The sequence below is a fragment of the Camponotus vicinus genome, unplaced genomic scaffold (assembly GCF_025532165.1).
Source record: "Camponotus vicinus isolate PSW18456_S1 unplaced genomic scaffold, iyCamVici1.0 SCAF_6, whole genome shotgun sequence".
Classification (NCBI taxonomy): Eukaryota; Metazoa; Arthropoda; class Insecta; order Hymenoptera; family Formicidae; genus Camponotus; species Camponotus vicinus.
In genome coordinates, this window is record NW_028141978.1 from 1,309,841 (window position 1) to 1,737,164 (window position 427,324).

The 427,324-nt window shown below is 35.0% G+C and overlaps 30 protein-coding genes and 3 long non-coding RNA genes across 80 annotated transcripts; 16 read left to right on the forward strand and 17 right to left on the reverse strand.

Moving 5' to 3' along the window:
• Positions 1–5,666: 5,666 nt before the first annotated feature.
• On the reverse strand, positions 5,667–8,519 carry LOC145973551 (carboxylic ester hydrolase-like). Its single transcript, XM_083103035.1, has 8 exons — positions 8,262–8,519; positions 7,694–7,994; positions 7,265–7,462; positions 6,989–7,167; positions 6,730–6,898; positions 6,313–6,648; positions 6,083–6,209; positions 5,667–6,022 (listed from the first exon to the last, which is right to left on the reverse strand). Exons 1-8 carry the CDS (start codon positions 8,502–8,504, stop codon positions 5,851–5,853), a joined length of 1,725 nt encoding a protein of 574 aa, XP_082959161.1. The 5' UTR covers positions 8,505–8,519; the 3' UTR covers positions 5,667–5,850.
• A 2,912-nt stretch (positions 8,520–11,431) lies between these two features.
• LOC145973550 (venom carboxylesterase-6-like) lies at positions 11,432–14,520 on the reverse strand. The gene is made up of 8 exons (XM_083103034.1): positions 14,244–14,520; positions 13,675–13,975; positions 13,185–13,382; positions 12,909–13,087; positions 12,651–12,819; positions 12,234–12,569; positions 12,004–12,130; positions 11,432–11,943 (listed from the first exon to the last, which is right to left on the reverse strand). Exons 1-8 carry the CDS (start codon positions 14,481–14,483, stop codon positions 11,697–11,699), a joined length of 1,797 nt encoding a protein of 598 aa, XP_082959160.1. The 5' UTR covers positions 14,484–14,520; the 3' UTR covers positions 11,432–11,696.
• Positions 14,521–18,252: 3,732 nt separating this feature from the next.
• Positions 18,253–21,115, reverse strand: LOC145973548 (venom carboxylesterase-6-like). Of its 2 annotated transcripts, XM_083103031.1 has the most exons (9): positions 20,863–21,115; positions 20,293–20,596; positions 19,892–20,089; positions 19,618–19,796; positions 19,356–19,524; positions 18,937–19,272; positions 18,707–18,833; positions 18,407–18,644; positions 18,253–18,332 (listed from the first exon to the last, which is right to left on the reverse strand). In XM_083103031.1, the coding sequence occupies exons 1-8, from the start codon at positions 21,094–21,096 to the stop codon at positions 18,449–18,451; spliced, it is 1,743 nt and encodes a 580-aa protein (XP_082959157.1). In that variant the 5' UTR covers positions 21,097–21,115; the 3' UTR covers positions 18,253–18,332; positions 18,407–18,448. The 2 variants fall into 2 exon arrangements, with proteins under 2 accessions (XP_082959157.1, XP_082959158.1); XM_083103032.1 differs by having other exon boundaries at positions 18,253–18,644; positions 20,863–21,114.
• Positions 21,116–22,931: 1,816 nt separating this feature from the next.
• Mu2 (mutator 2) lies at positions 22,932–33,641 on the forward strand. 2 transcript variants are annotated; one of them, XM_083102850.1, is made up of 8 exons: positions 22,932–23,032; positions 23,221–23,369; positions 23,724–23,822; positions 25,107–25,208; positions 25,983–26,156; positions 26,221–30,445; positions 30,513–30,824; positions 30,980–33,641. In XM_083102850.1, exons 2-8 carry the CDS (start codon positions 23,280–23,282, stop codon positions 31,189–31,191), a joined length of 5,214 nt encoding a protein of 1,737 aa, XP_082958976.1. In that variant the 5' UTR covers positions 22,932–23,032; positions 23,221–23,279; the 3' UTR covers positions 31,192–33,641. The 2 variants fall into 2 exon arrangements, with proteins under 2 accessions (XP_082958976.1, XP_082958977.1); XM_083102851.1 differs by having other exon boundaries at positions 23,019–23,043.
• LOC145973460 (nuclear protein 1) lies at positions 31,618–33,699 on the reverse strand. Its single transcript, XM_083102867.1, has 2 exons — positions 33,353–33,699; positions 31,618–32,582 (listed from the first exon to the last, which is right to left on the reverse strand). Exon 1 carries the CDS (start codon positions 33,569–33,571, stop codon positions 33,362–33,364), a length of 210 nt encoding a protein of 69 aa, XP_082958993.1. The 5' UTR covers positions 33,572–33,699; the 3' UTR covers positions 31,618–32,582; positions 33,353–33,361.
• A 3,044-nt stretch (positions 33,700–36,743) lies between these two features.
• On the reverse strand, positions 36,744–46,146 carry LOC145973456 (scoloptoxin SSD14). 3 transcript variants are annotated; one of them, XM_083102858.1, is made up of 10 exons: positions 45,208–45,589; positions 44,920–45,104; positions 39,792–40,016; positions 39,444–39,667; positions 39,130–39,322; positions 38,813–39,013; positions 38,487–38,736; positions 38,194–38,387; positions 37,864–38,104; positions 36,744–37,751 (listed from the first exon to the last, which is right to left on the reverse strand). In XM_083102858.1, exons 1-10 carry the CDS (start codon positions 45,235–45,237, stop codon positions 37,488–37,490), a joined length of 2,007 nt encoding a protein of 668 aa, XP_082958984.1. In that variant the 5' UTR covers positions 45,238–45,589; the 3' UTR covers positions 36,744–37,487. The 3 variants fall into 3 exon arrangements, with proteins under 3 accessions (XP_082958984.1, XP_082958985.1, XP_082958986.1); XM_083102859.1 differs by lacking the exons at positions 44,920–45,104; positions 45,208–45,589 and adding an exon at positions 45,766–46,146; XM_083102860.1 differs by lacking the exon at positions 44,920–45,104 and having other exon boundaries at positions 45,208–45,588.
• Positions 42,439–82,047, forward strand: LOC145973459 (phytanoyl-CoA dioxygenase, peroxisomal-like). Of its 4 annotated transcripts, none has more exons than XM_083102862.1 (6): positions 42,439–42,755; positions 78,571–78,786; positions 80,109–80,345; positions 80,437–80,641; positions 80,731–80,892; positions 80,963–82,047. In XM_083102862.1, the coding sequence occupies exons 2-6, from the start codon at positions 78,644–78,646 to the stop codon at positions 81,098–81,100; spliced, it is 885 nt and encodes a 294-aa protein (XP_082958988.1). In that variant the 5' UTR covers positions 42,439–42,755; positions 78,571–78,643; the 3' UTR covers positions 81,101–82,047. The 4 variants fall into 4 exon arrangements, with proteins under 4 accessions (XP_082958988.1, XP_082958991.1, XP_082958990.1 ...); XM_083102865.1 differs by lacking the exon at positions 42,439–42,755 and adding an exon at positions 59,186–59,767; XM_083102864.1 differs by lacking the exon at positions 42,439–42,755 and adding an exon at positions 77,624–77,721.
• Positions 47,593–76,841, reverse strand: LOC145973455 (uncharacterized). 6 transcript variants are annotated; one of them, XM_083102853.1, is made up of 10 exons: positions 76,484–76,841; positions 59,697–59,921; positions 58,853–59,049; positions 55,510–55,647; positions 54,725–55,031; positions 53,966–54,214; positions 51,290–51,521; positions 50,818–51,057; positions 49,485–49,762; positions 47,593–49,401 (listed from the first exon to the last, which is right to left on the reverse strand). In XM_083102853.1, exons 2-10 carry the CDS (start codon positions 59,790–59,792, stop codon positions 49,096–49,098), a joined length of 2,043 nt encoding a protein of 680 aa, XP_082958979.1. In that variant the 5' UTR covers positions 59,793–59,921; positions 76,484–76,841; the 3' UTR covers positions 47,593–49,095. The 6 variants fall into 6 exon arrangements, with proteins under 6 accessions (XP_082958979.1, XP_082958980.1, XP_082958978.1 ...); XM_083102854.1 differs by lacking the exon at positions 76,484–76,841 and adding an exon at positions 60,686–60,920; XM_083102852.1 differs by lacking the exon at positions 76,484–76,841 and having other exon boundaries at positions 59,697–60,920.
• LOC145973458 (SREBP regulating gene protein) lies at positions 80,667–82,974 on the reverse strand. The gene is made up of 4 exons (XM_083102861.1): positions 82,415–82,974; positions 82,056–82,307; positions 81,751–81,966; positions 80,667–81,581 (listed from the first exon to the last, which is right to left on the reverse strand). Exons 1-4 carry the CDS (start codon positions 82,526–82,528, stop codon positions 81,186–81,188), a joined length of 978 nt encoding a protein of 325 aa, XP_082958987.1. The 5' UTR covers positions 82,529–82,974; the 3' UTR covers positions 80,667–81,185.
• A 1,338-nt stretch (positions 82,975–84,312) lies between these two features.
• Positions 84,313–85,572, forward strand: LOC145972936 (uncharacterized). The gene is made up of 3 exons (XM_083101984.1): positions 84,313–84,591; positions 84,685–85,097; positions 85,200–85,572. Exons 1-2 carry the CDS (start codon positions 84,428–84,430, stop codon positions 85,091–85,093), a joined length of 573 nt encoding a protein of 190 aa, XP_082958110.1. The 5' UTR covers positions 84,313–84,427; the 3' UTR covers positions 85,094–85,097; positions 85,200–85,572.
• Positions 85,573–88,005: 2,433 nt separating this feature from the next.
• LOC145972744 (uncharacterized) lies at positions 88,006–113,015 on the forward strand. Of its 9 annotated transcripts, XM_083101625.1 has the most exons (6): positions 88,006–88,525; positions 88,649–88,930; positions 90,659–91,426; positions 91,620–91,760; positions 94,034–94,152; positions 100,849–113,015. In XM_083101625.1, the coding sequence occupies exons 4-6, from the start codon at positions 91,695–91,697 to the stop codon at positions 109,343–109,345; spliced, it is 8,682 nt and encodes a 2,893-aa protein (XP_082957751.1). In that variant the 5' UTR covers positions 88,006–88,525; positions 88,649–88,930; positions 90,659–91,426; positions 91,620–91,694; the 3' UTR covers positions 109,346–113,015. The 9 variants fall into 9 exon arrangements, 7 of the variants coding, with proteins under 7 accessions (XP_082957751.1, XP_082957747.1, XP_082957746.1 ...); XM_083101621.1 differs by lacking the exons at positions 90,659–91,426; positions 91,620–91,760 and having other exon boundaries at positions 88,006–88,294; positions 88,427–88,525; positions 100,849–113,014; XM_083101620.1 differs by lacking the exons at positions 90,659–91,426; positions 91,620–91,760 and having other exon boundaries at positions 88,020–88,104; positions 88,198–88,525; positions 100,849–113,014.
• Positions 113,016–117,798: 4,783 nt separating this feature from the next.
• On the reverse strand, positions 117,799–118,753 carry LOC145972680 (cytochrome c oxidase subunit 6A2, mitochondrial). Its single transcript, XM_083101456.1, has 3 exons — positions 118,596–118,753; positions 118,151–118,305; positions 117,799–117,996 (listed from the first exon to the last, which is right to left on the reverse strand). The coding sequence occupies exons 1-3, from the start codon at positions 118,675–118,677 to the stop codon at positions 117,913–117,915; spliced, it is 321 nt and encodes a 106-aa protein (XP_082957582.1). The 5' UTR covers positions 118,678–118,753; the 3' UTR covers positions 117,799–117,912.
• A 122-nt stretch (positions 118,754–118,875) lies between these two features.
• Positions 118,876–122,370, reverse strand: LOC145972679 (mitochondrial pyruvate carrier 2). Of its 2 annotated transcripts, XR_014439245.1 has the most exons (5): positions 122,118–122,370; positions 121,915–122,056; positions 121,663–121,846; positions 119,045–119,133; positions 118,876–118,967 (listed from the first exon to the last, which is right to left on the reverse strand). XR_014439245.1 is itself a non-coding variant. In XM_083101455.1 (3 exons), the coding sequence occupies exons 1-3, from the start codon at positions 122,218–122,220 to the stop codon at positions 121,729–121,731; spliced, it is 363 nt and encodes a 120-aa protein (XP_082957581.1). In that variant the 5' UTR covers positions 122,221–122,369; the 3' UTR covers positions 119,832–121,728. The 2 variants fall into 2 exon arrangements, 1 of the variants encoding a protein (XP_082957581.1); XM_083101455.1 differs by lacking the exons at positions 118,876–118,967; positions 119,045–119,133 and having other exon boundaries at positions 119,832–121,846; positions 122,118–122,369.
• Positions 118,928–121,661, forward strand: LOC145972675 (peptidylprolyl isomerase domain and WD repeat-containing protein 1). The gene is made up of 8 exons (XM_083101452.1): positions 118,928–119,157; positions 119,347–119,449; positions 119,530–119,726; positions 119,811–120,004; positions 120,087–120,424; positions 120,515–120,704; positions 120,780–121,355; positions 121,484–121,661. Exons 1-8 carry the CDS (start codon positions 119,064–119,066, stop codon positions 121,625–121,627), a joined length of 1,836 nt encoding a protein of 611 aa, XP_082957578.1. The 5' UTR covers positions 118,928–119,063; the 3' UTR covers positions 121,628–121,661.
• On the forward strand, positions 122,371–124,401 carry LOC145972681 (uncharacterized). The gene is made up of 3 exons (XR_014439247.1): positions 122,371–122,608; positions 122,732–122,995; positions 123,096–124,401. It is a non-coding gene; the product is annotated as an uncharacterized LOC145972681 (long non-coding RNA).
• On the reverse strand, positions 123,106–145,531 carry LOC145972676 (uncharacterized). The gene is made up of 9 exons (XM_083101453.1): positions 145,466–145,531; positions 144,097–144,401; positions 142,854–143,066; positions 142,384–142,615; positions 134,677–134,891; positions 130,748–130,911; positions 128,235–128,326; positions 127,299–127,491; positions 123,106–126,315 (listed from the first exon to the last, which is right to left on the reverse strand). Exons 2-9 carry the CDS (start codon positions 144,309–144,311, stop codon positions 126,086–126,088), a joined length of 1,554 nt encoding a protein of 517 aa, XP_082957579.1. The 5' UTR covers positions 144,312–144,401; positions 145,466–145,531; the 3' UTR covers positions 123,106–126,085.
• On the forward strand, positions 135,585–141,400 carry LOC145972677 (non-selective voltage-gated ion channel VDAC2-like). Its single transcript, XM_083101454.1, has 5 exons — positions 135,585–135,833; positions 136,134–136,345; positions 137,025–137,247; positions 139,284–139,493; positions 140,907–141,400. The coding sequence occupies exons 2-5, from the start codon at positions 136,184–136,186 to the stop codon at positions 141,170–141,172; spliced, it is 861 nt and encodes a 286-aa protein (XP_082957580.1). The 5' UTR covers positions 135,585–135,833; positions 136,134–136,183; the 3' UTR covers positions 141,173–141,400.
• Positions 145,532–152,139: 6,608 nt separating the features above from the next.
• LOC145973174 (uncharacterized) lies at positions 152,140–156,860 on the forward strand. The gene is given in 11 exon segments (XM_083102412.1): positions 152,140–152,466; positions 153,350–153,416; positions 153,545–153,980; positions 153,983–154,034; positions 154,301–154,493; positions 154,645–154,752; positions 154,812–154,815; positions 155,104–155,223; positions 155,225–155,350; positions 156,169–156,317; positions 156,526–156,860. Coding segments are annotated over 9 exon segments (975 nt in total). The 5' UTR covers positions 152,140–152,466; positions 153,350–153,416; positions 153,545–153,878; the 3' UTR covers positions 156,647–156,860.
• LOC145973289 (sodium channel protein Nach) lies at positions 156,395–160,859 on the reverse strand. Its single transcript, XM_083102557.1, has 12 exons — positions 160,569–160,859; positions 160,336–160,478; positions 160,079–160,266; positions 159,790–159,940; positions 159,531–159,676; positions 159,365–159,458; positions 158,915–159,178; positions 158,744–158,849; positions 158,509–158,565; positions 158,284–158,407; positions 157,424–157,530; positions 156,395–157,318 (listed from the first exon to the last, which is right to left on the reverse strand). Exons 1-12 carry the CDS (start codon positions 160,615–160,617, stop codon positions 156,993–156,995), a joined length of 1,755 nt encoding a protein of 584 aa, XP_082958683.1. The 5' UTR covers positions 160,618–160,859; the 3' UTR covers positions 156,395–156,992.
• A 354-nt stretch (positions 160,860–161,213) lies between these two features.
• On the reverse strand, positions 161,214–247,335 carry Hnrnp-k (Heterogeneous nuclear ribonucleoprotein K). 9 transcript variants are annotated; one of them, XM_083102649.1, is made up of 13 exons: positions 247,078–247,335; positions 222,214–222,263; positions 216,304–216,353; positions 204,719–204,834; positions 200,539–200,595; positions 196,851–196,894; positions 192,183–192,255; positions 191,430–191,552; positions 167,343–167,471; positions 166,639–167,074; positions 166,215–166,369; positions 165,878–166,047; positions 161,214–164,334 (listed from the first exon to the last, which is right to left on the reverse strand). In XM_083102649.1, exons 4-13 carry the CDS (start codon positions 204,827–204,829, stop codon positions 164,307–164,309), a joined length of 1,326 nt encoding a protein of 441 aa, XP_082958775.1. In that variant the 5' UTR covers positions 204,830–204,834; positions 216,304–216,353; positions 222,214–222,263; positions 247,078–247,335; the 3' UTR covers positions 161,214–164,306. The 9 variants fall into 9 exon arrangements, with proteins under 9 accessions (XP_082958775.1, XP_082958774.1, XP_082958782.1 ...); XM_083102648.1 differs by lacking the exon at positions 247,078–247,335 and adding an exon at positions 246,602–246,754; XM_083102656.1 differs by lacking the exon at positions 247,078–247,335 and adding an exon at positions 246,602–246,753 and having other exon boundaries at positions 191,430–191,540.
• On the forward strand, positions 171,126–173,829 carry LOC145973362 (cytochrome b5). 3 transcript variants are annotated; one of them, XM_083102668.1, is made up of 4 exons: positions 171,127–171,294; positions 171,523–172,033; positions 172,196–172,505; positions 172,962–173,829. In XM_083102668.1, the coding sequence occupies exons 3-4, from the start codon at positions 172,208–172,210 to the stop codon at positions 173,093–173,095; spliced, it is 432 nt and encodes a 143-aa protein (XP_082958794.1). In that variant the 5' UTR covers positions 171,127–171,294; positions 171,523–172,033; positions 172,196–172,207; the 3' UTR covers positions 173,096–173,829. The 3 variants fall into 3 exon arrangements, with proteins under 3 accessions (XP_082958795.1, XP_082958794.1, XP_082958796.1); XM_083102670.1 differs by having other exon boundaries at positions 171,128–171,294; positions 172,196–172,493; XM_083102669.1 differs by lacking the exon at positions 171,523–172,033 and having other exon boundaries at positions 171,126–171,294.
• Positions 175,015–178,281, forward strand: LOC145973364 (cytochrome b5). Of its 2 annotated transcripts, none has more exons than XM_083102671.1 (2): positions 175,015–175,235; positions 176,510–178,281. In XM_083102671.1, the coding sequence occupies exon 2, from the start codon at positions 176,553–176,555 to the stop codon at positions 176,934–176,936; it is 384 nt and encodes a 127-aa protein (XP_082958797.1). In that variant the 5' UTR covers positions 175,015–175,235; positions 176,510–176,552; the 3' UTR covers positions 176,937–178,281. The 2 variants fall into 2 exon arrangements, with proteins under 2 accessions (XP_082958797.1, XP_082958798.1); XM_083102672.1 differs by lacking the exon at positions 175,015–175,235 and adding an exon at positions 175,297–175,656.
• On the forward strand, positions 246,476–248,890 carry LOC145973358 (uncharacterized). Its single transcript, XM_083102659.1, has 4 exons — positions 246,476–247,582; positions 247,829–247,993; positions 248,077–248,501; positions 248,579–248,890. Exons 1-4 carry the CDS (start codon positions 247,567–247,569, stop codon positions 248,717–248,719), a joined length of 747 nt encoding a protein of 248 aa, XP_082958785.1. The 5' UTR covers positions 246,476–247,566; the 3' UTR covers positions 248,720–248,890.
• Positions 248,708–251,838, reverse strand: LOC145973360 (uncharacterized). The gene is made up of 3 exons (XM_083102665.1): positions 251,629–251,838; positions 249,291–249,497; positions 248,708–249,211 (listed from the first exon to the last, which is right to left on the reverse strand). The coding sequence occupies exons 1-3, from the start codon at positions 251,721–251,723 to the stop codon at positions 248,938–248,940; spliced, it is 576 nt and encodes a 191-aa protein (XP_082958791.1). The 5' UTR covers positions 251,724–251,838; the 3' UTR covers positions 248,708–248,937.
• On the forward strand, positions 251,537–254,991 carry LOC145973365 (uncharacterized). The gene is made up of 4 exons (XR_014439419.1): positions 251,537–252,134; positions 252,243–252,527; positions 254,213–254,378; positions 254,814–254,991. It is a non-coding gene; the product is annotated as an uncharacterized LOC145973365 (long non-coding RNA).
• Positions 254,992–256,424: 1,433 nt separating this feature from the next.
• LOC145973357 (uncharacterized) lies at positions 256,425–258,903 on the forward strand. Of its 2 annotated transcripts, none has more exons than XM_083102657.1 (5): positions 256,425–256,950; positions 257,252–257,537; positions 257,776–257,919; positions 258,148–258,387; positions 258,487–258,903. In XM_083102657.1, the coding sequence occupies exons 1-5, from the start codon at positions 256,933–256,935 to the stop codon at positions 258,567–258,569; spliced, it is 771 nt and encodes a 256-aa protein (XP_082958783.1). In that variant the 5' UTR covers positions 256,425–256,932; the 3' UTR covers positions 258,570–258,903. The 2 variants fall into 2 exon arrangements, with proteins under 2 accessions (XP_082958783.1, XP_082958784.1); XM_083102658.1 differs by having other exon boundaries at positions 256,661–256,941.
• LOC145973353 (phospholipid-transporting ATPase ABCA3) lies at positions 258,450–268,102 on the reverse strand. 3 transcript variants are annotated; one of them, XM_083102646.1, is made up of 25 exons: positions 267,726–268,102; positions 266,977–267,163; positions 266,539–266,865; positions 266,097–266,395; positions 265,677–265,835; positions 265,339–265,579; positions 265,101–265,268; positions 264,792–264,979; positions 264,535–264,699; positions 264,352–264,460; positions 264,121–264,275; positions 263,848–264,009; positions 263,690–263,761; positions 263,443–263,581; positions 262,884–263,353; positions 262,544–262,754; positions 261,933–262,454; positions 261,699–261,824; positions 261,352–261,570; positions 260,988–261,260; positions 260,589–260,893; positions 260,367–260,514; positions 260,068–260,278; positions 259,746–259,959; positions 258,450–259,637 (listed from the first exon to the last, which is right to left on the reverse strand). In XM_083102646.1, the coding sequence occupies exons 3-25, from the start codon at positions 266,852–266,854 to the stop codon at positions 259,431–259,433; spliced, it is 5,079 nt and encodes a 1,692-aa protein (XP_082958772.1). In that variant the 5' UTR covers positions 266,855–266,865; positions 266,977–267,163; positions 267,726–268,102; the 3' UTR covers positions 258,450–259,430. The 3 variants fall into 3 exon arrangements, with proteins under 3 accessions (XP_082958772.1, XP_082958773.1, XP_082958771.1); XM_083102647.1 differs by having other exon boundaries at positions 262,884–263,043; positions 263,116–263,353; positions 266,539–267,163; positions 267,726–268,101; XM_083102645.1 differs by having other exon boundaries at positions 266,539–267,163.
• A 180-nt stretch (positions 268,103–268,282) lies between these two features.
• On the forward strand, positions 268,283–270,660 carry Mrps28 (mitochondrial ribosomal protein S28). 4 transcript variants are annotated; one of them, XM_083102661.1, is made up of 5 exons: positions 268,283–268,440; positions 268,507–268,554; positions 269,794–270,102; positions 270,202–270,323; positions 270,419–270,660. In XM_083102661.1, the coding sequence occupies exons 2-5, from the start codon at positions 268,507–268,509 to the stop codon at positions 270,606–270,608; spliced, it is 669 nt and encodes a 222-aa protein (XP_082958787.1). In that variant the 5' UTR covers positions 268,283–268,440; the 3' UTR covers positions 270,609–270,660. The 4 variants fall into 4 exon arrangements, with proteins under 4 accessions (XP_082958787.1, XP_082958789.1, XP_082958788.1 ...); XM_083102663.1 differs by having other exon boundaries at positions 268,285–268,440; positions 269,374–270,102; XM_083102662.1 differs by lacking the exon at positions 268,507–268,554 and having other exon boundaries at positions 268,287–268,440; positions 269,374–270,102.
• Mrpl14 (mitochondrial ribosomal protein L14) lies at positions 268,829–270,046 on the reverse strand. 2 transcript variants are annotated; one of them, XM_083102667.1, is made up of 4 exons: positions 269,909–270,046; positions 269,597–269,740; positions 269,242–269,467; positions 268,829–269,158 (listed from the first exon to the last, which is right to left on the reverse strand). In XM_083102667.1, exons 3-4 carry the CDS (start codon positions 269,426–269,428, stop codon positions 268,905–268,907), a joined length of 441 nt encoding a protein of 146 aa, XP_082958793.1. In that variant the 5' UTR covers positions 269,429–269,467; positions 269,597–269,740; positions 269,909–270,046; the 3' UTR covers positions 268,829–268,904. The 2 variants fall into 2 exon arrangements, with proteins under 2 accessions (XP_082958793.1, XP_082958792.1); XM_083102666.1 differs by having other exon boundaries at positions 269,603–269,740; positions 269,909–270,040.
• A 539-nt stretch (positions 270,661–271,199) lies between the features above and the next one.
• Positions 271,200–283,085, forward strand: LOC145973908 (lipopolysaccharide-induced tumor necrosis factor-alpha factor). The gene is made up of 4 exons (XM_083103573.1): positions 271,200–271,530; positions 275,729–275,905; positions 276,291–276,549; positions 277,588–283,085. The coding sequence occupies exons 2-4, from the start codon at positions 275,734–275,736 to the stop codon at positions 277,688–277,690; spliced, it is 534 nt and encodes a 177-aa protein (XP_082959699.1). The 5' UTR covers positions 271,200–271,530; positions 275,729–275,733; the 3' UTR covers positions 277,691–283,085.
• An 89-nt stretch (positions 283,086–283,174) lies between these two features.
• Positions 283,175–288,631, reverse strand: Nachralpha2 (nicotinic acetylcholine receptor alpha2). 3 transcript variants are annotated; one of them, XM_083103558.1, is made up of 8 exons: positions 288,418–288,631; positions 286,962–287,186; positions 286,762–286,806; positions 286,542–286,651; positions 286,003–286,183; positions 285,128–285,821; positions 284,473–284,681; positions 283,175–284,177 (listed from the first exon to the last, which is right to left on the reverse strand). In XM_083103558.1, exons 2-8 carry the CDS (start codon positions 287,139–287,141, stop codon positions 283,971–283,973), a joined length of 1,626 nt encoding a protein of 541 aa, XP_082959684.1. In that variant the 5' UTR covers positions 287,142–287,186; positions 288,418–288,631; the 3' UTR covers positions 283,175–283,970. The 3 variants fall into 3 exon arrangements, with proteins under 3 accessions (XP_082959684.1, XP_082959683.1, XP_082959682.1); XM_083103557.1 differs by having other exon boundaries at positions 288,366–288,631; XM_083103556.1 differs by having other exon boundaries at positions 288,362–288,631.
• Positions 288,632–293,970: 5,339 nt separating this feature from the next.
• Nachralpha1 (nicotinic acetylcholine receptor alpha1) lies at positions 293,971–421,020 on the forward strand. 5 transcript variants are annotated; one of them, XM_083103550.1, is made up of 9 exons: positions 293,971–294,101; positions 294,562–294,677; positions 294,849–295,032; positions 348,790–349,065; positions 389,627–389,671; positions 399,917–400,026; positions 408,026–408,206; positions 413,569–414,630; positions 420,811–421,020. In XM_083103550.1, the coding sequence occupies exons 4-9, from the start codon at positions 348,808–348,810 to the stop codon at positions 421,012–421,014; spliced, it is 1,860 nt and encodes a 619-aa protein (XP_082959676.1). In that variant the 5' UTR covers positions 293,971–294,101; positions 294,562–294,677; positions 294,849–295,032; positions 348,790–348,807; the 3' UTR covers positions 421,015–421,020. The 5 variants fall into 5 exon arrangements, with proteins under 5 accessions (XP_082959676.1, XP_082959679.1, XP_082959675.1 ...); XM_083103553.1 differs by lacking the exons at positions 294,849–295,032; positions 348,790–349,065; XM_083103549.1 differs by lacking the exons at positions 293,971–294,101; positions 294,562–294,677; positions 294,849–295,032 and adding an exon at positions 302,811–302,949.
• Positions 407,384–410,211, reverse strand: LOC145973909 (uncharacterized). Of its 3 annotated transcripts, XR_014439568.1 has the most exons (4): positions 409,971–410,211; positions 408,195–408,213; positions 408,080–408,109; positions 407,384–407,686 (listed from the first exon to the last, which is right to left on the reverse strand). It is a non-coding gene; the product is annotated as an uncharacterized LOC145973909 (long non-coding RNA). The 3 variants fall into 3 exon arrangements; XR_014439569.1 differs by having other exon boundaries at positions 408,050–408,213; XR_014439570.1 differs by lacking the exon at positions 407,384–407,686 and having other exon boundaries at positions 407,908–408,213; positions 410,079–410,211.
• Positions 421,021–427,324: the final 6,304 nt, after the last annotated feature.

Below are 427,324 nucleotides of genomic sequence, written 5' to 3' on the forward strand. Positions count from 1 at the left end.
TTTGCCAATCAAGATACAATAAATCTTAGTTAAACTAATATTGTGTTTGCGAGAGCGCGAGAATAGACCGGGAAGTGAGCGCGGCACGAAAGAAAGAGGACGACGCGGAACAGAGAAGGCGATAAATTCAGATTTATATATATATGTACAAAAAGTCTTGTCCTTTATTAAATATAATTACAAATGCACTATCTTAATAAATTCACACTAACGAGAGATCAAAAAAATTCGGGCTGAATTTTATAGAATCCGCAAGCAACGGAGAGATTCGATAGATTTCGCGAGCAACGGAATGAACTTTTAATCTAAGAGAGCGAAATGAGCGCGTCGGATACTTTTAGACAAAAGGCGCAGTGCTCATCGATCGCGTCAATTTATACCCAAGCCCTTCTCGAAAGATCCCGATTTATCCTAAACTCGACGGTGGTTGAGACAACGTTTAAATTTAACGATTTAATGTGCGGTTTGTTGTTATTAGATCTTTCGAGAAGGACGAGGTTTTGAATTTTCGCTAACAAAGCGATATCTTGCTACCGGCTGCCAGGGACGCCGAATGAACAGTCGGACCCGCGACTCTCTTTTTAATCGGGTACGATTACCCGAGTCTTAATTTTTTATTGCTCGACGAATTTTGAACATATTGCATTTGAATTTTTTTAAAATAATGTCGAAATACATACAGAGATCGAAGTTATGAGAAAGCAAAAAAAAAAATTTGGATCTGTGATTTAAATTCTTTTAACAATGCGAAATTTAATGTAATAAACATCTTTATTATTTACTACATCTATACATCTTTATTATTTACACTCCTTTTATATCTTCTCGTACCATTTCGCTTTTTATGTTATATTTGAGTACAGTTTGAGAACATATTGTTACTTAATTCTATTTACATGATCATCCATAATTACAAGTAAAAATGAAAGCAATAATAAAATGTTGTAAATTTTGTTACGATTCTTCGATTCTCAATCTCTTGATGGATAATAATTATTTATCTAACAATTTACATACAAAATCAAATATATTTTGTTGCGGTATTTTACATTTTTCTGAAATGCGAGCATAAATTAATTATTAATTAATTATAAATAAAATGATTACTATATCATGGCTTTAAATTAGATTAATTTTTCAATTTTATAATTTATGTTAATATATTATACGTGTATCAATAATGGAGATACCATTTTCTCTTTATTTCATATTCTCTATTTTTAAATTCAATCCGTTTCGATGCATTGTGCATCGAAAGCACTGTCAGACAAAATACACGTAAATTTTGTGCCTATAATATCATTTATAATATTGCGTAAGTGACGTTTGAATTTAATATCGAATTAATATGCCAACAGAAATGTAAAAATATACTTTCATTAAAGTTTAAAGTATATTATTATTAAAGAGGAAGAAAAATTTTAAATTCACTCCGAGATATTAAATTAAATGGATTTGTGCAGAAATGGTTACATGTATATACATATAAACGATAAAAATACGAAGTAAGATACCTAAAGTTTTCTATAAAACAAAAATAAATTAATTCTTACCGGTACGAAACAGTATTATAGTGTTCAGTAAATGTAATTAAATAGAAATAAACTCAAGTCATACACAAACTGATAATAAAACAAATAATTAAGATTTAGGAAAATTGTTGGATTGTTATCCATTTAAACTTAAACTTCCTTCCATTTTTTTAAACTTACACTTTCTCCCACTTTTTTTTGGTACAGAGAGAAACCTGAGAGCGAATCTGAAGGCGGTTTTATCGCCCAATCGCCAAAAATAAATTCTAGCCTTAGCAGGACTTAAACCCGCGACCCTTCATAGGGCAAGCAAGAGCCTTACTGGCTCAGCCACATGCTACAGGAGCTACAAGATTTAGGAAAATTATTGCATGTAATTAAATTCTTTTTAAATATATGCTTTTATGGAAACTACACGAAAATCTATTTTTCATTTTAATTATTAATTTTAAATAATATTAAAATATATATATGCATGTATATTTATTTATATTTATGTATATTAATATCATTTAATATTTTATATAATTTAAAGTACAGTTTATATATACAATACATATAGAATATTTTAATATTTCATATTAATCAAATAAATTATTAAGATAAAGGCAAATAATTAATGTCACAAATAATAAATATATAATAAAATAAAATATAACAGATTATAAATTACTCATTGTTTCGCCATCGCACGATGCGTTCGATGGATCGTTATTTTCATTTCTCTTGTTCATTTTTTCCTACTCCTTCATGGCACTCACTTAATATTCATTTACGAAAGAAGTAATCACGCACTAATCAGCATACGGTCATATAGCAATTTACGTGACGCTTTGTACAATATTCGCGACGTTACATCACGCCTTTTGTCGGAACGCTTCGTATTATCGAATTGAATTCTTTTTCTAAACGCGATTGTTTCTATATACAAATATAATTAATTGTTCGCGAGTGAATATGAGTATTATGAGGAAACAGCAAAGGATAAAGAAGAAAGGAGAAGGACATCTGGAAAAATATTGAACAGACAGAGAGCAGTGAGAGAGCCTGAAGCAGCCAGAGAGATATGCGGTGAGTAATATTAAATTTATAAAAATTATTCATTATTTATATATATATATATATATATATATTATTTTTAAAATAGATATATTGCTTATTATTTTATTATTTTCTCGATAGTATATATAATTCGCTCTAAAAATCATATAATATAATGCATATAAAAAATATCCCAGGTTTTATTTTAACATATTTAAAGTATCTAATAAAACATTTATAATATTTTTGTTATGAATTAATATTTTTATATTAATATAGAAATATTTTAATATTTTAAAAAATATTTTTAAAATAATATAATTACTTAAATATTTCATATATAAAAATTAACATACTCTCTTTATTAGTTATATTTTTCAAAAAGTTATAATAAAAAAAACAATTTTTGCTAGTTTTACTCTTAAAGTAATAATATCAGAGATAAAAGATAAAAAAATTGATTGCGCGTAATAATTAGTTTTACAAAATGAATTATTTTGAGTTTTATAGGGAATAGATTTATAAGAGTACTAATTGATTATATTTGCATTTAATTTTTGACGTTTTGATGTAGAAGTGTGTGACAAGAACTAAAAATATAAATTATCATTTTATTGCAATTTTTACGGGAAATAATTATATCTTTAACAATACTTAAAGATTAAATATATTTTATCCGATGTTTTATTTCATTCGATTTTTTAGCAATCTAAATACAATTCAAATTCAGAACGCGTGGTAAAAGCAAATGATTATATAGTTAACGAAAATTATATAGTTAAAGTTTTGTGAGATATTAATCGTTTAATAAATAATTAATCTATACTTTAAAATACTTTTATAATTTAATTTATTCTACGCATATATATATGTAAGTCGTAGTAAAATATTTCGGCAACGAACTATAAGTAACATAAGGTTCGACACTGTCTTAAGCGTCGTCTACAATGAGATTTTAAGGCGTAAGATTTAAGAAATCGATCAATCACAGTTGAGTATTCTCTTAATACTTGATTGTGATTGGTCAATTTCTTAAGTCTTACGCCTTAAAATCTCATTGTAGACGACGCTTTAAGCAATGATATTTTCATTAATTCAGTTTAACACAGCATATTTTATATTTCGACATATTTCTTATCTTTCAAGTTTTTCTTTATTCTTATCTCACGTGCATACATGAGTGGAAATAAATAATGAAAAAAAGAGTTAAGCAAGAGTTAATTAACAATCATATGTATTAACATTAACGTTGTTAGAAAACTGAGATTAGCAGTAATTTTATTAATCATGATTATATATCAGTAATTTTCTCATTATTATTTATTAACATTTCTGTGAATTAAATTCCAATTTTTCTTTAATTGAAGAAAATTACTGTCATCTATATATATATATATATATATATATATATATATATATATATATACAGGGTGAGTCATTTTAATTAACGCACGCAATTATTTCGGAAACAAAGCATTTTAGAGAAAAATGTTTCAGACAAAAGTTTTATGGTTTCGAGGGGGCCATAAGATGGTATCATTGGTTTGACCTTGAAGAGTTATTTGAAGGTCACATGAAGGTCACCTTCAATTTCTTAAATGGAACCTACTATTTGTCATTGCATATTCTTGTAGCTTATCTCGAGAGCTTTCCAAAACACTATAATTAAGTACCTTTTCGTTAAGTATTTTTTGAGTTATGAGGCTTGAAATAATTTCTTAATTTTACATAAACCGTAAAATATCTTGTAAAATATTCATTTTTCGATTATCTTATCTCAATACTTTTATGTACAAAATAATGAGAGGAATCAATTGGTGTAAAGAAAACACATAGTTGTTTTTAAGAAAAAATATGGAATTGTTAATTGCAAATTATATATTTTTTCTTCAAAACAACTATGTGTTTTCTTTACACCAGTTGATTCCTCTCATTATTTTGTACGTAAAAGTATTAAGGTAAGATAATCGAAAAATGAATATTTTACAAGATATTTTACGGTTTATGTAAAATTAAGAAATTATTTCAAGCCTCATAACTCAAAAAGCACTTAACGAAAAGGTACTTAATTATAGTGTTTTGGAAAGCTCTCGAGATAAGTTACAAGAATATGCAATGACAAATAGTAGGTTCCATTTAAGAAATTGAAGGTGACCTTCATGTGACCTTCAAATAACTCTTCAAGGTCAAACCAATGATACCATCTTATGGCCACCTCGAAACCATAAAACTTTTGTCTGAAACATTTTTCTCTAAAATGCTTTGTTTCCGAAATAATTGCGTGCGTTAATTAAAATGGCTCACCCTGTATATATATATATATATATATATATATATATATATATATATATATATACATATACATATATATATATATTATAGCAAAAATTAGTATAAATTATAAACTAGTTATAATTTATCCATCATTTTTTAGAAAATAAGGTAAATATATATTTAAAACTTTCTAATTAAATTAATTTTAATACATATTGTATATTCTCTTTATTATAGTATATTCTGCATATTGTATATTCTGCAGACGATTTCATAATGCTACCTAGGCATTTTTTGTAGCTATTCTTGCAACATAAAAATATTTTATGATATAATGATTTGAAAAAGAACAAAAAGAAATTGTGTTGAGCATTAATTAATTTTTAAATTATGATGTAATTAAATATAATAAGAAATTGTATTAATTTCAATCATAATATGTATTATAATAAATTTGTAATTTTAGTATATTATTAATTGTAAAACTTAATTGTATGTTGAGTTCTCTTGTTCATTATCTGTACATTCAATTATTAATATTTGACATGATATATTATTTACAATAATTTGTTTTGATGAAACATATTTTGTTAAACAACTATTTCAAATCGGATTTTGGAGTATCGATTCCAATGAATATCAGATTAAAAGAAGGATCACAAAAAATTGATAGGCTTAGCTGTGACATAGTTATAAATGATGTGGTAAGTCCTAAAGTTACATCGTTCATGATTTGTATGTTATAGTGGAACGTCATTCTTAAAATACAGTGTAATAAGGAATTCAAATAAGTGCAAGTGCCAGTTAAAATAATTTTAGTTTTCTAAAATCAATTTTTTTCATCTTGCTTTATTATTATTAGAAGAGATTCGTAAATATAAGTACATATAATATACAAAGTTAAGCATTATGTTAATTTGCAACAAAAAATAGTTGTGTAAAATATAGATAAAAAATTCGAATTTCCTTGCAAAATCATTCAAAGCACTTCTTCTCAATTTCTTTACGTGGTCAACATATTCTCGTTAAACTTGATTGAATTCCAGAATTTTTCATCCCCGAAATTAGCATTGCTACCCATCTTAATCTCAGTAGGGCTAGCAATATGCAGATAATGAAATTCCTTCTCTGAAGGATCTAATTTCGACCAATTTACACCATACACTTTTGCAATTCTGAAAAAATTCAAGAATGAGAATTGATATATGTACGATATGCGAATCTTTGACGCTTACCCATTTGTAGCAAAAGATACACAATTGTCGATTAAGACTTTCTGCATATCGCGATCTCGTTGCGTTGTTGTTGGATCCATCCTGGGAGTATCTAATATATATGCTATATCATCGCCATGGCAGACACCTAAATAACAAACAAGAAGTAATATTTATAATACTCTTCTTTTTGAAATGTAATCTTCTTTTTTATATGTGAATTTCCAAAACAATTTCCATGATAAATTTACCGTAATTTTTAGTTGTACCACTATAATATTCACTTAAACTATGATTTCCTCTGTACGAAAAATAAGAATACCAGACTGGATTCTGATTTACTTTGGCTTGCATTAGTGCAGCCTTTTTACTATCGACAAAGAAGAAACGGTCACTCGCCACTTGTATCAATTGTTTTGTAGTTGTCTGGTCTATTGGTTTCGTATGGAAATAATGCTGCTTGATGAGACGAGCAATCTCAACGTGATTCTTTTTTGGAATGGTGTAATAAAAATATAGTAAACGCGGACCGAGAACATCCCAGTTGTCGTTTAATTGTTTGAGAGCTTCATTGTCAGCGATGAATTCTACAATAATAAATTAATATCGATAAGATTCTGCAGATATTTAAAAAACATTTTTCTAATTATCCCGAATATTAATTTTACCAGCTACGGGAAAAAGGCCGTCTTGACTCACTACGCTCGTAACCCAAGGTAAATCTTGTACGTCACCGTTATTCACTATTTCAACTGGTGTCTTATCGATGAAAGGTGTATCACTGCCGACTTTTTCAACAACTGGTCCGAAAGGATTGGGGGAATTGTGGAAGAAATTCTAAAATCATAAGACGAATATAAAAATTTTCTACCTTTTGCGTTGAGAGGAAATAGCGTTGTTTCTTTTACAAAATTTCCTGAAACTCACCATAAATTTGCTTGTAGCCTGTACGATATCACGAGCCGGTCGATGTTTCAAGCAATCTATCATGTCTCTAGAGGTAGTTGTAGGGCACCTCAATAAAGCGCTCAGTTTTTTAGTTTTCTCTAAAGAATTCTCAGTTTGCGCCCAACAATCGAACGCTGTTCCGCTGTACGACATTCCTCCTATTCGATAAAATGCAAAGTACAAAAATTGTAGTATAGTTAGAAATAGTTTAATTACTGTTATCTCGGTTTCGCTGCGTATCATCCTATAAAATACCTCGGAAGAGTCCCACGCTCATTGGCGATAAGTAGTGATAATGCACACTTGCACCACCAGCACTCTGACCAATTAAAGTTATTCCGTTCGGATCGCCACCGAACGATTCGATATTCTGGGATACCCAGCGAAGTGCCATATTTTGATCCTTTAGACCCATGTTGCCAGGAACAACTTCATCTTCCGTGCTAAGAAAACCTAATATTTTTGATAATTTAGAACAAAAATTTTGAATCATGAAAAAACAAACGAAACAATGAATTTTCTGCCACAAAATAATTTTCTATCATCTGCATTATAACACATTTGGACAAATAAATTTTAATATTGGAAATATTGTATAATTTTTTCTAATGAAATTCTGAAATAATTTCATATATTATATTATTCATATTATTATATTATTACATCCATTATATTATTACATACCCATCGGTCCCAATCGATAGTTAATTGTGACGAGTATGACGTCTCTATCCATCAAATATGTGGCTTTATAAATTGTACCGCTACCAAATTGAAAAGCGCCACCATGGATCCAAAACAATACCGGCATAGAAATTTTTTCTGTCTTGTTTCGTACTGGTACATAAATATTTAAATACAAGCAATCTTCGGCACCCTCGACTTTATCCGTAGGATCGGAAGGAGAATGAGTGTATTGAATGCACGGAGAACCGAATTTCGTAGCCGGTAGTTCGCTGATCCATGGCGTTATTGGTCGAGGAGGCTGTGAGAAAAAAAAGCGAGAAAAGAAAATACATTTAATTAGGATATTTTTATGAATATATTAATATAAGAAAAATTTTATAAAAATTGGTCCTAAGTGAAAAGACATAATTGACGGAATATTCAACATCTTTGATGAAATGTAAAATTATTAGTATCTATTATTTCACGATTGAATTCTGTTTCACTTGATAAAGAATGCCATTCCGACAAATACAGCTGCTAAAATATTTAAGTCAAGAATTAATCTGATATTACATGCATATACCTTGAATCTTAATGTTCCAACAGGTGGCAATGCATAAGGAATCCCTTCGTATGCCTCGTATTTTCTGCCATACTGTGATATTTTATAATAGCCTTTCAGTGCTCCTGAGAGAGTTTTAACTCTTGGTGCAGTCTCGTCTGAATTTGCTAGTATGATTAACAATAAGTTTAAACAAAGCAGGACGAGTAGTCTTATGAGCATGGTATTTAGTAGCGTGCTGTGTGCGTCTTTTGCAGAAATCATTGCGATCTGGCACTTCTCCGGCGCTTGTCGCTGGTTATTTATATTATTCAATATATTGTTATCAGTATATTTGTATTACTTAGTGTCACCTGTTCTTATCTCCCATTCAAATACATTCATAACATACATATGGAAATTAGAAAGCGTCATTATAAAGCTAAAAGCAAAGAAATTAATATCAATATCAAGATGGCCTATAGTTGAATGTGAATTGCTCTATCACGTGCTCTGAATGTCATGTATGTTTCAGATACAATAATTGATATCTTCGTTTTATTGTTTTCGAAAAAAGACGAATCGGTTAAAAATAGTGATAAAAACTGGACAATTTATTTTCTGAAAGAACGTTTCCGTCATGAGATATATTTTTAAGCAATAGTGATAAAAATTTGACGATCTATTTTTTGAAAGAAGTTTCTGGTATATGTGTTTATTACATAATCACGTTTTGCCTTATTCCAAGAATTTAAATTATAGATTCAAATTCTATATTCTATATTTTTGATTTCTTATGAGTTTAATCTCTACATGTATTTTCGACTCTGTTTAAAAAAACGATTTGTTAAGCATAATTATATCAATTGGTCATCTTTGCATATTTAAATAGAATTATGTAACTATATAATTATATAGTATATATAACTTAATAAACACTTTTATATTAGTTTTGAATTATCATCTTATTAAGTATGAATTTTTTCCTTTTTATTTTTTGCTGCATATTTCTTAGCATATTTTGATAGAATAAAATTATTTCCAATGCAACGTGTATATGTTTGCTCTATGACATTTATGCAGTAGTTCAATTATGAATAAATCAAAATTCCTTAATAATTTAAAGTCAATTTAATTAAGATAATATTGACATAAATATTATGTCATGATTCTTGATTGAAAGTCAAATTCCATAAAATTTTATGTATTTTAATTATTAAGAGAATATATTTTTATCTTTTTGTATTTAAAAAAATTATACAGGGTGTCCCTGAATGGTCTGTACAAACTTTCTGAATAAGTTCCAGGGACCTAAACAAGCAGAAAATGTCCCATAAACATGGGGTTGGAAACGCTTGCTTCTGGAGTTACGACGGTTCGAAGTTTTCCTGCAATAGCTAGAGAAATTATCACGTCAAATCGCATAGGTGTTACAAAACTGTGTTTATTTATTTCCTCGGTTTTGCCACGGACATAACAGGACAGTACACTTGCTATAGCAAATGCTCGAAATGGCCTCCGTTAGATTCCAAGGAAGCCTGCGCACGTCGCCGCATTGTCTGGCGAACCGTCCATTTCCACCGGCACGGCCATACACCAGATGGATATCCGCCAGTTCATCAAATGAATAATTTGATTCATTCATGTTTTTAAACACAGTTTTGTAACACCTATGCGATTTGACGTGATAATTTCTCCAGCTATTGCAGGAAAACTTCGAACTGTCGTAACTCCAGAAGCAAGCGTTTCCGACCCCATGTTTGGGACATTTTCTGCTTGTTTAGGTCCCTGGAACTTATTCACAAAGTTTGTACAGACCATTCAGGGACACCCTGTATATCTTTCTATTATATAAATTATCAAATGGTATATATACTTTTCCTTGAACCAGAACTGAAGGACAAATTTATAAATTGTTTTATAAAAAGAGAAGCAAGACAATGTTTAAATTGCGATTAAAAATCGATTACAAATAAAAATATTTATTATTTTATTAATTTATTTAATCAGCTGCATTCTTTTTTTTAACAGAAAAAACATTGCTAACTATTCGTTTATATGAAATCAATGATAGAAGTCATTAAATTCGATAGAATTAACACATATCGCAGTAGCGACGTATCTAGAATCTGTTCAAACAAATTTGCGTAACACATGAACATATTCATATAAGATATTCATATAACATATAAAAATGGATTGGTCCATAAACATATGCAAATTTATCTCTATATCCTTAACGAGCGCGTATTCCCTTCAATGTCAGTGTATTTCCTCTACAACTCTACATGATACTACATCTGGAATCTGGCATCTCTGCTCATGGATAGGATTTTTGAATACATCTATTGAGAGTATGGCATTTTATAGCGGGAAAAATCACACTCGACTGTAGTCGATTGTTTAGAAAGTGTCAGTATAAAATGTACTGTCTTTGTATTAATATGAATTATTTTGCGTTTATTATTTATAAAGCATTTATGTTTATGTTTATACTTTTCCTCGTTTATAAGCATGTTTACCCCACAATTTTGCGAAATTGACAATTTTAAAATTAATTCACGTTTGAGATTATGTCATGTAAATGTTTCGAGTTTTGACGATAGATTCTTTTTTTTCTTATCGATGCTGAGTAAATTTTATTATTGAAATAAATAGTTTCTGTGATAACAGTGGAGTTCGCGATCACAAATCTATGAGAATGAATTTTCTACTCATAGATTTCCATATACTATTGGAGGAAAAAATGCTGATAAAAAGGGACAAGCATACATTATATATATGTATATATGATATATTATATTCTTAAATGCATTTTTTCTGGTTATATTTCATGTTATATTAATATGAAAAAGAATGCAAAGAAATTATGTTGATTAAACATCAATTAATTTGTAAATTATGACATAATTAAATATAATAAGAAATCACAATAATTTCATTATATGACAGCCTGTATGTATTATAATAAATTTGTAATTTTAGTTTATTAATTGTAAAATATTATATGTAATATATTATGAATTGTAAAACTTAATTGTATGTTGAGTTCTCTTGTTCATTATCTGTACATTCAATTATTAATATTTGACATGATATATTATTTACAATAATTTGTTTTGATGAAACATATTTCGTTAAACAGTTATTTCAAGTTGGATTTTGGAGTATCGATTTCAATCAATATCAGATTAAAAGGAGGATCACAAAAAACTGATAGGCTTAATAGCTGTGACATAGTTATAAATGATGTGGTATGTCCTAAAGTTACATCTTTCATGACTTGTATATTATAATGGAATGTCATTCTTAAAATACAGTGTAATAAGGAATTCAAATAAGTGCAAGTGCCAGTTAAAATAATTTTAGTTTTCCAAATTCAATTTTTTCGGACATCGTACTTTATACAGAAGAGATTCGTAAATGTAAGTAAATATAATATACAAAGTTAAGCATTATGTTAATTTGTAACAAAGATTAGTTGCGTAAAATATTGATAAAAGAGTCGAATTTCCTTGCAAAATCATTTAAAGCACTCCTTCTCAATTTCTTTACGTGGTCAAACACATTCTCGTTAAACTTGATTGAATTCCAGAATTTTTTCTCCCCGAAATTAGCATTGCTATCCATGTTAATCTCAGTAGGGCTAGCAATATGCAGATACTGAAATTCCTTCTTTGAAGGATCTAATTTCGACCATTCTATACCAGCCATGTTTGCAATTCTGAAAAAATTCAAGAATGAGAATTGATATATGTACGATATGCGAATCTTTGACGCTTACCTATTTGTAGCAAAAGATACACAATAGTCGATTAAGACTTTCTGCATATCGCGATCTCGTTGCGTTGTTGTTGTATTCACAACGGGAGAATCTAATACATAGAATATATCATCGCCATGGGAGACACCTAAATAACAAACAAAAAGTAATATTTATAAAACTCTTCTCTTTAAAATGTAATCATCCTTTTTATATGCAAATTTCCAAAACAATTTGCATGATAGATTTACCATAATCTTTAGTTGTACCGCTCATAGAATCACTTAAACTTTGCTTTCCTCTGTATGTGAAATAATAATACCAGACTGGATTCTGATTTACTTTGGCTTGCATTCGCGCAGCCTTCTCACTATCGACCACGAAAAAACGGTCACCCGCCATTTGTATCAGTTGTTTTGTAGTTGTCTGGTCTATTGGTTTCGTATCGAAATAATGCTTCTTGATAATACGAGCAATCTCGACCTGCTTCTCTTTTGGGATGGTGTAATAAAAGTCTAGCAAACGCGAACCGAGAAGATCCCAGTTGTCGTTTAATTGTTTCAGAGCTTCATTGTCAGCGATGAATTCTACAATAATAAATTAATATTGATAAGAGTCTACAGATATTTAAAAAACATTTTTCTAATTATCCCGAATATTATTTTTACCAGCTACGGGATAAAGGCCTTCTTCACTCACTACGCTTGTAACCCAAGGTAAATCTTGCACGTCACCGTTATTCACGATTTCAACTGGTGTCTTATCGATGAAAGGTGTATCATTGCCGACTTTTTCAATTACTGGTCCGAAAGGAGTGAAGGGATTGTAGAAGAAATACTAAAATCATAAGACGAATATAAAAATTTTCTACTTTTTCATTGAGAGGAAATCGCGTTGTTTCTTTCACAAAATTTCCCGAAACTCACCATAAATTCGCTTATAGCCTGTACGATAATTCGTGCCGGTCGATATCTTAAGCAATCTATCATGTCTCTAGAGGTAGTTGTAGGACATCCCATTAAAGCGCTCAGTTTTTTAGTTTTCTCTAAAGAACTCTCAGTTTGCGCCCAACAATCGAACGCTGTTCCGCTGAACGACATTCCTCCTATTCGATAAAATGCAAAGTACAAAAATTGTAGTATAGTTAGAAATAGTTTAATTACTGTTATCTCGGTTTCGCTGCGTATCATCCTATAAAATACCTCGGAAAAGTCCCACGCTCATTGGCGATAAGTAGTGATAATGCACACTTGCACCACCAGCACTTTGACCAAATAAAGTTATTCCGTTCGGATCGCCACCGAATGACTCGATATTCTGGGATACCCAGCGAAGTGCCATATTTTGATCTTTTAGACCCATGTTGCCAGGAACAACTTCATCTTCCGTGCTAAGAAAACCTAATATTTTTGATAATTTAGAACAAAAATTTTGAATCATGAAAAGACAAACGAAACAATGAATTTTCTGTCACACAATAATTTTCTATCATCTGCATTATAACACATTTGGACAAATAAATTTTAATATTGGAAGTATTGTATAATTTTTTCTAATGAAATGCTGAAATAATTTCATATATTATATTATTTATATTATTATATTATTATATCCATTATATTTTTACATGTATAATATTATTACATTATTACATATTATTACATTATATTATACATTTATATTATTACATACCCATCGGTCCCAATCGATAGTTAATTGTGACGAGTATGACGTCTCTATCCATCAAATATGTGGCTTTATAAAGCATGCCACTACCAAATTGAAAAGCGCCACCATGGATCCAAAACAATACCGGCATAGAAATTTTTTCTGTCTTGTTTCGTACTGGTACATAAATATTTAAATACAAGCAATCTTCGGCACCCTCGACTTTATCCGTAGGATCGGAAGGAGAATGAGTGTATTGAATGCACGGAGAACCGAATTTCGTAGCCGGTAACTCGCCGATCCATGCCGGTATTGGTTGAGGAGGCTGCGAGAAAAAAAAAAAGAGAAAAGAAAATACATTTAATTAGGATTTTTTTTATTAATATTTAATGTGAGAAAAATTTTATAAGAATTGTTTCTAAATGGAAAGACATAATTGACGGAATATTCAACATCTTTGATCAAATGTAAAATTATTAGTATCTATTATTTCACGATTGAATTCTGTTTCATTTGATAAGGAATGCCATTCCGACAAATACAGCTGCTAAAATATTTAAGTCAACAATTAATCTGATATTACATGCATATACCTTGAATCTTAATTCTCCAACAGGTGGCAATGCATAAGGAATCCCTTCGTATGCCTCGTATTTTCTGCCATACTGTGATATTTTATAATAGCCTTTTAGTGCTGCTGAGAGAGTTTTAACTCTTGGTGCAGTCTCGTCTGAATTTGCTAGTATGGCTAAGTTTAAACAAAGCAGGACGATCAGTAATCTTATGAGCATGGTATTTAGTAGCGTGCTGTGTGCGTCTTTTGCAGAAATCATTGCGAACTGGCACTTTTCTCCGGCGCTAGTCGCTGGTTATTTATATTATTCAATATATTATTCTCAGTATATTTATATTACTTAGGTCACCTGTTCTTATCTCCCATACAAATACATTCATAACATACATATGGAAATTAGAAAGCGTCTGTGAGCAACCTGCGATCGATACTTCGATCGAACCAATAAATCGACAAGAAGCTCGGGAATTATGATACGGCAGGCGGCGCTTTTGCGCGTATAGAGCGTGTGCGATTTTACTAAACTTGTAATTTTACTTCGTTCGCGATCTATCCGTCGCTTCGATCGGACAGTCAGTCAGTCAGTCGCATCAGCTTGAAACAGCCGCACGCAGTTTCTCTACTTTTTGTTTAAATATAGAATATTTATCAATATAGAATAAATCTATCTTTCACTGTTATAAGTAGCAGATTTTATTCGTCCTGATTCCTATCAGCGTCATTATAAGCCATTAAAGTCATTATAAAGCCAAAATCAAAGAAATCAATATTAATATCAATGGTCTATAGTTATATGTGAATTGCTCTATTACGTGCTCTGAATGTCGTGTATGTTTCAGATACAATAATTGATATCTTCGTTTTACTGTTTTCGAAAATGACGAATTGGATATAGGAAAAATAGTGATAAATATTTGACAATCTATTTTCTAAAAGAACGTTTCCGTCATAAGATATATTTTTAAACTATAGTGATAAAAATTTGACAATCTATTTTCTGGAGGAACGTTTCCGTCATAAGATATAGTTTTAAACTTCTATTGTTTTGTTAAATAAAACACGTACAAATAAATGTTGAATTTTTAAAAGAAAAATTAAAACAAATTTAAAACGTTTTTTATTTTTTATCGGACAAGATAAATTAAACTTAATATTGAATTTGAATTTTTTTTAAACGGTATCGAAAATACGTGCAGAGATTAAACTCATAAGAAATCAAAAATCAAGAATTTGAATCTATGATTTAAATTCTTCGAATAAGGCAAAATGTGATTATGTAATAAACACATTTATATATAGAGAGTGTCAGGGCAATCTCTTCCCAAAAAATCGCTCTTGTAGCTTACTTCGAAAGCTTTTCAAAACACTATAATAAAATATTTTTTCATCGAGTACTTTTCGAGCAATTAACAATTACATATTTTTTTTTCGAAACAATTATGTGTTTTCTTTACACCAATTGATTTCTCTCATTATTTTGTACATAAAAGTATTAAGGTAAGATAATCGAAAAATGAATATTTTACTAGATTTTTTATGGTTTATGTAAAAATTAAGAAATTATTTCAAGCCTAACTCGAAAAGTACTCGATGAAAAAATACTTTATTATAGTGTTTTGAAAAGCTCTCCAGGTAAGCTACAAGAGCTTTTGTTTGGATACGTCTGGCACCCTGTATATATATAAATATATATATATATATATATATATATATATATATATATACATATATATTTATTTTTATTATTTGCACTCATTTTATATGACCAATTGATATAATTATGCTTAACAAATCGTTTATGAAGTACATAATATATATCTAAATATTTGTGTATTACAGAGTGAAAATAAAAGAATTTTTACGATTATTCATTCAGTTGCAGGTTTTTAAGGTTTTTAGAAATTATAATAATTTACTTTTGCAGCGAACGATATATGTAGTTGAAATATATTAGATCAGTTATACTTTTCGAAGAAATAGCCTTCTTAAACAGTAAATAAGTATTATTTAATTAACAAATTATTATTATTAATAAATAAATATTATTAGCATATATAAATAATAAGAAGATAAGAAGGGCAATTAAGAGAAAGTTTTATATAATGGATTTATAATATATAGATTTATAATGTATAGTTTTCATCCCGCGATATATTTGATCACGAAAATAATATAAGAGATGCTTCGAAGATAATGATAGCTTGCATGATAGACGCAATATCATTTTCTTGCTTTTGCACTGCGTTTGTGCCCACACAATATGCATTCTATCATTTATAAATTTTTCCATCCTTATTATGTGTATAGTATATATTTATAATATATCTCTCCATGAGATAAACTGTTTATATAGTATATATAACTTAATAAATATTTTTATATTAGTTTTGAATTATCATCTTATTAAGTATTAATTTTTTCCTTTTTATTTTTTGCTGCATATTTCCTAGCATGTTTTGATATAATAAAATTATTTCCAATGCAACGTGTATATGTTTGCTCTATGTGACATTTGCGCAATAGCTCAATTATGAATAAATAAAAAATTTCTTAATAATTTAAAATCGGTTTAATTAATTAAGATAATATTGACACAAATATTGTCATGATTCTTGATTGAAAATCAAATTGCATAAAATTTTATGTATTTTATTAAGAGAATATATTTTTATCTTTTTGTATTCAAAAAAATTATATATCTTTCTATTATATAAATTATTAAATGGTATATATACTTTCTCTTAAACTAAAACTGAATAGCAAATTTTTTATACATCGTATTATGAAAAGAGAAGCAAGAACAATGTTCAAATCGCGATTAAAAATCGATTAAAATTAAGAATTTTGACTATTTTATTAATTTATTTAATCAGCTGCATTTTTTTTAACAGGAAACATTGCTAACTATTCGTTTATATGAAATCAATGAAGTATCATTAAATTCGATAGAATTAACACACATATCACAGTAGCAACATATCTCAGAATATGTTCAGACTCAATGGTTCAGACAAATTTGCATAACACATAAACATATTCATAAGAACGAATTGATCCATAAACATATGCAAATTTACCTCTATATCCTTAATGTGCGCGTATTCCCTTCAATGCCAGTGTATTTCCTCTACATGCTACTCCATCTGGAATCTGGCATCTCTGCTCAAGGATAGCATTTTTGAATACATCCATTGAGTGTATGGCATTTTATGGCGGGAAGAATCACACTCGACGGTAATCGATCATTCGATTGTTTAGAAAATGTCAGTATAAAATGTGCTGTCCTTGTGTTAATATGAATTATTTTGTGTTTATTATTTATAAAGCATTTATGTTTATGTTTATACTTTTCCGCGCTTATGAGCATGTTTACCTCATAATTTTGCGAATTTTAAAATCAGTTCGCATTAGACATTATGTCACGTAAATGTTTCGAGTTTTGACGATAGACTCTTTTTTTCTTATGCTGAGTAAATTTTATTATTGAAATAAATAATTTCTGATAACGATGGAGTTCGCGATCACAAATCTATGAGAATGAATTTTCTACTCATAAATTTCCATATACTATTAGAGGAAAAAAGCTGATAAAGAGGGATAAGCATATATTATATATGATATATTATATATTTAAATGCATTTTTCTAGCTATATTTTATGTTATATTAATATGAAAAGAATGCAAAGAAATTATGTTGATTAAGCATTAATTAATTTTTAAATTATGACATAATTAAATATAATAAGAAATCACAATAATTTCATTACATGACAGTCTGTATGTATTATAATAAATTTGTAATTTTAGTATATTATTAATTGTGAAACTTAATTGTATGTTGAGTTCTCTTGTTCATTCTCTGTACATTCAATTATTAATATTTGACATGATTTTAATGATACATTATTTATAATAATTTGTTTTGATGAAACATATTTTGTTAAACAACTATTTTAAGTTGGAATATCTTGATCGATTCCATGAATATTAGATTAGAAGAAAGACCATAAAAAATTGGTAGACATGATAAGTTCTAAAGTTATATCTTTCATGATTTGTATTTATATTTGTACATAGTTGAATGTCGTTCTTAAAGTGAATAAGCATCTGTTGTAAAAAAATTTCGGATTTATATAGGAAGTTCAGTAACATTATATTAATTTGCAACAAAAATTAATTACGTAAAATATAGATGAGAGGATCGAGTTTCCTTGCAAAATCATTCAAAGCTCTTCTTTCCTATTTTTTGACGTGGTCAACACATTTTCTTTGAACTTGATTGAATTCCAGAATTCTTTCTCCCCCAAATTAGCATTGCTGTCCATGTTAATCTTAGTAGGACTAGCAATATGCAGATAATGAAGTTCCTTCTTTGAAGGATCTAATTTCGGCCATTCTACACCAGCCATGTTTACAATTCTGAAAAAAGATTCAAGTATGAGAATTGATATGTGTACGATATGCGAATCTTTCGCGCTTACCCATTTGTAGCAAAAGATACACAAAAGTCGATTAAGAGTTTCTGCATATCGCGATCCTGTTGTGTTGTTACTGGATTCACCCAGGCAGTATCTAGTACATATAATATATCATCGCCATGGCAGACACCTAAATAACAAACAAGAAGTAATATTTATAAAACTCTTCTCTTTGAAATGTAATCATCCTTTTTATATGCAAATTTCCAAAACAATTTGCATGATAGATTTACCATAATCTTTAGTTGTACCGCTCATAGAATCACTTAAACTTTGCTTTCCTCTGTATGTGAAATAATAATACCAGACTGGATTCTGATTTACTTTGGCTTGCATTCGCGCAGCCTTCTCACTATCGACCACGAAGAAGCGGTCACTCGCCATTTGTATCAGTTGTTTTGTAGTTGTCTGGTCTATTGGTTTCGTATCGAAATAATGCTTCTTGATGAGGCGAGCAATCTCGACCTGCTTCTCTTTTGGGATGGTATAATTAAAGTCTAGAAAATGCGGGCCAAGAAGATCCCAGTTGTCGTTTAATTGTTTCAGATTTTCATTGCCAGCGATGAATTCTACAATAATAAATTAATATCGATAAGAGTCTATAGATATTTAAAAAAAACATTTTTCTAATTATCCCGAATGTTAGTTTTACCGGCTACGGGATAAAGGCCTTCTTCACTCGTTACTCCCGTAATCCAAGGTATATCCTGCACGTCACCGTTGTTCACGATTTCAACTGGTGTCTTATCGATGAAAGGAGTATCATCGCCGACTTTTTCAGGCACTGGCCCAAAGGGAGTGAAGGGATTGAAGAAGAATGGCTAAAATTGTAACACGGATATTCGAACTTTCTACTTTTTGCGTTGAGAGAAAATCGCGTTTTCTTTTATAAAATTTCCCGAAACGAGTCTCACCATAAATTCGCTTGTAGCCTGTACTATTGCTTGAGCCGGTCGATACCTCAAGCAACGTATCATGTCTCTAGAGGTAGTTGTAGAACATCCCATTAAAGCACTCAGTTTTTTAGTTTTCTCTAAAGCATTTTCAGTTTGTGTCCAACAATCGAACGCTGTTCCGCTGAACGATATTCCTCCTATGCATTAAAATGCAAAATACAATAAATGTAGCAGTTAAAAATAGTTTAATTACTGTTATCTCGGTTTTGCTGCATGACATCCTGTAAAATACCTCGGAAGAGTCCCACGCTCATTTGCGATAAGTAATGATAATGCACACTTGCACCACCAGCACTCAGACCAATCAAGGTTATTCTGTTCGGATCGCCACCGAACCACTCGATATTCTCGGATACCCAACGAAGTGCCATATTTTGATCCTTTAGACCCATATTGCCAGGAACTACCTCATCTTCCGTACTGAGGAAACCTAACATTTTTCATGATTTAAAACAAAAATTTCCAATCGTGAAAAGAAACGAGATAACGAATTTTCTGTCGAACAACAAATTTCTTTCATCTACATTATAATATTCGGACAAATAAATTTTGGATAATATTGGAAATATTGTATAATTTTTTTTAAATGAAATGCTGAGATAATTTCATATATTATGTGATAATGTTACATACCCATCGGTCCCAATCGATAGTTAATTGTGACGAGTATGACATCGCTATCCATCAAATATGTGGCTTTATAAAGCATACCGCTACCAAATTGGAAACCGCCACCATGGATCCAAAACAACACTGGCATAGAAGTCTTGTTTTCCGTCTTCTTTCGTACTGGCACATAAATATTTAAATACAAACAATCTTCGGCACCCTCAACTTTTTCCGTAGGATTGTAAGGAAATTGAGCGTATTGAATGCACGGAGAACCGAATTTCATAGCCGACAGTTCGCCGATCCATGCCGGTATTTGTCGAGGAGGCTGCGAGAAAAAAAATCAAGAAAAAAAAATACTTTTAATTAGGATATTTTTATGAATATTTAATATGAGAAAAATTTTATAAAAATTGTTTCTAAATGGAAAGACGTAATTGACGGAATATTCAACATCTTTGATCAAATGTAAAATTATTAGTATCTATTATTTCACGATTGAATTCTGTTCCACTTTATAAGGAATGTCATTTCGAGAAATACAGCTGCTAAAATATTTAAATCAAGAATTAATCTGAGATTACATGCATATACCTTGAATCTTAATTTTCCAACAGGCGGCAATGCATAAGGAATCCCTTCGTATGCCTCGTATTTTCTGCCATTTTGTGATATTTTATAATAGCCTTTCAGTGTTCCTGAGGGAGTTTTGATTCTTGGTGCAGTCTCGTCTGAATTTGCTAGTATGGCTAAGTTTAAACAAAGCAGGACGATCAGTAGTCTTATGAGCATGGTATTTAGTAGCGTGCTGTCTCTTGCAGAAATCATTGCGAACTGGCACTTCTCCGGCGCTGGGTTATTTATATTATTCAGTATATTGTGTCAACTGTGCTTATCTTCCATACAGATACATTCATAACATTTTTTTTTAAAAGAAATTAGATAGCGCCATTATAAAGCCTGAAGTTAATATCAAGGTAGATAGCGTATAGTTGTATTTGACTTGCTTTATCACTTGCTCTAAATGTCGTATACGTTTCAGATATAATAATTAATATCTTCGTTTTAATGTTTTCGAAAAAAGACGAATTGGATTAAAGATAAAAATTTGACTACCTATTTTCTGAAAGAATGTTTCCGTTATGAGATATAGTTTTAAACTTTATTGTTTTGATAAATAAAACACGGAGAGATAAATATTGAATTTTTAAAAGAAAATTTAAAATAAATTTAAAACGTGATATATATAATCTTTCAACATTTTATATGTGCATTTTTTTATTTTTTCCAGACAAGATAAAATAAACCTTAATGAAATTTAATATTGAATTTTAATTTTTTTTTAAACCATGTCAAAAATACATGCAAAGATTAAAGTTATAAGAGATCAAAAATCAAGAATTTGGAATCTGTGATTTAATCAGAATTCTTTCAACGAGATGAAATTTAATAACGTAATAAATAGATATGTTTATTATTTACACTTATCTCCTCGTATCATTTTGCTTCTTATGTTATAATTGCATAAAATCTGAGAACATGTTTACATAATTATATTTACGTCTGCAAAGATGACCAATTAATAGAATTATGCTTAACAAATCGCTTTTACAATTACATTCGTTCAGTCAGTTTTTTAAGGCTTTTAGAAATAATATAATTATAATAATATAATTTATTTTTGCAGTAAAAATCATATATTTGAAATGTATAAATCAGCCACTTGAAAAAAAATAGCCTTTTTAAACAATAAATTTGACTGTTAATTTCAAGAATCGTAAGAATATAATATTTGTATCAACAATATATCTATATATATAGATGATAATTTAAAAATAATATGTAAATGTTTTTCAAATATATATAATTTAATAAGCATTTACCTATTATTTTAAATTATCATCTTGTTGAGTATAAATTTTTTGCTTTTTATTTTTTATATATTAATTTTGATATAATAAAAGTACTTCCAATGTGAAATGTTTACTCTATATGACATTTATTTATTGCATTAAATAATAATAATAATTAATTATGAATAAATCAAAATTTCTTAAAAATTTAAAGTCGTTTTAATTAATTAAGACATAATATTGACACAAATATTATGTCATTACGATTCTTGAGATCGAAAGTCAATGTACAAAATTTTGTGTATTTTTATTACTAAGAAAATATATTTTTATCTTTTTATGTCAACTTTTTGTACTTAAAAAAATTACATATCTTTATTATATAAATTATCAAATGGTATATATATTTTTCTTTGAACTAAAACTGAAAGACAAATTTTAAATCTTATTATAAACGAAGAGGCAGGAACAATTTTCAAATTGCGATTAAAAATTTATTAAAACTAAAAATTTTTATGATTTTATTGATTTATTTAAGCATCCTTTTTTAACAGGAAACATTGCTAACTACTCGTTTGAAATCAATGATGGATTATTAAAATTTATTAATAATATTATCATTAAAATTTATTTAATAGAATTATCATTAAAATTTATTAATAAAATTATATCGCACGTATAGCGACGCATGCCTTAGGCTATATTCGAACAAATTTGCATAACGCATAAACATATGTTTAAAGATGATTTGGTCCATAAGCATACGCATTATATATTTTCTCTACGCGCTACTACGCAATTTGGCATTTAGCATCTCTTCTCATTGGATAGGATTTACAAACACATTCATAGGGTATATGGCGTGGGAAGAATCACACTCGACTGTACGATCAGTCGATTGTTTAGAAAATGTCAGTATGAAGTATGCTGTCTTTTGTGTTAATATTAATTATTTTGCGTTTATTACTTATAAAGCATTTATATGTTTATGTTTATACTTTTCTGCGCTTATGACCATGTTTACCTAACAATTCGCGAATTTTAAAGTCAGTCCGCGTTAGAGGTTATGTCACGTTCACCTTTCGAATTTTGACGATAGATTCTTCTTATCGATGCTGAATATATGTTTATTATTGATATAAACAATTTCTGATAACGATGGAGTTTGCGGCCACACAAATCTATGAGGATGACGAGCTTTTGCCTACTCAGAAAATTCCATGTACTGAGGAAGACGAATCGGTACAGGTAAACATACATTATATATTTAATAGATTTTTTCTAATTACACTTTAATGATATAATAAAAAAAGGAGGAAAAAGAACAAAAAAAATTATGTTAATTGTTCATTGCAACATGAACTAATTCTTAAATTATAGCGTAATTAGATATAAGAAGTTGCAATAATTTCATTAAATCATTGGATTTTAATAAATTCGTTTGGAGTAGATTATTAATTGTAAATTTCAATTGTTGAGTTTTTTACTCTTTATCAGTACGTTGAATGATTAATATTTGATATTCTCTAAAATGATAAATTATTTACAATAATTGGTTTTAATAAAACATTAATATAATATTTTGTTAAACAATTATTTCAGGTTGGAACATTAAATATCAATTCTAATGAATATCAGATTAAAGGAGGGATCACAAAAATTGGTAGGAGTGATACCTGCGATATAGTTATAAATGAAATGGTAAGTTTTAAAGTTACATCTTTCACGATATGAATTAATTGAATATTGTTCTTCAAGTAAAAAGTTATTTATTTTGCAAAAAATTTCAAACTGATATTCGAAGTTAAATAGCATTATATCTTATTAAAAATTTATTACATAAAATATAGATGAAAAGATTGAATTTTCCTGCAAAATTATTCAAAGCTCTTCTTTCCTATTTTTTAATGTGCTCGACACTCTCTAAACTTAATAATTGAATCCAAAATTTTTCCTATCAAATTAGCAATATTATCCAGGTTTAGGATTAACAATATGCAGATAAAGAAGAATTTTGATTGTTCTACATCAGCTATATTTGCAATTTAGAAAAAAGTTCAAGAATGAGTATTGATATGTGTACAATATGTGAATCTTTCGTGCTTATCCATTTGTGGCAACAGATACATAAAAATCAATTAATAATTTCTGCATATTGCTATTCTAGTGCATTTTTGTTGGATCTACCTAGGAAGTATCTAACGCTACATATGTCATTGCCACGGCAGATCCCTAAATTACAAATAGGAAATAATATTTATAAAACTTTTCTCTGAAATATAATTTTCCTTTTTATAAGCAAATTTCCAAATGTTAAGATAGATTTAGCGTAATGTTCAGTACTCAGGATGTTGCTTAAAATTTGTTTTTCTCTATATGAGATAATAATAATTATAATAATAGGGCGTCTTGAATCTTGGAGCAGCCTCGTTTTCTATTGGCTAAGTCTAAAAAGATGGAGCAATTGATAGCCTTATTATCTTCTGTAGCATATTATTTTTTGCAGAAACTATTGTGAATGGACATTTCTCTGGTATTAGTTGCTAATTATTTATATTATTTAGTATATTATTAACTGTTCTCATTTCTCATACATACACACTCATACATATTTAATATACAGGAATTAGATAAGTGCAATTACAAAGTCATTATGAAGAAATTAATGTTAAGACAGCGTGCTCTTAATGTGTATGTTTTAGTTATAATAATTAATACTTATTTTTGAAAAAAACAGACAATTGATAAATATTTAACAATCTACTTTCTGAAAGAATATTCTCATCATGAGATATATTTTCTTCTAAACTTTTTTCATTTTGAATAAAACATGTAGAAATAAGTAGTGAATTTATAAATGAAAAATTAATAAAGTAAATTTGAAACGTATGAGATAGAATTAACATTTTTGTGTATATTTTATTTTATTTTAACCAAACAAGGTAAAATAAATTTTAAGTAAACCTAATGTTGAATTTTTTTCAGTCAGTGTCAAAAATACATGCAGAGATCGAAGCTATGAGAAATCAAGAATCAAGTATTTGGATTTGCGATCTCAATTCCTCCAACAAGACGAAGCTGGGTGATGTAATAAACACTATACATTTTTATTATTTACATTCAATTTATATTATTATACCTCATATCATTTCGCTTTTTACGCTATATTTGAACAGAGTTTGTTATTATTTAATCCTGTTTACATGTGCAAAGATAATCAATTGAATTATGCTTAATAAATTGAAACATGTTTGCATATCTAAATAAATATTTGACCTTGTTGATTCATGAGTGTATCACAAAATGAAAACAAGAAGATTTGTTCAATTATATTCATTCATGCTTTATTAAGGCAGTAATTATAAAAATGCTATTTACTTTTGCAATGAATGATATACCTGAAATGTATAGATCACCTATTTTCCAAAGAAATAGTCTTTTTTTAATAATAAATAGATATTACATGCAAACACAACAAGAAAATGATAAAAACAATTAAGTGGAAATTTTATTATGTGTAGTTTTTATCACTATATATATGATTGTGAAAATAAAAGAGATATTTCGGAATTAATGTAGGATAGACACAGTATCATTAATGCATTTGTTTTCTTGCTTTTGTATTGCATGTATGCATTAAATTGAATAAATTAAATTTTTTAATTTTATTATGTTATGATGTATTTTTTTAAAAATATATTTTTATTATATAAATTATCCCATCAAGTGGCATATGTGCTTTTCTTTCAATTAAAACTGGAAAATAAATTATAAAAATTTTCAAATCGCGATTAACAATTGATAAAACTAAGAGTTTGGCAATTTAATTGCTCCTAATCAATTGTATTCTTTTTTTAACAGAAAATATTGCTACCCAATCGTTTATATGAAGTCAGGGATGGAAGTATCATTAAATTTGGTAGAGTGCATGCGACTTATCGCGCATATCGTCCGATGGTGATACCAGAAACACCTGCGCCATCGCGAAAAAGAGTTACAAATACAATAATTCCGAGCACTCCGGATTCATCTCTCGTAAATATTTTGATTAACATCTGATATGATATTCGTACATTAATGCATTTGTTTATTTTTGTAGAATAATTCATCCAGTGATGGATCCATTATCCTTGGAACACAGAAAGACAAACAGAACAGCGTTTTTCTACGGCCACAAGTTCCACAACAACGTCAGTCAAGCACTGATAAAAAGAATACTTCTCATGCATCTTCTAGTGAAAGCGATGATTTACAAACTGTTACTGAATTGCATGCCTCCAATATTGACATTAGCGAAAACCGAGAACCTAGTAATATATTTGATATAGAAACGCAAAAATTAGAAGAACATGAAATGGTGACATCAAAATCTATTCATGATATAGAGACGCAAATAATTCCTATGGATACGTCGACACATTTTCAAGCAAATACTAAAACTAACAAGCAAACCGAGCTAAATGTCCAAGATGAAGTAACTAGTACTTCTGCGATAGATATTCACGATATGGAAACTCAACGTTATGAGAGCTATATGAATGAATCGAAGACTCAAAAGAACAAAGATATTTGGAATGTAACACTGAACAGGTTTGTAACAGATAATCATAACGTGGAAACGCAAAATTATATTGATGATACTAACAGAGATACGAAAAAGTCCAAAATAGATAAAAATAAGAATCAAAAGAAAAACTTAGATCAAATCGAATGCGATATTAGCGATTTAGAAACGCAAAAATTCAATGATAAAAATATTGCAGAAGACATATCCAATATAGAAACTCAACTTGAACTAAATGCGACCAGAAAAATACTTCATGTAGAAAGACAACTTGAAATAGATGACATTGTAAATGATATCAATAATGATCGAACTACTAAAGATACTGATAAAGATAACACATCAAAAACTGTAAATAGAACTAATGATGATAATGAAAAAGATAAAGATAACATGATAGAAACTGTTAAGACCAAAATCAATTATGATAACGTTACACAATCACCCAATTCCAGGTCTGGTAGTCCTGGATCTTTGAATTTATCGTCACCAGGAGTAGATGAAGATTGCCTTTCCTTGACACAGCGTAGCGATCATTTGCTCGAATCATCAGATTTATTGGAATACTTTGTCGAGGGCATTGATAAACGGGAAGCAATAGTGCCTAACACATCTACGCCAAAATCATATGCGAAAACATCATCGGAAAGAGATAATAATGTCGAAAATGTATCGAACCATGATGAAGACAATATTTTTGATGCTCTCACGCAACGCGTTCACGAGTTTGAAGAGAGACCGAACGAAATCAATGAAAAAGATATAATATGTAAGAAAAAACATGGATCAAAAGAAAGCGTCGATGGTGATCTGGAAAAGGACACAGAGGAACATCCCGAAAAATTCGTTCAAAAGCAGTGCAAATCTTTAGAAATTTCGGATAAATCTTCCAACGACAATATAAGTAATAGAAATGATCCAGGCACGAGTGTTGAATCTGAAGATTTATTCGATGCACTAACACAACAATCCAATAGTCCTACAGTTAAGAATACATTGAATTCGTCAGTCAATCAGTTATCGAAAATTAACGCTGTTGTTGATGATATGGCGCCGACACAGATTATTAATAATAATAAAAACACTCATAATCAAGACAATCTGATAAACAAATCTTTGACAGATATTAATGGTAGTAATAACGCAATCGAAAATGGACGAAAGAAACATGCTGGCTGCAAAAAATCTGGAGAATCTTTTCGAGAGATTGATAGCGTGGAACAAAAACTTCATGAAATGTTTGATAATGTAAATAACAGCATTCATGAGCCAACACACATGTCGACTCAGGCCCTTGAAGATATTCTGGAATCATCACAGTATGACAACAACTTATCTGCTAACACTGTAAATGAAAGTTCACTTAGAGATAGCATATCGCAAACGCAATTAGAAAAGAAAACTCGTGCGGCTTGTGATCAATCTCAGCGTGAGCTAGCAGATACCGAAACGAATAATGTAAATAATGTGGATATCGATTCGCAAAATTCAAATATTTATTTTTCTACTCTTACTACAAAACGCAAAAGAAATATTCTGAAAGAAACACAAGAGCTTGTAGATACCGTGCTCCAGAGTGTAATTCCTTCTCATCAAGATTCTAATACTTCATTAATATCTAAAAGAAATAATGAAAAGATTAAAGATAATACATCTACAGAATCTAATAAAAGAAGAAAAAAGATTTCAAAATCAAGAAATAAATCCGATTCGATGACAGATGCTCTAAACGACGATAACGTAATCGAAACTATCTCGAACGGGAACAACGAGAAAAATCTTCGACGTTCGATGAAAAGAAAACATGCATCTGCGTCGAAAACGAACAAACGAGTTTTAAGGAATAATCCGAACAAAGTCAAAGTCGATGATGTAGAAAAGGACTCGGGGAGTGGGTCCGATGTTTGTGCACCTTGTCCATCGGAAGATGTAGGACGTACACAAACATCGGACATGTATGAGAGCGACGATGACATTCTAGCACGTTTACCACCTGCTAGAATATCGGGGACGCTTTCAAATCCAGCGAGTCCTTCTGCAACATCAACGTTGACTGAATGTAGCGCAAGATCTAAACAAGACATTGTAAAAGGTGGAAATAGAAAGATTGTACAGAATAAATTACTGTACAAGCAAGACGTTGAAGATTCTAAAAAGGACGAAAGCCTGAACGAAGTACACGATAAACCATCAGTTTCGCTATTTGATAATGATGTGCCCAGTTGCGATGTTCCTGAGACTAATAAAGTGACAACACAACTTGTCGACACCTCTGAGGATTCTGACAGTGAAGCAAATTATAAACGATTCAGACAAATGGCAGACAGAATAAGTAATATGGCAGAGAGATTAAATAATGAGCTCGATTGCCTGAAACAACATGATAAACAAAATAAATCCAACAAAAAGAAAAGTTTATCGCGTTTATCGCCTAATCTGTCGAAGGATCTGAAGCAAGATACTGACGATGAATTGAAAAGTTCTTTACAGACAAGCTCACGAGTGACGCGACAATCCAGTAAACAAAATGATGAGAGTTTGGATGTATCGTGCAAAGAAGCTCGCATGGAAAATATGACTTACGATAAATCTACGAAACCAGAAACGAGATCTATTGTCACTAGGAGAAAGAGAACTTTTAGCACGATTGAGAAAGATACTGAACAGACGAATTTGAGAAAACGTAAAGCACATCAAATCATCGAGGAACGTCCGATTCTTACACGGGCTCGAAGAAACATGGTGAAAACAGCTATTGACAGGCAATCTCCAAATATTCTTGATTATTTTACTAAAACTAGCTCACGCGAAAATTCCCCGGTGATTGGAAATACAAAGTCTTTCCAAGATAATAAAACAGTACCTGAAACTGCAGAAAGTTCAAAAGCCTTAAATTTAGAAACTAATAAAAGTGTGGATTCTGGGAGATCCAATATTAAACTGCGAAGAACTGCGAAGAAAAGTAGTAATAACAGCCAACAAGTCCAAGCGCAAGAGGAACAGACTAAATTAAATCTATCACAACACAAGAATCTAAAGATTGTACTTAGTCCCATAAGAAGTCCTACAATAAGTCCTATAGAAGACGAATCACAAGAAGTGGAAATGATTATGAGAAAAAGTTTAAATAATGTGCAGGACAAGAATTTGTCAATTAGAGAAACTAATACTGCAAAAATATTTCAAAGGAAATCAAGAATCAGAAACAAGAAACAACTCATTGCAGATACTGAGACAGATTCAGCTTTAACTGAGAGTAATACGTCATCTGTAGATGATTCTAATAATACACAATCTGATAATTCCATATCAAAAGTTGAAAGTCGCAAAAGATTTACCAAAAGTTCTACAGCAAAGACACAAACTCTGGAAAAGAAGGAAACATTTAAGAAGCCTACTCATATCAACCAAAATTCTGCAAATTCGGTCTTTGATTCCTCATCAGAAAATATAACCAGTGAAAGTAGCCAAAATAGTATAGAAAGTGACACTTTGTCAAGTTCTAGATCTTCAAGATCAAAAACAGCAGGTGCGAGGAGGAAGGAAAAGGTAGAAATGACTCGAAATATGCGTAGAATGGCCAATAACAGTGTCTCTTCAATGATGAATACAAGTATAGAAGTAACTTCTCTCCTATCAACGCCTTCCACTAGGATGCGTAGGAGTGCATCTGTTTTGAATTCCACATCATCCGTTGCGGGACACAGAATTTTGTTTACAGGTATAACGGAGGACTACAGCAAAATCGTTAAAACATTAGGTAAGTAATAAATTAAAAAATTCTAGAAAATTTATAATATTAACAATTGTCAACAATTATTTTACAGGTGGAAACAAAGTGGAAGATCCGGCAAAGTGCAATGTTTTGGTTACTGACAAAGTTCGCAGGACGTATAAATTCTTATGTGCATTGGCAAAGGGTATACCCATAGTGACGATAGATTGGTTAAGAGATAGTGAATCGGCAGAACAATTTTTGGATTGGGAAAGTTACATATTAAAAGACCCTGCCGCTGAAGCCAAGTTTGGTTTCAGATTGAGAAAAAGTCTTGATAAGGCTAAGGAAAAAAAATTATTAGATGGATATACCATTATATTGACACCAAATGTTGCTCCACCACCTATAGAAGAATTAAAAGGCAATTATTTAAGACATATATATTTTTACATTATATATTATACATTATATATTTACATTTATATATTTTATATATATATTTATATATTTGTTATATTTTTAAGCCATTATATAAAACAGATGTAGCAGATTTACATGAGACATATTATATTACAGATATGATAATGTCTTGTGGAGGAAAAGCTCTATTACGTCCACCAAGTAAATGGCCTGAAAAAGCGATGATAATATCTCGCGAAGAAGATTTGTCAAGTGCGAGAAAATTTCTTGCGAAAGCACCGAAGACTGTTACTATACAGTCTACAGAATTTATTCTGACTGGTATTTTAAGACAGGAAGTGGATTTCGATAAATATAAAATAATGTGATTACCAGTGAACCCCTCCTTTCCTTTAATAAGAACATCTATTATTAACGCTGTCAATATATACTCAGGTATCCAAATATTTTTATTACTAATTATATTAATTGTTTAAAAACTAGTCTCTATATACAAACAACTATATGTCACATTCCCAGTAAACAATTTATTTTTAATTATTAAAAAAAAACATCGTAAATAACAATTGGTGCAATTGGTTATTTTATTTTCTTTTGAACATGCAAATCTGTTTTATTTACTAATTACATGATAGAGATGATAAGAATCCAGGTTAATTATAGTAATATAATAATGATTGATATAATGATAATAAGAAAAATAAAGAAAGAAGAATTCGTTTATGTATAATAAGAGAAGAAAATACAGTATGAAATATTCTTTCTTCTGAACAATGAATAAAAATGCATTCTCATTAGCTACAAATGTTTATTTTTATAATTTTTTTTTAATACAATTATATTCTGATGTTTATATCAATACACGATAATAAATGATTTTCTCATCGCAAAAACTTGAGATATCTAGTGATTTTGATTGATGTATATCATCAATCACAATATGCGAGAATTGCGTCCTGATTAAACATTAAATATCGTATATTCTCGAATTGATTGAAGCTTATCAAAGTTCTCTTTGCGTGAGTGTTTTCTGCAACACGTCACGATACAATTGTTACTCGTTATAAGAAACGAATGATAACAAAGACATATATCTTCGATTAGCGATAATTGCTCGTATGCGACGCGCACGAAAACACGCACCAAAAAAAACTCTAGTTAACGATTTACCGATTATTTAAATCTAATGATATAGGAATAAAAAAAAAGCAAGTTTAATTATATAATCATAGCTTATATTAATAAAATCATTTAATATAATAGCACACGAAAATCAATACAAATGAGTACATTCAGAAGCATAACCGCTCATTGAGCGGCTAAGTAACAATCGAATGTGATTTTTATTTTTGAATTCATCAGTCACTGTTACTTAGCTGTTCAGTGAGCGTTATACTTCTGGATGCACACAATAATATCATCGTACTATGTTATATGTATGTATATATAAAAATGACAAAAAAGTCATGCAAATTTCAGATTCACACGAAATAAGCAGTAATCGAAGTACGATGTACGTTACTTTGTACTCTTATAAATAACGTGGGGATCCGTGCTTCTGACATATAAATGAAGATGAAATGAAGCACAAACTACCGTGCTCCGATCTTACGTTTGAGAATTATATAAGAATCTACTGCTAAATGCAATTTTTCGACGGTATAACGCATATTTCTTTCTTATTCCAGTCATCTTAGACGATAGGTAAGTCCTGTGAGATGAGATCCAACTTGACAACGAAGATAGGAACGTGCGTAATCTGGAATCACAAAGATTGAAACATGAAAAATAAAATTGAGGCAATATGTAAACAATATCGGAAAAATATGAGGATAATGATTAATTGTTTTCAAAATGTTTCCAACAAAAATAGAATATTTTGAAACGCGTATTACGCAAGGTGTAAATATACTAGCTAAGGAAAAAAAAATACACAAGTGTATGCGTGTGTCATATGAGTCATCGCCTGCGAGATAATGGATAACCGATAACGAAAAATAAGACGCAATATTGTGAATCGACACGTACGATAATCTGGAATGGAAAAACAAGCGACACAAAGTTTCACGTCAAGCGAAATTTAATTTTTAAAGTTTTGATAAACTGTTAAAAAATCAAACTATGACTACGACAAGCAACTACTCCGCACAAAACAAAAGAAGTAAATGTAATTGAATATAATCAAGAGATTATCTCCATTATTTGCATTATTATATTTTTCCTTCGAGAATACTTGAATTTATAAACCGAATACTATCAAATTGTCAAGAATAATAGAGTTTTATGTGTAAAAAAAATGAAAAATAAATTCTCATTCAGTTTTAGCAACACTGATCGGAGAAACGAATATGTTTCGGATTATTTAATTTTTTTTTCTTTGAGATAATACAAGAATATTGCGTCATTCTTGCTCGGGAACAAAGCAATAAAATTGATTCTTGTATTGAGAAAATGCGAGGAGAAGGTATCTGAACGAGGCCAACGACGCGATGAGACTTAAAAGGCAGAAGGTAGCGTCGAGTGCCTCACCTTCGCAGATTAGACCTTGTTCTTGCTGGTCTGCCGTTTGTTATGCTCGGTATTCATCAGCTTGGTGAGGATCTTTCTGGAATGGCCGCTCGGGTCGAAGTGATTGGTATGTGTGACGGCTTCGCGTTTGCTCCTCTGCTTTCCACCGTGTGCGGTGAAGATGTGCTTGTCGTAAGCGTAGTTGAAGTGCTCGTACTCGTCGAAGTACGCCTCAGACATAGTTCTCGCGATTGGATTCTCAAAAACGCTCGTAGAAAACAGGTCGCCGCGCGACAACGCAAAAGAAAAACGATGTCAAATAATCACCTTCCACCGAAGAGGATCAATTCGATACTGATTACGGCGCTTTCGCCGTCCCGAGTTTATATATGTCACCGGGTTTGCGCGTGCGTGGTGCGCGAAATGCGACTCGGAGAGCCGGTCTTGTCGACCTGAACGATTCAACTCTGACACATGTCTCCGAAGATATTTTCGTCTATAAATTAATTCCGAATTTATCTCTCCTCTTGTTACAATGTTAATTTTCTTATAATTCTTGCGTATCTTTCTGAGGTTTTATTCCAAGGTTCGAATAAAATATATCTTTGTAACTTTTTTGCGAGTTTGATAATATTTTTAGATAATTTAAAATATAAAAAGAAATCTGACTTCCACTTGACACAAAATATTTACATTGATCCGTAAGTCTCCCGATATAGCTTTGATAACCTATTGAGAAGTCTCATTTCTTGACTTAACTTTCTTGATTAAATTTATGCAACTTTCGTAGAGTGATTTGATTGATCTCAATTATAGATAAATAAATACAATTTGTTACGTAATGTTTTGGTGAATCAATTGTTTCGAATATGTATATTCGATAACTTTTTCGAGTGCATTAAGAATGAATGAGACGATAGTTAAATGTAAAGCGAATTCTAAATGCGTAAAAGCAAGAACACATATGCGTGTCGTGTTGTCAGTTAGATGCAGAACCGACAGTTGTGTATTCAGGTGTAATTTCATACGTTTTTATAAAAACTTTAGCATTTCTTTTTTGCGCATGCTTCATTTAAAGTAATTGTATCAATATAAATTGACTGAATTTTCCATATATAGATATATTGAAGTATCGAGATCTGCGAGAGAGAAAATTGTTAAGTAAAATTAAAATATTATTATAAAAATTTGTTAAATATTCTGAATGTTTGAAGAATGTTTAGAGAAAAGTTTACAATATTTGAGATTATCTCGTTTGATTGTCCAGAAAGTTATTGGGATTTCTTAAAACACAAACCAATATCAAAAACACAAATCAATATTAAAAACAATTATTATTATATCAATTAAACATATATATTATCATTAAAACAAATATTATTATATTATTACAAAATGTAAAGCGTTTTAAAATGTAACATGTATATAACATAGGCATAAAGGAAAGACAACTTTATGTGAAAAAAGCATTAAATCTTAAACAACAAAAACCGTTAATAACTTCCTGGACAACCTAGTATAACATATAAGCAATGCTATCTGAGGCGTATATAATCGCGAAATGTCTAGAAGTGTGTTTCTCGTGCGTTGTTGATAGTATTAATAATCGAAGTTGTCTTGTTTCTTCGACATGCGTGCGATTTGAACTGTGATGAACAAAACATTCCTTTTACATCCAACGGTCACTTACTCACGTGGCTAATTTATTGTCAAGGCATTTGCAATCTAAAAAATTCCAACGCATAAGTGCATCATAGTGCTTTACCTTCTATGTACCCTCTAATGCTGATATAGCTATAAAGCTATCTAAGCTAGCTAAGCTTATTAACGCTTGATTTTTGAACAAAACTTTTCTGTATGAAACGATATATTTCGCGCTATTTATTTATTTTACAATTCAAGAAAGAATATTTTCCAAAGGAGTATTGTACAGCGATTGTAATCGCTCAAGCATACATTGTATTTTATTTCGTTGTATTTCATTGTATTTCGTTAAGATAAAATAAATTTTCGAAAGAATCAAGGAAATGAAAACAAATCAGCTGTTTGTACAGTTAAAAAAAATTACATTTGTACTGTTGATAGCGAGAGTGTCAAGGTGATCGTTCGTAAACAAAGTGTGAAATTTATATTCTATCATGTAAAGGCGCAGCAAAACTCTCGTAAAGAAGACATAAATGTCTCGCAGAATATTTGTCGCTACGTTCACCGATTTTATACATTCTTGAGCAGGATGTATGAATATATATCGGATACGCAGAGGGGAAAGCCTGTATCAATCGAGCACGTTTCTACACTGTACGATATCTCGAGCGAAACTATCGGAGCATAAAGACACGTCACGCTACCGACAAAATTTCTAGATTGAATAATTTCTCAAAGCCTTGGAAATAACAATGTAGTCTTGAATTATCGCCATTCTCAGTCGATGCAACAACAAAGTCTGATTACTAGAGTTTAAGTCGGCAAAAAGAGTCGTAAAGTTTCATCCCGAATTAATAATAAAGAAGCGAATTGTTTCGTAAGATAACAATGAAAAGGCAGTAAAATTAATAAATATATTCTTTTTGATATCTCGTTTGAATATCGCCGTTTACAGAAAGATTGGAATCATTTTTACAGCCATTTTACAGCTGTGTGTGTTTTTGCAACGAATATAAATGCGCAAATACAGATACATAATCTCCGATAGTCATTATTTTGATAAGCGTTACAATAATAAGTGAAAATGTTAAATATTTATTCGATTTCTTATCTAAAATATTAACGATACGTCGTTATATCTCAGACTTTATAATTAAGCACCGTGCCTGAGTATGACGTTATAATTATCAAAACAGCAAATTTTTTTTTCGATGACGGCGCAATGTAACTTTCAAGGCCGGGCATTGACGACGGATTATATTTCGACTGGGCGCGAAATACGTGATCGTGTTCGTGTATTCCCTCACCATGGGACGTTTAGCTTGTGGAACATACTATATTTTTACAAAGTTAGCGAAAGACAAAATCCAGCTATGTTTCTCTCTATCTCTCACTTTAGTTTTCTTATTAACTTACATAAAAGCTGCTGCGCAAAAGAAGTCATGACCCAAAGAATGACGACAATGACATTGCGAAAGAATATCGAGCGCGAATGCGAAAAGTACCGTTGATCGCGATCTGATCCTGATAAGACACTTGTATCAAGCCGGTTGTGGTCTCGAATAGCGATTAGCCGAGAAAATCCTCCTAGACAACTTTAGGAAACAGGTTTCATTGTATAATAGTAGGAGAATAACTAATGCAATATTTTATATTTGCATGATGCTTTCAAAGCCCACGATGTAGAAAACTTTATGAATTCTGAAGAATGAAGGAGAGAAAGGAGAGATATGCAGAGAATTTTTTTGATCGGATCATTAAAATACACTTTTCGATAAAAATAATCGATAAGATTATAGAAAAATTTATTGAAACATTTCATACGGTATAAGAGATTAGCTTAAGATTGCGATCATGGAAGTGGACACCTCTTGTAGATGATACAGATGATGAGGAGTAATTTAAAATAGCAAGTAATGCTGAGAGAAATGTCAAGACTTTATATAAAAGGCGCAACAAGACTAGGAAGTGTTCAAGCGCGTGTTCACGCGTGTTCTCGCGAAGCGGATTGTATCAGTGTTATATGTTAAAAATCGAATCGTATAAAAAGGATATATATATTTCTATATCGTCGTGTACCATATGGTCAAAATTGAACTCGTCAATTTTCGTGCATTTACATTGTTATATCCACTTTGTACATCTAAATATCTCTCACAAAAGTTCAAAGGAGTATGATAAACTCGAGAAAAAAATACTGAAATTGGAAGGAAGAATGTAATCAATGCATGGATGATGAGCGAGGAACGTATAAAGATTGTATTGATTGAATAATACCAGCGTAGCGATCTTTCAAACACGCGAATATGATAACATGATCGATCGTATACATTACATTAATGTTATACACGTGTGTGTTATACACAATGTTATACATTACATTAATGTTATACACGTATACATTAATGTTATAATAATCGCGAGGAGATAATCGACATTGTTTAGGCAAAGCCGGTTCACGAAAAGTTTCGCACTTGCAAGAGGATGTAATGGAATATCTATAACACGTTCATCACTCGACTCCGTAAACATCGCCACCTTTGCGGTAATCAGCGTTCGCGAAGATCGTGGAATTTTCGTAAAGTATCACACAAACTACGCTGCCACGTTCTCTGTAGCGCTTCGTGACGTGTCCTAGACGCTTCAGGCCGTCGATCACCTGTTTAGGAACTCCGTACTCGTAAGCTATCATTGGTGGAAACAGCTGATGATGTATCCTCGCCGAGTCCACGGCCTCTTTGACTGTCTGTTTCATCCAAAGGATCTTCGCAATCACCTGAGAATAAGAAAACATGATAATCATCCGTTGCTTCATTAAATACGATGTTATGTAGAGATGCCAGAATAGATAGAAGTTCTTGATTAAGCTTTTAAATTAAAATATTAACTTGAGACACCGCGGTGGTAATTCTGGTGCCACCGGCTGCACCCACGACCATCTTGACGTCGCCGTTCCGATCGACGAGCACGGATGGCACCGTCGAGGACAATGGCTGCTTCTTAGGTGCAATGTAATTATTGGGACTGGGCGGTACACCAAAGTAATTGATCTTCAACGGAATGCCGAAGTCGTCCATGGCGTTATTCAACACAATGCCGGTTCTCCTGCTGACTACTCCGCTTCCAAAACTGCAAGATTATCGGATACAAAGGTGTACAGGGAAAATCTAGCGATCCCGCAAATAAATACACTAGTCGAAGAGTGGAAATTTACTCACTAATAATTAATAGTGCTGGTAACTGACACAGCATCACCATTTTCCGTCAGCACCGACACGTGTGCGGTGCCATGATCCTCGGCACCAGCGTGGATGGAAGAGCCATATTGTCGCGGATCCTGCCAGGTTTTTTCGTCGCTTATTTTTTTCCGTATCACGCGTGCAAAGCTGCTCGACGTCAGGTTTTTAATTATCTTGAATCAAATTACAGTACACAGATATTAAAATTTCGAGAGAAAGAAAGGATTGTATCTTCTATATTTATTATTAATTATATCTTTTATATTTATTACTTCGGTCATATCGGTAAAAGCTCCATCACCTAGATCCGCCCTTAACGCATATGCGTACTTGAAGGTCTCTATTATTCTGTGATACGTGAGGGTCGTCGCGTTAAAATCAATCATGCTAGCCGGTGTGAAGCCGTAGCCATCGAGGATGTTGAGGATAAAGGACAGAACAGCTCCGCTACCGGGTAGTCCTGTAGTAAAGAGTTTTATGTCGCCCGAGAGATTCGTTTGTATCGGTTGATCCCATGAAACTCTGCGAGAGAATAAAAAAGACGTTTTTTTTTTTTTTTAAGAAAATATTCGAAGCGTAGCAATAATTCCTTGGTTACCTGTATTCATTAAGGTCCTTCATCGTTATAACTCCTCCTTGTTCGCGCAGATCCTCGACGAGATTTTGCCCAATCGTGCCGTTATAAAATTCGGTCGCATTCTTCTCGGCGATGATTCGCAGCGTTTCGCAAAGCGCGCGGGGTTTAATGGCAGATCCTGCTTTACGGAATTCGTTAGTCGCAGGATCGACAAACAATTCTCTAAAAGATTCAAAAGATATTTCATATTCATACACACACGTATATAATAATACTTATTACATAAAATATTTTATAATTTTTATTCTATATAACTTATATTTGACAGATACGTATACCTTAGAGTTGGATCGTTATAAATGCTTCTCTTATTATACAGAAGGCTGTCATATTGCGCCACTGTCATAGTATAGCCTTTTTCGCAGAGCTCAATACTTTGTTTGAATAAATCCGCCCATGGCAATTTACCGAATCGTTGATGAGCTGCCCAGTAGCCAGCTAATTCACCAGGAACTGCAACTGCCAGTGCGCCTGTCAAAATAAAAAATTCATAAGTCTTAAATAGATAAATTAAGGTAAAATAAGATAGTCAATCAATAATACAATGAAGGCACTTTTATATGAGATAGAAAAATTATGTATTAAAGTTTACCGTAAAAAGACGCATCCGCGGGCTTGTTGTCATACATCGTAGAATTGGCTGCCAAAGGTGCGCGATCCCTGGCATTGAGGACGAAAGCTTGACGCGTGGACCTTTGATAGATGGTCATCATGAATCCACCGCCGAATCCTAGACTTTGCATGTTGACGAGTCCGTTGCATATCAGGGCGGCCAGGGCAGCGTCCACCGCCGATCCATTCTGTTCCAAGATGTTTCTGAAAGAGACCCCTGTCTTTTACCTTTCTTTTTCCCTCGTGAAAGAGACGGACCGACTAATTGCGACTTCTCGCGTCCGTGTTACCGAATTCAAAAATTCGCGCGCGCGCGCGCGCAACGTACTTGCCGATGACAGCGCACGGCGCTCCATCCGCGCAAACGGCGCCGCGTTTAAAGGTCCTTAACTTGCTCCACGACGGCGGCTGCACGCTTTCCGGGTCGGGTGGTACCAGGGATTCGTCGCTCTGCGAAGTGCCGGAAACACTCAGAGCGATTACAGCGATCACTAATGCAGCTATAATAGTGCCGATTATTACGATTACGCACGATCGTACGCGATGTCGCGATCTGAAAAATAAGATTGTGTTGTCAGCTGATTATATTATCGATGCGCGATGATCTTTCATTACAAAATGATAATAAGTATGATAATAAGTATGATAATGATTATCTCAAAGTAAATACTCTCTTTCTCTCTCTCTCTCTTTCTCTTGATTGTTCTTGTTTTGTTGCCTTGTTATTCGATGATATAGCGATTTTAATCAAAATAATTTATTCCCCAGTCGTGTATAAGTTAGTATTGTTTACATTCATATGTAAATTGAAGTCATTTTCGAGCAATGTCCGGCATTCGTTTGGAAAATATTAAATGTCTTTTCAATATTTTTTACATTTCTTTGTATGTCCCGACAGCACATATGTCTAGACAGCACATATATTTAGACATCCAAGAGACGTCTAAAAGACAACTTAAAGACGTCTTAAAGTCCTTTAGACGTCTTTAAAACGTCAATATATAATATATAATATATTTATATGATTTGATATATCATTATTATATAATTTTTATATAACTTTTATAAATTGTCTCATTATAAAATAATTCAAAATATTATATCTATTTATAGAGTTGATTCGAAAGACTTGTTCTTGCAAAAAAAAGAAAACACAATATCTTTTAAAATGCGTTCTTAATATTTTAAACAAATAAACAACATATATAACATTTCTTATTATTGTTTTAAAAATAACAGCAATACAAAATATTATTTTCCTATTTTTCTAAAGAAAAGTTTTATTTAAAAGTAATCTGATATGTATCCTAAAAATTGTTTTAAATATGTATATTGTCAGTTTTAATATTATATTATATATAGATCATATTTAATTTACATAGATACTATGTTCTAAATATAAAATAAAATTTTTGTATTTATCAATTACATGTTTATTTAAAGTATGCTAATCGTGTGTGTATGTGTGACAGAGATATATATATACCCAATAAACACATGATGGTATATTATACATTTCAATCAAGTATTTACGGGAGGTCTAAATGTGATAGATTTAACGTATATCAATTGCGTATAATTTTAGTTGTGATGTCCGACTGATATACGTTGTCATAAACTATATTTATTTGTTTTCTAATGCTATTCTCAAACCAATTAAAATCGTATTTGATAAACTAATAAACTACGTTTTATGAGTACATAATTTTTACAAATTACGAGTACCTATATAAACGTATTACAATGACTATTTAAAATACGTATTGTAATGACTATTTAAAATACGTATTGCAATGACTATTTAAAATATGTATTGCAATGACTATTTAAAAATTTAAAATACGTATTGCAATGACTATTTAAAATATGTATTGCAATGACTATTTAAAATACGTTATTTTTATTATACTTTTAAATAATTTTTGTTTTTAAATAAACGTATTATATACAACTATACAGGTCGTTCCATTTTAACTTATACAACAAAATATCTCAAAGAGATATTAAGCTTCATCGAAGAAAATGTTTCAAACAAAAGTTGTAGGATTTAAAAATATCTATTTATTGATCTTATCACTTTGACCTTGGATAGGGTAATCAGTTTACATTAAAAAAATATGATTCCATTTAAAAATTTAAGATAATTTTGCCCTGACTTTGACAACTCTACCCAAGATCAAAGTAATAAAATCAAGTAGCATTTACTGTATCTACAGCGATTTCAACACTTTCATTATTCCCAATTGTATAGCATGTAGGTGAACATAAATTTTGTGTATTTGTAAAAGTTAAATTAGAATTATTTAACTCAAAATATGGTCAAATATATATAATAATAAAATATATTTATTAGTCGTATAATATTTTAGTTGTAAAATCAGGTGTGTATATATTATTCGTGCAACAATTTATTAACGTTTTAAAGACTTAGATTATACCATTTATAGAATAGAATTTTGTAAACATTTATAAATGAGATTTTTCTCATAAAGTATATACATTTTTAATAAACGTTTCTTCGATTACATAAATATACGATTTTAAAAAATAAAATAGACGCAGATACATTCTAGAAATTAAACGTTTCTTTTCGTATTCTTATATAATATTTTTCAACGCATAAAATCCGTTTTGTTTTATGCAAACGTAATAAAAACGGATATCATTATCGTATATTATACGATTGTATAAAAACCATAAAAATTAAAACGTTTATCTGATATACTTATACCACATTTATACTAACTTTACGTTTAATAAATGTTTAATATTCCATCATATGTTTATTGGGTATATATATGAATATATAATTTCAAAATTTATGTGTATCGCAATTTCTGCTTAATAAAACGATCTCTATTATCAGAGAGATAGAGAGAGAGAGAGAGAGAGAGAGAGAGAGAGAGAGATAGAGAGAAAGAGAAGGAGAGAATAATATGTTTACGTGTACGTATATATAAAAGCCCTGTGCAGCTGAGCGATTGCCAACAGCTGATTCAGTAGTCAGCGGAAACACTTGCAGTGCGCAGATTGCAGTGAATAGTAATTATTTCTCGTCTATCTAATTGTGATTTCAACGCATCAAGCGAACTCGTGTTTGATATGCTCGACAGTTTTCTCTCGAAAGTGCAAAAAAAACAACTGATAAAATTCGTCGAGAGTGTAAAATACGTTTGAAGCTCTAGATCACGCAAGAATTAAGGTTGGGAACACGAGAGAAGCAGAATATTTATCTCACCGATAAATTAGCGTCCTGCATTTCATCAGCTCAAAAAAATTACATCACGCTCAAGTAAGCTCATATGATCTTATATACAGAATTGAGCATTATTTGAATAAACTTTTATCTAGTTATTATTCGAATAAAATTTTATTTATTTTTGATATTTTCTCTAATTTTTTTTATATTTGAATAATTATGTATTATTATTTATCCATTATTTTTTATGTTATTCATTTTGTGTTTTATTATTTTTTGCGTTATTCATTTTACTTTCGCGTTTTATTATTTTTTGCGAAAGAATGGTTAAGTATAATATTCTACAAGTATTTTCTATATGTTTGATGTTTGAATGAAGAATTGTTAAAAAAGATTGCAAAAAGAAATGTGAAATCTTTCATTACAAGTGTTTCGCATTAAAATTTAACGAGCTTATAAATTGTTTGAATTACAATATTGAATCATTCGATTGCATTGATTTTGCAAAAAGGCTACGTTTTTATGGAGAAATTAATTTTCCTTAAAAAAAAAGTTGAATCATTTCGCTTTGAAATTATTCCACGAGACATATGTAAATTAACTAAGTATTTATCAAGTATTTAAGGGGGGACATACACCTTAGACGTACCGAAAGTGACCCTATATTTATGAATTTTTTTTCGTTGAAAGTATTGGAATATTATCAAAACATGAATTTTACCAGTATACTACATATATATTTTTATTAATACAGCGTTAAATTTTTATTAAAAAATATTAAAAAATATGTGGCATTGCTGGACGTCAGACGTTCGATGCTGTTACGTTTTGCGGTAATCATTGTGCCATTTATATTCATCTGAAACAAAAAATCAATTGATTCTTAAAATATATGGATAAAACTCTCTCTAGTCTGTCGTAACCGATTTCAAAAATTCGCGATATTTTAAAAAATGGCATTCATCTGAATTTAAAGGTACAAATTTTCGCGTAAAAAATCGATCGTTTTTTGGCTATAAAAAAAATAAAAAGACGTAAAAAATGATCCATCCAATGGTTCTCGAGATATTTGGTTACCAATTTTAACAACACAGTTTCGAGAAAAACGCGTTTAAAGTTTTAAGTATACTTTTAAACAATATATCAGTGATTTTTTTTGACTTACATGGAATCATTTACTTCAGGACCATATAGTGAGTCAGCAGACCATATAGTGAGTCTACATGGCAGCCTCTATCAATTCAAGCTTGGCTTGTGACGTAATCTTGCCTCCTTTGTTATGTCTTGAGCGGTGTGCTCTGCTCTTATTATTCGGCGCCATAGACATTTTAACATAGGCATGTTAATATGTCTATGTTCGACGCGAATCTTTTGCAGAAGCATATTGCGTATTTGGTCCTGCAGCGATGTTCATTTGCAATAGTGATTTTAAATTTTAAAAATTCGAATCCACGTGTACTTTTGCCTCGAATGTTATGTCACCACTACAATGTTTACATTTCACACACTCAGATATTGCCATGAAATTCAATATTTTGTATCCAATATTTGTTTCTTCCGGCACCACCAAACACATTACTAGCAGCACACGTTACTAGCATGAATATTTTAGCAGAAAGGAAACGGGTGCAGATGCACTTGCCAAATAACGCTCGTTCGCCAACGTGGCACCGAGTGCCTATCTCTTTAAAACGTTATATTTTTTTTTTTAATTTCAACTTGAAATTTTAGGAAAATTCTTAAGATATCGTACTATAGAAAACGCAAAAATTGAAAAATAAATTTTTTTAACCAATCTAGGTGTATGTCCCCCCTGAGTTGAGATGACTTTACATATACTTTATAATACTTTATATGTAATATAGTAGAAGCTAACGTTTGCGACAAACAAGATAATTGTAATACGATTGCGCAAAGCACAATGTTGTGTAACAGGGACGATCCACTATCGTGGACATGTTGATATGTTAATTTAAGAATTGATAAGAGCTCTCTCTCAGGAATTTTTACCTTTTCTTTTTTAATAAAATCGAACTGCTTTTCCACAAAAATAAAGGTAAAATAAAATAATTTGTAAGGAAATTTCCTTCCTCAATATTCGAAATATTATGTAAATTACTTTATCTAAGCGAACGAAGATAATCACGCGGAATAGCGATTGAATTGATTTGAAAGTAATAAATCGCGAGGAATATATGACGCGCATGATTCGTGATGCCATTGATCCACGGATGGCAAAGCACACGCGATGACTCACTTGTTTATTTTGAATCTCTCGAGGATTCGAAGTCTCGAGACATGGGTCAAACCGAGGAGCCAGACGGTTCCGACGTTCTCTGAATCGAGGGACCGGTTCCTCCCCCATCGCGCATCGTCGGCGCTGGTGTACGCGGAACCGGAACTCGTGCTGGACGAGGACGAGGAAGGTCTCATGACTCTTCTCTGAGGAAAGCTCCATTTATTAGTACGCTAAATGGAGAGCCGCGCTCTCCTCTCCTTGCTCCTATACTCCTCGCTCGATTAATTCAACATTGATCACACTCACTTGGAAGACATGCCGTCCGTTTCTCACCATCTACGTACTCCTTCTGACGCTTCTCTCGACTGGCACGCGTGGGAGAGAAATTCCACGCCATATCGGCGTTAATTACATTCCGGAAAACGCCAGACGAAAACAGTTTTCATAAAGAGAGCATGTTGAATAGCCCTGACACAAAGAACGCACACACACTTACGAACTGCCGGATTGCCGCTGATTCTATCGATAAACTTGTTCGGAGGTGACGAGCAATAATTGAACTAGCTATATAGAACTGTCAGAAAAAAATTCGCGATGATGAGTCGTCGGAAGACACGTCTATTCAACCTAGTGTACGATATGCGATATTTCAACGGTGAAGACTGTATCAGCTGAGCAAGCGAAATCGATGCAAGCCTGCGCGTCGACGGCAGGGCTGTAGCTAGGAACGGAATCAATGAATGCTCGTGCGCGGCTCGAGTTTTGAAAGGCATGATTATAAGATAAAAGTTCGTTATTGACAAATATTGACGATCGATATCCGTGCGAGATACTTTGAAAATTCTTGACATACATAATTCATACCTCTGTTCATCCTGGGATTCGAATGTACACGTCAGACTGCTCTTCTCCGCCATCTCCACCGGCTAGAAACTCCAGGTAGAAAAATGCTTCAAAATGTTTTCGAATATTCCACGCTCGGTCGCACTCTTTCCGCGCTAATGGGCGCGAATGCGTTTTTCAGCGAATTTCCACCGACGCGATTAGATAATCGCGAGGCAACGGACTGTATCTTACACACTCGGGCGAATTTGCACCGCAATTTTTCGGCGATTCGGCGGAGCCCGGACAAATTTACGTACGTTAAAACGCGCGAGAAACCGGCAGACGCGACTCATCCACGAAGAGTGAACGAATGAAGGACGCGGTCGAGGACCGCCTGTTGCGAGGTCGTATTATACCTGTTCGACGGGGTCCGAACGTAATGTAACATAATCGAGCGATCTCGTAAGAAGGTGCTGTGGAAACACGTTTCGGGAACAGAATTTGGAAACGAAGATAACATCGCATTCTTTGAATTTCAACATGTCTCGGGCACAAGATTATCGAAGGTAGTCCACTTTCGGGGCTTAAATATCAAACGAGCAGTTGAATATCATACATTTAAACATAAAGCATCAAGATAAGCTTTATTTTTTCAATAGAGATAATGTATCTTTTTATATGTATCTTTTTATATGTATCTTACATAACTGCTATCGAGATAAATTCCACGATGTATGACGTAAAATTAGTGATTATTTCAGTTTGAAAGAACATATAAATATGTTATTAATTTTGCAATTTTTAAAACGTTACAGCTATATAAACATCGCGCATTGATTGAGAGGCAACACGAGACTAGTACGTATATTATTGCGCACGTTATTTAACTTATAAAAATGATACGTGTGCAAGAATCGCAGACGTTTTGCGATAAATTCCATAAAACTACGAATTCAATAGTTCCCAGGTATATTTTTTATTTTTTTTTATTTGCATTAACTTTATACACTCAGACATCGTTTATGTCGCAACTCTTTGTAATGTTAACATCAATACAACATACTCACACCCGACAAAGTTCCTCAAATTTGATCATTGTAGTGGATTTGATTGAGATCATGGTTTTTTTTTTTTTTTTTTTTAGACCGATACTATCCTCAACGGGTCCGAGCTGCACGCATACAATTCTAGCTGACGGGTTAGATTAACAAAGACAGCTCGTATATAAGCGATTCTAGCAAATTACATGGACGTCGTGACGTACGCTGGACACTATCAAGTCTCGTGCGTACGATAAGTGCTGGCTTGGCTATAACGATGTATATATACAACAATATCATATAAATTACGCCAACATATAGAGAGTGATCCGTATTTACATAGTATTAAGCAGTTAGTAATCAAACAAGTCGACAATATATAAGCCGACTTGCATTTTAGTTATTTATTACAAAGCTATCAACTGTAATAAATATAATATATTAATATTATATATAATAATATATTAATATTATTCATCTAAATATATTACCGTGGACGGTGGAATAATATTTGCATAAATATACAAGATTAAATCTCGAGAAATGTAGTATAATAAAAAAAATTCTTTTTAATCACATAAATGTAAAGTACAATTTTTTGTACGAATCAAAATTGATTTTTTTTTCGTACGAAATTTTGTTTTCGAGAAAATTAATTTTTAAGATAAATTTAAAAAACTGATACATGTATAATTATAACATAATTATAATATAATTGCAATATAACTATAAAATATAATATATTATAAAAAAACATACAACGTTTCATTTTGTAAAATTTCAAAATAAATTATTACTGAAAAGAATTGCATAAAGTATATAAAGCATCAAGATAAACTTTATTTTTTTCAATAGAAATAATGTATCTTTTTATACATATCTTATATAGCCGCTATCGAGATAAATTCCATGACGTATGACATAAAATTAGATTATTTCAGTTTGAATGAGCGTAAATATGTTATTAATTTTGCAATTTTCTCAAATAAAAAAACTCGTACGAAAAAAATTTATTCTTACTAACAAGTAGGAATAAAATTCGGTTGTAAGTTTCAACTTATTTTTGCACGATGTCTTATCTTCTTTCATCCTGTATGCAAGCAGAGAATGACTAGTCTGTAATCCGTATCAAAATATTATAAACAAGATATGCGAATACGGATCGACTCTCGCGCGTTCCTAACATATCGAAACGAAAAACATTCTTGTCGTATCATAAATAACACCGTTAAACGTCCAGAAAATGTCCAGAGATAATTATTTACATAGATTTTTGTACGCACATTTATGTCCTACGCAATTTTTGGAGTGTCAATTCCAACGGCTACTATTATCACTATAGACTAATTGACTTATCTATAATAAATTATTAATATCTCTCATTTATATATCTCACGTAGATGTCAGAGTCATAAAAGGGCTACGAAATTCACGCCGAATACGATCATAACTACATGCCGAGCAAAATTTGACATTTACAAAAGTAAGATTTACTTTTACATGGAATTTGACTTTGCGCCTGATACATGAATTTAATGCGAACATTGAATTTTATTCCTTTGGAGCTCGCACCTTGATTCGATTTTTATCTGTCAGGAGAACTTTCTCGGGTGTTCGATTCTCGTTCGATTTCCATGTCTTTCTTTTCGCTTCTGCACGAGTTTCTGTGACTCTTGCTTTGGCAAATTAAAGGTAAATTTCATGAATGAATTGATCGCTGATGCAAAACTTTCGTCGATAATGTTCGGAAACGATCGATAATTAATTCTTTTTTCCTTTTGCGCGTTAAACTTTCCGAAATCAGGTTTGCCAGTGAGTATATAAATCAGTTTCATTCTTCTTCTCTTTGTTGTAAAGGATGATTTCACGTCATCGTTGCGTTACGTAATGTTGCGGAGTGAAAGTACAAAAATATAATTTCAGGATATGTCGATATATATTAATGTCGAGTGTAAAGGCTGCGCCGAATCCTCTTGTTTACTTCAAAAACTTTTTACATTTCTCATCAGAACGTATAAGAAACAATCGATCACACCTTTTGCGATAGAAAATGTACGTTTGGACGAGTTATTTCTCAAATATCTCCTCTCTTCGCTCTTGTGTCGATAAATACAAGTTATTAAAACAGCTGTGTCGCAATTGACCGGTTAACTCTTCATATTTGCAGATTCGCGAAATAAGTGCGTCATGATTGGATGCTCTCTCTCCTATTACGAGACTTCGTTCTGTATAGCGGTGTCGCTTAAGTACACGCGGTAGAATCTCATTTTGTCTGGGACACGAACGGATTACCCGAAAGGAAAATACATTTATACTTAAGAGGATAAGCTTAGGAGGAGGGAGTCAAGAGAGGCCTCAGCTGCGCAGCCTCCTCGCCTCGGTCCTCGGAAACTTCGGCAACCTCTCGGTTGTCGCTCCTTGACTTTTGCCGTGGGAATCTCATCTGCAGCTTCTCCCTCGACCTTCGAAGACTGTCGTCTTCGTCATTTCTCTCGGTTATAGCCTTGGTCTCGATCTCCTCGACGCTGCTCCAACTGCTTTCACTTTCGCTGAATTCTCTCTTCTTAATATTACCGTTCATCTTGTCTTTTTCCTTGTCGTGGTGTTCGCCATTTTCCTGCATCATTAAATTCATCTAATTTCAGGCGACCACTAACGGTATCGATTAATGAGCAATTATTATTCCACGAAACGATCTACCTTAGCAATGATACTTACTACGGTGAGAGACTTAAGTAACGTGGTAGTGGTCGTCGTGGCTGTGGTCGTATCCGTGGTATCGCTGCTCTCGCTATTGTTGTTCGGCCTGATCGAGGTCGACAGCGGGCCCTCCTCCAAATTCTTGCCGCGTACATATCGCCGCGACGACCAGCCATCAATGGAATTCCTCGCGTTGCCCTTGACGGATTTCGGGGTCACGTTGGTGGTCCAGACGCTCGCATCGCTGCTTCCCGTACTGCTCTCGCTACCAGTGCTGCAGTCCCGCCATCGGTGTTCTATACACGCACGATACAAATGAGAATTCTCGTCTCGAATACGGATAAATACACTGATCTACTTCAGTCGTTTCAACGATCTATCCATTTACAAATTCCCGTAACGAAACTTACGTTGCTACGCTGTTTACCGATATTATTAAATTATTTATTATATTATTTCATTCGTGTTTGCCAGTGGAGGAGAATATTACGTGGCGATAGAATTTTATGAGAAAGAAAAAAAATAAATACATGTAGGACGAGTCATTAAAAATTATCGAATACAATATAAATCCTATGTGTTTTATAAAACAATACTTCAGACAATGATTACATTAATGTAGGGTGTTCTCTTTTCGAGAGAATTCAAATAATCTTTTATCTAACATTTCTTAAAAAATTCTCACATCGTCAAATTTTCAATTTTTTGAGGATAATAATTTTTAATGTGACCCATTTTGTATGCACGATACACAGAAAAAGAGGACATTCTTGTTTTGAAAATATATTTAGTTTTAACATGGAAATCTTGAAATGAGATTATATTAATTAAAGAAAAATAGAATTGCTTGAATAATTGCTTACTCTTGAATGAAGCCATTTTATATAGTTCAATCAAGAAAAATATATTCTTATGATTTAAGATTTAATTTTCTTGAATAGAAAAGAAACAATGTTAGATAGAAAATAACATTTTTAAATTAAAGATTATAATTTTCTTAAAGTAGAATTAAATAATTATATATTCTTGAGATGATAATTACAATATTAAAATAAGACTATAATATTGTTGAAATTTAAAATTATTAAATTCTTCTAAGAAGATTATAAATTGTTGCGTATATACGAAACAATGAACGCGTTAATTTAAGTATATAAGTTTTGATTTGACACTTATTTTTTTTCTGTGTATACTCTATATATTTATAATATGTAGAGTCGCGCAAAAGATAAATTAATAATGACTTTTGCAGTAATTTTTTTGAACTTTCGAGTCGCGATATTATTTGCAAATGCGATCGAGGTAAACGTACGAGGTAAACGTACATCACAAATATTAATGTATGACGTACTTTCGCACGGCCGTGGGTTAATATTGGAATTGAGGGATTTTATCAGAAGCGGACTGCTCCCGTCCTGGCTCTCCTCGCTGTACGCGCGCGTTATGAGGATCTTCGGACTCTTCCTCGGGGTCTCGCATTTAGCTATGGAACATCCCGCGGCCAAGTCCGTCCCGATGAAGTCGCTCCGATAGTGGGGACCCATCAGACTGACGGCACTCGCGCTCGCCCTCACCAATTTTCTCGGCTCTTCTTAGCGCGCCATGATGAAAGGATGACGCTCATATCAGTGTCGAAATGTTTACCCGTTAACGATCAAGAGAAATCTTTCAAAAGGGTGATTTATTTCACTACCAATCATCATAAAGACAGACACTTTGCGTTAAGGTACAAGATCTCTTAATCTAGGGGTTCTCGGGTTACGAACATTAACGAGAGAGTTCAGTAACAGTATCAGCAGTGTAAATCGCGTAAATTTGCGTACCTGATTCGGCGGTTGGCACTCTGAGAGTATTGCAGGAGAGGGCAGGCTGCAATCTGCCGCGTTGAAATCCGAGATTATTGCTTTCGAAGTTACTGCCGGTTCTGCATGAGCCGAGGGCCAATAACGCCTCGCTGAGCCTACGTTGTAAGGGTGGAAACGGGAAGAAGGAAGTGTTTCCGCTGCCGGAAGGCCGTCTAGAACCCGCGACGCTCGGCGTTCTCGCCTGTATCTCCTGCACAGAGAAAAATATCATTCTACTGCCAAGAAAAACGATTACTCAGTTTATTTTTCTTTTTTTAAGCAATAGTTTTCTTCAACAAAGAATATATTCTTGATAATAGTCTTAAAATGTACTCATCACAAGTGTTAGAAAATCTCATTATCATGTACTCAAAAGAAGAATTTATTTTCTCTTCAAGAATATTGTAAAGTTGTATCAAAGAAAAATCAAACTTACTTTATGTAGTAAGCAAACCAAATTTTTGTTTTAAGAGGATCCTAAACTGAACGGCGAACTCTTACACGATTACAGCGCCCTCATCTAATCCTCATCCCGTATCTCTCTCTATCACATTATTTATAAAGAAGATGCACTGCTTTTTCCACTCTATTTTACCGATATTTCAGATACATACGGATTGAAATTTTCGGAAGAATGCCATTTATTAATTAGGCAATTAAATTCAGTTTTTATAGTTCGACAATGTTCTACGGTGCAGTACACAATCGTGAAAACTACAGTTTTATGCATAAAAGCTATAAAACTTTTATAAGAAGCTAATATTTGTACAAGTTGACAGCTCTGACGCCATGTTGATTTAAGAAGTCGATAAATAAAAATGTAATTTTATACTTATTTTCTTTCTCAATATAAAATCTCATATTATATAGAGTTTTTACGTGTCCGTTTGCGTGTATACTTCAATTCTGGAGAAGGATTTTTAATTCTATACAGGCAATAAAAAATGGCACACTTCCGAAAATTACGGTGTTTTTGTCGGTAAAAAAGTCGACCACTTTAGGATCCCCTTAATTTAATATTCTTGACTAAAATACTGCAGTTACTAAAATTCAGAATATATTTAATTAAATTTAATGCTTGTGATGAACTTATGATATATTTGCGGATATACAAACTTATGACAGGGATGGGAAAGTTACTTTTTAAAAGTAACTCGTTACCGTTACTCGTTACCGAGTAAAAAAAGTAACTCGTTACCGTTATTAGTTACTTATTTTTAAAAGTAACTAGTTAGCGTTACCGTTACTTCAAAAATAACGATTCGTTACTTTTCCCGTTACTTTTAATGTTAAAACAAGATAGAATTAAATAAAAAATTTACTTTGGTAATATTTTTTATTAAAATATTAATATAAAAGCAAAATTCTTTATTTTAAATTTACAAAACCGTAAAAAATTTAAAGAGATATAGATTTTAAAGCGCTTAACATGTAACTTCACATGTAAATAAAAAAATTTTAATTTTCATTAAATTTATAAATACAGCTAAATTTGCATTCTTTTTGTGCTCTCGTCTGATATTACGTCAAACTTAAAAGCTGGCCAATCACATCCATTCCTCAGACGACTGAAATAACTGTGATTGACCAATGATGTCATTAATCGCTCCAGATGCTGTGAAGCTGGCACGACAATCTAATGTTTTAATGTTCTTGACCAGTATGACATTTAGACCAGCATGACATTTAGACCATTCCGACCGTTTATTATTTTATAAATAATTATTTAAAAAATCTCTGCTTGAAAAATGTTTCTAAAGAATAGAACTTTTATAGAACTGTCCAGAACTGCCGTTAAAACTACGGAAAATCATCAGCACGACACATTTTTACTAAGTGTCGTACTGGTCGAGGACATTAAAAATTCATAAAAAATTATTAATTATTGAAATATCGGTCTGAAATTGCATATATAGGCTGAACTATAGCAGAATTATTGGAAACTCTTGCTAAAAATAATAATATTCAATATTTTGGTTCTTTAGAGGGAAGAGTGTCGTGCTAGATTCGCAAAGTTAGCACGACATTTTTTCGATTTCGACTTTTCAATATAAGGAATGCGGAACTCTTTAATTTTTATCAGGAACTGTAGAACTATGAAAAGTGCTATCAGAACTCTTAGTATTTTTTTGAAATTCGTAGATTGTCGTGTCAGCTTCACAGACACCTCTCAGAGCAATAAATTTCATCCGAAATATTATCGAATTTTATATGAATGTCGGTCGATGACTAAAAATTGAATATGACAGAAATACGATGTCATAAGTATTTTCAAAATATGAAAAGTAACGGTAAAAGTAACTGTTAAATTCGTTATCGTTACTAAAAAAAATGTAACTACGTTATCGTTACAGTTACAGAAAAAAAAATGTAACGCCGTTACCAGTCCGTTACCAAAAAAAAGTAACTATAACGGTAACGGCGTTACAAGCAACGCGTTACTTCCCAACCCTGACTTATGATATACTTAAAATAAATAATATTTACTTGAATACAGTATACATTTTTCTCTGTGTGGAATGCGATTTTACGTGTCCAATGCGATGGAATAAATATGTAAGAGTGTGAGATTAATAAACTTCGGAAATTAGTTCTTTACATCGCTCGACGACTACATCGCTTCAGCTAATCTCGCTTTTCCTGCGTTCGGATTACCTGTTGCAATTCCGACTTGGTCGCCTTTTTCCGCCAATAGTTTTGCACGGAACGTCGCAGAGTCTGCGATTTTAAGCCGTAGAGAAGGCCGTTGACGGGCGGCGAGCATGTGAGAAGGAACGATGCCAAAGAAGCGAGTTTAGGGTAGGCGTGGAGAAGGTGCTGATTACCGGCATTGCAAACTTCCCAGAGGATAAATCCGCAGTAAGGAAAGTAGAGCAGGTACAAGGAGCCGACCAATTGCATCACCTGGAACGTTATCTTATTCGATAATATTGAATTTATTGCCAATCGCGAAGCTCATAATTGTTTATTCTTGATGAACGATGTTCGCCAATATCGAGATTTGTTATATCAGAAAGGTCCCGAGGGGATCACAATTTCTAAAATAGCAATTAAACTAGACGGTTTGCAATCGCGATGGGAGACGTTTCGCAGAACGAGGAAGTTTCAATGTATATTTCGCCAATGCCTCCCAGCGTGGTGTCTATCGATTCGACTTGTAAACTCCGGAGAAAATTAAATTACAGATTAGGCTTTAACTACAGGACGCTATTGATTAGCCCGATTAACTTAAATCGAATGACTTAACAAGAGTTAAATTGGTCGGATGAAGTCCGTTGGGGAAAAATCTTTCATCGATTGAAACCGTCTTTAACGAAGCGGCAATGAGGAAAATCAATCAAATCTTTTCAGATGCGTTACGCACCGTTTTTACAACAAAATTTCAAGAAAGAAAAACAAACTGTCTGTACGAACCGTGCTGGCAGCGCTGTGAAAACGCGGCGGTCCCCCGGCGGAGGGTGCGGTAACGGTTGGCACAAAAAATGGATTTCGCTGATGGGTAATGGTCACCTGGGCGCTCAGGGTGACCTCGTAGATCGCGCTGGCGATACGATGCCGATGGTACCTCGCTATACCCAGCACGCGTATATTACAGACCGTCACGAGGACGGCCGGCAGCCCCAGACCCACAATGGCGTAAACGGCGCCGTAGAGCGCCGCGGCGGATCCCCAAGTGTCGTTCCCGAAATCCGGGGCGCAGCAGCCCAACCCTGGGCTATACCTGATCGATACAGAGGATATTGAGAAACGGAACGTGTATTGCGCGAAATCGATGCAAAGATGCGGAATAGATTTTTCTTTCTTTTTTTTTTAAATTGTATTTATATGCGCTTCTTTTAAAAATAAAGTAAAACCAAAGAGCGTCGAGAATTTATTTGGCAGTTGCTTGCTGCGATACGTTAATTTTAATTAAATTAACTCTCTGGCACCGAAATCTTGTGAATGAGATTCAGCTCTTTTTTGCTCTCCGAGAGAGCTGGCACGGAAATTGTCTCGCAGCGTGCCTTTATGCAGTGCAAAACAACTTGCGCGAGTCGAGAAACGGATTGCACAAAGTAAATCGAATCTCGTTCATTATGCGAGAAAGTGCAGCAATCGCGCGGCAATATCGTAAAAGCAACGCCGCAACGAAATGCGATGGCGATGGTGATGGTGGTTAATGGTGACACGTATACATATATATATGTGTGTATACAAACCTATAAGGTGGCACCAGACCAGAGAACGGTGGCAAGCACAGGAGCAGAGCGCCCGTCCAAGAAGCAGCCAATCCAACGGCCACGCGACGCGGCGAGACCAAAGCGGCGTAATGCAGCGGTGCAGCGATCGCGTAATACCTGCATATATAGAGTAATTGCATGGCATGGCTAATGGGTGTCTTTTGCAATACAAGCTAATTGGATACCGCGCGAGCTTCCGTTTTTACATTCAGTTGAGCGTCAAATTCTAACGACATCCTTTTCATCTTCTTCTTCCCTCCTACCCTTAATCACTTAATAGGATTAAAACATGTCTCGGATGTAATGAGCGAGAGAGAACGATGTCATCTTTAGACGACCAACGCTCTTTCTTGGAGGATTGATGAAAATGCAAGGATATGCGCGATGAGGAAATTCGAAGATACAAACACGTGGTGGCTTAAATCTGTTAAGCTGCTGAATAAAATATTCCGTGGTCGATCGAGCCACGGTCGGGCCCGGCAGTGCCCTTTGCCGAGGAAGAGAGAAGGAAAGAATTTTCTATATCCTTACGGGAATTTTCCTTCAAGGAAATCGCGCGAGATGATACAGAAACGTTTGTCGCGGAAATTCACGGGGATCACGCGCGGAGGAAGAAATGCAAGATTTCAGCAAGATTTTCAAAGTACGCGTACGTTTGAATCGCTCGCAAAATAAATTATATAAAGCGCGGGTTCATATTGACGCGATACATAAATTTAAAATTGTGGAAAATATATTTGTTGCCTTTTTTGTTAAATAATTAATATATAATTAATATATTATAATAATAATTAATATATTTTGTATATAATATAATATTATATTATTAATATATTATATTATTATATTGTATATAATATATTATATTATATAATAATATAATATATTATATATTATATTAATATATTAATTATATTATTAATATAATATTGTATTATAATAATTAATATATTTTGTACAGTCTATGAGCATCGTGCAACGCGAGATTTTTTATGCAGAATTTCAATGTACAAGTTTAATATAGTGCGATATGTATGTAAAACGTGGGATGAGAATTATTTCATCCGGCGCGATCCAATTTGTCACGTATCACCGAAATGCATGCCTCAGTTATTAATGCGAGGACGCAGCGAAATGATAAGCAACAAGTGTAGAAATGGAATGACGGGTGTCGCGATTCTGGGTTATACGCAGACTATATCGAACAAATGTCTTGTATCATCTGACAGTCGCGGCGATATTGTTTGTGTCTGCGGAATCATTATTGACATCCTACATCGGAAATCTCGTTGCCTTTTGCGTCGAGGCCTCACGTGTCGCTCCTGTGTCGTATATCGAGATCGAACTCGATTTTTATCGAAAATTCCCGCGAGTATGTACCTCTTTCGTCCTCGATTTACTCGAGCAACAAAAGGTTTTTCTCTTTGTTCGGCGTAAAATTTCGTTGAAAGCGTACATAATGTAAAGGTAAAATTTTTCGAACAACAGACAGCACGAGAATAGCTTTATCGAATTATTGCGGAAATAATTCGATCGAAAATGATGCGCGAGATGTGGTGATTGATACATACAAGAGATATCGAATCTCGAATCTCCGCGTAAAGCACGTGCTTGAAACACACGTCGCGTAAAACGCGGTTTCACGCATGATCGACGCGAGAACAATGTAATTAACAGCCGCTACACGTATATCCCTTTAACAAACCTCGACGCATCGATTACCGTCAAGTTCGCTTCCGCGAACAACGAATTACGTGGGAGAGAACCGATACAGCAGTCTTCTCGGCCTCAAGTTTCCAATTTGCCTGATACATATCCCCGCGTGTTCGAATATCGAATACAGGGTGTCCCTGAATGGTCTGTACAAACTTTGTGAATAAGTTCCAGGGACCTAAACAAGCAGAAAAATGTCCCATAAACATGGGGTCGGAAACGCTTGCTTCTGGAGTTACGACGGTTCGAAGTTTTCCTGCAATAGCTGGAGAAATTATCACGTCAAATCGCATAGGTATTACAAAACTGTGTTTATTTATTTCCTCGGTTTTGCCACGAACATAACAGTACACTTGCTATAGCAAATGCTCGAAATGGCCTCCCGTTAGATTCCAAGGAAGCCTGCGCACGTTGCCGCATTGTCTGGCGAACCGTCCATTTCCACCGGCACGGCCATACTCCAGATGGATATCCGCCAGTTCATCAAATGAATAATTTGATTCATTCATGTTTTTAAACACAGTTTTGTAACACCTATGCGATTTGACGTGATAATTTCTCCAGCTATTGCAGGAAAACTTCGAACCGTCGCAACTCCAGAAGCAAGTGTTTCCGACCCCATGTTTATGGGACATTTTCTGCTTGTTTAGGTCCCTAGAACTTATTCACAAAGTTTGTACAGACCATTCAGGGACATCCTGTATAATACAGGGTGGCCGATTTATCTGAAGACATTGAAATATCTCAAAAACTAAGCCCAGCAAACAAAAATGTTTCAGACAAAAGTTGTATGGTTTCGAGGGGGACATAAGATGGTACCATTGGTTTGACCTTGAAGAGTTATTTGAAGGTCACCTTCAATTTCTTAAATGGAACCTACTATTTGTCATTGCATATTCTTGTAGCTTATCTCGAGAGCTTTCCAAACCACTATAATTAAGTACCTTTTCGTTAAGTACTTTTTGAGTTATGAGGCTTGAAATAATTTCTTAATTTTACATAAACCGTAAAATATCTTGTAAAATATTCATTTTTCGATTATCTTACCTTAATACTTTTACGTACAAAATAATGAGAGGAATCAATTGGTGTAAAGAAAACACATAGTTGTTTTTAAGAAAAAATATGGAATTTGCAATTAACAATTCCATATTTTTTCTTAAAAACAACTATGTGTTTTCTTTACACCAATTGATTCCTCTCATTATTTTGTACATAAAAGTATTAAGGTAAGATAATCGAAAAATGAATATTTTACAAGATATTTTATGGTTTATGTAAAATTAAAAAATTATTTCAAGCCTCATAACTCAAAAAGTACTTAACGAAAAGGTACTTAATTATAGTGTTTTGGAAAGCTCTCGAGATAAGCTACAAGAATATGCAATGACAAATAGTAGGTTCCATTTAAGAAATTGAAGGTGACCTTCAAATAACTCTTCAAGGTCAAACCAATGGTACCATCTTATGTCCCCCTCGAAACCATACAACTTTTGTCTGAAACATTTTTGTTTGCTGGGCTTAGTTTTTGAGATATTTCAATGTCTTCAGATAAATCGGCCACCCTGTATTGTAAAGAGAGAAGAAGGGAAGACTCCAAGAGACTCACCTGTCGCAGTTTAATCCGGTTACCGTCCAAAGAGCGACCGGGTGTAGCAAAGCCAACAGGAATCCGTGGAAAACGCACCACGTGCCGGCGACTGGCCAGGAACCAGTTGTGAAGATCAGCAATATCAAGCACACAGCCGTTTCCACGGCACCCAAGTGGATCAGTAATAAAGTGTTCGCCGTCTGCTGTTGCTGCGTCTGCGGACATTGCAGCGCGATTCGTCGATTTGCCGATCGTCTCGACTCTCTATCGCGTTACCGGGATCTTTCTCTTCCTTCATTGTAGTAAGGTTTTCGAATTTTTTTTTTTGTAAAGCAATTAAATTTTTCGATATACCGCGGTGGACTGGTCGTTGGCTTTAAAATCCGCAATTTTATTATTCGCGATAAAACTGTTCGGCGATCGAAGGGAGGGTTTTCGAGAAATTAATTCTTTTTCCGTTTTTTTCTCCCTTCTTCTCTCCTCCGTCACGGTCGCTACTCTCACGCACGCTTTAATTTCATACGCATCCTTTAATATCGTGAACTCTTTGACCGGAATACCGGGAAAACCGATGTTAATTTACGCTCGAGAGAGCGTTCCATCCGCAATATGTATCTCTGTCAAATTTATTTTTCGTTTTTAATACGAGGAATTGCAAAAATCATTAAAATCGCACGTTTGCGGTAACTTTAGCGGCATTTAGTTACGAGATCGCGCTTCGAAAACTATCCTGATTCGGAGAATAAACGCCGCAAAAGGCACGATCCGACAAAATTTGCGGTGTAAAATGAAAAAAAAAAGATAAAAGCGTTTCACGCGCGAAACACGAACACGTTATAGATATCTGCTCGTTACTGTTCACCTGTTTACCAAGACCAAGAACGACAAGGAGAACGTAGCCATTCAGGAGAAGACCCAGAGTTGACACGAGAGGTACGCCGAAGGCCCAAGGGCCCATTCCTTCTTTTCCCGCGTGTTTTATTTTTCGGATATTTCTTCCTGAAGAAGAGGGGAAAGTCTGCGCCTATTCAGGTGAATCTGTCAACTTTGCTGGCTCGCCGGATCCTTGCCTGCGTTGTCATAACGACTGAAAAATTTAAGAAAAGAGCATACATTTTTTTAATTAAAATAATACATATAATATAACACATATCTGCCTTATATAAGAGCCATTAGAGTGTTATCACATTGATCATTTTATTATACAATTTCTTTGAAAATATGACTTGTATCAACAGTTATAAAACAAATTTTTTAGTAACGATCGTATAGTGTAAACGATATTATCTTCAGTGGTACGCTTCAACTCTCACCTGTCATTAGCATTAGCATTATAATAACATATATAGATATCGACGTATGGCACAAGTTAGATTAGATGATCCAAGGACACCGAGCGGACACGCAAAAGGTCACGTTTACTAGTTGAATGTTGTCTGATGATGGGGTGACAGTGATTACAATCTCTCGAGGTAACAAATGGACACCGAAAATATCAGTGCGCGAGGATAATTTCGTGATTTTTATGTACGTTTCGAGAACGTATTCAAGCTTGTCTATTCGTGATAGTACGATGTAATATAATAAATAAATCAGATTCTTAAATAAGATTTCTTTAATTAAAGGGCACAAATATTTGAATCTTAAGTATTTTGGCGTAAGAAAATTACGAGAAAATGGCATGTAAAATGGAGAAAATGATTCCTTTGTATAAATAGTGTTAATAGGAATTATATAGAAGCTAGAATCCATCCATCACATAACTTTATTTCTGCTTTTGAGCAAACAACGGGGAGACCCTTTTTCTCTCTCATCGATCCGTGCATCACCGCGATGCCAGAAAACACATACTTTCCGCGACACATTGTTTTGCAGATCACGAGCAGCTACCGGGTGGCGTAATTCAATTTCGACCGTGCCACGGCAGTTCCATTATCGACCATTAGCGTATCTCCCAACGGCAGTCGACTATGTCGATGCGACTTGCGAGATGCGGCTGCTGCGATCGTTGGCTAGTTGTCTAGTCTTGACGAAGGGAAAAGGCGACCTCGTTCGCCGTCGTTGAATTTTACAGCGTCCAACTATTAATAGACGCACAATTGAAGGTGAATCCGAACTAAAAAACATCTCATGATATGTACGTGTTAAAAATATTCAAGCGTATACGTGAGTCGAATCGAATCTTTCCTTTAACAATTTTCAAATTAATTTACGATCTACGAGTTAACCGATTAGTTTTTTTGAGTATTACTCAATGATATTGAAGCTATTTAATATTTAAAACTTGACCTTCTCGACTCACTTCACGATTATATAATCTAATTCGTTTTGAAATCGATGCTGAATAATTCATTGATTACAATGTAATCAAATGCCAATCTCATTAAAATTCTAAATTCCGATAAAATCTCGTCTCTTCATAAACTGCAATCATATACAACATATATTAAGCCCGCAAGTATGGACGAGGAATTCTCATTCGGAATTCCTTCGTATATTCTCTCGTATACGTAATTGCACGTATTACATTAGGTATTTGCGAAAATTTATCCAAGATTATTTCCTCTTTCATTATCGGTGATTTATACGTTATTATATACATTATATTCTGCTAATATAAGTCCTCGAAACTAATATAGAAATAATAATGATGAGCCTTTAGTAAATCAGAGTATCAGGTGAATCACAGATATAGTATTGATAATTTCATTGAAAAAAGCGACGGTGAAGAAAAGTATTTTTCTCGTCAGACACGGCTTTTTAATAGATTAAACCGAATCAAGAGACGAGATTATACGACTTCTACCTTTTGAGAGTCCTGCATTGATTTTCTGATAAATTATTGAGTTGGAATTGCAAATTCTATAGAAAGCCTATGTCGATTCTTTATCTGCAAGTCCCTTTTTCTGCTACCAGTATTATTTGAGTTTGAAGATAACCATCTTGTCGTCAAAGCGTTTCTAGAAACAACTCGACGTGAAGCTCGATAAATTCATGCTATGCAACTTATTAAATCTGCAACATATTTCTAAATTTTCTATTAAATTTAATTTCTTCTTTTTCTTTAATTTCTTAATTTGTATCAATTGAGAATTCAGGAATGTCGCTGTTTCATTAATAGATTCATGTATTTGGTATATATTATTAAATTACACTTAGTCAAAGTATAATTTGACCGTTTTGATGCCGAGAGGGGAAGGAAATTTTTCCTCGTTTATGATTAATGGGTACACAAGGCAATCGAATGCGTGCCTTGTACGCAGAATAATGAATCTCCATCATGTGTTATTCAGCGAGCCTGCTACTCCTCCGCAATTTTATTATTAATGCGAGTATACGTGTCAATAATACCATTTTCTCCCATCTATGGCCGTTACGTAAAATAAATCCATCTATTTTTCTTTGTATAGTTTCGTATATATACGGACAAGATGCGATACTTAACGATAAATGGAATTTGTGATAGTATAACTGATTGAAGAGCAGTTATCGCGAGAGATGATTACGTGATTTCACGGGAAATTTGCAAAAGACGTATATGAATGTAAGATTAATAATTTTTTTATAAAGCTGTACCTGTACAATAGACGCAGAGACATGTCGAAGGACGTTCGCTATCGATTCCCTTCCCTTATTCCTCGACCCTTTTTATTCCTCTTCGCTCAATTTACCCCGTGAAAACACCTGTACCGCGCTATCACGCAAGCCGTGGGTACACGTGCATCGACATCACTCGCGGGCGACCTTCCTTCTATTCTTTTCTTTTTTTTTCCTGCTCCACTGACCGCGAATTTTGTACGAGAATCCCATAATTCATGCGCACGCGAGGCTCGCGCTGTCGTGAATTCGCCATTAATCCTGACCTGTCGTTTCGTGATAAATTAACCCGCGCCTCTTCGTCTCGTTGCATTTATGCGGCGATGATAATAGCATTTTTACCTTCATTTGCATGTTGATCGATTAGCCGGTGGAATTTTTCAAAAGCAGAGGATGATTTTTCGTTCGATGATGTAAGGACGTGAAATGCTTTTCCTAAACTATCCTGAAAATCTGACTAGTCTTGTGCCGAATAAGTTTGCCGAGTGGAAAAGTTAAACTGTATATATACATATATATAGCTATGGCTTTGAGTAACTTGTTGCGCGCAAACGAGACACTCGGAGATAGTCTCGGGGGGCCATTTATTGCGAGGATTCGAATCGTAGAGCCTTCTCTTCGAAGGAGAGCATCGCTTAACTCGCTTACTTGTTGCATGGAAAAACCATTCGGCACGTTGGTGTCGAAATCCTGCGAAAGGATCCGGCGAACGATCGATAACTCGAAGGCGCTCGTGCATCCAGAATCCCTCAAAGTCGACGATTCGTTGTCGTCCATGATCCTTCATTTTAATAAAGAAGACATAAGGCATCACATCCATTTATGATTCTTTCATCTTTTGTAAAATAACGGGAAAAGTAACATAAAAAGAAATTGTCTATACAAATCATCTACGATGATATGGTTTTTATTTACGTTTTATTTATTAGGAAAGCAAGTTGAATTTGTAGCATATGACAGTTCGGTACATTGTATAAATTGTGTTGTACTCTATTAAGGGGAAACTTCTGCCACGGGCGAGAATTTCGATGGGATGTTGAAAGCGGCGAGCAGCTGATTTGATATTTTGACACGAGTGGCGTCCTGGCGAAATCCTATTAATAAATAAGTTTACACTCAAGTTTACACTCGCCCCTAAGTAGCAACAAAGTTCTCGTTATTAGGGACTCTTGTTTTTCTCTTTCAGACAACTGTAATTAAGCCAATTTATTTTTCACATGATAACAATATCTCAATGACTATTCGCGTTGTATATAATTTATTTTTATCGCACATCATATAATAACGATATCTCAATGAATATTCGTACTGTATATAATTTATTCTTATCACTAATTATCATTTGCGATATTGAAAGTAACTCTTTGTTTAGATACTCTTTTTTTAAATAAAAAAGTTGATGTAAGGAATATATTTAGTATAAATTATTTAATAAATTATTTAAAAAGGAATATATTTATTATTATTATTTATTATTATTATTTAATAAATAAATTGTTATTATTTAATAAATTATTTAAAGGAATATATTTAATATAATTATTTAAAGAAATATGTTTTCCTTTGCAAAAATATCACGTATGATATTTCACGCGTTATCGCTAGATTAGCCAATCAAGGGATGTATACGTAATAGTCGGAAACGACAAAAATTACCTACACGCGAGACGTCCTTCTTTCTTCCTTCCTAATTCGCAAGCTCGTTACGTTGATCGACTATAATTCCGGCGAAATCAACTAACGCATCTCCCTCGAAAAATAGAAGCTACAAACCGTAGGTGGGGAAAAATTTCGCTGTTAAACGTGCAATGTGCGCGGAAATCTACGTATCTTTTCCCTCGTTTTCACTGCGCGAGCAAAATTTCGAGGCAGAGATAAAATTAACCTTTAGCTTTAGTGGTTAAAACTTTGTACACTGCTGATTTCACAGAAACTCGGGCGATAATGTACCACGATAAATAATTTGTCACGTATCACGATAAATTTTCTTCCAAATTTATCGTAGGTAGAAGGAGCACATTTCGCTAACTATACGGGCGGTTTATCGCAAAGCGCAGCAAATTGTTCCGTCTTCAATGCGAGATACGTCAATTATTTTTCACAATCGAAACGCGATCGAAAAGAAAGGGATCGCGGATACAAAGCTCTCTTTTGTGTGAAACGTATCGTTCATCAAGGTGGAGACTCTTATTCGAGTTGTGGAATCTAATTTATTGCACTTCATTTTTTATATATACGATACAGAAGCAGCATGTAATATTTTTCTTTCGAGTTAGGTTTTATTTTCGTCCGGAGAAGCAACTGCTGTTTCATATTTAATTTTGACCAGAGTGGTCATATCTTTTTACATTCGTCGGTGGTGAGGACAAGGAGTCATGCAATTTACTCTCGACGTTATATTGGCATGACTTGACAAGAAACATTGATCTTCCTTGAACTAGCATAAACAACTATGTCACGCATAACAACTTTTTTTATCATACGTCGGATGAAAAAGTAAAACTATCGCCGCTTCAAAGTGTACTAACGGAATTAATGATAGTCAAAGTCTAAGTGCACATAAAATTATTATTTATCGTGAACTTGCGTAAGAATCACTTAAAAATTATTATGGCAATACAAATAAATCTCGATAAGAATCAAAGATTACAAAGTAGACGTAGAGAACATCAAGGTAGCGGAAATAAAGGATAATAAAATATATTCCTCCGTGACTGTCGGTATTATCCTACTGCAAATGGACGTTCGTTTGTTGTTCATCGATCTACTATATATCTATGCATCCTTAAGTTCCTATTCTCCCTTAAAAATACTCTTCTTTCTGACCTTTGTGGCAAACTGTTACTTCACTCAAGTGGAGCGTTCATTGTGTGCGTACTTTGTTTCTCTTCGTGGCACTCGCGAAAGGAAAGAAATTAAGAAACCGAAAGATCCAATAAATTCAAGTAGTTGCCAATTGTGTTATTTTTCGTTACGTCAATCAACTAAAAAAAAAAAAAAATATGGCACCGTAAATGAAATTGAGGCGCGCCATATTTTTATTGATGTCGCGGCATGTGGAAATTATCGAGATGCTTGTATTTATATTTAAAGATCGGAATAAATACTGCATTATTCTCGAACATGAGAATAAATCGAGGGATGCTCGGGAGATCGAGAATTCGCTCTCGTTTTATCTGTATGATTATTTCAATGGAGCGGGCTCCTTATTTCCGCCTTTATCGTTCCCGAAGATAACGGACTTCCTCCAGGAAGAAACCGGACGGCAATGTGAAACTCGTAAAATAAATATCCTATAGGTTCGGCAGTCTCATTCGCGATCATTGATATGACCTATCACGTACTATGCCTTTGCCAATTTCAGATTATCGTGAAACAATGCGTTGAAAAACAGAGGGAAAGAGAGAAAGAGAGAGAGAGAGAGAGAGAGAGAGAGAGAGAGAGAGAGAGAGAGAGAGAGAGAGAGTAGACACGATGAGCTCACTACTCGAGACTAATCTCACGTCCCCTTCTTCTACGAGATAAATTAGAGAACAGGATCTTCTCCGGTTTCGCTATATATCTCGGCCAGAGCAACGTTGTGGTATATCGCACGTCAGTTAGCGTCAGCCGGCTTCGTTAATAGCTTTTAATTAATATCGTTTGCCGTGTAGTCGCTTGCGCACAACTATCTCTTTATCCTTTCCTGCATCTAATCATGAGAGGCTCCTGCCGGTCTTGCCTCATGGGTCTCGGAGTGTAAATAATGAAACGAGTTCTTGGATGCGCCCGATCGACGACCGACCTTCGAAAGACCCCTGGAATTATTCAGGGAAGCGTGCAATACAAATAAATCTTCATAAATGCAGTTACACAACGTTGATCATTGGCCGCTTATCATCATTTATTCAAAGACAGTATATTTGAAGGAATCGCGCGATAAAACGAGAGGAAAAGCCGAAGAAAAAAAGAGAAAAAATCTCCTCAAATCGAACATATTGAAGCGATCGAAAACAGATCGATGACAATTAAAACTTTCAATATTGCGGTGCGATTTTTTTGTTTTTCTCAAAGGAATTATAATTTCAATCTCGTACCTGGCGAACTTTCCTGATGGCAGTTGCTCGAAATTCATGTTCGAAATAATTGTGAAAGTTTCGTTTCGCGAAACTCGACTGGAGCATGCGCTCGTCCTTGAAAGAAGGTCACGCATTTATCATGACCTTGAAAAAACTTCTCTCAATCGACGAGGGAGAATTGTGGATGCCGCGATCGATCGGTCCTTCGGGATAACTCGGTGATAAGCGATTTTACGAGGGGAAGACGAAAGAAATACTGGAATCTTTGATGGACGGAGAGACAAATTTACCCAATTTGCGTAGCCAAAGCCGACTACAATTTACCGCGTCTTTTTATGGATTGTAGAAGCTTAGTTGAGAGATGGAAGAGATTTGATTCGAGGCAAAATTTCTTAAAAACGGAAATAATGACGCGGAAATGAAAAGCGTCCTTCGCTTTCGAAGAAAGAAGCGATTTCCGAGATCATCTTAGGATCTGATCAAATGTACGAGAGGATCATGGGGTAAGTCCTATGTAAAAATAGACACCCTTCCAGGAAAGACAGGCGAAGATTGTTGAAAATGTCCCCTCGACAAACTCGTCTTATCGGCGCACGTCAGCTTCGCGTACGCGTCTGCTTCTTTCAGTGCACGTGTCTAGATAAAAAGAAGCATATAACTGATTTGAGTGGGAAATTCTGATGCGGGACTATTATCTCTCCGGAATATTATATCCCTCCGGAACGGCTACTCGCTTCACCACAGCACAGGATTAATTTTAGAATTATGCAAATTCAAAGTTTGATAAGAGATAAAGGGATAAGATCTCGGATCGGAGTCGCCGCTCGCGGCTTGTCAGCATCAGCGCGCATTATGGAGTCTTACGTATCAAATTACGTGTAATACCTCGTTAAAACTTGTACCTAAGCCAGATTATAAATTTGAACGTGGGATCTCTTCAAGCTTAAGCTTCACCGGAGCTTTTAAGAATTGCATCACGATGAACGTTATCGTAACTATCTTTCCAGCATGATAAATGATGGTAAAGGATTATGAACGATCCTCAAATTTGTCGAAATTTCCAAGAGATCATTTACGTTTACGTACATTTCATAGCATATTTTTACACGATTTTTACACGGCTGCAACGCGTGCGAATTTGGAGAAATAATAAATTATAGTTTGAAAGATCATAAATGCTAATATTATCCTGGGAAGAAAATGTGCGTCTGTATGTGATTCTTAATTATATGAAAATGATATATATTTATACTTGGATTTATGACACACGATATTTTTCGCTTTATTACAGGAAGCTCGATTGACATGTCATTATTCGAAAATGACGACGATGACGTTCCAAGTCCTCGTTTCAGTAACGAGCCGGAAATATCGATATGCGACGTATGTCATAAATTCAAAGGTTGTGCAAATAGAGAAATACCACTCGGATAACTTTCATCCCATTAAAAATGATCTTATGACCTCGGAAAGTTCCGTTCGAGAGAAGTAACAGTTTTTAAATCGCGAAAAGACTAATAGTCTAGTTAGAGACCGCTCTCCTTGGATTCTTCTCTTTTATATCACTCGATGAGTATCGTGAAAACTTTTTGCTTTTCTTACTTTCGCTCTGCTTTTCATTTCATCAATGATTTAAATTCTTCAGGATATTAATGCCGATGCGCATACATTACGTTACTTTCAGTTTATCAGCTGAAATAGTCTATTCTAAATTCCAAAAATCTGTTATTAAAAGAATATTTCATGACTTTGGAACAGTTTATATATTTCTTTCCCTCCTCCTTTCTTCAAAAATACACACTATTCTAAAGACACGTCAATTAAATAGAAACACATGTAAGACACATTCTAAAACTATTCCATGTTCCAAGCCTGAAAACAGTTCGGCGGCAATTTTAATTTCAATGATACTTCGTGACAAACTACGGCATGTGATTTTGTTCTGACAGGAAGATTGATTCGTCAAGTTAAATCATAATAATCAGAAAATTGTCGCTGTTGCAAAATCGAAATAATATATCGAAGGAAAAACAACAGGATATAGAGATTTCCTTGTGCGCCAGATGAGATTGTCGCGACTCTCTTAATCAACACAGTGACATGTCTCAATCGACGATCGTATGTTTACCGAGCCTGCATTTTGCATACGATTGAGATTGTCTCTGACATAAATTAATTGTCTTTGAGTAAAGACGACTGAGAAAGGAGATTCTCATTTTTTCTCGAAAGAAGAAAAAAATGGCTCTTTATTGCATAATCGTTCCGAGCGTATAGTTGTCACATTTATCATGAGTAATAAGTCATCAATATTTATAAAACCGACATAACGTGCGTGATGTAATTTATCGTTGATTACGTTATACTTTAATTCGCCGATCAATTTTTGATGCGAATAACGCATGCGATTTTCTTCCTTGGCTACGATAATGAGAAAATCGAACAGAGATCCAACGGCAGCAAAAGTAATTTCAGCAAAATTACGTGGTCGTTCCACACCCGGTTTCCCTCTCTCATTCTCGTTTTCCGTTCTGTTTTGCTCTGTGCTCTTTTTATCAGCTGGATCGATCTGAGAATGACGGATCGATCGTTTCTTAGCGAGGCTGTGACAGAAATGGAAAGAAAGAGACGGAGAGAGAAAGAAGTGTCCGCTAGCGTTTTTCCTCTAGGAACAAGGAAGGAGAGGGGCCCCCCGTTCTCTCTCTGCTCGTGTGTCTATTTTAACAAGTTCGACGTGCGTCGATAGAACGTTTGCAGCCAGAGCGGGATATCGTGTAAACGATGCTTCATGGCATTCGCTAACATGGACCAGAAAAAGAAGAAGGTTACGCTGCGCAAAGTTACGATGTCTGATTCATATCGGTAGTTTCGGACTTGATCGAATCACTCGTTACTGCAAAATGTTATCTGCTCAAAGTGTTTTCAGGCTTGGAACATGGAATAGTTAGTTTAGAATGTGCCTTACATGTGTTTCTATTTAATTGACGTGTCTTTAGACTAGTGTGTATTTTTGAAGAAAGGAGGAGGGAAAGAAATATATAAGCTGTTCCAAAGTCATGAAATATTCTTTTAATAACAGATTTTTGGAATTTAGAAAAGATTTTTTTTCTTTACAGGAATGTCAAGAGAAATCATTATATTATTATTCACTGTAATTTTTAGCACATTATATAATTTGTTATTAAACTTCAAATCTAAATTTTATTAAAGTAAATTCCACTTAGAATTACCTGAAGAATGTAGTTTGGTTTTCCAAAGCTATATTTTCATTCATAACTCTAACTCTATTGATGTTTCGACATTTTCGCTAAAGAAAAATCGATTACAAATTACATTAAAGACTGTATAATAAAAAAGACATGTGGTGTAATTTAGGAATAATTTATGTAAAAACATATTTGATAGATCAATAAAAGAAATATCATTATTTGCCATATTGTAGTACATGGTGGTAGTTAAAGTCGAAAGAGATTTCTCAGAGGATTTTCTTGATGAATCTAAGCAAATGAAAAAGAAGGTGAAAGAGGGAGAAGATTGAAAAGAAAGAATTATCATCCCGAAATCCCGCGGTTTCACGAAACGGAAGAGACGCAGATTTTTATCGCATTGGCTTCAGGATGGCTTCATGCCAACTCGCTGTCTGGTCCCCATAACACTGTCTGGTTTATACAATATTATGCAATGACACGTGATATATTTTTAACTGACATCATACGCGAATCCCATATTGTTCGAATAAACAAGAAAAATAAAAACAAGACGGTTTTGTGAGATGAACGATATATGAAAGGATATTGGGAGAATAATGCACGACATCTCTTTTCGAAAGCTATCAAGTGTCATTGTGTCATCGGCAAGCTCAGATTTTAATAAGTTTAACAAGACTAACGAAAATTTTCCAACACACACATTTCACGTTATTTTTCCATATTTTTCTATATTTTTAATATCTTACGAAACGTTTTCTTGATTGCAATTGATCGCATGGCGAAAGTGGCTATTAAACAAAGTAAAGATTATATATTTGATCTGAGGATCGCGCGACTCTCGTGGAGAGTTATTTTCTACGATTGTTGCGTTCACGTGACTGCCTTTCCATCGTGCTTCACGATCGTAATCGTCAATGATCCCAGGATTATTTTTTAAATAATTACTGACATGTCGACCTCTTTCCAAGTGAGTTATGGAAAATAATCGTATATTAAATCGCGCCGGCAATCCTTCCAAGGAAATTAAATGTTTCGTTGAATAATAAAAGTTTGCTCGTCATATACTCGTGTCAATATATGAACATTCTAATGTATTCGTCTTGCCACCGGGTATTACACACCGATCGATAATGTATATTTCGTTTCACGGTAAATGTGGTATATTCGTGCTTGTAACGTAAGAGGTCGGGGGAATATCGCGGTTACACAAAGTAGGTACCGGGCGCATAATGTTCCGTATATATTCATTTTCCATCTCTTTGCCGAAGACGTCCTCTCGCGCGGTTTCACAGATGTTGGCGGATCGTAGCCGCGCTCGAAGGATTACCCTTTAGAGATCGTTATTCTCAGTTTCCACTTGTCCATCTTGCTCGATAATTACGCTTGTCCCGAGGCATTAAACTAACTAAGTTAAATTAGCATTGTTTCAATTCTCTGGCGTAACGCGTAAAAATGGCGCGCGCGGAAGGGAAAGCACTTAAGAGGATCTTGATGGCGCGGTCGCGTATCGCGGTTAATCAAACAAATTAAATAAAGTCGTCAAGATTCACATAAAGACATTAGTCCGTTTCCGAGAAATATTTTTAAGCGAAATAAAGAATGAAGGATGTGCTTCGACTTTTCCCGGTCTCTGGCAATTCTAGCGGTCTTCATATAGACTTAGCAGTGGCAATTTAACTTCGGCCAGCCAATCCACTGAGCATACAAAGCACATTGAAACAGACGAACGAAAATGACGGGTGAATTCTTAAGGAAAATTTAATAGACTCCTCGTTCATTTGTAATTTCAATTTATAACTTTGCAGAGTACATTGCCGAGACGAAATTAAAATCTTATCGAAATTGGTCCATCGAAACGTTCCTTGTTATCGATTTCTGCCGCACGAATGGAATCTGCCAATCTGTTTGTGCAGAATCAAGTATAGATTTCCCGACGGTGCAAGCCCAGAATCTCAGAGAACCCGCATTCCTTGTTCCTGCCTTATTCGTTCTGTCACTTAAATGACGATATAAGCTTCAGTTTGCACGACCTAACCGCCGGTATTGATCCGGAATACCGAATTGAAACTGGACGAGACGACTGACATATCGATTCTACGGCATGTCCTAGTTTCGTCAAGTCAGTCATAAAGAAGGATACACCGTGCTCCTTTTGACCTGCCTTTATCTCGCTTGGCCGTGCACTTTACTCCGGTTTCTGGTCCGGGTGGAGGAGAAAGAAATTCTGCGTTAGAAAACAATCCAATTGAGAGGATCGAAGATGGATCCGGTGATGCGACCAGACGACACGGCTCCGGAAAGTGTTCTCCGCCGACCACCGGTGACCTTGGCACGCTTCTCCCAAGGTACACATCGACGTATCGCCGATTTCTTTGCGTCGACTCGATAACAACAACGCGAGATTTTCTCGGGATTTATATTTCAATACAAATAATATTCCGTCAAATATACAATAATAATTATCGAAATATCATTCACGCGCGTATGCATTTATAATATCATTTCCTAGGTATATGGAGCACGCTATTCGAGCAATTAACGCATGAGAAGAAGCGAATGGTTGATTCTGAGTTAATTCGCGGTGAAGACTGTCAAGTATCTCGCGTTGAGATGGGAATATGTCATCCGTAAGAAATTCCGCCTTGAATCGCGTTTCGCAACGTATGGCAACTGGAAAGTTCCTCATAGCATGCGCATCTCGCGAATAGGATCTTTGCGGTTTGTAGCTCGCGAAATGAAATATCGCGTGGATAAATACGACGTAACGCGGTTTAAAGTACGGGGATTCGGCCGAGTGACGTGAATCGACGCGCGAGTTATTTGTCGGGCCGCTCGCGAGTGTTTGTGGAACAAACTCTCTCTCTCGCATATGCTGTCCGTGAAATACGCGGAGGAAACTGCTTCGAAAACGTCGGTCATCCGGGAAAAAATATATGGTAGACCTTGGCCCAGGGCAGCACAAGCCCGACACGACACCTTGACACGCAATCTCTTTCCATGCTATTAATATTTCAATCATTCCTAAGTGCGTTATATATCGCGGAGAATAAAATCTCATCCGTACGTTAATCTCGATAGTGATGCGATTATTATGTCATTATCTGTATTATATATTTCGTGTCTCGAGAAAATAAGAGATGAGAGAAATGCATTATGGACATTCATTTACTTAATATCGAATTTGCAATTCTCTCTGCAAAATCGTCGCCGTCCAGCATCTTGGAAATTACATTTGCACAATTTCTCTTTAATATACTTCCGATTTGATGGAGTTGCAAGAGATAAAAACAAAAACCTAGACAATTCCAAATTTAGAGTTGATTAACTTAGCTATGACCGTTGCATCAATCGTACAATGGAAGGAATATACGAGAGGCAAACGTGAATAAATAGTTACACAACGCATATTCTAAAATGATCTAATTTTGCGAGGTACAAGGTGGTCAATGGTATACCCCATAATTCCAGAACGTAAACGCTGTAAAGCTGTATTTAAATGCATTTGGCGAGAGAAATTTAATGTAAAGTTTCATTCGCGGTATTTCCATTTCGCTAGCGATTGCGAGACGATTCAAAGGGAAGAATTTATATCATCGGCTGAGATATTCCAAGCGGAAAGTCAATATGACAAGGACTCATGCTAACAACTTTTGCCAGCGTAATGCGAGAGTAGCGCAATTCAGGATACGATCGTGGGAGCAATGTGTTTTTATTCAAAAAAGGAGAGAGAAAAAGGGAGGGTAATTAAAACACGCTTGTACATACACGCATTTTCGCGAAAGAAAGAAATATTACAAAACTGTTCGCTTCCTTTGAAAAGCATGACAAAAAAATAATCCGCGATATTCCCTCGAAATGAAATTAAGATGCAATCTAAGAGCGAAAGAATGCACTTTAACGTGCATATTCCAACAATAGATAGATATTGCGCGAACATATCCTCGAGCGCGTTTACATAGACACGAGCTTGTTCAAAATATAAAATGTCACGGTGGAAAACAAAGGGAGGAATTACATTCTTGCATACAAATCGAAATTTATCTATCCGTCATGGATAGAAACGATCCCCGTAAATATAACTCGCATTTTTTTCTAAGCTAACAACTCCGTTTTGCGACGATTGGTGAAATATTGTACGAAAGAGGAACGTCCCTCCGGATAGATTTTTCTTACTGGTTTTGGCGGAGACGGAGCGTCGTTCCTTTATCAAGCGAAGGTGCCTGAGAGTCTAGCCAAGTGAACCTGCATGTCGGCCAAGTCGGAATTCTATGCTTTTCTCGTTCATAAAATCCTCTTTCTCTATCTTTCAACCGCATTGGATTTTATACACCGCAAGCTCTCGCGGTATCGCTCTTTTCAAACTAATTAAATCCTTTCTAGTCTAAAATCACGTGCAGCTGTAGGTGTGTCGCACATGGGTATGTATACTTCAGGATTGATATAAATGATATGGGAACATGGGAAATTTGTTCGTAACAAGTTTGTTATTCTCGAAATTTAATTATTCGACGTAATATCTTGCGTAATAATTGCAGAACGCGCGCATGCGGAATATTTAATATTCCATTAATGTAACGCTCAGGTTTTTATTCGAGCTTAATTGCAATTGCATTGTAATTGCAGAGTTTCGTGTAACAGTTTTTGAACGTTCTTAATTGTAAGCGTTTTAATCGAAGCGCGATTTCGAGATCATTTACACCTTCTAAAAAGAAAATATGACATTTGATATACCCGGATATTCCATGTTTCTTCCTTGTCAGACAAACATAAATGTTACGAAGGATTGCTTAACGAAGCATCGCTAATCAAGCACGGCGATTTAATGGGTCGAAATCTCAACGGACTTTGATGAATTCAGAATAAACGGCGGAATAAACACATTTCCCTCTTTTCCCCCTGTCCTCCTCGAAACGTGAGAAAGTTTCCTATATATTATATTTGACATTAACAATATATCAAAGGAAGACTAGTAAAGTACGTAAACATGAAAAATTTAAAATTCTAACGAAAAAGGGGAAAATTACAACTAAATGTTTATTAAAAAGAAATAATGTGGAATTTTCTGATATTAATATTTCTGACATTCATATTTTAGTTATATAAATTCACGTTTTATTCGAATATGTGGCGTATCTTCGTACGTAATAATTTCACACAACTGTAATGCAAATAATATCGCTCGATTAAAAACGCTTGAAAAAATGCATAATCGAGCCAACTGTTTTACAAATCTCGTTACAAATACCGTTGCTAATAAATTAATGACAAATATTCGATACTGAATCGGATTTATACGACGGAAAAGATTCATATTGACGGGCCCACGTGTATGCATGCTGTTCAAGCTAATGAAAAAACACAGATATAACACGGATCGCTTGTTGCCTCGATAAATTACATAATGTATAACAACATTTGGTATACAAAGTGTAACGCGTCGTCCGGACGCTATCAAGGGGGGACGGTATAATTATATCTCGCAATTAATCGTGCGTCGCATACACGATATTAATCCTTCCACGTGCGGGTATGTTGCAATAATAACAGTTAACCCCCTAAGATATGAGATTGCAATGTGTTACGATGCTGCTGCGCGAAATCACAGTCGTCCCGATGACATTTTTCACCAAAGTTGGACGAGAGAGCTGTCATCAATCGCGGACTCGGACGGGGATTAGAATATTCGCGGACCCGTCGGAATTTCGCGTGAAAGAGGGGATTAATCCGCGGAAATGCCACGCGTAAAGAGAGCGAGAAAAGGAAGAAGAACACGCGAGTGTCTTCGCATATCACCCCTCGAAAGGTCGATTCGCTCACGGAAGGTTATAGACCTTGCCGCTTCATTATTAACGCGATGTATATCGATTTTGTCTGCCTGCCTCCGTAAACTCGTTTCTATTCTCGCGGTTGCGGATACGGATGAGAGACGAGGCGACGGGGGAGGAGGGGGAAGGGGGAGGGAAAGGGAGATCGCGCGAGAACTTCCGTCGAACGGCGATTCGAAAATTAATCATCTCGTCATGCCGAACAAGCGAATATGTTCGAGGGAGAGCTTTTATTTCCGCGAAAAGAGAGTCGTTCTCTCTCGACGAATGCGGCAGACTTTTAGCGAGGTGAAATGGCAAATGTCGCGCGAGACGCGCTTCGTCGAGTCGAAAAGTCGAGTCTGTTAAGTTCGCACAATAGTTTTTATTGCGAACAGCTGCGGGATCAATTCGATCGGTCTCTCTGAAATTTCTCATACAATGCGATTTTGCGGGAAGATTATATTGTTCACGTTAACGTGTATAAATCTGTGCGGTGCCGTAGGCTTTCCGCTAAAAATACGTCCCCGAGACGTATGGAAGCGGTTCTCGCGCGCACAAAATGTATTAATATATATTTTCCGTTATACCACACACATTTGACTTTTACGAGGTAAACTACCGAGAGTTAAAACGGATGTTAGATTAGGCAAGAATTTTCTTTTTTCAAGGCCGCCGTTTAGATCGTTCATTTCATTTATTTCCCAAACTATGTGGCATGTTTGGTATCCCATCAATTTTCCGCGATTTCGATTTTCTCGAAACTGAATTATATAGAATATCAGAATAAATAACATGTTACGCAATTAAAGAAAAATAAAGCTTATGCATCGTACAATCTCGCACGATTTATATCCCCCCCCCCCCGTAAAATTGATATAAAAATTAATATAAATAAATTATAACAATAACCTGAAAGAGTTTAGGAGAATCAGAAAGAAGCATGATTCTTTTTAGCAAGATAGAGAGACACTTGAAGCTTACCCAACGACGTATCCATCTCAAAGTCGCTCTGGAGATAAACTCAAAAGCCACTGATCTTTATATTTACGCTGCCGAGGATCGAGAATCCGGAGGAGATCGATGAAGATCTCTTCACTTGGAATTTAGCAAGCGTAGATCTCGCACACTCGGGCCTCAAGGAGATTACTCGATCGCGCGGCAAAATACTCGGATGTCCTCGAATACCCTTGGATTACCTCGTGATGACGGTGTCATTCGCGGAGAGTGAACTGTTGAATCCGCGCGCGCGGATGAACGACAACGGAACGGAGGGTCGTCGTCGTTTGGCCGGGAAGACCGACCACCCTGATGTATATCCTTCTCTTTGATGCCACGTGCTGATCGAGCGAGCGAGAGAGAGAGAGAGGAAACGGGCGCGAGCGACCACGTCGGCGCGTCGCGACGCGTCCGTCGACGCGCGCAATCGGCGCTTCCGGGATGCCAAGCAAGAATCGTGGTCGTTCTTGAATCGCCGGCTCTCCTCGCAACCCCTTCGAAATGACAGCAATTAAAATAAACAATTAAAAGATTGCATTCCATGAATTTAAGTCTGAAGAAATACACATTTTTTCTCTTCACATACAAGGTGTTCCTGAATTTAGCGCCAAAATCGATATAGCGGCTTTAGGACGTGAAAACAAATCGAAAATGTTAGTAAACATATGTTCGAATTCGAACGGTTTTGGAATTATAAGGTAATAAAGTTGCTTTCCTAAGACAATATAAATTGAAATCAATGTTGTTTAATGTTCTTCATTTTGTTTAAAGCTTTACAAAAGATGCTCAAAAATTCCTCCGTCGACTTCGATACACTTTCTAACACGAATTAATAAATTGTTTCGAGCATTTTGGAAAATATTTGGAGTTCTACGAATGACATTCGCAGCATTAAAAGTCGAATTCGAACATATGTTTTCATGTCCTAAAGCCACTGTATCAATTTTGGCACTGAATTCAGGGACACCCTGTATATGGAATATATTCTCTGCCTTGACAATGATTATTATTTCGAGATATTATAATGTATCATGAATACTACGGATAATAGTTTTTTCTTAATTAATCAGCGCCTCTGATTTATTCCGATTCCCATCTCTGGCGCAATTCTCAAGAAATCCAATAATTATTCATACGTAACGTTCTACTCTCTGTAAAGGGTCAATCTACCGAGTTATTGGATTACTGCCCGGTATCAACACGCGTTTGGAAACGTGTCGAGGGTAAGTCGACAGCGTGTAATCTGTTTCGACAGGTATAAGTGCGTGGTGCGTGATAGAATCGAGTGCGAATTCGACACGCTGCAAAATCCGGTTGCATCAGAGATGGTTTCGCTCCCGAGATCTCGTAACGTTTCGCCCACACTCTACCATCATCCCTATAAATCCACCCCTAAGCATGATGGGCAATTTTACGAGCCTGGTATCAGTATCTCGTAGATACTGATCACATTTTCGAACAAAGTCGACGGCAGGATATCGATAATAAAATTTGCTATATTCCTTCAAAAGAGGTAAAATTGTGTATTGTATAAATAAATAAAAGAATATTTCTCCAGAATTTATCGCAATTTATCGCATGTCGACATTTTAGTTTTTATTTAAACTGACAAGCACAACAATTGATGTATATTTCATGACCTGCAGTCATGAAGTATATTTTTTCAATTTCAAAAGCAGAACATATGATAAAAGATTTCGTATATTGACAAAATTAAAATAAATTTTTATAATCGATAGACTTATAAATTTATAATAAATTTAGGGAGGTTAAATTTATATATTATTTATATTATTCTTTGGAAATGTGTCATACACAGAACAAATTTGAAATGATAGCTTTATAAACAGCCATGTAGTCCTTGTCTGAATCGATCAATTTTCGATGATGATACAACTGTGAACGATATCAAAGCAAACTTATTTTTTAATCAGACTCTCTTTCTCTCGTATTATTTAATGAAAAACATTAAATACTCTGTTTAATCATGAATAGTTTTTAACAATTGTGTATCTCTCATATAAAAAAAGTGATCTTCATTATGCAAAGCAAAAAAACTTTATATGTTTCAGGATAGCAGCAGTGAGGAAAAGAGAAGTCAGAGAAGTCATCAAGTCAATTATATTGAATAGAGAAAACTGAATAATGTACTCCCCATTACCTTTGCGCTACACAAAAGATATCTCCAATCGTCTTACGATGAAACAAAGACTGTTTTATGAAAAGAATGGATATTTAGTATTTCCTGGCCTTATATCACAAGATGTGATCGATGAATGCCACAAGAGGTATCACACGATATCTCTTTCTAAATTCCCTTCAAAAACTTATTGTTGGAAATTAAATTTATATAGAGAATTTATATATGGAAAAGATTTATCATATATATATGTATATATGTCTATGTGTGACGAATTGTAATCAAAGATAGTTCATATTTACAATTATTATATAATGGCATTTCAAAGATAACCCGTTTATAATAATATTGAGATATCAATCATCTGTGTATCTTATGAGTTGGTTTGCGGGAGAAAATTCTTTATTTACGTATAGTATATAATGAAAGATTTTCGTTATATACAAGGTAATCTCTTCCCCCAAAAAAGCTCTTGTAGCTTACCTCGAGAGCTTTTCAAAACACTATAATAAAGTATTTTTTCATCGAGTACTTTTCGAGTTATGAGGCTTGAAATAATCTCTTAATTTTACATAAACCATAAAATATCTAGTAAAATATTCATTTTTCGATTTATCTTATCTTAATACTTTTATGTACAAAATAATGAGAAGAATCAATTGGTATATATAAAGAAAACACATAATTGTTTCGAAGAAAAAAATATGCAATTTGCAATTAACAATTACATATTTTTTTCTAGATATTTTATGGTTTATGTAAAATTAAGAAATTATTTCAAGCCTCGTAACTCGAAAAGTACTCGATGAAAAAAATACTTTATTATAGTGTTTTGAAAAGCTCTCGAGGTAAGCTACAAGAGCTTTTTTGAGGGAAGAGATTGCTCTGACACCCTGTATATTGAAACATACATACATACACATATATATATGCTAGAAATTAAATCTATACATATATGTATATATGTGTGTGTGTTAATTTTTTTCTTTGATCGTTCTAGCTTTTAATAAATGCCTAAAACATTTATTCAATATGGGTAAATATGTAGATGTTAAAAAAGCTTTCAAAGCGAAAATATATTTATAATTGCTACGAAAACATTAATTGAAAATAATTCTTGTGGACGATTCAATGACTACGTTGAATATATAGCTTGATAATCCAATGTTACTGTAACATTCTCGATGTTTTGGTAAATTTGCTGACGATATATTAACGCTCACGCAAACAGACTATGATATCACAGATATCTGAATATTCAAACGGGTAATCTCGGAAATGCCGACATAGGGATTGCAAATATCAGCTTTCTTTGATATTAATCACGTCATCAACATAACATTAACTCGGAGCGCAATATGCGATATATTAGTTTATCGAAAAAGAATCGTGAGATTCACTTTAAAGACTACATATGTCAGAAATTGTGTCTCTTGCTGAATTTCTGTCTCTTCTACTTACTCTTTTCAGATATGACGATATTATCGAAGGCAAAGTTTCACGAGACGGAATTATAGTGATGTATGATGTGAAGGATAGGAAATCGGTGAATAAGATACAGAATATAAATCAGGACCTGATATTCCGTCATTATATCGAGCACAAGAACATCCTCGATGTAGCCGAATGCTTTACGGGACCGAATATTTTAGCGATACACAGTATGCTCATCGCGAAGCCGCCCGACATTGGATTCGGTAGTTCCAGGTGATCGTATGAAAATCCTTGAAGTTAATATTAACAGCAGCATACTTCTCATATATATATAGCTGATAAAATAAATAATGCGCTTCTGCAGACATCCGCCGCACCAAGATCTGTATTACATGCCGATACGTCCAGCTGATCGTATAGTGGCCGCATGGACAGCCATGGAACCGTGCGATAGCGAAAACGGATGTCTCTACGTAGCACCTGGATCACACTGGGCGGATTGCCTGTACAAGCATAGTTATCCTTTAAATTCGGATGGTACGATAAATAAATTTTACCACGGAATAGAAGTAAGATATCTTCTTTTATTCATTCTCTTATATATTAACTTTACCGTTTTGTTAAATGATGATTTCTCTCTCTCTTTTTTGTTACGAAGGAGTTGTCTTCAATCAAAGAATGGGTTAATCTCGAGATGAAAACCGGCGACACAGTGTTTTTCCATCCGTTGCTCGTTCACGGATCTGGCGTCAATAAATCCAAGAGGACGAGACGAGCCATTTCCTGTCACTATTCGTCAGCGGATTGTAATGTGCTCGATGTACGTAAATAAGCAACGCGATTCCGTTATTCCGAAAAATTTTAACAAATAATGTATTTTTGTCCAATAGAACGATCCAGTTCAAGATACCATCAGAAGTGAGATCTTGGAATACGCGATGAAAAAATATCCTGATATAGAACTAACGTATGCGGATATATGGCGCTTTAAATCTTCTCTTGTGCGCGGTCTCCGATCTTCCTTTTAAACGTTTAGCGATCAAATTATTATATTTTAAAATAGGGATAATAATAACGTTAATAATAACGTTAGTATATAATATAATAATAACGTTAATATGGTTTCGATATAAATAATGTTAATATGGAAGGAAAGGGATCAACATCGGATTCATTTAGTGAACAATATAAGGTATAATATTCGGGAAGAGAAAGATGGGTAAGTAACATCACTACAGAAGAAGAAGTAATGACAACGGCTGGGCTATCGCCGTTATTTTTTAATGAATTAATATTGCGGCGCTGTCGCTGAGAATTCAACGGCTGGGGAACGTAACAATGCTTCGCGAGGGGATCCTTATAAGTGTTTTCGTGTTCCACGCTCAAACTCGAAGTGCGACAGACGGCCAAGCAAATCTGAAAGCGATCCGGATTACGTATACGCAGCCTCCCTCCGTCTTTTTGCATTCTTGCAGATCCTGACTTTCGACCTTTCATTTGTAAGATTTGCTGAAATAAATTTATATCTATTTTAGTTATATAAATTTAAACTTTTTAATATCGTGGACTTTTTGTCTTGAGCATTAAACCTATAGCTAAAGTCTTTTATATTTTCATATACATGTAACTGCAAACTGCAGGTGAGAAGAATAAGATTATAAAATCGATAAGTATCTACCTTATCAGGATTCAGGCAACAAGAGACGCAATATTCATAAATAGTACAACATCCTCGAGAATTGCACGTTTCGCAGCTGTATCTCTCTCTTTTGGCTATAGACGAAGTCTCTTCATTCTTTGAAGCCTGTTTCTGCTCTATTGTACAACATCCATTTGATAGAACTTTGTGTCTTGAACATACTATGCCACGTTCATCTACTATCAAACCTTTTCCCTAATAAAACAACATATATTATAAAACAACATGTATATTGTTATACCAAGGTAAACAAAATAAACTAGATATTTGAGACAAGTGCTTACTTGAATTGAATTGCGACAGGGTTGAGTAGAAACATTGTTCTTGTTTAAATTATTATATCCATATTTAATCATATCCATATTTCCTGTATTGTCTGCTCGATCAGGTATTTCCATTTGCCATAACAAAGGTTTACTGGGCACTCTTAGCTCCTCTGGAAGCATGTTATCGTCAGGTATCAGATCTTCATTATTATCATTAAGCATCATAGGATTCATATCATCAAGATTACTGCTTAAACTTAATGAATCTCTCTGTAAGAAGAACATGACACATTTTTCTGTAATAAAATTTGTATGAAACAATATATTAACTGACTCATCAGCTGCTAATCCAGCCTCGGTCATATGAATATACTTACCTTTTCACCTCGAAATAACGAAAAGGCACAATACGTCAGTGATAGAGCAAAAATGAGTCCAAGAACGACACGTCGTCTGATTAATCTAATCAGACTCGCGCAACTCCCAGGCATCCTTCCCGGTATCCTTTTGCTAAAGAGCTCCTCAAAACAGCTTGGAATTCTCCACACATGTAATCGCCGCACATAGTACTTGCGTGATCATCGTATCGTAAAAAATGCGGCGGAAAAGAGTCGACGACCGGAAAGAAAACATCGAAATGCAATCTCAAATTTGCAGATCCGATGTTGAAGAGAAATACAGGTAGAAAGAGAGGTTATATTGTTATTATCTTGGCTATCACGAGCATTATTTCGTCGAGCCGTTGCTATCGACGTTTCATTATTTCAATAAGAAACGCATGAAAACGGCTTCAATTGCCGTAAAATTTAACGTGTTTTGTTAATCGTACGAAGATAAATCGAGCAAACAACAAGGTACAGATCTGTTTCCTCTTGTTTACACTTTCTGCACTCGTGTCAGATGTCAGATGTCAGATCAATGATACCAGAATGCCCACGCTAGCGACACGCAACCGTGAATGGAGGGGGTGGCGATCATATGAGCGATTCATATGTCCGTTACCCCCTCCATTCATGATTGCGTGTTGTTAGCGTGGGCATTCTGGAGTCACTGTGTCAGGTTCCTCGCTTTCTTCCCTTCTCTAATGTATACATATGTATATTTGTCTCGCTTCCAGCGCAGAAAGTTCCAAGGAGTGTAATTTTACGACAATTTGTTTCATTTATAGTTACATTTTATTATATTTAAAATTAAGTAAAATACTAATGATGTATAAATACAGTAAATAACAAATTTACCGACACCAAGATTGCTATAAGCAGTTCACATAATTGTGAAGCAGATGTCATTACAGATATTACAGGTATTTAAAAAAAACCTTTGCTCGAATAAATGCAATAATAAAATATTTTAATGCTTGTTGTATCGATTTATATCGATACAAGCATTAAAATATTTTATTATTACATTTACTCGATACAACGATATTGGATGAATCGTTATGCTTGCGATATATGTAATAGCGGATATGTAATTATTATTTACACAATGTCATTGATGTGATCACAGTAAGTCATAGAAACTGTTCTGCATTATATTAAAAATAATACACAAATTTAAATTCAATGATGCTCATGATAGATGAATATCAATCATTTTTAAAAAACTGATGTTTTCAATGATTTAAAATCATAGACGTAGAATACATAGACTTCGCGTTTGGCTAAAAAGTTGAACAAATTTTAGAAGGAGACAACATGCTTTTGTGATGTTAGTTTCTTTGTCTATCAATAATAAGAGTGGGGCAAAAATTTAATATGGCCACTGCATTTGACGTATGTCTTGATCGATTTCTTTCCCCCACCACGCGTCATTAGACAAAGAACAAACTATCATGAAAATAAGCTCTCTCTTTCTAAAATTTGACGTTTTTGAAACAAAGGAGAGAATGGGAACGCGCGGTCTATATATTATACGTCTATGTTTAAAATACATTTAAGCATGAATATCTTTTTTTAATAATTTTGTTTATAATAGGTTAATGAATAAAATATTATTTATATTTATTATTAATATTATTAATATTATTTATACTTATTATTTGCAGAGCATAAACCCTAATAGCACAAATGTTCAAACAATGTCCAGAGAACGATGTTCAGAGAATATTCTCTGAATGTTCTCTGGACATTGTTTGAACATTTGTGCTATTAGGGAAAGAGAAGTATTTCGATATAAATTGAATATGCACATACAAATTCTTCAATCTTCAAGTTTTGTCAAACTATTTATTGATTTAATAAAACAATCAAACACACATACATCGATTATTTTTTTAAGATTATTGTTTTGTTTCATGGCTGAATATCTCCTTTCTTCCTGCGTAAACATGTATAAGATTATAATGAAAACAGAAAAGAATTGACGAAACTTTAAAAGTCACTTTTAATATGGTTTTCGGGCTGACTCAGTGGTTAATATCGTTTGTAATATTTTTAATCGTGTTGACAATTATTACCTGGTCCGCAGTGCATCTGAGTAAGAAAGATCATAACTCGACAGATATTAGCCTCAGATTTTTCGATGCAGACGATCACTCGATTCAAAGAAGTACGTTTAAAAAAAGCTTTCCTTCCGTAAAGAATCTTTAGTATTAAAGTATCTGTTATTTTTTTAATAAATCGCTTTCCTCCTTGAATGTACGTAGCTCCACGTCGCGAGTGATAAAAAATACCGATGGCCCGACATTATTCGTGGATGATCAAGGCTCTGAAATACCAGAAAGCGCGGAATTTTATAATTTTATAGTGAAAACTTTTTTCTCTAAGAATAGCACTGCTAATAGTATAAGAGATGATGCAACAACGATATTTGCATCCTCTGCCATCGATAATGACACAACGTGGAGCGAAGATGATGCAATTACGATATTTATATCTCCTCTCGTCAGTAATGGCACAACGTGGAGCGAAGATGCTGCAATAACAATATTTACATCTCCCATCAATAATGATACAACGTGGAGAAAAGAAGATACTACGATTACAATATATAACGCGTCTGATAAGTCTCTCTCATTATTAAATAATCATCAGAATATTAGCGAAAAATTATAAAATTGTAAGTGAAAATTTTATTTTATTCACATACATATACATTATATATATCAGCAATAATACATGCAATAATTTTCAAAAATAAATTCTTTCACAAATAATATAGCTGATATTAACTGATGATAAGTATGGAGCAAAATTTTTCGATATGGATAGATGACAAGAATTCGATTTGATGATAAGTATGGAGCAAAATTTTTCGATATGGATAGATGACAAGAATTCGATTTGTATCAATCTGTTGGAGTCAAATTTCTCGATTTTCTTCTGAACAAAAAAAATGGAATATGTCTCTAACATTTTCTGCTTGTACGAATATTTTTCGATACAAAAGCAATCAAAAACGCAATAGACGAAATTTTGATTCAAAATGAGTATCCTTTTTTGAAATTTTTTTCATTCTCTTGCAATATTACTTGTTACAGGAATTTTTTAGAGAAAGGATTATTTTATTAGCTACTGTTACGCGTTGTTTAATTAAGTTTCATTATTTTTGATGTTTCCAAGAATGTGAATTTACTGAAATAAATATAATATAAATTGGAATTGTATGTTTTAAAATTTCCTGAATATTAATAAAACATTAATAATCTTATATACATATTCAGTGTCATAAAATTTACATACAATTTAATTTTTAATAGAATTCCCTAGTATACACATTTTTCAATCTTTTAAAAAGAAATAATAATAAAAATTTTTGCAAGTTAGTGCTCTGCAAATTAATAATTATTAATAGTTACAGTTCAATTAATAAATTAATAATCTACTAAAATTAATAATTTACTAAAAATCGCGATTTTTTTGAATAAATTGCTATTTTAATCAACCGTAAAAGATTGTACAAAAACATATGATTTATGAGATTCAATTTTATAATTTTTTTTTTATTAATACAATTTATGTATTCTGTTAAAGGTTACATAGATTAGTATCATATATTTAATGTATCATATATATTTAGCTTGATGTTATATAAAATAAACGTTATTTATTTCTCTTGATATTTTCGAATTTTACAACTGCAATATATGCACATATCCATTTGAGAATGTCATGGCAACTTTTACAATATATGCACATATCCAACAACTGCAATATATGCACATATCCATTTGAGAATGTCATGGCAACTTTTACAAAACTCAAAAAGAGAAAGGCATTGATTGCAAAGATTCAAAATATTGTAACGACATTGTTACAAACGTTGGGATGGTTTTACTTTTTTCCTGAAATTTTTGGGATTCAAACGCGCACTGAAAGAGAATAATAGAATACTAGAATAGTAGAATACTAAAATAGTAGAATAGTAGAATACTAGAATACTGTCTACGAGAATAATAGAATACTGTCTACAGGTCTACAGATAGTCAAAAGTCTACAGATTTTGTCTACAGATTTTGTCTACAGATAGACAAAATAGAATGCTGTCTACAGGTCAGCAGATAGACAAAAGTTTTAAATAGCCACAAAGATCAACTATGAATAGTTCATATCTATTGAAGTGTCAGCAAACGTTTTTATAATCAAGAATTATTATCATTCCAGAGAAAGATAGGGATGTATGTGGGAGGAAGTCGGATGTGTCTTTACGCCCATTTGATCAACGAGCGACAGAATCCATCCGTGGCAACGGCATTGACGCATATCCTGTGGAGAGAGCATTCACACATTTTTCAGCCTAACGAATAATTGCTAGAAAACAATATTCGCAGACTAGAAAAATATGCGAGGCGCAGAAAAATATGTGAATATTATAATCATTCTTGAGTCTTTAACTAAACAAAAGATAAAAAAGATTAATACAATTGATAAGATAAGAGAGATCTTTCGGAGATATTTTCAACTTTTGTTTTATATTTTTCGAGAAGGACAAGGTGTAATGTTTGGATATAATATTGATAATTTTTATCAATTATTCGAAATATTTGGGTATACTAGGAAAAGTAGGGGAAAAATTATTGCACTGAAATTTTATTTTTAATTATTTATTGAATTATTTATATAATAAGATCTATACAAAACAATTATAAATAATATATTTTCTTATATTTAAGATACACGTCTCAAATAATCCCACACATGTAAAAAGTTTTTTTACATCCTTAGCCACTTAAAACTTTTATTACGGGCGCCAGTCGGGTATGCTTTTTTTATGATCAAGAACCTTTTCTATGCGTGTCAAATTTACGAGTTTCTGCAAAAGCGACCTATCGTGTATTGTGGCCATTGGAATCTTTGAGGTTGAAATAATCTCATACGATTCTCTTTTCCTGGGGCTAAGATATTTGATATACGAATGCGAGAAGAAAAGAAAATACACAAGGCGGAATTCGATTACAAGAGTTCAGTTACAAGTTTTGGCGAAGTACCCGCGCGTTACGAGTGTGCTATAAATCTGTCAAGGATATGTATGCATAGAAACGTAGTCTAAACACGTCATGTAGATAAGAACGTCGTCGGCATCGTCTTACTCCATTTAACGTTTACACAATCGCGCGCCTTGCGCAAATGTCGATTTTTATTGGTCCATAAATTAATAAACAATTGTATCATTTGTCCGACAAATGCGGCTATTAAGGCTCTTGAGTATTCACCTTAATATTCCGCGAAACTCTGAGTTGATGGTGGCGACAAAAAAAATACGCAGTAATAAAATTTACCATATAAGTGAAATGTGTTATTAATTGATAAGAAGTCAATCGTTGTAACACACATTTACACACATACTCATCTGTCATCCGTTATTGACGTTATTGAAGAAATATTTGTAGAAATTACTGTATTATTATTATAAAATAAAATAAAGTCAGCTGTGCATAAAAAACATATCACCTGACATCAAAAAATCAATAACAAATGAACCATGTATCACAATTTTCCATGCAGCGCCTCACACTGTAAAACGACAAACTATAAGTCGGCAAAAGTGACATTTTGACAGCCTAAATGACACGTCTAAGAATTCTTGCGTGCTATTTCATTATTATTCACTTTATACTTATAGTGCTGTAACGTGTTTGTGAAACTCATAAAATGTTCCGAAAACTAAGTTTAGCAAGAAATATATAGTGTAAAAAAACATTTTCCACTCTTTTCAACAGTTGTCAAACCATGCGTTTTCTCGCTTACTTTGATACTCATTTTAAGGCAGTTTATTAACTGTCAAGGGAAAAACTTAGTTTTCGGAATATTTTACAAGTGTGCTAAAGCGATCTGTAGTGTTATTTTTTCAAAATATCTTTTTATTTAAAAATGGCACGCAAGAATTCTCAGCGTGTTATTTCTCGCTTCTGACGTTACGATTTCAATATGGCTACGGTGACTACTCAGGAGTATTAAGGACCACAGGTCTCGTGAATTATTTTCCCACGAACTATCGATAGCGCCCAACTTTATGCATAACAATGGAATCAGAAGGAATTATAAAGAGTACGTAATTCATTATTGTAGATGCGATCAATATCAGCGTTTTCAATCACATCATATGCAGTGCTAATATCGCGCATTTACAATGTAATTTAATTTCATGTATGACGTCATTCCTGCGCATAGGGAATGCGCTCAATGCGAGAAACGGAACGTGTCCACTTTCATCTTCATCGTCGTTTTGCGATGTCGGCAAACGTGAGAGTCATGAGACGAGACGCGCAGCGTGATAAAAACGAAACGGCGGCGAAGGACAAACACCGTTGTCTTTTCAATTTATTACAACGTGAAGCACATAAAGACGGCGAACATCTGAAACCGGCGTTGTCATGGATCGTGGCGAGGAAATTGCCGGCATTGCCGATCAACGGTTACATCTGTCGGGGATGCCGCTGCGAATTATATAAGGTATCGGATATTCTTACGTGAAGGTATGTAATCGCGTCTTTAATTCGACATGCTGATTCGCTTAATTCGACGCTCAGTAATGAAGCAATCGCGCGCTTTGACAAGGAAACTCCACCGTAAGGTTAAGAGAAGAGAAGAGAAGAAGAGAAAAGAAGTTGTAGTTTGCGTCCTATTTTTGTGGTCGCAATAATATTCTTTGCAATTATAGTAATTTTAGTAATTATAGTAATTATAGTAATTTCCATTTATATATATATATATATATATATATATATTTCTTTTCGATATCTTAATTGTTAAAATAGCATCATTGCAATAAAAACAGCGATATAAGACATTACGAAGGTCGCGAGAAAAAATCCAGCTAGAAAATCGAAACGAAAGGATTTCAAGATCAGGCACTCATTGCATTTTACAACAAGAGAGAAGAAATATTCGATATTGGATTAGTGAAATATTTACTAACGTCTTAATTAAAAATAACGTGTGCGATAAACCATTGAAAATTAATGGCCGGCATTCTTCATGATTTACAATGTTAATAATATTCGTACAGATATTAAAAGAGAGAAAAAGAAAAAAATGTAAATGGTTAAATTGAGGATTGTTTTTTTTATTATATGTATTTGTTGGTATTTTTTATTATATATATATATATATATGCCATACTTTACACAAATACATACATATGATAAAATAATATTTTATTTCTAGCGCATATATATTTAGCATAGAAATCTATTAAGCATTTTCTAACGAATTATCTTTCGTTCGACACACGTTCGACACTCATAGGCAAATTTTTCATCATTATTCTTTCTTACATTGACCTTTAATTTAATATCATCTCGAGTAGTTTTGTGAAGTTTTTGCTTACTCGTGTTTATATGAATACACGACTGTTATGAAAAAGTTTCGCAAATATAAAAAATATAAAGAATAAGTATATAAAGTATATAAAGAAAAGTATAAATATAAATATAAATATATATAAATATAAATATATAAAGAATTATTTAAGGGATTTTAAAAGATTTCTTTCAACGATCATGGTTTATCTTTAAAGAAAGAACCGCACAATTTAAACATTTATTTTTTGCATATAGATTCATATTTACTTATTCATATATACTACAAGAAGAAAAATGTATTGGAAGTGATGACAATATCTAGATGTTTTACATAAGCCTCAAGTTAGTTTCTTTTCTGTTCCTAATTATGCGCATTTTTTTGCGCTATTGATAAAGACATATTCTTTGCACATATTCTTAATATAATAATCTAAACTTTCACAATAAATGTTATTTATTAACATTAAAGTTAGTGATAGAAGATGAAATAAAAATATTATAATTATAGAAGAATATAGCTTTCGTTCAATATTAGATACTGGAGACTTTTGAAATTTGAAAAAAAAAATGTAAATCATAATAAAAATAAAACATTCTGGGGACGACAAAATAAATTCTTTGCTCACATCTTCATATTTTTCACGTAACAATACAACTGATAAAAAATTCAAACTAAATATTTTTGGTTTAACAAATTTTATTTACAATACATGTACCTGTATGATATGTATATGTACCTATATGATTAGTTACGCACATATTTATTGTTTAAATTTCAATGGTATCATTTTCTAACTCCATATGTTACTTCGAGCACAATAAGAAAATCTAAGAGTCGTTGTAGGCATCAAGTTTCATTAAGCGTTCCTTCACACAGGTCATTTCAAGGAACAACGACATACTGACCTGACAGGAAATGCAGAAAACTCATCTGCCTATCTTCCCTTTTGTTCTATGAATCGAAGACTATATAATAAGTACGAAAAATGCGGAAAGATGATGTGTCAGCATATAATAAAATACATAGAATCATATGGAATATAAATCATATGCATCAATATATGCATATATGCTAAATAATCAGTAAAAGCTGTCTTACGTAAGAATGTATAAAATCAACCTAGGAACATTTATTTAACCCGTTATGTTAATTATTACTGCTAGTCATCTTGCGAAATAAACGCAATACATAGTTGTCGTTTTAAAACTGGCGCATTCTCCTTTCAAATCACATATGCAACAAAGTGCGCTAAAAATATCGACAGCGTCATAAGAAATTTATTTTTTTTGTTATGAAAATTATACGCAGTAGTCGCTTCTACACGACTTCTGCGTGACTCATCTACTTCTCTTTCTTCACCGGAAGAAGCATGTTATCTTATCTAAGCGATACAGAAGTCTTTTTGTTTCCTCGTTGATCCAATGAGAAGCGAGATATAACGAGAAAATGAATAGAAATGCGTGGAAGGCGATCCTATTGGTCAAATGTTCCGTAAGACTTTATTATAGTTCATCTCGTTTTAGTAATATAAATAGCGCGACGAGTGTCCGATACTCAGTGTGAGAAAGAGTCTCCATACGAATGTATGAATCAATAAAGAGGAAGATCGCCCAAGTGTTTCTTTAAGAGCTCTTATTATTAAAAGTGATTAAAGTGATTCGTCTGAAATTCTTTTCGCATTGTATATATATATATATTTATATTTATATACATATATATTTTCATAATCAAAAAAGCTAATTAAAAATTAGGCAAGCAGAAGCCAGTAAAGCGTGGTAATTGGAGCGCAAGGAAGAATAAAATACCTTCCTTTTTTTTAATTACTAGTATATTTCAGATACTATCATTATTCGCTCATTATGCATTACCTTTCGGATCATTAAATCTCAAGGTTATTAAGTCTCAAGTCACCATGATTTGTGTACATACACAACGGCGTTCAATGCCATCGAATGTGCGAAAAGGAGCGCGGGATCTGGTAAGAGGTTCTCCTATTTTACTTATTATATAATATTATTTAAAATATTAAAATTTGATTTCCGTGCAATAATTCCATGCATCTTTATTTTTACTCCTAATTCAAAATTTGTGAATTTATTATTATTATACTATAATATGAGCGAAATTGTTCGGGAGAATGTGCTTGTTAGATTATTGTAAGATATAAAATAGTTGCGTAGCGATTGTGAAATGATTTATGTAATCTCAGATATTACTGTATAATACTTTTTAATGCGTGATTATATGTCACGCTGAAGATGGATCAAAAGGTGATCCGTTCGTGTTTAATACATGTATTGCAACGAGTAATGATAATATTTGAAATATATTAGTAATTAAAAAAAAAAAGAAGTTTTTATTCTTCCTTGCGTTCCACGCTTTACTGGCTCTTGTCAATTTTTAATTAGTTTGTTTGATTATTATTATTTGAGCCAATTTTATTTTAATTTTACATATATTTTCATCTTGTATTATATGTAGTATTTTATTATATATTTTAATAAAAGAATAATATTTAATTTTAAGAAGAAATTTATGTATTACCTTAACTATCATTTTTATGACACATCAACTGAATGAATGAATCATAAAAAGAAGAATGATAAAAGGGAACACATACAATAAACCGTTTATGTGTACTATAATAAAAAATATAATATTGTATAATGCATGAAATATGTATAAAGTGTAAAATGGAGGAATTCAAATCAATCGCTATCAGATTCAATGATAAAAAATAAGAAATACGAGATGCAGGCAAGACGAACGATGCAAAGAATTTCGTTATCGTTGAGAGTGAGCTTATGTTCGTTAAAACAGGCCAATCAATACGTTTCAAATTACATCGTCCCTGCAAAAATATTACACTATGCAAAGCACTCAGAGTGCTATAAAAGTAGCTATTAGCTATAAAGAAGTATTACATGTGTATATATATAGTATGTGTGCATGCGTGTGAGCATGTGTGCATCTATTTGGCATTTTTATTAACAAGGCAGAAAAAAATTTCGATATAAAAAAAAGAAAGCCTTTTCAAAAATATTTCATTGAAAAATGAAAAATGTGGATGATTTGAATATATCGAAAATCTTTCTGATATTTTCACGTATTAGAAGAAAAAAATTCGAAGAGACTTCTCTGACAAATATGACATTGAAAAAAAAAACAAAAAATACAAAAATTTCACGGAAAAGAAGAAATAAAAAAAGAAGATAAGAAAAAAAAATAGAAAGATAAAGAATTGAATTTTTTATGCTGTTTATTTTTATAACGCAATAAAATATAAAAATAAAGAAATAAAATTATATAAAAATAGAGAAAGAGAGAATGTTATATACACATTAAAGACTGTGTCCTTTTATGTATACATATGTGTGTGTGTGTGTGTGTGTATACATACATAATGTATGTATATATGTTTTATATATAGTCAAGTATTAAAATTTATCAAGAGATGGCGACTCTATCGATTGGAAGGGACTCAACAACTCGACGGCAACATAGCGAGGAACGTGTTTAAAAACAACACAGCCAAGAACGAAGGAAGAACGGACACTTAAGAAAATTGAGGACGAAGGAACGCGAGAAGAAATAATTTGCGGGACAAACGAGAAACGAATTTTCGCGCGATCCTATTGTGGCCGATTTTCGCACCAGTTATAAACACGTGCGAATCGACACGAGCCATGTGCATCGATTGTTATACAATGTGATCGAAAGTAAAAATCACTTCAATTTCTCGAACCGTGTGTGAGTGGAAGAGAAACTCGCTTATTCGAAAGAGAAATTGCCGCTGATAAAGAACGAGTTAGACGACAAAAATGATGAAGTGCAAGGAGCGTGCTTCGCGTATCTACGACAACTTTGAATTGAAGTGGTGGCTTCGTCGCGCTGGAAGCAAGAGTCGGCGCTGCATGCTGCTGACCAAAGTGCGAATATTTTTTCTGCTTATTCATCGAATGCCTTTCTATCGTATTACAGGATTAATCTCATAGTATTAAGTGTGTAATTTCAAGCTGTGCGTAATTCTTTCTAAACGTGTACTTTTTCGTAACGAAAATATTTGTTATTTTTAAGCTTCATCAATTAAACTAGTAATTAGCACATTGATATACGATAGAATGATTAATAAATAAGTGAAGACGATAGAATTAAATCGACGAAAATCCACTGTTTCGCGATGAAAAATTCGGCATTGACAGGTCAATTCGATAGATATTTAATTGTGAAATATAATGGTGATTGTTTCAGCTGAAAAATGACCTGAAGAAGCTCTCATTGTCGAAGCGGGCAGTACATCTCGGGTTGATGCAACTGGCGAGAAAGCCGCATGTCGTCCTTGATAGACGACTGGCCGACTGTTATCGTAGGTAAGTTTACTTTAGATTTGTGCGACTGAAATGTGATATCGTTCACGCCGGTAAATCTCTTTAGCAGATACGATTTCACGGTTGATTATCCTTTACAACACATAAGCAATATTTATTTATTAAAATTAAAAACAAAATGTCTTTCTGCTGCGCTAATTATAATATAATAATAATATAAGTATATATATATATATACTTATATTATTATATAAGTTAATTGGTTATATATATATTGGATTAATATATACGTATAAATTTTTCTATAAGTTTCGTGAGTTTCCACGATACATCCTTGTCTTTCGGAGAACAGTGTTTAACTAAAGAGAGAAATAAATTATATATTTTTAATTATAAATTATATATTTCCTTCGATATCCTTTCAATATACCGGTTTATGTCTTGTCGGTAAAACAAGGAATTAGAAGCGACAAAAAGTCTTCTCTCCCAAGTTATAAAATTTACCATAAAGATTAGCCTTTTTCAGGATAAAAAAGGTCTTTTCTTTGGTTTCATCTTTTTTTTTTCTGAGTTTTTTTATTGTACACATAAAATTCAAATGTAGAATTTTTACAAAAGATTACGCTGATGTGTGTATGTGTGTGCGCATATATATATATATATGAAACATCTTTTATTATTGTTTTGGTTTGAAACAATGTACTTTGGAAACGATGTATATTCAATATATAATATACACGAGTATTGTACCTTATTTTTTATATTTCATTTATTATAGAAAAAAAAAATTCAAATATATAACTGGAATCTTCAAAATTTTTAGAATTTTTGCTAAGAAATTTCAAAAATAAACAATCTCTTTCGAACAGAAAAGGACTATTTACCCTCGGCGCTCTTGTGATGTTTTTTTGCTTATGCTTTTTGCCCCTTCTCCTTTATTGAACCAACACCAGTACCTTAACGTAGCTGTACCATCTCGAGGGTTGTGGAAGAAACATCGACATCAGTTTCTGTGTTCCTCTTGCGCGGTCTAGACCTTTGCTGATCTTACACGCTTTGTCAGGGCATCAGTGAATCTGATAAAAATCTTGCTTGAATAACGCACACACATATGACAGTGATAATACCTGGTCGATGGTACGGTTAGTGTATCGCGCGAAAATATTTTTTAATAATTGACGAAATACTACGAAAGATCTTCGGTAAAATTTTTTTATCTATCTATCGCAACATTATTATTCGTTTTATAAATATAATGTTACATATATAGTTGTTTATATGAAATTACATTATCGTTAGGAATAACTGCGATTGATGATTAATGATTTGCGTGCGTATAATCAATTCAAATCGCCCGACATATATGAGGTCTCGAAAATATCTATAAATCAATCAGCATACGACTTTTATGGTGCGCATTTGTAATTTGCTACAGAAACGTAGAATCTGAACTATTTATCTGTTTTCCAAGTGCCTGTGTTACGAAAACGTGCCCTGTAAAGTAAACATCTTCAAGGCTTATGACAACACTCTTATCCGTATGTATATATTTCATTTCTGATTTGTGTAACCATATATTATGAGAAGTGATGTGCGGCGATGGGCCCTTTTTTTAATAAATCAACTTATATTTCTTAATAAAAAATCGCGTTTTCAATCAAAGCTGAAACAGGAAATACGTTTGTTTAATGAATTGATTAGAGTCGCAAGAACGTCGATTTTTTGCCGTAACATATCGTTTAGATAAAGCGCATAGTGTAAAAATATTTAATTTAATAATTTAATATAATTATTTAATATAATAAATATATTACATTGTTTATTTTTACTTAGTAATGTGTTTATAATGTAATGTGTGTGTGTGTGTTTATAATATTTCTCGATTTGATTCTTATATCAACAAAATACTAAAATACATCAAACATGCTAAACACTGTATTATTAAAGAATAATAGTTAATTTTATATATATATATATAATTTTATATATATATATATATATATTTTTTTTTTTTTTAATATTCGGATTATTAAATCATTATTCTAATCTTTATTATGCTCAATATTATATATACAATTAAGATGTTATGATGATTTAGGAAAATCAAATCAATAAACCAAAAAATTACCAACATAAATTATAAATTAATTCTTATAAATTAATAGTTTCGAAATAGTTACAATTATTATCCGAAATTACTAAGTATATTGCGTCCTCTAATATTCAAATCTGTCATTAAAAGAGTAGTACAGAGTAATACAGAATTTGTAATATAGTTGCGTTGCACGAAACTCAATTTGTAAGAAAATAATTTGCATTAATGAGCATTTTATAATGATAGATAGAAGGCGTAACGAAAAAAAGAGACTAGACATTTATCGTGCAGGATCATGTTATATAAGCGGAACGAAAGCGTGCAGACGTGATGATTCATTTTTTCTTTGATCACAAGAGATATGTATCTACCGCGTTAGCACGTGGCGCGCATTGAGCGAACGCAACAGGTGAGTGTCAATGGTCGATCGGACGCGTGTGTTGTCGCAAATTGCCAGTTTATAATCGCTATTTCGATGAATCATTGTGTCTGTGTACTTCGCATTTATTAAGCGCAATAAATGCGTGCTCTCCTTTCTCCGCCGTTTTTTTGGATCGTCGTAAAAAACTCATTGACGTAAATTGTGTTTTTGCGAATTAAATCTCACGCGAGATGTTTAGTGGTTTCAGATTGATTATAATTATTTCGAAATCTAATTTATAAGAAAGTAATTTATTAATAAATTTTTTGGTGATTATTTGTGTGGAGAAATTAATCTCTAAATTAATATAATATCCTAATCATATATATGAAAACTTACCCTTTTTAAAAAAAGATGCCAAGTACACACGCTATGTACAAAATAGTATTATTTTCAAACTAAAACCCCTTATTAAAACAAAATACAAGGTATTTCCTTGTCCACAAAATATTACTTTTTTTTTGTAGGAAATTAACTTTTGCATAACTTTGTTTAATATAAAAGTTTTTTTACAGTTTAACATAACACTATTTTGCATATATAATAAATTTTTACAGTAATTTTTACATAATGTTTTGCAATATTATTTTGTACATGATGCGTGTACTTGGCGCCTTTTTTATTTATTTATTTTTTTTTTTAAATAAGTTTTTAGCTTAATCATATCTTAAATATTATAATATTGTATTATCGTGATTGTTAGATTATATTCAGTTGATTTTCAATGATTAAATTCTCAAATCTTTATCAACAATAACATGAAAGATGAATATTTCACGATACAATTTCGTATAAATTTTTCTTATGAGATTTTACATAAAAATAAACATAATTAAGTCCATCAAGGGACAAACATTTATAATAATATCAACATCAAATCGATACAATGTAAAATAATTGCAGATACAAATCGCGCGATTGTAAATGTATAAATTGTACATGTGTAAATGTGACCTTTTTAATTCATCATTAGGGCATGTATTCAGACGATTCGATTCTACCCCGAGCATATACTGAGTACAATTTCATATAAATTTTCCTTATTTCGTATAATTTTTCTATTTGACACAAAAATAAAATAACATAATTAAGTACATCAAGGGACAAACATCTATAATCGTATCATCATTTAATCGAAACAATGTAATAAAAATAATTGCAGATACAAATCATGCAGTTGTAAATGTATAAACTGTACATGTATAAATGTGGTCTTTTTGATTCGTCATTAGGAGGTGTATTCAGATGATTCAGTTGTACGTATCCCGGGTATCGATTAACGCGCTTTCTTCCTTTTCCTTCTCTCTCGGATTTTCGGGTCTCAGTATACAAAATAAATCTATCTGTTCGCAATCTATCTGTTCAAATCTATCTGTTCTGATCTATTCACATCTCGTGTACGCTGATTGCGCGCTGTTCCAACACTGAAATCAGTCGGCGATGATAATCAGGTCGTATTACACGTGGATCAAACGCATTGTGCGTAAATGAACTCTGATATACAAGGTGAATTTTAATGGTTGTATCAATCTTTTTATCATGCGGAAGGTTATCGACCGCAATTGTAATAAATTGATCGGTACATAGATGTCAGATAATTGGATCGGCCGTATCGAAGGCCGGGATATAATGTGTACAATTAAAGCAAGTTAAAAGCTGAAATTATGTAGTATGGATTACTATTATTATTATTATTATTATTATTACTATTATTATTATTATTATTATTATTATTATTATTATTATTATTATTATTATTATTATTATTATTATACACATTATATTCTATACACATTAATCTCCCGCATGATAAAAAAATTGACACAAGCAATAAAACTCACCCTGTATATCTCGTTCGTTATTGATCAGATTATACCCTAATAGCTCGGCCGAGCTTCCCAGCATCCCGCGTATACGCTATATTGATCCGAAAATTTGTTTCTTGCTCGTTGTACATACACAGAAAAAAAAATAAGTATCAAATCAAAACTTATAGACTTAAACTAACGCGTTCATTGTTTCGTATATACGCAACAATTTATAATCTTCTTAGAAGAATTTAATAATTTTAAATTTCAACAATATTATAGTCTTATTTTAATATTGTAATTATCATCTCAAGAATATATAATTATTTAATTCTACTTTAAGAAAATTATAATCTTTGATTTAAAAATGTTATTTTCTATCTAACATTGTTTCTTTTTCATTCAAGAAAATTAAATCTTAAATCATAAGAATATATTTTTCTTGATTGAACTATATAAAATGGCTTCATTCAAGTAAGCAATTATTCAAGCAATTATATTTTTCTTTAATTAACGCAATATAATCTCATTTCAAGATTTCCAACTCTTAACTCTTAATTAACGCAACTCTTAATTAACGCAATATAATCTCATTTCAAGATTTCCAAGATTGTTAAAACTAAATATATTTTCAAAACAAGAATGTCCTTTTTTTCTGTGTAACACGGGGCAATATTACGGGGATGTATAATCACGGAATGCCACGAATGATTATTCCGCGGCGAAAGCCGCGATCTCATGTAATAGCGAAGAGAGAAAGAGAGAGAGAGAGAGAGAGATTTTTCCTTCATTGCAAAATATAACAATGACAATAGCTATAAATCTTTTCATTGTGTGCAAAATGAGAGAAATTCAAAGTTATAATTAATAAAATTTAAAATAATTGTGTTTAAGAAACTGAAAAAAATTAAATGAATAATAAAAGAAAGAGAGAACATTTTAAAAAATCCGAGTTTGCGCAAAAATTTTTTACTTTTTTTTTAAAGAATTTAAAGTCTCAGACTCACCACGATATGCAGATCTCTTTTCAGCGATATTCGATTCCACTGATGTACTACTGCGAGCAGCAAAATAATACAAGGTATATGTGCGACAATAATTTTGCTTTCTTGAAGTGTATTTGATCGATTGGTAACTATCATCGGCCTCACAATCACCGATCGCGCATTCGATTATTATTCGCTATTTATATCGAAAACACATATGAAACACAAAAAGCCAGCAATGGTACACCGATGTTGATCGGACGAGAGAGAAAACTGTTGACGGATAACTCTATTTTAAAATCTTGATCAATAAGCAGTGTCGTATCCACAGAACTCACGACGCCTTTGACGTCTCGGGAAGGAATAGTGACGCGAGTGTCCCCGCCATAAGAATCGAATCTCAAAAACGCGACAATCATGGATCGCCATTATTTCGAAGAGTTCGATTCGTGATCAGTAATTATCAGAAGACAATGTCGAAAAGAGGATGACAGAATTATTTACAGAATTCATTATGATACAGAATTTATGAATTTTGAATTACAAATCCGGGCATCATTGCCTCTAGATCTCTCGAATAAGATTGCGAACAGATGATCTGCAAAATGTTATTTCGTTCCATCAATTTAATAATTTATGATAGAGTACAGTGATAAACACAGATATAATAAAATATCGGTGTGTGAACATAATGATTATAAAAATTATAAATTATAAAACGGTTATAAAACCGAGAAATATCAATCAATTAAATCAATTAATATATTTTATATACTTGTAAAATTTTGAAAAAACGAAAATGTATATAATAAGTATAGAATACATAAAAATAATTTTGAATTCTTTTGGAATCGATAAATGTTAATCGTAGAAAGCTGAAAGAAATTTTTTTAATTTAAAATCGATTTTATAAACGATTCATATTATTTGTGACAGAATTTAGAATAAAATTTTATTTATCAGTTTATATATTTTGATGCAGATATATGTATTCTGGTGTAAATTTTAGTGTTGCGTGCACATATCTGGATTCTTCAAATATTTTATTAGGGATTTTTTATCCATCATAAATTATTATAAAACTCTAAGCTTACTATTATTACTTATTGTTAGCATAACTGAATATTACGTATACATACATATATTACTTAACAAAACTGAAAAAAAAAAACATTTCATTATAAATGATTTTTATTATAAATAATTTAGAACTATTTACATTTTTTACAAACGAATTATGAATAATCTAATAACATCAGTTAATACATATTACGCAGCAGATTTGACAATTAAACGATAACACGTCACTTAAAAATTATTATTTTAAAATTAATTTAAAATTATTTTAAAACATTTAGCATATATATATACACATTATCTTATTTTTATTTTACATTTTTGATATTAGCATATTCTTATATGTTTCAGAAAGATAGAATTATCACCTCAAGATAAGGTTCCATTGCAGTTGCCACAGAATAGTCCTCAAAATTTTGTATTAGTCCAGAAGGAAAGATGGCAAGATGATGATGAGAAAAAATCGCAAAGCGAGCCGAGAAGCTTGGAGTATATTTCTCAGAAAACCGACGAACAAATTGCAGACGACAGCGTAAAATTAAATGCAAGCTCTTCTGTTACAACTGCATCATCAGAAATAAGAACCGATGCTAATAAAAGGTATCAAATTAAAATCCAGGAGCGTAACTTGCCTGGGAAAAAATCGTCGGATAACATTGTACAAAATCCTGTCCAAGAAATGGAAGAAAAAAGTTCTCACGTTAATGGTAGTACTTTAACAAATGACAGAAATATTTCTGCCAAAACATTGATCACCAAAAAAAAGTTAGATTCTCCCGCGTCGAAAAATAAATCGCCAAGCAAACCTCAGATTTGCGAACAGAAATCTGAAAATAAAAATTTTCATTCTAAAAATGAAACTATCTCTGCGAAAAATAGATCCATCAATAAGAAACATTCATCGTCGGAAAATAAATTATTCAAGACAAATATATCGATTCGATTGAAGAAGCATTATTCTATAAGTGACATTAATGTTTCGAAAAATGATAAAATTTTAAAAAAAAAACGTAAACGACGTAAAGACGAGAAAAAACAAAAAGAAGAAACAGAAGTAAATCAAGAGTCCTCTTCACCAAAAATTAATTTATTAGATTCGGGAATACAAGACCGCGACCATGAATCTGAAAGTAATGATATTTTGTGTGAACGTAATATTAATGTATCGGGTGATACAATAATTTCAAATGTAAGAACTTGTTTAGGAACGGAAACTAACGATATCACAAGTGAGAATCAAGATGCATCTATTTCGAATACACAGACTTCTCGTGTCGATTCTGAATTGTTATCTGAGCAAACACATACATCTCCAACTAAAATATTTGTAAAACCAGACATACATCGAGACGAAAATATAAGAACGAAGCAAATGAATAGTCCACCTATTGAAATAGATTCTAAAATAGCAGTTAAAAGAAAAATATATTCTGAATCTTCGGATAAAAGTGTATTAATGAAAAACGTGCAAAAAAAGAAAGAAGCGTCTTCTGATAGCTCTCTCGATGAAAATTTGAGTAATCTCGAGATATTTGATGATAAAGACTTTCCCGAGGATAAATTAATCCATAATAATGAAAGTGAAGAACAAATGTATTGGAAGATTACAAAATATATGAAAAGAAAAAGTAAATATTCAAGAAAAAAAACAAAATTAAAAAGAAAGAGACAAAATAAAATTAAAAGGATACGAAAAAAATTTCGTGACTGGTTCGGAAATTGTTTTAGCCAAAGCGAGAGTAATGAGGAACTCAAGATTATATCGGAATGTCTAGAAAGAAAAAAACTGCAATTTGTCTCAGATGATTCTGAAATGGATAATACATTTAACGATATTACAACAGAAGAAGAAACGGAAGATACTTATGAAGGAGATAAAATATCGATACACTCATGTGATACGATTAATAATTCGCAAAAAGATACAGAGAGCGTAATCTCAAAATCAGAATCCATCAATTCAAGTGATTCCACTGTATATATTGAAAACGACACATTGCACGATTTTACGGCGGACGAAGAAATAAATGAAACAACAGATTCTAATAGCGATAAAATATCGATACGTAAACGTGATATATCAGTTGATATTCCGCAGAAGAATATAGAGAACACAATCCCAGCGAAAATACAGCGCCTAGAACATTCTGTATCAATTGCCGATGCAGAAACCATTAGCAAAAATGACACAAAATGTAGCGAGGATGCGGTTTATATGGAAACGGAAGAAATAAATATGCAAGACGTGCGAGAAAATCAAGAAAATATTGAAAATATTAATTTTGAAGATGCGGAAATGAAAGAAGTAAATATGCAGGACGCGCAAGAAATTAAAAATGTTGAAAATGTTGATTTAGCCAAAGAGGATATGAAAATATCGAAAGATATAGAATCAAATTTGGAATTATCATCTATGTCCACGCAAAAATTGATATCCAATATTGAAGATAAAAATGACTGTGATGTATCGCAAAATATCGAAGATGTATTATTCAAAAATAAGGAAGACACTTCGAAAAATACAACAACTGTGATAACTGATCATGTTTCGATAATGTCATCAAAATCAGAGGAAGATTCTTCAGATAAAAAAGATGTCGTTAACGAAACCTTTTCCGCGCCAATAGCGAATGTGTCTGTAAAAAAATCAGATAAAAATACCAGTGATCATTCATCAACAGATGATGATAATATTAGCGATATTGAAGTAGAAATAAAAATAAAACCCAAATCAAAATCTCGAGTATCACGAAAATTTTCGCTGAAAGCACCATTGTCTGCAGTGAACACATGCATCAAGAACTTGAATACACTTAAAAATAATCCAGACTTTCTTGGCGAACTCTTTCAGGTGAATTTTAACACATCTTCCGAAAATTCTAGGCACGGGAACACAACCAGTGAAGAAAACGAAGCGAAAAATACATCGAAACAATCGCGGGACGTCAATCAAAGTGTTACCGCTCAAACAGCATCAAATACTCGGGAAATTATGTATAATTCTAGTCATACTACCAAAGATAATGCAAATCATTGTTCAAAACAACAGCAAGAACGAAGTTCTCACGATGACACAATTTTTGATAGAAATAAAAGTGCGACACAGCATCATCAAGAAGGAACGAATAAACAAATACAATCTGAACAGGAAAAGACACGAGTGATAGGTGAAAATGGTTCTGAGTCAATCAAATCTGCATGCGATGCGTCTAATTTGGAAAAACAATTACCAAAGATTTCCTTGAGTGACAAAGGAAAGACAATAGACGAACAACAAAAAAATTCTCAAGATGATATAACTTTAAAGGGTAAAGATGCGACGGATCAAGCAGAAAAGAATGAATGCGTACAGTCTGTCGCACGGAAAGAAACACGAGTTGCAGCTGAAAATAGTGTTGAATCAGCTAAACCTGCGCGCGATGAAACACGAGTTGCAGCTGAAAATAGTGTTGAATCAGCTAAACCTGCGCGCGATGAAACACGAGTTGCAGCTGAAAATAGTGTTGAATCAGCTAAACCTGCGCGCGATGAAACACGAGTTGCAGCTGAAAATAGTGTTGAATCAGCTAAACTTGCACGCGACATGCCTGAGTTGATAGAACAATTACCAAAGACTTCCTCAGACGCTTCAGATGTGAGGCGCATTAGTGGAGTAAGGGTACGAACGAGCGCGGAACTTGGATCCTCATGGACTACTATTCCTATGAATTTATCTATGAATCCTAATACACCTATTGCACCAAACAGTACACATTCAGTGTTTCCTGTATCATCTGCATCTGGACCACCGCCATCGTATAATTCTTCTATCAAATCTATGTATCATTCACCTGTAGCGAATTCATTGAGTGTACCAACTGAGAATGTTCCTCCTAGCTTTAACTACAATATGAAGTTAATACAAACCGCAGTAAGAAGCATCTGCTTGAACTTCATGTCGTGTCGCAATATTATTCACGAACAAATATTCAATGAAAAAAAGATATGTGAAATGAAGATTAATATAACTCGAATATGCCAAGATATAAAAACCTTGAAAATGTTGTTGCGCGTGACAAATGAAGATTACGTTATAAATTACATCAATCGGCAAAAGTTACTAATTCCGCCGATATCAGTTGCAGAATTGAAACAGTATACGAAATTATTTGAACCCGTATCGAAATGTAACGTACCATTTTGCGATATGAGATGTTCCAATCAAATGCTGCAACCTTCGAATATTAGTAACAGTTCAGTTCCGAGTGCATCGATGATGAACGTTCACGCACAAACACCATTTTTGGGAAATGTTCCAAACGTGCCGTTGCCAGGTTCCATTCCCAGAATGCAGTATGTCAGAGCGCAGTCTTCAACAATGCCACGTCCGAGATCAAATATCAATCAATCACAATCTTCGAGGAGTACGGGCAATCCTTTGTATTCAAGGCAATCTCTACCAAATATTCGCCCTAAGAGTTCACCTGTAGGCGTACCAGTGTCAAATCCAGTTCCAAACCCAATTCCAAATCCAACGATTAAATCACAACAACCTACAGGAAACGCAAGTTATGTACAAAGCCAATATGTACCGACGAATATGGTGAATATTAATAATCAGCAGTTTGTCGTAAATCTTAATAACAATCCATATATATCTCCATCGCCTATATCAACATCGAATATTAATGTGCGTGTATATCCGTCCGCAAATCAAGGGAATACCAATATCTCTTCTACAACTGGCAAAATGTATTCGCATATCGGAACGAGAACCACCACCACTGCGACTATCAATGCGACCGCAATGTCTGCGATTAACACGCAACAACAGAACCAGATTCTATACTCTCAGATGCCGCCTTACGTAATCTCAACACCGCAATTACCGCTGTCCATGATGAACCAGAATACTAATGAAATGTATCAAATTATATATAATGTCGCTCAACCTATAACTTATACAAATATTAACGTTCCAAGCAATAGTGCTAACGTAACGGGAAATATAACCAGCGTTGGATTTGGGGATCGGTTTGTAAATCCACAGACGCAGACTACATCAGTATCTGCAGAAAAAAGTATTCCATCAAGCAAGAACGTATCGAATAGTTTTACGTCGCAATCTGCACACGTTCAGAATATTTCGCTGAATCCAAATCAGCAGCAACAAAATGTGCTGCATCAGGAACAATTCAAAAACACATCTATAATTTTAAATTTAATCGACTCGTTAAGTAATAATGTTTCGCAGAATGTGCAACCATCCGTGCAGAACAACAGAACGAAGATCCCCAAAACACAAACTATAGATCCCGTGCCGAATAAAACACCATTCACGAAACCGCAACAAGATGTATATCAAAGAATCCCACCCATATCGCAAGAGTCCAGGATTTCATCGAAGATTCCGATGTCACAGGAGCCAAGTATCTTGCAAAATACGATGTTTAACACTGCTTCGCAAAAAGGCCAAACGATATTAATATCACCAAAAACTACATCTGGGCCATCATCATCGAATGAAATTGGGAGACATTGTTTTGATCTGAGCTTTCTAACAGAGCTCGAAAAATATACATTGCTACTCTACTTGCAATTTTACTTCGAACGATGTTCATTTCCAGAGCAAAACTCTGAAGAATTTCAACGGGAAAGAAAAATGTTAGTTTCCCTTTATAAATATTTATCACACGTTATGAGTTACATAACCAAGATGGAAGACAAAATATCGCCAATGGATATAGCACAAAAACTAGCGATATTACGAAATTTCCAATTAGAAATCAAATTACTTCACAATGAAACTCAGTGTAATAAAAATAATCCAATCGATAAAGTACAAGAGAAACAATCTTCAGAAAAAAATACTGATTCGAACGCATCAATAAATTCCAAATCTACTGCAGCAAAAAATGATTTATCGGTGGAAGTGCAAAATAGAGAGTTGGATCCTAAATCTATGCCAAAATTTCCGGTAATGAAGGAATTACTTAGAAAATCCCCGGAAATAGATTTGCGAAAGCAGAATATAGATACGCAAAAGATGCGATTCAAAACAATCTTATCTTCCGCTATGAGAAAAGAATCTGAAAATATAACATTGTTAACAAGACATTCAAACATTCCGGAAAAAAATCCGATCGCGGAAACGTCGCGCAGAATTTCGGAAACAGAAGCGCAAAACGACGCAAAAATTAACAAAACTGCCAGATCTCTGACGGAAAACTCGCACGATAAGCATCTATCAGAATCATGTTTTTCTCTCGCACAAGATACACCAAGTCCGTTGCGAATTGCATTAAACGATGAAATAAAAGGTTATGCAAAAATTACAAAAGATGACGCCAAAAAAATAAATAACATAGAGGTAGAGAGAATATCTAAAATTTCGAATGTAACATTAAATAACAGAGGAAACGATGTGATATTACAATCCTCATTTAATTCAGAAACACAGAATAATATAACAGATAAGGAAGCTGTAAAATCTCCGGCAGAACATCTACATGACAAACGATCGGAATCGTGTTCCTCTTTTGCACAGAGTACATTGAACTTACAATATGATGAGACGAAAAATGATAATATAAATGTCAAAGGATCTGAAAACGCGGAAATGGCGAACATATGCAAAATTTCTAACGTTACAGTATTAAATAACAGTGAAGGCAACGAAAAAGCGGCCTCGCAAATTCCTTGTATTATAGAAGCTCGGGATAAAGAGCCGGATCATAATGAAGCGTGTAATCCCAACAACAAAATATGTGGCGAAAATTCACAGAATAAATTGCACGATAATGTCAAAGAAAATATCGAAAAATCCAAATCAGATTTTACAGAAGCACAATCTGATACGTCGTATATACCACGAACTTCGACACCACTTGTACCGAATAACACGTCAGAATTATTACTTCCAATGAACAAGAACGAATCCGCAAAAAAATCGCAAGGGTATACCGTGTGTAAAAAGTTTACTTTCGAAACATTCTCAGAATTCTTCTCAAACGCGCAAGAGGATCCTACGAACGAACTGATTAATGACTCTGGGAAAACGTACGACGAGAGCTTCGAAAGTTCAGGAAATTTGCATATCGACGAAAACGCGGAAAAATCGAATTCAGATTCTCAAGAAGAACAATGCGACGCGGTATTGTCTTCCGAAAAGAACAAGCTGAATACGTCGCAGGATTTATGCTTTAATGAAACGAAGGGCGAGCCGATAGAAACATCACTGTCATCATTCGCGAAAGGTTTCGAATTAAAATCATTAGAAAGGAAAGAAACAAACGTTCAGGAACTGAATGAGAAATTAAAACAAAAGGAACTGCAAACTGAGGGAATATCATCGTCTAAAGTTCTGGAGGATACATCCAGAGCGTCAAGCACGGTGCAATCGGTTGACATCGTGAAGCAATTTGAAGATATAAGAGAGAACCAAGTACAAGTAGATACTCATAGTGGCGTTAAAGCGATTAATGAACTGCTCAAACACGTATCTGATAAGTATTACGGGAAACCGAGAACCTCTTCGTGTAATCCTAAGAGCAACGTTACAAATATAAATATAAATGAAACCCAAAAAAATGTCATTTCGAACGCCAACGTTGCTAGTCCTGCGAAAAGCGAAAGTGATCAAGAAAATTCCGATATCGGACTAAATATCCTGAATATCAGGAGCATACCATCGTCATTATTTGAGGAGATGGAAAATTCCGATGCGCTCTTTCAAAATAGTCTTGCATTGTTGAATGAGATGGAAGAAAAAGAATTATCATATGTAAACATCTGGAATCATTCAGAAGTCGCTAATTTCGTTTCATCGAATGAGATGAAGCAAGAAGAGTCATCGAATGTAAATGAAAATCCGGAAGTCCCTAATTCCGTGTCATTGAATGAAACGAAGAAAGAAATGTCGTCGGACGTAAATGATAATCCAGAAGTTGCTGACTCCACATTATTGAATAAAATAAAGATAGAAGAGTCGTTGGATATGAATAATACGAAAGTTCCTAACTCCGCAATGAGTGAGATGGAGGAAGAAATGTCATTAGTCGTAGACGAAAATCTGGAAGCCCTTTGCTTTGCATCGTTGAATGAAATAAAGATAGAAGAGTTGGATATAATTGATAATCCGGAACTCCCTGATTCAGCGTCATTGAATAAAATGAAGGAAGAAAAATCATCGGTTGTAAATGATAATCCGGAAGTTTCTGACTCCACATTATTGAATAAAATAAAGATAGAAGAGTCGTTGGATATGAATAATACGAAAGTTCCTAATTCCACAATGAATGAGATGGAGAAAGGAATGTCATTGATCGTGGACGAAAATCTGGAAGCCCTTTGCTTTGCATCGTTGAATGAAATAAAGATAGAAGAGTTGGACATAATTGATAATTCGGAACTCCCTGATTCAGCGTCATTGAATGAAATGAAGGAAGAAAAATCATTAGTCGTAAATGACAATTTGGAAGTCCATAATTTTGTGTGGTTGCCTGAGATGATAGAAGAGAAGTCATTGAACGTGAACGATAATCCGGAAGTCTCTAACTCTACGTCGTTAAATGAGATAGAGGAAAGAAAATCGTTGGATGTCAACAACATTCCGGAAGTCTCCAACTGTACGTCGTTGAATGAGGTAAAGGAATGGAAATCATCAAACATGGACAACATTCCCGAAGATAGACTAGATGAGATGGAAAACAGGCCGTGTTTACGTTGTAAACGCAAGAGCACGGTATATTGTCAGGCCTGTTTGGAGGCTCATTACTGCTCCAAACGTTGTTCGGATTTGCATTGGAGAGCAATTCATTACAAGCAATGTAAGAACCTCTACAAGTCAATTATCTGTATTGATTTATAATTTTTGAAGATTCTTATTTATGTTCGTTTTGAATATGAAGTTCAGTTGGAATGTAGAGTGATTTTTCTTAATATATCAAATATACAGACTATATTTGATTGAGCTTGACTAATCAGTATCTTACTTGTTGTATTGTTGCTGTGTTTAAAAAATATAATGATTGTTTGACAAAATTATTTTTTTATAATTAAAATTTTCTAAAGCTTAAATTATACGCAATGATATAGGATGATTCGTACAGGAAGTTGTTTTCCTCTCTTACGAGATTGATAATAAAAAAAAGTATAATACATAAGAAAATGTCGAAAGACATAACTATGTTTAATTTTCTTCTATGTTATTTTTTCCAAGAATGCGATTTTTTTTTCTATGCGCGTACGTATGCGAGGAAGGAGAGAAAGAAAGGAAGAAAGATAGAAATGTGCAATTTTTCAAATTTTTTTTAAAGGAATTCTTACCTTCATTCAGTGTACAAAATTATTAAAGTAAGATTAGTAGTGATAGATTTTAGTACAACTTTTTAAGGCTGTCTAGAAGGTAGAATTCCTGCTATATTGAAATTTTTAAATCCAATTTGATTTAAGGGTTTGCTGCAATAATATGTAAAATGACGAGAAAAATCGATTTATGTAATAAGAAATAGACAATACACACAATTTTATTAAAAACTTTATATATAATCTGTAAAAGAAGTTTCACACATTACATTTCGCATTTCTCTTTCTATTTTTTTTCTTTTTATCGTCGACCGTAAAAAATATACTCTATGTGAGAAATATACTCTTCGTTTGAAATATACGCATACGCATACACATAAATGATTTTATATAAATAAAGAATAATATATATGACAGTGTGATGTAGTAGCGTTAATTTAGTTATGTTAACAGTACATAAATAACTTAAAACATATATTAATATTGTAAGATTTATTTTTAAAAATCCGGTATATTTGTTTCAATTTTTGATACATGAGACTTGAATATTTATTATATTGGACTTGACATATTTGAAAGTGAAATCTTACAATTAGTTGTTTTAAACATTACATTCATTATTTATAAACTGTACAACTTTATAAGATTATCGTTTTGTAAAGTGATTTTTATATTTTCATGCATATATATAAAAAAGAAAAATATATACACTTATATATTTAATGCTTATTATCGTTAATTCAACCTACATATTTAAGTTATAGATATATTCGTACATATATTAATAAAAATATAATCTCTTTCAGATTTATTTTCTCTTAGTTATAGATTCTCCTTGGCTAGCTTAAAATTAACAAAATATAGTGATAAATAATTTTTCTCCATGAATGTAAATAACTCAACGAGTGATAGAAAGTATCGATGGCCCGACATTATTCACAGACGATCAAGGCTCTGACGTACCAGATAGCGTAGAATTTTATAATTTTACAGTGGAAACTTTTTTATCTAAGAATAGCCCTGCTATAATAGTATAGGACATGATACTGTAATAATATTTACATCTCCTATCATCGATAGTGACACAATGTGGAGCGAAGATGATGCAATAACGATATTTATACCTTCTATCGTCAGTAATGACATAACGTGGAACGAAGATGAAAGATGCAATAACGATATTTATATTATCATCAATAATGATAAAACATGGATAAAGGCAGAGATAATTATGATTGCAATATAACGCGTCTGATAAGTCTCTCTTATTATTAAATAATAAATAATCATCAGAACATTAGTGAAAAATTATAAAATTGTAAATGAAATTTTATTTCATGGTACATATGCATTATATATGTCAGCATACATGCAATAATTTTCGAAAAGTAAGTTTCTTAAAAATAAATTCTTTTACAAATAATATAATTAAAGTTAATGTATAGAGCAAGGACATTGATAAGAAATTGATTTGTATCAATCGAAATGAAGTTTTCTGATTTTATTCCGAACAAAAAATGGAATGTTTCTGTATTTTCGAATGTTTCTGTATTTTTTGCTTGTACGAATACTTTTCGAAACAAGAGCAATCGAAAACATAACGAACGAAAATTTTAATTCAAAATGAGTATCCTTTTTCGAAAATTTTCTTCATTTTTTTCCAATATCACTTGTTACGAAAATTCATAAAATAAGCAATATTTTTATGAACTATTGTTTAATTATGTTTTATTATTTTTATTATTTCCGCCTTGTTTAATTATGTCTCATTGAACTTAGATTGAAATCATCTCTTACAGTTCTCTCTCCCTTTTTTTTTGCGTAAGAAGAGAAAAATGCGTTGTGAACCCCCGCTCGATGAGCTGTGTGCGATTCGCACCCCCTAAAAAAACTCTTCTCATGTCCCGCTCGGACTGTGTCACTTGAATCCCAAGGATCCGCTTCCATATGAATTCCCCGGATCCAAGTCCAATTATATACATCCTTTGTAATCCTATTATTCCCTCAAGTCCAATCAAGTATTCCCTCTAACTTCCCAGCGCGTCTGCCCTACCCTTCTCTCTTCAAATTTTGTCCATGTCTATAATGTGTATATTTGTGTATAGTTTGTGTACAAGTGTGGCTGTAGTGTGTAATATGTGTATACATGTATATAACCCCAGATTATAAAATTTAAGCGTAAATTAATTACCGGAGTAATTACCCAAAGTGTAAATGTGAGTAGGTCTCTTTTCCTGGAGCTAAGATATTTAGAATACGAATGCGGGATGAAAAAATACAAGGCGAATTCAGTTAAAGGATTTCATTTTACAAGTTCGACGAAGTTAATCGAGTGTGCTATAAATCTGCCAAGGATATGTATGCATAGAAACATAGTCACGTCACGTAGGTAAGAATATCGTCGGCATCACCTTATTCCATCTAATGTTTATGCGCACCTTGTGTAAATGTCGATTTTTATTAATAATTCTATACTATTATATTATTATATAATTATAGTCTATATTATATTATTGGTCTATACTATTAATAATTCTATCATCTATATTAATAAATAATTGTATCATTAATATATTATAAATATTAATTTGTATTAATAAATAATTGTATCGTTAATATGTTATAAATATTAATCTATATTAATAAATAATTGTGTCATTTGTTCGTCAAATGTGACCATTAAGGACCATTAAATGTTAAGGACATAGGTTTCGCGAATTACGAATGATCGATACCGTCCAATGTATTTATGTATATGTAATAATGAGCATATTAAAAGGAATTATAAGCAGTACGTAATTGTTTGTTGACACGATCAATATGATATTACTCATTATAATACTGTAATATTAATTACATTTCGCATGTGGTGTTGATATATCGTGCATTTTCAATGTAATCAAATTCAATATGTATAATGATGTCCTGTGCGTATAAAATGCGTTCAACGCGCACATTCGCTCGTGAGAAACAGAACACGCACATTTTTAATTTACGATGTGCGGCACACAAACATCTAAAGCTGGCGTTGTCATGAATCATGAAGAGGGAATTGCCAGAATTATCGATCGGCTACATTTGTCGGCCACTGCGATTTACATTAAGATATTGGATATTCACATGGAGATATATAATCGCGTCTTTAATTCGACACACATGAAGTAATGTAGCAATTCCGCGCATTAACAAGAAAACTTCACCGTAAGATGAGAGAAATTATAATTTGCGTATTATTTTTGTGATAAATAATATTCTTATATAATATTATTATAATATAATATTCTTTGTAATTATAATAAATTTAATATTCTTTGTAATTATAATAAAATTTTCATTTAGCAAAATATATATATTTCCTCTCGATATCTTTATTGTTAAAATGATATCATTGCCATAAACACAGCGGCATAAGGCACTTCTCACGATTGAAGGTTGGAAGAAAAAATCTAGTTAATATAAATCTAGAAAATGGAGACGAAAATATTTCGCGATCAGGCAATCATTGCATTTTATAGTGAGAAAAAAGAAATATTTGATATTTTGTTAGTGAAATATTTGCTAACATCTTAATTATTAAAAATAACGTTGTATGTGATAAGCGATTGAATGGCCGGCATTCTTCACGATTGAAGAATAAATAATATGATGTTATACAAATTGGATTTATAGTTTAAAGAGAAAAAAACATAAATCAGTAAACTGAGGGATTAATTTTTTTTTTATTGTATGCCGAAGCATATTTTATACAAATACACACATATCATAAAATAATATTCTATTTCTAGCATATACATATTTAACATATTTAAGAAATCTGTTAAGTATTCTCTAACAAATTTCCTTTCATTCGACACATATTCGACGCTCATAGGCAAATTTTTAACCACTGTTCTTTTTTACATTGGCCCTTTTAACATCATCTCGAGCAGTTTTGTAAAGTTTTCCGCACGTGCCATTTATTTCCTTCCATTGTGATACAATTCGAAAAAAATGTATCACAATGGAAGGAAATGTATCATGTATAATGTATCATGTATATATGATTATATTTATATATACTGTGACGTGACAAGGGCTCAAGTGTCTATCACAAGGGTCGGAAAATTCGACTGCAGACAGTTTTCTTAGGGGCTAATATCCTCCCGGTTTAGGGAGAGAGATATATCATTGATGTTTCCATTCGAGGCTGAGTGAAAGCTTGCCTCACTTTTTAGAGTATCATATTTATAAGGAACGGCGACCTATTGACAAGGGTGATGGAATCTCATTTGGACAGTCAAAGAGAAGCTGACAAGGGGATGAACGGAGGTACCGAATATTAAGTAAGCACGCTACAAATAACTTACTTCTTTTCTGCAAGATATCTCATTATAAATCCTTTAAAAGAACTTATTGCTTCGCATATAACATCTTGCTGCAAACAGATCCGAAGGAGAGCCAGGGGAAGGCTATTCCACATGCGACATGTGTGAAAGCTCCAAAACGAAGTCTAAAATTTAACATGATAGGTCAACTCGATAAAGATTTAATTATGAAATATAATGGCAAGAAAGTCACATGTAATCCTTGAAAGACGACTGGTCTGTTAAAAGTTCTCGAATATACAACTGGGATCTTTATAATTCTAGAATTGTCTTAGAAATTTCAGAAATAAATTATTTCGGATAGAAAGAGGCGACTTACCCTCACCACTCTTGTGGTTTTTTGCTTATGCTTTTTGCCCCTTCTTAATTATTCAACCAGTATCTTACCGTACCATCTCGAGGGTTGCCAAAGAACATCAATGATGTTTCTCTTGTAGGGACGTTTGCTAGACGCTTGCTAATCTTACGCTTTATCAGAGTATTAGAGTGGATAAAAATTGTTTGAGTGACACGCTTAGAAATGGATATAATACTTGCGCGATAAAGGTGATGCGATAAACGTGTCGCGCGAAAATATTTTTTAATAAAATTGACGAAATATCACTTCGGCAAAATTTCTTTATCTTCTACTTATTACGCGACATTATTCGTTTTATAAATATAATGTATATATGTAATTTTTTATATAAAATTACATTCTCCAAGAAATAACTGCAAGCCGATTGATGATTAATGATTTGTGTGCGTGTAATATAAATTAAAATCGTACGACATATATAAGATTTCGAAAATATCTATAAATTAATCAACATATGACTTTCATAGTGCGGATTTGCGTAACCATATATTGTGAAAAATGAAAGTGCGGTGATTGATCTTGTTTCCAATAAATCAATCTTGTATTCCTTCATAAAAAAATCCGCGTTTATATCAAAGTTGTAACAGGAAGTGCGTTTGTTCAGTGAGTTGATTTAAAATCGCAAGAATGCCGATCTTTTGCCGTGACGTATCGTTTAAATAAAGCACATAATAAAAATATTGTTATAGAGTTTTACTTCAGTACAATTTTTAAATCGATTCACTAAAGCGTTCACAAGTTATAAGGATTTTAATTTGCACCGAATTAACATGTGTTCTTATGGGAAACGTATAACCACGTCGATTCAAATGACAAAAACACATGGAAATAATATTCAGAATTTGTTTAAAATTTGCAAAAGTGTAGTTTAGATACAGAGGAAATATTTGGTCAAATAATATTATACAAGTACTAACTGGTTAAAAAGATATTAAATATAATTCAATTAAATTAGCCATGTATCTGACACAAGGCGAAATTCTCTACCAAAAGTTAATCATTTCGATTTACAAAATTCGGAATATTTCAGTAAAAACGCAATAAATATCAAAAAATATATCTCTGCACTGTAGCTAAGATCAAATTGTAATATTCCACGCAATTTCTCATACTCAAAATACACTAAAAGTGGATATATTCGTCAATATTGATTTTCAGCTACTTTTTGCTGGGATTGTACATACAAAACATCCTTAACAACTGCATGTAATATATTTATAATATTTTTCGGTTTAATTCTTATATCACTAAATGAAATGCATCAAACATAATAAACATTGTATTATTAAAGATAAAAAATAATACATTGGACAATAATTTTATATCCATTATTATATATAACCGTATGTTTTTTTTTTAAATATTCGGATTATTGAATTATTATTCTAGTCTTTAATAAACTTATAAGTATTATATGTATGATCAATTAAGATGTTAATTTAAAAAAAATAAATCAATATATATAATTACCACACACATACACACAAACACATACACACAAAATTATTTATTAACATAAATTATTTTCTTATAAATCAATAGTTTCAAAATAGTTATAATTATTATTATTCGAAATTATTAAGTATATTGCGTCCTCTAAACTAATATTCAAATCAGTCAGAAGAGCAATATAGTAATATAAATTAATTATATAGTCACGTCGCACGAGATTCAATTTGCAAAAAAATAATTTGCATTAATGAGCATTTTATAGCTATCGAAGGAAGGCGAAAAAAAGAGATTATATTTATCGCACAGAATGTCGCGTTGGAACGAAACCGTATAAACGCGATGATTCATTTTTTTCTTAATCGCGCAAGAGGTATCTGCGTCGCACAGTGCAGCACGTGCATTGCGCGCTGCGTTAGCACGTGGTGCGTATCGAGCGAACGCAACAAGTGATGGTCGATGGACGTGCGTGCGCCTCTCGCCTCTTCACGAATTGCCAGTTTATAATCGCTTCGATGAATCATCATGTCTGTGTTCCGCACAGACTAATTTATTACAGCGCGATAAATTAGTGCTCTTTTCCTTCGCCATTTCTTGAATGACCATAAAAAGCTCGCAAAATTGACGCAAATTGTCTATTTACAAATTAAATCTCACGCGATATATTTAGTAATTTCGAATTAATTTATAAGAAAGTAATTTATTAATAAATTTTTTGATGATTATTTAGAGAAATTAATCTTTAAATTAATATAATATTCTAGTCATATACATGATATATGTATATATGTATGTGTGTGTGTGTGTGTGTGTGTGTGTGTGTGTGTGTGTGTGTGTGTGTGTATGTGTGTATGTGTATGTAATAAGAAATAGACGCACAATTTTATTAAATTTATAATATCTGTAATATGATATATATCTGTAAAAAAAAGTTCACACATTACATTTCGTCTTTCTCTTTCTATATCTTTTTTATCGATCATATATATATATATATGTATGTATGCCCAGCAAACACAGAATATTGTAGCAACATAGCTGCAATGTTGTAATATTGCCGCAATGTTGCCGTAATATTCTGTGTTTGCTGGGTGTATATATGTATGTATGTATAAGCTATATACGTATACGCACACATATGAAATAATATACGCATGATTATATAATAATATACGAATATGCATACAAATATATAATTTTATATAAATAAAGAGTAATATACAAATAGTATATATAGTAGTAGTTTAATTTAGACATGTTAGCACATAAATAGCTTTTAAAACATATATTAATAGTATATATTTAAAAATCCGATATCTGTTTCAATTTTTGATATATGTGACTTGAATTTGTTATGTGAGATTTGACACACTTGAAAGTGAAATCTTACAATTAGGTGTTTCAAAAATTATATTCATTATCTATGAACTGTATGACTTTATGAGATGTAAAACGATTTTTATGTATATATGTATATATGAAAAATAAAAATATATACATTTATATATTTAATGCTTGTTATTGTCAATTCAATCTATATATTTAAAATATAGATATACTCGTACATATACTAATAAAAATATAATCTCTTTCAAATTTATTTTTGCTTGGTTACAAATTCTCTTTAAATAGCTAAAATTAACAAAATATATTGATAAGTAATTTTCCTGATATGTATTTTTTAAAGTTAAATATTTAATAATAATTTAATAATTATTTATGATCGATTTATAATTTTATTAATATTATTAATTTATAATTTTAAATGTACAGCAATAATGATTTGTTACAATGCCTATATCAAATTAATTGTACAGAAAAATGTTGTAACATGTGAAAAAAATATAAATTTGTATCTCTACCAATTTATTGACTCAATCATTCATAAGATAATACAATGTAGGATACATGTTACAGAATGCTAATAATATTAATGTAATCATTACAAACTAAACAGAATTATTCTTCTTCATAACCTTCAGGCAAAGGATTTACTTTGGGATTATGGAAAAGTGTATGATTACCATCGCCCCATGGGAATTTCTGAAAATTAAAAAAAAATGAAAAGTTAATCAGTACTTAGTTTTAAAATATGTTTATTTTCCACATATACATATATGAGGAAAATAAACACACACATATATATATGTTATATATAAATAATAATTATATCAATGCACGACATATCGATATATACCTTGGTTCTTATCCTCATATGTTCGTATGCAATGAATTCTGGGGGTTCATCATGATGATGAGCTTGGTGATTCAAATAGCAATTCAACATAGCCAGACATATCGCTGGCAGGCCTACAAAGAACGAAATCCTCTTCCACAACAATGTTGTCTGTTCTGTAAGGTATGTACACACAAGTATTACTGTTATGTAATGTTCATTGATAATTAATTTAAAGATATGATACATTCTTTTCTTGTCCCTGAGGAAAAACAATGCATTATCGTAATGTTGTTCAAGTGCAAAGCATCATATCTAGATCTTAATTAATAACATTTAATAAAAACAACATATTATAAAAGACAGTATCGTCGAGTATGCCATATTCTGTGCAAGCATAAGTCGCGTTTCTCGAATGCATGCAAAAAATATTGAATTATTAACACAACAATTCGCTCGTATTCACCTGAACTTGCATGTTCGTGAGGGATAGATTTAGTCGCATATTTTCTGGAGAAGGTACGAATAGTTCTCATCCAAGCAGCCATTTTTGCTCTTCTGCTAATCTCCAATACCACTTTCTGTGGATGTCAAATGGACAATAAACATGATAGGGCGCGTTCAGAAATCCTACCATCGTCTAAAGTAACATTTATTTGACCAATTAGCACAAAAGACTTCTCTTTGTCCTGATTGGTTAATTAAAAGCTATTCTGTCCCAGTAATATTTTCGAACATACCTTTAGCAGCACATTTAAAGCTGATTTTATATTGGTCGACTGTCATGTTTATTCAACCAATAGTGTCAACTGAAGAGCTGGTTTGCAGCTGAGGTTCGCTGCAACATAAACATTTGTGGATAGGTGATTATACGTTGTGTGTATTTATTTATTAATAATATTGGAAATATCATACGTTATATGCGGTCATTATAATGAGCGGCAAGCGGGAACACGAAGAGAGTGACACGGAAGATGGCTGGATTGGACCATTACCTACAGAAGCTGCACCGCAAAAGAAGCAACGAGGTTATAATGAAGACAATTTTTATAATTCACATTTAAATAAATATAATGAAAAATAATGTTTCCCTATTCTATGTAAATCTCTCTTGCAAGATTTTAATTTTATTTCTATTTTTATTTAACATTAATAAATAAGAAAATTTTTGTATTTTATTTGTATATTTTTTCTAAATATCTCTTATTTTTTTACAGTTTTGGAGTACGAACAGGTGTATATAGATAACTTGCCATGTTGTGAATGTTACGAGAAGTCTTACATGCACAGGGATGTCATTACTCACATTTTGGTAACAAAGTTGGTATATTGCATAAATAATAAAATGATGTATATAGTTTTTGCTTTCTGGAAAATCTTATTCGAATGTATCAATTCAGGTCAAACTTTGTGATAACTGCCAGTTGTGATGGACATGTAAAATTTTGGAAAAAGCAAGAGGAATTGATAGAATTTGTAAAGCATTTTCGGGCACATTTAATGGCAATACAGTCAATGTCTGTTAGTTGCAATGGTGTTTACATGTGCTCAGTCAGTATTGATAAAACTATGAAAATATTTGACGTCATCAATTTTGGTAAGTATATATTTATTATTCTTACTTACTCTAAAACATTTATAAAGAACATTTAATTTATCATATATATATCTTTGATTTAAGACATGATAAATATGATAAGGTTAGATTTTGTGCCACTCTGTGCTGAATGGGTATATTCAGCTGGCGATGCTATGTCTGCTGTAGCAGTATCTTCGCAAGAATCGAATAAAATATTTATCTACGATGGTCAAGGAACAAATACACCTTTACATGTATTGGAGAAATTACACACTAAACCTGTCGTTATTATGAAAGTAAATTACAATTCAAACTATATAAAGAGACTTATTAAATTAATTGAAAAAAAATTTGATTAATATATCTTTCTTTTTGCAGTATAATCCTGTATATGAAACATGCATCTCCATCGATAAAGCAGGAATATTGGAGTATTGGACAGGTCCGAAAATGAAGTACAGATTTCCCAAATGCATATCGTTTGAATCAAAGTTAGACACCGATTTGTTTGAATTTGCCAAGAATAAAACTTATCCATGTGGTTTAGCAATATCACCTGATGGCAAACGATTTGCATCCCTTAGTGGAGATAGAAAAGTTAGAGTTTTCAATTTCCGGACAGGCAAACTATATAGGATATTTGACGAGACACTTCAAAGATTTACGGAATTGCAACAAACTGTACAGCAACTTCCAAACATGGAGTTTGGACGCAGGTAAAATGCTTGCTACTTTCTATGGTTCTCAAAATTTTTTAAATGCTTCTTTCAACTGGTTACATAAATTTTTGTTATTACGCATTACAGAATGGCAGTCGAAAGAGAATTGGATAAAACTGACACGAATTTAGGAAATATCATTTTTGACGAATCTGGTTATATTATTTTGTACTCTACAATGCTAGGTGTTAAAATGGTGAATCTTTACACAAATCGTTGTATCAAAATTATGGGAAAGCCGGAAAATATACGACCAATGCAGCTAGCATTGTTCCAGGTATTTAATAAGTTTTGTGATTAAAACGCAGATCGATGTACGATTCATGATATATAACATACGAATGATGTGCAGGGAAAAGCGAGAAAGACAACCGCTGCGTTAACTGTCGAAATGGAAGCTTCCGAGAATCCTACGATAGAAATGAACCGTCCCGATCCAACGTTGTTTTGCACAGCTCATAAAAAAAATCGATTCTACATGTTCACGAGACGAGAACCGGAAGACACAAAGAGCCAAGAATGCGACCGAGATGTTTTCAATGAGAAGCCCTCCAAAGAAGACATTATATCTTCGACGGAAGCTACAAATATGCAGAAAATATACGACACAGCGATCATTCATACGGCGCTCGGCGACATCCACGTCAATCTCTTCGGCAAGGACGTCCCCAAGACTGTGGAGAATTTCTGCGTACACGCGAAAAATGGTTATTTCAACGGACACATTTTCCATAGAGTTATCAAAGGTTTCATGATACAGACGGGCGATCCCACCGGAACCGGTACTGGCGGTGAAAGCATATGGGGAGGTGAGTTCGAGGACGAGTTTAAGCCAAATTTGAAGCATGACAGACCATACACTTTAAGTATGGCTAATGCGGGACCGAATACGAATGGTAGCCAATTCTTCATCACGCTGACACCGACGGTGAGTATAAATTTATCTCGAATAAAATTTATCGAACATAGATTAAGATGATGTATAGTTTCTATAAAAGATACTTTACAGTACTTACTAAAGATACTTAATGCGAATATTTTATTCGCTTTCTATAGCCCTGGTTAGATAACAAACATACCGTATTTGGCCGAGTTCATAAAGGAATGGAAGTCGTGCAAAATATCAGTCAAGTGAAGACAAATCCTAAGACTGATAAACCTTACGACGATATACGAATAGTTAGCGTAACTGTAAAATAATTTTATAAAATAAAGATCGGAGGAGGTATACATACATTTTTCTACAAAAGATATATCGATATACGATAATTTCACGATTTCCATTTCACGATTCCCGTCTTTTACTTCTTCTCCATTTGATATAACAATCCTCTAACAAAATTATACGCCCCCGTGGCGCATGTGAACATGTTGACGCTGAATAGATTATAATTCTTGGGTATTATTACCAGCGAATATCTAAAATTGCGTAGATACGGACGAGTTGATAGTATTATGATTAAATCGATAATTGATAAAATTCATACCTAGACCATATAGCGCCTGTAACCATAAGACTCGCAGTTTGACTGAGCGAGATTGTGTCCGCGGGTCGATTAACGTCTCCTATACCCGCTATTACCAGGCCCCATTTAAACGTCGGTGCCCAGAAAAATACCGTAGTCGGACCTGAGATACGAAATAATTTTTTTTTTAGGAAATATTTTCTTTGAATTTTTAGATAGCATACCTGCAGGATGCAAAAATGCGCCGCGGACTCTTTCAGGCAGGATCGAAGCAATTCTCAACATTAATCTCTGATAAGCACTAATTTTTCCGGAGGACATTGCCATAATTCTGTGCGATAATCTTTCGAAAAAAATTACGTTTTATAACTTAAATGCATATAAAATATATTAAAAGGGCTTGGAGTTAAAATTGACACATTTTAATTGCGACTTTGTTCGCAGTATTATTAAAAACGCGATAGATTGGTTTTATATATTAAACTGCAATTTCACATCACGCGACGATTTTCTTCTCATCAGAAAAATTCTCTGTCAAAAGTCACAACGAGATTTAATATCCGATGCAATTAAAATTTTAAAATTAAATTTTACAATTGAAACAAAATAAAATGTCAGTACACGTAAGAGACACGTCTTGCTATAAAAAGAAATCAGAGCCGTGTTGGAACGATATGGAAGAACTGAAATATCTGATATGCATGATTGATCGCTGGTACGCGCGAAATATTTAATTAATCGAAACGATCAAAATTATTTGTGTCCTTTGCGCGTGAAAAAAAATGGAGAATTGCTCTCTGCATAACTATAGTTTCATCATTCGCAACATTTTTCGTAGCAAATGTCCGAGTGTTCCATCACCAGAATCGCTCAGCGTAATTTTGCCCCCGAGGATCGAAGAATTTTCTTGCGAAGCTCCGCTTCGGAGACCACCCTGTGTCCCGCCACCTCGATGTTGTCCGATAACACGTGGACCTTGTTGCCCCAGTCCTTTGCCACCTCCGATACTACCAGCAACGCATCTCCCGAATTCGTTCTCTCATCCTTTGTTACCGTGTTATTTTAACGAATAAAAAATTAAACAAGGGGAAAGGACTTAAAAGTAAGGCATCTATCTAATTTTCCACGTTGCAATTACTTGTCACTTTAGCATAAATAGCGACAATGTGTGAGATGAAGATAAAAAATTTCTTTCTGGATAGAAAATTGAGGAAAAGAACAAATTTATTAAAAATCCATATAAAACATTCACTGTTTGGTCGATTTTAACAGAAGCTGCGCGTACAAAGTCGATAAATTGTACTCAAAATATCGGATTTTCTCAAAAACGAACATTCATTCGTAAGGATAATTTAATTTCGAGATTTCGGAGCACCTGATATCGATAGATTACATCTCTCGTAGTTACATGATATGTTCCCCACATGTATGATAACGATATTAAACAGATACCAGTTTAATGCAGATAGCAGGTAGATTGTTTATATTTCGAACGCGAATCCCGTAGCTGAAATTTTACTATATAACGACGCTCTTTCGTGCATCTCGGCAAAGCTGTCTTTATGTAAACAAGACATTTGCTTGGTCAGTTATGTTTTTGTTGATCCCATCTATATATTTAAAAACATTAGTGTGCGAAACTGTATCCTTAAATTAAATATATCCTATAATTAAAAAGATAAATCTTCAGATAAGTTCTTTTAAGCTCGAGTAAGTTATTCACGATAAAAAAATACGTATATTATAAAATTGTCAATGAAAAGCAATGAATCTGAAGACAGAGTCTCTTCTTGAAAGAACGTCGTTATCTAGACGTCTCGATTCTTTTTTAATCGAATAAATTCGATATATTCCATCGCGAGATAGCCGTCAAAGTGTACGTATAAATTGATGTTTCTACAATTAATTCTCTCGCGCACTCCAAATGGTAATGCGGATCGATTTTCATGTTTACCACAGCTGTTAATTATTAGAATTATTATTATCATTATTATTATATCATACGATCGTATTATTACAAACATTAATCTAGATTATATCGGATATATGTAGCTTATCTATATACATTTGGAAGAGAAAATGAGCTTATGGTAATCTTCCAAGTAGACCGTTAGATAGCACAAATGCAAACTCGAAGTGTCAGGAGATCTTTGCAAAGTTTCTCAAAACGTTTCGTCATCTTACAACGAGACAATTACGCGCTGTTCTTCTTCGATGTCCATTAAATTTACAGAAACGCAGTGGTCGTTCTCTTTTAGTGGTCGTTCTATTTCCTCTTTATCCTCTTTTCATTGCTCTTGCTTTTTTCCCTCTTAAACCTAAAATCTTCCCCTATAATTTACTGCTAGAAACAATATTGGAGGAAAGTGGCTATTAATAATAAATCTATGACGAGTAAAACTTTTCAAGAATTAATTCTAAAAAAATTCGAAATAAAGAAAAAGAACAAAGTTGAGAAGTGAGAGAAAAAGTACAGAAAAAAAATCTGAAAGTACGGTAAACAGAAAATTCAAAACTATTGATACTGGTTAAAATACAATAAATATATTATTATTTAAAATGTGCCAATTATTATTTTAAAACATGCCACTGCTTTCCATATTCATTCTTATACCATTTAATAAGTTATGTTGAAAATATATAAATATTATGATTTTATATATACTAACTTGTTAATAAGTTATATCAAAATGTTTAAAGGTCTATAAATCTCACATAAATTTTATCAGAAGTTATATATATATTAAATATATATTGTGCTTATTTTTGAAAATACTATTATTTAAATAATACATCAGTTTTATTATTTTAAAATCTTTTGATATGATTATAAAATCAATTAAAATTCTTTTTTTTTTAAATTTCCATTTTTAGTCACGATTTTTCCCTTTTTTCCTATAATAAAAAAAACAGGTAATACAATCCCTGGAAATGATAAAAAATATACTATCAATATGTGTAATCTTTCAAATGGGCTTTAGAAGTCAAGTTATGAGAGAATAAAAATAGGTTCTTGCAGCGCATATACTTGTAGCTGCTCAGGATTAATATTGAACATATGAGTACAAATAGCTTAGCAGCAGAAGCACTATGCAGGTTCAAGTGGAGTTGGTTTATATAAATTTTTTTGCCTGTTTTCTTAATAATAAAAAACCAAGAAAAAGAAAGAAAAAGAGAGTTTATAACTATTTTTTAATGACAGTTTCATTGATATATTCTTTGGATAATAATTGTTATTATAAAATACTTAAAACATAACACTTTTAAAGCTGCTAAGTAATACTTGTGTTACTCACTTCCTGCAGCTACATAAGCGTTATATATAAGAAACTATTTTTAATCCTCTATCATTTTACCTCTGAAACTCGTGTGAAAGATGATTTTATATATTGGTAGTATAATATCATTTCTGCAAACTTCACAAAAATCGATGAACAGCAGCGCGTAGCTTCCTATTGTCAGCGCCACGTGTTACGATAAATCACATTTCCTCTTATGACTTTGCGATAGCTTGCTTGTCAGAATTCGTATCTCGTATATATAATTTTTATCGTACATCCCATTATTCATTCATGATTATTTCCGACTTGTTTCTCGCTGCTATTTAGCGTCGCGTTGTCCTCGTAATGAATTGCAGCGTTGCATAAGCCGCGCGAGATGACATAAACATCAAAATTGCTCTTGATGAAATATACAATAACAATTATTCTCGGTGAAAGAGAGAAAGAGGGAGAGAGAAATACGACGCAATACACACACATTGATACTCTTTCATAAAAGTATTACTTACGCATGTAAATGCGCGTTTCGCGACAGAATTTCGCATTAATCATCTTTACTTTAATAATCCACCGCGTCACGTTTCGACGTATAAAAAAATCACGCTTTGGAATCGTATGATGAAGCGATACCTATATTTTATTTTTCTGCAAAAGCTCGACGATTTTTGTCACGTATCGCGCGAACTCTTCCGTATTACAATTGGTGCCACGAGAGCCTGCTCGATATTCCTACTTCGCGCTGCCGATTGGGCTTTTATCAGATACGTTTCTCGTCTACGTGAGCGCGATCGACAAGACTCGCCGCAGATAGCGCACGTTTCTTTTCGAGCCGATTGAGACGACAATCGCTCGAAATATCCGATATCCGGCGAAATCATCATCTTCGCCGTACGCGAAGAAACGAAGGTACGTTAGAGAACGAAGAGGTTCTCGCAGCTCTTGGTTTTCCTCTTGAACCCGAGCAGATGCTTCAGGATTCGCCTGCGGTGCTTGCTCCGATGACGCCTGGTGGCTTGGTCCCGCTGCGGATTCAGCTTGATCTGCGCTAGAATGCCAACTAAGAGCTCGTCCACGTGATGGGCCAGACCCGAGGAGGTTTCGATGAATTTGCAGCCGCAATTGTTCGCCAGATGACGACCGACTGTCGGCAGGAATCAAGGATTCGAATGTCCATGCGATTTTGAAATCTTTGCAGATTCTTTTATCTTTTTACCGCGTTACACGTCGTATTTCATTTTTATATTATATTTTTATTGTAATTTTACCATCAAGATTCGTTAAATGCTTTTTTCTGGCTTATTTCGTCAACCTTAGCGTGATAGTAAATTTATATAAATCTAAAAACACATATAATAAGGATCTTGATCTAACAAGCTATTGTAAAAAAAAGTACAAAATATTTTAACATATAAAGTTTCTAATAAAAATATCTTATCGATATATTGATTCTTCACAATTTGTGAATGCTTGAAATAAAATTAAAAAAAAGTAATGTAAATAAAAATTATACGTCTTATATATTATTAGACTGTCTCGGGAATTATTCGGTAATTAGAAACAAAAAGGGGATGTATTTTTACATAGTTATCGTTATTTATTTTGTCGATTTTTTGTCTACTACTATTTGAGAAAATCTTTTTTAATCGAAAACTCGATTTTCCCTAATAACATTTTTATTTTGATCAGAAGTTTGACATTTTACCAATAGATTAATATTTTTAAGTCTTTGTACGTATACAACGATAACTATACATTCATATAGTTTATAAAGTATAGGTCATTTTGTTTCAATCGAAATAATTTTTAAAACAGTCTGACAACAAAGCATGACGTACAGCTACCGTATTGTCTTTTAATGCAATTTTACAAAATGTATTGTAAAAAAACCATCGATATGAGATTTTCATTAACAACAGTGTACAATCGATAAAACATTTTTATTAAAATCATCTTGTGTCAAAAAAAATGCTAAAAATATTTTTTTTCTTGCTACTCTTATAGTAATGAGGATTTTCCTTTAATTAAAAATTTGATTGACTCATATTCTCTCTCGGGACTTCATTGAAACGGTTCGCGAATTATAATTGCGTTGGGAAATTTGGACAAAAATTCGCCTATACTCACCCACCGATGGAACCTCCCGCTTTCTTTCGAGGTCGACTTTATTACCGACCAAAATGACACCGCGAGTAGCCATGTAATCGCTCTTCCACAAATAGAGCAACGTCTCCTCGGCGGCTTTAAAGCTCCTTCTGTCCACTACCGAGTACACCACTACGTACACGTCCGGATTGTAGGTCGAACAAAAACTCTCGACCTCAGAAAAATGAAAAGAAAAATGGAAAAACTCGGCGAAAAACATCGATCATCGGCGGTGGTGAAAATAGATTCGGCGAATAGCTTTTATTATTATTTCTTTTTTCGCACAAATAATGAATTCTACTGTGACATGACACATGCAATACTGCACAATAAATGAAATAGAAATATATATTGTAACGAATATAAATAAAAAAGAAATTATTTATTTTTCAATAATAATTCGCGCGTACGTTTCCGACCAATTCTTTACGGCAGTGTATTGCTGTTTGCACGCTTTTTGTTCTATACAGCTTATACATTTTCATACGATATCATATTATGTACCCACGCGGAAACCTTTCTCCAATCTATCTTGATAAATCCAGACAAATAATTCACTTGCTTCCTCTTCCGTGTTATTGACTCTCCGTCTATTCGTTCTCTTTAATGGATAAAGAATAACACCTACGTTTCTCCGATCTCTTTCTTTCTCATTTACGCCTATTATCTCGCGTGTAGTTTATATCGAAACGCGTATCCCGAGGTTTTTTTTACGTTGACATTTAATCAGCGACGATAAATAGAATTCTAGATGTGGATGATATCGTGTTATAACTACTCTACTTGCGAGCCGGTAAAGCGTCAGATAAATTTCATCCAATGCAATTTATTAAGTAACTTCGATCGCCCGATTGTCTTTATTTTTAACGGTAGAGTTTTTCTACATATGCAGGAAAACACTGCGTCTGTTATACTCACTGACATCTCCGCGGCGGGATGATCGATGATCTCCAGTTCCGTTTCTTGCCCGTCGAGCATCACGGAGACGGTTTTTTGCCCGTATTCCTCGTCTGGAAATTAAAATTGAAATTCGCGATGCATTCCGAATTATTCATCGCGAATGCGCCGGTGATACTTCAAGAAAGAATAATTTGGAAACAGATGAAACAACATGATTAATATACTGCTCCGATCTCCGACAATAACGTTTCCGGGTCTTCTCTCGACGATCATATTTCACTATCTGTCACATCGCTACGCAAATTAGGCTCGATCCCTCATTAATCTTATACGAGATCATCAAGAGGAGATGATGTACGCGTCATGCGCGAATATTTATCCGAAGGGACGGACCTAATTGCACCCAAAACGCCGATAAAATTCTGGAACTCACCGATTAATCGTTCTTTCCCTAGTGAATCATTTACAATTCAAGTCGGGTGCGAATCACCAAAGAGAATTCGAGAAAAGAAAGATGTGTTTTTTACATCCCACACGTAATATAGAAAATATCGATTTCGGTCCCTCGACGAAACGATAGCCTCGACGCAAAATCGATACGACGAGGGGTCAGCTTTGAAAGCTCTCGCGGATCGCCGCCGGCCCGTGTTCGAAACGCGGGTCCATAAGCTTGTACAGTTTCAATAAAATCAGCGTTGAAAGCCACTACGAGGGTGACCTCGCTGGCGATAAAATATTGTACACGTACGCGCTCCAAGGAATAAGGAATAAGGAAACGGAGAAGCCATTTCCTTCTCGGGTCAACAACAAGCCGCTTATTGTCTTCTATCTCGTCGTTTTCTCTCAAAGTGCAATGCGTTACAAATCGCTATCGAACGCACTAAGCTCAAACTGCATCTCGATACGGAGATCAATATCGGAAATTCTGATTGAACGAAACGATTGTTTTCTTCCACGCCACACGAAGCGTAAAAGGGTATTCCCTTCACAGAAAAAAAGGACACTCTTGTTTTGAAAATATATTTAGTTTTAACATGGAAATCTTGAAATGAAGTTACATTGCGTTAATTAAAGAAAAATATAATTGTTTGAATAATTGCTTACTTGAATGAAGCCATTTTATACAGTTCAATCAAGAAAAATATATTCTTACGATTTAAGATTTAATTTTCTTGAATGGAAAAGAAACAATGTTAGATAGAAAACATTTTTAAATCAAAGATTATAATTTTCTTAAAGTAGAATTAAATAATTATATATTCTTGAGATGACAATTACAATATTAAAATAAGACTGTAATATTGTTGAAATTTAAAATTATTAAATTCTTCTAAGAAGATTAGAAATTGTTGCGTATATAGGAAACAATGAACGCGTTAGTTAAGTATATAAGTTTTGATCTGACACTTATTTTTTTTCTGTGTTGATGGAGGATCTTATCGAAAGGCGAAAAAAGCGCGTTATACGAGTCGTTAACGAGCGAATTTTAATTAAGCATTGAAGCTTATTTAACGGGCGAGCAAATTTGCGTCGTGAATGGAATTCGCGAACGAGGGGAAACGTATAAACATGGCGTGAACGCGCCAATGAACGATTCATTATAGGCGCAATTGTATCTCGAAACGAATCATTTCGAACAAATTAATTAGCCCGGTCGGACTTCGCTAAACTCTCCGCGTCACGTTGCTTATTGTTATATGTTATATTGAAAGTTATCGCACTCTCGCACGAGATACGATCGAATTTCGTACTCTCGAATAAATATCGACTCGCACAATACATTTGCTACCGATTGTCGATCGACAAAAGGAATATAGTACGAGGCCGTTTATTGCACGCGCGATAACGTTTGGAACGCGAATGGAAACTGCGCGAATTGAAAAGATTAACGGGATGCAATTTGACGTACCAAAGTAATTTGAGCGCGGCAGTAAAGCCATTTACGAAGAATAATTTGTCGACAATATAATCGGGCAATTATTTTGATGCAATCAAAATATTTAAAGGGAAATATGTTACGCGTAAATGTATATGCTGGTCAACACATTTCCCATCGGATTAATTAATTCTCATCGAATCTCGGAAAAGCGCGCACAATTTTGCGAATAATCACTTTCTCGCGAAAGAGAAAGAGAGAAAAGAGAGGGAGAGAGAGAGAACTTACAATTATATTAAATGCAAAATAGCCATCACAATAATCTGCCGTACGCAAAGATTCCGGAAAGAGAAGAGCTCTATTCGAGCTCTTTCCGAAGCAGAAACGCGGAGACGACATCAATTTCCTCCACGGCGATGAAAACGATATGGCACGTAGTTTGCGATTGAAAAGAGATCTATTCGTCATCATCTATCCATTGACGAAGAAAATAATTGCTATTTCTTCTGGCAAAATCCATGAATTTTAATCGCGCGAATCACTTCGAGAGTATGTTTCATATCCAGAAGGACCGATCGTCGCGTCGCGAATCAATCATTTCGATACGAAAATTAGATCTGCGGATGAAGAAGGTTTCTAATTTGAATATTCTTACCGAGGGAAGCGTCGTAAGCGCAAATATACTCGCTCGTAGTGAATTGCGCGGTGAGGGCGGTTTTCCCGACTTCCGACGCACCCAGCATGCCTACTTTGTAAGTCGTCACCCGTTCGTTGCCGGCTTCCTCCCCCGTCTCCATGTCGGAGAACTGCGAGGCCGAACTGAAAAGAGCGAAGGAGAAAAAGAGAGGAATAAAATCCAAAGAAGGTAGATTACATGCACGGAATTAACACGGATACATTCAGAATCGCGCACTTGGAAGTCGCAATTTTATTTATATCACATCCTAATCAGATGTGCAATTACGCGATTCAATCGCGTTATTTCTCGTCCCGTCATTATCCCAGAAACACGCGCGGTCCACCCAGCCTCTTTGTTAAGGCAACAAATGACGATAATTTCATTCTCAGATTATATAGATACGTGCAGTTTAGCAGTTTACATTCAGGAAACGTATATAATTCCGACGATTTTTATCAAACTCGATATTATGCTATTATGGCTACTTTGGTTCGATATTAATACGGTTATTATGTCATAATGCGCGATATCGAGTAATTTTATTTTTTACGATCCCAACAAAAATGTGACTGCGCTGCAAAAATGTGTCATGGTAGTTTTACTTCTAGGAAAATGCGCTACGAAAGACATGTCATCCCCTTACATAGTTAAAGTAAACTTTTCCGCAACCATCAACTCCGCTTCATATTCAGAGGTCTAATAATAATCTTCCCTTCTCGTTATTATCATCGTTACTAGAATATTTTTCGAGCTTATTTCATATATACTTTGTACTTTATATTTAAAATTGAATAAAAGTGCATATCCGTGTGCGTCTATACGTGTGCTTTTGAAATGGAAAACGGCGAAGAGACAAGTGACAAAAACGCGTTCGTTAAAACTGATCTGTAAAATGAGGATTTTGCTTCTAGTGGCAAGAGAAAAAAGCTACGAAAAGCTACGCAAAGCCGTGCATTGCGGTAACGACGCTAGAAATTTTCTATCTCTTTAAATCGTTGACTTTTCTACAGAGAATTTACGAGACAGCTTGCGCCTCTCGTGATCGAAATTATTCGCCACAGCTGCACCGATACGTCCATCCTCGCGTCTATCTCGTTCTCTTCGAAACCTGGATTTTTCTCGTTAAAGAAGCACTCTCCAAGATTGCGCATCGCGTCCTCGGGACGGTCGTCGCTGCCATTTTTCACCGTATGTACAAAAAAAAACGGTCTTTTGGGATTCGACGATGTAGAAAATCACGTCGGTGAATTACACGCGTAAAGGAGGAGAGAAGACAAGTGGAGGCGCCCGACGTTAAGCGCGACCGGTCTTTAATTTTCTTTAAAAGCTCGATGACTGCTACGGTCGAGGGTGACTTTCTTTATGACAGTTAATCCTCCCGACATCCTTTACACCCGGGCGTGTAATTACCCGCGGCCAATTAGGACGCCCTTAAGTGTTGACGGAGTCGCATTTACTCGGAATTTGCGCATCGCACGGGAGAGTTGACGAGTAAATCGAGTAGCTGCTGATAAACCGAGAAGAGAGAGGATGCGCCCGAATATGATCTACTTCGCGACGCATGGAAGCGTAAATAGCCGTTCGAGAAGTTTAGAGCTCTCTCCGATGTAGTTTCCGAACGGAAACTACCGGTGGTAAATTTAGATTTGACGTGTGTCAACCTCCTGTGTCAAAGGCTAGTCGAACTTTTACTTACAGTTTCTGAGGTACACAATCAACATTCTCCGAGATTTATCAAATAAGTTTTAAATTTGTCCAGCGGATGACAAACATATAATCATTATATATATATAATATATAATATAATATACTATACATATAATAATATAATAATATAAACAATTTAATTTTTGCTAATATTATGTTAATATTTTTTGTGTAAATAAAAATACCCAGTCGACACAATTACGTGTTCACTATATAACAGCTATACATTTCAATATCACATTTTATATAACGTGAAAGTTGCTGCAATGTTGTAGTTATATTATAATTTCGCCCCTTTTCAAAAGTAACGGTGATGATACATTTATGTTACAAATACATAACCGAAAAACATAGTTGCTATATATATGTTACATACTTACTTGAAAATACTGCAGTAATGAAAATCTACAATATACGTAACGTAAACTATAGATTTACAATACTGGCAGTGAATTTCGGAACGCAGCCATAATATAACATCTATGTAGTTTCAACGTTTAAATTCGATATAAAAATAATATTATCATATAACTGATTAATGATATTGATTTTACGTTGCTGCAATATTATACTGCAATATTGGTTATATATTGAAGCACCACATGCTTGTTATGTAAATAATATGTTGCATTTGTACATTTATATTACATAACAGGAAGTGATAAATAGAAGTAACTGTGATATAAATATCACAAAACATTTGTTATATAAAGTATTACTCCCAAGTTCTATAGCAGTAACAAATTGTGTCGACTGGGTATCATATACACTATATGTTTGCTATTTTTATTTATTTAAGGATGTTTTGTACCTATTTTCAAAATATTGAGAATTTAATGAAAATTGTATAGAATGTCCTTACATACGTTTAGAATCTTCAGTACAATTTTTAAATCGATTCACTAAAGCGTTCACAAGTTATAAGGATTTTAATTTGCATCGAATTAACATGTGTTCTTATGGGAAACGTATAACCACGTCGATTCAAATGACAAAAACACATGGAAATAATATTCAGAATTTGTTTAAAATTTGCAAAAGTCTAGTTTAGATACAGAGGAAATATTTGGTCAAATAATATTATACAAGTACTAACTGGTTAAAAAGATATTAAATATAATTCAATGAAATTAGCCATCTGACACAAGGCGAAATTCTCTACCAAAAGTTAATCATTTCGATTTACAAAATTCGGAATATTTCAGTAAAAACGCAATAAATATTAAAAAATACATCTTTGCACTGTAGCTAAGATCAAATTGTAATATTCCACGAAATTTCTCATACTCAAAATACACCAAAAGTGGATATATTCGTCAATATTGATTTTCAGCTACTTTTTGCTGGGATTGTACATACAAAGCATCCTTAAAATTTATTTACTTTCTATGAAAATAATATCATCTTTATATTCTTTCGATGTATATGCGCGCGTGTATATTCTCGAGAAGATAATTAATTAAAATAAATTAAGAGTTTATATAACATATTAAAAACTTGTGTTTTACATAAAACCATGCGAGGGGAAACATCGGACGTATTTTTCTTTGTTTTCGAAATTGTCGTTGCAACGAAGCCCTTGAGAAGGAAAATAAACAGCCGAGTCGAATCCGGGGAGATGAAAACGCAGAGGAGGAAATGCACGTGTACCACATGGAAGATTATTTTCCAGCATGTCCCTTTCTCCGCACATTCCCATGCATTATACTTTTACATATTATATTATTTGCAGTAACCATAGAGACGAAAGTATCCAATTATAATTCAGTCATTGAAGTTTAGTCTTACAACTACAATACTGGTATAATTCTCGTTATTATTATTTGAATAATATTATAAAAGAGAATATAATTATTTTTGTTCGTACACAATCTCGCTCTTCTCTTCACAGTTGGAAATTGTAAACATCGAAAATGCAATCATCACGCAATAAAAGTAATTACAAAACACTTTTGTTGCAATTCCACTATAACTCTAAGAGAGAGAGAGAGAGAGAAAAGTATGCATTGTTTTTATTTGTGAAACTTTCCGGTTAAATAAACTATTATTTTTTATTGAAGCTTTACTATTTTCGAAATAATTCTAGCAATTTCGACAAAAGTTGGAATGTGACAGGAAACGATGTTAATTTTGAAGGAAAATTATTCCCCTCTCTTCCGCCATCATCCATAACAATGTTCAGTTTCAGTATTTCTCACCTGAGCAATCTGCTCTCCCGAGTACTGCTACAACTGGTGGACGAAGTGACGCTGTTAATGCTTCTGCTGCGTCGCGTCTTTAATGAATCGCCCAAGTTGTAGATCCCATTCGCCGTTATGGAGAAAGATCGTAGTCTGTAATATTCCACCCCATCTTCGATCTCGCTCTCTTCGCCTCCCGTTGCGCCGCTACGCTTCGTATCGGCCAGCATTGGCTACAACAAGGAACAATTATGTGCGATCAATTCGCTTAATTTTTTCCAACATGAATGGATATCTATTTCACATCGATTATACGGAGCCAACACGCACTCTTGAAAAATTAAAAATTGTTATAAATGGGAAGAAAATTCGCTTCCTTGGTGATATTTTTTAATTTCAGGCTTTTAATTTATTCTGTAATATATAACTGTTGATACTTATACCTAACTGTTTATACATTTGATGGAACGATATTGAAAGATTAGAGAAGAATTTAATATGTTGCATAAAAAATAAATAATCCTACTAAACATCATCGATAATTGGCAAATTGTATTATACATGATACGTGCGATTTTCTGATGCATTTAATTAAATTAAATTAAATCAACATGATGTACATCGAGATATAAAGCTATGTAAATTGCACTGAATGGCCTTGTTGTCATATATCATTTGTCGTCCTTGCGAAGCGAGGTGGAAAGGCGACAAAAATACGCACTAGACTCTTCGTATTAGGGTCAGAGCGAATCCTAACGCATTCGCTGATCGATGTACATACACGTTGTCCAGTGACATCATTCATCACATCATTCAGGGTTTAGCTCGTTCAAATGCATGCACTTACACGAACGCATTGTATTAAGTTCGGTCCGAATGTTCCTCGATCCGTATTCATCGATAGTTTGAAACGATAGTGCCTCACTTCCTTCCTCGATCAAGTTCACTTTATTATTCCGATATTCGCAGTAAAGCGTGAAAAAAGCATCGACCTCGTCTCTCTATAAAAGTCGCGAGATTAATCAGTCTATTCCCCAGTCCCATTCGAACCCGCAATGAGCAATTGACATTGACCATGTTTTCGTCATGTCGAGGAATTCTCGCGTATGTCGTCAGTTCAAATTACATCAGAGCTTCAATCTGCTGAGTCTCAGATTATTCAATAGGATAAAAACGTACGTTTTGATAAGAAAAATACCGAAATGATTAAAATGGTTATTCCGATTTATAGATGGAATATCAAATCAAAAAGATTGCAGAATAAAATATACAGTCCGCATTAATCTTCTGAATAATTAATAAATTAAAGATAAATGAAAAGTAGGGAGCAACAATTTTAGATAAAAATTGGAAACATTTGAAAACTTAAATTATTTTAATAATTACGCGTATAAATCGCGCTGTATTAAAAAAGCAAGAGAAGAGAAACTTTTATAATTAGACATTTTATAACATATTTTATATATTAATATTAGAGAGAAAAAATTCTACAGAAGAAGATAATTTATTCAACCCTGAATTCGTAATGGAGGTACCAAGTTTTGCCGACCTCGGGAAAAACGCAAGGGATGTCTTCCAGACGGCCTACCATCAAGGCAAGGGTCTTATCAAACTCAACGTCAAGACTAAATCCGCCAAGAGGTTCCAAATGACAAGTGACACAACTTTGAATTTCGAGGCGTCGAAGGTAGGATTGACATATTGCATAAAAAATGTTATCGAGGATCGCAAGACTTTCGTCTAAATTTTTAAATTAAATTTTACGGAATAATATAAATTTCTTGCCATAGAAATTGTTGAACCATAAAACGATTTGACCTATATATATCGTTGTACGCTAATATATTCTTTTTTCATATATTCATTTATTTCACCATTCATTCATTATTTATTGTTCATGGAAATGATATGCTACGCGCGTATTCTGTAAAAAATTTTACGAGAAAATGTAGCTGAGTCAACTATTTCATATATGCGGCAATATTTGCTTTTAATTATATATCGGATTATACGAGCAATATTATGCGCGTATGATTAAGTTCGAACACGTGGCGAACTGTTGCCTTAAAAGGAGAAAAAAATGATGTTTTTTTTATTATCTTTATAATTTATATGCATATAATAATACTTTAATATTCATAAAATAATTATTTTATCGCAACATTAATAGGTTCGATAAATGTTGTATATATTTTTTTGCCTTTTAAATCGCATATTAAAAGTCGAATTATAATAGTTTATTCGAATAATATTAATCAAACATTCTTAAGTAATCTTGAAATTAGACATCATACTTTTGAGTGAGATATATAAAAGCGCTAAAAGAAAATTAGAGATAATTTATTCACAATGAATTGGTGGCATAGTTGAGCGGTTTAATGGAAACGAAGTACAAGGCGGACGCCGGAGCTCTGCTGCTGAAATGGACGACTGAAGGCGTGCTTTTTCTGGGATATGAATTTAACGGGCTGCTAATGAAGGGTTTCGATTTGCTCTCCGAGTGCGCTTACAATCCGCAGACGTCCGCGAAAAGCGTGAAGGTCGGCTCGCAATTCGCCAACGAGAGGATCAACGCACGTTGCGAGATCTGTCAGTTTATGCTCTCTAATTAAATCTATATAATTAGTTTTACATTTATCGGAATTTCGCGATAGATTTTTTTTCTGACTTTTCCCGAAGGCAAATGTCAACGCTTTCTTCTAAAGATTTAAAAGTTAATTGGTTCACTGACAATATTCGTAGGTTTGTCACGCTTTTCTATAAAGCACGGACAACAAAAAATTCGCGGAATAAATTTATTCTCTATTTATAAGTTTTGCAAGGTAACAGCTTTGATTAGATCGCTGTTTGAACGATGGATAAAAGGCTTTACATACTATGTTTATATTTTTATCTATGAAGGATGAAAAAGATTGATTATATTGTTGTGTCTTTCCAAACTGACCTCTTGAAAAAATGTTATGTAAAGTACCATGTCATTTTTTAAAAAAGAATTTTATGCACGCACATATGTTTAATACACTGATACATATGTGTGTGTTATTTTATCTGTATTATATAGTATATATATTATGTAGCATAATATTATGAAATAATATTGTAATGTATATTAATACATACACAATTAGATATAAAATAACAAACATATATATCATTATATATATATGAGATTAATTTCTAATATTGCATGGCATGAAAAGCATTTCCATACATTTCAAATAGTAATTAACGTCCGGTTCATCAAATTAATATTGAGAGTATAAAAAAATTGCTGGAACATCGAAATACCTTTAGTACATACATTTTCCCCCCTTCCCCTGCATTTAATTAATTATCTCAACGGCACATGCACTCGCATTCGAAAATTTTCCTCTGACATGTTCTATAACGATAGATATATAGAAATATAATGTATAAAGAGATTGTACATGTCGATTGAAACACTGTTTCGTTTGCCTTTTGTCCTCGGATAATTAATTTCACTTTCTCTCTCTTTCTCTTCCCGCATAATTTCGCAATTGCATTTAAGAGAAATTTCAACAAACAATTTAATTGTGTATGCGTTGATAAACTCCTTTCTAACTAATATCACGGAAACGCAGCACTAAATATCTCAGTATTCTGAATATTTACTAACAAACCGCGGATTTTCTGCAAACACAAATTTTCACAATAGCCATCGAAGCAGTCATTTCTGGAAGTTTCGATAGCAACAGCGAGATTGCGATTTTATCGATATGGCACAAAATAAATCACATAATAAACTTTCGCGTCGAATTTTAAAGAGATAAAATAGAAATTACAGATCTGTCGGTGCATACAAAGACGGATGAATTAAATTTCGGCCTCAAATAGGTAGATTTACAAACAGCTTCAATAAAATAGGGAAATATTTCAATAAAATAGAGAAAAGTCAACTTTTTATATAAAATACCATTGTTTTTATATCATTGTTTTTATACAACTCGCGCGATGAAATTGAATAATTTTATATCTACATCAAAGGGAAATATCTCACGAGGAAATGTCACAATTCAAAAATTTTAAAAATTATGAAATTTTAAAAATACATAGAGAGCTTGATAAATGTATGTTATTTTTGTTTATCGAATTTACTTTGAGAGAGGATAAAATAAATTCTCAACGATTCTCAACATTAAATTATCTTAAATTTTTATTTTATTATTCAAAAAAAGGAGACATAAAAAGATTTTAAGAGAAAAACTAATTATTATATATTATTATTAATTAATTATTAATTATCCTAATTATAGACTTGTACGGTTTTAATTCAGTTATTGATTGTTTAAATTTATAAATAATTGTTTAAGCAATTGAAGCTATTAAAAACGCAAAGTCCTATTAACAAAAGTAACTTTAAAAGATACGTATTACGAATAATAAAATAAAACGAAAAATAGACTAGAGAATTTTATGTGATTTATTTTATCACATCAGAGTGAATTCAAGCATCAAGCAAAAATAGTAAAATTATTTATCAAGATACTTTCTATGTATTTCCATAACATTTTGGATTTTCGAGTTGGAAACGTTTGCTTGTCAATTATGCGAGTAATCGCGTTAATATATCAAATGTCAAATCGTGCGAATTACCGAATTTCCAGCCAACGATCTAAATTCGGGCACCAGTTTGCTCGGCACAATAGTGGTGAAATGCAGGGATCTCCTCTTGGGCTATCGAGCTGGCTACGACACAGCCGTGAACAAGGTGACGAAGAACGACATCGGTCTGGTTTATGGTTGCTCCGATGTGGATTTGCATTTTCGATGTACCTGTATACCACACGAATACGGGCTCTCTGTGTGGTGCAAAGGTAAACGCGGGATCCGTAATACAATATTTATGCTTACGCGTCCCTGCGAAATCAATGTGCTCTGTGTTTTACGTAAAACGTTGTCGTTGCCAATGAAAAATAATATTTTTTCGAGAAAAAAGTACGCAAAGCAATTTCGCTCTATTTTAATAATGCTCTCTTTTACTAACTACCTGTTATTTTACGTGCAGTCGAGCATCCTCGTTGAGCAAAACCGTTAGATTACCTCTCGCGTGCTAAGTAATGGGGGTTAAACGTGCCTCGTTGAAGCGACTGTAATGGGAACCCGTTGTTCCGCATCTAGATAGGCGGAATATGGACGTGTAATACAAATCGTTTAGCATATATTGGCATATGCCGGCGTTATCAATTTTCTCGGTTGAGCAAGGGCGATAATTAGTGACATTGGTGTAGAAAGGGAGGAGGGGTTTGACAATGTCATGCGATAGTGTAGCAAAACTCGGAACTGTAAGCCGATATTATTATGTTCGTGTAAAAATTACGTAGCGTTGCACATGAACAATTTTGTTTCAAAACACAGCCAAAAAATCAAATTAATTTCTCTTAAATGGAATTAGAATGTATTATCAAAAATAGTGAACAATTTTGTTTAAAAAAACGCGGATAAAAAATTAGTTTCTCTTAAATAAAATCAGAATATATTATCAAACATGAATGAACAGTCATTGATAATCACGATTTTATAAGTATAGTATTGCAAATCAATGAAATCTCACGGAAAGAATCAGTTATGATAGTGACTGTTTCAATCAGTAATATTTTAAAATGTGTCATATTATATATATGACGTAAATACATATCACATAAATTTATAATTATATATTTTGTTAAAGAAATATTTTTTGACTAAAAGCCTTGTTTAATTATTTGTGTTTATTACATTTTAAAAATAAAAATAAATATAACATATATATAAAACTGAATATATTTAAATATTAGTTATATACTTTCAATCCCCAGATTTGTATTAGCGTTCAAAAAAAGAACAGTAATCCAAAAAAATAGAAAAAAATTTTGAAAGCTAATCTTGCAAATGGATACACACACACACACACACACACAAATGTTACTGATTTTTCAGTAATAATCGTATCTATTTGCAGGAGCAATTAACAAAGTACAAAGGTAAATGTTATTAAAATGAATATTGAAGATGAAATCTTTATCTTCAATAAAGTTTGTGTTATTGCTTTAATCAGTAACATTTATATTAAATTTTTCTACTTCAGTTTATGAGAGATCGTTTGAGAATTCTAGCTGTTTAAATAGCGTCGTGAAAATTATGACGCATCATAAAATATGATATCTCTAATTTCGATCTATAATGTGTATATATATATATTCATGGATCCTCCCTTCGTTTCACTAATCGTAATTTGTTTTATCCTTCAGTAAATCCTGACTTGGATGTTGCGGCAAATGGGATATACGCGAGACGGGGCGATATGCAAAAATGGACCATGGGTGCCGCGGCGAAGTGTAAAATCGACGATAGATCGACTTTGCGGTTTAAAGCCAACACTGATTTACAATTGGCCACGAGTCTCTTGCAGAAGCTAAACGATGGGATCGTGTTAATCCTTTCATTCAACATCGATTGTGGGAACATTATAAGGGGCGGTCACAAAGTTGGATTGGCGCTCAACGTTGAAGCTTAAATTCGCAAGATCCTTGGATTTTACGCAGCAGGCTGCTTATACCATTTAGTATCGTCTCCACGTGACGCCTGTCGCCCGTCAAAATTTAACGAAGATTAGATATATATATATAAATAGAAGTATAACCGTATCTTTATTTTATATAAGGATTGTACATTATATATAAAATTTGGTAAAACAAGGTTTTCTCGCGAAAGGTATAACAAATAAATTCCTTTCTTTTTTGAATTTAATTTAAAATAAATCAAATTTTCGTTTCGCGAAGCTTGGGATAATTACAAATTCACGTGCTGACAATATTCAGTTTTAATTGTGACAGTTGAAATGGTACACCAACAGTTTCCAACAATGAAAAAGAATTAGAGACTGCGTTAAATGATCTATAATTTGTGATAAAATTCAAAAAGAATTAATTCATAGAATTCCATTTGTAATTTCATGTATCGCTGTATCCTAAAATATATATATATATATATATATATATATATATATATATATAAATGTATATGTATATGTATATGTATTTTATTTCTTTAGAAATATTTTTACACGATACAAAATTATAATTTGAATACTGCAAAAGTTGCAAATTTTGTGGTATAAATTATAGATGAACATCGTTTAATACGGGTTTAATCAGTAACACGAAATTGATGGTAATTTCTCGCGATAGCGCTCTGTACATCCGTTCGTCGTGTCGCTTCGCGATTTTCCATTTCACATTCTGCGAGGTTGAAATTCAAGAAGAATGACAGCCGCGACATTTCCATCGCTATTGTGTCATACCATTTTACAGTCCGATGCATTCGATTTGATTTTTGTCTGTACACGCGCGAAACTACGCCGTTATAAAGAAAGAAGCCTTTCGGAGCAACATTTTCAACTATCGTCAATAATGGCCGAGGAAATTAATTCAATTTCACACGCGTTATCGATCTGCCTATCGCTGAAGCTCATTGTGCACGTACCATTTATCTGCCAACTGAATATCTCCGCGGATCATAAATTATTCTCGCGGTGGAAGATAGAGCCATTATACAAAACACAGGGAAGTCTCTTTCCAGAGGAAATTTTTTTAAAATTCTCATTATCATAACATTTTTTTAAAATTCTCATTATCATGAAATTTTTTTTAAATTCTCATTATCATGAAATTTTTGCTTTGCTCTATTTGCCTTTATCTGTACTACTACTTCTCCTTTCGCACTTACCCTGTGACGTGGAACCGCCGGCATGCTGCTTGTTCTGTTGCGATACTGATTGGTCCCACGAGCTCCGGTCGCTGGACCGGAAGGACTCGTCGGACTGGGTCCGCATGGACTCGCACCCGTGCTCAGGTGTGACGAGGACGACACGGCGCCAGGACTCAACGCCGGTGTCCTGGTGGGGCTTCTGCTTGAGGGTGACAGGTGACCCCAGGGACCAGCCTCCGCTTGCAGAAATCTAGCGCAACGAAAATAGAATATTCCACGCGAGCGTCATCGTAAATTTCTCTAATCAATTTATGTTCGCTGTTCGAGATGCGAAACGAGATTCAGCGCGGTTCGCGGAAACGCGGCGATATCGGGATTTTAAGCGTCAGTTTCGACAGATTGATTACCGAGCGAATGATGTATCGGATTTACGGGTTAACGCAATGGTCGAAAATTAATCAATTACACTTTTATGAGGAAACAACGACCTGTGCAGATCCGGCGTGGGTCTGGCGACCGCGATGCTGGAGCTTCTGCGTCTGGAAGGGATCGGCGATTTCAGTCCATCCGCACAGCTGTGACCCTGAGATCCAGACAACGTGGTGCGATGGAGACGAACCTCCACCTCGCTGCTTCGCCTCTGAACAGTCCTCTTGCTACATCGCCGATTTTTTGCGTCGACGTTTGTGGCGTCTAATTTTCTATGAAAATAATAATGCGTTTGGACATTTCAAATTTGCAAATATAACGTCCGATCTAATTTTTCCGAACTATTTGAATCGTATTTTTATCGCACATTCTATCGATTTTCGGATACCAAGTCGAGTATTGACACTTTTTCGCTAAATACGGAGGTAACGTTGAAATCGCATTCGCGACAACATCTAATCCGATTGCGAGAATCCCAAATGGCTTCAACCAATACCAAAGACTTCCCACGCACGTTCGTTACATGCCGCGAACTCGAATACGACACGAGCGTAACAGCCCGGATAATCCTTCAATTTGAGAAATGTAATTTCGAGAGAAAGTTGCAGTCGAGTTCTACTCCGATTGTGCGTTAGCGAATAGTATTGCCTCTTTTGAGGATTATTGGAATTTTGCATATGTTCGTCCGTCAAAACATCTATTCGGACAAAACGATACGTTATTTTTTTTTCAAGCATTGTGTTATTTTACAACAATTTACAATAACAGCATACACTAGAGACACTAGAGTCTAAGTAAACTATGCTGAAATTATTCCTTGCTTCAATATCAATAGCATCGATTATGATTTAATCGCATTATTCGCCGATTCGATCAGTGTCCGCGTGCACCCCTATTTATAGTTATTTAATTATACTGAAATAATCGACGGAACATGAGATTCTATGTTTAGCAGTTAATCAAGTCGCATTTTCTTCCTCTCTCGCACGCAAATAAATTTCAGTAAAGATGTTTTAATATCGTTTTTAATATCGTTTCTGTTGTTAATTAAAAAATCAATTTATAGAAAGCTAGACTCCTTATTCAAAGTAATTTTTATTAATTTTCTTTTATTTTTCCATTAATATACATTTTAATATCGCTCTTTCTCGAGATATGGAACTTCACTTAAAGCGCTCGAATTTGTCGGCATTTTTTCGCGAGAAATTTCAAGAATTTTCGCCAAAGCTTGATAAATATTTATTACCTAAATAAGTGTTTCGCGCTATAATTATACGCTGCATATTATTCCACTTTAATTACCTCGGTATGAGTTTGTTCTCGAGCATGCTGGGTAAGTCGTCCCCGTCCTCGGTAAGTGTCGCGAAGAAATCTTGAAACTTGTCTGGGAAACTACTCGGCGGACAGTTCATGGAAATGCGCTCGGAAACGTCCTGGGAAGTTTTCTCGACGATCTCATGATGATCCGCCACCGTGGACGTTGCCATATAGTCACTAGGAACTTCGCAAGTCGTCATATATCGCCGGCGATTCTCTTAGATCCGTTATGTTTTTCCCTCCATTCGTACACCTCACGTGGTCTTTCGCCAAAACTTAGCGTCACTCGGCTAAGGGAGGATTAATAAATTCGATCATCGACTAGTTCCAAGGCGTACAGCTCGCGATGACACAGTTTCGGCGATTTTTTCGAAGCTCGGAAGAAGTTTGCACCGAAAAAGAAAGATTGCTGAAATATAATTTTCATTTATTTAAACAGCGGATTAAATAAGCGCGCGCACCATTTATGTAACGTAGGATTTAACGTGGGATAACGACGTAGGATTAACGCACGAATCGAATTCAGCACGTTCACGAGAGTAAAATGCAAAATAGCCGTTTTCAATAACGATGCAAACACCGCTTTTACGCTTTCACTCTCATTTAATTGCTCGACGATGCGATGTCGTCGCTCCGGATACTTTCGCGACGCGATCCTTACGATCGAGATGCATTATCGTCCTCGTAAAAACAAGCGATTGGCACCACGAGGCGGCATGTTAGAGCGCAACGGGAGAGCTTCTCGGTCTGAGCAGGTGCAACCCTTTTTTCGCGACGAGGCCCTGGCGAAAACTAAAGCTCGCATGGTTGTTGCACGTCGTTCTGGCTCCGGCACCTCTCTTGTCGGGCTTGCGCAAACGTGATTCACCCTAAAACTCGCCCGAGAACGGGTGGATTCGCGGTAATGTCGTAAAAGTGATCGGTCTCCCGCTCGTTCGCTACAGCTACCGCAATCCTCATGGGGTGTCGAAATGAAAGGAAGCTATATAGTAGTTTGGGAAGAAAGAAAAAGAGAGAAGGAGAGAGAGGGAAAGAGAAAAATGGAGACAGAAATAAACGAGCCTGGCACGAAAAAGTTTCAACATCGCGATTTGTAAAAGTGTCCCTTCTCGTATCAGAAAGGAAGCGTATTAGTAATTTATATTAATTTTAAAAGTATAAAATTTGATATTTAAACCGTAAATGAGAAACGTGATACACATACGCAGAACGATAATTTGCTGGACGTTATTACTGAAAAGAACGCGATAATGAGATTGCCGGAGATTATCTTTCTTCTGATTAGAATCACGCGAAATTACTTCGGATTTGTGTCACGTGAATGAGAAAGAACATGGGGAGTAATTTTATCTACCTGGAACTCGTTTGCGGAACGTGTGCTGATAGAAAAATCCAAGAATAAAAGCCTAGAGGGTAAATGCGTTGGAGAAATTCAAGAGAAAGGGAAAAGCAATTCTCTTTTTAACAGATGATCCGATGTGATGTAAGCGATGATGACAAAAAACGAAGGAGAAATGGAAAAAGAAATGAAGATTGAATATCTTAACCCGATTAGAAACGCGTTTCCTCAACTTTCCGATCGCGCCAACTTATTGGATATCTGTTCGCGGAGAGAGATTTTTTTGAACTGTCACATGAATTTACCGCTCAGTTTTATCCGAATAATCCATTTAATCCGCTAAGAATATTCTCGAATCTGGGATTGTAAGTAATAAAAAAGTATCCTTCGTATTTCTTCTCGCGAAACGTCTCGTAAAAGATCTACAACACGCTTTGCATTTATTAAAAAGCTCATTTAGTTCCGTCGTGAAAGGACTCGAGAGGGAAAAAGTAATTGAAGGTCCTTGGTAACAAGGAGCTCGTCCGGTCTCAGCCAAGATCTCGTTTCTTCTTAATTTGAGCGATGTGTATGAATACGTGCATCGCGTCTAAGGGACTGATAAATAATTCCAAAATAAATCCAAGAAATAGAGAAGAATGTTTCCGTGAAGCTCTGTTGACGCAAAGTTTCATCTTGCGGATTGAAATTTTTCTTTTCCTCGCGTTATTAACCGGTACATTTTTATAACGAAAAATTTATATGAAATATTGCAACAGAGTTTGTGAAGTCTTTCTTTCGCCAAATTACATATATTTCATATATATATATATATATATATATATACAAGATTATTTCATTCAATATTACTTCTTAATAAAAATGTCTCATTTTAATGTCTCTTTAGTTTTCTATCAAAGTAAAATTTATCGGTCTCTAACATTCGAATAGAATCAATTTGGATGTTTTGCAGGCATTTCAACGCCATATGGCCTTCGATAATCTCGGGAATTCATCAGATCGATTGTTTGCTTAATATGTGGATATGGCGATAAAAAGCTATTCTTCGTTCTATCGGGAAAGTTGGATGCTATGATGTGGAACAATTCACAGATATTTCGTACACTTGCAACAAACAAGTTAGATATTAATATGACTACGAGCGAACTATTATGCAGGCAATAACGGTGTCGATAGTTTCCTGAATTTTCTAAGAGAGGTCGAGTTACGGAATTAATTAGCTTACGAAACATGTTTAACACTGCACTGTTTAAACTGTGCACGTCCTCAACATTAGATAAGGTAATTGACATTTAAAACCGCGATCATCGAAGCGACGAGACACAAAATAAATCCGTAAAGCAATATGATCATTACGCATTAAAATAATTATTATGAGACAATCATTCTGTTACGTCTCCAAATAGAAATTATCATAATTATTTCGCCTTAAATAACGAAACTTGGCGCGAAAAATTTTTCGATAAAAAGAAGTTGAAAAATTTTCCACAGTCGGAAATTGTGATAAAAGAGCGAGAAGCATTTTATATCAAGAAAGTTTTTAATATTTTAAAATGCGGGGAGTTTTTTTGCACGTGTACGAATATTATCGTTAATTAACGAAAAATATTCGCTGAGGAGACAGTTTCCCGCAATTATTTTAATTCCCTGGTATTAAAAAGAATAAAGAGTCAATATCAAGGAGAAATATTTAAGCACTTAACTTGACCTTATGGTTTCGGCCTTCTTGTTCTATGGAGGATCGATTGACGCACATGGAGGGCTGCGAGCGAACGGTGGCAAAACAGCTTCGCGATAAGAGCAACAGCCTCCAGCGAACATCGATAACATCCAGTTGCAGTTAATCCATGGCATGCCGTTACCTTAAGCTACGGGGTTGGCGATGATAAGGACACATGGGCATTATGCTTCGATTAAACTGATTAAACTAGGCTCGCTCAGAACTGTCTCAAATTGTCGTAGAACATTTTATTCCCCCACGCATTCCGTAGGAGTTTTATTTATGTAATATTACCAATTGCGCAACACTTCTAGTATAAAAGTTATTAAGTCTTACGTTAGCGTTAAGTGAATGAAAGAGAGAGATAGAAAAAGGAGGAGAAAAAGAGATGACAGTTTCTTGTTTTCATAAATCGATATCCACGAATTTTCAAGGGTGTGCAGAAAATTATTTTTTATCCTTCGGTATTTTTTCCGAGGTGTCACGTTATAATATCGTGGATTATGATACGGATGTGTTTGTGAGCGACTTCTTAATACAACGCGGCCTTTGTTCATCAACTTCGTCGTCGAAACCTTTGAAGTTAGAAGTTTCCTCTGAACGCTCAACAAAGTCCGACCTTCCTTTCTTTTCATCCACTTTTCAATTAATTGCACCTGAAAGAGGGTTGGCGACATACAATGTCCAATAAAGTTTCAGTTATTTTCGAACCGATTATTCCGTGAATTCTTTCTTCCGTTTTTTTATCCGTTTTTTTAGGATCCAAGCTTTGAGAGTTATCTTTAGAAAAGAAATATAGAAGTTAATCCTTGATCCTTTCAATCAAATCACTTTTCGCGCTATCATCGTAGATTTTCTCTTTCTACTTGTTGCTCCTTCGTTAATTAATCTCAAACTTATTACGATGTATATATATATATATATATATATATATATATATCTGTACATGCATAATAATTATCTAAACTTACGATTACGCACAATTACGTCAGCGCATTCCGGAATAATACACCCACATTTGCACGATCGAGCAAGTGACAAGTGCGTCGCATACTCGACTCGATGATTGGCAGATCGATCGAACTCTTGATTGAGCCTGACTGATCACTTCTCCGTATCAGCAGCCTTAAGAGAGAGACAGACACAGGGAAAGAGAGAGCTGACACGATAAATAAAGGATTGATGATAAGTAACGCGAGGGACAGAAATAGGCGCGGGGGTGGCGAGGTCCTATTCACAGATCGGTGACCCTCTCGAGAGTTCGTCGAGGCGAGGAGAATTTCTGGGTCGTGAAGACAATACATCGACAATATCACCTTTCTTCATTATCGCTACGCTTACTCATTTTTTTTCCTTTTTTTGCTAAGTTGTGACGAGAGAGAAAAAGAGAGAGAGAGAGGCGAAATGCGATGCATCGCCGCGATGCAGATAAATCGCGTTCCAACATCTTTGTATGAAGAAGGCAAGGTTTCGAGGTAATTAAGAGCCACGTAAGCGAGACTTCGGCATGAACTGCGCAGGAATTTTATCCAGAGACGAGAGAACAGATAGATGACGTATCACAATACGCCGAGCGATTGTTGCTGTTGATTTGAAAATTCAATTAAATTGACGCTACTAGAAAGCCATATATATTGGCTACACGGACATATTGAATGAAAAAACGATTAAATGACTGACCTCGTATTTAATGACGATACAAAATTAAAGATGAATTGGGGTGAATTGGGGAAAACTATAAATGTTTACGCATTTGGGAGACATGAAAAAAAATAGATAAAAATAGATAAAAAAATAGATAAAAATAGATAAAAATTAATCTAGATTTCGTACATATGTACGCACAGGGCATTCCGATATTGCTGGATATGGGTTTTAATGATAGATTCTTGACTAATTTTTCTCAAAGTATTAATAATTTTCGAATTATAAAGCTTTTAGCAAAATAAATTTTGAAGAATGAAATCACGATTTTTAATTAATTTTAATTAATTAAAATTTACTTTAATTTCAATCTTAATTTTAGTTACAATATATACATATAATGCAAAAATTTAAAAAATTGTAATAAATAATTATTTCTCAATTTTATCGCATAAGATTGACTTCAAAGCGGCTAAGGGATCTATCATTAAAAGGATATTCGGGATGCTCTTTTATGATAATAGGATTTTGAAATATTTTATATATATCGAATTTATGATATTGAAATACATCGGGTACATCTTCTATAAATAGTAGAGTTACGAATAAAGGATTTTTTGACGACAAGCGTCATTAGGATAATTTTATAATTATAATCACGAAATGGCTTTGCGTGGTCACGAACTGTTGAGTTTTAACCGATTATCGGGGGGATAGAAAACTACAAAGAATGTTTCGACGAAAAAAAATAGACGTCTCTCGTTACACGAAAAGTATTTCACTTACAAATTTTTTTAGATTTCATCGTGGATGACGCGACGAAAGCCGAACAGACGCCCACACATAAAATAGGGGTAATATAGAAAAAAAAGATGAAAGAAGAGATATAGAGGAGATGAAACACAGTAAAGCTAAATGCTGTTACACCCACGTTATTTGTGACTCACAATAAAAATTTACTCGGCAGGCACGTTCTTTCCTGGGTCCCTGCTGGCGTCGCTCGATAAATTTCACTTTTAAAGTGGCAAAGGGATTTGAATAGGATTCTAAATTGTTATCTCCGCTGGCGCGCGCTTTCTTACGCAAAATCCGGGGATAAATCGTTGTCGCATACTGTCGGACGATGCAAAGATCTGCAAATAAATATAGCCGCGCACATACGAAATTAAAGTCTGCATTTGCGGAACTTGTTTCCATAATTCTATACGTTAAATCAAGGATAATTGCATTAACAAATCGATTCTGAAGTGCAACGTGTTCTCCAGTGGAAACACAAAATCACGTTCAATTCACCTTCGTTTTTTTTTTGTTTTGAAATATATCGTTCTATTCTGTTCATATAACTCATATGAATAGAATCGTACGAATTTCAAATGGACTTCATCTGCGTTGCTTTGCAATAAATTCCAAACGTCATTAAGTGTGATCGACGATGCGAACGCAGACTCGAGTAGTCATTGAAATTGCGAACCGTCACGAAAGTGGAATTCCTGTGTGCGTCCGCGCGTCCATGATGTGGAGGAGTTAAACATCGTACGATGGCACGTGGAGAAACAGGAGAAGCGACCCCCGTTGCCGTGTAAACGAACCGCGTAAAACTAAGCATGAACTTTTAATTAAATGCATTAATAAGTAAAGGCACGTGCTGTTTCGTCGAAGACGATTATTGCGATTCGTTATGTGTGTCGCACAACTTTACATGCTAAAATTACAGTTATCTTTTCCGGATCTTTTTTTTCTAGGTACTAGAAAAAACGCTACTATTTTCCAGTACGATATATCATAAATTCCAAAAAATCCCGGCGGATAAAAACTCCAAGGATGCAATCCGCTTATCGAGAATTAAAATTTCTCGTTGCTGGTATTCATAAATCATGTACGTTTATCAGATTTTTCAAATTCCTGTACGTCCATAAAATTCCCACTTTTGAAACATTTAGGCAATCATAACTATCTTTTTTTCAGAAATAATATTTTTTTCTCTCTGAGAGAAAAATTTATTTCCGCATTCAAGATCAAATATCGTTTCATGAAACAATATTGTTCCAAATATACTATTTCGATATAAAATCTAATGATATAAAAAACAATTTATATTTCAATTTAATTTATTTATATTATTCAATTATCACAAGGTGATTTTTTAATTAAAATGTACATATCATCATCATTCATAATAAAAAAGCCTGAAATGTTGTTTTAAGTCGCATTAATCGAATCTGTCGTTGCCATTTTTCCGTGTGTTCGATTGACGGTGGCGGTGGTGATGCTAGTGATGCTGGTGATGGTGACGGTGAATGATGGTAATTTATATGTAATATTAATAAGAGAGAGAGAAAGAAGAGAAAAAGCAGAAGAAGAAGAAGAAGAAAGAGACAGATTATAATATTATATATTTAATATTGAAAATATGATAAATTATTTTATTTATATATTATTTATTTATATATTATTTATATATACTTAAATATATATATATTTATATATTTAAATATATATAAATATTAAATAAAATTATGTTATTACATAATAAAAAAAACTAAATGACGCGCACGCTTTGTAATGTTTAGCATAAGAAAAAAATATATGAATTTGCGGATAAAAGGAAAATTTTCGAAAAAAATGGATTCGTGAAATGATATTATTTGTATAAAATGAAAAGATTCATGATTAGTCTCCATGAGACCGTAATTAAACTTATTTTTTGTAAAATAATGAGATTTTAAAATATATAATAATAGTTTGTAATAAAATTATAAGCTAATATGCATCACACATACTTTAATTAAAGATAATAAATTTCTCAATGAAATTTATACATTAGTTATAATATAACTGTGTGATTATGAAATAATTCTGTTGATTTCATTTGAAATATAGATAAGTTAAATAAATAATAAAGTTAAATTTAATAAATATAAATATAAATAAATTAAATAAATAATAATGTTACATATTTAATACGTATGTATATACATAAATTATTGGAATCTCGTCAAGATATTGAACGTTATAAACTTGTTATGTTCGGGAAGTTTCAATTTGTTTGACAATGTATTAGATTTCGCTGTTCAAAGGATACATACGTGGGAATTAATAATATTTCAATATCTAATTATCGCCGGGAAGGCGGAGGCACAAAATGAACGATAGATTTTCGACTCTGCGATCGAAAATCAGGTCCCGCGCTTTGCACGACGAGGCGTTGCAAAGAATATGTTATGCCCTAAATTTTCGATATCATTAATTTAATGTCGCGAGGGTGACTGAAAGTGGTCGTGGCCGATATACGATCGATAATGGTTATCGCGGTTGTTTCCATGGATACATCAAAGCTGACCGTTGTAGCCGCGTAAGGAGGCTTTTTGCGATGCGGCGCGTGTACGATAAACTATTAAATAATCCCAAAGGTTGTCACGTGTAACAACAAGACGTGATGATGCGTGCATCCGTCCCGAACAAAAATATCGCCGTCAATCCTCGATCGGCATTCGAGATGTCGTAAATTCCAAGAGACATATCCGAGATTTTTCGCTCGAGGCTTCGACAAGTCCTTATCAGCGAATGCTTAATCGATCGCGGCTAACGTTTGCGACGATGTGTATCATTCCACGTACGCACTATTTGCGTATCCATTATCGCAGGATTATCGGTGAGCAAACCCCTCTCCAAATATGGCAGTTTTTATCGACTTTCGTTTTTACAGAATTTCGTTGATATTCAGTATATCTATGACGTGTCGCTCGCAATATTCTTGAGTATCTTTCAATAGACTGCGAATCTTTCGATACGCGTCAAAATTCAATTTTGACTGAAACGAGCTAATCGATTTATTTTCCAAGCGCGGCGCAATATTTTAAATTTAATTTTGAAAAATTATCAATATTATCTATTTCAATCATTCGGTATAAATAGATTAATTTTATGCGCATCACGCGAATTAGAAAAAAACCAATGACTTTCAAAGATGATCGTCGTTGGTAACGCAAGAGTTACCGCTGTTTTCTCAGACATGTATTAAGCGAGGATATCAGAAAGAGATAGGTAGACAGATTCGAACAATCCAACGTTTGATTCTGATACCGAGCTAAAAATGCTGAATTATATTTGAAGTATGCGCGTTAATAGAACAAATATACTATAGTTTAATTTACAAATAAAGATAAAATAGGAAAAATTGAATGTGATAGTTTGTTGAAACATTTAAAAGCTTTTGCACGCATGCGAGAGCTTTTAGAAGTACGTGACCTTTTATTCACATTTTCCGCTTTACGAATATCAATAATATTTTGAGATGGAAATTGTATTTGCGATGCGAATATCTCGCTTATCGGAATCCGTTTGAAAGTCTGGTATTTAGAAAGGCTGCGATTTATTTATGTAAATCGATAAGTTAATAAATTGTAATTATTACTCATTCGTTTTAATAAGTATACATTATTCTAATCCAAAAATGGATTACATATAATGTATACTTATTAAAATTTAAAGTTGAAAATTATTAAGACATTTTCTATTTACTTACTGGAGAGCAGAAGCGACACACCCGAAGAGCATTTTGCGTGCGAATCGTCTCGCTGTTCGAATTGGCACGCCTAATCGGTAAGTTTCTGTAAGTTTCTGATTCAGTTACCGCCTTCGTAATCCTAACTTCGATGTTCATCAGGCTTCAATTCAGCTGATGACTCGCAGGAGCTAAAAATCGAGCCTAATACCATGCTTTCCGTCAGTTTAACAGAACACTCCGTCATCCGATATCCCACGAGAATGGAATAGAGTTCTTCCTTTGCGAAAGTTTCTCAAGCGAAGAAAATGGGTCGAGAAGACCTCTCGTCCTGAGTGCACCAATACGAGGCAAATGGTGCGATGAGACCCACATATTTCAACATCACCGAGATGTACAATATGAGCGTACTATGCAGACGTTAAGGAAAAAGGAAGGAGATGGAGACAATCCTATGCATGATGTAGAGCGCGATCAGCAATGCGTTCCATGCTAACGACATTGATTCCAGATCAAAATCTCTGAGATACCCTAACAAGTATATACAGTATCATGGACTGATGATGGTCGAATCAAGCATCTGGGCCATTATCGAATACATCGTAATTATTCCCATAGTCTCCGCACTCGGGATAATCGGAAACTCGCTGAATCTCGTGGTCGAAATTTGAAGACGAAAATGCACTTAAAAGCGTCGACGTACACGAATTTGGCAGGTCGGTGAATATCAAGTCGGTGAAAGCATATACTTGTATATTGAACCAGCACGAAATTTCACCTCGCGCCTCGCATCGTTATTATTACGCATTCCAAGAGAATAATCATAATTATTCTGTGGTGACAATTGCATAATTCAATAAAGAGGAGAAATTTAAGAAAAAGAATAATGTTTCTTGTATTTTTTTGCTGTTTATATGATTATATTTTAATATTCTATATAATTCTCTTTCTTTCTCTTATTTTTAATCTTTTCATTTTATATTATTGGCATCTTCGGATTTAGACACCTGTATCCTGCTCTTCTTTTCCGCACTAGCCCGAGGCATTTTTCGATTTTACAAAGGATGGCTGGATTTCAACGCGTTTGTTCACTTTCCGATCGATTCCGTTACCTCGAATATCACAATCTGGGCTGCATTAGGCGTGAGCGTGGATAGATTAATGATAGTTTATAGGTAAAAATATAAAAATTATTTTCTCATATGTAAATTTGCAGATAAATATTTATTTTTATCTATTTGAGTCTTATTGATGAAAGGAAGCGTAAAATGTATATCTAATTAAATATATGCATTAAAATCTTTAACAAGAATTTGATTCACGCAGCTTGTCGAGATGCAAACCACCAAAGTTCTGCAGCCAACAAGTTGTACGCAAGTTGGTGATGTTCGCCAGGTGCTTCGCTATTTTGATCAATATACCATATTGCTTCATGTATATGTAACAATTGCGGCGATCTGATAACGAGTTTTTTTCATTCGCAGTAAGTAAAGAACCGTGTCGTAAATCGTGAAAAAAGTTTCTTTCTCGAAACATTTTAATATCCAAAAATGTGAATTTGCTTGAAAACAATTTCCTCTGCAGTGAGCAAAAAAAATTGTAAATTTGATTAAATATTTTCTAATTATTATTAATTATTATTTTCTTAATTGAAATATTTAAGTATTTAAATTAAATATGATATATTAAATCTAACATGACATCTATTTAACTTAATATTAAATATTTCAATTAAAAAAATATTTAGTTGAAAATATTTATCAAGTTTACAATTTTTTTTCTCAGTGTGCACTTCTCAAAAGACGATATTTCTTTGCACGAATTCAATTTCAATCGGCAAAATTGTATCCAGATGGCCTTTGCAGATGGTTCAATCTTCAGAATTGGTTACGATTTATAATATTCCGGTGTGATACTGGCCATATTCTTGGTCGATTCGAATGGCATCATGTGCTACTCTGTGAAAAAAGTTCTCAAGTAGAAACAGCTGTTGAAACGTAAAAACACACGCGAAGGGATCGTCTGCGGGTACGTAAATAATTTTTGCACAGGCAAAAATCTGTAAAAATATTGATTATCCATACCTGAAACAACAAAACATCATCGAGGTAATTTCATAATTAGTTCCGATGCTGAGAAAGCGCTCTCGTCCAGACGTATTCCGGTTCTAAACTTTAGAAATTGGAATCACAATTCGCTCTACGAGACTACTTGAAAATCTATTCTACTTTCGAGCATCTAAGCGAGCGGTATTCCTCCGGTTTAAAGCGTCTCAGGATGCGATTTGCATGAAACTCATTGGAAGACCAAGCGGTATCCGGAAACAGAATCTCGCGCGAGTCATTATTGTCGCGCGTAATTGGAAAAGTTTGTACAAAAACCGTACATCGTAAAATCGTGTTTTCGCGAGAGCAATTATTAAAACTTTCTCGTCGTTTGGCGCAGATAATGTTTTTATTATAATTTATAGTATCGTACACGAGCTATTTTCCTAGATAATGAACAATTTGCATTTTTCCAAGAACGAATTCATGCGATTTTTATGTTAAAAAACACAGAAAAAATATTCGTCCTTAATTATCTAAAGATTCTTGATTATCTAAAAAAAATATATTATTTAGACTTTAAATTACTTAACCATAAATTTATATTAGAGCATTATTCGCACGAAAAATATTGATATCAATGAAAATCGCCTGAATTTTATTCTATTGCATTTTTAACGATGAGCACATTTTAAATGCAGATTGTTTTGCAAAATAATTTTATTGAAATAAAATAATATTAAAAATTTGTTTTATTGTGAAAAAAATAAGTTTCGTTATTACTTCCCTTATTGGGGTTTGTTAGGTTCAAGCGAAATTAATGATTACGTTGGTCGGCATTGCCTTCGTGTTCCTCGTGGGCGAGCTGCCAACTCATTTGGCATCGAGTCGAAATGCCACAACCCTCTTTTACGACGGCAATCCCACCAAAGTCCAAGAGATCTTCATGGAAAGGTAAGCGAGTTTTAATCATAACTTTCATCGCACAAAAATATTGTTTCTTTATTAAAACAATTAAATACATGCATCGTTTCTCACGCACCGGAGGTAATGTTTTTTTCGTATCGATCGCGAATATGACGTCCTGTTCATATTTTCACAGATTTCGTCTATGGGCGATTTTCTGGATCGCGAATATGACGTCCTGTTCATATTTTCACAGATTTCGTCTATGGGCGATTTTCTGGAATGCGCTAGCGAGCTCGATGAATTTCATACTTTATTGCTTGCTGAATCCCTGCTTCCTCTGTGTATTTAAATGCTACTTCCACAGCATAACATAAACAGAAACTACGCGAGACCGAGAGCTTATTTCAATCAACAACTGGGAGCTAAAGCTAAGTGAAATATTTATATTATAATATATATATGAAATATTTATATTATAATATATATTATAATATTGTAATATATGTCACACACAGTGATGTTCTAAACATCTACAAATCTTGATACATTTAAAACTTTAATAAATAATATAATGAATAATCACAAAACATTGCTTATTTTAATAATAATAAAAATTATAATTCTATTCACACAAACACGCATATTCCTTAATCTGAGAAAAATCGATCAGCTGTCTTAGCCGCAATAATTGACTTGATCAGAATATATTAGAAAAGATTCTTAAAACTTAACGCGATCATGATATTTGTTGTCATAGTTTGTCGTTTCACGTTGATAAAAGGCTGGTTGATACCACGTAACAAAGACACGCTTGTCGTTCGATTTCTTATGGCTTTGTGGTTTCTGTAATTGAATTTCTCTCCTCGCCACAGGAATCGACAGAAACATTTCCGATGCCGGCGGCAAACTTGTATGGGATCGTTCTTGTCTTTTACGAGGCTGTCGTAAAACTTTGTTAAAAAATTGTTTGATCGAGAAATAAACCAATTCTATCACGCTCATCACGGAACCGCCCAGACAGAGACCAAAAATCCCGCCGAAGGATGCTGAAATAAATCGTGCGTGTGGTTTTATTAAATTTGAATAAGTTAAATTATATGAAAATTAAATTCAAAGATCGCTTCTTTCATGTTACGGAGATTCACACTCACCGAGAAGCGAATCCCAACTGATTATATTCTCCTTACGATACTCGACGTACGTCAGATCACCGAAAAATACATTCAAGAAAGATAGATTGCTTGTATTCAAGCCACGTCTATAAAATATACAAATAAATTTATTTTTATTTATAAGAGTAATTTAATAGTAATTTATGAAAAGGGGAAGAGAAGAGGAATCGGAGAGCAGGGAAGAGAATCTGTATCTGGAGAAGAGCGAAGCAGATCTGGAGGTAATGAGGAAAGGAATAAGGAGATTGATAAGAGTAGAGGAAATGGAAAAGGAAGAGGCAGTAGGAAGAGAAAAAGTTGCGGAGGCCATAGTAAGGAGGGAAAAGAGAGAGGAGGAGGAAGTAGAGAGTGTGAGGAAGCAGAGGCAGAGGAAGGGAGCGGAATAGCCATAGGAGAAGTAACCGATGTGAGAGCAGATTTAAGGGGGGGGGGGGTTTGAAAAGAAAGGAGTTAAACAGAAGGGGTATAGAGGGGTGGTATAGAGTTTGGAGATAAAGGAAAGAAGGGGGAGGAATGGTTAGATAAGGGAAAAGGGAAGAGGGAAGAGATTGATAAGAGGAAGATAAGAAAGTGTGGAAAAAGTGGAGAGAAGCAGGCCAGAAGAAAGGAGGATATATATATATATATATATATATATATATATATATATATATATATTAAGATGATTGAATACGAACTGTAATTCTAAGGGGAATTACTAAAGATATCTATCTATCTATCTATCTATTTATCTATCTATCTAATAGTAATTTATAATAGTAAATTAATAATACGAATAATATTTATTACGAGACAGAAAAAAAAGAAATTTTCCTCATTAGAGAAACGAGTAGACTTACGATATATCGGAATCGTAAGTCACATCATCCATCTTAACATCTTCTAGATTGATATGATACATTATATCGGTACATTGGGGTAGACACTTTCTACAAGTTTTCATCTTCCAGTACTCTGGTTTCCCTTAAATTGAGAAACTAATTAGTACTTTCCTATAAATCTTATATAATGTTTAATTACGATATATAAAATACAATGTATATGATCAAAAATTGTTTTCATACTTCGAATGTTCAAAAGGCAATCAAGATCGGGTAGAAAACATGTCCTTACTCCTACGTCTGTCAACGCATTAAAGATAATATTCTAAATTATCACACAAAGAATCTGGACGCAAAGTACTTTTGCTCTTATTAAATGTAATATTAAAAATTAAATTTTAAAAAATATATTAGTATCATATAACTGATCTGTTAATGATATTTAAACATTTATAATCTCGCATGCATAGAAACTTACGCATCTCCGGATAATAAAACGGCAAACAGCCGCATAATCGCTGAATGTTTTTCGCTAGGCATTCCGATACACATGATTGATAGCTGTAACGAGTTTCACCCGGTATCTATGCATAAATATCGTGTGTCATAAATATTTTTGTGGCAGAGAACCAAAGTCGGATTTATTTACCTCTTCGTCGAAATAGCACAGACGTTTTTCTATAGGAAGATATCGCAAACTTTCCATGCTTTTGATGGAAGTACTGGAGACAGTTATCACCAAAACGTGATCAGGTAACACAGACACTGTGTGTGTACCAATATCGGGAAAATCAATCGGGTCGTGTATCATCACAGAGGCCCCTATGTAAGGGCGCGAATTAGCCTTGTACGTGTTACCCTCGACGTTTAAGGCAACCGAAAGTCCCACATCGCGACCGCTCCCCGGCGCTTTCTATAAACCAAAAGTGCCCCCTTTTTATATCTACCCTAACAAACACCAGTAACAGTTATATAACACGTGTGTTACATTATATCTAAATTGTCGAGTGAGAGAAATTATAACTAGCCGTTATATAATTGTTACTTGGCGTTTGCTGAGATGTCCCTAGACACCACCCTTAATTAATATGATAATTACCAGAATTTTGCGCACACCCGGTAGGTCTGTGGAGGTAATGTCGAAATTGACGGAATTAAAATGCAGCGAATTGTGCATCTTTTCACCGATTTTGCTGAAATTTCGAACGAACAATTATCTGACAGTTGATTATCTCGAGTAAGTGTGACGTATCCGCGAGAATTACTTGTGCTTGACGTTCAAATTGTAATGGGAATTGAAGGCGCAGCAAAAACCCTCCCTGGTTTTGACTCTTTTGAAGATCTTGTTGCAATCGTAAATCTGTCCCATCCAAACGCATCTCACCAATAATGCGCTGCAAGGCTGCATTAACTGTGTGCGCGAGCAATATATTATTATTATTATTGATTTATAAAGATTTCTATATCATTGTGCATTATAAATAAATGTGAATTAATTGAAGTAATCATTTTCGAGAAACTTACCCGCTCCATGAGCATTTCGACCGTCGTGTTAAGACTATTAAAAATCTCCCTCGCAGTTACATTGTTCATTAAATTCTTATCAGGCCGTATCAGCTTTACGAGGGAAAAGAAAAATTTGTTGCTGTCCTCTATGCTGAACCCATTCGTATATCTATCGAATCGCGCAATATATTGTATCAATTTAAGGATATACTTTTTAGGGATACCATGTTGCTCTTTAGCTCCGTTCATCTAAAGTTGATTGAACTGAGAAAGAGAGAGAAAGAAAAACAAGATTGCAATATCTTACAAGCTTTTGGTGATATTGTCGGCGTGCGGACCATAAACTTTATTATTATTGCATATCGTGATGCCCGGAAAAGGCACTGTCCATATCGGATTCGTCGTATCGATGGACGTTACTATGGGATTGTTGGCATAATGATCCCATAAACGTAGCATGAGTATAACGCAGAATATGATGGATAATATACAAACCTACCGAGAGGACAAGTTTTCTCAAGCTCCTCATTTTTAGAGATCACAAGGATAAATTCCATTTCTTACCACAGACCAAAACGCACTGTCGATCACCGTCGCTCTATCCATCGTTATATAACGAAAACCGTGCAGACCCGTGTTCTTGCAATAAGCGTTCAACCATCGGTTCATGTATCTTTTTATATTGTATGTTAAGCATTTACGACGTCCTGCAATATCGCCGGATATACGCCATTCATTTAATGATGTTTGAAAAAAAGAAATAAAACAAATAATTGTATTATTCATATTTTTCTCACCACGTTTTGAATTCTTTAATTTAGACTTTTTATTCCAGTACGTCTTCATGTTTGTAAGAATTGAATGCTTGTGAAGAAAGCGATACTATTGAAAGAGCTAGTATATGTCAGGAGATTCGCCAAATGACTGAATGTATTGTCCAGGAGAACATGAGCTTGTAATTTTTTTGTTCAGTGTTTATTATTCTTTATTTTCGTTTCGATCGCTACGTTCAATTTTCCTTATCCAATATCCCTAAGTAAATTCGATGGAATGGTATTAAGACTTCAATGGTGATGATTAATAATATATCGAATATTCACTCAAACAAATTGCAATTACTCACAAAGATAGGATATTTGTCATACTAAGGCAATACATTCACCAATCGCGTAAAGTTCTATAATTTAAGATTCATTACTTTCAGGTAATTTTCAGATAAGTAATTGGAAGAAGTTGTTCTTGTATTTTTGCAAAAATACGAGACGTATTTGATAAATTCACTTAGCTCTAAATATATGGCTGACGAAGCACTTTTCGTACGTACATAATTATTTATAACTACAATGAAAAAAAAATAGTTTCATCACATTCCTCATATTACGATATCAAATTGGGAAATAGCACTTAACTTGATTCGATCGGATTGAAAGGAAACAAAAGCGCATTTGTACTAACTTTTATTTGACAAATAAAAAGTATCCGTTACAAATAATTGTAAACTGTATATCATATACAGTACACACACATCGTGATACGAACGAGTGTATAGCGCTCACTTTCTCTCTCTCGCTCTCTCTCTCCCACTTATAATGGTGCTCGCACGTTATCTTTACTTTCCAAAAACCCGATTCTCTTTCTCTCTGTAATAATCGGTTTATATATATATATGTATCTGGCATCAATATATATTTCCTCCATGCATTCGGACAGGCATCTATACACGCACTCTTTTGCATTCGCACACACACACGCGTGCTTACGTGCTTCTCGTCGTATAGTGTGAAACGGATTACATTTAACAAGTGTGTTAAAAGAAAAATGCATACACGCGGACGAAGCTTCACGCGGGATAATTTTGATTCAGTTTCGTTTGCGGGGTCGCACGTTATTTCAATTTTTAAAAAATTCACTGAAAAAATTCCCATGTAGACTTTGGCGGATAGAGACAATTCCGTGAACTGTTCACAGATCGATAATTTTGATGGTTTTTCTTTTACGTTGAAATCATTAAAATAATATTAATCGATCTAATTCCCTGCACACAAAAATAATATATAATGTAACACAACGTATTAGAGAAAAAAATTTCAAATCTCTCTGTATAGATCCGAATTTGAACAATGATGCAGTGTGCGAATTCAAAAAATAACTATTATAAAAAAATAAAGAATCTCATTGCAAAAAGTCGCAGCAATTTCTTCTGTGAACAGTAGATCGAAATCTATCGCTGTGAAAAATATGGGACATTTTTAAATCTATGTAAAACTCATCGCATGCATAGATTTAAACCTGCATGTGACGAATCACGTGTCTAGCGGTCGAAACTCATCTCTCTCGAAAAGATGCTTAAAAATGCCCTTTTGTAGGTACCCCGTAAGAAGGAAAGGAAGAGGCGAAGGAAGGAAAGGGACAGTGACTGGACTATCTGATCAGACTAAATGTATTCAGGGATTCGAGGAGAGAGAGGAAAGGGTGATTACGAATTAACGCGAGGTCGACCATCGGTAGCGGGAAAATTGGAAACGGCGATCGTAATGTTACATTGACCACAGCTTCTTTTATCAAAGTCAAGGGTTGTATAGTCCGGTATGCGTCATGATAATCATAACTCTTCAACGTTACTTTGAGAATTAAATTCGTTATATTCTCCGGGGCGGTTCATCAATCACGATCGCTCGAACGGCTGCGCTAGATAATTTTCGGTACAATTATTTAATTGTACTTGGAAAAAATTACCTATACGGCCGCTATTTGTTGTTTAAAAAATACAATCGCTCGAGCAGTTACGTTTCACAAGATAGTGCTCTATCTCTACGGTACAAGTATATATTTACAGATCATGTTATGAATCCGGCGTATGTCATACTTTTGAGAGACTACAGTCGTATCTTTGTGTGAAGTTTCGAATCAAAAATTTTACACATATTGACGAGGATGATCGTGCTAAAGGATTTTAGTTGCAATATAATTAACGGCAACAGCGTCGTGGTCTCGTTTCGATAATCTACATCTCACGTTTCTCTCGTGTATAAGAGAGGTGTTCTCTGTACAATATATAATAGAAAAATAACTAGAGGCGAATGAGAAACAAAGTGAAAAACACGCTTCATTTGAGACCTAACTGTCAAAAAATAAATCAGACATGATAACATTATTTTTATATTATTAATACACAACAGACTTCGTTGCAGATTCAGTATCGGTTTCATCGTTCCCTAAACCGCTTGGTTTCCTTCTTCGCCGATGGTGCCCCCTTATATTTACTTACGTGCCTCTTCATTAAATCTAATTACTCTTACTTATTATAACACTAAGAACGCTTATGCGTTCTCTATAGATAAAGGTATGATTAGTACAGATTTAGGGTGGGATATAATAACGTAAAAGATATTCTTATCAATAAATTGTATGATGATAATAATAATCAATATATAGTAACTACAATAATATATAATAATGCAACAGCAGAGAAACGGTATGCGGCAATTAAGGAAGGGGAAAGGATGTTAGTAGGTTTTATGTACAGTTTCTTTTCGCGATATATTTTTTTGTTATTTCTTTTCTCTTGTAAATATATTTGCCTAGTATGAAATCTTTTTTTCTCTCTCTCTTTCTCTCTCATTCATTGTCATTACAACCTTCTCGCTCTTTCGACACTGTTGCCCTCGCATTCACTCTAAGCATTTACTCTTACACTTCAATAGGATTAAAATTTGTAAAGAATTTATCAAAAAGCTGGAAAGAAACGCAAGGAGAAAAAAATGTGCGTTGTCAAGTCTCGATGTTCAGGAATCGCTTACACGTGTAAACGGTTTCAAATTGGCTGTTTCGCGATAGTGTTTCGATTATTCGTTGACACATTATATATTTCGAAATTAAAATGTTAAGTCCGATGAAAGGGAATAAGATTTAATTTTAAAAAGAGAGAAAAAGAGAGAGAGGGAGATACACGATGTCTCGACGTAAAAGCTTACGCTATTACGGTAGAGAAGGGATCATTCTTTGGATTTCTCTTTCAAGCGATAAATACGTTTTCTCGGGAATGCTAACATCGGGGAACACGATGCGATTGCTCGCCAGTTTGAAACCCCTCCCCCGCTGTCACATTGACAGGGTATGTGTGTATGTGTTTCGGACACGATACCAATAAGAGAGTTCTATACTAAAAAAAAGGCCGACATCGAAAATGTTAGCGATACTCGATTCGTAGATCAATTTACTTTGCAGGCGACGATGGGCGATTACCATCCTTGAGAATAATATCTCGCTGCATCAAGGTCACGTTAGCATAGACCATTAAGCGTTTCTCTTTCTGGGAGAGGGTGATTCACGTGTGGTGTATTTATATATGTATAAATTCTACAGATCATCCTTCTGCGCACAGCGCTCTGCCGGAAGTTGTTTCCGTGGGTGCATGTGTGTACTTGTTCCAGTTTCCACTTCCTCAGCGTTTACATGTTTACCCAAGAAATATTTCTAAAAAAAAATTACAAAAACGCATCTTTGGCTCCCCCTCCCCCGAATGCACCTATGGCTTAGTAATGATCTGCATTCTCGTGCACGCTGAAACAGAAAAAGTAACAAAATTTTCGTTTAGTCAAAAGCCGATGAAAAAATCAGAATTTGATACAATAGGAAGAAAAATGAGAGGAATTGAAATGATATATAATACGTAGCATATATATTATATATTTCTCTTATTTTTAATATATTAATTAAAATTTTTGATATATTAACTCGAATTTTTTTCGCTAGGAAAGCCATTTTCTAGAGAAATTTTTCAAAGATTAAATAAAAATGCAAAAAGATAAGAATGCAAGCATCTCACGTTGCGCAAGTTGAGATTAAACAAACTGTGATATGAAAAGCTTTAATTTAATGATATCCGAGCTGTGTCAGCTCGATCTTATAAATATATAAAGAATAATGACGCAGTAATAATAACGCTCGAAGCTTCAATCATATATTAGTATACGTCAAGAGTAGAAATGAATTATGTTATCAGGAGACCAAAATGGTCCGAATATTAATAAAATGTTACATCACTTCTTCACAGCCACTACTCGATTATTATATAAGCACATTTGTTATAAAAGGCGCTACTTTTAGTCGAGCGAAATTACGGCGCGTCGATGAGCAAACGAGGCGTAGCGGGGATGATGTTAGTTCCGAAAGCAGGTCTCGGGGGAGGCGACGTTCGTAAGCGCCTTTGTAGGATGATTAGTGATTCCTTGTTACATCGAAAGTAGAACAACAAAATCACTAGTCTTCCATACAACGGTGCTCCATTTTCCCTCATGCTGGGCTAGAGACTCTCTGGCGTGTCGTTCTCCTTTCTTCGTTCGTCTCTTTCTTTCCGTCTCGATTCCTCCTCCACCATTGCGAGTTTGTTACATTCACCTCCGTGTGTTTGGTTAGTCGGATTGTTTTAATTCCTAGAGGTGAGATGAGATGACGCGATGGCGACGATGCCGGTTATAAGCGGGCGGACGAAATACGAAGAATCGTGCGAGAACGGTAGAGAAGAATATTCCGATGATAGGACAGGCCATATAAAATCGAAGAGTTTGAATGCCAAGATGCGTATCACTCACAAGTTAATTATGCATTACATATAAATTAACTTTATCTTACAACATGTGTTTCAATTATTAAAATTATTAAAATTATTCATACTTTTCGAAAAATTCAAATTTATGATATATATGTGGATTTTCTCCCTTTTTCTTCGATTTTATTTTAACAAAATATAAATATTCTATATCATTATCAAAGATTTTTTTCGAAGTTTCGCAAAATCATAATAATGAAATAGCGGCGCATACAATATATATATACAATATCATGTATTATAAACTTTTATAACGCACAATTTTTATCGCGTAATTAGAAGGACGATATACACGTTTAAATGTGTTGCGCTATAAATATCGATGCCTCGTGATGTACTCTCCTATTTTTATTTAGCGGCTATTTGACAGTAAATGTGTGTTTGATTCCAAGTTTTGCCAATGTGATATAAGGATAGTGTTTAATGTTAATATGAAATGAAAAGCGGACACCTATGCATTAAATATATAATAAGAGTGTATGTCGTAATAATTACCTCTGCTGTAGCAGGTACTGGGCCATTTGTATCTGACTGGGAATCCCGGTAATAGTGATGATACGATCGTTACTCCCGGGCAGTGGCTCGTCTATAGTTATTCCAGCACCACTGTCGGACCTGATTTTTCTGATCCGCGCACCGCCTTTGCCAATTATAGCTCCAGCCAACTGCAAACAAGAATAAAATTCCGTAAATCAGGCTTTTCTCGCACTTTAAGATATAATCTAAGAGCAAGTACAATTCAATCTAAGATACCGCGATCATTGTTAACCATTGTATTTCTTTTTCAAGAATACAGAAATAAATATGATAAATATCAACTTAATCAACTTACGTCTTTAGGAATGGTGACTTGTGTACTGGTCTTGTTTCCGCTCATGTTGCCCTGGTTGCCTTGATTGTTTCCACCCATAGGTGGGCCACCCATTCCCAAGTTACCGCCGCCACCTAGGCCATTAGGCGCGCCTCCTTGTATTCCCCATCCATCACCTGCGACAAAAGAAACATTAATGGACTCGTGTTTCACGAATGTTATGCGAATCCCCGAATATACATTTCGACGACATACGACAATTTAACGGAATGTTTGTTATCCGTATCTCATCAGAATCTTAATCTCCAACGGTATTTTAATATTTTCTATCGCGATTAAAAACATTTCTCTCCCCGAATCCTCGATTAAAACGTTAAGAATCAAGATGTTCCTTTGATCATCCCTACAGTTTTACGCATTATCAATACAAAAAATTCCCTCTCACCATTGTAATTTCCGCCGCCATAGGATGGCGGTCCGCCTCGGTTTCCGCTGCCACCTACGCGCGAGTTACCGCCGTATCCGCGATCCGGTGGCCCACCAGACATCCCTCCGCCTCCACCTACACGCGAGTTACCGCCGTATCCGCGATCCGGCGGACCTCCGGACATCCCTCCGCCGCGTGGACCACCTCTAGATGGCGGCGGGAAGCCGCGGTTCATGTCACCAGGACCGCTGCCGCGATTGTCGCGTCTCGGTGGCATCCCGCCACCTCCGGCACCTCCGGCACTGCCGTCACCAGCGCCGCGACCACCGGGTCCGCCGAATCCACCGACCTTGCCCTGGTTACCATCGGCGTTGCCATAGCCACCGTAATCGTCGGCGTAGAAATCGTCAAAGTTGTGCGGGTCATAAGGGTTGTTGACACCCTTCAACGGTGACTGGAAAATAAAAGCACGGTGTTATTCTTTTCCCTTGGTAATAGACTACAGATGTGCAAGTAGAGCGAACATTTTTCGTAAAAAACTTGAAGGAATCTTTTTTTTTATACATCTGAGACTAGAATATCGAGACACACTTTGTATGGGTGGTAGAAGGGTACGAAACAAATCATCCGCGCCAAACAAAGAGGATTGCATTCTCTCGTACGTGGTGGATGTAACCGTTCGATTTATAGGAAAGTCATGATCTCTCGAGCGAGATACTTACGGTCTTAATGGTGGCGATCAATTCGCGTATGCATTCGATGCACGTCGTGGGTTTCCCGCAGATGCTGATGAGGCGATCCGTGCTGCGGGGGCAGGTGTTGGAATAGATCTTGATCCTGGCTCCGGTTTTCTGGAACATAAAAGATATTCGAGCGCGTTAGACGACGTTGTACGACAGCCACTCAAGGATCGGGATAGATTCTGAAGAACTTTTTCGCGTATCGATTTGCATCGAAAAGAGGGGATTGATACCGGGAACTTGCATCACGTTCGAGAAGTTGAAAGAATTCGAGTAGATAACGATTCTACAAGAAAGTTTGTGCTTATTCTGGGGTCTGGATGCGGAGATATCAAAGAATTCTTTTACATATTCTCTAGATTATACTTGATTTTATATTTTCTTTCGTCGATTCTTTCGCTATTGATTGACGATTTTACTCAGCTGATATCGTAAAGTTAATAGTTTAATGAGTTGGTGCGCTCTTTTTAATTACACGTCAGTACAACGTGAACTGTACGAGTGCGATAACGCGAGTCTGTCTACTTTTTCGAGTCTATCCCACTCTGCAACCCTCACCCACCCTTGGTTAACGACCTGCTCAAATGTTTTCGTACTCGCTACGCTAATCTGCACCCCGTTCTTTTTGCCGCGGAGACTTCCAAGTAATACCTCGAGACGACAATGGTCAGATCGCGTGCTGATAGTCGCTTAACAGTCTACCCGAGACCGCTTTCTCAGATCGCGATCACGCTACGTCGAGACGACTAAGTGCAGCAAGTCGGGGTGGTTCCTCAAATCTTTCTCCGGCTAGTTTCGACTTGTCGTCCACGTCGTAAAGAGTAGAAAAAAAAATACTGATAATCGACGTCCGTAAAACTTTCAAAGATAACAGGCGCGTTATGAAATGTTGCGCTGCTGTTACGCGAAAGTATTACATTTATACGAGTACAGGACGATGAAAGCCGACAGACAATGACGTACGTATATACAGGATGGACATCCGGAGATGGCTTTGATGCGAATAACGCAAAAGCGAAAAATTGCCGATAATATCGACAGCTGTGCGCTCAAACGCGAAATATCCAAAACAGATAACGATCTAGTCCACGTGTATGTACACAAAGTGTGTGTCCGGCAACCATTGGTATTGTGCGGAGAAATCGCGCCGTTTAATTACGCAGATCAAAGCAATTCCCTCTCTCTCTCTCCTCCTACCTGAATCCTCTACCAATCTAGTACAGGTCCATTCAAACGTTTCCGATGCAGACGTCCGGCAACAGGGGTCTGGATGCGGCGTTAATCCCAAAATGATAGACTCGAGAGAAGGGTATATGTATGAAAGTAGAGGAAGAAAGGAAGAAAACAAATGCAATTTATACTCTGGCAGTTTAATCGTCTCAGTTTCACGAGGGAAGAAATTGCATGCATTTTTTTTTTTCGAGAAAGCGAAGGCAAGACATTCGCATCTCGCTTCGTTTAAATGAAAATTAAGGTCGGCGATATCTGATCGCTGACGAATGAATGGCAAACGAGAAGAAATATTCCTCGCATGTGCTTGTAATTGCTCAGTGGAATTCATCTGAATTAAGAGAAATAAAAAAAATATTGTGTAACGTACAGAGTTTTTTCTGCCTCTATCGAGATTCGAAAAAAAAATCGATGACACGACACTGCGCACCAGTGTTTACACGTTACACTTCCGGCAAGAGCTATAAATATGATTTTAATCAAATTAATTAATTCAAACGATACATGGGCGTTCGAATCAGATGGATTAATCTCGCTCGCGTGATAGAAATGCAAATAAACAGAGATTCTTATACGCGCGACAGGATCATTCAATTTGGATTGATAAAATTGATTGAATTGTATTTTCGCGACGTATATATATTACATTTGTTCTTTGACGATAGTGTCACGCTTGCGTTTCATTTCCTTCTTCATTTTCATTTGCGAGAATCATGTCCATTTCCGAGTATATATGTATCGTGATATTAAGTTTTCATTAACTAGCTGGAAATATATCTTTCGCGTTTACGAGCAGTAAGCGTCTTATTTATACACAGGGATGTCAAAGTAAGACTTATCAGAGGGAGGAGCTGGCAGCGCGACTTTGATAATTAATCGACGAAGCTCGGGAGGAAGAGAAAAATAAAAGGCGAAGATGAAAGCTTCTCGTTGTAGTGCTTCTTGACTCGCGTTTCTCGCGAACAAGGCATCCCGGAGAATTCTCGAAAGAAACTTCCGCTCGCCTGGCCCGGACTTCTATCCTCTGACATTCGATATCGGTAAACTTGAAAAGAACAACGTAGATCGATCGTCCTTTGAAAGAGGCAACGTGCCATAAATAGCAGCGTAGGCTGCATCATTGAAGAGAGTGTGCGCTTCGGGAGATTTTGCGATTGCTTTTGTCCGATGGAAAGAGAATACCTTTCGGATACGAACATTAAGTGACGATACGTTATACGAAAAGACCCGGTAATACGCGCACGAAATCTCGATCGTTTCGAAGCGCGTCTCCCCTGTATAGATTTTCAATTTTCCAAGAGTTTCAGGACTTTCGAAACTTTCCACGATCGCGAGACTTTCTCCGCGAGGTGACTTTTCTTGAATATTCAACAGCCGAAGATAATTAATAGTTTCCCAAAGTTTCAAGGTCGCGAACTTGAAATAATACATGCCATTCCCTGCGCACGTAAAGTTTGGACATTTATATTTATACACGATATAAAACGGAGAAAGCTAATTTTCAGGGAGATAACTTTTACATCACATTCACATTCAAATCGTAAAATCACAATTTAAATAAAAAAAAATAAATAAAAAATACATGAGAGAAAACTAATAAAACACACATTTGCACAAAATATGCGACTAGAGATAAGAAAAGTTTTTATATAGAAACGAAAATAAAGGATAATAATAGTGTTAATAGGTTTATGGCAAGTCGACGCGAGCGCATCCAAAGGACTTCGAAGTCCTCGAAGTGGCGGGATAACCATAGGGGAACACGGCTTTGTGAGAATAAGCTGCATTGCACCCAAATTCGCATTTGCTTAACAGTCCTCCGCAGCAGTGGCATCCGTGGCAGAAGTCTGGAGTTTGTGCAAACTTCCACGGTATTACGAGCGGCGTGATGAACTAATCTAAACATGAATCACTCTATTCAATTCAATGCGACAAACTTCCATCCCCACGGTAAGTTTCGAGCCGGCAGCTGCACTTACGTAAACGCTAAACCCGTCGACAATATCGCTCAATACTAATTTCGACATTTGTGTCAACTATGTACGAGTTAACGACTTTGGATATCATGCTCGACATTTATGTTTTTCTTAGCTTTCATTAGCTATAAATGAGTTCTTCCTGACGAATTATTTTCCGACTTTGACCTTTATTTATACGTTTCTCTTTGACAAACAATTTTCATCAGTTGCTAATTGCCACGGAAAGCATATTTAAATTCAAGGATAACTTAAGTATAAAATCGTGCGGGATATCGACAATTTTGCAATTAATCTAATTATGAAGAGAGGTTAAAATAAAGTAATATTCTAAAATAATTATTCAACAAATTGTAAGATGATTTTTAGAAATGATAGCAAAATAATAATATATTTATATGTATAATAGCTTGCAAAAATTACGTACTCGCAATAAACGATCATCCATATTCAATTTCCGTGACATTTTCACCTATTGTGTGTCTGAATTCTGCGGCATCATTATCGGTCGAATAAAAATGCTTGATGCATTTTCATGAGATCGTTGGTGTACGTGAATCTATCCACCAATACCGCAGAAATCGCCGGGAAAGAGATTGGATCAGTCGTTGGCTTGATTACTATCATAGTGACTGTAAAGTGATATACATTTCTTCCGACGTTCAAGTCGCGTACAAGGACGTGTCACTATTGTATCGTCTCTCTCGAGATATCTTTCTCAAAATCAGGTGAGCTCCGAACATAAATTCTTTACTGTGACCTATGTAAATATTAAAAACTTGAACGCACGGACTCCGTCTCGGGTAAGCGAGATCCCCGACTTTATAAATCGACGTAGCGATATATTGTAGTCCAAAATATTGTATAGTTTCAAGCTTTTTGACAAATATCCCGAAGTTCGTGCCCAACATCAAGATTAGTAGATTAAAATTTACATTCTTTGAAATCGTGAATAGATACGATCGATGGAGACCACAAAACTTTTGACGGATCCTCCTATTCACGTACACGGACTGAAATTGATAACATCGATGAAAAGAATATTAATAAAAGCGAAAGAGTTACTTAACGAGCTGTCCTATGTCAGCCAGAAAATATGAACAAAGATATATAAGGACCGTGAAATAAATAAGCTATAACCACTCGATATTGGCAACATATTTAGGCCAAAAAACATGCGCGAAAGTTCGTCAAATATTAATGACCGCTCGGAACAGAGTGAAATGCAAATACGCGATGGTATGAGAAACCTGTCTCTTGCCACCGATATTCGCGAGGCGAAAAGAAACGAAGCCGAGCAGTAACTTCGCGATCGCTCGAGGAGACGAAGCGAGACCTGGACCGTCGAGAAACTCATCTGTGTCCGACATACGCGATCTATTTTCCCTTTCAAAGTGCCATTCAAAGCACACGATCCAACCGAGATCTCGGACATCAAAATACATCGCGCACGTGCGTTGTTCCAAGGTGAAGCGAAGCGAGGGAACTTTTATATAAAAGTGATATCTTTTGTATAAAAGTGATTCTACGGCAAAAAAAAAACGATTCGGCTGAAAACTGTTCGAAAGAAAAGTTAGCAGTTATTTCAGTGTCGGCTTTTTTCATAAATAATTTCTTTTTCTTTCTTAGCATTGAATCACGATGAATAAATACACAACGGAGGAAGTTGCCCTGCACAATAATGCCGAGGATCTGTGGATAATAATACACGGAAATGTCTATAATCTCACGTCGTTCTTTACGGAACATCCTGGAGGTGAAGAGGTATTGCTGGACTTATCAGGGCGAGATGGAACAGAATGTTTCGATAGTATCGGTCATTCCGAAGAGGCGAAACTACTTCGAGAAAAGTTTAAAATCGGAGAAGTAACGAATGAGAGCGTTCAATCCCAGATAACGAGCAAGGTTCAATCGACAACTAGTGCAGGTGTGATAACAGGTTGTTTTCTACTTCAATTGTATTTTTAATCAAGTAAAAATTTATAATAAAATTTAGAGATTATTATGATATATATAGAGATTTTTTAGTAATCTATAGATTATTATTATTATATATAGATATTAATAAAAATTTATAGATTATTATTATTATATAGATATTAATAAAAATTTAGATTTAATATCAGTATTTCATATAAAATATATCAGATTCTTGTTCTTAACACGATTATTAAATTAGCAATTTTTAAAAATAAATACATACGTATATCTTTGCCGGTATCTTGCTTCAAAAGAACCTAATGTCGTGATTACGATAAACGATAAGATGACAAATAATGTGTATTAATAATCCAACAACTGTTACACAAAGATAATTATTACAATAATTTTAATTGCTGCCTTAAAATGAAAATCACTCGTCACTATACTTAGAAATATTTTTTTGTTTAAGCAGATGAAACAGAACCAAACAACTACGATCACCAGTTACCACAACAAACAAAAGAAAAGTCCTCGATTATGATGTTCTTGTATGTTACTATTGCAGTTTATGCCATTTTATTCTTCTATTACTATCAAAATATGTAACTTGAAACATTTCACATACATGTACACAATACAATTAGTTAACTTTAACAAAATCTTATATAAAATCTTATATATAAAATGTTATACGAAATTTGTTTTATCGAAAATAAGTTTGTTAAGTTTTTTTGTTTCTATTTCTGTTTATTGTTAAGTTTCTCAAGTAATTTAGTATCTTTAATTTATTATCTTTATAAAACTGTTTCTCTTAAACTCTACGCTGAAGGGGATGCGTTTATTGCAAAATTAAACAAGTATTTTTGTAATATTCCGGTAAAAGATAATTAAACAAAAATTATATAAATCAGATGAGTAAATCAAAGATACTTATGATATGAGATCTGCTTGAGATAATTTTAGATTGCTGCGTTTCTATAATTAATTTTATGCATTTGTAATGTAACTTGTAACGAAGTCAAATATATATATTCAAAGAAACGGTTCAAAAAATCCTGTACATTTTACATATGTAACTCTTCTCATTTTAGTCTCTAATTCTGACAATCGTGCACTTATGCAATATTTAAAATTTATATTTGAAATGTACGTGCTGAAAAAAAATATTAGCATTTAATATTATCTAAAATGCATCGTTATCAGTATAACAAGTATTTATTACATATTGAATTCTGTCGGAACAAACATTATGAAATACCGAATGCGCGTGTGTATGTGTATGTGTGAGAAAATAAAACTTTTGTTAATAAATTTAATAATAAACGCAAATAATCACGTTACTATTGGCTAAAAGTATTTGTCGCAGGAAATCTAATAAATAAATATATCGATATATCGATTTTATACACATATATTGTAAAGTTGTGTGTCTCTGGTGAGTGTAGATTTTCTGTCGAGCGACCAACTCGACTATCACGCTTATCTTTCTGCGACATGCACGTAGATAAATATACGGCGTCACCGTGACTAGACGCTTTTGCATATGAATCGAACGTCATGCTACATAATACGCGAATCCACAGGAATGGAAATGGTATAAGCTACTTGATAAAAAATTCCAAGGAAATATAATATTCTAATCTAATATTCATATTACATGTTTATAACTTTTAATGGAATTTTAATAGAAATTATAAGAGACACACTCTAATCATGACTGTATATTATCGCGATGATCGGTTGGAGATAATTACGTCATTGTAATGACGAATAATTCATTTTTCGATCTTTATACAGATCATCAGATTAAATATGACACGAATGTACTTATTAGTTTCATCTATTTGATTTCCATATTTTCTACGATAAGCAGAAAATATCCTAGTTTATGAGAGTTCTATGCATGATAAAGTATCATTTTTCTTTTCAAAATAACGTGATTAAAATGTATTGATATTTTGAAATATTTTACACAAGCGTTAATGTATCAAATCAGATAAATTTGCTTTGTCAACGAATAATCTAAGGGAACAAACCGAACAAACACAAAAGTGGATTCATACATTGTAAGAAGAATAGTCATTTTGTAATGGATACTTTATACACTTTATCAATTCCATTCCTATATAAATGCTCCAAACACATACGTACTATACAATCAGCAAGCATCCATGACTGGCGCCATCTGATATTGAAAACCTCTTGAAATAGGATTCTGATACAATTCAATTTCACTATCAGGTCTCGTTATCAAGAATGAAAGGAGATAGAAAGAGAAAGAGAGAGAGAGACATGACAAAATGTGACAAAATTTATAATTTTTATGCAATTTTTCTGATTCCATTTTCACTCGAGCCAATCACGCTTTTACGCAGTAAACTTGTGCTCAGCATGAACTTGGGACCAGCGTAAGGTCTTTTAAGATTACACGGTTGGCAACGCAGCAGCTGGATAAGCGGACGAAACAGTGGGGCTGAATAGAAGACACGACGTGGCGTACACAAAGAGGGGGATCATAAAGCTACACGGTCAATAAGCCGGATTTCCCAGTGTTTATGCGAGTGCGGTTCCGAAGCGAGTGGCTCCCGGCGCGACATCATCGTCAGCTGAGATCAACGATTGGTGCATTCACGTCTCTCACGCAGCAGCACTTCCGGATCTCTCTCGATAACGATCTCGATAACGCCTGATCGCGTCCTTCCTCCAGGAAGGTCGACCTCTATTCGTGAGAGCGAGGCAAGTGGAGGTATGTTCGAAGCGATCGACGAATTTCGATTGAGGACGAGCTCCTCTTAACCGAGAGAGAGAACGATTCGACACGACCGGTTCGAGAAGAAAACGCGTAGAGGGATCTTATCGATCCAATGCCACTTCTCGAATTCGTATCTTGTTTGTTCGCCAGATATCTCTCGTCGATGATGATCTCTCTACTCGCGAGCGAGTGTTTGCGTTCGAGACGTGTTTGAAGTTTCGAATCGGTATTTTGTCACGAAAACATCAAGTTTCGTAAACGAACTCGTCTAACTACTGGATCGCGCGCGCACAGATAAAGTTTGATTGTATTGTGGGAAGAGGAAGACATTATTTCTCCGACTCTCTAATGACTGTGATTACGATTGATTCGAAATTGTGACTATGCCAAATTAATGTTAATCTCTTTTTCGATGGTAAATACAGGTAAAATAAAAATATAACTTTTCTGCATCTCGGAAAATCTCTCGGGAATGAAGTTCTCACTTGAGAAAATCTTTGCTCAATATCTTCCTCTGTAATCTTCGCGTACTAGGAAATTATTCATAGCGCCCGAATGTGCAAGATTCGGAGAAAATCTATTAATAGTTCCAAATCTTTCGAGTCTAACATGGAATACTCGGAAATCTTCGATTTACAGATCGAGACGGCGATAAAATTAATATTTTTAATAAACATAAAGATTCATTTCATGAAGTGAAGCCTCGGGTTGTAGCGATTGCGTGAATTTGCTCGTTATTATCTGGTATTTAAAGTAATTTGCAATTCATCATTTATAAAGATATGTCATTTACGCTATATAATGGAATTTTTAATCCCACGAGACTGGTCAAAAAGCAATCTTATAACGTGGTCTACTGTACAACAGCGATAATCTTTCTACTGCTCGTTACGCAATCAGTCTCTACTGGCCTCGACTTGATTATATCAGACTCGTTGATGTTTTTCATAAACGTCAGCGCGTACATGACATTCTTGTATGTATATATCATGTACGAGATCTTCTTATAGTCTCCTCTGATCTCTAGAATCTATTAACGCAACAATTCTTCTTTTAAATTATGTGTTGCCAATCGTGATATGTGTATTTAACAATCGCGCTTTGATTTATTGTATTTGTTACACGTGTCAAGCGATGAAGTTCAAGTGTTATAGAGAATTCCAATAGACAATCACATGTTATTTTTATACACGAAAAAAAATAATAGACGTATTTCAAGTCTTGTTCCTCGGCATAATTAACAGTCCTAATATTCCTCTCTATTTTAGGTCGACTACACAAGGGAAAAATAAAGCAAAACGTCAACGAAACATGGCGAAACAATTCACGAGGAGCCAAGTCGAGAAGAACAACGACAAGGATACCATGCTGTTCATCTTGCACGATAAAGTATACAATGTTTACAGCTTTCTCAACGAGCATCCGGGCGGAGAAGAGATCCTGCTGGATCACAAAGGCACAGACGCCTCCGAGGACTTTGACGATGTCGGGCATTCGAACGACGCTATAGAGCTGATGAAGAAGTATCAGATTGGCGAGCTCGTCGAGTCGGAAAGAAAGAATCAATCGCCAAAGAAGGGCTGGGTGGCGGGATACATAAAAACGGGGGAGAAGCAGAGCGGACCCAGCGTACCTTTCTATCTGCTCGTAGGTGGAATCGCGCTCCTAGTGGCCATCATATATTATATTTATTAAACAATCGTTTTGGATGATTAGATGCAACGCGAGAATGCTGTGAACGTGATAGTGTGATAGAACGCTCCACAGAATGTAAGACTATTCTCACATTATTCTAACTCTGTCGTAATGTTTTCGAAAGCGCATCTCTAAGCAATTAATTTTGTTTTGAAGGGAGAGGTTTTATTTTGTACATTTCCATTTCTCAAGGCAGTTAATGTTCGAATGATAATTTGAAATGTCTAAGCCTCAAATCTATCATTGCATATTGAAATATATAGTATTTATACGTGAAGATATATTGTAAAGTTAATTACTAAGAATATGAAATAAATATCAATTTTTTTTATAAATCAATCAAAGATTTTCATTAAAATCGAAACATATTTGCCAATTTATTGGATTAATTTTGGTCATCATATCAAGCATTTTCTTATGTAAATTGCGAAGTCAAAACAAGTTTATCTGTTTTATCGTCTTATCGATAATTTCTACTGTAAAAGCAATTGCTTAAAAAAATCGTTGTATAAGTAAGTTGTTTAAGTTAACAGCTTATTTTATGCAAGTCGGATAAATTTTAAAAAGTAGTTATATAAAAACTTTGTAGCAACACTGCGATAAATACGGAATAATTAAGCCGATGAAAGAATAAGAAATAAGAAGAGTTCGATTGTTCGATTCCGAAAACTTGAGAAAAAACGTTGGGAAAAAGTAAATTATATATTATAATTAGATATCAGGAAATTCTAATATGCGCAAATTGTTTTGAAAAATTTCTAAAATGTATCAAATGTATGAAATTTCTAAGATGTATGTAAACTCTTTATGCAATTTTGAATTTTTCACAAAATTACAAATTTAATATTTTCAAGTATTGGAAAAATATTTACTTTAATAAAAGATGCATATAATAAATGCATATATGATTTATTAGATACATGTAAAATTTTGAAATTTATCAAATTAAGTGTTACAAGTCTTTTAAACCATAATTGCCCATTAAGAATTAAGAAAATATTTAATATTGAGAAAATATTTGATAACTGATGTCAATTCAATGAAATTCCTTCAAAGTTACCTATGCGGTCTTTTTTTTTTAAATAAACTTCTTATCTATGAATTCGAGATAAGATTGTCGCTTTCGCTATATTAAAATGTATTGAGTTTACTTAGTACATCGTATACAAAAAAAAAAAGAATTTATTCACTATTTATATGCACATTATTTTTTTTAAACATGCGCATAAGTATTTGCTTTAATGTGCATAATATGTTGTTTTACGCCATATGTATGTCGTTGTTATATACTTCTGAATTATTGTAAACAATCCTCAAAAATAGAATCTTGAATCTTTACCATCCAGTGCACGTTTTTTCTATTTAATTCTTTTAATTTTCTATTTTCTATTTAATTATCAAGGAAATATCTAATTAGCAAGGAAAAATATGAACAAATGAATTGTACGCAACGATGATAGATAACTAATTGGAAAAGTTAAAAATTTTAATGGAGATGGGGAAAACCACATGAGTCAGCTAGCGTGAACTGGAGCGCAAGAATTTAACAACACAACATTTGAAATTGAGGAAAATAGAAAATGTGAGACGATCAAATGGTAGACTTCATTTCTAAATGATACCCCTGCGAATTGACGAACAAACATCATTTTGCCGAATTACAACGTACGAAGTAATAATTTTGATATTTACGTACGTTATATCCGAGAAGAAGTCTTTTGATGATTTTACTTATAAAGACCGATTAGAGGTACTATTCAAACAAGAATCTTTAACATCGCCGATAATTGTTATCCTAACATTGCCAACTGGACTATTTGTTTCTAGACATATCGAGTGCTTGTGTGCCGACTTATCCGAGTTTATATAACAGTCCATTCGCGTTTCGAGCAAATGATGGAAAACGATCGACGAATTTGTCCCGTCAGCGTCGCGTGCAGCTCGCATGGAAGTGGAAGGCGTGAATAAGAAGGCGGAAGTTACCGCGATGACATGTGTGGAAAACCGCATCCTTCCTGTCAACCGTTGACCATCTGCTTTCTATACCAACTTCCGGCGCCGGTGAAAACTTTGAAATGTACTCAATCCCCCCGGCTTCTCTGGGTCGCGTGGAGTTCTTCAACTCTCATAACTCTGTCGCGCGCTGACTCTCTCCCTCTCTTTTCTCCTCCCTTTCATTTCTCTCCACGAACCCTTTGATGCTGCTGACACTCTTCTCGCATGATGAAAGCTTCGTGCGCGTAGGAAACACTGCATCATCACATGAAAACCGCGACGTTGGCATTGTCTTGTTATCTTGCGGCGCTTTGGATACGAGAGCTCGGATAAGCAACGCAAGCACTATCACGAGAACAACCTTGCGCTAATTAAGCGTCTCGAGGCGGCCGAGAATAAGATCGTGTCCGATTTAAATAATCAAATTATCCCGTCCACCTTCGCGTGTCAAACGATAACAAATTGCGCAGGGTTTTCGTCAGTGTATCCTTAATTCAGCCAATTCGAAGCGCTCGTGTGTCTCCTCCTTCTCGACGGCGGTAAAGGATCGTTTACATTTAGAAGCCGGTGCGGAAATGCGATTTTTTTTTATTTGCCGACCTCTCGACGCGGCTCCGCTCTCTTTGCGAGGAAACTCGATACGATGCCTTTGAAAAAGGGATTCATGATTCCGTCGCTCTACGTACCGTTTCCTTTTCCAAACGTAACTTTGAGGAAACACCCGATGCGTGTCCCGACGAGCGTAAATTTTTCAAAGGACCTGATGTGTTTGCCACTTTAAGAAACCATACCACCGGTACCGGTAACGTACGTGACTTAACTGAATTTCGCGTTTCGAGAGAATAAAAAAAATCTCCCTTTCTCTCGTTTATCCTATCGCAATTTTCGCGATTGCTCGACCGGTGAGCCATTAAGTCGCGCGGATTGACAGGAAGTCGACAACCGATGCGAATAAATGACACCGTGAAATACTCTCCGCTAGATGAGAAAAGCGCGAGAGCACCCGGGGGGAAAGGGGGGGGAGGAGGGAGAGTTTACAGTCACCTGATCGTTTCGCCAATGGCGAAGGGAACAGAGACCGGAGTAAGAAATACGCAAAAAAAAAAACAAGCGAACAAGGGAAAGCGGGGAGGGGGATGAGGGAAATTCTCAAATGTACGTAACGAGTTCTCGGCAGTTTCCCGGTTGCTTCTTGCCGCATTCCCAACAGCCATCCCCCCCCCCCCCGGGTTACACCCTTGCACTTGCTTCTTTCTCCCTTTCCTGGTGTGGCTCGAAAAGCAGCAATTTTTCCAATCCCTCTTTGATAAAGCGCTTAAGCGAACAGAGCATCGTAACAAGATGCTATTTTCCTCGTTGGTGACGAAGAAAATAAACCGAGGAAATGTCGGTGGTAACAGGTACACACGCGAGACGAAGAAAGAGGGAGTAATGGGGCGGGGGGGGGGGAGGAAGGGGAAACAAAGTACTCTCGGGCGCGCTCGGAATCGCCTTAAAACGTTATCCCCGCGTCGGAGGATACAATAAATATTCCAGCGTACACACCATACGTAATGCACATCGCACAATCGTCCCGCCGCGTTCTCGAGGACGACGATATTTCATGCGTGCGAGATGAACGCGCGGCACGCATGCGAATTTATACGCGCACTCCCGCGCCCTAAAATTGTTTTTTTTTCTCTCTCTTTCTCTTCTTGTTTACGAAGAGAGAGCTTCGCGGTTTATTAACATATGGTACGTATACGTCTCGTATGCACATAAGAAGAATGCACGCGAGAACCCGCCGCTGCGAAGCGATAGCGAGGAAGATGAATACGATAAAAACTTAATTGCCCGGGGAGGAATAAATAAAGACGAAGGAGGAAGAGAACGGCCGGGAGGCTATCGTTTCCTTGCACCGTTCGCGGTATCGCGAGAATAATGAGGCGGTAGGAAATTTATCGATATCCCGGCCGCGCTCTCTCGCGCCATCGAAAAATTCGCGAATGACGTTCCACGATCGATCCACGCTCACGAGGCGCTCGCGGCTCCGCTCGCTTCTCCGTTCGCGATTTTTCTCTGGATATAATCGCGATGCACGCGCTGACGGAGTCGACTTATGGGAGAAGCAGGTCGCTGCGAGCGAAATTGCAGATTACGAAAACCGTGCGTTCGCGAAGGGGCCCCACCGAGCGAGACAATACACGTGGAAAACAGCGGGATCGAGCGTCTCATCGCCCGAGGTAATACTGGCAAAACTCCGGAATCTCGTTCCGTGCCATGTGGAAATTCCGTTTCGCAAAATTAGCAATATCGTTCTCGGGTGGTGCTGGTGGGAGGGGAGTATTTCCCCTAGAAAATTGTTGTGTGTGCACGCTTTGTTTTTATTTTAACAGCGGACATTACCTAAAGATTTCCACCTTTCCGTCGAATAAAAAACACACATTTCCGAATCGTATGACATTATTTTTCTTATTTTACTAAAAAGGATAATGAAACGTGTATTAAGAGAGAAGAGAAGCATTAAGAGGGATTGCAATAGTATGTTTAATGTTATTACATCATTATATTTTACTTCGCTCGTATATTTTATTCCGTAATATAAGAATATTTATAAAATATAATATTTCCTGCAAGAAATTAATATCTTTGCATAATTAGCAAAATTATTTATAACATGCCTCTCTCTTTTTTTCTATTCTACCTTTTTACGTATTTTAATATTCCCTCTTCGGGAAAAAGGTCGATATCGGAAACGCAACTTCCGATCTTCGTTAAAAAAAAACGAACTACATGGAATTCTTGGTCGCAACTACACGATATCCGATGTACCCTCTGGTTGAGCCGATGATTATAGAAACGTATATTCGTTTGCATCGCGGCGAGACATGCGCGCGAGGAACGCATGTACGAACGCACGTGGAAAACAGCACGTTCGAGCGAGGGTACGGGGGAGGGGGCGGGAGGGGGAGAGGGTGCGTCAGCGCTCGGGGTGATGCGGGCGAAACATCGATCCGCGCAAAATTAAGGCACGACCGTTAGGACGGTGGAGTATTTAAAGTTTTCGCAGAAATAGTGGGTATATAAGATGAGAAACAGGGAGGAGGAAAGAAGAGAGGGCGGCGAGAGGTCGAATAATGGGCGCGGAAATCGCGACGACTGTGTACGTAGTTTCTCGAGGGTGTCTTAACGAATTCCGGACGGCATCATCGAGGAACGGACGACGAGCAACGGAGGGAAACGAGTGTTTCGAGAGCATTGCGGCTGCGAGGCTGACTTGTCGAGAGAATCGATCGGAATATCGATGCCTTCTCCTCTTTCCTTTCAAAGTTTTCTAATGTTTTGAAATTCTACAAATACATAGAGAAAGATTCTAAATTGCTTCATTTGCTCCGAAACATATTGTAGATACATCGAGAAGAATTTATCCTTCTATATTTCGATATAAGAGAATTTAAAAGCATTTCAACGTCTAAGGATCGCGAAATTTTTATAATTTAACAGCGTGTAAAAGCTAAAGTCTCTTGAAAACGTTGATAATTATTGTGAGATAATTATTGACAAAAAAAACCAAGTGAAATGTAAAGAATGACAAAATGATTCTACAAAAATTACATAACAATTTGCATGTATGCAGAAAAATTTGACTATATGTGAAAAATATATTTAAATAATAATTTATTCATTTGACGATAGCATTTTCATATTTTAAGATTTACATATTTTCGAAAAATATATATTATTTCAGCATAACATAAAATGTCTAAATTTTTTCGTCGAGTATCAACGTCTCGATCTTTCTAAATTTAATTAAAAGAAAGCAGTCTTCGTGCATACAGCGTACTTAATTTCAAACATTTCATGATCTTTTCCCTCTCTTTCTTATGAGAAATACAGATTAAAATATATATTTAAATTTGTAAAACATTGAGACGTTCCTAAATTACTTCATATTTGCTTTATCTATCTCGAATGTCTCGTGGCGGGTCCAATTCGCACTCACGATGATGATCAAAGAGGACACGGCCACGTGGCGGTGGCAGAGTTCGTCGTCCGTCTCGAAAAAGCTCAAGCTCTTCTCGCGGGCAGTTTAATATCGCTAAAAGCTTTTTAATAAACAATCTTAGAGTTTCGCGATGAGTGCACGTTGAAATACGTGTGTGTCGCACACATGTACACATATATACGCCAGGCGAATCACCTCTATACGAGATTCCCGAGGGGGGAAGGAGGGGAAGTGGAAGGTTGGTACACGTTTTAGTTGAAGAAAGGAGCGGAGAAAAGAACGGCGAGAATAAAGTGGCGCAGGATCGAGGAAGTATCGCGGATATTCGCCTTTCGTAACGCGGCAGACGCGATATATGAAAATGTAGTCCGGGAGCAGTGGAGAGAGATGGGCGAAAAAAAGGACATTCTCGAGGGAGCGTGAGAGGAAAGGGGAAGGGGGGAGAACTGTTTATTTTACGGAGTGGAGCTAAGACGTACGATATTGTCCCCGACAAAGTGGCCAGGTTCTATTTTCGGCTCCCTCTCCTCTCCTCTTCCTCTCTCCCTCCATCCTCGTACCCCCCTCTCTCTCTTCTTTCTCGCTCTTTCTTTCTTTGTCACGTTTTTTTTCTCTTTTTTTTCGCTCGTACACCCTTTTTGCTGTGCGTTTTCCACGAACAGTATAAATTTCCGCCCGAGAAAAGTACGGTGCAATGACACGCAAGCACTCGTACACGCTTATTTTTCTCTATCCCCACTTTCTTCCACTTTTAAATCAGGCACGAGAATCTTATTATAGGGGTAATTCGATAATTGTGTCGTACTTTTCGAAAAACACACGATACACTTTTAATCATCGTCGTTCAAAAATAAAGAATGGCGCTTTGAGTCAAAATTGACGTTCAAACGCAAGAAATAATTTTTTTTTATCAAAATGCTCAACATAATGATAAAAAAAAACTGAAATATTTATGTAAAAAATTCTCGGCATTTAATATGCTCTCTAATATGGACACCGATGTAGATTGGAACGATAAAAAAAAGAAGAAATCATTGCAACATTCCTCTCTCGACGGAACGCAATTTAAAATTAAAATCTGACGTGTTGAGAGAAAGAGTGAAAGGGGACGTCGAAATTTCCTTCTCTCGACAGTGGAAAGTGTACATAATAAAAGCTTCCGGATCAATTTTCCCCCGTTTTCGCGAGCCTAAAAAATTTGTCCCCTTTTCCATTCTCCTCTCTGCTACGAGTGGAGAAAATGTGAAAATAAAGAGTTACGTCGAAATCACCGACAGAAATTTCGTTGATACCGAGTTTGGTCGATAATATATACATCTATCGATATAAATGTTTATCGATATAGAGTTTTGTGTCTAGTATGTTTCCGTCAAATACTTTCATATTCGATATTACCAGGGACGGTGACGTTGATAAGATGTAATTTTCGCTGTCGAATATCGAAGTAATCTATCGATATAAAATCGGTAATTCTATCGGAGCTTATTTCCCATTATGATAAACAGCTATGTGTGTATCGGATCTGAAATTGAAATAGATGACTTCACCATTTTTCTAGAATAATTTATATTCTAATATATAATTCCAAGAATTTTTCGAATGATTTTTAAAATCAATAATAAAATGGAAAAAAAACTACGCTGGCTAAATTTAAATATATAGATAATTTTGCACGAGATTAAATTTTAGAATAAAAAACGAATGGAATCCCGAGGTCCTTTCAGATTCGATAGGTATCTTGGGAATAGGCCGTTCAGCGTTTCTCCTTACGATTCTAAACGATAGAATCGGAATGTCCGATAAAGTGGCCGTTAAAGGAACAGTTTCATCCATTTTCTTAACGCTTTATCTAACAAAAGGGAGAAAGAGAAAGAGAGAGAGGGGGAGAGAGAGAGAGAAAGAGAGAGAACAAGGGTTAGCTATTTACACACGTGTCCACTTTGCACCCGACCACGTGACAATAGAGACAATACAAAACGATAAACCAACGCCGTAAAATAAACATCAATATTTGCCAATAATGAGATATATGACACTGATTGTGTCACTGATTGTTACTGAAATGATTGAAATTCGGAAAATAGACGAGAATTGTAGATTTAATCCACACTCTAGGTAAAACAAAAAATTGAAAATTATTCAACGTTGTTTCAGATCCACATTACGCAAGAGCAAAAATGGAAATGCGCGTCTAACAATGCGTATCTCTCTTTTTCTCTATACAGTTAAAACAAATACAGTTTCTCCTCTCCTCGACTCTTTAATTTTTTTTACGCATCCCTCGCTCCGCTTTGTTTCGACGTCCCACCCCCGCTGTGTCTCTCTCTCTCTCTCTCACATTGCTTTTAATAAACAGTTTATAAATCTCAGCGCAAACTCCACTTTTTCAACCCGCTTCCGCATTTATTCGCGTAGTCTATTCTCAACGTGAACAAGCAGATGAACATGCTTCCTTTCTCTACGCACTCGCGTACCCGCTCTTCCATCTCTGATTAATGTTTCAAAGTTTTGTTTAGTAATTTCTTCCGCGATAGTAATTCTTTTATATTTACAGTTATAACGACGCGGCGGAAAGTTTTATATTAGATCCTCTTAAATGCTTCACATTAGCGGAGAAATAAAATTTTACGTCAAAAATGTGTATTTTTACATAAAAGACGATCACAAAATTTAACGCACCTACGAACGGATAAAGCGTAGAGAAAATTTCAATGATACGCGAGCGTCAATTAATTAACGTACCCGTGATCGACCAAGCTCCCATAAGAGAACCCCACGAAATCCTCCGAAACTGCGAGAATATGTTTCATTGCCCGAATTAGCCGAACCGGACGAGGCAAGGAGAACCTCGCTAGCGTACGAACGAACGAATACTGAAAAGTCGGCAGGGTTCGCGGATCCGTCATGCGCTCCTGGCACGATTTCGGTCGCTGTTGCGACTCCACCCCGGACTTCATTCAACCACAAAGGGGCTTCGCTCGTTTCCGCCGCGCGATGCTGCCCCCGTTAAGTCGCCCTTGGGACTACCCGTTACTCGAGACCAGATTGCAAATCATCGAAATAATTGGCAGTTAAATAGAGATTTTCAAGATTCAAACTTAATCGTGTCATTTCCTTTTTAATAAAATTTTTATCTTCTTATTTTTTTTATATCCCTGATTTTTTCCCCGAAATAATTTCGTAACGCGCGTCCATTTTTCTTACGTAACCGTATCGGATTTATTGTCACGCGTTGCAACAAACTCGCGATGACAAGCGTAACGAAAAAGGCGCGACACTGAGAGCGCGCTTCTTCGGAAAGTGAAATATCGAATCAGCCGCAATGTGCTGCAGCAACATTTCGAGATACGAAGAGGAAACGGAAGGTTAAGGTGGCCGCGGAGAATCGCTTGGTTTGCCGCGTCACCGACGACGAGCTTAGGGACTGGAGCTCTACACCTGGCGTGGCAGCTGCTCGGAACCGTCCGTTACCTGGTTCGACAGCACCTGTTTGGGGATTGCGTGCAACGCGGGCCTTCCAGAAGGGCCCATAGCAACACATGTTGCTCGCGAGTGTTCCCTTGGCACGGTAGAACGACAATCGGGAGAATAGGAGACTGAGAAAAAGAGAGAGAGAGGGAAAGCTCAGCTAGAAACCGCTTCGTTCGGTCTTTCCTCTTTGCAACTTTCAGCGCGCGATTTGTCTTGACGAGTCGTATACATCTTCATGATCAAGAATTTTCCTCGAAAGAATGACAAATGGATTTCTTGCAAGAGTTTAATCACAGTTTTTAACGTATAATATTCCGCAATTGATCACCGATGTATGATTTCCTCCAATATTTCTGTAATATTTCTGTTCGATTAAACGAGATGTCACAATAGAACGATTTCGAGAGAATGCGTCAGGATATCGCTGCGAATAAAATAAGCGTTTTTCCTTCACGAGCGATAATGGCCGCTGCTCGTTATCGAGAATTCGATACCAAGTGTATCGGCGCGCATCGCATATCAAACATTTTGATGTTTTAATTAATCGTACAATTTAATCGAGAGTTTGAATCACAAATATTTCGCAGACAGCCAAATGGGTGGTTCTCGCCATGAGAATCGGACATCGCGATTGTGCGTGTCGCATCCCGCTGAATACGTTTGTTGTAGAAACACTAGCAAGTTTATTTCGACCATGTATATTTGCCTACGTCGATCGCATTCGTTCGCAATAATAACATCTGTCTATAATATTGCGCGATGGAAATTGATCCGCGAGTATAATACGCGTATGAGTCGACTGATCAATCCATTTTAATCATGACAGGTTTCAGATAGAGAGAGAGAGAGAGAGAGAGAGAGAGAGAGAGAAGGAAAAGAAGATATGCATAACATGATAATTTTCCATTTAATAATTTTATATAAATTAACTTTGTTTTTTCCTCTCTTGCTCTTTGATACAGACTTATAAAAAAGCAATGTGTCACGAGATAAAAAGATCGTGTAAACATCAGATGCGTAAGAAAGCCACGTTTCACATGTTACGATGCAACATAAGCATATCGCTCTCCCTTCCTCTCTTGTACCACCTTGTTTCGTACAACACGTCGTCGCAGACTAAACGGCGTCAGCGGATAATAAAGGCATCGCGTGTGCATAATTATCTGGTGTACCTTCGCGGAATTAATTTCGAGTTTCGCCCGACGAGCTTTTTTACTCGCCCCTGTCCGTTAAACCTCCGGTACATCGCCCTCTTCCGTTCGTCCGTTAAATGCACGAAAAAACTCTCCCCGAAAAACTTTTTTTCGCGAACCGACTATCGCGATAAAGAGAATCTATCGATAAAATATCAGGTGCGAAAAAAATGCGTCGTAAAAAGTCACAAGAGACGTAAGATGTTTTCATTTGCGAAAAGAAACGCGAGGAAGGACGTGACGCATTACCTGTTGCGAGCGATTTTCCTCGAGTCGAACCGATAGCCTTGCCATCGATTCCTTGATGAATTAATGCGAATGACGCATCGATGAGAAGATGGACTGCGACGTGGCAATTGCGAGGCTATGCAATTTCCACCCGCCATCCATGTATGTAGATCGCACATGCGGTTATAGACATACGCGGACACGTCGGCTGCGCCTTCCGGGCGACACGCACGTGTGGTTAGCACGCGACGACGAGCTGCATCGTGAGCGCTTAATGATCAGCTAGCGAGTGGACATATGGCCTCCTCACGCTTAATACGGCATACGTTTCTATTCCGCTTATGTTACCGTGTCCTTCTCGAAAAAGAAGAATGCAACCGCATTTCACTCGCGTTAATCTCGCGTTGCGTAACGCAATCCATTTGTCGATTCGCGAACGCAAATCGGGGCGAGGCATCGTTGGTATTTCGTCGAATCGATATTCGGTATTTTTCCTGTTGACCAAATCGCGTTTGTTTTGCCGAACGCGACGAATTCTACGGTGTATTATCGAGTTCGAAGATAACAAGTGAGCCTTGCAAAATTAAATTTATCTCGACCGTATCGCTGGATTTATCACCATGCGATGTTTCTGTCGCATCGTTTTTTTTTTGGTGTAACAATAACGTATATAAATTTTACGCGTGATGTAAAATTTATAGGAGAAATAGTACCTCCTAATTATTTGACAAATTCCACCCTTGCAGCTTTAATGACATTTAAAAAAACATCTGCGCTATAAATAAAAAATTGCACGATAAAATCGATGATTCATTCAGCTGTCGTATTTCTCGAATCTTTTTGAAAATTCGAAATGTACCATCGCGTTCGCATCATACTCAGATACGACTGCATCGTGTCTCGTGTCACTGCCATGACTTATGTCATGCATATTTCTCCTTTTCGTATCTCCTATTCTTTTCGCGTCCTTTGTACGTTATCACCAAAGAATACTCGGACCGATCAGTCATTCTATTTACGTGGGCCGTGAAGGAATTCCGTTTCGATAAGAGATGAGAAATAGAGTCGTCAACGAATGCGACAAATTTTTAACGAGACACGCGCAGTACATTCTAAAAAAATTCAACCGCACAAATCGGAGCCGATTTTGTCTGTAAATGTTCCGTTGCGCAAATATTTCTAAAGTTATATTGTCGATAAAAATTGCTAACGCGATTAATCAATTTGTTGTTGAGCAACTGCAACTCAATGGGTTAATTAGAAATGATAACCTCGCGCTTCGAAACGGTCGATGAATCCCGATTGTTCGTAATCCTCGTCGTTCCGCGGAAACGTCAATTGAGTCGACCGCGAAATAATTGGCGAAAATAAATATAGCGAATTCGGTCAGTCGGCAAATTTGCTAAAGAAAATTACGAGTCGGTTTGGAATTGCGCGCGCGTTTCGACAATCTCTACCCCAAAGCGTTTCCCAAAGTCAGCTACGGCGAAGGGAGAAACATCCCCCTTCCCCCCCCCCCGTTCGGGGAGGACGAAGAGAGCAGAATTCAGGACAATTGCGCGCGTCGCACTTGCGCGGAATAATAAACAACCCGTTCGTATCTTTATCTCTCCCGAATCGGGAAAGCCGCGAGTTTTCTGGCGGCGGGAATCCCCGATGACGCGATGAAAAAGAAAAAAAAAAAAAAAAAAAGAGGGCGCCGGAATCCCGTTCGAAATCAATAAAGTTACCCCTACCAGCCCCCGCGAATCGAAATAAAACGGTTCGGCGATGTCGCCGAGTGGCGGTGCCGCGTCTTTCGTCCCCCTCTGTTTGAGGGGGATAGAGATACAGGGCCCACCTGATTCGCTGCTTTCATTTATCGTCACATCGCGCATGATTTTTTTTAATAGTGAAATTTAAAGTAATTTTTTTATATATCTTTCGACGTAATTATTGGTCGCTAAACGAGATTTATCCGTAAAAGCAAGAGTTTCTCTTGTTTAAAGCTTGTGCGATGCACGAGATATCACACTTTTAAGATAAAGGTAAAAATTGTTTCCGATCGATTGAAACTCATTCCAATTTATCTTTATCATTTTATGCGTCATCGATAATGTTTCAAAACTCGATTGTTGCGACTCTTCTTTCCCCTCGAGCAATACGTTTAAATGTATTACCTGACGCAGCAGTTAACTAAGCTCTAATAGACTAATTATCTCGACTGCTCTTCACCGGGGGAGCTGATGTTAAGGCTGACGAAATTAGAAATAAGTTTTCAGCAAATTGCCAAACAACATTATTCCACGCTGCATGGTATACAGGCGCCATATGGAATTTGCTAAATTTGCCTCGCAAGCGGGTAATGACGGCAATATAGCGGAGAAATATGGCGGTAAACAAAAACTCTTGCGGGTTTTCATAATTGATTAATTAAGCAGCACGCACCGCTACAAATAGCCAATTAAAATTTTGAAAAATATTATTATTTAATTTTGTTTTATCCGCGTATTTGGTCTCGCCGTATTTGAATCTGCAATAAATAATACAGTCTTCCGCAAAAGAATGGTTGCCGTCAAATGATCGCTTTCCAGATATCGACTTCTCGAATACACGAACGTCGGCGACGAGTTCTCGTCGGGCACGAGACGAAAGAACAACGATGGACGGAATCGTTTGAAGAGGAAGGGAAAAAGAGACGATGACACAGACGAAAGAAGCTGCACAAAGTCCACAGCACTTTGACGCGGCTCGAGCGTTCACCGATTCGAAGCGAGACAAAAGCTCCGGCTACATTCGGTTTTGTTTCTCTCGTCAACGCGAAAACGTAACAAGCCACTTGGTCACGTTGCATATTTCAGAACGGGCCAACTACTCACAATCAGCCAGCCAGGCCGAGCCCTTAACGGGAAGACTCAGACCCGAGTATAAAGCTCGTTATGTAAAATCGAGGCCATGATGTCGGAGAAAGATGGCTAATTAAAGGGAACTTAATTGTCGTTTTAACGGGCCACGCCGCTTTCTATCAAAACAAAAACGAGATTTTTTCGGCGATTTGTACAGCGTTATGATCTACACCGTGTCTCGAAATATCGTCTAAGAATTGTTGTCGCGATAAAATTCTCTTGTGCCTATGATTAATCCTAGGCAAGCTCGATAAATACATTATAAACAAATTTGCCTCAAAGTTTCGAGTTTTCTGTCTCGTTTCGTTAATAAATCAATATGCGCTTTAAAGTTTATTTAAACCGATCGCGGTGTTTGCGTTCACGGAGATGGAAAGGTGCGATCGCCGCTGAATTGTTAATAAAATAAAAGCACTTTCAACGAGAAGCCTGGATTTTACTTCCAAGTTGTTGCGTCATCACTTTGACGTTACGCATAAATTGGTAAATTAAATATCCGGCAAGTTGACGTACAACAAGTTTGAAAATGGAAAAGGATTTCAGTGTATGTTTTTCGACACTCGCATCGTTTCCGTTTCCAATTTGCGCTTCGTCAACGGTCCTCTCTCGTTTCTCGAAGTCGCCAGAACGCAATAACCCGCAGCGAAATTAATATCGTGGCGCAACATTTGCTCGACGAGAGAAACGAGTTATATCGTCTCATGAGTCGTGACTAATTATCGTGTAAGTGACTCACCTCGCGAAGCTCCTTGATCTTCAGACCTCCTTTGCCGATGATGCATCCTGCTTGGCTCTGATGCACCAACATGCGCACGTCGATCTCGTCGCTGCCATGACGGGAGCCGTTCTGAAATCGTGTCTACAATAAATCGTGGAAATTTCAATACATTATTTCTACATGCCCCTCGTTATGCGAGATTATTCAACATTAATTTCATTACGAGAAAACACATGATATTATATATTTTAGAAAAGTACCACGAGAAATAAGAACCGAAAAAGAAATATTTCTCTTGTGTGCTAAAAGGGGATTTTTAATAAAAATTTCTTATTCTTATTTTAAAGATTCCTTTTTCCCTTAAACATGTTTTGAATCATATAAATATAAGAGTGTTATATTTATATAACTTCTGTATAATATAAAAATATAAACTTTTTTTTATTTCAGATTATTTAAGTAGTCTGACAAGCCAAAGTAGTTAGTTAGCAAGCTGCAAAAGCACTTTTATAATAATACTCACTTTTATACATATTGCTAGCCATTAAAATTGCAACTGTGTAGGTGCGTGTGTAGTATTGCAATTTTAATAACCAGCAGTTTTTTATTATCATCATTTAATAAAATTTTATCATTTATAAAATTATATATTATATAATAATTTACTTTGCGTTAAGAAAAATATTCTGAAAATATCCCTTCTTTCTCGATCCTCATCGTGGTTCTTAACAAAAAAAGAGGCAAATAAGGGTAGATATTTAGCTTACTCACCTCTTCTAAATTAGGTACGACCTCGTTCAGCACTTGCAAAACGGTAGGCAGGTCCGAGCTGATGGTAAGCACCCTAGAATCAGAAGGATCCCCAGAATTACACTGACCTTACCAGGCGGCGTAATTTCTCGCGTACGTGCTATTGACCATACAGTCCCGTGCGAATGACGTTCGCGTGTGTTACATCAACCAGTGATGCCAAACCCTTCCTCCCCTCCCCCACCCCCCCCTCTTCCCTTACACGTACTTCGGGGTCACCCGTTAGTGCGCTTTGAACAACGGCGCCGGTGAAATTCCAACACGTCTCCAATGGAGTAGGGAGTAATTAAATGCGCGTGGGTCGATCGAAGTTGGATGCATGCTCTAATACACGTCACATTCGATCGTAATATTTAGCTTTATATACGCATTACAAACGTTATATTTTATTCCGTATGTTTTAAATTCAATTGTGACAGTTGAGAGTTTGCCCGATACTTAATGATGAAATAATGTCGCGCGACACGACAAAAGGCTTGCACGCTAAAATCGATAAAAATTTAATGGCAATCCCCAATGCGTCACGCTCGATGTACCGCAGCAGCGTTCGTTGCACGCGATTAGCACAGCGGGCACCGCAAACCGACGCCATTACGTCCCTATCGATTCTAACGCGGATGCGGCCGCCAAATTGTGACACCATTCTTTATTAATAGCTACGTGGATAATGAATTTTCAAAAATTAGCTCCATCGAAGCGCCGCTATAAATATTTAATCGAGACCTAAGAGACATTTAACGTACAGGATAAGTTCATTGAATATATCCCGCATGCTCTTTGTGCACGAAGGTGCGTTATTAAATCAATTATTTTAATGAATTTTGAAAAGATTGCAAATTATTTCACGATAAACTCATCCTTGCATTTAACATGGCATATAATTTGATGCTTTCGCGTATAAGAGCTGACGGCGAAATATTCGCGATCGATCGTAAGATTCGTCCTCGCTCGTGCTATTTTCCCGATCTACATCCACCCAACTTCGATCGTATTTACGTGCGACGTCGACCGGAGCGAATTACACCGTGTCGCGAAAAACACCGCCGGTCCAATTCGTCCAGGATAATTCATACCGATCGTGGTTGAAAACGATTTGCGGAAAAGATTCGAATATCGTCCCCCTCTTTCTCTTAATCCCGTTCTCATGTTTCAACTTTGTTCGAAGATTTATTCATCCTTGGCAATCCAAGAGTTTCGGAAAGCTGTTTTGCTCTGCGCAGGATAACAATCTTATTTATCTCAAATTATAATTGAAATTGATTGATTTTTTATTTATTCGTTTTTGCCCCCTCCTTTTATCGACGTAGCTTTCGAAAGAGGGACGACGATATTTCTTTCTCCGTAGTTTTAAGGAACGCGTAGAGATTCTTGCCATCGTCTCTCGCGATCGAAAACAAACACGGACTCCTCGAAACGACAATCGGCACGAATCCATCCCAATCGATACGAGGAGATAAATGGAGACTTCTTTCTCATCAGTCCTTCTCCATCAATCGTCCCTCCTCGTCGTCCAGCGTTCCGCGTTTTTCTCCCCCGTTATAACGAGTCGAAATCGTACCTTCCATTTGAATGGATACGTCACCGAGATCACGTATATTCTTTTCAATAATCGTCCTGAGAGAAGCATCCGATCGGCGACTTAACTCGCGAATCATTCGCACTCTTGTCGAGAATGATTTCCTTCTTGTTGCGCAACCTTGTAATTTCAGTTAATTTTTTCTCATCTCTATAATTTTGCGTATATTCGACGCAAGTATGTATTTATATTACGTGTCGATTACACTTATTTTTTCACGTGCATTTTGATGAAAATTCCTAAAGGAATTTCCTAGTCGGCGACATTCTCGATCGCGAAAGCGAATGCCATCACCTTTTTCTACTTACAACCCAGTTTGAGGACAAAACAGGATGATTACACGAATCGACTCCGATTAAAAAAGTCGAGACTGAGATACGTAATTCACGCAGGTGCAATATTTTCTAAAGAAGCTAAATCGAGGAGCTATGGCGTTATGATATGCGGATAGTTACAGAGTCGGCTGGTCGAAAGTCATCCCTTCGAGAATCGCAGGAAACGCATACGTAGATTCGCGAAAGACTTTGATGGCAGGCGTTTGTGATTGCGCTGCACTATACGAGAGGGAAGGGAAGAGAAAGAGAAAACTATCCGAGATCTGCACGAGTGATCTGGACTTTGTGGCGTATAAAACGTTGGGGAATTCTAAGCTGAATGTTTTATGGGAATCGCGATCCATGGAAAACGTAGAAGAAATTCGATCATTTACGCGTGTCATCATTTTATCGACAGCGATTGAGCTATGAATCAATTATGCAGACAATGACGATCGAGCGAAAAAAAGCTACGTATAACGTTATCTCTTTAAACAAGTTCCTTAAGCAATTAATCAACCGGGGAGATTCTTAAAACCTTCGGCGCGTCAAAAAGCCTGCTCTGAGACATTCAGTCTTTCATCTGCTCGTTGTATCGAGTGTAAAAACACCAGCTATCGCTGTCACGCGGATTATTCCGGGATCTTTCTCAATTCGAAAGTGCCTTTATTACGTGTCGGCGAAATTCCCGGCCGGATCGTACAGCCGCGAATAGAAATCGCATTAGGAGCATCCTCGAGAAGCTTTATCGTCGGCGGTAAAAAAATTTATTGCCGTCCCAGGACGAAGATAAATTTCCCGTTAATACCTGCGTGCGCGACATAATTTCTTGGGGGAAAAGGGAACGACCGACCGGGTGTGTGGATCGAGATCCGCGATATACCCACCTTAAAATCGTATAATCGACCGCGAAGAGGTGGACGACAATCACCCGGCCACGCTATGGCTTTATATTAAGTTTAAGTTGTCATTGTCAGAGTGTTTTCTCTTCTCTCTGCGACGGGATCCACATCGAGCGCGCGGCATTAATTGTGTATTGGTAATGACTTTCGACTTGGCGTGTTAATTACTCAACGTCGGAGTATTTCTAATGGAAGACTACCACTTATCGAGGCCAGGTATCTAAAGAACGAAGGCATTTTGTCGCGTTGAAAGTGCTACTACTTTGATCGCGTCAATTTGTCATTTAAAGTTTAGCTCTCGCGCTTCATTCTTCATCTTAATTGAAATGAAAAAGAAAAAAAAACTACGTACCTCTCGATTTTTATTTCATGTCACATCTAGTTCTTTTCAACGCGATAACAACACCTTGAGTTACAACCCTTAACATTGAACCGGCCTTAAGGCCGCGTGCGTCACACATATTAGCTTCCGTGTTAGCCACATATTACAGACACCGTTTAAAACATATCCCCGACATCGTACGTGTGTGTATAAACGTGTATGGGTGTCGAGTGATATCGCGCACGTCTTATCACGTGGCGCTTACGCAGGAAAAATCAAATAATAATAATAATAATAACAATAATTATAATAATATTAATAAAACGAGAAAGATAGCGCACGTGAGAGGAGAAAAGAATATAAAGGGAATGAAAAAGAAAAAAAAAATAAAATTTAAAAAATCAACAAAATTTTTTTATGCAAAGTACGTCGAGAATTAAGTACACGGATAATGTAGATTTTCAGACCACCCGTGCATGCAAGGCATGTTTAAAAAAAAATCTGCAAGATATTCTTTTATCTCCCGCAGTTCTAGGTGCGTAGAGAAAACGCGTTTTCGGCGATCGCGCGAAATTTTGACTGCAATCTAACGATGAAACTGCCGATGACACATTGGCTTGTTTTTTTCGGTATGATTTTAAATTGATTTTTTCTTCGTCGATGAAACAAGATTGAATTGAATCTAATCCGCGAAACGTCGCGGGACGGGCCGCGTCCCGACGACACAAACGATTCACGCAATCACGTGCCAACGGCAGGTGCAGTCGCGACGCTGCATCCAGCGGCTTTCACTCTTGCGATCACGATTTCTCAGAAGCCGTACGAGAAGAGAACACGCTGCTCTTAAAGATAATTATCTTAATTTCGTGGGATGTTTGCGGTTTTTTGCAACGTCGCTTGAGATAATCGAAAACACGGTTTCTTCAATAACAAATCAATGAAATTCAATACGACTAACTCTAATGTGCATCGAAAAATACATAGAATATTTTGAAATATTTCGCTCCAAAAAATGTGCTCCTCGCGCGATGTATCTTACGCGATTTAAATAGCTCAAAGACACACGCAGAAAAAATAAAATTCTATCGAAATACACAGAAGAGAAACGTATGATAGACAACATATTAAAAATAAGTGGTCGTCGCGTTAACACGAAACATGTTGGCAGAAAAAAGACGGTACGATGCACGAGACAGAAAAAAATTAGACAAATTAACAGAAATGAACAGACATAAAAGAATAAATTTCTATAAATAGGTAAACAGCTAATTAGATAGAGAGAGAAAGAGGAACAAAAAGCACAGTAGAGAGAGAAAGAGTACGATAGATTACAGAAGGTGGAAAATTAATGATGTATACAGAAAATATAGAAAAGATAGAGAGAGAGAGAGAGAAAGAGAAAGACAGAAAGAGATATTTGTTTGCTCGCCAGATTCCGCAGGCGTTCTTAATAGGTACCTCGTAATTAGAGACAAAGAAAAATAAGAACATTAAGTAGTTGGTGTTGGTCATTACCGTTCGGGTCCGGGGCAATCGGGTACAATGATTGAGGCTTTGTACTGTCGATTGGGCCATGGTGGTTGGTGGTTGGTTCATTGGTGGTTGGTTGGTGGTTGTTGTCGATTGTTGGTAGGGTCGTGGTGGTCCATTTGCCGATCGAGTCGGGGTCCGTCGTTCCGGGCAGGGCAACGGCAGGGCAACGGCAGGGCAACGCCAGGGGGGCAACGCCGGGGTTGGGGCGGGGCCAGGGCACAAACCATCAACCAAGTTAGACATCACGTCTGACGACTGGATTAATTCGCGCGGCTTAACCTCCTAACCCCCCTTTCTTCCCGTCCGCGTTTTTCTCCGCTCTACCGACTCACCCCCGTCTTTCCCCCTTTCCCTCCACCCCTTTCTCATTCGTCGTTGTCTTTGGATCGGTTGCGAGAGGGCGAGAAAAATATTGGCAAGTCGAGTAGCAAAAAAACATCGTGCTTGTATATATTTCAAATAAATATCTCTCTGTTGTATTTTTCGCGCAAAATCGCGTCTCGAGAATTGCCGTGTTTCGTATTCGCGCAATAAGCTTGCGATTATTCGATTAAAGTTTCAAGTCTCGAGAACGGTTGATTCTTTCGCGAGATTCGTAATACAATCGCCGACAGCTCGCAAAGTAACGGCGAGCCTTATCGCGACTTTCCTCTTCGAGGAAATGCTTAACCGACAGACGTATCATCTCGGCAAAGACCGCGGTCGGTATCGTCCGTCCCCCTGGTCCCCTCGAAGCCATTAAGAATTCCGAAGGCGCACTCGAATAATTTTCCTCTCCCGGCGCGACACTTAATTGACGTCTGTTCTAGCGGTCCGTGGAATATTTTAATTGCTAACGAAGTGTCGTTGATCAAGCGAATTTTTAATTTTCAAGCTAAGAGGTCTATTAAGCGTCTGCCGTCCAACTCTTGCGAGCGAGCCTCGTGCGTGTAATTGATAACCGCTCGGAAAGTTTTATCAATGTAGATACGAAACTTTCGCGAAGAAACGAGGCTGCTGCGACAGATACTTGCGAATGGAAGTAACCTTGCTATCTGTTCTTCAAAGAACGAAAAAATTGTAGCGGTGACATGGTATCTCTTCCGATCGTTCTTCAAGAAATATCTAACCATTATCTGTACTATTCGTATCTGTACGCGGCCAAATGTATCCATCAATTGCAGCACGAGCAAAAGCTCCTCGCGTCATACGACTTCCCAATATTTTTCTACGCACATTCGAAGCAGCCCTCTAACGCCAAGCATATTGTCGCTCACGGAAGTTTGCAAAGCGTTCGCGCTCGAATCGCGAAACTTCACAAGCGACGAGAGATTTCGCGTAGAGAGGGTTTCGGAGAAGGCCGTCAGAATAGCAACGCAAACTGGAAGTGAATCGTCGAGAGATCCTCTCCAATAATTTTCTCGGATACAGCACTCTACGGGAATAGTGGTCGACGAATCTCGTGCCACATTTATACCGAATGAAATATATAAATTTAAGATTTCGATTCCATTAAATTAATTAAAACGTTCATTACCATACCGATAATTTATACGACTATATTCGTTTCGTCGAACAAATCGCATTAATTAAGGACAAAAATCATGAATTAATAATACGAATAATAAAAATCTCTCTCTATCCGATTATATATTATATATTCGACATCTGTTAATTTTAAAGATATCTAAAGGATCTTTCGAATTATTTCTGCGCAATTATTATTCCCAAAGTACTGTATCCATCTCGGAGCACGCATGGAATCTCGTTGTTTCAGCGATACGCACGTTCTCTCGCACGTTCTTCCATTTACACTAGAAGACTGTGTCCTGTCGAGAGAAGGACGCGCTCGTGTCGACAGGTATCGAGACGCGGATCTCGCAAAAAAAGTCGAAAGACGTGCGTGCGCACGATAACGATAAACTGACTGGACGTGCGGCTTCGTCTTCGGCGTAGAATCGTGACGGAGGTGCACGCTCGTCATTTGCGACGATGTCACAACCGCACGATTATTAAAGCACGACATTAACGCGATTAACCTTCTGTCTTCCCGCACCGAGTGCACTTTAGCATCGCAGCTCGATTATTCGCGGCTAAAGCACTCGAAACCCCCCTCCCCTCCCCCCGTTGAGGCCCTTATCGTGACTCTGGGAGATGACAATGCGAGTAATGTAATGATATAATCATGTATCGCGGACTTTATTAGCGATTACGAACACATGTACTACAAAGGACATGATTATGCGATGCCCTCCCCCTCCCCCCTTTCGAGCTATTTCAGCGGAGATGTGTTTTATCGATATGTTATCGCGGAAAATCGAATTACGTGTACGATAAATTCAAGCAACAAAATCGGTGGATATCTTTATAAGGAGATTGTCAGAAGATGTAAATATTCTACAAACAAATTCCTTCGTAAAAAATTTAATTATGCAGACTTATATTTTCGCCCTCGTGTGATATCCGCCGATTTTGCAACGATCTCTAAAGTTGCAACGATCATCGAAGACTCGAGTCGATTGAATCGGTTGAATTGATTGCGGGTCACAGAGCTAACAAAGATGACTTTAATTCGCGGATCGTGTTGCTATCGTGTACTGCACATTCATGTACTCATTTGGTTCAAACAGGTTCAAACGACGAATCCCGATCGCTCGTTGAAAACATGGACATTCGGAGATTCAGATTCGTAATGTAAATCGCGACATTAAGGCATCGGACGATCGATCGCGCGCATCAAGACGAGAGGATTCGTCGATCTCCTCACGTCGACGATTCCGTGTGGAAGGACGAGCTCTCTCGCCATCGATCATCGCGAACGTGCAATTTTCGCTTTTAGGTTTACGGCGCGCAAAAAAATAAAAATCGAAGCAAACGAACGTCTACCTTCCTTGTAACCGAGAAATAACGAATGTCTCATGAAATATTGATACGGCGCGAGATATACACGGGAGACGAGGAAAGCAGTCCCCCATGTTTCGGGAACCAAATGCATAATGAAGCTCGTACTGGGAATGTCTTTGGAGAACGAGACGAGCGCCTGGCCAAACAAATTCTCGCAATAAAGCCTTTTACGCGCAGTAATTCTCTCTGTCTCTCTCTCTCTCTATCTCTCTTTCCCTCTCTCTGTCACGCTTCGCGTTCTTTACACAAATTACGTGAATTTCCGTATCAACCCTCTACCGCTCTGTGTACCCCTTATAATCGTATAAACCATAATTATTTTAGATTCAAACGATGTTAAAGGCTCAAGGGAGCTAAAGGATTAATTACGTTACAGGCACTCGTGTCATCGATCCATAGACGGTGCGCGAGAAAAGTAAAATGCAAGCCGCGATTTTTTAATTAATATGACAATAGCATCTGATTAAGCAATCACCGGAAAATTTGATAAACGGAACAAAAAAATGACTCTCAATCAACTGAAAATTCGACATGGAATTAGAACTAAGCACAAACGTAGTCAAAAGATCGGAAAAACGCGTCGCTTTACAATACACGTACATAGCATGTATTTTAAAGTGTATCGCTGAGACAGTTTTTACGATCTTCCGCTCGATTATTTATGCGATCCTTGTCTTCCACTATCTTTCTTGTGTTTGCTCGTAGTAAAGAGCTTCGCGACAAGACAGACAAAGACAGGAACAAAGTTACAGCGAAACTACAAACGAATCGAAGCGCAAAAGCTTACCTGACTCCTGAGTTTGGTGATGTTTTGGCCACCCTTGCCGATTATCGAACCGGCAACCTGTAACAAAAGATATTAACAACTTAATAAATAAGATAACAAATAATTCGAATCTTTTAAAGATATTTCCAAAGAAGAAATGAAAAAATTGGAAAGTAAACGATACTTATAGATATCTAATTTATTTAATTTTGAGATTGATATATGAAATTTTTTTAATTTTCATAAAGTAAATAAATAAAGTAAATTTTTGTAAACGAAATATCCTTTATATATCTTTCAATAATTTCTTTTCCGCCACGAAATTCCTCACAATAGTCGATCGAAAGTTTTGTAAAGTACCATTATTGCATAAACATGTGTAAACTAAATACATTTATAACAAAAATAAACAGAAATATAAAAAAGGATCGTACTAAATTTTAACAATGTAATAAATTATATAAACAATAAAATTCGCATGATAAAATATAATGAATATTATAAAAATCCTATAAATATTTTCTTTCAAAATTAAATGGGGAAAAAAAAATTAAAGATTTTAACGTTAAAATAAAAAGTGAGTTTTATTAACTAATAATTTTGAATTTGATAAATAATAATATTATGTGTATTTTTTTATAATTATAAAATTATAATTTGTTTTAACAAATTTTACAAATTGCTTCATTTGGAGTAAAATATTCGCTGAAACTAAAATCTGATATGTCAATCTAAGAATTAAACAACTTTCGTCAAAATTGCAGTCGACGATACATTTGATCCTCAGCCTTTCATTTTCGACATCATTAAATAAGCAATTATTTTACCAAGGGATGCATTCGGCGATGGTAAATGTTTAATTAGCGAAAAATTTCGAAGCGAGATAATCCACTTCAGGAAATAGCAAGGATAAAATACGGAAATTTCGTTCTGCCGCCACGAGAAGCCACGGTTGTGTGCATCAACTTTTCGCTTTCTCTAGAAAGCCCCGTTTGATGCGCGCGATAAAAATTTTACGTTCGCTCTTCCAGTTGGGTTTTTGATTTTTCCGCAGTTCAAACTTCCGGCATTGTGCCCGGGCATGCGAAAACAACGCGGCTTTGTTGTTGTTTCTCGTAAACCGCGAAATGATCGCGGCTTAGAATGGGCGGAATGCGATCGCGGGGAGGATATCGAATTGAATTTCCACAGATCCATATGTCGCGCGATCTTGTACGGCCCCGGTGTTGTCTTTAATAATAGACCGTATTCCAACGGCTAATTAAATAAGCTCCAGTATTATCTGGCAATTAACGCTTTCTCCTGCGGGAGAAGCCGCGTCAAGGACGCACTTCGATGCGCGCGAAAGCAACGACGTATTATGATATGATGTATTGACACGGGAATGCGGCTACGCAGTCATCTGCATTCCAACGATGCAACGTGTTCGTGCTCGCCAAAATAGACAAAATAGAAATTCGCACAGACGAGGAGCAATGAATAAAGCTTTCAAGAAAACGTCCGATTGAGATTCACAAAACTATAACATTTTGAGAATATGTAGAATATTTTGATAAGTAATTTTTGTTTATTGCCTAAATTAAATTAAATGAAATCAATCTTCGAGAATTGATCTTTTTCATTTATACATATTTTACTACTTTATATATAATAAACTTTGCATATATATTTATACATTTCAATATTTATTAATATTTATATATTTTTATATTTATATATATTTTTTAATATTTATATATTTATATATTTTTTTACTTTAAATATAAAAAACTGAAAAAATTGGTTAATAAATTTTTTTAACGTAGCTAACAATATTTATATATTTTTTTACTTTAAATATAAAAACTGAAGAAAATTGGTTAATAAATTTTTTGAACATAGCTAACAATATTAATAATATAAATAATTATAAACAATTTATAAATAACTATTTAAACAATTTTTAGTTATATTTTTCTTTTGATTTTCGAATAAAATAAAATAGACCGAAAAACAGTCTAGTTCTTTCATCTTAACTTCTTAAAGCAAACTAGAGCAATAAACCAAAGTTATTACTTTTCAAGATACTCTTTATACATTCTCTTTATATACTTTCATAATGTTTTCAACTTTCAACAACTTTTCCCTGTAAGACATTCTTCGCGCACACATGTACAGTTTTCCTTGGCAGAGATTAACGTTATGAATTCAGCAACTACGAAGGCTACGGTATTGGAAATGCAATATCGATCGTCCCTGACACACCGTGCATTAATGACGGCACGCGATGATATCGTCGATTACACAGCGCGAGCTTCGACAGATGCGCGATCGAGCGCGACGCCTCGTTCGTGCTCGACCGCCTGGATCGCAGGTAAGGCGCCGATTAAATCGCACCGGCACGCACCGTAGTACACACGTTGTTGTCGTCCATTAGGAAATTAAGGCGCGATCTTGCTCAGGGCCATTCGTTAATGATGTCACGTGCAGTGCGTCGCGCCTCGCGTATCACGAATGTCAAATTTTCACCGGTTTCCCTCCTTCTCCCTTTCATTCAGCATCTCGCAGGTGTTTGCGATAATTAAATTCTGAACAAATACAGCTACGAAAATCGTCGGAATATCGTTCTACGCGACGCATACTGTTTTTAAACACTCGCGTGCTTATCCTACGATCGGTCGCTCAATTTAATTAAGCTTATTAACGCGTGTGATGTGCGTGTAATGGCTTATATCGCACGTGAATTATGCGTTTTGCGAATTTGCGCGAACTGACAATGAGTCGTTGCTGCGAATCAACTCTTGAGAGCGAAGAAAATTACGGAGAGATACGGAAAGAAAATGTTTCGCGATAAAATCTTGCTACGAAAATACGTCGAACAAAGAAAACGCGAGAAACGAGTGCTTCCCTCTGCTCCTTTCGATATTTTCAATGCTACAATCAATCACTATCGAGCGAAAGGAGGTGCGGATAGACCTCGATTCATGATATTACTTCTCTCCCGATGCCCTCGAAAGCAGACGGCGGCCGCTGCAATCGCGATATTCGCCTCCCGCGTCTTATTGTACCGTGGAGGAAACGGTGGCGCAAGAAAATATCCGCCCAACCGAAAGAGAGAGAAAAAGAGGGACATCCGGTCTGGCGATATATCGGCGATATAATAAAAATGGAAGCTTATGGCGTTGAGGCAACCGAGAGAAGCGTAACGATTGCCTTAAGAGATCGCGAGAATCCGATTTTCTCGTCAAGTCTGCCAAAAGAGGGGGGCTTGAGATTTTTTTTACAGATTCGCCGCGGGATTTCCCGCGATGGGAAGAAAGTAGAGACTCCGATAACGGTTCGCCGAGCGTGTCGCCGGGCGACAATGACCGGAAGAGTCCCGGCTGTTCCGTCGATGGAGCGGACGTGCCGGAGGTGGTCCCGTGTTGCACATATGGAAGACGGTAACGATACGGCGAAGATGGCGAAAACAGCCCGGCCGAACACGCGTGACTGGGAAATACAGTGACCCAGTGTGGCGAACACGTGTGGGAAGCACGTCCGATCCGCGCCTATTCACACTGTGCGCTATAATACACATTACGTGCTCGCCGAGAGGAGACGGGGGCGTCGCCGACGACTGTCGACTTTAAGTTTCCGATCCGGGAAACACAAATGCAGACGCGAATATTTCCGTATTATTTCAACAACATAAACGTTAACCTGCCAATATTATATTTACAAATACGTTGGCTCTCCAGAAGAGATTTCCAATTAAAAAATCGTGAAAATATCACTGAACTTTGAGAATATGTAAATTAGCAAGAGTGTCTCTTAATAAGTAATACGCTATTTTTGTTGCCTGCAAATTCATTCTGAGAGAATAAAATTAATTCTTGAAAACAGGAGCAATTTTTCATATTTAATAGATAATTATTAGATATTCGTGAACGCAAGAAAATAAAAAAAAAATTTCATAGAGAAAACTTGTTTCTTTTAATTTAGCATTTTAATATTGCAAAGATTAAAAAAACTGTAAATATAATTTATAAATAATTAACGATTTTCTCTCTCCTTTGTGTTTATAAAATAAACATGAAAGTTGTGTATCTCATCTATCTTTATATTCCCAAAGTTTTGCAATTTATTTTCTGCATCGAAGATACCTCGTTGGTTGCATATCATCGAAGCTTAAGGCATTAATTTCACGATATCGTGGCGTGCATCGATCGACGATACTCACCTTACTCGGGATGAGAAGACGGAGCTCATCGTCACCCTGTCGATAGCGCTTGTGGGGACTCGTTGGACCTCCGGAACCTGTCATAGCGCCAGCCTCGGCTTCTCTCTTCATTATTCCTGAAACATGTAGAAATTCCTCGTCAGAAAATGCATCTCTCGTATCTCGCGTCTCGCGAAACTCGTACTCGCGAATGAAAACAACGAAGCCGATGCTATTTAACGAGGTCGTATAAGCGGGTCGCGGAATTTACCATAATTTCGAACAAAACGTCGTCTCCGGCGCACAAAGCATGGAGCGCTCGCTGGGATTATGACTCATAAAAGCCGCGATAAATTAACATACGCTGCCGACCTCGTTGACAGTCGCGGTTCCCTTGACGAAAACGCCGGATAAGAGCAATAAAAGACGTCGTCTCGTAAAATGGCTTTCCCATACCGTCGACGTCACTGAGGCGAACAAGGCGATTTAACGGACAATGAATTATGATGCCGCACAATCCATCCAGTCCTATAACGCGTGCTGATGCAAATTAATTTATCAGTGTCCCGCGAAAAATTATATTCGATCGATGAAAAATTATATTAAATAATAGCGTTAATTCTTAGTCTCAGAGTCTCGGAGTCTTAATAAACCGATTTTGAAACGTCTGAATACAAGTGAAAGGAAAACACGGAGCTATTTTGATCGAGTTAACGGTAGGAATCGCGCTTAATTGCCGATCAAGCGCCTCGGAAATATCTATGGAATGATAAACCCGACGGGATTGGAATTTAATTATTTCTACTATCTGCTCGAAAATAGAGGCGACGATTAATTCCCGGCGCCAGTCGCCGACAATTTTTTCTTACGTGCGTCGGGATCCTTTGCAGGGCGCGCACACCATCGAAGATTCATTGCTTAATTAGAGATTTAGCGCGGTTCCTTCGAGTGGGGCCGCGGGGGTAAATACAGACTGACATTAACGTCTCAATTTTCTCCCCGAGACGCGAAAGATTAAATTGTTAATACATCGATTTTTGTTCGTCAACACAAGACTCTGTTAACGTTCAAATGTGAAAAATATCCGGAATAACTCCGGAGAATATCACGTATGAAAAGCACAAAGCGCACAATGCGTTTCACGCTTCATAAATATACATGGCAAAGAAATTGTGCTTGCTAAATAAAAATAATATATAATCGAATCGATAACGGGTTAATCATTGACTTGCTCTCTCGCGATCGTATAATTATATGCTACACGTTGTTGATAAATTTATTGACAAATCAAGTCTCGATAGAATATCGATGCAGAGCGAGATTATACATATAAATTGATGCGATAATCGCTGTTTATCTGCTCACCAGTCCGGAATGTTTACTGTAATATGATTGAATCGCGAATAATTAATTACATAATCAGTCTGTTTGATCAAAGAACAGTGAAGCTAACCACACAATGGCGTTCGCTTTTCCGGTAATCACACATGCGATGTATCCCCATAATATTGGCAACCATAAGCTTTGTTAATAGAAATTCACATACAAACGGTTCATATTTTCGATATATCTATATTCGAACGAATTATTTGCTTCGAAACTATTTGGTCGTGTCAAATTGCGAAGCTATCATCGCGGGAAGAAAACGAAACGAAAACCTCGTTGGGGATCATTTGTCGACATGTATAGCCGGCGATTGCGCGATGCGTTTAGCATAGAAATCGCGGCTACATGAGCGGCATACAAAACTAGCAATGGGAACATCATAATATAAGGTTATAGGCAGTTACAAAAGAATGCAGAGAGAAATTGCGCGATATATATTTAACAAGGTAGCGTATGGTGCGTGAGTGTATATCAGTGTCACCAATTATAATATATTGTGACGTTATATCTAGCTTAAAATTCTCTCTTCGGTCTTCTCTTTCTTAATAAATGTATTTTTATAATAAATAAAATATTAATTAATTTTATCACCTATTTTTTAATAAATTTATTTTTACTTCCTCAATACAACTAGATATTTTTTAATATAAGTTAAATTTCGTTTTATTTATTTTTTAATTATAAATTAATTTATAAACTTACATGACGTTCCATATGTAAAATGATTTAAACTTGTATCTTATTCTTATCTCATGTAAATGTATCCATTCTCCTTGCGCATAGTAGTCTGATCATTTATCAGAGTTTCTTGAAAATCCTCGGATTTAAATGAGGATTCAGACTTCTTACAATTCCGCACATTTCCACGAGACGTGGCGTAACGTTAACTGCAGTTTTATAACCGCAACGTGGCGGTAAAGTGCACTCTTTGTACTCGCCAAGATATGCAAACTGAATATGCAAACGAAACGCGCGATCTGAATTAGGTCGTACTCGTTGAATTCGAGACTGAAGCCGATTATAATGCACGCAACCATATGACGAAAGAGCTGAATTGGTTTTAATCGTTTTCTCATGTCGGACAATCGCGGTATACAACGGTAAAGCACGCGCGAGTTAAATATTTGTCAATTAATACTTAGACAGCAATGAGCAAATCGAAAATAATTATTCAACTGTAAACACGTCAGGTGAAAACTGTACTGCTCTATTAGACGCACAATAGGGATGACGCTCAATTCGCTGCCAGAACTGTTATCTAGTAATTGGCAATCACAGATTCGACTCTACACGTCTCTGATTGCAAGGCTCTTCTTAGTTACCCACTTGTGTGACAAGGCACTCTATCAGATGCCGCAAGCGGATAAAACATGGCCATTAAATTGTCCACATAATAATTTCTATTCCAGGAAAATAGCCTTGTGTAAATATTTTTATCTTTTATATCAAATATTATTTTATCTATTTTTATCCAATAATTTTATTTTTCTCAATTACATTAATTATTAAATAAGTATATGGATATAAAGAAGTTGTTATGGAAACCTTCCAGTACAATTTGTGTCATTCCTATAAATAAGAACGACGAACACGTGTCAATTATTTACAGTCAAATAACGGTGAATGTCAGTTGGACTAATCAATTCGCGGGATCGTAAAAAACGCGAAAATATTCAGCGGCAATTATTTTGTTGCCAGAGAAAAAGAGAGAGAGAGAGAGAGAGAGAGAATCCTAATGCGTTGCGAAGGAAGATTGAGGGTACGTCCCGGGGTTAATAACAATGTCGGCGGGATGCAAATGGAATTAAAGCGACGCGGCGATATCTAGATGCCGCGTGTGCAGTATACGCACGCGATGAAAAAGCAGGACGGCGGAATCGATACCACCCAGTAGATACCGGCACACACGCGACGTTAATAATTTACCGCAATGATTCCGCAGCGAAAGGGCGCGCTTCCGATTCGCGGTCGACCTGTCCCTTTCCGTTCCTCTTTCCCGTTACGAGGCCACGCTGAGAATAACCCGAACAAGATTGCGCAAAAATATCCCCGGCGAACGACGTACACAAGTCAGAAATATTGTCCATACGCAGCCATTCCCATCGCGAAATTACCTTGTAAAGTGCGAAATATCTCCTTGTCGTAACGTTTTTTTTTTTTCGCGCACAAGAGTATCGCATCTTTGATATTTCCATAAATTAATTAAAATTGCACGCGCGCGTGATATAATATTTAATGGAATGGCTATTGTGTCGAGCATCGTTTACAGAATTATAATTTTTTTACCTCGAGTCCGCGTACACACAATGCGCTCATCGATCCATCGCGAGTGCGTGACCGCGCTTCTCGTGACGCGAGCCGAAAAGGTCTCCTGGCTGCCCTCGAAGGCGAAGGGGATTTGTTCCGTCGAGCCTCGTCGCGCAAGAAAAATCGAATGACAAAATGATAGAGCGCGCTCGCGCGTGCCGGTCGATTGTACATGCGTGCACGTGTTGCCTCGCTTGTACGCAAAAAGAAAAGAGAGAGAGAGAGAGAGAGAGAGAAGGAGAAGGAGGGAAAAAATCGACAAAGACACGGACAGGGCGAGGCAGGGCAGGTTGAGGGCAGGGGGCTGGAAAAAAAGGCGCCGCGGAGTCTATCGGCAACGATAGCGTGAGGCGCCTGAAAGTCCACTCTCCCCGGGAGTGCAGCGACTAACTAGTCCATAACCAGCCCGCAAGCTATAGTGCATAAGCGATATAGCGGCACGAGAGAAGAGGAGGAAGAAGAAGAAACGAGAAGGCGAACGACCGAAGGGAGACGGTAATTAAATCCTTCGATGCGCGATGCTCCATTTCGATAATGCGGTCATTACGCGGTGTCGAACCCTTTCCCCGATTGTACCCCTTTGTTTCTCGGCGATGCGATAATTTCGATCGGTGTTATTATCCTGATTTACGAGAAGCAAGTCTTCAACATTAAATTATCCAATCAAATTCATGGCGTTCGAAAATAAGGTTCTCTTTAATATTATGATTAGAAATATTATCGAGTGTTTTAAATGCATATGTCGCGTATCAATCTCTGTCGAGAGATAAACTTCACTAGGATTACTATCCAACCAATCAATGAAGCCTGGCTTGAACGCACACATTGTTACCATGTGCTCCTTAACCGCGTATCACGAACCACGGTCAATTAAAACAAGTAGATGCCATAGTAACCTGATTAAGCAAACCATCCTTCGCAAAGTTTGGCCAGACATGCCGGATGAAATGTAATTAGTCGATGTTATAACGGTGTGCTTGTACTTTTGCACTGCATGAAACTATGTCCGGATGTATGCCAGCGGAATGTCAGGGAATTGATTAAAGATATGAGGCCAAATAGGGAGAAAACAGGGAAGGAGGAAGGGAGGGAAAAACAGAGCATCTAATAAACTGAGAGAATCTATCCAAGGTGATATCGCCGAGTCAACCAAGCTCGATCAAAGTATTTCAATTTCACCCAAAGTTCGGTGGAAGAGAGTCGCAAGGAACAAATCGCGACGCATGTATCCGAGACTGTTTCTGCGGCGCGGATATAATGACGCTTTTCGTAGTTATATGCCATCCAAGTAATTATTTCGTGGCGCAGACATGGCGAATAATTGCGGCGTCGCGACGCTGGTAATCTTACGGTCGACACCGAAGTATCGAATATTGATTCGTTATCCGAGAAATACCGAAAGTGCCGATACTTCTCTCCGAGCGATATCATAAAAAAATCTATTTCTTTCGGGAAAGATATCGATTAAAAAAAATGAAGAAATATATGTCCTTGTAGGTAGATATATACGTATCCTTCTTAACTAGAATCCTCCAGAAAGGATCAAAACACGATAAAGCGTGCGGGAGATTGAAGAAAGTTCATACGCGGCGGTTTACAAACGACGGGGTCGTTCGCGAAGACGAGGAAAAGTGTCGTAAAAGAGGAAAAAAGGGACGAGGGGAAAGAAACTGCTCGCTCGCGTACAAAGCCATGGCTAGTCGTGGACCGGACAGCGGAGCCCCATAAATCCGAGTCGACGAGTTCCAAGGAAAGAAGCTTGTTTACCGTTCTTGCTCCTATACCTCTCATCTGGCTTCTCCTTTCACTCCGCGCGTTTCCCGCCATTTCATGCGTCTCTTCCCGTTTCCTCCATCGCGGACCCCAATGACGATTCCCACGGGGGCCTCCCCGTAATTTCGTAAACTGTCCCGGTTGCATTACACCGGCGATCGATTTATCCCTGATCTACAAGTCAAGGGCCGGTAACCTCAAACGTGTAATGACGGTTCTCTCTCTCGTGACGATGCTTCTTCTTATACAAGGAAGACAATGGAGGCATTCCTCGAGTTTCCTTTCATATAATATCTCTCGTTCATAAAAAAAAATATTCATAAAAAGTATCTTAAGAAAAAAGCCTTCCTCTCGAGACGATTTTACGTGAAATTTCGTTTTATAACTTGACTTCTCTCCTTTCTTTTGACGATGCTATTTCTCGGCGAGGAGTGGAGAAGGATACAGATAGATGGGAAGGAACCGTGTAATCCGCAACATCCATCCGCGTTTCAATAGATGATAAGTCTGAGTGGATCGAGATGATAGGTGTTACGCGAGGATCAGAAATTGCCGTAGATCGTAACGGGGCGAGCAAGTAAAAAACAGAACCGGTCAGTAACCGCCATAACATAACTGCGATGACGAACGTGATGCTGGTAGCAAGACTTACGCGGTGTACAACGCAAAAGTGTTGCCAGTACGCGCTATTCGCGGTTCGAGGTACCGTAAAGCGTGGTCGTCGGAAAGAGAAGCTCGTTTACTGTTTTTCCCCACCGCGTTCTTGCGGTTTTTCTAACTCGCGCAATGGCTCCTCTCTTCATCGAGCATGAACTCCCGAGGTTTTTAGCGTCGCCCATTTTCTTTCTCACCGCGTGAACCAAAATATTTTCCCTCCGACTATGTTTTAATTCCCTCTCCTCGTTCGAGTACCGTAAAACAATAACTTTTTGCGACTTTCATGCAGAAAAAAGTCACGTTAACTTGCATAAATAGCGTACATAAATGAACCGCCGGTTTTTTTTTTTTTTTTTTTTTTTTAATACAAATTTAATGCGCGGCGAAAGTATAATAGTGTTCGAAAAAAAACTCCGAAAGAATGAGAAATAATAAATGAATTCGTGGAAAAATGACGCACACATTTTGTAGAGCGAACAGATAAAGGAAGTTCGTTTAATATCATTCTATATCAAGTCTTTTTCTCCAGAAATTGTGTTCTTGTATCTTCAATTATTACTTCTCCCTTTTTCTTGACATATCCATGTTTGCGTTACTACATTGATTCCATCATCACAATTATCTCAATTTTTTTGCAAATAAACTCATAAATTAAATAAAAATACTAAAAATCCTTGGACCATTTTTCTACAAATCCCTGGGTGCGAGACAAGAAAAAGGTTTAACGAATCGCATAAATAAGGCATGTTGCATCGATTGAACGGCATTATTAAGAGCAAAATAAAGTCGATCGTTCACGAGCACAACCGTATGGAAATTAGCATGAATATGGATGAGCGTGTTGCGATGCGTGCACATACTCGCGATCGCAAGCCGAGCATAATATTCGACTTGAGCAAATGAAAAGGGATGAGAGAGGGGGGAGGGAGGGAGACGGCGGCAGCGGCGAAACTGGCAGGTAAACCGCAAGATTATTGGTCGAGCGCAGTTGGCTTAGAAATTCGACGTTTGACGTCAGTATGAGAGACGCGTCTACTTAATGCACACTCTGTCGCTTCTTCGGGACCCTCGAAATAGAATGATTAACGCTGCCGAAAGCCTGCGAATTCGACACCCGGTATGCGGGACAGACAAGTCGCGTCTCTTCGCTTACGGTACTTTCTGACGAAAGTTCGACACGTTACGCGCGTTGCCTACAAAACGCCCCGCGCATCCTCGCTGAAAAGAAACACGCCTGTAAAGAAATATGCAAAGTACGGACGGACAAGATTGGAAAGCCGGAAGCCGTTCTCGCCGACATTCGTAGCTACTAACAACGTAGCTAAATAGAGAGTTTGTCGTAATCTTCTTCTAAACAAAGTGGCATTATTAACGTGTCGAACGGACAAAACATCGCCGCTAAAAATATACTATTTGCGACCGGTCTTTCTCGGAGTTTTTCTTTAATCGATCACGGAGAAATATTCGAAAATAAAAAATCCGCAATGTACACGCGCATAAATATACATACATCATTGGAGCCTCAACGTCGTTACTCGAACATCAGCGAGACCAGATCGGCGATTAAACGGCAGGCGATGGTTGTAACACGAATATTATCTATACACAAGCGTCTCTTACCCAAGCTAATAATTCGTACATCGAGTGAAGACATTTCACCGACGATGATCTATTTACAGCGCTTAGATATAGTCACTTTAACCGGATTGTCTTCCCTTGTACTTGGTATAAATTGAGTTAAGCTTTGTACCGGCTGATATCGGCGCAAGACGGTTCAAATTGACCGTGTAATATAATCGCGTTTAAAGATCGAACATCTCGATGAAGAGAACGATTAAATATATTCGATGCACGATCGAGACTTTCTAATGGAATACACAGTACGCAAAAAAAAATTCAGTGTGTCAGCATCATGTGAAAGTGCACAAACAAACACAAGTAAACAAAAATATCGTCTGTAATTTTGCAGTGTAAAATATTTTTTTTCTCAATCTAAATTGTCCGCGATAATATTAGTCAATGTCGGGATAAACGTAAAAATGACGATTCAGTCGTTTATTAAAATAATTCGAATTTTCGTCGCTAATGAACGTATTTATCCTCCGGAAGACGAAACAGGAATCGATCGCCGCGCACGCGTTTCTGCGGCTCATGGCTCAATTATTCCCATAAGGCGAGTATCTAACGAGCTTCCATAGCGCATTCCCGTCCGTTCGTCCATCTAACCACCCACCCGCCCATCCATCCATCCATCCGTCCGCTCGTCCAGTCGGCCAAGCTTAAAATTAGACTATGAAACGAACAAGCCGGAAGCTCGAGCGAGCTAGCACCAAATTTATTTAGCGCGAGTGCAAATTCCATCCCGTGTTGGCAAAATTCATTCATTTACTCTCTCTCCTCTCCCCTTTTTCTCTCTCTCGCAAATTATTTACAAAAATTGCCGTGAAAATTTTTCTGAAATACGGCGAGGGTTTGGACAAAGGAACAAACAATGACCCAGCACTTTCCTGCGAAAGTCTTTATTTATCTTGATGACTAAAGCTGTTGTTGGAAAGAAAATTCCTCGCTTACGATTGTTCAATGTCCCGGAATTACACGTTTTACATGCCTAGTAAAGAGTATTTTGTTAGACTGCGACTTGATTAATGTTACGTAATATCTATTATGCTACGTTTTCAGACGGGAACGCGGATTTGACGTTAAAGAGTCTGGCGTTAATTACACCAGAGGCGTGTTGTTTGCAAGAATTTCCGCAATTAAATTAAATTTTATTATTTATCGCGCCGAGCATTTCGTAAAATTCACGCGCAAAATTTGTCGCGTATGTCTCGATGATTGATTAATCCTTCATTTTCCATAAAGATGATATTGCGATGTAACAAAGCGCGTCATCTATTTATCGATTATTTATTCGACAAACATCGATAATAATTTCAATTAAATGTCGCCATGTCCCAAGAGATGAAACAAATAAAATTCGTCGGCCACAAAAGATCCAACGGACAAAATGAGACGCCGGCCGGCGATTAGAGGGTTAACAGCCGACCTATAACGCATTTCTCGCTACGGTGTCGTAAGCCGAGTGTCGTAAAAGAAAATCGTTAGCACGCCGCGCCTGTGAAAACGTGCCGAAGCTGGCATCAAGCTAGTCGTGGTTGAACAAGAATAGTAATTAGTGGGAAACACGATCTTTAACCCGACGTCATTTGTAGGCCGCGGTCGTAACAATAGAAAGAAAGAGAGAAGAAGCGAAAAGTTTGTAAAATTATCAGCCATTAGAGGTAGACGCAAAAAGCATTCGCGTCTCTCAAAATTGTAACAAGCTGATTTGACAAGCTAGACGTACTTTAAGTCCATGAAATTAAATACATTAAAATCTTTGTATTTTTAAATACGAAGAAATGCGCACATGCCGATCAGCGCTAAAACCATCTCGAGTATCTTACGATGTATATCACGCAATACGATCGAGTTGCGTAAATATCAAAGCCACCGAGCGATATTATTTTACCATAAGAACTGATTCATTCAGCGCCGCGCCAACTATCTCGTTTCGTAGCATTAAGTTGATCCTTTGTGGTCGACAATGGTTTATTACAATCGTGTATACAGGATCTATCGATAGCTCTCTGCGGCAGATTTGAGAAATACTTGTCTCATATACGTATCGGCGAGTATCATGCAAAGAGATACGACGAAACGATCGCCGCGAGATAGAATATATGACGATGATTTTTAATCTGTGCGAGCCATTTGTTTTCGTTGTCTGGCATTCCAGAACATCGGCTCGCGGCGGCGTGTAATGGGAATGCGAGACGGGGATGAAAAATGAGAAGCGAGATGCGCGAGGTAAGTAATCGCGTTGCTGCAGGTAGAATTCGCGATCGAAGGCAAAGCGAAATCTACGCGCGATCAACAAGATCGAGATTTCCATCCCTTCGCGTGGAATAATGATAAAAATGATAAATGAATAATGATAAATGAATAATGATAAAAAGGAAGAAACAAAAAACAGAAAAATATATAAATTCGCAAAAGAATAGAATATAATAAACAAGTAGCGAAAAATATTCAAGAATTATTTATCCTAAAAAATGTAAAACGCTGTATATTAATTATATATATTATTATATATTTTCCAAAAAGAAAAAATAATAGAATCTAATAAACAAGCAGCGAAAAATATTCAAGAATTATTTATCCTAAAAAATATAAAACGCTCTATATTAATTATATATATTATTATACATTTTCCCCAAAAAGAAAAAATAATAGAATCTAATAAACAAGCAGCGAAAAATATTCAAGAATTATTTATCCTAAAAAATATAAAACGCTCTATATTAATTATATATATTATTATACATTTTCCCCAAAAAGAAAAAATAATAGAATCTAATAAACAAGCAGCGAAAAATATTCAAGAATTATTTATCCTAAAAAATGTAAAACGCTCTATATTAATTATATATATTATTATACATTTTCCCCAAAAAGAAAAAATAATAGAATCTAATAAACAAGCAGCGAAAAATATTCAAGAATTATTTATCCTAAAAAATATAAAACGCTCTATATTAATTATATATATTATTATACATTTTCCCCAAAAAGAAAAAATAATAGAATCTAATAAACAAGCAGCGAAAAATATTCAAGAATTATTTATCCTAAAAAATATAAAATACTGTATATTTAATTATATATATTATATATTTTCCAAAAAGAAAAAATAATAGAATCTAATAAACAAGCAGCGAAAAATATTCAAGAATTATTTATCCTAAAAAATATAAAATACTGTATATTTAATTATATATATTATTATATATTTTCCAAAAAGAAAAAAATAAAAGAATTTAATAAAGCAGCTAAAAATATTCAAGATTTATTTATCCTAAAAAATATAAAACGCTGTATATTAATTATACATTTTCCAAAAAGAAAAAATAAATAAATAAATGAATTCAATTCGTCAGATTTGATTCGACTGTCGAGAGGATTGAAATCGCGGTGTAAAGTTTGAGAACCGTTGCCGGCGCGACGCAGGGTCGAGAGAAACCCATGCGCGAAGGATGAAGGAAAGCGCAACAACAATATCGTCCTGCCCCTGCCACACGCAACCAGGGGGTAACGTCCTGTTACACCAGTCTGACCACTTCGCGTCCCTCTTTTCTAACGCTTCGCCATCGCGCGCGCGCGCGCGCGCGCGGACCGTTTTACTTTGCACCGGCTTTGCTTTCGCCTTCACCGCGCGAAAACGTCGCGACCTGCTTTTCGCGTTAATCGTAATCCCATTCAGCGCGTGTTTAGCCCCGCGGCGACGCGGCAGTAAGAATATTCCCGAGAGTTTTCCTCCTCGCGAGTCACGAGAGAATATCATATATATTGGCTCTCGAGATCGCGACGCAAAAATCCGCGAAAGAAATATCCTTTTTTTTTTTTTTATTGAAACTTATTTAATAAAACAAACTGTTACTCACCGATAATGATGTTCGCCTTTGCAGCCTCCGCGATGAACCAACACTAAGACCTGCACAATCAATATAGTTACGAGTTAGTTCTCGTCTGATACGCGTTGCGTACATGCGAATTATTATAATTAGCATCTCGGGAATTAACATCTCGTATTTTCCTAATCTCAACATCGAAGGAAAGTGATAATTAAAGTATCCGCCTCGTGTCACTTTTCGAAGTTTCAAGTATAGTTTGTGCGAAATTGAATTAATTACAGCGGAATTCACGTTAAACGTTGATGCTGAACGAAATACGTCTACCTAGCGAATTAGTATGCGACTAGAAATTTTGTCGATGGACTGCGAATGGCGAACGCCATTAAAGTATGCGTACTCTATGCATACAAATAAGTACTTTCCCACGATAAACCGGGACATGTAAACTTGCGAAATTAATAATAACAAGAAAATCGCCTCGGCGGAATAAATCAGCGTGTCTCGGTCGCTCCGCTTATTTTTTGCACACAATCGAATCGCGCATTTATGCATCTCACGCTCGAGCAGCGTATCGTCTAAATGAAGCTTGCACCGAGACCAGAAGACGGAATATCGCGGTCTCCGACAGCGGTCACGTGTGCGCTGGAATTAATTACAACTGCTCGTCCGGCTATTCATCGCTGTCGGGAGCTACCTGGACTGTGCGCGAGCGGGCCGTAAAGCCTGATGTTCCCAAAAGAAATTGCGAAACCGCCGGGAGGAGATAAATCGCGATTAACCGACGCGATTATCTTGCGAATCTACGCAAGGCCATCCACTGCGGGCTGGCTCCTTGGATCCCTCGCGTCGATAAAGGCGTCCTTACTAAATCCTCCGGTTGCTCAAGTCGCGCATTTATTAAGCGGCCTGCTGTTGGCGTCGATGAGAAACTTGGCGCGAGCTTACACAACGAGCGGATTCCGCGACGAGTATCAAAGGTGACAAACTTATCGCGGGGCGATGTTGACCGATGCCTGGTCGTCGTCCTCTTGAGACGGAACGATCGATCGTCAGCGTTAAAACGCTCGATCGCGCTTCGCTGCCTCGCGCGGATCTCAAGGACTGACCCGGAGCGGAACCTTGAGCATTACTTTTACTAGATCACTGTCACCAGATACGTGTAGCGAGACGGCAAACTCCACAATGCCGACCGCACGAGCCGAGTGCACGCTCGCGAATCACGATCGCGCGAGCATTCAAGGTTGAAATTTCCAGACGCCCCCTCCCCCTCCCCACCAGGGATAGGTCAGGGACAATGAAACGTGCCAAACGCAGCGGCAGCTGTACTTCAAGTTCGTTCAACCTCTCCGCGAGGGACGTAATCTTTTGTAAGTGGTAAACGGTGGCAGGGACGATCCGCGACGTTCCGGTTCCCGCTCCCTGGAAGAGCCGATCGACGCGAACGAACCTGGTGAGCGCGTCCCGACGTTACGCGAGACCATCGACGGCCGGGACTTCTGACGGCACCGACGTTCCTCCTCGGTCTTCCTCGAGAGGGCCAGGGAAAAATCCGCCGCGCGAGCAAATTACGACGTGATAATTCCACGCGTGCAGACGCGATTGCGCTACAACCGACACTAGGCCGAGAACACGGAATAAACTTTACTTCGCCAAGTGGCCGAAGCTCGTTCCTCTCCGGCGAGGCGCGTCCACCTCTTCCTCGTCGCGAGGAGGCGCGAGTACTGGTGGGGCGAGTTGCTCGCGGAGGGAGATCGCGGGGAAGAGGAGACAACCGGGAGGGGGCAGGGGTGGAGGGAAGGCAGAGAAACGAGAGGAGCGGCGTATGCACGTCGCGAGCAAAGTGTGCGTGCGCGAGCGAGTAATGCGGATGCATCGCGACGCAAGGGAGAGAGACGGAGGAGAGAATGCGAGAGCGGCGAGAGAAAGAGAGAGGGAGAGAGAGAGGGAGAGAGTCAATGAACGGCTCCGAGATCGCCGCGCGGTGAGAATTTCACGGTTGCGGAGGCGGAGAACCCCTGTCAAGGGGTCATGCGGCGCGCGATACGACTTTGAAGGATCATTTTTTCGGGTCAGATTGTATTGTCCCGATAAAAAGGTGCGCGGGTATCGCGTTTCCAGAAGAGACGCGCGTCCATAAGGGGTCTCTTGTTTATCGCCGAAAGCGCGATTACGTCGCTTACGTGAGCGGCGAACGCTGACTAACCGCGACACTCGACACCGTCGAGATTATACGCGCCACGAATCCAACGACGAAGAATACGAAGCGTCCGACGAAAGCTACCAAAGGGAATCCCGTACAATTATTAAACGGATAAAGACGTCCGTTGGAAGAAATTGGTGATCGATTGATCAAATGATGGGTAATTATGTATAAATTGTAATTAAAACAAAATTGGATAATAAACTAATAAATGGTAGATAAATAATATAGTAAATTCTAAAAAAATTTCCATTAATTAATTTAGCGAGAAATTAAAAGTTACTCCAGAAAAATAATGAAACAGAAAAATCGTATCGTTTTTTACATACAATTAAAAAGTCGCGACGCGAGAATGAGAAAGCATATGCATTTAGATTAAAGATCGCGACACCTGCGTGTCGCACAGTACAGGTTTCGAATTAATTTCAAATTATCCACGTAACGCAAAATGTTTCTGGAGGAATTTGATTCGCATCCGAACAAAGATAAAGCCTTCGGAAACGTCTTTAAAAGCACCGAACAATCTAATTGGAATCTCGCGAAATTACGACGAGCTGTCGCAGTTTGTAAAAGGAGACACTTGGAATTCCATTTGGCGGCATGTTTCGACATACCTGCGATCGACGAAGCTCTTCCTTCGGACTCTACCTGCGTCGGGAAGAGCCCGTCGTTGTCCGAACCGTTGCGCGACCCGCTCGTCCGCCGCACGACAATCAAGACGAGGAGGATGACGAGGATGACGACGGGCGGAAGGAGAACGACACGTATGACGTAACACAAACACGAAATCCCGTGCACGGATCGGCGAATGCGCGGCACCGCGGCGTAAAGTCGCACGCGTAACGGTCAGGCCGATGCATGACATGCGTGTCGCACTCGGGTACGGCGCGTATGACGTGGCGTGCGTGCGGAAGTATATCGATCAGCTGACGGTCGGGCGGATACTGGGCCGCTTCGCGGAATTCACCATATTGTTGCGTCGGCACGCATGCGCCGACGATGCGCCCTCGTCCCTTCGTTCTCTCTCGCCTTTTCTTCCCTTACTTTCTTCTCCCTCGGCGCCCACCCCCGCAATTTCGTCCGTCGTACGTACAGGGTGATTCAGCGGGAACCCACGATACGATTCCAGAAACGTGTTTCCAGGGGGTCGTAATAATCCACGACGAGGACTCGGGCGCATCCGTTTATCGATAAGGAAGCGCGATTTTAGCCCCCAAACGACTAAAGGAGATGCTCCGGAATAAACAGATAAAATCTTCATAGAGAAATTCTCGCTCTAAAAGTTACGACCGACGATAGAAACAGCTTTACGACCGCAAAGGCAAAACAAAATCGAATTCGCGTCTCGTATCTCTGCGGTTCTCGCGCGCGAACATCCGGTTACTCTCTTCCTTGCGCCCACACGTACATCCGAGAGCCTTTCGTTCTCTTCCCACAGGCGGGTATCCCGGCTTTTTCGCTTCGGTGTATCGCTCCTCGATACGATAGCGCGGCCTTACTTCATCGTACCGCCCAAAATTACATTATCGTATTACATAAACTCGTCCCTTTTCCCATTTCCCCTCTCTCATTCTTATTTCCAGCGTCTTCCATTTCTCCGATATTCTACGACACGTTTCTCCGCGATTGCATTTCCACCGCGTATAATCGTGTGTTTTGTGTCTGTACGACTTTCTCCGATTTCCATTTTCATTCCTCGCAATAATTCGTGGTAACTTTAGGAAACTCTCGAGCAGAGATCGAATACGGAATACTGATGACAAATTGTTACAATTGCTTCCATGTTAAACGCGAAAGATGATTATGATAATCGAAAAAGTACGAAAAAAAAAACAAAAAAATACTTTTATATATTTTCGATTCGTTTTTTTGAAAGATATTTCGTTCCTGTCGCCGGGATTGCACGATTAAAAAGAAAGGTGAGTTCAACGACGTGTGGACTGATTAATATTCGGTAAACACACGTAACAATCTGCGATGCTTGATCCCCTTCTTTTCGCTTTGAAATTACGTCCGTCCGTTTCTGCCGAGATGGGGATTAACGAACCGTAACGAACGCGAAAGGATTACACTTTTCGGAGCGATAATGCGACGCAACGCAAAATAAGCGGGATTATAGAAAGCCGATGAATGTAGAATGTCAAAAGAAAAAAAAAAACTATTAAAAAGCTATGACATCTCTGTTTTTTGAGGAAAGATCGATTCGTATGTGCGATTGCATATTTATGGGGGAATAAAAATCGACATCGATTACAAATATTATCGAAAATGCGATCGAGTTCGCACTTGATAGAAGAGGGAAAATTTCGACAAGCGCGTTAAATAATTACCAACATCAGTGGCAGACGTGCGTAATTGTCAATTATCGCAACAGTGATAGTGCATGATTAAATGATGATCGAGCCATCATTGTAGAGCCTCGAACAAGACGTTTCCATCGTGGAAGGTAAACGACAAAATATAAAATAAAGACGTAGCGAGGAAGAGAAAGGGAAAGGACAGCGAGGAAACGAGAGCGAGTGGGATATGATGGACTGTGATTTCACGGCTGAGATGAGAATTCACAGTCACGCTTCGTGATTCTCCTTCTTTCTCTCTCCATCTCTCTCTTTCTTCCCTCTTCTTGAATCGGACGAAAAGAAACGGAAAGCCTTAGCCTCACTCTCGTGTCGAAAATAGTTGTCCGCGTCGAATGTTGCAGCGGTTTACGTTAACTCGGTACATGATTTAACGGTTTGCATTAATTGATTTTTCGATGTAGAAATGTAAACAAAAAATTCGAGATGTATCGTGAAATTTTGCGCAAATATATAATATATTTCACGCATATAGTTATTAAATATAGGATAATTTCCGTCGTTGTTTCAAATATTAGAAACATTCGCGACAAAAGCTGCTTTATTGCGTTATATCACCGGGTATCCATATTACCAATGAGTTAAATGATAATAATGGAGTTTAATGGAATTATACGTTCGTGCGCGATTATTAGCGCGGAAATATACAATTTTAACGACACATTTCATTCCGGTTTCATTAGCCGCGGGCTTGACATAATTAAAAGCGTCGCGCGCCTCTCGCCGCGATTAGAGAATCGTATGTTTCCGACGACTTGATTATCGTCTTAATCTGCCGAGAGAGGCTCGCACGGATATAAATAGCGAGTCTAATTGAATGAAAACGGGCACGGAGGGAACAGTTACTTCTTGCGGCTTTCCTCATATTCGTCACCGGCTCATTCGAATGCCAGGGCGAATGCGAGAGCCGACTAACGGATAACATTATTCTTACGCGATCAAATAAGGATTCCTGAATCGCGTCAATTTTCCGACGACGCCGGAAAAGCCCGGAGAAGACGGAGAAAATTACGCGGTGCATGAATGGCGTATGCTAATCCGACCCGTCTTTCCCGGAATACGCCAACAATAGCCACACGGCAATCTTATCGGCGATCTTTATACACGAGTATAAAGTACGCGAGTGGCTGGTAATTAGCAATTAGAAAAGTATCCGGTAACGCGATAATGAATGCGATGCGACTTGTGCAACTGATTCGCTACCCTTGAAAGTTACGAAAATAGCGTCACTCGCAAATAAGCGCGAAATTCCCTGATCCATTTAAAAGTGATTTAAATATCTGACGGGCGATCGATTAATTAACGCGACGCTCTTATTTTATCGTTATTCTTTCAAGTTTGCGAAGCAACTAATTCTCAAAGTAAACGTATTTATCGACTCACCTTGACACAGAAGTAAATTACTCCGCGATCAATGCCAGCTCTCCGTCAGTCTGAAACACAAAACGCGACAGAGTTATGCTCCAGGTTCGCGTCACACGATAATCCGCGACGCGAGAGCTCGACGAGAGGACTGAGCTGTCCGCCAAACTCGTTTTCGTGAGAGACGCGCACGTGTTGTCAAGTGTTCTAAGCGGGGATTGTGACACACGTACACACACACAATGTATACAAATTCGCGCATAAACAAAACGTGCGGAACGTGTTTATTTCCAATGACGAACAAAATGTTATTGATTCGAACGTAGGACTTGAATATATACATGTCCGATTTAAAGTATTTATACCTCTGACGTTTTTTATGCGCGTATTTTCGGTTACGGCTCTTTATTATACGAGAGAAATATATTTCTACACGGAAAAAAAGGATATTCTTGTTTTGAAGATATATTTAGTTTTAACATGGAAATCTTGAAATGAGATTATATCGCGTTAATTAAAGAAAAATATAATTGCTTGAATAATTGCTTACTTGAATGAAGCCATTTTATATAGTTCAATCGAGAAAAATATATTCTTACGATTTAAGATTTAATTTTCTTGAATGGAAAAGAAACAATGTTAGATAGAAAATAATATATTTAAATCAAAGATTATAATTTTCTTAAAGTAGAATTAAATAATTATATATTCTTGAGGTGACAATTGCAATATTAAAATAAGACTATAATATTGTTAAAATTTAAAATTATTAAATTCTTCTAAGAAGATTATAAATTGTTGCGTATATAGGAAACAATGAACGCGTTAGTTAAGTATATAAGTTTTGATTTGACACTTATTTTTTTTCTGCGCAAATCTATTTCTACAAACACACTCTCATTTAAATAACGGAAGAAACGCAGGAGACACGTACGTTGTCGAGTTTAGGATTAACGGGTCACTTGATCACGAGAGAGGCAAAAACTTATATAGAATCCTCTTAATGTGTCCGTCGTGCGAGTTTTCTCTCTCGAGACGGACGAAGCCAGTTTGGCGCCGAAACAACAGCGTGTCTATACAGACGGGAATAGCTACAATAGCGTGCGATAATGAAATAACTTAATTTCGCCCCGACAAACACATAGATCAAGCGAGAAAGGACGATAGTGACAGTGGTGACTGCCGTTGGCGATAGTAGGGGTGGAAGTAATGGTAGTGGTGGTAGCTGAAAGCGGGCGAATCCGATGCAAAATACGCGCTCGACCGACGAAACGCGTGTTATAACACAAAGTACACTGTAATCCACTCTCCTAGCCCGCGATCTGCCATAAGAATAATCTAAGATGTACGTTTTTAACTGAATCGCGAGTATATATTGCTGAATTAATCGGTTCGAGAGCGCATAAAAAAAATATGCGTATAAAAAAGATATAAAAAAAGTCAAACAAAAGCCAATCCAATCGTCCTCTGCTTCTTAAATTTAATAAAAAAAATATATCGCAATTCTTCCTACTCTGACTTAGCTAAAAATGGCTACAAAAAATATCGATTAAAGCTTTTTAATATCGCACATTGAGGAGCAAGATGGATGTGCATTGACTAAGCTTCTCAATAAAAATTGTATGACCGAATAACAGTATGATATATTAGATGCAATATGCAAAAAGAGACTAATGGAAAGGTATAATTTAAGTGTGCATATACATGTTTCAAAGCTGAAAAATTAAAAATCTAAAGTGATAAATTCATCATATCGTAAAACAAATTATCTCTTGCATAGCTGCATCCAATTGATGCCGATTGGTGCATAGAAAAAATTCGTCGAAGGAAAACTGAGGAAAATTCGCTGATATATCCGCTGCCTCTCGGACTCACAGACTCGAGGACCGTCACAAAGCAAGTGGCGGGACACACAATAAAGCGAAACATCAAGTGCATCCACAGTAGTGTGCAGTGGTCATGTTGGAAGTCAAGCTCCAGACCTTAAAGCTGATTGATAAAAGAATCTTACGCAGAAGGGGCTCGGCGATACCGATAACCGAGAGATAGACACAAAATCCGAATCGCTATCCGTGGGTCGCGTTACGCGATAAGAGGACGAGCGAGGTGATGGACGACGATGGTGACCAAGTTCGACCAAGAACGACGACGGGCACTTTGCACGGTCGCAGCAGCAGGCCGATGTTCTCCGCTTCGAGTGTCCACGTTCATTTGTGAGTCCCGATGGCCTCGAACTGGTCTCTTATCCCTGGTATCGCCCAATCAAAAAACCGGCAGCGTACCGCGAGCCGATTGGTCGTGTACGGCCACCGTGAAGACTGCAATTGGTCAACCTAGCCGAGTCACCCATGGTTACCGTTTGCATCAACAACATCTACGGTCGATATTTCGCGGCTTACTACCCGATCCCGGTGTTCTCCTCTACGTTCGGCGTCTCGCACACACGTCGCGATTAACACCTACATGACCCTTGGAGGAGGTAGGGAGGGAGGGTGGAATTCTCGAGGGCAACCGCTTTTCTTCCACCACCGAACCCTCGACCGTTCTATAGGGCGATCTCTACCCTCCTCGGATGCCGAAGGGCTTCGAGAAAGTCGAAGGCGACCGTCACCGTCGGCTAAAGGACTTGAAAAGCTGGTACCACGACCGCCAACGGTGTGTAACCCTCAAACATCCCCTAATGATTATTTTTCAAGCCAGCTCGAAATCTCCTTATCGCGACGGATCCGTTTTTGACACCACGAGGAATGTATTTATGTAAGGATAATCGTGGAAATTGAGTCGAAGACAATCTTAAGACTCGGAGGATCTACCGGTATCGCCAAATTCTATTTTGATTGTTGGCTCAGAGATGTTTTGTACGCAAAAATGCACGCTTAGAGAATACTTTGAGTAGATATCGCGTCTTCTTATCGCTTTCAAAATTTGTACGAATAATTTTTTCAAGCAACAGTCTACGAGAAAACAAATTGAAAAAAAATGCGTTTATATATTATATATTATATAATATATATAATATAAAATTCAATTCAATTTAGAAAAATATTATCTTAAAATAGATTTATTACTCGAAAATAAGACAAACACATAAAAGTATAAAAAATTATGCAATGCTTAAAAAGTGTTACATATATTTTTGTCGTCACCGCGTACAAGTTTCCAAGTCTCGTGTCATTCCACATATATATACAATCGAATCTCAGTTCCAAGTGTCACACACACGGCTTCGTCTTCGAAGTCTAATTGCCACTTTAGCAATTGTTGAGTTAATGGTATTAGCTTCGTAGCTCTCTGGCTACATCCCAGAATTCACTGTTAGCGCTTTGCGCATCGTTCTGTCTTATTTTGAATTAAGCCGCATGATGAAGATGCAACGAGGCCGTTAGCGCTAATTGCTAATTTCGCAACGTATGCCGCAAGTGCGTATAAATACCCAATTGTATTTTCTCATAACGAGGGAAATGCGATTCAATGTACGTTCTATCCTGTATCGGATAGATTTGACAGACAACAATTGCATACCGTAACTACGTTAATTGTAAGTTATGTCATCGCGTAACGTTACTCATTGATCTCCATCTGTATCATTCAAAAAAATGAAACATTTTTAAATTGACTGAATTTTTATAATTTTAAAAATTTTAATTGACTGAATTTTTATAATTTTAAAAAAGAAGGAGGTTTCGAGTCTCATGAGTAAAACAAATTTAATAACAAGATCGTAATTTTTAAATTGACATATGATGGTTCTTTCAATAAAAGCAGACAAGACGATACGCTCAAAAGTAATCCTGAATGTGAAAGACTGCCATTCAATTTACGTTCCATCCTGTATCGGACAGATTTGATAGACAACAATTGCATACCGTCACTACGTTAATTGTAAGTTATGTCATCGCGTAACGTTACTCATTGATCTCCATCTGTATCATTTAAGAAAATGAAACATTTTTAAATTGACTGAATTTTTATCAAAAAGAAAGAGGTTTCGAGTCTCATGAGTAAAACAAATTTAATGACAAGATCGTAATTTTTAAATTGACACATGATGGTTCTTTCAATAAGAGCAGACAAGACGATACGCTCAAAAGTGATCCTGAACGTGAAAGGCTGCGATTCAATTTACGTTCTATCCTGTATCGAACAGATTTGATAGACAATTACATACCGTAACTGCGTTAATTGTAAGTTATGTCATCGCGTAACGTTACTCATTGATCTCCATCTGTATCATTTAAGAAAATGAAACATTTTTAAATTGACTGAATTTTTATCAAAAAGAAGGAGATTTCAAGTCTCATGAGTAAAACAAATTTAATGACAAGATCGTAATTTTTAAATTGGCATATGATGGCTCTTTCAATAAGAGCAGACAAGACGATACACTCAAAAGTGGTCCCGAACGTGAAAGGCTAACAGAGACGCTATTAAATGACGCTTTACGATGTCATCTCGGATTGGCGAACATTTGTGACGCGGGTGTCGACGTGTCTCTTCGCACTATCGAAATCCACTCTGCGAAGACTTGGAAAAAGCGATTATCGAGCACGACCCGCGGTATTATTCGCGACTTTGGAGAGGAACCAGAAACGCTCGAGGCGGGCATGTCCTCGTTCGACGTTCGATTATCCGTGTTATCGATCGTTCGGTTGCTCTCGTACACCCGGTTCCTGTGACGACGAAATGAGCGTGGATGCTCGAGATATCCAGCACGGTTCTACCGCAAACGCGACACGTTTAAATACATCTTGGCTCGAAATATCATATTATATCTTCCGAAAGTTGTTACTGTCAAAGATACATACTTGGATTAAATAAAAAAGTTATTTTTTTAAATAAAATATTCTAATTATACGCTCGGATTAAGTAAGAAAATTATTTTTTTAAATAAAATCATTCATTCGAGAAATAAATAATTTTAAATTGCCAAAATCTCTAGATACACAACGTTTGAATGGAACCAGCGTTTATCCGATCAAAAGACAAAGCAAATATCGCGAACAAATGGTCGACAAAAGCAAAACGAAAAACATGGCGGAAATAATTAAACATTCGTACCATTAAATAATCGTAATCGCGCCGTAAATCGATAGCGAAATACAAAAACGACTCACGATTTCAGTGGAAGAAGGGCAAGGTGCGATAAATAATTCAGAAATTAGATAATATCGTGCACGTTGCTCGTTCCACGGAAACTGGTTCGATTGGTTCGCCTTGTTTTTAAGAGGAAACCGTATTACCCGACACGCCAACCTTGTTGTCCTGCACAATGTGAACGAGTTTACCAATTCCGCTTGTCAATTAAGCCCACACACGATCGTGTATCTATCCGACCTAATAAAATATGACAAATGTGCCTGCCAATCTAAAACAAGACAGACTCGAATTTCTTATTGCATCTTAAAATAGTGCCAAATTTTCAGGGATTCTGCTTTTAAAAATTCAGCTATTAAATTCGATTCTGATTTTATTAAATTTAATAAAAAAAATCTCAATATGAATATATGATTATTCTTAAAAGATTCTTAAAATTATTCTTCAAACTACTTCTCTATTAATATTTATTTTACTTTTTCATTAGTATCTTTTTTTATTATATCAAACAAGTAATCCGTTTTTAAAGACCACTTAATCCCTCTTCCAGAAACAAGCTTCGCATGTATCAAACTTACGATATTATTAGCTGACCGGCTTTTATCGAGTTGACGGCACAGCGTGTGAGATGGAATTATAAGAACGGAATTAAGACGTCACGCGAATCGCAACTGTAAGGCGAGATTCACTTTGACGATGACGAACGACCGACTGTGAGAACATTTCTAAACGCGGTACGACAAAACTCGACGATTACGCGATGCATTTTCTACATGGAGTCGGCCAACGATAAATCCTTCACGGATCTCCATGTCGCTTATTTGCGAACGCGATGCATCTTTCTCCATTAGCGAAATCACTTTGCGCATCGTCCTCGAAGATATAATTGTAAAAGTTAGAAATGACGGTACGAAATTGCAGCTTGTTAAAATTTCGCGGCAAGCTTAAGAATTGCAAGCAAAAACATGCACTTAAGAAATATCAAGTTTAACATTTTAAATGAATCGCACGCTTATTCGTTAAAAATGTTAAGAAATAAATCTGTTTACACTTTTTTCTTTGAATTTCCTCACTCCTTCTCTTGAAAAAAGGTAGATGTTCATCTCTAATTTGTTAAGAGATTGTCACTGCGCGGTAAACGATCTCGAGAAGAAGTCGCGGAAATGAGTTGCGAGGAGACAACAATGTCGGATTCGTGGAGGCAGCGGGAGAAGAAAGGGTGATGACCGGAAAGGGTGAACGAACGGAAATCATGAGCAACTTTGGATGAAAAGAGAGAATACATGAGTGAGAGTAAATGAAAGAAAGAGAGAGAGAGAGAGAGAGAAAATGGTAAGGAGAAGACGAAGGAAAGGAAGAGAGCGAGGAAGCGCGGATGGAGAATTTATCGTTACCAGAGGTGCTTTGCTTTATAGACGCAAAAACATGGGAGAGAACAATGATGCGTTTATATCGCGATCTGAAAGAACAAGAAAAAACCGCGCAATTATATTATATTATGACGAAAAAGCGTACAAGACGGAAGCGTCGACGATCTCACGGCTGTGAAAAAAGAACGCGAGCGTAAATATGCCCCAGACACGCCGAACCGAAATCGCGATTACTATAGAGACGAGATCTTCGATATAGAAATAGACGTCAGTCGCACGATGACATGGCGCGTTTTTGTCGCCGCGCTAAATTCTAAAAATTCCTACACGTTTACGTCGATGAAGCCCGCGCATGATGCTCGACGTTCGCGAAAATCGGATAAAACGACGACGTAATAAACGAGCGGAACATCCGGAGCGTGAGCGAGAAGGAAAGCTAGTCCTCTCGTTTTAGTCGTCTCCTTCCCTTTCATTTCAGCTCGCAGTTCTTCGACACGATGATCCCAGGATGCCCCCGGGTCGTGAGAAAGATTCCTCGGACTGTTTTCATCTCCGACTAGAAGGAAGGCAAGTACAACCGCGAGTATAACTATTTCTCTCTCTCTCTCTCTCTTTCTCTTCCTTTCTGCTCGCCGCCCCACCCTCGTATCGGCGATTTTTTTCAGCTTTCGAAACCGGCTCCGGCGCAAGGACAATGGTCTTCTCCATCGTGCGAAAACGCTTTCATCGTTCGCGATCAAACGGCGGTAACCGGCGCAATTTCTTCATTCCTCTAGGATCATTTGACGCGAGATACTTTCAAGATAGGTCCTTCTTCCCTGAAAGAAGCGTTCTTGCAGCGGGAACCTCGGCGGAGAATTTATAATCGCGTTGGTCTAAACTAATAAACAGATAAGACACTAGGTGCGATGCATATTGTAATTAACCCTTTCAATCCCTGAGTCATATCTTAATATATACGCGTGTTAGCTCGCACGAAGATATAATTCTATTGCGAGTTTACACGTCAAAAGTGCTCGAGCAAGTTACACTCACGTTTACAGTCGGGAATGCGCGCTTGCGAAAGTCGTAGGTTACGTAATTACGTGCGGCCGAGAAGAGAGAGAGAGAGAGAGAGAGAGAGAGAGAGAGAGAGAGAGAGAGAGAGAGAGAGAATGATTTATTCTGCAGATCCGACGGATTCGCCGAAAATATAACGCAAAAATTATGAATGCGATGGAATTCAGCAGCTGAAGTCTTCGCTATTGGATCGGTCGTGACCAATATTTCTGATGCGCACTCGCCATCGAATCTCTCGTGCCAATTCTCGAGTTTATTTTCATCTCAATATACGATAAAAATAAACGCCAGACGATCGATATGCATGACTTTTAGAAATAAGAAACGTCACGTTTACAAAAAGAGCCGATAAGATTCGATTCGACAATTTTAATCGAATTAAATGTTACAACTATTTTTATAACTATATAAATTTAATAAAATATAATTTGGCATAATTAAAAAATATGAAATAAGTTTATAATAAATATATAATACTAAAAATATTATAATTATTTATACATGTTACGTAAGACTTGTGTATTTTTTATACATCTGCTCAATTCCTCCGTTATTTCCCGCCGATAAATTTATCGCGTTCCGCCGAGTACACTTCATCATGTTGCAGAAACGTGACTCGGAAGATAGAAATCAGTGTCGCAAATTTTTCAGTTTGTAATATTGTTTATGTTTCATCAGCACTATAATTTCAAAACAGCTAAATGTAACGTTATACAAATTAATTTATAATTAAAGATTACCCCATTCCAGCTCTTATACAATATTGCATTGCTGTAACAATTAATAGTAGCAATTTTGCTCAGTATTAAAAAAAAGCAAACGCAAACTTTCTTTATCGTGCAACAAATTTCGATAAATGTTCGACGTAATATTTGCAACTATGCAACATCGGAAGGGTGTGTCATGGAAACGATAATAGGCATTAGAGGAGACATTTCTTTCGGCGAATAAAGTATGCATCGTTTCTCCCTTTGATTGGAACGCGATATAACTCGGCGTGAGAACTTTGCGTTCCGCTCAATGTACCGCAGAAAATGCGAAACCTCTCGCGGCAGGCTTTCCTCGCGCCGAGTTTCTCCAACTTCGGGGAAGGAAAGTGTGAAAATGCCGCGCTCTCGCCCCTCTCCCCCTTCTTCTTCCTTCTCTCTCTCTCTCTCCTCTCATCGTTGGCGCGCGGCGGCATTGACGAACTTAAAAGTTCCGCGACAGGAATCTCGCCCGCGAACGGAACTTTCCTATTAACTCTTCTTGCGCGTCTATGAAATAATAAGACGAGATTCTCTCCGGATACTTTGGGCTGATGTCGAGAAGGAGACGATTAGCGCCATCGTAGAAAAAAAAAATAGACAGGGAAAGAGACAGGGATATCTATTCGTGGCTTCTCTCCGTCAGTCGCAATCGCTGTTATTAGACGTGATTATACCGAATGAAAAGAAGCTGCACGATTGACTATCTCGCTACGTCATTTGGAATGTAATAAAGAGAAACGAGAGATCCTGTGAGAAACGCCGTGTACCAGTTTCTTGCACAATCGAAACCGCCAACTGCAAATGCCGCCTTTTTCGTTGCTTCGCGCTGCGAAATCCTCGAGAAACGATCTCTAAGATAGGCGAGGACTAGATCCAATTTATCCGAATCGAGAAACTCGGATCAAGATCCAAAATGATCTTCGTTTCCACGAGGAGTTCAAACGGCCGGCCAACGTGACGAGACAAAGCAAAATTACCGCGACTATAATAATAAAGTATGCACATGGATGAAACACGGAAAGCAGGCATATGGTAGTTTCCGAACGCCCGCCCACGTCCCGAGGCGAATATTACTTTTCACTTGGGTGGATTCGATATTACAGGTATAGAGCACACAATCGAGAGAGTCTGCGAGGCAGGCGAGCAGCCCCCTCGGCCTCGGCGGCGGTTGTTAGATCGAGGGTAGAGAATAGCGGAGAGAAAGCGGCGGTTATGGTAGTAGAGACCGTTCGTGGTATCAATATTTTAAGGGTGTATGTTCCTTCATCGATCGCACGTTTTCTGCATAATTAATCGCGCTCTCTACCTCCCCCTTCATCCCTCCCTCGCTCGGTGCACGTCGACTCTCGTCGGGCCTATCGAAAGCTCTCGCACACGTTTACGCGAGCACACGTACGAGCCACTACCACCGACCTCCATCTTCTTTCTTTCACCCTCGGACGCGCGCGTATCGAGCCGAAGACCGGGTGAATCTCGAAAATCGAATCAGTGTCGCGGCGGCGAGTTAAGTGGATTTCGATCGAATCCGCGAAAGGTGCTGACGAGGGGGAGCCGACGTAGGAGAGAATTTCGGGTGTTTGTTCCTCCTCGGAGGTCCCGTGGGAAACGCGAGCCCAAAACCCGGCCCGTAGCGAAAAGAGAAACGAAAGGCAAGGCAGGTCTCGCCGAATCGTTTGTCGAAAAACTATTGAGCGTACTATTTCGTTACGAATGCATGATTTATCGCTTCGAAGGAATAAAGCTTGAGAAGGCAGGTAGTCTCTCGTCTCACGCGGAAGGCTTTTCGTCTTATTCTTCTTAGATTGTCTCGACGAGTGTAATAAAAATCAATCTTCTCAACCACCGATCGAAGATCCAATGTGCAAATCTAAATTCGCGTAAAGATAATGTACCGTTGACTTAAATCACGGGTCTAATTTTTCGAAACAAATTTTTCGCGAATGAATTAAAATGTAGCATGCATTTCCATGCAATTAAAATCATATTAATATTAATTATTTTAAAATTATACTCGAAAATTATACCTCACACACACACACACACATATAAATCTCTATTAGAAAAAAATTTATAGAATATGTATGTTTTAATTAATTTAATATTTTCCTACAAAATGCGCGCATATAGTTAGAATTATTAAGAAAGAATTATTTATTATGCAAGTTGTGTATTAATTTTTTCCGAGTCGACTTTACAAACATTGTTATTGTTCCTGCGATAAAATATGAGTTTTCTCATGATCGTAAATAGTGAGGCACTCAAGGTCGCTTGCTTTAAAAGTTGCAAATATTTGAATAGTATAGAAAGTACACATAAAAAGAAGATTGAAATGCGATAGGACGCGAGATGTAGAAGTTTACGTTAAACATGAGCAAGATGGAAGAAGCTAGCCAAAGTTCAATATTTAAATCCGGATTACTCACAAAGGATGAATCGCGGAGATCCATATGAACCATCGTATCCCATCTCGTCATAATCATTAAGCCGGATTTTGAGTCTTAGCTAAATCGAGCATACTTTATCCGGCAGAAGAGACCGGGAAGCTAGAATCGCAGGAATTTCTCCGTTTACAAAAATATAAATATATACATGAATCTCATAGCATCTCGAAATTCAAATTGAAATACACGCAGTGGTCTCCGCGTAATTATTATTAATTACGTTTTTTTTTTAAACTTGTACAAAGATCTATGTACCAGTACTTTCTCCAACAGTTAAATCATTTTTTTTTCCTAAAAGTTTATGAAGATGTATATACATGGTAAATGAAGATATATGCACATAATCATATTAAGCGGTTTTAGCGGTGCGGAATAAATAATAAAAGACACGTTCATGAAACGTGAACTTTTTCCACGAAAGGCACAACGGCGTAACGTAGTAAAAAATACTCCCAAGCTATCATGAACTGGCTATACTATCCGTGCATGCAACAATGGAAACTATAATTATGCGAGAAAGAGGAAAAAAACGGCCGATCGAGAGGGCTCCGCGAGGGTGGTAGACGCGAGAAACGCACGACGAGAAGGAGAGAGCGCCGAGGGCAGAGGTGGCTGGATAGAGACGGAGGTACAAAGGGGAGGAACACGGAGGGAGGAGGAAACGTTTAAAGGGAACAAGTATCGGAAAGAGCGAAACCGGCAAGAATGGCAAACTACTGTGGGACCATGCATCTGTCCTAGCATATTTGATATTCCTCCTCCTTTTACCCTCCTACTCCTTCGTTCTCTTGCATCCATGATATCCGCGGCTTTAAGTCTATGTCACGCAGCATGAAATCCCCCTCGTTGTGTCGGGGACGTATGTACGTCTCATCGCAAAAATCTAAATATACGGCGAAAAATATTAAAAATGACAATTAATCGGATTATTTTTAAATTACTTCATTTTTTTCATATAATAAAATTTTATTTACTATTTTTGTATTTTTTTTAAATATTATATAGATTTTTAAGATGGAATATTTGTTATTTTAGAGAGAAGACGGCAAGTATGAGAGAAAGATAAATAAAAGGAATCGTATGCGTTACGAGTCGCAATTTGGCAACGAGCTTATTTACTTTTGTTTGCCTTTAAACAAATGAATCTCGCAACAATGAAATTTATTTAATATAAGACTTATTGCGTCGTAAGCTTATTCGCGACGTTTTATCGTACGACGGACTGACCTTCGAAGTAATTTACTTACTGCCAAAGGACGTGGCTCACGCGCGAGTGATATGCACGAGTCGGGCAAGGATTCAGCGGGCCGCTTGAAAATTTATGAGAGGATATTTCAGGTAATGAATACGCCACTGTGTGTGCCACATGCTACGCGTTGAAGCTTCGGCGTAGAAAAAAAAACTGTCGACCCAATAAAAAGTCGATCTCGGCGATGGAACCCGCTCCCACGCTAGCCGCGCGATAGACACGCTTGCAAATCACGTAGTTTCGCTCTTGCATATCATAAATTAAACGCGCGGATGGAGACGCATGACGTCGTGTCGGATACGATACAATATGATTACATCGAATACAACAAATACCCACGGGAGATGATCGATCGAGCGAGAAAGCGCCAATTCTGGCCAACTCGTATAAATTTATTAGCTCTCTACTCATTATCCTCTATTTAATATCCAACGCATTTCCGGAAAGATCGGAAAGAAACCCCGTTCTCTGAGCAGAACTTTTAATTACTAATCGCGAAATAATTTCGTCTTACGAATGCGTCTCGCGTGGGAGGCAGTCGCGTAATGTAATTAGCTGGACGCATCGGATGATTGCGTGGGAGGCGAAGGCGGGTTAGCGGGACGATGCGTGACGCGCTCGTTAGATCGTAAATGAATTTGTTCAGCACGTTTTTAACCGTAAAATTTCAATGTTACCATTATTTATGCACGCTTTACGTGTTTCACCTGAAAGTTTCGAGAGAGAAGATGGTAAAAATTGATATATATTTTTTTTCCGAATATATTACCGTGTTTATTTTTAGTGCTTTTTTAGGCAGATGTGATTCATTCATCCATATATGCTAGAAGAATTTAACGAGAACGTATGTTCATTATTATCAGCATTAATGAGCGTCGCAATTAGAATCGTTATAAGATGATCTGAAACCATACGATTTGTTCAGCTGAAGACGAGTGATATACCCATCTCTTAGATTACTCGCTTCTGTTCGGAATGATACGTTACATCATCAGCCTATCGATGTGGAGCGGAAATATGAGATATCCGCGTTGATGTCACCCGAGCGAAGATATTTCCTAGCGAACGATACACTTGATACATTAATCATTTAGTTTATTTATGTATATTTTATCAATTGTGCAAAGTCCACCAAAGTAAGACAATTTTTAAAGTCCTATTAAAATCAATATATATCTGTTGTAATAAATATAATATATTCGATTATTTTCACACAAAGTGAGACAGAGAGAAATGACATTTCTCAGAAATGACATTACACAGAAAAAAGGATATTTTTGTTTTGAAAATATATTTAGTTTTAACATGGAAATCTTGAAATGAGATTATATCGCGTTAATTAAAGAAAAATATAATTGCTTGAATAATTGCTTACTTGAATGAAGCCATTTTATATAGTTCAATCGAGAAAAATATATTCTTACGATTTAAGATTTAATTTTCTTGAATGGAAAAGGAACAATGTTAGATAGAAAATTTTTAAATCAAAGATTATAATTTTCTTAAAGTAGAATTAAATAATTATACATTCTTGAGGTGACAATTACAATATTAAAATAAGACTGTAATATTGTTGAAATTTAAAATTATTAAATTCTTCTAAGAAGATTATAAATTGTTGCGTATATACGAAACAATGAACGCGTTAGTTTAAGTATATAAGTTTTGATTTGACACTTATTTTTTTTCTGTCTAGACTTGGGGAAACATATTTTCTCTTCTCTTACGAAATGCTAGTTTAAAATGACCAGGTGAATTTTAAATTTCCTTCATTCGCCGAAACCGATCGTTTGATGTAACATTAAGTCGTATCGCGGATCCCGAATGCAGACGAAGAGGCGTCTCGGCGACAGGACGACCGCGACGATGCTCCCCACGTTGCTGGCAGCGGAGTCGTACATGCCACTCTCAATAATTCACGAACGGCTCTATCTCTTACGTCGCATACTATTCCCGTTCCCGAGGCCCTCCAAAGAGATGCTCGTCAGGGACTTGTGAGAGCCTTGGCGAAGTACGCAATAAGGAGACGAGCGAGCCCAATCCCAAGACGAGAGATAGCGCGTAAACCACGCAATGGACCGCAATGCGGAACTGATGCTCGATTTAACCCTTCGACCTCTCCTAACCGTGTTCATTCTTGCGAGCGTGAGCGATTTTATCCGCAAAGCCATTTTTTAACCTAACTCACTCAATAAAATGAATTGAAAGAGATTCGCGTAAAATCTTTTTAACAATTACAGATATAATTAAAAAAGTAAAAACGCGAGACTATGGCAAGCGCACGCAGAAATGCCGCATTAATTAATGAGAGACTAAAAAGAACACTAGGAAGAACGATTCCCAGTCGTATAAACGAACGTACTGCGAAAGTTAACAAAGTACGAAATTAAAATCCATGCACGAAGCACACCTTTCGGCATCTTTCTCTCGCGGCTCGCGGCAGACGGATCGATAACGAGAAAAGGTGAGAATGAGAGGAAACGAAGGGAGAGAAGAGATGAAAAAGGGAGAATTATTGCAAAGTCAGGGTACTTGTCGGATACTCTATCGGACCATTCAAGTGCGATCGACTCGCGAGGAGAGGAGGGGAGAGGGAGAATTTAACCCTTCGCCTAGCGAGATCCATTTTCAACGAGAAGAATTCCACTCGATTCGTTTCTTCCGTAATTCGATTCGTTTTTAATTTGGGATTAATCGTTCTCTCGGAGAAGGGGAGGAGGTTTCGACGATTTGATTTACGAGAGTCGTAGATAAAGAATTTCTCGAGAAAGGAGAGAAAGTTCCTTCTTTCACTTGTCTGCGAAGCTGGTTTGCAAATCTCTCGAACCTCGCAGAACGAAATAACCCTATCGACCTACCTCTTCTAGCTTTTCTCTATCCGAAGTGAGTACAATGAATACGGCGCCGGCGGGATCATCCTCCGGCGAATTACATCGCTCGTCTTTTGTTCTCACGAGTGCGGTACTCGTTCTCGAACCGAGATACGAACACGAGTGTACGACTATATTAACGATGAACTACGAAATAGGACGCATACACGAAAGACAGGGCAGTCAAGATATATTTGAAGACGCTCAAAGTTGGCAAAAGGGCAAATAGGTACTAAAATAACTGAGAATGCGAAACCGTTCCGTTTGCATGTGCGTTTACAACCTCATTCCCATCTGATTAACTTTGGCATTTCGATACAGAGGAATTATGGAATAATTACCGAGAATAACTTATTACATTATTACATAGTTTTACGCAAGCGATATGACATAATTCTATGTACATACGTAATGAGGTAGTCCCTTTTAGCTTAATGTGAATCATTAACGTTTCAAGATTAAACTTTGCGGGAAGTAAAAAAATTCGAGAGCTCTAAAATTATGTATAATCTCTTGTATTCTACTTTAACTTGTTCGCGTTATTCTTTGTTCTTTTCTACTTTTAAATTCCTTCGGCGATAGATGTACCTACAACATATTTCCAACATATCTCAACTTTAACGATGAAAATGCCACAAAATATATATTTAAGGAAACGCAAGTTTTATTCCATATAATTTCTTATCTATGCGCTTGTCCCGCGCGGCGAGATAAAATAATTTACATCCGAGAGATAGCCTTTGAAATAAAGCAGGCGCTTAATGAACGTCGTTTACGCGGAAAGTTTTTTCGAGGGTATTACTACATCAGGCAGTGCTATTCCATTAATATTAGCGAGCGGGCTTATCTCTAAAAGTAGAGACAAATCCGGATCAGATACAGGAGCTATACAGGAGTTGACCATTTAATTACTCCTTCAAAGTAACCAAGCACGCGATCACGCGAACACGCGTCAGGAACAGCTGATTATTGACAAAACGAGGCGGCACAAATCAATGTTCGTGAAAAAAAGGGAGGAGATACGCGCAAATTTATGCGATATTTTACGGCGCGTCAGTGAAAATGCGGAGAGTGGCGTTTGAGCGTGTAATTCGCTTGTAATTGCAAGAATTTCGACTGGTTTGAACGTTCATCGCACGGTCAAAGCGTGCCAAGATCGCGCGGAACAATGAGTGTCACGCTCCGAGAAATCCTCTGGCACCGCTTGTTGTCGCAGCTGTTCCAGTAATTTGTGAATCAAACACTTTCCATTGATACCAAGTCGGTAAAGCTCGTGTCTTACATACGTTGTTATCTTAATATATATCTAATAGAGATTGCGTGTATAAAAAGAACGACTCAAAAATACAATTTATCATATCGGAGAAAGAGTATAAATGACACACGTGAGCGTTTATCCTCGCGAAGAAACTCAGTCTCCCTCTCTCTCTCATTTATCGCGATCGATTTATCTACGTATCTCGAAAGATGTTGCGGCGGACCAGCAGCCGCCACCGTTGCCGCTCTCCTTTCGTTCGGCCTACATTGCGTGCATTAAGGACGCGTAAACGAGAATCCGGTGCAAAGTGAAAGTAAAAGTTTCATGTTCTCGCAAAAGTGAGAGGAGGATGCACGGGGTCGCCCAATGCCAAGTTCAAGGTCACCTGACATGTCAGAACGAGGTTCCACGCCGGACGCATTTGCATCGTGGTCATACACAAGCTGGTGCACCTGCATAAGGTCCACGGACATTGACGCCCACGTGATTCACGCGAAAAATTCGATGCGTCTCGATGCTCGAGAGACTTTCGACTTACATGTACCAAGAGTAATTCCGCGTGAAATAAAGATAAATGACATTTTGTAATATAATTATGTTGTGATTTTATAATTTTTGTAATATAATTATTTTATATGATTTTTACATAAGATGATCAAATATTGAATCAATTGTTTCTTAATTTTTGAAAATATTTTTTCATTGTTAATTTCATCATTGAAAAATGTTTTTTTCATGTTCACTGAATTGTCGCAATTATCTTTAAATCAAATAGCACATGTATTTGATCAATTGATAGATGCATGAAAAAGCGGTTACACCACGATTGTGCGATCGTAGAACAATTTGCGCGAATTATCCAAGGCCAAGTGTTTCCATTCATTGAAAGATAAACTCAGACGGCCATTAATGTCAGAAGTCTTTAGTTGGAACATGTCGGCCAGGAAAAACGACAAATTCTCTCCCGATGAGAAGAACAAGTGTTTCCACTATCGACTTGCTTTACCAACAATTAATTTTCGATGATTAATATAAAACAAGAATCTTATTTAATTGCTCATTTTTTGTGTAGAACATTTCCAGTGACAAAATTAATAATTATTAAAAATATTCATCAAAGATTAAAACAATTAAATATTATTATAAAATAATAAAATAATGTAAATATTATAAATTTAAATATTATTATAAAATAAAATAATTTAAATATTATAAATTTAAATATTATTATAAAATAATAAAATAATTTTTCTATAAAACTATAGCGTATCCGCGAATTAAATCGCGCACTTAATGTGGCAAACTAAACAATCCGAATTAAGTCAAATTCAAGAGATATTCTCGTCGACTTTTTATGGTCGTCTCTTTTAATCGCGTTTTACACGTGACCCGTCTGACAAGCAGTTCTCAGAAGATAGTTTGAGCAACAGCACCTGGCATGCAGGTAATCCGAGCTGTGTAGTTCTGTCTGCGAACTCGTTACGTAAACGACGACGACGACGTCAGTTGCGAAGCTCGACGTTCAGTTACGAGAGATAGGAATGAGCGGCGCGCTTAGAGCCGTTGATGCTCGATCTTCTCCGATCCCCGGGTTCTCGAGTTCCCTTACCCTACCTGAATGGTTAACTCTGATTACGTAAACGGAGAGCGTTTTAAAACGATACATATCTTGCACGTAGATTTCTCACAACGCGCTTCTTCTACAGCCCGAGACGTTGCGATCGCGTGGCATTTTTTTCTTTTACCGGAAGTGAAGAAATAACGAAAAAGAAAAAAAATAAGGATGATGTTTATGCAATTGTGTAATCGGATAGCGCGATCCGCATCGCGAAACAATGATCGATAACGTAAAATTCGCGACTAATATACATACAGGTTGGAAAATATTGCAATTAATATTACGTACAATTGTGAATCTCTTTCATCTGGCGGCAGAACGACGATCAGATTTAATGGCGTGCTCTCGTACGAGCGCATTAATCCGACAGACACACGTGCGCGATATCGCGCTCGCCACCTTCAATCCTCTTAGCTAATCCCTACATGACGCCGCTTTTTGTTTCAAAGCACGCCAGGCACGCCATCAATATCATCCGTTCATCGTTACCAGTTACTACGTCTACGCTTGTAAAACAACATCTGCCGGTACATCGGACTAATCCTTTTCAAGTCACACTTGACTCATTATATTCGTATGCGTCGTGATTAATGAGATGCAGAATTCGCAGCCTATTCAACCATTCCTTTGTCGCGAACATACGCTCCAAGAGGCGTATTTGAAAAGAAATCTCCTTCGCATTAAAGAATAGAAATATGAGCTCGAGCAAGGAGCAATCTGGTGAAAAACAATCGCGAGACTCAATCGGCATAGACCGAAGACAGTCTACTGTGTCTACGCTATTAAAAAAGTGTCGCGATTGAAAGTGGAAACGCGGCGCAATTAAAGCAGCGATAAAATTCCATTCGACGTCGCAACCCGACGAGCGCAAGAATTAACGGAACGAGTAATCTCGTAACCTCGCGAATGCCATAAGAGATCGCGAAAAGAAAAGGCAACGAAGAATTACGCGCACGATGTTTTTATGCGAACGGGGAGGACCTAGATAGATCAACGACACACACAAGCGGCGAACCGCTGCATTCCAGCGTCGCGTAAAAGTGCTCGATCCAAGGACTACGAGTTGGCGATGGCGGGGGACGAAAGGAGGCGAAGTTCAAAAAGGGAAACTCCGCGGCAGAGGACGCGATAAGGAATGCCGTGACGTTGTTGCAATCCTCTTGGGCAATCGCCCTCGTAATAGCCAACATGACATATTTCATCCTCCCGCGTGTCGTCCTAAGAGCTACTTGCAATATCGTCGGAATTATTAATCCAAATTTTTATTCGTTGAAGGACGAAAAATCCTTTTTTTAATAATTTTCTATTTTTATAAAATCTTTTTTAAAAATCTAGCTTGTATGTAGAACATCGAATCTCTCTGTAGACTGTTTCAAAAGCAGCCTTAGGCGTGTAAGAAAAATCTTACAAATGTATGTAGAAAGTCTGTGATGTGTAATTGTAATTAACCAATCCGCATCATTATGTAAAGTATTCGAACTAGAACTCTGGTTTTCAATGGCTCGTATATGAACAGCTAATAGTGGTAAAATAATACACTACATTAGCGCAAATAGTGCATGGCGAGTAGATGTGCAACCACACGAGTTGCTTGCGTGCAATTACCAATAATGAATTCGCACCTGTCATCATAATTAGACACACGCTAAGGTATTAGCGTTCTTATAAATCGTATAAACAGAACACATTCGAACATAAGACATTGTTTTCGGGTTTCTCGCGGATTTGAAAACATTCTGTTCTATCAGAGAGATCTAGAAAATTAAAGGAGGAGGATATTAAATAAATAAAAAAAGAGAGACAGAAGAGGAGAGGAAATACATGAAAAAATTATTTGAACAGCTATCGCGGAAACACCTTATCGATTTGATTGCATAACATAGTCTATCCTATTTTAGATCCATGTCATTTACACAAAACGGTTTCACTTTACTTAGCCGCCTGCTCTCCTCAGACAGATGGCTAACTAGAACGTGACAAAAGTGTGCGAATCGATAACACGTATCGTTTTTACTTGCAATCCGCGAAAAGAATTGTTGTATCCGCCACCTGTCTTCGCAAAACGCGAGTTTAAAAAGAATTAATTAAATGCCAGAAATTCATAGCTTGGATGGCAAACAAATAAAAAAAAAGAACATAGTTATTAATTTAATTTAATTATCACTATCTATTTTCTCTTTATTGTTTTACCAATACTTTGAAAATTATACTTTATAAAAACGCACAACAATATTATTTTAAATATACAGTTACTCGGAATAACAACTCTTTTTCGCGACGCATTGGAATTAAATCAATTAGCGAGTAAATAATTTTTAAGAGAGAGGAAAATCGAACGTAATCAACTAGAGGAAAGTTGAGAATTACATGGTTAATTTATCGCTCGGCGAAACACAGTTCGCTAGTTACGGAAACAAAATATCTCATTTCGTCCGTGAGACGGATCTACGCGGAAAGTTCTATTTTTCCGATATCTAATTAAGAGTTTCGTCATCCATCGCGCGCGAGATAGCGCGAAACTTGCCGCCGTTATTAAAGTCACGGAGTCTTCTGCAGCGAATAAAATAAACCATTAATTTCCGCCTTCCACGAAAGCTAAAGTGCCCGAGAGACATTTTTCTTTCGCTTCTTAATCTTCCGTAGGTCACGCGTACGATATATACAAAAAAAAAGCTTATTTATATCCCCTAACTAAATAATCTCGACGCATAATACACGTGTGTACATTTCCCCCCTTTTTTTCATTCCATTTTAAATGTCCGTAAAATGGTTGCATCAATTATTTCCGACAATCCGCGAAATATCGCAGCGCCTAAGGGCGTCATTGCAAATGGCGATTGTGCAAAATAATATGTATATGTATATATACGCGTAAAATCATTTTGCGCCCTCTCCTCCCCCTCCGCCCCCCGGATCCTCCGCCGATAGTATCGATTACGTCGCGCGTGGGAAATAATCAGCGCCGACCGCGAATGACGTCCTACGAGCCATTTAACATAAAAACACGTACCGGGTAAGCCAGATTGTAAAATTACATCCAACTAGGTCAATCCATTGTCCACGTGTTATTACACGCGCGCGCGGTGTCAGTGTTACGCGCTGCTACGCGCTGAAAGTGCCGGACCCGTTTCAAGTGATAAAAGTGTAATCAAGGTTGACCGGCGGTTGGCGGCGGTCGATCCCTTTGCATAAATCGTGAGACCAGCTCGCGCGGAGACTGCGAAGTAATCAAGGCTGACCCACGCCGCGCGTTTTCTCGAGACCTAGAATCGACCGAGCTCTCGCATCTATTATACCACCCGACGTAACGATGCTCGGACGCCAGTCAAGCGTCCTAATTGCTCATTAATTCGCAAATTCGGCTCCTCCGCGTCGCCGATAGAGCTCTATTGCTTAACTGGAAAGAACATCCTCATTCACATTCGAGCGTTTCTCGAGTCCCGATTAAAAAGTTTCTTCAATAACGTAATCCAAACAATCGCATGGAAAATTGTCCACATCGCCGGGTCTCCTCTATAATATTTATACGCGAGCGTTATGATGACCTAACGCAATTTTTTTTAGGTAGGTACGGGTCTTATATAACAAAAAGGGTTGAAAAGTTGTGGAATAAATCTGTCAAAGTTGTCGTTTTCTTCGCTCATCGCGAAGATTTTAACCAAAATCCGACTATCACCGCGTCAACTTGGCCAGCGTGCACCTGCTGTCAAAGGTGATACTTTCTCTCTTTCGACAAGGAGGAATTCTCTATGCGAGGAGATGATAATAAAGGAACCTTGAGGCATAACGATTCGGAAAGAAGCATCCATCCGTCGTCGTCATCCCACCCCCGCCCGCTCCACCCCCCCCTCTCGTCGCCGCCGCCGTTGTTCTCCACCCGGCACTTAGTGGAAACAACAAAGTGCGTGTTCGAGGCACGCGCGCTCGCGTGCCAAACGGGCGTGCGAGAACGGCGTGTCGTGCGTGTGAATCCGCACGGCAGCGCGCGTGTGCCGGCGCGGCGACGTTAATGTTTGCAATCACAAGTTGGAAAGTTTTGTGATGGCAACCGCTCCGTCGGCCAGTTACCCTGGTAACGCTTTGTTGTGCCATTGTGTCGGGCGCGACAGCGGCGGGGAGGGGGAGGGGGAGGGAGATCGGGAGAAATACCACCCCCGTACGTTCGCTTCTCCCTCCGTCGAGAAATCGGACGAAACGGTCGCGTTAACCTCCCCCTCCCTCCCCCCTCCTCCCCCTTTCTCGCCCCTATGAACCCTTATCCCCTCGATTGCCATTCGGGGACGAATCAACTCGGCTTGACCTAGCCCAAACTATCTCCTCCTCCCCTTCCGTCCTGTCATCCGGCGATGATGATGAATAAAGGGCACGTTTCTCCTCTGGACCCGCTCCGTCGAAGAGCCGCACTCCCATGATCTCTCATTTATCGCGAATCGCGGAAATGCAAATAAGGATCTGATATTTTTATTTATCGGTTAAAGAACGCGCGACTCTTGAATATAAATATAATAGTTGAGTATTATCTGCAATGTGCAATTGAAAATTCTTCAGGGCCGAGAAAGTAATCTCGCAAGACGAGATCAAGAACTAATCTCGAAACGATCTTCCATCTAAATCTAAAAAAAACGGGAATCGATCGTTTACGTAATAACTTGAATCCACAAAATGAGGCCAAGCAAATTCCGGTTTGAATAAGTCTGTGTGCTCGTTTATTACCCTCGCTCAAGTTAGCATAGTATAATTGTCGTGGACAGAGTTGATATTGTAGTAAAATATAACGAAGAGTTATATCATACATTTTCAACACATGCATATTGAAGAAACACGCCGCTTTATATCAGCGATTGCTCGCGAAGTAAAAATGTTTTAGATCGAGGTATTAATAGAATTGTTGCTCGGGAAATTCTCAGCCGTTCACGAGTATTCAAATATTAATTCTGACACATGTACACAAAATATAAAATAGTATAAAATAGTAATAATATAAATATAATAGTAATAATATAAAATAGTAGCGCTAAATTATTCGATACTCTGTAAAATTTTAAAATTTAAAGTGCCGCGATATATATTCTCACGATTTTCAATTTTTAAAATTCAAGCTTATTTGAAGAATTTTCGTGCGTGATAAAAATAAACAAAAAGGAATCTATTCTTTTTGAAAGATTCAAGACAATTTAAAAAATTGAAATCTCAAACAACAAACTGTTCGATTGTGGATTTTGCGTTTATAAAATATGTATGTACATTTAACATTTACCATTTCGCTTGAACCGTATCAGAAAGTTTTTCTCTCTCTATTTATGAAATCTTAAAAAAAGTGGAAGATCAACATTGAATCACAATTCAAAACAATTCGTTCGCATTGATGGAACGTAAAATCATTTTTATTAATAATTTGCAGAATACGTGAATTACTATCGCAAAAAAACTTTGCACATGAATTACACAAAAATGTTAATATTTTCTTTATTAATGAAACTGAATTAATTTCAATTCAATTTGTAGATATGAAACATGTCGCACGAAAGAGAATTTATTTTATCAAAAATATTTGTGACGAATATTTATATTTCTATATAATATTTATATATGTTTATATTTCTATATTATATTTTTATACAAATATGCAAAACTTATTATATTATTGATTTTAATTCGAAAAACGATCCGAAAGATACAGTACTAGATTTATAATTAAAAAATTTCGATTTAAAGACGGACAATATAAAAATCCTGCGAAAATATATTCTGGGTCATGTGTAACACGAGTACGTCATACGGAGCACTTATCGCGCGAGATAACAGCTCGTGCGCAGATATCGAACTCTCCTTCTCTTCGTTGCGAGCAAACAATGTGTTACGTTAAAGCCTATAACGTTTCTAGCATTATCACAATACGCGACAAAATATCAAAATTAAAAAAAAAAAAAAAATATATATATATATATATATATATATTTTTTTTTAAGATAATTAAAATTCGAGCATGATAACAATATTAATTACACAGGCATTTGCGACTGTAGAACATACGGTCAGAGTATTTTAATTAAATTCTTTAATATTGAATCACGAAAATTCGTCGAAACGTGACTCGTCATTAGACTATGCTCCTCGGTACCTACTCCAACAAGCGCAATATATTCATAACCTCACCGAGAACCCGAGGACCACGACGAAAACGTAAAGATTCGCGAAGACGCGAAAGTATCGACTCCGGCCATCATCGTCGCGCGCGACAGCTCGTGCGGCGTCGCGCGTTTCTGGAAGCGGCGCGTCGACGCGCGTATAACCTCCAAAACGGACGCGACGCGGGCTCGCCGCGACGTGAAACGTCGGATCGGGTCCGTCGCGTTCGGCGTCGAAAAAAGGGAAGCCTCGGAAGAGATCGAGACGGATCTCTCGGAGGATCGCGATCGGTTACGATCGGTTGCGATCGAAGGGGCGAGCGAACGAGCGTGCGCGCGCGCGCGCGGGGAAGGAAGGAAGGAAGAGGACACGGCCGCGACGTGTCTGTCGACGGTCGAGCGAAATTAACCCTCCCCGAGGAGAAAAGAAAAAGAACGTAGCGTATCCCTCTCTCCAGAGAGCGACGACGCGCCTTTGACGCGTGACGTTTCGCGTACCGCGCGCGCGACTCCGCTCGCCGGTCGCGATCGGCGAGCGTTTCGACGTGACGGGAAGAGCGATTTTCAACTTACTTGTACTTGCGTAGGCCGCCGCAGAAAAATCCGACGCACCGGGACTGAATTCTCTCACGCACAAACACGAAACTTGGATAGGCAATCACGTCGCAATGGCGAGAGCCGCGGGTGCGTTGTGATCGAACGCGCTGCCGCCATCTTGCGGACGCCAGGCCATCTATCGGCGGAGGGAGCGCGGCGCTGGTTTACGCGGGAAACGCTCTGGCGTGACCGGCGCCATGTTTGCTCGGCTATTTTGAATCGCGGCGATTCACGCCGTTATCGACTAGATGCTAATCGCGTAATTGAGTCTGCTCGCTTTAAATGCGTCTTTTATATTTAATGTAAAATGAATTGATGACGAGTGGAAAAAAGGGGAAATAAACGAGTTGCTATTTAACGCGGAATTCAATATTTGAATAAATAGTAAAATGTATTATAGATGTAAAAAAATTACTAAAAAGATTGATGAAACAATGACGTATTATGCATACCTGGCGATAAAGTATAGATTCCTCGCAGAAAATAATGGTAAATATATGGTAGATGATTTGTGGATGGGCACCGGGTCTACGACTTGGCGAACCACTGATATGGAAATCACGATGTTACAACACTATTCGATCAAAAAAACACTTGACACTGTACGACACACTCCCGCGATTACTTTTCGCACGCGAGATTCACCTTCGGATGGCGACGATCGCGAAAAATTGGAGCGATTCGAAACCGAGACGCACAATCTGTCGCGACTCACTCCATTACGACTGACTGGATTCGAGAATCGCAATATCGAAGTCGAATCGTTCGATAGTATCGAAGTAATCGAAGGTTAAATAATAAATATAGAAGTGTAACTCGAAATATACATAGTTCGTCTAAATAAAGTTTTTGGTTATCTTACCATTTTATTCGATCAATGAAATAATCGCATTTTCAGATCTTACTTTAAACGATTTTAAATATAAGCGAACAAACTATGAATGCAGCCTATCATTAGTAAATGTCAGATTCGAAATGTGTAATAAATTATTATATAATTCATTATATTTGTTATTATTAATATATATAGTGAATTATTTAATACAATAATTTTAAGAATTTAATTTTTGAATTTTCCCAATGCTTAAGATAAAATATATAATTGAAATATATAATGAATTATTTAATACAAAATATTGAAACTCGCAATATTCCTCTTAACTGTATTTCTAGATATATTATATTTATTTTTAATCTCACTAGTTCTCACTCTAGTCGCGATGTTTGTTGGAAGGGCATTAGTGCCTTCGATAAAACTTATGCAAATTCTCACCATATTGTCGGATAACTTTCGAAACGGAATCAAGATGAATAACAATGAATTTAATGGGAATTTTAAAAGAAGAATTATTAATCAATATACGCAAGGTAATCATTGTTACTTTATCCTGTTTTTCGTATCAGATCTTTGCCGAAATAAATGGAATAATACAGATAAACGAGTTATATAGCTTCCAGTACAGTCAGCGCGATGAATGTCGATGATATAGATTATAATAGCGAACTCCATCAGATGGAAAGAAAGATTGATCATTACAAATTGAAATTGCGCGATTCTCGTGACAAGTATGAAAATATGGAAACAAAAATTTGCAATGTGAGGCAATTACAAAGTAAAGCGTTATTCGTATTAAATAACGTACAACCGATGGAAGAGGATCTTCACGAGCGTTTAAAAAATATACATTTAAATTATGAGACGTGTACGGAAAAATTGGGTGATTACGAAGACTTGGACGAGACAGTTCGCGCAAAGATAAATGAATTGACGATACAGAGAGACGCACTGATGGAAGAGTTAGCGCAATTAAAGAAAAACGCCGACGACAACAATAAAAAGCTTATCCGCGTAAAGGCTATGATCATGGAACAAGAAGTGATTTCACCACCTATGTTTAATTATTATTGCAAAGTTTGCATGTAAATTTCTACAACAAAAATTTATTTTTTTAGGAAAAGAACGCGATATTGCTTCAAGATTTAAAGGAAAAATCCGAAAACGTTGTATCTATTTCACCGAACATAAAAAAACGAATAAATATTGTTCTAGAAGATACATTGGAAAATAAATCGAAGCGACGATTTATAATATAATACAACAAACTAATAAAATTTATATAAATTTTGTATAAATAAAATAGAAAATTTCTTATGTTTAATATCTTAATGTTTATGTAAGTTTTTTTGTGTAATCTGTAATAAGCAAATAAATCTATTTTTAATATAAATGTACAGCATAGATATAAATACACACAACTCACACACACATACATACATACATACACACACACCAAATATTTCTAAACTTTATCTTAAAAATGTTCATCTTTGATCATTTTGTGACAGTTCGTTAACTCTTCATACATTTTCTCTAATTCTTGCAATATGATTGGCATACGATCAAAAATTCTCATCATGCTGTCATTCGTGGCACATATTCTTGATCTATTTTCTGTAATTGTCTTCATTAGAGTTTCATTCTCTTCTTCTATTTCATTTACTTGCTTCTCCAATTCTTCAGTTGCTTCCTTGATTTTGTGTGCATCTAATGATCTCAAATGTGTGATAACATCTCCCGGTGGACGCCTGCAATCACATATAAACGACTTAAATTAAAAATTATATCGAGCAATTATTAAAATATTTTAACAAATCTATCACTGACCATGCGTCTTCGTTAACGGACGTCGTATTTTCCTCGGACAGTTTAGCTATTTTGCTCAAAACATCCTGCAAACTGCCTTCCTTCAATATATTTTCCACATCATTACTCATACCATTATACAGTTCCTTTATTAGGGCTTTGTGTAACTTCTGGGCAATGCTGGGTTTCGATTTAAGAATCGGGAGTATATCGACAAACTCATTCTCGCTAGAAGAAAAATAAATAACGAAGCAAATTGATTAGTGGGGAATAGATTAGTATGATGCAATTATTGTATCAAATTATTAAATACGTATAAATATCCTAAGTCGATAAAATGATGCCCTTATCTAATTTTAAGATTAATGCATCGCGCGACATCCGGAAATATAATACGAGCTGCTGCGTGGCACGATTTGAATTACATATGCGCTTTATATCGCTTCACGGAAAGGCATCTTATCCACCTGAAAGATATACAAGAAAGATATACTTATATACGCGTTCTTTTACTCCGTCGACTCCAACGCACGACCGGATGCGCATTCCCAGCGTATGATGCATAATTATTACGTGACGAGTATCACGCCGAGGATCGGGAATTTTTCTTTGTCCCGATGCGCCAAACAAAGAGCAGCGGCACCTTCGATCACAAGGGACGAGCACCGCGAGGTTTTAATCGACCTCTTGCCGTGCGTCTTATAATAAGCATACAATAAGATCCAGTCTCTACTCAGTTTCCGACGTTTTAAAAATCGCCAAGAGACGTTATTTATTTTTTGACGCAACATTTATTCGCATATCGTTCTACCTATCTACATAAATTATCTATCCACAATCGAACTTACCCAAGACTGATTGCACTGTCAACGAGAATGTTGTTTCTTGCGTGCTCAATCAGGCCGGGACTGGTGCAATTTGAAATCGATGCTACATATTTGCATTAGTCCAGACCTAACTAAGCACGCTTCCACGATGGTCCACGGGAGTGAGAGATGCTCGCATTCTTCGGTACCGCGTACAGAAATCAATGACAGATGTAAAATCAAGCGCGGAGCAATTTCTCTCATTATTCCACGGTGCTTAAAAACATCCCGTCCGCACGAGGCGACCATCAGAGACAAACTACGTTCAATTTACATCCGCGCACCGAAAGAGTCGTGCCGCAGAACGAATGCACGCACGTACGCACGCACGCACGCGTGTACGATGTCCGCGATACGCGGCGGACGAATGACCATCGTTCCCGCGCCGGTGACCGCAACGGGAGGCCTTTGTTTCCCCGAACGCTTCGTGGAATTCTTCGAAGGTCAACCGGTGGGCTCGCGCCGAGATGTTCCTGGAAGTCCGCGCGCGATGCGCCGAAAGGGACCGAGCGATTTTTAGGCAGATTTTAGCCGCGAAAGAGAGCCCCCGGACGCGCGTATGTATCAAGTACACGTGAGCGACGGCGAACCGGGAATTAACATGCGAACCGCGGAGGCCAATGACATCGAGTAACACCGAGTCGTGCGTTTGGGTCATCGGCGATGCCGATCCCTCCCCCACCGTTTCCCGTTTCGTCCCGTTGTCGTCAATAAATTACGAAACTCGGCATCTCGTGAAAAAGATGGATCGTCTCGAGCGTAAAACGTTCCTTTGTATTCGTTCCATTTACATAACACTCGAAACTATATTATTGACAGATGTGAAATATGAATTTTTCACATCGCTCGTATGTCCTTTCTATAGATTGTGTAATATTATTGCATCAGAAGACGTATATGTAATAGTTATTTTTATATATTTTTTCTCGATATAATTTTTATTTGTAACGTTAAATTTTTCTTAAGTTTCTAACGAGATTTCTTTATTAAAACGTGTTAATGTCCGCGTTTGTCGAAAAATGAAGATGGTCCTAAGGAACGAGAGATGCTGGTCGCTCCGAGAAATATTCTCGAGACCGCATGACGTACTTGACATACTTTTGATAGCAGTACTGTTATTGCGCGAGCATGTTTGGGCATAAGAATTATAATTCGAACGTACGAGTAGGCACTAAAATTGAAAAAGCGCAAAGAAATATCGAATTAAAGAAAAATAGGCAAAAAGCAAGGAGTAAAAGAACCCATTGTGATACAACAATACATTCTAAATTCGCAGTAGAAAGCCATACACGGGAGGACACGACACTTCCTTCGACTCGAAAAATTATCTCGCACACACACACCTAAAGCACCTATACCATTTAGACTATCTCTCTGTCCTTCTTCACGAGAGATGAGAGGTTAAGCGTACAAGAAATGCGCGCGCGAAATCGAAAGAAGACGCACGCGTGCGTTGGGCGCGTCTTTCGGTGTACAATGTAACGGTTGCTCACCTCACGGACTCGCTTATGTTCCTGAGACTGTTGGTGACGGCGACCTGGAACAGCCGCGCGTTGTTCGGCCGATCGGCCTCCTCGGCCTCCGCCATTTCCCGGCCTGTTTGCGCGCCGACAAAGGACGGATCACGAGAGACGAGGCGTCAACAACGGATGCCGCATAATAACGGTTTTCGATGATGACCGGCCAAGTGTCGCCCGGATACTCTTCGCGTCCTTATCGGCGGGATTTTATTACCTTGAAAGGATTTGGCGTGCGAGTTCCAAATGTCACGCACAGATGGCGCTCGGAACGCGCCGGTGCTGCCAGCTGGAACGTTTGAATTTTTGACAGGACGTATCGCGGTGTTTGTTTACAATTGAATACATTTATTCGACTCGCATATTCATATCTCGATGCTATTTCATTATTTTTTTTCTCAAAAATTCAAGATTAATCAGAGCATCGAATTTTAATCGCTTAATCTAATAGCAAGGAAATGGATTGTGTTAAATGTAATTAGGTTAGTTCATAATAAAATCTTCGCTACCTCTTCTCTTCCTTTTATAATAAAATCTTCGCTACCTCCTCTTTCTTTCTTTTATGTTTCTATTTAGTATCGATTTTTCAGATCAGAGAACCGGTTTGAGATCAATAAAGTCCTCGTAGCGAATTATTTGCTAATGATTATGGCGAAATTTCTACATTGACGGAGATCTACGGCACGAATTGTTAATTAGTCGTCGCTGCGATTACAGTACTTGTGCGCACGTCAAATATAATATAATTACTCTGTAGCTTAAGGCGCGATTAATCGAGTGTTCCTTTCTATGGTACTGTCTCTGGAGAATTTGAAGCTGTGTCGTACGTGCGTGGCGTACTTAAAAAGCAATTGTCAATTGTCGACGCTCGCCTTGTAAGTAACATCTGGTAACATCTTTGACTTTGCCGTTATTTTCATCGGAAATGTTCCGCAATCGCGCCAATTGCTCGACTAATGGACACAAGGCTGCTCTGTCTACGGAGCGAACACAATACCTTTCTGGCGAATAAAGTGGACCACCACATATTCGGGGTTTATTATCGACGTAGTCGATATTCTGGCACAATAATTGAGAGAATCGATAATCGGCTACTTATGCTCATGATTGCGTCATCCTCGGAAAACGAGCACGCGGCAAGTGCTCTTCAACTGTTACGAGAAATCGGCGCATCGCATCTAAGCACCGTCCGAAAGTTGTCGGCGAAAGGATTCACCCCTCTGCGGGAGCTCCCAGCGATGATCAGCGATCTATCTCATTGTCAGATGCCCGGCGATCTGTTCGTCAAGAGCCACTTCCTCTTATATTCGCGCTGCGCTCAAGGCAAGCCGGGTGCGAAATCCTTGAGGCGAAATCAGATCGCGGATCTGTCACCAATTGTTCGTCCCCACCAGATTTCTTTGAGCCTGGTACTCCCATTGTAGGACCAGGTACTACAGGCTGCACCCCTCGGATGTATTTACATGCGCTTCTCAAAGGTCAACGATGACGATTAGGAGCTGAATAGCGTCTCCTTGTATAGCAATTCGAGAGCGACGTTGCGACGCGCCTTAGATATATTATGCAACCGGCTTTACCCGGTGATCTGAACTATATTTTCTTTTGCTCATCTCATATGGGAAGGCTTCGGCTACCGAAAGTCGAAGCACCCATTCACTCGACTCGCCAACGAGAGAGGATCATCGTTGATGTAATCGAAAGGATCGCTTTCTCTCTCTCTTCCACGATCGATAGACGATGTAACGATCTCGAGATCGAAATTCCGCGCGACACATTTTCAAATTCCGATGCGGCGAACGACACGCGCGATTACGCCAGTCGCGTTGCAGAAGCAAACTGCAGTTTTTTTTGCATGTTGAAACGCGTAATACATTCAAGTGTTCCGCATAAACGGTCGAAGGAATAAGTACAGTCGAATAATCTGTATGATTAAAATGATATCTCTTTGGAGATAGATCTGAAATATCGATCTCTCCCGCCATAAACATCCATCATATAGCGTAGAAAGTACATGTCGAGATGATCGTGGGAAGATATTAGCCGGCAATAAAATAATGCCATTCTATTTTGTAATGATTTAAGCGAAAAGATATGAAAATGAAGTAATAGATTCAGGCAGTATTCATTAGCGGAATGTGTAGTTGTAACGAAAGTTAAGGGAAATTAACGAGATACCCTAATTATGCGTCTCGCGAAAACGTTGAAGCCGCTGAATTGAGGGGGATGACGTAATGATGTCTTGTGTGTTTTCCTTTTATTCTCTACACGATCAAAGCAAACATGGATTGGTTCGTAATTAAGTTTAGTATACATGTGTCTAAGAAATAAATTCTCACGTCGATTTATCTAAACATTCATTCATATTCGTTCTAAATTATTAATGAAATTATTAGTAAACTTTCACGGTGACGTGAGAAATTTACATTAAAAACCTATAAACTCTTTAAAGTATTCATATATGTAATCAATATTATAGATATAAATGCACAATATATTTACTACATATTAATATAACAAAAATTAATAAAAAAATTAAATTAAGAATGATTAATATTTCTAGATTTAAGGAGGCAAAGTACATATATGTGTAACCGGAATTCTCTTCGACCTAACAATCGGATGAACTGAATGCGCTCCCTGCATTTCTGATATCACACCTATCTCTGGAACGAAGCGCAATAAAACGTAAACGATCGCACCTGTCTCTCACCACCCTGCCTATCACGGTAGGCGCGGTAGAAATCTCCGCGATCATCGCTCTTCTTCCTTTCTTCCTTTTTTTGCTCCGTCACGGAATTGCGTCAAAACCGCGACACGTAAGAGAACTCTGTCGAGGAGAGACCGCAGATTTTTTTTCCTTCCATCGACCTCCGACGCAGGCACCCATTCTTTCGAAATGGTGCGATCGCGCGGACGAGGTCGTAAGAAGGAGAGCGCGCGTGTGCTCCCGGTTTTGCGCAATCTCTTTATTACATATCGCTCATCAATAACGAATCTCGCGATACTTCCGCGATATGTTGTCGAAACAGAGTTCGACGCGCCGTCTAATTATATCATAGCAAAGACATAACTAGAGGAATCGGGTATAATAAGTCTGTACTTGGATAGCAAAAAATGTTACATAATTTTGAATGAATATCCTACAATAATTTTTTTTTCAGATTACCTGCATTTTTAAAGACATCGTCGATCAGAGATCTTGTGCAGCATCAAAAGACGGCATCGTCCTTTGACAATCGCTACAGATCTAATACTGAAGTCGTGGGTGATTAATTGTAAAGAATGATGGAAAAATCGCCTTCTCCCAGTTATTTTTCAACACCGATGGATGCGAACGATACATGGAGCTCCATACACTTAGGGATTCACATCGAACTAGTTCTGAAGTTCTCGCGTCGATAGACTTCATCTCTAACACGAGCAGCAAGAAAGAGTCGAGTCTCTTCTTAAAGAATATCGGTGATTTCGATGCTTCTCGGGGAGCGCTTCGCAGAGTGGGACGCGATGTCTCGACATGGTCGCCGTATCCTATTATCGGATTCGTAGCTCACGATTGCTCATGATTTTTTATCTCGGCCGCATTCCCGCATCCGACCTGCAGAACACGTTTATTTTAACCTCGGGAATTGGCGCGCTATATAAGAGGGTGTTTCACGATTGCCGATCTCCTGACTTTCCTCCTCCGTCTATTCCTTATTTGTGCATCCAATTCGTTGAGATGTAATGTCAAAACATCATTATCGGCTACGATTTCTAAATATGGGACGTTCGGACCAAAGTTCGGACGTTGTATCTCTAATCGAGACGCACGTCTTTCTCTTGAACGCTGATCATCGCTTCATTTACGGCGAAACGTGAGCACGTTAACCGTAAGCTGGATGGTTAATCGGCGAGTTATGTGTCAATCCGCAATCCGATGATTTCAGCGCATTCATTATGGCTTACATATTTGCGTGCGGTATTTTTTATGGAAACGTTTACGGTACACGTTGAAGCTGCAACTTATGGACGCGTAACATTCGCAATCGCGAATGTGAATCTGTGGGCGATTTCGCGGACGATTAGCCTCTTGTAACTCGTCTTACGTAATCGTCAAATCTTCGAGTAACCGGATCTGAACTCTTCACGATCGTATAATTACCCGAATATCCAAATGGTCTAACATAAGTAAAAACGCACGAGTAAACTCTTGACAAGATAATAGCTTTCATTAATAACCCTGTCGCTGGAAGGAGCGAAAATAATAAATTTTATGTCATGTACCCTGGTCGCGATAGATCAGTCTGGGTTGCCCAGGGGTACCCAGAGTCCCGACCTAGTGCACACGTGCACGCACGTACCAGGCCGGCCGATGATGCCGCTGCGCGGAGATGCTCAACGCACACCGATTACGCAACGAGCTCATTCGATTGCGCGGAGCCTGCGTTCTAAGTTGCTCTCTATAAAGATACGCTCTATCGCTGACGATGGCGATGACGACTTCGCGGCATTCGAATATAATTCTCGCGTCGAAAGAGCCGATATAATTACAAGGGAGAATGCATGCCAGCTGCGTCATCGGCTCGACCCGTTTTTCTTTACACTTTCCCACCGTTTCGTAAATAGATCAAATAAATCGCACAATTTAAAGAGATATAATCTTGATACTACATATAATTAGGCTTCTTATTATGATAAAACTATAAAATAATTATTTTCACACAATAATATATTTAATAATCTTTTCTGGTAAAATAGTAGTGAAAGATGCATCGACCGATATCTTTTCACTTTTATACGTCATTATCTGAATCGCTTCACTTTCATGCCTCGAGTCTTATGTCGACCTTCAGGTCTGTTTGGAGATGTTTACCGATCTATATCACTTGACATTGCGCAATCACCCCTCATCGCTTGACAGTTTCATCTCGCGATGGAGGCCTCTTTCACACCATTCCCGCCCCTCAATGGTCCCCTCACTGTGCGCTTCTTTCTTTGTCCAGTTATTCCGGGATCTGTTTTTCTCTCTTCTTCTCCCCGGCAACATCTTTCGCGGGGCGAGGATCGCAAGCGAATCTTCGAGGAACGCATCACCGAGTGATCTCTAGCCATCCGATGGCATCCATGCGCTGGTTTCTCATCAACGGGTGGGAGGAAGACGATCCTCGTGCGGGATCGGTATATAAGCATGTTGGATCCGACCTGGATCTGTGCAGATCAATTATCATCGGCGGTTTGACGATACTTACACATTTTGGGTATCGCTGCAGTGTATAACATCACTGAAATTCGTTCGACGAGATGAGATCGGTACGAGAGGTGCAAATCTTTCAATATTTTAATTTCCATTCTTATGGATCTCGGATCTTCCATTTCGCGATGATTGAATCGAAAGCGAAGCAATCCATCGAATATTTTGTCTTCGGATTACGTGATTTTCGTCTCGCGTGTGAGATAGTGTTCCTAAGAAAAATGAAACTTATAGTTTTTACACTGTTTCCTTCTTTTTCTTAGTCTATACTTTGTTTTATGTCAAATAATGTTGTTTTATGTCAAAATATTGTTGTTTTATGTCAAACAATTATTTTCCCAAGATTTAATGTGACTAAAATTGTTTTAGCAAATCGCCATCGCGTTGCTAATCATCGTCGGTATATGCCATGCCGCACGGTTAGACAATATTTATCTCCCGCCTGGTAGTGCCGGAAGTGCAGGTGGACCAGGATTGATTCATCCTCCAGGATCTGGTGTAGGCGGTCCCATTAAACATAGTGGCCCAGTTGGTGGTCCAGGTGGTCCAAGTGGTCCAGGTGGTCCAGGTGGTCTAGGTGGTCCAGGTAGTCACGGTGGCCCTGGTGCACCAGGCAGATTGGGTCTCGGGGGTGATAGCGGCATTTATCAAAGTGGTAAGTCTAAGCAAAGATAAAAAAAAAATATAATTATATCTTATGTTTTATTATGCTAAATGCAATTTTATCTGTCTCTGAAATTTTTATTGCGATTATTATATAATTAAAATTTAAGTTAATTGAATCTTTTTTTATTAACTCACTGCATCATTTCTCTCAAAAAGAATTAGACAGTTTTTTTTCTGAAGGATAACTTACATTTATCTCACTCTTAAAGTTTAATTTTTTAATTCAGGTGGCAGATTGAGTGATAGTGGGCATGGCGGTCAAGAGGTACCCATCATTTCGTACAGTAACGAGAATGCCGGTGATGGAAATTATGAGTTTAGTTATGAAACCGGAAATGGTATCACCGTGCAAGAAACTGGTCATCAACAAGGTAAAAAAGTACATTTCTATTTCTCGATTAAATTACTGATTTAAACTTATTACTATACATATAATCATTCGGTCTTCAATCCTGATAAATTTACTTAAATTTTATTTTCGTCAAACAGTCAATCATCCTTAGATGAAAAATCGTGAAACAATTGTACGCAACGGAGCAGTATTGAGGGACCGTTGCGTCAATGAAGAAGTTGAATATGTATCTCTATTGATGTTGCAGGAGAATTCGAGTCAGTGAGCGGATCTTTTTCTTATACCGGACCCGATGGTGTGCAATACTCCATCACTTACACAGCAGACGAAAATGGCTTCCACCCTCAAGGTGCCCATTTGCCGACTCCGCCTCCGATTCCGCCGGAAATTCAACGAGGCGTTGAACTGGCGCTTGCCGCCGAAGCCAGGGGAGAGAATCAGGATGGAGGATATTCGCAGGGAGGAACCGCCGGACATCCCAGCGGAGGTGAGTTATACAAATATTTAAATTTAAATGATCGTTGATAATTGCGCGATTTATATAACATCAATGTTTCGAGTAATTTATTTTATCCTCTTATCACAGGAGACGGTCATGGTAGCCATGGTGGCGTGTATCAGGGACCGAATTCGTATCAGACAAGTTCGGGTGGTGGATATCAATATTAAATAGCGAATTCGCGAATCACACATCAACATATATATCATACGCAGACACAAATTTTTCATATTATTCCGTTTCGAATTATCTACATAAAAATATGTCACACACAGAGATCTTTTTATTTATACAAAATGTGTATTTTATTCATGAAAAGCCTTCAATCTAATTCTAATTCTTTTTTGTTTAAGTCTTTTTGTACATCAAGCGCAATAGTGTTCAACTTCTCTTATAAATATTGTTATTGCGATTTCAAGACATTATATATTCATCAAGTGTACATGTGTGTAATGTGATTGTATAATTAATACTTAGCAATATATACCTGCGATATATACCATACATTCTTCCCGTATACGCTTTTTTATATACACAGATTACATATTAATTTCGAGATGTTTTTATATGTTATTATTCTTTGAATAAATGAAACACAGTGTACTAATACTGTAAAATATGTAAATTTTTCTATTTATATACATATCGAATTTAACCTCTAAATTCTAAAACTTTTATATAAACAGAAAACAGTAAAATTTATATATATATATATATATATATATATATATATATATATATATATATGTGTGTGTGTGTGTAAAAATACATATATCTTTTGATATTTTAATTATAATATATAATTTAAAGATAAAGTATGCAGAAATTAGCAACAATTAATTCATTGAATAAAATTATTATGAAATCAATTATATTTTTACATAAACTGATAATGTAATTTCTATAACGTAATTGATATATCAATATATTATCAGTCTATTTATTTAAGTATATATTAGCATTAATTTTAATATATATATATATATATATATATATATATATATATATATATATATATATCATATTCATTTTCATACTTCTTCATGACTAGTAATACAAGTTGAAGACTTTTTAGGCATTTCAACACCTCTTGCAAACTGAATAAAGAGTTGCTCTAAAGTTGCAGATAAAACAGCATAATCCTCGATGCAACTATATCTTTGCTTAAGATCTTTCACTGTATCATACATTTTTTCCCACGTTGTGTTACAATCAGTTACATGGTAGGCAAGTAGACCCTATAAGATATAGAAAAATTAATTGTAGTGGAAAAAGGGGAAAAAATAGAATGTATCAATAAAATTATTATGGATGTGTTCTGGTTTTAAGCAAACCACAATCATTACCAGATTATCATCTCTAATGTCGCATGTTAAAGTAGATTCAATGATCATCTTGATATTTTTAACATCCTCATCCGATCGGCCAGGATTTAATTTTATATGAATATCATAACCTGCTCCAAATCGTTGCTTTAATTCTTGACTTGCACCAATACAAACCAATTCACCTTTCACCATAATGACTAATCGATTGCAAAGTGCTTCACATTCTTCCATGCTACCAACAATATACATAGTTTTAATATGTTGGATTTAATAAAAATAAATTTATTCAGGCAATAAATATACATTTTATCTTCGATACTTGGACAATTCTAATAGATACCTGTGAGATGTAAGTATAATGGCTTGTCCTGCTGCTTGGCAAGATTGCAAAGTATTCCATAGCGATCTCCTAGCTGCAGGATCAACACCAGTTGTAGGTTCGTCTAAGAGAACAAGAGTAGGATTTCCGATTAGAGCTATCGCAATGTTTAAGCGTCTCTTGTTCCCACCGCTGTAAGTACCGCTTGGCTGCATCATGCAAGCAGTTAAATCTGAAAAGATATATACATACGTTATCATGTATACTGTTTTATGCAAAGTGATTTTTCTTGGAAGTTTACATTATGGCACTTGACTCACTCAGTCTATTAATCCATTTATTAACTTCCAATTCCACATTGGACTTTGGTATGCCGCGAAGACGAGCGAACAATCGTAAATGGTCGAAAGCGTTCAAGGAGGGTATTAAAGCATCGGTTTGTGGACAGTATCCCATTTCAGAGAGATACTACAAGAAAAAAATTTTTAATATTTCAATAAACAATATAATGCTAAAGAAATTAGAGTGTAGATTATTGTTACTTTTTTCCTATTCGAACAAATTTCCGCTCGTCCTAAGTACATCAAGCCACTGTCAGACATTTCTTCTCCAGTTAGCATTCGGAAAGTTGTACTTTTACCGGCACCATTTACACCAAGCAATCCGAAACATTCCCGTGGTTTTACCCGAAAACTAATCTCTTTCACAGCCATTAGGTTTCCATAATATTTGCTTAATTCATACACTAAAAAGAGGCTATTATCTTCGTTTACTGGATTTGGTATTAATTCGGGATTATTGATATCTATAGTATCTGTTTTGAATTCTTGTTTTTTAACATTTGCATCTATATGTAGAAAATTTAATAATTATATATTTAATATTATCTGATTTTCCGTAATATATTTTTTAGAAAATATTCATAATTGTATACATCTTACTTTCACTGTTAATTTTATTAATTTCTAGTGCTACTGCAAATTTTTCTTTCTTTACTTGATCGTCCATGTCTTCTTGTTCAATTTTTAGTTTTGTACCAATCATCTTTCTACATAATTTCGAAAATATTTTTTCTTCTAGCATGATCAATATAGCAAAATACAAAATTGGTGTTACAGATAAATATACTATACTTTCTTCGAAATTTATATCATCCTTAAAGTCTTTAAAATAAGGCAGTTGTTTTTTGCAAACTCCATCTGTACATTCCAAACCTGAACAGAATAATAATAAATTAAATTATAACTTCTGTCGTTGACAGAGCAATTTTAAATTATATTTCTTATAAACATAGCATAATCTTACCACAACAAACATCACCAGGTACGAGACAAACTATATTCTGAAGCATATTTGGTAGACGACGACATCTCGCATTTTGTACAGCTATGTTGAAAAAGGATAGCTCACCATGGAACAAACTTATATAAGGAATTAAACGAAAGATTCCTTTTTGTATGATATGTAGCGGTTTAAGCCAGTCAAAATTGTGTATTACTTCATGTAAGAGATATTGTATTAGAGCTGAAATTTTTTAAATTTACTTATTTCTTGTATAACATTTATTTGAATTTTTTTTGAACTAATTAATTTAATGTGAGACTTTTAATCATACTTTTAAAAACAAATATTATATATTACAACAAGCTTACCAAGACCAACAGGTGCAAGAGCCAAAATGGTTATTATTGTATTTCTCGATTTATTCATAAAACTAAATATGTAGACGACAAATAAAGCATTAATACCAAACAACTCCAAGATTAATATCGTACATACTGCAAAAAAATAGTAAATGAAAATATGTAAAAGGAGATAAAAATATGATACTATAAATCTATAGTATTATAATTGAAGTCTTGATGTAATTTATAAAAATGACTTACATATCTCTGTTGTATAGTATAGCTGGAGACCAAGAATAATGTCCATAATGTAGAATGCCAAGGTAATCAGCAGTACACATACTGTATACAACACAAGATCAAAAGTGAACATTGTACTCCAGTATGACAGCGATGTAACACCAGTCATACGTTGAAGTTGCTTAACTTTCGTCATTGTTTCTTGCAGAGGATGCACAACAAACAGTGCCACAGTAGGAAAGAAAAACCCACAGAATACCAAAACGCGCGAGAGCGATTCCGCTTCTGGCGCTTGTAGTCTAGTCGAAATAATCGTATTTGGTAATTGTTGCCTGGATATAAGAATCGAATGTTGATCACCAGCAAAAGCCTTGATAAGCGCATTACTCAAAAGATTCATTGTTAACGGTACACCATGGAATGCTATGCCAGAATAGAAACCGTTAGCCAATATCGTGTTGTTTTCAGTGGAATTAAATTCGGCAGATACGATAAAATTGTTACGATATTCCGCAATATCCCGTACAGAAAAATTCAGAAGAGCTGTAAGAGATAAAAAGCTAATAAAACTATTGTTTAATGTAATTTTATTATCGTATTTGATACGAAATTATTTATTTAGCACACTTTACCATTTGTAAGACTTATATCCGTTACGCGTTCTGCTTCGCCGAAATATTGAACAACATCTCTGTATTTCTGACCAATTATGTCATTGTCTGACGAATATAAAGTTTTCGGATATCTGTACATACCGAGATTTAATTGAATAATATCTGTGGAATCTTTTGGTAAATTATAACTTAAGGCCATTAAAAATACCGACAAGATAGGAAGAATTATCTGAAAATATAGACAATGAGATAGAATGATAGAAATTCCAATTTCAATGTATAAAAGAAAAAAATATATATTAATAATATAATATGTGTAGTATATTTAAAGAAAGTATAAGTAAAGAAAGATACATACAATCATCAATACAGTAGTTATATTCTTCCTTGTATATGTGAATTTCTTAGCAAATAATGCTAGTATTGATTGCATACATAGCATACTCCCTGTAACTTTGCTTAATGGAGCTGTAAATAATTCATTAAGATGTCTTCCATTATCTTCTTTCTTCACAATTCTAAGACAAAGAGCAAAGTATAAGAAATGAGCAATAAAATAACAATGCAAAATCAATTTCAAAAAAACATACTTTAAAAAAACTTGTTCTAAAGTAATCAACGACACGCTTATTCCAGTAACCCCTAATTTTTTCTTTTGACTTTCTACTTTATCTAATGATTGTGGCAGAGAATCAGTATATGGTACATTTAAAATAATCTTTTCAGTATCAACACAAAGTTGTTGCGTCTTCAAATCAAATTTACTTATAACTTTTTCAGGAATACACCAAGACTTTGTTGATAAGGTAACTTCTATATGACCATGACCTAAAATAGAATAAAAAGTTATAATTTATTGAATAACAATCTAAATTATGTATTGGATTTAAGTATTAATAAGTCTAATTATATCTTACCATACTGTTTTTTCAAAAACATTGGGGTACCATAACTTTTAAGGCGACCTGAATGTACTATAGCGATTCTGTCACCAAGTATATCAGCTTCTTCCATGTTATGTGTACTAATTAATATTGTTTTCTCTCCTCTGAGTTTCTAAAAAATGTTAATAATGCAAAATACATATATGTACAAGATATTTTAACATATATGCATATATCTAAAGATATTATCGGAAAAAATTCAGATCAAATGTGTGCTTACTAATATAATATCCCATGTGTCTCGTCTAGTTTCAGGATCCATTCCCGATGTTGGCTCATCCAAAATTATAGTCTAAACGTAAATTTATTTTAAGAAATCAATATATAGTATGCTTTATTATATATTATATATTATTATATATTTATATCAAAACTTACACTAGCATCACCAATGAGTGCCATTCCGAGGCACAATCTTCTCTGTTGACCACCAGACAATTTACTAGGAAGAAAATCTTTTTTTTCAAAAAGCTTCAGCTTAACAAGTAACTTATAAACATCTTGCTTGACTTCCCTTCTAGTCTTATTCTTAGCTTTCAACTGTCATAACAAAAACACAATATATATATATATATATATATATATATATAGATATATATTTATTTATTTATTATAATTGTTCTTATTCTAAAGATTATTAATTATTCTTACCAAGCCAAAAAATTCTACTTGTTCGAATACATTTAAATCTGGAAAAACCATATTTTCTTGAGGACATAAACCTAAATCTTTTCTAATACTGTGTAGATGCCTTCTTATGTTTTTGCCATTTATGAACACTTTTCCTTCTGTCTCACTCGTTATACCTATCAAAAATAAATGAATTTTTTTGCAAAAATAACATTGTCACATTAAGAATTATTTTGTGATGCAATATAATACCTGTTAATATAGACATAAGTGTGGTTTTGCCTGCTCCATTATGTCCAAGCAGAGCAGTAATTTGTCCCTTGTAAAAGTCTACAGAAATTCCTTTTAATGCATGAACTTTCTAAATTATGATAATTTAGTATTAGTTAAATGCATTACAAATATATGATATCTATCTTTTTGATATAAGCTTACAGATTTTCGTAGCCAACTCGTTGTATACGATTTCTTAAGATCACGTATTTGTATTCCAGGTGTAAGTGCACCACCTAATACTGGTTCAAAGTCTTCATTAATTTTCTTATCGTAATCGAAGTCAATAATTTCTTCGTCCAGGGATATTTTATTTTTCTTGATACACTATAAAATAAGATCATATAGCATAAAATTATTACAACCTATATGCAGTATTGCTTCCATTCCATTTTACTGATCTTTGTATATAAACTTGCCTTTAAAAAATATAATGGATCCTTTCGAACTCCGTATTTACCGGGAAATATAGCATTTATGTAAACAGCAAGTGTAAAATGTATCACAGCACCCAAGACTGAGAAAAGAAATATGAAGCCTATACTTCCTACAATACCATATTCCTCGTTTCCAGGAATAAAAATATTGTTCCATCGAATACCAATTACTAAAATAAAACAAATTACTTACTTAAAGATTGCTTGCTTACATAGTCTTTAAAATAGAACTTTTTTTAATAATTAAGATTAATGACATAACTAATAGATAAATAAGTTAGAAGTTATTACATTTGCTTTCATGTGCATTTATTTCTTGAAGCAATCTATAAAACAGAATATTTGGAAATATTATACCAAGATATGATATAATTCCAAAAGCTTCTTCCCTTGCCAGATTTCCATGAAGTGACAATGCTGCCACATATATGATTGCTATAGCAGTTGTCACAAAACGTGCTGTAAACAAATTTCAACAATTAATGCATTTAAAAAAATATTGTTACTTACTTTGCAAAAGATTATTTACGTTTTGTAAAGTAAGCTGCAATATGCATGCCAAATGTTATAAGATGACCAATGTGTGTAGTAAATATGAGCCAAAATATAAATCCATTTCCATAATGTAAATAGGCTTCAACATTTGTAGAAAAAGTAATTTTAAATAATATAGTTATTGGTACTACATAAAGAGTGCTGAATAATATTCCTGTAATTAACCAGCTTAATAAATTGTAAGACAATTTGACTCCATTCATCGCCATTAAAACCTGTATAAAACAATAAGGCAAATGATATCTTGCAATAATTATACAAGAACATATATATAAATGATATAAAAACAAAAAAAAATAATTATGTACTAACATTTACACCAATAAACTTCTCTTTTGATGCATAGGTAGCTTCCACACAAAGTGGGATTACAAAAGCTATAACTGCAAATGTACAAATTACTTCACGTAATAATATATCAGCTGGGTCTGTTTTAATATATGGTGGATAAGGCATTCTTTGTATTGACATCTGAAAAATATAACATGTATATCAAAAAATGATAAGAAATATACAAGACTATTATATATACTATTATCTACGCAGCATAAATATATTTGCTGAGACAAACACATTTTAATAATAAATTATTCATTATTAAAAAAAATGTACATATTCCTTTTAAGTGTATTTATGTTTTATGTAATTTATTGCGTTTTAAATATATTTATATACTAATGTATAAACATATAAATGTGTATATATATTTTGTTCTACCAAAATTTATAATACCTTTATGTTTGACATAGAATTTGCTGCTGCTTGATTTATAAGCGCTTTATCTACGCACATCTGAACTTGCACAATTGGAATTATATCAAAGTACATTGTAGGTGATGTACTCATATGTTCACCTAATACAGTTTGGTACAAATCATATGGAATTTTCCAGGAATGTCTAATTTTGTATTTTGTGGTACTTTTATTATATTGTTCAAAAACAATTGCTACCACAGAAAGTATCGGATTTTGCCCCTGAGAAATTGTATAAGCATTTATCATCTCAGTCTCATTAGAGAAATCTTTGACATCTGTATGAAAAAAAATAAGATTATTATATTAACATTTCTATTAACTATTAAAAAATCCTATTAAATAATTATATTATCATATGTTATCATATACTATCATATCTTTTCTAAAGAACACAGTAATTTTTGTAAACAATGCTTACTTTCAGACACAAGTCCAAGGCATTTTCTAGCAGATTCCATAATCTTAACTGTATATGCATTCTTTGGCAGATAATATACATTATTTAAATCATTATCAAGTTTTTCCATTAAGTCATCTTGCGTTTGTATAGGATAAAATGTGTTTTCATTTATTATAGTTGGCGGTTGAGCATTAAAATCTCTCACTGCTTGTAATAATACAAATAATCCAATGGGAACTAAAGCTTGTAAGAATAATGTCATACGCCAATGTCTCATGCGTACTATCAAGTCCTTGTATAGCAACAAACCAAAGATTTTCCATTCGCTAGCCATTTTTGTTTTAACTTTGAAGATAATTTTTTCAACAATTTATTATAAAATTATATTTAAATCTCTCTAAATAGTGTATGTACTGCTTGTCATTGAAAGTACATGAAAGCTTTTGAATAATTTACTAGAATTGATGCGTATGTTGGCTTCAACTTCAAGCGTATTATATAATAAATGGGCTATATACAACCTTGAACATCAAAATGTAAGTCTTCAGTATAATCCAGCATATTTCTTGTGAAAAGATCTTGTAATATAATTCTTCTTTCTTATGTATGAAGTAGTGTCTTCTATTATCATAGCAAATTTCACCTAAACAAGCAATTTACATATGTCACACAGTAAGCCAAAGCCACGTCAAAATAGATAAAACATAATAATAGTCACATTATATTTTTATCTTAGACATTATAGACATATTATATTTTTCTTATCTTAGTATAAGTGTCGATAAAACTTTTTCAAATAAAATTTACAAAAATACTCAATACAAACATAATATTTTAATCTACATTACTACTACTCCTAGAATAAAATCTTTATTTTAGAATATTAAATTTAATGTTCCACTGACTTAATTGTTTGACATATTTAAGAAATTTCAAAATACATATTACACATAACGCTTAATTACACATTTAGGTACAATAGATGTACGAATAATATGCAGATTTATATTCAAGTGATTAACTATTACACATCACAATGCCAAATTAGCAATTAGTACATAAAAAGTAATTTGAATAAATGACTAATGCATATTTATCTATCGATTTCATGTCTTATTTTCATATTTTATGTTCGCAATACATATAATGGTTTCATAACAATCGATATACGATATGAATAGTAATTGCATGTAGAGAATACTTACGCAAAATATCATATTATCGAAAATATATTCCGGAAACGTATATAATCGACGCAATAAAAAAGCTATTTGTCTTATAAAGCCTCATTTTACTGTATTATCAAAGTCGATAAGATAACTCTGTCTCGGATTTTGAATGAAATAAATGTGAAATGTATTCACAATAATAGAATAATACACATTGATAAAGATCGTCTGATATACAACAACGTCAGCGTCAGTGTCAGACTACGTCAACTTGCTACTGTCAGTACTGTCAAGCGTTGTCAAAAATGCGGGTTCGATAAAGCAGTTGCATGTAGAAGGGAACTATGCACGGTATAATCAATGAGCTCTATAGTATACTGGAGTGAGTCTTTTCTGTACCATCCTATAGAGGCTGCGTTCCGATATTCACTGCCAGTACTGAAAATCTATAGTATGCGTGACATAAACTATAGATTCTCAGTACTGGCAGTGAATATCGGAACGCAGTCAGAAAATCGAGGTCAGAATTAGAAAGAAATAGGTATATTTTTGAATGGATCACTGTCTCTTTTTACATTTATTATCTGAGCTAAAAACATTTCACGGCAGATATTCACAGCAGGACAATAAAAACGTTACAGCGATACGTAATTTTTAGGAAATGTTTAGATTTTATTTATCAATTTAATTGATGAATTAATAAAATTGAGTGATAGTAAATTATTTATTTTTCTCTCAATTCGTAAAACAGGTAAAACATGAAATCAATATTTTTAACATGGTACTATAATAGTATCAATCATTGACATCTGAATAGATGTCAATGATTCAATGGATAATGGGATTATGGATTCAGATGTCAATGGTATCAATGAATTTCTGATAAAGATAGCGATATAGCATGTATGCATCATTTTCTACGAATTGTCATTCTTGAACTTGGACTCATTTCAGTATACATGTACAGATCAACGCGTATATATCAAAAAATATATTTATATTATAAGAATTGGAATTATAGATAAAAAGTAATACTTTCATTAATAAATTGCAGTTTAATCAAAAGTCTCTAAAAAACTGCAAAACACACAGATAAAATAATATAATTTTATATATTGCAAGAAATTTTGCAGTTAACATTTTAGATAATTATAACATTAATATTTTTTATTGAATTAAGTGATACACATACATTACAATGATAAATAATATCCATTATATAAATCTGGATGCAATTGCTATCAATTTGGTATAATCTGCTCCTTTGCTATGGGTTTTTTCCTTCATTTTCGTTCTAAGTATATGTGGGATGGGTACTTGTATTCTTGTACCCAAGGGTGTTCCATTATCATCGATAAGCACCAAATTGTTAGTGTCAAATTTGGGAACTTTAGGTGCCTGAACCTGCTTTAATCCAACTAATATACCCTTTTTCTTCTCGCCACATATGGCGACTAAAATTCTATCTCCTAAATAATTTATATTATCATTGAAATATATGTACATAAAAAGAAAAATTTTTCTCACAAATATTTTATTTGCATTTTCTCACCGATATAACCAACTCCAACTTTGTTATAAATGTGTATGCATCGTGGTGGCTTGCCTTCCAACATGGCTTTCTTCCCTATTACGCTATTATCTACTACTCTCAATCGACTTAATTTAATTATCTGATTTACAGGAACTGACGTAGAAATGCCCCTGCTTGTAATATTTAATGTTGTGACGGGCAACATTATCCCAGAGATTGAGAAATGCCTTCTCCTTAAAACAATCTGAAATACAACAACAGAAATTCCATAACATTGTAACATAACCTTCGCCTTAATTTAGCGAAAAAAAGATTAATATCTCTACGTATATAATGAAAAGTTATTAATTTTTTGTCGAATATTTTTAATTACACTTGCCTTAAAACAGAAGCTCCCACTTTACGAAATTTCAATCGAGATAGGATCAACAAATCCTCGAACAGGTTCTTCTATCACAGCAACAGAAATCGTAATTGCACTGCGAGGGTTTTTACGTAACCTCAAATTCGCTGTAACCTACAAATCGTCGAAATAGTAATTGCGGTATTTTTGTTACAATCATGAACAAGATACATCGTCTGGAGAGAACATTGACACATTTGCGATGTCTCAACATCTTCAGAGTGAACTCTACGAGGTGTTTTAGTACGGGGAAAGATTCGGAGGGAGGAACCAACGACTCACCGATCTCGGAGTCCGTTGTTGACAAGAAAGAGACTCAAGCAGAGACGAAAGAAAATACAGAAACAACAACGGGGCCTGAGAAAAAATTGAGCGGCTTCGCGCAAAGTTATGAAAAGTTCTCGCACATTAATGATGAAGTTCCAGAGACACCCAAAACATTTGCTTCTCTAATTCGCAACTCCAAATTTGTCGATGTAAATATTCCTTGTGTCTTATTACACGAGATATATTTATTCTTTAAGTAATATTTGTTGTTTATAAAGTATGTAATATTGATCTATGATTTTTTGCAGCTGGGAGATCCTGAAGGAAAGGTAGTAACTGGAGAGGTCTTTCATGTGGTCGATGATGATCTATACATTGATTTTGGATGGAAGTTTCACTGTGTTTGTCGGAAACCTGTCAAAAATGGGCAGTGCGTGTCTAAATTTATCTTCCTCTTTTTTTAAACAAATATTTCATTTCTTTAAGTGATACATGTTGTTATGCGTATTACATTTATTATTTTAGGTACTACGTGAGAGGATCAAAAGTTAGATTAAGGATAAAGGAGTTGGAATTATCTAGCAAATTCTTAGGTGCAACTACAGATGTAACTCTTCTAGAGGCTGATTGTGTTTTAATAGGCTTAATATCGTCACCATTACAAATGGCAGAAAAGAAAACAAGGATCAGTAAGCCAAGAATACAGAATTTTTAATATCAATTAAGTAATATCTATGTTGAATAAAATCTATTTAATATGTACACAATATGTATGGCATATAATTTTGACAGTATCTCTTCCAAAACAACCATTTACACTATAAAGTATGTTATATACATTGATAGTCTGTATACATATATTGATTTTAACAGCATAATTTTTTAATTAGACAGTGACTGTTCTAAACAAATTGCACTGTATTTTTAAGAGTATAGTATATTTAGTTTTAAATATTATTATTTTCTCAGATTATTATATTTTTTATATGTATATTGCATTTTATGTTTTATCTCTCTCTCTCTCTCTCTCTCATTTTATGTTTTAAAAGAAATGCTTATCCCTGACAAATCCAAATGATACATAATGTTACTAGATTAGAATTATGTTTGAAAATGTCACCAACGTAAAGGAAATTCGATTGACCAATCGAAACACTGATTCTTCCATCCTGATTGGTCGATCAATCTCTCCTCTAACAACGAGTTTTCGAACGCAAATCAATCGAAGCGCTGTGATTGGTGGACGCGTGCCACGTGGGCCGCAAGGTAGAGACCGAAAACGCTCGCGAGAGGCCAGTCTCGTCACAGTCATCGTTGCAGTAGCAAGTGAAGGTGTTCCTTTTTTTTGGTTTTTTTCTTTTGATATCGTTGTTTCGCGCGTTTTCCTTTCGCTCGCGTCTTTGGCAAGCGAGGAAGATTCATAAGTGGTATGGCGCGTCGATGGCGAGTCGTACGGTGGCATATCCTGTGACAGTTCTGCCGTGACACGTGAATACGCGTGCATCGCGTCTCGTCTATAAGGCACTTGTTCCGCCTGTTTTACACCGCCAAATCGAGCGACGGATGTTAACCTAATCAGTCGGCAGTTATACTACGTGGACAGTTATTCAATTCGCAAAGGTCTGGTGAGACGCAAGGTGAGTACCTTGTATTGTGTGCGTGTACATTCTTTTATTTATATTCCACGTCCGACGAGTGTCGTCACACAATCGTGTCTTGTTTCTTTCTCTTATCTTTTTTTTTACATCGCTTATCTTGTCCGCAAGACCACAATATTCAATTAACGTGGAAACGCACGTATCGTATTTATGTTAATTGCTGTTTGAATCATACCGCACAAATATAAAAAAAATGTGTACCGAATGTAAATTATCTATGAATGTTTATATGCTCGTACATTATGCAAATTTCATCTGGCATAGGTGAAGGTTAATTTTCTTGTTTAATCAATTTATTTTGCAATAGTAATTATTAAGCAATTACTATTTTGCTCTGTAAGATTACACATTGCATAAGTATGTATGTATGTATAAAGTTATTAAAAAATGCATATATATAAATACAATGTTAAAAAATATCGAATTTTCTTTTATATCATTAAATATTCTTTTATATCACATAATTTTTAATTTAAATTATAATAAATGATAAAAAGAATGAATTATAATAAATAATAAAAGTATGGATTTTTTTCGTATATTATAATTTTGGACAAAATTATAATATACTAATTTTGCACAAAAGATATTGACTATCAATATTTTTTAAATATCGATAACGTGCAAATAATTTAAAATAAAATATTAATATTTCATAATAAATGTGCACGAAATTATGTATCTGTACAAACTAAATGACAAGATTTTTTTATGAATTATTATTTTAAAATAGATAATTAGAGATTTTTAAAATGTTTATTTATATTAATCAATAAATTTGCTGTGTTAATTACTGTTTAATTAAAAGCGAGCATGTAATGGAAAATGCTCCGGGGAAATTATAACGCGGAAATCAGTGAAAGGAAAAATTTATTCGCGTAACAAGACCTGTAATAAGCTCGTATGTATGTATGTGTATTTAGTTTTCATATTACTTAAGTCTGCTGTAGATTACAAAACGATCCTGTGAAAAGTTTTTTCTTTTGATTATTTTCAAATGTCTTTGTATTATCCGTTTTTTATAATAAAAATATGGAAACTATTATTAGACAATGTTGCCTCAATTGAATTAATCATCGATTAAGTTAATCAAAGCTTTATCAACGTGATTCTGATAATGCTCCACGATAGTTAACATATTCAATGCTCCACGATAGTTAACATATTATGTTAACATATTATTTCCGTAAAAACTTTTGTCTTAATGTTTTAAAATTTCAAGTATTTCCTCGATCATATATAAGTGATAAATAAATCTTTTCTTCATACAATATATGTTATAAAATTTAATTCCAAAAAGTCCTAAAGCTTCGTTAATTCAAACAATTTTTGCTAGTTAAAATAATGAATTTATCAAGAAAAGAAATTATCTTTTTGTAAGATAATTTTTCTTAAACTTTTTAAGATAAATATTTTTGAAAATTTATATACGAATATATATAATCGAAAATTGTCATTATCATTATCTAATTTAATAATATGTATTAATTATTAGTAAATTATTTAATATTAAAAATTACACTAAAATATTACTATTTACTTTGATTAATCAATTTATTTAAAACTCTGTTGCAAAAAGATAAAAATAAAATGGCAAAAATCTCTATTTCAAAAAAATATCTCTTATGTACTTTAATCGATTATCGTAAAAATGGAGTACCTATTATATAATTCGTTTAAATTGCGAGATGTTTGAGATTACGATACACAGCTTTCTATGTAGAGCTCTGCTGGCAAATATATATCGTGTCTGTATTACTTAACATCCGCTCAACTTTCTATTTGTACTCGATCACACATATGTATGCTCATCCGTTATTTACATTTAAATGTTATTACGAGAGAGTATTGCATGCTGTTCTGTACCATATAACTGTTTATTTTAAGATTTTCAAATTTCACTGATTTCTTGGTTCTTTAGTAGACGATTTTCCTGGTATACAATGTTGTTGTTAAAAAAATGTATTAAGGAATATGCTATATGTTTTGAGAATAATGGAATATTTCGAAAGGCTTTGTTTTGGAAATGAAATATCGCGATTCGAGATTAGCATGTTTGTTTTGTCAAAAATTCGAAAAATTCTTATCGTCAGAAGACTGAAAATTTCTTCTTTTTTTAATCATAAATAAAAAATATTAATCGCAAATAATATCACTCAATCAATTCAGATCAATGAAAGATCAATACATATCTCGCTTTAATCCGGTTTATTTCTTCCTAATCTTCAATATTTTGACAATTATCTGTAAAGTGTAAGATAATATTCTGTAAGGATGCAAACACACGTGTGAGAATAGATTTAAGTAATAATTAATAATGGATTTGATTCACATACATACACATAGAGTACGATTATTTCATAAGCCATTCATAATTCACTATGGCAATATGGATCTTAACGCAGCAAACTATAATATTAAAATTTTCAATACATATCTCATATTTCAAAACAAAGATCGAAAGCGCATAAAAAAATTATAAAATCTAAATTTCCAAATGTAACCATCCAGAATTTATTACTTTTACATTTAGATGTTACACTTCCTATCGAAAATATATAGTACAGTTTTTTTTTTCTTAAATGTTTTAATTTTGAACAATTGTCTGTATAAAATATTCTGCTTTACTTTAAAACTTCATTTCGAGATTTTCAAAAAACGCAGTTTGTTTTTAAATAATAATGTTTGAATTTTTCAAAATTCTTTGGGATTTTATAATATGTATTGTATCAAGAAGGAATTTATTTATTCCTCATGCATGGCCTAGAAAACATTTGAAATTTTAAAACATTAAAACACAAAAGTTTTTTACGAAACACGATTTGTTAACAATCGTGGAGCATTGATATTCTATCTGGATCACGTTGATAAAATATTGATTAATTTAATTAATAATTAATCTAATTGAGATAACATTGTCTAAAGAAGAATTTTTTTGAATTAAATGGTTCCTAATCTACTCTCTCTCTTCATGGAAAAGATAAATAAAATTAATAATTTTTATCCATATTAATAATATCGTAGTAGAATAATTTATTAATATTCCTATAATTTATATCAATATAAATTAATTGCTGTGCAAGTTAACGATGGAGAGGATTATTTGAATAATTCGTGTTATATAATATTACATATTATATATAAAAGTCAAAGAAATTTAAAGTATTATAAAATAATAAATTTAAAAAAATAAATTAAAAATATATATAAACGTAGAATTAAATAATAAAAAATATTACATATAATTTTCGATATTTAACATCGCATGAATTGGTACAAAAAATTTATTAACATAGACTTCCAATCTGACATGATAATAATATAATTGTATTAATTATAAATAGACGATTATAAATTACACGAACAATTTGATATCTCACGTTGTACATTTTACTTGTACGAATATATGAATGTATAAGATTGATTAATAAAATACCGCGAAATGCGTATTATTTTTCGCTTTTTTATTAGTATTTCTTGAAAAACTTGTTACAAAATGCATTATTCTTCAGTTTATATACAAGACAAATGAGCAAAAAAAATAAAATAGGTATTCTCATCATATATATTATAAAGAATTATTATACGACACTTTATAATCGCGTTCAATTTTTTGCGAGTGAAATGATAACAAATTTGAATACATTCGCTTACGTGGCATTTTAATGGAACGTGAAAACAGAGAAGTTATCAAAAACAATACACGAAATATAAAAACAGACATTGTTCGATACTAATATTAATTTTGCGCATCTTACATGCTTAAAAACTTTTAAATGGGTATTCTTTAATTTTTATTGAAACGCAAGAACAAATTGTAAAATTATATATATATATATATACTTATTCATCCATATAAATATTTTTCTGATAACCATATAAAAATATCTATTATTAATTTATATTATAAAAATAAAATTTTAATTCGCATAACGATATTAATTTAAGAAATATACATATAGAGATTATTATTTTTACATTTATTAATTAAATTAATTATATAAATGGAAAGAATATTAGCTTTACGTGATACATATTCACAAAAAATGTGAGAGTATATTTTTAATTTTAGAATTCAGAGTTTTAGAAGGAATAATAGTTTTCTTACACATGCATATACATATACACATATATAAATGTATAATTTGTTAGCTAAAACTTTTTTATTTCTTTCCAGGAAAAATGGAAAAGAACATTGGCTTCAGTGTTCCAGCCTCGGCTCCTCTACCAACGGCTCCACTACCAACGGCTCCACCATCTTACGAGGAAGCCATAGCTAATACAGGAGCACCTTTACATCCTCCAATTGGTTCCACACCATATCCCCTGGGAACTGCGCCAATGCCAATGCCATGTATGTAATATGTTCTAAAAAATAATTAAAAAATCAGAGGTTATTTAAATTTAAAAAAGTATAACTATATATATATGTGTGTGTGTGTGTGTGTGTGTGTGTGTATATATTTTCTTTTTAAATTGTTTTTTTATATTATATATTATATTATTTAAAATTATATATATTTCGTTTTATTATATTTGTAAAATCTTTTTTTTTTTTTGTGTAACAAAAAGTCGTGTTATTGGATGTATTTTTTTTGATTCATTATTTTCAAGAAAATTAATCTTGAACAATTAATAATATATTTATTTTTTTTTTAATTTGAATATATCTTTTTTCTATAGGGAAGTGTATATACATATAATAATTTAACTAAATTATGTATATAATACAATTTTAGATAATCAACCGCCAAATCAAACGACGATGCCAATGCCTTCCGTATATCCAGGCTCGAGTCAATCTCAGCCTCCTTTTAATGCCGAGCCAAATTCTGTACCGCAGTCGGAAGTACGAGTTGTTCATCATGTAACGTACGCTCTAGGACCGCATTCCGTAAAAATGTCCTGTCCATCATGTCACACCGATATCAAAACTACTACGATATCGGATCATCAGCCCAGTGCTCACATTTGCTGCATTGTGCTCTGCTTACTCGGGTAAGCGATGTTTTATTACTATTTTATAAACTTAAATTTAAACAGGCCATCAGAGCTAAACGCGGATGGTAGTGCGTAAGTTCAACGAGAATTAAGTTTTCGTTGAAATTTATTTGTGTGCACAGGGCACAAAATTTTCTTGGTACGATACCAAGCAAATTTTTAAATAATTCTCAATTCGAGAAATTATTTAATTATTATCCCTCTATTTCCCCCCTGTAGTGTTGTAGGCGAGAAAAATATCGGGCTGAAAGTCGCTGAATCGGGAATCGAACCCGAGTCCCTCAGTGGTAAGAGCAGTCGCCCGGCAAGCGAAAGACTCGGGTTCGATTCCCGATTCAGCGACTTTCAGCCCGATATTTTTCTCGCCTACAACTACAGGGGGGAAATAGAGGGATAATAATTAAATAATTTCTCGAATTGAGAATTATTTAAAAATTTGCTTGGTATCGTACCAAGAAAATTTTGTGCCCTGTGCACACAAATAAATTTCAACGAAAACTTAATTCTCGTTGAACTTACGCACTACCATCCGCGTTTAGCTCTGATGGCCTGTTTAAATTTAAGTTTATATTTTAATATACAGAGCCTAATTTCTTATAGTTATTTATTACTATTTTATTTTAGATTCGTGTCTCTCTCTCTCTCTCTCTCTCTCTCTCTCTCTCTCTCTCTCTCTCTCTCTCTCATCTAATAAAATTTTGATCGTTACATTAAAATGTATATTTACTCATTTATTCTTTTATTTAATTGTTTATTTTATTTATCACTTTTTAATTGTTTATCAAGTTTTATAGAAAATGAAATTTTTTTAAATGTTTTTATCAGTTACCAAAATGTAAATTATCATCTTTAGAATGGTAGTTTATGTAATACATATTTCCTGCGAGATAAAGTTTTATGTCGTAGCGGAAAAAATATATATTTATGAAATATTATTTCATTTCATGTATAATTTAAATATATTATAAATGATAATCTCAACCATTGATAAATTTTATAAAAATAATTATAAGTTTTGTTGATCTCTTGTTTCAGATGTTGTCTCTGTTCATGCTTGCCATATTGTATGAGCGCTTTCATGAGTGTTCATCATTTTTGTCCAAACTGCAAAAATTATATTGGTACGTGGAAAGGTTGATTGCAAGATTACAGGCGTGTATACATATGCTCCAGTTTTATGCATATTAGAATGTTATACAGTTCCATAAAGAGCTACTTGATATTCTTCGCTTATTATACATTAAGAGCAACAAAAAAGAAGGATTGCTGATAATGTAAGTTATGTTGTTATATTATAATATACAATTCTTCTTACGTTAAAATCATTGCATTGCAAGTCATTGCAAAAAATGATAATTTATCAAAGTCAGATTAAGTCAGATTTGATTGATGCAGTGTGTCATGTCAATTGTAGATACAGACAAGAGTGAATTATGGATGAAAGATGAAAGTGATTTTGAATCATAAACTTCTATAAAATATGATGCAATGATTTTGAATCATAAATTTCTATAAAATATTAGACTGTTAATATATATAAAAGTACGTGATACAAAATAAAGTGATACAAAGTAAATGCATTAAAAAAAGAGAATATTAGAAAGAATTGCAGATATTTTTTATATAAAGGCAAAATATATTTTTATTTATATGTGAAAAAAGCTTATGATCTTATTTTCGCCACTAACATTAAATTTTGGAATAAGAAATACTGATGTATTATTTTTTGTTTACAATAATTTTTTTCCTGAAATATGCCGAAATATTTATTATCATCTATTTAATTTTTTTGTTTGTGAAAATTTCGGAATTTTTTACAATAATATTTAATAAAATAATTAGTACTTTTTCTTATAAAATTCAATATATTATAAAATTAATATTTTGAAAATATATAAATAATTAATCTTTGATTTTTTGTTATAAAATCATAAACAATTTATTTTGAATATTGCTTGAATATATATATATATATGTATATATTTATATATATGTGTGTGTGTGTGTATATATATATTAACAATCTAATATATTACATAAAAATATTTATTATATTTCTTAAGAAAGTTTTCAAAATAAATTGAGAATCATGTGTGATTTTATAAAATTTTAGTTTGGATACTTGAACTTATTGATATACTTTCGTTATTTTATGCTAAAAAGAAATATTTAAATCAGTTTTCTGTGAGAAACATTTAAAAAAAATTTATTTTTTTTTTATATTATATATATATTAGTTTTTATTTCCTTCGTAAGAATTGAATTATATGTGTAAACAACGAAAGATGTCTTATACATGTCTCGTATCTAAAATGATATAATACTGTCATATATTTTTATTTTTGTACTATGAAATACGGTCTTTGTGAAGAATAGGTGGTAAGATTTACGATAAGTATAAAAAAATGTGTTATTTTTTTTATGAAATCTGATATGCTAGAGTGCAAACGTATATTTAAGTGTCTGCACAAAATCTGAGTATATAATATATATAGACATATATATATGAAAGAATAAGTGTACTGTAAACAAGATATATTTTTGCCTACGAGGTAAAAGGGGTTTTGCGAATTTCTTGTATTATAAAACAGTATAAGTATAGTATGTTAAGAGCACGTAAATTATATGTTTGAGTTCATCAGAAAATTATTATTTACGAATGCATAGGCTATTGAGATAAGCTGATAAGCACTAGGGCAGCAGAACTTTTCCAAAGAAGTTCCGTGTTTTGCGCAATCCGATTTTCCATTCTATTCCAAATTTAATTTAAGAAAAAATTTGTAAAAATTAAGAGAAAATTTGAATGAACTAATATCTCGATGCCGAGAAAAATTCCTTTTCGCTTAAATGATTCAGACTATAAATGATGCCATTTAATTACATCGAAAGATTTAAGATACGATTCGTAATTTTCGAATGTAACATTGAAAAATTAAATTTCATTTTATTTTAATAGATCGGCATCTTCATGCTTCCTTTTTGTGTCCCTTTTCTCTCTTACTAGCAAAGTGTATCCTTCTGTTTAGGTTTATTCATAAAATGTTTTTTGTGCAAAGTTTCTTCGATATCTCACTTTATTTACTAATTATTTTTGATACTTAAAAATAATTATTGGTCTTCTCTTTTATTTCACATATTAGCTGTTTTTTTATATTTTTTATATTTTAATCATAAATGCAAGGGGGGAGGCAATAAGATACCTTTGTTATATTTATTCTTATCTCGAAAGTGTAGTATAAAGATATTATAAATCTATCATTTTTTATTATTCCATTTATATTTCTAATAATATATATTTATAAAAATATGCAAATTTTAAAAAAATGCTATTAATACTATAGGCAAATTTATGATATAAAATGATGTTTTTCTATCATTAGAAAATCACAGAAAAATCAATTTTATCAATTTTAGATTTTGAAATTTATAACGCATATATATATATTTTTTTTAAAGTTAAACTATACATTATTCTAATATCAATTCCAATACTGTTAGAAAAGTAATTTTTTTTATAACTATCGAAGTTTTAAGAAAAATTAGAAATAAAAAAGCAAAATAATGAAAAATAGAATCGCAAAACACTACTTATCTTTCGAGCTATTAATTAAACTCACTTGTTGTGAAACGTTTGTTTCACTATCTTAGATATGAATTGTAATTTTAGATATGAATTTTTCAAAAGTATTATTACAAATTTTGAAAAAAAAAAAATATTTCTTTCTCAATAATGCAGATTTTGTCACATTGAAATATAGTCAACTTAGCTAATGAATTAGATAATTTAATATCAAAATTTTAATAATCCCTTTTTTGAGCAAGGTAGACTGAGATATATGTTCACTTTTAAAGTGGATGAGTATCGCGGTTCTACTGACAGATGACTTTTGGTTTTTTGAAATGAAGTTTTGATTATCATCCTCTTTTTTAATATATTTCTATTGTCTTTCCATCATCTATGCAAATTCTTGTTTTTTGAGAATTTGTCTACGGTTGGTTTTTTTTTATAACGTTACATATATTTTATAACTATAGTCTATAATGTCAAATTGTGACCGCTCACAAAGCATGGATTTAAATAAAACTCAAAATTGTATAAATTTTTTCATTCAAACACAAATATGTGTTTATAAAGTCCTCTTTACTTGATATATCTTCGTATAAGTAAATGTAAATTCTCTTCAATCAGAACTTCTATTTACATTAACAGATTTAATCTTTTCTTTATTAACTTCTGCCTTGGACGTATTGTGTATGTGTGTGTTACTTCTATTCAAATTCTATCTAATTCGCTTTTATCCTTCAGATTTTTGGAGGTTTTGAATTACATTCCTTCCCCTATTTCAATATATTATATTTTGCTTTCCATTGTTTATTCCAATTCTCGTTTCTGAGAATTTGTTTGTAAACATATATTACATATTATAAAGTTAGTCATATTATGATCGTTCAAAACGAGTTTAAATAAAACTTAATAAATTACCTAGATTTTCTCGTTCGAACGCGGGAATTTAATGTTTTGAGTTAACGAGTCGGAATAGTAATTAGTAATTTTTCTAAAAAATCTAACGTATGTCATTCATTCGATTGCAAGTCTCTCCCAACCGTTTGTAAAATTAATTAATGGAATATGTAAAGAATAAAGAATTAATCTCGTTCCATATTATCATTTATACGATATCGATTTTATTGTAATGAGATAATTATTAATAATATGATTAATAATGATTATTATTATTATGTTTAATATATATTATGTATATATATATATATATATATATATATATATAATATGAGATTAATTAATAATTATTATTATCATAACTTTTATAAAATCTGTTAATTATTTGATTTCAATGAGTTTGAGGTTCGGAACCTGAGATGTAACGATTGACCGCTAAGCTTACTTCTATTTTCACATAAATAAAGCAATATACGCACGCGTGTATTCGCGTATAATTTCTAATTTATTTTAATCCTTATTTTAATATTTATTACCATTCAAAGATTCCGTTCTATTTCTGTCTCTCGACCAAGATTAGAAAAGTACTTGCTAAATTTTTCAAAGATTGTTTTGGATATTCTATGAATGTCGAATGAAAGTAATCGAATACAGAATAAATATAATACTTTGCTACTTTGAAGTATATACTGCTTTATATTTATAAACTACATTATACATTATAAGAAGTGTATTGTCTTTTATGTACGTCTCTTTTTATCTTCGTGTAAATAATTCATAAGATTATACTTACAATTAATCAAATGATTATCAATCAATAGCAAGTAAAATTGTTAGAATTGCAGGGAAATTAATAAATCTTATTTTCTTGAATGCATTATTTTAGGCGAACGTTTTTTTGAAGTTTAAGAAATAAGTATGTGAAAGTGTAACGTAGGGATTTGGAATTGCGAAATGGTTTTTAATTTATAGCATTTATTCTCTCTGTGAATGATGTACATACAAGTATCGCGTGTGTTCATATAGTGTGGATTGTGATTGCTGGATTATATTGGAGAAGTAAAAGTAGCTAAGCTAGTGTCCGATTTTTTTTTACTCTCGATAGTTTCTCTTTTCCTCACTCATTTTCTTGCTCCTCATGTGTTTCCGCTCCTTACATTTTTCTGCTCTAGTCCTGGTTTTTGGAAATTCTTTATAGCCGAAAAAGTCTGCTATAACTGATACGTGAGAATCGCAATACTCCTTTGAATTTCATGTGTTTTCTCGAGATATGTTTCCTTGCTTTCTACATATGAAAATATGTAGAATAATGGTCACAACGTAAACTACTTTCCAATATAACATTTCCATTAGGAACAATAAGTTGGTTTTTATTTTGTACAATTATGCAAAAAACAAAGTCATCTGTATGTCAAACAATAAGTATGTAAACTTGAATACGATCATTTTGATATCATTTTTTTAGAATTATTAATTATAGATATATATGTGTCAGTATTTTATAATTTTAAGAATACAAGTTTTTTATTAATTATTTTGGATATATATTTAATATATATATGGGAAATTAAGGCTAGAAAAAAATAATCGGGAAGTATATTCTTTATTATTATCGAAAATACTCGATCTACTTGCTCACATAGAGAAAATTGACTCTGATTTTCATTCTTTACTCTTGTTTCCTACATTTTATCCATTATGCATCGACACACATAATTTTTATATATACATATATGCATTGTTATCCCGTTTTCACAAATTGTAATCATTCTCTGATATGTACCGTACATAATTTTGAGGCATGTTACATTTACCGACAATTATATCATATTTTTCAATTACTTCCGATATTCTCTCAGATCTTTTCCGCTCATTCATTCATTCTCTTAATCTCATTTTTAATATTAATAATGTTCATGAGACTTCGTTCTTTACATCATTTATGTTAATTGAAAATATGGCTAAGAATGTTCAATATATATATTTTTTTGTAATTCTGTAATCTTTATGTATTTTACCACATAATTTTTGTGTATGTATGTTATAATAAAATATGTATATATTTAGTGAAGAGTGTGTCCGTGCATAAATATATTAAGTTTAGCCGTGCGTTTACCTTTTTTCTTAAGATAGATTATATTTTAGGGGTATAGGTATATTTTGTAAATCTTTATTATATTAAAGAAAAAGACTTATCCTTTATTTTGATTTTTAATTTTTATTTTTGTTTCTAATGCGTACAGTATATCGAACAAACTCGAGTATATATGTTCTTGTTTGTAATGAAAAAAGTTTATAATTTATCGAAAAACTACGCTACGTATATATGAATCGATTGCTCTTCGGAAGATATTAATTGGAGCATGAAATTTGTTCTATATACAGATAGACTTAGGTGTGCGAGTGAAATACCACCGTTATGTATCGGCTCTGTAACCAACGTTACCAAAAATTTTACAAATGATATCTATAGTAAAGTCTTTTGTTGCGAACATCAATAGTCGTTATTATCAAAGAACAAGTCGCGCATTATTTACGCATATAGTAATAAGTATAAATACAATTTGTTTCGGGAGTATAATCGTGTTATAATTATAAATTTATACGGTAAGCCACAGCGAATCGTCTTTCTCGCCATTAAATTACATTCATATTTTTAGGCCAATTTCTAGAATTCTGATAATGTTGGAGTTATATATGCATATTACACATTTTAAAAATATCGTCAAAACCGTATATATAATATCTAGATATAATTGAATCTTTAAATAATATTTAATAATAATATATGTATAATGATTGTGAACTATGTTTCGCATAAAAAGATATTTCTCTTCGATCGGATCTCTCGACATGAACTATCACAACTTTATTATATTCGGAAAGATTATTCGCCGCTTCCCTTTATATTATTAATAATATATTAGCAAATAGAATCACATCATTCTATGAACATCTACCCCATAGTTTCTAAGTCCTGGCCGGATGGGAGAAATTGTTGTTGAGCAACTGAGGAGTATTTCGTGTCGATCGGCTTCGTGTCGTCGTAAAGTGCCGGTGCTTCGCATAGAATTGTAAAAGTTCCAACTATGGAGGCTATCGTAAAGATCCATAGGAAGAGACGATCGAGAACCATTGCGACAAAACCCCAATCTTGATCTTCCTATGATGGTACAAAGTAGAACATATAATTAATATATAGAATAAAACATGTAAAAGTTACACTTAAATATCTATCTAAAAATTTTACATTATATATCTTTATATTTTATATACGAATAATTTTAAATGAATTTTTTTCTCTAGTGTCATAGCTGTTTTCTTGAATCGTGGAATTTCATTCTTAATAATTTCATATCTTGTTCTTCAAGAACAATAGATATATTTAGATATTTTTTTTAAATTTTTTGTAATATATTTAATATAATATAATTAGTAGTATTTTATAAAATGTTTACCGCATTGAATTCGTCTTGACGTTGTATATGATGCTGAATGAACATGACATTATGTAAAGCTTTTTCCAATTCGAAAGGATATTTTTTTCTTGGCGTTACATCACTCAATGACTCATCGAGACCGGACATAACCGTTGGAAGCCCGTTATATCCTAAACTGCCGACTAAAAATCGATTATGGGCAGTTGTCCTGTGTAAGCCATTGCAACCTAAAACACCGATTATGTTATAATCATCATTTAATATATTAAATATATGTAATATAAGAAATTAATAGAGAATATTATAGAACATTTATTAAAATAGGAAAAATAATATAAATTAGTGAATCGAAAGTTGGCACATACAAATTTCTGTTAAAAAATAATAATGTTTATAAAAAAATTCTCTTCCTTTTACGTCATGCTGTACTGAAGATTACGAAAATTATAAGAAAAATTTGATTAGATTCTTAAAACAACATAAAGTAATTTAAAATAATAAAATTTGATTTTTTTTTAAATTCTTAAAATAAATAAAATAAGGTGGAATCTGTATTTTATCTGTTATTTTAGCAAATAATTTAGAATTTATCAATTAAAAGGAGTTTAAAATAATTAAATTCTCCATTTATAAAGTAAATTTTAAATGGAAAGAATTTATAAAAGAATCATACCATCGATTCGTTGATGGCGGGCAGAATCTGGCGAAGATATTATCGATGACGATTGCGCTGCTGCTGCTATAGCAGCATTGAACTTACTCTTCTTTCCGGATCTTCCTCTTCCGTGTATCTTGTGCGCGGCGAGATCACTGAGAATATCATCGGGTACTCTCATCAAAAGCAGTTTCGGCAATCTTCTGATGAAGATCTTTCTCACCCAAGGTGCCATTTTGTGAGTGCTCGGTTTACGATAATGCACATTCAGGATAATGATCGTTATCACGACCGACAAACCGACCAGGATCATTGTAAAGAGCAGATACTTGCCGAGCAACGGCAGTGCTAGCGATGTGGATGGTATGATCTCGGATATCAATAAGAAGAACATGGTCTGGGATAGTAGGATATTAATGCAGAGCGCGATCTTTTCTCCGGAATCGGCCGGTAAATAGAAAGCTAACACTGATAGATAAGAGATACTGACGCATGGCACGATGAGATTCACCGTGTAAAACAATGTTCTCCGACGTAAAGTTATGTTGAAGAAGATATCGGGATATGGTTCGACACAACAAGGATAATACTTCTTGTGACGTTCCGCGGGGACACCCAGTATATCCCATTCCACGCTTGGATAATATTCGCGTAAATCGATACCTACTTTAACTTTGTCGCCTACATCTTGATTAATATGCTTCAAATCGATCTGAAGAAAATATATTTCGAATAATTATAAATAGAAAATACATTAGAAAGATTCTGCATTCGATATTCTTACAAAATATGAATAAGAAAGAAATGATTATTATATAACGAATAATAATTATGTGTATATGATCTCTTATATTTTTATAAGTATAGTTGTTTTTCTTAACAAATTTACTTACTTGAAAGCCATCATATGTCCATGAGCCGAATTTCATGAAACAGGTTTGTTGATCGAAGGGAAAGTATCTAACATCTATTTCACAGGAAGATTTGAAAATTGCGGGAGGTGTCCAAAGAACCTTGCCAGTGTAATGCAAAATAGCTTTAGTCATTGTTGTTACACCGTATTCTCCGTCCGCGCTGAAAGTAAGCTCGTTATTTCAACTTGAAATATTTATAAATTTTTTGATGTAAAAATATAATATACCATACAATTTCTGAGTGAAAAATTAATAAACTAATAAATTAATAATAAATAAGTAGATTAAAATTAATACTAATAAAAAATTAATACTAATAAATTAATAAGTAGATTTATTATTTCGAGTCGAGATAATCTAATAAATTTTTACATATATGATACACTGTATAATTTCTAAATGAAAAATAAATAAACTTAGAGAGAAGGAATGTATTTTGCAAGAAATCAAAATTATTTTCGCTTAATTATTTTTCAGTCACGATAATTATAAAAAAGATGCAGCACAGCATCACGTACTTGTTATAAAGCACAATGTCGGGTAGCCATATATGTTCGCTAGGCACGTAGAGTTCAGTGACACCCCCGTATTCCGAAGGATCCCATTGGAACTTATGGTCCTGCCATTCCTGAAAATATTATTTTGCAATCGGCTCTTTCGTAATTCAAATTGGTTCGCAACTAAAAATTGGTCAAACTTTTTCGCTTATATAATAATTCGCTTATATTCAATACTTACATGTTCCAACCAGACGTTTGTTGTTAAGATTTGATCTTTTAAATTCTGTAAATATAATGAATGTGTGAATTTTATTAAGAGAACATATATAAATAAATAATAAACAAATATGCACATGAATTGCACATAGGTTTATTAATATAATTTCCAATAATGATAAAATGATATTTGATTGTGTAAAATATATGTACATCACGTACAAGATCTATCAACTGCGAGAGACGAAGACCTAGTTTTACAACAACGGTGTCGGTATTGTTCGATACAGGTCGAATGAGCCGATTGTAATTTGAGAGCAGATCATCGTAAAGTCTTTTAGCATCTGGATTGCTATAGCAAATCCCCACCGAAAGAATCAGGATGATTAAAGGGAATATCATTTTTTTTTACTAAAGTGTGATTAAGCAGAAATCATCAAAAGCATCCTGCACAGAAACATCAAATAAAACGACATCAATTTATTTCGTGTTAATATATAGCTTTATTTCGTACATAAATTTATGAGATATTTGTGAAATATTATTATTTAAGAAGATATAATATCAGTTTTAATATTTTAAGAGCAATATACATATGATGTGTGCACGTGTATATAATTTAATTAAATTAAATTGATATTTATTACTTTATTTAGAACACTTTACAGAAAACTTTATATTAATTTTTAACTTTATATTAATTTTTTTTAATGTATATATTTAAAAAATTGTATTCCTTAAAATCGTCTTTAAAATCTGTTTAAACTTATGTAAAATAATTTCCTGTTATTTAAAAAATAATTATCAAATAAAAATTTTCGCGATCGAGATTACGATTCTTTTTTTTTTTTTATCAAATTAGTTTTTATTCCTTTCGTCGTCAATTGAGAGATTTGAACTTAATTTATATATCATTAATGTTTAAATATCGATAATTTAACTAAACTTTGCGAGTTATTAGTCATAGAGTAATACAAACCTGTTGCGTTAAGTGGTCGTTTACTCGTATTAATTTTTATGAGAAATGTGTCTTAATTATATATATTAAACTTTTATATTAAAATATTAGTTTTCTTTTAATTAATGTTTTTAAATAGTTAAAGTTTTGAAAAAAGTTTCGTTAAACTTTTTGATAAATTTAGTTTATAATAATTTTTTATTTTACTTATGACAGCTCAATGATTTTTTAAAATGATTATTAATGCATTTTGATTATTAATAATGCAAATCTCGTATAGATTATATTTATATTTATTTTATATACATATATGTTTTAACAATTTTTAAATATTGTAAAAATATATACAGAGAAATATAAGAAAATTTGTGTGAAGTATATTATTTTAAAATAAATTTCAACAAATATAAAAAAATACATATGACAGTATTATATTTAACAAAAAATTATTTTTTCTATGCATCTTTTTGTCATAGTTTACTGTAATTAATTTATTATCCATATCAAGAACAAATTGAAAGTATATTCTAAAGTTAAAATTATTTTAATTACTTATTGTACTTGCACTTTTACAATATTTATTGATTTTGTTCATCGAGTCGTTATATTTTATTATTGAAGCCAAGAATATTATTCAAACGTAATCTAAACTATCATGATATACTTGCGCTTCGCCTTCCTCGATTTTCTCGTTACACGCTTTCTCTAAATATACGACACCTTTATCTCCTGCTCTTCTTGTTTATCATAATCTGCCTTGCTAAGTACGTCCGATCTCTAATGCGCGTTTATCAATCAGTGATACGAGTCAGACTTTGTTCTGGTCTTTCATTATTCGCACGGATCGTCTCGCTCGCGAAATACCGGAAGAACATCGAACAGAAATGACATTGTGTACAGCCGCTGGACCACTGGATGCTGGTACGTGTATCTCCAATCCGCAGGATCAATACAACATTGCGCATGTACCAGCATGGCTGGTTCTTGGTCTCTGCGCGATGTGAATGCACCTTCACCGCGCAAACTCGCAGTGTTCTACTGCGCCACTTTGTAGTAGAAAGAGACGCGCAAGCTAGCCGGGTCTCGATGCCTTCCTGGGAGCACTACGCCCTTTCCGAATGATTCTCGCGGCTTTACTCATTAGTTGTTCTCTATCTATCGTCTAATATTTATTTGGGAGAATGCTGTAGTAAATTAATAAATATTCAGTTTATAATAAAATCATATTAGATATTTTAATCTGTTTGCTTCTATAAATTGATTTTTATGAAAGAGAAAAAAGAGAAAGTATATGTGCTGATAATTCCTTTAATCAACTTTGCATTGAAAAATTATATCCGAAATGACATTAAGTTTAATATAAGCCTTTATCATTGCAAAAAATAAAGATTTTACTTGCTTTTTGCAATTTCATGGAGAGACGATTAATACTAATCATTAGAGTTCAAACTGTGATCAATTTCCTTTAGAATGAATTTTTTCATGACTGTTGTTACTATAGAATCGCTTCATCAATGTTTCTCATGCTTTATTTTTACAAATTATATAGTGATAACTTTTGATTATTCCACGTTTTTCAAGCATCAGCTTTAGTCCTTTTACCGTATATATAAGCTCAGTGATAAACCAGCTTATCTTTCCGGATTTTTTTTGTTATGAGCTATTACAGCTACCGAGTAGCGGACTCACTTTCGAGTGTCAGAATCACTGGTAGTTCCTTTTTCTCGTGTAAATGCAATGTGCGCTTGTATATTGTATGTTGTACACATTTACATTTCCACATTTTGCGCTTTTCTATTTGTAGCATTAACATCGTTTTAAATTGTCCATGATGTTTCAGTGCGACTATACGTTTCTATTTTCTCACACTTATACAAGTTGTTTTTTAAATATGTAAACTTATTTCGCTTGCAAACAAAAGTACATTTTGTTATAAGCGTAAATCTTTTAAGTAAATGGGGAATAAAATGGTAATCTTTTTGTTATAATGCACAATTTCTAGGTTATTTTACTTACTTATTATTATGATTGTATCTCTTTGAATAATTGATAGAAATTATTAACAAAGGCTAAAGAAATATCTATTTTTAAAATAGCAAAGCGTATAGCAACAGAGGGTAAATAAATATCTATTCTTAACGTATGTGTAGGAAAAATATACAACATCTTACATGAATAATTTATGCGTTAGAAGAAAACAAATAGATATATCTAAGATTATTATTTAAAAGGAAAATATTGGAATATAAAAATATTAGTCACATAAAAGAGTTTTATTAATTATGTACGAATGCTAGTTATTATGTACGAATATCTTTATATCACTGTTAAGCTTAAACTCAATTTATAGAATAATTAACAGAATTTTATTTATCATGCACATACACATGGCGTGCAGTAATGAATAAAATTATTTTAAAAAATTTATTCTAAATTATGTCGCGATTTTTAGAGATTGTCTAGAATAAACTTTGTTTTGCATGAACTCTATGTAATGAAAACATTTTGTTAACCGTCGAGTGCACGATGCTTTCATACATAGCCAGGCATCCAGCATTTTTCTTTACGGTAAGGTCGAGACATCGTACGTTCGTCCATTACAGCACTTTATTCTTATGCGTAAGCTATTCTTCTACGTTTATATCTTTTGCGCTCGCCTCGTACTCTGCCTTATGGGCTCTATGATAAACGCAACTGTTTTTCCGCATTTCCTTTTCTCTCTGCCTCTCGTTCATGTTGGTAAGACAGCGGTAGGAAAACTGCCATGCCATTCTTGAGTGTAATACAAGTTGGGCGGGATAGATCCTTCCGAGCTACATATTTTGTTGTACGTGTCTCACCCTAGCATGGACGGATACGTGCAATCGCATCGAATGAATTCTCAGGAGGACTTGTGCAAGGGATCCATATTTCGCGAATATTTTATTTGATGCATCATTTTCCCTTACGACATTATTAAACAACGTTTCACATCATATACCTCTTTGCGATACGCTCTCTGAATATGACCTAAATATTTAGTCGACCAAACAACTATTATACTCTGAATGCGCATAGTCTGCGAAAGTTATCAGCGTCGCTTCCATCCTAAATTGCACCATTTACCCTGTCTGTTCCTTAATTGCAGGAAAGTTAGTCGAGCGTATTTGAAGTTTCTGACGACATGATCGGATTTTGTTCTTCTGCGGTCATGTATCGGAAGACAGTTACCCGAGGTTTAGCAACTATCCTCGTAAAGTGAGCCTGCGAGGACCTCGTCGGACCTTGCTCTCCCTCCTCTTACCACGAATTATTAATCAGAACTGGTGGCTGGAATCTGGCGTCACATAGAAATAATCTTCCTTAATCACGACGAAAGTTGTACCGTATTTGAAATTTCCGGCATCGAAGAGAGGGCAGATGGATAGAGGAAGCGCGAGGGAAAAGTAGAGAAAAAAAAGAAATAAAGACAATTTATGATATGAGCAAATGGAAAGAAAGAAAGAAGATTAGAATTGTCGACACACAATTTAAACATAATCGTAGCTGAAAGAAACTGTTACGTCAGGAATGGTTGGTTTTCGGGACATGGCGGTAATTAATGTGACCTCACGCATCGGGCGATCTGCCATCGTATATTCTCGCTTCGACTCGCTGTTTCCCGTGCTCTCGTACAGAGAAAACTTTCAGGGAGATAAGCCAAAACCCCATTATAGTTAGATTTACCCGCTGTGTGCCTCGAACAGTCGCGCGAGATCTCTCGTTCTATCTCTGTTCCACCGACTGTATCTGCCATTCGCTGTCCGCTTTCTTCGGGGGTCTTTAACCCCTCAAGATAATGGCCAGAATAGTGTTGGAGTTTAAATGAGTGTTTGCGCGCTCTCGGTAAATTATGGTGACCTCTTTCGAAGCGCTCATTGCTATATATGTGCACAAGCGGTGTTCAGAAGGTGCACCGTCGTCACATTTCATGCTTGGCTAATTAATTATTGTGCAGCGTGCGTTAAAATAGTGTCTTCACACCCTTCTCCGTTCGATGTGCGCCACGCGCCGATATTTTTATTCATTTCCTTGCGTAGTTGATTAGCTTCCTTTTTGCTCGATGTTGAATTATACGCGACTATAACGAGAAGTATATTTATTCTCTTCCCTTATCCAATTTTTAGTAAATTTTAATCGAAGAAAATGTTGCATATTATATTAATTATTACAATTGAACAATTATTGATGCGTTATTAATATTTTTTAGTGTGAAAATTAATTTTTACTTGAGCAATTAATGGGAAATCTTTAGATCTTTTTCTTAAATATACAACAGATTCTGAAAATATATTTTCCATATAAGCATGATTAGTTTTTAAAAATATGACTCTTTGTGTTTCAAACTATCTTTGAAACACATATGAAACTGTTCATTTATATAACATTAGAATAGAAAAATACAAGAGGAGAAACATACATGCAATTACTTTTACATTTTTATCGTGAACGGTCGCAGTTTTGATTGGTCAGTTTTTGCAGTGACTATTTAATTATTGTCATTGTCATTAAAAAGCCAACAATCACTGCTATTTTCCAAAATATTTATACGCCATCAACTTCTCAACTTTATTGTATACATGTCACTTGATAGACATACTGTGTATATTTTACTTGATTGACATACCAGATATTTTAAATATTATATCGCACAATCGAAATTGGAATACTGATTTTTTTTAAATTGAAAATAGTTATTTTGAAATAGTTTAATATCGATCCTTGATAATTAACATATCATTTTTAGAATTTTGATATAATTAATAGAATTTTCGCTCTTTTCTAAAAAATTTGAAAATAATTTTAGAAAACAAATGTAAAAAACATAGTTAATTTTGAAGAAATAGCCAATTTTATATTTTCTCTTTGTATCAAAATTGTTAAAAATTTTTAATTTAAATCAAGATTGATAATAATATGTTTTGATAGAGCTCTATCTAGAATTGCTAGTAAAACGTCATGTAGGAAAAGAATTGAAGGTTAAAAGATCTTTATTAGACAATTGGAGAATTTTATTAAACTTTCTATATTTTTTGTTGTTTTAAATATTAATTGCTAGAATTTATTATAAAACATAATGGAAAGAGGAATTCTAGAATTCTTTAAAAAGAAGAACCATTTTTAATAATATATATTACAGTATATTAAAAAATTCTAATATAATGAATATTATATATTTTTAAATAGTTTTGTCTCATAATTAACTTGATTAATCATGTCGTGTCACAATATCAAAAGAAAGTTCTCGATTTAAAAATTTTCCGATCGTTAATAGAACGACGCGAAATCAAAACAGATCATTTATAAATTATCGCAATTTATTTAATTAATAGTTAATCACGTGTCTCAATATTATTAAAATTATTGTCTTAATATTATTTAAATATCTTTTAATGTTGTTTTTATTGTTTATTAAATCGTGTATTTTACCAGATTGTCCGATCGAAATCTATCACGCAAGCAATCAGCGAGACTGCAATTATATTTTCAAATATTAAATTTTGCGGATATATTTATTTTTAATCTTAATTTATTGTTATTTATGTGTCATTGGATATGTATTTATTCATTTTCTTACGTTATAAAGTTACAAAACGAGACACTTCGGAACATGAGCGTATGTATTACTTGTCATTTAAAATTTGAAAAGTGCGCGAAAGTGCAATTAGGAGCAACAGGTGTAGTATGCCTCGGCGCGGCGGGTGGCGCGTGAAGTCGGCCGCGCGATTTCCGAATTCTCGGCGTTCAAGATTCATTCGCTACGCAAGTTTGCGAGACGCGCGAGTGCGAATCGTTATTCCTTCGTTGCAGCGTAATAAAGTAGACTTCGCGATTTAATATCGGTAGTGTCGAGTATAAAGTGTGTCGCGCGATCATATTTTCCTTATTAATGCGCGCTTAATTGTAATTAATCTCGCGCGATTTTTCCGCTGACTCTCGAGACTCGTTGGTTATGTTAATTTGCGAGACGCGTGGGTGGCGCGTGAATCGTAGCTTCATAAATTTGTCGCGTTATTCTTCCGTCGCGATATAATAAAGTAGATCTCGCGATTTAACGGCGGAAGTGCCCGTGTAAAGTGTCGCGCGATCGTATTTTCGTTATTAATGCGCGCTCAATTGTAATTAACTTCGTGCGACTTTTCCTCTTCCGGTCGAGATTCGTTCGTCGGGCTAATTAGCGAGATGCGTGGGTGGATTGTAGCTTCATACTTTTCTCGCGTTATTTTTCTCTGCAGTGTAATAAAATAGATTTCGCGATTAACATCGGGAGTGCCGCGTAAAGTGACGCATAATCGTATTTCTGTTGTCGATATAATGAGTAACAAAGGAACAAAAGAGAGAAAGGAAGGGCGTTGAATGATGTGACGGAGCAGGAACTACGAGGGGTAAGTGATTTATTATTTATATATTATTGTTCACTTGCGCGCACGTGCGTGACTTAATGCTCGTGACGTTCGCACTCCATGAGCCATTACATGTATAATAAAGTAATGTACGTAAAAAGTGTTGTGTTGCTTACAGTTTAAGAAATACGTTAGAAAAGAGAGAGAAATATTTATCAAATATGAGATGTTTATAAAAAATTATAACACTTTTCTTCATTTTTGTAATAAATATTTTTATAATATTATATAGATTATTTATATAAAATTTAGATTTTTACTTATTAATTTTTACTTTATAAAGAAATTTATATTTAAGAAAATTGAGATATTATATAAACTATTTTTGTATTTATTTACTTGGAAGAAAAATAAAGAAGGCAATGTAGTGCGCAATAATTATATATTTTAAAATATATATTATTACTTATCGCTATAACTTGAATATATTTTTATGTTACAGAGACCAACGTTTGTGTTATATGTAACCTCAGCAGTTCCGTACATGAATGAAGAAACACGAGAGGAATAGAAGATGTCAGCTGACATGTAATAGATCACCTATACAAGGATGTGCCGGTGAATATTAAATTATTTCTTATTTTAATTTGGGGATGTCAGTCTATATGCGCGTATACTTTCAGATATAATTACTCTTTCTCTCTTCTTGCAATTTCGCCAATTTTTTTTGTGCTGTAATCTCGTAGAAATGATTTCACGGTAAACAATCGGCGTTCCTTCCTTTTTTAGCGTCAAGGGACTGGTCGATCCGTCTGTTCGGTCTTTTCGCGTTATCCCAAGGGTGTCGTCTCGGTCCGTCTGTCACCGACATCATTCGCCTCAGTTCTGATCTTTCGGTGATGTTAAAGCACGACATTTGCTCCCGAGAGGCCGAAGCTCAGAGTAACATCATTATAGATGGCGAAAGGAACCGGTAAGCTCCCGTTGGGAATGATCTCTACTTGAGAAAATGCAATAACATGATATACGACTGACGTCTTCTTAAATGCCTTCGAATGAAACAGTTATTGGAAGTAGGAATCCTTTGGGATAATAGACGATGTGACTGTGGTAATTGAAAATTTGATAATTAGCTGTTGTTTTCGAACATTTCTGTCTATATTTCTCTATATATAATACGTAATTGACTTTTATGACATAAAATAATGACAGAAATAATACATAAAAAGATTTTATCTATTATTTCTAAGAATAACGCAAACATGAAAATTAGCTTTCTCCTGCATTTATATATATATATTTTATATAAGCATTTATGTATATATGTATATATTTATATAATTTCTAAAAGCCAAAGGATTCCTACCCCCAATAACCGTATATATATATAAAATAGCTTTCTATATTATTTTTAGTATTTAAACATTTTTTTTGTCAAATTTTTAATTGCTCTCTTGATTTTCAACGATTTTACGTGAATTACAAACGTCGAATTATTGTTCTTCTAAATCTATTATTAAATTTTTAAATATAATTGATAATAGTATCTAGCATATAATTCTATGAGAGTTACAAATATATAACTCAATCTGTAAGAAAGATGATCTATTTCATCAGTTATATCTTCAACCAATTTTTCCTTTCTGTCAAAGCGATGCGAGAAATATTGAAACAATATATCTTTCTCATATAGGCTTTCGCAAAATAGACGGGGCTTACGTAAATTTTAGTACGAAATTGAAAATAGACGGAAATTGATTCACCGTCCGGCACAGCGAATAGAAAATAGTAACAGAATGTAAGATAGATCGATGTGAAAATAGGTGAAGCGAGAATTCCTCCAGTTAGCCGGATGGCATACCAGAGGTAATTGCATTTTTCGACGTAGCATTTAATTGTACAAGATATCTCTTGTTGAATTTTATCTTTGCCATTAACCTGATACTCTCTCTCTCTCTTGAACGGAATTACTAAAATACGATAACTGAAACACTGTTATCTTGGTGCGTGAGACGTGCACGTGCGATAATGTTGTAAATTATGGTCGATGATTTATTTTCGATGAGCTCGATGAGGAGGCAGTTCTATTTAGCGAAGCAGGATGAGAAAATTCGATAATGATACGATTATGATACCATAATCCTGCATCGCCACTGAAATCGCGATAGCCATCATGGCGACTGTATATATTGTACATCCTATAACAATATGTGTTTATCTAAATATTACGTGCATTTCAAATTATGATTAATATTTATCTTTCGATTACACAAATCCTTTGCAGTTATAAAAATTTCTTATTAAATTTTTGAAAGATAATTTTGTTTATTGAGAGACTTAATAAACATTCTCTTACATATTTCTAAGATATATGTGAAAATATTATTTGAATAATACTTATTTGATGATATATATTTGATAGAATTGATAGAAATATAAAAATTGATTTTGATATAGCGAATGCTGATCAAATGTATCTTCTGACCTCGCGTTTCTTTACCGAATGATTTTTGCATTCTACGTTTTCGATTAGAATAATTGAGTGTGTGAGCAAATCTATCGAGGATGTCGATACTCCAGATCGGCTTATCTATCTTTCGGGTTGAGAATACCTCGGGGAAATACGTCTAGTACGCGCCAGGTTACTCTCGTTTCTACTTTCTCAACAGCGTTATCTTTTACGAATATTAATAATTATATTAAAGTTGTCTAGAAAACAATGCATATAAGCGGTGCATATTACAGAAAAGAAATGCAGTTATTAAAGAACAAGCACGGTAACTTTACTGAGATTTAATTACCGTATTCGCGTTACAAGCTTACTCGTAAAATGACCAGCGAAAGTGAGACTTTATCTCGTCGTAAAATTACCGTCGTGTAGTGACGAATGTATATAACGGGGATAATTAAAAAACGTTCTACAAATTCTCACGATAATTTCTAGTATAATTTAATGCCCGACTTTATAGAAACGAGTAAATTCGCGTCGAGCCTGGCAAAGTGCATTTTCGCGTACGTCGCAACCGCATTTCGTGTGCAATGCACCATATCACACGGTGCCGGTCGCGCCATAAAAGTAACGTGTCCGTTAAGACTTAATAAAAGAGGATTTCGTCCAAATGCGATCGAGGCGGAAGAAGGGGTTAACGGCGACTGCAGCGGCCTTTCCCGGCCTTGCCAGGGCTAAATCCAACTACGGAAAATCTTCTCTTTCTCTTTCACGAAGCACGCGTGCGGCATTGGTTTTCCTCGGTGTACATACGCGGTCGGATAACTCGCGGATTTGGACCGCGGATGCGAATTCTATACACGATCGTCTCTCATTGGCGCATGAATTATTGATATCGTTGATCTATATAATGTTTCATCGGGATGTGTCTTTTGTACGGTGCGGTGAATTCCCATTCGCTCCGCCAACTGTTTCGAATGCCATCGAATTTTCACGAGTAAGCCCCGATCAGATCGCATCGACGAGGTAAAGCAGAGGGTGTATCCATGTGTCGTGCAAAGGCAACACACAATCGCTCGAGCCCTCGTGGAATTCTCTCTACTGTGCCTGTGCCGCGAAACAAGAACTTCACGCATACCGCTTACTTTGGGGAATCCGTGTAGATACCAGCTACCGGAAATACCTCACACATACTCTATCAAATCCAAGTGCTGTAGACTGTTACATATCTGAGGTGGTCTCGCGCAGTTTGCTGTAACCGACATGTGTGTTTTCGCTAATTCGAAACATTCTGCGATTAACGTGCCGATCAACTCAATCAGTACACATCTCTTTCACGTAAATTCTATTCAATGGATACATACATTTAAATTATTAAATTAGATTATCTTAATTTTCTTTTGATAATATGTAATTTTTATTGCGATATGTTTTCTTTTATGAATTAATTTTTGCAAAAATATTTATATGTCTCTTTTATATTATATAGCTACATATATAGCTGCATAATTAATATCGGTGACGTGAAAAGAATATTTTCGAAAATATTCTTGAAAAATATATTTGAGATATCGAAAAATATTTCCAGATCTCCTTACAAATCTATTTTCTTTCATAATAGCCATTGACAGATTTTCTTAGTCATTTCTAAATCATTTACGAACTTTATTTTTAGCAATAAGAGTTCTTTCTGATTATTTTGATCTCGTTAAATTTAACATTTTTAAAGTGATCAGCTACATTGTATTAATAGTTCTTCAAATGGCAAATATGAATAACAAACTAAAAATGAGAAAAATGGTATTTTATTTAAATCTCAATAATTAAAGATATTAAAGATGATAGATAGTTTTTATTTTATTTTTATATTTAATGCTATTCACATTGCATAAATAAATCTCAGAATGAAACGGTCGCATTTAGAATCTTAGTGAGAATGCAGGTCAAAAAAATATGAATGTCCGTTTGATACGTTTATTGAATACGCGATGATATGGGGTAAGAATACATGAGATGAATTTAGAAAACTGAAAGCATTATCTTAAGTAATACTTTACTTTAATAATGCCAGCAAATATATCTCCTATAAAAATAATCTTGGACTGATTTGGCGACATTGTTATATACTGGAAAATGTAAGGGGCATATCAAGAGAACACGGGAAACAGAAGAAAAATGAAGAGCGCAAGTTATGTTTGATACATCCGCATCGGATGAAGCGTTTCCCATCGTTGGGAACCTACTAACAGGATGGACGAAGAGCGGAGACCAAGAGACAGATAAGCAGACGGAAACGGACGTATACAGGGAGTAAAGGGAGGCGAGATCGAGAAGCGTCTTTTTCTTTTTTTTTCGCATCATCCCCCGCGCCTCGTCACCATTTCTGCACTCCGTTCAGCACCCTCTGACGAGTCGACCTCGCACCGCCAGTGTCAGTATCGACTGGGGTATCTCGTGGAGAGAACAAGGGTTGCGAGGGCAGAGGAAAGAGGGTTGCTGAACACACGGAGGAAAACGAGAAAGAGAGAGAAAGAGGGATGCTGAAATAGAAAGGGAGAGGATCTGGAAGGTAGAAAGAGAAGAATATGGGGCGGCTCGCCGATTCTCGGCAAATCTCGTGTTCAGTGCCGTATGCGAATCCGCCTTTTACATTGACAATGAGATACTGGGTGAACACCTAACTTTTTGGCGTATAATCGTCTCATTAATCATTGTCTAAATCTTCCTGTCACTTTGATGAGTTACCGTCGACAATGGTGCCGCGACGAGAAGCATATCTGGAAATTTCATCCATATGAGAGGGATGGGCGGATTAATATACATCATATTTACTTACCGTGTACCTCGACTGCGAAGAACTTTATTTCATAATATTATGTTGACATAAGGTTTATCGACTGATAGGACTCTGTCATCGTAATGCGCATTTCAAAGATTTTTGTGTTAAGAGATTGAAGAAGTCGTTATTTCACATTTTGCTTTAGAATATGAGCGCGTAAAAGCTAGTAATCAAGTACTGAAATCTGATCTTCGTACAAAACAATATGTACTAGTAGAAGGTACGAGTAGTTTACATGTACGTTGAATTATTGTAGTTTCATATATTTCATACTCGATCCATGTTGAAAACCATTAATTAATAACACGATCGATAATCTGAAATGTCTAAAATATCTCTAAAATAGCACAAAAAGTATTTATCTAATAAAAAATAATTTTTTAAATTGTCAAATTATATATAAATACATCTATATAAATAATATTAATATAATTATAAATTAATTGAAGATATTCGCACTGTGCATTAGATGCATTTGATGTAAAAATTGAATATTATGTACCGATTTATATGATTTTACAAATTATAAAAATCTTTTATCATAAATATTAAAAATGTTTCTTTTGCAAAACTTTTTTTAAGTAGAATATTTTTGACCAAGAAAGTTTACCTTTAATAGTTAAAATAAAATAACGAATTATATATTTTAGCTAAATTTTAATCAAAGCGGAGCACATTGCGCATCGAAATTATACTCCGAGTCGAAAACGCTTGGAACGAGACGACAGTGAGCAAAGTTCGTTAACATGCCAAACAAGTTAACGATCGCCTAAGCGGGCTGATTATAAGGACGATGATATCGCGCGGGTGTCGTCATTCGCAGGAGTACATCGCGCGGTTACGCATCGTCAACGATGCTGCATTTATTCCTACGCCAACACGGGGATGATAGCGGCACGAATGCGCGCATACATTCCTGTCGGCGCGTCACCGCCTCGAGGTTTCCACATGGTCTCGCGTTATATCGAGGGCGAGTCGTGCAATGTTCGGCGCATCTCGAGCGTTCTCGTAGCCGGTCCTGTCGGTGCTGCCACATGGCCGCGCGTCGTGTTTTGCGGGCTTGGCGAGCTTTCAGGGGCGGCACCTGCGTGGTAGGATACTCTCGCTGGCTCTCGCTCGGCGTTAGGGTGTCAGGACGAGTGAGAAAGCGGGGTGGCGGCTCGGCTAGGTTCGGCCGACTTCGCAAGTCATCGCCGACGTCTCGCGTCGGGGCTTCCACATGGGTTGGTATTGGCTCCCGGGGCGCAGGATGGCTTGGTGCGGCGGGGCTCTAATCGGAGAGAGACTCTAACCGTGGTACGGAGAACGAGACGGCGTAGGGTGTAGGAGCGAGAGGGAGAAAACACGGTGGCGGATGCGAGAGGGTATCCGACGCGCGGTATTGAGAAGGAGAGAGTGCGGGGATGAGACGGAAATAGGGAGAGGGAAAGAGAGAGAGAGAGAGAGAAAGAGACAGGCACGGCTTTCGCCACAACACCCCCCGAAACGGGCAGAGCGTCAGTGCTAAGGTGGGTTGCTCGGTCGGAACATTGCCAGAGAGAGAGATACGTCCTGGGAGTGCCTGCCTGCCGCACTGACACGACTTCTTGGTGCAGGACTCGCAGCGGTGCAAGGATCGGAAAGAACGCGCGCACCGGGAAAAGTGACTGATCGAGTGGCAATGACACGTATGTACGCACTCGCGTACACACACGCGAACACAGGCACACGGGACTCGGGTAAGCACGCATGCACGTAGGCGCGTAAGGAGGACCGAGGAGGGAGACCGAGGAAAAGATCGAGAAACGAGGGATAGTTCGGCAGCTGGGATCCGCCGGGAGCGCGAAACAGGCGGTAGCGGATCGCGAGTGGAAACAGCGGAGTGCCGTATGTCGGGTCAGGCGACAATCGCGGGAGAGGCGGTGGCGAACGAGAGCTCGAAACAACGGCCGGAATCATGAGAGAGGAGGTCGAGCGACACTCGACGTTCATCGGAATGTTACATATGGCCGGATCGGTGGCTTTTCGCTTAGTCGGATAGACGTATCGGAGTCGACTGGAAGAAGGAACGAGGAAAGAAAGATAGATAGATAGATAGATAGATAGATAGATAAAGAGAGGGAAGGTCTCGGGGGGTCGAAAGAGTCAGGAAGATATGTCAGAGGAGACGAAAGTCGGTAGGAGGTCAGCGTGGCTTCAGGGTGGCCAGTGGTAACGGTGGTGATGGTGGTGGTAGTAGTGGTGCAGTGGTGGGTGCTCTCTAGGTGAATGATCGTCGTCGGCCTCGTGGAAGAGGCGGTCGCCGCTTATGCGGGCCGCCGCGTGTGCCGCATCGTCGCTCGCGAATAACTGGAATTTGCCGTCGAGGGCGGCAAGAAGAATCGGTGACGAGAGACGGTGGTGGCGGAAGAAGGGTGTCGTCGTCGCCGCCGCGCGCGATATCGGGGCGACCGATCGTACGTTAGTGGTAGTGACGTTGGCGGTGGTGGTAGTGGTGGTTGGATCGCACAGGGTGGAACTACCGATCACCGGCGCAGCACCAGAAGACCGTAACAGTCCGCGGTCGTCGAGCTGGCGGCTGGCAGGGGCCGCTGGATTCCGCCGTGGGTTATGGCGAGCTGGCCCGCGTCACGGGATTCCCGTTTCACGAGTATGACGAAGGGACGACCGAGGAGATCGCGCGCGAGCCCGATTACCGCGAGCACCGTGATTACGACGAGCGCGATGCCGATGATCGCCGTAACTACCGCGACTGCGACGACTGCCAGCGTAAGCCAGAGGATCGCGCCGCTGCCGAGAAACCCGACGAGGACGACGATGATGGCGATGACGACGACTACGACTACTACTACGAGTACGACGAAGATGACGCCCGCGCCGAGCAAGATGCCGCTGCTGCTGACGACGATGTCGATGGTCCCGGCGACACTGACGACGATGCTGAAGATGGCAGTTGCGCTCGCCCCCGTTGTCGCTGCCCCCGGAAGTTCCTCGTTTCTCGGGCCATCGAAACCCTGGTAGCGGAGGCAACGGTCGCGCGTCTCCTCCTCAATCGTTAGAAGCAGTGCTGTTGTGCCGTCCGGATCTTCCTCCTCTCGGGGCTATTTATATCCGTCGGTGGTGCGTCTGGTGGGTGCTGGTGTGGTGGTGCGCCGTCTACCGATCCCTCGTGTTACAGGTCACTACTGCCGGCCGGCCGGCCGTTCGCGTACCCGCAGTGCGGCGGTCGACCACCGGCTGACTACCGGAGGGCCGTTATCCGGCTGACGGGCCATTATCGCGCCGCGACAACCTCGACAGTCGTTGTTGTTACGCGCGGGGGCGACGACGTACGCGACGGCGACGGTGACGAGGACGAGGACGGCGGCGCGGACCGGGACGAGGACGACGATTACGACGACAGCAACTACAACGACCACGACGACGACGACGACGACGTCGGGGATATGTGCGGGTGCGCTACGTCCACGCGGCGAGGACTCGGGACTGCTGCGGGTAAATCGGCACGGCGCGCCAAGTCCTCGTGTTCGGTGCATAGGACGCCCGGGATACGGTAGCTCGTCCTTCGGCGTTATTCCTCATCGACGCCCGCGGGCAATGTGCCCACCCGCCGGGATAGCAACGTGAGTACGCCTCTTCGCTATTGTTCGCCCACTCCCTCGACGCGCGACTATGGAAATGGCCGGTTCTCGCGATCGCGTCACCTTTTTATAACGCGAGAGAACGTTGTTCGTGCGACTCGACGCTTTCCGTAATCGCTTCAAATTTTCTTTCACTTTCCTTCGAACGTATTTTTGCGGGTACTATGCTAGTGACCGGCATTATTGTCACATTGATTAAGCTTGTTGCTGGACAAGCGTGCACCGGACCTTATTATTGTTTTATTGACAAATCGATTTTTTAATATTCTTTCGAAAAAACAAAGAATTAAAAACATCTAAAAAATAAATTTAATTTTTTTTAGAATATTGATTAATATTTTGATATTTCTCGATTGTTTACATCGGGTTGTTATAAAAATGATGAAAATAATTTATACTGCTACGAAATAACATCAATAATGGACAATATCCACACATCGATTCAAATATCGAAGCTCCAAAAATATGATTACTTTTTTCAACTATTCAATATTTGAATTTTAGAAGGTATTTTTATGACAGATGATCTCTTCTATTTAGAAAATAATGTCAGTTCTAGTTTTAAAATGTGTACATGCAAATTGGAGAAATTACATAACATATTTTATTTTATTTTGGAAAATATATATTTTAGATTTAACGCATTACATACATATATGTGAAATTAGGAAAATATACTTAAGCGCATTGCAAACAATTAAATACACATAGTAATACTATATTCATGATATCGTTAATAATTTTCTATTACAAATAATATTGCAATAATACGAAAGTGAAATTAAATTATTTACTCGATTTGTAAGCTTATGTTAGTAAATTTGCGTAATTCTTAATTACAAGTTTTATTATTTCGAATCGATCACCGTTTCTTAAAATATTTCTTAAAAGTATCTGCTTTGAGATATTTATATTGTCTTTGCCGCGGACTATTTTTAGGCACGTTTAATTTTTGTAATGATATTCGCGAAATTTTAGAATTTCATGCTTAAAAGAATGAAGTACAAGTAGATTTTTTTCTTATTACGCAGAAATATATTTCGCGCAATAGAAAAAATATAATTAGCTTTTAATATTTTTTCATATCTTCAAAAAAAATTCTAAAAACTTTTTTATATTTTTTATAACATGTTCCGAAGTAACTTTTATAGTCTTTTTTATAATTGATTAAACACATTAAAGGTTGCAAATCGCACTATTCTAACCAATGTCTTTCAACCACGTTTTCATATATATTTTCACCAAATAACTAATTGTAAGATTTGTACACGCCACATATTCTATGGAAAGAGACTTTGTAGTTAGGTAATAACTTAATTAGCAATTTAACGTTCCTCTGATTTCAATTGAAGTCGAGGACGGGAAAATAAGGTGCCAGATGAGGAATCGTATGTTTCACTTATGAGTGACTCCGAATAACTCGCGCGAAAAAAAATGAACGATCGATCGATCGAGCTCGGCCCCTCTAGTTAAATACACGCCAAGGCTATTTCTTCGCGACGCCCGCGTCCTTACTCGAAGCGAAGGATAAATTGCCTCTTCCCCTGAACTTTTCTCCAGGAAAAGCCACCCGAAAGCTCCTACGGAGTCGTGCGAAAACGTCGGAGTGCTTTCAAGGGCCTGGGCGTAGTCCTCCTGCCACGCTTGTCTGACCTCTCTTTCCCTCTTTTACTTCCAGCGCGCTCGCTCGACTTTTACACTCGCGGTGATTTAGGATTTTTCCAAAACGGATCAATTGTTTGCATTTGCCTCTTTTACAGTAAAAAATGATTCCCATTTTTAATTCCTATATTAATATTTCATCTATAATTATACTTATACGGAATACAAAAATAAAAATTGAATGATATATTTTTCAACAAATTTAAATTCAAATTTCTCTTAGCAAAAACGTTGTAATTATTTATTAATACATTTTTATTTTTAATATTAAAAATCTTTGGAAATCTAATTTAAAATTTTATTAAAGTAAATACAATATTAAATGAAGAATTTCTTTTGTTATTTTTAATTAGTTTATAACAAAAGTTTTTAACAAAAGTTTATGATAAAAAGTCATTTAAAAAAATTTATTTAAAAAATATGATACTTTGCTTTGATATGTTAAAAAGAATTAATCTTGGATTGATTAAATAAATTTTCAAAATATTATCTATTTATTTTAAAACATCTTGCGTGTAACATTCTGTATTAGAAATATAATTTAAAATAATTATTAAATTTAGAATAACTATTTAATTTAAAATAATTATTATTACATTCTTAATTTTGTAATTTTATTTTTTATATTATATTTATAATTTTTTAACAAGATAATTTATATTATATTTATAATTTTTTAATAAGATTTAGTTTAAATTTATGTTTGTGATTATCATGATTATGTTTTTAGACGCTGAACAAAAAACATTATTGTAATTATAACGATATGAGACGATAATGATGTTATTGGATATTTAATCAAGTTTATTAAAGCCAATCACGCCACACAATGCGTGGCAATTTATTACATTTTATACACATAAAAGAATTCGAAATTTCACATGTTATTATTTTCATAAACAACGTTCTAATACTTTGATATAGTGTTAATATAAAACATAATACACACACATATTTTTATTTATGTCAAATTTTTGTAGCTTTTAATATAAGCTTTCGCTTATTGAAAAGATTTTCAATCATTTTTCGAAATGAAATATATAAATAATAATGTGTAAATTTTTTTATTTTGAACAATCATATTGTTATTTATCCGTTGTTTGATATATATATATATGTATGTACGTGTTTGCGAACGATAAATTGTGAAATTCATCAAAATTTTTCGTGCGAATATTATTCGATGGTTTACACAATCCGGTTGAGACCCGGTTTAAATTACGAGTGATTTGCTTTTAATCGGTATAACTAAAGAATTCTGAATTTGTAAAAAATTTAAACGGGCGATTCTATCATTTTCGAAAACGCAGTGTTTTGCAGTAAATTTATGTAATGCCCGTTATCCAGCAATGGTAATGTATCCAATATTTTTCTCTCAAAGAGACGCGATGAGTTGTACGATAAAACGTTTCATAAATTTTTATTTGATTATTCATACGTATTTGAGCTGCTCTCCTATTAACATTATACATTGGACGACATGGTAAATATTAAATTCTCCTTCAACCGATTGATATTAATGTAATAGCAGAAAATAAAAGTATGCATGTGATGGTACCCAATATTTGAATATTTTAAAAGTGAAATTATGCTTTATCAGAATCGTTGTTTTTATCTTTGAAGTATCAATAAAAATATGTATATATATATATACAACATGTAGAAAAATATACTGATACTTTTGAATGCATTGACGTTGACATTTACGTCACAATGCGCATAATAAAAGCGACAAGTTTAGGTAGCTGACACTCTAAATGATAAAATTCTGCTGTTTACATTCGTATCCTGTTTTTCTTTGCGATGAAAGGATAGCTTGCATTTCACAACGACATAGAAATAATGTAAAATGTTCAGTTTCTACGATCCTTCTTCTTTTCCGTCACTATCGTGTCATACAGAACATCACTTATCTAGATTGTAAACATGAAATGTTCGTAAAAGAAAATTATAGAAAAATACAAAACCCTAATATCGTTATTCTTATCATGAAAATAATGAATAATTACAGTCAATGATATGATAGTCAAATTTACAGTTCATTTTATTGAATATTAAATTATAAATGACATTTTTCGTATCTTATTATATGTTGCTTTCAAATAAAACAATATATATAATCAAAGCTATGTTTATATCAAGATCCGAAATAAAGAAAAATTCCGGGAATTTAATTAGATTTGTACATGTCAAAATTTTTTTTTATTTTACCGTAAAAGAAAAGGATTTGAATTTTGTTTTATATATAAAGCTGTGCAATATCTTTTAAGTAAAATGTCTCGAAGATTAAGAGGAAAATTATTGAGATTTATTGATTATTAAATTTTTTTTTGACAACTTTCCTCAATATACAAAAAGAATTTCATAGCGCATACAGTCGTGATCAAACTTTTAGATTTATATATACTTGCATATTTTGTTCGCGTGTTCGATTTAAAAGGATTTAAAATGCGTTCTATCATAGTTCTTACGTGCGCAATAAATCTCTTTGCATTTATGTCATGAATTTTACTCTCTTTCACTTTATCTCTTTTTATTTCTTTTTTCTCATCTCGCCCTCTTTATGGTCACTTGCTGTACCCGCGATTAAAAAAAAAACGATAATGCGAAATATAATATCAGCAACTTGCGCATCATGTTGATGTGCAACTTCCTTTTCACCTGATAATTTTGAAGAATGACCTTTGCTCAACAAAGGCGATAACTTGTATAAATGACGGCGAAAAATCGTTGGGTTCTCGTCGAAACTTCCGTATCGGAACTGCTGACGACAGCAGGACTATGACTTTTTTCGGCGAGTATCGCAGGCACGAATGCGGGAAAGTTTTTATCTATGTGACGGTTCGACCGAGCCGTTTGGTCCTTACCGCGACATTTCCGGATAAAACGCGACACTTCCGGCATGTTGAATGAACTCAGGTTTCTATGGAAATGCGAACGAATGTCGAAATTTGCTGACGCGTCGTTACTTCCGGAAACGTCGTCATTTAACATCATTTTATAACGATGCATCCGTTAACTGTTAAAGTATCCCGTTAAGATTAGATGTAACACATTTCTTTCACACATGATTTTCGACAAGACATTTTTCTCTAGGAAAAATAATTGACTTCGAATTAATCAAGCGGTGACACGTTCCGTGCATGGAACCGTTGCAAGAAGCGTCGTTGGCGAGAAAACTGTCATCGTCAGTCAATCGTCTCGTCTATAGTTTGCGGCGTGTGATTTAGTAATCTGGTCTATATTGATATTATTCAAATTTATGATCTACCTGCCGTACTGACGGATGAAATTTACATTCGAATTAACGTCCGGCTCTATCGTACCAATATTCAGTTTGCAGTTCGTTTTTCTCTCGAAGACTTTCGCGAAAATTCTATTTGCTTCTTGATTGATCGCTGCATATAGATTACGATCAAGCAGATCGAATAAATTAATGGCCGATAAACACACAATCAATTGTATTGGGTACCATTGAATCAAAAATCGTTTGTAATAATAATAACAATTAATATTGTTTGAATGTGCAGAAGCATGGACTAATATTCTATATCAATCTAAATTATCGAAACTATCAAAGCATATTTGTAACGTCATTTTTTGTTAAACTCGAGATAACCAACAACATCAATAATTTTTATTGTCATCTGATATTTTGAGTTGCTAAATGCTTTGATTCTCTTGATTGCGATAAATGATTCAGTTTTCAGAGAAGCGCACAAGGCATCATTTTATATTGTTTTAGTATGCATGTATTTGTATTGTATTATTTTGCAGCTATTTGTATTGTACCTGACATACAGGCAACGCGTATGTATTTTATAATTTAGAAAAGACAAAGAAAATGGAGAAAGAAGCGTCTGAGAAAAAATTTGTTTTATAATCTTTCAGTAATGTAAAATTGCATGAATGATCTCAATTTTCTGCTCCATATAAAATTAAAGGTTGCTTCAAACACTGCCATTATTCACAGAGTTTTTCTCTTTGGGCTATAATGTGCTAAAAAAAAAGAACTATCTGTAATGAAATAACGCATATAATAGAAATAACGCATATGAAAAAAATTTATGTTTTTCTTTTGACAGATTAAAATATACAGAAGATATTAAAAAAAAATTAATCTTCCGCTTAAAATTATGCCATTTTACGAGATACTAAAATTATGTTATTATACGCGCTTAATTCTCGTCTTATCATTTTTTTACTAGTAAATGAAGCGGTCGATTTTTGTGTGATATAAACGTGAATTACCAAGGAAATCGGTGCGTAAAAAAATGGGGAAGAATACGTGGGGAAAGATACGTGAGCAAACTGATTACGCTTGTTAAGTTCTATTCACGCTGATGCGTTTTAGTGATAAGGTGAAATGGGGGAAGGATACTCATTAAGCTCAATTTCTATGTTTTAACACTCAACTGCGACCAGGGGTAAGTTATTTTGTCGGCCGGCAATGGCCGTTAAATTATATGAAGCATTTAATCAAGTTAGTAGCTACCGACCGCGATATAAAAATTCAGGAACGTGGGAGACAGGATACCGGAGAGCGCGAGAAGGATCGATTTCCGGCTGCGGCTGTTCGTCCGAGAGTGATCCGTTTCCTCATTTATGGCGAGCATTTAATGCTGCTCGTGCGAAGGGAAAGAAAGAGGAAAGAGGCAATTTCCGAAATTACGGGTATGTTTACGCCGAGAAACGCCGGCGCGTCCAATCGTGTCATAAGAGGGAAATATATTTTGTTATTAAGCCGAGGTTTCGTTGAATCAATTAAAGCCACTATACATCACCGCATGATCCGCATAAACATTATACACACCCGTTGGCGTCGTATATAGTGTCGGCTATCGCGTGTGATTTTTCTATCCGCCATAAGCTTTTAATGTCGATTCGCGCCATGAAATAGTTTTCTTACGAGTCACGTACATTAATTGCGTTTTGAAAAATTTCCTGCACAAAGTGATGATTAAGTGATGAAAGAAAAAAAATAATGTTTAAAGAAAAACGTGCAAAAATAATATATGTTTCACGTATAATAATGTGTGCGAATATAATTGTACGTTATTGCAGATGACAGATTACAATTTAATTTGACACATGTGAAAAGTTGTGACAAATTATAATAATCTTCCCTGATGTTTTCTCACTAAGGAAAACTCCATTCTAAACTGCTCATGATGTATCATTACAGAAATAACGCAGCAAAAGTGGGACACTTTCTGCATAATTATTTACACAAATAGCTAATTAAAAATTCAAATTAAAATTTTGCGTTTCATGAATATTATCGTTAGCTTTGTGACGTAACCTAGTAAAAAGAACCTGAGCGGAAGGCAACAATAAATATAAACAGAACACATGTGTGCATTGCCAGCAAAAAATAATGATTAAACTTATGTAATATAAATATAATTAAAATAATAAAGCAGGTATCGAGGGATCAATCAGAGAGTTACACGGCCGAGACGTTAACTAACTCTTCAAAGGAAGCAGGTTGGCTGTTTGTAGCTTTTTTTACTCCGTGAGCAATACTAGGCGATTGCGGACAATGTTTAAAGCGACCGAGTTGGTCGTTCACTGTGAAGTACTGATGTTACGCTCCATAGTCGAGTGAACCGCACCCACCGTATTGCTCTATTTTCTTACGCGTACATAATCGAGTTACATTCAACGGGCGTACAATGTTTAAATATGCTAAATTTATATCTGCCGATATGATGTAACGAGAGAGGATCGTGAAGATTAATGAATAATTTGTTTCTGCGAGGAATAATATATAATATAATATTGATATATTGAAGATTTATGTATCAGTGTGGTAAATAGGTCTTAAATTTTCATTACCATACATTGTAATGCATTATTTTTACTACATTTAACACAGGAATATAGAATTGTTTGTTTTAGATAAATATTTCATTAATATATATATATATATATATATATATATATATATATATATATATAAGCACTGTGTTAATTTTTTTTTATTATTTTTAAAATTTATTTTACTTTATCTTTTCTTTGAGTTATAATTTTCTTTATATTTCATAGATAATTTATTTTTATATATACATGTTAGAAATATAATATTAATGCGATGATTGTGGTTGTTTGGATCATGATTATTAAGTTAAATGAATGAAAATGGATATAATGCGTGTAGATTTTAACAAGCATGTTAAAGTTAACGAATTAATTCAATTTACGGTTTCTGTATCGAAATATGCAATGACCGTGTTTTTCGAGAGTAATGCACTTTGCCCTAGTACGGAGATGTAGGTTAAATCGATTTTTGAAAGCAGCATACGCGTTTTATAAAACTTTCTTTCAAAGCATCGCACGATATACATTCTAATCATTGCAGTTAGTATGTATAGAAGTAATAAAACAAGCTTTTTTGATTCTAAAAAATTCTGCTACTTATATCAGACAGTGTAATTATTTTAATTTTTTTCAATATAGCTTTTATTTATTTCTTAATATTAAGATAATCTGGTTTCTTTGAATGAATTATATATTCGTAAATGATAGATATATTGTGTGTTCGCGCGCGTACATACACACACATGCACACACATATTGCCACCATAAATAGAGATTTGTACTGCATTTTAATGAGAAATTCTTTAATCATTTTATAAAATAGATTTTTTTTCTTAGTGGAAATGTTAAGAAAATATTTATCACAATTTTTCCAGTTTTAATATTGTTAATTTAATTAATTAAGTAAGATTTGAATTAAATTTTCTTAAAGTTTGTTCAAAGTTACTTCAGAAATATGGTATAATGTATATATATATATATTTTTTTTTAACTTTACTGAAAGATCTTTATTTTTAATCGTTAATTATTTGAGCCGCTTCGTCGTTTTTTTGGAGAGAAAAAAAATCGTAAATCTTATCTGCTTAAAAAAATATTAAAGAATAATGCGGTGAAAATGAGCATATATTTTGAAACCTTTTTTTTAAATAATTTTAGGATATTTTTTAAACCTAGATTTTAAATCACATCACATATTACACACATACACAAATAGCAGAATTAATTTTCATGATATTTTTTATATTGTTTCGTTTTAAATTATTATAATTATTTCATCTATTTATTTCGTAATGATTGTTTAATGAACAAATTTTTGTACTATATTGAAAATAAATGAAAAATGAAAAGCTTTTTCTTAATAATGTGGAAAGAAACATTAAATTTTCAAACCAATGGGATGTAAATAGATACAATAGGAGAATGTAAACATATAGGATAGATATATATTGTTTGTTTATATATCAGTCTTGCTTTACCTTTGGCAATATCGGTCGTACCTCAAGCGTTTACAATACTCACACAAGCGATCAATCTAAGCAAGAGCTCCGAATTCAAGCATCAATCACGCGCGAGGTCAACGCGCGTCGATTTACAGGCAGACATTCGTCAGGTACAAACGTAGATAAGTTTCTCGATATAATAAAAAGAATGGCGAAGCTGAGTCAACTAAAATTCGCAATTTTAAATCGATCAATCGATCGTGTTTTGAAGCCTCTGTATGCGATCAAACTGGATCGTCTCTCTCGAACCGCATCAATTTCGTCTGATCGATGGATGTCGGGCCGTTCATCTATCCGCCATAAGCCGTTTGGAACCGGTCAGTTAATGAAATCTATAACGTACCTGCGCGCACAATCGAGATGTTAATTTTGGCCCGTCGTGCGATGGCGCGGTGTGTGCCGGATGCATTTTTCATGCGGGCTTGAGTCCGGGTCGAATGCAAACCGGTCCAGTGCCATCTCGGCGTGAAGTGTTGCAGACAGCGGAACCATGACGGAACCGAGCTTTATTTTCTCTCTTTCACAAACGTGGCGAGCGATAAAGCACTTTGTGATGCAAATGCCTCGAAATAATAATGCCGCCCTCTGCATCACAGGCTTGCTCTGCGAGCCGTCTATCGAATAGTTCCATTCAGTTGCCTATTCGCGGATAAAGTTGACCGAGTTTGCTTCGAGAGAGAAAGAGAGAAAGAGAGAGAGAGAGAGAGAGGGAGAAATAGAAAAAAATGACGATTACATCCTGTCAAAAAATGATGAAATATAACATTATCAAAGCTGTTTACTAATGAATAATTTATAAATAATTTATATCGTCAGACAAAATCATTTATTATCGAATTGTTAAGAATGTCTAGTTTATTTCACAAAGTTTTAAAATGAGTGTAGAGAATATCTCGTGACATGATTTTTAAAAAAACTAAATTTTTCTGAAATATTGTTATAACTATGGAAAATCGAAATATAAAATTAGAGATAAATATAAAGAAGCGAAGGGAGAGAAAGTGTGTTATTGTTTGAATAAAAGAAATTGTTTACAAACAAAAAGATATTTTAGTGATCTTTAATAAGTACGTCAACGTAATCGAAGGGTGCGAAGTAAACATCTTATAATTCTAACACGGTCTATGATAAATAGATTCCTACATTAGATTATGCTTCGTGAACTAAATACGGCTTACAGCTCTTGAGGCGGAAGATCTAGATGTTGCCGTTTGTACGATACTCTGTTATTCCAACGTGCCATTCCCCTACTACGATATTCAGATAGAATTATTGTCTCGATAACAAAGCGCGCGCCAGACAACGTGGACGATTTTCAAAGTTACGAGACAGTATACACGAGTCAGGGTAAGCAGAACCTAATTACTTGTACGACTGTTCAATCCAAATCTCGAAAGTTCCTTTCGTAGAAGATTCAGTGGACTTTAATGCTATATCAAATCTGGTGGTAATTACAATTTTGCGAGCTTGATAATATTCCGCGGACTCGTTAAATGATATCAGACTGTCTGAAACTATAATCGACATCCGGTATCCGGGTAGATACAGGAAATAGGAGGTAAATCCTGATTAGACTGACCATTGCAGCACTTGCTCAACGAGCTTGGAATCGATATTCTTTAATAGAAAATTTAATAGAAAATTTGAAATAGAATTATTTTATTTCAAAATATATTATTCTGCTAAATTTAAGTTTCTTTAAATTTTTTATGTGTTCAAAGTATACAAAATATGTGTCCAAGGAATACAAAATATTTATACTTTTGAAATTATGCTAAATTAGCTTCCACAATTACACAAATATATTGCCAATAAAACTAATTTTTCTAATATTGATAAATATTTTTTTTAAGTTTCAACATTTTTAAAAATTTTACTTAGAATTTTGTTTATTATTTAAAATTTCGCTCGAAATAATATTTTATTCCTGACTTTTCACAAAATTTTAGATTTCTCACATTAAATATAATTAATCAAAGAGGAAGCAATTTAAAAATGCTTTGATATCTCTTATATTAATCCGATAATTTTCAGGCATGAACTTTAAGGCAAAAAGATGTAGATGTATTTCTAGATAAACTCTTAGTATTGAAGATTACATTTATAAAATAGTATGTAAAAGATTTAGTAAAAAAATAGCAATAAGAAGGTGATTAAAAAATATGAAAAGGAAAATTAAGCGATGAGAAACCTTAAATATGGCAATGATAAGAAAATATTTTATACAAGATAAAAATAAACAAACTTAAATTTATAAAAATAAACATATATATGTAAACATATATGTATGCCGGGTTTATAATTAGATAGATTGATATATTTGTATAAATACTATTGTTCTACAAGTATAAAGACTATACGTCAAGATACAATCATGAAATAAAAAAATAATAGAAAATATTCCGCGTTATATAGCCAAATTGAAATTGACGTCAGCGATTTTTCTCCTTGTTGGCACGTTTATACACAGACAGACAGTCTAAGTATTGAGAATGACAGGTGATATATAAGAAAAGGACAGTGTCGATTGGAAAGAAATGGAAGTCGTGGTAATATTGACGTGTCAGTACGGAATTATCTTTATTTTATTTTTTATTTATTTCGACATTCATATAATTCATCCATATACTGAAGAATATAAAAATATTGAAAATTTTAATTTCTTTGATTAATTTAATTACTTTAATTAGTTTATTGAATTAGTTATATATATGTGATAATTATATATGAGGATACTACGGCTAGATTTGACATGTAAATTCTGGGAATCTTAGTTGATGTTACAGCAAACTAATCAATCATAATTAACTTGGCAAATTAATCATTATCTAGAATAATTAATATTAATTGAGCAATTACCAATATTGTCATAATCGTAGTTAAATAAGGATTGATTTATGAAAACGAATTTAATAATTTTACAAATGATTTATACAGATATTAATAATAAGCTATATAATTAATCGTGTTTTTAATCAGAGACTATAATTCTTATTCGATTGTCGGAACGATATTTGTATTTTTATCCCAAATATTATCTGTGTTATCGATTCTGTTTATAGTACTAATAAAGATATTATGGATTCGCGCCAGTTTGAAACTTTCACGCAAATCATTTCTTGCACTGAGTCAGTACAATCGATCGTCGTTTCCTTCGTGCTGTATTTATGAGACTCGGATCGTTCGCTGATCGTTGATCGCAATACGCGAAAGATGTGGAAAGTTTGAGATACAGGCACTTTTGCATGAGCTCGCCAAAGTTTCAAGAAATACACATCGTGTAACGATGCTTCTACATAGGTCAAATCAAACTTCCTTCGAAGCTACAGTATTCAAATAGAATACTAAAGGTTTATTTTTCTTTGAAGAGGAATATCGAAACCAATTGTCTGTCTCCTGGGTATTGATAGTATTATGGATAGTATAAACTGTATATATATTATATATTTAACAATTTGAGATATAATTATTTGTATTTATTTATTCTTTAAGTTAGTTGTACGATCATGTTTCATTTCCTGTTTGTGTTCGCAAATTTGTTACAACTTAAATTATACATGATAGGTTTCTCTTTGCAATTAATTAATAACTTCATATACGTAATACGTGTATCATTCAAGTTTGTGATAATGTAATGTGTATAATATGACGATAGTAGAAATACTATTAATTTGTTAAGGATTAAATGTAATTGCGAAAAGAGAAATTTCTCCTCCAGCGCGAGCTCAGGAACTTTGAAGCTCTCGTTAATGACGGAAGTGCAGTGATACGAGAAATTCCGTCAATTTTCGAATCAGCGCTTAATCACTCCAATGCGCTTTCACGCTCCTCCTCCAGTTTTTCCTCTCTCCCTTTCTCTTATACGTTGGATTGTACGTATCGTACTATTTTTTCGAGAATGTTGGAACATCGTTACCGATATGAACGAGCGTCATCGCGAACTTCGATCGTGAATAGGACAACAGAAACACTCCGCCAAATTAAAAAATATGGCAGGGGTCCAATGTCCTGCACGCGTTCTGGCACGAAACTACGCCCGTGATTTCTTTCCTTCCATTCGTCGAAATTCAGCCATGCGGCAACGACGGCTGAATTATTCCCGAAGAAAATCCCGGCCATTTTCACGCGTACGTTCTCTCGTGCGAAATGGCATGCCGGGCGTCTTGAATCACGACTAGCTATCTGTCCTTTTGGCCGTCTCCTCTTTCTTTCTTGCCGACTCCAGGAAGCCCGAATCCTTCCTCACGTTCTCATTAACATATCGTTGCGACTATCTGAAGAAAAATACATGGATTAGTTCTAAATTCGATAATGCATTCCACAATATATATTCTTGTTTAACGTGATTCAGAAAGGCAATTTCTTTTGTTCGAGCGTATATTTAAATTTTTAATACACGTATGATTTCCATTTTATAATCATTCATTGTATAAAGTTTTAATTGTACATTCGTCGCAGTGTTAACTTGGAATAATATGAGCACACGACATAACTATAGGTATATATTTATCATGGCAGCACGACTGAAAAATTGTTACCGAGTTGTTATTGAGATAAAAAAATTTTTTTTATTCATGCAACTCGCTCGTAGAAAGAATTTTTGTGATCATCCTAGCTGTCACCAAAATATGTTTTATACAACGTAGTCGCAACGAAACGACGAAGAAATATGAATATGGAAAAGCCGTTATAACCACGCGTACGTTGTTGCTGGTGTCTAGTTGCTGAAGCTTCTCGTTTACAAAGCATTGAAAAACGAGCTCGGAAAGTTAAAATATATCTGCGACCTTTTTTTTACCTTCTTTGTCCCTACGCATATTTTTAAGGGCTGGTGCATTATTTCGTACTTTTATTTCAAGTGTGTCTCGGGCATTAGAGCCGACGATGCATTCTTCTTTTTGGCTGTACGTAGGATTTTTGCAACCGTAGAATTGTACATCCTCCGCATAGCGACAAGTGTACTAACATGTTACGCGGTTTTATTTTCTGGATTACTCCCTTTTTGGTGTTCCCAAAAATTCTTACGACGGAAAAGTTGCAGCACGCTCGTGACGTTTTATTTCTGTGGTTTGAATATAGTCTTGCAAGAATGTGCATAGAAAACGCTGTAACTACTATTGTCCATTATATATAATATTGTACGAGCGTTTGAAACGAAGTCGACCATGAAAATTAGACATTGAACTATAAAACTAGAACTTTGTGCGATAGCTGAAATACGACTTTCGGTGAGATTGAATTGTTATACCATTCATATAAGAAATTTAATTAGACGCACTAATCCATTTTTTAACGCAATAAAAGAAGCTTTTTTTCCTCGAGAAACGCTTTTATACTTGAAAAAGTTAAATAAGTCGGTTATAATATTACAAGAATAAACTGATCCTTAGCTTAAAGCGCTTTCTCTGAAAACAAATTTCTTTTGCGGGAGCATCCTTAGGCTCTTATAAAAAAAATGATTGTGCTTTCTCTCTCTCTCTCTCTTTCTCTCTGTTTATACCGAGAAAAAAATAGATTAAGGGAGTTATATTCTTACAGTAACAAGAGTCGAATTAAGAAACTCCTTGGCTTAATTCCCCAATTAAGTCAAGGAAACAGCGTATCAAGTGAATGGAGGGAGGCAGACGCCTTGAAAATTAGCTTGTTTCGTTCGCGAAAATGGATTGTATTCTCGACGCGGGATGACATCGGTCGGGATCAGTGGACAAAAAAAAGAAGGGTTGCGTATATTCGCAGATTTATAAATGGAGCTAAGTTTCGCCGCAGGGTATCATAAATATATGGCGCCGCTGTCATTCGAGCGAGGCTCCCGGTAGGCCATCGTCCACTCTTCGGGATCGTTCATAATTCACATTCGATTTAAACAAAGTTTTCAAACCAGTGCGATTTGCTTGATACAGTCGCATCCCTCTTTTTGTACAGAATTTTCCGGCACATTTTCTTCTTCGTACATTTCCCCTCCAGGGAGGTGCGCATCCCCGGAGCTAATTCTGGACGCGTCCCGCTGGGAAACATTTTAATTCGGTCATCTCGTGCTGCGAGTTCCAAGCACCTGTGTATGAGCAACGCTTTATGACCGTATTTCTTACGTACCTCAGGTGTCAAAACAGAATCGTGAGTGTAAAGTATAGTGTCCTCCGGACCGGAAAAAATTAAGAATGACACATTTAAAATGACTCTTTAAATATATCGAAATCTTGTCAATTTTTGATTTGATTGAGACATATGATACATGAATTTGCATCTTTGCATTTGAAAATTAAAAAGAAGGTATAGTAAGGTACGATAATACAATAATATGCATCTGCAATTAATTAGGGGGTTCATCAAAATTTTCGAAACCTTGTGGCCTTTCTGACTCCGATGAAATTTTTCCCTAAGTGAAAATCTATTCTACTCGCGCGAACGTAACCTCAGCTTTTCTCCGGATGTTTTTAATACTCGGGCATGCCACTATGCGTTTATACCTAGAGTCCACTCTCCCCCCGCAAGGAAATATTAACGGTTTACCGACAAGGGAACGGAATATTTGTAAAACTATGCGTAGCCCTGGGGCACTTCGCGGGGAATGCCAGTGTGGAGATGGAAGTATGAAGAGCTTACGGGGAAAATACCCCAGGGAAAAGCATCCGAGGTGAGCTAAAAGCGCTTTAAACTACACACGTACATACATATACATATCGATCCAGTCTTGTGATGGTTATAATTCGTCGCGATTATTCATTGCGTATCATTTTGATAATTGAATTTTATGAATATTTTCAAAATAATCGGCCGTTACCCTCGATCCTTGATTCCTTATGCACAATTGCCATTTAAGAAGACGTCTCAGGCACGCGAATGTCGATATTGCTCGTGAAAGTATCTTAATGACGCGATGTATCGATTATTAGAAACTCAGGCGGAGCATAGTCTTAAGCGTTCTCACTTAGAAGCTTCTGAAATCTGATTAATATTTGAATAGATAATTACACGATCTTGTGTAATAATCGTAAAGACGTAATATGCTCAAATACGCATTTTAAATTCTCGCATAAATTCGTGTTTAGAATTTTATTTTATCAGATTATAAAAAATTAGAGAAATTATAAGAAATTAGCACCTTTTCTTTTAAATATAATTTTAGTAACGTTAACTATACACTAGAAATCTTTTCTTCAGTATTATGGAACTTCTAAAGTCTTCCTAAACTCTCTGAAAAGAAACTCGAATTTTAATCAGAATTACTGGATTTTGAAGTCGAGCTGCCAACTTTACATATTCGTTAGAATATATAAATAGACACAAAATTAAACGAAAATTGATGTAGGAAAAAAAATCTTGCAAATTGACTTGCTCTCTTTAACAAAATAAATTGTTTAAAAAATATTTTGTCTGTATTGTTTAGCGTTTAGACTTTTAATTAAAATGTATAAATAATTACAGAATTAAACGAGAAGTATTTTATTTTACAATGAATAGAAGTGAATATAAGATTCAAGTTTTTCATCTTCATATGCTTGCATAATAATGTTTGCTCGTTCCTTTTTATTTTAATGACTTTGTGTTTTTAAAAGGCGAAATTCTTTCTAAAAGTTTGTAGAATAAAATTATAAATTTCTTAAAGTATAAGAAAAAAATGATACTGAATAAAAGAGTCGCAAGAAAAATAGACGTTGCGCAAATTTTTCTCAGTTTATTCTCAGTCAATTTTTGAGATTATTTAATGGCTAAAATTATCTTTTTAATTTATTAAGAATTATAAAAAAACTATTGAAAATAAAGATAAAAATCTTAAGAATTTGAGTTTCCGCTATACATATATGCAAGTTTTATACATACACACATATACACACACACACACATTTTAGAGCGCGTTATCAGTACGACTCATGTGAGCTGTCGATTTATACTTTATATTGTAATGGAACTTGCGACTAGTATTTTGCGGTTACGAAAGTTAGAGATCGAGAGGAAAGTACGAGGCACCTAGCTCCTAGGTGTAAGTAAATTTGGCCGTATGAGCATGTGCCATGGATGGCGGGTGACCCTGTCACTTCCACCAGAGTTTCTATGGAGCCCAGCGCCCGGTGGGACCATCCATAATTTAGCGCCGATGCGAAGTTCCATGTTCCCGTACTTGTTTGACGCAGTAGCTTCCCTCTTTAAACCTCTTGACATGTTTCTCCGGTCGATCCGAAGCTAGTGGACTTGCAGTGGACTTTGTTGAAAACAATTTAAATAGTGTCGAGGAAAAAATATTTTCTTGTGGAATATATTTTCTTTATATTCCCGTTCGGTAGATAAATTGACCGAGCAATATTGAGGAAATTAATCTTAATTAATTAATTTATTCTCTCGTTAAGATAAATATGATGTATTGTAAAGTTGAAGTAAATTAGGAATTATTTAATTTTCAGTTTAAGTAGAACATTTATGTGATTATAGAGAGATAAATCTGTTGAAATATGTCATTCTCATATTGAATTAATTATTTATGAACAATAATATTGATTATAAATTGTTCCCCCTATTCATTACATTTATAAACAGATAGCTCATAATACAGTGGAATAATAGTATTGTGTGTGTATTATTGTGTCGTGAAAGTAATAATACACAATATCATTCTGGGATATTATATATTATATATCATATATTATGAAAAATAATAAATAAAATTGCACCATATGTTTTTTAGGTATGTAATTGTTATTGTTATTTATCAGTATTTTAGTACACAATATAGTAATATATAATTATATTTTATAAAATTATTTTTATTTAACACATTTTCTATGTATAGTTATAGTTATAGTTATATTGTAAATATACACAGCAATGATTGAAAAGACAAGTTTCAAGTTAATCGAAATTTACATACTCAAGCATGGCTTCTCTCTACTTTAGTCGCTCGGAGAGAATCGATGGATTCGAGAACTTTTAAAGTACTTGCTTCGGTCACTCGCCACTTTCAGTCACATGAGCCGTTTGTGTTTGCACGTTTGTGTTTGTAGTAGCTTCTTTTATATTCCGGCCAACTCGAAGGGTTAGTGAATCTTTCTCGTGCGCAATCTAAGTTGTAATTACGATCTCTTTGCTGATCCAATCCAGCTTTCAAAGCATTCCTTTTGTCCTCGCAAAGGAAAATTCTCCCTGTTTCTCCTTAAAGCTAAATTAATCCCACAAATCCCTTTCGGTGACGTAGAATTAAGCGCGCCTGATGTTTAAATAATCCAACTTGTTGTGTGCGCGTGTGTATGTGTGAAATTCAAAATGAATATTCATATCCAATTTTCCCAAATGTCAAAGAAATCATTGCTGTATGTGTGTGTATGAGAGAAAGAGAGATAAAGAGTGTATGAATGTGTATGTGTGTATCAAAAGTGGAACACAGCTTCGATCGCGCTCGATTATAGCGAAGATGAAGATAATGAAATATTTAACCCGGATAAACGGGACTCGCTTTCTCTAATCACGTCGACAGTCAAGTACGTATGTTTAAAACATGGAACGGACGGGAAAAAGCGTCTGCGTCTAACGACTGGAGTCCGTGACTCTTGCGCTGTTGAATAATCGAAGTTTCGCGTCTGCAGACAAAGGCGTTCGCGGCTTTAATCGCCGGCAGAATCGATAGCCGCGTCTTAGGATGGAAACCGTCCGTCCATTATTACACACCAACACGAAGGCGTTTACGAGGCGACGGGATAGGTGGATCTTTCTTGCACACCATTCGAGTTCTAATTACGAGCTTCTTGTCGACCGAGTTACGTGGCTATCGAAGCATGTTCTTCGTCCTGGCGAAGGCTCACTTCGCTCCTGAACCTTAAAACCAGGCTACCCTATCCTTACCTTTCGACCGGATTGCCCCAAGTTCCGATTGACATTGCAGATTAACCCAGTTGCTCATTTCGTTCCCCAAAATGCGTTTCTCACAATTCTGCTGGTCGAAACGAGTGAGGGAATCTGTCCGTTTTTTTCTTTTTTCTTTTTTCTTTTTTTTTGCGAACGCGAGCGATTTATTCTTCTAACGAGAGCATCCTCGCGTTATTACATTGTGCCATTTTCCGTGCGAACGATTTTATCGAACATCTTACCGCCGACGATACGAAGCATAGATAACGCAGCTTACACTCGCTTGAATATCGTTCAATATCGATGTCTCTTCGACATTTTTCTGGATTAAACATCGATAATACGCTGCGTTAGTTTTGCTTTTGTTTTTTGCAATTATTTCTACTAAATAAATCTATAATATAGATAAAGATAATGTGAAAAAAATTAAGATAAGATGAACAAAATCAAATATACATTTCAGAATCTAACTTGAGAAATTAAAATAGAGATCTTTTTGAAATTAAGTTACTATATTTCTTTATAATTCATAATTAATTAATTTATAATTAATTACAAAATAATTAATAACAGAAAATATTTAGTCATAACGTTTAATTTTCTTGTCGATAAAATTTTTTCAAAATTTATTCAAAATTATTTCGAGTAAAAGAATATATTAATAAAGATATGCAAATTTTCTTCTGTTTTCTATTCTCTCTGGTCACCGATTTTACAGTGAATTTGCAGTGTTGATGAGAAAAGTAGACAGTTATTGACAAAATGGTCTTAAAAGTAGGACTTGCAAGCGCTGCTTCACTTGCTTTATGTCAGAATCGATCTCACTGCAGTGGCGGATCATTCTTGAAATTCTCTTGAAAGTCTCTCCCTTTTGAAATTTTTTAGTGTCTTTCAAGGAAGATTTAGCTTTAGGTTAGCACATTCTCGAATAGCAAAACAATTCGATTTATATGCAATAATATCAACGCACATCAAACGTGATGTGCAATTAAAAAGATTGTTACTTCAAAACATCGACGCGAGAAAAAATAAATGATCGATCGAAATATAACACGATGTGACAACCATTAATTATTGACCGAGCTGTAATGTAAATAGTCGTCAACTATTTATTTAAAATTACAAACTTTATGAGCTATTTAATATGCAATTCCTCTTTATATCGCTAAACGCCACTTTAATATTCATTATGGCACATGCGCGAGTTGCATGCGATCGCTTCGTGATTCGCTACATGTGTTATATCAAATTTGTTGTAATAAAATCATTGCAACCTGTCGCGGGGAAATAATTGAGGACAATGACGTGGAATCGCTTAAGTTGATCAGCTTTTATATTCATATACGCGTCTATATTTATCATTGAGGAACAAAAAGGAAAATTTACGAAGAATAAAAAGATTTAACGTTTATGCTATATAATTTTACAAACGCCATAATCATGTTGGCGTAATCCATGCTTTGTACGCATATCCATAGATTATGAAAGATTTATGTGACATCGGAAATAAATTCTTCAATATAAAAAGGACATTTAGTTTGTTTGTGAAACATTATTTTTATAATATATGTTTGTTTAATAAAATAACATAAATAATTTATAAATAAAATAATATTTATCTACACTAAAATATCATTTGTGTGATAATTCCAAATTTTTGAGAGATTTTTTTCTTATTTATATGTCGCAGGTTCCATTAAAATCTAATAATTAAGGTTAGAAGTTAAATTTAAATTCAAAGAGCTTTAATTCTTTTTCACATTGTTCGATTCATTCTATTATTCTTCGTTATTTATATATTTCAAGATTGTAATTATGTTCTTAAAACTAATATTCGTAAAAACTGTTTGTCAAAACGTTTTAACGTTATTAATGCATTACATCTCTTGTCTGAGAAACACAGTTATACTCTCTGTTGGATGCTTTGCAAACAGTAATTTGGAGACATGAAACCGACAATGAAATTATAATTTCTCGGACAATGGATTACGTCTGTCGTTATGGTGAATTTAATGGAAACCGTCTACATTGTACGTCCGTAATGCACGTGCGCTCTTTGTCTGTAACGTTCAATTACGAGAGTTAATGATTCCGATGTCGTCAAAAGAGGAGAAAAGAGAGTTTTCAAACGAGAAAGAAAGAAAGAAATATTAACGAGTTCTCGCGAGCATGGTCTTTCGAGCTTGGCGAAAGTCTGTTTTGGAGAAAGACAGACTGTAAGGAAGTAAACTGAATAGAAGATGAAAGAAGACAGAGGTCTTGGAAATTTATGATAAAAGAAAATGAAAATGTATAGCACGACTTATCAATCCTTTATTATTCCTCGGAATGATAAAGATAAATGCAGTTGCATCAGAGAGGTCTTTTAAAATTTGCTGCGAAATAATTAAATTTTAGCCGAAGATAAAACGTCGTAATTGGTGCTTATTTTATTTTAATTGTGCGGTATTATATATATGGTTTTCGACAACTAGATAGCATGCGTTAAATTATTCAAGCCGATATTTCTGTAGAAGAAACTATTTCCTGAAAAATGATCCGTAAAAGAAGGTACTATCCGCTTGTAAGAGACGTGGCTATCGAAGAATGTAGAAAAGCTTAGATAAGAAAATGGGTATGAGGAAATTAAGGTTCTGGGATGCTTCTCTTCGAGGCTCATAGATGGGACAGGAAATGAGGGGCTCTCGCTATGGAACGAAGACGTGAAGGAAAAACCCTGTGGAGAAGGATTTCAAGATATAGATTATGCACCAGAGAATATCTTGATTTATATTCTAAGTGATGAATTATTCTGGATGCTAGGTTTGAATTCTAATGACCGTATTACGATTGTTATGAAACACAAATATTGCATAATTATTTGTATATAATAAATACAATTTCGTATTTTTATTCTTCTTCGTTTATATAATCTTTTTAAAAATATTTCTTTCTAAAACATTTCTTTTTAAAAACATGTTTTTAACAAAACATATCGTTAATTGTAAAATGCATAAAATTGAAAAGGTTATTATTCTTCCGTGTTCTTTATAGCGATAATCGTCCTTGTTCACATGCAAATTTCTCCGATAATCCGATGTTACCTTTGTCCACGTAGGTGTACTAGACCACAAAGCAGGGACTGCTAATCTCATCTAGGATGCTTGTATAGGAACGACCTATTAGTCGAGTGATCTGATTTCTCCCTAATAGACTACTTATCTCCACTAACGCCAATCTGAAGGGTTTAATACAATACAGTTATTGTTAGACTGTTATCCGAATATTAAATGGATTATTTATTTGTTTTTTTAACTCTTTTTTCTGACAATTAAATTAATATTAAAAATAAAAAAGGATGTGAATAAAATTCTCGGATTTTTAGAAAAATTTCTATATTATTTGGATATATAAATATAATATACACATAAGCAAAAAATAATTAATGCCTTTTTTATTAAAACATTCGATGATTAATAAATTTAATTTAGTAGTTAAAAAATTTTATAACTTGATATTAAAAAGTCTAAAAATATATTAATTTTCTTTTTCTAGAAGGAGAATAATTTGAGGTTTTCAATTATTATTCGCGCGATATAATTACTTCTCTGTTTATCTCCACTTCCGCGCAAACCCCAGCTTTTTGTGTTACAGGCAACATATGCGCGCGCGGTTACATATACGAACAGATTACGTATCATTTAGGAATGATATTGCGTTTTGTATACAATGCAACAAATAGATTATGGAAGTTCGTGTTTTGGAGAAAGGCGGGGCGAAGCGGGTCGGTTTCGTTGTATTACACAAATCCCTGTTCGACGCGATACCAATCCTGCCGGATTTGCCGCGAAATTTCTATAGAATTTTCATGCTGAAATAGCCGTCTACGTTCACGCTTGACAAAAGTTTACGCAACCATTTCCCGCGAACATTTTGGTTCATTTCATGCACATGTAGAACGATGTGTTGAATTTCGACATCTCATTTTTGTCATTTTTTTTTTTAACACTTGTATATACATGTTCTCTATATACATATTGGTACACATGTTTTCTACATGTATATATTGTATTTGCCAGCTGTGTGCATAAAATTGCTAATCGATTTTGCAGTACAAGGTCATTTTAGGCGGTTTGTAATTCATGATAAATTTCTAGATAGAAATCTATTTATAATTTTACGTACGCATATTTATATAATATATGTGTGTATTCTGATGTATGTATTTTATATATATGCGTATTTTATTTCTTCAAATATATTTTCCGTATTGTACGACACATAAAATTATAGATAGAATTTTATTCCAAATTTTATCATAAATTATAGATCATCCAAAGCAGGCTAAAAGATATAAACTCGCGATAATTTCGCGATAAAGTATATTAATAAATTATCGTTCACAAATACAGTTATCGATATAATATTTCCAATAACTCCAATTTTACTTTAGTTGCGAAATAGTGTTATCTTTCCTTGACAGTATATGATTTCATAGTTTGCGTGACTTGCACGATTCAGCGCCTCAATTTTCAACCGGGTTTGAATCTGCACGCGATCTTTATTTAATATCTGAACAAGTGTATTACCTTGCAATAATGCAACTTATAACATCATCATTAAAGTGTATCTAAATGCATAATCTTTTCGCGCTTTTTTTCCGCGCATCCACTCTGTATAAGAAATGCCTCTGATGCATGTCAGTGGGTCATTTGCTAGTTCATTTTGCACGCAGTTTTTTACGAAGGGAGGCGATTCAAAGGCCATATTCTGCGTGCGTTTGCGAGGTATGAAAAAGATGACGTAGGGTGGATACAAAAAAGGGGATGAAGCTTTATATATGTATACATACGAGACCAAGGACCTAGACAATGGCATAAAATCCGCGATAAGGGTAGACAGGCCCCACAAAGCCATGTTTCCCGGCAGCTCCGCGACGTCTTCTCAGCATTCCCTTTTTCGCGAATGTCAGCGTGGATGAGAGAATGCTAGAAAAGATATCCTAAAAGAAACGAAACACGAATAGAATAACGAATAGAATTCTTGAATTTTTCGAGTCGAGATTTTATCAATAGCTTGTTCAGCCGCCATGAACGAAGGTTTGTAAAACAACATTTAATACAAAGAAAGAACGAGAGAAAATTTTGCCTAAATCTTATTATTTTTGTGTCATATCTCGATATCGATGGAATATTTGCACGATCTAGCATTTTATATTCATTGATTCATGATTCACAATGTGTGACGATATCCTTATTTTTCTTTTTTATGAAGATATTTACTGTTTTATCAAAGCAAAGACGCTATTCAATTAGATTTTCTTTGATTCAGGGTTCATTAAACCGTTATTGACACATCTTAAGAATTTTATCGATTGCCGCCAATCCTCGGTTGGCGTTTCGCATAGCGCAATAATGTACAAAGTGGCGCCAGAGCTCCATTTTCCTCAATGATGCCGACAATGGCTGAATATCCCTTACGGTATTTTTCCATTTTGTATTAGATGCGTGAATGGGATTCACTGAGTCAGTAAGCGACGCTAAGTCTATGAGTCATGGACGTGGGGCGAATATTTTGGCATAAGCTATACACACTTCTACTCGTACGCATGATTTACACTGACAAGCACAATTTTTACATTTATAATTCGAAAAAGTTAGTCTCTCCTTTGAATTTTATGACAATCATATCTATAAAAGAGTATTAAAAATTATAATTGCGGAAATTATAATTTGAAATTATAGTGCGCATCTATGATTCCACTTTTCTCGCAAGAAAAGAGTTTGTTAGTTTTATATTTGTTTCTCAGGTATACGCATAAATGATTTTCGACACTTCTGGCACGAATACATTGGCATCATCGTGCATCTTAAGTAACACAAACACGTACAAATCGATCGTTTCCAATATGCGGTATCTTAATGAACAGGCATGAACATCCGGTGGAAATGGCCTTACGCGGTACATCGTCTCTCGGGAACTCGACTTTTCGCCCCAATTTCGCGGTAATCGATTTTCATACTCGAACCAGTTCCGAAGTAGAAATACATGCGCGTACGCACGCACACGTTTGTGTTTACACCAGAGGCTCGACACGCGATCCTTGTTTCCCTATGCATTCCCTTTGCATTTTCTGCTGACTTTTTTTTTATTCCGACTTTTTTTTATACTCTCACGAATCTCCGCAATTGCGGCTCACGATCAGATCCTGCGTTTTTTTTCGCGATAAAAGCGAATGGAGTTGGATGGCGAACCATTGATGATAAAGCGACGACGCAGCGGCAGCATTTTTTTCCTGCGAAATGACGTCTGCATGTGTTGACAGTACGTCGACCTAAATAGAGCATGTAAATTTCAATGTCGTCTCTTTGGAATTGATTGTCGCTTGGGTGTTGATATATTATATGATACACATAATATATTCTCTCTCGTTTATTTTATTATTCTTCTTAAAATAGAACTGTATTTATATTTTATGCTATTTTTAAGAAATTTATATAATCGTACGAAAGTTCAAACAATTTTTTTTCAACAATGTTGATTATAATGTAAAGATAATAGTTATAAATGATTTAAAAAGTAGTTTTCAAAAAAAGAAAAATTTAGCAAATTTTGTTGTTTTGATTATCCTCTCATAAGGAACATCGTTATTCTGCTCGTTTTGCCTATAAATGTATAATGTTAGGCATTTTTTTTCTTTTAAATTTTTTGCGTATTAATGCGCGCGAATGCTAGCGAATTTGTTGTCTTTTGCAAGTCGAGGAATGCGTTTCAATCCCCCATGAATGGACCTCCAGGCTTGCAAACGGTGCAAGCAAGCATGTCTGCATTCGGTACGAGAAACGGACAAACGAGGAGCGACACAGCGTTGACAGGGTATTTTAGAGATAGTCTGGTACATGTCATGTATGTAATTACGCGGTTAATCGAAACATATCGTGCATATGTACTCGCTAAGTTCTCTCTTTGGACAAGTATGTAACTATATCGCTGAGGATTGCGGATAAGTGAACCCTGACGTGTAATTTGTCGTTCATATCTCTCTTATTCTCGTTGCAATATAGCACGTATATGTTATACATTTTCCTGTGAAATGAAAAAAACTATATAAACGGGAATATTTTTCGTGCGACTTTTTTAAATTTTGAATTTTTGCGTATCTCATTCAATTCATGCGCATAAATTGATTTCGTAGCCTCAGGTTAGTGAGTCAACAGCTTGTATTCTTTTTCGATGGCTCTGACGTGATGAAATATGCATGAAAAAATAATTATTTGCAATTCAGTTGGAGTGTAATTGCCGAAGCGGATCATTTCGCGTTGTTTTTCCAGACTTGTCATTTATTATGAGTGTTGAACATTTGATCATTCGTTGAGTGTATTCTCAGAAGAGAATACCGGAAGCAGTTATGGATTCGTAGCATATCCTGTTAATGTAATATGTTCTCTATTGGCAATCTGGTATATATACATACGTGCGAGGAATGCATATAATGGTCGGCTCCCTAATCAAGCTCAATGTCTAAGATTTAACGCACGCCAGTATTGATGTTCGAGATTATTCCGATCCCGATTACCCTTTCCTTGACTATTCGCTAGAAACCCCTTTATTCTAATCTGCGTCTGTGCATCAATATTACACGTCTTTTAAGTTCAACTTCTAAATGTAATATATTTCGAAAGCATAAATATAATTATAGACAGTGATTTTAAAGATAAATTTTTTATTTTACAAAGTCTAATAGAAAAATCTTACAGGAATGAAAGAAATATTATTAGGTCTTAGAATCATTCGATTGAAATTGAACTTTCTCCATATAGATTGCTTTTAAATAATACAATTTTTTCTTCATCTGAAATTTTGAATAAAATGAAAATTGAATAGATTTTAATATAGAATATTAAAAATTTTTTAAATTAATTATATTACAATATCTAATATATATCATACATTTTATGTTATAGTTTTGTAAAAAATTTGGAAGATCAAATTATTTAAATTATTATGCTTTTGAAGGAAAATATGCGAATTGATAAATTAAAAAAATTATTTTAGCAAAATTTTCGTTCAAAATTGTTTCAACGATAAATGGAATAAATCGATGGCCAATAGTATTTTAATAGCTTGGGATTATTCTTATCAAGTACTTTAAATGTGAGAGTTGAGTCATGTTTTGCGACATTTGTACGTCTTTAATTAAGTACAAGAATTCCTTGTGAGATTCATGCGATTCCATCACTGCCAGCGATACGTTTTAACAGCAGGTCATGTAGTAAAGCGTATGTCTTTGATACAAGCGATGTGTGTAGTACATATAAATTTCATCGGCACTGATACGCAAATCTGACAGGAGCCTCTTTGAGCACGGTATTTGTGTGGAATTTCGACACCAATGCTTACGAAAATTATGATTTAATACGTCGACCATAATGAGGTAATGCCGCGTTTCTCACTAATTGCTTTTTACTTTGAACTATACAGATATGCGAACAACTTTGTGCCATCTAAGTAATACATATAAAGTGTTATATTAGATTTGTAATTAAATATTTTAAAATATATGATGAACATTTTTCGTATGATATTTGTATTTTCGTATTTTTTGATATTTAACATGATAATTTTGGAATAAACAGATGATATAATGTATAATTTTAAACATTAATTTTTATATCCAGTGTTTAATTAAAATATATAAATAAATGTAAACAAAGGATAAGGAAATTAATTATAATCAATTATTATAATCAATATAAAAAATATTGTAATCAATTATTAAGAATAACATTTTATGTGTATGATGACATAAGTATAATGATGGATTTCGAAGACTATGTTTCATTTTTTTATTTAAACAACATTCCAATTATTTTCGTTCCATTATTGTTAATCCAACTATGTGATGAGTTCTATGATAAATCAAGCATACGTGATAAGAACGGAAGTCTAGGATGCAACTCTCGGAAAACTCCACTGAATTATTGAGGAATCTAGGAGTCAAGATTACGATATAACAGCGTTATATTCTCGTTATCATGATATGATGCAAATTAATAACACTTCTCACGATGGCACTTGATTCTCATTGTCTGATAGAAGTAACGCTTGATTTTAGTGAGATGCTAAAATATGGCAAAAGGTTATTCATAGTTATACTAAAAATAATATCTGCACATACATCACATTATAATATTTAATATTTATTGTTTCTATTATTGCAGACATTTATAGGTATATTTAAGCAACTTTACAAAACGCATATGTCTAGAAAATGGGAGACTAGAAAAATATCATAATATTGTTAAAAGATATAATAAAAAAATAGTTTTTTGTAGATAATTATCTTTTAATGAATTAAAATTTTTTATAAAAAAATTTTATTATACGAAAAAAAAATCGTTTTATTCTGAAAAAATTTCTTCTTTATCTTTTTATATTATTAGAGATGCTGGATATAAAATATTCATTATGCGAAAAATAAATTAATATCTTTTAAGGATAAATATTGATACATATCTCTCAAAAATTTATTCTCGCGAAAAAGAATGTCACGTTATTTGAGATGAAAATATTTCGACGTCTAGCTTCCTACAACAACGAAAGAAGTTTTGGAATACGCGAGTGTGTCTCTCTACGCTCAGAGAGCTGCAGATTAAAGTGGAATAAAGTATTAAGCTAGAGATAGAGACATGCATCGCTGCATTCACGCTATCGCATGCTACTCCACGTCGGACAGAGTGGCAGTCTTAGACAAATAAGGACACGAAATTGAAACCCCTGAGCACCCGGGGCATCATTATTGAGTCTCGAAATAACCCGACGTAACACGATGCGTCAACTAGGGACTGTTCAATGACACCGTTAATTGTAACCAAAGTTTGTAGTCCGTATATATGACTCTCCGGCGCGAATGCACGCGGGTAATCCGTATCGTACGCGGAACTGAACTGGCAAACAGCACTTTCGTATGTAAAATTAGGGAAGCGAATTAACGCGTTTTAACTCAATGATTTAATAAACGCATTATTCTCTCAAAACTTTGTTGCCCTCTTTGTCACTCGTAGTTGATCATTTGTTTAGTTTGATTAATATTTGTCATAAGATTAATGTGTAGCTCGTAAAATCAAGAAATATAACATCTGTATAAATTTAGAAAATTGTATATACAATTATATCATAGAAGAGAGCATCGTAATCTGGGAAGGTTCAGTTTAAGCGTATTGTCTGAAGTACAGATATACCATGCAGCGGTACACTAACGAGGATCATCAGCGAGTTGCAACATTGCCATGCATAAACACGATTTTGATTTCAGCGGTCTTCGTCCCGTGTGCCGCGAAAATTTCCGCTCGTTCCTCTTCGTGTCCTTCCTTTACCATGATCTCGGTACTCTCGTTAGGTGTGTCAATAATACACGGACCACACTGGCATCAGCATCACGAGGCTCATTCACTCGAGATGCAACTTGCAACTCGCACTCCGAATACATTTTTCCGCCATCCATTTATTTTTCCCTTTCTTCTTTTCCTCTCTCCTTCGTCACATTCTCTTTCGCTTCCTCTCATTTTCTCGCCGCTTCTCCGACTCACGAGTTTTTCCTTTTAGCGTGTTTCCACAGTTTCCTGCTCGACGCCGAGCTTCGCTCTCCTCTTATTCTCCTACCTTGTATAGCGCTGCTTTGCATAATTTCTATCGCTGCAGAGAGACCGGAGGTACATATACCTTACCGCATGCTCTCGTAGATTCCTCATATACATATTGGATGTATGCGTGCTTACATGTGGACGCATTAATGTGAAGCGTGAGAGGAAAGTGAGTCAGGAGAAGAGACAAGAGGGGAAGGAGGAAAGAAGGGAGGAAGGGAAAGGCAAGCGAGGCACGAGAATTTGTATTGTCAATTTTTACTTACTTTGTTATACCATTATGCGCCACATATGCTTTCATTGTAGGCACAAATGCATCTTATCGCATCGTGAAATTTATAGTTCGATAAAAGTAGAATAGCTCGACGATAAGTCTATCGCGATTCGTACGAGGGATATAAGAGAAAAAAATGCGTTCCTGCTATTTTCGCGGCGATTTTAATGCGACACATTAAGTTATATATTCTCGCGCGAATGTTCCGCATTTAAATTTTATTATATACAACGGGACATTCCCTCTACTTCTCGCCGTGGCAAATTCGCCAAGTTGGAAGGAATTTCTTCTTGACAGTCGGAGCACGACATTCGGTTCGTTTCGCCGACGATGGTGGGGATTTTGAAGTTTCAAATGAATCCACTATCTTGGCGTTGAGGTGGAAATACGTCTTCCGTCGGCTCCCCCGCTTCAAAAGACGATTTTCCTCGGGAACACGTCAGTCCTCGGTATTCGAGCTCTAAATAATGTCGGGACGTGAGTAACCTACTGAAAATGGTGGCTTTATGCCGGCGGTTCTTCGCCTGATCGCTCTTGCTCCATTCTCCGTCTCTTTTCTTCTACTTGTCGTCTACGTCTTCTTTCCGCTCTCCTTCCGTTATCTCCTCTCGATCTACTTGGTGCCCGCAACCCTACAAATTGCCGACAATCCCATATCTGTCGGATCTTTACTCTCATACGATATTGGCCTCCATTGTCAAGCCGTCATACTATCGCTAATTCCTCGCGTGTATATATACACACATGTCTGTGTGCATGTCTGTGTGTATGAAATTTCGATGCTACGTGATATAAATCAAAGGAACGAGATATTTCAGCGGCGGCGCGATGATTTATGGAATGGCAGAAGTTGTATCGTCGGAATCTTCGGGGCGAAGAATTATCGTCGCCTCTTGATTTATCGAGCTAATTTGTAAAGAATTTTCGACCCAAAATTTTTGTACTTTCGAAGAGAATACCAATAATTTATCGCTATTTGAAAGTATTATGCTGAATATGCTACACCGTTTAAATTAAAGCAAGTTGCAAGTAATTTAAAATGATATTATACTTTTGAGATTCTATTTATCGATCCTCTCAGTTTCGAAGATTCAGGTCATTCTAAAATGGTAATTACTAAAAATTACATAATTTAAATTTATACTTATTTTGTACATGATTTGTTTTAATAATTTTACAAAAACTGAAACAAGATTAGCGCTTACAATATATAATTAGAGATGGATATGTCAATTAATGAATAAAACTGAAAATGTTATTACGTGTAACTTTTCTGTTAGCTTGTTATGTATAAATGTATAGGCTCGAAAGCGAGGTATTTTCCGGGAAAATATTGCGATCGACTCGTTGCCTATAAATTACGGTGACTATATTGGCCGGAGCGCCATCGCTAATGATGAGTAAGCCATAATAATTCCAGGATATTATGCCGGACAATCGATAACGAACGATATTTCAATACGCTTACTGTTTCACTTATATTGCCGCGTCGAGTGATCAGTGCTTACCTGTACATCGTTAATGCTATTATGTACGTTTTACGCATTTTGTAATTGCAATGTTAGAATGATTTTCTGGCGTTGCTGGTGTGCGCGTCGATATAATCCGGCGATTAATTGAAGGGACTAAATCTTGTTTGGCCAATTAGAGAGACTATACTGACGATTTATTGTAGTCAGTTAATTTCGTGTTTGCGAATGAATTGTTGCACCTCAAGTTCTTAATTACGGCACGATCGATAGACTTGCGAGGGAAGCGATGTATCCCGTTAAAATGTATTGTTGCAGCCAGTCAAGTGGACGCGATAATGCAACAATAATTTAATAACTAACGAATGCACAATTTTGTTGAAGTTAATGACAATTGACGAAGAAAAGTTAATTCCATAGGAATCATTAAAAGTCGGTGAAAATTTGAATAATTCATTATATGCGTGTTTCATGAAATTATTTCACAAATTCAGCGACAATTTTGTTTGATATTAATTAGCACGCTTCTGTAATTGAAATCGAGGAAGAGAGAGAGAGAAAGAGAGAGAGAGAGAGAGAAATAGCAGAATTATTGTTTTTATTTATATATTTAATTTATTGTAATTATAAAACACAAGACACAGAATGAAATAAGTCCAATTGAAATAAATTCTGAAATAAATTCTCTTTTTACGGTTTCTTTAGACGATATATTTAGACATATATATATATATATATATATGTTTATTATATATATTCATTACTCTAAATAATGTATAATATACAGATTTCGTAACGAAATATATCGTCTAAAAAGGTCTTTATAATTTTCGAAAATAACACGAAAGTAATATAGTAAATCCAAGTTATAGCAAAACATCATTAATGTTATACACATACATTTTTAAATTAAAATAAATGCATATATACACATGTATACGTGCGCACTTACACATACATATATATATTTTTGAAACGTTCGTTTTTTATAAGTTTTCTTAATAAATTTAATTTTTTGAATCTGTATAAAATATTAAAATATTATATGAGATGAATTTCTTTATAGGAACAAAATTTATTCACAAATTAGACAAGGACACTCTAAATTTATGATGCATTGGCAATTACATTTTACGTACATTCCGTATGTTTATACACGTATTATGTATTTTACATCTAATTATAGTAGAACGAATGTACGGCTTGCTTTTAGCATGTTTACGCACTCGTATCGTCATGATGAATTTAACCAGCCACCTCTTATCCCGATTTGTTGTTTGATACGCGCGTCCACATTGCCGGCAACGGCAGAAGCTAGGGCGGTGGCTCCACCCTTCCATGACCGAGTCACCCTCGACACGAAGGCGAATAATTTTAACGAAGTACACTCGAGTTGCAGTAGCGCGTTGTTCCGCGGTGCGTCTAACATCCATGCTTGGCGATCAAATGGGTTAATATTTTGAGAGCTCGTGAATATCTTTAAAAAAGACTGCTCAAGTTAATAGAAAAATTTTATGTAAGCAGAATTTAATGGCTCTTACTTATCGTAGAGTTTAATAGAGAAAACAGGATAAAGCGATGAATTATTAAAATTAATTTAGAGGGAAGAAGTGTGTGCATTAAATCTTTCGCTATTTGGCTAACGAATCGATCTATGAATGTATCTTATTTTTAAGCTTTAACTATAATTTAGAATAAAAATTTATATCTCTACTATATTTATTAGAGACCGATTGTATCAGTTATGATAATTTAATTTGTTTTTATAAGAGAATGTTTTTATATAGGGCTTTTTTTAAAAATCGAAATCTGAAAAATTAAGTTTCAAAATTTACTGTACATAAAAATAATGATAAAAGATACAAAACAGATTTTACAAATGTAAAGTAATGTAATACTGTCAAAAAAAATATTCCATTCTGTTTATTATAGCCATTGGAAAATATTATAGAAAAAAATCTTCCAAATCTCAAGAATCCTAAAGACACTTCGATTTAACATATAAGCGAGTAACATAGTAAATAACATAAACAGTAGATTTGTGATAAATAAACTAAATTGTAAGTAGAACAAATTCAATCAACTCTGATAAAATGCAATATTTATTATCGAATATTTAATTATCGAAATATTTAATTATCGAATATATTTAATTATCGAAAAATAGAGAAATATTTATATGTTGCAGCTTTGAATCTTTTTTTCTAATTTTCTCTATTGTTTATAAATGGAGGAAATATTCCTTTATTAATCTAATTAGTAAAAATAATCTGTAAAAATCAGATGGTGCTTCATTTTGTTCACGTAAAAATTTATTCATTGCACTTTAAAAAATTAGATAACTTAATAATCTAGAAGGAAATGCGCGATGCTTGGAACGCTCTCTATATACCTCCTACTGTGCGCATTCATATAGTCGTGTAACGTTGTTATCATGCTCTGGTAGAAAAAAAAACACCTGCAAGGAGTTTCCATATAAACTCACTGTTGGAGGGTACTTCCTGGCGATTAAACTTTGTCGGAACATAACGGTTGACTGAATCGCATTGAAAAAAAAAGAAAGGCGGAGCGAGATGAAAGAGAGGAGCGGTAAGAGCAAACCTCTCTCTCTCTCTCTCTCTCTCTCTCTCTCTCTCTCAGATTGCACGTGGCTGGCAAGAATTTATCGATGAGTCGAGATTAAGGCTTGCCCGCAAATGGAAGCGGTATAAAAAATTCCTCGACCGGCGCGCATCGATCGACGATGAATCGAAAGAGCGATCGGGCGTATCATACGAATGACGTCGCTGTTAATTGTTGCCTGTCGATGTGTGTGCAACAGCCATAGTCAACTGCCGTAAGATTTATATTCACGTGCTATCTCGGTATATCGGCGACGGCAAAACGAAAGCCGATTTCGAGAGTAGTAAACCCGTCTGACCAAGGTCTGTGATCCCTAGGATGTTTCGCTAGGATTAGCTTGCTCCCGGCGTTTCCGTTTTCACCCTTGGATTTTGCATGAAATATTTAGAGTCCTTTGTTTTTATTATATACATATCGTTTTAAATTGAACGAGTCAAAGAACACAACAATGTCTTAAGTTAGTTTTTTTTAAATTAAAGAAAGTTGTATTAAAATTGTTTTAATTAAATAAAATTGCAAATTTTTTTTCTGTAGTTTTTTCAATTAATTAATTTTCTCAAGTTGTTAAAAAGAAAACGTGTCCAATATCTATCGCGTTAAAATCTTTAATTGTTACTTATATTTAATTGTTTGTAACACGTAATAACGAAAATTCTCGTTCGAGAATTTATACGTTGATAGATAAATATTTCAAGCAATTCGCCCGATTTATGTGAAAATGAATTTTTGTTTACAAGAAGGATTTTTATATTGTATTAATAAAATTTTAATTAAGTCGACGATGATTGAAGTTTCCATCTAGTATGCCATTTAATATCAACCCTAACATCGAGTGCCGATTTATATGCATAGAGAATTGATCCTATCAAACGGGATGTTTGCAGACGATAAGCATTAAAAGACTTTCATCGTTGCCTCAGAGATAGCGATTTTAATAAACTTTGTTACGCTTGGGAACGTGAGGTCGTTGCTTTCAAAATGAACTTCCAAAGAGCACAACTCTCAAGTTTGTAGTCAAAGGTCCGCTTTTCGTTACTGCGAATGAGTCCAAGCGCGAAACAATATGCATATAAAACGATAATAAATATTTACAATAAAAGAGCGCAATAATATTAGCATATTATTATATATAACAACTCGGAAATAGTTTGAAGTTTTCATATAGGCAATAATTTTTACATACATAAATAATATAATACAGCATAAATGATACAGGTAATATTTTCCTGAAAATTGTCTGTTATTATTATTATTAATCACGTTAATTATAAGTCTTTTATATCATTTAAATATGAAATTCATGATAAATATATTATTTAACATATAATAAATGTACATAACTTGAGATTAGATATTATAATTACGATTTAAAAATATTTTTTTCATCATTAAAAACTCGGTTTATTAAAGATGAAATTTTTTCGAAATGAGATCTTTTCGAGCTATCAGAAATTGCGTTAGTTTTGTAAAAAAAAATTGAATCCTACATTTGCTTATATATCTCTGCCGTTGACCTTTACTTACAGTAAACTGGAATCCATTAATGATGCGAATTTTGCTGGCAGCATCGAGAAGGATAACGCTCGAAAAGCTGAGTTTTTTGAATAGAGCCTTTTCTCGTACGATCGCGGTTGCTTGTTCAACGCTCTTTCAGACACCAGCACTAATTTGCTGGATGAAAAACTAGCGTGTTATTGAGCTTCCTCGCTTAATTGGGTTAATGAGGCGATGGACTTGCCGCAATGAAATGACATTCCGCGTTATTTCAAAAGCCGGCGCATCAGAAAATTCATTAGGAAAATTCTCTGCGACAGAACATTGTAAAAGTTTAGTTACTTGAAGAAATTGCATGGGTAAATATAAATAAGTAGACTTAATGTCCATGATAAATAACAAATAAATTTTTAACTCGAGAAAATTTAAATTAAGACTTCTTTAAAAAATAAAGACTTCTTTATTTTTTATAGAGAAAATATATATTTTCCCTGATATTTTAAATTTTTTTAATGTAAGTGAATAGAAAATTATAATTTAGTTGAATTGCTTTTAATGATTCATATAAGATGCGAGCGTATAAAAGATATGTCATCAAAGCTCTCGTCCTATTTTATTTTATTATTAATAAGAAGGAGTTTATTTTTATTTTTTTATGTTTTTTAATAAGTTTTACAACGTTTTCTAGAATTGTCTTTCTTCAACATGTCACTTTTAAAATGGCGATAATTACTATAATTATTAATAAAAGAGTAAACAATAGTACTTTTATTTATATTAACTATTTCGATTGGTATTATTGCTTTTTCTCAAAGGTCCTTTATTTACCATGCAATTTCCTATGAATGAAATAAATTTCTTAAAATTTACATTTTTGTTTGCACATACATGGCTTAAACAATGCGTAAATGAAGAGTCACTGGGGTGTATTTCGCTGAATATGCTACCTGTCACACTTAACACACACATACACATAGATACATACACAGTTGCAAAGTCGATATTTCAGAGTTGACGCCTAAACACGGTTAAAGGACGCTTTGCACTTCGGCGCTTTACCGCAGGAACAGTTCGAAATGTTCCAAATTTACGATTTCCTGGTTGCTGGAAGCGGTCGGTTCGAAGTACGAACCGCGGCGACGATAAATCAGCATTGTGTATGGCACTTTGAATGCATAATGTCAGCTTACGTGAAAGTAAAATGACTTTATAGGAGAACATTACACGTCAATCAAAACATTATATTGTTGTCAATATTATTTGCTCTGATATTGTGATCACAAATTACGTATATCAAACATCGGATATCGAGCGCGTTCCAGTTTTATAAGATTTTTCTAAATAAATTTCTTGTGTTTAATTGTTATTACATATTAATATTATATTACATATTAAGCTAGGGCAACGTATATATTTATGAAAATATGTTTTATGTTTTTGAAAGAGGCAGAAAGGACTTCTCGATTTTCAAATATTACGAACTCGGGCATAATTAAAACATTCGATTAACGTTACTTTATGATATGAAGGGAAACGTAATGTTGAATAATAGGAGGTTGTAATATAATATTGATCCTTGATGAGAGTCATATTAACGTGATATAAATATCGACATAAAAATACAATATTGGAGGTAGCGTAAATACTTCTTAATTTTTAGCCATTTTTAGATTACTTTTTTTTAATTGAGTTTTTTCTTATATTAAAATGTAAAGGATAAAATTTTCCAACAATTTTCTAAATTAAATATATATATTTAAATTTTTTAAAATTACTTGTAAAAATAAAGAATATAAAATTAGCTTCATATACAGATATACAAGATGTCCAGTAATAACTATATCAGCTATCGTGTGTAGGTAAAGCGGGTTAAACTGAATAGATAAGACCATTTTTCTTTCATTTTGCGACTTTCGCAGTAATTAATTGAGAACTTAATAATCAAATCTTATACCTCGCTACGACAATATCGAAAACGAAAACAAAAGATTTACAAGATGTACACACGCAGATGTATGAGACGGTCTCGAGATGGAAGAGAAAAATTAGATAAATCATCGTGCTCATAGAGAAGATATCACGATCCATAGTAGACTGACATTCTCGGATGCAGCATCGTTTCTTATTGTAATGTTGTCGGCTCTATATGGAATGTCGCCATCTTGAATTAGTTTATCTATATGGATTGCGATTGTCGAGTCGTATCGGTACGGGTCTCATAGATCACCAGGATTGCTTTCCCATTGTGTTCTTCATTCTCTCCATTTTGCATCTCAATGCTTCACCCGTTCTATTTTCAGTCATTCTGCCACAACCATCGCCGAGCCGTTCCTTATTGAATTACTCTACATCTGACGAACGGGCGACCCTTTCGCGATACCTGTGTTCATAAAGAGAATATTATAGTGCTATAATATCATAGTGCTTTAACTTAGCGTCATTTATTCTTACAAACTATTACTGTAGAGACTAACACTGTATTGTATCGCTGTATTGTATAAAATACAAGGGGGGAATAACATTTCATTATGACTTATGCAAAAGCACCGCGTAGCGAATATTACGTTCGCATTAATATTGTCTATTCGAAATTTTAATAGAAAGCGAAACACAATGTCGTACGATTACAACGGTATAGTACAGTGTCTTGATTAGAAGGAAGTTTAATTAATTTCGTGCAGCCACTTATTCTTATTATTTTAAGAGACTAATGAAACTTTAATATAATAGGTTTAATCTAGGTATTATACGAAGTTTTGGTACTTTTCTTTTAACACAGTAAATTTTAAGTTATTTACATTTCGAATTTATATTTGAAAAATATTGTAATCTGAAAACGTTAGAATTATACAGTATGTAGTATAAATTTTTACTAAACAGGAAAGGTCGTCGATTTCACGAGAAAATCTGCCAAATGAAAGCACGCAACATTCTATATACAATAGTATTCAATTAATATATAAACAAAATCAATAAAATATCGTGTGACATATAATAACAAGCGCATAAATTTTTAGCTCAGAAAATATTAGCAACGATCGATCGTAAGGAAATAGCGTAGAAAAATCCTTTTCTCTTTTCTAGCCGTAGACGAGCAGCACTTTAGCATCGTTATTCGCGCGATATTATTCGTTCACTAACAGCCACGCCATTTGAATAATTACGAGTCATAAAGTGCAGTATTTGTCACTTGTGCTACGCTAAATTGCAATGGCAATTCTTGTCATCCGAAAGAGAGAGAGAGAGAGAGAGAGAGAGAGAGAGAGAGAGAGAGAGAGAGTCTTGAATTTCGTGAGGGGAAAAATCACGGGCGACATATAATAACGTGCCGGTTTTTTCTGTCACTTTCCTTCTCTCTCTCTCTCTCTCTCTCTCTCTCTCTCTGTTTTTAACTTTGATTAATGGTGCGCGAGTATGATCGCAGTTCCCAAACGGCAAGGAATGGATTTACATCGCCCGGCAATCCATTTTCGATAGCTCGGTCGAAAACGTATGGCTGCGAGTATTTCCAATGTACAATGTAATATCGAAGCGGCGAACGATTGATTTTTCGATACACACATACACAGATACATATGCGGGTCTTTTAGGCTAGTCAGCACTCTACGCGCCAACAAAAATGTTTTAATCGAAAATTTATCGCTCATGGGAATCTAGTAATAATTCATAATCTTCTCGTACGCTTGATATCTCTTCGTAATTGAATACATTACACTCCGATAGATTAATCCCATTTCTGTCGATAGTATTTATGAGGAAGAGGGGGAGGCAGAGGGTGCTGTGTTTGTACGATGCTGTACGATAATATTTTCACCAAAAGACTATTAACCGAATCGTTTCGTGATATGACGAACAATAATTTCACGGCGATTTCGATATACATCGCGTCCGAGGATTTCTCTTTTGGCGCGACAGCGACGTTTATAGCCTCGCGGATAGTTATGGCTATCGTTATGTAACTTTGGAGACCGGATATATTCCGTCGGTTGCGATTTACGAGTGATGAACACATCATAGATCCCGGACGGTATCGTCTCGCGAGCGACTGAAACGCTTAGTAGAGGGTAGATGTACAAATCGTCGCCTGGCGTCGCGGGGCAATTCATTTCCCGTCGATTTATCCGAAAAGCCGTTGATACCGAAGACTCGTGAGGGAATGGGACGCGAAAGAGAGAGCGAGAGAGACAGAGATGGAGATAGAGAGGGGATGGGGGTGCACAATTGATTTCTTTCCCACCGTCAACCCCGTTCGCCCCCGCCCGTCAAGCGTTACACGATCCATAACCCGCACGGCTTGGCCAGAAACGAGCCGGATGAGAGCGCCGTAAATTCCGCGAGCGCTCTAAATTAAGCCGCGTCTCGTCGGCTAAAGAGAGGTATACGAGGTTGTAAAACGGTGGAAAACCGGCGCTGATTTTATTGTCAGTCCGGTCGCCCTCCCCCGACTTAGGCGTTACTCTTTCTTTTTGTTCTCTACAAATGTGTCTACTTTCGCGTTTCGTGGCCTGCAAAATGCAATTTTTTGCAACATGGAGATCTCTACATTACACGTTTAAAAGTGTTGGAATAAAATTGCATCAGCGTGAAAGGGAAATAGTACGCTTTTATACAAATTTTTTACGATAAACTGAATTATGTCATTTTCCAATGTATATTTCACGTAATTTAATTAGAATTTTTTTCTTATTTCGCTCTATTAGCTTTATGTCTAAACTGCAACGTTGCAAATTGGTTCAATTTATCACTTGGCTTTATCAAACATTACACTTCCTCCCTCTCTGTCTCTCTCTCTTTATATATATATATATATATATATATATATATATATATATATGTATATATATTCAGAGATTCCATTGTATCTTCGAATATTGGACTTCGAATATTGTATCTGCGAATCTGCTTCTTGGTCTATAATTCTATAGCAAACAGTATAATTCAATAGACTATATATCGAAATCTCCTGTATTGTGCTTTTCATATTTTAAGTATGAGAGAAAATTATACGATGGAGATCTTTTTTTTTCTAAAAAATATTTCTCTTTAAAGATTTAATGACAATATATATTGAAGATGGAAAAATACAAATAATATCTATTGAATATTTAAAATATTAAGTCGAGATATCCCGAGATCGGACTCAATTTAACAATCTATCTCGGTATTTTCGCTAAGTAAAATCGACTGAAAATTGTTGGAGAAGCTATAATTAAAATTAAGACCGACAAGTATGTGGAGGATGCATCCGGTATATACATGTGCATATATACAGAAATTCAATACTATCTCTGGATATTGAAACTCCGCGATTTTCTCTCCGCGACGCGACAAAATGCCGCTCTCGTTCTCTCTTCATATCGCGTGGGTCTCCATCCAATCGTCTGCCTCTCATTCCCGTTGATTCACCCAATGCGAAAGGAAATAGACAGCCGGTCCAGCTGATACAGTTCCGCACCGGGTGCATAATAGTCTAGTTAGTTGGTGCAGTCGGTACCAGATTCGATTAGCCTCGTTGCAGTTGCACGAGCTGCGTGGCAGCTTTAAACGATAAAGCGATACGTTTGAACTGTGCTGCATTACGTTCTTCTTGTTTGTATGTATGAGAGAAGAGATGTGCAATCTAGAAAATATTTCGTAAACACATTTATGAAGTAACCATCCTGTATTGTATATTTTGTTCTGAACACATCTCTCATTATTATTGTATTATACTTTAAATGTCATATATCTGTTAATCTCTGTTGCTTCCATTTATAACTTGTTATTAATAACAAAAATAATATATTCGGAAAATGTCAATAAAAAAATATCGCCTTTGTGTATTCTGCGAGAGATATCCTTCCATTCCTATTAATAGAGATAAAGAGAGATAAAGAAAGAACAATAATATTCGGAAAAAATATGTGTTTTATGAATATTTTAATGCAATTTAACAAAATTTTATCACAGTCGTAGAAATCATATTTTTTAATTTTTACTTCAATTGTAATTTCCAATCATTTTTCGAAGTTAATTATATTTTATTTTAGAGGAATGATATCTTTCTCGTGATTTTTCTAAATTGCATATACTAAAAATATAGATGTAACGAAAATATTTCAATATTTTATTTACATTTAATTAATTTTGGCACAAAAAAAGTACATGTCGAGCGATTTCAAAGCGCAGCTCTTTCGAATGTCGAAAGGTTCCGCGATGCCAATTTCGCGAAGCGTGATAAATTATTACGCCGGCCAGCAATATGTCATGCTGCCAGGTAGTTTAACGTCTCGTGGTGGACGTAATACATTTTTCTCCATTTTTCGATGTGTGTCGACCGTCTACATCGCCTGTCGTTAACCGCTATGCAGACATCGCTTTTCCATTTGACGTAAACTTGTATGAATCGCTTGCAATCCGTTGATCGTTACAACTCGCATCGCATGTAAAAGTCGGAGTTACAGCTTTCACGCAAAAGTCGGGCGAAAAAACGACGTTACTGAACGAGGAAGACGTTCATGGATCGCGCAAAAACTTTCGACACGTTTGCTTGGCCTCCTTCTACCGCGCGCCGATTTGTATCCTTCGAATGGATAATAGTCCGCCATTCGTTTCTGATTGTATACAGACTGATGCACTTAGCGTTATCGTCTGTAGTAGCGTTGAATTTTTTGTTTCTTTTCTTTTCTTCAGAACAAGTCCATTTCGCATTCGCAAACTCGTCTTTGTCACGCAGAGTTTTAGTTTCATTGTGCTATATTGATAACTAGGTGTACGTATTTTTCAAATTGCTTTACACAAACGTGTTTGACGTAAATGTGGAATTTAGCAGTGGTTATGCTTCATATATATATATATTTTTTTTTCAGATATTGTTTTGTTCCATTTCTTCATATTAATAAGTAGTTGGAAAGATATTTCTTGCTATAATATAATATTAATATTCTCCTTCTTTTCTTTCATTAATTTTAGAATACATAGTACATCTTATACAGAATATTATATTTATTTCATGAGAAAGAGAGAGATATTGTTGACGTCAAAGTCAAGATACTTTGTTGTTTGTTTATTGAGTAACTTATCCAAACTTATTCTTATACACAAGCTCGAAAACGAAAAAAAAAATATCATATTAATGTTTCTCAATCATTATTATTCATATTATTATCTCTCTTGGATTATACGGAAGGATTAATCTAGTTTTATAAAAGGTGTTTCAATCATCCCGACGTCGATTATACATACGATCCGAGATTGCGTAACTTGTTTTCCGAAGGTACATTGGACGCGCGAGGGAAAGGATGGTTAAATTGATCCGCTGCTTGATCCGGATTGATGGATGCGGCGGCTCATTATTGGTTCCATTATATCCGCTTCCTCAAGCCGCGTCCGATCACTGTCGAACAAGCTGTTCGATCGACCTGTCCTTTTATCGTATAACGAAACCGACCATCTGTAATATAGTACCTAACCGTTATCACTGATCGTGGTTGTATACATATACGGTGGTTGCACATACATGTGTAATTGAATTGGTATTCCTGGGATTTTCGATCAAATGCTAATGAAGGCAGATCTCTATGTATCTATTGTTATGTAAATGGTCACGTAAAAATTATCTAAACTTCAGGTAAAATTTGTGTATGTATGTAATGTTTGTATATTGACTGTAATTGTCTTTATAATATAATAATATATAAGAAGTAAATACTTGCACTACATATTTCGAACAAACGCTGATTAATTTTACTTTAAGCGGTTATATTTTTTTATTTATAGTTACATTTACGAGATTGATGAAATGCTTCAGAACTTTTATATAAATTCTTACTTTAATAAAAAAATAAGGACAAGAAAAAGACAGATATGTAATAACAAATTATTATAAATTGTATATATTATGAAAAAAATACAAAAAATAATATATTATTTGTTAAACATTTTCGTTATTAGTCTTTTATGGAAAATTTTCGAAATACATATTTAATAAATTTTGCGAATTGTTTTCTCTTTTAAAATTACACATAACAAAATGAAAAAAAAACATATAAATTTTTTTTATTCATTGGACATGTATAGTTGTCTCTACTTTCTTTCAAAGTTTCGATAGAATACATTTTCGTGTTTGAACATTCTTTGTCGCGTCTTAGTTTAAGAAGAGGGGCATCAGAGCGCGAGAAGTTACCTTAATACGACGAAATAGTCCTTCGAGGCATACGGTTATGCTGATAATAGCGAGGTAGGCGAGGTAGGTCAGCAAAGAAGCGATAAAACTTCCTCGAGAGCTTCTCCTCTCCTCTGCCTTTTTTGTGACACAACAATGTCGTTCAAGCCCTCTTTATGGACGACTACGCTCCTCGTCACGGGTAGTAAATGACTTGATCTACCAGCCGACCGGCTACATCTTACGATGGGACGGTGACTTGCTTCAGGAAAGTTGACGTCGACGAAGTATTATAAAGAATCGACAGGCGACATCCGTGATACATTCGAGGCAAAAGTATGGCTTTTCGTCGTGCACTTGTCTTCGTTAATACACTTGAAAAATACGAACGATATGCAAAACATGTCAGATCTTCGCAACAAGTTTTCCTCGCGTGATACGCGAATGAACAATTCGCTCTTGCATCAGTCTTCTTTTGTAGAACAATCGCGCTCGACTTCGTAATTAATTAACACCTCACTTAATATATTCGAAATAATTTGATTCATTATTCCCTTGTGATGTTTATCGACCAAATTAAATTCAATTAATTATATTAATTTAGTCAAATCGCATTTTATTAATTTTAAATTTTACTTATGAGAATTTTTAATATTCATATTTGTGTGTAATGATTCAAAGCATATTATCTGTGGCATTTTCAAATATTTTTAAGTGCTTCTGTTTTTCATAGTAGTGTAAAATATGCAAGTAACATTTGATTATATTTTTCCAGATCTAATCCGTTATTTAAAAACGCGTAATTATTTTGTTAAATTCCGAGTGATATTACTTACATATAAAGATTGTTTATTAAATGTACTAATTTAGATAATCCATCATTTTATTTTATTTTATAACATTATATTAAATTCCATCATATATTATATAAATTTAACTTGTAAATTAAAAAATAAACATACAAAAATAAAATAAAAATACCATACTCAAGAATAGGATCGGATAACTAAATAACTTCAGCGTGAGAATTAACTGTGGTCGATAACTGTGGTACATGAAATCGATAGATGGAAGAGAAAATGTCAGTCGCAAATTCACGACAGGAATGTCAATAAACAAACAATCCGTAAGCGATACGGTAAAGTTACGATTTTATTTTACGATAAAATATTTCATCTCTCTCGACTTCGTAATTGCCTGTAATTTTCCTAAATAATCCGTTTTACGATCAAACCTGCATTATAACGATGATTCAAAAGTTGCAAGCACTCGCGTATTATCCGTATCCTAATTTCTGAACGACATGGAATCGAGCGTGAAAAGCGGGCTAATTGCAAAGTCGTTTTGGTTCTTATTCTAAGTGAGATTTATATTTGCTCGTAAAAGAGCGTTCTGGAATTTCTCTAGCTTTTTTTGCCGATATTCTCTTTTTTCAGCAAAATGCGTCATAAAACTTATAACTATTAATCATCTGCCATCGTTCGCGAATGATATCGTCTTATCATATTTTATAAAACATTTGTATAATAATTTTTCAGATTATTTTTAGGTGACGTCCCTTGTTATAAGCCTCGCAATATGAAACTGCGAGATCAAACTGCGAAACTCGTATAGAAAGTGAAATTTGTATAAAATTCCTTTATAAAATTGCCCTTTTGAAGTTGCTCTCCCCCGAGATTTTACATCAAACAGTCATTTCTCAAATTATCAGCAGCGAAAGGTTTTGTCGAAGAAATTTTCCACTTGTAAATCAATTTCATTGATTTTTTTACAGACTTTCGAATAGTTTGTTATTTTTAAATGATATTTAATTTAACAACGTGATGGTATTTAGTGTATTCACTTTTTATTTAAAAAATAATTATATTTTTTATTTGAAAAGTTTTTATTAGAATAAAAGGGAGTTTTTTATAATAAATACATGATTCTGTCTCTTTTTTTCTTTCTCTTGATATATTAAATTGATGTAATAAATTGATTTTATATATATTATTGTATATAAAGTATTGAAACGCGCAATTATTATTCTACTCGTATTATTATTTTTCTTTCATACGCAGCATGCAGAGACGAGAATATTTCAACAAAACTAAATTCTCTAATTATCACCGATTTTTTTTCTATTTTGAACGTTTAAGAAACTAAACGCGAAGTCATTTTGCTTTATCACAGTTAGAATGTCCCTTAATGTTATAATATGAAACAGTCTCAGGATAATTAGCGCGCGAAATGAATTTTAGCCCTCGCGTGCGCGCGCAAGAGAGAGAGAGAGAGATAGAGAGATGGAGGTAGAGAGATCAACGAACCCTGCATTCTCTTTCTCCTTCAACGTTCAACATCACGAGGCATGCATTACAAAGGGGCGCGTAATTTATTGTTAAAGGGGTGGACAAGGCGTACGATGCTTAGGGATGCTTGGACGAACGACGGTGGGAAAGGCTGGTGGCGATGGTGGTCCAGGTTGGGCGGATTGCTGGCGATGGCGGCAGCCATATCCTGTCTCGTTGCCCCGTTTCCGGGCGCCTCGGCCAATCCGGAAGCGAAGCGTCTCTACGATGACCTGCTGTCGAACTACAACCGCCTCATCCGCCCTGTTGGCAACAACAGCGATCGCCTCACTGTCAAAATGGGACTACGCCTCTCCCAGCTCATCGACGTCGTGAGTAGACCCCACTTAACCCATTATGCTGCCGCATGAATAGCGTTTATACTCTATATGGAGTAGGCTGCATCCCCTTCTCTCCGAGGATGCTATGGGGATGCACGCCAGATATGTAGAGCAAGAGTACTTGGTTGTGAAATAGTCCAACGTGTTTCATCGATTGACTCAAGCTATAAGGAATGATATTCAAAGAGTGCGTACGATTGTTTTGTTAACAAAATCAATGAAGTGCAGGTAATATTGATAGTAATGGATTTAACCGTGCAAATTATTGAGAGCATATTTTATCTTCATATTCTTCCCTTTTCCTTGTGTTTTCATATTTTTTTGCGTTACTCGGAATTAAAAATACCAGATTGCATGTGTATTGAACCACGTTCTTATGCGTTATTATTAAAAATATTTTCCCTAATACATTTTGTGTCTAGACAAGACAATTTAGAGCTTTTTCAATTTATAAATCTATAATTCTAATAATATGTCTAATTGCAAGATTATAAGTGATGTATAATTCCGCGGATCAAGTTTTGATAAAATATACACATGTTACACCAATTTTCCTAACTCCATTCGATTTATATAATCTGGATTATACCGCGCCACTCAATTTACTCAATATTGATGTATATGGATGATGCACACAAATGCGAAACAATATAATGCGCGAAGCTCGCTTTCTCAACTGCTATACGGATTATTTCATTAGAATTCAAATTAGAAAATCCAGCTATTTATAAACATTTGATTAAATAATTTTTATCATTTTAACGAGATTTACACACATGCAATAGAGAAAGTAGAATATTTCACAACCATTTATTCTTTATAATATTTAATATATATCTCTTTTTATTATATATTCCAATTATTATGATAAAGTCGAGTCTGCATTATGATGCAGAACAGAGCATATTTCGCAATTAATTATACCAAACTGTATATGTGATTCAACACAGTTAATAATACATCATAAATATCAGTGTGTTTTTCAAGATTTTTTTGAAATTTGAGACATGACCAAATGATTTCTTCGAAACATTCTTACATTTCAATCAAATAACCGCTACGTCGTTTTCGTTTGCGATGTTATGTGTTCATCCAAAAAGATGTTCAAACAGTTGCAACGCGTGGAATACGGGTTATGCGCTAGATGTGTGACCGATAACGGGCGTCCACGTACTTGTGGTGATAAGTTGGATTCCGGGAGTTCCTCTCCCGGAAACGGAACTAATTTACAAGCGAAGGGATCCGTGGCACTCGAGCTATTAATTGCCATAATCTGATCGTCAGCAATCAATCGCATCTCGACGAGAAACGCTCGAAACTAAACGTATACGCGCGCGGCATACACATATATGCGTGAGTACCGATCAATGTGTTAGAATTACGTTGATTGTCTCCCATACCCCGCATTGTCTCCCACAGTTATTACATTCGAGTTACATGCCCGCGACTCGATCTGAATTTCGGCAGTAATTGCCTCGATCATGGATCTCTATCGACTAATACGCGCTTCTGTCTAAACCATAATTAATTTGTTTTCGGCTGGACGCTTACTCTCGTGCATTATCGATGTAGAAATCATCGACTACGAATTCGAATATGAATAATGTTATCAAATCGAAATGCAATAAGCACTTGATTTCAAAATTAGAAATCATAGAGATCTACTGTTATTGTCCTTTAATGGATGATAATTATAATGGATCGGATCGGTTGCTATAAATTTCTTTCCATCATTTAACGCGATTAAATCGTATTCAAAAGGAATTTATATAAATTCGATCCTAATGTTTTATTTTATTACATCATTTTGAGATAACAGAAATTTTTTTGACATAATTATTATATTAATATCTAAAATAAAGATGTTTTATATACTTATGAAAAGAACATTTTTAAGGAAAGATATGTTATTGTCAAGTAATTACTTCTTCTTAGGAAATAATTGCATCTTCTATAAATTATTTACATTTATAAATTATTTATCTCTTTATCTTTATGTTAGACATATATTAGATGATTTATAATTTACCATGAAATTTAAAATATTCCATTCAGATTTAAAATATTCCATTTTTCAATTTTGAATTCCGTTTATTATTTTATGTCATGTAATACAGAAGCATTTAAAGTAATGTAAAATATATATATGTGTGTGTGTGTGTTTGTGTACATATATATCACATATATAAAATAATGGATTTCTCAATTTTTAACGAATTATAAATCATCTGAAATGAATTTTAATATGTATTTTATGCTATTGTTTAATGAAGTAGAATTTTCGACATTTGAATGCTTTAATACGCGTCAACAATTTTAAGCGAAAACTTGCAATTTCGTCGCTCTCGTTGCGCGGATGCAATAATTGCTAAATACAAACGAGAAATCGTCTAATTGGTTTATAATAGTTACCGGTCTACAATGTATTTATATATGATTCACTAGAAACGCGTGCGGCGTAACTTTTCACTGATTGAAAATCCCATAGCGGAACGTAAATACTACTTAATTACTGCAATGGTATGTGCAAACGAACTCATTCGCTTTGCAGATATCGTCTATAGAATTTATGAAACAATTGTTGGCTTCGGATTACCAACGAAGGTAGTATGAGAAATAACGAACGCGTATTTTGAGCGTCGTGTTATCTAAAGCAATCGTGATATTGAAAGCGCGATACTCGAGGCTCGATCAGCGACGATTAACATCGGATATCTCGCGTGTTTTCTACCTCACATGCAGCGATACTTGTTATGTAACACTGCCAACGCCCACTTTTTCATAGCTAGCGGCTTGATAAAAACTGCAAAATTCGATCAATAGTCAGAGGCTAACTAGACAATTATTTTTCCACACAAGTAGCTGTGCCAATTTATCGTGATCGAGAGAAACGAGCGAAAGCACATTGGGATAAAAAGAGGAAATGAGAGCTTTTATTTAATTGTTACGAAGTCACACTCCAAAGGTATCGACTAATGATAAGTGCTTCGATTTTGCAAGTTTAAATGTACTTCTGTTTTCTTATAATTACCATTGTGATTATTAATCCTGTTGAATAGGAAATTATTAATTTATTAATATAAAATTTTAAACTTTATTTGATTAAAAATAATCGTGGTACAATTGATGACGAGATGACGTCAAGTAAATACAAATAAATAAAACCACATTTCTTTATTGACTGTTTAATTCGAGGAGAATGATTTAGAAGAGTAATTGTATTCTTTGGAATTATCTTGGAATTCTCTTACAATATTATCTATTATCGCACCAATAATTCGAATCGAACAAATATTGATCATAAAAATGTAATAAGAATTGCGCAATTTTTATGAAATGATAACAATGATATCATATATAGCGTAAGAGGGATGCGCGCATTAAATCTGCACGAACGACAATGCGAATACGTTAACAGATAGTCGAAAGTATAGATCGCTTAGTTCAGCAACGGAATGGTATCCCAACGGACTCATAAGAGGACCGATTCCTCGCGCCGTAGTGTTCGATCATTATTTACACGGCCTCCTTTTCAAGGGAATCACCTTCTTGGAATCGCACTTGTTCTCCACGGAACATCCATCCCTCTTCTTTCCCAATCCGCTCTCCTGCATCGATTCTACGGGGATTTACGAGCGGCAACACAACAGCAGGCAGCGAGATTGACTTTTACTTCTGTGGATGGATGCGGCTCGAAATCACGCGCGTGGTTTTCCCTTCTCTGCCCCGACCGTTTTCTTTCTCCTTCCTTTATTATCGCGAAAGGATTTTCTTGTTGTGCGAAACGTGAATTGCGGAAACTCGGGAAGTTTTATTCGTCAAACGACGAGTTACGCCTCGATCAACTCGCATTATGAGTTTGCACAAGTAACCGCTGTTATTAAATCACTACCTTACGCTTTGATCAAAATGATGTTTTTTGTTCGTGAGACTGAATGCATCTTACATCCGTTCTTACAAACATTTTCTCCCTTATTTGTCTTCCTCGCATTTCTTTCTATACAATTTCTCAATTCCTCTTTTTAATTTTATTTTCTATCTTTTCTAACTTTTTTATAAACTACAAATCGCGATATAGATCATTTTCATTATGTAATGTCATTTATTGAAATTATTTGAATAAATGATCAAGTGCGCGTTCGCGTTCATTTGGCAAAATGCAGAATCATTATATGTTCCTTGATATTGTGGCTTGTTATTAATTTCGTGATCAACCACGATTTGGATCAAATCGAAATGTGTCAATGATTGCCAAATCTTCGCGCCGAAACGGCAAAATTGTCTGTCAGCTATCGTCGGTTACGCGGGTGATTGCATTCGATCCATCTTTGATCGACAGGCGGACATTTGAGTGCACGCGTTTCACGACAGGTGCATAATCAAAGTGGACGATTGCATCCCGAGAATTGTTGTCGCAATTTTCATTTGACAGTCGCGGGAATTGTTTATTTGCGGTGCACCGTAAACTGCCGTTCAGAATCGCCCTGCCCTTTGGCTCTCTCAACTTTTCGTTTCTTCTAATTAAACCACCCGGACGATGTTACGAAACTGAAAACTAGAGCGCACGTTCGCAGGTTGTTCAGAAATTCCGCGCGTGTTACTCCTTCGAGCACCAAGTAGAGAGGATTTATGATGGGTGGCGATTATCGATTGCGCCACGATCATTATTCCCGTTAGAAGGCACACTTATCTTCAAGAAGCTTTACTACTTTTTACGCGAAGATATTGTTGCTGTGCAGACATTACTTTGTGCAATTTTACTCAAGAAATTTCAAATTACGATAACGCTGATATTTTACATTATCCTAGAATATAATGAAATAAGAATTCGATAAAATTCTAAATAAATCGATTAAATAATATAATCAATCTTTTTATAAACACATCAATGTGTTATTTAATTTTTTTAAAGCAGAAATATAAAAATTGAGAATGTGCCGTTATATAATCCATTATCGGCTGTAAATCTTTCGATTTTAGCATGTTTTATAACGAGAGATGCAGAAACGTTATTTTCCATACGAGCTATTAAACAAGACAGTCAGATAAAACACGTTAAAAATAATTTCGAGTTATTTTCTTGCTCGTTTATATGTGGAATATGTGTTTATAGCGAAATATTATAAATAAATGAGCATTCTTTATCAATTAATTCTTCGGTTACACGCAATTATGTAGAAATCATTGCAAATCTTTCGATCGTTAAGATAATACAATGAAATTATTATAAATGCTCGGACATCATCGTAATTTAAATGTGTGGGATGGATTTAATTCTACAGATTAAATCTAATCAATCGAGTTGGATTTTTGATCAAATGTTTGCAACCGCAATATTACGTAATTGAGGTATTTATATGTATTATGTATTTTATTAACGTAGTAATTTTTATACATCTACAATTTCCATATCATGGGAGTATGTATAATATTAATAAAACTGTATATTTTTTAACATATTTGTAATCACTGATTAATTATGAATCGTGAATACACAAGATATTATATTGACAATTGTAAATGAAATTCAATTTACATAATTGTGGATATATTGCACATAACAATGAACAGTTTTTAAATATATCTGGAGGGATGGAAAAGGGAGGAGATTAATGAGCGTAATCGTTGCTTATTCGAATGCAATTACATTCAAAAGCAAACGAGAATTCGTACGACGCGTCCGAAATTATTATCTCTAGCACGAGATATGGATATTAATTGAAATACTTTTTACTTTCTGATTACATGAATGTTTTTTAGTCTTGCGTTGATTAGCGCCTCAAATTAATTAACTAGTGTAAAAGACAAGCGGGCGGCGCGCGCTTCTTCTTTCATGTGCTCGCGTTCTGTTTCACGAGTGTCAATTAAGGTGACTCACTTTACGTAATCAGGGATTACAAATTCGCTTTTCTCGGGTTTCTCTTTTCTGTCGAGTAGCGAAATAAATCTCATCGCGTCTTGAGACGAGAATGTCGGCGACGTGGTTGGTTCTTAAGGTTTGCGTTACAGGAGGATCGCATTGCCTCGTCGTCATCAACCGCCATGCGATAACGAAGGCATGTTTTTGCTCGTTAAGATCATTGCGGAAGAGAGATTCTTTTTTTTTTTTATTAATGATTCGATATTTCATCCTTTCGCGAAGAGTTTTGTCTTCGTGGCAAAGATTCAAAAAAATTCCTGAATCTGCATATTATTGAACTTTGTATAGATAATGCGCAATGCCTACCATCAATTATTGCGATTAAATTGAGCGATAATGTACCGTTATGGTGAGGATTTTTAATCCAATAATAAATGATGCTATATTTTATCTTAATAGCTTGAGGGAAGCACGTTCAAATATATTTTTCATTCTTTATCTTCCTACTCAGCAGAGAAAGATGGCTAAAGGATTATATGAAGAAATTCGTAAATGATGAACTTCAACGATGTTCATTCTTTTTCACACTTTAGAAAATATCAGCTTAAAGATTGCAACAGTTTTGAGAGATACGATCAATTATCAACTTTTTTTAAGATTATAAAAACATTTGTATAAATAAATTAGTATAATATTTGAATAGTTTCAATTTTAAATATTTGAAACGTTGTTGAGAGAGAATTATATATATTTCTCTCTGTGTGCCTTCATTTTAAATCTACTAGATATATTTAATTTTTTATCCTTTCTTGTGCTCTCAAAGTTATTGAATAGCCTTCCCAGCAGATTGTGGTCGTACTTCGAGCGAGATTGAACCAGTCCATTTACATGCCCAGATAAATCCGCTTTCCGGCGGACCAAGTGTTCGAAGTCGATATATTTTCGATTACCGTGTCGTGCCATGCCTCTGCCCCGTGTCTGCAAAATTGATGATTCTGGCGGCAGGATCATTGATCCCGGAGAATAATCGTTTTCGCTCTTGTTTCCGGCCACCGCCAGTGGTAATTAAGCTCTTATAGTTTTCGCAGACTATCGGTTCAGTTTCCAATTGCTGTAACTACCATGAAACTTGGTTGCTGGTGCTGCTTTCAGTGAAAAAAAAGAGGATCGTCTCTCACCGCAAGTGGGAGGTGAGCCCGCGTTTCCCGTAGTTACCCCAGGACAATGAAAATTGGTTAGCCCATTTTCTACGACATTCGGTGAGCCTTTCCTATACCGCCTCATTTAATTGCACGCGAATAACCGTGCCGGGGTTAATCGCTATAAACCGCCATAGTTTGAGGTCATTAGAGACGAGTGCGCGTTGAAAAATTAATTTCTTTTATTTCTCGGGTCTAGTTGAAATTATTTAATACGACACGTGAATATATTGCCTTGTTTAATATTGTACAAAATATTAAACCTGCGAAATTAACTCTTGATATTGCGAACCGAGAGACCTACATTATTTAAAAAAAGTTGCTTATATTTTTTGTACTTATCAAAAAATGAATTTATAAGATTTTATGCATGCATTATTTTTTATTATATAATAAAACAATAAATATGTTTAAAAAATATGTCACAATATAAAAAAAAATGGAAAAATTTCTTCGATATAAATAAATTTTTCAAAAGATTTTTTGAAATACATATGTTAGTTTTGCATTATCGTGAAAATGCATTTCGAGTGAATATGGGCGAACATTACCCACGATTATTATAATGATCATGCATTTTTCGGGCATACAACTCAGCATGCATTTGTGTATGAATGTTTGGCTCAGCAAGTAATGGTTTTCTCCTTCATTACCGAGTGCCTCCGGTAATTAAATTTCCCTTAATTTTCACAAGCCACTGATCTTCTCGTAATTCTAATAATTAAGCTCTCTGTTCCTACGATTTCCAGTCGAGCGGACGTTCAATAATGCGTTTCAATGGACGATGTGACTAATCTGACAAGCGCTGCCACCAAATCCATACTATTTCCGTATCTATTGTACTTTATCGACACAGAAATTTCTTTATCAGAATCTATAATAATGTATTAAAATACAGCATAAAATTGATGCGATAGATAATTTAATAACTAATGAGACACACACACACATATACATATATGGCATTTATATATATAAATCTTTCAAATATTAAATATTTTATTATATATGTTTTAATTTTTTGTAATTTTTACGAGTCATTAATTATACGTCGTGCAATAGTAGACCGAAGCTTATAATTCTTACGAATAAAACCTTTTAAATGGCATTCTGTACACGCGTGTCATCAATTTCTGTGCATCAGAAATGGATGACGGTATGATCGATGATCTCCTGATAGCACGAGGTTTAATATTACTGGTAATTGAGTTCCCTGTAACGGCACATGTTCGGTTGTATTAATAATACGAGCAGTTCGGCTTTAAACTTCTGGGGATCTCCGGGTTGTCCGTTGAACGCATTTAATCGAAATAACTAAAGCTCGATAAGCCTTCAGAGTGAAATCTACGAAGATGATTGAATTTAAGAGGACTCGTATATCGAATCGTGAATAACTGACGGACTTCAGGGGAAAAGATCACCTTTGTCAATATACGTTTCTTGATCAATCCGAGCAGAAATTTTATCTGTTTACATATTGCATTCTCGAATCGAAATTAACTTGATCGAACAATTAAATAACGTTGATGGATCGTGGATAATAAAAAATGATGTGATGAAAAAGTAGATTTATTATAAAAGTTAATAATATTGCTGTCTTCCTTCTCCTGTGATACACCGATGTCTAAGAGACGAATTTATTAAAAAGCTTTTTTGATAGATGAGTTTCTTTTATGCGTTCGAGGTGTTCTGAATTATGGGAATTATGGGAATAATGAAATTAGGTGCCTTCCCTCTCAGGCTTTGCCACGACGTCTTACGTCACCAATTAACAGGAAATCCACTTTACTTCTTGTCACGTCATATTGCATTAAGATTTGCACTTCAATATAGCTGTTACTCGCGAGAATAGATAAATCGCGTTGCTGGCTAATAGAATCTCCAAGAAAGCGCGATGTTCGGAACAAATCTAAAATATCTTTAGAGCAAAAGGCTTTAATCAAGAATTGAATCATAATTTTTCTAGATCTTAATTATAGCGAAAGACTCTGTAGCTTCGAAATATGCATCACGCTAAATACTGCTGGTACTAGTTAGCTTCTAGCATTTTAATAAATTCTATAAAATTTTGATTTATTTCTATATAAATAAATTTTATAGAATATCTAACGCGATATATATAATATCGATTTTCCGAGAGAATGAATAATATTTACTTTCATTAACAGTGTCAAATCATATTTACTTTTATTAACTGCGCGATGCAATTTTCGCGAACAAAGCCGTTGGCGGACGATTTATCGATGCGAGACGGCGTCGTCGACATGCGCGAGATCAAATTGTTTATTACGGCATCGCAATGGTGCGACATTCGGGATTCGCGTTTAAAGGATGCCAATTTATGCGCCGCGCTGACGCTAAGCAACGGCACGTAAAATCCGGAATGCTCGCGAATGCAAATGACCATCCGGGGCTAATGATCGAGACGCGGGGTTGAGAGAGAGAGAGAGAGAGAGGAAGACAAGAGAAAGAGAGAGGGGGAGAAAAGAGGGAGGAGAGAGAGAGAAAGAGAAAATGGCCGCTAAAATTGAAAAGCGCCTTGTCGGACGGTCACGTAATGCGAGATCACTCCTGTAATCCGGCCGCTGCTCTGCGGAATGTGGATGGATGTTTAAAGCGCGCCGCACCGGCTCGCTCAAAATCGTCCAATTTGGGTGCCGAACATCCGCCTGCGTGCGGCCTGTTAAAGCCATAGGGAACTTAATTATCCTAGCTGTCCTGTAACGAGGGCGAGGAGGAAAGGGGATTACTCTCGTTTCCGTTGAATCTCGTCGTCATTCGTCCGCGCGTTGCCAGCAGCGCCGATTTGTTACGGACTTGATATAGCTGCTTAAAGTCGCTTTCTGGATCGCTGTCGCCCTGTAATATATTGGAGAGCTGTCATTGATAATCACCGCGGTACTTCGTGACCATAAGTTGCCTCTAGTTTAAACGCGGGTCTGAGGTGTGTCATGTTTAGGAGAATTGGAATTGGAAATTGATATTTCCTGAGTAATATATTTGCCTCGCGCCGCTTTGTGCCTAAGCCTATTGTCAGATTAAATCGATTCTAATAAATTGAAATTAATAAGAATTGTTGATTTATCGTAATTGTATTTATACAAACATATATATCGATATCAATAAATTCATGATAAAGTCTTGTAGAATTCTATTGATTAAAATAAAATTGCAAATTCTTTAAAGACTGTATATAAAATAATTTTTTTTAATATACCGATGATTACATCATCGATATAAATCTAATCAAATTCTTATATGTCAATTTTTACGTAGTGTTTATTTGTCTCCGAATTAACTTTATATCGTTATAATGGTGACTTTTGTAACAACTAAATTATGTACTTTTCGAAGAATTGTATATTTTCTTAGTTCTTTATATATCTATGTTTATAATATATTTCAATATGCGCCCCTGATATGTTATGCATATACGTTGTCCCACGGATGTACGATATAATATAATCCCGGATAAGAAAAGCGCGCGTGACTCGCACTAAGTATCGTCGGGGAATTTTTATTCGCCGCACGCACAACGGCAAAATGTGCGGATGCGTTAAATATAAATGAAGCCCGATATGAAGGTTGGTTAACCCGCGGTAGAGGCTTTCAATGTTTGCGCGACCTCGACAACCCCGAAGCCCGCCCCTTCACTACCCTGTAATAATCTCCACGGATTTACGAGTCGTTCCATTCGAGAATCACGTCAGCTTATATGTGGAATTATGCCGCGCCGCAGGATTACGATTTATAGATGCGTGGAAACGCAAAGCCGTCCTACGCGACTTTCGCGTTCCTCGCGCGCTTCCACGCTTTGTCGAGAAAAATCGCACGGAAGAAACGCGCTCACGATTATCGATACATGACGGATTACGGCGACGGATCTGTGACACGTCGACATTCGCGATTTCGTTTGCATATTTAAAATACGATGAACGTGAAGTTTAATTTTCGAACGTATACGATGTGTCAACGTTAAGAGGAGATGATTTTTTTCACGCTCCTTCTCGATGAAAGCTACGGTATTGAAATTACACACGCAGAATTTTCCCTTTGCCAGCTACTGTAAAGATGATGGCTACGACGCGAATGGAAAAGTCGAAGAGGATGGGGCGGCTTTTTTCTTGAAGGGAAAAGTAATAAGATCGCGTTACGATGCATTAGCTTCGAGCGGATTAATACGCAATTTTCCTCGGTGCAGCTCCATCAGATATAACTTTTCGTGTCTGAGAGCGCTCTGTGGACCTTTTCCAATTTCCTGTTGTAGCTCGCCACAGGCGAATATAATCCGGGGAAGATATAATATCTACAGTAGCTACATAGAATATTTTGCATAAACACGTCGGTAGCGTAACTTAAAATGATATTGTATGGGAGATATTAAAGTAAAAGAAGATTCATTTACGAAAGAAACTTGATTTGCTTTGTTCTTTTCGAATTTAGAAGACCGTATCTTTCGCAAGGTTTTCTTTTTTTTTCCTCTATTTTAAGATCTGCGGCTTATTTCTTCGTATAAAGCATCTTATACATTCCCGAGTAAAAGGTAAGCGTGGTTTCGTTGTGACGCACAGGTGTGCCTAAAAAGGAAAAACCACGCATTAAAAATAAAAACCAACGGCGACATATCTCGACATGACATTTCAGATCCATCAAGTTATGGCATTCTACGACTATATCTGACGTGTACTGGAAATATCGATTTTTGCATAAAAAAGTGACTTGGAAAACAAATATGCGCATATCGTAATATTGAAGAAATGTAACTTTCAGCGTTATAATCTTGTAATCATCGAGACTCGATTATTTGTCGTTGTCCAATAGAAAAATTTCTGTCACGTCGCATATGATAGTGATATTAGTTAAAGGCGATTCAGGAAGAAATACTTGTTTTCATTTGTGTAAACGGTTTTGATGAATCGGTCATTGAATAATATTTCAGTCATTAAAACTTTAAATACTAAAACTTTAAATTATGTCAAGTTACTCTCTTTAATATTATACAATTTTTTTTATTTACTTACAATTAATTAAAGTTATACAACTTCGATTTTTCAAGAAATTATTTTTCAATTTTAATATTTTCAAAATAATATATGAATATAAATATTTCAACAATCTATATATATGAACCTTGTAAGAAATTTTTTAATTTGATATATTGTTATATTTATAGACAATTTTATCGAATACAACAATAAAGTGTTTTATTATTTTCAACAGGAAATATATTGTCTCTTAAATTATTAAAATTTGCAAAGGCAATAAATTATGAATTAAAAATAGAAAAAAATATATCATAAAGTGTTAAAATTGCAACAAATGCGTTGAGCAAGAAAAATCAATTTTTCTCGGACGGACAATATTGCAGTTGTACATGTTACTTTTGCGTTACCATTCCAAGTAGAAAAAGAGCCACTGCTATACGTTTTTGATAGCCCATTTCTAGCCAACTTGCTTCAACTCATCACGGAATCCTCGCACCTTCTTTGCCTGCCGTAATCGTATTTTTTTCTACGTATTAAACCAGCAGCCATCTCTTCTTCCTCCTTATCTCCCCCCGCGAGCAACTCCGTTGTCGTCTTCGCGCGCCTGTCGCCCATTTTTCCCCAACTTTTTTCTAACTCCTTTTCCATCTCATAATTCCCATTCTCGTATGGCCGAACAAAGGAGGATATCCGTTCCCTCGCTCCTTGCGGACGTCGAGACAACGCCGTCTGTCCATTGTCGACTTTCTTTTCGCATCGGCTAACTTCCGTTTTCTTCGTGCAATTTTCACCGTTATTCCGTCTTCACCCGCGCCGTGACATCCGAGAAAATCCGCTGGAGCCCGCGAATACAAGGACGTCCAGGGGAGAAATTAAAAAGACATTGTGCTCTTGCCGGCGGTTGCGGGATCGAGAATCCTTATTCGCAGGATAAGGAGGCGTGCACGAGTGATCACTCTCTCTTGCTCTCTCTCTCTCTCTCTCTTTCGCTCCTTTCTTCCCCATTATATCATTTATACACGCTCTCTGTTCTCGCAGCGAACGTGTCGCGATGTAAAAGCACGAATCCATTATAAAACCATGTATACAAGCTGCTCCTGTTTCACCGTATTATATATATATTTCAGAAGCGGAAAAAAGTGAAGCTCGGAAACTACTTTTCTCAAAAGCAGTTTGTAAAAGTACAGAATGATGGATGACTACGTGGTAAAATTCACTTTCAAAATTAACCAATAGAAGAGGGATGAATTCAATTAGATTAAAACACGCATGTATAAAAAATAATATAGATTCATATTATTTAAATAGATTCTTTTTTAATGATTTTTTTTATAAAGTACGAATTGTTTATAAATATTTATAACGATTTTCTATTATTATGCGCGTTTTAGTTTAAGATTAAGATTATATCAAGAACAGCATTAGCATTATTTAATTCTTTTTAAACACGAAGTGATTATTAAATTATCCAAAATATATGCAAATACATATATGTATATTACGGAATCTATACAAATTTTTTAACTAAACGTTGTTTAATGCATCGTTTAATAGAATCGCCGAATTTCTTTCAAATACACGACGCGCTAATATGTTCCCTGATGGTGATGCACAACGTATAATTTTGTCGAAATCATACGCAATCAGCGAGTCGCGAATATAAATGTCATATTTGTGCGGACGCAAAAATTCGTTTCAGTCCTTGACATTTGCATAACCGAGTTTCCTGAATCGCTACATCCGAACTATAGAGCGGAATTGAGATCGTTGAGCTGTCTGTGCCAGCAACGAACACACGAATATATTTTCATACCGCGATCACATAATTAAGTGCAGTGAATCGAGATTTTTCGAGAAGCCCATCATGCTATCAGTATTATTCTAAGTTATATAAGCATAAAATGTACTTTAAATTAAAATTTCTAATTTCAAAAATAATTTAACAAAATATTTTAACAAAAATTGTATATAATTTGTTATGCATATTTTATTTGTATAAAGCAGCGTTCAGTAATAAACTTATAATTAATTAATTGATAAGACAAAAAGAATTTAACAGTGAAAATGAAGTAAATTATATGGACGATTTTTGATCTATAATAATCCGAAATTTTTCTAACTGAATTATTTTGTTTTTGTTAGGAACTATGCATTCTCAAATCGTTGTAAATGATTTTTTATTGCAGTTGATACGTTGATGACTAATTTTTTATTTTGAAGAATATATTTTAATCGCATCGTCATCTTTTCAAAGCCAGATAAGATATATGTATATGAGAACTGACAGATATATTCTGTCACATTTTCGAGAAACGTTTCTTACGCAAGCTGCATGTCGATTCGCCGCGAGGGGTCAAATTCCGACTATTTAATTAAATCGGAATAGATTGAGTTAAGTTAAATTAGAATTCGCCTTCATCAATTTTCAGTCGCCGAACTTTGCGGTTGGTTCCCGGGGACGGGTGGCCGGCGGCAGTTTTCCGAGAGACAGCAAACGCGCGGAGGGCGGTCGTCGCGTGGTTCGGCGGGTAACACGACATCCGAGGATAGGGTGGGAAGACCAAACGCGCAGACAAAGTCTTGTACTGTGTCGCGAGAAGGGATCGGTTAATTTGCTAATGAATTTTAGAAAGGGTTATGCGCGCCGCGTCGCTGCCGTCTTTCATCATAATAATTCGATTTAGTCGCACTCGACTGTGCACGTTTTGTTTACTCACGGATATTAATCGCGCCGCGGAAGGGACAAGGGATGAAACGAAAAAAAACTGAATATCCGAGAAGCCGTCCTCGGTGACGACGGACCGTTTGTCCACTCATTACATGCTCCGAGGTTACTGACTCGGGGGCGATCGACTGGAATCATCTGTTTCAACTTTCGCGGGGGATGAGCTCTCAGACATGAGCAGTGACGTTACAATGCACTTGCAAATAAATGCTTTTTTTATACTGGCATAAATTATATTTATAATGAGATACATATAAGACTTGCACTTTTGAAATGTTTTATAATTGCTCAAATTTTATATAATTTATTATAACAGCACCACAAATATATATATGAACAGGATAGAATATAAACATGAAAAACTGTTTATTAGGTTTTTTACTCACAGTATTATATAATAAAAGATATATTTCTCAACATCCGGGTTTATTACAGATTTTACAAGCTAATTATAATTTTGATGGCAAAATATAAAGATCTTAGATCATGAATCGACATACGATAAGCATTTAATTTTAAGGACGTTTTAAATAAAATAAGAAAAGAGAAATTTAAATCTGATCAGATACGGTGATATGCTTGATATTTTCTTTTGAAAAATATGCTTAAATAATATGGTTAAATAATATGCGTAAATAAAGCGAATTGTATTGTGTGATTTTCAAGAAACTTCGATAGAATCTCATAATACATTAATGGAGCCAAACGTAAACATTGTCTGTATACAATGCCTCATTGATGCCGAGGTCATTGAACACTGTAGTGGGGTTGTATTGCGTGCTACGCACGGGAAGGAATACTCTGCTACTTTATTTAGTTAATCGTGAACGTTTGGCTGAGAAGGTGATGATCAGAGAATCGAAATTAGTACGCGACTACGGAAAGCAAACCTACTACGAACAGCAACATAAATACAACGAGAGGTGTACTGTAAGTACTTTATAACATATGTAGACACTTATGCCTAGCAACTCGTTAGTTTCGGCATCATTGTTTGGACTTTATAATTTTCCTAATTATTACAACATACGATACATCTATATCTTATATCTAATAATCATGTATAATTTGAAGATTAAAATGTGTTGCTATTGGCATAAAAATTTTTAAGCGTTATTTAACTAGTATAAATATTATTATCATATGTATTATACATACATGTATAATTGGCAATAAAGATTTGCACAGCTATAAATAATAATAGGACATGATTATGTACGCTATTGACGAATAAACATTATTCTATGAAATAATTTTTACCGTTATGTAATTATATAATTCATGTAATTATAAAAATTACATAAACGACATGAATTTAATCCTGTCTTTATTTCAAATGTTTATCGATAATAATTTCTTTAGCGCATGATAATTCTGATATAAATTTATTCTGATTATAAAAACTCTTCTCGCGTAGCGTACCTTTAGTTTTCAAGACGTAAAAAAGTTTTAGATTGTACGTTCTATATTTCTTTGCTCGACTTAAAACATTTTCGAAACTCCTTTCATGAGAAACTTCAAACTACGAATTTACTTTCAAAATCGCAAAAAAATGCAAATTTTTCCAAAAGACCAGAGAATATAGGTCACTTAGGCCGCTTTGTCTCTGGCCGAGTTTTTGTGCCGAATTTTGTTGCAAAAAGCATCCTGGCAAAAAATCCTATTCCTATCGATCACTCACTTTTTCGACGTTATCGGCATAACTGTCGTGTTACTAGGAAACGTGATAGGCCCATAAACATATTTTCATCACGATTACGTCTGCGTTCTTGATTGCAATCATTTATAAGTATTTAATATGGCATAGCATACATATATGGTAAATCGCTGACAAATAATCACGATTGCAGCGCGAATAAAACTAGCAAATACTTTATTACACATTTTTTTTAATAAAAAAGAATGATAAGTCTTATCAAGCTCGAAATTGTAGTTAAATAAATTATGGACTTATAATTAAATGTGCGTATGTGTGTGTAATATTGCTTTCACAATTCAAAGAAATAACAATTTGTTTTCCACATCGGTTTATCTGTCTCTCGTCACGTAAGGTAATCTCTTTGGACACCAATGTCAACGTAATAGTTTGACCGGAAATGTATGCGAGAAGCCGTCACGTGACATTTTGTTTTCGTTAGGAATATTTGTAGGATTGAAGCGATTCGAAATTTTACGCGTTGTGAAAATCAAATATCGTGAACAAATTTTGTTATATGTATAAATATATGAATTTATATTTATCAAAAGCGTGTTTTAATATTTGCGTATTTATTATTCAGTCATCTTAGATTGTCTAAAATCTTAATGATTTCTTATTAAAAATACAAATGAAATCGATAATTGTTTATTTTCTAGCGAGAAAAATGATGGTCAATTTCAGAAAAGAAATTTAAGATTTAACATTAATTATGTAGTAGAAGTTAAAAACTAAAATAGCATTTTTATATAATAATATATTTTTATATTTATATTTTTGAATTTTATCTAATAATCGCGAGATAAAAATCTCATTTGTATTGGTACGATGTAATACGGTATGTACATTATTTTTTCTATAATATCAGTATTATTCCAATATTACTGTTATATTATATTATTGAACATTAATATTAATCGACAAAAATATCATAAATATGAAATTTTTATATAACAATGAAAATGCGTAATGGTTTGCATATGTTTTCTTGCATATCTACAACATGAGAAATTGAATATATCGAATTTATATCGATTAATAACACGATTATGTAATTAATTAAAACTTAATTTATTTACTTTATTTCTTTCTTGTGATTACAGTTGTATAGTTCTGAGTATATTCATGCATTTGCTAAAGAGTTCACATTAGTAATAGTATTCAGAAATTACTTAAATATCTTCTCGTTTTTTTCTTTTTTTAAAAAATAAATGAAGATTTATTCGAACAAAAAGTTATGTGCAATTAATATGAAAATTTAGTGTATAATTTATACTTTAAAATTTTATTTTTTCGTGTTAAAGACAAATCGTCTCGAAATTAAAGAGAAAGAAACATCTGTCAAAAATTCTGTGTTTTGAACCTTTTTTTTATGCGGTCGTAGATATGTTTTATATGTGTATACAAGGTATTGTCGTAAAAAACTATACAACAAAAGAAAATTATTTTTTACTCGATGAAAATATATATCGATGCATGAGCGTCGTCGCACGGGGTCGTCGAACTCCATTCGTTGCAACGATTTCTCATCCAGTCGCGGCGCGGCTATTGCAGCTCCGCGTCGCCTTTACGAGCGCTCGCGATGCGGCAATAATAACGAACATGGAGTGTTGTGTCAGCTGCATTATATACACGGGGGGTTGTTGGCTCGTTCCGCGAAGCAACAATCGCGACAGCTGAATACTTCTGATTAGTAGCTAGGTGCCCACCGTTCGTTGATCATGTCGACGTCGACACGCGTTATTATACTTCTCATTCCGCATCAGTCCGCGATAATGATATTATGCACGCATAATGCGTAGAGGGTGAGATACTCTGACTGTTCCGTATTTTGTACAAAGAATTTCGTTGTGTTTTGTGCGAAAGGAGATGTATATATGTCTATTGTTGACAGATACATAAGTGAAATAAGTAATTAAATAAAATAATTTTGTGACTTTTTGTGTAATAGAAGCACAAATTAGTAAAATAATTGAATTTGTTGAATTATTTAATTATTATTTATCTCTTTCGGCATAAAAACATAATGACGTAATAGATCTAATGTATACAATAATCCATTTTTATACACTTTTTATCAAAACTAAGTTGCCAGAGTCTCTCAGCAGATTCTATTACATTTTCTGATAAGAGGAAGAATACATTTAGGAAATAGTACGTAAGAAAGAGCAGGCAGGAAGTTTTGATTCCATTATGCTTTTGCGAAGGTACTCTTTCCATCGCACGACTTGTCATATCATATTACATCTTTAATAAAACGAAAATTTCTTGGTGACACAGTATTGAACTTCAACTTTATTGCATTTGAACAAAACATGCCGTTCAATATCGTTTAAGTTCGATGTATAATATTCCGATATGATAGTAAATTAAGCTATAGAAAAAAGTTTAATAATAAACGATTTCAAGCCAAATTTTTATTAAAGAGAGAAATTAAATTTATTTAAAAAGAATTATCGTTTTAAAAAGATTCAAGATTATTAAATCCCTCATGAAAATAGGAGTATTACAATAATTCTTCGATTAGCTTGCATTGTACAGTGTAATAAATTTTATTCGTGAAAATATCGAAAAAAGGAACACTCTTCTGTAACTAAATTTCGAACGGCTATGCAAATGACGGAGCCCAAACCACCAACCACGAGACTGTGGTTCTCATCATTAAGCTCATTATTGCTTTTGTCGGCTCGCTTGGCGAATTAATAATTGATAGGCGTGATATTATAATTTCGACTAATGACGGCATTTGATCGCCACATTGCAAGCGTGATCATCATCGCTTTATTTCGTCACTTTTCCCGCTAATTTTCTCTGTGTCTTTATTGAAGACGGTTAAGAATACGCGGTCTTTTGTGCGTTAATGTAGCGTACGGAAATCACGATAGAGTTCAGAGCGTTATTTCGCTCGATAAATGATCGAGTTCTGAAATATTAAAGATCAGCAGCAATTAAAAACCGATATTATTTGATCTAATGAACATTGGCTGCGTTCAGCAGAAAAAGCTGCTTTGCAACTGTTGTAAAATTCGTGAGCCTGATTTATGTATGCTCTTAATTTTGGCTGAATCTAAGAGCATACACCAATCAGATTCACGAATTTTACAACACTTGCAAAGCAGCTTTTCCTGCTGAACGCAGCCATTGCTTTCTTTATTTTAAAAAGCATCTAAAATAGATTGAAGTATTCTTGAAATAAAACAAATTATGTAATGGAACAAATTCACGTTGTTTGTAAAAAGATATATACGAGTTTTTGAGATTCATCACAACAATGATAAATGAAAGTTAGTAAATATAATTTAATTAAAGAAATATGAGATACTCGTGGAATTGTGGTTTTTATTGCTTTAGGACATCAGCTTTGATTGAATTGTGAGCGAGTAAATCTTCATCTCGCGAGATTAACATCCCAATCGAAGAGAAAAGATGTAATCTAAAAGATAGCGGCACATGTACAATTTTAACATGCTAAAGAAGATTTAGCAATTTGTATTTTAAAATAGACAAATGGATTCCAACTGGCCAATACATTGCTCGTAAGAAGATTTAAAAAATCTGCGAATTGGATGCATCGTTGTATCGATCGCGTGTTTTTTTTTGTTAGAACATTCTCACTTTGTATAGATTTAACGATTACAAACAACTATTCCGCGACTGCAAAGATTTTCATTTTGCCCGAATACTTGTTAAAAAGCGCGAAACGTGAAACGCTTTAACAAACTTGAATTGCGAGTTGAATATTTAAGAACCGTATAAAATTCTGTTCTGTATATAAAATTTATTCGTTCAGCTGGTTTTAATTTCTATGTAGACGCGGAAGTTCAACAAGGAGGAAAAATGCAACTCTGGAGCGCACAAACTAAACTAGAATCTCGATTTTACCTCGATTTTATCGTAATATGATATTAATTATAACATTCACTAACATTATCAAGTATAACATTTACTTTTCTTGTAGAAGAAAATTGTAAGAAAATGATCACATGCTATTATATTATTAATTGACATATATTTTAATAATATCTTACATATGTATATCTTTTTCTTTTTGGAGCAATATGTTATATATGGTATATATTTTCTTTATATTTTATAGTTAAATTTAAATGAATTTAAAATTAGATAATTACCTCAGAAGATGACAATTTTCATTAAGTAAGTTCTCTTTTTAAAATAACTTGTATTAATATTTACGTGCGCGCGATTTACGTGTATTAATTAATATTCTTCTTTATATCACGATCGATCAAATTGTGTGATGTGTTTGTTACAACTACTATTTGACCCAAATATATATTTATTTCTGTATATTTTCAATTTTTATCGGCCCTTCTCCAAAGCAAATAATATTTCTTTAATCAAAGTTTCAATATTGTTGCATATGGGAAATAGTAGAGAACAATCTTCACGGAACGAAGAATACGCCAGCCAAAACAGACATTGTTGTTAACGAAGCAATAATTCATATTGGAATTGATTGTCGAAGTCGATCCTCTATTCGTTCATAGAGCGGTCTGTTCTCGGTTGTTTTTGGTTAAATGCGCGATACCGCGAAACCGATCCGGCGATTTATTTGAAGTGCTCGCGGACAGATGGAAACGATATCGGGAATTCCGAATGAAAGTAGGTTCTGATCGGATTGCCGATTGAATAGCGGCCACCGACGGAAGTGGTTTTCCGATATTTAAATATCAGCCAGTCAGAATTTGTACGAACTTGTCAGGAGGGTTCAGGAGAGGGGCCAGGAAGAGGGGGCAGCACGAGCTCCAACAATGTGTGCGCTCGTGTCATTGTCCTCTATAAAAAGGAATAGAACTCATATGGTGGACATTTCAGATTCTGGAATTGTCTACATCGTTTCACCTATTCTCGTCCTTTTGCGAGTATAGCTATGGCAGCAGTTTGCCTATTCTAAAAACATTTAACTGTTTACGAACTTAAACTTTATTTTCTTAGTGATATTTTATCTATTAATTCAATCAATTGCTATTTTATTAACATTTTGAAATCCATATAAGATACATAATTTCATAAATTTCCAAGCAAAGTCTTGTATGTTAATCATAGAATTAATAATTTTTTATTGATACTTCCTTTTTTTAATATTTTCGCAGCACTTTGCTTTTTTATACTATTTATTAATACACGTTTAATGTAAAAACCTATAGGAGTTTTAATGTAAAAACCTATAGGAGTTTTAATTAAATGGAAAGTGTTCTAATATGTGTTGCATATATATATTAATACATACGAATCATAAAATAATCATACAAAGAAAAATAAAAATTATGTGCATGCGCTAACTTGAAACGTTTGTATATATGTTTTGTTATTGATTTTTACTACTTTGTCTTTCGGCTCTTTATATCTGTATATGCATGTATATTTATTACATCATGCAATAATACAAAATGGTTCATAATATGTATCATCGCATAGCGGGCATAAATAATAAATTCCACAACAAATAAATAATATAACTAAATAATAAAATAGTCATACTACATAGTTACTTCAATGTCAACGCCTCTTTCGCCTCTCTTATCACTTTATCATGACATTCATCCTTTGAAAGCATAATTCGATTGAGTTAATGGCTAATTAATTCGAGAGGAATTGTCCTCGAAAATGTACAGTCGAATATTCAATATTGCTCGCGCAATATTTTTGAACATAAATCCTGCCAAATTTGTGTATCATCAACAAATAATCGATACATTACGATTTTCCGTTCCTGGAATTACTCGATTCTGCGATTTTCGCATATTACTTTGTGTTTTTAATATGAAAGTGATAGATAAATTATATTTGAATCGGCAACAAATATTCAACATGCGATGCGATATGTAGATTCGAATTCAAGTATAGTTAAAGATATAATTATCGCTTACAAATATCAGGAAATAATTTACAATTCTCATCTCCACTTATCACTTGGATTCCTACTTCAAATGAATAAATCGCGTGAAACATCTGTTTTGCAAATAAATAGCAATCGATACGAATTGTTAATCGCGGGAGTTAATTAATCGAACGGGCTGATAATCACTAATTGTTTGTAGAGAATGGTCGCGTTTTCTACATATTGCGATCAAGTTTACATAACAAAAATACATAGTGAGCATTGTGTGCTAGCTAATTTTTTACTATCGCTATTTTTTATGCATTATAAAAAAAATAAAGTTAATTAATTAATTAATTATTTTATTTAAAAGAATATTAAATTTAATATGTTTATTTTATATAATTATAATAAAAATTAGATTTCCGTATTTGTATTTAATAATTGTTATTCGTTATATTGGAAAATAATTTTCTTGATTTATTAAAATTACAAAAAAAATTTATTTCTGTCGAAACATGGAAATCTGAAAAAAGAATTAAATAATATACAAATGAAAATAATAATTTTATTTTTATTTTATATATTATACAATACATATAATATGTGTGTAAATGAACGTATATAACATATATTTGAATTATAATCCACTTAATATTAAGTTATAATAATTAATTTTAGTTTGTATAGTATCCTCATTAATTATTTTGTCAATATTAGCTGATTCAGATAGTATATCTGCACATAAAAGAAGTTAAAAAATGTTTGCTGTGTAAGACCGCAAGTAATAGATGCGGCAAAAGGCTTCTACGATCGTCGAGACCTTATTGGAACTTCATCTTCGTGCTTAAGAGGTAGGCAACTCAGGATTTATGAGTTTGTAGAACACTTAGGAAACTTAGTCTTGCTAAATGGATTACGGATTCGAGCGCGGAGAGAGGTTGAGCGAAAGAGAGAATATATAAAGTAGGCTTATCTATTATCTGACACACTTATATATCTTCTTAGTGTCGATAGGCACGAATGAATTTATTCTTAGTTATCTAATTATATTAAATACTATTTCAACGAAACTTATCTAGCTTCGGTCACATCGACCAGCATGGCCTTAATATTCATATACTTCAAAAACTGAGAAATATAATATACTAGTATAAAAAATAAACTTAAATAAACTACAATATTAATATATGCAGTGCAATACATCTTGTGCAAATTATTAAAAGAGAAAAGAAAAATATAATCATTAAAAGCAGTATTTTCAATTTCATCTTGATCATATATAATTATTTTGAAACTCATAATCCTTGTTCTTTTACAATTTCTTTGGATTTGCCACTCGCGAACATAAGTTCTACCCACGTGAGGTGTGCTTCGAGTAACTGAGGATATTGTACGCTCTTATTTACAGAAGGACAACTATAGCGACGTGTATATCTGCGAGTTCTGAGAACTTAGAAACTCCATCTTAATGCTAAACGGCTTACAACTTGTGCCGGAGATAGAGAGCATAAAGATAACTACGCCCTCGAAGGAAACCATCCGTTTCGCCAATGGCATATATTGTTGGGAATGCAATTTTCGAAAGTGCGTGGCAGCGCGCACGCGAGTTACATCGCGAACTTTCAAATAATCGTAATTTTGCAAAGGGGTAAGTTTTACGCGCGCGTTCTCTATTGCACGCGTATCAAGCAAGTTCAACATATGCCGTTCGCACACCTATACGCAGTGTAATAATATTTTTTACTATCTAGTTGAAAAGAAATGTTGAAATTTTACACGTTTGATCACGCCGTTTCACATCGCAATAAGTGAAATGAGAAGCGAGAAGTGAATCCATTACAAATCACTTCAATACATTACTGGAATTATGAAAGTTTGAAAATATTTCTCCCTTCGTTTTATTCATCGATTCTCCAACTAAGAGATTACGAAAGCGGGGTTTTAAGAACGTTGAAACTTCGTCGTAATGTTAAATAGCTTACCGGAGCCAGCCGAAAGGAAAGAGCGCCAGAGTTAAGCGCGCTATTGCCAACTATCTGCTTAGCATGAGGGATCCTTTTTAGTAAAGTAAAAACACATCCACATCGTGAAGGACGAGGGTAAAAAAAAGGCAAACGCTACTTTACTTAATCCGCGATGTTTAACTCTTTTAAAGCAACGAAGCTTGCAAAAGTATTCGCGCTACTATAAGTGAAAGAAACGGAATAAATAATAACGAGAATAATAGAGTTAACGAGAATTAAGTGATGAGCGAGACTGGGATATTTTTAGTTTTAAATAATGTATCCCGGGATTTTTACTTTGAAATTATTTTTCAGCGCTTTTTAAACTCGCAAATCGATGCGATTATTTGCAGCTTTTATATATAATTCGTAAGGCGATCAACAAGCGCGATTAATTCTAACAGTTATTTTATTTATTAATTAATAACAGAATTGTGATTTCTTTTTTAAAAGATTAAATTTCATCTTTTTTCTTTTTTTCCTTTTAATATTACAATTATCTAATTATATATTTGAATGATTTATAAAGAAGTGAAATGTAAAAGTAATAAAAGTAAAAAATATTTTGGTATCAAAGAGAATGATAAGAACAATAATGAAAATTTTAATTACATTAATACTATAATACATAATTTTTATCAAGGTCAAAGTTTTCTTTTTCTATGATTTTCTTTGGATTATATATAAATAAATAATAATAACAGTTTTTTTTATAAATATTATATTATTCTATACGTTCGGATTTCTGAGTATGTTTTATTTTAGTTTTTATGCTTTTTAATATAATTTTTATAATTTTCAACAGATATATCTATAAACTAAAATTTTAAGAATTAATTTCTCTCAGAGTTCGATTTTTGTTTGTTTAAAAAAGAGGCCACTTGTTTAAAAAAATTTGAAGCAATATTAAAACTTATAATCGAAGACGAGGAATAGTTTTTAGTAAATATCTATGGATATAAAATTTATATTTTAAATTCTCAGTGAAGAGAGATAAAATCCAAAAGCAAAATGTTATATGGTGAATGTATCGATTTTGAATATTTTTCTCCCTACAAATGCACGATGTGTGAAGATAAAAATAGAATAAATGATATGGACGATGCACGAACGTACACGTGGACTGCGACGATGGCTGACAATGCAAAGTAGCACAGCCGACGCAAACTGCTACGATTTTATAGGAAACGGGAGAAAAAGAGAGGAACGGTCCCGCCGGTGACAACTCGCAAATTGCTTTTCTTCGAGCGAAACGATACGCGCGCGGATCGTTCTTTTTCATCTTTGGTCGACACCACTTTGACGCGGTTGAATTTTCACAGCGACGGGGGAGGCTTCTTGCTTTTCGTCACTCCGCTCTAAAAGCTCCGGGATATATCGTTCCCCTCGTCTTGTCGTACCTCGCCCAAGTTTGTCCGCAAGTCAAACTGTCAGGATCGATTGAAAGTTCGCCGCGAGCATCGCCAGCAATTCTCAAGGATGGGAATTCACGGTGGTATGTCGCCGTGATCCCGAATATGGTAGAAAGTCCCCTACGCCGGTAAAGAGAGTCCCGAAAGTCTTGCCCAAACGCGATTGTCCTGGAATATGGAAGCCTTTTCGTCAAACGAAGAGGAAGGGTCAGACTGCCGTTGGAATATCAATTTATCGGATTTTTCTCGTTTGGCAAAGACGTGGATCAAAGATCATAATTCTTGTCGGCCGTAATATTCGCCATATTTTGAAAACTGCTACAGAACTGCACAGACAGTTCGTAAAAAATGTTTCGTTAAAATATAAGTTAATAAAGGTAATAAAAGTTTCTATAAAACATCTGTGTTCCATATTTTCAAATTCGCGAGTGTTAAAATGCTAGTCAAACAGAGTTTGCCACAATCATCTTTTTTCATTTTGATTTACGATCAAATACTTTATACTGTATACGTGTACATATATATATATATATATACTTTTTTTTTTAATTTACATATATTCTCTTGTCGCGGAAAATTAAGTGAAAATTTTATGGAATGCGAAGCGAGATTATTCAAGAATCGGGTTAATAATTATAATGGGACCGATAATGAAACTACTGTGATCGAAGCGTGTAATTAACTTTGCAGGAAAGTCACAAAAAACTTTTCTAGCTATATAAAACGTTCTCTGGAGTAGAATAAGAAATTAGTCATAATTTGTTGTTAATTTCTTGCAGTTTTGATGATTTCCACGTTAAGAAAAACAATATTTAATGAAAATTTTTTCAAGTTTCTGTAACTTTTTCTTATTGTTACATAATAATAGTTAATACATATATGAATATAATAAATTGCATTTTTTGGATTCTATTAAAGAAAAGAATTATTAGAAAAATTAAAGATACATAGAAATTAAAAACAAGAAGAAAAAGTAAAGGCACTTTGAATGGAATAAATTTCTTTTAAAATTATTGCGTACATTTTTTTATTTATTACACATCTGTTTATGTTTTTATTGCATCATAGTAATATGTCCAAAATTATATAATGATAATGTGTAATGGTTGAAATTTAAAAATCGAAGCTATAATTCGTGTGCTAAAAATCAGCTTACAGATGAAATGATACGAGATGCTCGACTTTAACAAATCACATCAAAATCTGTTTGTGATAACATAGGTGGAGCATTGGAGTACGGTGGAGTTCGGAAATGAAGAATAAAAGGGAGTGAGAAAATAGCTGTGCAGGTTGCGCGTGTGAGGAAAGCGTGGACATCAAAGGACTTAGCCGATTGGGTCGCCGAACGCAATTAAAACTTTTCTACTTCCACCAGTTAATTTGTCTTTGTTACTGGCGTGATGGTGTCGCACTTCCTTTTGTTATGAAACGCCATTTATTCGATCTGCTTTTTCTGCTGCTGTAAACTCAGCAGCCGTCCCTACACTTTGACAATTGAATATTCCACCAAAGAAATTGAACACGAAAGGACCTCTTATTATCGATTCCTCATTTAGGCAAAACTGTGTGGAATAACGAAATATTATCTCACCTGATATATAAATACAAAGTATCGCTCTATTATAAGTTTCATTTAGTTATTTTTATTCAGATTGCAATAATGCGTTTGTTAAAATCGATTAATCGACAGATATATATTTTTAACTCAAGTGATTATGAGTACACAGTATAATTACACATTGCTCTCTTCCTCTCTCTCTCTTTCTTCCTCTCTCTTTCTCTGTCACATATATACATATATGTATTTATTTATTAGATAAGAAAAATGATTAAAATTATGAATTTATGGATTTATTAAATTTTCCAAAAAATTTTTTCTTTGAAATTATTAATTATATTTATTTATTAGAATTATTTATTACGAATTTATTATATATATAATTCATTTTGGATATAAGTGGAAGGAGAGGTGTTTAGATAAATGTAAGATATTAAATCACAAAATTTCAAAGACATTTAAAATAAAAAGAAATAATACGGAAAGAAATAAAAAATATATAATATACATGTATAGTAATCGCATGTTTTATATATAAGTAGAAATCAATCTCAAAATCTAATTTTATTTTACGTCCATATTCGGTCAGCAAAGTTCAAGACCGAAGAAATCTCTTCTCTCCTCACATTTCATAAAGCCTCTTTTTTTATTCATGGCACAGCTGGTTACTTTCGGTGATGGCTGGTTTTTCGAGAAGTCCTGAATATTCGCGAAAGGTGTTTTGATGTAGAAGTGATAAAGGCAGAATCAGCGAAGAGCAGAAAGTTTGTACGCGCCAGATGGCCATCTTTTCTTCAGTCCACTTTAGGGGTCTGCAAGCAGGGTTCTTGTCAACGACACGTTCAAAAATCGCTTAGCCTCACTAGATAAGCGGTCGATAAAGAATGAACCGGGCTGACATACGACGTAACATCCGTTCTTACTCACCGCTATTCGATTTTTTTCTACGGCACAGTTTGATGAAAGGCCGTTTGCGGTCTACGGTCTTTGGACAGCTTTTTACGTCCCGATGTGAGATAACCAGAATCTTGGGTCGGTCGCAATCTCTAGAAGATTGGGGTTATATATATATATATAGGTCCGAAACGACCGAAGGATACTAGATTATTTTTGATTATTTTCATCCATCGTTTACTCACGTGGAAATTTATTTAATGCAAGAAAAATGATAAAAAATATAAGCGACTGATTTAAATTCCGCATAAAAATTAAGACAGAAACAATCTCACAGCAGAGTGTCTCTCACAAGCACTCTGATAGTAATTGTACGAAATTGAAAAGGGTACGTAAAGGGGATTGTACTTAACTCCACGTTCAAGCACGAAAGAATTATAAATGTTATAATTCGCCGCACACCGACGAAGTCGACATGTACGAAGAATTCTAGTAACACAGCACAAACCGATACCGGAAATAGAAATGCGACTGTGTTTTCCGGTAACGGCAGCAACATTCTTTCGTTTCTCTCTCTTTCCTTATTCGTATCACGATTTCGTTTTCAGACGCCAACGTTCTCTCTCTGTCCTTCTGTACGTTAAAAGGAATTCTTATGGCTCCTTCACGGCAGAAAAGAACGCGAACGGCGGATTTTTCCCCTTACGTTCCAACAAGCCGTGCTCGATTTGTCAAAGGATGGCTGTCGTTCCTAACGTAAATAAATCCGCATACTTCTACGTTCTTACAATCTTATCGTGTTCGCGAAACTCATTACGCGGACGGTTTAAACGAGCTCAGTATTCGCGTTGACTACAACCTGGACGTATTTCCAGATCTCATTTACAGGTAGTCGCATTCTATCTTCATTCAAGGGAGATCACGGTCGAAAGTTGAAAGAAAACTTCGTGCTGTTAAATATAGGATTTAACGTTGTTTAATTATTCTGACGATTCCTTTACGCGTTTGATATGAAGAAAAGATTTTATGTACAGAAAATCAGTTTTAATACCGTTAGAAAAGAGAAACAATATAAATTATATAAGTTATATATATATCTTTTTTAAACTAATATTATATAAAATTTTTACAATAAAATTCACTAAAAGCTTAATTGTACAAGAATTGTCTTCAAATTAATGCAATTAATACAATTGAAAAAAAACCTCACGAAAAAATAAATTGAAAATAGATTATTTCTTATAAGCACCATTATTTAAAAAAATGACTTAAAAATATTGGAAGATTAATGACATCTTTTTGCTGTTTTGTAGACTTATAAAATTAGATTATTTTAAACGATTTTTAAATATTGACTATATCATGCTCATCAAACTCGTTTTGACAACAACTATTAATAAATAAAAGATAAATGTACATAAATAAAAAATACGTTCTCTTATATATAACAGTTTAAACGTTAAATACGTTGGATTACTGAAAAAATTATACATAGAATATATATTATGATTATCTTTATTTTTTATATATATTTTTATAGTCATTGCTAAGATTTCGACATATAACACTATTTCGTTAAAAATCATTCAGATTTAGAAAGAACATATAATAAAACATAAATGTTATCAATTTTTCAATTTTCTAAATCAACTTTGTCGAAAATAAAGTAAAAAATTATTTTTATGTATTTTTTACTTATATTCCATATGTTTCACAATTGCTCCATTCTCGATTGTAATATCATTTGGAGATATCTATATGTAGTAATGATAGGATTAAGAAGTTTTGAATAATGTATTCGCGTAACTAACGTGCACTATGTTTAAGCTAACAGATCTAATTCGTATTAGATGACGCAAACTTCTACTCACAGTTTTAATGCTCGAGAGTTGGAACCGTCTAATATGTACGTATGAGCTGGTTACCGTATACTCTCTTCACTAATTCAAGCATCTCGAAAGTTTGTAGCAAGTATAGTTTACTGTGGTATAATGTATATCGATTACTTTACTGGATCTTAAGTGGATGCTCAAATTTAACACCGCTCTTAAGGCTATCGATATCTTTATTGATACAAAGCTTCGTTATAGTTTATTATATAGTATCCATTATGGTGAGAAAAAAATATATGTATAAAAAAGATTATAATGTGCAATTAATTATCATAATAACATAGTAAGAAATTAATTGTGCATTAATCAATTTATGCATAATTTGCATTATTAAAATAAATATGTCTATTTATTTTGCTCTCCCTTATTATATTAGTCGAGATAATTATTCCCAGATATTTCTTACAAGTTTGAGACGATAACAATTATAATTAGAAGTGTACAATAAATAATTTCAATGTTGGGTTCCTCTTCATTCTTCGTTCCCTTGTCTTCGCTAGCTTTCGTTCCCGCGATTCCCTTTTTCTCCGTTAAGCGCAGTTTGTTCTTTCAAAGCTTTATTAGTTTCTTAACCCACTTTTGAACAATGCGCGGATACATGCACGGGATGGCGAAGTTGATGATGTAATTCAGTGTTTCGTAATTTTCCATAAACAAAGCTGCGCCATCGTTCGCATTATAGCTGCGCATATAACTTTTTGAGATTAGAATCGAGATAACGTAAATCCTTGGTGAGCCTTCTTTCGCGTATTAGTTCCTGTGATATTGCTATATTGCAAAAATTTGAATAATAAGAAGTATCTGTTATGCGATTCTGCCATTTATTACTTAATAATAACGATAAATTCTATTAAGTAACATAGTAGCACAGTTTGTGTAATAACCAGAAGTTTTTCACGTCATTATTTAGAAATATCTATGGTAGATATATAAATCTGCTGATGCCAGCAGAACCCTATTTCATTTTTATCCATTCAATTTATTATAGTTTTAAGAAGACTTTAGCACAATTTTAATTTAGGGCTTAGTTACAAAACTGCGACTTTCAGGTTGAAAAAGTTGCAATAAATAATGATTTCGCTTAATATTTTCGCCGAAGAAAATTTGGCTTTAGATATCTCCTTTAAATTTGCTTCACTCTTTTTTAATCAAATTACTCTGTCTAATATTACATAAAATAACAATTAAAGAGCAATGTAAGTCTATTTTTATTTCCGATAGCTTGTACGCGTTTAGCATATTCCTATTACCGATCGTGGCGGTGGAGCTGGAAATATCCTGACGTCTTAGGGGGTTGAACTCAAATAAGACTAAAAGACGCGAATAATGGTATTCTCTCTAAGTTCGTTTTCCAATTCCACCAACCTCCTGCGTCCCAGAACAATCCCTTTGTTCTTTTGTTGAATTTCTCCGAGGTATCGTTAAAACTACATTCCGGAAGCATCGTCAAGTGAAAAATACACACACACAGTATATGTATATTTACGCATGAATATACATTTACACAGACATTGACATTCTAACTAAACGAATTAATAAGAGTAAGGGGAGACGTGAAATAAAATATCGTAACGAAATTGAAAAAGGCAGAACGGGTAGGAATAAATATAAAAAGTAATGGAGAAATTCAAATCGGAAAGAGAAGAAATGAAGATAATAGTAATAAGAAAGTGAATAATAGAAAGAAGAGAAAGAAAATAAATAATTTCATTTATTCAATGCTAGTATCAGTTTCAGGTAGAAAATTTTTTTCATCAAGAAAATAACATTTTTCAAGATATGCAATTCAAGCTAAAGATTTAATCTCAAGCTCACTTTAAATAATTTACAATATAATTCGTGGCAAAAAATTTTAGGGTAGAATTCTATTTCTAACTTTATGTGTTATATAATGCAATAGAGAAAGCATACTTTTCAATAATTAAAATACGGAAAAAGTTGAAGAGATGAGAAAGAGAGTTGAAAAAAAGAATTAAAATAAAAGAAATAAAGATAGGTACGCCAAATAAAGAATTACAGATAAAAGAGAAGTGCTTCGACGCTATAATATATCCATTTCCTTCTTCGTCTCGAGAGAGAAAGAGAGACAGAGCTCGATTCAACTCTTCTGTTTTCTCTCGACATCCAATTTCCATGCCATTAAGGAGAACCTGCCCGACACATGCAAACGGATTCTCACGCGCAGCATCTTTTCTCGAAACTATGTTTAAGATGAGCCTTCCTTATCAAGATGACGTTATCGAGGACGATGAGCGATATCTTTCGGATAACGATGCATGGTGGCTTTCAACACGATCATGCTTTACGTGGCCGCGGTTTCAATAACGAGCTTTAAAGCCACGTTGCATTAAATTATAGTCGCGCGAGTAGATTGAGGTGATTAATAAGCCGCGCAACAAAGCCTTCGCGCCTTGATGCAACATAACGATGGAATGAAAAGAGAGAAGAAATTTTGACATTTATCGATTGTATATCAGATTTTGCGATGTATTCATGATTACCACATTCATTTTTATTGCTTCATGACACATTAAATGATTGATACTGATTTATATACATTTTACTCAGAAATTATAAAATTAATTTAGTTAATCTTTGGCTGAAAATAATATGAATAAAAATTGAAATCAGTTTCCATTGCTGATAATGAGTTTTAAAAATATTAATAATCTAAAAACAAAATATTTTAAATACTATATACTTAATGGCTCGTATTTTTATGGATAGTTTCATTTAATTCTTTTTTAATTTACAATAAAATACTTTAATTTACAAAATAAATTTACAAGTAAAAAAATTAAAAGTGAAAGAATTCAATATTATAATGTTCAAAATATCATAAAAATTATTTAGATTCTTTACATATTTTCACTATTTAATTGTTTGTTATAAATTTAACAACGATGAATAATTTAAATTGCGATAAAATTTTGAAATAGAGGGAAAGAGAGGAAGCGCGAAAATAGAGTTTATAAATAGTATTATATAAAGAATAAATAGTATTATATAAAGTAGTATTATATAAAGAAGAGCACGTATTTTAATCGACATATTAAATCGAGTAATGTACTAAGAAATTGGAAAAATGTATCGTTTATATAAAATGTTCTTTGAGGATACGAAAAGCGATATAAGAATACGTGTGACTCAATGATACGTGCAAACGATACATCATCATCCTCGTGGCAAATGACGGGTATAAAACTGTTTTCGCCGCAGTATTGGTTATTAAAGAGGTACGATAAATGCGAATACAATGACGTTGGATAGGGTTGATAAACGATGTTAATAATCGGGCGAATGGCGAGTAACGTAAAATCGGATTACACGATGAAGCAAATTTTCCTTTGTGGCACGTGTAGCGTGAAATATGAATTGGGGTGTTCGCGTGTAATGGTTAGTGCCATCGTCACCGTGTGTGGCATGATTGCCAATAAAGAAAAAGAGTTATATCAGCGTAACGTCGATCTCTTTTTCGTTGCGATGGCTGATGTTGCGAACCAACTGACACAACTGGATCGGTTTTTAACACGCGACCAAGCAAACAGCGCACATGCATTTTTTAAGCCAGTGTCTCTTTGTAGGATGCCTTGCTTGAAAGTAACCAAAATCGGTTATTACTTCGAGAATTATTTTTACTCGACTCTCTACTCGATGGTAAATCGCTAGATTTCTCATTTGAATCGCATGAGAAAGAAATAAAGCTTTGCAATCAGCAATGACCATCGCTATTTCTGGACAGGATATTCGAGATCTGAATCGGATATGTTCCTTTTCATCGAATTATAATTGCCTTGCTCTAAATTAATCGAGAGAATTCGAGACGTTTATGCCGCTTATCTCGATTTGCTCTTCTTTCTTGCTTCGCAAGCCAGTGAACATTGTGTTTTTTTATGGGCAATTGAAAGATCTAGAAAAGCTGAAATTGAAACATCTAGATACTATCATGCTATTCCGAAAAATACTTGCACTAAATTCTGACTAATCACTTGCGGAATCGCGTAACCGCATCTTTATTTAGCGAATTAACGAAAATTCATTTAACGTACGCGAATGTATTCAACGTAATCGTGCTTTAATCCACTTAAAAGAGCAGCTGCGCTAACTCGCGCGACTCGATGCCAGGTATAACACACGCTCGATAAATACCAACGAAACTATGTCGCTTGATAAGCAAAGTTTGTGAATTTTTGCCGTAATGAACCTTCCGCGGTTGGCTGCGTTTTTTAACTTCTCACAGTGTAATAACATAACTAGATACGTGCTATGTTACCCAAGATGATGTAAGAGCAGCAAACACTTGCGCTGCAATAGCATTAGTGCGCGAAAACCTCATTTATTCTGCCCTTTTGAACTGCCTTTAAGCGGCAAACATTAAAGTTACACAAATGATATGCAACGATAAATCGTGTGTCGTGTGTATAAAATAATTTCGTATAAAATTAAAATTAAAAAATATTTGATATTTTTTGCGAATAATTTTCTATATAGAATTATATATAGAATTTGTGTTCTTCTCTATACACATTAATTTATAAAAAAAAAAATCATCATTTAATAAAAATTTATGCGGACTGCTTTCTTCGTAGTACATAATTCAAGAAAATTATGAGATACTTCTGCGAGTCTTTTAAGGAAATATCGAGTTTTTTTTTATTATTACAGTCACTTATGCTCGCGTAACAAAATCTCTATAATGTGTTAAAGATAGAAATACATGTTAAATTTCAGATTGTTTTGCGTTTCATAAAGTTTGCTTACATATGTGAATAAATCATTTCGCAATAGCGTTTGCACATTTTTTTTACATCTATCCCTCTTGTTGCATTCTTCTTTTTTCTCTTTCGATCTAAGAAAATTCAATGATTTTGTTTTCTTTTGAAGTAGCAAAAATGCTAGCAAATTGAAAAAAGAGAGATATAGATGTATGCCTAGCATTGTTCTTTTAATAGTTTGCGTCAAACTATAAAGAGGAAACATCCCTTACCCGTCGACGTTCTCATAAATTCTCGTCACGCAGAAGCGATCCTGAGGGATAACGACGTTAAATGCTGCCAAAGCTTCACGCTATCAATTGCGAACGTTGCACTTTTCTTGCGATTCTCTCGGCTAGGTGGAAAGTCGCTCCTTCCGAAAAAAAAGAATTGCGAGGAAAAGGTGCGAGGAAAATATGTGACTTATAAGCTCATCGAAAAAGTGTCTCTCTCTATCGTTTTTCACCTTATGTCTGATTTCTTCAGATCATTTAACGTCAATATATTGGAGTGAAATTTTAGATGAAGATTAATTATTTGTTATTTAAAGTTATTTTAAATTTATTTAAAAATGTTATTTAATATCTTGCTTTATCTATGTCTAAGATATATTATAATTCATTAGATTAAAATAATCATAATTATCTGACAATAATATTTTTATCTTTTAATCCAAATTGCAACAATATGAGCGGCGATATTATTAATATCATTCTAAGATTCTATGTTTCTCAATACGCTGTGTGTGTTAGTGAAATCCGCATTATCCCCATCGAGAAATCAGATTCTCGTAAAGGAAGCAGGAAGGTAACATTGTTCAAAAGTACTTCTCGAAACTTCGTAATGGAAGGATTCCGTATTTTTACTATCTTTGTTCGATGCCTCAATATGATTCCATTTTTTGCTTCATCAAAACGAGCAAGAGTTCTCAGTTCCTGCTTCCTTTTTCCGCGTACAGCTCTCTTTTTTGCGATTAAATCGGCGGTACGTTACAATCTTACGTAACTTTCTTACAGATTTTTTGCGTACTTCGATTGCGCGCGGTATGCGACGATCGTTTTCAACTATTCGCGCAAAGTTTCGAGTTTCATTTCGGAAAGTTTCTGCCGACACGTATACTCGTGTGAGTATGCGAGTTGCAATCGAAGGTTAAGTGTTAAGGAGTTTAGTATAGTTTGAATATAGAATTCGCATAACTAGCGTATTTTAGCGTCGAATAAAATTAGTTTACTTATATTAGGTAATTTGATCTATTAAATAAATATTAATATGTAAATTTTTTTAATCATTATATTTTAATCATGTACAATAAAAATTATAACGCATAATTAATGTTATTGCAAAGCATAAATAATTACAATAATTCGATAAATAACAATAAATATATATGTAATTCAATAAATAATATTATAAATATTAACCAAAAGCGGTAAAATTAATGTAAGCAGACAGGAGAATTTAAAGTTTAAGAAACTAAATTTAAGATACTTGTAATTTATTTCCTAGATATCGAATTCTTACTTTTATAATTGGGAGAAATCAAATTAAATTGCAAATTCGAAAGTTTAACCCTCTTTTTCATCATTGCGTATAAAATCCTAAAGTCTGGATATGTAAATCTCTCTCGAAAATATTTCTCTGACTATGCTTTATTTTATTTTTTTTAATATTATGTATTTAATCATTGCGTGAACAAATGTAATTCGATCTGTGGATAAATTTAATGTGTAAATTTCAATTATTAAATGTTAGTAAAGATTATATAATGCGTAAATAATGTCCATAAATGTTCATTACAAAGTGTAAATAATTACACATAACATAAATTGATAAATAATAAAATCTCGTATATAGATATTAATCGACAGCAGCTTGTATGGTAAAATATTGAGCACGAATACGATTTTATTCGTTATTCAAATGCGTACATTTGTATGTTTGAATGCAAAAATAGTACGACAGGTAATGGAGTTTATGCGGAAAGATAAACATTTAATGAAAATATTTTGCGTCCAACGCGTTGCAAAAGAAATACCTTGTGCTTCTATTTGGCTGTTATATAACACATGAGTCGATGACAAATTTTTGAATGCGTACATATGTGCATTCAATATGATATATATAATTTATTCATGCTGGCGATAAACCGTATGTGCTCATGAAAATTCTGATTGGCATGCATAATTTTCATTTTGAATTAAAAAACCGAATCAACAATATCTTACCGACAACTACAGAAAATCCAGCATTACATTTTGCATGATTTTGCATTTCGATTAATTTTTTTACGTTGCTCTGATATTTCGCGTTTTATAAATAATATAAATAATATAATATATGTTTACAAATAATATAATATATATTGAATTATATTAAATCAAATATATATATTTGAATTATATTTAAATATTATCAAGATGATAGGGGCTAATTTAATTGTTAGCATCTTTTTAGTTGTTAGCATCTTTTTTTAGTTAACTATATATTTTTGAGTTTACATTATATGTGAATTTTTAAAATTATTTAGATTCATATATTGCACTTTTTTTTATTTCAAATCTACAATTAACTGCATCTCTTTCTTTATAAAATCTTTTGCAAATTAACATAGTTGCTAATATTTGCGATAGCATTTGCAAAGTTTTTGATACATTTGTATTATATATTTAACAAAGTGTCTACTCCTATTGTTATGCCGTCGAAGAATAATACATTATTGTATCACACTTAATGGATTTTTAATATATAATCAATCTTTACATTAATCAAATCAATAACAACACAGAATCCGCAATTTTTCAACAAGACAGCTGACTAATCTTATGCTTCTGGAATTATCAATATTTACGATTGTTTGTTCGTTTGAATTCCGGATGTTTTTTTCTGTCGGCGAACTGCACGATAGAAACGCATCGATTATTTCCGATTCTCGTAGAGTAGCTCCCACGCTATTGTTATGTGCGGTAGTTAAATGCGACGTTAACGACATCGTTTTGTGACTGTAAAACGCGATCGCGTGATTTTTCGCAGTGATAAATAGGGCATTATACCTTGCAGTGAAAGATGCTTACAAAGGAGAAGTTCGTGAAGATTAAAAAAAAAAAATATTGCATTCAGTTTACATGTGCGAACATCGGGCTATAAAATTCTTATGTTTGCTGGAGAAAAAAATCTATCTGTTTTCTTTCCTTTTACTAGTCGTGAAATCTACACAGGATATTACTTGGAATTATTTTTCTTTAATAAAAATGCGTCAATATGTTTTGAATTATGACGAGGGAATAGAATAAGTTATAAAGGTGAAAATTTAATCTGACACAATTAAGAGAAACTTGATATATTTATTTTAGGATTTTTAATTGTCAAGATATTTAGAATTAAAAGTTGAACACACACACACACACACACACACACACACACACACACACACACACATATATATATACAGTGATTTCTTAAAAATAAAAAATGCTTGATAAATATTGCTATTTTTGTCGATATTACACGATCTTGTAAATATTATTCTTACACACGCGCGAGATCAATTCGCATTATCATCTAAGATAATTGCTTAGCGCATTCTAATTATAATCGCGTATGTAGTGTTTCAAAGCAATCGCAACGATACGTTATGTCCGATTCGGTGACCGTAATTACTGAACGCGGTCACGATATCCACTTGTCGCACTTTCAGGGATGCAGGTCCCGTCCGTATCCGGAATATATATACAGACATTAATATGGTTGAGTACGAAATCGTAATCGCGCTCACGTTCACGAGGGCTTCTGTTATTATCACTTAGCTATTACGCGCTGCGGACGATCGTTGATGCCGATATATTTGATTACATAGCCGTGATTATCCGTTACGCGCTTAGCGTGCCGTTCGCGTACGTTTCTCGAGTTCGCGCGCGTGCAACGCGATAATTGCTAATGATACGCTTGCGGAGAGAAGTTTAACCGTTGCTGCGTGAACTGCCATCGTGTAGAGGACAACGATAACCGTCGCCATTAATCTTGAAGCCCGCGTCGCCGCGCGCTGAAAATAATGCCGCCGTTTTGTTTAATTTAATGCTACCGATTATTTCAGCACCGCGCATGTTTCGGCCGTAGCTTTTACAGAATTTATTTTTGTTTGTTTTGCATGATGATATATGTGTGTTGAATATACATATATATTGTTACATTTTCCGCGTTTCATTTCGCGATGCTGCTATAATTTTATCTTATCAAATCAATCGAAGTGCGGATGACAACTTTTAGAGCAAAAAATACATTGTATAGTTTAAAATTTCTTTATCAAAATTTAATTATCAAATGCTAAAATTGTTAAAGATTTAATACTAGACCCTACTTTAATCTCTTATATTTTAATTAATTTTTAGTGGAATAACGGAATTTGAAATATTTCGCCAAGATATTTAAATTAAAAACTAAAAATTAGGGCACATAAAATTTTATATGTATTAAAAAAAAAAGTTTTTAAAAAAATATTAATTTTCTAAGAAAATTGATATTGAAATCTGTATCGTGTGCATATAACATTTAACTAATATGATTGTAAATTCGCTATAGTATTGGAAAAGCTTAAAATTCTGTATCTCTTTGCAGTTTAGTTCCTTTAAAATCGAAAACTAGAGATTTCAATGTATCAAGATAAACCAAATCCATCCAGCCAGTGCTAAGTGAATGTCATATTTCTCCGTGTCCTAACCAAGATCTGCATATCTGACGTGAAACTCGAGCGACGACCATTGACGACGATGCGACTGATTGCGGGACTATAACCGTTATCGCGTAGAACATTAACGTTTCACGTTAACACAGCTGTAGTGGTTCGACGACCTCACGTAGCGCAGCCCGTCCGCCCAGAGCTTGACACTTGCTACTGCCGTGACCGCGGATAGCTATGATGCCTTACTTGCCGTCAACATTATCGCATTCTATTACTACTGGTTGCCGGCCGGACCCTAGCGCTTGTCAATGACTACTGATAGCCAGGCGCGGCTTAATGCCGAGAGCCGTAACTACTGTAATGTTCGTTGACGTTTCTATTGGCGCGATCGGCGAATCTATTGACCTGCATGCAGTCAGATAATAACTATTGTCTCGCGCGATTTATTCGATGGAGGAGGTAGCTCCTCCATCGTGAAAAATTAATTGCTTTTAAAGTTTCTTCAAATTTTAACCACATCATTAATCGAAACATGATATCTAGATATCTATGTAACTAAAAAAATTGGCATTTTCGTTTTTTTATGTAATGCAATTTAACTTTTAAGTAATATTATTATGATACAGTTTTAAAGAAACATTTTTACGTTTTTGTGTTAAGAATATTTAATTCCTCAAAGGAGTTATATATATGATGATTGTAAACAAAGACGATACGTTACGCGAGACAAGTCTTTTACAAAAATGAATAATATATACATTTACATACACATGCGTGTGTGTGTGTGTGTGTGTGTGTGTGTGTGTGTGTGTGTGTGTGTGTGTATTTGAAAATATATCGAGATTTCAGTATAGATGCACTCGACGGCGGAATGATTTATTGGGATCTTCGCATACGCTCCTCTAAGAGACTCTTCCGTCTTTCTCTTTTGTTCTCTAGTATCATTCTAGTGTCTCGAAGAACCAATAAATCCGTCTCTGAGTAACCAGAAACGAAGTAGAATAACGCCTTCTAGAGATCGCATGCTCATTCTCTTTTCTGTTTTCTTTTTCAGAACCTGAAGAACCAGATCATGACGACAAATGTTTGGGTGGAACAAGTAAGTAAATATACGTTTTTTATATTATGTATATAAGTTAAGTGTACGTAAAGGGCATATATGATATTTCTTAACGTAATCGTGTTATTTATAGAATAAAATTGTGTATAATTGAGTAAAATTAATAAAAATATAATTAATTAGATAAAAATTAAAAAATTCTCTTTCGATGTAATATAAAATTTTATATAGAACAAAATTCTATGTAAAATTAAAGAAAAAACACAAAATTTATATAAAACTTATATTTTAATTTGGAAAAATTTATATAAACAAATTTATTTAAATTAAGTTAACTAAATGCAATATTTTATAATATTGTCTTTTCACACACATACGCAAAATTTTTATAGATAATTAGTAATTTATTGTTAATTGTATAATCAATTGTACTTGTTACTTGTGCATACGCTTGTATATTTACTTCAATATTTTATCTATTTTATTTATTGTCGTTAAAATAATTATAATTACCATAATTGAAATATTTATATTAATATATCTCTAGGATTAATTGAACTATTAGAGCTTATCGTATTTCAATAATTAATTAGTAATTAATTTGGGAATTTAATAAAATATGCAAGAGATATGTTCCCTATAGTGAATTATTCGCACAATATCAGTTCGATAATATTTGACATTATCGATTTTCGATGTTTTTCTTTCAAAATATACAATATAATTATTTTGTTATTATTAAAACAGAGTTTGGCTTCTAATATAAAAAATTTGTAACTTTTCATAATTTAAAAAAATACTGTTTCTCATTTTGTATGTGAAAGTTGTTTTATCGGAAAGATATTGAAAGAGATATGTGCTGCCAAAATACTACATTTCTGTATGAAGCAGGAGATTACAAAAGACTACCGAAATTTGGTTTCCATCTTCGCAAGTACTATACACGATGCGATCGTATCGCTTTGACTGTCAGATCTTTCTACTCGACGTAAGGCGATGGTTTGGAATTTCAAAGTAGACGAATTTCATTCACGTTCGACGACGAAATCCGAATCGGTGCATAGCAGTTGGCCTTTATTGATGTGATGCCCTCCTCTTGAATTCGCGAGAATAATTCTGTGACACGTTTCCCGTTCGTCTTTCGAATTTAATTTGTTTTGTGCTTCTTGTTTCCTAAGAATTGTATTCTAGTTTCTTTACGTGGTTATTCTCTGTTATTATTTATTGTTAATAACGTAAGAACATATATCAAAAAACATCTGTTTTGATTTTAACGAAAAAATGATTGATTTATTTATCCTATTTTCTCTGCCATTAACATCATTATAAAACATTTAACCTTTTAAATCCGTATCTGAAAAGCTTTAGGATGTAAATGAAAAATTCATCTTTTCACAAGAAACTTGCGAAATATTCTGATTGACGTCCATGATAACTTTTATTTTTTAAATAAATTTGAAAAGTGTAAATATAAAAATTTATTCAGTTAAAGCTTGTATATAAGATAACATATATATAGAAAATTTTTTATTTTGATTTATTATTTTAATGAAGTTTTTAAGAGAAATGAAGAGTCAATACATATGTAAATGCATATATATTTTTTATTGAATAGTATTTAAATATTTAATTTGTTACAAGCATATAGAGAACCCAATATTTATCTCTATTTCTAATACACATACAATTTTATAAACATTTTCAGTTTCTAAAATACAGAAAACTTTATATAAAAAAAAGCGAGATCGAAACAAGACAAACTATGTTATAGAATGATGTTTGTTAAAGGAATCCTTCTGATTTAGTTAGTAAGACGCGGGATCAAAAAGCTTGCTTGCTTTGCTTCACGGAATCTACAAGCGACAGGGCGGTGTCGATGGGATGCATTTTAATTGTAAAGCAGCTTGGACGCACGTACTTGACTCGCTCGCGGATGCAATCCTCGTCTTGCAGTGTGGAAAATTTGGAATTCTCCAAGAGTCGCCGGCCGGTGCCTGGCGACGATCCAAAAAACTTGATATCGCGGTAGAATGGATTTCATCGGAATGTATCTGGATGCCTGTTGGTTGACTTTGGTATAACTTTTTGTAAGCGTTCCAAGTTTTTCCATACATACGAGGCAATAGAAAGAGAATTCGAAATGATCAAACTTATTATTAATTGGAAAAGAGGTTACATATAAATTTTAAGACGCATCTCTAAAATTTAATTGTGAAATTTCTAAATAGATTACTTGGAAACTGCGATAAGACAGTATATAAATTCAGATGTTATAATTTTCTACAATTATAAAATATGTTATAATTCTTTGATAATTTCCATTTTCTGAAACTAGATTTGAGCAAATACGAAGCATTTTTTATGATATGAGTTTCAATTTGTTTTACGATAAATTTAATGTATACTTAATTAATTTTTTTTATCATTTAATTATATATTTATAATTCAGCATTTAATTTATCTTAAAAATGAATGCATTTATACAGATCTCCCCAGGTCCAAATAGAAAAATAAGTTTTTTTTTTATTATTTTAATTCTTATTTATTCATTATTTTATTTCTTAGGTACTCAAAACTTATTAATATTAAAATTTGATTCGATATCATTTATGAATAATTTATTGAAGTTGTTTTCTGTTCCAAATATTGTATCTTTTTGTGTTTTCTCTCTCTCTCTCTCTTCCTCTCTCTTTTGTTGAGAACAACAATCACATAATACTCTTGAGTCTTGTAGAGAATTTTCGTTAAGCGACCTTGAATACCGGAACATTTCAGCCGCGAACAATAAGCCTTTAGTAGCGAGATCCAAGACGCAAACTTCCTGAAAGTTTGGTCGGAAAGTTAAGCCGTAGGCAGAAGATCTCGATTTATATCGGGCACTTCTCGTTTTTTGTACGAAACTTTTTTTGCTGTCCTATTCTCCCTTTTTATCCGCGTCGTGGGTTCGTCACAATCGTTTGTCAGTGTCAATAAGCGAGGGCGGCGATCTTCCTCTTTTTTTTCCTCGTTTTTTCTTTCTTTCTAACGTCGACCCGCAGAACGATAGCGAACGAGTTCCCCTTCGGCGTCATATCAGTCCACCGATGAAGTGGCACTCTTTTATCAGAGTTTCGGAATTGCTTGCGATTACTGTACATCGAAGAGGAACGAGTTTCTTTCTAGAGGAAGAGAAGACTGACTGGCAGTCTCGACGGTATCCTTTGATGGGTTCGGAAGTTCCGCGATATACTTGGGGAAGTAAACAGTCATATGTTTTTCTTGACAGAAAGTCGACGAGGGGAGGGAAAGTTTAATCGAGAGTCGTACGACGGTGGTAGCTGTCGTATCTTGTTTGTAAAACAGAGAGAGGATATTATCTTCACCCTCCGAAGACAAATTGCGGAGCCGATGGAAACAATAGGGGAGGGTGGTGGAATTTCGCGACGGGAATAGGACAAGAGAGTCTAAAAGAAATATTTTTCTCGTAAGCTGGTTATAATTGGGGAAAAAAGAAGAGACAAACAACAACAGAGCGGCTCGGTGCATTTATTAATAGACAACTGTGCGGCTTGCATAACCATCGCGATCAATTTCGACCGGATTTATCCAGTTCGAGTGTTCCCGATTCGAGTGCAACCGCTATTATTGATATTGTTAGAATAATTACAACGAACCGGAACGAAAGAGAGAGAGAGAAAGAGAGAAAGGGAGAGGGAGAGAACGCGACGATTTAATACACGCGCGACTGGCGTTCACCGCTCGGCGTATCGGTTCGAATTTCATCGTCGATAGGAAATCATAATCGACTGTGTGTCGTTTGGAATTGCACGATGCTCAATTACGATACGCGCGTGCAAATTATCGACTCCATCGAAAAATTATTTAATTAGGTTATCGCCCGTATTATTACTGCCGCATCTCGTTTGCGCACATTCCGAGAGATAGATAGCTAGAGAGAAAGAGGGAGAGAGAGGAAGAGATATTCAAGCTCTCGTTATTATTAGTGGAGACGGGTTTTCAATTCGCCTCATCTCTCTATTGTCGAGCACCGGCGGAAATCAGGCCGAGTTCGCGACACAGGGAGAGAATCTCTCTCTCTTTCGCGACGATATTTATACTATAAATATATGGCGGGGGCGGGCACGCGCGCGTCATAGAGAAGTTTCCGTACTCTCCTGCTTAGCCTTTGTAACTGCAACATAATATAAGTAGAAGCTCTCGCTCTCTTCCCGGCCTTTTGTTCATTAACCGATGTGCCCGACCAAGGCTCGTGCCGCACTTAACTTCTCGATAACACGAAGGCGTCGTCCGTGTTACAAAGACGAATCTGAATAACGTATTCATCATCGCGAGCCGAGAATTTACGTAGAGAACAGTATGGAATTTGTCGTATCGTTGTCACGTAAAGCTATTATATCTCGAATCGTTTAAGCGAGTTTATCTCGTCCGTTTTTGTGGCATTATCTATGCCTCATTAAAAATGAACGACATTATTATCTAATTCAACTTATTAAAAATGAACGTTTTCATGTTTAATAGAATTGATTAAACGATAGATACATACATTATTTATATAAACATTTACACACTATATAAAGAGATACAAGCTTATTCTGTCGATAATTTCAAACAAGTTCTAGAATGTTTGAATTTAATTAACGAATGTGACTAAGTACACATACGTGCTCTCGATTTAGCTCGAGTTTTTCTTACGTGTGTTTAATGCATGACTTGAGAATGAAGCAAATATTTTACGAGACATCGTAACGAGAGATTACTTTACACTCGATGAATACCGGAATACGACGTTTGCGCCGTGAAATGACTTAAGAGTCCGCGTATTGTTAGTTCCTCTCGCCCTTCTCTACGGAAATAATACAGTTGATTTAGGGATTATGGATATACAAGCGCGACAAGGCTTGCTCAAACATCAAGGATAAGATGTCCGCATCGCGCGGATTATTTATTCTATCTACTATTCTGCCATTGTGTGTTGCTAAGCGAGTTTTGCGGCTTCGTAATGTCCGACACGGACGATTGTCAGCTTTGCCAGAAAACAAGCCGACAGCTTTCGTCGAGTCGTGCCAAGTTTTCTCACCTACTTTGGTAACAACGGATTCTTCCTGTCCTCTGCGCTTGTTTTCCACCTTGCGCGAAATGTTCTGACACGAACTCCTATAGAAGTTAAAAGATTCTATCTGACCTCCCGTGAAGGAAAGAAGCGCTGACCTGAGATATCAGCGCACGATCTGTGATGCATTCGTATAATCTGTAAGGATATAACCGCTATTTCGTTCCGAATTTTTTTTTGCATAACGTAGATGAAAAATTCTGTCATCAATTTTATTTCTAACATAGGTTTATCTTCTTAGGAATCTGAGCAACTTTTGATGCACACATATTGCGTATATTTATATTTAACATTTATTTATAAAGAAAAAAATATTTATGACAGGATCAGAGAGATAGTCGCGTTTTTTTTTAAATACACATAGAAAGATACGGCTTTTGTAATAAAAAAAGTAACACTTGTATTTCGAAGGTACTAGCTCTATTGTCAATAGTGACTGGTCTAACAAAATATTGTTGATAAAATTGCCAGATAGAATTGACGCGCGCGCGTGCACACATGTTTCATGTTTTCCGCCACGAGATTTTTTTCGTGAAAGTTGACATAACGTTGCATTACATTTGGCTAAATCTTTAAGTATCGACAGAACACAGCTGTGCTGCAAAGCGCGATACGGTGCGCAATAAACGACAGTGAATTCCACCGTTACGCTATGCTCGCTTTATTCCGGGTGTTGCATTGTAATGGAAGAGGATGTGTCTCTTTTCACGAATCGAAAAGCTTCCCGATTGTCAATCGCGTGATACACACGCGTAACTGTTTGGCAGTCGAATAAACCGTGGCGCCAGTACCTACTCAGCCTTTTGTGTATGTTTAAACTCTCGCCCTCTCCTCTAAAATTTCTCTCTCTCTCTCTCTTTCTTTCCCTCTTTTCCCTTAGCTCTCTTCGCGCAGGATACATCGACAAATCCTTTGGGCGCCTCACGCGACAGGAGGTGCCGAGAAAATACGGAGATTCTTCTCCACCATTCTCGAGTTTAAAAGGTTACGCTCTAGATAGTCGTCGATTTCGCTCCCTCTCTTTACGCCTCCTTTCCGCGACAATACGTTCCTCGATGCGGTGAAAACCGATTTACGATTCACCTCGGCCTTGCCTCCTCGACATCGAATGTAACTCCTTTAACAAAGAAATGTATTTAAGGAAGAGAATTGTAACTTGGAGAATTTAGTTTGTATCGGAGACGCGCTAAATGCATGTATTCCCGAATCTTATAACAGAAATATCTTTATCATAAATAATAATAATCATAAATAATAATAATAAATAATAATAAAAATTTAATTCTTATCCAAAAAATTTCTTAAAATATGTTGTGTAATTCCGCCAAAGAGCTATAAATTTAATCATTTTTTTATTTACTTTGAATAATTAATTAATTAATTAATTATTACATGTATATGTAATTAGACGATAACAGCAAAGAAATAAATTATTTGAGAATATTCGAGAGGCACGCGAGAAAGAAGATTGAAGTTTTCTGTAGCGCATTCTTTTCAAGCGAAAGCACTTTTTTCGCGCGTAAGAAAGAAAATATTGCTTCGAAATTACCAGCGTTTTTTCTCTCGCTAGACTTTAATCGCGCTTGGAAATTCAGTGCATAGAGGTTCGCTATGCGATTTTACAATGGACGTTGTACAATCGATTTCCGTCCCCGATAAATCGCATCTTGTGGAGCGTCAGTAGAAAAATTCAAATGCAAATTACATGTAGCGTAATTTACTTTTGTTGAAGAATTAAATAACATTAATTTTTATGTTTCACACACATGCATACAATTTTTCAAACTAATCGCAAGAGAGAGAGCTGCATTATTTAGAGCTGTTCCAATTCATTATTTAATAATATTTAAATAATAAATAATATAATTAGAAGCATCTAAATACTTTTTCGTTTTTGGTGTACAAGTTGGAGTAATAAAAAAAGATGTTTTTTTTTAATTTGGCAAAAGAAATTGAAACAACACAGTTCGCTTAGATCAAGCATTTAATGTTTCATGATCAAAAAAATAGACGGAACAAAACTTTATCGTGTAAAATTATTTTTCTTTGTTGAAAATTGTTGCGTTTTATAATATTTTTTAATACACTTTTATTATTTTTATTATTTTTTAGCATTGCATTAATTAACGAAATTATTTAGTTTGTTCAGTTTATTTTAGCCCGAAACTTAACAAAACGTAAAATTTTATGAAAGAATTCCTTATCTGAGAAGATTTAGTGTTAAAATTTTTCACTCAGTTTTTCCTGTTTGATTGCAAATCATCGAACATTCGTGTCTCGCACACTCGACAAAGTTGTCTCACGGGCGTTCTTGGTCCTATTTTCGTGCTACGTACTAAATTAATGTCGAGATCATCTGAGCCGCCGTATAATCGTTTTAGCATGAAGATAATTTTCCGTGGTAGATGTGTGACGATTTATCATCACATGTGTCACGGCTTTCCAGAGGAGAAGGAGGCAAACGCGGAGAAATTACTAAAGTGTATGCCATAACTGCGTGCATCTGTTCACATTGCATGTAGCTTTCTCATGTCAATGATTCTCCAAATGACGCATTTTGAGAAACATCTGATGCCATTATCCTGCTTTTTCTTGTATGCAAGTCAGATATTTTTACTAAACGATATAATAAAATTCTCTTTATATTTAAGGAAAGATTAATCTGATATTAGGGAAAATAACCACCCTTAATCCTTAAACTAGTTAAAACCTTTTGACTATTCCACTCTCATTGAGCGCCAAAATAATTGATCTCGATATGAGTCTGTTGGATCGTGTGTGAAATTTTAGATGCGCTTCGTGGTGATACCAGATACATACCAAACTCGGCTAATTGCGAACAGAATAATTAATGCCTGCAGGAGCAACGAAACTCACTTCGTGAGCGCGAACATACATCGTGGGTGCACCTGCAGCGGTTGTTTTCTATTGCGCTTTGCTGTGTGATATAATTTTGCGCATAAGATGATGAAATCAAGATGTCTCTCCGTTGCATGTGCAATTTAACTAATTTTCGATGTAGAAATATAAGTCTGAATTCTATCAAGTTTGATTTGCGTAGTAGGCAATAATTCAATTTTCAAATTAATGCAAAATTAATTCAATTGGAAATCGTTCTAAATGCATTGTTATTGGAAATAAAATTGAATTATCTACATATATTTATCTTTTTTTTTATTTTTAGAAAGAAATCGCAAAATGCAAATAAATGTGTATATTTATATTTTTTTAATTTAACAAATCATATAATTTGGAGCAGATGAAACAAGCAAACAAATTTAACAGCACTATACATGTTATTACGCGTGCAACGAGAATTTTAAGAATTTATAGCTAGTCGTTTTTATATAGAAACAAAATTTTTTATAAAAAGCGTTAATATTTTTACCACAATGAAATCACTTATATTCTATTTCATAGAGTTTACTTTTTTTTCTTCTTTTAAGCTGATGAAATCTCTACATATGCTATGAGCATTTAATAGAGAAAATAAAAGTTCCATTAACAAATAAATTAACAGATTTTAACGTATAAAATTATATTATATGCAACGCGCATATTTGAAAAGTAATATAATTGTTTTTTGCTTTTATGTAACCATGGCAAACCTTACATGTTATATCAAAAAGAGAAGTTAAACAAGAAAACGAAAAATGATTTTTTCCTCTTTCTCCCTGAGAGAGAAAGGCAGACAAAGAGAAAAAGAGAAAAAAGGAGAGAGAGAGAAAGAGAAAGAAAAATATATAGTAATTGTTATATAGTAATTTGTTATTTTTGTTATCTAGAAACAATTCTGAAAATCCTGGATAGCTTACATTCAAATAATAATGCTATAATTTAGAATAATCCTCAAATAATCCGAGTGCTCCGATGTTTAAAATTATTTGAATAATTTTGAGAATACCTTCATCTTGCAACCATTTTAATATTAATTATTAGAAATCATAAACTTCATATATATTTTAAATTACTTAAATATAATTATTAGGTTATTAACAATAATTCTAATTCGATGTAAATTCAGTCGGCGTTTAATAGATGAATTAGTAGAATTTAATCTAAATGTTACTGGAGTTGGGCGTTGCTCAAGTATCGATCCGACGTAAGAAAACTCTGCGTAAATTATGCCTCGTTACTCAAGCATCTGTCTCGTAGGAAATATTGATGCATCTCACGCGACGCCCGTAGATACCTGCCTTATGATGCTCGTCGTAATATCTCGTTCGATCGTCTTGTTACTGTTGCTTTTGCTCGACACGCTAACGAGTTAGGAAAAAGGCGTGCCAATATCAAAGAGATACATGCTTCACTGAGAAAGAAACAGAACTATAAGAAAGAAACTTTTTTAGTAATGGTATCGTTTCCATAATGTACTCGAGCATCGCTATCTTTCTCGAGCACAAAAAATTGAAGAGTAGAGAAAAGAAGAAAGTAGAAAAACCGCAGATCTCGTAATTATTTTCTCTCTCTCTCTCTCTCTCTTTCTCTTAATCATTTACCTCGTTTGGTCGCATAAGCCGTTACTACGGAAAGTGAATCTTGGAAATAGGATCTTCCTGCTCGGATATCGGCTACGATGGGCGAAACTTCCGCGAGATAATTATGAGGGTCGCCAAGACGGTGGTCAGAGGGAGTCGAATCGGACGGCAGGATATATTGACAGCAGTTAGGACGATTACGAACGATTACCCACTCTTCCTTGTACGACTGCAGAGATCCTAGGATTTAATCATAAATACAGTATTACATAAATATAATAAATATTGTCCTGCATTTCCTATTTTTTTTCATAAATCAGTTTTAATTTATACTTTTATTTTTGTACTGTACAGTTTTATTTAGACTTTGACAATTATAATTATACTCTCTTTTTGCTGAAAATAAATTTTTTAAAAATATGTTTTCTAGTATTTTCATTTTTTTATGATTTAATATAAATTATAATTTAATAATTCAAAATAATTTCAAAATATTCATTATGATGGAAAAGTGATAAAAAGAATTACACAAAAAGGAAGGAAAAAAGAGAGAATGTACATGAATAGAAAAACCAATCTCGTGTTCTCGTTTCGCGGCATTTTTCTTTACTCTTGTCAGACGCTCGATAATCGATTAAGTCTTTTTCATCCCCGTTAAATTGGTGAAACATTTACGATTCTTCTTTCTGCTTTCAGGAGTGGAACGATTACAAGTTGAAGTGGAATCCGGACGACTATGGCGGCGTCGACACCCTTCACGTACCATCGGAACACATTTGGTTACCTGACATTGTTCTTTACAACAAGTGAGTAGAAATTTTTATATTTCACTTATAATAATATTAGAGCGTTCGCGACATTCGAATCATTGACGTAAGCGTCTCTTGATGCAATTGACCATATCACTCAGCGTCTTTCCACGGTAGATCTTTCGTTCGCGCATACCCACCGATTTTATCATCTGTCCCACGCATTCTTATCTTGGATTGTTGATCACTACGCGAAGCGACCATATTTTATAGGATTTCAGCGCAAAGTGCGAAGAAACGTAAAGCTTCGCTCGGAATATTTCTCGGAGGGACGGCACGTTTTCGCCCGCTATTTTGAAAATCCATGCCGCGGGAACGAGCGGTATCCACCCGGCGCGTCTAGCATTGAGAAATAGGATGTACTCAAGCACTAGCCGAGGACACTTTTACGAGGAGAGGGAGTTGTTGAAGCCCCTTGCGGAGAGAGAGAGGTCGACTCGTTTGTTCGGTGGTTCCCATGCCGCATTTCATGCTCGATGATCCTCGCACGTAACTCTCGAGTAACCGTGCGGAAAAAGGTTATATCTTGGATACATACCCACGCACACAATCTTGACGAGATCGATGATAGTGTGATGCTTCGATATCGCAGGTATTCGGGCAAAGCAGTAAAAGTAACTCAGGAAGTCTACTATGTGGAAAAAAATTCTTTCTTCAAGGTTTTAGGAGATGCTCTTTGTATAATTACCGCGAATAGCAGATCGTAGAGAGAACTAAAGCAGTGAGATATGCTAGTTATGTTGATGTGCTAATTAACATCTCGACAGGGAAGAAGGGAAGCAAATCAGCAATCGCCGATATCGCGCGTGATGCCGACATGTACGACCGCAGATTTCATCCGCTGCGAGTCTTCACCGTGCACATAGTATTCGAACGCGATGACGTGATGCATAATGTGCGGTCAGCTTAGCCGCAAATTGCATAAGTCCGCGCAAATTACGAAACCATTAATCCGGAAAATAGGGGCCGAAATTAATTAGCCGTGTATCTCGGCTGATGCAGCCCTTCGTCTTGCGCAGCAACTACATCGCATTGTAACGTTATCGGTAAATTCTTCCGGCGATTCTTTCAAAGAGGAAAAGCGTTATATCGATTATAATAGTAATATCTTCATTAAATGAGAAAAATATTACGAATATATAAATGGATATTTTAGATCGCTCCAACAACTTAAAAGCTTCTTATATCTCAAGTCTCAATTTTGTTGATGACACGTTCTAATCAGCTAAGATTCCAAGAACTCTATAATAACGGATTTCATTGAAATCTGTCGGATACTTTCGAAATTAAAAAGTGAAATATTTAAAAGACCAGAATTGATGACACTTTTGGGATTTCTCGGCATTCTCGGTTCCTTTCTCCCTCGTGAACAATCGAGTCTCACAAGATGAAGGCGAGTAATCTCGCCTATATAAAGACGGTGTATCTCAAATAAGGTGAACTTAACTCGCCCTATTAAACTCCATTCAAGCGTGTGACGTTCAATCCGCCATTCTCATTTCCATCGGGGAGCTTTGAATCCGTTTTGCACGTTCATGAGCCACGGGTATCCCTTGCCTTACCTTCTTCATTCCTTCGAGGGGATACATTATGTAAAATTCAGCCTGTAACGTGCCAAGACGGTGCTGCCTACACTTTATGCCCGATATATTTTCTCTCATTTTCCGTTTTCTACATGCAAAGTGCATTCTGAGCTCAACTATCGTCGCGTTCTGATACAAAGGCGTCAAACAAACTAAACAACTTTACGTAAGTCATTATAAACTCGGAGAAAATATTTTAACAATTTAACAAACCGGATATTGTTGACTCGATAAAACTGTTATTCCAAACTAATGAGATAATATCGTTAATTCAACAAGATTATTTTATTACAGATGAGCGATTATTTTATTACAAGATTATTTAATTACATCAACGAAATAGTTACCGAATTATATAAAAATATCTTATATTCTTTTAATTTCATAAAATTGGCTAATATTTACTAAACGCGTTAAGTATATTATCATAAGTGACGCAACACTTTTGTGTGATGTGTTTATATGGTTATGAAGAAATTATTTTGTCATATAACAGTATTTTAAATTTCCGCAAGTTGTCTTTCATTCTCATATTATTTAGGATGAATCAAGAATTATAGTATAATGGTAAAAGAAATTTCCTTTATAAATAAATCGAAAGTATAGAATAAGTTCATTTTCATTTGAACGAGCTTTTGGTTTCGAGAAATTTAATTTTAGGATATTAATATGTACACTCTTTTTTAAAACAAAATGAATGATCTCTAACGATCCTGTGTTATGTATAATTGAGAATGAATCCCAATGATTATTAAAATACATAAATATAAAAGTATAAAATATAACAGTCTCTTTAGTAAAACGATTTAAAATAATTTAAATATTAAATATCGCAGGCTATAAAATAATTTCAATTACTGAAGAAGTTATATATGTAAACTATATAGATCAAATATCTATGTAAAAACTTTATATTTTTTTAACAGAGAGAATTTTATGGTATCTTTTAATAGCCACTATCAAGAGATAAATTCAATAAGTTTAAATATGTTATCGATCATTTTCCACTTTTTCAAATCATTTCTATTTTTTTCAAAAATAAAGGCTTCGTAAATATAGAAAAAAAATTTATCCTACATTTTCGATTTAGTTGATAAAAAATTACCTTTTCAACTTATACTAGCGTTTCTAGTACTATTATTTATTGTGTATAAATTTGAATAACATTGGAAAGAATCATATTGGAAAGAATATTTTTCGCAAAACGTTCGAAACCTTGTTCCAGTAGTCGCGTAAAATTGCCATTTCGCAAGAATGGCTACGGTATACTAAGTCTACGTGGAAAATCGACGAAGTAAATAAACGTCTGTATGTACGCGAAGGGCCGAGAGAATGGCGGCCAAAGGGTTGCTTAGGCACAACGACCCTGGCGCAGTACGTGCTACCGTGCTGCAAAATGCAAAGTTAAAATATGCAGGAAACGTACGTGCGGGCGAATCTCGTTACTCCATTATCACCGGATTACTGCACCTGCAGCTCATCCCAGATGCGCGTTGCGGTAATCCATTCCAGTCGCCTCGCGAGAAAACGGATATGACCTGGTAACAAAGCAACGTTCTTCTCTCCAAGTAATCGCACACGCGTAAAAAGAGCAATCGATATAGTAATTGTTTCCTCTACGATGCAGATTTGATACAAAGGGAAACGAGGAAGAGGGGAGGGATGAACTCGATAGGGCGCAAATGAAAAAAATTACCATGATAGTGAGCTATTCGTAGCGCATTCAAACTTTCACTTTGATTACATTTATGGAATAACTCTTTCTCTCACCGAACCATTTAACTCGCATTTTGCAAGTGTCAACCGCAAGCTCTCGCGTCCAGTTTCCCAGAGAAGCACTCTCGCGTGTGCCATAACACGTTATCAATTGCGGGATCAGGTACATTTCACACGCGGATACCACATCGTAAGCATCGAGATCTACGACAATAGGGAGCTTTTCTCCCTTGGAACGATCGCCGGACGGGTCGAGGGACGGTAGTAGAGAGGGTTGTAAGTAATATCGTGTCATAAAGGGTGGCCAGCGTGGAATGCGGTTGCAACGATTCAAGTTTTTCAGACCGGCAAATGTACCCCCGCTCGTGCTCTTACCTCGTCGAGATAGGACGAACTACCCATGGGATACCGATGCGGTCTAGACGACAAAGTCCGCACGTTTTCTCGAGTGAGCCGCGGAAAAGATTATCGGTGGACTTTACCGTAATGGCCGACGATTTACAATGTTGACCGTCGATGTCATCGTCGTGTTAGTTTGAGGTCCTGAGAAAGCGATTTCCGCGGAACGGTTGTTATACAACATTGCGAAATATTAAAAAATTTAATTTTTTAATTCAATTATACTTTTAGATTTTCGATATTTCCGAAATTATATATACGCATAGCTATGTTTTATACTAATTTTTTAAACTTTTATACATCTTAACTTTATATCTTTCTTTTTATTCGTGTTTATTCTAATTTATAGTTAATATTAATATTAAATTAAACATATATGTATTTATTGATATACAAAATTATAAAAACCCTCAACGTAGACTTAAAACGACCAGCAATATATCTTATATATGTCAGTTAATTAATATGTTTGATTTAGAAATAAAGATTCCAAAGAGATACAATTTTAGTCGTATTTAATGAATAAAATGAATATGAAATTAATTAATGTGGTCATGACAAATTTCGTAGCGCTGATCGGCGAGAGGATGATATCGTCTTTCATTATGTCACAAGTTCTTGCGCGAGAGTTTTTTCAAGGAGTCGTCTCTAGAAAGACAGTCGGAAAGAATGGGAGAAAAAGACGACGACGTTGTCATTAAGATTTGCGACAAGACTATGCGCCTTTCAATGCGACTCGAAGCCGTCGACGGAGGTTTTACTGCTTGCACAGAGTTCCGAGATTTACATGACGCGGTCGCACAAGAAGCGCGCCATAAAGCACGCTGAAAACGAAAAAATGTGATTAATTGAGTCTTCAAACTTTCTTGATGTAACTTGTAAAACGCGCTCGTGCGTTGTTTCTCACGATCCGCTTGCTACGTTTCTGCCTCCAACTGTCGAGATATAAATATTCGAGAGACATTTTTCAAGAGACATTTGTTTCGCTTTTTTTAAATCAATTATAAAGCAAAAATACAGTATCCCATAAGTATCTTCGAAAGATTCAGCGAAACTCCATTTAGGGGATTATTGCATTTTATATATTGTTTTACTCTCATTTATTACAAATTTCAACGAAATAGAATTCCTTGAAGCTTACTTACGAGATAATCGTGACTGCAAGAACGATTGTGACTCGTTCTACCATTAAGCGAACGATTATCTTTCCTGCGACAGAATAATGCTGCAACATCAGAGATGTAATATTTCCATAACAACGGGACTGTATCTCACCGAGAAATTCTGAGAACAAAGCTTAAATGTCTCGTTTGACAACGAGTCGCGATTGAAACGTCACTTTCAAATCATCACTCTACGTTATCAGATGACTCGTCGTTATCATCCTTCTCCTCTAATGCATGCGCATCGGAAACGTTGATTTTCAATCCGCGAAGCATTCAGCACGACCAATTTGCGGGATTAATGTAAGCAACGTTCCACACACGGGCTAATTTTCGGCATTTCCTGTCCCGTTTACCGGAATTGTGACGGCTGCTTTCACTATTCATGAAGATAGCCGTTCGATCGATCATAATTGAAAGCTATGTGGCCGGTAGAGAATGCATTGTACACAATCGATTCTCGGATAATTATCCTGGAATATCGTTTCTATCGTTATTGATGGCTGTGTGTATCAAGATTACGATGCAGCCGAATGCAGAAAAGCGAGAGATTAATATCATAACGGCAGAAATGTAATTAATGACTACGGGCGTGGGCGTGTCTGGTTTCAAAAGAATGAAAGGAAAATTATATTTCGATACATCTCTCATTATTTCAACGATTATTCGAGTTATCAAATCAGCCTTAACTTTTGCGATTCACTACAATCTGCATTTTGCACGTGCATTATTATACTGAACCGCAATAATTACAAAACTATTCTTAATTACAAACTATTCTTATTTTTACCACGCGCGCACTCTTTCCTTTTTCTTCTTCTTTCTTCTCTTTTTCTCTTTATCTCTCTTTCTCTTTCTATGCAGAGTTTGATAACAGAATTATAATTATCGGATGACCGCACAAAGTGCAGGAGACCTACATTAACGCGCAGAAGCTTGTGTAACAGGATTCGCATAGAGATGCGAGAACTTATCCGATATTCAGCTTTTGTTGCGAGCAAACGCTCGAGTTTCATGAATCGTTTCGTTAACGTTAAATACATAGTCCTTTATATGCCACGTCTATAGGAGAGAGATTTCAAATTATTATTTTTTTAAATACTAATTAATCTTCTCGATCAAGAGTTGTTTCAACTCTTTTAATCCATTTATATCAAGAGGGAGAATTTCATCTTTTTATGAATTGTTTGTATATTGCATTTTAGATATTTCAAGAATTATAAAAATTACGAGGATTTCTCTTTAAATGTATATTATTAGTAATTTAAAGAAAGAATTATAAATATAAAAGATAGAATATATTCTCTCCCTTCAGTTATTATAATAACTGCGTTTATGGATCAACGTGAAATGTTAAACAATTTTAATTATTGATCCTCCGTTATTAAGACTGTCGGTAACCATTTTCTCTGATATATATTCGCGAATACCTTATGTACATACATTTATACCTGTGTGTACACAATGTTACTCACACTATAGCAACTAAGATCATAAATTATTTTGTCGATCGACAATTTATATGTCAAAGAACGCGTCTCCTTCGTCCCGACGAACGTGGTGAGGAAATATCGCGATCGATAATATCACGACAGAGCGCAAGACGGTGCGAATGAAAAATTCACGAATTGGCGCGAAACGAATCGACACGGCAGAATTCACAGCGCGATATAACGGCCGTGACGTGCCGGACTAATAAGAATGCCGGGGCTGACCGTTAAAAGTAGTGCAACAAGTGCAAGTCGCGACAGTGACAGCTGTGACAGCGTCAGCTGGCCGCAGCGCGGTATGTATTATATCAGAAATCCGAGCGAGATCGCATTATCTCAACGAATTTATTTCGCTCGTGCGCTCTGTTTCCTTAGCCTCGCGTAATAATATCGCCCCGGTATGTTACCGGTTATCCCGTATCGTTTATACGACGGATTTTCTTATCTCGCTCACGGCGAATTTGCCTGTTCGTAACGTTCCATGTTAATTCCTCTCGAATTTTCGCAGCTTTGAACCGACAGCCGCGCTCGGTTCATCTCATTAACACGGGCTTAAATCACCTCAGTGAGATTGCAATGTAAAAATTGTTTTATTTTATAAAGTAAAAGAGTAGAAAAATAATTGAATTGAAGAATGTCGTGTTAATTTAAATGAAGAATTTTTCACTTACCGGTTAATTTCGATGAGAAACATGATTTTGTTTTTAATCGCTCATGAAAAAAAAGAGTTTGACTAGTTTTTCATACTTCTTAAGAATATTTCTTTTATAATAAAAAAATGTTACAAAAATGTTGAATTAATATATTAATTATCGTTTATTAATTAAATATTGACCAAAATATATAATAATTAATATGCTTTAAGTATGATTCTATCTCTAGACATTTATCAATGTGAAATCAAAGAATGAGAAAGAGAGAGATTAATTAATTAAAAATATTTATTACTAGGATGATTTCTTTTAGTACAAATCAGAGAGAGAGAGAGAGAGAGAGAGAGAGAGAGAGAGAGAGAGAGAGAGAAAGAGAGAGAGAGAAAGAGAATTAATTTCTAAAGGAATCGATATGGAGAAGGTGATTGAAAGCGACAGATTGGTTACAGCTGTTCAATGTACGCATCGAAGCGCACATCGCTTTGTCAAATTTTTATACAGCAACATTTGAAGCGTCGCTTCGTTTTATTCGAGATATCGATTGATGCCGTTTCTATTGACTTTACATATGGCAGGAAGCTTTAATATTCTGTTGCGGTTGCGATACATATGGTGTTCCTTTTCTTCTTCATAGATAATTTAGGAAGAGGTATCTGGAATAGAATTATGCTGATTATAAGATATTTTTCTTGTTATATAATAATGTGAAATATTTGTTTAAAGTATTTATTGCGCAGATAATAGCATGAAAAGACAAGAACAAAACATTTTATATAATATGCGCCAATTTACAAATGTACTACAATGTCACAAATGCACTAAATTATGCGATATAGTGTAAAAAAAATTAATAAATCACAAATTAATAAGTCGGTATAAAAATGCGTATTCAAATTTCAGATATTTTGAGATATAATATGTTATAATTATTAATTATATCTTAAATTGCTTAATGATAAATTATTTAAAATGTCGATTTTTTTTATTTTCAGTGCCGATGGTAATTATGAGGTAACCATTATGACTAAGGCGATTTTGCATCATACGGGGAAGGTCGTGTGGAAGCCACCGGCAATCTATAAATCATTTTGTGAGATCGACGTGGAATATTTTCCCTTCGACCAGCAGACTTGTTTTATGAAGTTTGGTTCGTGGACTTACGACGGTTACACGGTAAGCACTATAACGCAAATTAATCAAATATATAGTGTGATTATAAATAAATAGTGTGATTATTATTATATGAAGGAAAGATTATGTACATGCTCAAGTTTGCTTGTCCTATTTAAGATTAATATTAATTAAGATTAATATTACAATTTATATTAAGATTTATATTAAGATAATTTTAAGAATTATCTTTCACTGAGTTATTATAGACAAATAATATATATGTATAATTATAGTGCATAGAAAGAATGTTAAAGGACAAGTAGAAATTGCAAGACTGCTCTGATAATTATCAGACATATTTTTTTTTGTAATTCTACAGAATTAGTTCGCGAAGAATTTCACAATTCGTTGTATGAAAAAAATTGAAATTTGTAAATTCTAATGCATAACGCAAAATGATATTTATGTACGATATTTTACGACAATTTATTGCACACATGTTGCATGAACGTTAAATAAAACGAGGAATATGTCACACATATTTCCCAAAAATTGTGAAAATAGTTTTTATTACGTGTTTCAATAAAAATTCGTTCGTTATTATAAAATATATTCCATGGCTTAAATATATGAAGTATGAACGTAATTTAAATAATGTTATGCACTCAACACACATCTACAATAAATTAAATTTATATTTTTACATATATTTCGAAAAAGTTAAATTTTGCATTTTTATTATAAATTATATATATAATTTTATACACATTTTTATCATATGTAAATAAAATAAAGAGATACTTTTAATATTCATTATTATACAAATATTGTATATAAATTACTTCGAATTAATTTGTATAACAACGCATTATACGACTAAAATTTTTGGAGTGCTATTTAATTAGAGACTACTTTATGTATATTTTATCTATTTTGAACATTTATAAATGTAAAAAAGGTATCGGAAATTCCTATAATTTTACAATTTACATATTGTTATAAATTGCCGACATAAGATAATAGGAGAAGATATAAGATAAAAGAAGATAAGATTAAAACGTGTGCAAATTCAAAGCTATTTATGTAGAGCTAAAAATAGCTCCGTTAATAAAATGATAAAAATAGCTACGTTAATAAAATGATATTTAGGCTGTTATAGTTAACTACATTTTTTATAATTTTGAAAGATTGAGGCAAAAAATAATTTATAACTAAAATGAAGAACTATCGTTGAAAAATTTAAATGAAAATCTAAAAAATGTCTATAAGAAATATCTAGAACAGGTTTCTTCTCGACTAACTTTATACTAACTTTGTAAATTAGCCAAAGCTTATATCTTGATTTACGTTCTGGTCATTATACTCCAGAGAAACAAAAGAAGCTGTGATCTATTGGATAACTTTATACTTCAAAATTAACTGAAAGTAAATAATACGGCAAATTGAATACTTAAAAATTACAATATTTCGTCTCTCAAACTATCAATTGCGCATTATTTTATCGAAATTCTATCAGATTATTTTTAGTTGGCACAAGATAATGTTAGTTTTGTCCAATTTGTGTATTTTATTGTTATTAGAGATACGTTTTACGCGATAGAATTCTCTACGGAATTTTATTGCGCGTTCTAATTTCAACGCGAGAAGCAACGCGCGCGTCAATGAAATGTCACGATTTTTGGCGATTACAACTCGCGAGGCGCCTGTTTGTCCTGTCGATCGCATTTTCTCTCACGCGCAATCCGACGGGAGTAAACCCTACCCATCGTTCGATCGACGGATATATCCGTCACTGACAAATCCGCCTGTCTGTGAGAGTTTTACCGTTGTACAGTTGCGGATATAAATCCCGCGTCTGCGGGGGTAAGCCATTTCGACAGAGAAGCTCGTCCGTGCTAGCCACTTCGAAAACATAGGGCTGCTGGTGATCACCTCGTATCCACCTACGCGGTGGATAACTTCCGTTTCCGCGTTTCGATTTCGATTTTCCCCAGCGGCATGTCTTGCGGCTACATCGAGTATATTTTCCATCAGAAAAAAGACATCGGGATGAGACGAAGATAGAACGGCGCTTGCATTCAACAAATGAAGGTTAATCGATACAAAACTAATCGCAATATTTGCGGAATGTTGCAATAAATGTCAATAAAAGTCAACGTAAAACAGACGCCGATATATACATGCCTTCACAGAACAAATTTTACTGTTAGATACAAAACATTAATAAAAAAATTCGAGAACTTTTTTTAAAAATAAAGAGATGTTAATAGAAAATATTTAATGAAATTTTTAAAAGGAGAGAGGGAAACTATATATTAATTAAACTATACATTATTAATTATTATAACGCTTACATATAATGATGTAATAATTATTTTTATTTTTACTTCACAGAAAATGAATTGGATCGTTATATAAAATTCTTCTGTAATTCAAATTAAAAAGGAAAACTTCTCGATTCGTGAAGATGAAATTGAAAAATCAGGAAACGAATTCGAATAAAGAGCAAGCAGCGTAGTGAGAAAATGCGCGAGAAAGGCAACGGTGAATGAGCAACGATCGTTCATCGAACTATCGACAGATCTCGAAAGTGGTCCAGGGAGGATCAGCCGGTAACTTCGATGGCGGTCGCGAGATTTGGCTCTCGACTTTATTCCGATTCCATGGTCTGCAGACTTTGAGATAGCCAGAATATATCCAGCGCAGCCATTAGAGGTATCCAATTTCTTCCGTTCGCTTCTTCCGTTCTTCTTCCTTTCGTCCTTTTTTTCCTTTCCTTTCCATGTCTCTGCTCTCTTTCTCTCTCTTTTAAACAATAGTGTATCTAGAAAATCGATTGTGGCGAGGGATAAAATGGATTTCGGCGACTCGTAGCTGATCGAGAAAACCTCTCGCAGCACAGAACACAAATACATATATACAGGATGTCAGTTATATGTATTTCTTGAGGAAATAAAAATCGAGTTTCTTTCAACAATTTACTTTGAAAGCAATATCTCTTTTTGTAACTTTATAATTTTCAACATTAAATATACAAGCGATTAAAATCTCAGATTAAGATTTCGGTAAAATAAGATATTCATGAAATTAACTTAAAGGATAAAATTTCATTATTTGTATTTCTGAGGTTTTATTTTTTAATTTTTTTTTGCAGGTATTTATATGATACCACTTTTAAATTTTTCCACTTATTTATAATTTAAAAATTGTTTATACTTGATGTTAAAATAAGTAGCATTCTTAATTTAGTTTTTAATATTTGTATATGAAACGAAGGTATACCAGATACTCTGCATATTGCTTTATAATGTAAATCGATACATGTATATCCAAAGCATACCGTGAAAGTCAACGTATAGGCCACGAGATGTTATTTATCGCGCGAGAGCTGTATCAGAAATGTCTTCGAATAGAAGTCGCGCAGTCCATAAATTTCAAGGCGCAGCAGTTTAAAGCACAATGACAATTCTAGTTATTGTCTTCTTCTGGTGTGAATAGCGCAAAACTATATTCTCGCTTTTATATGTATCGTGCATTTCGTATACGAAATACTTTGGAACAATGTAATTTGTTGGTATGAGATTTATATTCTTCCGAAAATAAGCACGCGCGCGCATCTTCTTAATTAAAAAAGATATTAATTTATTCGTCTATAATAATTTAAACATTACTTGTCGCATTATTAGATGAGACAACGCAACTTAATTTACGAAAAACGTCAATAACATTTGTATATCAACGTGCTTATATGCATATGTAGAGCTACGTCGCACAGATACATATATACTTGTTTTGTCAGAAAGTTCCTTCCGTGATGCGGATTATCCTGAGCATCGATTAGACAGCGCGCTAAGATAATAATCTTTGGACACTCCAAGTACCTTCCTTAGCTATATCTACTGATTTATCTCTTGCTCTCTCTCTCTCTCTCTCTTTCCCTCTTATCGGTGTGTTTATGTACTGCATCGGATGCCGAGCAATTGAGGATTAGAATAGCAGGCGCGGCGGGACGGAATAACAATTTGAATTTAGCTATCGCAGTTTTGAATCAAATCTCTCGAGATCGTTTCAACGTGATTCGAAAGCCGGAGATTCATTCTGAAGATTAGTTAGATTACAGATCTTGAGGCGGATTACCATGCTATTGCAAAAACAAGATGTCTCAGATTAAGCTAATGTGTTTAGACGATTAAATCAGCATATTTTTATGTGATCAGCATATTTTTATTTTTATAACAATTCTTTCTTTCTATATATATGATTTATATTTGGTTAAAAAACAAATAAGAATAAAAATAAAAACTTATAGTTTAACAACGGTTTTAATTTGCTTACTTTACATAAGCTTCCCAAAGGAATAAATAATTGAAAATTATTAATATATAAAATTGTCTTTGCATTATTTTATCATCATTTCTTCTTACAAAATTATACATATATATGTATATAAATAAAAGAAATTTTTATTTTAATATACATTATTCTAAAATATGAAAATTAACAATCAATTTTACTTAATAATTTTTTCTTGAGAGTTATAGCAGTTCCAGTTGCAGGAATGTTTTTTTTAATCACTCGAATAATATATTATGTATATTATTTGGAAGAATCTGAAAATATAAAATATGTTAGAGAATATATATTTACGAAAGAATTAAAAAATTCTAGCTTTTTATTATACTAATACATAGTGTACATACTCTTTGATAATTTTGATTTTTATTATTAATGTGTAACGAGATTTTTATTATTAATGTGTAACAGTTGTAATAATTAAAATTATTTTTCGGTTGATATATAAATACACATATACACACACACATATAGTATGTCATTACTGTTATATATACATATAAAAGAAATTTACGCGAATTTTACACAATGCTAAATATCTAGATTGTATTAAGTATTTGTTGATGTAAAATATAAATTTGTCAATAATACAATATGTACATATATGTATATATATGTTATGTTAATATACAAGTATATGTGTGTATGTCGCGACAAAACGCGTTTTAAAATAAAATATTTATACATATGTATATTTGCGTGCGAGATATGCATGTCATTGTGTCAATATTAAACAAAGCATTATGAAAGATACGAAACTTTAGTGTTGAAATATTACGCGGAAAATATTTTCTTTGAAAATTCAAACAACACAATATTCTACAATTACATAATATTGAAACATTCAGAAATAATTATCTACAGGATTATGATTATTAGCCAACTGAGATTTGATAGGAAGAATTTATTACGACTCTACTACAGATGATAGATTTTACGATTGCATTTTCTACTTGGCCAAAACTACACAAATAAATATCTTATGCATTTATAAAAATTGTGATTCTTCTGCTAAATTTCGCTCAATCTTCATTCGACTCACGTTCGATTTCTCCATCCGTATTTGCAGGTCGACCTGCGGCATCTTTTGCAGACCGAGGATTCGAATAAAATCGATGTTGGGATCGACCTGACCGATTATTATATCTCCGTCGAGTGGGACATCATAAAAGTGCCTGCCGTGAGGAACGAGGCGTTCTACATATGCTGCGAGGAGCCCTACCCCGACATCGTGTTCAACATCACCCTGCGCCGCAAGACCCTCTTCTACACGGTGAATCTGATAATACCGTGCGTGGGCATATCCTTCCTATCGGTGCTGGTGTTCTACCTGCCGAGCGACAGCGGCGAGAAGGTTTCGCTGTCTATCTCGATATTACTATCGTTGACGGTGTTCTTCCTGCTGCTGGCCGAGATAATACCGCCCACGTCGTTGACGGTGCCGCTTCTGGGCAAGTACCTGCTCTTCACGATGGTGCTGGTGACGCTGTCGGTGGTCATCACGATAGCCGTGCTGAACGTCAACTTCCGCTCGCCCGTGACCCATCGCATGTCTAAGTGGGTGCGGGTGGTGTTCATCCAGGTCCTGCCGCGGTTCCTCCTCATCAAGCGGCCGAAGAAGGACGACGACGACGACGAGGACGAGGGTGGAAACGGCGCCGGTCGTGGCGCGGACGATGACGCCGACGACGACGGCGCCGACGACGAGGACGATGACGATGACGACGACGACGACGAGGACGATGTCGAGGCGGCGAACGGCAAGCCGCCCGAGGGCATCCTCACCGATGTGTTCCATGTACCAGAGACTGATAAGTACGACACGTACTACGGCAAGAGGTTCAGCGGAGAGTACGAGGTACCGCCGCACGGGTTGCCACCGCCGGCTACGAGGTACGACCTCGGCGCCGTTGGCACCGTCGGCACCGTCGCACCCTGCTTCGAAGAGCCCCTACCCTCGCTGCCACTGCCGGGGGCGGACGACGATCTCTTCGGACCGGCTAGTCCCGGATATGCTCACGAGGACGTCAGCCCCACCTTCGAGAAGCCGTTGGTACGCGAGATCGAGAAGACCATCGACGACGCTCGCTTCATCGCTCAACACGCCAAGAACAAGGACAGATTCGAGAGCGTGAGTAGTATTATTATTAATATATTGATAGGAGAAATATATTAAGTGACGAAAAGTCACATTTTTATATGCTTTTAAATAAGCTATTTATGAGAACACTCGTCGATCATAAGTCATTAATTGAATGAAACTTTGTGGATATACAGGGTGTATCTGAAATGATGCACTAAACTTTAGGAGCGTATTCTAGAGGTCAAAATAAGACTTTTTTTTCTCATGAACATGGGTCTGCAAATGAATCCCCCATCCGAGCTAAAATTCGAAAATGTGTGAAATTGACCAAACATTCGCAACGCAAATTTATTTATCTCTCAAGAGAGGGTGATAGGTAACGTCAAAACCTTTTTTTTTTCTGAAATACAGCCAATTTTTAATTTTTTCCCCAAACTTTAGGGGCCTCTAGCTCGGAGGGGGGTTCATTTGCGGACCTATGTTCATAGGAAAAAAAAAATCTTATTTTGACCTCTAGAATACGCTCCTAAAGTTTAGTGCATCATTTCAGATACACCCTGTATATGTTGTCTTAAGACACATGAATCGCAAGTACATTTGTCACACACACATATATCGTACATTTTATTTTTTATTTTTACCGACGATTTAAGATGATTGCATCGAGAAACAAGTATTTGTTGAAAGCAATCAATTTTTATAAATAATTTCAAAAAAATACTTTGCATTTTTTATTACTTTTTATTTTGTACATTTAATCTTGTTTTCTTTTAAATAAGCTATTTATGAGAACACTCGTCAATCATAAGTCATTAATTGAATGAAACTTTGTGGATATATATGTTGTCTTAAGACACATGAATCGCAAGTATATTCCATTCATGCTGTATTGTCCGTTAAAGGTATGACTTTTGACCTTAAAATCAAACGCCCACTTATTTATGTAACTTTTAAACTTTATGCAACAGAGAAAAAATGTTTCTGCGTGGTATAAAAGTTTGTCAGAATTAATAAATGCCTTATAAATATCGCACAATATGCTTTAAATATCACAAAGTTGTAAATTTTCAATTATATTCTTAGTATTATTAGATTATTCTGTAGAATAATTTCTGTAGGCTCTGTATAAAACAGCATATTTTTATTTAATATTAATTTGACAATACTTTATGATATATTTTTATAATATATTTAATAATATATCTTTAACAATTTTTCTTTATTTATCATGAAATATTTAATCTATTTTGTCAGAATTTTGTACTCAGAAACCATTTTCTGTAGATTTAAAAAGTGATATCCAAAAGAACATTTTAATTTAATTTTTTTTTAAATTAAATTGCAACACTTCAAAGCGTGAACGAAATTGAGATTATTTGATTTATAAATTTTCTCGAACAATTGTATCTCTCGATTACGAGTTTGTAAAACCACTGAAAGTAGTAGTTTGCAGAACATCGATTGTTTTGTAATGATTGAACATATACGGTAGCTACTCCGTTTTACATGATACAAAAAAACGATGATTTATATTGAATATCACAAAGTCTAATGCTATCGAGGGAGAGGATTGTCGCACGTTTTATTATTGCGCAGCATTTCGGAGCGAGATGGTAGCGAAATATAATAGTTTTTGATCGTAATATATCGTATCACTATGGTACGCGGATGACAATAATGTCGTGTGTATCATACGTAACTGCCTTTGTGATTCTGCACGCAACGCAATGAATCTCTCACTATTCGTGATTCATAACACTATAAGAGGATTATTGACTTTCATTACAAAAAGGATAATGTGCATAGAATATTCATTTATTTATGATATCTGAAATAATGTTAGATTTGCATGAAGTCTCATCGTCAGGATGAGAAAAGTTCGCGAGGTTTTATGGCGAGCCCGCCATAAATTCGATAAATTCGAATTCTCAAATCGAGAATAAGCGAAAATTTTAAAAATGCGCTCTATTATTTTTAGGAGCGATACTATTATTTGTGGCGTTAAACATGATCAAGCTTACACAAACTGTTTCAAATTTGATTCATTTTCTGGTATCCACTTTTGGCATCTTTCAAATTGTATAGGTTTCGAGATCAAGCGCAATATATGTGCGTTTATATCCAACGAAAATTTCAAAATAACTTCTGTTTCTTATAATGATAATGTGCATAGAATATTCATTTATTTATGATATCTGAAATAATGTTAGATTTGTATGAAGTCTCATCGTCAGGATGGGAAAGCTCGCGAGGTTTTATGGCGAGCCCGCCATAAATTCGATAAATTCGAATTCTCAAATCGAGAATAAGCGAAAATTTTAAAAATGCGCTCTATTATTTTTAGGAGAGATACTATTATTTGTGGCGTTAAACATGATCAAGCTTACACAAACTGTTTCAAATTTGATTCATTTTCTGGTATCCACTTTTGGCATCTTTCAAATTGTATAGGTTTCGAGATCAAGCGCAATATATGTGCGTGTATATCCAACGAAAATTTCAAAATAACTTCTGTTTCTTATAATGATAATGTGCATAGAATATTCATTTATTTATGATATCTGAAATAATGTTAGATTTGCATGAAGTCTCATCGTCAGGATGAGAAAAGTTCACGAGGTTTTATGGCGAGCCCGCCATAAATTCGATAAATTCGAATTCTCAAGTCGAGAATAAGCGAAAATTTACAAAATGCGCTCTATTATTTTTAGGAGAGATACTTTTATTTGCGGCGTTAAACATGATCAAGCTTACACAAACTGTTTCAAATTTGATTCATTTTCTGGTATCCACTTTTGGCATCTTTCGAATTGTATAGGTTTCGAGATCAAGCGCAATATATGTGCGTGTATATCCATCGAAAATTTCAAAATAACTTATGTTTTTTATAATGATGTGTTCCGCATTGTATCTTCGTTACGAATCATCTAAATTGCTCTATGCCCGGTTTTATAGCTCGTGATCCGAATTCTCATATTTTAGACGGATCTCGCGATCGGTTTCGTGCGATATTTCGGATTTTATAGCGTATCTAAGATACACCGCGATCCGACTCAAACGCGTATACTCTAGAGATTTGGAAATCTCCTTCGTAAAACCGGAAAAGAATCAACTCCGTCGGATCTCGACGATAGACATAATCCGCAGCAACAGTCATGAAATAACGCAGCTGGAAATATTGCGAACGCGGATGTTAAACAAATGGAAAGATTTCCTTCTCCATCTCTTCTTGCCTTTTGCTTGTTAAACATATGAATAGATTTCTTTCTGCCTCTTTCCATATTGTTTCCCTCGCATTTACCGCACCATTCTCTCAAGCAATAAAAAAGAGACATCTTTGTATGCAGAATGATCATCAGCCATTTTGAATGAAAACGTCGACGGAAGAATATCTGGCTTATGCTTCGCACAAAGTTATTTAGAATTGTCGAAAAACGGGCATTTGACGTTTCTTTTTACGAATAAATCTTTTCCCACGCAGCGAGAAGTCAAATAAGATTATCTTCTTACAACTTTCCAACTAAGTATTTTAGTAGTATTTTAATAACTTAATCTTAAATTGAAACTTTTTATTAGAACAAAGTTATTCCAAAAATTAACAAAAGAAATAGAATATAATATTCCGTTATTAAAATAAAGCTAACTTTCGAAGCTTTATTTTTTCATTTAAAAAAATTATTTTAACATTTCGATATTTTTTCTGATAAAAATCGAATGTCAAACTATACGAAAAATGATATCGTGCGTTCAATTTTCACGAGGGTACGTCTCGCGGTTAAATCGGAACCTTGTGATTCCGGATATGTGTTGATTTCCGGATTTATATAGTTTGCCAAGGCATATCTTCGGATATCTTGGTGCCATGGCAAACCAAATTCGATGAAGCTTCACTTAAAACCCTCCCTCTCTTTCTTCAATGCGCGCATAACTTATTTGCGCAAAGTATACGGTGGAGAACGCATTGCGGCAAAGTGCCGTTCATTGCCAAATGCGCCCGTTTTGCGGCAAGTGTGTACATACCGAGTGCTCAGAAAGTATTATTTTGTAAGATTAAAATTATGAAGGAAAAACTCGAATAATTTTTTATGTAAAAGTTTAAATAAATCTGAAATTTTGGCAGTTTATATAAAAAAATATTGTTCTACATCTCTATTTTAATTTCATTTCACGTTTGCGTTATAAATATATCTACACGAAATTCTTTATCAAACGTAAATATAACTTTGCAAAATTATATTTAAATTATTACAAGATGAGTTTACATTTTTCTATTCCTAGAAAGAAAGAAATTTATATTTATAACAGTTGTATTTTATTTTACATTTATTTAATTACATTGAAAAATGTTCTTTGAAACGGTATATCAAATACACTGTATATAGAACAATGTGGGTGTATCCATAGCGAGTGCACATTGTATGCTTATCACTTTATGTATACCATGTAATAACATACATACATATATATACGTTTCAAAATGCACATATACATAACAAAATATGCAAATGTATTTTTTGTAGTAAAGGATAGAGTATGATGCGGTAGCCAATTTCGTTGTTGTAGCCAAGTTTTGGCTCAACTCGATTTCGTAGAACCGCATAGTGCCGCTTCATCTTGCATGGAATCATACTTTTTTAATCGTATATACAAAATATATGTACATAAAATTACAAAAGAAATCGAAAGAATCTTTTATGTGAGTGAAATGTAAAATGTGAGATACTGTCAATACTTTGTCAGATTTTAAAAGAGTTGAGTTTGAATAAAAACTCGGTTGCAACACGAAACATTTAAACATTAAACGAAATTGCGCAGAAATCGGCACTAAGCCTTTATATTCTTGATCAAATACTTTAATTTTACTTTAATTTTATTTACTAATTTATCTTTAATAATTAATTTCATATTGCACGTATACACAGTTTTTTAAATTAAATATATATATATAATTTAATATATAATACATATATATTAAATTAAATATGTACAAATTATATATTCATTATATAATGAATATATTTCATCAAAAAATTTGTATGACATAATTAAATGATTATTAGTTTTTAATTATTTTGATTATACAAATACACATGGTTGTTTTTCCGTGCACTATCAATGAAATGAAAAAGGAAGGAAGGAGGGAGAATGAAGGAGGGTTTATTCGCTTTCTGATATCTTGACCTTAAAGATCACGTATCGAAAATGCTCTCAGCGCAAAGATGTTTCTCCCGTGGATCTCGCGACGAGCAGAGCGGGAAGAAAATACGAGGGAAATGGTGATCGGAGTAGTAGCGAAGTAACGGCCTGGTGCATTGTCCTTGTGAAAGTATCATAAAAGTATTGGGTGAGACTGTTTTATCGTGTCTCCCTGGCACCCCCCTTGTCGCAGTGAGAATCTGTATGGAAGTCAATACACCGTTAGCGCGATGGATCGATCGACCTTTTCTCTTTTCCGCGTTTCCTTCTTTCTCTTTCTATGCGAGAAGCTGACGCAGTATGTCGAGGGTGCTCCAGCGGATCACATTAGATAGGAACTCGTTCCCTAGCTCGTCGTATACCAAATGCCCTGCAAGTTGGATAACAGATATGCTTGGCAAGTTGTTGATACTAAACATGCGCGCAAGAGACTCTCGATCCAGTCTCTTGTGTCTTTACGAGATCCATATGCAAAGAATGCACAGAGAGGTCATTTCTCTATAGGAGACATTTGTTTTGATGCGGACTGTAGATGAGTCTGTAGTTGAATTAATGATGAGGAAAAACGCTCGCTTCTCAATAAAAATTTTATTGAGAAAAATTACTTCTTTTAATAAACTTAGAATTTTTTAAATAATTGTTTAAACAATTATTAATATATAAACGATTTATAAATAAGTATTTTTCGAAACAATTAAAAGCTATATATTAAAAATACTAAAAAGTATATTTTTTCTCTAATTCTTATACTTCTTTTTTTCTTGCAAATAATTAAATAAAAATTATGTTTAAGTTTAATTTGTCTGTACAAAGTAAATTTGAACAAACTAAAAATACATCCACACATTCTTTCATATATTATTAAAGTTTCATAATTTTTTGAATTTTTAAGAAATTCTTAATTCTCTGTTGTTCTTGACAAACGCAATTTTAAATTTGAATCTTACGATGAATCATCGAAAGGTCGCTGATTATTTCACAGCAAGATAAATAATTAATTACGATCGTACGTTTCGTTTGGATTGTCCCCAGGTGGAGGAGGATTGGAAGTACGTCGCGATGGTGCTCGACCGGATCTTCCTTTGGATCTTTACGCTGGCCTGCGTGTTTGGCACGGCGTTAATTATCTTCCAAGCGCCGAGCCTCTATGACACGACGAAGCCGATCGACATCAAATACAGTAAGATTGCCAAGAAGAAGATGATGCTGATGAACATGGGCCCCGAGGAGGACTAGTCGACGATCTCGCGCGGCTTCGTGCCGCGTCCACAGTGTCGGCCGCCTAATCGCCGACGACGGCGTCGTCCACGTCATCACCGTCGCCGTCGTCGACGTCGCCGTCGCCGCCGCCGCCGCCGTCGTCGTCGTCGTCGTCGTTATTGTCGTCGTCGTTGCCGTCGTTCCCCGCGGCCGCCCATCATCGAAACTGCCGATTTTCGCGTCGACGTGGAAGAGGACCCTCTCTCGAACTCACGCTGGTGCCAAAGATACGTGGTCCCGGACGGATGACACCAAGAAGATGGACACGCAAGTGAGGGGATCAAGCGATGCGATGAGCGGATCACGAACGAATGAAATTCCGCCGGATAAATCCGTGAAATGGGATACTGTAACCCTCCTCGAAGAGGATAGATCGGTTGAACTTTGGTCCGATTACCCTTCGGGATGGAGATAAGATAAGGGCGTGCGACCGCATGATACACGAGAGTAAGAGAGCTTTCGTGACAGAGTGAGATAAAGTGAGATAGAGCGCGCATGTGTATGCGTGTGTGTATGCGTATGCATGTGTGTGTGTCGGGGAGGAAAAACGGAGGAAGTAAACGAGGAACGCGAAAAGGAACGATAGAGAGAGAATGGGTGCGAAAATGGGTGCGAAAGAGGGAGAGAAAGGGAGAAAGAAAGAAAGAGAGACAGAACAAGCGAGAGTTTGGACGAAAGGGAGAGAGAGAGAGAGGTGAAAAAGTGCCAAATACGCGAAAAACACGCGCACCGTATTTTTGTAAATCTGGTTTCATACGTAAGGCTAGAGTCGTGCGGCGAGACGTCGAACTGCCCGAACTGCCGATTTTATATAAGAAGACGTTTACAGCGCGCGAGGAGATGCGTAGTACACCGAGGTACCGATTCACACCCATTTACATCTATACTTACATACATATATGATACATTACACACGCGTCTGGCACATACATATACACATACATACATATATATATATATATATACATATATATACATATATACCATATATGTACCGGCATCAACGTCACTCACGCGATATACTTATATATTAACGTATGAACACGCGCGTGCATCTTTCGACGCATTTCGTGGAGCATACGCGCAAAAAACATTTTCACGCACGCGTTCGCGTTGACACGGCGAAGGAGAATCTCTGTGCGCTTTAAAGAAAGTTTTTTCGGAGATATTCTCAGCCCTCCCGCAGGATTTTACAGATTTTTCTGCAAACTTTCTTATTTGTATCCTGCAAGTTTAATACCTTTCATATTTCAACGTGTCAAGTATTTCCAAATTATGTACTTTTGCTACAAAACATCCGGAAATTTACCCGCGCGGATCTACGGTCGATCGACAAGATGACAATCTGGAACATTGCATCTACCGATCTGTCGATCCACTTTTCGATGGTATCATCGGCGTTCTTCTCTCGAATAACGATCGCCACTTGATACGGATATCGATGTGCCGTTATCGACGCGATTCGAGTAATTTACACGGGCGGCCAATTATCGAAGCAAATTATTCAATTGATCGATTATTCCGACGTATCGAGTGGCCTGGACAGCATTCAAGCAGCTGACGAGAGGCACGACTACCGGGAATAATTGATTGGCAAAATAATTTGCGCGAAACATATCCGCTCGTCGATTTGTCCCATAATTAATGTCATTGATTAATGGCGATCTCTGGAACGGGTCGTCGCTCGCGTTTGGGCGCTCGTCCCCCTTCGCCGTAAAACGCGCGCACGTCCGAAGATCAGGGGACGAGAGGGACCGAAAGTCACGAGAGAGAAGCAAGCATAAATTGAACGACAATTATGCAAACAACTGCCAATTTTTAGACGTGGTCGGTCTCCGTCTGAATCACTTGGTCGGCTTGTGAAACAAGAAACGATATAAATGTGGCGTCGGTAGGGTAATAAGACGATCGAATAGCTCGGATAAAAGCGATAGGGTTCGCCAACGTGCTAAAAAGCGGTTTCGGCCACGAGCCAACTCGTCCAACTCGTGCTGAAATTCGATCGAAGGACGAATTTGTTATCCTTTTTCTCGGTTTCCTCTTTTTCGAAAATTGAATTTTAACTAAAGTTACGCGAGCATTTCACGATTAAAAGAATTAAATCAAGAATCAATTTTGTCAACAATTCACATGATTGCCGGAACAAATAATCACGTCGTGAATAAATAATCGCAATAATTTTCGTCTGTCGATATTAATAACGGATATCGATATTTATTTCGAAGGTGGGATATTTTGACAAAAGCTATTTTATTTTGTGATTGAGTAATTTGCACGATAATTATTTTTCATTGTATTAAAACAATTTAATTAATGCGATTAATTATTAATTACGACGTTGAAAAAGCAAGCTCTCCGAGAGATATGAATTAACGTTTGTCTATATGACGCTGTACGTTGATTATCGACGTAAATATATTACCGTTATAAAAAGATCAAATTCAATCTCCTATAAAATTCAGTCATAAAGCACGAGGGTTCAAGGTGGCTCGTCCGGAGCGCGAGTATCAATCGTGGTTCATCTCGTTCATTTTTTTTCGGCTTTCTTTCATCAATTACAACACGCTACGTATCATTTCTTCTTTCTATCGTATATACATCGCGAATCGATACTTGTAAAAATAAATAAGAAAAAAATAAGAGAAAGAAAGAGAGAGAGAGAGAGGAAGAAAGGGGAACGAGAAAGAGGAGCACTCGGGGACGCAAGAAAGCTCTCGACGTGTTTGCTCCTAACGTCGCGATTGGCTGGCATAGTCACGTCGAGAGCATTCCGTCATCGAGGGGGAGGGGGTGTTAACAGGAGCCGAGATGACGAGACAGGAACCGCGGAACATGAGAAGGATACCAAGGATAAGGGTCCACGGTAAGAACGCGACAGAAGTTAAAGATGACACGGTTTCGGATAGTTTTACTTCGTTAGAGAGAGAAAGAAGCCAAAGAGGGATGGGGGGAGAGCGGGGGGAGATGGGAGAGAAGACAAGACGTAATTAGAGCCGCTGGAGATTAAACACACACGAGCGCACGCACGCGTACACATACACATATTTACACACTCGCGCACGCGCTTAACACATACTCATAGGCATACGAGAGTACGTACTCTATGTCTAACATCTATACATCACATACACATACACGTATACATACGTACGTATACATTGTTTATACGCCGATGAGGAACGAGAGGGGGCGAGGGCCGAGAAGAGCGTTAGAACGCTCGCATGGCCCCTGCCCGGCGATATAATAATCAATTTATTTGCTCACGTAAAAGGTAATATGGTATAATATATTTCATATATGTGTATAATAGGTGTAAAAAGATTAATTACATTAATTGATTAATTGTACAATCCGCGTGCGAGCAAGCGTGAGAGAGAGAAAGAAAGAGAGAGAGAGAAAGAGAAAGAGAGAAAGAAAGAGAGAGAGAGAGAAAGGATGAAGGAGAACATTCCATTTGCCAAGCCGTACGAGGCGGCGGTGCTTGTTGACATTGTGACAGATGTGACAGGAGGCTTTGGTGTGTCTCGCTGTCGCATCATATGGATCGTCGGCTACGATCAAGATACACGTGTCTTTGTGCGGAAACGCGGAGGAAGGGGGAAGGGGGATTAAACGAGTCGATCGAAGAAGGAGCCAGATTGGAGGAGAGCTTGCCACTCTCTCGAAATAGCGAGGAAACAGTTTGCGAGGAGACTAAATATCGAGGGGTGGATAAGGGAGATGAGGAACTAGAAGGCGTGGGAGCTCCGATAATCATCGCTTTTATTCTTACCGATCGCTAAAGGGATCAACCCTCCCTCGAGGTGGAAAGAATAGCGGAAGACCTCGCTTCTCGGCGATTAATTAACGAGGCAACCACGGAGGACGAGGCAGGGCGGAGGGGTCTATGGAGCACATGCATGCACACGAGTGCAGAAGGCGAGAACAAGAAAAAAGCGAACGAACACAATGGCGGGTGAGTCGACAGTGACTGTAAAATCACCGATGTTCGGCAGCTGCGTCTATCGTAGTCGCGAGACGCGTGTAAATAATCGGCGGGGAAATCGAGATAAATCACGACCAATTTTCAATGACAATGAGATCTCATTTATCCATCTAATTATTAAATGGATCTTGAAACTAGATTTCGACGAGTAAACATATAATTGATTTGTTCTCTCGTACATGGGGCGAAATATTTCCGTATACAAACGATTAGATTAATTGCTTGAGATTAATTAATAACGCGTTACACGCACGTGAATGTCGAGAAATTTTCTTGGCTCGTAACGGTTATAAAAAAGGATCCGTTCCGCTTTTGTAACATACGGTTTTTTACATCGAGAGGGATATTAAAGGGGTAATCCCTTGCGTGTAACGCGGGGGTTAAAATAACTTTATGGGTTTGCCGCTCTATCCCTTTGACTACCTTTACGTCATCAACACGATAAGATAATTCTCAAATGTTTCCGCGAAAAAAATTTACTTGCGACACAAATCGTTGGGCACTATCTCGTTTTCTAAATCTGCTCCTGCACACGCAGTTTCTGTCTCTTTCTCTCTCTCTCTCTCTCTTTCTCTCTCTCTCTCTCCTCTCTCTCTCTTTCTTTTTTTTTTTTGCGCGATTCCGAATTCGATCGATAGTTCGCGCGATAAGCATCACCGGATTTATCCTGGCAGCCGGTATATTTCGGACGCGTCATCATCCGCGCATTCGTGATTTGTTATGAATCTATAATCGGAATAAATCGCGAAGGCGCGCTGCGTCAAACGGCGTTTGTCATACGAGCGATCGCAAATGCAAGGCTCATTTTCGCGTGCCGGCGTATGTTGTCATCGAAAATTGGTCGGTTCGCCAGAAAGGGCGAGAAGAGAGGGAGGAGAGAGAGAGAGACAGATAGACACACACACACACACACACACACACACACACGCACACATACACACGGAGAACGACCCGATTTCTCGTCCGTGCACGGTGGTTAATCGATACTGCGTGGCTGGAACACACGAGCCGATAAAGCGCGCGCCAACGACCGTTACTACGATAATAAATAAATATCGATTATCGCGCGAGAGGAAGAGGATTCGCCTCTCATCCTCTTTACGGCTCGCATCTCCCCCTCCTCCTCCCCCTCCCCCTCCCCCTCCCCCCTTCCGCCCGCCCGCTACCATTCTTCCGAGAGAGTGTGATAATCGTAAACAACAATGTAATTAACGCGATCGTGTAACGATTATTACGACGAAGGAGAAGAAGATTGGAAAAAGTGGAGGATGATAGCAACGGTGATAGCGACGACGATAAGAATATAATGTTAGTTACATATAGACTGTTCGTATAATCGGTGATAATCGATTACAATGCACGATAAAATGACGAGAAATGTACATAGAAGGAGCGTTTAAAGTATTGGACTTTGAATTAGGGGTTGCGAGTCCGCGGATCGGTCGCGTCGCCTCCTCGACTTTTAGCTACGATCGATCACGAAAATTGTATAATCGGCGCAATTTTCTCGATCATTATTATCGTAGAATTGTTATGAGAAAAGAAGGGCCCGCTTAGAGTCCAAGCGCAACTGTGTAAGTGTACGTAAGTATTTATGATATAATTGTAAGTATTGTCTCGAGAAAGACACGTACAGGAGAGCGTCGAATATTTCGGTCCACTTTGGATCTTCCCTAATGGCTCAGAAAGATCTCAGAATTGTAGAAAGTTATGTAAAAATTATGTAACTGGCCTCTACAATTTTCTCGATTGGAATCGAATAAACTTTTGGAATTCGATTGATGTAATTATTCAATCGAATCATTAATGTTGAATTGAATTACATAGCTGCATCCTCGAGTAATTATGGCGTTCCAACTACATCGAAGGATAAATGTATATCGCAAAATTACGCATAATGCGCTGTTGAAATGCAATCTTGTATAGAAAGAACAGAGGGAGAAGGAAAAAAAAATTCTCTCTTCCTTTTTTTGTTATTCCGTTGAACAGACGCTATAGGAAAATTGTACGCAGTTACATAAAGGCTACATAACTTGATATATACATATATATCGGTGAAACTGTATAAATATTAGACGCTATCGATTGTAATCGTCATTATCAACGAAATGCGCGGGTGACGTGCCGGAAGGGCAGAACAACTCTTTTCTCGTCCCTTCTGTTAGAGTCTCTTCACCCCGTAAACGTCGCCAGGAGGCTCCAATCACGCGTCTTCCTGTAATCGAATCACCTTTGCCTCCCCCATTCCCGTGTTAAGGAAAATAGCTAGAAAAAAGTTTGTAGAAATGAGGTACGCGTAGT

Coding starts and splice junctions, on each gene's coding strand:
- LOC145973551 (XM_083103035.1), bottom strand. CDS start 8,504: ATGATTTCTGCAAAAGACGCACACAGCACGCTACTAAATACCATGCTC. Junction 7,995..8,261: donor TTGGAACATTAAGATTCAAG/GTATATGCATGT, acceptor TTTTTCTCACAG/CCTCCTCGACCAATAACGCC. Junction 6,899..6,988: donor AGGCTACAAGCAAATTTATG/GTGAGTTTCAGG, acceptor TTATGATTTTAG/AATTTCTTCCACAATTCCCC.
- LOC145973550 (XM_083103034.1), bottom strand. CDS start 14,483: ATGATTTCTGCAAAAGACGCACACAGCACGCTACTAAATACCATGCTC. Junction 12,570..12,650: donor AGGCCTTTATCCCGTAGCTG/GTAAAAATAATA, acceptor TTATTATTGTAG/AATTCATCGCTGACAATGAA. Junction 11,944..12,003: donor GTATCTTTTGCTACAAATAG/GTAAGCGTCAAA, acceptor GAATTTTTTCAG/AATTGCAAACATGGCTGGTA.
- LOC145973548 (XM_083103031.1), bottom strand. CDS start 21,096: ATGATTTCTGCAAGAGACAGCACGCTACTAAATACCATGCTCATAAGA. Junction 20,597..20,862: donor TTGGAAAATTAAGATTCAAG/GTATATGCATGT, acceptor TTTTTCTCGCAG/CCTCCTCGACAAATACCGGC. Junction 18,834..18,936: donor CGGTACAACTAAAGATTATG/GTAAATCTATCA, acceptor TTTGTTATTTAG/GTGTCTGCCATGGCGATGAT.
- Mu2 (XM_083102850.1), top strand. CDS start 23,280: ATGGAGTTTGCGGCCACACAAATCTATGAGGATGACGAGCTTTTGCCT. Junction 23,370..23,723: donor AGGAAGACGAATCGGTACAG/GTAAACATACAT, acceptor CAATTATTTCAG/GTTGGAACATTAAATATCAA. Junction 26,157..26,220: donor GCACTCCGGATTCATCTCTC/GTAAATATTTTG, acceptor TTATTTTTGTAG/AATAATTCATCCAGTGATGG.
- LOC145973460 (XM_083102867.1), bottom strand. CDS start 33,571: ATGTCTGAGGCGTACTTCGACGAGTACGAGCACTTCAACTACGCTTAC.
- LOC145973456 (XM_083102858.1), bottom strand. CDS start 45,237: ATGGTGAGAAACGGACGGCATGTCTTCCAA. Junction 39,668..39,791: donor CCGTGCGCTGTCATCGGCAA/GTACGTTGCGCG, acceptor GGTCTCTTTCAG/AAACATCTTGGAACAGAATG. Junction 38,737..38,812: donor AAGGACCTTAATGAATACAG/GTAACCAAGGAA, acceptor ATTCTCTCGCAG/AGTTTCATGGGATCAACCGA.
- LOC145973455 (XM_083102853.1), bottom strand. CDS start 59,792: ATGGGCCCTTGGGCCTTCGGCGTACCTCTCGTGTCAACTCTGGGTCTT. Junction 59,050..59,696: donor TTCTTGGTCTTGGTAAACAG/GTGAACAGTAAC, acceptor CAATGTCCGCAG/ACGCAGCAACAGCAGACGGC. Junction 49,763..50,817: donor TAACCCACGGCCGTGCGAAA/GTACGTCATACA, acceptor GTGCGTGTATAG/AACACCGATGGCGGGACTGC.
- LOC145973459 (XM_083102862.1), top strand. CDS start 78,644: ATGTACTCCCCATTACCTTTGCGCTACACAAAAGATATCTCCAATCGT. Junction 78,787..80,108: donor ATCGATGAATGCCACAAGAG/GTATCACACGAT, acceptor TACTCTTTTCAG/ATATGACGATATTATCGAAG. Junction 80,893..80,962: donor CGGATTGTAATGTGCTCGAT/GTACGTAAATAA, acceptor TTTGTCCAATAG/AACGATCCAGTTCAAGATAC.
- LOC145973458 (XM_083102861.1), bottom strand. CDS start 82,528: ATGCCTGGGAGTTGCGCGAGTCTGATTAGATTAATCAGACGACGTGTC. Junction 81,967..82,055: donor CCTGTCGCAATTCAATTCAA/GTAAGCACTTGT, acceptor TTGTTTTATTAG/GGAAAAGGTTTGATAGTAGA. Junction 81,582..81,750: donor GTTGCCTGAATCCTGATAAG/GTAGATACTTAT, acceptor AATTTATTTCAG/CAAATCTTACAAATGAAAGG.
- LOC145972936 (XM_083101984.1), top strand. CDS start 84,428: ATGGTTTTCGGGCTGACTCAGTGGTTAATATCGTTTGTAATATTTTTA. Junction 84,592..84,684: donor CACTCGATTCAAAGAAGTAC/GTTTAAAAAAAG, acceptor GAATGTACGTAG/CTCCACGTCGCGAGTGATAA.
- LOC145972744 (XM_083101621.1), top strand. CDS start 88,652: ATGCGCTCAATGCGAGAAACGGAACGTGTCCACTTTCATCTTCATCGT. Junction 88,931..94,033: donor GCCGCTGCGAATTATATAAG/GTATCGGATATT, acceptor TGATTGTTTCAG/CTGAAAAATGACCTGAAGAA. Junction 94,153..100,848: donor CTGGCCGACTGTTATCGTAG/GTAAGTTTACTT, acceptor TATATGTTTCAG/AAAGATAGAATTATCACCTC.
- LOC145972680 (XM_083101456.1), bottom strand. CDS start 118,677: ATGGCTGCTTGGATGAGAACTATTCGTACCTTCTCCAGAAAATATGCG. Junction 118,306..118,595: donor TCACGAACATGCAAGTTCAG/GTGAATACGAGC, acceptor CATACCTTACAG/AACAGACAACATTGTTGTGG. Junction 117,997..118,150: donor ATATGAGGATAAGAACCAAG/GTATATATCGAT, acceptor TTTAATTTTCAG/AAATTCCCATGGGGCGATGG.
- LOC145972675 (XM_083101452.1), top strand. CDS start 119,064: ATGAGCGGCAAGCGGGAACACGAAGAGAGTGACACGGAAGATGGCTGG. Junction 119,450..119,529: donor ACTCACATTTTGGTAACAAA/GTTGGTATATTG, acceptor GTATCAATTCAG/GTCAAACTTTGTGATAACTG. Junction 120,425..120,514: donor AACATGGAGTTTGGACGCAG/GTAAAATGCTTG, acceptor TACGCATTACAG/AATGGCAGTCGAAAGAGAAT.
- LOC145972679 (XM_083101455.1), bottom strand. CDS start 122,220: ATGGCAATGTCCTCCGGAAAAATTAGTGCTTATCAGAGATTAATGTTG. Junction 122,057..122,117: donor CGCATTTTTGCATCCTGCAG/GTATGCTATCTA, acceptor TTCGTATCTCAG/GTCCGACTACGGTATTTTTC. Junction 121,847..121,914: donor ACAGGCGCTATATGGTCTAG/GTATGAATTTTA, acceptor ACGCAATTTTAG/ATATTCGCTGGTAATAATAC.
- LOC145972677 (XM_083101454.1), top strand. CDS start 136,184: ATGGAGGTACCAAGTTTTGCCGACCTCGGGAAAAACGCAAGGGATGTC. Junction 136,346..137,024: donor TGAATTTCGAGGCGTCGAAG/GTAGGATTGACA, acceptor TTGGTGGCATAG/TTGAGCGGTTTAATGGAAAC. Junction 139,494..140,906: donor GCTCTCTGTGTGGTGCAAAG/GTAAACGCGGGA, acceptor TTTATCCTTCAG/TAAATCCTGACTTGGATGTT.
- LOC145972676 (XM_083101453.1), bottom strand. CDS start 144,311: ATGACGACTTGCGAAGTTCCTAGTGACTATATGGCAACGTCCACGGTG. Junction 128,327..130,747: donor CGCTTACGACGCTTCCCTCG/GTAAGAATATTC, acceptor TTTAATTTCCAG/ACGAGGAATACGGGCAAAAA. Junction 126,316..127,298: donor GCGGGAGGTTCCATCGGTGG/GTGAGTATAGGC, acceptor TCCTGCCGACAG/TCGGTCGTCATCTGGCGAAC.
- LOC145973289 (XM_083102557.1), bottom strand. CDS start 160,617: ATGAAGACGTACTGGAATAAAAAGTCTAAATTAAAGAATTCAAAACGT. Junction 159,941..160,078: donor GACAATATCACCAAAAGCTT/GTAAGATATTGC, acceptor GCGATTCGATAG/ATATACGAATGGGTTCAGCA. Junction 158,566..158,743: donor GTTTTATTATCCGGAGATGC/GTAAGTTTCTAT, acceptor ATGCGTTGACAG/ACGTAGGAGTAAGGACATGT.
- LOC145973362 (XM_083102669.1), top strand. CDS start 172,208: ATGAATAAATACACAACGGAGGAAGTTGCCCTGCACAATAATGCCGAG. Junction 172,506..172,961: donor TAGTGCAGGTGTGATAACAG/GTTGTTTTCTAC, acceptor TTGTTTAAGCAG/ATGAAACAGAACCAAACAAC.
- LOC145973364 (XM_083102671.1), top strand. CDS start 176,553: ATGGCGAAACAATTCACGAGGAGCCAAGTCGAGAAGAACAACGACAAG.
- Hnrnp-k (XM_083102649.1), bottom strand. CDS start 204,829: ATGAAGAGAGAAGCCGAGGCTGGCGCTATGACAGGTTCCGGAGGTCCA. Junction 166,370..166,638: donor TGGCGGCGGAAATTACAATG/GTGAGAGGGAAT, acceptor CTTTTGTCGCAG/GTGATGGATGGGGAATACAA. Junction 166,048..166,214: donor AAGTCACCATTCCTAAAGAC/GTAAGTTGATTA, acceptor TCTTGTTTGCAG/TTGGCTGGAGCTATAATTGG.
- LOC145973358 (XM_083102659.1), top strand. Junction 247,994..248,076: donor TATTAATCAATATACGCAAG/GTAATCATTGTT, acceptor CGAGTTATATAG/CTTCCAGTACAGTCAGCGCG. Junction 248,502..248,578: donor CTATGATCATGGAACAAGAA/GTGATTTCACCA, acceptor TTATTTTTTTAG/GAAAAGAACGCGATATTGCT.
- LOC145973360 (XM_083102665.1), bottom strand. CDS start 251,723: ATGGCGGAGGCCGAGGAGGCCGATCGGCCGAACAACGCGCGGCTGTTC. Junction 249,498..251,628: donor AACATAAGCGAGTCCGTGAG/GTGAGCAACCGT, acceptor TTTTTCTTCTAG/CGAGAATGAGTTTGTCGATA. Junction 249,212..249,290: donor TCCGTTAACGAAGACGCATG/GTCAGTGATAGA, acceptor ATGTGATTGCAG/GCGTCCACCGGGAGATGTTA.
- LOC145973357 (XM_083102657.1), top strand. Junction 257,538..257,775: donor TAGCGGCATTTATCAAAGTG/GTAAGTCTAAGC, acceptor TTTTTAATTCAG/GTGGCAGATTGAGTGATAGT. Junction 257,920..258,147: donor AGAAACTGGTCATCAACAAG/GTAAAAAAGTAC, acceptor TTGATGTTGCAG/GAGAATTCGAGTCAGTGAGC.
- LOC145973353 (XM_083102646.1), bottom strand. CDS start 266,854: ATGGCTAGCGAATGGAAAATCTTTGGTTTGTTGCTATACAAGGACTTG. Junction 263,354..263,442: donor GTTTTTGAAAAAACAGTATG/GTAAGATATAAT, acceptor ATTCTATTTTAG/GTCATGGTCATATAGAAGTT. Junction 261,261..261,351: donor ACCTGGTGATGTTTGTTGTG/GTAAGATTATGC, acceptor TATTCTGTTCAG/GTTTGGAATGTACAGATGGA.
- Mrps28 (XM_083102661.1), top strand. CDS start 268,507: ATGTCAATGATTCAATGGATAATGGGATTATGGATTCAGATGTCAATG. Junction 268,555..269,793: donor TATGGATTCAGATGTCAATG/GTATCAATGAAT, acceptor ATCATGAACAAG/ATACATCGTCTGGAGAGAAC. Junction 270,103..270,201: donor GCAACTCCAAATTTGTCGAT/GTAAATATTCCT, acceptor GATTTTTTGCAG/CTGGGAGATCCTGAAGGAAA.
- Mrpl14 (XM_083102667.1), bottom strand. CDS start 269,428: ATGTTGCCCGTCACAACATTAAATATTACAAGCAGGGGCATTTCTACG. Junction 269,159..269,241: donor AGTTGGAGTTGGTTATATCG/GTGAGAAAATGC, acceptor TAAATTATTTAG/GAGATAGAATTTTAGTCGCC.
- LOC145973908 (XM_083103573.1), top strand. CDS start 275,734: ATGGAAAAGAACATTGGCTTCAGTGTTCCAGCCTCGGCTCCTCTACCA. Junction 275,906..276,290: donor TGCGCCAATGCCAATGCCAT/GTATGTAATATG, acceptor ATACAATTTTAG/ATAATCAACCGCCAAATCAA. Junction 276,550..277,587: donor ATTGTGCTCTGCTTACTCGG/GTAAGCGATGTT, acceptor CTCTTGTTTCAG/ATGTTGTCTCTGTTCATGCT.
- Nachralpha2 (XM_083103558.1), bottom strand. CDS start 287,141: ATGATATTCCCTTTAATCATCCTGATTCTTTCGGTGGGGATTTGCTAT. Junction 286,807..286,961: donor TCTCGCAGTTGATAGATCTT/GTACGTGATGTA, acceptor TTATATTTACAG/AATTTAAAAGATCAAATCTT. Junction 285,822..286,002: donor GGACATATGATGGCTTTCAA/GTAAGTAAATTT, acceptor TATTTTCTTCAG/ATCGATTTGAAGCATATTAA.
- Nachralpha1 (XM_083103550.1), top strand. CDS start 348,808: ATGCTTAGGGATGCTTGGACGAACGACGGTGGGAAAGGCTGGTGGCGA. Junction 408,207..413,568: donor GGACTTACGACGGTTACACG/GTAAGCACTATA, acceptor CCGTATTTGCAG/GTCGACCTGCGGCATCTTTT. Junction 414,631..420,810: donor ACAAGGACAGATTCGAGAGC/GTGAGTAGTATT, acceptor GATTGTCCCCAG/GTGGAGGAGGATTGGAAGTA.